Genomic DNA, 467383 nt, shown 5'->3' on the forward strand with positions numbered 1-467383 from the left:
ATCTGTCAACAGAGGCCAAAACAGTTCTACAGACAGGAAAAATCCAGGTAGGAGTATTCTTACAGTATATGAACGTGGTGTCCTCTGTAACCGTATGACATATTATATTTGAATAAACCTGCAAACTTCCTTTTCCACTCCAAACGCATTTCCTCCAAATGTCTAGTTCAGCTTTATAGAAATTGCAGCAAGTTGCAGAAGGTTATGTGATAAAGATTCTGCATACTGCAATTTATAACATTTGCACACAGTTCTATATTTTATGCAATTCAAAAATTATGTGTTGTACAGTTTATTGCGGGGTTTCCCAACCTGTGTTTTGTGAACAACAGGGGTTTGTGAGATTGTGATAGAAATGCCAAAGCCAAATTAAGGATAAAAATGCATTATTTAAAAAAAATAAAATGTGTAAAATTAAATGGTAAACTGTTTACTCTCTTCTTATATACAGAAATGAATCAATACATTTATTATTATCCATTATATTAATTGAATGGTTAGAACGTTACATGGATATAACTTCAAGTAAATAATTTAGGTCACTATGGGGTTCAGCGAGCACAAAAATATTTGTCATAATGTAGCTGCCAGTCATTTTAAACAAAGAGATAGATCAGTGACTGATCAACATTCTGTTTGTTGGATAAAGTAACTCTAATTCCTTGACTGCGTTAAATGACACATGTTCTTAATATATTATTTAGCAACCACCGAAGCAGGCAGGTGTGCTGGGAGCAGTGAACAAACCTTTAACGGTAACAGCTCGCCGGCCATACACTAAAACCACCACCATTGACACGGGGAGCATCGCAAGCACCAACTCCCAGCCCAGCTCCCCTGCAACAAATAAGAGCAGGTTTGTTTTTATCATACATCTCTTTTAGTCACTCACAGTTAGCAAACTGAGATAATATTTTGGACAGTTTTAAAACCTTTCTTTCACCATCATATAGTATTTATCAAGTATCATTTATTTCCTAAAGTTAAATTCCTATTGATGTTGTATTATCATGTGGGCTGACATGGTTTTAAATTAACTTTTTTTTTTTAATCTAAAAACATGAACAGGTTTTTCTGGAAAATTTCTTTCAGATTTTTTTATATTTCCTTACTGCTTCCACTATTGTGAGCAATTGTTAAACAAATAATTCACTCTCTTTTTCTACCATAAAGGGATGTGAGTTCTGAGGTGTCAGAGACGGAAGCAAGGGAAAACGAAGAGAATCCTGTGATCACGAAAGCAGGAGGTGTAAAGAAGGTCAGAAATGTCTCATGTCAACACTGAAAATGCTACACACATTCACATGTATGTCATTCCTCATTCAATTTTTGCTCTCTCTTTGTCAGGAGGAGGCTGCTCAGACCAGCGGGAAGAAGCGTGCTGCTCCTGCAAGTGATGGCACAGAGAACAGCGTGTCCACCAACCCCTTGGCAGGGTCACAGCCCCCTCCCAACAAACCTCGACGGGGTCGACCCCCTAAAACCCCTGCGGGTGTAGCAACACCGAATAAAGAGGCTGGAGCTACAAAAGGCGGAGGGGCTGGACGTGGCCGGAAGAGAGCAGCACCTGCTCAGGATCCCGCATCCACAGCCTCATCTGATCCAATCAGTGGCAAGACACCAAAACAGCAGAAAGAAGCAGGGCCACAGAGACAGATTGACCTGCAAAGGTAACTTAATGATTATGATTAACTTGATATAATTTATATCAGTTTTAGTTTTTTTATTTGTAATTAAATCCATGTCACTAGAATACTACAACTTGAAGCTTTACATGTAAAGAAGGCCTTCTATTTCACGATGCATTCAGTTTTCTCGGATGCCAAATGTAAAATCACATCCTTGAAGTTTTTTGGTGATGTATGGAACTGGGATGAACCAATAGAAGTAGAACTGTTGATAGTGTTTGTCTCCAAGTACAAGGATCTGTATGATAACCGTTATAACAGCATCAAAGAAGTGATATGGCAAGCAATTGTTAACAAAAAGAGAGCGTATATAATTATAAAAAGGAGAGTTCTAGTTTCAGGATGCTAATTTGCCAATACAGCTAAAATACTCAATATAGTTCTGGATGTGACACAAAATACCTGTTCACCTTGTAATACACTGGAGTCAGTTTGTTTAGTAAGTGATTTTTATATCCAACTTTGGATATAACCTAAATTTGCACTGGTTAGCAGTGGATTTTACATGCGTATCAGTATCTCACAGCTATTTAAAAGACCACAAGAGGGAATAGTTAATCTCATTAACTTCTGTAACAGAAGGTACAGAACAGTAGTAGTAGTAGTAGTAGAAGTAGAATAGTGGAAGTTAATGTTCTACATTGTCTCAAATCCAAACTTTGCATAGGGCCCCAAACATGATAAACCTGCCCTGATTGTCAGATGGGTTTTGCATTAAAGCAATTATTATTACTTATTTTTTTCAGAGAATGATGAAAATTTGCATCCAACTCTGGTAAATCGATGTTCTAAAAATCATTTGGGAACTTTCATGCCATGTATTTGCATGTGAACAGGCCTTCGCTTCACATGTCAACCTTAGTTGCTATTCAAGTGTATAATGTGTAGTTAAAGGGATAGTTCACCCAAAAATGAAAATTCTCTCATCATTACACACCCTCATGCCATCCCAGATGTGTATGACTTTATTTCTTCTGCTGAACAAAAATTAAGATTTTTAGAAGAATATATCAACTCAGTAGGTCCATACAATGCAAGTGAAAAAGCACATAAAGGCAGTATAAAAGTAATCCACATGACTCCAGTGGTTAAATCCATGTTTTCAGGAATGATATGATAGTTGTGGGTGAGAAACTGATCAATATTTAAGTACTTTTTTACTATATATTATACTCCCTGCCCAGTAGGTGGCGATATGCACAAAGAATGTAAATCGCCAGAAACAACACAAAAGGAGAATGTGAAAGTGGAGATTTATATTAAAAAAGGACTTAAATATTGATCTGTTTCTCACCCACATCATATTGCTTCTGAAAACATGGATTTTTACCACTGGAGTCATATGGATTACTTTTATGTTGCCTTTGTACTTTTTGGATCATCAAAGTTCTGGCCACATTCACTTGCATTTTATAGATCCACAGAGCTGAAATATTTTTCTAAAAATCTTTGTGTTCAGCAGAAGTCAGTCAGTCATACACCTCTGGGATGGCATGAGGGTGAGTAAATGATGAGAGAATTTCCATTTTTGGGTGAACTATCCCTTTAAGTTGTTTGTTCTGTCCAAGATCAGTGAGGGTAGAACAGCAAGATCAGCAAGTCAGCCGTCTGTTTCAGAAGACATATGGAAGTGAAGGAGAGACAGAGAGAGAATTTGAGTCCAGTCCAGAGTTTGTGCTCTCTCTCACACAACTACTGGAGCAGCAGGGAGAAACCATTCACAAGCTACTCAAGGGTGCTCCCAAACAGTGAGCCCATCTGTACAACAGAGCAGGGGGAGCTGTCAGTGTGTCTGAGAGGGAGGTTAATTTAGCAGAGTGATGTCAAGCTGTAACCTTGTGTTCATAAGTAGTCAAAATGTCTTTTTTTCATTCAAGTTGTAGCTATTGGTTTAAAGGAATAGTTAACCCCAAAATGTTGTCATTAGTTACACACCCTCATGTTGTTCCATACCTGTTAGCTCTTTTTTTTTTCATGACATACACAAGGAGAAAGTTTGCAGGATGTGCAGTGACAATGGCTGTCAAGCTTCAAAAAGACCAAAATAAAGTACCATGAAAGTAGTCCACAAGTACGTTAACATGCATGATCATACTCCAATTAAAGGAATATTCCGAGTTCAATACAAGTTAAGCTCAACTGACAGCATTTGTGGCGTAATGTTGATCGCCACAAAAAATTATTTCTTTATAAATAGCAAAAATCAAGGTCACAGTGAGGCACTTACAATGGAAGTTAATGGGGCCAATTTTAAGAGGGTTTACTACTTCATATGTTTTAAATGAATATAAGATTGACCCCTTTCACTTTATTCTTTCTTTCTTTCTTTTTTTCTTTTTTTTTGGAAATGGGGAGGATGCAGAATAAGTGGTCAACAAACCCTTCCTCTATCTCCTTTCAAGGCAGCTGTAGGGGTTGCCACAATTGCATCAATTCTTTTGTCAAAACTCGTGTATTAAAGTTGTTTAAATGTTATTTACCAGGATTACAGCCGTCTTTATGGCAACTTAGTTGTAAAATTGGATATAACCTTTAACACTGAAATCATTAGTAGGTGATTTTATAACACAGATCATGTTAACACGTATTGTTTACGTCTTGTGGCTATACTTTTGAAACAATACTTTGGAATTATTATTTTAATGTTTACTGATTGGCCCCATTCACTTCCATTGTAAGTGCCTCACTGGAACCCAGATCTTTTTTTTTAAAGAGGAGGGGCAGGTCAGAATGATTTAGTTGGTAATCAACATTATGCCACAAATGCTGTTGATTGTGCTTAACTTGTATTAAACTAGGACTATTGCTTTAAGCTTAAGCTGACAATGTGTGTGGTCATGTGAACACCTTAAACGGATTTCCTTTATCAGGGTACGGTCATAAACGGTTTAAGTGAAATCCCATGGGCACACATAGATTGTTGCCCATTTCCCCCATTTCGTATTGCATGTTAAACGCCTTTACCAGTCTTCTTACCGGCTTATCCAATGTGTGCAATTGTTGTGTGCATGCGTGTTTCACGTTTTGACATCAAAAGCAGAGAATACATCTGATGATTTCAAAACCCATGTTAACGTGGTTTTCTTGCGTTGTCAGATTTTTCAAAGCTGATTTTTTTTTTGTTATTAGTATACTGGTGTGCATGTAAACGCACTCCATATGACTTGCTATATGATATATTTGTCTTCTGGAGTTGTTTCTTTGTGTGAGAAACTGTCCAAAATTTAAGTCATCATTTACTGATAATCTTCCACTCTGCAGCATCTCTCAAATCTCATTCTCCATTCTGTGTAATCAAACCTCTGTCAATGATGTCCAGCCTGTCACGACACTTCTAACAGCTCCATATTTGAACTGATTGTGAGTGGGAATTAAATTTGATGGAGAACATTATCAGTGAAGCATCGGATGGATTACTTTTATGATATTTTGATGTTGCTTTTGGAGCTTGATAACCCCTGCTCACTATGAACTACTGAAGCTCTGTATATTGATTCCTAAAAAAAACTTGTTCCACTGAAAGAATAACATCATACAGGTTTGGAACAACATGGGGGAGAATTAATTAAAATGTTCATATTTTCTAATACATGAAGTATCATTTTGGAATTATCCAGCAGCGTTTTAAAATTCGATAAATAACAAAAAATACCCAATTAACGCATCTTCTGGTTTCAATCAATTTACATTCTGACTGCGCAAGAGCTTGTTAATAAAAAGCTGCATCCATGATGTGGAACTGACCCTCCACTAAGTCCTCACCTTGGTTACTGTTGCTGATGCCCTCGAGCTTTCCTACCGGCATCTGTTCTGCCCCAAACACGGAGACATAAGCGATCACGCTGCGTAAATTACCTCAGGAATTGTTAAATAACAACTGTGCAATTATATCTAGTATATAGTCACCAAAAATATTTCCATTATACAATGGAAGGCTAAATCCGAAACAAATATGTGATGGAGGGGTTTGTTTTTCAGAAGGAAAACACTCATTAGATTAGATTCCCCTGTTCACCATGTAAAGTGCTTTGAGTGTAGTGTTAGAAAAAGTTCTATATAAATGAAACGTTCATTCATTCATTATGTATTCCAGTAAAAAGAGAGAAGCAACGATGAACAACGATGCAGTGTAATATTTAGATACTAATTGATAAAGTTGGTTGTTACTTTGACTGTCGACATTGTTCTAAATCACAAGGGAACTTTTTTATAAAAATGTGTATATTGTAACGTATCGTTATTGACCCAAATGTTTAGAATATCGCAATATAAATTTTTGCTTATATTGCCCACACCAAGGCCTAGATAACAGTAATTGTCTTACTGGTAGCTGCTTTTCATGCATTGCTGTAATGGAGATTATAGATATTTATATGTTTCTCTTTGTTTTAGGTAAAGCGTAGATTCATGAAAATGAGGACGTTCAGACAGTAAAGGATTGAACGAGCCAACCGAAGAGACGCATCCACCCACTCATCAGACGCTCTTCACAAACCTGAACTGTCATTACCCCACACCTCAGACGAATGAGGGATGAATTCTTTAGATTCAGATGTTCAAACTTGTATGTAGAAACACCTGTTTCTCTTCATTCATTTATTATCTTTTTTATTTTCTGTTGAAATTGTTTCTTGTTGCTCTTTGCCTCTGTCTGGAGCCATTTTTAAAAACAAATATGAAAAGAAAAATCTGTTTTAATCTGCTCTGAGGTTGCTTATTAAACACCTGGAAAGATTTTTTTACTGTTTCTTCTCCTTGTCCTCTTTTAGTTCTTTAGTTAACCAAATACTGTCCAAGTCCTAGAGACCAGTCTCCTGCATTCAGTTAGCTTCACTTTAAGTTTACAATGCAAGAACTGCCAGTAAAATTGACTGTATGATTAGTTATACTGCTGTTTATACTTGGGTGTGAATGAGCATGAATTCCTCATATGGTTGTTTAGTTAATGAGACCTACTATATTTAACTCTCATAAATACACAAATTAGTGCCATCATTGTCTCCTCTCTCTCCCTCTCTCTTGATCAGGAAAAAGGGTTTAATGTGTCAGACCATTACAATTTAGAAATGTTGTTTTAGTAAAAAGTTTATTTTGTGTTCTTAAAGGATCATTAAAAAACATATGATTTTGGTCAGTGAAAATAGAAATATCAATAGCAAGTTCAGATGGCTTCATATTTTCACAAGAAAAATCTATTTTCATAATTTGTCTCATGCCAGTTTAATACAGTGGTTCACTTTTTTTTTTTTTTTTTTTTTTTGGCACGCTCCACTTTAAAAGAACTTTGTGCCCCCACCCCACAATCTGATCAAAAAAACATTTTCACGTTTTTTATTGGGGAAAAAATGCTTTTAAAAGATTGACTGCTTTTTATTTCAACTTCATGTCATGACAAAAGTTTTATTAAAAAATGCAATGGAAACTGAATGCATTCTTTCAGTTTTCTGTTCTGCCGAATAATGAAAAGTTAATTGAAAAATATTTCTGAATGAACTTTGTCACTAGGCTTACATTGTTCTGTTATTTTTTGTATACTTTTTTGTTACATAAATACATAAACATTTTTAATTATGCCTTTATATTTTTAGAACATCAAAAAAAATTTAATAACTAAAAGCTGATACTGCTGCATGAGCAATATTAATATAAAGTGGAAAAAAAAAGAAAAAAAAAAGTATGTGAACCCTTTGGAATTAGCTGCTTTTCTGCATTAATTGGTCATAAAATGTGATATCATCAAAGTCACCACTATAGACAAAAGCAGTGTGTTTAAGCTAACAACACACAAACAATTATAATCTTTCATGTCTTTATTGTACACATCCCGTTAAACATTCACAGTGCTGCGGAAAAAAGTGAAACCAAGGATTTAATAACTGTCCGATCCTCCTTTGGCAGCAATAACCTCAACCAAGCATTTCCGATAGCTGTGGATTAGACCTGCACAATGTTCAGAAGGAATTTTGGACCATTCTTCCTTACATAACTGCTTTAGCTCAGCCATGTTCTTAGGATGTCTGGTGTGAACAGCTCCCTTGAGGTCATTCCACTGCATCTCTATTGGGTTAAGGTCTGGGCTCTGACTGGGCCACTCCAAAAGGTGGATTTTCTTTTTTTGAAGACATTCTGTAGTGGATTTACTTTGATGTTTAGGGTGATTGTCCTGCTGCATCATGATATACTTAAATTCTTTTTTCTCCTCGATGATGGCAAACGGTCCAGGCCCCGAAGCAGCAAAGCAGCCCCAAATCATGATACTTCACCGTTGGGATGATGTTATCATGTTGGTATATGGTGCCCTTTTTACACCATATGTAGTGCTGCTTGTTCTTCCCAAACAATTAAACCATAGTTTCATCAGTCCACAGAACATTTTCCCAGTAGTGTTGTGGAGTGTCAAGGTGGACTCTTGGCAAACTTCAGGTGCGCAGCAATGTTTTTGTTGGAAAACATTTGTGGTGTTCCAATTTCATTTTATTAATTGATGCCAGGTTTGCCAACTGCTGACTTTAGCTGTTTTTGTTGTCCTTAGCCTAGAGATTTACTTACTTTTTCCATAGTACTGTTAATGTTTAATGTTATGTGTTCAATAAAGACATGAAAGATTATTATTGTGTTGTTAGCTTATTAAGCACATTGTGCTGTCTATATTTGTGACTTTAATGAAGATGAGATCACATTTATGACCAATTAATGCAGAAAACCTGCAAATTCCAAAGGGGCCACATACTTTTTTTTGTCACTGTATAATAGCTCGCCCAAAAATGAAAATTTCTGCCATCATTTACTCACCCTTGTCATCGTTCAAAACCAGTTTGATTTTTATTTCATCTGTGAGGATTGTGACTGTCAAGCCCCAAAAGCACATAAAAGTTGTGTATATCACTCATGTCATGTGCTAAAGGAAATGAATTCATTTTAAATGTGAAAAACTTGAGACACCTACTAATGTCAGATAAGGTGGTCAAATCAAAATGGGAGCAGAGAATACATTCACATATTACACAACACGAGTTTTATTTTTTCACCTTTTTTAATTCAAAAGAATGACGGTTTCACAATAAATAACCATGCTTGTATGGCTCGAGTAGGTTTTTTTTTTTTTCTGTCTGATTTTGTAAAGGAGCTTAAAATGACTAAACCCAGAGCCCATGACCTGCATTTCTCCTTTGACAGAAAGTGTTGTCCTTTAATTCACCACTTCGTGCAATATTGAACAAGGTGATCACTACAGGAAGACAGTCTTTTTGTTTTTTGTTTCATTTTTGTTTTTCCATACAAAATATAAATCCAGCAATCGATGGTGCATTCTAGAGATGAACAGTACTTTTCCCAAAAGAAAACTTGGCTGTATGTACATGAGAAAAGAGGTAAATAAGAGGGGTTGCATTTAAAAAAAAAAAAAGGGGGGGGGGGGGGGGGGGTTGGGGAATGCTATCAAATAGAGTGAGGGCAAGCAGCAAAATGAGGAAAAAAGAACAGAACACAAGGTAAAAAAAATACACAATGTAAAAAAAATGGGTTTACAAAGCATCATGTGGCAGTACTCACTCTTGGCCCATTTTGCTTTGAAGCATCGTTGTAGACTAGAAAAACACTTGCTTTTTTTAACCCAAACTCACAATGATGTTACATTGTAAATATGAAATTATTATTTTGGAAATCTGAATACGGATCATATTATAGACCAATACCTCATAATATGTCTTGTAGACTTTTTAATGCCAAATTAAACAAACATGTCTCGCCCTCAAAAGGTCTTAATTATGCCACAAAAAAGCCAATCTTGAAAAGAGAGGGGAAAAAAGCCTCATATATTCACCTCCTTGTCTCCACATGTACAACGTTTTTTTTTTTATAGGTGTTATTACATGTAACTTTTTAATAGAATACATTCTTCAGAAAAGAAAAAGAAAAAACTTGAGGCAACTCAAGTTAGAATTAAGAAGTGGCAACCCCTACAGCTGCCTTGAAAGGAGATAGAGGAAGGGTTTGTGACCACTTATTCTGCATCCTCCCCATTTCCCCAAAAAAAAAAGAAAAGTGAAAGGGGTCAATCTTACATTCATTTAAAATATATGAACAGTTCAATAAGTCTGAAACTTTGTCTACACTTGCAATATAACACCATGTCATCTGGCCTTGTCAACTGTTATAAAGAACTAATTAGAGCAAAAGAAAAATCTAAAGAACCACATGAGCTAATAAAACCAAACATTTGGGCATTAAAGAGAAGATGTACTATCAATCTCAAAGGATTTAGGTTTTTTTATGTGCCAAGTATCCCATTCAAATAAGCATATCCCAAAACGTTTTATGATGTACAGATAGAAAAAAATGAACATTCCTGCTATTTTGCCTCTTTGATGTACACAACCTTAAATATACTAATTTACATACTAGCATTGTTTCACAGATGCAAGTGGATGTTCTCTCATTTCTTTTAGTGTGAAATGACAGTGATACGCAGGCTTTGTCATGTTTGATTTCTTTAAAAGGGAAGTGACAGCCTAAATTTGAGGGGGGAGAATGATTGTGGCAAGGCAAAAAGTCAAAACGGTAGGGGGAAATGACAAGTGGTGTGAACATTTGCTAAGACAGACAGAAGATGACTCCGATCTTAACTGCTGCCTTTGGAACATTTCAGAACTCTTACCAAAAGATTCAATCTGAACAGAAAACCAAGATATGTGATGTATGGATGCGTGGGTTTGAGTGAATGGGGCATGACAAGGGCAGGTTTGGGGAGAATATGGCCTGGTGAAGAATAATGGATGATCAGTTGCTAAGTAGCAGCTCTGTCGCCGTCTCCACATCCCATGATTTTGAGGACAAAGCTACTATTACTGCATTCTGTTTGAGAGAAGAAAAAAAAAGCATTTAAAAGTCAGTTTTCAAGCAACAATAAATCGGCTGAATAACTCAAATACTAATTATGCAACAGTTAGTTGCCACTAATTTGACTGGACTAGTAGCTTGTGGTGCAAAAAAGACAAAATAGCTGGCCATATTGTATCTGCATTGTTTAGTGACAACAGTTCTATGAACAAGAAGTCCATATCAGTTTCCTTACATTTTTACAATGGTGCAATGCTGCCATGTACCTATTATTTTTCTTACTCAGTTATGTTGTAAAAATGGCATCTTTTCTCGTAATAATGAGATGTCTTAAAAACGTCTTTTCTCGTAATAACGAGATATTATGCTGTAAAAATGACATCCGTCATTTTTTGTTGATGTTCTGAGGATCTCAAATTAACGTATCACTTTTCATGTCCCAACCCACCTGTGCTTACAGTACTGTGTAGGCTATTCAGCGGTAAATTAATCCTACATGTAAAATTGTTTTATTTTGTAACATTTTGTAAAGTCAGCATGGATTTTTCTCCAGAATCACAAGGTTTCAGAAAAAAAACAAAAATTAAGCAGAACAAGGCCTATGTTTTCTGAATTGTGTTAGTTTTTGGAGTGTTCGCAAAAAGGACGAGAATATAATATTTATTTTATGTAGAATTTCATATAATAAATCAAATTACAATAATATTTGCATAGACTTTAAGTGTAACCCTTTGGGGTTTTAATTAACATTCAGATATAAACCTATCTTGGGCTATCTAACACAACTTGATCTTAAAAAAGCTATGATAGTGTAAAATCGTAAAAGTAGCTATTTGAATGACAATTAGAAAATAATGCTAGAATTTAATCGGCCACTTATCAAACAGATCATGTTAGAAATGATAATAAATATATTAAACGTGTTCATGAGAGATTGCTCATCGTTTGCACTTGTCTAACAAATTATTCTTTAGATAATTTAATATATATGCAATCCAGTGTTTTGTCAGGTATTTAAACTAATAAAACTACAGACGCATTGTAATGACAATAATAAAATAAAATATTGTTTTTTGTTTGACATTTTATTTACCACTTAACAGTGTGCAACCAATTCACAAAAGCCGTAGCGAAACCGTTCATGTTTTGTGTTATTGTTTACTTCTACATTGTAAAATTTCTTTATGGCTTAAACAGAGAAGGAAATAAAGATAAATCATATTTTTAAAAATGTACCATGGTTGCCATTTGTTGAATTAATTTACCATAATTTTTTTAGGCTACAGAGCAGAGCTGCGACTGCACTGTTGACAAGTGCACAAAGTGCTAAATTACCTTAGAACTGTCAGTTAAGTGTCATAACTTATGACGAGAAAAGATGTCGTTTTTACAACATAACTGAGTGAAAAAATAACAAGTATGTGGCAGCTTTGCACCACCGTAAATTTCTGACACAATATAGCCCGTTATTTGCCTAAAAGAAATAGTTCCAAACAAAGCCAAAACAGGGTCAACTGTGGTGTTCCCGAGCAGTGCACAGACTGGCAGCCTGTCTGGAATGTCGCAAACACAGACAAGTGGAGGGATCCAGTGCTGTTACACTTTGGCACTCGGTTTTCTAGGGTGTGGAAACATTTTGCCTCAAATACTGATTCATTTGCATTGTCTAATGCATGATTAAGGTCTTAGTACTGTATATATTTTGTATTTTTTAGCCTGTGCATTTCAAAATGCTCAGCCATATTTGAAGCTGTCTAGCTGTAGTACTTACTTTGTCAAAGCCCATCGCACAAAGTTTGTCTATTTTGCGTGTGTACTCTGGACTAGACATAGGAGCGCCAGCGTAAACATGAGACCAGAGACGAGCGGTTTGTTTGAACATTTCTGGATTCTGCTTATACTGAAAGATAACAACAGTGAGATATTTAAAAGGATTGAATGATTTGCTATTGCACATTCTCATTCTGGCAGACGGACACTTTGCCAGCTGCACTTTTCACACACATGTACCTGATTGGCTACCACAGCGTCTTGAGGGTCATCTGGCTCTGCAGCAGCTAACAGAGCCTGTAGTGAGAGAAGAACTGTTCGCAGAGTCATAGCAGCAGCCCTGAACACAATCAGGAAATAAATAATAAAAAAAGAGAGGAAGAAAAAGTACAGAACAGTCTGATAAGCGAACAGGAAGCAGGAGTTAAAAATAAATGTTATATGTGGGGAAAGAATAAGTGAGGTGTCAAATATGTTAGATAATGACTGATGACAATAAACTGTAGACATATAAACACTTACCATTGGTCTTTTAAAATGTCCAAACATATTGCCCCGGTAACTGAACTTATATTGGGATGCCAGATCTTAGTAATAAACCGCACCTGAGAAAAGTAGGTACATTTTTTTCAACCTTAAATGTGCTCAGTCAAAAAAGTCGAAATAAAACAAATGGCCTCTCACACATCTGACTGGTTATAAGCAGTTGTGTAGAACAAAAGCACTGATATAAAGAAACAAGAAAAGCTTCCAAAGAATTCTTAAAGGGATAAATCACCCAAACACTGATTTCCTCACCCTCATGCCATCTCAGATGTGTATGACTTTCATTCTTCTGCTGAACACAAAGAAGATTTTATAATAATATCTCAGCTCTGTAGGTCCATGTAATGCAAGTGAATGGTGGCCAAAATTTTGAAGGTCCAAAAAGCACATAAAGGCAGCATAAAAGTAATCCATATGACTCCAGTAGTTAAAGCCATATCTTCAAAAGCAATATGATAGGTGTGGGTGAGAAACAGACCAATATTTAAGTCCTTACTATAAATTCTTCTCCTTGCTCAGTAGGTGGTGATATGCACAAATAATGCAAATTGCCAAAAACAAAAGAAGTGGAAGTGAAAGTGGAGATTTATTGTAAAAAAAGGACTTAAATGTTGATCTGTTTCTCACCCATACTTATCATATCGCTTCTGAAAATATAGATTTAACCACTGGAGTCAAATGGATTACTTTTATGCTGCTTTTATGTGATTTTTGGAGCTTTAAATGGTTCTGGTCACCATTCACTTGCATTATATGGACCCACAGAGCTGAAATATTCTTCTAAAAATCTTCATTTATGTTCAGCAAAAAAAAGAAAGTCATACACATCTGGAATGGCATGAGGGTGAGTAAATGATGAGAGAATTTTTACTTTTGGGTGAACTATCCCTTTAATATTTATTGACACCAAAACATTTCAGTCTTACAACTTTCATCAAGAATAAAACTGTTGAAGTCAACATGGAATCATAAATGACTCTATAAATTGACTTTCTTAATGCACATTCCTGGTCTCATTGTGCACGATTCATCTGTGTAATACCAATTATGCCCTACATTTATTTTTTCATTACATTTTTTGTTTTTGTTTAACTTGGATAAACATCAGGTTGAAGAAGTAAAATGGGTTGCAAATGTTGTTTCATGTTGACGTTAAACATTTACCATCTCGTGAACATAATGTATAAAAAGATTACCTTGGGAGGATTGAAGGGATATGTCTCAGGGATCTTGATTTCTAACTGATATCTGCCCCCTGTAGAAAAAACAAACAAAAAAAAAAAAACATATTGTTTACAATCTTATCATATACCATAATCATGCATTTGTACATATCATGGCAGCAACAGAGAACACAAAAAGATGAAGATTGTCACTACCTTCATACGGCGTGTCTGGTGGTCCTGCTATTTCCCCCTTTAACTCTGTGAAGTTTTCATCCACTAGGTCTACCTTTATTTGATTTTTACTTGTCTGTTAAAGAGCAGAACCAAAAAAAGTAAACCAAAGAAAGAGGTTATTAGAACAGTATCCCAACTTAAATGACACAAAGTTTGTCCAAAAAAACAAAACAAAAAAAACAAAAAATTTGACATTGCCCCAAAGTCTCATACATGGGGCTTGTTTTCTACTTCTATGGCCCAAGACAAAGAAGTGGCCTGTGCAATTTTTAAGTCATGGTCTCTGTGTTAAAATCTAGTGACATGTCTACCTAGACAGCATTTCTGGGTATCATAGTTGCCTACGATCCTCAATGTGCTGTTCAGTCAGGCAGCTCGCTAAGTTTTGATACACTGCCATGGTCCTGCACTACTGAAAACTACTGTAACCGCCTAGTAGCCCAGCTAAATGACACTAACACATCAATAAATTACATTACAACCAGTATATTATTATATGCCCACTATATTACAAAGAAAACAGCTACTTTACCAGGCTACAATCACGGGTAGTATTATCACAGAACACAACAGGAGTGCTAGTGAAACTAACAGGCTAGCTATTCAATAGCATGTTACCACAGAGGCTAACGCTTGTGTCATCAAAATCTAGCCGTACTGTAATATATATAGAAGTGATTTTCATATTTATGTCTCGGCTTTAATCTGAAAACATCAACGTGAGCAAATCTGGCTAACGTGTGACTTTCGTATCTGAAGGCCTTGATATGACAGCTCGTGCTAACATTAGCTTAGTAGGCTAAGCTAGCTCACTGGCTTCTGTGTGTCTATCACTCTAAAAGTCCGCCTCTTTCTTTAAACGGACAAGAAAATACAGCAAAGTAACGTTTCGCAAACCTCTTCGCTTTTCAGCACTTCTTTGAACTCTCGCTTGATCCTCTGCACAGCGATATTTGCCATGGCTGAATGATTGCCCTCTCTCTCACACACTCTCTCTCTTTCTCTCTTTCTCTCTCTCTCTCTCTCTCTCTCTCTCTCAAACACACACACACTCACTTGCACTCTCTATCTTTTCTCTCTTCCGCTGTTTTGAGCCTCCAGTCCTTTCACTCACTCACTCACTCACTCACTCACTCACTCACACTCTCTCTCTTTCTTTCTCTTTCTCTTTCTCTCTCTCTCTCTCTCTCTCTCTCTCTCTCTAGTACAGAACACCCTTTTTAAAACAAACGTTGAGCTCTAGTACATGCATTGTACAGGCAATACACAGCGACAGTCTGGAAAACTCCGTTAACACAGCATTTGAAACACTGTCTGCCCCCTTTGTTGTATCAGGTGGCTATATAATGCAGTTGAACAGCAGAGCTCTTGACAGATCCCATATGATGTGTTACACATTGCTGTCACAGGATATTGTTCCGCTAAGGCTTGGATCTGTTTCTCTCCCACGTGATTCGTCCAAAAATCACCTGAACATCCACAGCCCCTGGACCTTCTGTTTTTTGTTTTTTACTTTTAGGTAAATTCATACCTCATACAAGATTGATATTTGGCTAGTTTGCAAAACAGAGACTGATGAGTAAATTAACTAAATAATACATAAAAAAGGCGTATCCTATTAGTAGTCAGATGACATGACCTAACAATGAACAATACATTTACAGCATCTGGTTAAACTTGGTTAATGTTAATTTACTTAAAAACTTGTAGGCACAAGTGTAGGCATATGTTAAAATTAGTTGAATAAACAATTAGCAATAGTATTTTTATAAATTAACATTAACCAAGATCAATAACTTATTTATTGTTAGATATGAAACCTAATTCTAACAAATAGAACCTTATTGTAAAGTATTACTGCTTTCATTAATAAGTATAATTCTTAAAAAGGACTGTTCACCCAAAATTGACTCATCCTCATGCCATCCCATATGTCTATGACATTCTTTCTTCTGAACACAAACAAAGATTTGTAGAAGAATATCTCAGCTCTGTAGGTCCATACAATGCAAGTGGACGATGATCAAAACTTTAAAGCTCCATAAAGCACATAAAGGCTGCAGAAAAGTAATCCATAAGAATCCAGTAGTTTAATCCATGTAAATTAGCCTGCTGTATTTTACAATTGATTACTGCCAAAAAATATGTTTTGGGAGATCAAGATCATACTTATTGTGAAGTGAACGGTTTTAGAGTAAATAGTTGTTTGCAAAGCATATTGGGAAAATGGTTCACAATTCATTGAGGTTTTGACTTTAAAAATCAATGAATTTTATTACAATATTTGTACAACAGTTTCCAGAGAGCACTATCTAATAAACTTCAGGCAACCAAAGCAAAAACATTTTGGTAATAAAATAAATAAATAATAAGAAAAAAAGCCTGTCAGTTTAATTGGGGAGAATATGTTAAATTCACTGCATTTAATTGTAGTGTGTGTGCACATGCAGGGCAAAACATTATGGATGTAATTGGGATAGGATTCTATTAAATAACAACTGCTTTTGGCAGCCTGGTCTCATGAAATTTACTGAGCATTGCAAAGTTTTTTTGCAAAATAGAAATTACCTGCTTCATAAGATGTTTGGCTGCACATTTCAAGTGAAATGTCCAGTAGGGGGCACCAAAACCGAGCAAAATTAGTTTGTAATCAGATGAGGTTTTTAAGTTGAATTTTAGATGGAGGTTTTAATAAAACGTACCTCCCTAACCTAAAACTTTACCTTAAACTTAACCAATAGTGTTCGAAAAGAGAAATGAGAGTTTAACAAAACAGACATCCTTACCCTTAACCAACACCTAACTATAACAGATAGTGTTTTAAAATGCAGAAGCTAAATTAAAAGCACTTTTTCTGAAGCAACCACGTCAATTTGTGTCACTTCTATGTCTCTGTTGTGTCACTTGTCAGCTTCAGTTCTTGTTTAGTTTTGACCCACAGTCCTCCAAGTCAAAAGTCCAGCGCTCTATGAGGTGCACTACCACGCAAGCTAATCATATTGGAGTAAGTGTATATATGTAGGTGGGTCTGTAATACAAGTGTTAAAATGTATCGATATCATAACATAGGTTCTGAGTAATAGAGAGAAAAATAAGTGTTTATAAAGTCATAATCAGCCATTGAAGTCATGATTTGAGTGGAAGTGAATAAAACACATAGTTGTTGTCTTGCCTCTGGTGTAATTTCACCTGTAAACTGCAGGGAATTGAACCTGGAGACACATATAACAAGTTTTGCAAAAATGTATATAGAGTCACGTTTTCACTATGAGACTAGGTTGGCTTTTGGCCTTCAGACTGTTACATAGGGTAATCTGGGACATTGGGTAATATAACTGTTGCTGGATCACTGTCTTCCTGACAAACAGGAAGCAGTGTAAATGACTAAGCAAACACTTTAAAGTTTTCAGATGACACAAAACTCTAATGCTTCATATGCAACAGCAGTGAGTCTGCATACAGACTGCAAGTTGATCGACTGGTATCCTATTACAACTGTAACGTTCTAGAAATTAATGCTTTAAAGACCATAGAGATGACTATGGACCCCCACCATCAATGGGTCACCTCTGTCCATGGTAAAATCTTTCCAATTACTAGGAACAATAATTTCACAGGATCTAGTGGGACAGCAGTGGATACTTCCTGCAGCAGCAAAAGAAGCTCAACCTGCCACAAGCACTAATAAAACTTGAGTCGGTCCTCACACAAGTTCTCAAAGTGTGGTTTTGAAAGACCACCACACAGGCAAGGATAAAACTTCAGTGTATTGTCAGGACAGTCTGCCCTCCATCAAAGACCTCTACGATCCGTTTTGCAAAAAAAGAGCAATTAAAATCACAATTCAATACACCCTGCCCTCTGCATCTTCCTCTTCCTTCAGGAGTGAGACTTAAAACTATTAGGACTGTATGACTGTCTTTCTTCTGCTGAACACAACCACAGATTTTTAGAAGAATATTTCAGCGTTGTAGGTCCTCACAATGCAAGTGAATGGATACTGAAATTTTGAAGCACCAAAAGGACATAAAGGCACCATAAAAGTAATCCATACGACTCCAGTGGTTAAATCTGTATCTTCAAAATCGCTATGATATGTGTGGGTGAGAAACAGATAAATATTTAAGTCCTTTTTTACTGTCAATCTCCATTTTTACTTTCACTTTCACATTCTTCTTCTTCTTATGTTTTTGGCGATTTGTATTCTTTGTGCATTCGCCACCTACTGGGCAGGGAGGAGAATTTATGGTAAAAACTGACTTAAATATTGATCTGTTTCTCACATACACTTGCTTCTGAAGATATAGATTTAACCACTGGAGTCTTATGGATTACTTTTCTGCTGCCTTTTATGTCCTTTTGGAGCATCAAAATCCCCAATTGTGCCCCCTTGGTGTGTCGCTGGCACCCCCTTAATATGAAGCCCCTATGCATTGCATACACTGCATATATGGTTTTTGTGCCTCTGATGAGGACCTACAGAGCTGAAATATTCTTCTAAAAATCTTCGTCTGTGTTCAGCATCTAATTCACTTTATTTGTGAAAATAATTTTCATTTTTCAGAGCAGCATTTTCCCCAAAGCTGTGTCCCTATTTAACAGATAAGCACATTATCACTCTCTCTGCACTGTCCAGTATCACTATAATCTGCAAAATGTACAAATGGAACTGTAAATATGCATTATACACACAGGACCCATCCTGATACAACTGTACAAATGCCCACACACACTGATGTGCATTTCTTATGTTTTCTGATTTTCTGAATCTATTCTTTTTTTAATTATTATTATTATTATTATTTTGTATTTAAACTGATATCCACGTCTGTCTTTATATGTACTCATTTCTATGGTTTATATCCGCACAACAGCATGCTGATGAATAGACCAATGAATAGTTGATTCGGTGAGAAAAGCAACAGCTTTACAGCGTTTGCCTAAATCTGCAACATTTCACGTCATGTAGAGACGTGGCTCTCATCTGTGCATTCCTTGATGCGAATTTACGAATCCTACTATGGTAAAGGCTTATCTCATGTATGTTAATTACACGAAATCCTAAATTGGAAACGCGACGAAGCAATAACTCATGATTATTAATTAGGACACGTAACTTGGCGCTCCAGGAAGAATACCAATTAACGTCTACACAACCTATTTACTATTCATGAACCAAGCCTTCGCCATAGTAAAACTCGTAATCTTGGTTGCTAGATCCTAATCAAAACACAGACGGAACAGCAGCCGGAACTGCGGCCCAGTGCCAAACATCAGTGCGTATACAGGGAACATTTGCACTGGATTTTGGCTGGACGACCAGAGATACTCAGGGGCCAAAATTCACATATCGGTCTGTTTTGAAGCGAATGCTTTTAAATCTCTTCGAGTGAGTTGCCAAACTCATCGGTAAGACGTCTATCCATGTCATTTTTGCTTCGCATTATTGCTTTATTGATGCCTTATCTTTCTCCTTTTCAAATGCTATCTCCAAATTTAATACCCAGATAAATTAATCAAAAAGGTTTCTTCTTTCCAAGAAGGCCCTAATACGCCAATGATACTGCAAACTGTTTTTAGACAGGCATTTTTGGGCACCTCTTAACGGAAAAATATGTGCTTTTTATTCTTAAATTTGTGGTGTATTCAACTATACATGTAGCCTAAAAAAGGGTTTCGTGTTTAGAAATTGAGAGATTGAAACATGTTCAATCTAAACTGAAGCAACGAAAGGAGAAAGTAACAAGTTATGACAAAACGTAGTTGATGGAAAATACATTTGCATAAAACTTATAAGGGTTCATTTTCTTTCTTTTGTTGTTGTTGTGTAACATAAGATGAGTTTCCACAGAACTCACTTTATTTGTTTTGGTTTTTTCATGAATCCAGTATTGGGCTTCCTTTCGTTTGTTTTCAATTGCATATCCTTTCTAGATATAGGCGTCATTTTTAAAACACGCGGAACAAAATCATTAAAAACACGAATTCCGTTGCGAGGAATGTTTACATTTTTGTTGGTGGAACACACCAACAAACCCCGACTACACTGCAAGCTTTCCAGAACGTTGCTATTCTGATTAACGAGGCTGTGTACAATTCAAACGAGAGACATGTTGGGAGAGTGCAGTGTACACCGATTTGTTATTCCCAAACTGTTCAGGGCGTGCAACCCCGCCACCCCAGTCTCACCAAAACATGGCAATAGCCTGACTGCCACTATCACGTTTTTAACTACAATAACCAAATGCAATTTGCTTTTTTTTATTTATTTATTTATTTATTTATTTATTTATTTATTTATTTCTCTCCCCTCTCTTCCATTTTCTCCCAATTCCCAGTGCGCTTTAAGTCCGTTGTGGCGTAGGACGGATCTCAGTTGCTTCTGCGCCTGAGATCGTCAATCCGCGCATCTTATCACGTGGCTTGTTGAGCGCGTTACCCCAGAGACCTAGCCTGTGTGGAGGCTCACGCTATTCTCCGTTGCATCCATGCACAACTCACCATGTGCCCCACCAAGAGCGAGAACCACATTATAGCGACCACGAGGAGGTTACCCCCAACGTGACTCTACCCTCCCTAGCAACCGGGCCAATTGGTTGCTTCGGAAGCCTGACTGGAGTCACTCGGCATGCCCTGGATTCAAACTTGCGACTCCAAATATGGTAGTCAGCGTCTTGCTGAGCTACCCAGGACCCCCTGCAATTTGCTCAAAAACTTAACTTTGTGAAAAGTTAGTAAAAAATTGGGAGTAAAGGAGGACCGCTACACACTGAAAACCTTAATAAGTTGACTTTACTCAATCGAGTAAACTCATTCCCTCAATTGAATTGAGTAATGGCGTCTCAAACATAAGTTCACTTAACATAGTGTTCATATAGAACGAATTTAACTATTTAAGTTAATGTAACTAGATGCAAGTAGATTAAACTCAGATTTGCTGTTTGAATATTGTTTCTATGTATATTAATTGAATTTACTCAAATTTAGATAATACAATAATAATACAAGCTTAAATAAAGAAGAATCAAAATAAACTTCATCTTTCACTGAAATGCATATATGCCTGTACTTCAGTTGCACATGCACAAGGAGAATTCAGAGAGAGAGAGAGTTAACAGGGTTCAACTTAATTAACGTAGACACAGTTTACTTGAACCCTAAATAATACTACAATAGAGCTAAAACATCTATGAATTCTTAATAACAATTTAAATGCCTTTATAATTTCCCTTTGACCAAGGAAACAAATAATTCAAGCACAAGGGATTATGGGTATTCTCCATAGCCTCAGTGTTGTTAATACTTAAAATCTCAAGTCTATGAATTTTTAAGATAAATAAGTTCAGGGGGCCTGGGTAGGTCAGCGAGTATTGACACTGACTACCACCCCTGGAGTCGCGAGTTCTAACCCAGGGCGTGTTGAGTGACTCCAGCCAGGTCTCCTAAGCAACCAAATTGGCCCGGTTGCTAGGGAGGGTAGAGTCACATGGGGTAACCTCCTCATGGTCGCGATTAGTGGTTCTCGCTCTCAGTGGGGCGTGTGGTAAGTTGTGCGTGGTTCACAGAGAGTAGCATGAGCCTCCACGTGCTGGGAAGTCTCCACGGTGTCATGCACAACGAGCCACGTGATAAGATGCGCAGATTGACTGTCTCAGAAGCGGAGGCAACTGAGACTTGTCCTCCGCCAACCGGACTGAGGTGAGTAACCGCGCCACCACGAGGACCTACTTAGTAGTGGGAATTGGGCATTCCAAATTGGGAGAAAAGGGGATAAAAAAAATAAATAAAAAAAAAGATTAATAAGTTCAAGGAGCATAGATATTTGAGTTATGAGCCCAAAACTTGACATTTCAAGTCATATTTAATTAAGCCAACTTGATTTTTCAAGTGATGACAACAGTAGGGTTTACAATGTAGCGTTGTTCATTTCCTAAAATAGGAAATTAATGTAATATTTTATATGCTAATGTCAAGTAGTCAAACTATTTTTTTTTTTTAACGAGACTAACTTCAAGCCATTACACGTGTCTGAAAAAGTAGCCTACATATTAGAGTATGCAAATTGTTTTAAAGCTTAAAATAAGATCAGATGAATAGAAAAACAAGTCCCAAATAAGCATCTGCTTTCTTTATACACTAATTTTGATCATTTGTCGCAGTGAAAGCTTTACAGATCAGTACAGTACATTAGTTGAACAGATTATTAATGCAATAGAAGTTGCCAGTTTATAATAATGGCTAAGACTAGAAATAGTATTTATTTTTATTTATTTTTTCCAAACAGTAGACCAATGTAGGAAGTCTTTTAGTTGCTTTATTTAAATAACATAACCACATTATTTGGTTTACAAATGTGAGTCATGTTGACATCCTAAACCTTCAAACCATTATAATTCTCCACACCCATTCAGTTTTCAGCTAAATTTTTTTATATATATATATATATATATATATATATATATATACACACACACACACACACACACACACACACACACACACACACACACAATCTTATTTAAGCTTCTGTAGTATTTGGAATGTCTGAAGTAAAAATCACCCCATAATTAAACCTGTGTAACCTTTGTCTTATTACTCAGGAGGAGATGGCAGAGGGAGGTTTCGACCCGTGTGAGTGTATTTGCTCTCACGAACATGCCATGAGGAGACTCATCAACCTAGTGAGTTTCTTCTCTTTCCCCCTTTTTTTCTCTTTCTGTTCCAGATCACTATTTCAAATCGCATAACTTTTTTTGAATTATTTTATTTATAAAAAAATGTGTTTGACACTAACAAAATAAAACTTGATTAAACAAAATTAAAAAAGAAATAAACGTAAACATATGTTATGCTTGAGTTTGCTCCTTAAACGTGAATAAAAAATTAAATGGCTGAATGTTATAAACTTGGTGAAGAGATGATGCATTGGTCTGTAGAGGAAGAAAATGGAAAATCTGGATTCAGCCCTGCCTATATATCAGATCTCTTCATTTCACTGTACAAAATGTAGATATCAGGCAGAGTTTGTGTGGATAAGAGTGTGTTGAATAAAATAATATTTTAATAATAAAACTGATGATTCCTGAAGAGGGAAAGGGAACTGATGTGCAGTGGCAAGTGAAGTCAAAACGGCCTGTAAGTCGGTAAACAACCTTGAACTTGACTGTGCTTTCAATTAACTGTTATCTAGTTTTGAGCAAATATGAAAAACAATTGGGTAATTTTAGAACTACAACATAGTGATGGTTTTATATCAAGAAATGAAAATGAATTAGCACAATCTGAACATAAATGTCACAATGGCTAATGAAGCTTCAACAATAATAAGGTATTGACATTGTTTTTGTATTGGTGTGGAAAGCTATTTGTTTTTATTAGGATGTGTACAGATCTCATATAGGACCTGGACTCCAGACTGGTTTGGAGTCCAGTTATCAGGAGCTACATTCCCCTATGCATTTACAGAAATAACTCTTTTTATTATAAGAAACATGTTGTTGTTGTTTATATACACAGATTAAGGACCAATCAATCACATGTAATCTTTATATTAATGCAAGGTCTCTCATAATTTAGTGTTTGAATTTTGTATATGAAAGCCCAGTAGAGGGAGCTAGAGTTTCTTGGATTTACTTGTTTTAGTCAAGGAATAACATTTGGTTCAACTATTCTAAATGTTTTAGACTTTAACTTGTTCGTATGGTGTTGTTTTTTGTTTTGTTTTTTTGTAGCAAACACTTGGAACCCAATAGGTTTTACCCCTAGTGAGAACAAACTTTGGCAAAAACAATTATTATGTTTCAAATGAAATTAATGTTAGAAGCATCAACGTTCCTCTTAATATTGCTTCAAGGCTGAATACCCATTAAAAAAATAAATAAACAGACTTGCCTGTTGTCATTCCATTGCTGTAGATATATGTTTAGCCTGTATGATAAAATACTGTCCTTGTGATTCTTTTCAAGCTGAGGCAGACCCAGTCCTACTGTACAGACACAGAGTGCCTTCAGGAGAGTAAGTCCATAGATCCAAAGTGGGAAAAAAGATATCATACACAGTCTTGTTTTTTTAAAATTGTGGACAATTTGTGTGTGTGTGCGCAGTGCCAGGACCAAGCTCCTCAGTAGAAGGGGACATCACTCTGCCCATGATTATTATGGGATGGCTAGTTCTGGCCCTTGTGCTCTTTCTGTTCCGCCCAGCCAGCTTGAGGGGTCCTACAGTCAGCAGCAAGCCTACCAGTCCCCATGGTGTAAGTCATGCCAATCAAACCCACTGAATCATTTATGAATGGTCATCATGATAATCAAACCACATTGAAATAACAATCAGAAATTGGACAGACTTTAATGGGTTTTAACCATTATGACATCATCGAATGTGTATATTATGTGCTCCTTTTACAATAAATATTAAAGGGATGGTTCACCCAAAAATGAACATTCTCTCATCATTTACTCGCCCTCATGCCATCCCAGATGTGTAAGACTTTCTTTCTTCTGCTGAACACAAATGAAGATGTTTAGAAGAATGTATGGACCTATTGAGTTGAAACAATGTAAGTGACTGGTGGTCAGAACTTTGAAGTACAAAAAAACAGATTAAGGCAACATAAAAGTAATCCATACAACTCCAATGGTTAAATCCATATCTTCAGAAGTGATATGAAAGGTGTGGGTGAGAAACAGATCAATATTTGTCATTTTTTACTATAAATTCTCCTCCCTGCCCAGTAGGTGGCAATATGCACAATACTGTGAGTAGCTAAAAACAAAAGAAGAATGTGAAAGTAGTGATTATAGTAAAAAAAAAAAAAAAAAAAAGACTTTATTAATATTGGTCTGTTTCTTACCCACGCCTATTTTATGGCTTCTGAAGATATGAATTTAATTTCTGGAGTCATATGGAATACTTTTATGCTGCTTTTATATGCTTTTTGTACCTTCAAGTTTCCGGCCACATTCACTTGCATTGTATGGACCTACAGATTTGAGATATTCTTCAAAAAATATTCTTTTGTGTTCAGCAGAAGAAAGTCATGCAGTTAATGATGAAAGAATTCTCATTTTTGGGTGAACTATCCCTTTAACTAGTGATCCTGTAATTTATCATTAACTCTTGTCTTGTCTATTCTTGTAGTCATTGGATTTTTTTTTCTTTTTTTTTTCTTCTCTCTCCTCCTTGTTTAGAATCATGGCAGAGAGCCACCAGCACCTCCAGTGGACTAGAGTTCTGCCCACGGCAAAGAACTTTGACCTTCGATCTGATCTTTTGACCTGGCTTCCACCTGATCAGCTACTTTGACCAGGATAACCTGTCAATTTCCCTAATCAATTGTTTCAGATTCCAGATTATTTCTTTCCAGATTTACTCAGTCACTTGGATTTCAAGGTGTGTTAATACAATGTTTAAAATGAGGCAGCAGAAACTAAGGTACAGTTTCAAATAATGGAAAAAGAGCAAAGTGGACCAAGTGGCAAAAATGAAAAAGTTTATACATCTCTGTAATGGTTTCAATTTCTTACTGTTTCTTACTATATTTTTTTTGAGAGCATTATTAGCTATTTAGCAGGTTGTTAAAACTAATATAATGGGCCTATGTAATAAGATTAACCTGTAGAATTTAAATATTACACCTGAATATATTGTGATCTGGAGGGAAGTTTGCCAAGATATTGGGAGTCATCAAGAGCTTTTGGGTATTTACAGGATATGTGTTACAGGATAGACTGAGGTGAAATTATAGCATTTCTTGTTATATTATATCTTATACATTCCAGATTTATGATGCCTTCGCAGACATGTGACGTCATTGGTCCATTTGGGAGCATTCAGCTTGACTCTGCACTGGGTCATCAATGTATTGTAATGATTCACACATTTGAGGTCTACCATAATCACTTCTTAAAATATCATTTTGGGTAAGAGGAAATTAAATGGGTGTATTCCAGGATTTACTTGGATCTGATCACGGTAGTCATGGAAATGGTTATGTTGTCATGGTCTGGGTTTTGTTCTTCACAGAAAGAGCAACATTTACAGACACGCCCTGTATACTCTAATCTATTTACCCTGTATAAAAATCACTAGTACTTAATCCATTTTAGGATATGCTCGTCTTTGAATGACTCAAAGGCAGACATGTCAGCTGTAGCACTTTGGTTGTGGCAACTGTAAATTGAGACCAAACGTGATGCTCCACAGAAAATACCAAAGATAACATGATGTAAATTAGCCCAAATTCAAGTTTGGCATGATGAACTCAGAACATGTTTTGGGGTCTTTAGTCATGTGAGAATGTCTGAATGTTATAGTATCAAAGTTGCCAACAGTTGGTTCATAGACTGATGATTTCTGGATAGATCGGGGCATAAAGGTGGTGGTGTGAATTTCGGGGCATGTATATTTAATTCTGTCAGTGTACACTGTTCTAATGAACTGCTCTGTAAGAAGAAGAAAGAGCTTTAACTATGCACTTTTGGTTACTTCAAATAAATAACAACAATCAAATTCCTGTATGTCTGTCTTTTTTGTTGAATTGGGATATTTGTGGATGACGGTAGTTAAGTCACTAACATAAGAATTCAATTAGACTGATTTGGAATGAGTCTTTTATTCCCAAAAGTAATTTCTGCGTCAAACATTGACGTCTTTGAGATTTCCCAGTCGTTGATTGGCTACTGAAACTTCTGAGTTCCTCCACACGTGGCGTTTCACTGTAGCAAAATCCATGTCAAATGAAAAGTCAAAAGTGTTTTGCACTGAATTTACGAAGAGCATGCTTAAATAGACCAAATAGTAAGAGCTAGCTCTTGATAGTGCATTTCATAGATATGTTCTTTTTAAAATCATAGTCAATATAAGACTTTATTTGCGGTTCCTTACGGGTTTTTGTTTTGAAAATATTTATTGACCCGGAAGCAGACAACTGCCGCCGCCCTTCTATGAAGTGTTTACGTTGCTGTCCTCCTCCCGGTGGGTGTGTGAGTGAATATATGTGTGTGTATGCTGTCTGAGTTTATGGATATAACCGTTGTATTCATTCGGGAACAAGTCACCTTAGACGGAGCACCTGCATACTGCACGGAGTCAGTCAGAGGAGTGTGTTAACTCAAAAACTTCACTGTGAGACAAGGTAGGTTTGAATCACTGCTATGGAAATATATTATAGTATTTAAAAGTGTGGTTTTGTGTTCAACTCAAATACAGATCGGAACTGCTCGTATTCATATTCTAGAAAATGGACAGTGGGTCTGGAATAGAAGTTGAAAACTTGTCAAACAAATCCCATTATTCCTAAGAACCTCCGCAATTAGTAACGGGTGTAATGGATCAACTGGGGAAGTGCGCGTGAAAAATTGTACTTACCTTTTCAGCAGATTCGTTTAAAGTGAATTGTCAAGGAGCAAAGAAAAGACGTTTTACACATTATAAAAAAATGTTGGTATCATTATTAAATCGAGTTTTTTCTTTCTAATGAATCTGACACAGTTTAAGAGCGATTTTAACCGTGGGACTTTTGGTTTGAATGGGAACTGGCGATTACACATGTCAGAGAGCAGTAAATCGCATGTTGAATTCTTTTATTTGCAACACTAACGCATTATAGGCTGATATGTGTCAATAATATACTTTCAGTTGCTTTTATTTCTTTATAATGAGTAATAGCTTGATGAGCTAATATTTTGAGTAACTTTCTCGACAAAGTGAATGAATGGTTGTAATTGAGACACTGGTCCAGTGTTAAGTCATATTGGCAGTAAACATAGCGACTCGGCTTCAAATCCAGATCAAACAGGACAACTGTGAAGCTGTACTGCAGATTAAGATGTATTTTGAACAGGTCTATTGAAATTCTTTTTTGTAAATCACATACACAGACATCATGTATTATATTGTTCTAAATAAAACAATCAAAATCGCAACTGAATCTAACAGCGAGTAATTACAGTATACTCTACTGAATTTTCTGAGAACTGTTGAATTACTGAGAGAAAAAAAAAAACGTCAACTACATTTTCTAAAGATTACAGGCTTTTTAAAATGGTCAAACAATTCTAAGATTTAAGATTGATTTTACCTAACAAACAAAATGTTTCTGAAGAACTTTATCATGCTTTCTCAAGAGTACCATTTATTCTTACCCATTGGTCAGTTTGGCTTTTGTACTTGCTCTCCACCAAAAATATTGCACAGTTCTGAAAGATCATCATGAGTGGTCAAACATATGACATTGTTATGCACAGAACCTTTGAAAAGTAAGATGCTATTATAACAATTTAAATAAAAAGGCAGATACTCTCAGGGAATTGAACCCAGGTTTGTATGCGTGGTTAGCTAACACATTACCACTAGACCAACAGAACGTTTATGTCATTAGTAACAATTGTTTTATGAACTTTATCAAACTTTAAAAAAATAAAATATAAAATAAAACCTAAAGTAAAAGTAATTTAAGAGTATAGGCCTATTGCTGACACATATAAGCCTATGATGCTTTAGTGATGCAAATAAAAGACTTCCACATGCGATTTACTACTCTGACATGTGTAATCGTCAGTTCCCATTCAAACCAATGTCACACCTTAACATGGGTGACCAACCAATGTTAAAATCGCTCTTAAACTGTGTCATATTCATTGGAACAGACATCGATCATACAAAGCGGGTTAATAATCATACCAAAATTTTTTTTGAGATGTGTAAAACGCCTTTTCTTTGCTCCTTGGCAATTCACGTCGAACGAATCTGCTGAAAAGGCAAGTAAAATTATTCATGTGCACGCGCACATCCCAAGTTAACGCAATACCCAGTTGATCCGTAACACCGGCAATTAAATTGTTTTAAAATTACACGTTTTCAAGACATAATCAACAGATATGGAACTATAACAAACTTTTTGAATCCACTTTACAATTAAAGTTTATCTCATTATTATTATTATTATTATTAGTGATAAGTAATTGGAATGGTTGGGTAAAGTTTTAAAGCAGAGCCATAAACGTTAGTTCCTCTTAATGCCCAGGGGTAAGTAATATGATACCTACACCTCCCAGCTGAGCCCTTGGATCCCTACTGAGGAGGACGAATTGCTCTTAGAGTACTTGGTAAAAAGAGACTGTTCATAATGGTGAAAAATCTACTGCTGACCATTTATGGGCAAACTTTTATTAAAATGTTCATGATCTAATTGGCCTGGGCTGCGTTTCTCAAAAGTATGGTAAGCTTAAGATGATCCTAGAGACCACTGGCACCAATGGTTTCTACTATCTACTTAGGCTTATGATGCTTTTGGGAAACACAGCCCTGTTTGGTTTTGAAGGGACTTTCACCCTTACTATGACTTAATCTTCCTCTCCTCTCAGATGTTTCAGATTAAAAAGATTTGCTGTATAGGCGCTGGGTATGTTGGTGGACCGACATGTAGTGTTATTGCCAGCATGTGTCCTGAGATTACAGTAACAGTAGTGGACGTTAATGAATCCCGGATCAAAGCCTGGAACTCTGATACTCTGCCCATTTATGAGGTAATGATATTAGAGCCTTTACAAGTAGACAATTAAAGGGATAGTTCACCCAAAAATGAAAATACTCTCATCATTTACTCACCCTCATGCCATCCCAGATGTGTATGACTTTCACAAAATGCACAAATGAAGATTTTTAGAAGAATATCTCAGCTCTGTAGGTCCATGCAATGCAAGTGAATGATGACCAAAACTTTTAAGCTCCTGATTACCTTAGGTAGTGTAATCAAGCTTAAAATCATGATCATCCCTGGAGACTGGAATGATGTACATTAAAAAGGAGTTACATGGTCTGTTCTCACCCAAAGTCGACATGGATTAAACCATTGGAGCTGCCTTTTTGGAGCTTCCAAATTTTGGTCACCATTCACTTTCATTATATGGACCTACATTTGGACCTTTATTTGTGTTCTACAGAAGAAAGAAAGTCACACTGCTGGGATGGCATGAGGGTGAGTAAATGATTAGAGAATTTTAATTTTTGGGAATATTATTAAAAACTATTCCTTTTACTTTCTGAAATGCTTGTGATAATTTATGTCATTGTCAAGCTGATTTATCTAATAAATAAATAAAAATAATTGAAGTGGTCTTTTGTTGAAGTTTTTAAGGAAGTTCATGTGTTGCATCGTGCAAGTTATGATGAAAGTCTTCTCTGTGCTGTTGTAGCCGGGTCTAAATGAGGTGGTGCTTTCATGTCGTGGGAAGAACCTCTTCTTCTCCACAGACATTGACTCTGCCATTAAAGAAGCAGATCTGGTCTTCATTTCTGTGAGTGCAACAACAGATTTTATATGTTTGGATGTGTGTTGGTCGACCCACTGTTGAAAGTCTCTCCCTCTCTCTCTCTCTCTCTCTCTCTCTCTCTCTCTCATATTCAGGTAAACACCCCCACTAAGACATATGGAATGGGGAAGGGTCGTGCTGCTGACCTTAAATTTATTGAGGCATGTGCACGGCGGATCGTGGAGATGTCGGACGGGTATAAAATTGTTACGGAGAAGAGCACGGTTCCGGTCCGTGCAGCTGAGAGCATCCGCAGGATATTCGATGCAAACACCAAACCTAGTCTCAACTTACAGGTGTGTTAGTGTGAGCATGTGTCTGGATATTCCTATGTGGATATATGGGGGTAGTTGACAAATAATATGCCCATAAACTTTTTTTTTTTTTTAGGTTACATTTCTATGAATGAGTGAAGTGTATTTTAGGTGCTTTAAATGGCCACTGTTTATTTTTCAACTTTTCTAATCAGCTTTTTACTTCTTACTTGCTTCTTGCAGTGCACTTAAAGACCCCATGAAATCATAATGCAAGTTTTGCTGCTTTTAGTCCATATCTATTAGCTTTAAGGTCATCTAATATATGCTAGTATACTTCTAAATGTTGACAAAATTTGTTTTCAGAAGATAAAAGCATTCTGCAGTCTCTCTCTTCTGGCTAAAAAGACTCAGGAAAATCCATGACGTCACATAGAGGTTGAGAAATCTTGTCCAATTAAATGCTTTCAAGAACGAAAGTGCACCCTCCCGCTACAACTGTGTTCTAACTACTGCTGATCATGCCTTTTGGAGGGCATTTGGAAGGGAGCCCAATCCATGCTGTCAGGTCATTCCAAAAAGAAATTCCATTAAGAATTGCTTGGAAAAAGTTTTGACTGAGTGTTATCAGCTTTCAGCCATCTGAAGCTCTGACAGTGGAGGGTAATTGTCTTCGAAGGGCATAGGGATGATAACGCCTTATGAATGGGACACGCCAACACGGGAGGGGGGTGCGAGGAAATGTGCTATAGTGTATGTTTTTTGTGCAGTTGGAGGTTTATTGGGATGTACATCTTGAGTAAGTGTTCCTTATTCTTTATGCTTAGATATTGTGATTCAAAACATGGATATATGGTCTTTTAATCGCTTGTTTATTATTTGTCTACATTGGACTTGCACAACGGTTCCAGCCTAGTCATAATCAAAGACAGAGATGTGCTGTGTGTGTGTGAGCTGGTTAATATGGATTAATATTGTCAGTTAGATCATCGTTCTGTTCTCAAGTCTTTGGAAAAGCTGGTCGGTATTAAGATCGCTTCTCAAGTTTCCACGATAAGTGGCTCTTACAAGAGCAGCATGTTGGCAAGGAGTTTGTGTGTGTGTGTGTGGCTGTAAGATAAACCCTATCGGCTATTTTGAAAAATCGGACAAGTCGTTCACTGTGCCGCCCCCACTTCCTGTGTCAGTGGAATATACGTTAAAACTTCAAATCGAACTGCGCTCGTCAAGGCACTTCACGCGGACTTAAAATAGTCCTGCAGTGTGACAAAGTACAAATATTCCCTGTTGTCACTCAGTTAATATAAGGTGTAAACACCATGTGTAATAATTATACAGGAATTAGAAAAAAAAAATGTTTAAAATTGTTCAGTAGATGAGTGTTGTATGTCGCACTGCAATGTGCTTGAAATGTCATGTCAGCTCCCCTTAAATTAGCTGAAATGGCTTAAATTAGATTCCTTCATACATACATTTTTAAACCATCAGCAAATATGTACACATACATAGCAAAAAAAATGTTTTGTAGAGTGTGTTAACTCAAATAAGACACAAAGAGGATCTTAAATGGTTCATTCTCTCTGTGAGTATATGTTGTGTATGCACACACCAAACAGCTTCACACAACCAGTTGGTTGTTAAATATACTTATACACCAACTTTATTTTTTACATGACCATGTACTTGTGAATACAATCAGGAGTACTGTTGTTTTGAAAGGGATTTTCTCAAAACAGACTGAAGCCTGGATGTAACAAGTTTGGTCAATGTCCCATTTTTCCTATCTCATATGAACTAATTAACTAATCTTAAAAGATTTCTGGACCCAAGGGCATTTTGTACCTTTTGTTCTGTTCTGCTATGTTAATGCATTACCTTTGTCCCTGCTGTGATTACAGGTTCTCTCTAACCCAGAGTTCCTTGCAGAAGGTACGGCAGTGAAGGACCTGAAGGAACCAGATCGCGTCCTGATTGGTGGGGATGAAACTCCGGAGGGTCAAAGAGCCATCAGAGCTCTGTGTGCAGTTTATGAGCACTGGGTCCCCAAATCACGCATCATCACCACAAACACCTGGTCATCTGAGCTTTCAAAGCTGGTGTGTGTGTATTTGATAAAGTTAATGATTTAACGTGTAATAAAAACAAATAGCTGACCCTTTTACTTATTAGTACATTGTTTTTGTAAGATTTGTGAAATTGATTTAATTAATAACTTAAAACACATTAAAACCTTTGTGTGTGTGTGTGTGTGTGTGTGTGTGTGTGTGTTAGGCAGCTAATGCGTTTCTAGCCCAGCGCATCAGCAGTATAAACTCCATCTCTGCCCTGTGTGAATCCACTGGTGCTGATGTTGAGGAGGTGGCTAGAGCCATCGGCATGGATCAGCGCATCGGGAGCAAGTTCCTCAAAGCCAGCGTTGGTCAGTGTGTTTGTAACCAGAGCTTTTGACATTGCCATTTTAATTCTAATTATTGGTGCCTGTCCTGCTTTTAAGTTGTTCAAAGTGAGATGGCGGAGTGAGATTCAAACAAAAAAACTTAATGAGAGTTTTGCTTAAATTCTGTATTTGTCTGTGTCAGGTTTTGGAGGAAGTTGTTTTCAGAAGGATGTGCTGAATTTGGTGTATCTGTGCGAGGCGCTGAATCTCCCTGAGGTTGCTTCATACTGGCAGCAGGTAAAGCTATATTTATTTAAATATGTTAATACTATGGAAGGGATAATGTACAGTCAGTCGGTCATTATTGCTAAATAAATCCTAACAGGGTGATCAAGGTCTTTTATCACCTTGATGAGGCTTATTTTGTGTTATTACATGGGTCTCTGGAATAGGGCTGGGTATTGATACAGATTTCTTGATTCCGATTCACAAGGTCTCAATACAATTCGATTATGATTTCGATTCAGTTCGATATCGATTTATATGGGTACATTTCTGTTACAATGTCCATAGTAAAACTGTGCAATCTCTACAAGTAAGCTAATAAAATCATTTCAATTGAGCAGTCAGACGGTCATTTTTATAAAATAACCAGCAACAGAACTCAAACTGGAGGTGGAATTCAGCTGGTCAGCGATTGCTTTCTGCTCACATTATTACGAAATTTCAACGCAAATCAATGTTTTATGTCCATTTTATTTATTTTATTTATGCATTTTGGCAGACACTTTTATCCAAAGTGACTTACAGTGCATTCAAGGTATATATTTTTTCAGTTTGTGTGTTCCCTTGGAATCAAACTCATGAGCTTCGTATTTCTAGCTTCATGCTCTACATGCTTTGTTGAGCTACAGGAACACTATACATTTATTTATTTATTTGGTTAGTAGCCTTGTAATAAGCAGGATAATGTACAGTCAGCCAGTTGTTACTGCAAAATAAACCCCTTCAGGGTAATACAAGACTCCTCAGCTTCGCATGGGGGATCTGATCAACCTGTCGGCGTTTATTTTGCGATTACAACCAGCTGACTATACATTATCCTGCTATCCTTACATGACTACTTACCAAATAAATGTGAAAATGGATATAAAATATTGACTTAAAAATTATTTTATTATACGAGAAGAATGGCAGTGGGGTGATATAAGAGGTTTGAAACTAGCATAGCTATGTTGGAAAAAGTTGCCTGGGACAACAGTCAATTGTACAGTTAAGTGGTCATTATACAGAAATATTTAACCATGATTGACCAATCACAAGTATTTCAGAGAGCATGTTATAATACTTTTTATTTTTTTTTACTTTTTACACCAACACAAACATGAATGACTGGTTGAAAAACAATGTACTGTCATATGGTAACTGCTTAAATGCCTTATGAACACATTGGTATCTACAAGCTCAAATTGAGTTTGCTTAATGTTTTTTTCACTGTGTTTCTGTATGTGTAGGTGATTGACATGAATGAATATCAGAGAAAGAGATTTGCTTGTCGGATCATTGACTGCCTGTTTAACACTGTTACGGGGAAGAAAATCGCCTTGTTAGGTTTCTCCTTCAAAAAGGACACAGGAGACACCAGGTACACGCCAACACACTTTGACCCAGTCATTATTCACCTCTCTATCTCATTCTCAAGACTTGTTCATGACATCTCAAAAACTGTGTCTTCCTCTTTTACCTACAAACACACACTCACAGAGCAAAATTATGAGATTTCAGAGCTTGAGTTAAACATCAACTTTGAACTGTTCCCAATTAAACAAACCTGCACCCTTAACACACTAAAAACACACGCCCATGCTTCCTATGACCTTTATCCAGAGTGAATGAGAATGGCATGTCGTGCCTCTGCGTGAGTGTTGTCTACAGAAGCATGACTGTGCTGTGCTTTTACCTCCATTCAAACCATCATGACAAAACATTTTCAGTCTGGCTGGAATGGGGCAGTAAAAATCAACATGAGTAGAAAATGAGAAACTGATCATATTTTGCTTGTATCTATCCAAATAAACTTTTCGGTGACATAATTAGTATCTAAATCTATTGTTTTGTAAATTCACACTTTGTGTTTGTGTACATATTTAGCTAAGTTGGCTAAATGCGACACTTTCTCAGTTGGAAAATCAATTCATAAATAAATCAAATACTGTTTTTGCAAATACTAAAAATGCCAAGTCTATAGTAATTATAATTAGCATTATATATATATATATATATATATAAAGTCTATGGTATTTCCCCATTTACAGTAGATAGCTAAGTAAACATGTGTTTGTATTTCAGAGAGTCATCCAGTATCTACATCTCTAAGTATCTGATGGATGAGGGAGCTAAGCTTCATATTTATGACCCTAAAGTGCTGAAGGAGCAGATTATCCAGGACCTGTCTCAACATAGCATCTCCGGAGACAACCCACAGAGAGGTGTGTGCTCATTTATAAAGACCTGTTCAGCAGATAAAGCTGTGCAATGTGAATGGTGCTCAGGATGGTGAGGCTGCTACTCTGTTTAGCTGTCATGTTGAATCAAATGTAGGGGAGAAACTCGCATATAGGAATCTAGAACAGATTTTAATGTGTCTTTTTTGTGTGTGTGTGATTTGGCACTGCCCTTTTTCTCTCTGCAGTGTCTGAGCTTGTCACTGTGTCGTTAGACCCCTATGAGGCGTGTGAAAGTGCACATGCCCTGGTCATCTGCACAGAGTGGGACATGTTTAAGGTACATGCACACATTTATAGTGTAATTTTTGATTGATGCTTTTGAGGTTCATATTAGAGGTGTGTGCGTATAAATAACCCTTATAAGAAGTATCATTTATGTATTATGGTTGAACAATGTTAACAGATTGTAATACCATGGTACATTGATAAATAAACAAAAACATGGTACTGAATGATTAATATATTCATGAATTTTGGTATTTACATGGTACTCAAAGGTACTTCAAAGAATACCATGTTAATCAGGGCTGGGTATTGATACAGATTTCCCAGTTTGATTCTGATTCACAAGCTCTTCATTCATATGGTTACATTTCTTTTACAATGTCCATTTTGCGTACATTTAAAATAAACTCTGTCTCAGGTACCCTTCTAGGTACAATTAAAAAATATTAATTTTACAATTGTATTTTTTATAGTTTTTCATCAAATTGGTCACATTTTAGCTTTTGAAAAATTTACAAATTCAGTCTATTCCATTAATTAATGTCTCGAAATTGCATATATATATATATATATATATATATATATATATATATATATATTTTTTTTTTGCATAATTTGTACTAGTTGCAAGTATTTACATTGATATGCAGAACACTTGCTTAATCAGTACTGTCTCTTTAAGACTAGCAGCATCAGCCAGTAAGCACATATAATGAGAGAAGTCCTGTGTAATTTCTTTAGCGCATCCATGTGTTTAGAATTAAATTTTTCCTTTTTTGTTGATTTTAATCAACAACTGACTGTAAAAAACAGAAAGGGTCTTAAAAGACATTATTCAATTACATATGGATCCGTGGATCTCCTCTTTTGGATGAGTTAAACCAAACTTTTACTCTCAACATGAAGTGAAAGGACCTCTGTGCTAATAACTTCTTCTCCACTATACTAGTCAATCACTAGTGAGTGAAATCTGAACATTTACTAGTTAGCCAGTGGCTAATCATAGACATTTTTTGTCACATAGCGTGAGATTTGGTTGCACATGCGAGTGATTTACTTGCATTATAGAGGGTTGGCGAACTTGGCACATAGAGTGAAAGATTGATTTTAGGATTTAAAGGGTTAGTTCACCCAAAAATTAAAATTCTCATCATTTACTCACCCTCATGCCATCTAAGATGTGTATAAATTTCTTTCCTCTGCAGAACACAAACAAAGATTTGTAGAAGAATATCTCAGCTCTGTAGGTCCATACAATATAAGTGAATGGTGATCAGGCCTTTTGAAGCTCCAAAAATCAGATGGAGTCCAATTGTTTAATCCATGTCTTCTGAAGCGATCCAGTTGTTTTTGGTTGAGATCAGACCAAAATATAACTCCTTTTTCACTACATCTTGCCATTGCGGTCTCTCAGCACGATCATTATTTCAAGCTCGATTACACTTCATATAGTGCCGTCTAGTGCAGAAGTCGAGCTTGAAATCATGATCGTGCCGAGAGACTGCAGTGGCAAGATGTAGTGAAAAAGGAGTAATATTTTGGTCTGTTCTCCCTGAAAACCAACTGGATCACTTCATTTTTGGGTCAAATATCCCTTTAAGAATCAATATCGATTGTTCAAACGAATATCACAATGCATCTGAAAATCGATACCCAGCCCTAATGGTAATACTATGGTGTATGTCTAGTAAACTATGGTAATACGATGTTATGGTTCCTATTTTTTAGTGTGATATTACATATCACATGCTGTATTTGTTTTTAGGATCTGGACTATGAGAAAATATATCACAAGATGCTGAAACCAGCATTCATCTTTGATGGACGACGTGTCCTGGACCACCTCCACCCCCAACTACAGAACTTTGGCTTTCAGGTCTGTGTTTATATATGTAATTCACATTTTTGTGTTTATATAAAAGTGTGTATAAGCCTGTCTCTACCTGTTGGATTCTTTAATTCTCTTCATAAGTTCACATGGCTTAATGGTGTATATTATGTGTAGATTGAGACTATTGGAAAGAAGGTGACAACGCGAATCCCTTTCACGCCCTCTGGTGGAGTGCCTCGACACAATGAACCACCCAGCAAGAAAGCTAAAGCCTGAGACAGCAACTCCATCACACACATTCATGTGCACTTTGGCCTGATTAAAGTCTTTTGCAATGACAACCAAAGTATTATAAGCGCCTGTTGTTGGAAAACTATGCGTGTGTGTGTGTTTAATGATCCAGACTGAATTGTGCTTGGAATGTGTTAAGGTTTTTATCTCTCATGGCTGTTTGCAAGAAATGCATACAGTGATTTAATGTTTTAAACATTTTATCATTCATGTATTTTGTTTATCGTGATTCTTAGAATTTGTTTAGAATGTATTCATATTTGCCATTTTGAAAGTTTGTGGAAACAAGAGATTTTAAAGGCATAGCTTCCTCAATAATGAAAATTCTGTCATGATTTATTCACCTTTGTGTTGTTTCATGGAGTTATCTCGCAGAAAGTCTAAGATGCTCTTTTTCCATACAATGAAAGTGAATGGTGACCAAGGCTGTCCCTGAACCCCATCCACTTTTCTTGTACAGAAAAGAGCAGTTTGGACATTCTGCCAAATATGAAACAATTTTCATTTTGGGTGAGCTGTCCCTTTAACTGCACAAAATTGGTGTTAATGCATTTTAATGTCCCACTACTGTTCAGTTGTGTATCCTTGTTTACACTTCAGTGTTATGGATTTTAATGGCCAAATCATCTTCTAATTTGAGAGAGATCTCTGCTGGAGCAGCATCAGAAGGAAGGGGAACTTTTATCTGATATTGGGACCAAGTTGGACATTAAATTGTTGCAGACGTTTAGCTTAAAGAAGCGAACCAGTCATTAATTAATCATCTTATATACTGTATATTGTTGGGCCTGCACTGTGTATTTTATTGTAGAAACGCAGTTGCAGTTTTTATAAAATCACTTCTTACTGTACAGGTTTGTAATAGTCATGTACAATGACAGCAGAAAACTGATTTCTTAAATAAAACATGGACCAATCAAAAGCTGTTGTCACATCTATTTATTTCATGAGCTAAAATATGAAAGTTTGAATCAAACAAGAAAAAGCATTATTTGTATTTGGCATTAATTTGAATGTATTAAGATTCTGTTTATATCAGGTTAATGATATGGACACAATATACAGATCTTTAATTCTATTTCTTAAACCCAAAATATTGTACAACACTGTTAATTGCAGTCTCTTAAATACATTAGCATGGCCTTTATTTGCTGCTTTGAGCAATGAAGGTGACATTACCCAGTTGTGAAATGCTTCACTCTTTGTGAAGCCTGACCATGTGTCTGTGGCTGGTTTATTGAAATTATTGTAACTTTATGTTTATAGAAAGTTACAACCAATATAATGAGTTTTATTTGTAATAACTAAGCTGCATAGTCTTTGTATAGACTGCAGAGAGAGAGACAGAAAAGATAAGAGGGGACAGTCAGAAAGATATTGTTCAACAGTTTTACTCCGCTGTCGTTGTTGTCCCTTCAGTCTTCCTTTTTTCCAGCAGATTCTTCAAGAAGAACTCACCTAAGAAATAAAGAAATAGCACAAGACAGAATGTTTACACAAATAATGTAACAGTCTGTGCAAGTGTGTGTGCTTCATGAGCATTGAACAGGTGTTTATGTGAAAGCCTTTGTCAGACAGAAACAAACAGTTACCTGCTTTGTAAGAGGAGCGCACAAGTGGCCCGCTGGCTGTGTAGACAAATCCCATCTCCTGGCCAATCTTCTCCCAATACAAAAACCTCTCAGGAGTGACATATTCTTCCACCTTTAAAGACACACATTTAGTGATGCATGTTAGCTGTGTCATGTAACAGAACAAAACTGAAATGGTGTATGGCTTAGAGAGGAAATGTAGCCGGTTGGTGTTGAATTATTCGTCATGGGGTTACTGGTTAGTGTCTTATGTGGTGTTGGGTTGATTATATTTTTGTATCGTTTCATACCTTGAGATGGCGTTTGGTTGGCTGCATGTACTGCCCCAGTGTCAGACAGTCCACTCCAGCATCTCTCAATTCTGCAAGAAAACAAATAACTCTCATTTGCTAACATCTGCATATTTATTTCCACCCCTGACATACATAAAATACATCTGTAACTCACTTGCTTCAGTGTGTTGCAGCATATTACCTTTCAAAGTGGCATGTATCTGTGCATCTGTCTCTCCCAGTCCCAGCATGATAGAAGTCTTCGTAAGAACACTGGGTTTCACTTTTTTAGAATGTCGTAAAACACACAGTGATTGGTCGAAGTTAGCACGAGGGTCACGCACATACCTAAGGGTCAAAGATCAGAGGTAGATACTGAGATAAGCCATGAACTCCAAAGAGTTGGACACCAGTGAGATTTACTACAGTGGTGTTACTACATTGAGAACGACAAAGAATGAGACCTCAGTTTAGCCTGAAGCTGTACGGCAAAAAAAAGTCTCCCGGGGGAGCATGTCCCCGGACTCCCCTAGATATAAGTTTGTACAAGGCAGATTTCTGTGTGTATCCTCAGATGAAATCCTGCAGGCGCCCATGATGAGAACTACAAGGTTACTGATTCATTTGATAAGTTAGATGAGCTATATTTCTGCCATCTGGTGGTGATTGTATGTGCTACAGCACACAAATAAGCAGGACAAGGGCAAAACACAAGGAACCTTTTTTACTTTTCTCATTTTGGATGCCACCCTATGAAAAATGTCTGTGCTTTCAGACATTTTACAAAACATCAAAATATGTTCTTCAATAGAACACAGGTTAAATTAAAATTGATTCCAGGGCTCAATAACAGGGATATTTTTCTGCTGGGCTGGTCAGGCAAGTAGTTGAAATTTGTACTTTCCTGGATAACATTTTCAATGGCCCACACCATCAAAAATTATAAATTGTATTTTTAGCAATGTAATTTAATGTGTGCCAGAGAAAAATATTTGTATATTTCTAGGGTGACCATACATCCTCTTTTCCCGGATACGTCCTCTTTTTCAGACCTGAAAAAAGCATCCGGCCAGGATTTAAAAATTTGCTAATAATGTCCGGGATTTGGCTTTTTGTCTTTATATTGATTTGCTCTCTACAGTTAGGACAATTATACTTGTGTATTTGGTACTGTGCATCAGTTTTCACGTGTTAACCTCCTTATGTGATTTTCTGTCTGAGAGAGGCAGAGTGCGTACTCTTTCAAATAACTTTTTTTACACACTCTCTCTCGCCTGCACAATCTCTGCGTATGTGTGTGCGAAAGATATTGTAGATACCTGCTCTGCCACTCTCAGACATAGAGCGCATCTCTCGGTCCCTTTACAGCAAGAAATCAGTAGTGTGGCAAGCATTGTGTGTATGCAGTAGTATGCAGGGCCGTAGCTAATGGGGTGAAAGATGGTAATGATTCTAAGGGCCCACAGGTCCAGGTGGGGCCGACAACAAATTTTAAAAAGTATTTTTTCATATAAAAGGGGCCCAGAGCAATATACAGTAAGGGGGCCCAGAATTCATCACTACGGTCCTGGTAGTATGGTAACCTGAGCGTTCCCTTTCAAGTCAGTCACTTCGATGCCTCATCAGTTGCTGATGCTATGCGGACCCTATGCCATCGCGCTGTGCTACTTTGGGCTGCAAGCATCACCGTGACAACCGCCCCACCACGGTGGCAAAGTGCCACCGGCAGTTATGCATGTGACGTAAACATATCAACTTACAGAAAAGGTTTAGGTTAAACCTTATGAAACTTGAAATCAATTCCTGAAATAATGTCATTTAATGAGTATAATGAAGTATTAGATCTTTAGTATCTGTGTTGTGGATTCTTTAAAAAAACATTTTTTTTATGATTAACATTTTTATTCAAAAACACAGAAAAGCAAAACATAAATACACAGAATCAACTTTTAACACCCGCTATCAACCCTCCCCATCCCCAACCCCACCCCGACCCTCAACAAACACCCCTGTGGTCATACATGTGCACATACAAAAGAAAAAAAAAGTATATAAAAATATAAAAATCACACATTATAACAACTACCCCTCTCTCTCCACTGTTCCACCCCGAGAACCCTCCAAGAACGCCAAGTATCTACCCCATTTCCCAACAAACAAACCCAAATTCCCCAGTCTTCTAGATGACCCTTTTTCTAAAGCCGCCACCCTCCCCATCTCCGAGCACCACTCCTGAAATGGGGGCACTCCAGCCGACTTCCAACCCCTCAAAATCACCTGTCTGGCGAACATAACACTGGTTAGGACCCAATCCTCCACATGTTTATTCCCCACATTGATGATCACCCCATCTCCCAAAATACAGAGTCTGGGGCAAGATGAAACCTGAGTGCCCAAGACATCACATAAAAAACCTTGCCAAGCTCCTCCAAGTTTATCTCAGAATCAAGAGAATCTTTTTGCTCAGTCGTCAGTTTAGGGAGTTCTAATGGTTCCACAAAATTTCTAATATCCTCATCAGTAGACAAAGATGTGGAACTATAGAGATCAAGATAGAATTCTTTAAAAGCATTATTAATATCAATGACCGAGGTAAAAATTTCACCACCAGCAGATTTCACTGAGGGAATGGTAGAAAAAGACTCTCTCTGCTTTATATATCTAGCCAAAAGCTTCCCTGCTTTGTCCCCCAACTCAAAGTATGACTGTCTTGCCCTGAATAACCAAAACTCCACCTTCCGTGACAAAATAGTATTATATCTTTATTTCAATCGGGTCAATTCTCTGAGGCCATCAGAGGACATTCGGTGCTTCAGCTCTGCCTCGGCACTTTTAATATTCCCTTCCAACTCCACGAGTTCTCGTGCTTTGGATTTGTTGATGAATGAGGCACACTGTAAGATTTGACCCCTAAGAACCGCCTTAAGTGCCTCCCAAGGCACGCCCACAGAGGATACTGAGGACTAGCTGGTCTCAATATAAACATTGATTTCAGCCTTTAACATTTGTTGGAAATCAGGATTTTGCAAAAGGGATACATTAAGGCACCAACTATATTATTTCTTTTTCTCCATATGTGGCAACACCTCTAAATTCACCAAATGTTTCCAATTTAGCAATCAACAACAGATGAAATGAGGGACTTAGATATATATATAAAAAAAAATCTATTCTAGAATAAATCTTATGGACTGATGAAAAAAATGTATAGTCCCTACCAGATGGGTTTAAAAGTCTCCAAATATCTGTAAGACCAAGATTTTTACACATCCTGTGAAGCGTCAATGTTGCTCTAGGGAGCTTGCACACTTCTGAGTCCATCAAAAATTAAAGTCTACTCCCAATATTACTGTATATCATGAGGGGTGCCAGCAGCTTGCAACATCCCTTCAAGCTCTATAAAAAAGCCCTGATCATCAGCGTTAGGTGCGTAAATATTAGCCAAAATCAACCTTTACCCTAATTTATCTTTAATCTGTTTGAGACATTTGAATTGTAGATGTTTACTTATCAATGTAATGACTCCCCTGCTCTTACTTGAGCCAGCACTAAAGAAAACATGTCTACCCCATATCTTCCCAAATTTTTCAGCTTGCTGCGGGGAAAGATGCATTTCTTGAAGAAACACTATATCAAATTTCTTTCGTTTAAGAAAAGAAATAACCTTCCTTCTTTTTATGGGGTGCCCCAACCCATTCACATTCCACATGGAGAGAGACAATCCACTCATATTAACATTTGTTTTTTTTCCCTTTTTCTCCCAATTTGGAATGCCCAATTCCCAATGTGCTTTTTTAAGTTCCCGTGGTCGTGTAGTGATTTGCCTCAGTCTGGGTGGCGGAGGACGAATCCCAGTTGCCTCCGCGTCTGAGACCGTCAACCCGTGCATCTTATCACGTGGCTTGTTGAGCACGTTGCCACGAAGACATAGCGTATGTGGAGGCTTCACGCCATCCACCGTGGCAACCACACTCAACTCACCACATGCCCCAGAACGAACCACATTATAGCGACCATGAAGAGTTTACCCCATGTGACTCTACCCTCCCTAGCAACCAGGCCAATTTGGTTGCTGAGGAGACCTGGCTGGAGTCACTCAGCACGCCCTGGGATTTGAACTAGCGAGCTAGTGAACTCCAGGGGTGGTAGCCAGCGTATTTTACCACTGAGCTACCCAGGCCCCCACTCATATTAACATTAACAAAAAATAGATTGTGTGTCAAAAATAAAATGATAAAGACTACATTAACAAAAAATAGATTGTGTGTCAAAAATAAAATGATAAAGACTACATTCCAACATTAGTGCAACAGTCAAACCCCGAACTTCCCCCCAAACCAAACAAACAGAAAAAAGAAAAACGTGTGCATTAATGTGCACGACAGCGCCAACTGGTGTCCATCCCTCTAACCTCAAACCGTCCATGTACGCCTACGAGAGCCCCCGCGATAACTTTGCCGTCGGATTGCTCAAGTCTGGTGTTTCTATACAAATTTTGTGAGACAGAATTACATAACAGAAAATAATCTATAACACTCCAGCCAATAGGCAGAATAAACACAAAGAACATGTAGATTAATTCACAAAACTGTCCTGAAGCTGTGTTCCTCCAAAAAACACCACAAAAAAACAAAAAAATAGCTGTTCAGTTTCCTCGGACAGTCAAACGAATGCTCAGTGAGCCGGCTATTCATGAGCGCAGCAGATGACCTAATCCTTCCAATGTCCTGCAAAAAAAAAAAAAAAAAATACTCCACAAAACAAACTCCAGCCAATAGGAGGCATAAACACAAGGAACGTGCAGATTCATCCATAACTGTCCCGAAGGAGTGTTATTCCACAAAACAAACTCCAGCCACTAGGCGGAACCAGCACAAAAAGAAACAAAAAAGGCGCCTAGCTTCCTCGGACGGTCAAGTGAATGTTTAGTGAGACAAGCTCACTTGTCTGCAACGTGAGAAACACACCATGACTTCCTCAGTCCATTGATTTTATGAAAGATAGCGCTTGTTGTGGGCAAGTAAATATTTTGCGGCCATCCTTAGTATCTATTCTCAGTTTGGCCGGGAACATCAGTGTAAAAGCGACCTTCCGTTGATGTAAGAGTTTCTTGCATTCCTTGAATCGATCACGTTTCCCTCATCAAATTCGCAAAGTCTGGGAACAAGAAAATGCAGTGGTTCTTTCAAGAAAGCCTTCCTTTACTCCTCGCCTCGCGAGATCAGGGAGATCTTTATCGGAGATCTTTATCGGACAATCTCAGAAATTTGGTCAGAATTGATCGAGGCCTGTCTCCCTCCGTGGACCTCTGAGCCGGATCTCCAGCCGGATTTCCAGCTTATGGCCTGTTATGTCGAGCAGACTCAGGAAGAGCTCTTCTAGGAATTTCACCATATCTCGGCCTTCTTCGTTCTCAGGAATTCCAACAATTTGGATGTTGTTTCGCTGATTACGATTCTCAAGGTCTTCCAGTTTTTCCCAAACGTGTTCCAAATCTACTTTGGTCGCTAGTGGATTAGCAGCTAATTCCCTCTCCGATGACTCCAGATAATCAATCCATTTCTCAACATCCCCCATTCTTGTAACCAACTCAGTGAATTTCGTCTCCATGGCCGTAATCGATCAACGTATTACAGCAAGATCCTCCAAGTCTGCTACGACCTTCGCCAGCATTGCCGACATACTCGACAGCTGACACTGAATCTCTCCCACCGCACCATCCAAACTGAGTCCCTGGTCTGCGGTCCTGTCAGGGGTATCAGCTTGAGCACGTAAGTGTCTTTTAATGTCTTCAGAGTCCGAGGATTTTGAATTCTTTGACATATTGACCTCACAGTACAGTTATGGAACAGTGTGTATCGAATCTCACCGGTTTATGACACAAAAAGAATGAAAAACTAGCAAAGTGTGTAGAGCTCGCTGTTCACACGTCTGACCTTTGCATGGCGTCACGCGACTCCCCCCGTGTTGTGGATTCTTTATCCCAGAGGCGTATTAATTTTTCATTTTTTTTGATGAAAAATTTGACTTCTTGATTTTGCTCTATAGAGCAGTGTTGAATAAACAGTAACAGTGTTTTCACAAGTACGCATTTAGGGCGCAACTCAAGCCAAACGGCCACCACGTGTGCGTCCCATTCAGAAGTGATCATCCTTATGCCCTATTCCCTTCGAAGACTTTACCATCCACTGTGAGAGCTTTGAAAATAATGATCATTCGAAACTCACTTTTTAAGTCATTTTTATTGGAAATTCTGATCGAAGCAATCTTACAGCTTGATCGGGATTGTTTTCCCTTTCAAAGTGCCCTTCGGAATTTAATTTATCCCATTTGGAAAGCAGGGCATGATTGGTGTAACTACACGTCCATTCGTCCCTGACTGAAGTTACAATCTCAAAATCCCTTCACAACCTCACTCACAGGAAAGTTTATTCGTGATATCATGTCAACAAACAACACGAAAAAAGGGCTCACGTCCGGTTTATGCGCTGTATCTAGAACTCAAGCTCCGTTGTGCATTCGCTGACTTCATTGATTCACAGATTTAAGTTCTAATATTATATTAATGTTATTGATATAGCTGATTAGGCTCATACATTGGTTAGGCCTATATATAAGATGCATTTAAAAATAGGTGATAAAAAGTGCTTCAGTTTACTGGGGATCATGCACGGGGCAATCCTCACAATACTCTCTCTACAAGCTCAGCTGCTCAAGCTCCACTGTGCATTCGCTTCATTGCAGATGCAAGTTGTAATATTATATTTATGCTGTTGATGGCTTGTTTATCTCATATATTTATATGATGCGTATGAAAATAGGTGATTAAAAAAGCGCTTAAGTTTAATAGGGATTGGTGCTTCCACCTCTCGACATGAATCTTAGATGAAAAAAAAAAAATCCTTACAATATTAAGAGTGGATCTTTTGAATAAACAATGTTTTATTCAACAAGGTTTTTCATCTTCTAAAACATTGTCACTGCATTGGTAATATCTTGCAGTGTTGTTTACTTCTCATCAACAATGTTTGAATTAAAAATGTTTAAATTATTCTCATAATCCCGTCTTTGTTAACAGAATCAAATAACACCTCAAACGTTTGTGTGTAATTTCGTTGACGAGATTAACACCGCGTTAAGTAAAAGCATCTGACAATTGGCACCCAACCACTACGGTGGTAACATATTGCTACCGTAACAGCCCTGGTGCTACTGATAGCACACACATATTGCACTACTAGCCAAGTAAGTAGAAAGCACAAACCCAATCTCCTCTTCGTATTAAATAATAGGAAGGAAGGAGAGTTAGAATGTCCCATCGAAGGGATAGAGGTTAACAATGACACTAGCCATCGTGTAGTGAGACATTGCGTACAATCACATATGTATATGTGTTATTATGCATCCGCATTGCAATGGAGAAGCATAAAAAAGCCAGCCTGGTAGCAGGACATATGCAGTACCCAGAGGACACAAAGAGTTTAACTCTCCTTCACAGCCAAGACCTGGGAAGAGAGATAGGAAACATCCAAGTTATAAAACCAAAAATTTTAGGGGAAGCCCAGCCTGCTGCCAGACAGATGTCCTGCAAGGACACACCATTCACCCAAGCCCAGGAGGAAGTCAAGCCCCTGGTTGAGTGGGCCCATACCCCTATGGGACACTGCACTGAAGGGGCAGGTTTACCCGTCTCTTCGGCATATTGATGACTTGAATACATTCACTAGCAACTGTTATAACCAAAAGGTAATCATCATCTTCTTAACCATGTGCAGTTGTTATCATTACGAATGTTAAAGGTCATTTGTATATATTAGACCTCTGAGGGGTGACTAGAGGTCTGACCAATGTCAGGAATGACACAACAGTGCTTACTAATTTGCCCGGCTCCCGGAGAGCTAATATAAATTTATATTTTATATAAATTTATATTTATATATAAATTTATATTTTATATAAATAAATTATTGATGAAATAAAGCAAGAATTTTATTGTGTTTAAGTTTTAGGTCATTATTGTACCACATGTATTTACTGACACAAATGCATTATTAGGATTAATCACTAAAAGTATATTTCTGCCTAACCTTGCTCTGTTGCATTTGGACGTATTGTTTTCTTGTCATATTTGTTCCAGCTGGATAAGGCCTGTGTTCCAGTGAGGCTTGACTCAACCTTGGGGAAAGATAGCAAATGTTGCGTTCTGTCTAATGATGTCATTGTAGGGATCGTTCAGAGTTTTGAGAGTCATGTGACTTAGCCAGAGGAACTGAAAAGTGAACTGAACTAAAACTTAAAACTTGAACCCTTATCTGCTGACCAACTGAGACTTTGTGGTTCCAGCTAATCAATATTATGTTTTTAATTAACATCATTTGCATAGTTTAACAATTCACCATGCGTGAAAAGTTTCCATAAATATCTGTATGGTTAACCTATCAGAAGCCTGTAAGCTTGTAAAGATGCCGTCAACTCATTTGCATTAGCCTATTACTGTTAGCCATTGTTGTATTGCAATTTAGTTTGAGGTTAGATCCTCAACATATTTTCTGTTTCTGTCTCCTGCCTTTGGAAATGTGGATACATTTTTCTTCAGTAAACTCTCTCTCAACTGACTGAAACCTCAACTCTGACTCCTGGTCTTCAATGTTCATACTGGTCTCTTTAATGGGTATAACTTTATTACCTTACAGGACGCCTTGCGATAAGCGAGCGCAATGGCATCAACCACCCAATGAGAAAGTCTTTGCTTAGAGATGGCCAAACATTTCAAGTGGTCTCCAAAAGAAACAAAGAGCTGCTCCGTCAGCCTGAACTGACTTGCATGATCATGTACATGTGCAGCACCCTGACAGGGCAGAGTTTATGCAATATCTGTGCCTCGACCGTTTCAAAGGGAGGAGGAGAAAAAGCACTCAAGGTGACTACCTGAGCCCTAAAAGGAGTGGTCAACACTTTTGGCACATAACCGCACCTAGGTTTAAGCACAGCCTTTGATAAGCCAAGCCCAAAATCCAGACAATAATCATGGACCGATAGGGACTGAAGATCTCCCACACGATTCATTGAAGCTAGAGCGAGTAACAGCGCAATCTTCAAGAAGAGTGCTTGCAAGCTCGTCGCCTCCAGCGGCTTAAACAGTGGACCTGTAAACGTGTTTAAGACAAGTGTTAAGTCCCAGACTGGGACCGTAGCAGGTCGTCTCACTCCCACAAAAATCTGATGATCAAAATGTGCTTGCCCATTGTCTTCTAACAGCTCCAACAGCTCAGAAAACCAGAGGTATGAATCTCAAGAATGGATGGTGATGAAGGTGGTGACATTTATATGCCCATGATGACGCACCCATCAGGGGTGGAGCATCAAGCGTCATCTGCCAATAGATTTCCGTGATTGTAAAGGGCTTCAGAGATCATCACTCCTGGGAGGAGCTCCCCATAGAGTCAGCAACTGACGCAGCATTGAAATGACCAACTTGAAAGGGAACAAGCCCTGTGTCTCCATTCACATACTATCCATACTAAATATTATGTGACAAGCACAAAACGTCAGCCAAAGAAGAGTTTGTCAAAAAAAAAAAAAAAAACTTTAGGGAAGTAAGCTACACCTGGGTACAGTAGGAGGACTGAAAAGTGTAAAGTGTAGTAGTATAATTATTATTATTTTATTTTATTTTTTTACGGCATCTAATCTTTTCTGTTTTTATTTATGTTGTTGTATTTTATTTTATGGCATTATTAAATGTATTCATGTTAATATTCATTAAATGTATTAAATACATTTAATGAATAGTACCTCATTGATTGCAGCTGTAGAAAGTGACGGTACAATGCACAAACCTCTGTAACTCTCGGACCGTCTCTACGTTGTGAGCATAAACATCAAGACCAGACAGAGCAATTTTCTCCACTGCTGCAAGATCACCACGGAAATCAGGAGTCAAACACTCAACCATAATATTAGGGTTCCTAAGAGAGAAGACATGTGTATGAAAGAAACAGAAGAAGGACAACAAAGTGATTCTAATGAAAAGTCTTTTACAAACATAAAAAAATTTAAGTAATATTTCACCCAAGAATTAAATCATTTTGCTTTGGAAGAGTCATATGAACAACTTTTATGATATATATATATATATATATATATATTTTTTTTTTTAATCAGTCGGGTTTACAATGAACAGTTGATGAATGACAAGAGCTATGTAAAGATTCTTTAACAAATAATCTTTTCATGTTATATGGAAAAATAGCAGCAACATGAATGACATGGGGGTGAATAATAATAGAATTTAAATTTTTAGGTGAACTGTTCCTTTAACTAAACTCTCAGAGTAATCTCTGTACCTCTCTTTAAGGTTGGAGACAGTCTGTGCAAAGTGCTCAGCCCCACCATCAGGAATGTCTGTTCAACACAATAAAATGATTATTTGCTTGATCATACCATACGTTTAAGAACAATTAGAAGTTTAATTCAACTTGTAGATTGCTGGTGCTTTATTGTGTTTCCTCACCATCTCTGTCCACTGATGTGAGTACTACATAGTCCAGCCCCCAGGCTGCGATGGCTTTAGCTGTGTTATGCGGCTCGTCAGGGTCAAGAGGCGGAGGACGTCTCGCTGTTTTAACCGAACAAAACCTACAGCCACGTGTACATGTGTCCCCCATTAACTATGGAAAGAGAAATGTATCAAGCATACATGTTAATTCAAACTTTGCTGGGGAAGTTAACAAAGAACTACTTTTTGAAAGAGAATTACATTATGGTAATTAAATGTGTGTTTCCCAGCCAATACTATTACCATAATGGTAGCCGTGGCAGTGGAATACTCTCCTCCCCCCCAGCATTCTCCGATATTGGGACACCTGGCCTCCTCGCAGACCTGCAACCATAGTAACAACAGTCTGTACTTCCTGTACCACAGGCCTATACACAACATTTTGACCACTGAAATTAAAATCTGTTTCGTGCAATCCGATCACAAGTGGTAAACATGGTCTAAAATGTTTTTGATCTGATTTGCAGTGCAAATGCTAATGCATCCTGATCCATCCCGGACTCACCTACTCACCTCAACTACTGAACTAAAACAAAGGTTTTAAACTTTGCCGGTCATCGACTTTCAAGGAAATGAGACCGAGACGGATTTTAATACCAGTATAAATGATGTAAACAGGACCTTTGAAATATCAAGTTGTCAGCACTGTGTCAGGCCAAGTGCTCAATTGTCAGATGGGTTTTTTAGACACTCACTGTGTGAAGGTTTAAATCTCGGAGTGTGTTTTTCAGTTTGTTGTAGTTTTTTCCAACAGGGATCTCTGTTTTCAGCCAAGGTGGTAGTCTCAGTCTGAGAAAATTAACACAGATGGTTAAATCACATGGACTGAACTTAATAGTACGTTAACGTAAAATTGTTAAATAAGTTTAATTATGAAGTATCTATCACATAATAACCATCTTAAATTCATAAATTGGTCTCTACCAGCATAAGAACGTTCAAAGTCTGCATGCATTCAGTCAATCAATCGGCAAAACTATTAAAACACATATTTTTTTTTAACTTTGTTTTAAAAAAAGTACTGTGGCAATATAATGGTACAGTGATGGTATCATCAGATGGCAATACCATGGTACTTTGATGTATACCATGGTACTAAATGATTTCCACATTAATTTACCATGATATTTACATGGTACTCCAAGGTACTTCAAATAATTACATGGTACCATCACTACGGTACACGTCAAAACAAACAAACAAACTTTTTTGGTTAGAAAATTTGTGATCTGTTTATTAATTTTTCCAACCTTATTCTGTGATTACACTGCCACGTACTACAGACCCATAACTGTAACTGATGAAAGTGTTATTGAGCATTATTGAAAGTGAATAAGTGGTGTCCATAACATTACCTTTCTCCCTTCTGTCTCTTCAGGTTGCCCCTGTATTCCTCCCACTTGCTCTTTTCTGAAAGCTCTCCAGATATAAAGTCCTGCAAGTTCAGCCCATTTTCTTTTATCTCTTTCTTTCTCTCTGTGAGTGTGGCTGATGTGTTGGCAGCAGTGGTCAGTCTGTTACAGTAATCCTGTGACCAGCAGAACAAAATAAGAAAACTGCTGATTGACTTAAATTCCTTAACTCTCATTCTGGTTATGAAATTCTCATCTCACGGTATTGTCAATTCAACTACTACTCTATTTAGGAACATGAAATGAGTGGAAAACCAAAATATGTTTAATCAGTGGATATTAGACTGATATACTACTACAGTAACCCCTGCATTGACCTGCATTACAGAGCACCGGTAGATAACACCTATTTGATATTATGCATATGTACAGTAAAAATGGAACTAAAACAGAAGGAACTTACATGAGACACCTCAAAGCATTTTGACGGTAAAAAGAGATGATTTGTGGAATATCTACACGCAACAGAACAACTCCGGCTGATCAACGCCATGACTTTGTCATTGACAGCACTCACTCTGACATCGATTAACTCACACTTTACTTCGCACTGCACATTTATAACACTGACATTCTGTGGATATGATAGCTATGACAAACGCATGAATGCCATTTATTTTTGTGTATAAAATAATAATGTATCAATTTAAATTAAAGATTTTCTAGACCTGATTGAAATAATGGTAATTGATTTATCGTGCCTTGGCAATTGGGCGATGACGCACGTAACACGTTGAAGTTACATTTACGTCATGACGTCCTTTCTACTTCCTTTCCTCCTTAATCGGCGAGGTAAGAACATGGCGCATCCTGTCCTTGCGCATTTTAATCAAGTGCAATCTGGACAAATGTCAAATCCGTTGAGCATGCCCAGTGTCTCGAGACTTTGTTCACATGTTCGTGAAAATATCTGTGGTTGTATTACTGTTAAATAACCCGATGCTGATTGATAATCGCATACTGACTTGTCAGTGTTTATCTGCTAGCTAGCTTTAACTTGTGGGCCGAATCAAGCACATCATTCATTTAGTACATTGACATTATAAGATAAGACGTGTCTCGTCACGCTAATAGTAATGGGAAAATAGTTTTTTCAAACCGACTAAATGGTCAAAAAAATACTAGCATTGCTAAATGTTACCTGGATGTAATTGACTTTTTTGTTTCTGTGGCATGCCGGGTGTGGGCTGTGTAATCTAAAACAATAAAGACGCAGTGCAATTTATGACAGGCACAAGTAGTCATATTATTGCTAATCGCTTGTTTATTTCCTTCAGAATGAAGACCATTCTCAGTAACCAAACTGTGGACATCCCCGACAACGGTATGTCAACCTCCAAGCGTCATGTGTGTGAATTGAGCTCCCATCCCATGTATATGATTGTTTCTTAATCCATACTCTCTATTTTAATAAATCTAATCGTTTCGTTACAGTCGAGGTGTCCCTTAAGGGTCGCACAGTTGTGGTAAAGGGACCCCGTGGCACTCTCCGCCGCGAGTTCAACCACATTAACCTGGAGCTCAGTCTGCTGGGCAAGAAACAGAAAAAGGTTTGTATCCTCAATTTATAAACATGAATGAGTTAATTGCATTCAATAGAGTAACTTTCAAAATGTGAAGGAGAGTGTGTACAGGCTAAGAGCATCACAGTGTGTGGAATATCAGTGGATGATTTGTGTTTCAGTTGCGTGTGGACAAGTGGTGGGGTAACAGGAAGGAGCTGGCCACAGTCCGCACCATTTGCAGTCATGTACAAAACATGATCAAGGGGGTCACCCTGGTGAGTAAATTAAATTTGACCTCCTACAAGGAATTCCTTAATGACACAAGAAGCCTACTAGGGTTGTCATGTTCATGAGCTGAGTTTTGACCCAACTATTTTTATTCAAATTGTGAAATTGCGCTAAAAGAAAACCTGAATGGAAACGCTTAATATGCAGAAACTCTTTTCTGAAGTTTTGTATAATTCAGAACGCCCATTAAGGGGATTGCAACAGTTTATTCTCATAACCGATGACGTGTTATGACCGTTTGTAAAGCACTATGACAATGCGCTTATCATTTGGTACAGGTGTCAATAGCTTGTGTGACTGGCTCAACGAAGGGCCCAACCATGGCACGCAATTTTTCAAACATAGACCTGCTTAGTCAGAAATGCTTAACCCGCAGCTCGTTGTTAAAGTCCACAAGAACTGTTTGTGTGTGGGCGTTCCCAGGTATTTGGAGGTTGGCGGTGTTTGGGAATAGCCATTTGAGTCCTCATTAAACCGTGTTTCCACTATCAGGCCAAATGAGTGCTAGTGCGTGCCAGGGCTAGTTGCCACTGTCACTTCCGAGGCTGCATCATGACAACGGCCAAGCCCCCTGGCCTGCCGATTACCCTTGAGCCAGAGGAGGCCAACTAGGGATTGTGGTGAGGTCAATGGTTGATTCAGGTCAGAGGTTTCAGCACATACTCATTCCCAATCATTCATATCTAGCTACTAGTTTACCTCAATAGAGAACGGAGGATCATCAGTATTGGTCAGTAGATGAAATCAGGGGTCTTCTGACTGATGGAAATGTGCAACATCAGATCGGTGGCATCTGTCGAAACAAAGATGTGATTAATTTTGTCAAAATAATTTTGTCGCCGCACTTGCCAAGTTGTATATCCAGCGCAGAATGCTACTGGTTTGGGAAAAAATTAAAACATTTGTGTACACAGTACAAATCTGTGTTAATTTTGAGGGCTAACTAGTTTCCAGAGTCTGATACCTCAGCTTGAGTTTCCATTCTTGCTTGTGAAATGGGCAGGTTGTGTGACGTTGGCACCAGAGCGGGGTATTGAGGGTGGGATTTAGGGCATTGCTTGCAGGGCTGTTGGCCCGATAGTGGGAATGTAGATCGATTTTGGTCTTGTGGCTCAAGGTTTGAGGCAGTTGGCCCTGGCTGACAAGTTGATTGCACTGTTCCGATAGTGGAAAAGCAGCTATTATATGAGCTGATACACTTATTTTGCAACATCTCTTGGCAGCAATTAATAACTATGTAAAATTTCCCTATTACAATAAATGCAACTCTCCCCTAAGCAAGGAGATTGTTCAGCTGTTCCGTGACACAGGGCGGTAGGGCTGAACTGTTTGGACAAAAAAATCTAATTGCGATTTTGAAAAAAAAAATTGATTGCAATTTAAACTGCGATATGATAAAAAAACTTGTGATTCCTTTTAACCAAAATTAAACCATGTTTTGCCCATGCTTTACTGCAAACCGGAAATACTGTTCTAGAAAGGGTGTTCACACTTGAGTCCAAAAAAAAAAAAATATATATATATATATATACACACACACATCACAATCACTTAATGATAATACTTTTGAAACTGTCAACTTGAATTTTATATTATTGCTATAATAATTAGTTGTTATATTAAATTGTTATTTATATATATATATATATATATATATATATATATATATATATATATATATTGTATAATAATTATTATTACTATAATTTATTATTATGTTATAGTAATTTATTTCTTTAGTAATAACTTACTATGCAGTCCTGGTAAACCCTCAGCCTTTATTTTTCGGTGGAAGCTTTTATTTTGAAAACTGAAGGGATGGAAGTTTGTTGTTTGAAGTTGAGTTGACAACAGCCTTTTTAATGCAGTGAAATGCTCTCGTCTGCCTTGCTGTCAACAAAAACCTGCTCTCATAGGGTTATTTTAAATGTGTATAGTAAATTGTAGCGGCGAAACAGAGGTATGTGAAATTACGCGAACCTGGGGCGCTTTAAATAATGCACTTGGTGCACTTTAGCGCACCTAACTGAACTCGGGGCACATCTGTCACTCAGGGCACCAGATAGATAGAGTTTGTCTGTATGGAGCACAAAGCCACTCTGAAACCGCATGTGTAATACAATGATCCTGTTTACATGTATGAAAGCACTACAGACAAAAGAGCCGTGCACATAGGCGCAGCACCGCAGGCAGCGCATTGAGTCTATTTAATTAAATTGCAGCCCTCACGGTTTGAAAAATCACACTGGGTCATATCGCAATCTCGATTTTATTTTGGTTAATCGTTCAGCCCTAGAAGGTCGGCTCCCTAAAGATAATGTGCATAACAGTTTATAGAAGCGTGCAATGTTTTGCGTTTTCTTAAGTTGAATTTTCAGAAATGCGCATAAAAAAAAAAATGCTAAAGATTTGGATGGAAACCCTAGAGATATTGAAAAATGAATGGAAATTAATGAAGTCATGGTAATTTCCATAATGAACATGGATTTTTCTAGTTATGCTCTGATCAAAAATATTTCATGAGGTAAACGTTACTCTTGGGCAGAGTAAAACTACCTCGCAAGCCAAAGAGATGTCTGATATGTGAGAGAATTGGTGTCCTGAGTTGGTTCTTTTCAATAAATTTGTCTGACTGGTTTACGAATCAGTTTGATTCAATTTTGAATTGGTCTGAATTTGAATTAAAAATCTCAACTCAAAGTCATGGAATTCGTTGGTCTAAAAGTGTGGGAAACCTGTATTAGGTGGTTAATGCTGCTTTTTAAAGAGATTGCATATTTGTCCAAAATAGTGCCTTTCTGTCCACAGTCTCTTGCCAAGTCATATTGAAGAGGGGAGGGCATGGTTATCAAGACAATATGTGATGTAATGCATGTTAATTTTGTCTGTAGGGCTTCAGATACAAGATGCGATCTGTATATGCCCATTTCCCCATTAACGTGGTGATGCAGGAGAATGGCTCTCTGGTGGAGATCAGAAACTTCTTAGGGGAGAAGTACATCCGCCGTGTCCGTATGAGGCAAGGTATGTGTACAGACTTTCTTTTGTCCAAACTGGTGTAGTGTCATCACAAAGCCCTTTAATCCTGCTTTATAAAGGTCTCTGCTGACATTAGTGTTTTTCACCATAGGTTTGAACCCAGCTTGGTTGCCATTTGCAATTTTATAGGAAATCTTTTTTGTATAGGTGTATCATGTGCAGTTTCAGCCGCTCAGAAAGACGAGCTGGTTCTGGAGGGTAATGACATTGAGCTGGTGTCAAATTCAGGTGAGCCTACTCTCTTTAGGTTGTACTGTGCCAACAGATGTCAATGTCAGACGTTTACAGATGGTTTGTGCACAAGTTTAAAACCAAGTGTTGGACCATTCTATTTTCATTGAGGTATTTAAAGTATTTGTTAGATTTAATGCTTGATTTAACTCTGTAAGATACCAGTGTTGCAGATAGCAATGTGTTAGATGTTTTCTTATTATCTTTACCACGATGTTGAGTGTCTTGAATAAATAGTGTTGATCTTTTTTTGTTTTTGAATAGACTATGCTTTTACAGATGAAAGGCATAGATCATTCTTTTAAAATCTTAACTTTACCTTCACCCAATCAGTACTAGACCCCAGCATCTATGTATCTTGAGGGTATGTACTAAATTACCCTCACCTTCAGGTCTCAATTGTTACCATGTAGACTACCCTTGGTTGCATAACCTGTGTGTGTGTGTGTGTATGCGCGAGAATGATTGAAGAGACTGGATCTGAGTGCGTGTCTTTAATGTTAGTGTTGGTGTGTACATGCTCCTCACCTCCCCAGCATTTCTTGTTTCAGCGGCCCTTATCCAGCAGGCAACCACAGTGAAAAATAAGGATATCAGAAAGTTCCTGGATGGTATTTACGTCTCTGAGAAGGGAACTGTAGTTGAGGCCGAGTCGTAGAGAACATGAGAGGTTAGAATGAGACCTTCACACGGGACAGGAGCTGCCACTGCCACAGTCTCTTTTCTGTGCATACATTTTTCCTGCTTTTTGTCATTGAGCATGTCTGTCTGTTAATTATTTTCATGATCATTGGTAAACTGGCAAAATTGTCTTTGCAAAAGTGCCAAATTTGAACCAGTGTGTTGATTTTTGATCTAGTTGTTCATTATCTCCTACATCAAAGTATTTCACTTTACAGCATTACTACATTTCATGTTTTTAGGGCTCGATTGCACATTCTCACAATCATTCAAGCATGATGACACTAACAAAGCTTTTCTGAGTTCACAGCTATAACCGCCGACTTGATGTGCATGTTACATGACTAATTTCTGTGTGATACAGCTCTTCTAGCACATGGGGGTTCTGTTTTGGGGAGCACCATGTTGCATGACTGTGCAAACTTGTTTCTCTTAACACCTGTTTTTTTTGGTTCTCTCTTGCAGCTGCTCTGATCCAGCAGGCCACCACTGTGAGAAAAAAGGACATTCGGAAGTTTCTGGATGGCATCTATGTCAGCGAGAAGGGCACAGTTGTGGAACAGCAGGAGGACTAAATTAGTCTCTGTAAAATCTGTCAATAAAGACCAACTCCTTTTCAACCACAATTACTTGTGTGCATGTGTCTTATTTTCATGTCTGTTTTTTTCAAAGGCATGACCGAAATGGTTTGTTTTTTTTATTTATTTTTTAAATGTATTAATATAGACTGCAAAAAATAAAATAAAGGGCCCATGTGTAAATTGCACCATGTGGGCTGGATTGTATTTGTAACTACTAGCTTAATTTACTCTCAAGCCACATGAATCTTGTGCAGTTGAGTTTGGCTCTAAAAATGTTTTGCAACCCATGAGATGACACTTTTATTTGTGTTTATATATATATATATATATATATATATATATAAATATTTATGTAATCAATATTATAATTGGATTACAAGCATCTCTAGATTTTGATTAACAATTGTTAGTGTTAAAGAGTGTTGTTAATTACTGAAAAAGATTGAGGCCAGACTTGCTGATTCTTGAAGAAAGACCTTTCATGTGTAACTGACTTAATCATGATAAAAAAAAAAAAAAGGACACTGTTTTACTTCTTGTCAGGTTACTATTCTCAAATACTGCTTTTTTTTTTTTTTTTTTTTTTTTTTTTTACAAATAAAACACAAAGTTCCAATGGTGCCCAACTGTCCATTACTCTCACCTGAACAACTCTGAAAGGAAGCAAATGTTTGTCCTTAGTGGGTATTGCCTTAATTTCCAGCAGAGGTGGACAGCATGCACATAACTCTTTCAATGTACAATTTAATAAGTAATTATATATTTACAATTGATTTCTTGATGAAATACAAGATTTAGCAATGTAATGGTATCACATCCTACTTTTTGTTGATAATTTCAGTCCAACGTGCAAAATAGCCTGTGAAATATCTACAAAACCACATACAGTTTGCAACAAGTACAGGTAAAAAAAAAAAATTCTGTTTATACAGAATTTAGGCAATTTTGTAGAAGTTACAATTAGGTTTGTATTTCATCTTGTGAATTAAAAAACCAGCAGGTGGGATCATAAGATTCATCTAATCAGAAAGCAGTTATCGTTAATGTGTATTTTTCATCTAACAATATAATGTTTGACGAAATATATTTCATATGATACCTCTTTAATTTGGTTTGTTATACAGTATCTGTTGCATTCACTTCCAACAGATGAGGTACACACCGGAATTTCACTATAACAGCTGGGTAAAAGTGTTACTTAAAAACATATCGATTTAATCTAATTATTGCTGCATTTTACAATTTGGAATATCAACCACTCTCAACAACAACAACACAAAAATGTTACTGTGCGGAACTACGCGGCTTCATCTCTGCGTCATCACGCTGCGCCTGAGCTGAGTATCATTGGCGCCAAAGAAGACTGGAGAAGCACTACTGTCCCGCAATCTGTCCAAAATAAAGAAAAGATATTGACACATGCTTAAAAATGGTGAGTCGTCCCATTAATACATCGTCTATAGAAATAGTGTCACAATGAACATAGAGCTCAATACGGCTGCTCAGAGCGTTTGGCTACAGAAAAACTGAAGTTAGCACAGACCTGCAGCATTTATATGTAAGAGTAACTAGAGTGACAACAAGTGCTTCTCGACAACTTTGACTGTCCATAACTCCATACGGACTCTTACGGGTGTCTTGTTTACGTTTGAAAGTCTTGTAACGATGTATAGTAGCACCAAGTCTGCATATTGTTAAAAAGTATGGAGGAAATTAAGACGAGTTAAGCAAACTTCAATTCAAACGTACTGCTGTGTTATTTTATGACAGCACAGTTTTGACCTTTGCGTTTTTTAACTAAAAATGCAACGGCATCGTGTCTGTTGTTGTCAACATTAAAAAGTAAACATAACAAAACAACCAAACTCAGCCTGAATTTGCTATGGTACAGTTACTTTATATATCTATACATCTATCTATCTATCTATCTATCTATCTATATAATATGCGGGAATATTAATACTCTGAGTATCATCTGTAATCATTTGTCATTCACTCGTTTTAGGACATCCGGAGGTTTTTTGCGCCCACCAAACCTTCAAACAGAAGCACCAGCACTGATGAAGAACCGAAGAGGAGAAGGAAGCCAAAAACTAAGGTAGAAAAGCACTGTAATTTCAAATTATTTGTATAGCACTTGTCAAAATGTTGTTTTTCAAAATGTTGTGCCTTACAAACCCCCTGTGTTTAAGCCATAGGATATATCTCTGAAACAAACACAGGATCCTTAGACTATATAAAGCTGTCAATTTACAGATTCTCTTCATATTAAGAGACATACATCATCTCATTTAATTCTCTTGATCTTGGTCACTCTGCTTATTCTGTCTCTCACTCTCGCACCCTGCTATTAAGGTCACAAGTCCCAAATCGGACGAGAAACCTACTGGAAAACGAAAGAAAAGAGTCATAATTGATTCAGGTTCATAAACAACATTCATCAAATATTGGCGTAATTATTATGATGATGACACCCATATTACGATTATTTTGACAGTCTGTGAATCTCCTGCACAATTTGAAGATGCTGCCCTCTCTTCTTATCTTAGACTCTGAGGAAGAGAAGAAAGAGAGGAAGACCAAGAAGAGCACTAAAGAGACAGCTACCCCCACAGAGAAGAAACACCCAGTGACTTATGTGTCTGATTCTGGTGAGAAATTCAGCAAACAATAACCTTTAAAATAATGCATTCTCATAATACAAGGCAGTCTGTTAATCTGTTTATCTGATATGCGAACACCTCATTTGCACTCCTCTTTCATTCTCTCTTTATTTTCCCAGACTCAGATGATACATTTGTGACTCTGAAAAAGTCCTCCAAATCCAGAGAAAATGGAACAGTTAAAGGCAAGAAGGAATCAGACTTGAAAAAAACAAAAGAGGTAAAAACATCCTCCAGTAAATCTCCGACCACAGCTGTGAAGGTAAGGGGGAAGAGCTCTCAGTCCATCACCTCTCCAAAGACAGCACCAACCCTACCCAAACAGACACCCACCTCAGTAATGGACTTCTTCGGGAGCTCTAGTGTTCAGAGATCGGAAAAGAAAATGGTGGCCAGTATGAGCATTAAAAGGAAGGCAGTGAGTAGAGAGAGCGAGTGTTTGTGTGTGTGTGTGTGCAGAAAAACTGTAGGAAAGTTCAAACTCATCAGTGCTGTGTTTAATCTTGTCAACTCAGGAGTCTGAAGAGTCACTCAGTGATGAAGCCATTGCACGAGAACTTCAGATGGATGATGACATGGAGGTTGGTTAAGAACACACTGACCACATTTACGTGCACAAGAATATTCCTGTATTAATCAGAATTTGCTAATTGTCCAGATAAGTATGCATCATGTAAATGCGTTAATCAGATTTCCATAACGCAATTAGGCCAATCTACAAGTTTCTGAAAATCACAATTACAAGTGGCAGGATGAGACCGTCTCCCCCCCCCCCCCCCCACAAACATGAAAGCTACACTATGTAACTTTTGGCCCTCTAGCTGTTGAAGCATAAAACTGCAAGTTACTTGTGGAGCAACATTGTTTTAGCAATAACATGAGTTGTGCTTCGACTCTGCTCTTATGCAAGGATTAATCTGATGGTTTGAGGAGTACCGGTGTAACCATGGTTACAGGTAATCATCTTATCAGAGCAAATGTCACTCACGACAACAAAACTCACCCCCTCCCCTCAAAAAATAAATAAATAAAGGAAGAAAAGACGGATATCCGAAAATATGTCTTATGAGCAGGTAAGTAGCATATCTTCCTTTGATGTTTTCACTTATTGAAAACATTTGTTTTAAAATAAATAGCGTTACAAAATTTAGGCAACAATAACATTATATATAACGTTCATACCATCAAACGGTGGAAACCATTACAACTAAGCAGGCAAATAGACCAAGATAGTTACTAGTTTAGAGATTGGCATTGTTACCAGCATAAAAGTTAAATTTTTTTACTCTAAAACAAAATGGAAAAAACTGCAGTACCACAATCCATAATAAAATGCCCCATTAGAGTGACTAACTCTATCTAGCAAACTGCCACGCTAAGAGAGCTACCTGGCTAACTATCGGCCCAATAAATTATCTTACCTGTCCAGCAAGAAAAACTCCATTTCTGGGTCGGTTTTAAATCCTTTAAGATCTTGGAGTTGCCACCATTTCTGAAAAGCCAATCTGATGTTGTTTTGTGTTTTATTACGGGCTCTGTCGCTTTCCCTTTTTGCTTACAGACTCTTCTTGGTTCAAGGTTTCTTTATTTTGAAAACGGGTGACTCCCCAGGGGGTTGCCTTTTTGAATGATACATGGTCACTGTCGCTCAGTTGTTGTGGCTAGAAGCTTTCAGCTTCAAACTGCTACCACATCAGTCACCGCACAAACTGTATACACGTGTTGTAATATCTGGATCTTCATTTCGTAATGGACATGATGTAAACACGCACAGAGAATGACGGAAGTATGCAATTTCCCGTCAAATCCGTCCCGACAGCTCTAAAATATAAATCATTATTATAGGCTTACCACAGTGAATCGGGGTAAGGCAAAAACATGGTTTGGAAGATGGATTGTTGGTGAACTTGCTCATTAATGAAATTTTTTTTATTTCTAACAAAAAAAATCTTACATAGTGTAGCTTTAAAAGAAAAGAACATACAGTAAATGAATAGATGGGTAAACGCACCATAAGATTTAATGCATTGATTAAATTACTGCTCTTCCACTTTTCTACTGCTTTTATTAAATGACTATTGTTTCCACTAGAATATATAGCAGGAAATGAACATGCATGTATACAGAAATATTTCAGTAGCCAGAATATAGACTTTATTCTGATTTTTTTTTTCTGAACGTTAACATGGTCACCAGTGTTTTTCATAGCTAGTTTATTATTGTGCAGAAATTATTGTTATTGTTGTATCTCTAAATAGATAGTACAGAATCAACCAGTGTGTTTGTGTTAGATGGAGAAGCAGATCCATGATGATGAGGAATTTGCAAGAACATTAGCCATGCTTGATGAAGTTCCCTTAGCGAAAAAGGTCGGTGAACACCATGCATTTGTGTGTATATAGTTTAGTAGAACACTACATCTCCCTTTAATTTAAAAATATATGTACCATTAACCTTTAAAAACTCGTGTATCTCATGGGTTTGTGTAGGTTTATTACATTTGTCTTTTTGTTTTTCAGGCTCGTGTAGACTCTGTTTCCCCCTCAAAGGACAGCTCTCAGACAAAAACCTCAGAGACCAAGGCCAAGCTAAAGGACACATCTCCTAAAACAAGCCCCATCAAGACTAGCTCCAAACTGGCTCAGATGAAAAGACAACAGGAACAAGTGGAAGTAGAAAAGGGTGAAAAGCAGATTAAGATCTCTCCAAAAAAGGAGCCGATCTCACCTAAAATCTCAGAGCGGGCCGCCACGCCCAAAACAGGAAGTTCTACAGGAAAGACTAAATCAAGTTTTTCTACACCTAAAAGTGATTGTGCACCCATTAAAACTTCACCAACAAAACCAGAGGTAAGGGTTTTTTTTAATCCACTTACATACACTGTCTTGGAGAAGTGTTTGGGGGCCATGTTTCTGAGATGTCTTATCTTAAAGAAATAGTTTACCCAAAAATGAAAATTCTCTCATGGTTTACTCAACCTCATGCCATCCCAGATGTGTATGACTTACTTTCTTCTGCTTAACACAAATGAAGATTTTTAGAAGAATGTCTCAGCTCTGTTGATCCATACAAATCAAGTGAATAGTGACCAAAACTTTGAAACCATGTCTTTTTAAGTGATCAAATCGATTTTGGGTTCAAACAGACCAGAATATAACTCATTTCTTTTTACTGTATATCTTGCCAGTGCAGTCTCTTGGCACAAACATGATTTCAAGCTAGATTACACTTCCTAGTGCTTGACGCATACGCAAAGCATTAGATGTCACTAGGAAGCGTAATCGAGCTTGAAATCATGATCATCAAGGAAACTGCTGATGTCAAGATTTATAGTGAAAAAGGAGTTATATTGTGGTCTGTTCTAACCCAAAACCGATTAGATCGCTTCAGAAGACATGGATTAAACTACTGGAGTCTTATGGATTACTTTTATGTTGCCTTTATGTGGTTTTTGGAGCTTCAGAGTTTTTCTCACCATTCGCTTACATTGTATGGAGCTGAGATATTCTTCTAAAAAATTTTGTTTGTGTTCTGCAGAAGAAAGTAAGTCATACACATCTGGGATGGCATGAGGGTTAGTAAATGCTGAGAGAATGTTTATTTTTGGGCGAACTATCCCTTTAACTCTTAAGTTAAGATCTGACCAGTTAAATTGCACATACTGTATGTACATCCTAACCATGCCAGGTTTACTAACAGATAAGATAGGATTCTGAAATTAGGATGTGTAATACGGCCTACACTTACAAATCCTACTTTGAAGTTTTTATTTCTAAGCACTAAAACACAATTTTTTTTCATGCTGCTTTTTTGTGTAAGAAGATATTCAAGATAAAATTATTTTTGAGGGTCTGAAAAGTTACTTTGTTACTTTCAATAAGTGGGATACTCAATACTATTTTCCCCTATTTGCTACGACATCATTTCAATTTTCAATTCAGTTGTACTTGTATCACACTTCTCACAATACATATTGGTCCAAAGCAGCTTTACACATAATAGGGCATACAACCCCCAGTGAACAAGCTTTTCTCATTCGTTTCTCAGAATACAAGTCCAGAGGACCTAGAAAAGAAACGGGCAAATACATCAGCGTACCGTAACTATCTGAACAGAGAAGGACCTCGAGCACTGGGGTCTAAAGAAATACCACAGGTAAAAATGATCCTCTCATTGCTCACATAGTGATATCTGCCATTTCCTATTATCCTATAAACTGTCTGTTTGTTACAGGGAGCAGATAACTGTCTGGAGGGGTGTGTGTTTGTGTTGACTGGTGTGTTAGAGTCTTTGGAGAGGGATGATGCTAAGTCACTAATAGAGCGATACGGCGGGAAAGTAACAGGAAACGTCAGCCGCAAAACTACTTACCTTATTTTGGGACGAGACAGTGGAATCTCAAAGACCGAGAAGGTCCTTATTTTCATATGTCAGCATGTCATTATTTCTAATTCTCTTGTAGCTTTTCCAACCTATTTAACTAATTTATTCAAACATCAGTGTTCCTTGTATAAGTTTCTTTTAAAATGCTGTTAAGAAGTCTAAGTTAAAGATTTAATGTAATTTTATTAACTTTTAATGTTTTGTGTTAATGTAATGTCTGTCTCAGGCGGAGAGTTTTGGCACTAAGATTATTAATGAAGATCAGTTGTTGGATCTTATAAGAACCAAACCAGGCAAGAAGTCCAAATATGAGATTGCAGCAGAGGCAGAGGTGAGAAGCCTCCATCGAATCTTCTGTTCTTTCACTTATACTAACTGCAGACAATATGGGAATAAAATGCATCAATTCATAGATTTGACAATGACAATTCAATGCACTAATTACATAATTTATTAATCGATTATAATTATCATGATAATAATAATACTCGATGTGTTTAAAATGCTGTCTCAGATTGAACACATGCTGTCACAAAAGACGTGGAGCATGCCAGACTGAGGAAACAAAAAGTGTGCGTTTTGATTTAAGTAAATGCTGCCGAGTTCTGCTTTCTATGTCATTATTGTATGATTGTGTGCATCAAATTCAGCATATTAAGTTAATTGTTGTTGTTCTCATCCCCAGTTAAGATATTTTATGTTTATATTGTGGAATAATTGGATAAAACTTTTTGAAATATAATTAACTATTAACAGATGATTAAAATCATTTCTGGCAGTACATGTCAAATTTCATTCATATTTTCAATTAGGGCTGTGAATCGATACAGTGTTTTAAACTAATCGCACTGTTTTCTGTGATTAAACGTGATTTATCGTGGTACAAAACAAACAATAAAATAAAATCATAAATATGTTTACTTTATATTTTGTCTCAAAGAACTTGCAAGAAATACAAACATGTTTAAATGTTTTTTGCAGATAGAGTTAATCAGACACATTTTACAAGTATCAATCTCTGATAAAAGTATACAGGTGCATCTCAATAAATTAGAATGTCATGGAAAAGTTCATTTATTTCAGTAATTCAACTCAAATTGTGAAACTCGTGTATTAAATAAATTCAATGCACACAGACTGAAGTAGTTTAAGTCTTTGGTTCTTTTAATTGTGATGATTTTGGATCACATTTAACAAAAACCCACCAATTCACTATCTCAAAAAATTAGAATATGGTGACATGCCAATCAGCTAGTCAACCCAAAACACCTGCAAAGGTTTCCTGAGCCTTCAAAATGGTCTCTCAGTTTGGTTCACTAGGCTATACAATCATGGGGAAGACTGCTGATCTGACAGTTGTCCAGAAGACAATCATTGACACCCTTCACAAGGAGGGTAAGCCACAAACATTCATTGCCAAAGAAGCTGGCTGTTCACAGAGTGCTGTATCCAAGCATGTTAACAGAAAGTTGAGTGGAAGGAAAAAGTGTGGAAGAAAAAGATGCACAACCAACCGAGAGAACCGCAGCCTTACGATTGTCAAGCAAAATCGATTCAAGAATTTGGGTAAACTTCACAAGGAATGGACTGAGGCTGGGGTCAAGGCATCAAGAGCCACCACACACAGACATGTCAAGGAATTTGGCTACAGTTGTTGTATTCCTCTTGTTAAGCCACTCCTGAACCACAGACAACATCAGAGGCGTCTTACCAGGGCTAAGGAGAAGAAGAACTGGACTGTCACCCAGTGTTCCAAAGTCCTCTTTTCAGATGAGAGCAAGTTTTGTATTTCATTTGGAAACCAAGGTCCTAGAGTCTGGAGGAAGGGTGGAGAAGCTCATAGCCCAAGTTGCTTGAAGTCCAGTGTTAAGTTTCCACAGTCTGTGATGATTTGGGGTGCAATGTCATCTGCTGGTGTTGGTCCATTGTGTTTTTTGAAAACCAAAGTCACTGCACCCGTTTACCAAGAAATTTTGGAGCACTTCATGCTTCCTTCTGCTGACCAGCTTTTTAAAGATGCTGATTTCATTTTCCAGCAGGATTTGGCACCTGCCCACACTGCCAAAAGCACCAAAAGTTGGTTAAATGACCATGGTGTTGGTATGCTTGACTGGCCAGCAAACTCACCAGACCTGAACCCCATAGAGAATCTATGGGGTATTGTCAAGAGGAAAATGAGAAACAAGAGACCAAAAAATGCAGATGAGCTGAAGGCCACTGTCAAAGAAACCTGGGCTTCCATACCACCTCAGCAGTGCCACAAACTGATCACCTCCATGCCACGCCGAATTGAGGCAGTAATTAAAGCAAAAGGAGCCCCTACCAAGTATTGAGTACATATACAGTAAATGATCATACTTTCCAGAAGGCCAACAATTCACTAAAAATGTTTTTTTTATTGGTCTTATGATGTATTCTAATTTTTTGAGATAGTGAATTGGTGGGTTTTTGTTAAATGTGAGCCAAAATCATCACAATTAAAAGAACCAAAGACTTAAACTACTTCAGTCTGTGTGCACTGAATTTATTTAATACACGAGTTTCACAATTTGAGTTGAATTACTGAAATAAATGAACTTTTCCACGACATTCTAATTTATTGAGATGCACCTGTATGTTTACATGACATAAAATCAGTTGACATGCTGTAATTATAAGTTGGGCAAAATCTTCTGTCGTTTTCCAGTGGACTTTTTAAATAACAGGAGCAAATTGGCAGATTCAATTCATATCAAGCTTTAATGGCAAGTGTACATTGCCAATGCATTACTGTGTTAGACTCTGTACATTCAGATATTAAACAAATTGAATGCTGAAGTTTAATTTGCTGAAGTTTAAAATATCGAAACTATTATTTTCTCTGGCTGCCATTCAGTCTCTATTGCGCACAAGCTGGGTCTCTCTTGTGTGGTTTCGTTTTTGTGTTGTTCAGAATTAGATGACAGTGAGTGGGCGTTTTCGGGCAATGCGAAGAGATACTTGTCCATATCTCTCCCACACCTGGCTCACTGCTTGTATGTGAAGTCTCCATTCTCTGTACCTTTTAGATACAGGTATGGCCTGTCAATCAACTCGAGAATGCGCATGTGCATTATCTATGCAAGCCGGGAAAACTATTTTTTTTAGCGTTATCTGAGGTAACAAAGCACAATTTATGATTCCAGTGTTGTCAGATGTTATTGCTGATTTGAAATATGTTCTTTGATCGTAATCTTGACCAACCGTTTATGAGATTTTTGGTGTTTCCCCATTCAAGTAGATAGGAGTTGCACTGTCATGAATGGAAATAGCCTCCAGAGAGCGTTCCAAAGATGGCCGATAGTTGACTGAATATGCTAGAAGATATTCCCAATGCACTAACAATATTTTAGAAGAAAAAATATCTTATTTGAATACAAATGATCCAGTCCAGTTTTTTGAGGATTGCCTGTCTGAGCTGTGGGAGCTGAAATAGTTAAACATCTGTAAACTAAAGCGCTTAGTAGGTTAATAACCTTTTTTCAATATTCAACATGAATATAATAATACCACTTGCATCTGCACAGACAATGAAGCAAATGCACAACTGAGCTTGTACTAAATTGTGCGTATCTGCACAGACAATATAGCAAATGCACAGCTAAACTTGAACAAGTTGAGCGCTATGTGTAACTTGCGTTGTGAATAGGCCAGTGCCATAACAATGCACTACATTGCACAAAACAAAAAAAGTCTCTAAAAAAAACAGAAAATGTATATGGTTCTTGCATGAAGAATCAACAACACCATAACAAAAGATCTAATACTTCACTATACACCTTATAAGCTATTATTTCACAAATTTATTTCAGGTTTTTGCAAGGTCTTATAAATTAATGCCTTACATGCACACCACAGCGGTGCCATTATTACCTGCAGTGGGGCGGTTGTCACGGTGATCCTAGCAGCCATATACTACATTAAATGTGTAAAAAATAATGGCTTTTTGGCCTTTTTTGTTTTTCTTTTCTTATAATTTTTTATCCCCTTTTCTCCCAATTTGGAATGCCCAATTCCAACTACTTAGTAGGTCCTCATGGTGGTGCGGTTACTCCCCTCAATCCAGGTGGTCGAGGACAAGTCTTACTTGCCTCCGCTTCTGAGACAGTCAATCCACGCATCTTATCACGTGGCTCATTGTGCATGACAACGCACAACTTACCATACACCCCACTGAGAGCGAGAACCACTAATCGCGACCACGAGGAGGTTACCTCATGTGACTCTACCCTCCCTAGCAACCAGGTCAATTTGGTTGCTTGGGAGACCTGGCTGGATTCTCTCAGCACACCCTGGATTTGAACTTGCGACTCCAGGGGTGGTAGTCAGCTCCAATACTCGGTGAGCTACCCAGGCCCCCTACATTTTGGCTTTTTTAACAGGATAGGGAAAGTAGAGAAGTGACAGGGAGAAGAGTGGGAATGGGATCGGGAAAGGACCTCAAGAGCCGGGACTCAAACTCAGGTCACCCGCGATGCATCAGCACCACATAACATGAGCGCAGCCCGCTAGGCTACAGCTCAACTATTAATCACAGAAATGTACGCGTTAAATTTCCCAGCCCTAATTTAAATTATTAGTTCTACAAATGTTTAAATACAGTTCTTGAGCCTGTGAATGTAGTGTATTGTTTTTGCCAATATTCCACTAGGGTGTATCTTGTCCCTCCAGTTATTTTTATTTCTTCAGCATGTTTTTATTTTTATTTTTCCATATGATCGAATCCATTCATGACCATATTTCAAATTAGTAATAAATTGTAATGGAATGGTTGTCAGAGAAAATATGTACAGCTCTAACAGACACTGCAGACCAACTGTTCACTTTCAGACTTGATGAATATTTTTACTGCATGCGTACACAAGGCATTTGGGATGTTGACAGTCGGTCTATCTTCCTTATTTCAGAATAAATCGGCTAAAACGAGGACCCCAGACTCTAGAGGCAAACCCACTCCTACAACCAAAAAGGCCTCACCACAAGGGCCGAGCCCCAATAAGAGAAGCCCTTTAGTGGGGAAGTCTAAGCCTGGCTCTGCTTCTACCTCTGGATCATCTGGAGCTTCTCGTTCAAATTCAGAGGTCAAAAAGAGTTTGAGCTTTGATAAGACCAAGACAATATCTACCCCAGAGAAAGACGGAAGTAGCCTGTTGTGGGTGGATAAGTACCGGCCACGTAATCTGAAGAATCTTATTGGGCAGCAAGGGGATCAGAGTTGTGCCAACAAACTTCTGCGTTGGTTACAGAACTGGCATAAAAATAACAGTGGCAATGCAAAAGCACCAGGTCAGTATTTTAATTTTTTGAGAGATATGTGGGGAAGGACACTAGGAATGCAGTATGTAGTTTGGTAACTGATTGTACACAATTTGCAAATTTCCTATATGCAAGCAAAGAATACCCAGGTGACGTACAACATTGGCTCTATAGAGCTGTTCAGCCGTGACGTCAATTTGTTGGCGAACCTTAAATTGACCCAATTTAGGAAGGCTAAATTGCCATGGGTTCCCTCTGGATTTTCCTATGAGTTTTTGTAATGGGGTATTTCAGCTTATGAGTAAAATAAAGACTGTGATAAACATTACTTGATGATATTTGGAAGTTTTATTCCACAACATATATTACACGCAGTCATACATAAAACAGGAATTTTGAAGCCGAATTGAATTGCATTTTGTTCTTTTTTTATTATTTTTTTTACACGGCAGCTTAAAAATTCATGTTTGAGGTATGAAAGTGTAATTTATGTTGTAGAACAAAATGTAATCACTATAATGTTACCACAGATCTTATTTTACTCATAAATTGAAAAACCCCATATTAAAAGCTCAAAGGAAAATCCTGTGGTGAATTCTCTTCCGAGTTTTTGGACTACAACCTGAACAGCTCTATGCACTTGTGAACTAGCGACATAAAACGACCTTCAATCTAAATAACAAAATTATGCTCCTTGATGAATGAACCAGAAATTATATCAGACTTCATTTTGACATCCATTTTGTAATTCTTTATTTTATTAGAATGCCACAATTTTGGACCTTGTTACACAGAATTGGATTTATAAAGGCAAAATTACCATATTTATTTCCGAGGTTTGTATGCCTGTCACTGATGTAGACATTAACCGATTTTCCACCATTGGGCCAAATGATTCTGTGCATGGTGAGTAAAGGTTTCCATATGAGCATACATGGTTTGGTACGGTATGATTGCGAACCAATCAAGCTAAACTTACTCACCCATGCTGGTGGAACGCCTTTAGTATGTGGCGACTCATGATTGGTCACTCGCTCAATTAGTCCATTCTAATCCTGATTTTGCAGCATCACAATGGAAAAAGAACGAGTCTGGATCGATATTGAGCAGCACAGTTCTGCATCGGGAACCGTTGGTCAGATGGTGGGAACCGTTGGTCAGATGGTGGGAACCGTTGGTCAGATGGTGGAAAAACGGCAGTAGTCTCAGCGTCAGAGGACACAACACAGACATTCAGATGCATATTTGAAACATATTAGTATGCATGTTATTAAAAGCACATAAGGTGGTAAAAATGGCCAGTTTTAGTCTGATTGGCTGGCTTCATGCAACTTTCAGGAGTCGCTCAGGGTAGGTGCACAGGTGTTTAACAGTCCACCAGGACAAAGGTTCATTGACCAGCTATAAGGCTGCTATAGTGAGTGCTTTTGGGGTTCAAACTCATTACTGGTTTGAGGTTTGCAAGGTTCTCAAAACTTTGAAAGATATTCAAGAATTAAACAAGATATCCTTGAGCACATTTATGCACATTCCCTTTATTTGCGGAGGTATTCACATCAGTTCTAATAGTTTTAGATGGATGGAAATTCTGACCACCAAGTATCCACACATTTTACACTACTTTCTTTGGTGAGGTCTTTAATGGACCTTTAATGGAGACTGATCAGCCATTATTTCAATAAGCTACTCCACTGGTCTGTTATTGTTGTATTATCGATTTCAGATTTCCAACACCTTAAATGTCATGTAAAATATAAAAGAACTGTGGTTGGTTGTTTTACACCAGATTGCCCCCTCAGGAGCCGAACTTTTGATTTTCAGCATACTTTTTTATTCATTTTTTATGGCTGCATAATTTCACATACTTTATGCATAATTTGAATGCAAAGTGTAGTATACACTCACTGAGCACTTTATTAGGAACACCTATACACCTACTTATTCATGTGATTATCAGATCAGCCAATTGAGTGGCAGCAGTGAAATGCATAAAATCATGCAGATATGGGTCAGGAGCTTCAGTTAATGTTCACATCAACCATCAGAATGGAGAAAAAATGGGATCTCATTGATTTCGACTGTGGGTGGCATGATTGTTGGTGCCAGATGGGCGAGTATTTCTGTAACTTCTGATCTCCTGAGATTTTCACGCACAGTCTCAACAGTTTACTCAGAATGGTGCCAAAAACAAAAAAACATCCAGTGAGCCGCAGTTCTGCAGACAGAAACACCTTGTTGATGAGAGAGGTCAATGGAGAATGGCCAGACTGGTTCGAGCTGACAGAAAGGCTACGTTAACTCTGATAACCAATCTGTACAGAATAGTGTCTCTGAATGCACAATACATTGAACTTTGAACAGCAGAAGACCACGTTGGGCACTTTAATGGAGTGTATACTGTAGTATGCAGCATTCTTTTTGAGCATGCCCAATGCATCTGTTCAAATTCACTGTAAAAGCTAAAATTGCCCTTGACTCATTTTAATTTTTGTTCTTATTTCTCTCTCTCTCTCTCTCTCTCTCTCTCTCTCTCTCTCTCTCTCTCTCTCTCTCTCTCTCTCTCTCTCTCTGTGGGTGCGTGGGTGGGTGTGTGGGGATAGCAGCCAAGTTTGGTAAATTTGGGAGTAAAGATGATGGATCTGGATTTAAGGCAGCATTGTTATCCGGGCCTCCTGGTGTTGGAAAGACCACTACTGCTGCTCTCGTCTGTGAGGTCAGTTCATTTAACTCGCTTTCATAAACTCAAACAACTTAACATCTTGTTTGACTGTGTTTTAAAAACATAATCTGGTTAATCTTTCTAAAGTGTTTAGCATTGAATCCATGATTTAATCATTTGTGAGTGATTATAAACGCTGTGTGTTTTTTTTTTTATATTTCATCGCTGTCTCTCAGAGATTAGTTCAGAACATTAATAGAGTGTCATGTGTGTTTGTAGGAGTTGGGTTACAGCTATGTGGAGATGAATGCCAGTTGCACCCGCAGTAAGAACAGTTTAAAAGAAGTGATTGCAGAATCACTGAACAACACCAGCATTAAGAACTTCTATACTGGTAATTAGCTCAGTTAACAGCTAATTAATCAGTTACATCTGTGAAACAGCTTTGTGTTGAACTTCAGACTGACAGATGGACCACTAACTTTCAGTATATTCTGATTGTAGCCAATAAGCTTTGAGACTTAGATTGGCAAGTGATTGTAATATAAACACTGTGTGTCTCTGTGTTTAATGGTGTCAGGTGCATCTCAGACAGTGAGCAGTAAACACATCCTTATAATGGACGAGGTGGATGGGATGGCAGGAAATGAAGACAGAGGAGGAATTCAGGTAAACATTCACTCTCACCTGCACTTGCGTTCTCGCTCTCTTTCTCTCCCTCCTAGAGGTGGTGCTCAAGGAGCAAAAGTGAAGTAGATGGTGTTTAAATCTTTAGGTGTTCAGTGGCTATGTTCTAAATGGAATACTAACTTACTAAATTCTGCACAGTATATATTTATACTGCCTTTTTATTAAAAAATATTATGTGAAACAGTGGGAATAATTCTGTGATAAATGTTTGGCACATAGCTTGTCACATGACTTCATCACATTGAATATTTAATTCAGAGATTGGTGTGTAGTTATATTGGAAACATTATTTAGTTTTTTTATCCAATTTTGTGTAAAAAATGTCTTGACATTTGCCTGTTTGATCAAATAATGAGGCAAGAAAGGGATGTTAATATACACAAATTAAGTTCTTTTGTACTTTGCTCATTTTGGCAAATGATATAGGTCATCCGGCTATTCTATGCATACAGAGAAATTTGCATATTGTGCACAGTGTACATACTGTATAGCAGCAATAGTAAGAGTAGTATGGTAGTATATGCTACTCCGAACATAGCCAGAGTTTCCAGTGTCATTGAGGTAGCAGCTGACTCTTGTGCTTTGACCCTTGCAGGAGATGATTGGTCTGATAAAGCAGTCAAAGATTCCCATTATCTGCATGTGTAATGACCGCAATCATCAGAAGATCCGCTCGCTGGCCAACTACTGCTACGACCTGCGATTCCAGAGACCCCGTGTTGAGCAAATCAAGGTAGTGAATGCTTATCATAAAAATCAATATATTATGTGAATGTATGAGAAAGCATCTGAATATTTTTGGTTTGTTAGCACTGTGGTTACAGTATTTTGAGAGTGAAATTTGCAGCTATATATTGATTGTAAATATATGTCCAATCAGGGGGCTATGATGTCTATAGCTTTCAAAGAGGGTCTGAAGATCCCACCCCCAGCACTGAATGAAGTCATCTTGGCATCCAATCAGGATATTCGTCAGGTATGAAATAAACTAACGTAAGCCATCTTTACACTGCAAAGGTGGCACAGAAGCTGCATCTAAAGTGGCATATATATACCAAGATAAGGTGTATTTAATGCTGCATAGAGGTGGCATAAATGCATTTACAAAGATTTTGTTTTAAATATAAAATTATGAATATATATAAATATTAAATGAATAAAAATATGAAGTTATACTTTTAAATAGGAAGCTTTAAATGATTAAAAATACTGTATGCTCTATCATGACAACACATTTTAAGGCTGCTCCAATGCTGCATTTTATTTACACAGAACCAAAGCTAATAGTTAGCAAAGCTAACAGAACGCTAATAATTTTAATTAGGACCTGAGGTTGGTCAGAGCAGGCATAATTTAGTCTGGCTTTTACACGGCATTGCGTCTTTACACAGAATTTTTAGCAGGCACAGAGCAGCCGTTTCATCACTGATTACTAAACTGGATTAAAGGTGCACTCAGTGATGTTTTGTAAACGTTATGCTGCCACCTTTTATTACTGATTAAGTGTCTACTTATAGCTATCTTTATTAATATTTATATTATGAATAATTCATTTTTATAAATCATTCTTTAAAAAAAAAAAAAAATCTATCCATTATTGTATTTCTACTCTTAGGTGCTGCATAATCTGAGCATGTTCTCAGCTAAAGACAAAGTCATGACCTATGCCCAAGCCAAAGCTGATGCTAACAATGCTAAGAAGGACATGAAAATGGTATGTGTGCACATTCTGCAATACAAGACATGCTGTAATAGTCTGGGTGCATTGATGATTTAATTACACTGTGTTTATGTGTGTACAGGGTCCGTTTGATGTGTGTCGGAAGGTGTTTGCCTCAGGAGTTGAAACTGCCCACATGTCTTTGATTGACAAGTCAGACCTTTTCTTCCACGACTACTCATTAGCACCTCTGTTTGTCCAAGAGAACTACATACATGTCCGACCAGCCGCAGCAGGGTGAGTTTAACACGCATAAAAACATACAAAGCCAATTGTGTATAGGCAGGAACACCTCGGCAATGCTTGCCAATTAAGAAAACCAAGTCTTCTGAAACATTTTGCTGAAGTAAAAGAAGTCTCATCTATCTGTGGAGGAGAGAGTAATGATGTGAGTGAGTGTAATGATACAAGTGTGCTATTTGTTGTTTGTCAGAGGAAATCTGAAAAATCATTTGGTGTTGTTGAGTAAAGCAGCAGACAGCATTTGTGATGGAGATTTAGTGGACAAACAGATCCGCTCCAGACAGACCTGGTCTCTGCTTCCCACACAGGTAATATTCAATGCACCGACTACTTGTCATTGTTGACATATAAACAACTTTGATTGCTGTAACAGTTCTGTGATAATCAGGGCCTGAAGGCCTAACTCTTTTCTTAATGACACTTTAGAGGCAATTCTTATCGCACTGATTTGTTACACATTACAAAATGTGTTCACATAAGCTGTATTCCAAAACCTAGTGAGCAATCTCCTAAGGCATCATCCTTCATCATGTCCCCTTGTAAGTGTTCTACATTTCAACAGAGACGTGATACTCTAAGAAGCATAAAATTACATAGCACAAATAAATTGGGTAAATTAATACATTTTTAATTACACTGAACTCAAGTTAAGCTCAATCGACAGCATTTGTGGAATAATGTTGAATACCACAAAAATTATTTTGACTCGTCCCTCCTTTTCTTTAAAAAAAAGCAAAATTCAAGGTTACAGTGAGGCACTTACAATGGAGGGTGTACATTTTTTACAGATTAAAGGCAGAAATGTGAAGTTTATAATTTTATAAAAGCACTTACATTAGTTCTTATGTTAAAAGTCATGTATTGGGGGCCTGGGTAGCTCAGCGAGTATTGACACTGACTACCACCCCTGGAGTCGTGAGTTCGAATCCAGGGTGTGCTGAGTGACTCCAGCCAGGTCTCCTAAGCAACCAAATTGGCCCAGTTGCTAGGGAGGGCAGAGTCACATGGGGTAACCTCCTCTTGGTCACGATTAGTGGTTCTCGCTCTCAATGGGGCGCGTGGTAAGTTGTGCGTGGATCGAGGAGAATAGCATGAGCCTCCACATGCGGAGTCTCCGCGGTGTCGTGTACAACGAGCCACGTGATAAGATGCGCCAATTGACGGTCTCAGAAGCGGAGGCAACTGACACTTGTCCTCCACCACCCGGATTGAGGTGAGTAACTGCGCCACCATGAGGACCTAATAAGCAGTGGGAATTGGGCATTCCAAATTGGGGAGAAAAGGGGATAAAAAAAATAAAAATAAAAAAGTGATGTATTATTTGAGCTGTAAAATTGTTTAAATCGTCATTTTTACAGTAGTTTTAGGGTTTGTTGACATTACATCGTCATGGCAACGAAGTTGTAAAATTGAAAATATCTTCACAGAAAAGGTTAGTAAGTGATTTCATCTCACTGAAATCATGGTATCATGCTTAGTGTTTACATTTTGTGATAATACTTTCGAAATAGTGAGTATTTTAAAGTTTACTGATTGGCCCCATTCACTTTCATTGTAAGTTCCACTGTAACCCAGATTTTTGCTTTTTTTTTAAAGAAAAGGAGGGATGAGTCAAAATAAAAAACATTTTTGGTAATCAATATTATGCCACAAATGCTGTTAATTGAGCTTAACTTGTACTGTACCCAGAATATTCTTTTAATACTTTTTAATATTGAATGTAACAATAATCAACATTTCTCTTGCATTGTTTGCCATCATGGATTTAGTTTTTTCAACTCATTCTGGGATTGCATTTTCTACAAAGAATACATGCAATGCTTCCTTCAAATTGGTATCTTAGAAGGCAGCATAGTTAAGTTGCCTATTAACCGTCTATAAAGCCATGTTCACATTGTCAGCGACTTTGTCGCTGGATGTCGCTAGTCTCTGTATTCTGTGTTCTCTGTGTTTCCATGCATCATTGTTTTATTATATCCATGTATGAGGTTACAGACTAATAATATAGAACAGTGAAATCGATGACAACATTCACTGCGCAATATCGCTCTGCATTTGCATAAAGTTTAATTTTTCTCAACATTTTCGCATATCTGAACACGCCAACAGTGGTTGCTTTCGCTTGTGACGCCGGATGTCGCCAGCTCTCATTAAAAATAAATGGTCTCGTGTCGCATCCAGCTGACAGTGTGAACATGGCTTTATGCTTTAAAATGCTACATTTGTAGGTAGCTCACTAGGTTTTGGGAGTAAATGAGACATAGGTCAAGTTTTTTTTGCATAGGTCTGTGCAAACAAAACAAGGTTTTTCATTTGTGTATTTGTATCCAGGCGATCTATGCGAGTGTGTTGCCGGGGGAACTGATGCGGGGTTATATGAGTCAGTTTCCAACCTTTCCCAGCTGGTTGGGCAAATTCTCATCAGCGGGCAAACACAGCCGCATCATACAGGAGCTCGCTTCACACATGAGTCTTAAGTGAGACAACACATTAATTCTTCCTCCTTTTCTCCATGTCTGCAGTATGACATTTTTAAAAGCATAATTTTGCATGTACTGTGCCTGACATCGTTTTTACTTATTGTGCAGAACGTTAAGCAGTAAGGAAGCAATAAATCTGGATTACCTGCCATATTTGCGTTCAGCAGTATTGGAGCCTCTTCAGTCCCAAGGTGCAGAGGGAGCCAATCAGAGTGTTAAGCTTATGGATAATTATGACATTATCAAAGAGGATGTTGATAACATAATGGAGATCAGCACATGGGGCGGAGAGCCAGATCCTTACTCTAAAATAGACTCCAAGGTGTGTGTGTTTGCAAATGCTGTTCATTTTCTAAACATATTGTACAGGTATCTTCCAGTACAAGAAACTGGTTGCCTAGTTGACAGTTTATTGCTTTGATAGATGCCTGTTCAGTTTGAGTTAATTGTGCTTCACCTTAAAACATCTGGAGGTGCTACCTGCCACAGTTTTTGCCCATCAGCTCAGTTTTTTCCTCTCGCTCTGCAGGTGAAAGCTGCATTTACACGAGCGTACAATAAGGAGTCCCATCTAACTCCATACTCTTTACATGTGGTTAAGAAAAGCCGTAAAGGTGCTGTTGACCCTGAGCTTGTAGGAGATCTTGACAATGAATCTCAGTTCCAGGAAGAGGAAGAAGAGGAAGGGCTTACCACAGATGCCATGATCAAGGTAAATATCAAAAGAGCAATCCAACGGCTCTCATCTCAAATGTCTTTCCATCAGTATTCCAGTCATGTTCACCTCAGAATCACTTTTAATCTTATTTGGAGGACACTTCAGAAAGTGTTTTACTTCAGTGCACCTTTTCCTGAAAGAAATCTTAAAACTTTTATAGTTCAGGGTTCCCACAGTAAATGTTTAACTCTTAAAGGGATAGTTCACCGAAAAATGAAAATTATCATCATTAACTCACCCTCATGCCATCCCAGATGTGTATGGCTTTCTTGCTTCAGCAGAACATATTTGAAGAAAAATATCTTAGCTCAGTAGGTCCTTAAAATGCAAGTGGATGGTGAAACAACATTTGAAGCTCCAAAAGTCACAGACAGTCAGCATAAATGTCATCCATATGACTCCACTGGTTAAATTAATGTCTTCAAGGCAAAACGATTGCTTTTGGTGTGAAACAGCTCAATATTTTTAACTACAAGTCATAGCTTCCGGTCAGCAGTAGTATACGCATTCACGAGAGGACGGTGTTCACGCGGTCTCTCGTATGACGTATTCACATTGGCATGTTACGGACTTAATCTCCTGTTTTTCTCTCGGTTGAGACATTCAGGATTAGCACACAAGCACACCATTGTGAGTAAACAAACAGATACAAATGTAGATGTAAACCAAAACCAACAAGCTTCTCTACAGTGTTCCTCTTACTCAGTTGTAAACTGCACTGCTCTTCCGGGTGTGTCGCATACATCTGTTCTCGCGTGAACATGCCAACATGATTACGTCACGTGCATACTGTTGTTGACCGGAAGCGATGATTTATAGTTAAAAAGTACTTAAATATTGATTTTTCGCACCAAGAGCGATCTTTTTGCTTTAGAAGACATTAATTTAACCAGTGGAATCGTATGGATGACGTTTATGCTGACTTCTTTTTGGAGATTCAAAGGACTAATCACCATCCACTTGCATTTTAAAGACCTTCTGAGCAAAGATATTTTTCTTTTTTAATTTTTTGTAGCAAACTAACACTTTAAGTAGGGTTCTTTACAGCATGATTTTGACAAATTTGTGGATCATAAAAGGTACTTCTTGTAGAGCAAAATCGACGGTCTTTGATTGCTTGTGTGACATTTACACTGATGGTCGATTAATTTAATTTGCACTGAATTTTAGCCTCAAAGTTCTGATGATATCAGACATTTTGTGTCACAGTCGTGCAGTGTGACTGCTCCTACGATGGCCAGATGAGATCAAACACCCAGTCAGTGTTGTCAATCAGGACAATATTGGGACCGAAGTCTTGGCTACGATGTGTATGCTCAGTATGCCTTGACTTTTACCCAAGATCTCACTGGGATCATATAATACAGTCTGAGAAGCAACTATTGTAAAGGACCCTAAAAATCATACACTGTGCACCTGGCTTTAAACTAGAGAGTTCCCACAGTCATGGGAATTCTCCTGGAAAAATACTGGAAAAGTCATAGAAAATTAATTGGTCAAAAGAAGTGGGAACCCTCTTAGTTTGTGCCAACTGGTAAAGTTAGTGTTTTTCAGATAGTTTGTAATCAGTGAAATACAGCTAAATTTTGCTATATTTACGTGATTTCTGTTTTCCCGTTTTTACAGCAGAAGAAAGCCAAACCAGCAAAAGAGGCCAAGCAGATGAAAGCAGGGGATTCTGGGAAGGGGAAAGGCAAGGGGAAAGGAAAAGGAAAGAACAAAGACTGAGATAAACATGAGAGAGAGAGAGAGAGAGAGAGAGAGAGAGAGACAGACAGAAGCCCCTCATCTCTCGGTTTCATAAAGATGAGTGGGTGAAGTAAGGATGACATCAGCTCCATAAACAGAACGTTTGGCCTGTGACACATACTTGTGCACTTCCTGAAAACCATCACTCAACTAAAGCTGCTTTCAGCAGAGCAGGCACTGCAGAGACCATGAGCAGGGGGTGGACCACACACTTCACAAAAGATGTTATTATATAGTTCACCATTCCTCAAACATATCAGACTTGGCACATGCATTATACTGTTAACACTTGGAGTTAATGTTATATTCATCTCAAAGATATACATTATTAAGGGCACTTAATTTCATCTCACTCTTGCATCAAGATGACAAACTAAGTATTTCAGTGTATTAACTCCTCTTGTTTTCAAACACACAATTTTTCAATAAAGACATGGTTACCCACTTTTATCCTGAATGTCAGCTTAGTTGCTACAGAACAACTAATTGTAAATATCTGTCTGCCATATTAGCATTTGTCCTTTATAACTTTGGATAACGCAGATATAATCTCCTTTTCTTAGTGTTACAGCATTTCTATTGCAGCACTTTTGAATACAGACCGATAGTGTGTATTATTAGCCTGAAGATTACTCTGTAAATGACTTTGTTTGATTTGAATAATTAAAATGAGTATTATGTCATCGTGATGTATTGTTTGCTTGTTGTTAATTATCTCCATGGCTCATTCTGCTTGAAGATGCAAATCTGAAGAATATATAAGGCGTTAGTGGCCCAGAATGGCAAAAACATCTAAATTGTACTGTTACTGCCGTGATATACAGGTGCATCTCAATAAATTAGAATGTCGTGGAAAAGTTCATTTATTTCAGTAATTCAACTCAAATTGTGAAACTCGTGTATTAAATAAATTCAATGCACACAGACTGAAGTAGTTTAAGTCTTTGGTTCTTTTAATTGTGATGATTTTGGATCACATTTAACAAAAACCCACCAATTCACTATCTCAAAAAATTAGAATATGGTGACATGCCAATCAGCTAATCAACTCAAAACACCTGCAAAGGTTTCCTGAGCCTTCAAAATGGTCTCTCAGTTTGGTTCACTAGGCTACACAATCATGGGGAAGACTGCTGATCTGACAGTTGTCCAGAAGACAATCATTGACACCCTTCACAAGGAGGATAAGCCACAAACATTCATTGCCAAAGAAGCTGGCTGTTCACAGAGTGCTGTATCCAAGCATGTTAACAGAAAGTTGAGCGGAAGGAAAAAGTGTGGAAGAAAAAGATGCACAACCAACCGAGAGAACCGCAACCTTATGATTGTCAAGCAAAATCGATTCAAGAATTTGGGTGAACTTCACAAGAAATGGACTGAGGCTGGGGTCAAGGCATCAAGAGCCACCACACACAGACATGTCAAGGAATTTGGCTACAGTTGTCATATTCCTCTTGTCAAGCCACTCCTGAACCACAGACAACGTCAGAGGCGTCTTACCTGGGCTAAGGAGAAGAAGAACTGGACTGTTGCCGAGTGTTCCAAAGTCCTCTTTTCAGATGAGAGCAAGTTTTGTATTTCATTTGGAAACCAAGGTCCTAGAGTCTGGAGGAAGGGTGGAGAAGCTCATAGCCCAAGTTGCTTGAAGTCCAGTGTTAAGTTTCCACAGTCTGTGATGATTTGGGGTGTAATGTCATCTGCTGGTGTTGGTCCATTTTGTTTTTTGAAAACCAAAGTCACTGCACCCGTTTACCAAGAAATTTTGGAGCACTTCAGGCTTCCTTCTGCTGACCAGCTTTTTAAAGATGCTGATTTCATTTTCCAGCAGGATTTGGCACCTGCCCACACTGCCAAAATTTGGTTAAATGACCATGGTGTTGGTGTGCTTGACTGGCCAGCAAACTCTCCAGACCTGTCAAGAGGAAAATGAGAAACAAGAGACCAAAAAATGCAGATGAGCTGAAGGCCACTGTCAAAGAAACCTGGGCTTCCATACCACCTCAGCAGTGCCACAAACTGATCACCTCCATGCCACGCCGAATTGAGGCAGTAATTAAAGCAAAAGGAGCCCCTACCAAGTATTGAGTACATATACAGTAAATGATCATACTTTCCAGAAGGCCAACAATTCACTAAAAATGTTTTTTTATTGGTCTTATGATGTATTCTAATTTTTTGAGATAGTGAATTGGTGGGTTTTTGTTAAATGTGAGCCAAAATCATCACAATTAAAAGAACCAAAGACTTAAACTACTTCAGTCTGTGTGCATTGAATTTATTTAATACACAAATTTCACAATCTGAGTTGAATTACTGAAATAAATTAACTTTTCCACGACATTCTAATTTATTGAGATGCACCTGTATATCTAGGAGAAGTGAGTAAACATCTATAGGAAGTGTATTTTTACTGGAGCTAAAATGAACATCAGTCTACTTCTCAATGCTTGTAGACTAACATGAAGACTTTATTAGGTCATTATGTACAGCAGTAAAATTAAATAATATATTAATTATACAGGTACATTTACATGAAAAAGAAAAATATATGAATGCTGATTATCTTTCTAAAGGGGCAAAGTACAGGGCTAAAGTGCATGCAATGGATCTGACAACGTATACAAACACTGATTATGGTTCATTATTATGTTACGTTAAGAATTTTTTTTCTATTAAATTAATCCTGCTATTAAGTTTCATAAATGTTTTATTGCATGATTGACCTGTGTATTTATCAAATACTTAAACCTTGCTTATGAACAATTATGCATAATGTGAACACACTGAATTAGCTATTCCCTTTTTTAATATCTTAATACTATTCATGGAAGGATTGAAGGCTGAAATGTGAATGTGAATTACTGAACATTGTTACAAATCTATAGTGATATGAAAAACAGTTGGTACAGTACAAAAACAGCTGGTATTTTTTAGTAAAAGAATCATGGTTTAGCACTAATACCTATTGGCTTCTCCCACTTTATGCTCAATATTTGTCACATTTTAACTCTGATTCTTTGATTGTGGAATCACTCTGCATTTAAGAAAGATGTTTTTGTGAGACGTTCTTTTGAGAGGAAGATCTTGCGGAAACAGTTTCAGAAGGATGCTGAAAACATGCAGTATTCTGTGAGGCGTTATCAGCATGTTGGTAGTCTATTGGAGAGGACTTGTAGAGTTACTGTCCCACTGGTCTGTCTCAGAAGCTCGACTGCCTCAGAGTGAGTGACACCTTCCAGACTCCGCCCATTTACCGCCAGCAGCTGATCACCATGGCACAGACGCCCATCCTCCACAGCAGCTCCCTGTGCATACAGAGTGCTGTCACATATAGGGGAGACCGGAGCTAGTTGTCACAAGGGCTATATCTCAATATCTATTGACTGTTTTGAGTCAAAAATACAAGTACACAAATTGGTTTTCTCTAGAAGTGGTTTTGTATATTTGTTTCAAACACCCAGTTCAAAATTCTTAAATTGTAGAGTTGTTTTTATTATGCATCAAAATCCACATGAAAAAAAGCACCCACTAATAATTTTTTTCCTTAAAATGTTTTTTCTTCAGCAGCTTTCAGAATATGCCACCATATGTGGTGGTGGGGGCGTGATCGAGCGCTGGCTTGTGAATGGAGAGTGAGATTGGGAGATGAGAACATGAGGGTCATCACCTATCATTGATTGTCTTTGGCTGTGTCTCGTTTGGAAGACTGCATTCTAGGTAGGACGCGTCCTTTGAAGGCTGCAGTATACCGAGTGTCCTCCTTTAAACAAATCTCGTTTAAACGAGACAGCCTTCATAGGACAAACGGAAATGGAAAGTAACATGGTTGCTATGACAGCATGCCACTCTTTAACAAGTGCGAGCGCTTTGAGTGAGAAGGGAACAAAGTCCCTCTGGAAGGGAATGTGTGAGGTACATTTTAGGAGATTTATAATGATGTAAAGAGAAAAAATATATTTTACAGTTGTACTTTTAGTCTAATACTTTATTTTAATTATATATTAATATAATTATACATATTATATACTCTGCACACATCTACTGAGGTACTTCAACTTGGGAATTAACATTCCTTGCGTTTGAACATCATATTTACGGGCAAATTGCTGTCATTTTTGTTTAGACATTTCCGTTGAAGCAAAGAATTGTGGGTTGTGAGTGCCCAAAAAGGATACACCTCATGCATCCTCCGAATTCCCGTGAAAGAAGGTCGCATTTGAAGTGTCCTACTCGCTTTTCTGAAACAAGACAGCCTCGATGACGTATGCGGCCGACAAATGCAACCTCCGGAGGATGCAGCCTTCCAAACGAGACACAGCCTCTAACAGCTGTTTGTCACTGCAGTGAGAGTGGAGACGGATTTAAGAGTGAGCCAGATGCCAGTGTGAGAGAGAGAGCTGCACACATGCACACCCAGAGACTGTGTTGATTTAAGTTTGCTAAGAAGCGAGTTTTGAGTTCTGAAAATAAAAAACACTGAGTTGGATTTCGCCATCTCCCGCTTCCTCTGTCGAAGAGCTACGAGCCTTGTTACACTGGTGCCGAATCCCGGGTCATGTCCGTGACTTGCGACGGTGAAAGTTGGTCTCCGCAAGTGACCGGGGTGCCTTGATTGGCTTTTAAGTTCACTTCCAGTCCGAGCTCCTCCAGAACCACTGTCACCGAAGCCACGGGAACCACCTCTCTCCATGGTTTTAAGAGATTGAGGTGGTAAATGTACCGCGGCCCAACCCTATCCGTTTGTCTAACCTCATAATCGAGTTCCCCGAATCGCTGTGTGACCTCAAAGGGCCCTTGCCACTTTGCGAGTAATTTAGAGCTCGATGTGGGTAGCAATACAAGACCTTAATCTCCCTGTGTAAATTCCTGTAGCCAAGCTCCCCTGTTATACTGCTGGGACTGATGTTCTTGAGCCTGTAGCAAATTCACCTGTGAAAGCTGGCCCAATGTGTGGAGCTTTGCTCTCAGGTAAAGAACGTACTTGACCTGATTTTCCTCCCAATTTTCCCTCACGAATACGCCGCCATTTGGTCCTTTGCCAGCTGGATGGCCATTTGGAGTGACGCCGGGCGATGGCACTGGACCCACTCTGCCATTCCCCTCAGAAGACGAGCGATAAACTGCTCCAGTACCACCAGATCGATCACAGTCCCAGACGATGGCACTGGACCCACTCTGCCATTCCCTTTGGAAGTCGAGCGATAAACTGCTCCAGTACCACCAGATCGATCACAGTCCCGGGCGATGGCACTGGACCCACTCTGCCGTTCCCCTTGGAAGTCGAGCGATAAACTGCTCCAGTACCACCAGATCAATGACAGTCCCAACATCGCCTTGCTCAGCTAGCAACCAGCTCTGGCAGGCGTCCCGGACCTGCTGGGCGAAGGCAAATGGGCGGCCGTGCTCGCCAAGGGACAGCGATCGGAAGCATTGGCGCTGTTGCTCGGGTGTCCGGCCGATCCGTTGCAGGATGGTCTTCTTCAAATCTGCGTACACCAGGAGGTTCTCAGCTGGTAGCTACAGCGCCGCGAGTTGGGCCTCCTCGGACAGCAGTGGTAATAGGCGGACCACCCACTGTTCGCTCAAAGAGCACCAAGAAGACCGGGGTGGTTACATGGGTCGGGGTGGTTGCAGGGTCCGGGGTCACATCAGCAGCCCCCTCCTGGGTAACAAGCTCCGGAGCACCTGCCCTCTGCTTGGGCCTAGAGAAGCACGATGAACCTCAGCTCCTGCTCTGTGCACAGCTCGAGGACGGCCTGATGCTGTGACCAGTGGATGCTGGCGAGGGTCTTGAATACTTCCCCCAGAGGTAAGACATCCAAGGTGGCATTCTTCATCCTTAAATCCCGGGTTTCTGCACCAGTGTAGCAAGGGTTGTAGCTCTTTGACAAAGAAGGAAGCGGGAGACAGCGAAATCCAACTCGGTGTTTTTATTTTCAGAACTCAAAACTTGTTTCTTGGCAAACTCAAAACAACACAGTCTCTGGGTGTGCGTGTGTACAGCTCTCTCTCTCTCTCTCACACAGACATCTGGCTCGCTCTAAAATCCGTCTCCACTCTCACTGCAATGACAAACAGCTGTTAGAGACAATCAATGACAGTTTATGACCCTCATCGTTCTCATCTTCCGATCTCGCTCTCCATTCACAGCCGGCACTCGACAACGCCCCCACCACAACAGTCCCCATATGCTGTTGTTTGAACCAAGTATCAAACAAACAGATAGCCACTAAAATGAGGGACAATAGGGATCCATAAAGGATGTCATAATTTTGGCCAAAATACAGGACTGTTGACAACCCTAGGCTGAATGGGCTGCTCAAACAAACAGAGGAATTTTTGTAATGCCACAAAAACATAGTGTTTACAGTTTTTGAGAAAATTTACCCATGAATGGCTTACTTATAGCTGACTGCATATTAAGCTGGGATAGCAGAAAGTATTTTAAAGGGGTAATGACATGTAGAATCAAAATGTTCTTTGTCTTTTGACATATAAATGGTCAATGTCCTATAAAAACATACAGTAAGTAACTCTAAACTTCCTCCTCACTGCAAAAAGAGCATTTGTTGAAACCAAGCTGCCAAAACGACTCATTCTCTACTTCCTCCACATTGTGATGTCACACTGGTAGACATTTGCATCTGACCGCCTCCACAATAACACATCAAAGCCGATCTTCTATACTTAGATAACAACCTCCTGCTTTAATGATAGGAGAGAGCGTAATGGTAGACTAGCATGTTATGACAGTAAGTCACCATTTGAAGACACTATACAAATGAATGGAGAGAGCCGTAAACTGACAACTACCTGTCGCAAACTCATCAGTGACTTCCCTTATAAAACAGCAATTTTATCGTTGTAAACCCCACACATAGTTAATTCCAAAAGGATTGTTTAGTGTAAAACATATTGAAGATTGGTGGACTTGCGGTCAATTCATTAAGAGAAGAGCTGTTTCCTCACAAAAGCAGTTTATTCAGTGTAATGAAGAATCTCCTCCATAGACATCCATTCAAAAAGAACGGCCTCTTGTCTCCTCGCCAGTGTACCACCAATAGAATGTCTATGGGACTGCTGCGTAATGCTATTTTAGGCTAAGCATGTAGGCTCCCCCTTCAGACAGGCTCTGGCCTACTTTACCTTTAATCTCTTCCGTAGCCTGCTTAGTAGCAGTGAGCAGTGAGATGGCAAGTAGAGAGAGCAGGACAGGCAAGAGCAGAGAGCCAATCATAACAATATCAGAAACACTCAGTTTTAGTGCTGCTTCTCCTTTTCCCCCCCTGATTAACAGTTTTTATTGATTCAAACAATTGACAAAGCAAAACATATATTCACTGAATCAACATTTTACCCCCATTATTCCCTTTCTCCCTCCCAATCCCCAACCCCACCCTGACCCTCAACAAATATCCCTGTGGTCACACTTGAATATACACACACAAAAAAAGAAAGAAAAATATATTAAAATAAATAAATAAAAATAATCACACACATTTAAAACTACACTTCTCTCTCCACTGCCCCTCCCAGAGAGCCCTCTAAGAAAGCCAAGTAGCTGCCCCATTTTTTATTAAATGAATCTAAATTGCCTAGCCTTCTACATGACATTTCCTCTAATGCCACCACCCTCCTCATCTCTGTGCACCACTCTTGAAATGAGGGTGCTCCAGCCGACTTCCATTCCCTAAGAACAATCCGTCTGCCAATCATAACACTGGCTAGGACCCAATTTTTTATATATTTATCCCCTATATTAATGACTGCCACATCGCCTAAAATACAGAGTCTGGGGCAAAATGAAATTTGAGTGCCCAATATGTCACACACAAAACTCTGAACCCTCAACCAAAATCTTAACACACCACCAAAAATCATGGGTTGTGTCTCCATCTTCTGATTGGCATCGCCAGCAGGTGGGTGTGTCTTTCAGACCAAGCCTATACAATCTAGAGGGGGTTCAATAGAATCGATGTAAAATCTTAAATTGCATAAGTCGCACCCTTGCATCTCTAGATATAGACTTGACATTTTATAGAATCCTAGCCCACACTCCCACCTCCAATACCAAGTTTAGATCTTTCTCTCATAATCTGTAGAAAGAAGCTGAAGCTCCGTACCCCAGACTCTGAATTAGCAGGGAGTAATACACTGATGTCTCGTGACCTTTTCCAAAAGCAGTAATCACCATTCCCAGAGTATCTGCCGCTTTAGGGGGGTGTATGCTACTCCCAAAAATAGTACAGAGCAGGTGGCGCAGCTGTAAATACCTAAAGAATTGAGACCTGGGAATCCCAAAATGTTGAACCATATTTTCAAAGGATCTCAACACTCCACTCACATATAGGTCACCGAGCATATTAACCTCCCTCTCAATCCACTCTGACCAGCAAAAAGGGGACTTATTGATGCATAATTTGGGGTTCAGCCATATGCTCAAGGCAACATTTAAAAAAATTTCAGAATTAAACAGTCTGGACATCTTTGTCCAAACCGAGTGCAAATGAGAGATAATGGGATGTAACTTAACCTCTCCGATTAATTTGATAGAAAGGCTCTGCAATGGCGAAATAGGGGCAAGAACTTCCTGTTCTATACAGAACCAGGGAGGGGCTCTTTCAGGTGGAAGGGACCAATGAGCCAAATGTCTGAGACCGAATGCATAATAATAAAATAAAGTCTTGAGTAGGCCTAGCCCACCTTTGTCGATGGACCTATGTAACTTATTGAAATGTAATTTGGGATGCTTACCATTCCAAATGAAGGACTTCGCTATGCTATCAAATTACTTAAAGTAAGAGAGGGGGACATCTACAGGGAGAGACTGCAGCAAGTAATTGAATTTTGGAATACAATTCATTTTAATAACATTAACATTCCCAATCATAGATACATGTAATGAAGCCCACTTGTTCACATCGTTCGAGAACCGTTTTATTAAGGGGTCAAAATTAACTCTAACTAAATCACACAATTTTGCTGGAAATAAAATGCCCAAATACTTAATGCCCTGTTTGGGCCACTGGAAATTGCCCGGCTGGAAAGCCGTTACTGGGCAGTACGCTGTCAGAGCCAAAGCTTCGGATTTAGACCAACTGACTCTATATCCTGAAAACTTAGAAAAGGAATTAATAATTCTGTGGAGGCAAGCCATAGATCTAGTGGGGTCAGAGATGAATAATAAAATATCATCTGCGTAAAGCAAAAATTTATGCACCATACCTCCCGCCACCACCCCTGGAAAATCATCCACCTTTCTTATCGCGGCTGCTAATGGTTCCAGGGCAAGACAGAACAATAATGGGGAAAGAGGGCCCCTATTCAGAGTAAAATAATCTGAAATTAATCCATTTGTTTGTACCGCCGCTACCAGGTGTCTATAAAGTAACTTAATCCATCCAATAAAAGTATTCTTGAACCCATACATTTCCAAAATCGTAAAAAGATAATCCCATTCTACCATATCAAATGCCTTTTCGGCATCAAGTGAGATGGCAGCGACCGGAGTCTGATCATTTGCCACTGACCACATGATACTGATGAAACGCCTTATGTTATCAGAAGAGCTACAGCCCCAAATAAACCCCACCTGATCTATATGTATAAGAGATGTCATAACTTTACTTAATCGGCTAGCCAAATGTTTTGACAATATTTTAACATCTAGCTGGATCAGGGAAATTGGACGTTAACTCTTACACTCGCTTGGATCTTTGTCCTTTTTAAGAATCAGACTGATCAGGCTTGTGTCATGGTTGGCGGATGCTTTCCATTCTTTAATGATTCTGTATAAACTTCTAGCAAGAGTGGGGCCAGTTCTGTAGCATAAGATCTAAAAAATTCAGCGGCAAAGCCATCTGGCCCCGGAGACTTACCTGTACGCAAGGCCTTAATTACCTCACCATGCTCCTCCAAGGTTATCTCAGAATCAAGAGAATTTTTTTGCTCAGCCGACAGTTTAGGAAGTTCTAATGGTTCCACAAAGTTTCTAATACCCTCTTCAGTAGACAAAGATGTAGAACTATTAAGATCAAGATAGAATTCTTTAAAAGCCTTATTAATATCAAATATTTCACCACTAGCAGATTTCACTGGGGGAATGGTAGAAAAAGTCTCTCTGTTTTATATATCTAACCAGAAGTTTTCCTGCTTTGTCCCCTGACTCAAAGTATGACTGTCTTGCCCTGAATAGCCAAAACTCCACCTTCCGCGACAATAGTATTGTATCTGTATTTCAATCGGGTCAATTCTCTGAGGCCATTAGACGACATTCTGCACTTCAGCTCTGCCTCAGCACTTTTAATATTCCCTTCCAATTCCAAGAGTTCTTGTGCTTTGGATTTTTTGGTGAAAGCAGCATACTGTATGATCCGGCCCCTAAGAACCGCCTGAAGTGCCTCCCAAGCCACGCCCACAGAGGATACTGAGGACCAGTTGGTCTCATATAGACATTGATTTCAGCCTTTAGCATTTGTTGGAATTCAGGATTTTGCAAGAGGGATACATTAAAGTGTCAACTATATGATTTCCTTTTCTTCATATGTGGCAACATCTCTAATCACACCAGGGCATGATCAGAGACTAAAATGTTTCCAATTGAGCAATCAACGACAGATGAAATGAGGGACTTATATATAAAAACAAAATCTATTCTAGAGTAAATCTTATGGACTGATGAAACAAATGTCCCAGGAGGGGTCTGGATAGCTCAGCGAGTAAAGACAATGACTACCACCCCTGGAGTCATGAGTTTGAATCCAGGGCATGCTGAGTGACTCCAGCCAGGTCTCCTAAGCAACCAAATTTGCCCGGTTGCTAGGGAGGGTAGAGTCACATGGAGCAACCTCCTTGTGGTATCTATAATGTGGTTCGCTCTCGTTGGAACACGTGGTGAGTTGTGTGTGGATGCTGCAGAGAATAGCTTGAAGCCTCCACACGCGCTATGTCTCCGCAGTAATGCGCTCAACAAGCCACGTGATAAGATGCGCGGACTGACGGTCTCAGATGCGGAGGCAACTGAGATTCATCCTCCGCCACCCAGATTGAGGTGAGTCACTATGCCACCATGAGGACTTTTTCCATGAGGAAAAATTTATAAGAAAAAAATTACCAAATGGGTTCAAAAGCCTCCAAATATCTGTAAGACCAAGATTTTTACACATCCTGTGAAGCATCAATGTTGCTCTAGGGGGCTTGCACACTTTTGCTTCACTATGATCAAGGACTGAGTCCATCAAAAGATGGGTGCCCCAACCCATTCACATTCCACGTGGAGAGAGATAATCCACTCATATTAACATTTGACATTTTAACATATAAGAAAAAATAGATTGTGTGTCAAAGACAAGATTATAAAGAACACATTCCAACATGTGTAACAATCAAACCCCGAACATCCCTTAGAACAAAAAAAAAAAAAAACAGAAAAAAGAAAAACGTGTGCATTGACCCCGTGCACGACAGCGCCAACTGGGATCCATCCCTCCAAACTCAAACAGTCTACGTAAGCCTACGAGAGCCCCCGCGACAACCTTGCTGTCGGATTGCTCAAATCCGTTGTTTCTATACACATTTTGTGAGACAGAATTACACAGCAAAAGATAATCTATAAAACAAACTCCAGCCAATAGGCAGAATAAACACAAAGAGCATGCAGATTCACCCATAAAACTGTTCTGAAGGTGTGTCATTCTACTAAATAAACTCCAGCCGTTAGGCAGAACCAGTACAAAAAAAACAGTGCAGGTTCCTCAAACTGTCAAGCAGATGTTCAGTGAGCCGGCCCACTCGGTTGCAACATGAGTGTAAGCAAATTACTTACTCCAATGATTTTGCTAGAAATACTCCACAGGCGGAACCAGCACAAAAAGAGTGCGCAGAATCTTCAAACAGTCAAGCGAATGTTCAGTGAACCGGTCCATTCGGCTGCAATGTACCACAATATGACTTACTCACTCCATTGACTTTATGAAGGACATCGCTTGCTGTGGGCATATGAATGTTTTACAGCCATCCTTAGCATCTATTCTCAATTTGGCCGGGAATATCAGTACAAAAGCGACCTTCCATTGATGCAAAAGTTTCCTGCACTCCCTGAATAGACCACGCCCCTCTCCCTTCGAGCTCACAAAGTCCGGGAACAAGAAAACACTGTGGTTCCCCCAAGAAAGCCATCCCCCACTCCCCACGCAACACAAGACCCCCACCGGATGATCCCAGAAACCCGGCCAAAATTGACCGGGGCCCGCCTCCCCCAGCGGATCGCCGAGCCGGAACCCCATGAGCTCGCCTGACCTCCAGCCCACGGCCTGCCACATCGAGCAGACCCGGAAAGAGCCCGTCCAGGAATTCCACCACACTCCACCGGCCATGGCCCCCCACGTCCTCCATCCCCTCCCAGACACACTCCAAATCAACCCCAGCCACCAGCGGACCAGCAGACAACTCCCTCTCTGTCGACTCCAGACAATCGACCCGCCCCTCGACAACCCCCACCCCTGTGACCACATCAGTAAATTTAGCCTCCATGGCAGTGATTGACCGACACACCACAGCAAGATCCCCCAAGTCAGCAACAACCCCCGCCAGCACCGCTGACACGCCCAACATCCCCTGCCACACCTCCCGCATCCCTCCGACCAAACCGACTCCCCGGTCCGCAGCCCGCCCAGAGGCACCATCCCGAGCACACAAGTGTTTTTTAATGTCTCCAGAGCCCGAGGATTTTGAATTCTTTTACATATTGTCCTCCTAGAACAGTTATGGAACAAAGTATATCTAATCTCACCAGTTTATGTCATAAAAGGTATTAAAACTAGCAAAATGCACAGAGCTCGCCATTCATATGTCCGATCCTCGCATGGCGTCACGTGACTCCCCAGTGCTGCTTCTCCTTTAAGACTTGACAGTAAACACCCAGAGGGTCAGAATGAGGGTGGAAAATTATGTTTCACAAATATATGATGGTTTTGTTTTGTTTTTTTGTGCAAAAAAACTTTACTAATATTAAGGGTGAACCTCAAGGAACATATATATATAAAAAAGGCATGTCATGACCCCTTTAACAGTGCAAAATGTACACACCTCAGTTTTAACTCTGTGACGAGGAGGAGGCTGCATGCATCTCTCTCTCTAACTGGCGCCTCCGGCTCCCCTTTATCTCGCTCTCCCGCTGACCAGCTGATTCAGCGCCGGCCGTGCACCATCATGGCCCGGCCATGCCCTCCTCCTCGTCACAAACTATAAACCTTAGTTTCATGTAGCTCTACAGCTTAAAGTGTGTTAAATGTTGTCTTTTTCCTGTATACCTTGGGGAAAATATTTTTGATGTAGATGGGTAAATCACCATGGGAACTGCCAAATCCTCCCACAATACTGAAGCCAAGCCCAGCTGAGCCACGTTCAAGAGCGATAGCCTGGAACTGAGGAGAACTTAAAGACACACAATACACAAACAGAATAAAAAATAAAAAATCTTTTCAAGAGACATCCTATTGACAACCAGTGCAAATATTAATCTCTAAGTAAAGTTGGAAAAGTGAATTAAAAAGCAAGCATAACACTTCCATTAAAAAGGGAGTCTGAATAATCAGGGGTGCCCTGGAGGAGATTGTAGGAAATCCATTCAATCATTTATAAGAGCTCTAGTGTGGGAGATTTGTCTGACTCTACAGTCTAACGGCTCTACAGAAATGCAGACTGAGATATCCACAAGCAAACATTTCAGTAAAAATTTTAAAATATTTAATTGAAGCATTGAAGGCAGCATTGTGATGAAACCAGTAAAGCTTATAAAGCAAGCTTAAATAAACAACCCCCTACAGATGGAATGTTTAATATCGAATGGTAATTAAAGCAAGCATGCTGTGAATAAACCACATTATCACTGGAACAATCTGAGAGACTGTTGGTAAATAAAAACATCTAAATCTTATCACAGTCCTGTACATATTTATACATTATATAGGGTAAATAACGGTGAGATATTAGAGAGATTTTTGGCACTTTCGACTTTACAATTTACAGTGAACAGAGCTTAGGTGTCCCACATTAAATGATGTCCCAGATTGATTGAAATATATTTTATTGTCCCAAAAGGACATTTATCTCAGACTCATTTGTGCTGCACTCATACATAATACATTATCATTGTCCTATAAATAATTACTGCATAATTAAAACAATAAATAATAATACCAGGTAAAACGATGAAGTGAATACAGTTACAAGTGGGACACTTTTTTCCATTCATCTTAATGACAAAAAGTTTCCAACTTCACCTATATTTACCCTATATCACAATAATAAAATACAAATAAAAACACTGTAAGACATGTGTGAAAGAAACTATGCACATTTATTTTGTTAAGACAGCTGAGTTTGAAGTGGAATACCTCTGGTGGTTGTGGGTAGAGTTGTTGGAATGAATTACAGATGGCTGATCTTTACTGAATCCAGATCCACCTGCACTGCAACTTAGCATCACCTTTAATCAAACACACAGAGAGTGTAAAATTCATAAAAAGACATGCTCTCTGAAGAATGTCTGAAAAAGGAAGTGTTTTATGTGCTTGGTATAGCCAATGAAGTATCATTTGACACTTGCAGACACACACCTGCAGTGTGATGGCTCCACTACTGTTTCTCAGGAGTGTATTTGCCTCAGTGACTGAGAGACTTTCTGTTGATGTACCGTTAATGCTGATGACCCTGGCACCTAGCTGAAAATTAATTCAGAGTTGATTATTTTGAAGGTGATGTGTAGTTACCAACACTCCCATACTCTTTCTGTCTCTCTACCTGCAGGAGACCGGAGCGTGCTGCAGGTGTGGTTGAATCCAGGTTGGAGATGTAAATCATTGCGTCCCCCTGTGTGTCTCTCACTGCCAGCTCCACAGACTCACACTCATGCTGGGATAGAATCACACCAATTTTACCACCACCTTACAGTTGTTACTGGAGTACATTTACCACAGCAACATACCTGGGTTTTTCTTTAACTTCAGGCACTTTCATGTCACAGGTGTTGATTTTTTTTATTTAAGGTGCTGTAAGCGATTTTTTTATGGAAAGGTGTGCAAAAAAATGTCCTGCTCCCTGTAATATATCATTGAAAAAATTGTCCCGAGATATCTTACCAGTCTCTGTGACAGCACTAGACTGACACATTTAAACTTTTGGTAAGCCGATCAGAAGACTTTGATGCACTTTCTGCCTGTCAATCATTTTGCGCGTTGTAGTAGTTCAAGTGGATCATTCAGGTTTAACACTATTTTCAAATTTATAACAGCTGTCAGTTGAGGGTGCTTTTTTGCTAATTTTGTTTTTGACAACCATGAGTAGATGCACTGCTGCTCTTCTGCTCGGTGATGGTCTTAATGGTACAATGGTATCTTTGGAGGGCGGGGTTTTGAAAATAATTCAACATTTTATTTAAAAGGGCATATCAAGTCAACATGATCACACAGGAAGTCAGCATGTTGTTCCGAGAGTTCCGGTAACCTAGGATTGGCCACATTATGCCAACTCACTGACAAGTGGCATCTCCTAAAATACATTTTTGCATCAGCTCCAGCATGTCCACACTCCCTTGTGGTGCGACCATAAGCATGTTGCGTCATAATTACTGACTAGCGCGATTTGAAGGGTTGCATTTTCCCCTCTAACATTACATTTTTACTACACTGATGGTTAGGTTTAGATTTGGGGTTTTGGTTGGGGGGGGGGGGTTCAGTTTTTAAAATATGCATTCCTCTAGACTTGCCATGATATCATAATTTTCACACCTGTGCAGTGTCCACATTCAAACTGACTAACACCGGTACGACCATTGGTTGGATGCTAAGTGGTACTATGGGGTAATTTTCGTTAAGCAATAGCCTACACAATAACGCAAGGCAGATTGATTTCAAACTTTTAACTTTATTTTTTATAAAAATTACATTTTTATTTTTTTTATATTATTTTAACTAAAAATTCAAATGAAACTGAAAAAAATGTGCAATTAAAATGTGTGTTGTTCAACTTTTTGAAAGATGGCAACATCTCTTTGGCAATGAATCTTCTTCATCCATGCATTCTCTCCATCATGGGCTACCGGTTGGGTATTTTGTTGTCTGGGCAAATACATCACTTATTGTGGGTTGTTGCGGGTTTAATGTTGGTGTTTTATTACCTTTCATCCCAGGACCCAGTTTAGCTGCTTCGGAAGGGTAATGACTTTGAATGTGTGTGAATAAATTAGTTTTGTTCCCTCCTAGGGCTGGGCGATATGCAAGAAATATGTTCACGATATTTTTATTAAAAAAATATATACACCGATCAGCCACAACATTAAAACCACCTGCCTAATATTGTGTAGGTCCCCCTCGTGCTGCCAAAAAAAGTGCCAACCCGCATCTCAGAATAGCATTCTGAGATGCTATTCTTCTCACCACAATTGTACAGAGCGGTTATCTAGTTACCGAAGACTTTGTCAGTTCAAACCAGTCTGGCCATTCTCTGTTGAGACAAGGCGTTTCCTTCAGCAGAACTGCCCCTCACTGGATGTTTTTTGTTTTTGGCACCATTCTGAGTAAATTCTAGAGACTGTTGTGCGTGAAAATCCCAGGAGATCAGCAGTTGAAGAAATACTCAAACCAGCCCGTCTGGCACCAACAATCATACATGCGATTATCTAATCAGCCAATTGTGTGGCAGCAGTGCAGTGCATAAAATCATACAGATACGGGTCAGGAGCTTCAGTTAATGTTCAAATTAACCATCAGAATAGGGAAAAAATGTGATCTCAGTGATTTTGACCATGGCATGATTGTTGGTGCCAGACAGGCTGGTTTGAGTATTTCTGTAACTGCTGATCTCCTGGGATTTTCACGCAAAACAGTCTCTAGAATTTACTCCGAATGGTGCCAAAAACACAAAACATCCAGTGAGCGGCAGTTCTGCGGATGGAAATGCACTGTTAATGAGAGAGGGCAACAGAGAATGGCCAGACTGGTTAGAACTGACAAAGTCTATGGTAACTCAGATAACCGCTCTGTACAATTGTGGTAAGAAGAATAGCATCTCAGAATGCACGAGGGGGACCTACACAATATTAGGCAGGTGGTTTTAATGTTGTGGCTGATCGGTGTATATTACAATATCCAATTACATCATCAACCCTTCTTCTGTGTGTCTAACAGCATTTCTTGTGTCATGCCGAATCCGAGACATATTACAGTTACCCACCATGCACATTATATTCGCCACCTGCAATTAAAAGTCTTCTGTCAGTGCAAATACTTTGCTGCCTGTGTAATTTGATACGTTGGTAAAGAACATCTGTCTTTAAATGTGTTATTTAGGTTAATTTATCATGAGTTGCAAACTCTTCATAAGGCAACTAAGTTAGTTCATAAAATTAGTTCATTAAAGCTATTCCATTCGTTAGGCTATTGTATTGATATTGTAAGTTTCATTTATAATGTTTCCCCCTTTTACCCAGTATAACATTTTACACCAGTGTTGTCCCTTGTACCGATTAAAACTTGTAACACCGTACACCGTGGCAACCCTGCATTACTCTTCACAGTATTACAGCCTGTACAGCTGAAAACAACTTGCTTCACAACTAGCTTTTGGTGCCCCTCCGTGGGCATTACACCAGGAAAATGGAGCTCACACGTGCTCATTTGCCCAACAACACTTACTGCTTTGGTCACTGGGGGCATTGTTTCACATTTCAGTAAACAGACTGATTTGAACTAAAGAAAAGTCAACCTACCATTTCTGATATCACTGTGAGATCAGTCTGGTCTAGACCCAAGGAAGTTCCAAAACGAATAAGATCGCTTACAGCACCTTTAACTAACAGATTTCAACTTTGATTTCTTTTTGTAATGTCTTGAAAACTACTTGCCAGGTCTATATTTATTTTTGCTTCTTTTTAAATGCTTTTATTTTATGTTATTATGTATTATTTAATGCTTGACCCAGACCCAACATCAATCATATAAACATATCATTGCATTGCAGAAACTATGACAATCTTTTTGTAAAATAAACAGTTCACGAGTTTGTGTGTTTATATAATCTTGAGATAATGATAAATGGTTAAACTGGTTTGGCTTGCTGTCGCAAAGGAGGGTCTCGAGCACCAGACTCACACTCCAATTTCCCCCCTGAACTACATGAAGAAAGATAATACATGTTAATGGTTTATTGGATGTGAATGTACACCAGGGCTCTTTAACTACTTTCTTGCGGGGGCCAGATTATCTAGATGAAAACTTGGTGGGGGCCAAAAATTTTTCTGTTTTTACCTTAGCTAACAGTTTCATCGCAAGTAACATGTTACTTATAAAACACCCATAATACTGTGCATTTATTCATAATAAAATAGTCACAGGTTATACTGTATATTGAATTATAATTTTTTTTTAAGGTCTGGGCATAAATTCCTTCATAAGATCTGGCTGAAGAATAAACATGACTTATACTCTAACAAATAATTTTTGATCAAATTTACTTTGAAAAAAACAAACAAAAACGTAATAATCATTTTAACATTTTAGGGCTGTTTGTTTAACATTTTTCAAATTATTAAAACTGAGGAGAAACACTAAGACCTGCTTAAGCCCTATCACAATATCAACCCACATATGAAAACAATGGTCATATAAACTGTCAAATTTACTTAAGAATGCATTTAAATCCCTTTTCCAAGATCCTGAATTCCAACAAATGTTAAACCCTGAAATCAATGTTTATATGGAGACCAACTGGTCCTCAGTATCCTCTGTGGGCATGGCTTGGGAGGCACTTAAAGCTGTTCTTAGGGGTCAGATCATAAAGTATGCCTCATCCATCAAAAAAACCCAAAGCACGAGAACTCGTGGATTTGGAAGGGAATATTAAAAGTGCCGAGGCAGAGCTGAAGCGCCGAATGTCGTCTGATGGCCTCAGAGAATTGAACCGATTGAAATACAGATATAATACTATTTTGTCACGGAAGTTGGAGTTTTGGCTATTCAGGGCAAGACAGTCATACTTTGAGTCGGGGGACAAAGCAGGGAAGCTTTTGGCTAGATATATAAAGCAGAGAGAGTCTTTTTCTACCATTCCAACAGTGAAAACTGCTGGTGGTGAAATATTTACCTCAACCATTGATAATAATAATGCTTTTAAAGAATTCTATCTTGATCTTTATAGTTCCACATTTTCGTCTACCAATGAAGATATTAGAAACTTTGTGGAACCATTAGAACTCCCTAAACTGACGACTGAGCAAAAAAATGATCTTGATTCTGAGATAACCTTGGAGGAGCTTGGCAAGGTAATTAAGGCCTTGCCTAAAGGCAAGGCTCCGGGGCCAGATGGTTTTGCCACTGAATTTTTTAGATCTTATGCTACAGAACTGGCTCCACTTTTGTTAGAATATGTTGTTTATATGGAATCATTAAAGAATGGAAAGCTTCCGCCAACCATTACACAAGCCCGGATCAGTCTGATTCTTAAAAAAAAAGCGAATGTAAGAGTTACTGTCCAATTTCCCTGATCCAGCTAGATGTAAAAATATTGTAAAAAATTCTGGCTAACCAATTAAGTTATGACATCTCTTATACATACAGATCAGGTGGGGTTTATTCAGGGCCGAAGCTCTTCTGATAACATTAGGCATTTCATCAATATTATGTGGTCAGTGGCGAATGATCAGACTCCGGTTGCGGCCATCTCACTTGACACCGAAAAGGCGTTTGATATGGAAGAATGGGATTATCTTTTTATGATTTTGGAAATATACGGGTTCAGGAATGCTTTTATTGGATGGATTAGCGGCAGTACAAACAAATGGACTGATTTCAGATTATTTTACTCTGGATAGGCGCTGAGCTACCCAGGCCCCCTAATCGGAATATTTAAGTTACACCCCGTTATTTCACATTTGCACTCGGTATGGACAAAAGTGTCCAGAGTGTTTAATTCAGACATTTATTTAAATGTTGCCCCGAGCATATGGCTGAACTCAAAATTACATATTAATAAGTCCCCTTTCTGCTGGCCAGAGTGGATTGTGAGGGAGGTTAATACACTCTGTGACCTATATGAGAGTGGAGTGTTGAGATCCTTTGAAAATTTGGTTCAACATTTTGGGATTCCCAGATCTCAGTTCTTTAGGTATTTACAGCTGTGCCACCTGCTCTGTACTATCTCTGGCTGTAGCATACACCCCCCTAAAGCGGCAGATACTCTGGGAGTAGTGATTACTGCTTTTGAAAATGGTCATGAGGCATCAGTCTATTACTCCCTGCTAATTCAGAGTCTGGGAGACAGAGCTTTAACTTCTCTCAAGAGATTATGGGAGAAAGATTTAAACTTGGTATTGGAGGAGGGAGTGTGGGCTAGGATTCTAAAAAAACTTCAAGTCTGCATCTAGAGATGCAAGGGTTCGCCTTATGCAATTTAAGATTTTACATCGATTCTACTGGACCCCCTCCAGATTGTATAAGCTTGGTCTTTTGTTATTAAAATGTTTTATTGATTCCAACAAATACAAGAATAGATTTAACAACAGAATTATAAATACGGAATTAACATAAAACACTTTATAAAAAAAGAGCAAATTCCACAAATAAATTAAAATAAACACACCAATAAAAAATTGTCTCCCTCCACTGCCCCTCGCTAAGAGCCATCCAAATGCGACAAATAACTGCCCCATTTCCTGCCATAAATCACCAAATTACCCAGCCGTCTTTAAGTCAACTCCTCAAATGCCGCCACTTTACCCAACTCGGTGCACCACTCACGAAATGAGGGCAAATCAGTTGACTTCCATCCCCTGAGGATTACCTGTCTGCCAATCATCACACTGGTTAGGACCCAGCTTTTTATTTATTTATCACCTATATTCATGACCGCACCATCACCCAAAATACACAGTCTGGGCCAAAATGAAAATTGAGTGTCCACTACGTCACAAATAAAGCTCTGTACCCTCAACCAAAATTCTTGGATCTCAACATATCCCCAAAAATCATGGGTTGTGTCTTTAAGACCAAGCCTATACAATCTAGAGGGAGTCCAATAGACTCGATGTAAAATCTTAAATTGCATTAGATGCACTCTTGCATCTCTAGATGTAGACTTGACATTTTTTAGAATCCTAGTCCACACTCCCTACTCCAATACCAAGCTTAAATCTTTCTCCCATAATCTCTTAAGAGAAGTTGAAGCTCTGTCCCCCAGACTCCGAATTAGTAGGGAGTAATACACCGATGCCTCATGACCTTTTCCAAAAGCAGTAATCACCTCTCCCAGAGTGTCTGCCGCTTTAGGAAGGTGTAAACCACTCCCAAAAACAGTACAAAGCAGGTGGCGCAGCTGTAAATACTTATAGAACTGAGATCTAGGAATCACAAAAAGTTTAACCAAATTTTGAAAGGATGTCAACACTCCATTCTCATACAGGTCACCGAGTGTAGTAACCCCCCTCCCAATCCACTCTGACCAGCAAAAAGGGGACTTGTTGATGCATAGTTTGGGGTTCAGCCATATGCTCGAGGCAACATTTAAAAAAATGTCAGAATTAAACAGTTTGGACACTTTAGTCCATACCGAGTTCAAGTGCGAGATAACGGGATGTAACTTAGCCTCTCCGATTAATCTGATAGAAAGGCTCTGCTGTGGCGAAATAGGGGCAGGAACTTCCTGTTCTATACAGAACCAGGGAGGGGCTCTCTCAGGTGGAAGCGACCAATGAGCAAAATGTCTGAGACCGAATGTATAATAATAAAATAAATTCTTGGGTAGGCCTAGCCCACCTTTGTCAATCGGCCTATGTAACTTATTGAAATGTAATTTGGGACGCTTACCATTCCAAATGAAAAACTTTGCTATGCTATCAAATTGCTTGAAATAAGAGAGGGGGACATCTACAGCGAGAGACTGCAGTAAGTAATTGAATTTTGGAATACAATTCATTTTAATAACATTAACCTTCCCAATCATAGATAAATGTAATGAAGCCCACCTGCCCACATCGCTCGAAAACCATTTTATTAAGGGGTCAAAATTAACTCTAACTAAATCACACATATTTGCTGGAAATAAAATACCCAAATACTTAATACCCTGTTTGGGCCATTGGAAAGCACCCGGCTGGAAAGCCGTTTCTGGGCAGTACGCTGTCAGAGCCAAAGCTTCGGATTTAGACCAACTGACTCTGTATCCTGAAAACTTAGAAAAGGAATTAATAATTCTGTTGAGGCAAAGCATAGATCTACTGGGGTCAGAGACAAATAATAAAATATCATCTGCGTAAAGCAAGAGTTTATGCGACATACCTCCCGCCACCACCCCTGGAAAATCATCCTCCTTTCTTATCGCGGTTGCTAATGGTTCCAGGGCAAGACAGAACAATAATGGGGAAAGAGGGCAACCCTGCCAGGTGCCCCTATCCAAAGTAAAATAATCTGAAATTAGTCCATTTGTTTGTACCGCCGCTACTGGGTGTCTATAAAGTAACTTAATCCATCCAATAAACATACTCCTGAACCCGTATATTTCCAAAACCTTAAAAAGAAATTCCATTCTACCATATCAAACGCCTTTTCGGCGTCAAGTGAGATGGCAGTGACTGGAGATTGTTCATTCACTACTGACCACATGATATTAATGAGACGCCTAATGTTATCAGAAGAGCTACGGCCCTGAATAAACCCCACCTGATTTATATGTATAAGTGATGTCATAACTTTACTTAATCGATTAGCCAGAATTTTTGATAAAATTTTTACATCTAACTGGATCAGGGAAATTGGACGGTAACTTTTACACTTGCTTGGATCTTTGTCCTTTTTAAGAATCAGACTGATCCGGGCTTGTGTCATGGTTGGCGGAAGCTTTCCATTCTTTAATGATTCAGCATAAACTTCTAACAAAAGTGGAGCCAGTTCTGTAGCATAAGATTTGAAAAACTCAGCAGCAAAGCCGTCAGGCCCCAGAGCCTGTAGGTAAGGCCTTAATAACCTCGCCATGCTCCTCCAAGGTTATCTCAGAATCAAGAGAATTGTTTATCTCAGTCGTCAGTTTAGGGAGATCTAATGGTTCCACAAAGTTTCTAATATTTTCATCAGTAGACAAAGATGTGGAACTATAGAGATCAAAGTAGAATTCTTTAAAAGCATTATTAATATCAATGGCTGAGGTAAATATTTCACCACCAGCAGATTTCACTGAGGGAATGGTAGAAAAAGACTCTCTCTGCTTTATATATCTAGCCAAAAGTTTTCCTGCTTTGTCCCCCGACTCAAAGTATGACTGTCTTGCCCTGTATAACCAAAACTCCACTTTCCGCGACAAAATAGTATTATATCTGTATTTCAATCGAGTCAATTCTCTGAGGCCATCGGATGACAAATGGCGCTTCAGCTCTGCTTTAGCATTTTTAATATTTCCTTCCAACTCCACGAGTTCTCGTGCTTTGGATTTTTTGATGAATGAGGCATACTGTATGATCCGACCCCTAAGAACTGCCTTAAGTGCCTCCCAAGCCACGCCCACAGAGGATACTGAGGACCAGTTGGTCTCCATATAAACACTGATTTCAGCCTTTAGCATTTGTTGGAAATCAGGATTTTGCAAAAGGGACACATTAAGGCGCCAACTATATGATTTCTTTTTCTCCGTATGTGGCACCACCTCTAAACTCACCAGGGCGTGATCTGAGACTAAGATGTTTCCAACTGAACAATCAACAACAGATTAAATGAGGGACGTAGTGAACTTTGAACTCTGTGAACTCGCTTGATTTCCAGCTTACGGCCTGTTATGTTGAGCAGACTCGGGAAGAGCTCGTCTAGGAATTTCACCATATCTTGGCCTTCTTCGTTCTCAGGAATTCCAATAATTCGGATGTTGTTTCGCCTTTTGCGATTCTCAAATTGAATTCCAAATCTATCTTGGTCGCTAGCAGATTAGCAGATGATTCCCTCTCCAATGACTCCAGATAATTGATCCGTTTCTTGACGTCCCCATTCTTGTAACCAACTCAGAGAATTTCGTCTACATGGCAGTAATCGATCGACATATTACAGCAAGATCCTCAAAGTCTGCAACGACCTTCAACAGCATTGCCGACATACTCGACAGTTGATGCTGAATCTCTGGTATCAGCTTGAGCACGTAAGTGTCTTTTAATGTCTCCAGAGTCCGAGGATTTTGACTTCTTTGACATATTGTCTTCATAGAACAGTTATGGAACAGGGTGTATCGAATCTCACCAGTTTATGACACAAAAAGTATTAAAAACTAGCAAAGTGTGCAGAACACGCCATTCACACGTTGGACCCTTGCATGGCGCCACACGACTCTGTATAGGCTTGGTCTTAAAGACACACCCACCTGCTGGTGATGCCAATCAGAAGATGGAGACACAACCCATGTTTTTTGGTGGTGTGTTATGATCCAAAAATTTTGGCTGAAGATTCAGAGTTTTATGTGTGATGTATTGGGCACTCAAATTTCATTGTGCCCCAGACTCTGAATTAAAAAATTTGGTCCTAACCAGTGTTATGATCGGCAGGCAAGTTTTTTTTTTTTCTCCCAATTTGGAATACCCAATTCCCAATGTGCTTTTAAGTCCTCGTGGTTGTGCAGTGATTCGCCTCAGTCTGGGTGGCGGAGGACGAATCCCAGTTGCCTCTGCGTCTGAGACCATTAACCCGCACATCTTATCATGTGGCTTGTTGAGCACATTGCCATGGAGACATAGCGCGTGTGGAGGCTTCACGCCATCCACCGCGGAAACCATGCTCAAATCACCACGTGCCCCACCGAGAACTAACCACATTATGGTGATCATGAGGAGGTTACCCCATGTGACTCTACCCTCCCTAGCAACCAGGCCAATTTGGTTGCTTAGGAGACCTGGCTGGAGTCACTCAGCACGCCCTGGGATTTGAACTAGCGAACTCCAGTGGTGGTAGCGAGCGTCTTTACCACTGAGCTACCCAGCCCCCCTGCCAGACAAGTTTAAGGGGATGGAAGTTGGCTGGATTGCCCCCATTTCAGGATTGGTGCTCAGAGATCGGGAGGGTGGTGGCTTTCGAAGAAGGGTCATCTAGAAGACTGGGGAATTTGGATTTGTTTGTTGGGAAATGGGGCAAATATTTGGCATTCTTGGAGGGCTCTTGGGGTGGGGCAGTGAAGAGAGAGGTGTAGTTATTAATGTGTGAGATTTTATTTATTTATTTATTTTATTTTTTTATTTTTTTTGTGTGTGCGTGTGTATGTGCTCACGTGTGACCAGGGGGAGGGGTGGTAGTGGGGGTTAAATGTTGATTCTGTATATATATGTTTTGCTTTTCTTTGTTTGATGTGTGAATCAATAAAAAAAAAATTTTTATCACAAAAAGTCCACAGGGCCAAATGTGCCCACAGTTGAATGAACACCCATTTGAGATACTTTGGTGAAAGTGCAAAGAAACCAAACCCACCTTCTGAATGGTGACAGTTCTGATGTCCAAATTCCCATCCGCAGCTGTTAAAAATATGAAAGCATTGATTGTCTGATTTTACTGATGAATAAATCTGAACAGAATGAATGTGATGTGACAGACGCCCTTACAATCATGTATGCTGAGAGAGGAGAGAGGAGGCACATCCACCTTGCCGACCTACCACAACACACACAGAAGAATAGCACTCAACATTACATATAGATTCATTTGTACTTGTGCATCATCTAGATTTGGACTGTATACCACATTTATGCTTGTGTGCTGTAAACTCTTGAAATATTAACATTAAAAAAATACTATTAAATATTATTAAAAGTATTAAAATGTACAAAATATTTAGTTTTGTAATGTACAGTGTCACGTGCTGTATAGTGTTTACCTGGTCCTCATATGAGTAGTGCGGTAAAGCTTTAAAACGTGCCACCTCCAAAAGCACAGACTCACTACAACTCTAAAACACAAACAGACAAGTCATATTCACTCTGATTATGATTATTAAGGAAAAGAGTTACAGCATCAACTATACACCTGTACTAATTGCTGTATTCCTGAGTGCTGTGTGTGTATGTACACCTGCAGTAGTGCTTTGGCATAGTCCTGTGATACAGCTCTGATGTCCTCCCCATTCACAGACAAAATCTGGTCACCTAGCAACAGTCCTCCATCCAGGTCTGCCAACCCTCCTCTTGTTATCTCAGACACAAAGATTCCCGTGTCATTCCTGCAAGACATACACAAAACATCTGTTTGTATTCAGATCAATCATAAAACAGCTACATTACATTTATAATCTTCAGTTCAAACTGTTCCACAGCCTTATACATCTTATATTAGAGGAGACAGGGGTTAGTTGTCACACTTTATACAGCAGTAAATATTTCTCAGGTTGGTTTATTTTTGAATGTCAGTTTCTGTATAGGCACATACTGTAAAGTCTTGACTACCAAAAAACTATTGAACTATTCAACTGTAATTGGCCAGCAAAACATTACAGTTCAATTGAACACACTTTGACCTTTTGTACAGTATATACATTAAGTTGTCAGAATGAAACCACAATTAAAAAGCCTATTATAGGCTTTTCAGCAAAATTATAACAGTAAAATGTAAAAGGTAACATCCAAAAATATAAATGTATAACATTTAAAACATGTGACAATAAAAATGTGGTGACTCGCTTACAGCATTGGGTAAGTTACTTAAAAATAGTAATTCACTACAAATGAAACTAAAAAACTAATTATTTCTCTAAATTTATAATCAGATTACTCTACTAATTACTTCATTGAAAAGGTAATCACATTACCAATTACTTTACTTTTAAAGTGCTTTCTAAAACACATTTCCTCTCAAAAAATTAAAAATAATGTCTATATTTCTTGTTCATTGTTACACACAAGTCGTACACTTTGCACCTCACATTTTTCCTTCACAGTGACTCATTACCAAGCCACAATTTATTCTACATAAATAATATATTATAAATAAGCATAACACCATTATGTATGTACTTAAAAGTAATTAAATAAATTGAAAGTCAGTAACTGTAATCTGATTACAAGATTTTTAAATGTAATGCATAACACTACTTTTTTGACTGAACATAATGACAGTAATTAGATTACAGTAACTAATTACTTTGTAATTGGATTACACCCAACACTGCTCGCTTCCACATCCTGAGAACACAGTTCTTGTATCTATCTATCTGACATGCCCCAAAATTGACCTTTGAATGAATGTATGTCAATGTTGTTTTATTGTGTTCACTTGTTTTCCCAACAGTTATGGCAAAAATATGATAATATTGTAATTTTAGGCCAATTCACTAAAAATATTCTAATTTAAAAGGATTTTGAATTAGGTGTGTTTGAAACCAACATACAAAACCACTGCAAGAGAAAACACACTTGTGTATTGGACTTTTGCCTCATAAGCTAACAGTTAGTGAGACATGGCCCTTGTGACAACTTCCACCAGTCTCCTTTATATTTTAAGTCAAATCATTTTTATTTGTATAGCGCTTTTCAAAACACACATTGTTTTAAAGCAGCTTTACAGAAAATTATGTTGTAATGTCTTAAAGTCCTCATTAAGCAGTTTAAATGAAATTGTCTTTATGCCCCTAGTGAGCAAAATAAATGCAAAGGTGACTGTGGCAAGGAATCCATAAGATATAGGTAATGGAGAAAAAAAACCTTGGGAAAAACCAGGTTCAGCTGGGGGAGCCAGTTCCCCTCTGGCTAAACAGCATGAATATAATGCCAATATTAGTTATCTACGTGTATTACAAGTCATGTATTCATGGAGTAAACTGAGAAGATTTTTTGGTAGGCAATTTGGTCTTTGAAGTCCATCCCGAATGGATGTGGGAGTGCACGCAGATCCAGTGTACTTTTTTTATTTGGCTGATGAAGGCTATAGTTGGCATTAATTTAGTGTCTATGTATTCCATTTTAAGAGAGTGTAATACAATGTATTTATTTATGAGTCGTGACATACAGTTCAGCTCCAAGTTGTGTGCAGTTCTGTAATGAAAAATGCAATTATACTCCTTTAAAATAACCCACCTTTTACCCACAATGCAAAACCCAAGTCCCTGTCCTGCTTTTAACTGTAGTTCAACACTGAAGAGGTCCCACATGTCCTCAGGTTTCTGGTTCTGGAGTGTGTGTGTGCTGTGGTTCTGCTGTGTGTTTGTGACAGGTTCTCTGTATACACACAGCCGCACATGCTGTTGACTCAAGCGCAGGACGCTCAAGGCTTCCTCATGAGTGGCCATTCTCAGATCAATGCCGTTCACCTGGAGGACAGAACAATGAGCACACTCATGGGCCATTCAAAGAACCTTGGGAAGGAAAATCTGATTAAATATGTTCCTTTTTGAATATTTACCTCAGTTCATTCTGTACATAAACATGTACATTGTACCTGAGCATTGTTTATGCCATTTTTTTAAAATAGAAACCATGAGCTTAGAGTAATGATTATTATTGGATGTACTTGACTGTACAGCTCAATGGAAGTTCTTTGCAAACTGATTGTCAGGAAACTACAATCGGTCATTACATGCAGGTACTTTAAATGTAAGTACAATGCAATGACACTTATGTACAGTACATAAGCATTTTGTATCAAATGCTTAAGTTCATAGTACTTAAAGACACCTAATATAAAGTGGGTCCCTACATTCTGCATAGCTTCACCGGTGAATGCTGCAGTTGTATACAGTACCTCTAGTAAATGATCTCCTGCCCACAACCGGCCATCTCTGTGTGCTGCACCACCCTGATTCACTTCATGAATCATGATTACACCCTGAGAAAGAAAGAAAAGAAATACTTGAACTAAATAAATTTTTAGCAACTTATTACTTTTAATTTTTAATTTTAAGGGGTCATGACATGCCTTTTTAAAATTATTTTAAAATGTTCCTTGAGGTTCACTTATAATATAAGTACAGTTTTTCGCACTAAACAGTCATATACTGTATTTGTAAAACATGATCATTTTCCTCTGTCAGAACATTCAGTTTTAGTACTGCTTTTCCTTTAAGACTTAACAGAACACTGTTATGATTGGCTCTCTCTGCTCGATTGACCTGCTCTCTCTACTTGGCATCTCACTGCTCACCGCTACTGGGCAGGCTACGGAAGTGATTAAAGGAAAAGTAGGCAATGATGTGTTGTTGTGGAGGCGGTCAGATGCAAATGTCTACCACAGTGTGACATCACAATGTGGAGAAAGTAGAGAACGAGATGTTTTGGCAGACTGGTTTCAACAAATGCTCTTTTTGTTGTGAGGAGTATGTTTTGAGTTCTGAAACTTACCACATGTTTTTATAGTACAATGACCTCTTATATGTCAAAAGATCAAGAAAAATTTGATTCCTCATGTCATGACCCCTTTAAAGCAATAATATGGGTTAAATACAGCATCTGTGGCCTTCTGTCGATTGCCAAAAAAAAATAAAAAAAATAAAAATAAAAATAATAATAATATTAATAAATGACTCATCTCTTGAACTCTCAAACTTATTTAGGACAATTTATACAACTTTCCAGAACAAATAATTATTTTACAATTATTTTAAATAGACTTCAGTTGTAAGAGCCATACTTTACACATGTATTTTTTAGTTTGTTTTTCAATCTAAGAAACAAATTTCTGTGTTGAGCAACAGCATGTCATAGGACCTTATACACAGTAGAGCCATCTTTAATTTTTGATGTGAATGACAACATGGCTGTGAGGGACAGACTTACAGTCTTTTCAGTGGCTGACAAAACATCTTCCCAAGAAATTTCAGTTGAGAATAAACTCTAGAAAACATTAAAGTTAAAATTAAAACAATTAAAAAAATTACATGTGATCTAGAAGCTTTATAAAGCTTTATACGGTGGACGCCATTGAAGTCATTGTAAAAGCCCAGATATCCTTCGTTTTTCTGCATTCCGGATCAGATTGCACCCGGCCAACCACGTTATCTTTCAAAGTATACTTTTCTGACCGCGAACGAATACAGACTCATTCCATGCATGCCCATTACAACTGCTTTGTTATACTTTTTTAGTACAGTCAATGGCCGGCGCATGCACTGGCGATGCGCATAGACGAGGACCACATATGCGGGTCGAGAAAATCTGGGCTGTGCGCGGTCAGGCCACGCAGACTGTGCTGATGACGAAATTCACGGCATGCATACTGCGCGCGGAGCGCTCAGCAGTGCGGACAACTGAAGTATACTTTGGCCTTAAGTCAATTCCTAACGGCTTCATTTTCATTTACATCTAAAATTAAATATGGTGCTTCTCTGAATTAGGTCTTTGGAGCTTAAGTTGTATATAATACTATACACTCACTGAGCACTTTATTAGGAACACCTGTACACCTACTTATTCATGCGATTATCTAATCAGCCAATCCTGTGGCAGCAGTGCAATGAATAAAATAATTTAATGTTCACATCAACCATGATCTCACTGATTTCAACCGTGGCATGATTGTTGGGGCAGATGTGCTGGTTTGAGTATTTCTGTAACTTTTCACATGCAACAGAAAGGCTACGGTAACTCAGATAACCACTCTGTACAATTGTAATGAGTAGAATAGCATCTCAGAATGCACAATCTTGAGACAGATGGGCTACAACAGCAGGAGACCACGTCGGGCAATTTATTAGGACCATAGTGTTCCATAAAGTTCTCAGTGAGTGTATACTATAATACAATTGATATGTGGTATTTGTTATTCAGGTAAGCACACTCTTTAAGTTACTGATGTTAGCTAGTCTAGGTTTAGGTCTAGCTAATGTGGAAAAGCTGAGGTCTAATAAACTTTTTTCCTTCATTATTTCTCACCAGTACTGTGTTGCAGCCTCCTACTATGCTGAGGCCAAGTCCAGTATGGCCCTTGCAGATATCTATGGTATTTATGTAACCAGGTATGATGGGGCATGTCAGGGGGTCCGAGCTCACAGAACACTGGGCCAAATAAGAAGTGCTGTGAGGCCCCAAGCGAAAGCTCTGATTGGCTGAGGTGCTGCTGTAGCTGCTCTCATCAGCTGATGATATGTCAGATGGCGGAGGGGCACAGTGGCTGGGGGGTATGTGACTGGCAGGATGACAGGAAGGCTTGTGATTAGATGTGGCATTGATTGGAGCAGGAAGATCAGCATTGAGCCTCTCCAGGGAGTGGGACTTAAGTTTATCCTCTCTTTTGATCCTTCCATCCTAAAGACAAACAGAAATAAAAGAACAAAGAGAGAGAGAGAGTGAGAGGGGAAGAAGAATGAATAGGCGTAATTAGTATGCCATGTGTTTGTCTAAAATTTGATAATATGTTTTGCTCTGTGGACATTCAGCATTTGTGTGTGTGACTGTTTTACCTGTGATAAAAATGAATGTTGAACTTCAGGACAGCTGTTCACCTAAATGCATAAAAACCATAAAAAAGGTGCCATAAAAGACATCCAGTAAACCAGACAAGTGGTAAATGAAGATAAATTTCAACAATTTAATCATGAAGCATGCAGTTAAACTATGCAAATTTATTGCAATGAACTTGTTCTGATCCTTTTTTTCCTGATAATGATTTGATTTGTTAATTGAGCATAGCTCTGTAATTATCATGTAAAATTGTTATTTATTTAATTTACAATCTGAAGAAGTTAGACCTTTTTAGGTTTGATTGTTTGTGTGTGTGTAGTTGGTTTACTACTTTGCTAGTTTTTACAGTAAATGAATCCCCAAATGTTAAATATGACTAAATACGACAATATTAAATATGACTAAATATGTCTAAATATTAAATATAAATATTACATAAGACTAAATATGACAAAACCTCCCTTTGGGGAAATTTAGAGATGTTCTTATTTGGAAAAATGTAATGCCTAAATAAAATAGCTTTATATAAAAACAACAAAAGTCTACGTTATGTCCTCATTTAGATAAATAAGTGTACATGTGTCTGTGTGTGTGTGTGTGTGTGTGTGTGTGTGTGTGTGTGTGTGTGTGGCTCCATTGCCTCCACTACTTGTCCTGTAGCCATTTGTTTCAGTGCAGCTTTGTTCCTGAAGAGAAAATTAAATATGTGCATCAAAATATATGTTATAATGTGACACATACACACTGTCAGGGTTGGGGAGTAATGGAATACATGTAACAGGATTATGTACTTAAAATACAAAATATAAGTAACTGTATTCCACTACAGTTACAATTTAAATCATTGGTATTTAGAATACAGTTACATTCAAAAAGTATTTTGATTACTGAAGAGATTACTTTGCATTTTATTGTCATTTGTTTCATTTAATATTTAGCCCTTTCAGATGGAAAACATTTATACATATAAATGATGCGATCCAAAGTGCATTTGAACAGTGGTGAAACCATCATGGTTACTTTCGTAACCTCCGTTCCCTGATGGAGGGAACGAGATGTTGTGTCGATGTAGTGACACTAGGGGTCACTCTTGGGAGCCCCAAATACCTCTGATCTTTTTTTAAAAGGCCAATGAGAATTGGCGAGTGGTATGTCCTGGGGAGTCCATGCCACTCCCCAGGACATACAGGTATAAAAGGAGCTGGTATGCAACCACTCATTCAGGTTTTGTGCTGAGGAGCCAAGATAAGGTCCCGGCCATTTCAGCAGGTAGTTCAGCTTTGTGGCAAGAGGGACACAACGTCTCGTTCCCTCCATCAGGGAACGGAGGTTACGAAAGTAACCATGACGTTCCCTATCTGTCACTCACTCGACGTTGTGTCGATGTAGTGACACTAGGGGTCCCTATACAAAACACCACAATCAACTGAACTGTGTTACGTGAAGTGGCGGTGTGTGATGGGCAGACTGCTGTGTGCCTCGTAGCCAGCGCACCAGGCCATCACGTAACCTCCCCCAACGTTCTTTATGAGCGTCGAACAGTCCTTCAGGAACAAGTCGACTGCCCAACAAATAGGTAGAGACAGGCTAGCCCAGCCGTGGCTTCTTTTCCTTCTCTTTTCTCCCCAAAAAGAGTGGAATTTGTTAACTGACTGGGAGCCCTAAGTGTCTACGTCGGGGGGGTGTCACTCCCAAGGGGAAGACACCGCGGAGACCACACCCCGCCCAAAAAGGGGGGGGGGATTTTGAGTGGAAATACATCACATGGTCTTTACCGAGCCTTGTCGGAAGTATGTCGTGTGGAGAGGTCCCATGGTAGGTCCTACCCAAAGGGGGAGGAGTTTCTACAAAGCATGGCAACCGGGGGCAGAGGAAGGACCCTGCCCAAGGAAGACGCAGTTTACTGACAGGGAAACGATTCGTGGAAAATATCACATGCGGAGCACCTGTCTCAGTACAGGGCCTCAATAGCGCACTTACTGAGCCGGCAGTGAGTTTCTCCGCAAACTCGACTGCCACAGGGCTAAGGAGGAAAGTCATCCAGGGATCACAGTCTGTGAACACTACTGGGAGTCAAGAGTGCACGTCTTCACCTCAAGGGAGGGGAAAGGCGCTATGCGCAAGCGGTACACCCGGCCAGTTGTCCCGGAACTTACCTGCTCGTGCCTGCCACTACTCGGGACGAGACCGGCTCAACCCGGAGATTGTAGAACCTCACAAAGGTGTTGGGTGCTGCCCAGCCCGCTGCTCTGCAGATGTCTGCCAAAGAGGCGCCACTGGCCAGAGCCCAGGAGGCCGCCATATTCCAGGTAGAGTGGGCTCGTAACCCCATAGGGGGTGGCACGTTCTGAGCCTGATAAGCCATCGTGATGGCGTCAATGACCCAGTGGGCAATCCTCTGTTTGGAGACAGCGCTTCCTTTCCGCTGTCCACCAAAGCAGACAAAGAGCTGCTCGGAGCTTCTAAAGCTCTGCGTGCGATCCAAATAGATGCGTAAAGCTTGCACCGGACACAGCAACACCAAGGCTGGGTCCGCCTCCTCCTGGGGCAGCACTTGCAGGTTCACCACCTGATCCCTAAAAGGGGTCGTGGGATCCTTGGGCACACGTGAGAGTAACCCGGACCAAACTCCAGGCACAATTTGCTGACAGAGAATGCTTGCAGGTCCCCTACCCTCTTGATGGAAGTGAGCGCAGTCAGGAGGGCAGTCTTCAAAGAGAGTGCCTTAAGCTCAGCTGGCTCCAAGGGCTCAAAGGGAGCTCCCCGTAGACCCTGAAGGACTACAGAGAGATCCCACGGGGGAACGAGGCGCGATCTAGAGGGGTTCATCCTCCTAGTGCCTCTCAGGAACCTGATGATCAAGTGCTTCCCCAAGTACTTACCATCTACCGCATCATGATGAGCCGAAATAGCAGCTACATACATCTTCAAGGTGGAGGGGGAAAGCTGCCCCTCCAACCTCTCCTGCAGGAAAGAAAGCACTGATCTAACTGTGCATCTTTGGGGGTCTTCGTGTCGGGAAGAACACCACTTAGCGAACAGACGCCACTTCAAGGCATACCGGTGCCTCGTAGAGGGAGCCCTAGCCTGAGTGATCGTGTCTACCACTGTGGGTGGTAGGCCACTTAAGTCCCGTCCAAGGGCCAGATGTGGAGATTCCAGAGGTCTGTTCGTGGGTGCCCGATGGTGTCCTGTCCCTGAGAAAGAATGTCCTTCCTCGGGGGAATTCACGAGGAGCGTGAGATCCAAGAACCATGTCTGGTGGGCCAGTAGGGTGCTACTAGGATGACTTGCTCCCCGTCCTCCCTGACCTTGCACAGGGTCTGTGCAAGTAGGCTCACTGGGGGAAACCTCGGACAGGGCGTACCAAAGCGGGCAGTGGGAAGCAAACAGGTCTACCTGTGCTTGACTCCAAATCAGCTGGACCACCTGAGGGTGGAGTGTCCACTCTCCCCTGAGGGTAACCTGACGTGACAGCGTGTCCGGTGCGGTGTTGAGGTCGCCCGGGATGTGAGTGGCTCGTAGCGACTTGAGGCGCTGCTGACTCCAGAGGAGGAGACGGCGGGCAAGTTGTGACATGCAATGGGAGCATAGACCGCCTTGGCAGTTGATGTATGCTACCATCGCTGTGTTGTCCGTCCGGACCAATACGTGCATGCCCTGGATCAACGGCCGAAAACTCCACAGGGTGAGCAGTACTGCCAACAACTCTCGGCAGCTGATGTGCCAACGCAGCCGCGGGCCAGTCCAGGAGCCGGCAGCTGTGTGCCCATTGCATATGGTGCCCCAGCCCGTCTTGGAGGCATCTGTTGTAACCACGACGTGCCTGGAGACCTGCTCTAGGGGAACCCCTGCCCGTAGAAATGCCAGGTCGGTCCAAGGGCTGAAGAGGCGGTGACAGACCGGCGTGATGGTCACGTGATGTGTCCCACGGCCCCATGCCCATCTCGGGACTCGAGTCCAAAGCCAGTGCTGAAGCGGTCTTATATGCATCAACCTGAGCGGTGTGGCCGCCGCTGAGGATGCCATATGCCCCAGGAGCCTCTGAAAGTGTTTCAGTGGAACCGCTGTTCTCCGTCTGAGCGCCTTCAGAAAGTTCAGCACCGACTGTGCGCGCTCGTTCATTAGGCGCGCTGTCATCGAGTCCAACTCCAAACCGAGAAAAGAGATGCTCTGAACCGGGGAGAGCTTGCACTTTTCCCAGTTGACCCAAAGCCCCAGTCGGCTGATGTGCCGAAGCACGTGGTCCCTGTGTGCACACAGTAACTCTCGAGAGTGAGCTAGGATCAGCCAGTCGTCGAGATAGTTGAGGATGCGGATGCCTACTTCCCTTAGCGGGGCAAGGGCTGCCTCTGCGACATTCGTGAAGACACAAGGGGACAGGCTGAAGGGGAGGACCTTGTACTGGTACGCCTGGCCTTCGAAGACAAACTGCAGGAAGGGTCTGTGTCGAGGTAAGACCGAGACGTGGAAGTACGCATCCTTCAGGTCTACCGCCGCGAACCAATCTTGATGCCGGACGCTCGCTAGAATGCGTCTTTGCGTCAGCATCTTGAACGGGAGTCTGTGTAAGGCCCGGTTCAGTACTCGCAGGTCCAAGATTGGCCGCAACCCACCGCCTTTTTTTGGTACTGTACCGGCGGGTGGGGCGGAGCTTGAGGTGCCACACCACATCGTGGCCGTGCTGAGTCCGATGACATCGAAGCACTTACCTGGCTCCTTGTGACCACCCCCGGAACAGCCTGGGATGGGGGAGGAAGAGGCCTGTCCTCATGACCCGTGGAGACTGTCACATCAGGGGCGGATTTGTGCCACAGCTGGGCGCTCAGGGCGGGAGACCGCCGCTGGAGCGCCAACCTGCCAAATGGAGTGGTGGACGGTGGTCGTGATGCCAGCCGTACACACCGAATATGTGACCCAGGGAACAAGGAAACCACTCTTGCGGAGCTCTTGAGTACTGCAGCCACTTGGGCATGCAGCGCAATTAAATGCAAAAGGTAACAAAAAGAAGATCTGCTTACCAGCTCCAGAGCAGCGGGTTTCGTTGTCCCTGGGTCGCCCGTCTCAGGGGCGCTTCGAAGACCTCCGTGGGTTCTTCGGTGCCGGCTGTGAGACTGCGGTGGGCTCCACGCCGGGGCCGGGCCGGAGGGGCGGGCTGCGGTGGAGCCGGTGCAGTCACCGCAGGGGGACGCCCTCGGCGATGAGTAGATGGGGTGTGGGATCTTGAGCCACGCCGGGGCAGGACAAGCCGGCTAGCATCCATCTACTGCTCTACCATCGAGAACTGCTGGGCAAAGTCCTCGACGGTGTCGCCGAATAGGCCCGCCTGGAAAATGGGGGCAGCAAGGAATCGTGTCCTGTCGGCCTCACCCATCTTGACCAGGTTGAGCCAAAGGTGGCGCTCCTGGACCACTAGTGTGGCCATCGTCCGCCCGGGAGACCGCGCCGTGACCTCCGTCGCTCGGAGAGCGAGGTCGGTCGCCGAGCGCAGTTCCTGCATCAATCCCGGGGCGGAACTACCCTCGTGCAGTTCCTTTAGCGCCTTGGTGGACTTGCAGGAGAGCCATGGTGTGCAGGGCGGAGGCGGCTTGTCCAGCAGCGCCGTAGGCTTTGACCGTCAGAGACAACGTAAACCTACAGGCCTTGGACGGGGGCTTTGGGCACCCGCGCCAGGTGGCAGCGCTCTGCGGGATTAGGTGCACCGCGAGCGCCTTTATCCACCGGGGGATTGCCGAATAACCCTTGGCCGCCCCACCATCGAGGGTAGTGAGAGTGGGGAAGCTGAAAAGATCGGGACCGGGCAGTAAAAGGTGCCTCCCGCGACCTTGTCAGCTCTTCATGCACTTCCGGGAACAAAGGAACGGGGCGGGGCGTGGCTTTGAGTGGCGCCGCGAGCCCAGGAACCAATCACAGAGCCGCGAGGGTTCAGGGAAGAGCGGTGAAATCCACTCTAACCGACGCTCGCGGCTGTCCGGGAAAGCATGTCGTCATCTCTGCGTCAGCCTGTGACTGGGCAATCGACCCCGAAGGGAGGAGCCCAGCCGAGGCTTCCGACTGGACGAGCCCGCTCTCCGATGCTGTGCTCGAGAGCTCATCACTTTCACGGGCTCCGAATAAGAGGTCGAACTCGCCGTGAGACGAGCCGGCGGACTCACCCGGAAGCCCGATCGGGGCAGACGAGCGTGCTGGGGAATGGGAGGTCCGCGGGGGGATACCCGGCGGAGGCGGTCCCATTGGGGTCCCCAAATCGCCCCCAGTGCTAGCCGCGCTGGCCTCAAACCCGTGGGTAAAAGGACCGAGGCGGGAGCCTCTGGGGTGGCTCGCTTCCTTACGAAGGCGAGCCGCGACCGCAACGTTGCCATGGACACATTCTCGCAATGAGAATGTGACCATCCACGAACGCTGTCTCCGCGTGAGCAGTGCCCAGACACGAAAGACAGTGATCGTGACCGTTAGAAAGCGAGAGATAACGAGCACAACCAGGAATAACACACAATCGGAAAAGCATCTTTAAAAAGACGTTCCGTGTGTGCGCTCTTTTAGAGAAATATATACTCTTTTAGAGGGGAAAAATGCTCTTTCAGAAAATATACTCTCTAGTTTTTCTGCCGAAGCGCCCAGGGGCATTCTCTGCAGTGCACCAGTGCAGAGGAGGGAGAAGCCGCTGAAATGCACCATCAGATCCAGCAGGTGAATGAACAGCAGTATTCAGCTCAATGAGCATGACCGTTCGGCTCCGAAGAGAAAATCTGAATGAGTGGTTGCATACCAGCTCCTTTTATACCCGTATGTTCAGGGGAGTGGCATGCAAATACCACTCGCCAATTTTCATTGGCCTTTTATCAAAGACCAGAGGTGTCTCGGGCTCCCAAGAGTGACCCCTAGTGTCACTACATCGACACCAACGTCGAGTGAGTGACAGATAGGGAACTACCAGTGCTGAAGAAGTAATCCAAAGTATTTAGAATACGTTACTGACCTTGAGTAATCTAATGGAATATGTTACAAATTACATTTTACAACATGTATTCTGTAATCTGTAGTGGAATACATTTTAAAAGTAACCCTCCCAACCCTGCACACTGTTCATAGAGAAATAATAATCATGGGCATTTAGAAATCATAGTCTCTTTATATAATAATGCATATATAAAAAGTATAATTGTTTTCATCTATATAACAGAATTTGACTATAGACTGTTTGACTGTACATGAAAAGCATATTACAGCTTGTGGAAGTCTGCAATTAATGTTTCACCTGGTGAGCAGAATCGTGACTTTAGCTGGTGTGTTGTTGATGATTGCTGTAGCATTCTGGTGACTGCGGCCATATAGCACCTGTCCATTTATCTGCAAAACAAACATACATATATGCTGTAAATATAAATAGAAACATATTTTAAGGTGTTTTGCACTTTTGGTTTTGTATATTGTGACAAATGGGTTAGATCTCTAAAGAGTAAACAACATAATGTGTAGTTGACATTAAATAATTTTGGAAAGTTTACATGCCCTGCAGTGTGACATGCTAAAATGAATCTAAAACCATTTTAAACAACATTTTGCTAATAATTGTAGAATTACAGTGAGTGCAGCTTTTATTAACTCATATTAATTGAGAGGATGCATGGAATATATTTTGTTCTAAATCATTTGTCACACCAGAGGACCATTTAAAAATGAACTAGTAAAGGCAAAAAGGTGAGTCCAAATAGTGAAAACTTAAAAGAAATGATAACCTGTTCCAGGACCAAATATACACTTTCTCTCATGCATTCATATGTATTTTAACCTAAAATCTTGATGAAAAAAACGTTAATAGACACTTTATACGTCAGCTATCCACATACAGGAAAAAGCCTTCAATTTTAATTGCCAAATGTAGTGTTTATGTTGCTCAGTTTGAGTTCAGGGGTTACATCCTCACCTCCAGCAGTTCATCGCCCACCCTGACCCGACCGTCTGCGGCAGCAGCCCCGTCTGGTTTGATCTCTGATACATACACACTCATCCTTCCACGCGCTGCATCTCTGTTTCCTGACAAACACACTCCCAGCCCAGAGCTGTGTGAGCCACAGTCCAGCTCAAACACGTGCAGCTCCCCAGGCAGACTGCCATACCTCTGGAGCATGCGACCTACACACATAAATGTACAGATAAAACAATGCAGACACATTAGGATACACACTAATAGAGGTCATTTGCAATTTAATACAGCGGTTTTTGTTAACACAAACAGAACAATATCACATTAACTTTATATATTACTTCTGAGGTCAAACTTGCAAATGGTTTTACAGTAGAGATGTCTTTGGATGATTGGATCCCACTAAAGATCAGAGTAGATACTCCACCACACATACACATACTCCTTACCAGGTAAGTTACTTAAAAATAGTAATCCACTACAAATTACTAATTATTTCTTCTAAAATTGTAATCAGATTATTTTACTATTTACTTCATTGAAAAAGTAATCACATTCCTAATTACTTTACATTAAGTTACTTTCTAAATACTTTTAATACACTCAGCATCTCACATATCTCCTTCACAATGCCAATGAGGCTATAATTCATATATATATATAAAACCTAATAGTGGAAATGGTGGAAATTGTAAAACACCTTTATATATATATATATATATATATATATAAAAATAATATATTACAAATAAGCATAACCCTGTAATGTACTTTTATAGTAATTAAATTAACTGAAAGTCAGTAACTGATTACAAGAATTAAAAATGTAATGCATTACACTACCTTTTGACTAAAAAGTTATTAGATTTCAGTAACTAATTACTTTGTAATTGGATTACACCCAAAACTGCCCCTTACAAATGAAACACTTCTAAGTCAGTATTTTTACATACAATAAATAGTATGAGAGTTTCATGCAAACCTAATCATAGTTTCAGCTAAAATACAATTGTTAATAGAGTTTACTGTAACTGTTACTGCAATAAAACCATGGGAACCCTCACACAAACCAGTTAATATAAGTAGATATAAAGCAAAACATGATTTGATTGGTTTATGAGCCTTTTCAACTACTTAGGACCACTGACAAAGTACTTAAAACCCCTGGCAAAAATTATGGAATCATCACGCTAAGAGGGTGTTCAACCATCTTTTTTACTTCGTAGCAAATAAACAAATAACAGATATGACACAGAACAATTTTCTACTCAGATCAAGTAGAGGAAATAATTATGGAATCACACAATGTTGAGAAACAAATTATGGAATCACCTTGTAATTTGCATTTCTAAAACAAATAACGGCACAAGTGTAAAAATGCAAATTAGTCTGCAGATAAAATCTGTGTCTCAATTGGAAGGCTGCGTCCTCCGGAGGTCGCATTTCTCGGCTGCATACGTCATCGAGGCTGTTTCATAAAAGTGAGTAGGATACTTGGAATGCAGCCTTCGAATGCGACCCTCTTCCACGTGAATTCGGAGGATGCATGAAGTGTATCCTTCATGGGCACTCACAACCCACAATTATTTGCTTCAACGGAAATGTCTAAAAAAATAAAAATAACGCCAATTTGCCTGTAAATATGATGTTCAAACGCAAGTAATGTTAATTCCCAAGTTGAAGTACCTCAGTAGATGGGTGCAGAGTATATAATATGTATTATTATATTAATATATAATTAAAATAAAGTATTAGACCTGTAAAATCTATTTTCGTTTCTCTTTACATCTTTATAACTCTCCTAAAATGTACCTCATACATTCCCTTCTAAAGGGACTTTGTTACCTTCTCACTCGAAGCGCTCGCACTTGTTAAAGAGTGCCATGCTGTCATAGCAACCATGCTACGTTCCCTTTCCGTTTGTTCTTCGAAGGCTGTCTCGTTTAAACGAGATTTGTTTAAAGGAGGACGCTCGGTATACTGCAGCCTTCAAAGGACGCATCCTACCTAGCACGCAGCCTTCGAAACGAGACACACCCAGAGAGTGCTTACAGACCTTAACGACCATGAAACATGGCCCCAACAAGAGAGTTGTCAATTGAAACAACGGAAAGGATTATAAAACTCCTTCAAGAAGGAAATCCAACATGGAGTGTGGCAAAATAAGTTGGTTGTTCCCAGTCAGCTATGTCTAAAATTTGGTGCAAATATAAACATAATGGGAAGGTTATAAAAGGAAAACATATGGTTAGACCAAGGAAGACGTAAAAGCGTCAGGATATAAAACTCAAAGCAATATGCCTTGAAAATAGAAAATGCACAGCAAAACAAATGAGCGGAAACAGGAGTCAATTTTTGTGACAGAACTGTAAGAAATAGGCTGATTGAAATGGGATTAACATATAGAAAAGCCAAACGAAAACCAGCACTAACACTTAAACAGAAGTAAACAAGGCTACAGTGAGCTAAAGAGAAGCAATCATGGAGTGTGGATGATTGGATGAAAGTGATATTCAGTGGTGAATCACGAATCTGCATTGGCCAATGTGATGTTGCTGGAACTTTTGTCTGGTGATGTTGACATTAAACACATAAAGATGACTGCCTGAAGAAAACAATCAAATTTACCCAGTCATTTATAACATGGGGTTGCATGTCAGGTAAAGGACCATTGAAATTTTGGACACTTTTCTCATTTCATCGATAGAAAATAGGTTTGGTGATGATGAAGTCATTTTCCAGGATGATAATGCATCTTGCCACAGAGCAAAGAGTGTTAAATCTTTTCTTCAGGAAAGGCATATCAACTCAATGACATGGCCAGCAAAGAGTCCGGATCTCAAGCCGGTTGAAAATTTATGGTGGAAATTGTAAAAATTGGTCCATGACAAGGCTCCATCCTGCAAAGCTGATCTGTCAACCTCTATTTGAGAAAGATGGAACCAGCCTGATGGAGAATATTGTTTTTCATTAGTGAAGTCCATGCCTCAAAGAATTCAGGCCCTCATAAAAGCCAGAGGAGGAGCAACAAAGTAGTAATTGTGATTTCTTTTTTTTTTTCTTTTTTTTTCTCAACACTGAGTGATTCCATAATTTTTACCTCTACTTGATCTGGAAAAAAGAAAATGCCATTAATTAAAATAATGTAATTTAATTTGTTTGAGGGATGTTTCACGAAGCCAGAATGTTCAGCTATTAAACAAAAAATGTTTTGTGTCATATCTGTGATTTGTTTATTTGCTACGAAGTAAAAAGTCTGGGTGAACATCCTCTAAGTGTGGTGATTCCATAATTTTTGCCAGGGGTTGAACAAAGCGGGGTTTTTATCATTTTGCATTATATTAGTGAGGGCATTTTCTCACAAGTATTGCAAACCTGTATACACACACACACACACACACACACACATACTCCAGTAGGAGTCCTGCTCTGGCTCACTCTGATGATGTGAGATCTCTTCTGGCAGGGGTGGTCTCTCTGGAACACTCTGTGCTCCATCTGTTTCTGTGTCATCAGGCCTGGAGGGCTTTTTCAGGAGTGGAGGAACTGACTTTGGAGGCTTCCCCAACTTCTGGTCTACTGTACGCTACAAAAGAACAATAATGACCTAATATATTCTTCAGTAAAGACATTATTTAATTTTCTCTCATTTGAAATGTGTTTTATTGTATTCTTACAGCTAATTCTTTGAATGTGCAAAGAAAATGCCATATGTTATTTATATACATACACAAGTCCCAAAACATATTTGGACACTTTGGATACCTAAGTCACACTTAAAAATGTCATTGCATTAGACAGCAAACCAAGTGGAATCTGCTATCAAATTATACATTTTCTCAGCAATATTTTAACTTTCCTCAGCCAGTTTTGCACTTACTTTTAACCAACAGGTCCCAAGTTCAATTTTAGTGGATGTATTAAATCAGTTCCCCTCAAGTTCACACAGGTGATCTAGCAGAGTAACTACATGTGTAGTTCATCAGTTTAACTATGGACATGTTCCACTAATGTTTGACAACCAAAAAGAGTCGAAATACTTTTTTTACTTAATTTTGAACAATATATCTATTGTTTTAGAATTTGAAATCTAAAAAAACGTATTTTAAATTTTTTTTTTTGTGATGTGTGCTTTTGATATATTTCTTCAAATATTCCATTTGGTTTAATATTTTACTTTATAATGCGAAGACATTCATACATATTTAAGTGAGTCTTAAAGGGTTCATGACATGCCTTTTTTATTATTTTAAAATGTTCCTTGGGGTTCACTTATAATATGATATGTAAAGATTTTCTATATAATCTTTATATATATATATATATATATATATATACAGGTGCATCTCAATAAATTAGAATGTCGTGGAAAAGTTCATTTATTTCAGTAATTCAACTCAAATTGTGAAACTCGTGTATTAAATAAATTCAATGCACACAGACTGAAGTAGTTTAAGTCTTTGGTTCTTTTAATTGTGATGATTTTGGCTCACATTTAACAAAAACCCACCAATTCACTATCTCAAAAAATTAGAATATGGTGACATGCCAATCAGCTAATCAACTCAAAACACCTGCAAAGGTTTCCTGAGCCTTCAAAATGGTCTCTCAGTTTGGTTCACTAGGCTACACAATCATGGGGAAGACTGCTGATCTGACAGTTGTCCAGAAGACAATCATTGACACCCTTCACAAGGAGGGTAAGCCACAAACATTCATTGCCAAAGAAGCTGGCTGTTCACAGAGTGCTGTATCCAAGCATGTTAACAGAAAGTTGAGTGGAAGGAAAAAGTGTGGAAGAAAAAGATGCACAACCAACCGAGAGAACCGCAGCCTTATGATTGTCAAGCAAAATCGATTCAAGAATTTGGGTGAACTTCACAAGGAATGGACTGAGGCTGGGGTCAAGGCATCAAGAGCCACCACACACAGACGTGTCAAGGAATTTGGCTACAGTTGTCGTATTCCTCTTGTTAAGCCACTCCTGAACCACAGACAACATCAGAGGCGTCTTACCTGGGCTAAGGAGAAGAAGAAGTCCTCTTTTCAGATGAGAGCAAGTTTTGTATTTCATTTGGAAACCAAGGTCCTAGAGTCTGGAGGAAGGGTGGAGAAGCTCATAGCCCAAGTTGCTTGAAGTCCAGTGTTAAGTTTCCACAGTCTGTGATGATTTGGGGTGCAACGTCATCTGCTGGTGTTGGTCCATTGTGTTTTTTGAAAACCAAAGTCACTGCACCCGTTTACCAAGAAATTATGGAGCACTTCATGCTTCCTTCTGCTGACCAGCTTTTTAAAGATGCTGATTTCATTTTCCAGCAGGATTTGGCACCTGCCCACACTGCCAAAAGCACCAAAAGTTGGTTAAAGGACCATGGTGTTGGTGTGCTTGACTGGCCAGCAAACTCACCAGACCTGAACCCCATAGAGAATCTATGGGGTATTGTCAAGAGGAAAATGAGAAACAAGAGACCAAAAAATGCAGATGAGCTGAAGGCCACTATCAAAGAAACCTGGGCTTCCATACCACCTCAGCAGTGCCACAAACTGATCACCTCCATGCCACGCTGAATTGAGGCAGTAATTAAAGCAAAAGGAGCCCCTACCAAGTATTGAGTACATATACAGTAAATGAACATACTTTCCAGAAGGCCAACAATTCACTAAAAATGTTTTTTTTATTGGTCTTGTGATGTATTCTAATTTTTTGAGATAGTGAATTGGTGGGTTTTTGTTAAATGTGAGCCAAAATCATCACAATTAAAAGAACCAAAGACTTAAACTACTTCAGTCTGTGTGCATTGAATTTATTTAATACACGAGTTTCACAATTTGAGTTGAATTACTGAAATAAATGAACTTTTCCACGACATTCTAATTTATTGAGATGCACCTGTATATATATATATACACACTATATTGCCATCATCTCTGCCTTTAGACGCATATGAACTTAAGTGACATCCCATTCTTAATCCATAGGGTTTAATATGACGTCGGCCCACCCTTTGCAGCTATAAAAGCTTCAACTCTTCTGGGAAGGCTTTCCACAAGGTTTAGGAGTGTGTTTATGGGAATTTTTGACCATTCTTCCAGAAGCGCATTTGTGAGGTCAGACACTGATGTTGGACGAGAAGGCCTGGCTCACAGTCTTCGCTCTAATTCATCCCAAAGGTGCTCTATCGGGTTGAGGTCAGGACTCTGTGCAGGCCAGTCAAGTTCTTCCACACCAAACTCGCTCATCCATGTCTTTATGGACCTTGCTTTGTGCACTGGTGCGCAGTCATGTAGGAACAGGAAGGGGCCATCCCCAAACTGTTCCCACAAAGTTGGGAGCATGGAATTGTCCAAAATCTCTTGGTATGCTGAAACATTCAGAGTTCCTTTCACTGGAACTAAGGAGCCAAGCCCAGCTCCTGAAAAACAACCCCACACCATAATCCCCCCTCCACCAAACTTCACAGTTGGCACAATGCAGTCAGACAAGTACCGTTCTCCTGGCAACCGCCAAACCCAGACTCGTCCATCAGATTGCCAGATGGAGAAGCGTGATTCGTCACTCCAGAGAACGCGTATCCACTGCTCTAGAGTCCAGTGGCGGTGTGCTTTACACCACTGCATCTGACGCTTTGCATTGCACTTGGTGATGTATGGCTTGGATGCAGCTGCTCGGCCATGGAAACCCATTCCATGAAGCTCTCTACGCACTGTTCATGAGCTAATCTGAAGGCCACATGAACTTTGGAGGTCTGTAGCGATTGACTCTGCAGAAAGTTGCCGACCTCTGCGCACTATGCGCCTCAGCATCCGCTGACCCCGCTCTGTCATTTTACGTGGCCTACCACTTCGTGGCTGAGTTGCTGTCATTCCCAATCGCTTCCACTTTGTTATAAATCCACTGACAGTTGACTGTGGAATATTTAGTAGCGAGGAAATTTCACGACTGGACTTGTTGCACAGGTGGCATCCTATCACAGTACCACGCTGGAATTCACTGAGCTCCTGAGAGCGGCCCATTCTTTCACAAATGTTTGTAGAAGCAGTCTGCATGCCTAGGTGCTTCATTTTATACACCTGTGGCCATGGAAGTGATTGGAACACCTGAATTCAATTATTTGGATGGGTGAGCGAATACTTTTGGCAATATAGTGTGTATATATATATATATATATATATATATATATATATATATATATATATTTGTAAAACATTATCATTTTCCACCCTCATTCTGATCCTCCGTCAGAAACGCTCGGTTTTGGTGCGCTTCTCCTATAAGACTTGACAGAACACGCCCACTGTTATGATTGGTTCTCTGCTCTTGACTGACCTGCTCTCTCTGCTTGCATCTCACTGCTCACAGCTAATGGGCGGGCTACGGAAGTGATTAAAGGTAAAGTAGGCATTGGTGTTGTTGTGGAGGTGGTCAGATGCAAATTTCCACCACAGTGTGACATCACAGTGTGGAGGAAGTAGAGAAAGGGATGTTTTGGCAGCTTGGTTTCAACAAATGCTCTTTTTGCTGTGAGGAGGAAGTTTTGAGTTCTGAAACTTACAGTAAGTTTTTATAGTACAATGACCTCTTAAATGTCAAAAGACCAAGGAAAATTTGATTCCTCATGTCATGGCCCCTTTAAGATTCCAAACACTTTTTGAGGTAACTGTATATTCATAATCACAATGCAAACACAAACATTACAGACCTTAAAAGGGGTGGGGCTGAAGGGGTAGTTTGGGGAGAGGTGCAAGAGATTATTGGCCATGTCAAGTTCCTACAGAGGAGATACAGTTTTATATTAGAATGTGCTATTTAATATTCACAAACAATAAAAAGGTAAAAAACACACCTTTTGATTTCGTGAACTCAATTTTGACAGTTTATCTTTATCAGGGCAGGTGAGAGGGGCTGAAACCTGGGTATATAGAGGGAAATTTTAGTTTTTAGTACACAGCTTTGTGTATATTTTTGTATTGAGTGTGTAAATTTGTAAAGTGATTGTGGGTTTGAATGTGCAAGTGTTTCTGTGTGTTACCAGAGGACTCTGTACTAGTAGTTCTACTCTGTTTCCTGCTCCACGAATCGCCTCAACGGCTTCTTCATGAGTAAAATCACTCAAATCTACACCGTTAACCTGCCACAACACATTTAAAAAGCATTCAAATAAATTCAGTTTCAAGTTCTGGCTCCACATTTACTTTTAGTATACTGCTTTCAATTTAAGTTAACCAGTTTGACCTTAAATAATCCAATGTAGTTATCTAGTTCACCGTGGCCAGAGAAGGAGTGATGCATTGACATATATTGACCACAAGATGGAGATATCATATATCATTAAAATCAATGTTCATCAGCACTTTCTAACTTTTGTCTCTTAGCCTCAGACTGTCTGATGTACTGTATATTTGCACACAAAAATGGCAAAAGCTGTTTGAAATTGCCACTTCCAATCTGGATGGCTGGCTGTTAAGCAGTTTCCATGATTCATGGTCAAGTTTTTTGTTCAATGTTCAGGGCTGCTACAATGAGCACTTGAGAAAGAGAATCAATCACAGGATTTGCCTGTTTTGAAGTTTGAATCTCTGAAAGATATTCAGGATTTAGTTTGAGGCTAAATCATAACTGTATATTCTGAGTAGTTTTCTGCAAAATCCAGATAAAAACACATTTTCTGCTAATTTCGTAAGTGTTTTCTGTATAACTGTTTATGCCATTATTTTCCCTGTTATTGATGTATCAGCAATTTTATGGTCTCTACCTGGGTGGTTCTTGGTCAGAACAAGCTGCGAAGTTGACCAGACTTTATGCCAATAGTCAAAAGTCTGAAAAACACACACCTGAAGAATGCAGTCTCCTTCTTTCAGAATGCAGTTGCATGCTGCTGGACTGTCTTCAGCAATATTTTTTATGAAGATTCCCCGCCTCATGTCTCCATTGCTCAGTCGACAGCCCATACCACGGCCCCCCACCACACTGATGCCGAGACTTGTACCACTTGCCCTGAATAATGTTACTCTGGGACGAAAAAAAATAAATAAAAAACACCCATACAATCACATCAATTAAAATGTGAATATCTGCACTTTGTTTGTGTCACTTTATGTGATACCTTCTAGGTTTACTCCATGAGCCATGATCCTTCCCTTGTGTTTCTTCTTTTTCTCTGTCTTTGTCTTTCCATCCTGTCTGTCCATTCTCACTCTGCAAGGCTGTTCTTTCATCCTTTACCTTTTTATCTCCATACTGGCTTTCACCGTTCTCTTTTTGTCTCATCTGACTGTGGTTATCTATTCTTTCCTTCTCTTCTTCTGCGTGAGTCTTTCCATTAACTCCTGTACCATCCACTGTACTTTGTTGTTCAGAAATGCATTCTCTAATACAAACAAGGTATGCATTAGTCCACAAGAACACCAACAGAAACAAGAGAACAAACAAACAAAAGATTCAAAGCTTTTCTTACAGGGGTTTGAAATGTCGATTGTGAGTGTGGCTGGATTGGACAGTGGCAGTTGTGTGTATTTCCATTTCCTGATTTGACTGGGCACAACTGGCTCTGTGCGTGTCAAGGAAGGCAGCAGGTATGTACGTCACACTGACACACAAATCAAAAATAAAAAAACACAAGAAGCGGCAAAAAATAAGTTTGATTGAAGCTGTTTTGATAAAAAAAAAAAAAATCTCTACAAATATTGTGGCTGCTAATTTAATCCAATCAGATCTTTGGAAAACAACAAAGCAAGTCTATTCTTCATTTTTCTGGCTAGGTATCTAGGAATACCCACATTATTCATGGATAAAGTCTCACTTGCAGCGAAGAATTTAAATGTGGCCGCAGGCCCGGATCTAGAACGGTTTCTTTAGGGGGGCAATAACATATAATGAAGGGGCGTTGACAGGGGTGGAGGGTTTGTTGGGGCAGATGGGTGCGCGTATGTTTTCAATTCCAGCAAATTTGTTAGGGTTAGTGTTAGCATCAGGACAATAAAAAAATCGACCCTTTGCTTCACTTGCACTTGTGAGGGAATAGGGATAATGGGGCAAAGCCCAACCAGCTCCCCCTAGATCCGGCCCTGTTTGGCAGATTATTTTATCCAAAGTGACTTACAGTGCGACTTTAAGACAGGTATACATGTTAACAGGTTGTGTGTTCTCTGGGAATTGAACCCATGACCTTCCCTGCTGAAAAACAGCCTATGGTGACCAGCATAGGGATGCTGGGATGCAGGTGTGTTGATATTCCAACAAGGCATCTTGACTAGCTAAATGAGCAAGACTTCCATGGTCAACCAGCATCATCAGACAAACCATGCCGGTCTATCAACAAGATCAGCATCAACCCAGCACTACCCAGAATGGGAATTCATGCTGGTCTAACACCCTGTCTACACAGGACATTGCATTGCATCAAAAGCAAATTGCTCCTATTGTAATCAATGAAACTGTCTACACTGGGTGTGTCCGTTGCATCGCGCCGACAGTGAATGAATTGACTGTTCGATTTTGGATACACTGCAGAGCTACTACAGCAACTTTATTAACCTGTCCATCTTAAATAAAATTATTTTACTTACTTAAAATCATGTGTGCATTTCTTTTACAATTAATTGTATTTGTTAAAGCTGATGTACACTCACTGAGCACTTTATTAGGAACACCTGTAAACCTATTTATTCATGCGATTATCTAATTAGCCAGTCCTGTGGCAGCAGTGCAATACATAAAATCATGTAGCTTCAGGGTTACATGCTGGTTTGAGTATTTCTATAACTGCTGATCTACTGGGATTTTCACGCACAACAATCTCTAGAATTTACTCAGAATGGTGCCAAAAACCAAAAACATCCAGTGAGCAGCAGTTCTACGGATGGAAATGCCTTGTTGATGAGAGAGTTCAACGGAGAATGGCCAGACTGGTTTGAGCTGACAGAAAGGCTTCAGTAACTCAGATAACCACTCTGTACAATTGTAGTGCGCAGGATAGCATCTCAGAATGCACAGCCTGTCGAACCTTTAGGCAGATGGGCTACAACAGCAGAAGACCATGTCAGGAACTTTATTAGGACTACAGTGTGTGTATGTAACTCTTTTAGAGTTAAATAACTATAACAATATTTAGTACAATATATAGACAACTGTAAGTAAGCCATTCATATGTTAATTTTCTCAAAAACTGTAAACACTGTCTCTGTGGCTCTATAAAAAATCTTCTGTTTGCTATGAGCGACCTGCTTAGACCTGCCCCAACAACGTCACTCAATCCATGGAGTGAGTTGGGGGCAGGATTATCTGACTGTTTGAACAACTGCGGGCGAGGGGCGTATTCAGAAAGCTTTTTTGTTATTTTTGCAATTACAATTGGTGGTGCAAAAATGACATATTTCATCTTTACATATTTAAATAATTTCTGACCGTTACATCAAAGCCAGCTCTAGATGTTTCTGCTCTCTAATCTACTAATTTAAATCATCTTTTGTTTCTAACCACATGTATACGAAGTTCTTGCAATAACAGCATTATATTTATAATTATATAATGAGTACTTGTTATACAAATGGATTTCCCTTGTTAACGAAGTGGGACGGCATTTAGATATTGCAAGGCGTTCAAGGAGTAGTTGAGTTTAAACGTAGAGACATGACAAGCTGTCTTGATATATGACCAGTACACTCAGTAAACAAGTAGTGAGGGGACGTGGGAAGATAATATACCTCTGCAATAATAACACTCTGTTGCTGTTGTCTAGATTTGAGGAGTTAAGGATAAATGGTGATGCTTTGAAAAACTATACTTAGGTTAACTGAAGCAGTAGGGGTGTGTGTATGTGTTTACGAGTCCAATAAGATTCTGAAACACAGAATTTGTGTACTATAGTGTTTTAGCTGAAGCTGAGAGTGCTTTTGTGTGTGTGTAAGCACCTGAGATCAGGTCCAGTCAGTGAATGTCTGCGTAGCATAGCTCTGGCTTGTGCATTGGTCAGATTGGTGGTGGATTCTCCATTGATGGCAATGATTCCATCTCCTACTGCCAGTCTCCCATCCTTACTGATCGATCCGCCATGAACCACAGAACGGATTATCATGCCTGAACCGTCCCTTAAGGCACTCACTGTCATACCTGCACACACACACACACACACACACACACACACACACACACGTCATGCACACATGTACAGGCTCACCTGGTGGAGTGTGGCAGTTTCTATGAAAAATTCCTGAATGTGTGTGTTTGTGACTGCACTTTTTTTGCTATAGGGAGAATTCGGGGACACTTAAACGTAATCATCTAACATCAAGTGTATATTCTTTCAACTAGTATGGGAGGACATTAATGTAGCCATTTGATGTAGCCAACAATGCCAATAACAAATTATCAGAAAGTGTCCCACTTTACCTGTATTCACACCTTGTGAGGGCCAAATGTCTATAAGTGTCTCAAGCATAGCAAAACCCCCTCAAAATAGACTTATTAGGATCTGTAACTAATGCCATATGTCTAATGGTGCACTCACACGTTTTTGTTTTGTTTGTGTCATCTTGGACTTACACTGACACCTAGTGGCATGGATGCAGCATCATTAAAAATCAATAGTTAAGTAGAAATGCATTCAGTCAGCCATGATTAATTTAATCCATGAGTGAAAGTGTCCAATAACAGGACAGTTACTGAGATTAAGCAAGTAGTATTTGGCTGGTCATGTGATCCCAACATGGCAGCCCCATGAGAAGACCCTCCACATGTAGAATAAAACAGCTTCTCTGAGTGCTCATGATTTTATACATAATGTGTGTTTCAAAATTACTATTCATTTTTATTTTCTTTTTTTTTTTAAGTAAAACTTTTTTAATGAGTTCACCTTTAAATAATATCTTAATTGAAATCTAAAAATACCAAAAGGTGTCTATAAAGGTAGAGTTAGTAATTACTGAACCTTTGGATTAATTTAAGAACAAGAAAAGTCACAAGGACATCAAGAGCAATGTGAATGTATTTAATCAGAAATATCAGAAAACAAAATGCCTTGGAAAAATAAATAAAGGGTCTCTTTTGAATTAATATAAATACATGTTGCAGTTATAGGTGTGCAAGTTTGTATGTGTGTGTGTGAGACCAGCCCAATAGTGGAGGTTTAACCACATAATAATAATAAAAATAAAAAAACCCATTAAATCTTAAAATGGGACAAGAACATTCCTTAACTGTCATTTTACACACCTCATTAACTCCATACCTATCTGACTCACCCATTCACACTCTCTTATGAGAGAATTATTTCAAATCACTGATAAATGTGTCAGCACACCATGAAGAGAAGGTTTTAAAACCCCTCACTCACCTTGATAGCATATTAAGTGGTGGCTTTGACTCAGTGTTATATTAAAATCACAGCGTGAGCCCTCAACAATTCATTTTATGAGTGTTACACTGAGCTTATTTTCTACATAATGAACTTCATACAGTGCATTTGACATTATTGTGGGTGGAAAATGACTGGCTTGCTTTATGCTATTTTTTTTTAGCTGTTTAAATATGTGCTAAATTTCTCTCACTGTGAATAATGTACCATGCAAGCATAATAAGCAGCTGGTTTATAAATAATCAGGAGCCCATGTAAGGAGGAAAAGACATGCAACATATACACACATGAAAGAAAACACACACCAGACACGAGAAGACAACACTATGGTCGTAAAGAATTTGAAATTAATTGTTTTTGTAAAGTGTGCAGTGTTTTATTTTCAATTTGAACATCCATTTATCCATTTCTTATGTTCCTTTGTGAACAGTCAAATTACAGTACAATCATAGTGCGCTAGACACAGCAGTGCAGATCTGACCATGTACAGCACAGCACAGGACATATATGACACAACAGGACACCAGAACAAAAGACACACAATAAGAGACACAACACATCACGATTTATAATCTCTATTTCATCTGTCAGAGATAAATCACTGACTTACAGTAACGTCAATTTTAAAAGAATCATGCCGAGATTGATGAATTAAATAACAACACTCATGCAGACCTTTATCTAAAATTTGATAAATATTAATCTGAAAGTATACCTGATCACAGAGAAAGATCAAGTTTTGATGGTTAGCCATGACATAAATTATCTTCACTGATCTAATAAGTGAAGTGCTTCTGTGCTTTAAGTGTACAGGAAAAGACACATAGCCCGTGAGATGGTGCAGTAATTTAAACACTGCATTGTGTATAGTTTGACTTGATTAAGAATAAAAGATTTTAGTCCATGTCTATTGGCTTTGAATCCATGTATGCTAGTGTACTTTTAAACGTTGACAAAATTAACCATTAGCAGATATACACATTTAAAATTTACAGCCTTGCTCTTCTAGAAAAATGGACCAAATATATTGATTACTCATCTTGCACTACACAGATTTTTGTCCAATCAAATGCTTTCTAGAATAAGAACGTCCCTCCCCTAAACTATGCTTGCCAAGTAATTTCATGGGGTCTTTAAAGGGATAGTCCACATGCCAACGTAGATGTGAATGACCTTCTTTCTTCTGCTGAACACAAATGAAGATTTTTATAAGAATATCTCAGCTCTGTAGGTCCATACAATGCAAGTGAATGGTGGCCAAAACTTTCAAGGTCCAAAAAGCACTTAAAGGCTAATCAGATCAATTCTTAAGTCTTTTTTCACTATAAATTCTCCTCCTTGCCCAGTAGGTGGAGATATGTACAAAGAATGAGAATCTGCAAAAACAAAAGAAGAATATGAAAGTGGAGATTTATAGTAAAAAAAAGGACTTAAATATTTACCTGTTTCTCAACCACACCTATCATATCGTTTCTGAAGATCTGGATTTAACCACTGGAGTCATATGGATTATTTTTATGCTGCCTTTATATGCTTTTTGGAGCTTCAAATTTATGGCCACCATTCACTTGCATTGTATGGACCTACAGAGTTCATTGTTTGTGTTTCGCAGAAGAAAGTCATACACATCTGGGATGGCAAGAGGGTTAGTAAACCCTGAGAGAATTTTAATTTTTGGGTGAACTATCCCTTTAAGAAATTACTATTCTATTAAAAACATACAGTTTTTAAAGTTGCACATACATACAAACTAAAGAACATATCTAAAGCATTCTTATATTATACAGTATTCTAATACAAAAGAACGGTTAAGAAAAATAGGTAACATTTGAAAATTATGAAATTATAAAGTATGAAAATGGGTAGAATATTATGCTGTACAGTTTTTTGGTTTTAATTCTATCTTTGTCTAAGTATTGCCCTTAGGAGAGTTTATATTTAGTGACATCAATGAAAAACTTTTTCCTTATTGACCTCATACACTTTCAAAGATCACACACTCAGCAATATGGGCAAAGGATTGCTTCACCATGAAATCTTAAATTTGAAATCTTGAGCATTATATTTTGAAAGTAGTTTCTGTACACTTTCACATGTGTAGTTTCTTTTTGGGAAGGCTTGTGAGGTGCATTAAAGATCCATTGTTGAGCTGACCACACACAAACATACAGCCTTTATCACACACTCTTATAAAGATGTTTTTACAGGTCTCTCAAAGAATTCACCTCTCTGTGCATGAACATGCTGAAAATGTATAAACAGAATGACAGAACAAGTGTAATAAACAGGGCTAACATACCCAGATTGGAGTTTCCCCTGACTACAGTTATGGTTCTCTCATAGCCACTGGAGTGGGCAGAAATGGGTTTAGAATCATTCTCCATCTTGCTATTCTGAGAGTGGGAGTTTTTCTGGAACACAAAACAAGAATCATGCATCAGCCTCTTTTTTAAAAGTCCTTGTCAAATACATCCCTTCTTGTTAAGATAAGAAATGCAGTTTTCTAATGTTCACAAATTTTCCCCAAATCCTAACCCCATGGAACAAGCCCAGGAAATACAGTGACCCCAAAGTGTTCGGACAATTAAGCCAAACTTAAAAATGTATTAATGTTATAGCTAAATAAAGTGATATATAAACAAAATCGGAAGTATGCAACCATCTGCCATATAACCTCAGAAGACAGTGTCTCATATTACTCTTTACGAACAACTTCAGTCCTTCACTGTCATAGGTCAGGAAGAGCTAACAAAACGTATCAAAACATCAAAAGCAACAACATGGATGTTAGTCCCAATACCGACTAAGCTCTTAAAAGAGGTGTTTGCTATAATCTCAGAACCTCTTCTTAATATTATTAACTCCTCATTATCCTTTGGGCATGTCCCAAGAAATTTTAAGCTGGCAGCTATCAAGCCGGTTGTCAAGAAGCCACAGCTTGATCCTGGAGAGCTGGCTAATTATAGACAGATCTCAAATATCCCATTTATGTTGAATATACTAGAAAAGGTAGCGTCCTCCCAACTATGTTCGTTTTTACAGAGAAATAGTATATACAGTCTGAAGAATTTCAGTCAGGATTTAGCCCCCATCATATTACAGAGACCGCACTTGTCAGAGTTACAAATGACTTGCTCTTATCATATGATCGTGGCTGCATTTCTCTTTAAGTGCTTTTAGATCTCAGTGCTGCCTTTGATCACAAGATTCTCCTGAATAAGATTGAGAATTATGTTGATATTTGTGTACAGGCATTAGCTTGGTTTAGGCCCTATTTATCCAACCACCAACACTTTGTCTGTGTAAACTAGGAATTATCAAATCAAACTAAAGTTAAGTATGGAGTGCCACAGGGATTAGTTTTAGGGCCTCTGCTTTTTTCCTTATATATGCTTCCCCTGGAAACACTATCAGTAACCGTGGAATTAGTTTTCACTGTTATGCAGGTACTAATTATTGGACCAAAAACCTCTAAAAATAAGCAGCTTAAATATAATTTGACTCTCAATGGATGTACTGTTATGACATCTACAGCGACGACGTAACAGTACATTAGGCTTTATATTTGATAGCAATCTGTCCTTTGAAAATCACATTTTAAATGTCTGTAGAACAGCATTTTATGACACATGCTCTCTGTTTCTGATGCTGAAAAACAAATTTATGCAATGAATTTAAGACTAGATTATTGCAATGCAATACTGGGAGGATGTCCTGCAGGTTCAATAAATAAACTTCAGTTGGTTCAAAATGCAGCAGCTAGAATGCTGACTAGAACCAAGAAATATGATCATATCAGCCTGATTTTATCGTCGCTACATTGGCTACCTGTTAAATTTTGTATTCATTCTAAAATTCTGTTAATTACTCACAAAGCTTTGAATGGATTAGCTCCACAGTACTTAAGCAACCTTGTATCATGCTATACTCCATCACATTCACTATGATTGCAAAATTCTGGCCTACCTAGAAAAAAAAAATCCACAAAAGGTGGTAGATCCTTTTCCTATCTGGCACCTAAACTATGGAAAATCTTCTAAGCATTGTTCGGGACTCAGACACACTCTCTCAGTTTAAGTCTAGACTAATTTATTCAGCAAGGCATACGCCTAATTTATCCATCAACAAGTTATGCTGCATTAGTTAGATCTGCCGGAACCGGAAACACTTCTGATATTCTATAATTCTGCATTACAGTGAATGGAATCTACACTAATATTATTCTATTTGTTTCCTGTCTCAACCTCAGGATACATATCCAGAGGTTACCAGAGCTTGCCAGATACAGCTCTGATCCTGCCTGATGTCCGACTCCGACTCCCACTGCTACATGTTGCTGTGTGAGGACGACTAACTGCAGCCTGTGCCAACAAGATATCACTTCAGTGTACTGCGATGGGCTTTACAGAGGATGAACTGATGCCATGGGATACTTCACTGGCCACTGTCTGAAACTTGGACTTCACCGACATGAACTGCCACAAGCTGCCAGTCGAACTGCGATGCATCTCACTGACCTCTGCCTGAACCACCTTGGTCAAAGTATGGACTACACTCTTAAAATGGATTACATAGATAATAAATTACCAACTAAAGACTTCATCAGCCACATAACTAAGGACTGTGCATCTGTGTGCACTACCGCAGTTAATTCAGGATGGACTTCAAAGACTTTTGTCATTAATCGTACAGTTCATACAAAATCTTTTTGTTAAAACACTGGCCCTAACATTACTTAGTTGTGGCAAGGAGGAGGGCGGGGCTGGGCCATGATGATGCACGCCCAGCCCGTAATCAGGCTAATCAAACCCACGAGAGGGATAAATGCCGCTGGAGGCAGCAGTTCGAGAGAGAGAGAGCTACAGGCAGTTGCCCTGTACGTGTTTATGTTTGTGTCTTTTTGTTTAATTAAACATTACTTTGATGCTTCGTCCGGTTCTCGCCTCCTCCTTTCCATTTTACCCTGTTACATTAGTTTACTCATTTTAAACCATGACTTGTACTATACATAAATAACTAATATTGGCATTATATTTATGCTGTTTAGCCAGAGGGAAACTGGCCCCCACAGTGAGCCTGGTTTCCCCCAAGGTTATTTTTCTCCATTAATCAACATCTTATGGAGTTTTGTGTTCCTTACCACAGTAACTTTTAGCTTGCTCGCTGGGGCTCTAAATACAAATATAATTTATTTTAAGGCACAATTTACAATCAAGTTTTTATCAATCTGCACAGTGAAGACATTACAGTTTCATTTTCTGTTAAAGCATAATTTTCTGTAAAGCTGCTTTGAAATGTGTGTTGTGAAATGCCCTATACAAATAAAATGACTTGACTTGATATCTGCAAACAAATGATGCTAGATCTTTTCTCACAACTAACTTCACTTTTCATTTTCCCAATAATTTATTAACAGCTAGTCCCAAAGTCAGTGACCCTAAAGTTCAACACAGGTGCCTTAACAGTGTAACAACAGATGCAGTTAATCACATTTACTATGGAAATGTTCCACTAAGTTTGACAGTGTGTGTCCAAATACTTTTTATCTGAATTTTGAACAGTATATTTTTTTATTTGATCAATTAAAACTTGGTTTGATATTTTGTTATCTAATGCAATGGCACTCATTCAAGCCATACATTTTTAAGTGTGGCTTAACTGTCAAAATACTTTTTCTGGCCATTGTACCTATAATGTGCAAAGTCAGTATGTTTAAAAAGTGTTCTTAATAAGCCAATCAGATGCAATTTCATTTTTTATATACACGTGTGGTCTTGAGTAAACCAAAACCCTCATGTGAATAAGAGATGATGTCACACAAATCCTGTCAACAAATATCTCCCCAGTTAAACCTTGGGAGCTAGAATGACCACACTAAATTAGGTCAGTGGAAAAAAAGCACTTTCTCTTTGGCCTGCTGACTGCTTGAGTGCAACCGGATGACAACAACCACTGTTTACAAAATCAACTGCTTTAGGATACCACAAAATGTGCATATAATTTAAGAAATCTAAACTTTACACTGTACTGTAAACAATCAACCAGTATACAGAATTTATCCTCTTCATATTGAGAAACAATTGTCAAAGGTCATGAAGGCCAGTGGTTGCCAGATCAAAACCCTTTTGCAGAAAAGAACGCATTAGTAATGCCTCTACAGTTGCATCTTGTGGTGTCTGGAATAAGAAGATAATTATATAGCCTACCTGCAGAGTGCCAAGCTGGTTGTTATGTGCTGAGAGACAGTTGCCTGTTACATCAGCTTCTGTGCCCTGGGTGTCATTTTCCTGTCAATGATAAAGCTGTAATATATCTCCCTCTCAAAACTCTTGTCCTACTCCACTCTCTGTCTGGACACAATCACATACACACTGAACACACTATTAACTTAAAAGAGAAGACTTGTAATCAGGACTAGCTAAACCCGATTTGGAAACTCATAAACGCACACGCACCTCTTGTTTTAGAAGGCTGGTATTAGAATTCAAGACACATTAATTATTGAAAGTTGCCAGTAACCGGAGACTCATAGGCCACAGTTACTGAGACCCGGTTAACAACAGAGTCTAAAAAAAATAAAAAAGACCACCACCAGGCAAGACAGTGTGTGTGATGCAAAATAAGATAAAAAACAAACAAAAAAAACAAAAAACAAAAAAACAACAGAAGACTAAACTAGATCTAGACTGATTTAACTAAATATATATAAAATAAAACCCAGAGCTCAGACTTAAAAGACTAAACTAACTTGGAATGTACAAGATGACACAGTCAGCACACTGCGATTTCATTAAACAGGGCTCCCATACCTTTTGACCAATGAATTTCCATGACTTTTCCATGACCTTTCCAGTTCAAGATTAATAGATAAGGATTTTTATTTTTTTATAATTTCACACACAAATAAAAAAAAAATAAACACACACACACACACACACACACATACACACACACACACACACAAACCTTTCCCCCTCCAAAATAGCAAATTCAAGCCAATATATACTGTATGTATATTCAGTAACACTCTACAATAAAGTATTTGTTATCATTAGTTCACTAGTTAACATGAACTAACAATTAACAAATCTTTTCAACATTTACAGTACTAATACATTTTTAACATTAAAAGTTATTATATGTTAACATCAGTTAGTGCATTATGAACCAACATAAACTAACAATGAACAATTTTATTTTCATAAATTATCATTAAAATATATATAAGAAATGCTGTAAAAAAATGTTGTTCATTGTTGTTCATGATACCTACTGTATTAACTAATGTTATAGTAGTGTGTTACTGTATATTCATTATACAAATTTACATGACTTTAGCATAAGTTTTAAAATTCCCTGATATTTCAAGGATTTCATGAAAACCCTGTTTACAAATAAATAAATAAATACAGTTAATATACTCAAGGAGTCAAATTAGTCATTAGTAGTAATTGATAACTGGGAATCATGCATTTGCAAATTACAGTGCAGTAAAAAAGTATTTGCCCCATCCTGATTTCTTCTGTTTTTGTGTATATCTCATACTAAGTTGTTTCAAAAATACACAAAATACAGTTTTTAAATGATAATGTTATTTATTGAATCAAAAAAGTTACCCAATACCAACTGGGCCTGTGTGAAAAAGTATCTGCCCCCCAGTTACTAAATCCCCAAATCTATGAAACTGCATTCATAATGGGGTTCAGCTGGACTAGACATACCCATGCCTGAATACTGTCAGCCTGTTCAATCAAATCAACACCTAAATATAACTTTTTCAGCAGTATTAAGTTGGTTAAAAGTTCTCACCCAGTAGCACACTGTGCCAAGGTCGAAAGAAATTCTAGAAATTATGAGGAAAAAAGTGAATGAAATACATCAGTCTGGGAAGGGTTACAAAGCTATTTCAAAGGCTCTGGGACTCCAAAGAACCATAGTGAGAGCCATTATCTCCAAATGGAGAAAACTTGACACAGTAGTGAACCTTACCAGAAGTGGCCGACCTTCCAAAGTTCCTCCAAGAGCACAGCAACAACTCATCCAGGAAGTCACAAAAAAGCCAAGGACAACATCCAAGGAACTCCAGGCCTCTCTCGCATAAATAAAGGTCACTGTTCATGACTCCACTATCAGAAAGACACTGGCTAAAAATGGCATCCATGGAAGAGTGGCAAGGTGAGAACCACTGCTAACCCAGAAGAACAATAAGGCTCATCTGAATTTTGCCAAAACACACCTTGAATTCTGCTCTCTACCAGAAAATCCTAAAGGAGAATATCTGGTCATCAGTCTGTGAGTTGAAGCTCAAGCGCAACTGGATTATGCAGCAAGACAATGATCCGAAGCGTAGGAGTAAGTCCACCTCTAAATGGCTCAAAAGAAACAAAATTAAAAGTTTTGGAGTGGCCTAGTCAAAGTCCTGACTTGAACCTGATTGAGATGCTGTGGCAGGACCTTAAACAGGCAGTTTATGCTTGAAAACCCTCCAATGTGGCTGAACTAAAGCAGTTCTAGAAATACAGTGCATCTGGAAAGTATTCACAGCACTTCAATTTTTCCACATTTTGTTATGTTACAGCCTTATTCCAAAATTGATTAAATTCATTATTTTCCTCAATTCTACAAACAATACCCCATAATGACAACGTGAAAGAAGTTTGTTTGAAATCTTTGCAAATTTATTATAAATAAAAAATGAAAAAAAAAACATAAATCACATGTACATATGTATTCACAGCCTTTGCTCAATACTTTGTTGAAGCACCTTTGGCACCAATTACAGCCTCAACTCTTTTTGAGTATGATGCTACAAGCTTGGCACACCTATTTTTGGGCAGTTTCTCCCATTCTTCTTTGCAGGACCTCTCAAGCTCCATCAGGTTGGATGGGGAGCGTCGGTGCACAGCTATTTTCAGATCTCTCCAGAGATGTTCAATCGGGTTCAAGTCTGGGCTCTGGCTGGGCCACTCAAGGACATTTATAGAGTTGTCCCGTAGCCACTCCTTTGTTATCTTGGCTGTGCGCCTAGGGTCATTGACCTGTTGGAAGATGAACCTTCGCCCCAGTCTGAGGTCCATAGCGCTCTGGAGCAGGTTTTCATCAAGGATGTCTCTGTACATTGCTGCATTCATCTTTCCCTCGATCCTGACTAGTCTCCAGTTCCTGACGCTGAAAAACATCCCCACAGCATGATGCTGCCACCACCAAGCTTCACTGTAGGGATGGTATTGGCCAGGTGATAAGCGGTGCCTGGTTTCCTCCAGACATGATGCTTGCCATTCAGGCCAAAGAGTTCAATCTTTGTTTCTCATGGTCTGAGAGTCCTTCAGGTGCCTTCTGGCAAACTCCAGGTGGGCTGTCATGTGTCTTTTACTGAGGAGTGGCTTCCGTCTGGCCACTCTACCATATAGGCCTGATTGATGGAGTGCTGCAGAGATGGTTGTTCTTCTGGAAGGTTCTCCTCTCTCCACAGAGAAATTCTGGAGCTCTGTCAGAGTGACCATCGGGTTCTTGGTCACCTCCCTGACTAAGGCCCTTCTCCCCCGATCGCTCAGTTTGGCCAGGCGGCCAGCTCTAGGAAGAGTCCTGGTGGTTTCAAACTTCTTCCATTTACAGATGATGGAGGCCACTGTGCTCATTGGGACCTTCAATGCTGCAGACATTTTTCTGTACCCTTCCCCAGATCTGTGCCTCGATACAATCCTGTCTCGGAGGTCTACAGACAATTCCTTGGACTTCATGGCTTGGCTTGTGCTCTGACATGCACTGTTAACTGTTGGACCTTATACAGACAGGTGTGTGCCTTTCCAAATCATGTCCAATCAACTGAATTTACCACAGGTGGACTCCAATCAAGTTGTAGAAACATCTCAAGGATGATCAGTGGAAACAGGATGCACCTGAGCTCAATTTTGAGTGTCATGGCAAAGGCTGTGAATACTTATGTACATGTGATTTTGTTTTCATTTTTTATTTTTATTAAATTTGCAAATTTGCAATTTCAAACAAACTTCTTTCATGTTGTCATTATGGGGTATTGTTTGTAGAATTTTGAGGAAAATAATGAATTTTATCCATTTTGGAATAAGGCTGTAACATAACAAAATGTGGAAAAAGTGAAGCGCTGTGAATACTTTCCGGATGCACTGTACGAGTGGGTAAAACATTCCACCACAGCATTGTGAAAGACTGATTTCCAGTTATCAGATGCATTTGGTTGCAGTTATTGCTGCTAAATGTGGCACAACCAACTATTAAGTTTAAGGGGGGCAGCTAGTTTTTCACATGGGAGATATAGGTGTTGGATAACGTTTTTGCTTCAATAAATAACATTATCAATTTAAAAACTGTATTTTGTGTTTACTCAGATTTCCTTTGTTTTATGTTAGATTTTCTTTGAATTTTTGAAACAATTTAGTATGAGATATACACAAAAACAGAACTGTATACATGTCAGACTTGTGCTGATGAGAAATGCACCAGTTAATCAAATATATATATGAGTTTTATATGCTGAGTGTTGATATCTCTGTGTGTCTGGTTGACAACTCAAGTTCACCAGAAACAACAAACACTCAGTACTAAAAACACATTGCAGAACTCTCTTTAAATGCTTACAATTATATTATTTATGTACTTTATAATGAACCACACAGTGGCCACATATAGTGGTGTTTGAAAGTTATGATCAGACAAACAGTTTGATCTTAGGTTTTGCTTTTTGTCTTTCTAGTAACACCAATTGTCTTTTATTAAAACACAATTACACTGGCCGGAAGAACAATAAAAAAGGTGCCAAGGTGCCAGCTCAAGGATACACCAATCACCATAATGGTGACTTAAAACAAAACAAAACTATTTATAACAGAACAACAACACTAAATAGTGCTAAGAACTCTAAATGAAAACTTTTGTACATGTTCCTATAAAGCCCCAATGCATTGCCCAAGCATACATACTTTACATAATTCAAGTGCAAGGGCTTATCTGTATTTCACCATTGTAGAGTCATATAATGTATTGCAATATTATTTTTTTTATTATTATCATTATTATTATTTTTATTTTACAATATGCAGTATTTTTTGGTAAAAAAACAAAACAAAAACAAATTGCACTTAGAAAAGTGTATGCTGCAGGGTGGCAGGATTTGAACTAGGATTGTTGTTATGTGTCCACAGCATGAACACTAACAACAGTCGCATTCACACATACAGCCTTTTCCAGTTTACAGATCATGTGTGAACACGACCCATTTGAAAATACCAGTAAATTTTGCACTAAATGAGAAGTTGCAACATTACCTGAAAAGTTCAGTTTTGATGCTATGTGTGAACAGAGTCGTAAGATTAGCGGATTGGGCACGTACAATGTCAGGACGCTCTGATGTAAGACAAAGATGACTTAGTTACTCTGGAGTCCAAAAATTTTTTTTTAAATTGGACAGATAGAGAAATAATTCAAATTAGTCAGAGTATATAAAAAATATTTGATATTTTAATGCCACCTATAGAGGGAATCTCATAGTGTATGATGCTCCACGACTCAAATCTGAAGTCATATGGTGAGCAGCCAATGAAAATCAGCCATGATACTGGACCACAAGAAAATGGATATGGTGAACAAGTGGTCAAAGTGAAGAAAACATTTAATGCCACTCACCTCCAACTCATGTTGCAGTCCAGTGTTTTAGATTCTGTTCATAATTTAGAAGTGGAGTATCCAGCTTTAAAGTGCTTCTCTTCATCCGACAAATGAAGAAATTTGTCGACTGATAAAATAACTAACTACATCTCAGAGTTTAATAGCATTGAGGTGCTGATGTGTGAATAGTAGCAACACGGAAAAATATTACACTTTGGGTTTTAAAATATATGGTTCACAATGTCATGTGCTTTCACCAAGATGGAACTAGGATTTTTAATATTGTTTTTCCTGAAATGCTTTGCAAATAACAGCTATTTACCATAAAACTAAAACTGTAAAAATAAAAACTGCTCTCCATCTCTGAATGCAACATTTTTGACAGCAAACTGTGTCATTTTTCGTGCACCGCGTGAACCATGGAAGAGAAGGTAGGACTAAAAAATGCAGGATAATGGGTATTTATTAAACAAACTAAAGTGACAACAAAAAAACAAAAAAAAAACAGAAAAACAAATCCTTCTCAAGGGGAGAAACACAGTCCAGGGCGACTAAATATAGACGGTCTGGGCTGGAGCAAAACCTGATTCAAAACTGGAGACACTTCTGACAGGACAGAGAGGACAAGGAAACAAGACGGACTGGCACAGGACAGTGCACACGAGGAGACTAAAATAGGGAGAGAAATCAAACAGGTTAACAAGGAGGGCAGGTGAAACTAATGAACTAATAATGGGCAGACAAGGAGACGGTGTATGACACAAGACTGAGAGACACGTGGCAAAATGGAAACAAAACAAAGCCACGCGCTCTCACAGACACAAACACACAAATGACACGAGTGCATATTGCAAGAAACTTCAAGGCAACATGCGCTCATGCCAAACGACAGACGAGACAAGAGAATGCACGGCAACACCAACAAAGTGATGCCATGCACTATCACACTATACGAAAGCTGAGCGAGCATCACAAAGCAACCACCACGCGATGCACGCAACAGGTGACAAACAAGATAAGACACCTGTGTGAGAGCTCGGCCATAAATAAACCCAATATCTCAGACCGAACCTCAGCACAACGTGAAGGCAGATCGCGACCTGGACACGAGAGACAGACACAAACCATTGAGGCGAGTGCATGCTGTCAAGGTGACAGAAAGAGCAATGCACTCATGCCGATAACAGACAAGATATGAGAATGCATTACAATGCCAATGAGGCAAGCCATGCATTCTCACACAAGACACAGACTAGGCAAGACACTAAACATGAATGTCAGAGCTCAGCCACAAAGACGATAAAAACAGAAAGTGGCTGAACCCTGACAAACTGTTGTATTTAAGAATTAAAGTAGATTACTGTTAGAATTTTGACGTAAATTGACAAAAAAAATTCACAGTATGGCAGTATGTTAGAAATAGTGAGCTTGTAAACTAAACATGAATGAGAGACCAAAGTAGAATACAGAGACAATATGTGGGGCCTGATGGAAGCCATGGTAATTGTCTATTATTTTGTAGTGTTACCAGACATTCTATGATAGCCTGGATGACTGAGAATGTCTTGGATACTGATGTAACCTCTGTTCCCTGATGGAGGGAACGAGATGTTGTGTCGATGTAGTGACACTAGGGGTTCGATCTTGAGAGCCCCAATCACCTTTGCTTAAAATAGAAAAGGCCAATGAAAATTGGTGAGTGGAATTTGCATGCCACTCTCTGCCATGGACATACGGGTATAAAAGGAGATGGTGTGCATCATAGTAGAGTGATAGAGAGTCCCGGCCATGTCAGCGGCCGATTCAGCGCCGTGGCAGGAGGGACACAATGTCTCGTTCCCTCCATCAGGGAACAGAGGTTATGTCAGTAACCAAGACGTTCCCTGTCTGTCACTCACTCGACGTTGTGTCGATGTAGTGACACTAGGGGTTCCTATAGGAAACGCCTCAGGAGCTGAACCATGTCACGAGGCACGGAAGAGTGGACACAGGCAAGCTGCTGCATGCCTCGCAGCGAGCGCTCAACCATGTCGTGACCTTCCAGCGAGTTAGGTAAGGCATCTCCCTAGTCCCGTTAAGGGGGGAGAAGGCACTTACCCAAGTAGGCTACCGGCGGTGCCTTTCTTAATTTGCTGTTAAGTAATCTCCCGCCGAGCACTTTCTAGAATAGCGCTGGGAAGTGCTCTTCCCTCTCCAGGAAGGAGAGCACTACGGAGACCACATCCTGCCGAAGGGAGGTTAACATGTGGAGCATACCTCACATGGACTTACCAACAGAGAAGTACACATATGAAATGATACCACAGGAGGGCCCTATCTACAGAGAGGGTACGCAGCACAGTGGCCGAGACAGAGAAAGCTCTGATGAGGGGAAACCGAACAGTGGAAACTCATCATACGGGATTAACAAAGGGGAATCACCACGCATGGAGCACTGAGCCCAAGCACACGGGCTCACCTGAAAAGGGGAATACCATGAGTACTGGGCCTGGTGGCATTACTCCTCTGCCGAGTTCGTCACTGGACAGTGCTGAAGAATTAAAGAGGCGTCTGGAGTTCACCGGTACGGGGAACTGTTGTGGACAAAAAGCGCTCATTATCAACTTTGATAAAGGGGAAAGGCGCAATGCAAGTGGTACACCCAACCGGCCGCCCGGTCTACCTGCTGTTACCACGTAACACTCGGGTTGAAACCGGGTCTATGCATAGGCTATAAAACCTCGCAAAGGTATTGGCCGTAGCCCAACCCGCAGCTCTGCATATGTCTGCTAGAGAGGCCCCCCTTGCCAGTGCCCAGGAGGACGCAACACCTCTAGTGGAGTGCGCCTGGACCCCCAAGGGGCACGGCAATTCCTGAGACTGGTATGTGAGAGAAAAGGGCATCCACAATCCAATGGGCCAACCTCTGCTTGGAGACAGCTTTCCCCTTCTGCTGTCTTCCAAAACAGACAAAGAGCTGCTCCAAGCATCTAAAGCTCTGCGTGCGGTCCAGATAGATGCGCAGGGCACGAACTGGACATAGCATCGACAAGGCCGGGTCTTCCTCCTCTGAAGGGAGCACTTGCAGGTTCACCAGGCATGTAACTGGGCCAGGGTCTCAAGATCACGTGAGAGTGTGCCGGCCCGAACTCCAGGCATTCACTGGTAACAGAGAGCGCCTGCAGGTCCCCTACCCTCTTGATGGAAGTGAGCGCAACCAGGAGGGCCATCTTCAGAGACAGAGTGCTGAGTTCGGCCTGCTCCAGGGGCTCAAATGGGGCTCTCTGTAGGGCAGGTAGACCACAGAGAGATTCCAAGAAGGGATCAGGCGCGGTCTAGGAGGATTCAATCTCCTCGCGCCTTTGAGGAACCTGTTGGTCAGGTCGCGTTGTCATGAGGGACTGCCGTCCAGTGTATTGTGGTGAGCTCTACGCTACAAGGCTGTTTTGATCACACGGACTAGGAGATGTTCCGGTCCGCCTCTGATGACGACATCGAGCTTCACACTGATAGCATAACGTGTTTCATCAGAAAGTGCGTAGAGGACGACATTCCGACCAAAACAATACGGATCTATCCGAACCAGAAGCCATGGATTAATAGAGATGTTCGCACGGCACTTAAGGTGCGGACCTCCGCTTTTAATTCCGGGAATGCGGAGGAGCATAAACAAGCCAGTTATGCCCTCCGAAAAACAAAATCAGCAAAACGTCAGTACAGGAACAAGATTGAGGACAGTTTAACACCACCAACTCTAGAAGCATGTGGCAGGGAATTAATATCATCACGGACTTTAAAGGGAATAAAAACTCCGCCATGAACACCGCTGCCTCTCTCCCGGATGAGCTAAATACTTTTTATGCTCGTTTTGAGGGAAATAACACCGCCCTCGCGGAGAGAGCTCTCGCGGCCGAAGCTACAGAGGTTAGTTCACTCCGTCTCTGTAGCGGATGTAACCCGATCCTTCCGACGGGTGAATATCCGCAAAGCCGCGGATCCAGACGGCATTCCGGGCCGCAACATCAGAGCGTGCGCGAACCAACTGGCTGGTGTTTTTACTGACATTTTCAATCTTTTCCTCTCTTTGTCTGTAGTCCCCACATGCTTCAAAACATCCACCATTGTGCCTGTTCCAAAGCAATCCAAAATCACTTGCTTAAATGACTGGCGTCCTGTTGCTCTGACCCCCATCATCAGCAAATGCTTTGAGAGACTAATCAGAGATTACATCTGCTCTGTGCTGCCTCTCTCACTTGACCCATTGCAGTTTGCTTACTGCAACAACCACTCCACTGATGATGCCATTGCATCTACAATACACACAGCTCTCTCCCACCTGGAAAAAAAGAACACTTATGTGAGAATGCTGTTTGTGGACTACAGCTCAGCATTCAACACCATAGTGCCCTCCAAGCTTGATGAGAAACTCCGGGCTCTGGGCTTAAACAGCTCGATGTGCAGCTGGATCCTGGACTTCCTGTCAAGCAGACACCAGGTGGTTAGAATAGGCAGCAACATCTCCTCATCACTGACCCTCAACACTGGAGCCCCGCAGGGCTGTGTTCTTAGCCCACACTTGTATTCTCTGTACACACATGACTGTGTGGCAACACATAGCCCCAATGCCATCATTAAGTTTGCTGATGACACGACGGTGGTAGGTCTGATCACTGACAATGATGAAACAGCCTACAGAGAGGAGGTGCACACTCTGACACACTGGTGTCTGAAGCACAACCTCTCCCTCAACGTCAGTAAGACAAAGGAGCTTGTGGTGGACTTCAGGAGAAAAGACAGAGAACACAGTCCCATCACCATCAATGGAGCACCAGTGGAGAGAGTCAGCAGCTTCAAGTTCCTGGGTGTCCACATCACTGAGGAACTCACATGGTCCATCCAAACTGAAGCCGTTGTGAAGAAGGCTCATCAGCGCCTCTTCTTCCTGAGAAGGCTGAGGAAGTTTGGAATGAACCGCCACATCCTCACACGGTCCTACACCTGCACTGTAGAGAGCATCCTAACTGGCTGCATCTCCGCCTGGTATGGCAATAGCACCACCCACAACTGCAAAGCACTGCAAAGGGTGGTGTGAACTACCAGACACATCATTGGAGGTGAGCTTCCCTCCCTCCAGGACATATATACCAGGCGGTGTGTGAAGAAAGCTCGGAGGATCATCAGAGACTCCAGCCACCTGAGCCATGGGCTGTTCTCACTGCTACCATCAGGCAGGCGGTATCGCAGCATCAGGACCCGCACCAGCCGACTTCATGATAGCTTCTTCCCCCAAGCAATCAGACTTTTGAACACTTGATCTCCCACAATCAAAATACATCAGCACTGCACTTTATTACTCTTACTCTTATATCTCACACCAGGCTGTCATAAATTATATTATTATTATATTATATTCTCTCTTAACAACTTACTACCAACTGAATGAATGTCAATACAGTACAATACAACCTACTGTACATTCTGTATATACTATATATACTTTTTTATTGTATTGTGTGTATTGTATACTGTACAGTGTATGTTATTATTTGTATATTGTGTTGTGTGTAATTATGTGTATATTAGATTTTAAATTGTGTTCTGTAAATTTGATGTTTATTGTAGATTGGTATATGTCCCATCACGACTGCTATGTTGCTCGGAACTGCAACCAAGAATTTCATACACTATTGCACTTGTGTATATGGTTGTGTGACAATAAAAGTGATTTGACTTTGATTTGATTTTGAGCTGCTATGGCAGCCACGTACACTTTCAGGGTAGAGGGAGACAGCCGTCTCTCCAGCCCTTCCTAAAGAAAAGACAACACAGACCTGATGGTGCATCTCTGTGGGTCTTCCCCACGGGAAGAACACCAGTTAGTGAAAAGACGCCACTTCAAGGAATACAGCCACCTCATAGAGGGGGCCCTGGCCTGAGTGATCGTGTCTACCACCTGCTAGGTCTTCCACGTCCCGTCCAGGAGCCAGACGTGGAGATTCCAGAGGTCCGGCCACGGGTGTTGGAGCGTGCCTTGCCCATGAGTGAGAAGGTCCTGCCTCAGGGTAATGCGCCAGGTAGGTGCTACTGTCAGGAACATCAGATCCGAGAACCAAGTCCTGTTGGGCCAGTACGGTGGAATGAACAGGACTTGCTGCTCGTCCTTCCTGACTTTGCACAGAGTCTGTGCAATGAGGCTCACAGGAGGAAACGCATACTTGCGTAGCCCCCGAGGCCAGCTGTGCACAAAGGCATCCGTGCCGAGGGGGGCCTCGGACAGGGACTACCACAGGGGGCAGTGAGAGGAGTCCTGGGAGGCGAACAGGTCTACCTGTGCCTCCCCGAATCTCTCCCAAATAAGCTGGACTACGTGGGGGTGGAGTCTCCTGCCGTGAAAGCGCGTACGCTGCACGGTTGAGGGCACCCAGAAGGTGAGTGGCTTGCAGAGACTTCAAGGTCTGCTGACTCCAAAGGAGGAGGCGGAAGGCGAGTTGAGATATACGACGCGAGCGTACGCCACCTTTGGCGGTTTATGTATGCTATGGTCGCTGTGTTGTCGGTTCAGACCAACACATACTTGCCCTGAATCAATGGCTGGAGCCTCCTCAGGGCTAGTGATACTGCCAGCAACTCTAAGCAGTTGATGTGCCATTGGAGTCGGGGCCCCGTCCAGAGCCCCGACACTGCCTGCCCATTGCACACGGTGCCCCAGTCCGAGTTCGAGGTGTCCGTCGTGACCTCGACGCGCCTTGAAACCTGCTCTAGGGTAACACCTGCCCATAGAAACGCCAGGTCACACCAAGGGCTGAAAGTCTGACGGTTCTGTGGCATGATGGTCACACACCGGGTGCCATGGTGCCATGCCCACCTTGGGACTCGAGTTTGTAGCCAGTGCTGAAGCGGTCTCATATGCATCAACCCGAGGGGGAGAACCACCGCCAAGGTTGCCATATGCCCCAGGAGCCTCTGAAATCATTTCACTGGTGCCGCTACCTTCTGCCTGAAGAAAAAGAGATGCTCTGCACAGGGAAGAGCTTGCTCTTCTCCCAGTTGACCTGAAGCCCGAGCCGGTCGAGGTGCTGAAGCACAAGATCCCAGTGTGCACACAACAGATCTCGCGAGTGAGCTAGGATAAGCCAATCATCGAGATAATTGAGAATGCGTATGCCTCTTTTTCCCTTAGCGGGGCCAGGGCAGCCTCTGTGACTTTGGTAAAGACATGGGGGGACAGGGACAGACCGAAGAGGAGGACCTTGTACTGGTATGCTCGTCCCTCGAAAGCAAACCGAAGAAAGGGTCTGTGTCGAGGAAGGATCGATATGTGAAAGAACGCGTCCTTCAGGTCGATGGCCGCGAACCAATCCTGATGTTGTACTGATGCCAGGATGCACTTCTGTGTTAACATTCTGAACGGAAGCCTGTGTAAGGCCTTGTTCAGGGCACGCAGGTCCAAGATTGGGTGCAACCCTCCCCCTCTCTTAGCACGATAAAATAAGGGCTGTAGAATCCCTTGTGCAACTCGGCTACTGGGACAGGCTCTATTGCTCCCTTCACCAAAAGGGTGGCAACTTTGCCCAAAGGATGGAGGCACTCTCACCCTGCACCATAGTGGAGAAGACGACACTGAACTGGGGCGGGCGTCTGGCGAACTGGATTGTGTAGCCGAGGCGAATCATCCTGATGAGCCACCGTGAGGGGCTGGAGAGCTCTAACCAGGCCTCCAGCCTCCGTGACAGTGGCACCAGGGGGATAACTGGACTTACCGTGCCCGGGCAGGGTGGTTCACGGCAAGGCAGAGCAGGCGTCCCACCTGGAAGAAAGCCCAGGGGGGACGTGCTGCTCCGCAAGCCTGCAAAGGTGGCTGGTGACTGGGGCGGGTGAGCAGCCCCAGCGACCATCACACTCACCTGTTCGCCGGCTGTCTCTCGATGGTGAATGAGGGAATGGGAAGTACTCGCGTTCGCCTGATTGACCGGAAAGACTTCCAGTGCCTGGCCGTTGCAAGTGCGCTGGCCCAGGGAATGAGGAAACTGCTCTTTTATTGACCATGTGGGTGCCGAGGCCCAGAGGGCACTCAGCGATGTCATATTCACCACATGCTGGCCCAGGGCGTCACGCATCTCTGCAAGATTCAGCCACAGGTGCCGCTCTTGGACCACAAGCGTGGACATCGTCCGCCCCAGGGTGCGTGCCGTGACCTTCGTCGCATGTAAGGCAAGGTTGGTCACAGTGCGCAGTTCCTGCATCAGCCCTGGGTCGGTCCTACTCTCGTGCAGGTCTTTTAGTGGCTGTGAGTCGCGCTCCAAGCCCAGAAACTAATCATCCAGCCGCGAACGCTCAGGGCAGGGTGGAGGGTTCCACTTCAGCACGATGTTCGCAGCCGCACAGGCAAGCACGACTGCCATCTCAGCGTCTGACTCATCCTGTGCTCTACCACCCATGGGCAGGAGCTCAGAAGATTCGTCCGCTTCCAATAGCAGAAGCCCACCCTCCGATGCCGCGACCGAAAGCTCATCCTCGTCGCAAGCCATGAACGACACATTAAACCCACCCTGAGGCAGACCGCCTGCATCGCTCGACAGCTCGTCCAGACAGAACGAGCATGCTGGGGGATGGGAGGTCTGCGGGGGCTGAGCCGGCGGAAACGCTGCCATGTCCACATCCAGATCGCCCGCGGTGCTTGCCGACCCTGCCGGCTGAGCGTCAGCCCAGGACGGACTGGGTTGGGGAGCAGCCACTTTGGCTCCTTGCTTCAAGTAGAAAGAAGTGAGCCGCGACCGCAACATTCTCATGGGCATGTTCTCGCAGTGAGAACATAACCCTTCCACGAAAGCTGCCTCGGCGTGCTGGCGCCCCAGACACTCGAGGCAGATTTCATGGGTATCCGGAGGGGAGAGATAACAGCCACATCAAGTATCGCAAACGCGGAAGGACATCTTTAAAAAGATGCCAAGCCTTTGCGCGAGCTCTTTTAGAAGGAAATGCACTCTTTCTAATATACTCTTTTAGCACCTGCAGACTCAAGCTGCCGAAGCGCCCAGGGGAAACACAGCACTCAACCGTGTGAGGGTGACCGCTGATATGCACCGTAAGAATACAGCAGCGTAGCAAAGAGTGAGAGGACGAACACACATGCATTCGGCTCCGAAGAAAAAATCTGAATGAGTGATGCACGCCATCTCCTTTTATACCCGTATGTCCGGGGCAGAGAATGGCATGCAAATTCCACTCGCCAATTTTCATTGGCATTTCTATTTTAAGCAAAGGTGATTAGGGCTCTCAAGATCGAACCCCTAGTGTCACTACATCGACACAACATTGAGTGAGTGACAGACAGGGAACCTAGGTTACTTTGGATTCTTTATTTCTTCTACATTTCTCTAGGTTGATTGATAATGTCTGGCTTTGGATGCTTGTGAAGTAAATGGAGATATTTACCGGTAAGGGTTTTGAGACTCCTATGCATACAGTGCCCAAACTGGTGCTCTTCAAGGCATGAACAGCCTGAGCCAGACTAGCATGACTCAAGTCAGTCCCGTTGACAAACATCAGTCGGTCGCCTGGCAACAACCTGCCATCTCTCTCTGCCAAACCACCTGCTACAAGAGAGCGGATCACTATCACAGTCTGCCCTGGGTTCATGGGGTCCTGAGAGAGTTTCAGAAAGAGACAGCGAGAGAGAGAAAAAGGAGCATAGAAATATATTAGGAGACAGGGCTGCCATGTCATGTTGTAGTATACTTTAGTGTTTCAGGGCAATGTGGCTAGTACCCCTCCATGGTTTCAAACCAAATGGGACTCCTAACTGTTTTCTTGTTGAGACACACACGCACACACACACACACACCTGGTAGTCTAGTATGCTGAATCCCAGTCCAGAATCTCCTTTCTGCAGCTCATATACTTGAATCTCGTTCTCCCACATGGCCTGATGGGATAGCACAGGAGCCTCTGCCTTCCCATCATCCTCTTTGCGGGCACCAAAACCACCAAACAAATTCTTCTCAGCCTTTGACCGAAAGTGATTCACTCAGTATTTTAAAGATAAAATATCATTTTATAATAAAACATGAGTGGTATTAAGTGATCTTAAGTTAATTCACAACAGTAAAACTTAATTAAAGAAAAAAAAAAAAGATTTTTAAATATTATTTTATATTAAAGTATTAGTTCACCCAAAAATGAAAATTCAGTCATTTTTTACTCACCCTTATGCCATCCCAGATGTGTATGACTTTCTTTCTTATGTTGAACACAAACAAAGATTTTTAGAAGAATATCTCAGCTCTGTAGGTCCATAAGAGCAAAACTTACACAATTTTCATAGTATAAATTCTCCTCCCTTCCCAGCAGGTAGCGATATGCACGGAGAATGTGAATCGCAAAAACAAAAGAAAAAGAATGTCAAAGTGAAAGTGGAAATTTATAGTAAAAAAGTACTTAAGCACTGATCTGTTTCTCACCTACACCTATCATATCACTTCTGAAGATCTGGATTTAACCACTGGAGTCGTACGGATTACTTTTATGATGCCTTTATGTGATTTTGGAGCTTCAAAGTTTTGGTCACCATTCAGAGCTGAAATATTCTTCTAAAAACCTTTATGTTCAGCAGAAAAAAAAAGAAAGTCATACACATCTGGGATGGCATGAGGGTGAGTAAATGATGAGAGAATTCTCATTCATTTTTGGGTGAACTATCCCTTTAAGTTTATAAATAGTCCTTCATTCAGAAAAAGTTTAGTATACAAACAACATTCAAGCTGCTCTTTTAAAAGCAGGGTTCCCAAACCTTTTAATAAATGTATTTTCATGACTTTTCAATGAGCTTTACAGTCATTTGTAATTAATGCAAAAAGGATATTTAAAACTGTAAAGAGATTTCCAGTGCGCAATTTTTGGAATAACAGATTAAAACAATTATACTAATTAGTGTACTAATGTCTCTTATAAGACAAAAACGTTCTAAGATTTGAAGGTGGTTACCTTAAACGGACAGACTGATGATATCATATATAATAGAGCAGAGCAAAACTTTAAATATAAAGAAAATAAATTCCTTATAGAAATTTTCATTTAATTTAAGATTTTTTTATTATTATTTCCACGACATTTCCAGGCCTGGAAAGTACAATTACAAAATCCCCCGATAATTTCAGATATTTAATGACAGTGGAAATCCTTTAAAAACCATAACTGGGACACAGAAAACCTTTTCATTAAATTCTGCCAGTAGCTCCTTGAGGGTGAGTTGTACATCATCGTCATCATCATCTTCCTCAGTGAGTGTGGATGGGATGAGACGACTACATGCCAAACAAACGCACACAGGAAGCTCCTTCAGCAAGCTCACCACTTCCTTATGTGACTCACCAATCAGTGAGATCCCATTCACCTACAGACAGAACAAACACAGCAGCTCTATTATTCTGCTCAACTGATACTCTGGGCTTTCTACTGACAGGAAGAGCTATTTTAAGTAGCTGTCATAATTGATATTCAAGTGCAGTCAGCACTGAATAAAGTGCTTTGCATAAAAAAACAGAGAGAAGGAAAAAAGATGGTCGCTCTTAGTTATTATGCATGCAAGTGTCAACAGGGTTTATGATAAGGGATTACAACAGTGTAATCTATAAACAACAACATTCTCTGTGTGTTATGCTTGTCTGACTTAGTAGTATAACCAAATATAATGTTTCCATATGTTTAGATTATTTTATTCAGCTATATAAATGCTATAGCAGTGCTTCTCAAACTGTGGTACATGGAGTGCAGCAATGTGGTATTTACAATTTACAATCCTATAAAATATTGACATTGGATTTGAATTGATATTGTTATTTTTCCATGTTTTATTTCAAAATTCTGCTCTATATACAATTGTAATTTAGTTTTGGGTGTCTAATGCATAGCCTAAATTTTTAGTGTGGCTTTTTGAGGAGATGGTTGCTATGACTTTTATAATACTGTGTTTGTATATGTAAGTATTTGCAAAGTGAACCTCTAGCAGCTCATCTCCAGGGCGTATGACTCCTGTCTGTCCCACTGGACCCTCTGGCAATATAGAGCAGATATAATGATGACCTTCCTTAGCCTCCAGACTCACACCAAGACCACTGCTCTCACTAAACTTCTGGACCTGGACCACCTAAACCCACAATTCCACACTTAAAACAATGTAAATATAAACGCATTCCCATATATATTGACGTACAAACACCTTAACAGACATGTGCATATATCAAAATCAAAAAGGCATATGAAAGAGACATATACATAGATGCATGCTGACACACAGCCACAAATCCCAGCCATGGAAAACGTCATGGTTACTTGCGTAACCTCTGTTCCCTGATGGAGGGAACGAGATGTTGTGTCGATGTAGTGACACTAGGGGTCACTCTTGGGAGCCCGAGACACCTCTGGTCTTTGATAAAAGGCCAGTGAAAATTGGCGAGTGGCATTTGCATGCCACTCCCCCGGACATACGTGTATAAAAGGAGCTGGTATGCAACCACTCATTCAGGTTTTATGCTGAGGAGCCGAGACAAGGTCAGGCCATTTCAGCGGGTAGTTCAGCATTGTGGCAGGAGGGACACAACTTCTCGTTTCCTTCATCAGGGAACAGAGGTTACGCAAGTAACCATGACGTTACCTATCTGTTACTCACTCGACGTTATGCCGATGTAGTGACACTAGGGGTCCCTATACAAAACGCCGCAACTGGCTGAACTGTGTTACATGAACTGGAGGTGTGTGACCGGCAGACAACTGTGTGCCTCATAGCCAGTGCACCAGGCCGACACATAACCTCCCCCAACATAGTTATGAGTGTCGAACGGCCCTTTGGGAACAAGTCGACTACCCAAAAGATAGAGACAGTCTAGCCCAGTCGTGGCCTCTTTTCCCATTTTTTTTTTCACTCCCAAAAAAAAGGGGGATTATCCGACTGGGCTGACCAGGTCTAGTCGGGGGGTGTCCCTCCCAAGGGGAGGACACCGCGGAGACCACACCTCATCCAGAGAGAGGAGGGGATATTTAAGTGGAAAATATGTCACATGGTCTTGCCGATCATGTGGAGAAGTCTCACGGTAGATCCTACTCAATGGGGGAGGAGTTACTACAAACATGAAGACTGTGGCAAAGGGGGCTCTGCCCAAGGAAGACGCAGTTTGCCAACAGGGAAACGAATTAGCGGAAGATATACGTCGCATGGGGTTACCTTACAGGGAACCGCCACATGCGGAGCACCTATCCCAGAACAGTGCTCTTAGTTAGCACGTATACTGGGCCGGCAGCGAGTCTCTCCGAACACTCGACTGCCACAGGGCTCGGAGGAAGTCAACCAGGGAACATAGTTTGTGAACACAACTGGGAATTAATGGCGCACGTCTTCAGCTCAGAGGAGGTGAAAGGTGCTATGTGCAAGCGATACACCCGGCCGGCTATCCCGGGCTTATCCGCTTGTATTGCGTGCCACTACCCGGGACGAAACCGGTTCCACCCGGAAATTGTAGTACCTCGCAAGGTGTTGGGTGTTGCCCAGCCCGCTGCTCAGCAAATGTCTGTTAGAGAGGCACCCCTGGCCAGGGCCCAGGAGGCCGCTACACCCCTGGTAGAATGGGCTCGTAGCCCTACCGGGGGCGGCATGTCCTGGGCGTGATATGCCATAGCTATGGCGTCAATGAGCCAGTGGGCGATCCTCTGCTTGGAGACAGTGCTTCCTTTCCGCTGTGCACCAAAGCAGACAAAGAGCTGCTCAGAGATCCTAAAGCTCTGCGTGCAATCCAAATAGATGCGTAAAGCGCGCACCGGACACAGCAACAACAGGGCTGGGTCTGCCTCCTCCTGGGGCAGCGCTCGCAAGTTCACCACCTGGTCCCAAAAAGGGGTCGTGGGAACCTTGGGCACATAGCCCGGTCGGGGTCTCAAGATCACGTGAGAGTAGCCCGGACTGAACTCAGGCACGTTTCGCTGACAGAGAACGCTTGCAGGTCTCCTACCCTCTTGATGGAAGTAAGCGCAGTCAGGAGAGCAGTCTTCAAGGAGAGTGCCTTAAGCTCAGCTGACTGCAATGGCTCAAAGGGGGCTCTCTGTAGACCCTGAAGAACTACAGAGAGGTCCCATGAGGGAACGAGGCACGGTCTGGAGAGGTTCAGCTTCCTGGTGCCTCTCAGGAACCTGATGATCAGATCGTACTTCCCTAAGGACTTACCGTCCACTGTGTCATGGTGTGCTGCTACAGCAGCAACTTACACCTTCAAGGTGGAAGGGGACAGCCGCCCTTCCAACCTCTCCTGCAGGAAGGAAAGCACCGATCCAACTGCACATCTCTGGGGGTCTTTCCGTCAGGAAGAACACCACTTAGCGAACAGATGCCACTTAAAGGCATACAGGCGCCTTGTAGAGGGGGCCCTAGCCTGAGTAATCATGTCTACCACCATGGGTGGTAAACCACTTAGGTCTTCTGCGTCCTGTCCAGGGGCCAGACATGGAGATTCCAGAGGTCTGGTCGCGGGTGCCAGATGGTGCCGAGAGGTGCCTCGGTCAGGGAGTACCAGAGCGGGCAGTGGGAGGATTCTTGGGAGGTGAACAGGTCTACCTGTGCCTGTCCAAATAGACTCCAGATCAGCTGGACCACCTGAGGGTGGAGTCTCCACTCCCCCCTGAGGGTAACCTGCCGTGACAGCCGTCCGCTACCGTTGCCATGTTGTCTGTCTGAACTAATATGTGCTTGCCCTGGATCAATGGCCGGAACCTCCGCAGGGCGAGCAGAATTGACAGCAACTCGAGGCAGTTGATGTACCAACGCAGCCACGGTACATCAAGCCAGCAGCTGTGTGCCTGTTGCAAACAGCGCCCCAGCCCATTTTGGAGGTGTCTGTCATGACCACGACGTGCCTGGAGACCTGCTCTAGGGGAACGCCTGCCCGTAGTAACGTGAGGTCGGTCCAAGGGCTGAAGAGGCGGTGACAGACCAGCGTGATGACCACGCGATGTGTCCCGCAGCGCCATGCCCATCTCGGGACTTGAGTCTGAAGCCAGTGCTGAAGCGGTCTCATATGCATCAACCCGAGTGGGGTGGCCACCGCTGAGGATGCCATATGCCCCAGGAGCCTCTGAAAGGGTTTCAGTGGAAACGCTTTTTTCTGTTTGAACGCCTTCAAACAGGTCAGCACTGACTGTGCACACTCGTTCGTGAGGCGTGCCATCAACGAGACTGAGTCCAACTCCAAACCGAGAAAGGAGATGCTCTGAACCGGGAAGAGCTTGCTCTTTTCCCAGTTGACCCGAAGCCCTAGTCGATCTGCAAACCGCAGGAAGGGTGTGTGTCAAGGCAGAATCGAGACGTGGAAGTACACGTCCTTCAGGTCTACCGCCGTGAACCAATCTTGATGCCGGACGCTCGCTAGAGTGCATCTTTGCGTCAGCATCTAGGACGGGAGTCTGTTTAAAGCCCGGTTCAGTACTCGCAGGTCCAAGATAGGCCGCAACCCACCGACTTTTTTCGGTACAATGAAGTAGGGGCTTTAAAACCCCTTCTTCATCTCGGACAATCTTGTCAGACGTACCAGCGGGTGGGGCCTCGTGGCGGGGCGGAGCCTGAGGTGCCACACCGTGTCGTGGCCGTGCTGAGTTCAGGGATATCGAAGTACTTACCTGGCTCCTTGTGACCACCCCCGGAACAGCCTGGGACAGGGGAGGAAGAGGCCTGTCCTCGTGACCTGTGGAGACTGTCACATCGGGGGCAGATTTTGTGCCACAGCTGGGCGATCAGGGGCGGGGCGACCGCCGCTGTAGCGCCAAACCTACCAAATGGGTGGTGGACGGTGGTCATGATGACGGCCGTGCACACCGGATACGTGACCCAGGGAACAAGGAAACTGCTCTTGCTGAACTCTTGGGTACTGCAGCCACTTGGGCATGCAGCACAATTAAATGCAAAGGTAACAAAGGCCCTCGACCGGAGATGGAGTGGTCTGCTTACCAGCTCCAGAGCAGCAGGTTTCGTCGTCCCTGGGTCACCCGTCTCAGAGGCGCTTTGAAGCCTTTTGCGGGTTCTTTGCGGCCACGAGACGGGTGGCGTCTGCTTCCTGCGGTGGGCTCCACGCCGGGGCAGGGACGCAGGGGCGGGCTGCGGCGGATCTGGTGCAGTCACCGCAGGGGACGCCCTTGGCGACGAGCAGACGGGGTGCGGGTTTTGAGCCGCACCGGGGCAGGATGTGCCGGATAACCTCCATCTGCTGCTTCACCGCTGAGAACTGCTGGGCAAAGTCCTCGTTGTCGCTGGACTGGCCAACTTGAGAAATGGGGGCAGCAAGGAACCGTGCCTTGTCGGCCTCTCCCATCTCGACCAGGTTGAGCCAAAGGTGGCGCTCCTGGACCACCAAGGTGGATATCACCCGCCCGAGAGACCACGCCGTGACCTACGTCGCCCGGAGAGCGAGGTCGGTCGGGCAGCACAGCTCCTGCATCAATCCCGGGGCGGAACTACCCTCGTACAGTTCTTTTAGCGCCTTGGTGGACTTGCAGGAGAGCCATGGCTTGCAGGGCAGAGGCGGCTTGTCCAGCGGCACTGTAGGCCATGGCCGTCAGAGACGACGTAAACCTACAGGCCTCGGACAGGAGCTTTGGGCACCCACGCCAGGTGACGGCGCTCTGCAGGCATAGGTGCACCGCGAGCGCCTTTACCCACCTGGGGGGATTGCCGAATAGCCCTTGGCTGCCCCACCATCGAGGGTAGTGAGGGCAGGGAAGCTGAAAGATCGGGACCGGGCAGTAAAAAGTGCCTCCCACGACCTTGTCAGCTCTTCATGCACTTCCTGGAAGAAAGGAACAGGTGTGGGGTGTGGCTTTGAGCGGTGCTGCGAGCCCAGGAACCAATCATCGAGCCTCGAGGGTTCAGGGGAGAGCGGAGGGTTCCACTCTAGCCCGACGCTCGTGGCTGCCCGGGAAAGCATGTCATCATCTCCGCGTCAGCCTGTGACTGGGCAACCGCACCTGAAGGGAGGAGCCCAGCTGAGGCTTCCGCGTCCGACTGGACGAGCCCACTCTCTGCTGCACTCGAGAGCTCATCACTTTCGCGGGCTCCTACACAAGAGGTCGAACCGTGAGATGAGCCGGTGGACTCTTCCAGAAGCCCGATCGGGGCAGACGAGCATGCTGGGGAATGGGAGGTCCACGGGGGGATATCTGGCGGAGGCGGTCCCATTGGGGTCCCCAAATTGCCCCCAGTGCTAGCTGCGCTGGTCTCATACCCGTGGGTAGAAGGACCGAGGCGGGGAGCCTCTGGAGTGGCTTGCTTTCTTACGAAGGTAAGCCGCGACTGCATCGTTGCCATGGACATGTTCTCGCAATGAGTACATGACCCATCCACGAATGCTGTCTCCGCATCAGCAGTGCCCAGACACGAAAGACAGTGATCGTGACCGTCAGAAGGCGAGAGATAACGAGCGCAACCAGGAATAACACACAAAGGCATCTTTAAAAAGACGCGTCTTTAAAAAGACGTTCCGTGTGTGCCGCTCTTTTAGAGATATATACTCTTTTAGAGAAATATACTCTTTTTATTTCTGCCAAAGCATCCAGGGGCATTCTCTGCAGTGCACCAGTGCAGAGGAGGGAGAAGCCGCTGAAATGCGGCGTCAGATCCAGCAGAGGTGAATGAACGGTTGTGGGAATTCAGCTCAGTGAGCATGACCGTTCGGCTCCGAATAGAAAATCTGAATGAGTGGTTGCATACCAGCTCCTTTTATACCCGTATGTCCGGGGGAGTGGCATGCAAATACCACTCGCCAATTTTCATTGGCCTTTTATCAAAGACCAGAGGTGTCTCGGGCTCCCAAGAGTGACCCCTAGTGTCACTACATCGACACAACATCGAGTGAGTGACAGATAGGGAATAACAGTCAGCATGACAGGACAGAATACAAATGAGACGCACCATGACTTCATATTGAGGGTCCAGTTTGCTTTGCCACTTCTCCTTCAGTGTTTCCTCTTCCTCAGATAGTCTGGCTACTGAAATATGGTGCAGAAGCATCACACAGTAAATACATTAATTATATTATAACTGAAAAATATAGAACCTGAATTTCCAAAGATACTGCATGTTTTCATCCTTTTAGTTACATTCTGATCATTCCGGATAATTATGTCCGTTTCAATGATTTATCATCACTGTCAAGTCATGAACAACTACATGCTAGAAATCAACAAGCAGACTACAAGAAATCGGATTGTTCCAGATTATTTACAACTTAATGTCTATGTCGAAGTGTTACAGTAATACACTTACAATGGAAGCCTAGCAGACTAGCTGGCAGCACCAAATATAAATGTTTAAAAAGAGCAACTATGACATTATTTCGAGGTACAACCGCATAAAGCACTTAGTAATTTTTTCCTCATTAAAACATTTTACCCCTAAAGAAATAAACATTCCCTTTTTTAAGTGCTTTAACAAAAATACAAGCTTTACGTTTCAGCTTTAAATGGGTCATGACATGCCTTTTTTATTATTTTAATATTTTCCTTGAGGTTCACTTACAATATCAGTAAAATATTTTGCACACAATACAGTCATATATTTGTAAAACATGATCATTTTCCACCCTCATTCTGACCCTCTGTCAGAAACGCATAGTTTTGGTGCTGCCTCTCCTTTAAGACTTGACGATAAAGCCCTAAATATACTTCCATTTTGATGCAAACGCTCAGCATCTGCTTACAATCGAACACGAGCCTGTGAAAGTATACTCCATATAACTGTGCATGCATACACAAGTGGTCGCCGCATGCACGCTACGACTTTAAGGAAAATGTGATTCTTCATGTCATGACCCCTTTAAAACCCTCAAAGTTTACATTTCAAGATTAAACAGAAAAAGTTTCCTGTTTGCTCTTAAAATGAGTCAAAATGATTGTCTGTGGTAACTAACAGCATGCCACAGATGCTGTCCATTCATAGACATGAAGTTGTGAATAACATACATTATTCCTTTAATACAATGAGTTCCACTCTTACGGGAAAACTGGTGGCTACTGTTCTCCAGCTTGGACTCCAAATAACTGGTTTGCTTTGTATCAACTAAGGTCAGAGAAAGAACAAACACAAACAGAATCTGTTATTAGGATCAAAAAAGGAGTTATGGAGACACACAGAGAAAGAGTGAAGATGGAGAACTCATGAATCAAACAACGTGTGAATGAGTGGAAATGACACACTGACAGGGTGAAACAGTTTCACTAACTGTGCTCTCTATTGAAGGTGAGGTCGCGGCGTTCAGTATAGAGAACTTTTCCTGGGGGCAGAACTGGCTTTGGCTCTGGTAGACATGGTGGCAGTGGAGGGGGCAGGAGACCCAGTGGGGTCAAAGGTCTCTGGGAGATTGTGGATATTATAGGGGTTGTTTGTGTTTCAGATTGTGTGTCCCTTCTCAGAAGAGATATCTCCTCATGCTGGCCAGAGAAATGCAGAATTTCTTCTGCTTTCTGTTCACTGCTGTTGTGTAGACTCTGACCATCCACCTGAACACACACACATACACAACAACATGACAACACGTTACCTAGTCATCTGATTTACCCTCAGGGTGGCCACAAAATCTAAGTTTACAGATCTTTGATTTTAGTTTTTTAATATTATTTCAATGAAAAGTGGCTTATATTTGGAGTTCTAATGGGTTGTTAAGGTTAGGCCCCAATGCCATACTGTAGTCAAAGAAAGTGTGCACATATCTACAACACTTGTCACTCAAAAATAGCTTAAAACAGTCATTCTTAACTGGTTTTGCTGGTTTAGGTTTTACGTTGGACACCAACACAGTACCAAACCCAAATGTATTACCAAATGCAGTCTAGGTCATACTTCCTTTTACCTCGCATAGTTTTGTTCATGGTTTTCGAGGATAAAGCATGTCATGCAACCTACCCATGTTAGCATCTGCCTTTTTGGCTAGCATCTACCTAGTAACATGAACTGATGGCAAAATTGGATGCACAGCTTTTGACATCAACAACAAAATATATTGGAAGTTTTTTCCCTCCCTTTTAAAAGTTGATTAGCCTATTTATTTTGCCATCCTAACAATCCAAGATTATACGGTTCGTGGCATTGTATTATTTGTATTTCGAATTGTTTTTCCCTGTTGTTCATGCCCCTATCAGAATAGACCCACCAGTTGAGAACCACCTGCTTAAAATATTATTCACAGTTACTGTGGTCAAATGTTGTTTTCATAAACTAATGACAGATTTACACTTATACAAACACAATACAAGCAGCAATGTAATTAATCATACATGCTGCTACCATTCAGCCTAAGACAAACACTACAATGTAAACAACCATCACACACCACTCCCACGCATAAACACACATACACAAACACCCACACACCCACATATACACACAAAAGCGGCAGCAGAAGCAGTAATTGCCAAAAGCCCAGCCGGAAAGCTCTGAAAAATTAATCCAAAAGGGATAATAGGTTCACCACCAATTCTCCCTTAAAATCATTAAAAGTACATAAAAAAGTTATGTATACACACACACATAAGGAGTCAAAGAATAAATGTAGTTCCAAACATAAGTTCGGGAGGAGCTTGTTCCTCTTGGCCTGTCAGTCATATCCCAAGGATATATTAGCGGCTCCCCATCTCCACCTTTACATTTCTTAATGCCTGTACCAATTATTATTTCAAAATTGTCATTCTATTTCTTGCTTTCTTCAGATAGTACAGGAGGGGATCTCAGAGCTCAAGCCCAGTCCTGTGCCCCCCCCCCCCGTTATGGACAGCACGCCCAATCAGTTTACCTAAAAGGGACAGTTCACCCAAAAATGATAATTTTCTCATCATTTACTCACCCTCATGCCATCCCAGATGTGTATGATTTTTAGAAGATTTTTAGAAGAATATTTCAGCTCTGTAGGTCCATACAATGCAAGTGAATGGTGACCAGACCTTTCAAGCTCCAAAAATCACATAAAGGCAGAATAAAACTAATCATAAGACTCCAGTGGTTAAATCTATATCTTCAGAAGCAATATGATAGGTGTGGGTGAGAAACAGATACATTTCTACTTTAAATCTCATTTTTCCCATTCAAGTGAAAGTGGAGATTTATGGTAAAAAAGGATTTAAATATTGATCTGTTTCTCACCCAAAGTGATTGCATTGCTTCAGAAGACATATATTAAATCACTGGAGTCGTATGGATTACATTTATGCTGCCCTAATGTGCTTTTTGGAGCTTCAAAGTTCAGGTCACCATTCACTTGCATTGAAAAGACCTACAGAGCTGAAATATTCTTCTAAAAATCTTTGTTTGTTTTCAGTAGAAGAAAGTAAGTCATACACATCTTGGATGGCATGAGGGTGAAAAAATGAAAAATTTTCCATTTTGAGTGAACTTTTCCTTTAATGTGCTCGACGACTATATGAACCTGTGAACTCGTGAAACAAATTAATTTGACATTTTCGAACTCACAGTAATGATGTGATCTCCAATGTGAATTTTTCCATCCTGATCCACTGCACTTCCCTTTAGTATGCTCTTTCCTACAAACCCACTGGACTCTAAAAACACACAGAGGGCACCAATCAACATTCATTTTAAACATTTCATTTAGTCAACACATAATATATTTGTTTGCTTTTGACCTTTACTCTGTCTCTCAGACTGATGGGTAAAGTAATCTCTCATCATCTTAAAAGATAACAGTGATCAGAAATCATACCTGCGTTCAAGTTTTCCATTGATTTGGCATTGTTGATGTCCAAACCATTCTTGCCATTAGTGAATCTGACACTGATTGGGTTTTCCTTTCGCTCTACTAAATCCTGTACAAGGATAATGCTTTTATTATTAGCTAACCAAACTTTTATTATATTGTACTTGCAAAATCATAATAAAGCAATAGACATATAGATGTGCATCCACACATGCTCAGGATCACACACGCTCAGCACTGCACCTGTCTCCGCACCAGAATGTCCTGTTGCTGGGTGATGGGGGGTGAAAGGTCAACATCAGTTGTTTCCCTGGCGATGAGAAGTCTCACTTTGGAACCAGCGAGTCGGAGCTCCCGTGCCACTTCCTCACTGCCCATGGAGGACACATCCACATCACCGATCCTGAGGAGAAGATCTCCACTACGCAACCTACCATCCTGTGTGCAAACAACCGCACAAGTCAAGGGATTTGGGTGCACATTAAGACTCTGTTTTATAATTGTGTCGAAAATTTCCATAGCTTTCTACTCTCTGTTAGTATAATACTAAATTGGCATTACATAAATTACCACTTTTTGTATAATCCAACACTCTCTGTTTGCACAATCAAAACATTAACATTACATAAATTATTGTGCATGTGTCTGTGAACACATCATGATTAATTCATACCTTTCCAGCTACCCCATCAGTTAGGATGGTTTTAACCATGATGCCAGTACTCCTCCCGCCCACAATGCCAAAGCCCAGACCCAATCCATCATTCTGTAGCTCAATCAGATGAATTTGTCGAGGCTGTGGAACAAACTTAATCAGTGATTTTATAATAAGTATAGTAATTTTAATAGAAATGGGCTCCATTTCATCATAATTGATCGACTCCCACCATTAGCAGGTATTCTTACTGTCACATGAGACTATGCTCACAGCAAACACCAAAATTAACTACCTTGTGTAAAGGAAAGCTAATGTATAAGATTGTACTGTGCTGTCTGTACTCCACTTATTGTGGTGATGTAATCAGATTACTGCAGTTCTGTAACATAATAATAGATTTATAGTTATAAGACATACAGTAAAACAGTTGTGAAGCAGTTTCAGAGACAAAAGCAGGACACTCTTTACTACTCATTCTTTATTATTTATATATTAAGTTATCAAAACACAATGCAAGTTTGGGAATTATGTATTTTTAAAAAAAATTCTACAAAGTAGAAGTATTTTAGCTCACATAAAGTAGCCACCCTTTGCCTAGATTTTAGCTCGTTAACAGTAGAATGCATGTTCATGTGAGAACTTGCACTGTTTTTAGCTCTAAACAATGTAAGTTCTTGTATGAACCGAAAGGACAATTTTTGCTAATAAATGACTTAACATTCAGGTGGTTTTTAAACAAAATCTATCATATGCCTTCAGAAGACTTGCAATATGAAGCACAAGTCGCATTGACTACTTTTAATACATTATAGTAATAATACATAATATAGTAATAATAATGTATAATAATACATTTGGGTGCTTTTTAAAGCTTTAAAGTGAGGTACTATCTACTGCCATTGTATTGAATAGACAGACCAGAATATTCATTAAATTCTTTCCTTTTGTGTTCCATATTAGAAATAAAACCTTACAGGTTTGGAATGACATGATTTAGTAAAATATGATATTTTTTCAACTTTTCCTTTAAAGATACACCTTTGGTTCAAAAGGTTTTTCAGATAACGAGAAACATAAATTCAGTCAAATGTGTTACAGCACAATGTTTGACTATAAGTGTATGTTTTAAGAAATCTAAGGTAAAACCAATGTTATATAATACCAGATATATAAAGGTTTTAAGGAACCTTACACTGAATTGTTCAGCAAGGCCAGGGAGGTTTTTGAGAGAGACAGTGTGGCTCATCCGTGGTGGTGGGCTGAATCTGGGGATTGGCCCTCTGGCTACAATCAAGGTTACCATGGGGGCAGCCTCCTGCAGAACCTTGACAGCTTGCTCCTGTGTTACTGATGAGTCAAACTGTGTTCCATTCACTGCTAAAATCTGATCAGCCTCATGAAGACGTCCATCACTAAGACAGGACAGGAAGAGGGTAGGAAAGAGCTATAGATCTGAATCAAGCGCTCAGACTTCACTCAGTAAACGTAAGCTCCAGAATAGTGCAGCTCTGACCTCTTATAATCTATGCAGTTTCGCTGTATTTGTATCAATGTCTGTGTTTATACTTTACCTGTATGCAACTGAGCCTGACTGAATCTCCTGTATGAAGATACCATGACCGCTACTGCCTTCAGTCTCCACACCAATAATGTTGATGCCTAAAGCGCTCTCTCCCTTCTCCAGGTCAAAACTAAGCACAGTCCGACCCTGACAGAGAAAGAGAGAGAGATAAACTCATGTTCACTCCAAGATAAGGGTTCTGGCCCTGTGGAAACCAGGAAGTAATCACGTTCACATAATCAATGAGAGCAATTTCGAGGTTGCATTTTTGTTCTAAAATTATATTTTTTAACTCGACTGACATTTAGGATCAGTGTTGGAGTGTAGGGTTAATAAAAAATGCATTCCTGTTTACTGTATTACATCATTTACAACTAAAAATACAATTCACTTTTGGCACCACTCTGTGGACATTTCACTTAAGTTTCCATCCGTTCAACAACACTTCCAGCTTCAGCCACTAGAGGCAGTGCAATTGTTTTGCAGACCTGAATCAGCACAAGATATCTCCTTAAAATGTTTTTAAAATAACTGGAAATGGTTTGTCGGACTTACAAAAGTGAGTAAGTTCATTTTTATAAGCTATAATATTAACTTTTTTATCTTTCGGTAGTCCTTAACTTTTCTGTTAATGCGTCAAAACACAAACACAAAGGCAACACATCGCACGGCTGCTGGTTTCTCACTCTTGAAAAAAATTATTCACAGCTATGTCAGTTTAAAACGTTTACAGCAATCAAACTAAGCTAAGACTTAATTGTCAGGAATATTTCATTCCAACTGTAACATGGTTTTTTATATAGGCACTAGGGGTGGGCATATGAACAAAATCTTATATCACAATATGAATAATTTTGTGTTACGATAACATTACACATCACAATATAGTAATTTTTTCCTGGAAAACCAATAAAAATTGGTTTATATATTAAATACGAAAATGAAAACTACTTCCTCATAACATTTTCTCTTAATTTGGAACTTGACAAACATAAAAAAAAAACAAAAAAAAGGAAAGAACTAGGTTTTAAATCAACCTAACGATAATGCTAAATTATTGTCTGATAAATTGTAGACCAATATTATTGTCATTATAAACTTTCCTCAACAAACTCAACATCTTCTCAAAGCAATGCAACAAAGAAATAATACATAAGTAAAAAAAAATATCCAATGAAAATAAACACTTCATTAGGCTCTTAAGTCATCTCTGTAGAGAATATATTCATATCTGAAGGCAAACATGGCTGGTGTGCTTCCTAATATCTAACATCATTCGAACAGAATTTTAATAAGGGTGATGATGTGTAGTTTAAAATCCAATTATTTTGGTACATGACACAGTGTTGTTGCTGTTTAATTCAAATGGGTCACGTAAGATTTGTGGATCTGTGCCGCAATATTGAGAGAAGCCAGATTGAGTAGCGTAAGTGATCCTGCTCTGTGCTCTCCTGTCTCTTGATGCACAAATATCGGAAGGCCTGCTGGAGATAGCATCCGCAACACTCACGTCAAACAGAGATGCCACGTGTGTCAGATGAGAAGCCAATACAGCACGTAGGAACAGCTTCTGCTGTTGTAGCCCATCCACCTCAATGTTCGACGTGTTGTGCATTCCGAGATGCTATTCTGTTCACTAAAATTGTACAGATTGGTTATCTGTTACGGTAGTCTTTCTGTCAGCTCGAACCAGTCTGGCCATTCTCCATTGACCTCTCTCATCAACAAGCCATTTCCGTCTGCAGAACTGCCACTCACTGGATGTTTTTTTTTTTTTTTGGCACCATTCTGAGTAAACTCTAAAGACTGTTGTGCATGAAAATTCCAGGAGATCAGCAGTTACAGAAATACTCAAACCAGCCCAATTAAACCAAAAACGGTAGAAATTCCTGAGATCACTTTTTTCCCCATTCTGATGATTGATGTGAACATTAACTACATCTCCTGACCCGTATCTGCATTTCATATTGGCCAGTCCAAATAGGCACTATGGCCATTTTATTGGGGCGTACCTGGGCCACGGACTGCAGTACTGAAATATCCTCTGTGATGCAGGTTGCAAAAGTCACATGATTGTTGGATCGACAGTGGTCATTGTGTCGTTGGGCTGAGAGGTAGGAGTCTCTGTGCCTCAGAATGTAGGAGGGGTGGGATGCACTCAAACCATCCACATCATCACTCACAGACTGAGATGTTCTGGGAGAAACCTAGACAAACACAAAGCCAGAGTGATGAAGTAAACTGATGTTCTCTTAAAGTACATTGTCAGCAAAGTGGATATTTTGAAATCTTGGAGTGATATTTAATGTTTGTCTATCAAAAGCATTCTTCCTCCAAGTATCCTTTGAGAAAGATGCATCTGCCTTCATCTGTTCAAGTGCATGATCTGTTGTTTAGTTTAGCTGGTATTTCTTCATCACTATGTCAAGTTGAGAAATATGCTGTAAGTCAAAGCAAGACCCCTGTCCTGCTTAAACCTTTTAAAAAGTTTATGTGTGTGATACATGCCGTACGTGATCTCTTGGACTTTTACTCATTTACTTATCCGAGCTTAACCTGTTAGTGTATTTGCGAGTGTCTGCACAGCTTTAGTGGTCAGCTCAGGTAAGTAGCTTATACAGCTTCAGTTTGGTCCCTGCTAATGTTTTCACAGAATCAACATCTCTAAATACTTCTCACTCTTTCTCTCTTTCTCTCAAATACAAACACAGACAAACCAAGGACATCTATCTATCTATCTATCTATCTATCTATCTATCTATCTATCTATCTATCTATCTAACTATGTCTGTATGCATATGCAAGGCAGGCTAATAAGAGGTCTGAAACACAATCACATGTAGTCTAGACCTATGTAAAAAAAGAATATGGCTTATTTACAAAATATGGTCAGCCAAATGTAATATACTAAAAGAAAGTTTTTTTGCTGTTAATTGCTTTTGTGATATAATGTGTATTAAGAAATAAATGTAATTTTAAATGACTATAGGTCATTTCATTCAATGACATTCAAAAAAATGAAGAGATATTTCTTTTGCTATATGTAATGTCCTTGAATGACTGAATGAATTCTTTAGCAATAAAAAATACAGAGTAAATGACAGAGATTCCACTGATATTTCTGAAAGATGCGAGGCATTAAACTAGGTCTGTCAATCGATTAAACTTACTATTGATTAATCTCATTCTGTCCTTTTAAAAAGGAAAAATGTCTATGTGAAATAATTGTGTTTTGCAATTTGTATAGAATTCACACTTTCTTTTCTCACTTGCACAAAAAACAGATCCTACATTTCTAAAACTGCATCAAAATGCACGAGGAATGTAAACACTGAACTCAGTGCAAATCTTCAATAATTAAAACAAAAATAATAACTTTCCCCACACTTGATGCATTAGCATTTCTGTGAATGACAGTGTTTCGCTCGTAGGTGGTATTTCATAAATCATAAAACATATTTAATTAATTGAACTGAATCAGAGAGTGCGAAAGGGCGTAATGAGTCTAAGGGGTGTTGGCAAAGGGTTTTTGAAAACATACTTGGCCCCCGATGAACTTTGATATGGCCCGCCTTGAAGTATATGACAAGAGTGAAAAAAAAAAAAAATGCTATTGACGCAGCTTTTCATTGCATTAATTTATCAGATTGCAGAGTAATGTTTTTTTTTATTTATTTTATTTTTTTATGTATAATGAAATTATAAAGGAGAGGAACAAGGGCAGCTTTAATATTTTAACATAAAACAGTTTGCAGAGCCTGAAATTCGGTGCGGCTATTGCGCACAATTTTAGTAATTCCCGCAATGTTCATAATGCGGGAAATTCACACAAACTTTTATTCACTTTACAGTGCAGCTGCAAATGAGTCTCTATATTAGTAAATCAATAGATACAGATGAACAAATCATATCAATAAACTTGTTTTTATATTAAACTGTAGTTTGTTGCACGAGTAAATCCGCTCTGTCTCTCCCTCTCTCGCTCTCGTGCAGCTGTCAGCAGTGTCAGAAGTGTAAGCACGTGAAGAGAAAAAGTGCTTTGTCGCATTGATACTGAACTTACCTGTTAATTCGACATGCAAATGGTGTTATACCACGTCTCCATAAGCAAGCGACGCGATAAAAATATATCGTTCCTGTTCATAATCAGCAAAGCTGTTAACATTGCATGTGCGTAATGGCAAACGCCTTTCATATCTTGGCGCTCCCTCTTTTTTCATAATGCAGCACATTTGCAAGAAAGGCAGAAATAGCAAAAATACTTTGTGTAATGTACCAGCTGCATGATGAAGAGAGACACTTAAACACCTGCTACATCTCTCATCTCCATCTCTAGTTCCATCCAGGGTCGTAAATAAATGGAGGCTCTGGGCTAAAAAATCCACCAGCAATCTGATATCGTTCCAAATTAATATATCCAATGCGTTCTTCATTTGAATTTTCACTGAACATTATTTGTTTCGTGCCGTCCGTTGTGCAGATGGTGCCGAGTCAGTGGTGGATTCTTGCACCAAAAACGCGCACAGATGGGCACTCCGCTTCTCACACTTTGTATCAGTTCGGTGTCATGCTCACACGCTAAAATTATCATATGCTACAATGTAGTTATAATAATATTAACAAAAATAATATCTGGATGTGTTAAATAGCCTTGATGTTAAATAAAACGTTATTAATGATACAATAATAATTTTACAGAACATTAACCATTTCATATCTCTGACTAATGTTCATTGTTTTATTTAATTGGTTTGAAAGAGTTGCTATGTTTTTTTTTTTATAAGCTCCTCGCTTGTAGGCTATTAATTTAATAGTCAAAATATTTGGAAATATGTGAATGAGGTAAAAAAAATTTAGTAACAGTGCTGAAATAAATTCCAGCCCCTGAGTTTGTTATAATGCAGTGTTCTCTTTTGGTCCACGGCCCTCAATCAGGATGGATTTTTGGCCCTCCGTAGGAAAAGTCTGGGCACCTCTGCTGTAAACAATATATTGTTAATTGTTTTTTCATGCTACCTAATGCATTAACTAATGTTAACAAATGGAACCTCATTGTAAAGTGTTACCAGTTACTTTCTAAAATACTTCTAACTGAAAAGATTTACTTTTTCCGCTCAACGAATTAAAATTATGTCTAAATGTATTCCTTGATCATTGTCACACACAAATTATACACTCAGGGCTGCGTGTTTCTCCCTTACAATGACTCATTACGGGGCACATGCCCTTTAGCTGTCACATAAATGCAAACAGACCTGCATATGAACATAATTCATGTTTTAAATGTACAAATAACATTATTTTAAAAATATGTCTGAACCAAGTAATGTCCTTAAAAGTAATTTATTTGAAAGTACTTAAAAGTTATTGAAACTTGGGGCCTGGGTAGCTCAGCGAGTATTGCCGCTGACTACCACCCCTGGAGTCACGAGTTCAAATCCTGGGTGTGCTGAGTAACTCAATGGGGCACATGGTAAGTTGTGCATGGATTGCGGAGAGTAGCATGTGCCTCCACATGCAGAGTCTCCACGGTGTCATGCACGACAAGCCACATGATAAGATTGACTGGATTGACTGTCTCAGAAGCGGAGGTAACCGAGACTTGTCCTCCACCACCCAGATTGAGGTGAATAACCGCACCACCACAAGGACCTACTAAGTAGTGGGAACTGGGCATTCCAAATTGGGAGAAAAGGGGATAAAAAAATAAAAATAAAAAATTATTGACACTTAATTGAAAGTAACTGTAATCTGAATACAAGAATTTAAAACTTGATGTGCTACACTACTTTTTAACTACTTTTTGAATACTTTGCAATCAGACTACACCTAACACTGGTCTAAAAAAAAGGCATATCTAGTATTATTACTTTTCATTTAAACCCATAACTAATTAAAGCATGTCCTTGAAATATGACTGGTTGTAAGGACTGATTTAGACTCATTTTCTTAGGGCAAGCTTTTGAATGGGAAAACACATTAATGAGAAAACTAGCCAATTGCTTCACAGAATGAAAATAAAAGAAGGAAGTGATAGGCTTGATTAAAGAATGACTCATAAATAACTTAATATAAAGCCTATGATTATCCATGCCAGTGACATGACCAATGCACTAAGAGCACAAGGATTATCTGATATATAGATACAGTTTGCAGCAGTAGGAAGCTATTTCATATGGCATGTTAGTAAACCCAAAACCATGCAGTGGTTCAAGAAAAAATGTGGTTTAGGTTAATGTTTTAATTACTGGAAATGCTTATCTTAGCGTCTGCTGCTTCTCTAATTTTGGTCTGCGAAAGGTTCCTTAGACAATCAGTTGTGGTTGTACCTATTAAAACCGAATTTAGCACCTACAGTACTTTGTCTATTTTTATGATGATATCTGAGGAGCTTAATGATCTGAGCTACTCTGTGGTTCCACTGAAAGCTTCAGCCAACACAAGGCATTTTTAAAATAAGACTTCCCATAATTACCCTGCATCTTAACACACTCACAGACACACATAAACCTACTGTATGTTGCCTAATTTACACACTGTGAACCTAGACCACCTTTCCCTTGTACCCTTGAATACCACCTAACACTTCCCACTCATATCTATTGGGTTTCTTTGACCTATTTTTTATGCCTCAATGTTGCCAGACATCAGCAAAGTAAACTTCAAAATATGGTAAACACTAGCTCAACTGGCATTGCATTCACCAGTCCCATATCAATGTCCTATCTTTGAGCCAGGTTTGTATCATGTGTTTTTTCACAGAATAATACAGCAGAAAATGTCTAGTACTGTTATCATGAGTATGACATGATGTAGTCAGGCAAGAGGTGAATAAAAACAATCTGCATCATGGAATGTTTGTAATGCAGCACCCTGGGTGAAGAACTGCTAAAATGGATCTACATGTACATTTCAAGGTCAGGTAAATTCTTCAGTGTTAGCTTGTCAGCATAAAGTATACTTGTATTCAATACACTTTAAATCTTGGTCAGTTGCCATGGGTGCCAATGATAGAGATGTGAGAATCACAAGCATTTTTCCTAGAGAAAAATAGTGCTGTCAGTCAATTCAAATATTTAAACTTGATTAATAGCATGACTTTTCATTGTTAAAGGGATAGTTCACCCAAAAATGAAAATTCTCTCATTTCCTCACACTCATGACATGAGTTTCTTTCTTCTGCTGAACACAAACATAGATTTTTAGAAAACTATTTCAGCTCTGTAGGTCCTCACAATGCAAGTGAAAGGATACCAACATTTTGAAGCTCAGTCGTATGGATTAATTTATGTTGCCTTTATTTTCTTTTGGAACTTAAAAATGTTGGTACTCATTCAAAGAAAATAAACAAAGTCACATGATGTAGATGATGAGAGACTTTTCATTTTTGGGTAAACTATATCTTTAATTGCGTTTAATCGCAGATTTTGAAAGTGATGAAATTTGACTCTATTTTTCAAAATGCATTTAGTTCCTTCTTAGGAAATAAAATAAAAACAATATGTACTGTAACAAAAATGCTTATTAACATTTTCCAAACAAAAACTTTCACAGTATAAAGATAGAAATGCACTAAAATAGCACCAATTCAAGTTGTATTAAATGTTTCCTGAAGTCTAAGTTGGATGTTCTCTAATTGAAAGAACTAGTCCCCATAGGTTTTGTATTAATTGCAATGTGCATTAAATCTCTTAAATTCTCATTTTCCACAATATTATTCAGCCAGCAGACTATGGTTCCCTATCTGTCACTCACTCGATGTTGTGTCGATGTAGTGACACTGGAGCCCTAAACACCTCTGATCTTTGAGAAAAGGCCAGTGGGAATTGGCGAGTGGAATTCGCATGCCACTCCCCCGGACATACGAGTATAAAAGGAGCTGGTATGCAACCACTCATTCAGATTTTCTCTTCGGAGCCGAGCGGTTCTATTCATTGAAGCGAATTCATCCACGAGTTCATTCACCTCATCTGCTGGATTTTACGGCGCATTTCAGCGGCTTCTTCCCCTCTGCACCCGTGGAGTGCAGAGAATGCCCCTGGGTGCTTCGGCAGAATAACAAAAAGAGTATATTCTAAAAAGAGTATATTTTCATTCTAAAAGAACGGCACACACGGAACATCTTTTTAAAGATGCCTTTCCGTTTGTGTGTTATTTCTGGTTGCGGTCGTTATCGCTCCGTTTCTGACGGCCACGATCGCTGTCTTACGTGTCTGGGCGCTGCCCGCACGGAGACATCGTTCGTGGATGGGTCTTGTCCTCATTGCGAGAATATGACCATGGCAACGTTGCGGTCGTGGCTTGCATTCGTAAGAAAGCAATCCACCCCAGCGGCTCCCCGCCTCTGTCCTTCTACCTACAGGTATGAGGCCTTGCCGGTTAGCACTGAGGGCGATTTGGGGACCTCAGTGGGAGCACCTCTGCCGGGTAAACCCCCACAGACCTCCCATTCCCCAGCACGCTCGCTTGCCCCAGTCTGATGGCTGAACTACTCGCTGAAATGGCCGGGACCTTGTCTCGGCTCCTCAGCACAAAACCTGAATGAGTGGTTACATACCAGCTCCTTTTTTACCCGTATGTTCCGGGGGAGTGGCATGCAAATTCCACTTGCCAATTCCCATTGGCCTTTTTTCAAAGATCAGAGGTGTTTAGGGCTCCCAAGAGTGACCCCTAGTGTCACTACATCGACACAACGTCTCGTTCCCTCCATCAGGGAACGGAGGTTACGAAAGTAACCAGGACGCTATCCACTTTGCTACAGCAATCTAAGGCCGGATTCACATATACTCCAGAGCAGTGTGTTTTCATTTCAGCACCCATATTCACAGATTGCAGCCTTCACATTGTGAGCGTGAGATCCATATCTGATACATTTGTTAAGACTTGACATGCTTCTTTGGTAATTAAATTCTGCCTTACAAAAGACGCAAAGTACTTTATTTTTTATCACAAATCCCATCTGTGTTTGTAAGAGGTCCTTTCTCCATTACTTGATCATTTTTGACAAACGCACACAGAACTGTTGTGTGTGTTCGTTTTGTGTGCATCAGTGAAATGTCCCCTGACACATCGCAAAGGTTCCACCCTTTCCAAATTTTAGAACTCACATGCAGCTGAATAAAATGTTAGAATGTCATATTGTTAAATGTGTTCATCACGTTAAAACATTAAAGACAATATAATGCGTTAACGCATTTATTTTGACAGCTCAAATTTTTAACCATTATGTATTGACAGACCTACCATGAGCTCTGAGATTGTTAAGCGATGATACAGTATATTCTTCTGTAGAAGCAACAAGTCAGTGTCATACAAATTTAAACTTTTCAAATTTTAATTTTTTTTTTGTTGAATAGCCAGATTTCCTCCGAAGAACTACACTACCCATAATCCTGAAGAAGGCTCCACCAATCAGAGAAGTTATCATGGAAACTGAATATGCGACAAAAGTGTGACAATTAATTTCCCTACACTCTCAAAATATACTTATATAATTGGAAATATCTGAATATTTTAAGAACTTAATGAAACATATATATATATATATATATATATATATATATATATATATATATTGTTTTTTTACATATAACAAATGACTTTTAGTCAATAATTTAACAGCATATTGTACCATCATTTTTGATTCAATATCATTCATGGGATGAGTAGTTAATAGCCTAATTAAAAGAATATAAGTACACAGTCATGTACCTTTGTCTTTTTGTCTAATTTTTTTTATACTTTCTGGCTTCAAATTAAAGTTTGTAATGTTGTCATTCATCTCAGACCAGGTTAGATTGGTTCATGGCTTAGAACTCTTTATTGGATGATTTTTTTTAAATAATCCCTTTGGAGAAAAGGAATGGAAAAAATGCTTCTGGAACCAAGGCTGCCCAAAAAAAGGGGTCAGTCACTATTGTGCTATTTTGAGGTTAGCTGTGGTATGTCATAAATTTAAATTATAAATATGATATATATGACAAAGCTCTGTCTCCCTGTCTCAGTAAGATTGTTTGCAGTTTAGATCCCTTCACTGTTAATAAAAACTGTTAAATGTAAAATCCCTATAATTACAAATTTTTTCCTCAGAAATCACAAAACCTTTCCATTTAATCAAGGTATCAGTATTGGTATCGATATTGACGATATTGGTCTTGATAATACTTGTTACTGGACAAAAAGAAAAAAGGGCTATCTCCCATCTCTATGGGGAAGGTGATATTTTACTCTCTGACCTGGTGTTGCTGATGCTGTTGTCCAGTCTCTTGCATGATGAGTATCTGGTGGAACAGGGGACTCTGTAAGACACTCTTGAGCAGACTGAGTTTTTCCTCAGTGGGCAGCTCTCCCCTCTCCTTCAGCCTCTCCTGCAGACGCTCCACTGCAATCAATGCACGCTGTGTATCTACACACACACACACACACACACACACACACACACACACACACACACACACACACACAAATTAGTACATTAATGACATGCATATATAAGCCTTCTTCTTTGATGAAGACATGCCCCACATGAGAGTGTGTATACAAGCAGCAGCATGTAATACAATTACAAATGTAGACATTAAGTCACTTCAAGTATTTTAATATCATTAGTTGTGAAAGAAGTAGGACAGACTGAGGGCCACTTAGAACTGTTAAGAATAATATTTGTAAGAGCAGTGCTCCATGAACTGACTTCAGTACATACCCATCATTTTCAACTCTTTGAGTATTGAATTACCACCACTCTCTTCCTGACATCTGCAAAACACACACACACACACACACACACACACACACACACACACAAGTATTGTTAAATTCATGTCAGTTCTCAAAGGAGCATACACAGTAAGCCAATAAAACTCATAAATATATTCAAGATACAAAACAAGGAAAATAAACAGTTTAGTCTGAGCCTACCCAAGAAGTACTTCAGCATCTTAATCACTAACTGGCATGCACACCTTCAGGGCCTTACCTGTGACAGCAGCAGTGACGTTTGGCAGAAAGTGAGAGTGACAACTTGGCAGAGCTCGCGTCTGTCTTTGTAACCGATGACAGGCTTTATGAATTGCATTTACGGATCACTCCATAACTCACTGATCGCTCTGATAACGCCTGAGGTAATCTGTTATTCATGTTGATGTAATCTGGACTGGAGTTTCGTGCCGCTATGGGAGGTTCTCGCGGTGGGCACGCGCTCATCATGTACTGCACGAGCTGTCCTGTTTGAGCTGCGCTGCACCGGTAATGCGCTTACCAGGGCGCTTATCAGCTGTAAACGGACTAAAACTGTGAACGACAGTAATTACCCTGGACAGATGTCCTTACAACCTATCTGATAGGGATTTATCGCCTAGCGATAGGCGGTCTTACACCACGGACAACAATAGTTACAAACGGAAAACAATGAAGAAGGGTTATTTTTAAACAGGCTTTTCATGGTGAGGGTGATTGATATGCAAATATTATACATTATATAGGCAAATGAAAGGGATTTTGCAGTGGCTGCAGTGCTTGGCTGACAAAAAGATGTCAATAGACATTTATAAATATTTGTTATCCAACAAATATATATTTTAAAATAAAATAAAAATCTGTTAAATTTGCTGTAAAATACCGGCAGCTGTGGTTGCCAGAAATTTACAGTAAAAAAATAAGGTGACCATGTTTCAGGTTTACAGTATGTAATTTTGATGCCTGTTTGCCTATATTTTATGGTTCGCTACCATTTTAAATTATATAAACTTGATATAGGGCACAGTGGGACTAAATGCACCACTTGAATAGTGATATCGTGTATATAAATGGGCAATAATTATAGTGCAAAATTTGTCAACTAATGCAAATATTTTTGAGACAATAGATAATACTTATTCAAAATAACTATTTCAGAGAAGGGTGCAAATTTCCTGTTTATTTCAAACACATGTGGCATTTTATAACATCTCAAGTATTCTAAAAACAAATTAATCTATATTTGTAATTGCATGAATCAATCTGAGCCCACTTTGAACATTTTTCATAACAAATCTATTCCCCCCATTTAAAGAAAGCAGTGTGCAACAGGGGGGCTTTTTACCCCAAAATACTATCCTTTTACTTATTGGACAGTTTGATTAAAAAACGTTTGATTTACTTACCTTGAACAAAACTGAAAATTATAAATAAGCATTCTCAAAATAAATGTGTTGATATCAAGGATTTTCATTAGCTATTCATTAAAAAACATTAAAAATTAATTCAAATTGCCTCAAAATCAACCTTTAGACATTACACACAAAGATCTCATGGATCAGAAACATTCTGCAGTGCATTTAGTGACAAACAGGTGTTTAGGAAAGTACTGTGGTAGTTTTTGTTGCTATACAGTGTTTTAGAAGAATATAAAAACAAACTAGCATTTTACGGTCACGGTTTTGAGGAAGGACCCATGATGCAGGAATGGCAATGTAGTTTTATTGAAAAAAATAAACAAAACAACTTAAACAAAACACTCACGAGTACAAATAAAACAAGACAACAATAAAACTGAAAACAAACCGACTGGGGGTAACTGGAATTCACAGGAACAATATGAAACAAACCGACTGGGGGGTAACTGGAATGCACAGGACCAACACGACTAGATTGGGAACAAAACACAACAATCTGGCTGGGAAGATGAGACAAAGGAGAGAATAAATAGAGGAACAGGAGATAGGATACAGATGCTGTCCATAACCACGAGCAGCGCGAATCAGTGCTACCATGGCAACGCTGATTGCCCTGCTGAGCAGCACCTGTGAGAAACACAAGGGAGAGAGAGAGAGAAACAACATCACATGGGACAGCCTGAGAGATGGGCAGAGGAAACTGTCAAAATCCTGCCAACACAAGAATAAACAGGACGAAAGAGGCAGGATCATGACAGGACCATTGGCTGCTGGACTAGACTTGGCTGCTGGACTAGTTGAGATGGCTTGACTAAACCAGGTGGCTTGACTAGAAGTAGAGGCTTGGCTAGGCATGTCAGCTTGACTGGGTGTGCCGGTACAACTAGGTGTGATGGCTTGGCTAGACTTGGCTGCTTGACTTGGCGTAACATTTTGAATTGATGAGATGACTTGGCTTGGCATGGCGGTTTGACTTGGCATGGGGACTTGATTAGGTGTGATGGTTTGGCTTGGTGTAATGGCTTGATTAGACTTGGCTGCTTGACTTGGTTTGGCAGTCTGAATAGGTGAGATGACTTGACTTGGTGTGGTGGTGACAACTTGACTTGAAGAAACAACTTGACTTGATGACATGACTTGATGTGTCAGTATGACTTGGCATAGTGGCTTGATTAGGTGTGATCGTCAGACTTGGTGTGGCGTGTGGCTTGGCGTGGCGGTTTGACTTGGCTTGATGACTTTGATTTGATGGGCCAGCTCGACTTGACGAGAAGACTTGACTGGACACGGGGGCTTAAGCAGGCTCGGTGACGGCCTCATGGAACTGGACAGACTCGTTGACAGCCACAGGGAACTGAACAGGCTCAGGGAACTGGATGGACTCGTTGACAGCCACAGGGAACTGAACAGGCTCAGGGAACTGGACGGACTCGTTGACAGCCACAGGGAACTGGACATTCGGCTCCATGATGGGAGCGAGGACAGACTTGATGACCACAGGGAACTGGACAGACTCGTCAACAGCCAAAGTGAACTGGACAGGCTGTGCGGCAACCGCTGTGGTCGAGACCTCTGGCAGCAACTGGGGAACGACCTCCGTGGCCATGAGCACTGACAGGGGCAGGGAAACTGCAGCAGGAATGGCCGCCGCTTCCTGGCAGTCGGCAGCAGGCTCCTCCGCTTCCTGGTGGTCAGCAGTGTGCTTCCTCTGGCGACTGCATTGCGAAGCCCGAGAGGCGCCCCAAGAAATGGCAGCGGGCTCCTCTGCCTCCTCCTGGCGGTCGGATTTTGGGAATTGGTGCTCCACCCTCGCAGCAGACGTTCAATCTCTGCCAACCGGCAGAGGTAGTCCACCAAATCTCAAATGGGAAAATGAAAAAATGAACTCAGCTCCTCTGGACAGATGGGCTTGTCCAGACCTGCCACAAAAATAAGCCTGAGGATGGTCTCATCAATACCCCGCCCAGAGGTCGGTTTGGCCAACTCCTCAGCAAAAATGTAGATTGGGCAACTATGCTGAAAGCAGACTCGGGGGTCGGACAACCGGGCGAGGCTCTGAGAGACCGATTCCTCAAGGGCTGGAACTGAGTTCAATAAAATACCCATCATGCCTCCGCTGGGTCCACAGATGGCCAGATCGTTCTGTCATAGTTTTGAGGAAGGACCCAAGGCACAGGAACAGCAATGATGTAGTTTTATTGAAAAAATAAACAAAAAACAACTTACAAAATAAACAAAACAACTTACAAACAAAACACTCACGAGGTAATACAAATAAAATGCCAACGATAAAACTGAAAACAAACCGACTGGGGCTAACTGGAATTCACAAGAACAATACGAAACAAACCAACTGGAGGTAACTGGACTGCACAGGACCAACACGACTAGACCGGGAACAAAACACAACAATCTGGCGGGGAAGACGAGACAAAGGAGAGAATAAACTGAGGAACGGAGATAGGATACAGGTGCTGCCCATACTCACGAGCAGCGTGAAGAGAAACAACAGCACATGGCGGAGGATAATGTCAAAATCCTGCCAACGCAAGAATAAACAGGATGAAAGAGGCAGGATCATGACATATACCCCACAGGGCCTTTTGCCCTGGTGTACCCTACAAACCTTCTGGAACTATAAAAGTCTGCTATTCACTTTAAAATTTATTTATATATTTTTTTTCATTGTTTGGCACCTAAATTCATTGAAAACCAGATGGCTCTATAACTTCAATTACTTCCATTATTGCATTTAAAATAACTGAGGATTTTTTTTCTTTTTATGATTAACATTTTATATTGATTCATCTATTAAACAAAGAAAAGCAAAACATATACAAACAGAATCAATATTTAACCCCCACTATTACCCCCACCCCCCCACCCCAAATCACCAACCCCACCCCAAATCACCAACCCCACCCCAACCCCCTACACCCCAGTGGTCACATGATTATAGACACACAAATAAAATAAATAAATAAAAAAAATAATAAAAAATAAACATTTTCTGGGGCAAAATAAAAATTGAGTGCCCAATACCTCACACATCAAACTTCAACCAAAATTCTTGGATCGTAACACCCCCCCAAAAGACATGGGTTATGTCTCCATCATCTGGTTGACATCGCCAGCAGGTGGGTGTGTCTTTAAGACCAAGCATATACAATCCAAAGGGTGTCCAATAGAATCTATGTAAAATCTTGAATTGCATAAGACACACCCTTGCATCTCTAGATGCAGACTTGATGTTTTTTAGAATCCTAGCCCACACTCCCTCCTCCAATACCAAGTTTAAAAATTTCTCCCATACTCTCTTGATAGAAGTTAAAGCTCTGTCCCCCAGACTCTGAATTATCAGGGAGTAATACACTGATGCCTCATGACCTTGTCCAAAAGTAGTAATCACCACTCCCAGAGTATCTGCTGCTTTAGGGGGGTGTAAACTATTCCCAAAAACAGTACACAGCAGGTGGCACAGCTGTAAATACGTATAGAACTGAGATCTGGGAATTCCAAAATGTTGAACCAAATTTTCAAAGGATCTCAACACTCCACTCTCATATAGGTCACCAAGTGTAATAACCCCCCTCACCAGCAAAAAGGAGACTTATTCATACATAATTTGGGGTTCAGCCATATGCTCGAGGAAACATTTAAATAAATGTCCGAATTAAACACTCTGGACACTTTTGTCCACACCGAGTGCAAATGCGAGATAACGGTGTAACTTAACTTCTCCGGTTAGTTTGATAGAAAGGCTTTGCAATGGTGAAATAGGGGCAAGATCTTCCTGTTCAATACAAAACCAGGGAGGGGCTCTCTCAGGTGGAAGTGACCAATGAGCCAAATGTCTGAGACCGAATGCATAATAATAAAACAAAATCTTGGGTAGGCCTAGCCCACCTTTGTCAATCGGCCTATGTAATTATGAAGGACTTCGCTATGCTAACAAATTGCTTGAAATAAGAGAGGGGGACATCTATAGGGAGAGACTGCAAAAGGTAGTTACATTTTGGAATACAATTCATTTTAATACCATTAACCTTCCCAATCACTGATAAATGTAATGAAGCCCACCTGCCCACATCGCTCGAAAACCTTTTTATTTAGGGGCCAAAATTATCTGTTTGGACCACTGGAAGGCACCCGGCTGAAAAGCCGTTACTGGCAGTACGCTATAAGTGCCAAAGCTTCGGATTTAGACCAATTGACTCTTTATCCTTAGAACTTAGAAAAGGAATTAATAATTCTGTGGAGGCAAGGCATATATCTAGTGGGGTCGGAGACGAATAATAAAATATCATCTGCGTAAAGCAAAAGCTTTTGCGCCATACCTCCCGCCACCACCCCTGGAAAATTGTCTTCCTTTCTTATCGTGGCTGCTAATGGTTCCAGGGCAAGACAGAGCAATAATGGGGAAAGAGCTATCCAGAGTAAAATAATCTGAAATTAATCCATTTGTTTGTACTGCCACTACCGGGTGTCTATAAAGTAACTTAATCCATCCAATAAAAGTATTCCCAAACCCATATATTTCTAAAATCTTAAAAAGATAATCCCATTCTACCATATCAAACGCCTTCTCGGCATCAAGTGAGATGGCAGCGACCAGAGTCTGATCATTCGTCACTGACCACATGATATTGATGAAACGCCTAATGTTATCAGAAGAGCTGCATCCCAGAATAAACCCCACCTGAACTATATGTATAAGAGATGTCATAACTTTACTTAATCGGCCAGCCAGAATTTTTGACAATATTTTAACATCTAGCTGGATCAGGGAAATTGGACAGTAACTCTTACACTCGCTTGGATCCTTGTCCTTTTTAAGTATCAGACTGATCTGGGCTTTTGTCATGGTTGGCGGAAGCTTTCTATTTTTTAATGATTCCGTATAAACTTCTAGCAAAAGTGGAGCCAGTTCTGTAGCATAAGATCTAAAAAATTCAGCGGCAAGGCCATCTGGCCCCAGAGACTTTCCTGTAGGCAAGGCCTTAATTAACTCGCCAAGCTCCTCCAAGTTTATCTCAGAATCAAGATGATTTTTTTGCTCAGTCATCAGTTTAGGGAATTCTAATGGTTCCACAAAGTTTCTAATATCTTCTTCAGTGGACGAAGATGTGGAACTATAAAGATCAAGATAGAATCCTTTAAAAGCATTATTAATATCAATGGCTGAGTAAATATATCACCACCAGCAGATTTCACTGAGAGAATGGTAGAAAAAGACTCTCTCTGCTTTATATATCTAGCCAAAAGCTTCCCCGCGTTGTCCCCCTACTCAAAGTATGACTGTCTTGCCCTGAATAGCAAAAACTCCACCTTCTGCGACAAAATAGTATTATATCTGTATTTCAATCGGGTCAATTCTCTGAGGCCATCAGATGACATTCGGCACTTCAGCTCTGCCTCGGCACTTTTAATATTCACTTCCAACTCCACGAGTTCTCGTGCTTTAGACTTTTTGATGAATGAGGCATACTGTATGATCCGACCCCTAAGAACCGCTTTAAGTGCCTCCCAAGTCACGCCCACAGAGGATACTGAGGACCAGTTGGTCTCCATATAAACATTGATTTAAGCCTTTAACATTTGTTGGAATTCAGGATTTTGCAAAAGGGATACATTAAAGCACCGATTGTATGATTTATTTTTATCTGTATGTGGCAACACCTCTAAACTCACGAGGGCGTGATCTGAGACTAAGATGTTTCCAATTGAGCAATCAACAACATATGAAATAAGGGGAAAAAATATATATTCTAGAATAAATCTTATGGACTGATGAAAAAAATGTGTAGTCCCTACCAGATGGGTTCAAAAGTCTCCAAATATCTGTAAGACCAAGATTTTTACGCATCCTGTGAAGCGTCAGTGTTGCTTTAGTGGGCTTACACACTTTTGCTTCGCTATGATCAAGGACTGAGTCCATCAAAAGATTAAAGTCTCCTCCCAATATTATATTATGAGGGGCGCCAGCAGCTTGCAACATCCCTTCAAGATCTATAAAAAAAGCCCTGATCATCAACGTTAGGTGCGTAAATATTAGCCAAAATCAATCTTTGCTCCTGAATTTCTGCTAAAACTATAATGACTCAAGCAAGATGCCGCTCACACATCCGACCCTGGCATGGCACCACGTGACTCCCCACTTTAAAATGTATTGTTAATCACAGTAACTACATAAGGCCACAAGATGACTTAAAGTTCATCAAGAGTTGCCCTTCCAGGAGCAATAATTAATTCACATGTAAAATTACATATTGTCTTGTTAAATATAGCTATTGCCATTTTTTTTTACCGTATATATTAAGGTAACTATGCCTTAACATGTTTTTTTTTTTTTTTTTTTTTTTTTTTTTTTTTTTACAGTGTACTACTTTACAATGCGATTATTTAAATAGGTTATCAGTAATTAATAGAGTAGAGTAGTTGATACGGCTCAGTCTGAGAGATGAAGTGCAACAAAGATGAGCGTTTTCCTCAAATATAACCGATACCTGGAAATAGAGGTAAAAATTAGCCTGTTAGCTGCTTTCAGGTATGACTGACAGGTGCGATGCATTTACTCATTTATTTTTTATCGTTTGCTATCAGTCCGCATCTTTAAAGCCCGTTATATTCTCATTCTGGATCGTACAGATCAATCAGTCCTGATTTCTTACCCCACATTAACCTTCAGATCAACAGGATGCTCCCGCCGCTCACGGAAAACTATCATTTGCAGACGTCCATTTGATGGTCAAAACCCCAGTCTGGCAGCCTCCATTCTCAACAATATTTTCCAATCGAAAGTCGCGTAAGAAACATCCAATATTATTTAGACAGTCTCAGGTTTGTGTGAGAGTGATAACCAGCCGTCAACGCATGTCCGTGATACGCCTTTGATGCTCGTGAGTTTAGTGTAAATGGCAGTTCAGGCCTCTCCCCCCTCATTTACTGTAATGAAATAACACAGGCATCAGCTATCATTAGTGCTACTTATTATGAGAGATATAAACGTGAGTCCACAAACGTGTGATATTGTCTCTTCTGTCACTATTTTGACAGTTAAATTGACTTGGAAGATGTAAACAACAAGAACAACATGTAAATACGCTGTAATAAATTAATAAATCGGTTTATTTGTAAATGATAGGAGTGTTACATAACCACAGGTGATAGCAAGGTCGACCCTTCGCTGCTGTGCGCGCTCACGGCCAGCAGAGTGAGCTCGAGTCCTCCCGTCATCCCCGCTCCAGATTCACCGCCCCTCTCTTTTCCTCCGTTTCTTTCTTTTCCCCTCCCACCCTCCATCCTTGAATCAAGCATCACTTTGCTTCCCAATTGGCTTGTCATTTTCTCTCGGCGCTCGCTCCCTAGCTATCAGGTCGCGGCCTTCCATGCACGGACGATGTAGCGATGCACTGGCGCTGATCTCGCGGATTGTGCCATCGCTGGACACACTTTGCGCATTCCCTCTAATTTTAGAAAGAAAGAAAAAACACTGATCGGGATACAACACGCGGGCTCTGATCCCCGTGTCCACCATAGATCAATTGGTTAAAGGGACGGAGGTTACTCGATTTATCGCTCTGATCCTCAGCGAGTGTCTTTGGGAGGATTCGATTCTCAGGAACATCTAGGAAAAGAAGATCAAAGCATCATCGGTGCCTTTCTCTGCGTGTTTTATTCACACACGGACACACTGTCACGGGAATTAAGGACCATACTGAGATCACACAGCCCGATGCTGTTGAGCGCATCCGGAACCGATCGTTCCAGTGCTTTATAAGATGCGGTAAGTTAAAGCCATCAAATGAGGTGACGTTATTTCAATAAATGACAATAAATCAATAACCGATGGATGTTTGAATGGCTGTAGTAATGAGAGTAGTTTGGAGACCTCAAACTCTTTATATCCAACAACTGAATTATGTCCTGTGTTTGTGTTTGTTTGTGTGTGTGTGTGTGTGTTTGAGTTTGAGAGGGGGCTTTGGACACAGGATGCTTTTTGCCGTGTGTCGTGCGTGGTGTTTTAATGGGCGTCGGTGCGCGCGAGCGCGTGTTTTAGTTGTGCAAGTCGCTGCCTCTCAGCTCTTGGCGTAATGAAACGATAGCTTTAATTTGTTTAGTAGAGACAGGATGGAGGCAGCTTGTCCAAACACCCTGCATAGGTGATGGTGCTGTTTAGTTAATTGCCTACATTCAGAGATTCCTTCAGTCTTTATATAAGAAGAAAACTGTCAACGCCTCGTTCGACTTAACGCCTGTGTCTTTCTCTGCTTTTGTGCATAAATGTACTGTCTGTTTGCATAGAAAGCATTTGGAAGAAAGAGGAGGACAGCATCTTCAATATACAGTAAACATCCTCTCGGATTGCCTTGAAACATCAATAGCAATTCATGCAACTAAACAGGGGCGTAGATTCCGTGGGGGCTATGGGGTAGGTAACCCCCCCCAATTTATACCAGGATCAATGGAAACTTGTAAATGCTTCACTGCAACCCACCCAACATTCAAGCCAAATCTACGCCCTTGCAACTAAACACTGTCAGATCTGTGTAGATATCATATGACCTTGATTCACTGACTAATAAGACACATCTGTCAATTATGTCACTCTTGCTATTCATGTTGGTTCATCATACAATTAACTAAACACACTTGTAGAATTGTTTGTTATTTGTCAATAGGGATTTTTAAGTAATAACTGGAGACAGCACTCACAGATGTTAAGTGGTTGGGTAGCACTTTACAGTAAGGTTCCATTCGTTAACATTAGTTAATGCATTAGGTATCATCATGAACTAACACTGAACAATATATATATATATATATATATATATATATATATATATATATATATATATATATATATTTTTTTTTTTTTACAGCATTTATTAACATTTGCTAATTTTTTTATACACATAATATTGTTCATTGTTAGTTCATGGTTGTTCATTGTGCATTAGTTAACACATACAACGTTTCATTTAAAATATTTATGTTGAATGTTTTATGTTACTTTATGTTGAATTTAACATTAACCAAGTTGAATAAATTCTGTTAAAGTATTGCTCATTGTTAGTTCATGTTAACTAATGTTGTTAACTAATAGAAGCTTATTGTAAAGTGTTCCCTGTAATTGTTTACCTTTTGTGGAATTTCTGCATGACCCATTTTAGCAGCAAGAGACGCAGCCTCTGCGTTCCACTGATTGCAGCGCATTCGAATCACCATTCACTTTGGCAAGGAATAGAAAAAAGATAGAGAGACAGGAAGAAAGGACAGATTATCTTACAGGACTGTACCCAGATCAGACACTAAGGCCTTTAAAGTCACAACCAAAAAATTGAACCAGTTTTGGTGGGAGGATTATGCAATTTCTATTTAAAAATGGGTCCCAAAATTCTGAGACCACATTAAAAAAAATCTAATTTAAACCTAGAAACGAACAGAATGTTTTGGGATTTTGAAAAATTGTAAACAAAAAGCATTATGCTGTAAATTGAATAAGAAATATATAAGATTCTGCACTATTTGTGGGCCACTTGATATTTGACTGTTAACTCCTTTGTACAATACGTCAGACTTTCTTGCTTTCATTGAAACATTGTGGAACATTTTCAAATCACACTGGGATAACATGGATCATCAGGTTTTGCACAAACTCGTGAAGTCCCTGCCAGTTCGAGTGCAAGTTGTCATTAAAGCAAAAAGTGGGAAGTAATGTTTACATTCACATTTATACATTTGGCAGATGCTTTTATCCAAACTGACTTACAGTGCATTCACGGTATATATTGTAACAGTTTTTGTGCTGGGAATCAAACTCATGATCTTGGCGTTGCTGGTGCCATGCTCTACCAGTTTAGCTACAAGAACTCTAGCTCAGTGTTAATATTTTAATTCAACTTTTCACTCAAATTATTATGCTGAAAACAATGAAAATGTAAAAAAAAAAAAAAAAAAAAAAAAGAAAGAGAAAAAAAAGGGGGTTAAATGAAAAAATAAAGCTATAAAAGCAATTTCATTTGTGGTCTCAAGTCTATCTGGCTATTGAAGCTACAGTATATGTAATATTTTTCAGTGTTAAAAATCATTCGCGTATCTTAGCTTAATATGCAGCAGAGTCAACTATTTAGCCTAAGGAAGCCATTTGTAGGTTGATTTCAACTAAATTTCTAACACTATGTCTCTCTGGTGCTATCAAAACATTCCTCTGTTTGTTTTAGTGGCCTGCCCAGCCCGACACAGTAACATTGGCTTGACCAGGGATGAATCTTGGTGAAAGCGGTACAAGCAGTACAAGCGGTATAAGTGGCTGCTTAGGGCCCCCAAACCACTAAGGGGCCCCACAAGGTGCACCCACCAACCCTACAACCAATGGAAGATGGGGGGAGTTTTCTGTAATCTGTTTGAAAACAGTGATTATTATTTTTGCAATTCCATTGCACAGTTCAGCTTTAAGGTTAGATGGTCTAATGTTGGTAAAAATCTGACTACCAAATTGTTTTGTGATATTATATTATAGGTTTAATTCCAGGCATTACCCCCAGTTAAAACTGATTACTTTCTTTAGGTTATTTTCAGGTTTTTCCATAGTTCAGACTTATGAGCAGACAGAAATAAAAATCAGGTGTTCTGGTGGGCTTGAAAAAAAACAAAGCTACACTCACTGAGCACTTTATTAGGAACACTATGGTCTTAATAAAGTCCTAGGCATGGTCTTCTGCTGTTGTAGCCTCTCCACCTCAAGGTTCGACGTGTTGTGCATTCTGAGAAGCTGTTCTGCTCACTGAAATTGTACAGATCGGTTATCTGAGTTACCGTAGCCTTTCTGTCAGCTCGAACCAGTCTGGCCATTCTCCATTAACCTCTCTCATCAACAAGGCATTTAAGTCCGCAGAACTGCAGCTCACTTGATGTTTTTTGTTTTTGGCAACATTCTGAGTAAACTCTAGGAACTGAAAGAGATCAGCAGTTACAGAAATACTCGCCCGTATGGCACCAACAATCATGCCACAATCGAAATCACTGAGATCACATTTTTTCCATATTCAGATGGTTGATGTGAACATTAACTGAAGCTCCTGACCCATATCTGCATGATTTTATGCATTGCACTGCTGCCACACGATTGGCTGATTAGATAGTCACATGAATAAGTAGGTGTACAGGTGTTCCTAATAAAGTGTTCAGTGAGTGTTTTTATGTTCCAATTGTTCATTCAGCAAATGTAAACACATTATTTTTGCTTTCGTTGAATTATTTGAATTATTAATTTCTAGCCGCAAGAAATATCAGAAATATTTTAATAGTTCGAATGTATATCAGCAAATGTATCGCTGTATGATATCAGGCCAATTTAAATCCTTTTTGCTAATGCCAGTGAAGTCAAAGATCATCACTGAGTGTTTTTTGTGGCACTTGTGTAGTTTGCACAGCCCTGTGTTGGTGCTGAGTGTTTTCTTTGTATAGATGGGACAATTACAGATTTGTGTGAGTTTCTGGAGACCATTTCCAGTCAAGATGCTCTCACTGTTCCCATGTTTTGTCAGTGGGTGGTGCATTGAATTTCTCAGTGCGAGTTCACACACAGGGTGGGGCTGTATTTTTCAGATTGGGGTTTTTGGTTTGCTCTGGTGGCCTTGATGGGGGTGTTGTGTAATTCCACTCTTGGTGTCTTGATGATTGTGTGGATCGGCGGTATGTGTTTACATGTTACACAATGTGCGATGTGTGCATTTGTAGGGTTGCATGTAAAGTATGCGTTAGTTTGTATATAGTTATCCATGGACATGTTTTTAGGTTATAATTTATAGGAATATATGAATGTATAAGTGGAAGTCTACATAATATATAATTAATGTCATTTAAACTATCATTAAATCTGTAATCATTTTTGCCCTCAACATAGTTCATTCAAATGATCCTGCGGTGTGACAAATATATTTGTAAAAGTTTAGTCTTTCAAATAATGAGTTCGTAGAGCTGCATGCAATTAGCAAAATTATGTTTAGAATATGGGATCAAAATCCCATCAAAAGTATTGCGGTCACGGATCCAAAAATTATATGCATGAATTAAAATAATAAGTATGAATCAAAAAATAGTAAGCGCAGATTTAAAAAAATAAGCGCAAAAATAAATAATAAGCGCAGATCAAAATAATTAGTGCAGATCAAAAAATAACAAGCATGAATCAAAAATATATAAACACATTTAAAATATGCTGCAAAAAAAAAAAAAAAAAAACAGAAAAATTAAAGCAAAGTCATAAGAATTGCAAACAAAATCATGTTTTCCTTGGTTATATTACTGTTTTTTGTGCTCTCTGACAATTTTGCTCATATTTTCATTTTTTTGTACGCTTACGCTGTATTTTTCTTTGCTTTTGTTTCCAGGTTCTGCACTTGGTTTTCCAAAACTTGTGAGTAGAGTTTCATGTAAATCAAGGGGCATTTTGCATTCCTATTGGTCCACTAGTTCTTGATCGACAGCTACTCCTCTAGCCAATCATTCGAAGGGGGGAGGTGACCTCACTCCAGTGCGACTCCAATGGCTGCTGCTCAATATTATATTATTTGTGGTTGATAGATACGCTGCTTGTGTCTGTTTTGAGTATTTTCTGCCAGCTCTTGGAAACAATGTTTTTACAAATGTTTTTATCTGCACTTATTATTTTTTGATTCATACTTACTATTTTTGGATCCGTGACCGCAATACATTTGACGGGATTTTGATCCCATATTAGAATAAAATTAGATGGAGAATAGCATGTCACACCACGGGAAATACTGTATCAATTTACCAAAAGTGTTTCATGTCAACTTCCCATATGTATTAATATCGTAGAATGTTTTTTTTATAGTGCAGAATACAACACTCATTATCAAACAGAGGCTGGTGGGACACATGCTCCAGCAAATAATTTCATCATCAAAGGGGGACAAGCTCTCAACACAAGAACAGCATGCATGAGAACTCTCACTTTGTGTTATTTGATTTGATTGCATGAATACACAAACAGTGTATTATGGCTGTATCCTGGTGTCATAGGTCCATGTATGAGAGTCCATGAATGTATTAAATTGAACCTTTCAAAGATGAGCAAATTTAATACAGTTCATCATGTCTTATATGAACAATGTATGAGTAGATGTGTAGCAGCTGCTCGAAGCATGTTGTTTGCGTGCGTTCGAAGCAAATGGAGTAGACGTGTTCTAGTGAGTGCTCCTCTTCTCATTCTTTAAATGTCCTTCAAACTAAAATAGTGATTTACATGAATAGTACAGCTTCCTCATCTCTCTCTATCTTTCTCTCTTTCACTCACTAATTCATCCAATTTTATACACATCGGGGCAAATACGGAGAGCTGCTGAATGTGCCAAGTGTGAACTGGACATATAGTAAGGGTGTGTGTGTGTGTGTGTGCTTGTGTTGTAGTCTGACTGAATAAAGAGGTCAGTTAACAATGACGGTAGGATTCGGAATGGTCTGCTGAATGACTTTGATTATTTCATCCTCAACAGGAAATTGAGAGCAATGATCCCATGTGTGTGTAAGTGTGTTTATGCTTTTATTTTCAGCCATTTGTGAGGTTAAAAGGTTTTCAGTGGGCTTAAGTGATCATGAGAGAATTATTGCGGTGTAGTGTCACAAGTGTGTGTCAGAGAGTGTGTGTGTGTGTGTGTGTGTGTGTGTGTGTGTGTGTGTGTGTGTGTGTGAATGTTCTTAGCTATACAGTCACTGAACACTTTATTAGGAACACCTGTACACCTACATATTCATGTGATTATCTAATCAGCCAATCATGTGGCAGCAGTGCAATGGATAAAACCATGCAGATACGGGTCAGGAGCTTCAGTTAATGTTCAAATCAACCATCAGAATGTGGAAAAAAATTGATCTCAGTGATTTCGACCGTGGCATGATTGTTGGTGCCTGATGGACTAGTTTGAGTATTTCTATAACTGCTGATCTCCTGGGATTTTCACGCACAACAGTCTCTAGGGTTTACTCAGAATGGTGCCAAAAAAAAAAAAAAAAACATTCAGTGAGTGGCAGTTCTGCGGACGGAAATGCCTTGTTGATGAGTGAGGTCAATGGAGAATGGCCAGACTGGTTCGAGCTGACAGAAAGGCTATGGTAACTCAGATAACCACTCTGTTCAATTGTAGTGAGTAAAATAGCATCTCAGAAAGCACAACACATCGAACCTTCAGGCGGATGGGCTACAACAGCAGAAGACCACGTCGGGCACTTTATTAGGACCATAGTGTTCCTAATACAGTGCTCAGCGAGTGTAGTTTGAAAGTGAGCAACATTTTTGGAGACATTCATAGGCGTACTCCTTTGGATAAACAATTTTAAAGTAAATGCTTTATTTATTTATTATTTTTTTCAAAAATGCAAACATTTTTCTTTTAGAGGTAGGGTCAATCTATTAAAATTATAATAAGCTTTATTAGTGGAAGTCTATGGTTTGTCCCCATTTAGATAGCTAAGTAAAGATGTGTGTGTGTGTGTGTGTGTGTGTGTGTGTGTGTGTGTAATGTGTGAGCCCTTTCATATATGTCCGTGTTTACATGTTCAGAGCATGCTATGAGTCAGTTTGTTTGATGTCAAGAGCTTTAAGCTAAAGTCAGAGCAAAAATAGTGATGATGATGATGTTATCAAACAGCTTTCTCACAATCCCAAAAAGACATGTAGTTGCTCAAATTATAAATACAGCCACTGCTGAAAAGACAAGCATTGCTGGTCACCAGCTTATATTGTGTTTTATGTGCTGGTCCTCCAGCATGGGAAGCTGGTGTGCTGGGGTCACCACAAGGCTTCTAAACTAGCTTCACCAGCTTTACAAGAAAGACCATGTTTGTCAACCAACTTCACCTGCTAGGTTTGGCTGGTGAAAAGCATGGCTATGCTAGTCTACCAGCTAGACCAGCACCAAACCAGCACTAACCAGCATAAACCTGCTTAGACCAGCATCAGAATTACGCATGTACGACAAAGACAAACGTAGCTTTGTCAGTCTATGGCAATATCAAAAATCTGTTATGCAAAACATCTCCAGCACCCTATTATCGTAAACCACAACCTGTAAAAGGCACATTACAGAGTATTGACCATTTATGTGTATAATTAATCAGTGTTGACCAGTTTCCACGAATTGTGATTTAATCAAGTGCTCATTCAGTGAAGACTAAATACAGTATAATAGAATAGAGTTGTAGTAGAGAAGCACACCTGTGGGAAGTCATATTGTTATGGTAAGGAAATGCAGCGCACACATTTGCATGAATGGAGAATTTGCTTGTAAAATTTGCTCATTATACTTGAGTTCCCTTTAATGCATTGTCATATTGCACAATTAAAACCGCTGCGAAAAAATGACTCATGCATTTTGCCCTTACTAACAGATTAAAAGAGAATAGTTATGTCATTTTGCAAACAATATTATTAAAGTAATCCAAAATAAAAGAACAACAACAACAAAAACAACAAAAAGCAGTGATATATGTGGTTCCTCTTTGAAATGTAACTTATTCTGTGTTATTAATCAAAAAAAGCCAACTGGCCATTTGAATGACTGTTTTAAATGCTAGTCTCCTTCTAAATGTAGCTCAGTATGACACTAATGTTAAATCATTATGTCCTCTCTCTGTCTACTGGTCTTTCAGAGTGCCCTCAGGTCTGTAGTATAGTGACAGATTCAGGGAGAGTAAAGCAGCTGCGGAGATAAAGCAGCCCTGTGATTGATTGATCACCCTGATGTTTGATTGCTGCTTGCATCGATTGCTCCTGGCTGGGTTGGCACCATTCATTGTTAAAGTCAATGGCAACATATTTGTTCTTAATCAGTAATGAATGGCACAGGAAACTTCAGCCTCCAGTTGTTTCCTATTTCAGCTTTTGGACAATGAGAGTTATTTTAAGATTAAAAAAAAAAAAAAAAAAGCTTTTAGTGTTTAGCTGAGCAATGGGTGCTTTTTGTCCAAAGTGGTCTTGATCATTGCGGTGTAATTTTTTTCTATCTATAAACATTTATTGTGCATTCTCCACTAAAGAAACAATTTACGGCAGGCATCTGCCTCCTGTGGGCATTTATCTTGCATTGTGAGGATAATTTAAAACAAATATTTCACCCCAAAAGGAAATTCCTGCCATTTACTCACCCTTATGTGATTCCAAACGTGTATGACTTTTTTCTTTTGTGAAACACAAAATGAGGTGTTTTGAAGAATATTAATGCTGCTCTTTTCGATATAATTAAATTGAATGGGGACTAGGTTGTCTAGATGTCCTGGTTCTCTTAATGATTCCGGTTCATTACTGGTTCTATTACAATTAAATTTGAGTACTTTTGAGGAAGAAACATTTTTAAATATGAAAAGCATTTCTTATTGGATTTACTGCCCCTAGCAACCTGTTACCAAATGATGAGATACTTTCATATTTTAACAGAACAGATTCTTGCAAAAGGTGTCTTTACTCAGACTTGTTAATTGAGATATTATAAATGTTATAAAATACCACTAACGTTTATTTATTTATTTTTTTGGATTTTCTCCCCTTTTCTCCCCAATTATGGCATGCCCAATTACCAATGCGCTCTAGGTCCTTGTGGTGGCATAGTGACTCTCCTTAATCCGGGTGGCGGAGGACGAATCTCAATTGCCTTTGTGTCTGAGACAGTCAATCCATGCATCTTATCACGTGGCTTGTTGAGCGCGTTACCACGGAGACCTAGCACGTGTGGAGGCTCACGCTATTCTCCGTGGTATCCACGCACAACTCACCACGTGCCCCATCGAGAGCGAGAACCACATTATAGTGACCACGAGGAGGTTAACCCAACGTGACTCTTCCCACCCTAGCAACCGGGCCAATTGGTTACTTAGGAAAACTGGAGTCACTCAGCACACCCTAGATTCGAACCTGTGACTCCAGGTGTGGTAGTCAGCATCTTTACTTGCTGAGCTACCCAGGCCCCCCATAATGTGTATCTTTAACTACACAATCATATACTAACCACCATCCAGTAATTACTATTATTTAACCTTGTGTGACCCTGCGTACACATGAGTAGAAGTTGTATTTTGGCTTCGCTATATGCAATGGATAATATAAATTAATTTAAACCGATTGATCTCAGTTCAGAAGACTCAGGGCTGTCAGTAAAGGGTACATTTTCATGAATCATGTGACAAAACAACACGGCGCTGATCACAGCAGAGTTTGTCTTTGACAGAAACACCAACAAAACTAGACTTGGTAAGAAACCTAATTAAATTTTTACATTGAAACCTGTTTGAGTCAAAAGATTTGTGTCTCTAGTTTCATCCGATATGCCATTTGTAAAACATGTGCTCAACACAATGTACACTATAGTGTAATAACACTAGATTTTCATTAGAAATCCTATATTTACTGTGCATTTTCACATTCACTTTATATGAAGTTAGGATGAAAATATGGTGCATTTCGAACTGATCTGAGACCAGTGCAGACAGACAGAATACTGGAGGTTAAGTCATTCACTAAATAGGGAGCAAGGGAGCATCCTATAGCTTTCCTGTAAAGCCAAGTGCATTTAATCCAAAATTCCTATCAAAAGTTCAGTTTCAGGCTGCAGATGATGTTTGAACCACTCAACATTGAAGGCAGACCTGGGATAATGATAATCAGTACTTAGATTAATTCATTTATAATGTATAATTTTATTTTAACATAAAAATAATTCGGTTTCGTTATTTTTTAAATTAACCGGTTTTGAATAAGAATTAAATCACTAATTAACCCTAATTAAGGATTCTCATTGTCCTTCTAAAGAAGATGACATTGCAGAGAAGTAAAAGTTGATTTGCCTTTCTTTCTAGAATGTCTTCCAGCATATGGGCTTGCAATTTACCTGGCAGCCATTAAAATAACTTCACATGCTTGCTTTTGCTGTCTGCTGTCCATAAGATTCTTGCCCTGTATTCCAAATTGTCTGAAGACATATGATAGCTTTGTATGAAGAGCACACTGTTATTCACTGAAAATCCTCTCCACCACCATTGCTCTGAAATCTCATTCAAATATGACACACCAAGACACATCACGGCAGGTTTGACGTTAATGATGCCATATGCCATTGTGTGTCTTGTAACCGACTGTGATGCACCAAGTTTGAATATGTGAATGAGATTTGGGACATGTGGTTTATGGAAATATTTTGGTCTGGTTTTTACACAAAGCTATTGTGTGACTTCAGAAGACGGGTGGTATGGATTAGTTTTGTGACGCTTTTATGGTGCCTTTTTGTCATCTGTGGAGCTGGACATTCACTTTTATTACATGGGAAAGAGCAGTGTATGTATTTTGCTTAAATAATTCCATTTGAAGGATTAGAAATGACATGCATAAAAAACATATTTTGATGCTTGTTAAGTTTACTTAAATAAAATGAACTAAAGCTACACAATTCTAGAACATTTTGTCACAACTTGTTTTTTCATTGCATTCTATCCATTTAAATTTGTAAAATTGAAGTTTACTTGATCCATTTGAGTTGGAACTACATAAATATTTTTTGTGTCGTAGCATTGATGTAGCATTGATGAAACTGGGCAGGGGGTTTCCATTTCCCAGCACGCTTTGCATGGGACTGGATAAGGAGACAAGTGTTGAAATTAAGTGTTATTTTATGCATTTTTAAAACAAGATGAGAACATGAGGAGATTTGTTAATGTTTAATGTTCTGTTATATTGATATTTAAAAAGAGAGTCTGTTATGCTGGAGTTTTGGAGGTTACCATTTTGGTAAAGAATGATTCTTGTTTTGAGTGCTGATTAGCTCTATAAACAGTTGCAATTAAACTGACAGTGCAACAGTTTCACTGTCCTAACACTTGCTTACCTGGCATTTACTAATGATTACTAAAATAAATTAAGTTGGACCAACATAAGAAAATTAATTTAAAAAAAAAAAACAAAACAAAAACTTAGTAAGTTGAGTTAAAACTACTTCAGTACATTGATTTCACCAAATCCAACTATGAAACTGACAATTTAAATTAAAGACATTTAAGCAATAGTTAAACCAAAAATTAAAATTCTCTCAGTGTTGGTTGGACCAATCAGATTCAATCAGATTCTATGCAGGGTCTGTGCCAGTCAAATTCTATGCTACAAGACTGTTTTGATCACGCGGACTGGGAGATGTTCCGGTCTGCCTCTGATGACGACATCGAGGTCTACGCTGATACCGTAACGTGCTTCATCAGGAAGTGCATAGATGATGTAGTACTGACCAAAACTATACAGATCTACAGCCACTCGAGTCATGGGCTGCTCTCACTGTTACCATCAGGCAGGCGGTATCGCAGCATCAGGACCCGCCCAGCCGACTTCATGACAGCTTCTTCCCCCAAGTGATCAGACTTTTGAACTCTTGATCTCCCACGTTCAAAATACATCAGCACTGCACTTTATTACTCTTACTCTTATATCTCACACCGGACTGTCATAAATTATATTATTATTATAATATTATATTCTCTCTTAACAACACATTGGCAACTGACTATCAACCGACAGCCTGAATGTCAATACAGCACAATACAACCTACCGTATATTTTATATATACTATTTTTATTGTATACTTTGTATTCTATATTGTGTGTATGTGTATTCTGTATTGTGTGTATTGTATACTCTGTATTGTATATTGTTATTTGTATATTGTGTTGTGTGTAATTATGTGCATATTAGATATGTAAATTGTGTTGTGTAAATCTGATGTTTATTGTAAATTGGTATATGTCTCATCACTGTCATGACTGCTATGTTGCTTGGAACTGCACCCAAGACTTTCACACACTGTTGCACTTGTGTATATGGTTGAGTGACAATAAAGGGATTTGATTGATTTGATCATTTACTCACCCTCATGCCATCCCATTTTTGTATAACTTTCCTTCTTCTGCTGATCACAAAAATAAGATTTTAGAAGAATATCTTAGCTCTGTTGGTCCTTTCAATGCAAGTGAATTTTGGCCAGAACTCTGGAGTTCCAAAAAGCAGCATAAAAGTAATCAACAACACATTTCAAGAAAATCACTGTCGGACATTAAATCCTCTGCAGTGCGTAATTTTCCCATATTTGTGAGGTGCTTTGGAGAGATTAAAGTTGTTCACTGATTCTGTCTGACACTGTTTAAATAAATAGTTGCAGTAAAAGGTTAAACTGTTTGATATTGTGAACTAGATGTGTACCTGCAATATTATCTTTTGAATGCACAGGGAGGATCGCCCTGAAGCACTCCGGTTACATTGAAGTGCGTCATTCTGCATTCAGGATGTGCATAAGCAGTTTGGTGCCGCTCTTTATCAGTGCCTTTCTTTTTTCTTACATTTCTTTGTTAGTTTTGTGCAATAAGATGCTATAGATATTTAGCCTATTTATTTGTTGAATACCTGTTCTTTACTATGTTGAAGTGCTGCGCTTAGCATCCATATGTTCCTCTGAAACGCATCTGATCGGGGTCACGTGAACATATCGGAGCCTAATTATACATTATCCTTAACACCGACTAGTCGACTATGAAAATGGGTAGGGATGGGACGATATGGTTATCTCACAATTCAGTTTGATTTACAATATGAGGTTCACAATTCAATATAATCTCGATTCTATATAATAACACTTAAATTACAAAATCTTACAGAAAATGTTTTATTTTCTGAAAAAATGATTGAGCAAAATACACATTATAATTTCTCATCAAAATAAAGTTCCTTAATTAACTATATAAAGGCTCAAAGTTTAAATAATAAGAGTTGCTCATATACCTTTTTCTATAAGAAAACAAATAAGCTTTCAAAAATAGTGGGCTACATTCAGGCTGATCAGGTGCAGAACAAGCAATAGAACTGAACAAAACCTGTCCTGAAAAAATTATGTGAAATTTAATATTTTACTTTAATCATTTGTTTGTCATCATTATTATAATCACATTTTAAAGGAATGTTCCGGGTTCAATACAAGTTAAGCTAACTCGACAGCATTTGTGGCTGCATTGTAGCATTGTACCACAAAAGTTAATTTCGACTCGCTCCTTCTTTTCATGAAAAAAAAGCAAAAATCTGTGTTACAGTGAGGCTCTTACATTGGAAGTCAGTGGGGACAATGAAAGTGAAAGTGGCCAATTTTTGGAGGGTTTAAACAGAAATTTGAGGCTTATAATTTTGTAAAAGCACTAAAAGTGCTTTTTATTTTTTTTGGTTGAGCATTCTTTTCTGTCATTTCTTACAACCTGTGCATGATATTCATAATGTGTTTTATGGGATACGAGCGGCCGGCATTCACTTTGAAGCATGCAGCACATGCAGACTAAAATTGCAGCCTTTCGGGGTTTATTAATCACACTAGGACATATCATTATTTTAATTTAATTAATTGTGCATTCATTTTTTGCCCAAATATGTTACATTTGTGTGTAAGCATTTAAAAGCAGTCATGTGTCAGTCAGACAAAGGCATCGAATTGAGTTGGTGCTCGGTACTACCGGTTCTGCAGAAACACTAGTATCGTGACATCTTTTTCAATTTAGTATCGACTTGGTACCGAAGTACTTGTACTTTTGACATTCCTATTTTTTTCATAGTGTCTGTATTGATCCCCCATAACATGACCCAAATCAGACACATTTACAATGTGTGTATTGGAACGTGTGTGTTGATGTGAGGTGAGTAACAGTGGGTGGTACAGTTGAAGTCAGAAGTTTACATACACCTTAGCCAAATACATTTAAACTCAGTTTTTCACAATTCCTGACATTTAATCATAGAAAACATTCCCTGACTTAGGTCAGTTAGGATCACTACTTTATTTTAAGAATGTGAAATGTCAGAATAATAGTAGAGAGAATGATTATCTCAGCTTTTATTTCTTTCATCACTTTCCACCCCGGTGGGTCAGAAGTTTACATACAATTTGTTAGTATTTGGTAGCATTGCCTTTAAATTGTTTAACTTGGGTCAAACATTTTGGGCAGCCTTCCACAAGCTTCACACAATAAGTTGCTGGAATTGGCCCATTCCTCCAGACAGAACTGGTGTAGCTGAGTCAGGTTTTAGGCCTCCTTCCTTGCACATGCTTTTTCAGTTCCCTATCTGTCACTCACTCGACGTTGTGTCGATGTAGTGACACAAGGGGGTCACTCTTGGGAGCCCCAAACACCTCTGCTTTTTTGAAAAAAGGCCAATGAGAATTGGCAAATGGAATTTGCATGCCACTCCCCCAGACATACAGGTATAAAAGGAGCTGGTATGCAAGCGGTTCAATTCATTGAAGCTGAATTCATCCGCAAAGTTCATTCACCTCATCTGCTGGATTCTACGGTGCATTTCAGCGGCTTCTCCCCTTCTGCACATGTGGAGTGCAGAGAATGCCCCTGGGTGCTTCGGCAGAAGCAACTAAAAGAGTATATTCTAAAAAGAGTATATTTTCTTTCTAAAAGAGTGGCACACACAGAACGTATTTTTAAAGATGACTTTCCGTTTGTATGTTGTTCCTGGTTGCGGTCGTTATCTCTCCACTTCTGACGGCCACGATCGCTGTCTTATGTGTCTGGGCGCTGCCCACACGGAGACATAGTTCGTGGTTGGGTCTTGTCCTCATTGCGAGAACATGACCATGGCAACGTTGCGGTCGCGGCTTGCATTCGTAAAAAAGCAAGCCACCCCAGCGGCTCCCTGTCTCAGTGAGGCTGTGCCGGTTAGCACTGGGGGCGATTTGGGGACCTCAATGGGACCACCTCCACCAGGTATCCCCCACAGACCTCCCATTCCCCAGCACGCTCGCTTGCCCCAGTCGGGCGCTCGGACGAGATCGTCTCAGGGCAAGTTCAACCTCTCGTTCAGAGCCCGGGAAGAAGACAAGTTATCGAGCGCAGCATCGGAGATCGGGCTCATCCAGTCGGACGCAGAGGCTTCGACTGGGCTTCCTCCTTCGGGAATGGTCGCCCAGTCCCAGGCCGACGCGGAAATGATGGACATGCTTTCCTGGGCAGCCGGGAGCATCAGGCTAGAGTGGAACCCTCCACTCTCCCCTGAACCCTCGCGGCTCGACGATTGGTTCCTGGGCTCAGGGCGCCGCCCACGGCCACACCCCGCCCCTGTTCCTTTCTTCCCGGAAGTGCATGAGGAGCTGACAAGATTAAAACTCCCATCCAGGGCCTGTAGGTTTACGTCATCCCTGATGGCTAAGGCCTACGGTGCCGCTGGACAAGCCACCTCCGCCCTGCACGCCATGGCTCTCCTGCAAGTATACCAATGCGCTAAAAAAATGCACGAGGGTAGTTCTGACCCGGGATTGATGCAGGAACTGCACTCGGCGACCGACCTCACTCTCCGGGCGACGAAGGTCATGGCGCGGTCTCTTGGGCAGGCGATGTCCACCCTGGTGGTCCAAGAGCGCCACCTTTGGCTCAGCTTGGTTGAGATGTGAGAGGCTGACAAGGCACGGTTCCTTGACGCCCCCATCTCCCAGGTTGGCCATTTCGGTGACACCGTCAAGGACTTTGCCCAGCAGTTCTCGGTGGTGAAGCAGCAGTCGGAAGCCATACAGCACATCCTGCCCCGGCACGGCTCAAGATCCCGCACCCCGTCTGCTCGTTGCCAAGGGTGTCCTCCTGCAACTACAACACCGGCTCCGCCGCAGCCCGCCCCCGTGGCCCAGCCCTGGCGTGGAGCCCTGCGCAAGAACCCGTCTCACGGCCGGCCACCAAGAACCCGAGGAAGGCTTAAAAGCGCCTCCGCAAGTAGACCCGCTTCTCTGGAGCTGGTGAGCAGACCACTCCATCCCCCAGTGGAGGGCCGGGAGTAGAATCTTTTGTTTCATTTTCATTTAATTTGTCAAGAGGCTGCGGTACCCAAAAATTCAACAAAAGAGTGGTTTTCTTGTTCCCTGGGTCACATGTCCAGTGTGCACGGCAGTCGTCACGACCACCGTCCACCATTCCATCTTTGCAAGTATGGTGCTCCAGCGGCGGTCCCCCCGCCCCTGTGCGCCCAGCTGTGGCACAAACACGCCCACACGGGATTTGGTCCAGTGGACTATGGAGACGAGACTCCTCCTCCCCCCTCCTCGGCCAATCTTATGGTGGGCGTCAGGAGCCAGGTAAGTGCTTCGATGTCCCTGGACTCAGCACGGCCACAGGGCTCGAATCCCCTCAATGTGGCACCCCGAGCTCCGCCCCACCGTGAGGCCCCACCTGCCGGTACTGAACCGGGCTTTGCACAGACTCCCTTTCAAGATGCTAACGCAAAAACGCATTCTAGCGGGCGTCCGGCATCAAGATTGGTTTGCGGCAGTAGACCTGAAGGACGCGTACTTCCACGTCTCGGTCTTACCTTGACACAGACCCTTCCTGCGGTTTGCCTTCGAAGGCCAGGCATACCAGGACAAGGTCCTCCCCTTCGGCCTGTCCTTGTCCCCTCATGTCTTCACGAAGGTCGCAGAGGCAGCCCTTGCCCCACTAAGGGAAGTGGGTGTCCGCATCCTCAACTATCTCGACGACTGGCTAATCCTAGCTTACTCTCGAGAGTTGCTGTGCGCACACAGGGACCTCGTGCTCCGGCACCTCAGCCGACTGGGGCTCCGGGTCAACTGGGAAAAGAGCAAACTCTCCCCGGATCAGAGCATCTCTTTTCTCGGTTTGGAGTTGGACTCAGTCTCGATGACAGCGCGCCTCACGAACGAGCGCACACAGTTGGTGCTGAACTGTCTGAAGGCGTTCAGATGGAGAACAGCAGTTCCACTGAAACTTATTCAGAGGCTCCTGGGGCATATGGCATCCTCAGCGGCGGCCATACCACTTGGGTTGATGCATATGAGACCACTTCAGCACTGGCTTCAAACTCGAGTCCCGAGATGGCAGCCGTCACGCCGATCTGTCGCCGCCTCTTCAGCCCTTGGGCCGACCTTGCATTTCTACTGGCAGGGGTTCCCCTAGAGCAGGCGTTCTCTGTCAGCGAATCGTGCCTGGAGTTCAGTCCGGGTTACTCTCACGTGATCCTGAGACCCCAACCGGGCTATGTGCCCAAGGTTCCCACAACCCCTTTTAGGGATCAGGTGGTGAACCTGCAAGCGCTGCCCCAGGAGGAGGCAGACCCAGACTTGGCGTTGCTGTGTCCAGTGCGAGCTTTACGCATCTAGTTGGATCGCACGCAGAGCCTTAGAAGCTCCGAGCATCTCTTTGTTTGCTTTGGTGGACAGCAGAAAGGAAGAGCTGTCTCCAAACAGGATCGCCCACTGGGTCATTGACGCCATCGCGATGGCATATCAGGCTCTGGACGTGCCCCCCCTGCGGGGTTACGAGCCCACTCCACTAGGAGTGTTGCGGCCTCCTGGGCCCTGGCCAGTGGCGTCTGTTTGGCAGACATCTGCAGAGCAGCGGGCTGGGCAACACCCAACACCTTTGCGAGGTTCTAAAATCTCTGGGTTGAGTCGGTCTCATCCCGTGTATTGGCAGGCATGAGTAGGTAAGTTCCGGGACAAACTAGCCGGGTGTACCGCTTGCGCATAGCGCCTTTCCCCTCCCTTGAGGTGAAGACGTGCGCTCTTTACTCCCAGTCACGTTCACAGACTGTGATCCCTGGATGACTTTCCTCCTTAGCCCTCTGGCAGTTGAGTTTGCAGAGAAACTCGCTGACCGGCCCAGTACGTGCGCTAATGAGCCCCTGTACTGAGGTAGGTGCTCCACATGTGCTGGTTCCCTGAAGGCGACCCCATGTGACATCTTCCGCAAAATTGTTTCCCTGACGGCAAACTGCATCTTCCTTGGGCAGAGGCCCCTCTGTCCCAGGTCACCATGCTCTGTAGAAACTCCTCCCCCTTCGGGTAGGACCTACCATGGGACCTCTCCACATGACATACTTCCGACAAGACTCGGTAAGACCATGTGACGTATTCCACTCAGAATACCTCCCCTCTTTTTGGGACATCCCCCTGATGCAGACACTTATGGCTCCCAGTCAGTTAACAAATTCCACTCTTTTTGGGGAGAAAAGAGAGGGAAGAAAGACCTCGGCTGGGCTAGCCTGTCCCTATAGTTGGGCAGCCGACTTGTTCCTAATGGACCGTTCGACGCTCGAGCGTTGGGGGAGGTTATGTGATGGACTGGTGCGCTAGCTACGAGGCACACAGCAGTCTGCCCGTCACACACCGCCAGTTCACATAACACAGTTCATCTAGTTGTGGCGTTTTGTATAGGGACTCCTAGTGTCACTACATCGACACAACATAGAGTGAGTGACAGATAGGGAATGTCCTGGTTACTTTTGTAACCTCCGTTCCCTGATGGAGGGAACGAGACGTTGTGTCCCTCTTGCCACAACACTGAACTACCCGCTGAAATGTCCGGGGCCTGGTCTCGGCTCCTCAGCACAAAACCTGAACGAGTGGTTGCATACCAGCTCCTTTTATACCCATATGTCCAGGGGAGTGGCATGCAAATTCCACTCGACAATTCTCATTGGCCTTTTTTCAAAAAGGGCTCCCAAGAGTGTTTGGGGCTCCCAAGAGTGACCCCTAGTGTCACTACATCGACACAACGTCTCGTTCCCTCCATCAGGGAACGGAGGTTACTAAAGTAACCAGGACGCTCTGTCCACAAATTTTCTATCAGATTGATGTCAGGGCTTTGTGATGGCCACTCCAGTGCCTTGACTTTGTTGTCCTTAAGCCATTTTGCCACAACTTTGGAGGTGTCCTTGGGGTCATTGTCCATTTGGAAGACCCATTTGCGACCAAGCTTTAACTTCTTGGCTGATGTCTTGAGATATTGCTTCAATATATCTGCATAATTTTCCTTCCTCATGATGCCATCTATTTTGTGAAATGCACTAGTCCCTCCTGCAGCAAAGCACCCCCACAACATGATGCTGCCACCCACATGCTTCAAGGTTGGGATGGTGTTCTTCGGCTTGCAGGCCTCACCCTTTTTCCTCCAAACATAACGATGGTCATTATGGCCAAAAAGTTAAATTTTTGCTTCATCAGACCAAAGGAAATTTCTCCATCAAGTAAGATCTTTGTCCCCATGTGCACTTGCTAACTGTTGTCTGGCTTTTTTGGCAGTTTTGGAGCAGTGGCTTCTTCACTTGCTGAGCAGCCTTTCAGGTTATGTCGATATAGGACTCGTTTTACTGTGGATATAGATACTTGTCTACCTGTTTCCTCCAGCATCTTCACAAGGTCCTTTGCTTTTGTTCTGGGATTGATTTGCACTTTTTGCACCAAACTATGTTCATCTCTAGGAGACAGAATGCATCTCCTTCCTGAGCAGTATGATGGCTTCGTGGTCCCTTGGTGTTTATACATGTGTACTATTGTTTGTACACATGAACATGGTGCCTTCAGTCATTTGGAAATTGCTCTCAAGGATGAACCAGACTTGTGGAGGTCCACAGTTTTTTTCTGAGGTCTTGGCTGATTTCTTTTGATTTTCTCATGATGTCAGGCAAAGAGGCACTGAGTTTGAAGGTAGACCTTAAAATACATCCACAAGTACACCTCCAATTCAGTACACCTAATTGTCTAAAGGCTTGACAAAATTTTCTGGAATTTTACAAGCTGCTTAAAGGCACAGTTAACTTATTGTATGTAAACTTCTAACCCACTGCAATTGTGATATATTGTTGGAATAACATTGGTATAACATTGGAATAAATTACTTGTGTCATGCACAAAATAGATGTCCTAAACGACCTGCCAAAACTATAGTTTGCTAATATTAAATCTGTGGAGTGGTTAAAAAATAAATTTTAATGACTTCAACTGAAGTGTATGTAAACTTCTAACTTCAACTGTATATAGAGTGCTGTTGTTAATTTAAATGTCACAAGGCTGTATTTAAAAAGTAGCTTACTAGGAGGTACCAACTTTCTGTCATATTCCTTCTCTCTCTCTCTCTCTCTCTCTCTCTCTTTCTCTCTCTCTCTCTCTCTGTCTCTCTCTCTCTGTGTTTTTTTTTCTTTCTTTCTGGTAGCCATCTGTTATCCTTGTGTTTGAATCTTAAATAACTGCTGGTCTTCTAGAATATTCCCCATATGGATACAAAGGCTTCTGCATAGCTCTGTACATACAGAGATCAACAAAAATTACTCAAGAGGCACAAAGAGAAAGAGCTGAAGGACGACACACACACACACACACACACACACACACACACAGAGAGAGAGAGAGAGAGAGAGAGAGAGAGAGAGAGAAAGTCCATTACATTGTTTTATGGAGCCACAGAGAAATGGAAAAGAAGGATCCGCTCAGCTGAGAGATTCATCCTCGTCCAGCTTTTTGCCTAATTAGCCATTAAACCAGTGAATGAGGAATACACTCTTTCAGTGTGTGTGCCCTTGTTCACTGCTTTGATATGTTGTTTTTGGCCTCCATCAACAGTTCATCGTCATCACTCACATCTATAGTACAGTGTTATAATCCTTTACATGTGGGAACTGAGACTTAAGAAAAGAGAACAGCTTTTCTTTTTAAATACACCCATGAGGGACTGTCATCAAAATCCGTATTTCTGTGACCTGTTGAAGGAATTTTTATGATTTAATTCCAGTCATTATTTACTTTGTTTTTTGGAACACAAAATTAGATATTCTGAAAAATCTTCATGTAGTTTTTTCCATATAACAACAGTTTATAGTGACCATGGCTGTAAAGCTCCATAAAACACCAAAAAAAAAAAAAAAAAAAGGACAATTAAAGCAGTCCATACTAGAGGTTGACTAATAGTAGATTAGATGCCAATAGACCGATAAGTGGCCGATAGTTTTTCAAATCGATTTATAGAATGTTAAAAATCGTAGTCTTTTCTTACTGTTATTACAGGAATAAAGGCTAGTCCAAAATGAATAAAATCCCAGATGCAGTTTATTGCTAAACCAAAATTCCAATAATAAGCAGAAGATTTAGTGCATACCCTGGAAATTTTAACCATAAACAAGCCCAAAACACAGAAGTGACTCTTATTTTTAAATGACAGAGACTTTGCTCTGTTAAATTGCTCAATATTTAAATATATGCCAAATTAAGCTTTTTATAGCCTATGTATTCAACAGATAATTTTTTATGTGTATGTATATATATCACTAGATGAGGTTTAATGAAGCATAAGGTTTATTATTATTTGCAAGATATGTTGGAGACATGATATACAATATGCGCTGATGGGGCACGTTTCCATATAGTCACTTTTTTCTTTGCATGTCGTCACTTAAATTAAGTACACTTGATTATCTAATCAAAATAATAAAATATGCATGGAAGTGAGGGTAAAAAGTAGTGGTCAGCCGTTATGGGTTTTTTAATGGCTGCTGCTAATATCAAGAGAGCAGGGTGGCTGATAGGCCGATATAATACTGATATATCACACAATTTAATGGGATAGTTCACCCAAAAATGAAAATTCTCTCATAATTTACTCACCCTCATGCCATCCCAGATGTGTATGACATTCTTGCTTCTGCAGAACACAAAAAAAGATATTTAGAAGAATATCTCAGCTCTGATGGTCCAAGTGAATGGTGGCCAGATATTTGAAGGTCCAAAAAGCATATAAAGGCAACAAAATAGTAATCCATATGACTCCAGTGGTTAAATCCATGTCTTTAGAAGATTTTAGAATTTAATATGTGTGGGTGAGAAACAGATCAAGTCTCTACTATAAATCTCCAATTTTATTTTTACTTTCAGATTCTCCTAGTATTTTAGGCAATTTGCATTCTTCGTGCATATCGCCACCTACTGGGCGGGGAGGAGAAGTTATCAAAAAAAAAAAAAAAAAAAGCTTATTTTTGTTTTAAATTTGGTTTTAAATCATTCTTACCCTAATGCTAAATTTCACATTTTGCAACAATTCAGTCTGATATGTTGTTGGCCAATATTATTATTGTTATAATATTTCCTCAAGATCTTCCCTAAGCAATGCAACAAAGAAAAATCCAATGAAAATAAACACTTCTTGCAGAAAATAAATATAAAATAAATATAAACACTTCTTGCAAAAAAATTTATAAAAATATTATGACTGAATTAATGCGTAGCGCATCTTTTAGGTTTCATAATATTCTTTTGCGTGCTTCATTTGAGGAGTTAAATCAAATTGCTTGTATTAGAAGTTATGAGCATGTCAGTTGAGAAGCATATTAAGCGCATATGAAGCACCAAATGCTAAATGAATGTCATTAAATTAGCTTGGGTGGCTTTTTTAATGCCTCAAAACCCTGTCCATGTTTCTTAAATTCTCTAATAGATAAGCCCATGCTGCGCACATGGATATATACATATTGCGATATACACGATAAAGCAAAATCTCTATGGAGTGACATTTTATATCGTCACCATGATATATGTCATCATATCGCCCAGCCCTACTACATGGTTTTATTTATTTCACTTCTAGAGGCTGCTGTTATACTGTAGAACCAAGCCGTAGAATCCTCTAGTGCCGGCCAGAGGACAGAAAACTATCAGCACAGATTTTTGCCAGTAACTGATAGTTCTATCAAGAAGACTCGCAGACTTGAGTGTAATTTAAGATGACATTTATTTGAAGAATATAAAACAGAAATGTAATGTCTCTCTTTGTCGTAAGCCCCGTCTAGCGGTCCGAAGAAGTTGTACTCGGAACCGTCATATCCTGCCGGAGATGACGGTTTACATATCGGCAGGGGCGAGAAGCCTTCCCCCGTGCAGGACGGGACTCAACTGGGGGTGGTGGAGGTTGCCATGTTAGCACACTGAAACAGAAATGTGATAGATTGTGAGCAGACTTATAAAGCAATGGCTTACATGTGATTGGCTAGGAGTTACCTAGCTAATGGTGCAATGATGTACAGCTGATAGTCTTCCCGCTAGAAATACGCTGCACTTACATTTCCAGATAGGAACTATCTGATATATCTAAAACGATATATCTGTTTACCTCTTGTCCATATGGCTCTATATTCCAAGTTGTCTGAAGAAGGAGGATAGCTTTGTTTGAGTAACAGATTGAAATGTAAGTCGTTATTCACTGATAATCTTACCCCACAAATCAGCTGTCAACTTGAAAATGACTGCAATCATTGAGTCAGTCATTTGAACAGACTGATCACACTGTAGACCCAGCAAACAGGAGGTCAAAAGTTCTACTGCTGAAATCACTCTGTGTTTACCAAAACTCGAAATCACTGCCCCCAGTGGCTGAAGCTAGAAGTGTTGTTGAGGTGAAATGTCCAGAGGGTGGCACTAAATGTGAGTTGTATTTTTAGTTGTATATGATGTACAGTCAACAGGAAGGCATATTTTATTAACCCAAACGCCAACCCTCAACCTTACCATCAGTGGAGTAAAAATGTAATTTTAGAGCGAAAATGCAACCTCTGAATCGCGCTCACCATTTTTATGTGAACATGATTACTTCCTGGTTTCCACAGGACCCAAACTCAGTCTCAGAATTAAGAGAGGTACCAGAACCCTTGTCTTGGAGATTGTGCTTGCAGAAGCACTACGGGGAAAGGTGAACATTTAAATTAATGCAGAAATTGAGAATCGGGTAAGTCTTATTTGTTAACAAATTGTTCAGTCCGATTCGTGAACCAGATCAAAAGAACAATTTGTTCATGATCAATTCACTTGAGGGGAGGTTTATCAGAGAATAATGACATAAATTTATCCCTTTTCCTTACACAAAGCTATAGTATAACTTCAGAAGGCTTGAGGTTTATCATATGAGTCATATTGACTACTTTTATGCAGTTTTTTTGTCAAACCATGAGCTCATGACAACTGTCGTTTTGTGGAAAGACCTGTGTGATTATTATTTAAAATGTATTCTTTTGTGTTCCACGGAAAAAACATGAGGGTGTGTAAACAATTACAGAATTTTTGGGTGAACTATTCACAAGTCATTAGCTTGATTTGTGGTCCTAGTATCCTAATTGTCCTACTGTGGTGCATTGTCTGTCTGTATGCGTGCATGTGTATATTGTATTGAGGTATATTAAATTATATTTGTGACATAATGAAGGAGTGAAATCAAGGTGTCTTGGCCTTATCGTTGTGGTTACACACAGCTGACTGGTCACCAAAGGACCAACACCCCCATTAGTTCTGCCGTGTCAGGGATGTATGCGTATGAATGTGTGTCACATTTATGCTGTTTCCAGGATATGACTCTTTAATTTTACGCATGAGGGAACTGAATGCTACACCGTAGCGTATATCATGGACACACACGCGCGCACAGACACACAGATACAAGACAAGTAACATTAACTTATATCCTGTGGCTGCTACAGTTCAGCCTGATTTATTCAGGCCCGACTCAGGTTTAGTCTCTCTGTGGTGAGTAACTCAGGTTGATATGTAGTATTCATTGTCTGGGATTATTGTAAAGCATACGTAAGCTCCTGAAGGACACTTTCCAAATTGTAGATTCTCAGATCAAATGCTTTTTTCCCAGGGTGTCCATTTTGGATCTAAATCGAGATGCAATAATTTTCTTCTCTTGATTCTGTAGAAGCCTACTTGTCTTTATCTCTATATCACATTTCACTCTCACAGCTCTCACTCTCCCTCTCCTTTTCACTCTTCTTTTTTCTCCCTGTCATTTTCTTCTCCTCCTCTCCTCACCTCTCCTCTCGTCTCCTCTCCTCTCCTCTTTTCAGTGCAGAAAAGCGTAGTCTTTTCCCTCCGTAATCACTTCTAGTTATTGCCTGAAGCTGCTGTAGCATTCTGCTCTCTCTCTCTCTCTCTCTCTCTCTCTCTCTCTCTTTCTATGAGCATTGAGCCATGTCCATGATGCTCGTTGCCTCCAGTCCCATAATACACACAATTACAGAGGTAAAAAGGGAGAGAGAGAGATAGAAACAGAGCAAGAGAAACATGACCACCTCTTGTGAGAGAGAAAGAGAGAGATGAGAGGATAGAGGGATGGGAATAGAGGACATATGCAGTGTTATTTTGTCAGAATGAGGGCTTGAATTTCAGAAATTGGGTGTAAGGGATGTTTGGGCGGCAGCGATGCAATTCACCTTATAATGGTGGAGCATATTGTCTCTCCCACCCCCATTCCCTGCGCTTCCTGTCGAGGATGGTACTGTCAACATGTACGCATATAGGACAAATCACAAGCAATCATATTCTCCTGCCGCCAGCTGGAGCTTTAGGGGAAAATAACGATAAATGTATAAACAATGGACAGAATGAGTGTCAGGGAAAGAGAAATGTATAACGAAGGATAATGCTGATCAGAAAGAAAACATATTCATTTGAAAAATATTTTTGTTAGAACAGCATTTAAGAAGTGGAGCTGTATTCATCACTGTTTTTCACATGCGCACAGACACTCACATTTCAAACCGATTACACACTGAAAGACGCCATTAAACAAAAGCTCTGTGGATTGTTATGTAGCTAAATTGCTCTTCTACATGCCTGTGTGGATGTATCTGTGTATATGTAATAACTGACGCAGTGCTGAGTTTTCAAATGTGGCTCTAAAGAATAGTAAACTATAGACCAGATGACAAATGGATGTCTTCCAAACAGCTTTTAAATGGGAAGGTAGTGTGCGGTTATGTATAATGCTCTAAAAACTTTGAATCAGCATCCACCCACATACAATGCTCTGTTTTACAATGACTTGATTTGCAGGCTTTCATGTTGCCATGTTTCCTCCCAGTGGGTTGGTGGTGGTATAGTGGTTAAGGATCAGGGCTGGTAACAGAAGATTGCTGGTTTAATCTCAGGAAGGAGTGACACAGGAAATTGTGTGTTAGTGAGATCACAGACCTGCACTATTAGTACTGTGCCCTTGAGCGAGACACTTCACACCAGGCTGCTCAAGGGGGAATGGCTCTGCAATTAGTGCACTGAAAGTCTACTAAGTGGTTTATATCTAACCAACATTTCTATATTGGACAAACTGCATTAAATTGATTTGAATTCAATCTGGGTAAAAGGTGAACTTCTGTGGCACTAACTAGGGCCCTATGAAACCCATTAAATTTTTTCCCAAATTCTGTGTTTTCTGTTTTATTTTTTATGAATTCCTTGTTTAAAAGTTTAATTAAAATGTATCATAAAAAACTGTCTAATTTAAATGAATTCATAGGATTTTAATCAATATTTTGTCAAATACAGTGCTGCATAGCAGAGCATCACAGTGTTAATGAAAGCATTGATGAAAACTTTTATTCAGTACAGCAGCATTCATGCTTGTGAGAAATTGCTTAAATATAATGTAATTATTATTTAATTAAAATAATAATAATAATAATTATTATTATTATTTATTATTACATTGAATATTACATTTTACTATACAGTAGTTGTATATTTATGCCACAGTTTCTTCAATTTCTAGTTAAATTGAGCTTTAATTTTGGTGGAAATCTGAATGAAGCAATTTGAGTTTGAATATGTTTGACGACAGCTTCACACCTCCAGATAAGCAGCTTAAATGTGCTTATATAAACTGCAAAAGACTGATTTAATTGTATAAATATATAGTCTCATGGTATTTCCTGGGTCAAAAACTGGATTTTTCCCCCTTTTTCCCCCATTTCCCAATGCGCTTTTAAGTCCTCGTGGTGGCGTAGTGACTCTCATGGTGGCAGAGGACGAATCTCAGTTGCCTCCGTGTCTGAGACCGTCAACCTGTGCATCTTATCACGTGGCTTGTTGAGCGCGTTGCCACGGAGACATAGCGCATGTGGAGGCTTCACGCCATCCACCGTGGCACCCGTGCTCAACTCACCACCCGCCCCACCGAGAACAAGGAGGTTACTCCATGTGACTCTACCCTCCCTAGCAACCGGGCCAGTTTGGTTGCTTAGGAGACCTAGCTGGAGTCACTCAGCACGCCCTGGGATTCGAACTAGCGAGCTAGCGAACTCCAGGGGTGGTAGCCAGTGTCTTTTACCAAAATAGTATTTGTTAAAGATTGATATTAGGAAATAAACTGGCCTTGTTTGCCTTCAGATGTTCCTAAATATTACTTAAATTATTCAGAGCCTGATGGAAGAAAAACAGTATTTGTTAGGAGTAGGAAGCGAACATTTTTACTAGTACAGTCCCTTTTGGGAACAGTTCCATGGGAACAGTCAGAATATTATAACTAGTCTTGTTGAATTTATTTATGAAAAATATTTATGAACATGTTTATTTTGCAAAAATTGTAGTCGAAACACATTTAGAAACTTCAACTACAACTGCCACAGTTGTAATATAAAAAGTCTAATAGATTCCACCTAGCACAGCGGTTTTCAAAGTGTGGGGCACGCCTCCCCTGACATGCTCTAGCGCCCCCCTAGGGAGGCGCACCCCACACTTTGAAAACCGCTGTGCTAGGTGGAATCTATTAGACTATTAGAGAGAGTGGTAAAAGAAATAAAATTATTAATATATATATATATATATATATATATATATATATATATATATATATATATATATATATATATATATATATATATATATATATACACACAGTATATGCTGTACATATATATATATATATATATATATATATATATATATATATATATATATATGTACAGCATATACTGTGTGTATATATATATATATATATATATATATATATATATATAGAGTTTAACTATTATATTATATTTAAACATTATTTAAGCAGTTCTTTACAATAGAGCGGTTTCTGAGACCACCAAATTTGAATCCTTCAGTTTCAGGCAGGGGCGTAGATTCCAGGGGGGATGGGGGGGAGGTAACCCTCCCAATAATCAAAACAAGCAAGTACAACCCCCCCAATATTTATACCATGATCAATGGAAACTCGGACTTCTTCACACTGTAAACCTCCCCCAGTATTCAAGCCAAATCTACACCCTTGGTTTCAGGGGTCAAACCCAAAAGACAACGATACGATGAGCAGTATTTAAGTTTAGGATTTACATGGACAGGATCAGTTGATGCACCACGACCTTTATGTGTCGTTTGTCAGGAGATTTTAGCTAATGACAGCATGCAGCCTGCTAAACTCTGCAGACACCTTGACACAAAGCATGCTGAGTATCGACGAATCCACTGATGTGGCCAGCAGCACAGCTGTTAACATATGTGAAATATATAGGGTTGCCACCCATCCCGTAAAATAGGGGATTGTCACGTATTTAAAGATTAAATGAAGCGTCCCATATCGAATCAATAAGGGACGCGATTTGTCCCGTATTTAAACTGGTCAGATGGCGTCACGGTGAAATAGTTCCAGTTAGCTAATTTAACATTGATATAAGTTGGAAATTTTGTCTACAGTAGGTAAGGGACCGTTTGAAAGTCCACACATTGTGCTAAAACTGTGTATATAAAGGTTCAATAAGATGTACAAAATTACACAGATCGACATCGTTGTGTCAGAAGGGAGGCCCAGTGTCTTTGACTTTGAAAACCCCTGGATTAGCATATTTAATATGAAACTGCTCAATTTTGGTCAATATACCACAGTTACTGTTACTGCTGTAAAATTGTGATACATTTTAGTAAGGGTGAGGATGTGTATTTGAAAAACCTTTATTTTGGCAAATGACAAAATAATCCAGCAGATCGCATCCCTTGCACGAGTGGTTATGGGATGGCTCACGCGGTATATGAAAACCAAGCTTCAGTAGCGCTGCATAAACGTGACACAAACATCTTCTCAGATGCGAAGTGTATTTAGTGCGTATAAAGTGCCGAAGGCGAGATAAATATCATTATTTTTTAGTGTTCGGTTCGAGTCCACCTTAGTCGAGTCCGTGTCAAGTCCGAGTCTTTAAACAATCGAGTCTGAGTTGAGTCCGAGTCCAAAAGGGGCAGAGTCAGACTCAAGATCGAGTCCATAACAGGCCGAGTCCGAGTCGAGTCCGAATGAATCTGTACCATGAATCTGAATTAAATTGTAACCGTAAACTCAACATCAATATTTTAAGCTTATTTTAAACTTCACAACTAAGAAAAACAGTTTGTCAATATAAATTTAACAAAAACACCTCTGTTGAATTTCATATAAACATTTTATGATTAGTATCCTGCTGAACAAACTTTAAAGTGGCTTCAGAATGAAAGCATATGCTTTGTGTATGAAGACAAAACTGTCCTTCAACACACTTCCTAATGTGTTCTGTTGACATTTCAGTTATTTGTTGCTTTTTCCACTCAAACATAGACTAATGGAAGTGAAAGCTGTGTTAGTCATTACAACCAAGGTTATTATGTTTAGAATTTTAATTTTTATTAAGAGTTTTTATTTCTACTTCATTTTCAATTTGTCAATTCAATTTAATTTAGTTTTATTTAAAATTATTTCTATCTAAAGAAATAATAGTCTATACTGAGATTTCTTTCTGAATCTTTTTTCTCTATCTGCCGACTGATTTGGGAAAATACAGTACATACTATTGAGTCAACACAGTAGTAATTAGCACTCGCTGAGAAGTTACGTCTCATGATTTGACTGCAAATGCTACATCCAAAAACACCAGAAAAGCCCACTGATAATATTAGGGCCATGTCATCACAGACATGATTTTCTAGTTAATTTGCAGGAAACCGCACAATGCAGGGCAGTTCTGCGTGCTGCTCATGTACCTAAATCCCTGATACGTCCATGTGCATCTCGCAGCAGCTGCCGCAGAAGATAAAAAATAAAATAAAAAATGAATATTTGCTTGAGTGGCAGATGCGTTGTCCTGCAATCAGTCTGAAATCTTTAAATACCAACCAAAGAAAATTTCATGGAGCTATTCTTTAACCACAAAAACATGGAGAATAATAATTTTGAATCAGAATTGTCCTTCAAAAGTGTCAGAGATGTAGGCTAAAAAAAGACGTGCATAAGTTACCCGGTGGTTTACAATAAAAAGAAAAGAAAATAAACATTTAAAATAAAAACGTCATAACCAACTAAATTGATCTCGTAACATGAAGTTTAGCTTCATACACAAACTCTGTCATCAAATAATACATTTATTTTGTAGTCTATAATTAAATTATAAACAAAACATTTCACTGCCCAAAATATCCTAATATTTTATCGTGCATGGTTGAATGTTGTGAATGGTGGACAAATGCTGTAAAAGAATGTATTTTAAGCAGCTTGTCAGTGCTTTGAAAATAGTTAATCAATAATAAATAGTGCTGTTTATCTGTTTATCTATGAGTTGCTGTCTGCTTTAGCAATAACGCTTTTTCCCCCGGCTATTTAAAAAGTTTCACAGTTAATTCATCAAGCTATTATGGACCAGTTCAAGCTGACAACACTGTATGGACCACAAGAGACTACAGAAGCCATTATGCCTAAAAAGACTTAATATCCAATATTAATACTACTATTTTTATGTATTTTTATTTCGATATGCTGTTTTTAGTAAACTGTGAGAGACATGATGTGGGTGATTTAACTCAATGAAGTTCTTGATTTTAAGTTTTTAACCATGATGAAACCGCAATGCAAGCACCGTCTTGGCTGCACAAACGGCACAAGCAATTTTACCAGTTGTCAGGTCCCGTGCCGTGTGAAATTGCCTAGTTTATTTTCTATTACATTGGATACATACCCGTCTTTATGTTTTAGTCATGCCAGCCACCTCGGTAGTCGATGTTATACAGTAGACTCTGTAGTAACATTCAAGCGTATTGGTTGACTGATGAGTGTGACTGTGCACATGTGTATGTGTGTGTGCGTGTTTGCTTAAGCACAGTGAAACAACTCTGGCTATGTCTATGACTTAGGGGCTAATACAGCTGCATGCAGACAGAGATGTGTTCATAAATTTCTGTTTTGTTATTTATTTATTATTCATTCATTGCATCACAAATGCATGGACTCAGCTGGACTCGGAAAAATGGCTCGAGTCCGAGTCAAGTCCGAGTAAAAATGCATCCGAGTCCGTGACAAGTCCAAGTCCATTAAAATTGGACTCGTGACTCGGACTCAAGTCCGAGTCCAAACTCGAGTACCCCAACTCTATTATTTTTGTTTTGGTGCCTTGAAAATTGTCAATGCAGAAAAAACCCTGAGTCTGCATGTGCCACGCGCTTCAAACTTAATGCGCGCTCTGCTGTCTGTAATCTGCTTATGCTTATGATGAGGTGTTATCAGTGTATGAGTGGCCAGCTTTACACATTCCCTTTCCCTCAGCCTGTTGTGGTTTAATCATCACACTAGGACACATCACGATTTTGATTTGATTAATTAAGCATTAATACATACACTTTATCCCAAAAATGTAACATTTTGTTTTATTGTTGATTCTGTTTTTATGACTGGATTCTGCGATTCCGTCTGACAGTGTTCTCTGTGCTACCATTCTGCAGCACTGCAACACCGCTATTGAATCAGCTGTGTGAAACATACAGATCGGCCAGTGTAGTCCAGTCCCTGAAGGAATGACTCCTATATGCTGGTTCCTTTGAATCTATAGTGCAAAACAGCTGTAAACACTGTAGCCCGATTCCCAAATGAATGACTCTTACAAGCTGGAATTCCTAGTGAACAAATGACTTTTATCAGCCTGTTTTATTTCCAGTGAATCAAAAATACCATTCATTTTGGTATGTCTGACTTGTAGTGGAGAATTTAATTAGTGGATGGTTGTTGATATGACAATGTATAGTTAAAGATACACATTATGAATTTTGTTGCAATTAGTGATATTTTATATTTTAAAAAATTAATGAGGGAATAAATAAAATATCTTAATTAAAAAGTCTGTTTAAACACTGTTCTATTCTGTTCTGTTCTGATGGCAATGTCTTGTGTCCAAATATTTCTTTCTCTAAAGTTAATGGAAAGAGAATCGTTAATGGAACTGTTAAGAAACCAGAATCGTTCAGAGAAATCGGAACAGAAATTCCTTGCCATTCCATCTCTACTCAAGTTCCTCCTTCAGTGTGAGTCTATTGGTCTGCCAGGCGAAAAAAGTCTGATTGCTTAGAAAAGTGATAGCATTCCTCTTCTCAGCATGCCACAAGATTAAAGGTATTGTTCATGTTCGTAGAACAAACATTGTGCCACAGATTGCACACCAAGTTTTAATAAATAGAGTTAGGCATTTTGAAATTGCCTTTGCAAGCACCGCTAATGATTGTTTCCATACAGGTTTCCCACACACTTCTTCCGTTATAAAGTTATTTTGTGGTTCTCACGTTGCAGCCAAGTGAATCGACTCACTGAACATTCAATTGATCGTCCGAGGAAGCTGAGTGCCTTTTTTGTTTCTTTTTGTGCTGGTTCTGCCTAGCGGCTGGAGTTTGTTTTGTGTAGCAGCACTCCTTTGGGACAGTGTTGTGGATGAATCTGCACGTTCTGTTTTGTGGAGTATTTCTTGCAGGACATTGGAGTGATTGGGTCATTTGTTGCACTCATGTAGAAGTTATATATATATATAATATATATTTATTATTATTATTATTATTATTATTATTTTTTTTTTGTGTATGTGTGTGCTGGTTCCGCTAGAGACTGGAGTTTGTTTTGTGGAAGAACACACCTTCGGGACAGTTATGTGGATGAATCTACAAGTTCTTTGTGTTTATCCTGCCTATTGGCTGGAGTTTGTTTTATAGATTATCTTCCGTTGTGTAATTCTGTTTTACAAAATTTGTATAGAAACACCGGACTTGAGCAATCCAACGACAAAGTTGTCACGGGGGATCTTGTAGGCATACATGGACTGTTTGAGTTTAGAGGGATTGACGCCGGTTGGCGCTGTCGTGCGCAGGGTTAATGTGCACATTTTTCTTTTTTCTGTTTGTTTGGTTCAGGTGGAAGTTTGGGGTTTGATTGTTGCAATAATGTGGAATGTGGACTTTATAATTTTAGTTTTGACACACAATCTATTTTTTCTATTATGTCAAAATGTCAAATGTTGGTATGAGTGGATTGTCTCTCTCCACGTGGAATGTGAATGGGTTGGGTCACCCCATAAAAAGAAGGAAAGTTATTTCTCTTCTCAAACGTTAGAAATATGATATAGTGTTTCTTAAAATAACACATCTTTCCCCACAGGAAGCTGAAAAATTTGGGAAGATATGGGGTGGACATATTTTTTTTAGTGCTGGCTAAAGTAAGAGCAGGGGAGTCATTACACTGATAAGTAAGCATCTACAATTCAAATGTCTCAAACAGATTAAAGATAAATTAGGATAAATTGTTTTAGCAGAAATTCAGGGGCAAAGTTTGAATTTGGCTAATATTTACGCACCTTACGCTGATGATCAGGGCTTTTTTATAGATCTTGAAGGGATGTTGCAAGCTGCTGGCACCCCTCATGATATAATATTAGGAGGAGACTTTCATTTATTGATCATAGTGAAGCAAAAGTGTGTAAGCCCCCTACAGCAACATTGACGCTTAACAAGATGTGTACAAATTTTGGTCTTACAGATATTTGGAGACTTTTGAATCCATCCGGTAGGGACTATACATTTTATTCATCAGTCCATAGTATTTATTCTAGAATAGATTTATATATATATATATATATATATATATATATATATATATATATATATATATATATATATATATATATATATCTAAGTCCCTCATTTCATCTGTTGTTGATTGCTCAATTGGAAACATCTTAGTCTCAGATCATGCCCTGGTAAGTTTAGAGGTGTTGCCACATATGAAGAAAAATAAATCATATAGTTGGTGCTTTAATGTATCCCTTTTGCAAAGTCCTGAATTCCAACAAATGTTAAAGGCTGAAATCAATGTTTATATGGAGACCAACTGGTCTTCAGTATCCTTGTGGGCATGGCTTGGGAGGCAGTTAAGGCAGTTCTTAGGGGTCGGATCATACAGTATGCCTCATTCATCAAAAAGTACAAAGCACAAGAACTTGTGGAGTTGGAAGGGAATATTAAAAGTGCAGAGGCAGAGCTGAAGTGCCGAATGTCTTCTGGTGGCCTCAGAGAAATGACCCGATTGAAATACAGATATAATACTATTTTGTCGCAGAAGGTGGAGTTTTGGCTATTCAGGACAGGACAGTCATACTTTGAGTCAGGGTACAAAGCAGGGAAGCTTTTGGTTATATATATAAATCAGAGAGAGTCTTTTTCTACCATTCCCTCAGTGAAATCTACTCGTGGTGAAATTTTTACCTCGGCCATTGATATAAATTCTATCTTGATTTCTATAGCTCCACATCTTCGTCTACTGATGAAAATATTAGAAACTTTGTGGAACCATTAGAACTCCCTAAACTGATGACTGAGCAAAAAAACTCTCTTGATTCTGAGATAACCTTGGAGAAGCTTGGCGAGGTAATTAAGGCCTTGCCTCCAGGCAAGGTTCTGGGGCCAGATGGCTTTGCTGCAAATTTTTTTAGATCTTATGCTACAGAACTGGCTCCACTTTTGTTAGAAGTTTATACGGAATCATTAAAGAATAGAAAGCTTCTGCCAACCATGACACAAGCCTGGATCAGTCTGATTCTTAAAAAGGACAAAGATCCAAGTGAGTGTAAGAGTTACCATCCAATTTCCCTGATCCAGCTAGATGTGAAAATATTGTCAAAAATTTTGGCTAACCTATTTAGTAAAGTTATGACATCTCTTATACATATAGATCAGGTGGAGTTTATTCGGGGCCACAGCTCTTCTGATAATGTTAGGCATTTCATCAATATTATATGGTCAGTGGTGAATGATCAGACTCTGGTCGCTGCCATCTCACTTGACGCCAAAAAGACGCCCACTGGATCTATGACTTGCCTCCACAGAATTATTAATTCCTTTTCTAAGTTCTTAGTCAACTGGTCTAAATCTGAAGCCTTGGCTCTGACAGCGTACAGCCCAGTAATGGTTTTTCAGCCGGGCACCTTCCAGTGGCCCAAACAGGGCATTAAGGATTTGGCCGTTTTATTCCCAGTGAACTTGTGTGATTTAGTTAGAGTTAATTTTGACCCTTTAATAAAAAGGTTTTTGAGTGATGTGGGCAGGTGGGCTTCATTACATTTATCTATGATTGGGAAGGTTAATGTTGTTAAAATTAATTGTATTCCAAAATTCAACTACCTGCTACAATCCCTCCCTGTAGATGTCCCCCTCTCTTATTTCAAGCAATTTGATTGCATAGCGAAGTCCTTCATTTGGAATGGTAATCATCCCAGATTACATTTCAAAAAGTTACATAGGCTGATTGACAAAGGTGGGCTAGGTCTACCCAGGATTTTGTTTTATTATTATGCATTCTGTCTCAGACATTTGGCTCATTGGTCGCTTCCACCTGAGAGAGCCCCTGCCTGGTTTTGTATTGAACAGGAAGTTCTTGCCCCTATTTTGCCATTGCAAAGCCTCTCTATTAAACTAACCAGAAAAGTTAAGTTACACTCCGTTATCTCGCATTTGCACGCGGTATGGACAAAAGTGTCCAGAGTGTTTAATTCGGACATTTATTTAAATGTTGCCTCGAGCATATGAACCCAAAATTCTGTATTAATAAGTCCCCTTTCTGCTGGTCAGAGTGGATTGTGAGGGAGGTTAATATACTCGGTGACCTACATGAGAGATAATATGGTTCAACATTTTAGGATTCCCAGATCTCAGTTCTTTAGGTATTTACATTGCGCCACCTGGTCTGTACTATTTCTGAGAGTAGCATACACCCCCTTAAAGCAGCAGATTTGTTTGATAGGAAGTGGGGTAGATATTTGGCTTTTTTGGAGGGTTCTCAGGGAGGGGCAGTGGAGAGGGATTCCTAGTTTAGATGTGTATGTGCATTCTTGTTGTTTTTTGAAAGTCTACTTTTTTTTTTTTAATATCTTTTTATTTTTTTTATTTTTATGTTCTTATTGCTGGTGACCACTGTAGTGCATGTTTGTGTCGGGTGGGGGGTGGGTGGGAATGTTCGGGTGGAGGGGTTTAATGTATATAATTGATTCCGTATTTTATGTTGTGTTTGTTTTTCTTATGAATGGAATCAATAAAAATTGTTAATAAAAAAAAAAAAAAAATGCACACTTCTCCTTTAAGCATCCCAGATGTGATTTGAATGGAAAAAAGTGGTAAAAATATTTGATTGATTACATATGTTTAAGGCAACTACACAGTGTACCATTTATTAATATACGGTACGTGGTGCTGATGTGTCTGTATCACTCTGAGCATTTGAATTATATAACTTGCTATTTGTTATGCTGTCAAAACAGTGGAAACTGAGTAAATGTGTGTTTCATGGTGGAAAAGCATGGCATTTGAAAGGCAGGATGCATCTTTCACTCTTAAACAAGTGGCAGGTGTTTCCAACCTCTCTCTATACACACACACACACACACACACACACACACACACACACACACACACACACACACACACACACACATACATAGGTTGTCAGGACCTCTGTCTTCACAGGCCACTGAGCTAAATGCTAAAGTAGTCCTATTGTGTTCCATTAGTCGACTCTGCCAGGGGTGCGGGAGCCTTTGTGCCCAAAACAATACACCCACACATGCACACTGCCAAAACAATGAGGCCAAGCTACCACCATTCCTTTGAGACAGTCTACACAAAAAGTGGTGACAGACTCTTGACTGCAGAGTACATGTGTGTCATATTGTGTTATCTAATGTCTGCGTCGCAGTGTATAATTGTATAGCCAATCATCTTAAATGAGCACATCTCAAATGTAGATTCTTTTGTGTTTCATACTAACATACATCATATTTTCCTTATTTTCTCCATGTTTTCTTCCTCTCTGGGATGTTTCAGCAGAACCCTGCAGAATTAGGCTTCAGTCCTCCAAGGCATACATCCATTCTGACATGGAGTACATAAAGTCAAGTTCACACTTACATACACACACACACACACACACCCTGCTTTGGGACTATGAGAGTATTTGCTGTTAGTAGCAGGACTCTGGGGTAGAGCTGCATTTGGACTTGTTTTATTCCAGGAGGGAGTGGCACGCTATTAACAATAACTGCTCACTGAAAAACAACTTGATTAGAGATGAACAGGGGAGTATATAAAACAAACAGAGCCCATTCAATAACATAAGCCATATGTATAGCTCCATAATGTCTGTAGTTAGCCCCATATGCTGTTTTATAGTCAGCTCTATGTTTCATATGTTCAACCACACCCAGCTATACATAGAAACTCTTGCAGATTTGGACTCATATTTAAAGTATGCCTTTGTTAAGTGCTAGGCCGGTGTGTGTGTGTGTGTATGTATATAGGATGCATAATTTAGCATAGCATCGGGCTCTGTATGCACACTGAAACAACGGCAGCATTGAATATTTCATCACACGGATGCTGCTTTTGCTCTAACAGACTTTGAGCTCTGTATGTGTGAGGGTGAGAACATTTGACACTGTACAGTCCAACTTCCAGGAAGAGCTCCACATTTTTACGCTCCACAAAAGGTGTCTTCCTTTTCTTTCTCTCTCTTTCTCTATTTTACTGCAGGTTTTACTCTTATTTTTTAAGTCTCTCTTTCTCTCTCTCTCTCTCTCTCTCTCTCTCTCATACAGTGTGCAGATAAATTTAGGCTCGGCATGAAATATTAGCGAACTGGCAGAGAAAACATGTAAATATTTCACTACTTCACCCAAATCCACAATAGTGAATATTCATCTTGAATAAATAATGAAATGGTCGTAATTAGCTGCTCCATCATGCTGAATCAAGCAGAGCATATTGAACAGTTTCAGTATTGCATAATTAGATAACCAGCTCATATGTCGTCCAGTAATGTCCAGATTACATACCAAGCACTTCTAATGTTCTTCAGAGAATATGATGGTACTACAATTGTTCATGTCCAAAAAAACATGTTATTACAGTAGTACCATTTATTTATTTATTTATTTTTATCCCCTTTTCTCCCAATTTGGAATGCCCAATTCCCACTACTTAGTAGGTCCTCTTGGTGGTGCAGTTACTCACCTCAATCTGGGTGGTGGAGGACAAGTCTCAGTTGCCTCCACTTCTGAGACTGTCAATCGCATCTTATCACATGGCTCGTTGTGCATGACACCACGGAGACCCCACATGTGGAGGCTCATGCTATTCCCCGCGATCCACGCACTTACCACATGCCCTATTGAGAGGGAGAACCACTAATCGCGACCACGAGGAGGTTACTCCATGTGACTCTGTCCTCCCTAGCAACCGGGCCAATTTGGTTGCTTAGGAGACCTGGCTGGAGTCACTCAGCACACCCTGGATTCGAACTCGTGACTCCAGGGGTGGTAGTCAGTGTCAATACTCGCTGAGCTACCCAGGCCCCCTGTGACTGTGTAATTTTAAATAGATCATCGGTCAATTATCTTGGTTGTGTTCTTGACAATAGCCTAAGTGGCACAAGTATGGCCTTGAAAGTTCTAGGCAAGGTTAATGCCAGGACCAAATTTCTTGCTAGACATGTTGGATTTATGGATAGAGAATGATTATGATTACTTGCATCATGTTTAGTGCAATGTTATTTTGACTATGCTTGTAATTCGAGGATGTCTGATTTGTCTCGGATGTGGATGGGAAGGTTACAAGCATCTCAAAATAAATTAATTAGATTAGTTTTAGGAATTCAGCGTTTTACTTGTGTGGATGAAACCCATTTTAGACATCTTGGTTGGTTGCCATTTGAATGTATAGCAGTTCACCTTAAACATAATATGGTACATAGAATAATCAACAAAAGAGCTCCAGTTTATTTTAGTACTTATTTTTCACGGATTAGTGAAAAACATTGTTACAATACCAGGCAGAGTATTATGGATCTTACTTTATGTCGCTTTAAAACCACGTATAGCCAGAGGTCTTTTGAATACTCAGGAGCACAGGAGTGGAATAAGTTACCTATGCATATCAAGTGTATAACAAATATGGTTGGTTTCAGTCTGAAAGTTAAGACTATTTTTTTTAGATAAATTGATTTATTGATATAATGACTATATGTATAATTGTGATATTGTTTTGTACGTATGGACATTGTATGTGAAGTAGTACTATCACTGCCAGTGTTCCTGTCGCCAGGAATGTCATCTATATTATGTAATATCAAGGACCACAATGGAAATACGTTTTTAACTTTATTGTGTTATCCTTGACAATTAGAGTTGTGATTCATTTAACTTTTTATTGTCAAATAAATCAAATCAAATAAAAAATAAAAAAGAGTAGGGCCTTATGATTCCCGTGATTCGGAAACCATGGATGGAATTGTGGAATCCCGTCATAAAAACTGAATTAATTATAAAACATGGAATGTCATGGAATTTGACATATTTGGGATAAATAAATGTATAGATGGGGAGGTTGGCATTTTTTTGGTAAAAACGAGTATGAGCACCAATACTTTTTTTGGTACTCGCCCATACCGTGTCCGATACCTGTTTTTTTTTTTTTTTTTTTTTTACTCCATATCAACAGTTTATTAAAATGATCATTAAAATGGTGTTTAAATAAATAAATTCATTAATTAACTTTAATCAAATGAAAGTATAAAAATGAATTTTCAACATGATATTGTATTATGTTGGTATTGTATTTCTGTGTAGTTATGAGCAATTAGCTCTGACGTTATGACGGGAGCTTCCCACTCCGGAAAAGCCAGTTGCTACTAGGGTTGCAGCGGTATACCGGTTTCACGGTATACCACGGTGTGAAAATTGACGGTTATCATACCATGTACATTTGCTTATCTACAGTATTGAGAAAAAAATGCAACCAGACGGAGAATCTCACCTGTGCGTGCGCATCTCCTTTCCTCCTCGACTGTCTTTCAGACTCGTCAACTTGCCCCACACACACATGCAGCGGAGAATATGTCAGAGAGAAGCGAGGCGAGGGGGTCTGACATAAGTGAGTGTGTGTGTGTGAGTTAAAGCAGTGTTTCTCAACTGGTGGGTCGCAGATCTATTCGGACTGGGTCGTGGACAGCAGGGAAAGAACAATGCCATGGTTCTCCCATTGAAGATATTTCAGCGGCCGCCCAAGTGATAGCGTATTTAGGACTGCCGAGGCAGATTTAATGATAATCTCGCAATCAGCTAAAGGCTTCTCATCTGCACTTTCGCACAGGTGTAACGGAACCAGCTCATGATCATGATCTACTCTTCTCTCTGGCGTGCGCATGCAACAACCGGGCTTCCCTCGATAGTGTGGAGCGCAGACCTCAAAACTGATGTGACCAATTTCAATTCTAGTGAGACTTTTCTAGTTTAAAGCGTTACGGAGGAAGTCAAGTCAAACCTCTCAAACAGTAGGCAGTCCTGACAGTAGGCAGTTTTTTCATTATGCATCATCACCTTTACAAAATTGTTTCACGATTTTACATGAGTAACTTATATTTTGACAAAATGTTATAGTTTCATATGAAATAATCTAAAGGTAGAATCTATTAGACCTCATTTTATATCAACAGTGGCATTTTTCAAGATGTGTTTCAGCTAGTGTTTATTTTTTCATAAATACTATAATTTGTTATTATTATTACTATTATATAAGACTAGCTACACTGACCTGACCATGGTAATGAGGAGCCTTTCCTCCTGTGTAATATGTATGTTCTGTTTGAATGATTTGAAAGTGATTATTAAACCGCAAATGGCTACTATTTAAATAAATAAATATGTAGTCCGTATCTGCCTCGTGCTAAAAAGTTAATTAGCGCTCTGTCTGCTGTCATCTGCTACAAACAGAGCGTGCGATGCTCATGATGGTGTTTTCCGTATATTGACCAAAGATCTCTATAAAGTATGAGCACTTTGTGTCTTTATGCCTGCACAACACCGGCTCCACACATTCACAAGCACTCATTTAAAACGCTGCACATGCAAACTATATATTTATCACATTCAATCGCAGCTTTTGCTGTTATAATTTCACTAGGACATTATTTCATTTTAATTTAAATTTTCCTATTCTGCATATCGCAGCCCCTTCAGCATAACGTGGCAGCCCGTTTCAGCTTATCGCCGCCTGTTCGGCCCCGTTTCGCGACCAGCCCACCAGGAACAGTCCTGGTTCTCCCTATGGCCAGTCCGCCCCTGGATGGTAGAACTTTTTGGTATCGGAGCATGAGTACAAGTACATGAGCGTGGTATATCAGTGTCGGTATCAGGACGTCCTTAATAAATGCACAATTAATCATATTAAAATCATGATATGACCTAGTGTGATGCTTAAACCACAAAATGCTAAGATTTAATTAAAGAAATATACAGTCTGCATGAGCTTCAGCAGTAAGCGAATGTGAAGCCGGCTGCTCATACATTAACCGCATCATTAACATCACATGCTCTCTGTGTGTGTACATGACAAAGAGCAGAGAACTTTATTCACTGTGAAGCGCAGCACATGCAGACAATATATTTATATAATAAATCGTAGCCTTTTGCAGTTTAATAAGCACATTAGCCCACATAGCGAACTGCTTTTCTGGAGGTGAGAAGTGAAGTCGTCAAAAACATCAGATTTTCTGCCAAAATGCCAAAATAAAAGCTCCATTTAACTAAACACGTGAAATTGAAAAAATGCGAAAGCAATATATTACTTCTGTATAGTCAAATGTAATATTCAGTGTAGTAGTAGTAGTAATAATAATGATAATAATAATAATATATCAATAATAATTTCATTATATTTAAGCAATATCTCACAAGCAAGAGTTTCATCACTGCTTTCATTAATACTGTGTTGCTCTACTGTTGCACTGCATTTACAGTAGCACTGTGTTACCCCCCCCCCCAAAAAAGAAAAAGAAAAATCTAATTTTGAATTTTGGATTGTGCTGTGAGGATCAGTATTGAAGCACTTCATAATGATGTCCTCATTTGATTAAAATTCTATGAATTAATTTGATTAGAGACTTTTTTTTATGATAAAATGTAGTTAAACTTTAAAACCCAAAATTCAGAGAAAATTAAGTGGAAAACACGGAATTTGGGATAAAATAAAACGGGATTTGGAAAAAAATAAAATGGATTTCATAGGGCCCTACATATGTTAGGTAGAATGACATCTCCTTTTGTGTTCTGCAGAAGAGAGAAAGTCATATGGGTTTGAAACAACATGAGGGTGAGAAAATAGGAGAAGTTTTATTTTTGGGTGAACTATCTCTTTAAGAATGTTGTTCAAACACCAGCCCTAACCCAAACCTTAAACCTAACAATCTGATTAGTTTTTTGATAGGAATGTTGTTCCAGGACCAACTAGGATGTTGATTGAGAAAAATGTTAGTAAGCTTTTTTGTTGTAGATAGCATTGTGTTCTATTTGAAGTGTCATATTTGTGTACAAAACATCATAAAAGAGCTAAGCCTCATACACTGTATGGGCAAAAATATGAGGACACCCAAACACCTCACCCATTTGTGCTTGTTGAGCATTTCATTTCAAAATCATTGCCATTAATAGAGAGCTGGTCCTCCCTCACAGATATTTGAGCATACAATTCTCTGGAATGTCATTGTGTACCAGAGCATTAAGATTTGCTTTCTCTGGAATTAAGAAGCCTAGCCAAATCTTAATTTCAAGGGAGTGTCCACTTTTGTCCATGTAGTGTATTCTAAATCATAAAGACCGTGAAACCTTTTACTGAAGGTCATTCTAAACCAACAGGAAATGTTTTAAAGATGTATTGCAACCACAAGTCATATCTTCAGATAAAAATGTATTTGGGTGAAGTATGTGTGCTTTCTGGGTTCACTTTCTAAACAGTGCTTATATTAGGGTACAAACCGGTCCATACCTCTTAACCTTTGACCATGTTAGCCACATTAGACCATAAAGTGTGGCCTTAATCTACATTAGGCTTGAGATACTGACCATGTTCACAACCTGAAGCTATGCTGTTTCTTTAGCTTCATCCACAACACTATCATGCCCAGTGTCTCTTTAAACCCACTGCACACATTCATTTCTGGCCATATCTGCCATTCACTGAAGGGGTGTCTAGCCTGTAGCTGACTCTAGATGAATTTAGGGTGACAGTACTGTGCCAGTGCCCCACTCTGCCCAATAAAATGCCCAGCAGCCAACAAATCAGGACAAAGCAGTTCAACAGTGAATACACAAATAAGAGTGTTTGCCAAGCTACATCCAGCATCTTTTACAAAGTTTAGTCAGAGTAGACCAGATATTTCATTTGACTTAAAAGAAGCAGTAAGGGATGAAAGTACAGTAAGAACAATCTAATGATTTTGTCCTTTTGGAAATTGTATTTTCAAATTTTTTGCTGGCTGAACGATCAACATCCAGGTACACAACCGTATAATATAGCTATTTCTAGATCTTAATCATAAACGTCAGGAAAATATCTGTTATATGGCATTCTAACATCTGACAGGGAACAATTTAGAGACACTGCAGATAAGCAAACACTCTAAAAATGTCTTCCATGAGATAAAAATTCACACAGTGAATAGGTGATCAGGGTTAAAATTATATGGCATGCATTGCAATAATTACAGCTTAATTACAGTTTTTAAAGTGAAAAAAACGAGTTATTTTTAACTGTATTGTAGAAGCTGCATTGTGTAACGTGTGCATTACTGTCTGTATGCATGATTGTGCTTGCATGTGTTTTTATGCACAAACATTGTCACAGTCTTGATCAGTGATTCAGTTTGTTATTTTGTTCGTTTGTGCATATGTGTGTTTGAGGGACTGCAGGAGTCTGCAAATACTTGAATGTGGCCTATGTGTGTGTATGAGAGAGAGAGAGAGAGAGAGAGAGAGAGAACGAGAGAGTGCATTTAGAAGTAGATTGTGGGACATAATAAAAGATAAATCAGAGAGGCTCAGTTGAATTGGCAGCATGAAGAGTGAGCCAGAGACAGACACAGAATCTATTATGAAGAACTGAACCCAGTGCTTTCAGTGTGTGTGTGTGTGTGTGTGCCTTTGAGATTAATAGTGATTTCAGTATTCTGAATTCTGAATTACTGAAACATGGGGGGGTCGTACTAGTTTGAGATGCATAAAGGTTAGAAAATGATTAGAGAATGATAATTTTTTGGTGAACTACCCGTTTAAAATTTCAGTCTGTTCCTCACACAAAGCTGTGGCTTTAGAAGATTTGGAATATAATGCATAAGTCGTATGGACTATTTTTGTGGTGCTTTTATGTTGTTTAAAGTGTCATGAAACCCTCTTAGTTCAGCACCAGTCGTTTACACCTCAGACTTAAAAAAAGGATCATGAAATTGTGTGAAAAGATGCAAAAAGTTGGGGGATAGTGGGTGGAAGGGGTCAAGCACAACAATTCTTTCACTCTCACTCACAATAAAGATTGCTGAACATGAAAATGTTAGAAGAAACAAAAAGCAAAAGAGTTTTGAGGCACTTTGCTGTATATCATTCATGGGACAAAAGTTCCAGCAGCAGTTCTGCAGATGGAAAGGCCTTGTTGATGAGAGAGGTCAACGGAGAATGGCCAGACTGGTTTCAGCTGACAGAAAGGCTACGGTAACTCAGATAACCACTCTGTACAATTGTAGTGAGCAGAATAGCATCAGAATGCACAACATGTCGAACCTTGAGGCTACAACAGTAGAAGACCATGGAACTTTATTAGGACATAGTGTTCCTAATAAAGTGCTCATTAAGTATAAATACATAGATATTTATTCTTACAAGGAATGTTTCGGGTTTAATACAAGTTAAACTCAATTGACAGTGTTTGTGGCATAATGTTGATTACCACAGAAAATAATTTCAAATCATCCCTCTTTTTCTAAAGAAAATAATTGCCTTCATTAAGGCACATATAAAGTACACTTGTCCAATACACAAAACATTTACTACGACAAGTACAGCGCATTACTTAAACATAATACATGTTAACATGACTTTAGTGTGATTAAAATCGATTACTAACCTTGTCTGTCTAAAGTTATCCAGGACCGGTAAACCCTGTAGGCCTAAACTTTCACAAAATGTAAAGATAACCAAAAAGAGTTTTTGAGTTCTCATAATTTTCTCCTGTTTTTGAACAAGCTGCAGTTATCCTGTCCATGATCAGATGTATGGAGAAGTCACAATGGATGGAATATACAGTGTGCATCTCTAAACAAACATCTAACAAACATGTTCCCTCCGGTCTGGTAATGGACTATGGTCAATTCTGATGACTGATTCCGATCTTATCACAGTGTTTTGTGTAAAATTTCACTATCATATCTGGGTCAGGAACTGCTGTCATGTTCGCATTGGATTTTGAATTGTCTTCTGTAATGCAGTCTCACCTCTCATATCTGTTCTGCAAGTGCTGTTACTTGTGCAGGCCAGGAACCACTTTCACCACTGCGTGTGATTTTAAATTCTCCGCTGTAATTCGAGCTCATGCATGAGGCAGCACAGTGATTCACAGTGTTCCTCCTCATGAATAATGTGGAAAAAGGCTCAGAAACATATGACATATTAGGGTACTCTACTACAAATCACAACGCATATACCTAATTTTTTATGTCATTGCTTTAAGTTTCGTAGGGCCATATGAAAGGACAGGAAGGACAGCTGATCATCCTCGCAGTGGCAGACCACGGGTAACAACACCTGCACAGGATCGGTACATCCGAATATCACACTTGCGGGACAGGTGCAGGATGGAAACAACAACTGCCCGAGTTACACCAGGAACACACAATCCCTCCATCAGTGCTCAGACTGTCCGCAATGGGCTGAGAGAGGCTGGACTGAGGGCTTGTAGGCCTGTTGTAAGGCAGGTCCTTACCAGACATCACCGGCCACAACGTCGCCAATGGGCACAAACCCACCTTCGCTGGAACAGACAGGACTAGCAAAAAGTGCTCTTCACTGATGAGTCGCGGTTTTGTCTCACCAGGGGTGCTGGTTGGACTCGCGTTTATCGTCGAAGGAATGAGCGTTACACCGAGGCCTGTACTCTGTAGCGGGATCGATTTGGAGGTGGACCAGACGTCACTGGTCTGGGGCGGTGTGTCACAGCATCATCAGACTGAGCTTGTTGTCATTGCAGGCAGTCTCAACGCTGAGCGTTACAGGGAAGACATCCTCCTCCCTCATGTGGTACCCTTCCTGTAGGCTCATCCTGACATGACCCTCCAGCATGACAATGCCACCAGCCATACTGCTCGTTCTGTGCGTGATTTCCTGCAAGACAGGAATGTCAGTGTTCTGCCATGACCAACGAAGAGCCCGGATCTCAATCCCATAATGCACGTCTGGGACCTGTTGGATCGGAGGGTGAGGGCTAGGGCCATTCCCCCCTCTTCCCCAAGTGCCTTGGTGGAAGAGTGGGGTAACATCTCACAGCAAGAACTGGCAAATCTGGTGCAGTCCATGAGGAGGAGATGCACTGCAGTACTTAATGCAGCTGGTGGCCACACCAGATACTGACTGTTACTTTTGATTTTGACCCCCCCCTTTGTTCAGGGACACATTATTCCATTTTTGTTAGTCACATGTCTGTGAAACTTGTTCAGTTTATGTCTTAGTTGTTGAATCTTTTTATGTTCATACAAATATTTACACATGTTAAGTTTGCTGAAAATAAAAGCAGTTGAAAGTGAGAGGACGTTCCTTTTTTGCTGAGTTTATTTTTGTCGAAATTTCTTCAATTTTTCATGTCTAGTTAAATTGAGCTTTTATTTTGGAGGAAGCTTTCATTTTGGATTAAAGCCCTTTCAGTTTCTGTTTGTTTTATGACTGCAGCTCCTTACTTCCAAAAAAGCAGATCGCTATTTGGTTAATGTGCTTATTAAACCACGAAAGGATTTGATTTAATTATATAAATGTAGGCTATAGTCTGCATGGGGTGCTCACTTCAAGGTTAATGATTTCTCTTTTCTCTGTAATCTGCTACATGCTGTGCGTACATGATGCTAATGATCAGACACTGTTTAGCCTTGAAAGGGACCAATGCGGTGTTGTCAGTGTATGAGCGGCCGGCTTCACACATTAATTTTGAAGCACGCAGCACATGCAGACTTAATTTCATTAAATCACAGCCTTTTGTAGTTTAATCACACTAGGACACATCACAATTTAAATGTTATTATTTTTGCATTCATACATTCATTTTATCCCAAATATGTCAAAGTCAGTGACATTCCACATTTCATAGCTTTGTTTTTATGACTGGGTTCTGCGAAATCATATAGCCCTAGTTTTGTTTTTTAAACCGGAAGAACGAAATGGCGATTTAAAAAAAAAAAAAAAAAAAAAAAAAAAAAAACACTTTACCCTTAATAATAAACAAAATGAGTGTTATAATTGTTTTCAATTATGTGCAACCTGTACATCTCAAAAACATTTCATGATACTGTAATTGTCGTGTTTGGAGTTTGACAACCCCTAGTCACAATAAACTGTTGAAAATAGCTGCATAACAAAAACATGACATGAGAGTCAGCAAATGATGAAAGCATTTACATTTTTGGGTGAACTATTACTCTCTCGGTCATAATTCCAATTCATGTAGGCTTGAGCTTTAATTGTTATGTTGTGTTTTGCCAGTCAGAGTTCCATTAAAGTAGATCTGTAATCTATTTTCTATCTATAATGCATAGATATATTGTTTGTTTATCTATTGTGTAATCAAATTAATATGTTACTTGTAAATTCCTGGTTAAATGAGTGTGTCTTACCAAATGACCATCAGCCATGCTACAAGAAAACATCAGTTATTTGTCCCCTAATGGTGAAGAGAGGAAACATAAAAAAAGAGGTCAGTTGCTTTCTTCTTCTCTACATTCCACCAGAAATGTATGAGGAATGTGAGGCACTGATGGAGAGACAGAAGGACATGGTGGGGTGGGGGGGGTAAATATGGTTGTGTCTTTCTAGTTGTGTTCGGGGTTCAGGCAGACGCTCATTTAGAAGAGAGAGAGAGAGGTTGTTTCTCTCATTACTGGACACACAGAGCTGCAGGGGGTGATGGGAGCTCATAAGGTCATGTCATACCAGACACAAATTGCCAGAACGGGACTGTGGCAAGTTCTCGGTGCCATAATTTCTATCCAAAATCTACCAAATGTGTACAGCACCCTGCAGCATAATCGAGTCAAAAAACTGCAATATGCCATTATAGATTATCAGAGAGCGTGAAAGTGACAGCGAGGGCATGTGAGGAGGGACTGAATATGTGTTACAGCCAGGGTTGGGAGGGTTACTTTTGAAATGTATTCCACTACAAATTACAGAATACATGCTGTAAAATGTAATTTGTAATGTATTCCGTTAGATTACTCAAGGTCAGTAATGTATTCTAAATACTTAGGATTACTTCTTCAGCACTTGTTTTGACTATAAAAACGCTGCCAGTACAGTAAAACAAAATGTTAAAAACATTGTTAAAAATACATTCTTTAAAAAACTTAAATATCTTATGCAGTATTGTTTCTAAAACAAGATCAATCTAATTGATCTTGCTTTAAGGATTTTTAGATATTTTTCAGGAAAACAATAAAAAAAATTATTATGAAGAATATGATTTTTGCCATAATATAAAAGGTCTTACTTGAAAAAAAACATTATGATCCGTGCCTGGTAATGTGCAAGAAATATGGCTGGAAATAGCATTTCAGCTTAGCGTAAAGCTGACAATTTACACAAGGTTTATTTCTATTTCTTCTGCTCCAAACTTACTTTAAACTTACTTCTCTGTCTGCTTGTATGAATGTAACACATCATAAGAAAGTGTTTCATCACTGTTCAAATGTACTTTGGGTCGCATCATTTATACGTATAAATGTTTTCCATCTGAAAGGACAAAATATTAAATGAAACAAATGACAATAAAATGCAAAGTAATCTCTTCAGTAATCAAAATACTTTTTGAATGTAACTGTATTCTAATTACCAATTTAAATTGTAACTGTAGTGGAATACAGTTACTTATATTTTGTATTTTAAATACGTAATCCCGTTACATGTATTCCGTTACTCCCCAACCCTGGTTACAGCACATACAGTACTGTAACACAGTGTGCTAAATTCGGAATGGCATACTACCATAGTACTCTTCTAAGAAGCCTGCATTTAGGACCATTAAGATTTTTTGCTTTGTAATATCATTTTCAGGACACTTAATTACATTTTACCCCCAATTTTTTATTACTGTAATGCTTCCATCATTTTACTTTTACTATTCCCATTGTTTTCAATGATGAGTCTCATTACCTTAACACAGTCATGTCCTGTTTTGTTTTGTTGCCAACTATATCTAGGCTATAGTCTTTGTATATCTGGTCTGACTCTCCATGAATTTGTCTGTTGACTTTCAGCCAACAGCCATCATGAGTTCTCAGGAACTGAAAAGCTAACGAGTGAACATCGGCATCCATGAGGGTTAGCCTTAGGTGCTCATTGGTTATTCAGCCCTATACATGCTGCAGTGGCCGCACTCTTGTTATGCGGAAGTAGCTAATTGGGTAATTATTTGAGTAAGATTAGCATATGGTGAAATGACATTATGCTAAACAATGAAATTAATTCTGGAATGGACTGGTAGCATAAGCAAATGTTCTGATTACAAAGAGAGGTGTGCAGATTGACTGGTAAGACATATGTTGAACTGACTTGAGTCTGTCTATTACTTTTCAAACACACAAATAACTGAAGTTTGCTTGCAGCATGGTCGATGGTCATTTGGCAAGATACACACTCATTTGACTAGAAATTTACTAGTAGCAAGATTACATGGTCATTTGATCACATGACAAACACACACACACACACACACACACACACACATGTTGGTGCGGCTATCCTTATGAGAACTCTCCGTAGACATAATGATTTTTATACTGTACGAACTATAGATTCTATCCCCTAACCCTAACCCTACCCCTAAACCTAACCCTCTCAAAAAACTTTCTGCATTTTTACATTTAAAAAAAAAAGAAAAAAAAAAAAAACTTTTTGTATGTTTTTTAAGCAATTTGAATTATGGGGACACTAGAAATGGCATAATACCCTTGTAATTAACAGTTTGTAACCTAAAAAAATGTCCTCGTAAACCACCCAAACCCGCCCACACACACACACACACACACACACACACACACACACACACACACATTTTACTGGTATTGTGAGCATATGTCCATATGCTCCTGTGTATAATGTGGGACATTTGGTCCAAACCCTCCTGTTCACTTTAGTTAAGCAGCCATCAGTCATTCAGACAGAAGTGTGTGTGAGAGCATTAGGCAAAGAAAAGAGAGGGAAGATAAGAATACTTTAAACTATGTGTGTGTGTGTGTGAGTGTGTGTGAGAGAGAGAGACAGATAGAAAGGGTGAGAGGAGAGAGACAGAGTGTGTGTGTGTGTGTGTGTGTGTCTAATGACAGAGTGGCATTGTTGAGTGTTTATGTAAGTTTAATGAGACAGTGGCTGTATAGTGCTTTATTTTTAATAAGGTAAAGATGTTCAGTGCGGGCAGGCCATATATAACCATCTGTGGGTGTTTGTGTGTGTGTGGTAAGGGGGGAAGGAGGGCAGATGCATTAAGCTGTTGTAGAGGGCATTAGCAGAGCTCCACATGTGTCTTCTCAAAAGTATTTTCATCCTGTGCTGTCATGCCTCAGTCTTTACTGTGACACATTCATACACACTCAGTCTCTTCGAGTACACACACACATTTGATGGGTGATATACTGGTTGCATGGTCAAACACACACAAATCAATACTCTCTATGAAACATTATGGATTTGTTTTTCAATCTCATGGACTTCATTACACAGACATGATTCAAAAATCAGTGAGGGCTTTGACAGATATGACGGATCATTTTATCTGGGTTCAGCTCAGCTATATCACACCCTCTGCTTGCTAGAGGGTGAATTCACTAAAGAGTTGCCCGACTTTTTCACAAAACTCAAGCTATTTGCCTGTCACAAATTGCTTTTAAAAGCTTTTTGTCTGGCACAATTACTGTTGCGCTGTTACCACCCAAGGAAAGAAGGTGGCAAACATAATTTAATAATAAGAGATGTTTGTTTACATTTTCAAGTGATAATGGCAGCAGTAACTCATCAAATGTGCAAAAAACAAAAAACAAAAAAAAAAAACAAATATTGAATTCCCCCCTGAGTTTGTTATTAGTGAAACGGTAACACTGTTCAATAAGGTTCTATTTGTTAACATTCCCAGATAGCACACGTACATCTCCGAGATGTCTGTTTTAGATATTTTCATCTGGAAATCATCACAATCTAATTAACATCTGCTAAACATCTTAAAAAGATCAGTGTGGGGATGGGGGCGTGGTCGTGTGTCTGTTTGTGGGAGTGAGTGAGTGGTGTGGTTCGTCAACTGGTTGGTGTCATTTCTAACAGCTGTCTATTGTTACAGTGATAGCCGAGGGAGACCTTAAAAGCAGCCCAAAACGCCAGAGAAGGGAGAGAGTGACACAAGAGTGCGGTGTTGGCTTTATGAGTTTATTATTGAGAATTTATGTTAATGAGAATTTACGTTTTGAGAGTTTATGTTATTTGAGAGTGTTTGAGTGAAAGCCCACAGACAAAGTTAGTGCAGTGTGCATCAGGGCAGAAAAAATAAAAGACTTGCCTGAACTGCTTTGCTGTTTCCCGACTCCTCCTGTGTCCGGACCTTCAATCATATCACAATCAGATTTACAAACATTCTAAATCATAAACGTCTTAAAGACATCTGCTGAATGTCTTTTTGACATCCGAGACATACTTATTGACATAACGTCTTATAGACGTATTGCAGTTGATCAAAAAACTCAAATACACCTTCCAGATGTAAACACACACATCAATTAGACATCTGGGTGATGTATGTGTGCTATCAGGGTTAGTTAATGCATTAGCGTGAACTAATAATGAATTGTTTTCTTATTTAATTTATTAATCTTGGATAATGTTAATTTACACATTTACATTTGTTCACTGTAGTTCATGGTAGTTCATAATGAATTACCTAATGGTAATATATACAACTTTTAATGTTAAAAATATAATAGTGCTATTTAGCATTAACCAAGATTAATAAGTGCTGTAAAGATACTGTTTATGATTAGTTTATGGAAACTAATGTATTTAACTAATGTTAACAAATGCAACATTATTGTAAAGTGTTACCAAGAAGTATTATGCTAACTAATTACATTCCTTAATTTTGGAATATCTAAAGCTTTTGCATTTAAAGACAACATGAAACCACATTTGTGTCTCGTTTATCTTCTGTAATGTGACTTATCTCTGATTATTTCTGGTATTATTATTCAATAATGATGGGTGGACTTGATTTTATCCACTGGGATTTGATTGGATAGGCTATGATATTATTGGTTGATGTTATCTTTCCCAGCCTGTGCAACTTTGTTACATCATCTGAATAGAAAAGTCATTTGAGAGGCAGAGAAAGTGATTACATTTTGATGAAAGATTATGAAACCAAACCTTTTTTCTTCTTCAGAATTACATGCACTGATGGATCTTACATAAAGTCCAGGATCATATATAAAGAAAGTAAATAGGGTCAGTTTTGATTTCGTGTTGTCTTTAAACTTTAACTTTTCCTTGCATTTGTAGAATAAAAGTGAAACAGTACAATTTTCTTTACTTTGTGTCTGTGTATTTTGTTTGTCTTGCTTTAGGTGTGTTTGTCAGAGAGGATGGCGTGTGTGAGATGGAACTTCAGTGAGTCAGTGCAGAGGTCATCGGGGTCATCAGTGGTCATGTGGTCCACACGCCTACTCTTGCTCTTCGCCCTCTTTACACCTGTCACACTCGGTAAGACACACACACACACACCAAGTCTCAACAATAAGTGTGAGAGGGTTTCTGGCCAGTTGACGAAACCGTCACTTGCCCAGTCAGGCCAGTGCCTACATTCTTACATTACAACAAAGTACATGAGTTTATGCATTGCAAAGTAAAACATTTTGAAAATTCTGTTTAATTCTGCTTATTTCAATTTGTCACCAAGGTAGCATTTTTATGCTAATTTTGGGATATTGCATAAAATTGATGGATGGAAATGTCCTGGTTACTTGCGTAACCTCCGTTCCCTGATGGAGGGAACGAGACATTGTGTCGATGTAGTGACACTAGGGGTCACTCTTGGGAGCCCCAAACACCTCTGGTCTTTGATAAAAGGCCAATGAGGGGACAGCCGCCCTTCCAACCTCTCCTGCAGGAAGGAAAGCACCGATCCGACTGCACATCTCTGGGGGTCTTCCCGTCGGGAAGAACACCACTTAGCGAATAGACGGCACTTAAAGGCATACAGGTGCCTCGTAGAGGGGGCCCTAGCCTGAGTGATCGTGTCTACCACCGCTGGTGGTAGACTGCTTAGGTCTTCCGCATCCTGTCCAGGGGCCAGACATGGAGATTCCAGATGTCTGGTTGCGGGTTCCAGATGGTGCCCCATCCCTGAGAAAGAAGGTCAATCCTCAGGGGAATTCGCCAGGGGGCTGTCGCGGGGTCTGAGAACCACAACTGGGTAGGCCAGTAGGGTGCTATCAGAACAACCAGCTCCTCGTCCTCCCTGACCTTGCACAGAGTCTGTGCAAGTAGGCTTACTGGGGGAAATGCATATTTGCATAGGCCAGGAGGCCAGCTGTGTGCCAGCGCGTCTATGCCGAGGGGTGCCTCGGTCAGGGCATACCAGAGCGGGCAGTGGGAGGATTCTTGGGAGGCGAACAGGTCTACCTGTGCCTGTCCAAATCAACTCCAAATCAGCTGGACCACCTGAGGGTGGAGTCTCCACTTTCCCCTGAGGGTAACTTGCTGTGACAGCGCGTCCGCTGTAGTGTTGAGGTCGCCCGGGATGTGAGTGGCTCGCAGTGACTTGAAGTGCTGCTGACTCCAGAGGAGGAGACGGCGGGCGAGTTCTGACATACAACGAGAGCACAGACCGCCTTGGCGGTTGACATATGCTACCGTTGCCGTGTTGTCTGAGGAACGAACATGTGCTTGCCCTGGATCAACGGCCAGAACCTCCACAGGGTGAGCAGAATTGGCAACAACTCGAGGCAGTTGATGTGCCAACGCAGACGCAGGCCTGTCCATAAGCCGGCGGCTGCGTGCCCATTGCAAACAGCGTCCCAGACCATTTTGGAGGCATCTGTCGTGACCACGATGCACCTGGAGACCTGCTCTAGGGGAACACCTGCCCGTAGAAATGAGAGGTCAGTCCAGGGGCTGAAAAGACGGTGACAGACCGGCGTGATGACCACACGATGTGTCCCGCGGCGCCATGCCCATCTCGGGACTCGAGTCTGAAGCCAGAGCTGAAGTGGTCTCATATGCATCAACCCAAATGGGGTGGCTACCGCTGAGGATGCCATAAGCCCCAGGAGCCTCTGAAAGAGTTTCAGTGGAACCGCTGTTTTCTGTTTGAACGCCTTCAAACAGGCCAGCACTGACTGTGTGCGCTCGTTCGTGAGGCGCGCTGTCAAAGAGACTGAGTCCAACTCCAAACCGAGAAAAGAGACGCTCTGAACTGGGAGGAGCTTGCTCTTTTCCTAGTTGACCCGAAGCCCTAATCGGCTGAGGTGCGAGAGCACCAGGTCCCTGTGTGCACACAACATGTCCCGAGAGTGAGCTAGGATTAGCCAATCATCAAGATAGTTGAGAATGCGAATGCTCACTTCCCTTAACGGGGCAAGAACTGCCTCTGCGAACTTCGTGAAGATGCGTGGGGACAAAGACAGGCCGAAAGGGAGGACCTTGTACTGATACGCCTGACCCTCGAATGCAAACCGCAGGAAGGGTCTGAGTCAAGGTAGAATCGAGTTGTGAAAGTACGCATCCTTCAAGTCTACCGCTGCGAACCAATCTTGATGCCGGACGCTCGCCAGAATGCGTTTTCGAGTCAGCATCTTGAACGGGAGTCTGTGTAAAGCCCGGTTCAGTACTCGCAGGTCCAAGATTGGCCGCAACCCACCGCCTTTTTTCGGTACGTTGAAGTAGGGGCTGTAAAACCCCTTCTTCATCTCGGCCGGAGGGACAGTTTCTATCACACCCTTCCATATGAGGGTAGCGATCTCCGCACGCAAGGTAGTAGCATTTTCATCCTTCACCAAGGTGAAGTGAATACCGCTGAACCTGGGCGGACGCCTGGCGAACTGAATCGCGTAGCCGAGTCGGATGGTCTGGACCAGCCATCACGACGGATTGGAGTTCCATGTTCCGCGCAAGGGGGACCAAAGGGACAACGTCATTGGACGTACTGGCAGGTGGGGCCTCGCGGCGGGGTGGAGCTCAATGTGCCACACCATGTCATGGCCGTGCTGAGTCTAGGGACATCGAAGCACTTACTTGGCTCCTTGTGACCACCCCCGGAACAGCCTGGGACGGGGGAGGAAGAGGCCTGTCCTCGCAACCCGTGGAGACTGTCACATTGGGGGCGGATGTGTGCCACCAGGTGGTGGCGCTCTGCGGGCATAGGTGCACTGTGAGCGCTTTATCCACCAGGGGAATAGCCGTATAGCCCCTGGCCGCCCCACCATCGAGGGTAGTGAGGGCGGGGGAACTGAGAAATCGGGACCGGGCAGTAAAAGGTGCCTCCCATGATTTTGTCAGCTCCTCGTGCACTTCCGGGAAGAAAGGCACTGGAGCGGGGCGTGGCTGCTTTGAGCGGCACCGTGAGCCCAGGAACCAATCATCGAGCCACGAGGGTTCAGGGGAGAGTGGAGGGTTCCACTCTAGCCCGACGCTCGCGGCCGCCCGTGAAAGCATGTCCATCATCTCTGCATCAGCCCGTGACTGGGCAATTGATCCCGAAGGGGGGAGCCCAGCTGTGGCTTCTGCATCCGACTGGAAAAGCCCACTCTCCAATGCTGCGCTCGAGAGCTCATCAGCTTCGCGGGCTCCGAACAAAAGGGCGAACTCGCTGTGAGACGAGCCGGCAGACTCATCCGGAAGCCTGATCGGGGCAGACGGGCATGATGGAGAATGGGAGAATGGGAGGTTACTTTTCTTACGAAAGCAAGCTGCGACCGCAACGTTGCCATGGTCATGTTCTCGCAGTGAGAACATGAACCATCCACGAACGCTGCCTCCGTGTGTCTCGCGCCCAAACACGAAAGACAGCGATCGTAACCATCTGAAGTTGAGAGGTAACGACCGCAACCAGGAATAACACACAATCGGAAAGGCATCTTTAAAAAGACGCTTGTTTAAAAAGATGTTCCGTGTGTGCCGCTCTTTTAGAGAAATATACTCTTTCAGGAAAATATACTCTCTTTTTTTCTGCCGAAGCGCCTGAATGAGTGGTTGCATACCAGCTCCTTTTATACCCGTATGTCCGGGGGAGTGGCATGCAAATACCACTCGCCAATTTTCATTGGTCTTTTATCAAAGGCCAGAGGTGTTTTGGGCTCCCAAGAGTGACCCCTAGTGTCACTACATCGACACAATGTCGAGTGAGTGACAGATAGGGAACTAGCGGTCGACCGATTTATTGCAGAGGTCGATAAATCGAACGATATTCTGACTTTTTTGAATTATTGGCATCGGCCGATAAATTTTCCTGTTTGGCCAATTTGTTCCTTGAGGGTGCCAAAAATAGCCTGCTTGCATATGAAGCGATTGAGACATGTAAACGACCAGTCACAGTTCGTTTTGTTGTTATATGCCATCATGTTACTACAATAATAGACCGTTGTGCAACACAGTCTCATTTAAATGGTCGGCATATCAGAGCCGCAGCAGACGCGTTTGAGCTCATAATGTTAAAGTGCTCACCTGTTTCATTCTCCCTCTCTCTCCTCAACAGTTTCCTGTTTCTCTTAATGGTCTTGTCTAATGATTAAAAAGGCAAATATCAATAAAATTAATGTTGTATACCACCTGTGGATACCTCGTTTAAATAGATGTAATACACAAACCTCACAAAACTTGAGCAGATCCAGCATCCTGTGGAGCGCTCATTTATTTACCTCTAAAGCACATATTCTATCAGCCTCTCCTCAGCAATTCCCAGTAACTTTTAACTTTCTTTTCTAATGATATAAGGCAACTATCAATAAAACTTGTATTATATACCGTTTGCAAATATGCAGATATCTCGTTTAAACAGATGTAATTCACGAACCTCACGAAAATCCAGCATTTTCTTCCCGTTGAGCGCTCATCTAATATCTTCCTCTGAAGCACGTATTCCATCAGCCAGAATCAAAACTTCAGGATCAGGATCAAAAGTTCCTCTGATTCATATATCATAGTCCAAGCAGGTGATCCAGGCCGTTGAAACTGTCAGGAGATTGCTGCTCGCGCTGGATCCGCACGAGCGCATGAGTGCAACTTCAAGGTAAAAGCGCTTCACGTGTACTATAAGTAAATGTCTTATTCACTGTGCACTGTATGTACAATTGGTTTGATTCTGTATTTTTTGAGTAAATGTGATTGCTAAGATAGACATGCCATCCATGGTTGCTGGACTACTGTGTGTACTGTTATTTTCTTCTTCCTAATATATTAACAATTTCTTCATGTGCAAATAAATAACTAACATTTGATGACTAAACAGAAATCAGAAGAAACTGCTATCTACCATTTAAAATACAATATTTTTAAGATTCTTTTTTACAAAGTTAAGATTTTTTGTGAAATTGAGTAAATAGAGTGCTAAATAAGAGTTTATTATATATATTTTTAGTAATTTTATGTTTATGTTATTTACTATATTAAATTGTGTAATATATCGGCATTGTATCAGCCTATCGGCCACCCTGCTCTCCGGATATCGGCATCGGCCATTAAAAAACTCACTAATGGAAACACCAAGATGCAAATAAAATCTTCAAAATGTGCATAAAAAAACTTGTATGCTCGCTTGAGGTGGATTAAATTTTTATTTGATAGAAGACATGCACAAACTACAATGGAAACACATTTACCGAATATATTCCTATAGAGTTTATACAGAAATATAGATGTGCATCAAACAAATTGTGACTGCCTCAACAAGCCATGGGAATTCATCATTCAGAGCATTTTGTCTGCAAACTCTAAACCACAAGTAGGAATTTATTACATTTAATAAGAAGCCACAGTGGCTTCAGTTTCCATTTCATTTCAGTTTTGCGGCAATTTCCTCAGAAGCAATTTAGTTCTCTTAAACGTGGGATGTAAACGCTGCTTTATTCGATAATTATTTTTGCGATATTTTATGCGATTTTACACAATCAAATTTGCAACTTGGATGGAAACATAACTAGTGATGAGGTTTTCTTTAAATTAGGAATGTCAGTCTCGGGTCAGATACTGTGTTTAAATAGGCTTACTTGTACTCATACTTGTAAACAAAAAAAAATGCTCTGATACTAAAACCGATACCATCTGACATAAGAATGTAATTGTTTAAACATAAAATCGTGATATATCCTAGTATGATAATTAAACAGCAAAGTCTGCAGTTTAATGAAATAAATATATAGTTTGAATGTGCTGTGCACTTCAAACTGAATGTGTGAAGCCGGCTGCTAATATAATGAAAACGACGCATCATGAGCATCACTCGTGCTCTTGTGTGTAGTAGATGACAGAGAGCAAAGTGCTTATTTACTGTGCAGCACATACAGGCTACATATTTATTTAATTCAATTGCAGCTTTTTGCGGTTTAATAATCACACTGGGTCCTATAGCAACCTGTAGTTGGGCCATTGAAAATGTGGCAGGGCAAGAATTAATCTGAACTACTGGGCCAGCAGAAAAAAAAATCTTATTGTTGAGACATGCACACCTACATACAAAACCCAATTATTTCAAGTTGTGTTGTTTTCAGCAGCTATGGATAAATGAGATGTCTTACTGCTTTTATTTGTTTAGTTATCCCCCCAACCTTGAAATGTCGACTGTCAGACAAGCCAAATGAGACCAAACCGCACAGCTCGCAAATCCTTAGTGAAAATTCCACAAAGTTTTTTTCTTATTATTAAAAGTTCTGGAAACTACTAATTGAGACATCTCTACTCTAGTAATAAATAATTCATGAGCAATCACTGAATTTCACAACCACTGTGCATCCGTTATGATCAAAACACTATATTTACACATTCATAGAAACACAAACACACAAACATATGGGAGAGAAAAATATGAAACACAAATAACTTTCAAAGCCTTTTAATAGAAGGCTCCATTTCGAGTGAAAGATGAAATATAGCTGGTTGATTTTTCTGTAAAAGAGCCATTTTATGGGCCAATCTATAACTATAAAAATTGTGTGAATGTGTGTGAACCTGTTAAAAGTGTGTGAGATAGAGTGCAGATGTAAGAGGATCTGACAGATCAATAATCAGAGATATACACGTCTAGACTCTCTGTGTGTGTGTGGTGTGTGTAGCACATGTGAGCGTGACCGTGTGTGCATGTTGGTTCCTCAAGGGGACCTTTAGCGTAACGTTTTTAGCTCAGAAGACACTGGGGAATTGGCCAAAGGGGGAATATTTTAAAAACATCAGGACAATGTTCAACACAAGCCTTAAAGGAACAGTTCACCCAATAGTTTATTGTTCCAAACCCCTTGGAACACAAAAAAGGAGAAATTCTGAAGACTGTGCTGTTTGCGTGTTTCAATGCAGTTACAATAAATACAGACGAAAGCTTTAAAAAGATGCAAAAGCACAATGAAAATATCATAATTGTGGTCCATACATTTTGTGTGCTATATTTCATGTCTTCTGAAGTCATGTGTGTGAGAAACAGACTGATATTTTAGTAATTTCCTGGTTATATTGAATCGCAAAATGTATAAAATATATATAAACAGGAGCTCTGAGCACTTGTGAAGGCAAAAAATGCCCAGTCCACCATTTTGTTTTATTTGTAGCATCTGATAAAAGAATCAGAAAGAGCTTTATTGGCCAAGTGTGCTCACACATAAAAGGGATTTGTTTTGGAAACAGGAGCTCTGAGCACTTAAATATATTATATAGACACAAAATATTAAAAGAATCAACAGATAGAGAAATTTAGACAGAGTAAACCGGAAAAGCGAAAAAAGAAACCTACACTATATTGCCAAAAGTATTCGCTCACCCATCCAAATAATTGAATTCAGGTGTTCCAATCACTTCCATGGCCACAGGTGTATAAAATGAAGCACCTAGGCATGCAGACTGCTTCTACAAACATTTGTGAAAGAATGGGCCGCTCTCAGGAGCTCAGTGAATTCCAGCGTGGTACTGTGATAGGATGCCACCTGTGCAACAAGTCCAGTCATGAAATTTCCTCGCTACTAAATATTCCACAGTCAACTGTCAGTGGTATTATAACAAAGTGGAAGCGATTGGGAATGACAGCAACTCAGCCACGAAGTGGTAGGCCACGTAAAATGACAGAGCGGGGTCAGTGGATGCTGAGGTGCATAGTGCGCAGAGGTCGCCAACTTTCTGCAGAGTCAATCGCTACAGACCTCCAAAGTTCATGTGGCAGAGAGCTTCATGGAATGGGTTTCCATGGCCGAGCAGCTGCATCCAAGCCATACATCACCAAGTGCAATGCAAAGCGTCAGATGCAGTGGTGTAAAGCACGCCGCCACTGGACTCTAGAGCAGTGGAGACGTGTTCTCTGGAGTGACGAATCACGCTTCTCCATCTGGCAATCTGATGGATGAGTTTGGGTTTGGCAGTTGCCAGGAAAACAGTACTCGTCTGACTGCATTGTGCCAGCTGTGAAGTTTGGTGGAGGGGGGATTATGGTGTGGGGTTGTTTTTCAGGAGCTGGGCTTGGCCCCTTAGTTCCAGTGAAAGGAACTCTGAATGCTTCAGCATAACAAGAGATTTTGGACAATTCCATGCTCCCAACTTTGTGGGAACAGTTTGGGGATGGCCCCTTCCTGTTCCAACATGACTGCACACCAGTGCACAAAGCAAGGTCCATAAAGACATGGATGAGCGAGTTTGGTGTGGAAGAACTTGACTGGCCTGCACAGAGTCCTGACCTCAACCTGATAGAGCACCTTTGGGATGAATTAGAGCGAAGACTGCGAGCCAGGCCTTCTCGTCCAACATCAGTGTCTGACCTCACAAATGCACTTCTGGAAGAATGGTCAAAAATTCCCATAAACACACTCCTAAACCTTGTAGAAAGCCTTCCCAGAAGAGAGTTGAAGCTGTTATAGCTGCAAAGGGTGGGCCGACGTCATATTAAACCCTATGGATTAAGAATGGGATGTCACTGAAGTTCATATGTATCTAAAGGCAGATGAGCGAATACTTTTGGCAATATAGTGTATGTTCAGGTGTGTGCAAATTGGGAAAAGTGTATTGTAACAATATAAATAAATATATATTTACATAACAGACATGCAGATGCGTAATGCCAGAGAATATTGCACAGTAAAGACAGTAAAAAGACCATAATATAGTTGTTAACAGGCTATTCTCGGCCTAGTAATATGTATAATTGCATAAAATATTTGATATTGATTTAATTTTAAGGGTAATTGGTTATATATATATACAGTTGAAGTCAGAAGTTTACATACACTTAGGTTGAAATCATTAAAACTAATTTTTTAACCACTCCACAGATTTAATATTAGCAAACTATAGTTTTGGCAAGTCATTTAGGACATCTACTTTGTGCATGACAAGAGTAATTTTTCCAACAATTGTTTACAGACAGATTGTTTCACTTTTAATTGACTATATCACAATTCCAGTGGGTCAGAAGTTTACATACACTAAGTTAACTGTGCCTTTAAGCAGCTTGGAATATTCCATAGGATAGGAAGTGTACTAAATTGGAGGGGTACCTGTGGATGCATTTTAAGGCCTACCTTCAAACTCAGTGCCTATTTGCTTGACATCATGGGAAAATCAAAATAAATCAGCCAAGGGGCCTGGGTAGCTCAGCGAGTATTGATGCTGACTACCACCTCTGGAGTCGTAAGTTCGAATCCAGGGCATGCTGAGTGACTCCAGCCAGGTCTCCTAAGCAACCAAATTGGCCCGGTTGCTAGGGAGGGAAGAGTCATATGGGGTAACCTCCTCGTGGTCACGATTAGTGGTTCTTGCTCTCAATGGGGTGTGTGTTAAGTTGTGCATTGATCGCAGAGTGTAGCATGTGCCTCCACATGCTGGGAGTCTCGGCGGTGTCGTGCACAGCGAGCCACGTGATAAGATGCGCAGATTGACGGTCTCAGAAGCGGAGGCAATTGGGACTTGTCCTCCACCACCCGGATTGAGCTGAGTAACCGCGCCACCACGAGGACCTACTAAGTAGTGGGAATTGGGCATTCCAAATTGGAAGAAGAGGGGATAAAAAAAATAAACAATACAAATCAGCCAAGACCTCAGAAAAAACATTGTGGACCTCCATAAATCTGGTTCATCCTTGGGAGCAATTTCCAAATGCCTGAAGGTACCACATTCAACTGTCCAAACAATAGTATGCAAGTATAAACACCATGGGACCATGTAGCCATCATACCACTCAGGAAGGAGACGCATTCTGTCTCCTAGAGATTAACATAGTTTGGTGCGAAAAGTGCAAATCAATCCCAGAACAACAGCAAAGTACCTTATGAAGATGCTGGAGGAAACAGGTAGTCAAGTATCTATATCCACAGTAAAATGAGTCCTATATCGACATAACCTGAAAGGCTGCTCAGCAAGGAAGAAGCCACTGATCCAAAACCGTCATAAAAAAGCCAAACTACAGTTTGCAAGTGCACATGGGGACAAATATCTTACTTTTTGGAGAAATGTCCTCTGGTCTAATGAAACAAAATATTAACTGTTTGGCCATAATGACCATTGTTATGTTTGGAGGAAAAAGGGGGAGTCTTGCAAGCCGAAGAACACCATCCCAACCGTGAAGCATGGGGGTGGCAGCATCGTGTTGTGCTTTGCTGCAGGAGGGACTGGTGCACTTCACAAAATTGATGGCATCATGAGGAAGGAAAATGATGTGGATATATTAAAGCAACATCTCAAGACATCAGCCAGGAAGTTAAAGCTTGGTCGCCATTGGGTCTTCCAAATGGACAATGACCCCAAGCATACCTCCAAAGTTGTGGCAAAATGGCTTAAGGACAACAAAGTCAAGGTTTTGGAGCGGCCATCACAAAGCCCTGACCTCAATCCAATAGAAAATTTGTGGGCAGAACTGAAAAAGCATGTTCGAGCAAGGAGGCCTACAAACCTGACTCAGTTACACCAGTTCTGTCTGGAGGATTGGGCCAAAAGTCACAAAACTTATTGTGAGAAGCTTGTGGAAGGCTGCCCAAAATGTTTGACCCAAGTTAAACAATTTAAAGGCAATGCTACCAAATACTAACAAAGTATATGTGAACATCTTACCCACTGGGAATGTGATGAAATAAATAAAAGCTGAAATAAATAATTCTCTCTACTATTATCCTGACATTTCACATTCTTAAAATAAAGTAGTGATCCTAACTGACCTAAGACAGGGAATGTTTTCTAAAATTTGAATGTCAGGAATTGTGAAAAACTGAGTTTAAATGTATTTGTCTAAGGTGTATGTAAACTTCTGACTTAACTGTGTGTGTGTGTGTGTGTGTGTGTGTGTGTGTGTGTGTGTGTGTGTGTGTGTGATATATATATATATATATATATATATATATATATATATATATATATACACACACACTACCGGTCAAAAGTTTTGAAACACTTACTCATTCTTTATTATAATTTTTCACATTTTAGAATAATAGTAAAGACATCAAAACTATGGAATAACATAAATGGAACTATGGGAATTATGTTGTGACTAAAAAAATCCAAAATAAATCAAAACTGTGTTATATTTTTTTGTATCTTCAAAGTTGTCACCCTTTGCCTAGATTTTGCAGAAATGTACTCTTGGCATTTTCTCAACCAACTTCTTGAGGTATCACCCTGGGATGATTTTTAAACAGTATTGAAGGAGTTCCATCTATGTTGGGCACTTATTGGTTGCTTTTCTTTATTATTTTTATCAAATTAATTACATGATGTGCCGATTTAATTTATCTAATTAACCTCAATATTTGCGAGAAAGGACCTCAAATAAAGATACTTTTGTATATAATAATTAAAATAGTTAGAAATATACTATATAGTTAATATAATAATTAATATAATTCAAATACATTACATAATATACATGTTGTGGCAGCAGACAATACAGTAAACAGTAAGCATTTCTACAATACAAAAAGTGGCATAAAAGTAAAAAAACAAAAATTGTTTATTTCCATAATATTGAACATAACCCTATTATTGGCCTACATCCGTTTGAGCTATTAACTGTAGGTCTAGGTTCTCATGTGTCAGAGGGTGCTTTAAGAGCATCTCACTTTATTTGCGCCGTGTTTCACTAGTTTACAGCGTCATCATTCAGAGTAGTTATATGAATTGGATCAACCGATTCATCTCAAAAGAATGATTTGTTTATGAATTGGCCATTGCATCAAGAATTTCAGTGAATAATGACTTAAATTTCTGTTTCACACACATAGCTATCACATGGCTTCTGAAGACTTGAAATATAGCGCACATTTTGTATTTTAATAATCATTTTTTGTGCTTTTTAGTCATATTGGAGCTTGACAACCCTAGTCCTCATTCACTTTCATTATAAGGAAAAGAGCAGCCAAGATATTAACCAAAAATTGGTCATTTTTTTTTTTCACAGAAAGTAAGTTATTCATGTTTTGAATGACTTGAGGGTGATTAAATAATGACAGATTTTTCGTTTTTGGTTGAACTGTTCCTTAACAATCACTCAGTGTCCTTCTCACCTCCTTCAACACTCACTTCTCTCTTCTGTCTCTCATTGACGTTCTCTGTATCTCTGTAATACACACATTCATTCACCCGCTTTGCTTTTTTCTCATTGCCATTGATTGGTTCTTTTCTCTAACGCTCACCTTCTGCTGGTCTCAAGGGCACTGAAATGCTGTTCCAACCTGACAGCAGCCTTCCTGGCTGCACTCAATCCTATTTAAACCAATAAACCACATTATACCCATAAGCCCTTTCAGTTCCATACATTCAGCCCTGCCCACACATTTATGCACATAGTCATTTCTGCTGGGCTTTGCATTCTCTTCGAATAAGAAGTGTTCTGGTGCTGTCAGTACCTTGTGTGTGTGTGCCTGTCAGTTGATTCGCAACATAAGTGATTACAGTGACGACAGTATAATCCTGAGTCTTGATTGGATGAAGTTGTTTCACCCCTATGATTTATTTATTCTCCTGTATGCTTATCAGAGGCAGCAGCGGAATATGAAATTAACTCATGCAGACAGTCAAGTGTCATTCACATCCTTTAGATTAATTTCATAAGAGTGTACGTGTGTCTTTGTCTGAGGCACTACAGTGGTGTTTGTTGTGTTGGTGTGTGTCTATGGCTATACGTCATGCAAGGAAAGAAGTGCGTTGCTAGGGTAACAGGAAAGGGGTGGTGGTAAATAATGTAATTTTTGATTTAAGTGTGAATGGGTGTAATTAAAAGAGAGATTATTACTCGGGACCTGGTCACTCGATAGATGTGACTTTTTGTACAAGTATGAGATCTTTATATCCTATAACGAAAGAATAGTTTTCTTCCAGTGAGTTATTCTGTATCCTGTATTCCTCTTTGTACTTGCCTTCTCTCTCAAACACACACACACACCTTTATTTGCCACTATATGAATGGGTACACACCATAGACTTCTGTTGTTTTTATATAAAGCTAATTATAATTTCTAGACACCCTGAACCTACCCACAATGTGCAGGCAAAAAAATGCTCAGTTCTTCATTTTGTAGCACCTGATATAAGAATCAGAAAGAGCTTTACTGGCCAAGTGTGCTCACACATAAAGGGATTTGTTTTGGAAACAAGTGCTCTGAACACCTAAATATATTATATAGACCAAAACTATTAAAAGAGTTAACAGAGTAAACAGGAAAAGTGAAAATAGAAACCTACGTACAGGTGCATGCAAATTGGGTATAGTACGGAGCCCCTTAGAGGACAGCGTGGGAATTTGTTTTCTGAAATAGATTTGCGTGCCCTCGCAATAAGTTTTGCGTTCCCTCACAATAAATTTACCATGGTTTTACTATAGTAACCATATTTTAACCATGGTATTCGTATTGAAACCATAGTGATAATACAGGAAAACAAAAACTATGGTAATAAAAATCAAAATGTTGTGGGTATTATGGTTTTAATATGCAAATACAATTGTTTTACAATGGTTTTACTGTAATAATGTTGTGGTGACACTTTAAAATAAGGTTACATTTGTTAACATTAGATAACATGAACTGACAATTAATAATACTTTTACAGCAGTTAGTAATCTTGGTTAATGTTAATTTCAACATAAACATTTTTAAAATCAAAAGTTGTGTATGATAACATCAGTTAATACACTATGAACTAACATGGACTAAAAATGAACAATTGTATTTTTATTAACTAGCATTAACAAAGATAATAAATATTGTAAAAATATTTTGTTCATTGTTAGTTAATGATACCTAATGCATTTACTAATGTTAACAAATATAACCTTATAATAAAGTGCTACCATTATTGTAGACTGTAGTAACCATAGATTTGGCAGAAAACATGTTTCTTAACAATGACCATGTTATTTGTAGTAAAACCGTAATAACTAAAAAATTATGATTTTCCTGTATTATTAATATGATTTTACTATGAATATCAAGGTTAAAATATGGTTACTGTAGTAAAACCATGTTAAATTTATTGCGAGGTCGCGCAAAACTTATTGTGAGGGAACGCAAACTATTGCGATGGAATGCAAAACTTTTTGCAATGGAATGCAAAACTATTTCAGAAAAACAAAATTCCCACCCTGTCCTCTAAGGGGCTCCATAATATTGTGTATTGTAACAATATAAGTAAATATTTATTTACATAACAGACATGCAAATGCATAATGCCAGAGAATATTGCACAGTAAAGACAGTAAAGAGACCATAATATAGTTTTAACATGCTATTCTAGGCCTAGTAATATGTATCATTGCATAAAATATTTGATGTTGATTTAATTTGATGGGTAATTGGTAATAAATATTTAATCCAATAATTTAGTTGGAGAATTTATGTTAATTGATTAAGTTGATGTATTAGACATAAAAGAATGAGACAGTAAAAATGTGTATATGATTAAAATAAAATATTCCCTCATAAAGGTAAAAAAAAAATACCCCTGAAAATGAAATCCAGGGGCCAAATATTACCCCTTGAAAGAAATTATTAACACTGCTCCAAAAAGTATAGATATGTAAACCAACCCCGCCCCCCCCCCCCCACCACCACCACCACCACCACCACCACCACACACACACACACACACACACACAGCTTTTATTATGGGCTCTTACAAAAAAAAAAAATGCAATCTTATATGAGAGAGCGTGTGCATCAAAGAAAGCTGAAGAACATTTAGATTTTTTTATTGTCTGTTGTAATCGGTGTAATAAAACAAATAATAATATTTTTGTCACTCTTTCTCTTTCTCTGCAGTTTTAAGTCGTGCTCCGGTGCCTATGGCTGTGGTGCGTCGAGAGTTGTCATGTGAGGGCTATCCTATTGAACTGCGCTGCCCGGGCACGGATGTCATTATGATCGAGAGCGCCAATTATGGGCGCACAGATGACAAGATCTGTGACTCGGATCCCGCTCAGATGGAGAACACTCGCTGCTATCTGCCTGACGCCTACAAGATTATGGGCTTCAGGTACTATTGTAATCTCATTGTAGTGATGTCTTTGTATGTTTTAGTATATGGTTACTTACACACTACTGCTTAATACGGTTGTTACTTCTCCTCTGAGTGCTTAATTCCATTCTGTACACACAGAGTTTGGTTATTTACGAGAATGACAATCCACAAAAAATCCACATACGATAAACAGAACTGAACTGATCAACTAGCTGTTAAAGCAGTGACATCACTCTCCTTTAGACACTGACAGCTTATCTGAGGTGAAATATGTGTCAAGTTTGTATCTCTCTTCACTGTAAAAAAATTTAATAAAAAATCCTTTTAAATTTATGATAAAAATGCTGTGGTTGCCAAAATTCACTGTAAAAAATACAGTGACCATGTTTCAGGCATTATTGGATGTCATTTTGATGCCTGTAAATTTTATAGTTCTTTACCGTATATTGGCCTGTCATTAAAATATATAACTGAAATAATGCAATAATCATAAAGCACATAAAATGCATCATAAATCACCCTAATGTACATAACAAAACATTAATATTTCAACAAAATATAATCAAATATGATGGGTCTTGCAGGGACTTCTGGATACACCCAATTATTTATTATTACAGTTTACACAAAAATTAATCAAATAAATACATGTATTGTCTTGTTAAACATAAAATATATATATTTTGTTAACAATAATGTAAATCATACTTAACATATATTTCTTACAATATTTTATCATAAAATTACATGTATTGTCTTGTTAAATATAATATAATTTTTCACCTTATATGGTTAGGTAACTATCCAGTTAACAGTTTTTACTATAGCATTTTTACTTTCTTTTTCCGTTAAAATTATGAAATTGGCTGGTTATATTTATTTAATCAAAAATAGCTAATGCCTAAAGGCTGATTTATACTTCCGCGCCGAACCTACAATATAAGCTTCGCGTAGGGGCCAACGCGGTGGTTTGCATTTATAGTGTTGGTGTGTTTGCATCGTTCTGTGAGTATACAAAATGCTAGTGCATTGAGAGAAAATGTCTTAATTTCTAAAATAAAACGTCATAAATAAACAAAAGCAATGTCGTTCATGGATTCAAAAATATTTGTTAAATTATTGTAGAATTCATTTAATAATCACATTTAATAACACTTTTCAGTGTATAAAGAAACAAAAACACGCACTGCTTTTCAGCCAGCTACGTCAAATCATAAAACACACACAAGAACGCGGACAAGCTACGTGCATCTCTCTCTCATCTGCCGCTGTATCTTCTCCTTAAATACTCTCGCCTCCCCTCGCTGGAACGCGAGGCTGGTGTGGCGCGCAGGTGGAAGTCATTCGCCACTTATCTTCCCGGCCTCGCTCTGCCCAGACGCCGCTCGGCTCCACTCTATTTCACCACAAGGTGCATTTTAATTTTCTCACAAATTAGAAGTGTTTTCATAACTTATGAAATATCATTATTTTATTGTACACCATACTGTCAAACATATGGTCAAAACATCGTACAGATCAAAAGTTCTCAAATAGGATACAACAAATATTGTGTCATTCACTCATGAAACCAGGGCCGTCATGCACCTATTAATTTGAAGGGACACCAGTGCTGATCATGGCTCACTTGGTGCCCTAGGCAAGGTGACAAAAGAAAATACAAAACATGCTGCATAACTACCTGTGCAAAACATCATGTAGTGCCATATGTAAGTATTTAAAAAGTGTTGATGATAAAATAGAATAAACAAATGATTCTACGATTATTATAAATCATTATTATTACTAAATATACAGTATAGTTATATGTTTTTATTCAGTGTTCAATAGGACTCCAATTCAAATCCCGACCTAACATTCAATTTTAAAAAAGTAAACAAAATTGCAGCTGAACTTGACAGGTAGTGATCACAGTACGCTTTCATTGTATAGAAAAAGAGCAGGGCATTTTGATGGATACTGAACCTCATTTTGTGTTCCAAAAAAATGCTGTGCAAGCTTTGAGCGACATGAGAATGGGTAAATGATGATAGGGTGAACTATGCCTTTAAAGCAAATGTTCTGAGGAAAGTATGACTTGAATTAACTGACTAAATTTAGACATGTGAATAAGTCATTTCTGCTGTGACATTTTAGACAAACACTTTCCTCCCAACAATGCTTAATTATCAAAGAAACAAATTATTATTAGTTTTCTTTTTTGTAGGGCTGGGTATTGATACAGATTTCCAGATTCGATTCCAATTGACAAGCTCTCGATTCGATATTGATTCATATGGGTATATTTTAGGGGTGGGAATCACAAGGTAACTGGCGATATAATATCGATATTTAGGCCACAATACGATATTATTGCGATTCTTTATTTTTGGTGTATTGCGATTCAACACTATGAGATACTGCAATATTTCACTCAATGTTACTCATTCGTCTTCATCAGACTTAAGAGAACTGTTTCCAAATCTCCAAATGCATTGTTAAATTAATATAAAAGTGCCAGTTTACAAAACAAGGCCAGTTTATTTTCTAGTATCTATGTACAATTGAAAGCCATAAGCATATAAGTCAATAATGGATCCCTATTTCTGTGGTTAGGTCAGTATAGCTCGTCTTTCTAAAAGTAAACTAAAAATTATAAACTCAACAAAAAAAGAAACGTCCTCTCACTTTCAACTGCTTTTATTTTCAGCAAACTTAACATGTGTAAATATTTGTATGTACATAAAAAGATTCAACAACTAAGACTTAAACTGAACAAGTTTCACAGAAATGTGACTAACAGAAATGGAATAATGTGTCCCTGAACAAAGGGGGGGTCAAAATCAAAAGTAACAGTCAGTATCTGGTGTGGCCACCAGCTGCATTAAATACTGCAGTGCATCTCCTCCTCATGGACTGCACCAGATTTGCCAGTTCTTGCTGTGAGGTGTTACCCCACTCTTCCACCAAGGCACTTGCAATTTCACTGACATTTCTGGGGGGAATGGCCCTAGGCCTCACCCTCCGATCCAACAGGTCCCAGACATGCTCAATGGGATTGAGATCCGGGTTCTTCACTAGCCATGGCAGAACACTGACATTCCTGTCCTGCAGGAAATCACGCATAGAACGAGCAGTATGGCTGATGGCATTGTCATGCTGGAGGATCATGTCAGGATGAGCCTGCAGGAAGGGTAATACATGAGGGAGGAGGATGTCTTCCCTGTAACGCACAGCGTTGAGATTTCCTGCAATGACAACAAGCTCAGTCCGATGATGCTGTGACACACCGCCCCAGATCATGACGGACCCTCCACCTCCAAATCAATCCCACTCCAGAGTACAGGCCTCGGTGTAACGCTCATTCCTTCGACGATAAACGCGAGTCCAACCAGCACCCCTGGTGAAACAAAACTGCGACTCGTTAGTGAAGAGCACTTTTTGCCAGTCCTGTCTGGTCCAGCAAAGGTGGGTTTGTGCCCATAGGCGACGTTGTTGCCGGTGATGTCTGGTAAGGACCTGCCTTACAACAGGCCTACAAGCCCTCAGTCCAGCCTCTGTCAGCCTATTGCGGACAGTCTGAGCACTGATGTAGGGATTGTGCGTTTCTGGTGTAACTCGGGCAGTTGTTGTTGCCATCCTGTACCTGTCCCGCTGGTGTGATATTCGGATGTACCGATCCTGTGCAGGTGTTGTTACACGTGGTCTGCCACTGCGAGAACAATCAGCTGTCCTTCCTGTCTCCCTGTAGTGCTGTCTTAGGCGTCTCACCGTACAGACATTGCAATTTATTGCCCTGGCCACATCTGCAGTCCTCATGCCTGAATGCAGCATGCCTAAGGCACGTTCACACAGATGAGCGGGGAACCTGGGCATCTTTCTTTTGGTGTTTTTCAGAGTCAGTAGAAAGGTCTCTTTAGTGTCCTAAGTTTTTATAACTGTGACCTTAATTGCCTACCGTCTGTAAACTGTTAGTGTCTTAACGACCGTTCCACAGGTGTATGTTCATTAATTGTTTATGGTTTATTGAACAAGCATGGAAAACATTGTTTAAACCCTTTACAATAAAGATCTGTAAAGTCATTTAGATTTTTACAAAATTATCTTTATAATACAGTGTACTGAAAAAGGGACATTTCTTTTTTTGCTGAGTTTAGTATTTATGAATACTTTAGTAGCCTTAACACTTTAAAAACATTATTTATTACAACACAGATTTCACCTAAAAGGTTATCCTATTTTACATGATACTAACATTTTTGTCAAAATAAATTACTAAAATAATAAATTTTAGTAAGGGAGGGTGATCATGTGTAAAGCATGATAACTGCACCTTGTAAGGGACTGCTGTTGAATTCCTAGATAAATATAGCAAAGATAAAAAAATTTCCCATCACCATAATATTAATGTGGAAAAATGTAAATATCGATACAATATCACAAGGACAAATATCACAATACTTTAACATATCGATATTTTTTCCCACCGCTAGTATATTTCAGTTATAATGTCCCTTTTGCTTAAATATGAAAGAAATTATCTCCCAGTTAATGCTGTGAATTTACATTTAAGACCTTCTAACTAGGTACATTATGAAAATATAAATTGTACTAATTATATTTTATTAGTTTTTCATCATTATGGTCACATTTTAGCTTTTTAAAAATGAACAAATCAGTATATTCAATCAATAAATACGATATTATATTGCATATATTATATTTTGTTACGTTTATTGTTTAATTGCATAATTTATACTATTTATAGGTATTTACATTGATTTGTTGAACATGTGCTAAAAACCGGTACTGTCTCTTTAAGGAAACCCGGCATTTCCATAAACTGCATCTGTAAATGAGCGCATGTTAACAATAGATACTCGATTGGCTTTATCTCATAAGTGCTATGCCTGATTAAAAGAGATATTATTCAATGACGAATCACTTGCGTGGATCTCGTCTTTGGACACACACAGAACAACTTTTACTCTCCACTGGCAGTGAAAGGATGTCACTGTAGAAAACTCCACCACTATACTACACAACTACTGGTGAGTGAAATCTAAACATTTACCAGGCAGTTGACAAATATATAAATTTGCTGTCGCATAGTGAGAAATATGGTTGCTAATGTGAGCGATTTCCTCTTATTGTAGTGGGGGGTTAAAGATAGAGTAAAAGATCGAAACATCTGGATTTAAAAATTGATATCGAGATTGTTCAAAAGAAGATTTAAGTGTGATTGTCACACAGAGTGTATACATGTGTTAGAGTTGAGTTGAGTACTGAGAGCTAACATTTTGATTTGTGGCGATAATTAGCACACAAAATAAATAAATAAATAAATAAATAGGAAAAAAACATTGTGCTTCAAAAGCAGGTGTTCCTCATCAGGGAAAATAGCAGAACATATTTGTACAGCATTTCGCACAAGAAATAAATCAAATAGACTCATTTGAGAGAGCCCACATTACATAACACAGCCCAAACATCAGCCTTTAACACATTAGCTGCCCTGTTTGCATTCTTTAATGTTGTTTGGGAAGACAAATGAATTCTGCTTTGCCTCCAAACTGCACAGACACGGCTTAGCCCCATAGGAGAACAGAACCCACGCAAAACAAACCCACATTAGCATCTGCGTCATCAAAAGAAACATTATCGTTTCAGTTCTGGCTTATGTTGAGAGCACAGCCTGCTATCAGTCTGACCTTGACTTTGGCCATGAACGACAATGTGTCACCCCATGGCACAAAAGGAATGATGCAGGGAAATGAAATCAAATGTTCCTCAGGCTTCGCATGAGCATAATTTCAAAGAATGAATGGATGTGTCATGCTGTGTAACGTTATGCCTTGCCCTCGTGCAAAACTCATAAAATTGCAGCGTCTGCTGAAAGTTTTTAATTTTGAACTGGTCAGATTTGATTATACTGTTTTCGTTTTTCTTTTTTATATTGTTTTGGTCATTCAGAATTATAACCTGTGTGTGTGTGTGTGTGTGTGTGTGTGTGTGTGTGTGTGTGTGTGTGTGTGTGTGTGTGTGTGTATTTAATCAGTGGAAATGTGAGAGGCAGAGAGCACCATATCCTGCCCTGAGGTTGCCTGTTATACCACCAGTGTGTGTAGCCAGCTGCCACACATTCACACACACACACACACACACACACACACACACACACACACACACACACACACACACACACACACACTGCCTCAGGGTAGACCAGACTGTAAGATCCAATTAGTAAGGCCATAGACCATGCCCAGAGTCAGTGTGGAGGAAATTACCATTACAGTTTCTTTCTCACTCACACACACACACACACACACACACACACACACACACACACACACACACACACACCATACCTGTATCACATGCTTGCTTTCACACTCACTCATCTTAACATGGATTCACATCTTTGGATGCTGGCAGCGCTCTCTGCATGATCAACACATGAGATACATTTGTCATTTTTCAGTTTATATAACTCACAGCTGCTAATGTGCAAGGTACACTCCAAATGTAGCAGTGTATTCCCATAGTGGATATAGGAAATGTCAAATTCAGAATGTTTTTTTATTCACCAGGACATGTGAAGTGCCAAAATGTACCTCTGGTCACGTTTGACAATAGACAATAAATTACAATAAATACAAAGAGTTATTTTTTTAAATAATTATAATAAGTACAAAGAAACATGAAACCATTACATTTCTATTACAATAAACACATTACAATAACATATACTTACTGTATTACAATCAGGGTTCAAATTGAGGGGTGACTGGGAGGGGGTGGTGGTTAGGTTAGGTTAGGTTTAGGATTATCAGAAAGTTCAACTTTGGGGGTCCTGTTCTGTTTCAGTGCATTAAAAAATGAAACAAAAATATGAAATATGTAATAATTATCATTGCCCTGATATAACATTAAAACACAAAGTATTTTCCCTCTATTACAACATTTATAAATTATTTGAAACTGATTGGAAATTTCTGATTACGTCCAAGTGTGCCACACAGGATTTACATTTGATTAATAAAAGTTCTATTGGGTTTTGTGTTAACTTGAAACTTTGATGATAACAATGCAATGCAAAGATTACAATGTACAATACACATTACAATATACAAAATACACTTCATAATATATCATCTGCAATGTATACAATAGGGAAACAAATCGAAATGCAAGACATTGTGAAAAGAGAAGATTTGGCCTTTTTTTTCTCTCTGTCCTGCTCTGCTGCTTTTTATAGAAGCTGTGGCTGGAATCACACATCATTTATCATTCTCTACCTCATCTCTTTCTTTCTCTCTCTCTCTCTCTCTCTCTCTCTCTCTCTCCTTCTCCCTCTCTGTCTCTCTCTCTCTCTCTCTCTCTCTCACTCTCTCTCCTTCTCCCTCTCTCTCTCTCTCTCTCTCTCTCTCAATTCAGTTAAATTTAGCTTTATTGGCATGACAGTTTTATAACAGTATTGCCAAAGCATTACAAAGTTGTTTCTATATAGATTTTAAATAAATACATATAAAAATATAATAAAAAAGATGCAATAAAAGAGTAAGTAAAAGTGAAAACTCTCTCTCTCTCTCTGTCATTCGCACTCTCTCATTTTTGTCTGACCTTTATATCTCACTCAGTCTGGGCTAATGTATTCACAAAGAGTGTGTGCATGTGTCTGATGCTGGGCTAATGCTCTAATCAATGAGGGAAGGTAATTGGAAGGTGATTGTTTGGGAGCCCCTTATCCAAGATCTATTGGCAGACATAATATATTACACAAAGAGATTTCAGCTAGCAGGTCTGATGCAATTTAGGGGAGAGAGAATAGAACTGATTTCCACAACCACATGGTGCATGCCAAATGGTTCCAGAAATTAAAACAGTAAGCAAGCCTTTGATTTGCGCAGACATTACATCTGACATATTACAAGTGACATCGCATGTGGAAATTGTGTTAAATAAGGCTTTGCTGAATCAAGAAAATTTCATAAAATTTCTTACTGTATATGTAAGATTGAAGTGATATAACATATATATTTAATAATATGCTTTTTTTTTTTTTTACATTTTAAAATGTTTTCTTTTAACATTCAATGATGATGACCTATGGAGTTTGGGCAGCAGAATTAACTGTATCAAAGGTCTCATACCTTTTTATTTAAAGCTGCATTACGTAAGACTTTTTTTGGTTACAATTAACAAAAGTTCACTATTGTATGATTACATAAAATATCAGTATTCAAAACCAATTCACTATGGTAAGCCTTCAATAATTATTTTTATTTAGGATTTGGTGCGATCTTTGCATGTTTACGTCTTGTCTGTAAGCTCAGAAAAGCGTGTCAGCTGGCGAAGCTATGGCGTTTCAGTCAGTCCCAGTAATGGACAGCAGCGGCAGGACATCAGTCTCAGGATGCGTGTTTCTCTGTAATCTCTTTGACAAAGTTGTTTACTTGTTATAATGCTTGGATATGTTTTCTAGTAGGGTTGTTGAAGCTTATATTGGTTTTCATGCTTTAATGAATCGAACATTACTCTGGGGATATTGTGTTTACAGATCGCAATAAGTTTAATAGGCTAATATTATATAACATTGCTGCAGCTTCGAGATTCCCAGGGTTTATGTGTCCTTAAGTATGTATGCCGCCATTTTCCATAACCATATTGTTATGCCTATTTTTGGATAATGCAGTTAGTGAATTAAATACTTCCTCTTATATAATTTTCTCTTTATTTGGAACTAATTGTAAAAAAAAAAAAAAACACTCAACTTGGTTATATATCATTACCATAATGCTAAATTTCACATTATGCCACATTTCAGTCTGATATTATTATTATTATTATTATTATTATTATTATTATTATAAACTTTCCTCAAGAAATTCAAGATCTTCCCAAAGCAATGGAACAAAGACAATAATAAGCTACATAAGTATATATACTGTATATATACTGTACATATATATATATATATATATATATATATATATATATATATATATATATATATAAACCAAAATAAACATTTCTTGCAGAAAATAACCAAAATTATGTAAACACTTCATGCAGAAAATAAATATGAAATAATTCTAAACCCTTCTTGCAAAAACATACATGACCAAAATAATGCGGAGTGCATCTTTTGGCTTTCATAATATTATTTTGCGCACTTTATTTGATGTCCAGATGTCGCACATGTTTAATAGCAAGCTCCTCTTCATTTTCTTGACTTGTTTGGGAGTTGTCCCGTTCTGTGGAGATGTTTTCTCTTCAGAGTTTTCCCTGGGTCAAAAATGAAGTAGTGCAAGTGATCCCGACTCGTCCACACTTGCGTGATCCAGAAAAAGCACACACGACACTCACATGAAACACAGATGCGTGTGTCAGATAAGAAGCATATTATTCATATTGCACAGCCCTAGACATAACCTAACGATTTTTGTTATTTCAATACTTCTTTGTAAACGAAAGGACATGTGGTAAATTTAGTTTAATTTTTTTGCTTTACCGTCCATTTTGTGTCAATGTGTTATTGTATCACATTATTATACGTAATCCATCACAGAAATGAAATGACCGGATTTTTTCCAATTTGTCCGGCAAACTTTGTCATTCCTGGACACGTTGGCCAGCACCAAAATTTCTTTGCGGAAACTCTGGTTTAACCATCTCTCTGTTATAACTGTACTTCCAAAGAAACGATTAAAGAAACTGTTTATTATTGTAATTGTTATATTGCATATTTCTGCACATCATTTTCATGTTTAATATAGTATATTTCATCTCCATCTTTCTTGAATCCTCATTCTGTTTTTTTATATTACAGTCATATTGTTTGGAGTGCATAAACCTACAATTGTAGTATTACAGTTCACTTGCATTGTCCACTGAGGCTATAGATTGATATATAAAAATAAGTGTCTTCAATTTAACTCATATCAGCCATATCATGAGTTTCACCTCCTAAATTGATATGTGTAAATACAAACATTAATGTGTAGTGGATAAAACACTTAAATAATCATATTAAAATATATAAGTAAGAGTGTTGTTTATCTTCCTCAAAGCAAGTGATATCTTGGTTAAAAATATTCAGAGATTCATCCGTGCAGAAGAGCAGTGCTGAAACACAACTCGCGTAAAATGTTTCTCCGAAAGTTGCTTGCAGTTTAAGGTTTCAACCACAGATGTCGCTAGAGAGCCCAAAGTTCTGTAGTGCAGCTTTAAATAGTCAATAGGCTTTAGCTTTATAATAACCATGAACCATGATTTGCTACTTGCTAGTGGGTTGCAGGTGGTATTGGAGGGAGAGACGTTCTCATTCTAGAGAACATTAGATATGTGTAGTGCAAGATGAGTCATCGATATTTTTGGTTCATAAATGTAAAATGTGTATATCTGCATACCACTCCTGGAGTCGCAAGTTGGAATCCAGGGCGTGCTGAGTGACTCCAGTCAGGCTTCCTAAGAAACTAATTGGCCCAGTTGCTAGGGTGGGTAGAGTCATGTTGAGTTAACCTTTCTCGTGGTCACTATAATGTGGTTCTCACTTTCGGTGGGGCACGTGGTGTGTTGTGCGTGGATGCCGCAGAGAATAGCGTGAGCCTCCACACGCGCTAGGTCTCCGCGGTAACACGCTCAACAAGCCACGTGATAAGATGTGCGGATTGACTGTCTCCGACGTGGAGGCAACTGAGATTCGTCCTCCGCCACCCGGATTGAGGCGAGTCACTACGCAACCACGAGAACTTTGAGCGCATTGGGAATTGGGTTACAATTTTTTATTTTTAATAAATTTGCAAAGTTATCAAAAATCAGGTTTTTGCTTTGTCATTATGGGGTATGGAGTGTAGATTAATGTGAAAAAAATTATTGAAAGCATTTTAGCATAAGGCTGCAACATAACAAAATGTGAAAAAAAAAAATTAAGGGGTCTGAATACTTTCTGAATGTATTGTATTTTGATAGAATCATTTGTGGAAAAACAGTGCGACTGTAAGAGTCATTGTTAAGAATTTCCGGAGTCTTATGTATGATATAGCTTACAGTATAAGCATTTCTAAATGGATTTCTAACCATTGTGATGGTTCTAAATATTATTTAGTTTTTACCAAAATACATATTGGCTGTGTCTGAAACCTCCCATGCTTCCTCACTGATTTGTCGACAGCTTTTTTAAATGATGGGTCCTCCTAAGGAAACTGGTTTCAAACAGGGTACCATAACATCACGCCTAATGATCTACAACAAAATCAAGTGAGCTTTAAAGATAACCAAGGAAATATTTAATATTGACTACAATGGTTATTTCATGGTAGAAGATTGAATCATATGTTTACAAAAAAATAAAAAATAAATGTACATATAAAAATAAATAAGCATTTATAATTGAATTTACTCTCAACAAATCCATCGAGCAGCATTATTATTCTTTCAATCAACCATTTGTGGCATATCATAGGCATTGTTGGCGCTTAAATGCTTGGTGCCTCAGATGAACAGGCTAAACAGTAGAGGACCTTTATCAGTCGTGATCAATAGCGGCAAGAGATAAACCTATGCTGCCTTCAAAAATCAGCCAGATGGAAGCATCTTAGTAGACAGGATGCTATGTAAACATTGTATTCAGATGTTCTTTGATGCCTTCCTATCTCCAGTAACTGCCAAAGAAAGCAACTTTTTTTTAGGCTTCAGACACGTTTTCATTAGTGGTCGACCGATATACAGTATGCTTTTTAATGGCTGATCCCCATTATCTAGAGCACGGTCATGGCTAATAAATGCAAAAATACAGACATAATACAATTTAATGATAAAAAATAAGGTGTACACACATTTTTTAATTAAAGTGAAAACATTTTGACACAATATTTACAAATTCATAAAAATATTTGAAACATTATTGCTATATATTGCCAAGGCTGTAGGTGTATTTTGAAACTGACACAAGGCAGAATGTCCAATTCTGTTTAGCAGCCAATTGACACTGTTATCGGTTGATGTTGATAATCTCAAAATGGCCATATAGATTGCAACATTCTGGTTCCGGAAGTAAAAATCTCATGCATTTTTTCCATATGGGAATTTATTTTTAACAATAACTTATAAACCTTTAAAGACACATCTAGACGCTCCCAATGCGAAGGCTGTTCCAAAAGGTTGGTATGCTGCCTCATAAGATATGAGGTTAAGCGATCCCAGAATGCACCGTGATGAGCTCAGTGGAAAAATAAATCCAAGATGGCGGACGAAGTAAGATACATTTTTAATTGTAAATATACTTATAATCCATTCAATACAGAAAATTATCAATAAAAAATAGTTCCCTATCTGTCACTCACTCGACGTTGGTGTCGATGTAGTGACACTAGGGGTCACTCTTGGGAGCCCGAGACACCTCTGGTCTTTGATAAAAGGCCAATGAAAATTGGCGAGTGGTATTTGCATGCCACTCCCCCGAACATACGGGTATAAAAGGAGCTGGTATGCAACCACTCATTCAGATTTTCTCTTCGGAGCCGAACGGTCATGCTTATTGAGCTGAATACTACTGTTCATTCACCTGCTGGATCTGACGGCGCATTTCAGCGGCTTCTCCCTCCTCTGCACTGGTGCACTGCAGAGAACGCCCCTGGGCGCTTCGGCAGAAAAACTAGAGAGTATATTTTCTGAAAGAGCATTTTTCCCCTCTAAAAGAGTATATATTTCTCTAAAAGAGCGCACACACGGAACGTCTTTTTAAAGACGCGTCTTTTTAAAGATGCTTTTCCGATTGTGTGTTATTCCTGGTTGTGCTCGTTATCTCTCGCCTTCTAACGGTCACGATCACTGTCTTTCGTGTCTGGGCACTGCTCACGCAGAGACAGCGTTCGTGGATGGTCACATTCTCATTGCGAGAATGTGTCCATGGCAACGTTGCGGTCGCGGCTCGCCTTCGTAAGGAAGCGAGCCACCCCAGAGGCTCCCGCCTCGGTCCTTTTACCCACGGGTTTGAGGCCAGCGCGGCTAGCACTGGGGGCGATTTGGGGACCCCAATGGGACCACCTCCGCCGGGTATCCCCCCGCGGAACTCCCATTCCCCAGCACGCTCGTCTGCCCCGATCGGGCTTCCGGGTGAGTCCGCCGGCTCGTCTCACGGCGAGTTCGACCTCTTATTCGGAGCCCGCGAAAGTGATGAGCTCTCGAGCGCAGCATTGGAGAGCGGGCTCGTCCAGTCGGAAGCCTCGGCTGGGCTCCTCCCTTCGGGGTCGATCGCCCAGTCACAGGCTGACGCGGAGATGACGACATGCTTTCCCGGACAGCCGCGAGCGTCGGTTAGAGTGGATTTCACCGCTCTTCCCTGAACCCTCGCGGCTCTGTGATTGGTTCCTGGGCTCGCGGCGCCACTCAAAGCCACGCCCCGCCCCGTTCCTTTCTTCCCGGAAGTGCATGAAGAGCTGACAAGATCGCGGGAGGCACCTTTTACTGCCCGGTCCCGATCTTTTCAGCTTCCCCGCTCTCACTACCCTCGATGGTGGGGCGGCCAAGGGTTATTCGGCAATCCCCCGGTGGATAAAGGCGCTCGCGGTGCACCTATGCCCGCAGAGCGCCGCCACCTGGCGTGGGTGCCCAAAGCCCCCGTCCAAGGCCTGTAGGTTTACGTCGTCTCTGACGGTCAAAGCCTACGGCGCTGCTGGACAAGCCGCCTCCGCCCTGCACGCCATGGCTCTCCTGCAAGTCTGCCAAGGCGCTAAAGGAACTGCACGAGGGTAGTTCCGCCCCGGGATTGATGCAGGAACTGCGCTCGACGACCGACCTCGCTCTCCGAGCGACGGAGGTCACGGCGCGGTCTCCCGGGCGGACGATGGCCACACTAGTGGTCCAGGAGCACCACCTTTGGCTCAACCTGGTCGAGATGGGTGAGGCCGACAGGACACGATTCCTTGCTGCCCCCATTTTCCAGGCGGGCCTATTCGGCGACACTGTCGAGGACTTTGCCCAGCAGTTCTCGATGGTAGAGCAGTAGATGGATGCTAGCCGGCTTGTCCTGCCCTGGCGTGGCTCAAGATCCCCCCATCTACTCATCGCCGAGGGCGTCCCCCTGCGGTGACTGCACCGGCTCCGCCGCAGCCCGCCCCTCCGGCCCGGCCCCGGCGTGGAGCCCACCACAGGAAGCCGACGCCACCCGTCTCACAGCCGGCACCGAAGAACCCACGGAGGTCTTCGAAGCGCCCCTGAGACGGGCGACCCAGGGACAACGAAACCCGCTGCTCTGGAGCTGGTAAGCAGATCTTCTTTTTGTTACCTTTTGCATTTAATTGCGCTGCATGCCCAAGTGGCTGCAGTACTCAAGAGCTCCGCAAGAGTGGTTTCCTTGTTCCCTGGGTCACATATTCGGTGTGTACGGCTGGCATCACGACCACCGTCCACCACTCCATTTGGCAGGTTGGCGCTCCAGCGGCGGTCTCCCGCCCTGAGCGCCCAGCTGTGGCACAAATCCGCCCCCGATGTGACAGTCTCCACGGGTCATGAGGACAGGCCTCTTCCTCCCCCGTCCCAGGCTGTTCCGGGGGTGGTCACAAGGAGCCAGGTAAGTGCTTCGATGTCCTCGGACTCAGCACGGCCACGATGTGGTGTGGCACCTCAAGCTCCGCCCCGCCGCGAGGCCCCACCCGCCGGTACATCCGATGACGTTGTCCCTTTGGTCCCCCTTGCGCGGAACTCGGGTGCATGGCTTGCGCTTTCCAGTCCGTCGCGAGGGCTGGTCCGGACCGTCCGACTCGGCTGCACGATTCACTTCGCTGGGCATCCGCCCAGGTCCAGCGGTGTCCACTTCACCTTGGTGAAAGATGGAAACGCTGCTACCTTGCGCGGAGATCGCTACCCTCCTACGGAAGGACGTGATAGAACCTGTCCCTCCAGCCGAGATGAAGAGGGGGTTTTACAGCCCCTACTTCATTGTACCGAAAAAAGGCGGTGGGTTGCGGCCAATCTTGGACCTGCGAGTACTGAACCGGGCCTTACACAGACTCCCGTTCAAGATGCTGATGCAATGACGCATTCTAGCGAGCGTCCGGCATCAAGATTGGTTCGCGGCGGTAGACCCGAAGGATGCGTACTTTCACGTCTCGATCCTTCCTCGACACAGACCCTTCCTGCGGTTTGCGTTCGAGGGTCAGGCGTATCGGTACAAGTCCTCCCTTTCGGCCTGTCCCTGTCTCCTCGCGTCTTTACGAAGATCGCAGAGGCTGCCCTTGCCCCGTTAAGGGAGGTGGGCATTCGCATTCTCAACTATCTCGACGACTGGCTAATCCTAGCTCACTCTTGAGACGGGTTATGCGCACACAGGGACCTGGTGCTCTCACACCTCAGCCGACTAGGGCTTCGGGTCAGCTGGGAAAAGAGCAAGCTCCTCCCGGTTCAGAGCATCTCTTTTCTCGGTTTGGAGTTGGACTCAGTCTCCTTGACGGCGCACCTTATGAACGAGCGCGCCCAGTCGGTGCTGGCCTGTTTGAAGGCGTTCAAACAGAAAACAGCGGTTCCACTGAAACATTTTCAGAGGCTCCTGGGGCATATGGCGTCCTTGGCGGTGGCCACCCCGCTCGGGTTGATGCATATGAGGCCGCTTCAGCACTGGCTCCAGACTCGAGTCCCGAGACGGGCATGGCGCCACGGTACACACCGCGTGGCCATTACATCGGTCTGTCACCGTCTTTTCAGCCCTTGGACCGACCTCTCGTTTCCACGAGCAGGTGTTCCGCTAGAACTGGTCTCCAGGCGCGTCGTGGTCACGACAGACGCCTCCAAAATGGGCTGGGGCGCTGTTGGCAACGGGCACGCAGCTGCCGGCCTCTAGACGGGTCCGCAGCTGCGTTGGCACATCAACTGCCTCGAGTTACTGGCAATTCTGCTCGCCCTGCGGAGGTTCCGGCCGTTGATCCAGGGCAAGCACGTGCTAATTCGGACAGATAGCACGGCAGCGGTAGCATATGTCAACCGCCAAGGTGGTCTGCGCTCCCGCTGTATGTCATAACTCGCCCGCCGTCTCCTCCAACGGAGTTAGCAGCACCAAGTCGCTGCAAGCCACTCACATCCCGGGCAACCTCAACACTTCGGCGGACGCGCCGTAACAACAGGTTACCCTCAAGGGAGAGTGGAGACTCCACCTTCAGGTGGTCCAGCTGATTTGGAGTCGATTCAGTCAGGCACAGGTGCACCTGTTCGCCTCCCAAGAATCCTCCCACTGCCCGCTCTGGTACGCCCTCACCGAGGCCTTCCTCGGCATAGACGCGCTGGCACAGCTGGTCCCCTGGCATTCGCAAATATGCGTTTTCCCCAGTGAGCCTGCTCGCACAGACCCTGTGCATGGTCAGGGAGGACGAGGAGAAGGTCGTCCTGGTAAGCACCCTACTGGCCCGCCCAGACGTGGTGCTCGGACCTCACGCTCCTCGTGACAGCTCCCCCCGGGCAAATTCCCCTGAGAAAGGCCCTTCTTTCTCAGGGAAGGGGCACCATCTGGCACCCGCGCCCAGACCTCTGGAATCTCCATGTCTGGCCCCTGGACGGGACGCGGAAGACCTAAGCCGTCACCCACCTGCGGTGGTAGACACATTCACTCAGGCTAGGGCTCCCTCTACGAGGCGCCTGTATGCCTTTAAGTGGTGTCTGTTCGCTAAGTGGTGTTCTTCCCATCAGGAAGACCCCCAGAGGTGCGCAGTCAGATCAGTGCTTTCCTTCCTGCAAGAGAGGTTGGAAGGGAGGCTGTCCCCTTCCACCTTGAAGGTGTACGTTGCTGCCATAGCAGCACACCATGACGCAGTCGACGGTGAGTCCTTAGGGAAGCATGATCTGATCATCAGGTTCCTAAGAGGCGCCAGGAGGCTGAATCCCTCCAGGCCACGCCTTGTTCCCTCATCGGACCTCTGTAGTTTTTCAGGGTCTACAGAGAGCCCCCTTTGAGTTTTGCAGTCAGCCGGGCTTAAGGCACTCTCCTTGAAGACTGCCCTCCTGACTGCGCTCACTTCCATCAAGAGGGTAGGTGACCTGCAAGCGTTCTCTGTCAGCGAAACGTGCCTGGAGTTCGGTCCGGGCTATTCTCACGTGATCCTGAGACCCCCGACCGGGCTATGTGCCCAAGGTTCCCACCACTCCTTTTAGAGACCAGGTGGTGAACCTGCAAGCGCTGCCCCAGGAGGAGGCAGACCCAGCCCTGGCGTTGCTGTGTCCGGTGCGCGCTTTGCGCATCTATTTGGATCGCACGCAGAGCTTTAGACTCTCTGAGCAGCTCTTTGTCTGCTTCGGTGCACAGCGGAAAGGAAGCGCTGTCTCCAAGCAGAGGATCGCCCACTGGCTCATTGACGCCATAACTATGGCATGTCTCGCCCAAAACATGCCGCCCCCGGTAGGGCTACGAGCCCATTCTACTCGTGGTGTAGCGGCTTCTTGGGCCCTGGCCAGAGGTGCCTCTCTAACAGACATTGCAGAGCAGCGGGCTGGGCAACACCCAACACCTTTGCAAGGTTCTACAACCTCCGGGTGGAACCGGTTTCGTCCCAGGTAGTGGCACGCAACACAAGCAGATAAGCCCGGGATAGCCGGCCGGGTGTATCGCTTGCACATAGCGCCTTCCACCTCCATTTCAGCTGAAGACGTGCGCTGTTAATTCCCAGTAGTGTTCACAAAGGTTGTTCCCTGGTTGACTTCCTCCGAGCCCTGTGGCAGTCGAGTTTTCGGAGAGACTCGCTGCCGGCCCAGTACACGCGCTGACTAAGAGCCCGGTTTTGGGGTAGGTGCTCCGCATGTGGCGGTTCCCTGTAAGGCTAACCCCATGCGATCTATATCTTCCGCTAGTTCGTTTCCCTACTGGCAAACTGCGTCTTCCTTGGGCAGAGCCCCTCAGTCTCCATGTTGTAGTAACTCCTCCCCCATTGGGTAGGATCTACCTTGAAGGCTCTCCACATGGTTGGAAAGACCATGTGATGTATTCTTCCACTTAAATATCCCCCCCTCTCTTGGGGTGAGGTGTGGTCTCCGCGGTGTCCTCCCCTTGGGAGGGACACCCCCCGACTAGACCTGGCGGCCCAGTCGGATAATCCCCCTTCTTTTTTAGGGAGTGGAAAAAGAGAAGGGGAAAGAGGCCATGACTGGGTTAAGCCTGTCTCTATCTCTGGGTAGTCGACTTGTCCCCAAAAAGGGCCGTTCGACACTCATAACTGTGTTGGGGGAGGTTACGTGTCGACCTGGTGTGCTGGCTATGAGGCACACAGCAAGTCTGCCCACCACACACCGCCAGTTCACGTAACACAGTTCAGCCTTGTGGCATTTTGTATAGGGACCCCTAGTGTCACTACATCGACACCAACGTCGAGTGAGTGACAGATAGGGAACGTCATGGTTACTGGTGTAACCTCCGTTCCCTGATGGAGGGAACGAGACGTTGGTCCCTCCTGCCACAACGCTGAACTACCCGCTGAAATGGCCGGACCTTATATCGGCTCCTCAGCGTAAAACCTGAATGAGTGGTTGCATACCAGCTCCTTTTATACCCGTATGTTCGGGGGAGTGGCATGCAAATACCACTCGCCAATTTTCATTGGCCTTTTATCAAAGACCAGAGGTGTCTAGGGCTCCCAAGAGTGACCCCTAGTGTCACTACATCGACACCAACGTCTCGTTCCCTACATCAGGGAACGGAGGTTACACCAGTAACCATGACGTTTCTTATGATAAAAGATGGACTATTTGTACCAAAATGCGTGTGTGCTATGAGTGTCCCGTCATTCTTCTCTCGTCACCTGTATTGAAATCAGCGAGTCGAGTCTCCCATACGCTGTGCGTGAGGAGCGCTATTTGAATGACGAGTGGAGTTGCTACCTATGAAGAGTGTTCCACATCGCTGTCCCATGAGGCTTTATTTCAGTTAGGATGCTGCCATAGGAGACAGCTGCCTATGTAGGCAGGAGACAGCGAGGCAGTTCGTTAAGTTTTGGAACAGGCCCCTACTCTATTGTGAGCTCAGAGGTTGTTAATTGATGGTATATGCTTCTGTTAAAGCCATCAGTCTGCGTTATTTCAATGTAATTTTAAAAAAGAAATAGCGTTTAGTAGTGGAATTTGTGCTGAATAATTACACTACCCATGTTCCTGCAGAGAAATATCCACCAATAAGAAAATAAACAAACAAATTGCACCTACAGAGCTACTATGCCGCAACCACCCACTTCTATAACACTATATTTATAACACTATACGATATAATTAAATATGTCTGAATATTTTTCAATAAACTTCAAACATATTTAAATCAATAGTTTTATATTTCCCTTCATTTTTAAATTCACAATGCTTCATTGGATTCTAGATCATGCCCTCATGAAAGACGATAAGTACACAATCTTTTACACAGAGCTGTGTCCCATGTGACGCACTATACACTATGCACTCAGCTGTGTAGTTTAGCAAGTGTAGTATCATCCCAAATAGAACACTTAACGATTTTTTTTTATTACTTGGAAGCATTCGCTGTTTAACAGCTGAGGGAACCCAGATAGCACAGATACATCTCCAAGATTCATCTGGAAAGCATTACAATCAAATTAACATCTGCAAAACATCTTACAAAGGTCAGATTTACAAAAATTCTAAATCATAAAAGTTGGGTCAGGTTTTGCCTACAGTGCTGTGTCCAAATGTCCCCAGAAGAATAGTAAAAATAGTAAAAATTAACCCACATTATTAAAAACCACAAGGCAAATGGCACAAAAAACATACTAAATAATGTTTCATTCAAAACTAAAAAAAGGTTTCTGTGAGGGTTAGGTTGGGAGTGGGTTTGGGGATAGAAAATAAAATTCGCCCAGTATAAAAACAAGCAAATGGAAAGTTCCACGAAGTGTGTCTGTCTAAAATTAGGATCAGTCTGTTTGAACTAAAAGGAAACCCTCCGACATCTTCAAAGTCAGGTTGGTGTTTTTCAAGGCCAGTGTCTCTTTATGTCTGGTTGATGATGATGTATTCATGTGACACTCACTGTCCCAGTTCATTCAGTCAACTCCTCACTGCAGCCTGTCTGATCAAACAAGTCTCATACAACTAAAGCAACTTGTGTGAGTGTGTGTGGGTGTGTGCACATACAGATAACACACTCGACATGTGAACAGAATTTGTTTATGGAAGATTTCAAGTTTGCATCTGTACCGGCAAAGACAACATGAGAATGAAGGAGGCTGTTTTGCCCATGCAAATATTTGCATCTGAAGAACAAGAAAAAAGAATTATTTTCCTCCTAAATGAGGTGATATCTGAGTGTAGCTCACTGCCACACAAGGGCTGTCGCCCCAGAAACCAGAGATGCCCCAAAGCACTCTGGGAGTATGACTGTCACACTCACTCAACACAGCAATTAGAGTCCATACACACTCTCGAACTGCAACACACACTCAACCCACCTGCATCTATACTTTTAAAAATACACAAATACCAATAGACAAATGCTGTAAATATTCCACTGACAGCTAAAAAAGTACAGCAGCAGAACAAACACACAAGCACATATACACTCACCCCTAATTTTGTCAGACAAACCCTTGTCATATAATGAATTTGTAAAGTTAAGCTTGTAAACAAAAAACAAAAGAAAAGGCTGAAGTGTGTGTGTGTGTGTGTGTGTGTGTGTGTGTGTGTGTGTGTGTGTGTGTGTGAGTGAGTGTGTGTGTGTGTGTACAGGTTTGGACCAGTTTTTTTTAAACGCATGTGTGCATTTTGAAGCGCCCCATGAGTTTGGAGTGGAAGGTTTCCATGGTTAACCGTTGAGGGAGCTATAACTAATTTAAGATCCTTGCTTATGTTTATGCATTTGTCAGTTGTGTTATGGGTGTGTGTGTCAATTTATGTTTCTATAGGGTGTAATAATCCTGAATATGACATTGGATATCATGTGGTGGTCATCTGTATGAATGTGCATGTGTTTCTGCCGAGCAGGATATGTCAAATCTATCTCCCTCTCTCTTCCTATGCTTTCATTCCTCTTTTTTTGGTGCCAGAATTTGTTTCAGTCTCTATTTTCTGCTCTACATGTGCACATGACCTACATATGAATTACATTAAATTACCATGTATGCCAGTACTATGGGAGGGGACTGTGTCTCTGACCTTGTGCTGGGATCTTCCCCCACATTTTGAGTCTTTCAGCTTCATTGATGATGTTGAGTGAATGTATCTTTTTTCATTCATTTGAAGAAAAGGGTATTTCAAGGCTCATTAACTTTTATTGTACATACTGAACGAGTACATACGGTTCATATACCTAATGTCAGATTGATATGGAATGAACAAATAGTCTTACTTTATCTGTCTGCATGTGTCGTTCTCTCTTTCTTTCAGGTGTAACAACAGAACTCAGTGTGCAGTCGTTGCTGGTCCTGATGTTTTTCCTGATCCCTGTCCTGGAACGTACAAATACCTTGAGGTTCAGTACGAGTGTGTGCCATACAGTAAGTACTCGCACACACAAACTTGATCACATATACTCCCATTTAGTTCTATTGACTATTGACTTCTTAGATTATGCTAATTAGTGTTGCTCAATAAGGCAAGTGTCACTAGTACTATATACAGTAATACACTATATCACTATTATCATTATAATAAGGTTATTAATACACTATTAGCACTATGAGAGTACTGTTGTATATTGAATATCAGCATGTCGGGTGATTCCCATTAAACCTGTCATTACAATGTCCTGGTCATGTTTAATGGCAAATCAATGGCAAAAAAATTTGACTTATTTTGTATAAAGACCACCCAATTCTCATTACTGTAACCCATCCGGATGTGTTTATTTTACTGTTCCCATTGTTTTCAATGAATTCTCATTACCGTAACAGTCTTTTTTTTGTATCACAGTAAAAAACATGCTTATCGAAAAAAAATATCTAAATATATCAGGATTTTTTTCAGATATAAATAGGGCTACCCATTGCACAATAGTCTTTGTCTTTTCAAACATATTTCTCAACACAACTTTGAGTGGCAGGGTAGATTAAAGGGAGTCACTCATCGGACGTGTCTAGCAGATGACATGGCGCATTCTTAAATGAGAAACTATTATTTTCTATGAAGGTACAAACACAGTGAGTGGTCGCTGTCTCAGGAGGCTGCTCACAGAGCGTAACTTGCATAGTTTTCCATTTCATTCTACTCAAATCATTCTCAAAGGAGAAGGATTATTTACTCTAGTCATCAGTGGATGATATATTGTGTATATGTATCTTTCATATTGCCTACACAATGTATTTTAAGTTACAAGTATGTCTTTTTGTGGTTTGACAGCTTGAATGAAACCCCTACAAAGCTACATAAAGAGAAATTGCATAATAATTTATAATCGTTCAGTTTGTGCAGTTACACTAGTTTCATACACTAACCTGTAAACTCATCAACGTCACTTTCATTCTTGAAGTACAAAAACTTTCGTAACATTTGTCTGTATGCGTCCTGTTAAAGGAGCTCTAAAATACCGTCCTGTGTTGTGATACCTGTGCCTTGCGACCTGCTTTGGTAAATGTTATATCACCCTCTTGTGGTCTCCCTTAACTGTTAAACAGAAGTCCAACTGAGTGAACTGGAAATCACACAAATTATGCTTCTAATTTAAATGTCGGCTAATGTTAATATATTGATTCCTCAACAAAAACAATCACTGTTCACTGTTACACTAAATTTTAGCACTTTTATCCAGTTTGGAGAAATGAAACTAAATGTAAAATTTGTATTTGAACAAACCACTAACCCTAAATGTTAAACTTTGGCACGTAAATCGTCCTGCACCATTTGTGCTAAGAACATGAACAAAAACTCAAATGGTGCAGCTTGTTGAGGAGAGGTATGCTATTAATTGATTAAACTTGTGATTTTTTTTTTACTTGCCAGGTAAAAACACCCTAGCAACCATTCAGAGCACCTTAGCAACTGCATTGTGGCACTGACTTTTGCATGTGCAAGCACCACTCACATTTTCTTCAAAAAATGTAAAAATGTATTTATAATTACTATACCATAACCGTACCGACACCTTTTGGCATTTATTTTATTTTATATTAAGACGTTATGTGGCCCAAAAAGCCTTTTCACTAGTGTAGACTGTACTTAGGTTTTATAGGTTTTTTAAAGAGGTTTTGGGGAACATTTCCTGAAATGTGGCCCTCACAAATATAGTGAAACAAGTACACTCACATACTGTCTGACAAAGAGCTTGAGTCCTCAAGAACACAAAAATTAATCTATTAAGTCTGATTTTTATTCAGTGGCTCACTGTCAAATTTGCACATCAAAACTTTTTTAACAGCTTAGCACTGCAATGATTTCTACCTGCCACCTCATCCAGACCTGTCACCAATATGAACTTGTATCTGACTGAAACATATGAATATCTGCGTTTGCCCGCTGTTGTGCATCTATTGCCGGGCCTCGTCACATGCCATGACTCCGAGGAAAAGAGGCTGTCAAACATGTGATGGCAGAGCGATATGGTTTCAAGTTCTCACGCTTTCTGCGGGGTTGGTGTTCCAATCTGGGGTGGCCATGGCAACAGTGTAGATAAATCAGTATTGTATGACTGCGGCACAGGCAGCAGGAAAAGCCTGAATACACTCACACACTTTGCTATTCCACTCATTTGTGAATGTGAATGTTTAGGTGAGACAGAGGCATGGGTGGAATTTCTTGCACAGAGCTAAAATGACAGAAAGGACACTGACAGGATGCACATAGCATTCCTCTTGACCTTTTGACTATAAATCGTACTGTGAGTATGGGTAAGGAGAGCAGACATGGAGCGTGTGTGAGGATTCATAAGTGCATACATGTGTGATTGTGACCATCTGGTCACAAAAACCCTTAAAAAAATTTCACAGGCCTAGTAATTAGTGGGAATGTTCGCACACAGACAGTCTTATCTACACACACACACATGCAGGTAATTTAATTACTTCAGTCTTAGAGACCCTTGGGAAAATGTTGCAAATGTTTTCTTGAGGTTTTTCTGGCTTTCTCTTTTCCCCTGTGATGGAGGAGTTGGCAGAACTCCAGTCAACCTCTCTGCTTTTGGCCTCAATATAAAACGTCTGTTTTACCTACACACTCAGAAAACCCCATACACTGTACCTGCTCCTTAGATCTGTCTGATTAACAACTGTATGAATAGATTTCTTCGAGGAAATAGTGGTGATAGTGTTTAATTTTGAAATCACAGGTTCCCACGATTATGGAAAAGCTGGAAATATCAACACATTTTTAAAGTGTGTTTTCCAGGCCTGGAAAAATCACCAAGATATTGCTCGTGTAGAGTAAAACTTGCATGCAAGTTGTAGTAAGGCCTCTGTGACAAGGAGGAGGGTGGGGCCGGGCCGTGACTATGCACGCACGGCCCCCAATCGGGCTAATCAGCCAAGGAGAGGGATAAGTGCAACGAGATGCGGCAGTTCGGGAGAGAGAGAGCTACAGGCAGCTGCCCTGTATGCGTTTATGTTTGTGTCTTTGTGTTTGAGTTTATTAAAACATGACTTTGATGCTTCATCCGGTTCCCGCCGCCTCCTTTCTATTGAACCCTGTTACATTGGTGCCGAAGCCCGGGAAGGAGGAGGGGTGCGCCGTCCTAGAGTCCTCGCCACTACCATCCACCCCAAAGGAGCAGTCGCGGCCATCTGCCGGGGGGACGGAGGAGTTGCTACCGCCCGCCTGGACGTGGAGGAATGGCCGCTGTCCGCGACGGGAGGAGGGGCTCACTGCCGGCCGCCTGGAGCAGTGGGGCCACTGCCAGGGGTGGAGGAGTTCCTTACTGGCCGCCAAAACGCAGTGGTGTCGGAAGAACGACCGCCGTCCGCCAGAGGGTGGAGGAGTGATCGAGGACTAGGTGACGGTGTGTCTGGGAACCGGCGAGTACGTTTTCCTCTCTCTCCTCTCTCTCTCTCTCTCTCTCTCTCACTGTCGCTCCGCATTGGCCTTTCCCTCTCCTCTTTTTGTTGTTTTGTTTTTCCCACCCCTTGTCTCCTTCCCAGGTCGTGGAAGGTGGGGAAGGCCTGCTGGTAGGCGGGTCCAGAAGGGCATTTTTATGCTAAATCATCAAAAACATGAATAAAACAGTAAAGCTGGCACTTTATCATACTGAGTTATTACCTAGCTACAGTGGTAAACAGCTGCTGCTAGAACTCATGGTGGTACTCACGTTGATGACGCTAACATACAGCAGATCAGACCTAAAATTAAAATTCGAAAAGATTATGATTACAGTGGGGACACGAAAGCAGGGTTGAATCGAACTCTAGTTTGGAACAAGCAATCGAATAAAGTGTGAAAGCAGCCTTAGGCACTGTTCACACTGAACATGTCGCTGTGCTAAAAAAGCTAGACGTAGCCAAGACGGACCACTTGTATTTAAAATGAATGGGTTGGAGAAATTTAAACGTAGATAAGGAAGTCCTGCCTTCCAGGTAAAATAAGCCAATCACCTTTTAGATACAGACATCACCTGTCAATCAACTCCAGAACGCACATGCTCATTAGCTAGACCAGCTGGAGAAATAGCGTATTTTAGCGTGATCTGGGGTAAAGAAGCACAGTGTATTATATCATTGTTGTCAGATTTTACTGCTTATTTGAAATATGTTCTTTGATCGTAGTCTTGACCAACCATTTTGGAGATTCCTGTCTTTCACTATTCAAGAAGATAGGAGCTGTACTTTAATGCCACTTGTTTACATAGAAAAAAGCTGCCAGAGAGCATTCCAAAGATGGCCGCCAAGTGGACTGACTTGCCTTGAAAAGGATGCAGCGCTACTAATAGAACAGAATGCAGGTGTCTCGAGATGTGTTTTTTTTTTTTTCTCCCAATTTGGAATGCCCAATTCCCACTACTTAGTAGGTCCTCGTGGTGGCGCGGTTACTCACCTCAATCCGGGTGGTGGAGGACAAGTCTCAGTTACCTCCGCTTCTGAGACGTCAATCTGCGCATCTTAACACGTGGCTCGTTGTGCATGACACCGCGGAGACTCCGCATGTGGAGGCTCATGCTACTCTCCACAATCCACGCGCAACTTACCACGCGCCCCATTGAGAGCGAGAACCCCTAATCGTGACCACGTGGAGGTTACCTCATGTGACTCTACCCTCCCTAGCAACCGGGCCAATTTGGTTGCTTAGGAGACCTGGCTGGAGTCACTCAGCACGCCCTGGGTTCGAACTCGCGACTCCAGGGGTGGTAGTCAGCGTCAATACTCGCTGAGCTACCCAGGCCCCGAGATGTGTTTATAACAGTTGAAACGGCGTCTAAAAAACATGCCGCTCCTGCGTGAGACATTGTCAAAACAGTGAGACGTGAGGCAGTCTGTCTCATGTTTACATAGGAAAAACAGCTTGGATGGATGCAAAAACCTGTTTGGTGTGAACAGTTCAATTCTCTGTTCCATAAGCCACATCGTCCTGCTTCTTGTTTGTGATGGATAGGGTACTAATAGAGCAAGTTGTAACCTCCCATGAGGGGCAGACTCTTCCTGACCGTTCAGGCAGTTCTTTATTCATTACCACTAACAGCTAATGACTATCTGTTATTGATCCTTTTACAATGTGACTGAAACGTGAATAGGTGTGTGTGCGTGAGAGACATAATTGCTTCTAAATCAGATCTCCTGGAACCCCAAACACACACATACACACACACACACCTATACGCACACACACAGTCTCTTCCTCCTGAATGCTGGCTTATTTATTGAGTGATGCATTAACAGTTCATCCTCATGTATATTTCATAGAGGAGAGAAACACGCACGTACACATAAAGGAATATAAATGATAGCAACAGTATAATGTAATTTTTATTAAACTGTAAAGGAAGACTCATGAATTAAATAGTGAATCAGATCATTTTTACATTCACTTTAAAATAAAACTGGAAAAGTACCACATTACATCCTGGCAGGTAAAAATCATGGAGGCATGGAGGATTTTGTTTTGTTTTGTTTTTTGTTATACATACAGTGCAGTGCCATTCAGGAGTCCATTTTCAAATTTTATATAGTTTTTCAAATCAAATGATATTATCAGCATAGCCATTTAAGTGAAAAGTTTATTTTTAAAATTAAAATTTCATATAAACAATTCAGAGTTCCTTAGTTTTTGGTATGTCCCTTATAGCTTTAATGACAGTATGCACCTGAGCTGGCATGGACTCCATAAGTTTGTGCAAAACCTGATGATCCATATTGGATCTTGTGTGCTTCAATAAAGCAAGGAAATCTGACCTTTTCTTCAAAGGACAATGGTCGGTGTTGCAAATTTGCTTATTTGATTAAGGTCCTAGAAATAGTTCAGAATCGGGGGGCCTGGGTAGCTCAGTGGTAAAAGACACTGGCTACCACCCCTGGAGTTCACTAGTTCAAATCCCAGGGCGTGCTGAGTGAGCAACCAAATTGGCCCGGTTGCTAGGGAGGGTAGAGTTACATGGGGTAACCTCCTCGTGGTCGCTATAATGTGGTTCGTTCTCGGTGGGGCATGTGGTGAGTCGAGCGCAGATGCCGCAGTGGATGGCATGAAGCCTCCACACGCACTATGTCTCCATGGCAATGCGCTCAACAAGCCACGTGATAAGATGCGCAGGTTGATGGTCTTAGACGCGAATGCAACTGGGATTCGTCCTCCGCCACCTGGATTGAGGCAAATCACTACACGACCACAAGGACTTAAAAGCACACTGGGAATTGGGCATTCCAAATTGGGTGAAAAAAAAAAAATAAATAGTTCAATAGTTAGAAATTTCTTATTCATTTCTTGGTTTTAAATTTTTCAAAATCCCAAAACTCCCTGTTTATTTTCAGGTTTAGATTAGATTTTGAATCCCAGATTTTAAGTGTGGACTCTTGAATAATACTGTATCTTACAAAAATAAAGTAAATGAGTAGATAAATGTGCGTAACACATGTTCAGTTTGGATCAGCCTATGTCTTTTATCCATCAGCCAAGAACGCTGTCCAAGAAAAGCATTTGAGACATTTTTGTGCAACAAACTCTGTTTCTCTATTTTTTGTTCTCTTGTGTTTTTATGCATTCATTTATCTGGTTGATAGTCTATTGTAGCGTGGACACACTGTATTTGTTTTCAAAAAATTATGGTCACTTTGTTAATAGAATTTCTAGAGTATAAATGAAGCACATTTTACTACTTTCACGAGATTATGATAAGATATGATGCACATTACATACATATGGATTGAATTACTGTGAAGTATTTAATATTGCATCATTAATCTGTTGTTTCTCTCTCTTTCTCTCATTCTCTCTCTCTTCCTCCCTGTTGTGAATGCAGAAGTGGAGCAGAGAGGTAGGTCCATTACTTTAATGTAATTTAAGTGTGTAATTCACTGTCAGGCTGTTATGGTGTTATTTGACACCAATTGATTGGCGATCAGGAGCTCATAATGCTTTATATTAGGAATGCGGAGGAGAAACCTGATCTCAGACCATCGCTGTACTCCCTGAATTAGACCTATATTTCTCTCTGTCTCCTCTCTCGGTGTATCTGGTGGTTTACCATGTATCAGATGTACAGGGAGGTGTTGCCACTGTTTAATAGTTAAGCTGACAATTGTGCTGACCACAAGACGTGGCAGTGCAAACCAGAGTGTGCAATTGATGTCTTGCAATTTTATGCCTTTCAAATGGACTAGGGGTGAAAGTAGACTATCAGGCCTTATCATATCTTCATTTTTTGTTTGCATACAGCAGCTAGAGATGAACATGAGATGACTCATGAACAGTAATAAAATGTATCAAACAAATGGTGTGAATACTGAAATCAGATGAACTGGCATTTTGAAAGAGGAGCTTTTTGTGTCAGGTTGTGTTGATTGTGAATAGAATGCCATGCACATTACAAAGCAATTCTTAAATGGACAATAACATGTAAATGACATTTGTACTCTATACATTAATGTGAATTTTAAAAAAGCATTTAAAAAACAAAAACAAAAAAAAAACAAAAACAATTCAAATCCGACCTGGGTCATGTCTTGATCCCATGCCCGAAATAAAGGTAAAAAACAATAATAGGCTACAGAAACATTTGACCGTAACAAGTAATAAATAATCAAATGTTTCTAACAATTTTTTTTTAATAAAAACACAAATATGCTTGAGTTTATCAAAGGCCAAGAGTAGTTCCTGGATTGAGACATATTGTGGAAAATTAATACATCTAAAACAATAAAAGGAAATATCCAGTAATAGTTAAAATACCAGCCACACTTCCTATGAGGATGTCCCTCATTCTGGGAACGGAATGGTGGGAAAAGACCGTTGCTGCCATGGCAGGCATTCCGTGTCACTGTCTGTGTGCTCGCTTCTCTGTTAGTGTGGCCATGTAAGTGTATCTGCATGGTTTCCAGGAGAATCATTATAAATCATAGAGAGTGAAAACATTAGACACCCACACACACTCAAAGGGTTAAGTCACGAGGGCATACATTTATAAGATATGCATGACAGCGTACCCTGCTGTGCGGATGGTGGCTAACCCTGGTTTGTAGCCAGTCTCAACTGTTATTATCGGTCATCGATTTTTCACAGTACTTCAAAATGTAACTTACATTACACCTAGAAAATTTTCCCAGGGCAAGAAAATATTAGTGCTATTTTTGCCAGTAATACAGCAGGCTCCAATGTCTGAGACCACACTGAAAATCTGGGATTCAAAATCTAATTTAAAGCTTGAAATAAACAAAACATTTAATATTTTGAAAAAATAAACATTATAACGTAAGATAGATAAGAAATATTAGAGATCACTATTTTAGGTCACTCTATAAATAAGCAAATGTGTGACTTTGACCATGTTAAGTCAGATTCTGTTGGTTCCATTAAAGCTCACAAGACTAAAAAATAAATAAATACAGAAAATACAAAATAGAAGCTTTTTCAGTAGTGGTCTCAGACATTTGGTTCCAATTTGATATTGTGGGCAAGTCTATGAAGTACATTGTGAGTATACCATACTGTAATTCTTTTGGACAAATTATAAACCCTCACATCGCTTAAATTTTGCTCAGGGTTAGAGAAGTCAGTGTGACAGATTTTCAGAGCCTCTTTAGGGATTCTTCAGGAGTCATGAACTATAAATTGGTCTACTAGTCATCAGATATGATTTAATAGAAGTGGCTGTTTTGCAATTCAAAGTCTATGTAAACAATGTCAATAGAAATTAATCTTATTATAGATTGTGCCTTATGCACAAAACTCAGCGATATTTGCAGATTAACGTTTAACAGTTACTGCCCACAGAAGGCAGTACTCTGAGTTTTGTTTTAAACAGAAGTTTCTGTACATTTTCTATTGATCATCGCAACTAGTGGTCGACTGATATGGGTTTTTTAATGGGCGATGTCGATATCCAGAGAGCAGGGTGGCCGATAGGCCAATACAATGCCGATATATCACAAAATTTAATATAATAAATAACATAAATATAAAATTGCTAAAAAAATTATAAACTCCTATTTAGCACTATATTTACTCAATTTCACACAAAACTAAAAAATATTTTATTTTAAATGGTAGATAACTGTTTCTTCAGATTTATGTTTAGTCATCAAATTGTAGTCATTTATTTGCACATGAAGAAAGTAGCCTAGTTTCCATCCACTTTTCGTCCTATTTTGTTATCGATAAAGTGAAAACGTGTAAAAAGAAATTTGCGAAATTTGCCGTCTTCTGCCTGTTTCCATTCAAATGGCCTTTTATCAATAAAAATGGTGTGCGTGATGACATCATGCCTAAAAAACACAAAAGAAGCGCAAAAGAAATCTGCCCTGAAGCCGTTTCCATACAGAAATGTGTGTTTATCACTAATTCGCCTCCCAGATGTCCCTAATTTGTTTTCCTCCGAAGTTTTGGTAAAATGGGGAGAGTGTTGAGAAAATTCATTGAAATTAGCCAGCTTACTGTCATTTTAATTTCACAAATAAAAGCAATCAGAAGTTGAGAAATTGCAATCAAAAGGGAGCAGTTGCCCTTGACTGTAATACTGGTCCTGTCCTGATGTTGCGCCTATCGCAGGTTGCCACCGGTTCCGACCCGAAAGCGAATCGTCATGGCCCTGTTCAAGCTGGCAACCTGCACCAAGTAGTGGGGGGAAACTTTCGGTTTTAGTATAAGGACCATCCATCGATGTGTATATGCTGTGTGCACAGCTATCAGTTGATGCAGTGTAACATCAGTGTTTATGATACATTCCTGATATTCAATAGGCTATTTTGAACAATCATCTAATCTAAAGCATTGCCATCTCAACTGCATTATGTCCCGCATATTTGTCCAGCAACTTTTAACGACCAAGTGAACTTGATTGTCATCTAAAATTAATTTAATGCCATAATGCAATTTACATTTTCTGAAGAAGCTCAACAAATGTGATCCAAGGTAAAGAGGGTTCGATTTAAAATATTTAAATGTTTTAAAATATTCAAAATCTGGTTTTCTGAAAGTGAACTCATTGAACAAATAGCTCTGATAGTTTATAGTCTTGAAAAAAGTGTAGAACATTCTGATAATGTCATTCAGCTGACTTTTTTCGCCTACAGAACAGGGTAAGGCTAATTTAAGTTTGTGTAAAGAAAAGGCATATATAGGACTAAAAATATAATTTTTTTCGTTTGGTAGTGAATTTTTTTAATTTAATGCTTTTTTCATTTGGTAATTTATTTAATTTAATACAGGGAATTGTGCCGGCATTTTTTCCAAAGTAAATTAAGCAATAATTTTCAATTAAGCACACCGAAGCGTTTCTCCTAGTATTGTGTATTTATTTTTAATTTAAAGAATCTTTGTGCACAGAAATTATATGTTTTTTTTGTATTTTGGTCTAATTCCATGACTGCCATCTATTATTTTGAATGGTGTGGAAAAGCAACATTAATAAATAAACGGGTGGCTACTGCGATTAAATTAATCAAAACAGTGGCCATTACTTTGTTCTCCATGCAATTGTCCATGTGCATGATATGAGATATTTGTGTTGGCACTCCTGGCAGTGTCATGTTTGCAGCATCGGATCTGCAATCACGTACAATAAACTGGCTTTCAAGGATGTATACTGTCTTCATGATTAACACAGGCTAACGATTGGGGCAAATTCTGTCATGTAACACTACATTTTTGCGTTAATGACAATTTTCTTGACAAAAAGTGTTTCCAAACCAGTTTTTCGCAACATTTGAAGTATCGACATAGAGTTTATGCGCTAGAGTAAAACGGAAAAATATTATGTCGACACTTGTGAAATTTTAGTGATAATTAGCATTTCCATCAGCTTTATTTTGATGCGCTAAGACTTTTTTCGCAAAAAATCCTTGGATGGAAACGTAGTTAGTGTTAATATATTAGGAGGAAGAAAATAACAGTACACACAGTAGTCCAGCAACCATGGATGGCATGTTCATGTTAGCAATCGCATTTTCTCAAAAAATACAGAATCAAACCAATTGTACATACAGTGTACAGTGAATATGACATTTACTTCCACGTGAAGCACTTTTACCTTGGGCTGCATCCGAAAACATAGGCAGCTGACTTGCTGCCTTGCTGCCTAATCATTTAATGGTTTAACTGACATCTATTTTGAATGAATGGAACTCTTAAAGAAACTGGTCTCCGAACAGTTTGAAAAGCACCTTATTTTTAACGTACCTCCGTATACAGCCACCAGAGGCAGCATTTTCTTGGTATCGGACGCAACCTTGAAGTTGCACATGCGCTCGTGCGGATCCAGCGCGAGCCTCAATCTCCTGACAGTTTTAACAGCCTGGATCGCCTGCTTAGTTTGTCATCATGATTTGTGAATTAGAGGAACTTTTGATCCTGATACTGAAGTTTTGATTCTGGCTGATGGAATACGTGCTTCAGAGAAAGATATTAGATGATCGTTCAATGGGAAGAAAAGGCTGGATTTTCATGAGGTTCGTGAATTACATCTGTTTAAATGAGATATCTGCATATTTGCAAACGGTATGTAATACAAGTTTTATTGATAGTTGCCTTTTATCATTAGAAAAGTTACAGGGAACAGTTGAGGAGAGACTGTTAGAATACGTGCTTCAGAGGTAAATAAATGAGCGCTCCACAGGATGCTGGATCAACTGAAGTTGTGTGAGGTTGGTTTATTACATCTGTTTGAACGAGATAAGTGTATATTTGCAGACGGTATATGATATTAGTTTTATTGATATTTGCCTTTTAACTGTTTTGTCTAATGATAAAAAGTTACAGGGAACTGTTGAGGAGAGAGAGGGAGAATGAAACAGGTGAGCACTTTAACATTATGTGCTCAAACGTGTCTGCCGCGGCTCTGATATGCAGACCGTTTAAATGACACTGTGTTGCACCTACAAAATTCTATTATTCAAGTATTGTAGTAACACACGATGCACGTAACAACAAAACAAACAGTGACTGGTAGTTTACATGTCTCAGTCGCTTCACATGCAAGCAGGCGATTTTCGGCACCCTCAAGAAAAAAATCGGCCAAACGGGAAAATGTATTGGCCGATACCAATTATTAAAAGTCAGTATATCGCCGATATAGTATATTGGTCGACCACTAATGGCAACTGTAATTCATCAAATCAAAATCGAATGATGGAGATTTTAACCAGTGTTCAGTATTAATGGACTAAATGTAATCTGGATTATGTAATGAAATTACTAGTTACTTTTATGGATTATGTATTACATTACCTATCATCAGTCTTGACTTTCAAAGAAATGGCAAAGGTGGCAGTTTCTTTGCTTTTTGATTGAAAGGAGTGTCAATTTGTATGAATACACTTAAAATTAATGATTTCTTTAAAATCTGCAATAATTAATCCAAAAGTAATCAGATTAGATCAAATACAAAAAAGTGTAATCAAAAATATTAGGCTACTGACCATTTTAGTTGTGTAAAATGTAATCAGTACCAGATTACATTCCAGAAATATTGTACCCAACAATGGTTATAACATATTTTAAGGGGATAGTTCACCCAAAAATGAAATTCACTTATCATTTACTCACCCTCATGCCATCTAAAATGTGCATGACTTTCTTTCTTTTGCAGAACACAAATGAAGATTTTTAGAAGAATATCTCAGCTCTGTAGGTCCATACAATGCAAGTGAATGGTGACCAGGCCTTTTTAAAGCAGCAAAAAAAGAGGAAAGTCAGCATAAACATAATTATATGTCTCCAGTGCTCTAATCAATGTCTTATGAAGCTATCCAGTTGGTTTTGGGTGAGAGCAGACCAAAATGTAACTCCTTTTTCACTGTACATCTTGACAGCAGTCTCCTTGGCGATCATAATTTCAAGCTCAAATACACTTCCTAAAGTGCCATCTAGCACTCGGTCGTGTCTAGAAGGGATACCTCTCTCGTCAGTCTCGCAAGATTATTGCACAGTGTTAATTTGAAGTCTCACAGCAATGAGGAGCGCTTGTAAAAGATTATTTTAAATAGTTTTGATGATCAATTCAAGCTCTAAAATAAATATTTCACATAATAAATTTGATAGCTTTAGCTCTACGTCTGCTACTTTCGGTCATAAGATATTATTGGTCACTGGAGAAGTACAGCAATCAGCTCAGTTGTTAAGAGTCTGACAAGTGGTAACTAATTCGCTTCTTGTATAGGAGGCCCTGGGTTCTAAACCACTAAAATGTAAATGTATATTTTAATAAACAAAGATTGCATCCACACCTCAGTGGATGTATATCTTGAGTGGGGACACATTTGTTTGCATTTTTCTTTGCAATTCAACTGGAAAGGAGCACGAGCTGCAGAACACAAACAAAATCTCCAGTTCTGTAAGAGATAAACATCTTTAAACAGCAGCTAAACACATTTGAGTTCATAAATTACTATTAATGTCAATTAATTAAGTCATAATAACAGAATCTAAGATTTAAATTAATATGTGCCTTAACATGAATTTCTGTCAAAATATTACTGTATCCTAGAAACATGGGATGCTATATGAGATTTCAAGAAGACAAAAGGATTTCTTAATAAAAATAATAATAATAAGGCTTAGGTTATTTGCACTAAGTGTAAATAGTATTAGACAGATACTATTTGCACCCCTAATTAAATACTAATGGCATCCCTGCAGTGTGTTTATTTATAGTCCCACAGACACCCTACACCAGCCTCTACCCCTAAACCTAATCCTAACCTTCTCTTACAAAAACTAACCATGGTTTTACAGTAAGCATAGTATCACCATGGTATTTTATAGTAATCACTAAAACATAGTAACTATGTTAACACCATATTACTGTAATAAAAAATATGGTTAATTGCATTAAAATTATAGCTTCCGCAAAAAAACATGGTTACTACAATATTACTTTAGTAAAACGTCATGGTTACTTTCGTAACCTCCGTTCCCTGATGGAGGGAACGAGATGTTGTGTCGATGTAATGACACTAGGGGTCATTCTTGGGAGCCCCATACACCTCTGCTTTTTTTAAAAAAGGCTAATGAGAATTGGCGAGTGGAATTTGCATGCCACTCCCCTGGACATATGGGTATAAAAGGAGCTGGTATGCAACCACTCATTCAGGTTTTGTGCTGAGGAGCCGAGACCAGGTCCCGGCCATTTCAGCGGGTAGTTCAGAGTTGTGGCAAGAGGGACACAACGTCTCGTTCCCTCCATCAGGGAACGGAGGTTACGAAAATAACCATGGCGTTCCCTATCTGTCACTCACTCGACATTGTGTCGATGTAGTGACACTAGGGGTCCCTATACAAAACGCCACAACTATCTGAACTGTATTATGTGAACTGGCGGTGTGTGACAGGCAGACCGCTGTGTGCTTCATAGCCAGCGCACCAGGCTGTCACATAACCTCCCCCAAAGCTCTTATGAGTGTCGAACGGTCCATCAGGAACAAGTCGACTGCCCAACTATAGGAACAGTCTAGCCCAGCTGAGGCCTCTTTCCCTCTCTTTTCTCCCCAAAAAGAGTGGAATTTGTTAACTGACTGGGAGCCATAAGTATCTGTGTTGGGGGGTGTCCCTCCCAAGGGGAAGACACCGCGGAGACCACATCAAGCCCAAAAAGGGGGTATTTTGAGTGGAATACGTCACATGGTCTTACAGGTCTTGTCGGAAGTATGTAATGTGGAGAGGTGCCATGGTAGGTCCTACCCGAAGGGGGAGGAGTTTCTACAGAGAATGGCGACTGGGGGCAGAGGGGCCTCTGCCCAAGGAAGACGCAGTTTGCCGACGGAAACGATTTTGCGGAAGATATCACATGGGGTCACCTTCGGGGAACCAGCACATGTGGAGCACCTACCTCAGTACAGGGGCTCATTAGTGCATGTATTGGGCTGGTCAGCGAGTTTCTCCGCAAACTCAACTGCCAGAGGGCTAAGGAGGAAAGTCATCCAGGGATCACAAGCGGTACACCTGGCCAGCTGTCCCGGAACTTACCTGCTCGTGCCTGCCAATACACGGGACAAGACTGGCTCAACCCGGAGATTGTAGAACCTCGCAAAGGTGTTGGGTGTTGCCCAGCCCGCTGCTCTGCAAATGTCTGTCAAAGAGGTGCCACTGGCCAGGGCCCAGGAGGCCACCACACTCCTGGTAGAGTGGGCTCGTAACCCCGCAGGGGGTGGCACGTCCTGAGCCTGATATGCCATCGCGATGGCGTCAATGGCCCAGTGGGTGATCCTCTGTTTGGAGACAGTGCTTCCTTTCCGCTGTCCATCAAAGTAGACAAAGAGCTGCTCGGAGCTTCTAAGGCTCTGCGTGCGATCCAAATAGATGCATAAAGCTCGCACTGGACACAGCAACGCCAAGGCTGGGTCTGCCTCCTCCTGGGGCAGCACTTGCAGGTTCACCACCTGATCCCTAAAAGGGGTCGTGGGAACCTTGGGCACATAGCCCGGTCGGGGTCTCAGGATCACATGAAAGCAACCCGGACTGAACTCCAGGCACGATTCGCTAACAGAGAATGCCTGCAGTTCCCCTACCCTTTTGATGGAAGTGAGTGCAGTCAGGAGGGCAGTCTTCAAAGAGAGTGCCTTACGCTCAGCTGACTCCATGGGCTCAAATGGAGCTCCCTGTAGGCCCCAAAGGACTACAGAGAGGTCCCACGAGGGGACGAGGTGCGGTCTGGAGGTATTCAACCTCCTAGCGCCTCTCAGGAACCTGATGATCAAGTCGTGCTTCCCCAAGTATTTACCATCTACTGCATCGTGATGAGCCGAAATAGCGGCTACATACACCTTCAAGCCTCTCCTGCAGGAAGGAAAGCACCGATCCAACTGCGCATATCTGGGAGTCTTCGCGTCGGGAAGAACACCACTTAGCGAACAGACGCCACTTCAAGGCATACAGGCGCCTCATAGAGGGAGCCCTAGCCTGAGTGATCGTGTCTACCACCACGGGTGGTAGGACACTTAGGTCTTCCGCGTCCCGTCCAGGGGCCAAACGTGGAGATTCCAGAGGTCTGGTCAAGGGTGCCAGATGGTGCCCCATGCCTGAGAAAGAAGGTCCTTCCTCAGAGGAATTCGTCAGTGGGGGGCTGTTGCGAGGAGCGTGAGATCCGAGAACCACGTCTGGGTGGGTCAGTAGGTTGCTACTAGGACGACCTGCTCCTCGTCCTCCCTGACCTTGCACAGGGTCTGTGCAAGTAGGCTCACTGGTGGAAACGCATATTTGCGTAGTCCAGGGGGCCAGCTGTGTGCCAGCGCATCTATACCGAGGGGTGCCTCGGTCAGGGCATACCAAACCAGGCAGTGCGAGGATTCCCGTGAAGCAAACAGGTCTACCTGTGCTCGACCGAATTGACTCCAAATCAGCTGGACCACCTGAGGGTGGAGTCTCCACTCTCCCCTGAGGGTAACCTGACATAACAGCGCATCTGCTGCGGTGTTGAAGTCGCCCGGGATGTGAGTGGCTCGTAGCGATTTGAGGCGCTGCTGACTCCAGAGGAGATGGCAGGCAAGTTGTGACATGCAACGGGAGCGTAGACCGCCTTGACAGTTGATGTACGCTACCATCGCTGTGTTGTCCGTCCGGACCGACACGTGCTTGCCCTGGATCAACGGCAGGAACATCTGCAGGGTGAGCAGTACTGCCAACAATTCTAGGCAGTTAATGTGCCAACGCAGCCGTGGGCCAGTCCAGGATCCGGCGGATGTGTGCCCGTTGCATCTGGCGCCCCAGCCCGTCTTGGAGGCATCTTTTGTAACCACGACGTGCCTGGAGACCTGCTCTAGGGGAACCCCTGCCCATAGAAATGCATGGTCGGTCCAAGGGCTGAAGAGGTGGCGACAGATCGGCGTGATGGTCACGCGATGTGTCCCGCGGCGCCTTGCCCATCTCGGGACTCGAATCTGAAGCCAGTGCTGAAGCGGTCTCATATGCATCAACCCGAGCAGTGTGGCCACCGCTGAGGATGCCATATGCCCCAGGAGCCTCTTAAAACGTTTCAGTGGAACCGCTGTCCTCCGTCTGAATGCCTTCAGACAGTTCAGCACTGACTGCACACTCTCGTTCGTGAGGCGCGCTGTCATCGAGACCGAGTCCAACTCCAAACCAAGAAAAGAGATGCTCTGAACCTGGGAGAGCTTCCTCTTTTCCCAGTTGACCCGAAGCCCCAGTTGGCTGAGGTGCCGGAGCACGAGGTCCCTGTGTGCGCACAGCAACTCTCGAGAGTGAGCTAGGATTAGCCAGTCGCCAAGATAGTTGTGGATGCGGACGCCCACTTCCCTTAGCAAGGGCTGCCTCTGCGACCTTCGTGAAGACGCGAGGGGACAAGGGCAGGCCGAGGGGGAGGACCTTCGAAGCCAAACCGCAGGAAGGGTCTGTATGCGTCCTTCAGGTCTACCACTGCGAACCAATCTTGATGCCGGATGCTCGTTAGAGTGCGTTTTTGCGTCAGCATCTTGGACGGGAGTCTGTGCAAATCCCGGTTCAGTACTCGCAGGTCCAGGATTGGTCGCAACCCACCACCTTTCTTCAGTACGATGAAGTAAGGGCTGTAGAACCCTTTCTTCATCTCAGCTGGAGGGACAGGCTCTATCGTGTCCTTACGCAGAAGGGTAGCGATCTCCGCACGCAAGGTAGCGGCATTCTTGCCCTTCACCGAGGTGAAGCGGATGCCGCTGAACCTGGGAGGGTGCTTGGCGAACTGAATCGCGTAGCTGGGTCGGACGGTACGTCAAGGAGACTCGAGCCCCGTGGCCGTGCTGAGACCAGGGACATCGCAGCACATACCTTGCTCCTGCCGCCCACCATAAGATTGGCCGAGGAGGAGGGAGGAGGAATCTCGTCCCCGTAGTCCACTGGAACCAATCCTGTGTGGGCGTGTTTGTACCACAGCTGGGCGCACAGGGGCGGGGGACCCTACGCTGGAGCGCCATACCTGCCAAAATGGGACGGTGGACGGTGGTCATGACGACGGCCGTGCGCACCGGATATGTGACCCAGGAGATGAGGGAACCATTCTTTTGTCAGGCTTGTGGGTGCCGCAGTCTCCTGGGCATGCGGCGACAAAAGATTCTCCTCCCGGCCCTCCACCAGGGGATGGAGTGGTCTGTCGACCAGCCCCAGAGAAGTGGGTCTCCTCGCCCCTGGGTCACCTGTCTCGGGGGCGCTTCGACGCCTTCCTCGGGTTCTTAGCGGCCAGCCACGAGACAGGTGGCACCTGTTTCCTGCAGAGGGCTCCACGCCGGAGCCGGGCCACGGGGGCGGGCTGTGGCGGAGCCGATGTTGTTGCTGCAGGAGGACGCCCTTTGCAACGAGCAGACAGGGTGCGGGGTCTTAGGCCACGCCGGGGCAGGATATGTTGTAAGGCCTCTGTCTGCTTCATCACTGCCGAGAACTGCTGGGCAAAGTCCTCGACAGCATCGCCAAACAGGCCAACCTGGGAAATGGGGGCGTCAAGAAACCGTGCCTTGTCCGCCTCTCCCATCTCGACCAAGTTGAGACAAAGGTGGCACTCCTGGACCACCAGGGTGGACATCGCCTGCCCGAGAGACCGCGTCGTGACCGTCTTTTCCCGGAGAGCGAGGTCGGTCGCCGAGCGCATTTCCTGCATCAGTCCCGGGTCAGAACTACCCTCGTGCATTTCTTTTAGCGCCTTGGATTGGTGTACTTGCAGGAGAGCCATGGCATGCAGGGCAGAGGCAGCTTGTCCAGTGGCACCGCAGGCCACAGTCGTCAGAGAGGACGTAAACCTACAGGCCCTGGACGGGAGCTTCGGATGCCCACGCCAGGTGGTTGTGCTCTGCGGGGAAGAAAAGAACGGGGGCGGGGCCGTGGGTGGCGCCCCAAGCCCAGGAACCAATCGTCGAGCCGCAAGGGTTCAGGGGAAAGTGGAGGGTTCCACTCTAGCCCAATGCTCGCGGCCGCCTGAGAAAGCATGTCCGTCATTTCTGCGTCGTCGTGAGACTGGGCGACCGTCCCCGAAGGAGGAAGCCCAGCTGAAGCCTCTGCGTCAGACTGGATGAGCCCGCTCTCTGATGCTGTGCTCGATAACTCATCATCTTCCCGAGCTCCGAATGAGAAGTTGAACTTGCGCTGAGACGAGCTGGCGGACTCATGCGAGAGCCCGATCGGGGCAAGCGAGCGTGCTGGGGAATGGGAGGTCCGTAGGGGGATACCCGGTGGAGGTGGTCCCATTGATGTCCCCAAATCGTCCCCAGTGCTAACCGACATGGCCTCAAACCCGTAGGTAGAAGGACCGGTGCGGGGAGCTGCTGGGGTGGCTTGCTTTCTTACAAAAGCAAGCCGCGACCGCAATGTTGCCATGGTCATGTTCTCTCAATGAGGACATGACTCATCCACGAACGATGTCTCTGCTTGGGCAGTGCCCAGACACATAAGACAGCGATCGTGGCCATCAGAAGCGGAGAGATAACGACCGCACCCAGGAATAATACACAAACGGAAAGGCATCTTTAAAAGACGTTCTGTGTGTGCCGCTCTTTTTGTGAATGAAAATATACTGTTTTAGAATATGCTCTCTTATTTTCACTCTGCCGAAGCGCCCAGGGGCGTTCTCTGCACTCCACGGGTGCAGAGGGGGAGAAGCCACTGAAATGCGCTGTAAATCAAGCAGTTTTGAGGTGCATCTTTGGAGGGAATTGAATTCAATGCACTGAATACAACCGCTCGGCTCCAAAGAGAAAATTTGAACAAGTAGTTGCATACCAGCTCCTTCTATACCCATATATCCGGAGGAGTGGCATGCAAATTCCACTCGCCAATTCCCATTGACCTTTTTTCAAAAAAGCAGAGGTGTTTGGGGCTCCCAAGAGTGACCCCTAGTGTCACTACATCAACACAACGTCGAGTGAGTGACAGATAGGGAACCATTGTTAATTTTACCCGGATCAAACCTTTCTCTCAACTCTCTGACCTTCATTGTGACAAATCACTATGAGGATCAACATTTATATTCATTTTATTTATTATTATAAGTAGTATTAAGGAAAAATCTTAAGAGTGGAGACTCTTAATATGGGGAAACTGGGTCAAAATGTGGATTAGAACCCATGTCATCTGCATGGAAAAAGCACATCCACAGCACTTTATCACACTAAGCCATTGCAGTGACACTGAAGGAGCAGTTTGTCTTTGATCTCTTTGTTTCTACCAGACTATTTCATTGCAAATAGCTGCACTGTGTTGCAGGTATTTACACCTAGTGCAAAAGTCACTCCATAATAATAATAATAATAATAATAATTGTATATTATTCATATTATTGAAGTTTTAAATGCTCACCATCAGTAATTTGCTGATATGCGAGCGTAAAAAGCACAGGTGAAAGCATCATAACAGAATGCGTATGCGCGAGAACTTGACGAGCATGTGTCAAGCACTAGGAAGTGTAATCAAGTTTGAAATAATGATCGTGCCTAGAGAGTGCAATGGCAAGATGCACAGTGAAAAATTAGTTATATTTTGGTCTGTTCTCACCCAAAACCAATCGGATCGCTTCGAAGACATTGATTAAACCACCGGAGTCATATGGATTACTTTTATGCTGACTTCATCTTCTTTTTGGAGCTTTAAATGCCTGATCACCATAGACTTGCATTGTATTGACCAACAGAGCTGAGATATTCTTTTAAAAATCTTTGTTTGTATTCAGCAGCAGAAAGTCATACACATCTGGGATGGCATGAGGGTAAGTAAATGATGAGAGAATTTCCATTTGTGGTTGAGCTATCCCTTTAAGATACAGTGCTTTCGAGCAGACTTCACATTTTAAAGAGTCGATTTAGGTGCCTAGATCACAGTTGTGGAGCAATGCTGTATAGTCCTGGCAGAGTCTGCAGCATCCTTGGCAACCTAGCACTCAAACCGTCCTGCAAGACCTTGTGCTGTGCAAATTTCCTTCATCGCTAGATTTTTGGACGTGTATTCATTGTTACCTGATATGCATAATTCCTTTAGTGAATCGGGTTCACTAAAACTATACAGACTGCACATACAAATAGACAATGCTATCAGCAGTGTGTTTTAAACATTCAAAAGTGTGACTTCCACTCACTTCATTCCCCCTTTTCCTCCTTCAGTCTTTCTCTGTCCAGGTGTACTGAGAGGTATTTACCAGAGCGAACACCTATTTGAGTCTGACCACCAGTCTGGATCATGGTGTAAAGACCCACTACAGTCATCAAATAAGATCTACTACATGCCCTGGACACCGTATCGCACAGATACACTGACTGAGTACTCATCTAAAGAGGACTTTATTGCAGGTCGCCCCACCACCACATACAAACTACCGCATCGGGTGGACGGCACAGGGTTTGTGGTGTTTGATGGTGCACTTTTCTTCAACAAGGAGCGTACACGCAACATCGTTAAATTTGACCTGCGAACTCGTATCAAGAGTGGCGAAGCAATCATCGCTAACGCCAACTACCACGACACATCGCCATATCGCTGGGGTGGGAAATCCGACATCGATCTGGCAGTAGATGAAAATGGACTCTGGGTGATTTACGCCACCGAACAGAACAATGGACGAATTGTTGTAAGTCAGCTCAACCCTTACACACTGCGTGTTGAGGGGTCATGGGATACGACATACGATAAGCGTTCGGCCTCCAACGCGTTCATGATCTGCGGAATCCTCTATGTAGTGAAGAGCGTTTATGAAGATGATGATAACGAAGCACTGGGGAATAAAATCGACTATATGTACAACACAGACAAGAGTCGTGAAACGCACCTCAGCATTCCATTCCCAAATTCATACCAATATATCTCAGCTGTAGACTACAACCCCCGAGACAATTTGCTGTATGTGTGGAACAACTACCATGTTGTCATATATTCCCTGGACTTTGGAAACAACGACAACAGACTGGGCTTTGGTGAGTTTCCATTTAATTTCAACAAATCTGTGCCACATACAGTATTTTTGTGACATTTCTTAATTTAATATATTAATCTCCCAATGTGACATTTATTAATCTTCAGGAAACCAGGCAACATTAAACATTTTATTAGAATAGTTTGTAAAAGTATTTGCAATGCTTTTTGATGATCACTGTTGGGATTGGTGGACATATTGTCATTAAAGTAGTCACACCCACTATAATTAAGTTAGACTAAAGCATTTACAGATAGATTATATGTATTTACCAATTAGCATTTGCAACAAGTCAGGCGTTTAAATGAGTGCTGTTAGGGGGCTCATTTTCCCTCATAGTCAAAATTTAAGAAAATGGATAATATATATCTTTTTTTTTTTTGTTTGTTTGTTTTGTATTGTACTACTTTGTGAATGCCAGGCACAAATCTACTTGGAAGAACTAAACTGGCAGAGTTAGATAGCCTTGTCATTTTCACTAACTCATACAAGTATTCATGTCAGTTATACAGGAGACCTTCAGGATTTTTCCTCAGACTTTTCTGAGAAAATGTGATTTTATAGGTAATCACAGTCCATTAGTTAGGTTGTTTTTCAGTTTGTTTTCTACCTCCTTCAAATTTAGAGTTTGGGCACACTGCTTACACTCTATTGTATTGCATTTTAGTCAGCTTGCCAGCTTAGCTGAAATACAGCAGACTTAATCATTATCTACAGTGTAAACTAACAGTTAATAACTCCAACATCTACTGACATCCCCATTAGAGCAGAGCAGAGCATGTCTTTGCTCTTAACAGGGTCCAAATTGAGCATAATGTGTGAAGTTTGCCTAATAAATTGCAAATAGATTCTCACTTGCCCTGACACTTCATTACAGAACAGCTCACGAAACAAGCTATTACTAAATACACTTTTAACACCTGGATATTTGGATGTCCCTGAAGTCTGCACATTGATGTAGAATTTTGTGCTTAATATTTAAACTGACCTCCAAAGTTGGAAACAGCCTTTAATGAACTTATAGACATAACATCTGTAGGTTCAAATGTGTTTGTGTGTGTATGTAGGCACTTGTTAATGACCCTGCCTGTTTTCATTTTCTTCATTAGCATACTCTAGATCAGGGATCTTGTTCATGAGTTAGAATGTGAGTGTTAGCTACCCAAACTAATGCAGATGAGACTGTGTCTAATGGTCATATCAAAGGGAATATTAATATTACAACACCAGCTTTGAGTAGTTACTGATTTAATAAAATTTGATCTTGGTATCATTAGTATTGAAAATGTTGCCTGCAGTTCACCTGTGAAGGAGAAAAGCACAAAAAATAATCACTTTACAACAGATGAGAGAATGACTAGAAATAGAGCATGGCTGCATGGTGAAGACTTTTAAGTAACTCTTCACTTATCAAAGCTTTTGAATCTTAGTCTACATTTTGTCACAATCACTATACCATGCTTTAAAAAAAAATTATAAGAAAGATTCTTATAACTTCTTGCTCTGTTTGACAGAGATCTCATGTTAATGGCTTTACAGCAGTAGCAATAACTGTATGGTAACTAACCGAGAAATATGGCATTTATTATGGTAAATAACTATGGTATTTTGACAGAAACTGTGTTTACCATGGTAAAAATAAGGACTGGGATCTGCCGAACATCTAGTGGCAGCTTATATGACTCACAAAAATCTGCCCACAGTGATGGATTTTTTTATTTTTTCCAAAAATATTTACTATTTAATTATAATATAATGAATATTATATTATTTTATATTATATTATATTATATTATATTAATTATATATATTACAATAATAATGATTTACTAAGTTGCTATATTATTTTAGTAAATAAAGCTTAATTAAAAAAATATATATATTATTTACCTTTTTGGTAAATAAAGAAAGATTCAACATTTTTACTAATTTCCATGTGTAATCCATACACCTGAGTGCTGACACTAAACAGAATAAAGTTTTCTGAAAACAAATTGATTGATGGGCCTAAGCACTCATATAATTTATTTTCAATATAAATGTTTTATTTTTATTTTTTTTATAATATAATTATATTAAATCATATTTTAATATATTATTACAATTTATTATATTATTATAATTTATTATATTTAAATTATATTTAAATAATAGTTATTTATTATTTACTTTATTTTATACTTATTTTTTATATTATTTTGGTAAATACATTTAAAAAAAATATTATTTACCTGTTTGGAAAAAAAGAAAGATTAAACATTTTTACTAATTTACATATGTAATCTGTACTCTTGAGTGCTGACACATTAAACAGAAAACAGTTTTTTAACTACAAGTTGATTGATGGGCCTAAGCGCTCATAAAAAAATCAGTATAATTATTTTATTATTTTATAATATCATCTAATCATATTAAATCATATTTTATTATATTATTATAATATATTATTTTTAAATTATTATTTTTAAATAATAATTATTTACTATTTAATATATTATATACTTATTTTCTATATTATTTTGGTAAATACAGTTTTAAATAGTTTTTTTTTTTTTTTTATATAATTTACTTGTTTGGTAAATAAAGACAAATTATTATTTTTTTTACTAATTTCCATGTATAATCTGTAATCCTTAAAGCTGAAACACTAAACAAGTCTGCACAGAATACAGTTTTCCAGCTACAAATTGATTGATGTGCCTAAGCACTCGTTTTTTTTAATAACGCTTTGTGTGTGTGTACTGCATGTCCCTGACCAAACTCTGGGCTAAATGTGTGGTTCTCATGGAAGACTTTAAGTGCTTGAGAGAGCTGTGCCATTCAGGTCAGCTGGGAGGACATTGAAGGATTCAGACCTACAGCAAAAGTAAAGAGAGAAGATGAATAGATTGAAAGGGATTAAATTGCCCGGCTTTCTCTCCCTCTCTCAACCTCTGTATTTCTCTCTGTTCTTCTCAGCTTTCTTTTTTTGTCCTTATAGGCCTCTCATTCTCACTCTTTATTTTTATCTCTTTCATTTTTTCCCCTCACATACACACACAACAGTCAATCCATAAAATCACACACACACTCTGGGCATATTAGAACATCTTGTTTAAAAGACTGATTGAAAATAAATTAGTTCTGCTCTGCTGAGCATGTGCGCACTGAAGAAATACAAAAAATGCAACCACACATACATTTCACATGTAGCACTCACTCTCCCCTTTAAACACATCTTGAAGTCTTACTGCTAGAGGTGATAGAAGTTTAATCTGCTTTTCTTGAAAGTGAGCTCTCAACAGACTAACTCTCTCTCTCTCGCACAACCAGAGTTCTCCTCTCTTCCTGCAGGTTCGCTTCAAAGTCTGATGCTAATGTAATATGTTGGGATTGGCACAGTGGTTAGCTTAAGTGGAATAGCCTCTGTGCTCCTTTAGTGGAGTGGAGACTTCTGTTCTCTGCTTTTATTAAATGAGAGAATGTCTTACATATGGTTAAAACTCACTCCACTGGCAATTACAAGTCAGCACAGGAAGAAAACTGTATTTAAACCGATCCACAAGAACAAGGATGCACCTGGATCTGCCAGCAGGGAGTTTAACACACAGATCAATCAGTAATGGAGTGATATTCAAACTCACACTTGTATATATATACAGTCTGTATTCTGTATATAGTCCAGAGCTCAGACACATTCTCACAGTAACACACCTATAGTATACTAGCACATACACAGTAGGACTCATGTACACTTACACACATGTACTGTATGTACACACACTCACACATGTTTATGTAGACTGCTGACCGAGAGCAATCTCACCATGTAGATCTGAGAGGATAAGAGTGCGGATTATATTGGTAACCCCACCAAGGGGACTTACAGTGCTATTACCATACTGCTGATAACAGGAGGAAGAGCAGAGGAGACTGGGCTTCACATTTCTCATCTTAGCCTGATATCATCTGTATTTTGTGTCCTTTTTGTCAATTTCTGATTTAAACAGGGTTCCCACGATCATGGGAAACCCGGAAATATCAGATCACTTTAAAATGATTTTTTCTAGGCTGGAAAAAGTAATTGAAATGAATAAAATTTTTACTAGATATTGCTCATCTATAGAGAGAAAAAAAAAACTCTAGTCAATTGTTCCTTTGAGTTCTTTTCAATTAATTAATTCAAATGTTTGAAAAATCTGTCTAAATGATTCACTAGCAAATCAATCTGAATCAAAATTATTTATATACAGAAATCACAAACCTGGAAAATCATGAGAAAAAATTCATGAAAAATGATTGGTCAAAATTGGATGGAATTTTGTTTTTTGTTTTTTGTTTTGTAAACATAAACATTATATACCGTGGAATTCAAAAGTCTGAGACCACTAATGAAAATGCATCTATTTTGCATATTTTCAATGCAAATTATTTTTCCTGCTCAACAATTTGAGTGAAAAGTTCAGTTGAAACATTTACATGAATGCACCCCACAAGTTTGTGCAAAACTTGATGATATCATGTTATCATTTGAGAATGCTCCAAAGAGCATCGTTTTTGCTTTAATAGCAACAAGGAAATCTGACCTTTTGTACAAAGGAGTTAACATGGTCAATGTCACATTGAAAAATGTTACTTGATAAGTGACCAAGAAAAAGTACAGAATCTTAAAGACTTCTGTAACATTTTAGAAAAAGGTTTTATTTGTTAACATTAGCAAATGAATTAGACATCAACCAACAATGAATAATAATAATTTACCCCATTTGTTGATCTTAATTAATGTAAATTAACAAAATGACAATTGTTCAATGTTAGTTCATGCAAGTTCATGCTACTTCATAATGCATTTACTAATGTTAACATATAGAACTTTTAATTTTAGAATGTATGAATACAGTATGTTGACATGAACATTAACCAAGATTAATAAGTGTTGCTTTGTATTTTTCAACATTGTTACTTCATGTTAGCTAATGTAGTTACAGTAACTAATGTTAATGAACACAACATTATTGTAAAGTGTTACCAATATTTTTAATTCATTTTACATCATAACCAAAGATGTAACCAAATGTTCAAAATTGGGGGGGTGACCAAATGTAAAATCCATCTTGGTTGACCAATCATTTGAATATATAGGGGATATGTGTCCTTATCATCTTTGGTGATTACAGCCTTCATCATAACATTTTATTTAAAATAGATCTTGAATCCCAGGTTTTCAATGTGGTCTCAGACTTTTGGACTCCATTGTATCACTGTTTGATATGTGGACATCAATATGTGTTAAATTAGTTGTGTGAATATTTTAGCAGGTTATAAAACTCCTCATAAACTGAAACAGCAGCCACAGGTTGCAACAATCACAGATTTTTTGTGTAGTTGCATGACGCTGTGTTCCGATTGGTCCTGATCAGCAAGGTGAAATTGTTTCCTGTCTCTGTGTGGCTGAGGCATATTTAACAGGGCTGTGTACCATGCTGGAAGCCCACTCTAAAGTCACTCTGCCTCGAAAAGTGTGTTGAGTAATAGAGGATAAATGACCTTTAACCTGAAGGAGTGAGTCAGTCATCTTTCCACTGATGTGGAGAATAAAAAGACTTCTTTTGATCATCCACCAATCAAAGCGCCCTTTCTGTTGAAAAACACACATGTTGCCCTCTATCTGCACCCCTATTGGGTCTGAGTGGGCTGTATCACGGAGATGACAATCTAGTGACATGGAGGGCCACAGCACACTGGCGGTCATCGCAGAGAAAGAAAAGATAGAGAGATTCGGAAGAGGGATGAAAGGGCTGGTTTGTCATTTAATGGCTTCTGTGAGCAAAAGAAAGGGAGGGTGCCATGCCTGCCTGTCTCTCTCTGTGTTGTGTGTGAGTGTATGTGTATGTGTATGTGAGCGATTAGTCACTGTAGAATGCTCTGCTGCTTTTTGAGTTTTGCCTCAGTAGCTCCTCACACAGACAGTTACAGAAATAGAAACAGGAAGTGCTTTCATTTCACTCAGCGGCCCTTTAAAATCACAGTCAGATTTGCCACCCAGAGGAAGGGGGCGAGAGAGAAGAGAAGAGAGAGAAAAGAGGGCAGGAAAAGTTATGAGAAGAGATGTGAGAGGATATTTGGATCAGTGCATCTCTATAATAAGCCAGAGCTGTCTGGTGAGATATAGTCTAAGAAAGAGGAACTATCTTTCATTCTGAATGGCTAATGAGGGCTCACACTGCCTCATGATTGCACGTTTTTTTAGAACGTTTAGACACGAAACATGAGTTTTTGAGGAATATCATGGCTGCTCTTTTCCATATAATTGAGGTAAACAGGGACAGTTGTTCCAAAATGTAAAAAAAAAAAAAGAAACTTTTATCATACAGTAGTCCATACGACTTATGGACGAATATGATACTGCATTCCAAGTCCGAAGACATACTATATGATAGCTTTGTGTGAGGAATCAACTGAAATGTATTTGCTGAAAATCTTGCCCTCTTGTAGCTTTCAAATTGAATTTGGTGCCTTTAGACATGGTTCGACGTTAGTGTCATTACAATATATTTGTTTGAAAGCTATTGTGGAGGGGAAAATTATCAGTGAAAAACAACTTAAATTTCAGTCTGTTCATCACACAAAGCTATCATATGGTGAACAAGTTATATGATCTAATATTATGGTACTTTTGTAGTGCTCATTCTGTCATTTTGGAGCTTGACCTATACCTGCCGAGTCTTGCTTCACTTTCAATATAAGGAAAATAGCGGCCAGGATGATCTTCAAAGCATCTCCTTTTGTGTTCCACTGAAAAACAAAAGTCGTACGTAGAATTTTCATTATTGGGTGAACTATTCCTGTAAAAAACATTTCCAATGGTCCTAGAATGGAGCCTTGTGGGATACCATTCCTGAATTATTTTCATATCCACATTTTATTACAGTAAATCAGCACAGGCAAGTCACAGACAATGAAAATTAAAAAGAGTAAACACACACACAAAATATGGTTGTTCTAGTAGTATTTCTCTAGTGTTTTCCTCGTCTTGTCTTCACACTTCATCTTCAGCTCCACTTTCCAGAAGTCACTGCGGCAACAAGAGCATCTCTTCGCCCCAGATACAGTAAACACGGCAAGGCAGAGAGAAGCTATCCCTTTAGTTTTTGCTCTCTAGTTCTCTTTGTGTGTGCTAGTACGTATCTATCCACAGGCAATTGTACAGAGCTCTTATGGCATAGTTTAGTCTAGCCTAGGCTTTAGGGGATGTTTACTCCCTGTCATGTGGTATCCTGAGCTTCTGACACCATTTTTTTCTCACTTTGTACCAATAAACAAAGCTATATGCTGCAATATGCCCTATTCAGGTCCTCAGGTATGTGTGTTTGTGTCTGAGAGAGAGAAAGAGATACAGGAGCAGAGAAAGCCAGTGGGGAATTATGACGTTTAAACATCATCTATCTTTGCCTCTCTGAAGTCTTTGCACTCGGGGATTGGGCCTGTCAAAACATACACTCCCAAATGCTGCACCGGGCACAAAGACACACACTTAGACACACACTACAGACCTGACTCATTCAGTCATCCCTGAAAAAGCAGAGAGAGAGAGAGAGAGAGACAGAGATAGAAGATGTCTCTATGTTTTATCAGTGTTTTTTAGGCAAATTAAACCCATCTGAGGATGCAGTCTAACATTCTGCCACATTTATACACGAGTCACTTCCCCTCTTTCTCTATATGTATATACAGTGGTGTCTAAAAGTCTGAGACCACATTGAAAATCTGGGATTAAAAATCTAAACCTGAAAATTTTCAGTATAGGGATGTCACGATACTGATACTGGTAACGGAATCGGGTCTGATGCCGTGCTCATGTAAAAATGCTCCGATACCAAAAACCATTATCATCTGGTGTACGAATGTCACAATCAGCGCACAAATTAAAAGTCACGTTATGTCCTAGTGAGATTATTTACCGCAAAAGCTGTGATTTAATTATAGAAATATATCGTTCGCATGAGTGGCACGATGCAAATGTGATCACGTGAATGTGTGGAGACATTGTGGTGCAGACGCCAGCTACACGTACCTTTTAAAGGTCCACCTTGGCTCATACAGGAAAAAACACCGTCATGTGCACCGAGCGCTCTGTTTGTTGCAGATAACAATGAACAGAGCGCAAACTCACTTTGTAGTGCGAGGCACATACAAAGTACATATTTATTTATTTAAATAGCAGTCTTTATGGTTTAATAATCACTTTGAGTTACATAGCAACACGATTTTTCAGAATGGGAAGCTACCATCTTATGTGAGAGCTCCTTGGTCATAACAACACAGAAACACTTCAAAATAAAAGCTCCGCCAAAATAAAAGCTTAATTTAAATAAAAATATGACTGTAAAACTATAGTTTTGGCAAGTCGTTTAGGACATCTTTGTGCATGACCCAAGTAATTTTTCCAACAATTGTTTACAGACAGATTGTTTCACTTTTAATTGACTTTATCACAATTCCAGTTAGTCAAACGTTTACATACACTAAGTTAACTGTGCCTTTAAGCAGCTTGGAAAATTCCAAAAAATGACGTCAAGCCTTTAGACAATTAGAAAATTAGCTTCTGATAAGAGGTGTTCTGAATTGGAGGTGTACATGTGGATTTATTTTAAGGCCTACCATCAAACTCAGTGCCTCTTTGTTTGACATCATGGGAACATGAAAAGAAATCAGCCAAGGCCTCAGAAAAAAAATTGTGGACCTCCACATGTCTAGTTCATCCTTGGGAGCAATTTCCATCCATGGGACCACACAGCCATCATACCGTTCAGGAAGGAGACTCATTCTGTCTCCTAGAGATGAATGTAGTTTGGTGCAAAAAGTGCAAATCAATCCCAGAACAACAGCAAAGGACCTTGTGAAGATGCTGGAGGAAACAGGTAGACAGGTATCAATATCCACAGTAAAATGAGTCCTATATCAACATAACCTGAAAGGCTGCTCAGCAAGGAAGAAAAAAAAAAAGCCAGACTACAGTCTTACTTTTTGGAGAAATGTCCTCTGGTCTAATGAAACAAAAATTTAACTGTTTAGCCATAATCACCATCATTATGTTTGGAGGAAAAAGGGTGAGGCTTGCAAGCCAAAAAACACCATCCCAACCGTGAAGCATGGGGGTGGCAGCATCATGCTCAACAAGCCATGTGATAAGATGCACGGGTTGACAGTCTCAGACGCGGAGGCAACTGGGATTCGTCCTCTGCCACCAGGACTGAGGTGAATCACTACGCAACCACGAGGACTTAAAAGCACATTGGAAATTGGGCATTCCAAATTGGGAGAAAAAGGGGAGAAAATCCAAAAAAAATAAAAACATTTTAAAATAGATTGCATCATGAGGAAGGAAAATTATGTGGATATATTGAAGCAACATCTCAAGACATCAGCCAGACTCAAGACTCAAGCTCGATCGCAAATGGGTCTTCCAAATGGACAATGACCACAAACATACCTCCAAAGTTGTGGCAAAATGGCTTAAGGACAACAAAGTCAAGGTATTGGTGTGGCCATCACAAAGCCCTGACCTCAGTCCGATAAAAAAATTTGTGGGCAGAACAGATCTGACTCTTACACCAGTTCTGTCTGGAGGAATGGGCCAAAATTCCAGCAACTTATTGTGAGAAGCTTGTGGAAGGCTACCCAAAACATTTGACCCAAGTCAAACAATTTAAAGGCAATGCTACCAAATACTACCAAATTGTATGTAAACTTCTGACCCACTGGAAATGTGATGAAAGAAATAAAAGCTGAAATAAATCATTCTCTCTGCTATTATTCTGACATTTTACATTCTTAAAATAGTGATCCTAACTGACCTAAGACAGGGAATGTTTTCTACGATTAAATGTCAGGAATTGTGAAAAACTGAGTTTTGTGTATTTGTACTCGTACTCGGTCTCAAAAAAATGGTATCGGGACATCCCTAATTATCTTAGATTCGAAACAAAGAAACGTTATGAAATAAAATGAATAAGAAATATTTAAGTTTCTGCACTATTTCTACAGTAGATCACTAACAAGCAAATTTGTGACTAAATCCTTTGTACAATAGGTCAGATTTCCTTCCATTGAAGCACACAAGATGGTCTTTGAAACATTTGCAAATCATGCTGGGATAACATGGATGTGATGAAGAGGAGGGCGTGGCCGGGCCGTAATGATAGACGCCCGGCCAAGCCCTCCTCCTTGTCACAATGGATTATCAGTTTTTGCACAAAATTGTGGAGTCCATGTGAGCTTAAGTGCAAGCTGTTATTAAAGTAAAAGGGGGTACAAACCAAATACTAAGAAATTTTGAAATTCATGTTAATTTTTCAAGTTTTCACTCAAATTTATATGCTGATAATACATTTTGTAAATATTTTTTTGTTTTTTTACTAATTAGAAAAATACAAAACAGAAGCTTTGTCGCTTGTTGTCTCAGACTTTTGGACCTCACTGTAGTTTTTTTTCTTTTTTTTTCTATTTTTTAACATTCATTTATAAGTGTTAAATATCTCCTTCTCTCAGATCCTCCTTCTTCAGTCCTGCTGCCTGATGCTCTTCCTCCAGTTCGAAGCTCAACAACTCCTCCTCGGCCATATACAGGCACGCTTCGCCCCACTCTCACTACTACGACGACCACTATGGCTCCGCCCCGCCGCCATAACAACATCCTCCCAGAAGCCCTGACACGGTCACCTCCCTCCCCGCAGACTCCAGTCACTGTTGACTATTGCTCTCCACGTCTCACTGCCGAAATCTCCTGGCCACGGACGCACCAGGGACAAGTTGCTAAGCAACCATGCCCACCTGGCACCATAGGTTAGTGAGCGAGTGATTAATCCAATAATAGTGTCAGTGTTTGTTTGAAGGTTTACTTTGTTTAATGTGTAGTGAGTATATCACAGCTTAGGCTTAGCTGTGTGTGTGTGTGTGTGTGTGTGTGTGTGTGTGTGTGTGTTTCTGTTTTTTACTGTCATTTATTATCTCAGTGTTTAGAGTTGAAGTCATGATAAGTATTTCTTTATGGTAATAGTAAAACAGTAGATATGCTGTTTAAATTAGGATAAAAAGAGTTTGGAAACTTTCTGGTTGGCAAATCTAGTGGAACATGTCCATAGTTCATGTGATGATCTACACCTGTGGTTTAGTGGCGGCTTGTGCTTTTCAAAAGTGGGGAAGCACAAACTATGGTTTTGGTGTCTGCAATGTTACTCCCAAAGCTACTAACAGCGAAATTACTTATCAAAAATAATTAACTAAGCTCAAAATTGTTTTTACAGCAAATTAGGCAAAATATTCAATTAAGAAAGCTGATAAGAGAATTATAATTTTTTGGGTGAACTTTTCCTTTAAGTGTCCAAATGTTTTTCTGGGGCCATATATAGTGTCTTTTTTTTTAAAGTTCCAGAAACTTTTAATTCCTGTTACTGTGGTTAGCCCTGGTGTTCTGTCAGAGCCACCTCATTATGTGGGCACCTGCCAGCTGTTGATTGACACATAGTAAATCACTTGTAAATCTCTTCCCCTGCTTGTCTGTCTGAGTGTGTGCAAGTTCCTGAGTATGTGTTTGTGCTTTATGTTGTGTTCATTGCATGTTTTTGTTATTTTTCAGGTGTAGCTACGTTTAAGTGTTTGCTTGGCTACTGGGAACCAAAGGGACCCGATTTGAGCAACTGCACCTCACCCTGGACCAATCACATTACTCAGAGAGTGAGTACAAACATGGCAACATGGGAAATATGTTAATAAATCACATCAACCTGGATTTATTAGTCAGCGTCGAGTACTGTTGCGAGTTCGAATCCAGGGCGTGCTGAGTGACTCCAGCCAGGTCTCCTAAGCAGCCAAATTGGCCCGGTTGCTAGGGAGGGTAGAGTCACATGGGATAACCACCTCGTGGTCGCGATTAGTGGTTCTCGCTCTCAATGGGTCGCGTGGTAAGTTGTGTGTGGATCACAGAGAGTAGCATGAGCCTCCACATGCTGTGAGTCTCTGTGGTGTCATGCACAGTGAGCCACGTGATAAGATGTACGGATTGACTATATCAGAAGCGGAGGCAACTGAGACTTGTACCCCGCCACCCAGATTGAGGTGAGTAACAGTGCCACCATGAGGATCTACTAAGTAGTGGGAATTGGGCATTCCAAATTGGGGAGAAAAAAGGGATACAAAAAAAAAAATGACATCAACTTATTTAAAATATTCAGTAGAGAACGATACGCCTATAGCAGATTCTCTTAAAGCTTATAATTTGGCCTGAAGTTTTTTTTAACACACTGCTTGAAAGCTTATCGCAAAGAGCAGCCTGTAGCAAAACAGCTTAGAGGAAATTTAGTGTACAGCAAAATGAGCCAAAATTCAACAGTGAAGATCAGCCTCAATTTATTTCACTTTGTGACAACATTGCAAATAGACAACAGTGCTGCCAAAAGTATTGTGCAACAGCAGCTTCAAATAAGTTGGCGCGTGTGTGTGTACATGCGTGTTTGTGTGTGTGTGTGCAGTGAGAGTGCATCTGTGTGTAAAAAGTGTGATGATGACTAAAGCTTAAGAATGGTAATGTGAAATGGGTTCCAAGGTACTACAGAGAGCAGATCAGAAAATAGGCAGAATCACAAATCTATGAAACCATTTGTTCATCCACTTACTCGGCCATCAAGGGACAGAGAGAATAAAATCAATATGCCCGCATACCTCTCTCTCTCTCTCTCTCTCTCTCTCTCTCTCTCTCTCTCTCTCTCTCTGTAGATGAGATCGGGTGAGACTGCTGCCATGGTAGCACGGGAGTTGGCTGAACAGACGAAGGGAGAGTTGAGACCCGGAGACGTTCCCTCTACAGTTAAAGCCATGGCACAGCTGGTGGAACTACTGGACGTACAGCTGCGTAATCTCACCCCAGGAGGAAAAGACACTGCAGCACGTAGCTTAAACAAGGTATACATACTTTTAATAAACCACACATCTATTAGTAGTAATTACACAGTTGTTACATGTTTATTACATAATAACACTGCCCTTCTTTCAGTTTGAGGAAGCTTTTGTTGGCTGGATGTGTTTCCTGAGTGTATTCGACACAAAGATGGGCAAGAGAGAGAATAATGCTCTAATTCTGTGCGGAGTGCAGTGTTTTAGGCAGTAAACCTGTGGCAGTCCACAGATCAAAGGGTTTAAGGCCCAAATGGGAAAATTCGCTGTTAAAAACAGCTACTGCTCAATAGACAGAAATCCTTACACACAAACGCACACACTCATGCACCCATATAAATAAGGACACACAAATTAAAAAAGCCCCTGTGAGTTTTTCCAATTAACATATGAAGCCACAACATAAAAGAATAAAAAAACACACTTGAAAGTTACAAAGCACACAGATGAATTTTCGTATTTATTAGAAACATAACAAACTTTTTTCAACTTTAATGTGTTAGGTTAATATTTATATGAATAAGGGAAAGTGTATATCCTCTGTCCCATAACTGGTCACCATTTCTTTTAAGTTTTTTATCATTTTTAATGACCTTTTTCCCTTCACTACCTCATTTTAAATACCCTAGTCCTTCTGTGTGACATAATTTTTTACAAGTCTCTCTCAATTAAAGGAATAGTTCACCCAAAAATTAGAATTCTCATCATTTACTCATATGCAGTCTTAAACTCATGTGACTTATTTCTTCTAAGAAAAAAAAAATTAAGATATTTTAATGGAGAAATGATGTGAATATATCCATAAAATACAAGTCAATGGGGTCCAACCCTAGTCTCACAAAGCCAGACCTTTGACTAAAACGGCAAAGGTCTGAACGGTATTGCAGCTTAGATTGGCCAAGAACTGCCCACTTAGACAGGAAACAGTCTAACTGACATGTAAAGTGATCAGTCAGAGTCAGTTTTGCCATTACATGCGGTTTAGGGGTGGGGTTATTGGAGAAAAATGATACCATAATAAAAGACTGACATGGGGAAAGAAATCATTTATATAATAGCATGGCAGTCTCTGCGAGTGATTGCACAGAAAGAACATGTGAAAATAGCAGAAAATGTGTAGAGAGTCTAAGTACACAAAACCTAATCACAGAGAATTTCACTGACATAACTAAGTAAACAAAGCAGAATATGCAGCTCTGTTCAGGGATTTCTGCTTTACTTTCTGCAACGTGCCTCAAACAAAACTCTGAATATTTGTAAAAGATTTTACGTCACTAACCTGGCAAACTTGAGCAAATCTGGTGATTATTTTGTCCTCAAAAGTGGCAGACTGATAAAAAGTCCTGTATGCTTCTACTCGTGGACGTTTCATCAAACCAGCCAATAAGATTTGTGCTGTTTGTTTGAGAAAGCGTTTTCCAATTTTGTGTGCTATGTGCATCAGGCATTAGAGAATGGACTGTGAGCAGTCCCTGGGCGTGGCATCTGAGACTGAGACTAACACTTCCGAGCTTCAAAAAGGACATAAATGCAGCATAAAGGTAATTCATATGACTCCAGTGGTTTAATACAAGTATTCTGAAGCGATCCAATTGGTTTTGGGTGAGAACAGACCAACATATAACTCTTTTCACTATAAATCTTGACATTGCATTCTTCTTGACGCAATCATGATTTGAAACGTGATTACTTTTTCTCGTGCTTGACGCATGTGTAAACCTCTGCACAGAAGAAAGAAAGTCATGCGGTTTAAACGGCATAAGAGTGAGTAAATGATGAGCGAATGATCATTTTTGGGTGAATTTTTTCTTTAATATGAGGTTAATAAAGCATGCTAGCATGATTAATAATTATAAAATAATTAGCGAAATGATGATTAAAATAGTTTAAATGTGGTGTAGTATGTCACGCCACGTGTCAACTTCCCAAAAGTATTTCATGTCAACTACTCACATGTTCAGCTGCATTAACAATATAGTGTGTCTAAACACAAAGCAAAGATCAGTGAAATTTATTCATTCTCTTAGGACTCGGTCGTTCAACACACACAGAGCACTCTATAACCCCAAATATCACTTTACAAAGTTAAAACAGCCAGCCCGTCAGTTTCCTATTACCTGCATCCAGCAAAAGTGATCAATTACACAAACATCAGCTCATTCGCATTAAGACACAGACAGACTCCACTTGTCCATTTGGACTTTATATACCTCAATGTTGTTTGTTTGTATGTTTACAGTATTATTGCCCTGGCAGGGATACAGGAATGTTTTGTTGGTAGATTTTTAGTTTCATGAGCCTGAAGTTGTCATGGTGACTGTAACTCAGTAATGGATTAATTTAGTCCCTTAGGGTCTGATACATAATCTAATTATGATTCCTCATTATGTATTACTAAATGACTCTAGATTATTTCAGTTAATTATGGCCTGTTTCTTTGTTGGACCCTCTATGATTAAAAGTTTAATGTGATTTTATGTGTGTATTAGTGTTTGTGTGTCATTGTTAATAATGTTTTAATATTGTGTGTTTCAGCTTCAGAAAAGAGAGAGATCCTGCCGTTTATTCATACAGGTACCTCATTCTGTCCTTATTTTGCATGGGGGTTTGTGAGTGTGTGTGTGTGTGTGTGTAGACTCATATTATATTAGCTGTGTTCCACTGCTACTAGGGTTGTCACGATACCTTAATAAAGTCTTATGGTGATACAAGCTAAAGTACTGCAATACCACTCATTTTGTTTGAATAACAGGCTGAATGACGTAGCTGTTCTGTTGTTGTATTCATTCTTTACAGTTCCATTTATATACTATTGATATTATTTTTTTACTAAATGTTACATATAACAGTTCTGAACTTCTGTCTTAATTTCTTCACTTTCACACAGCATTGCAGTGTGTTCCAGTTTACCTCGCATTTCAAAGAAAACAGAACCAAGTCTATGTGTTCTTGTATGCCATCTGCACTATTTTTTAACTGCTGGTCTATGTAAACATGCGTCAGATGGAAGTCTTTTGTCGTTTTGTCTTGGTCTTTTATAATGAGCTTTGTTTTTAAAATGCTGTCAAGTTGCACAAGGTGTTTTTAAAAAACACGTCTTGAGATCCCAGCATTCTGTTGGAAAAAAGTCCTTTTTTTTAATTAGATCTTTTTTTAAATTATTAGACCTAGCTATTTTTTATCAGTACTTTGTAATGTTGAATGAATTATACACTCACTGAGAACTTTATTAGGAACACCTGTTCACCTACTTGTTCATGTGATTATCTTATCAGCCAATCGTGTGGCAGCAGTGTAATGCATAAAATCATGCAGATACGGGTCAGAAGCTTCAGTTAATGTTCACATCAACCATCAGAATAGGGAAACATTTTTATCTCAGTGATTTCGACTATGGCAGGATTTTTGGTGCCAGACGGGCTGGTTTCAGTATTTCTGTAACTGCTGATCTCCTGGGATTTTCACGCTCAACAGTCTCTAGAGTTTACTCAGAATGGTGCCAAAATCAAAAAACATCCAGTGAGCAACAGTTCTGTGGATGGAAATGCCTTGTTGATGAGAGGTCAATGGAGAATGGCCAGACTGGTTCGAGCTGACTGAAAGGCTACATTAACTCAGATAACCACTCTGTTCAATTGTAGTGAGCAGAATAACATCTCAGAATGCACAACACATCAAACCTTGAGGCGGATGGGCTACAACAGCAGAAGACCATGTCAGACACTTTATTAGGACCATAGTGTTCCTAATAAAGTGCCCTGTGAGTGTATTTATAATCTGAATTTCTCTCGTCTCATCTGTCATCTTGGATTGATTTTTCACTTACCTTACTTGCATTCCAGTATTTTCTTCTTTGCGAAGAATGATGCATTGTAATGCTTCCTACGTAGGCACCTTGCAAGGTTTTGGAACAAAGCAAATGTCTGTGCTTTTTTATTCACGCTCCCTATCACCTTACAAACATCTACATACATGGCTAAAGTTTTCCACTGAAATATTCCTTTATACTTGCATGGAGCGGTATCTGTCACAGCATATGAATCATATTGTCTGTTTGTGTGTGTTTGTGCGTCTGTGCTCGTGCCTGTGGGCAGCATTTTTTGCATTTATAAAAGCAGAGCAATTTTTTCTCCTGAGAAAGCAGTGATGATGTCAGCACTGGTCAGCATTGTCACATCAGGCGACTGATAAACACACACACACATAGACTTGAGGAACAAAAGCACAGAATAATGTAGATAAGCCAGAGAAAAGCTCAGCAGACTGAGTGAAAGCAAAAGCATGAGAAGAACTGATTTAGAGGTTAAAAATGACTGACTCATATCTCAAACTGAGCCAGACCGCTCAGTCAATCCTGCCAATACATGACAGATTTATACAGATTTTTACCCCATGAATTAATGGAAGTATAAATGGTATTCCAATATTCTGTTTTCTGGTTTAAACAATTTGTTGAGAAAGAATGAGCCAATCAGAACATCAACCGATCCTGCTGACTCAGACAGAGAGCATTCTGGGACAACTGTCCAAAACCTTCCAGTGCTGACATCAAGCAAATATGGATTCTCTTACTTGGTCTCGATATTTTTCATATTGTCTTATAACGATATTCAAAATACATATTGATTTTATGTACTGAAATGGCTTAACATTGTGTTTTATGTCAACCAAACAGACAATGAAATTCAGAATGTGTGATGCAAGAAGTTAAATACAGTAAAAAGGGCTGTCGATTTAATGCGTTAATTCAGTATAATTAATTATATAAAAATAATGTGTTAAAATGTTATATTATTCATACCTCCGGACCGTAATAAGGAATATTTCTTCCATCTGAGCAATTAAAACAGAGCTGGACAAGTGCAACTCTGAATGAAGGAGTCTCAAGACGTGTTTATCAAAGTTTCGAAATATGTTTAACTTGACACAGGATCCTAAAATGCTGTAAATGACCCGCCGCAACCAAAGTGAGACGCTCAAAAGCATCCATTGGATGCATTTGTTTATAGACGTGTCCATAGAAAAGCACTTGTAATAAGTCTACCTTTGGAAGATTGACGAATTTAATTGCAAAATGGATTGCTGAGGACTGAAGTCAAGGATATAGATCAATGGTTTGGAAATAAACAATATGTTGCCTTCTAAAGCTACTTTTGTATTGCCAAATCAATGCTGTACTCTGCCACTATATTGTAATGTATTTAAATGATCTGAATTATATAAAATTATTATTATGTAATTATTTCAATATGATTATTTATCATTATTTAATCATTATATATTGAATTATTTCTATTTGGTGGCCAGCATATCATGTAATTAATTTGATTAAAAAATGTAATCGATTGAACATCATAGTAAAAAGCTATTTCTTCTTTTAATTTTATTTAAAAAAAAAATTCTCTCCAATTTGGAATGCCCAATTCCCAATGCGCTCTAAATCCTCATGGTGGCATAGTGACTCGCCTCAATCCGGGTTGTGGAGGACTAATCTCAGTTGCCTCCGTGTCTGAGACCGTCAATCCGCACATCTTATCACGTGGCTTGTTGAGCACGTTACCATGGAGACGTAGTGCGTGTGGAGGCTCACACCATTCTCCGTGGCATCCAAGCACAACTCACCACGCGCCCCACCGAGAGCGAGAACCATATTATAGCGACCACGAGGAGGTTACCCCATGTGACTCTACCCTCCCTAGCAACCGGGCCAATTTGGTTGCTTTGGAGACCTGGCTGGAGTCACTCAGTGCACCCTGGATTCGAACTTATGACTCCAGGGGTGGTAGTCAGCGTCAATACTCGCTGAGCTACCCAGGCCCCCAGTAAAAAGCTATTTAAAAAATAATCATTGCATGTTTTACACAAATTTTTTTTTTTTGCTAAATGAACACTAAGAGAAGCTATATTTCTCATATATATGCACCAGTACTGTATATCAAAACATAATAAACAGCAATATTTACATACATATATTTTGTAATATTTTTTTAAATATATTTACACATAATATACATTTACATTTGTACTAAAAGATTTAATAAATGGAAGAATTTATGAGAGTTAACATATTTTAATGAGGTCGCTGAGTCAGAGTTATAAATCAATTCATGAATTGGTATGAACTGATTCACGGAAATTAAATGAACTAACCCACTGTAATGCCATTTTGCTGGTGAAGTCCAAAGACATTAATAAAACATTAGAGCTGTCAAAATTAATACGTTAACGCATGTGATTAATTAAAAAAGTTTAACGCGTTAATATTTCTTAATCACAATTAACGTATTTACAGTTAATACAGCATAAACCAGCATAAACACTGGTTGGAAGGGCGGAACCTTTGTGATATCTCCGCCCGGATTCATTACACTGACACACACACACCACAAACACACACAACAGTGATTCAATGTCAGTGATAAAGTCATGGAGAAAGCTTAATGCTGTTTGTTGTACAAAACAAGCCTAGATGGAACTTGTGACAGTATTTTTCAGCCTAAGTAAGGTGCATTTTAATAACCACAAAAGCACATCAAGTCTTAACTATCACCAAAAGGTAGAATGAGACATTTTTTCAGCAAGCGCTTTTCATGTGGAGTTCAAAGCGGCGCTGACACCCTGATGCGAATCATGAACACGGCTTCATGATTGCTGAAACAAAGTGGATAGCCACAGTCTGCTGGCTGATGAAGAGAGTTTAAGAGATTAAATCCCCATTGCAATGAATATGCAACCTATGTGGAGACTGGTTCTTTCAATTAGTCAACCTCCCACTTAGACTTTGGGAATTGTTTAATGTTACTTCAACTGGGGCCTGGGTAGCTCAGCAAGTAAAGACGCTGACTACCACACCTGGAGTCGCAAGTTCAAATCCAGGGTGTGCTTAGTTACTCCAGTCAGGCTTCCTAAGCAACCAATTGGCCCGGTTGTGAGGGTGAGTAGAGTCACGTTGGGTTAACCTCCTCGTGTTCGCTATAATGTGGTCCTCGCTCTCGGAGGGACACGTGATGAGTTGTGTGTGGATGCCGTGGAGAATAGTGTGAAGCCTCCACATGTGCTAGGTCTCCACAGTAACGCACTCAACAAGCCACGTGATAAGATGCGCGGATTTACGGTCTCAGACGTGTAGATTTGTCCTCCGCCACCCGGATTGAGTCACTAAGCCACCACGAGGACTTAGAGCACATTGGGAATTGGGCATTCCAAATTGGGGAGAAAAGGGGAGAAAAATAAAAAAGATATATATTTTTTTAAACTTCAACTGTTTACATAGTACATATTGGGTTACATATTGTTTTCTGTGAACAAGGAAACCACTCTTTTATTGAAGTTTTGGGTACCGCAGCCTCTTGGGCATGCGGCGAAAAATGAAACAAAAGATTCTCCTCCCGGCCCTCCACCGGGGGATGGAGTGGTCTGTCTACCAGCTCCGTAGAAGTGGATCTCCTCGTCCTTGGGTCTCCCGTCTCAGGGGTGCTTCGAAGCCTTCCTAGGGTTCTTGGCGGCCGGCCGTGAGATGGGTGACGTCTGCTTCCTGGGATGGGCTCCATGCCGGGGCCAGGCCACGGGGGGCGGGCTGCGGCGGAGCCAGTGCTGTTGCTGCAGGAGGACACCCTTGGCGACGAGCAGACGGGGTGCGGGGTCTTGAGCCGTGCCAGGGCAGGATGTGTTGAATGGCCTCTGTCTGCTGCTTCACCGCCGAGAACTGCTGGGCAAAGTCCTCGACGGTGACTCCAAATAGGCCAACCTGGGAGATAGGGGCGTCAAGGAACCGTGCCTTGTTGGCCTCTCTCATCTCGACCAGATTGAGCCAAAGGTGGCGCTCCTGGACTACCAGGGTGGACATCGCCTGCCCGAGAGGCTTCGTCATGACTTTCGTCGCCCGGAGAGCGAGGTCGGTCACCGAGTGCAGTTCCTGCATCAGTCCCGGGTCAGAACTACCCTCGTGCAGCTCTTTTAGTGCCTTGGCTTGGTGAACTTGCAGGAGAGCCATGACGTGCAGGGCGGAGGCGGCTTATCCAGCGGCACCGTAGGCCTTAGCCTTCAGGGACGACGTAAACGTACAGGCCCTGGACGGGAGCTTTGGGTGCCTTATCCACCTGGGGGATCACCGCCCCACCATCGAGGGTAGTGAGAGCGGGGGAGCTGAAAGATCTGGTCTCATCCGAGAGCCCGACCGGGGCAAGCGAGCGTGCTGGGGAATGGGAGGTCCGTGGGGGTTTACCCGGCGGAGGTGCTCCCACTGAGGTCCCCAAATCACCCCCAGTGCTAACCGGCACGGCCTCATACCCGTAGGTAGAAGGACTGAGGCGGGGAGCCGCTGGGGTGGCTTGCTTTCTTACGAATGCAAGCCGCGACTGCAACATTGACCCATCCACGAACGATGTCTCAGCGTGGGCAGCGCCCAGACACTTAAGATAGCGATCGTGGCCGTCAGAAGCGGAGAGATAACGACCGCAACCAGAAATAATATACAAACGGAAAGGCATCTTTAAAAAGATGTTTCCGTGTGTGCCACTCTTTTAGAAAGAAAATATACTCTTTTAGAATATACGCTTTCACTCTGCCGAAGTGCCCAGGGGCGTTCTCTGCATGCCACGGGTGCAGAGGGGGAGAAGCCGCTGAAATGAGCCGTAAATCCAGCAGTTTTAGGTGAATGGTAAAGAGAACTGAGTTTGAATTGAATTCAGTGCACTGAATGCAACCGCTCGGCTCCGAAGAGAAAATCTGAATGAGTGGTTGCATACCAGCTCCTTTTATACCCGTATGTCTGGGGGAGTGGCATGCAAATTCCACTTGCCAATTCCCACTGACCTTTTTTCAAAAAGCAGAGGTGTTTGGGGCTCCCAAGAGTGACCCCTAGTGTCACTACATCGACACAATGTCGAGTGAGTGACATAGGGAACATCTGTGTTAACGCTTTCATACAAGTCGCATGACAGGGACAGATCGAGAAACAAGTCTAATGGCACAGTCTTTGGAAACTTAATGGCCAAATATAAATGCATTATCACCATCACAATATTCACAATGATGCTTTTTATATCGCCAGCAAAATCATTGAAAATATATCGTTAATATTCGATATATCGCCCAATTCTAATTCTCAGTGGTCATCTAATAAAGCAGTGTGTGTGTCTTTATGCTGGATTAGCTCCTCAGCTTCAAAGCATTTCAGTTCTGCTCCATTTACCAAGTCTGTGGAGAGCACTGTGTGTGTGAGAGAGAGAGAGAGAAAATAGAATGTAAGAAGAGTTTTTAAAAATCTCTTATCTCACTCTGCAGTGTGAGCCCCCAAGTGTATACACACACACACACACACACACACACACACACACACACGTTCCCCTGACCTCTTGACACACTCTGTCAGAAGATTTCATGAGCAGTTTTGTGAGGAAGTATATATAACTCTTTCTTCTCTTACCTTTTATCGCAGTCGTGTCTCATCTCAGTCTCCCCTTTTTCTCTCTCATAAAAGGGTCATTACTTTAGTGGTGTCAAACTGAATATACTCATCCTGCCTTTAACACATACACACACAGTGCTCTACTGTAACTGGGGCAGAATGATTCAACCCAATGGCAAGATTAGCCTGCAGCAACCTAAAAGACAAATGACAAAACATCCCTCTGTCCATCCCTATGGATGAGTGCACTACAGTGAGAGAAGTTAATTACACATTTCTTTGGTACACGTTACAGTATATTATACGCTTTATATGTGCATTAATAGTTGTTATAATAATGCAAGGTTGTGAACTTCTATAGAGATGTGGTCTAATTTTGTTAAAAGGGATTTGACCCAGAATTATTCCACACAGCATCTTTGTGAAAGTGACAAATACATTTGGCCCGCTTTTCTCAAATCAAATCAAATCAAATCACTTTATTGTCACACAGCCATATACACAAGTGCAATGGTGTGTGAAATTCTTGGGTGCAGTTCCGATCAACATAGCAGTCGTGACAGTGATGAGACATACGCCAATCTACAATAAACATCAAATTAACACAACACAATTTAAACATCTGTTATACATAATTAAACTCGACTTAAAACATCAAATTAACACAACACAATTTAAACATCTGTTATACATAATTAAACTCGACTTAAAACATCAAATTAACACAGCACAATTTAAACATCTGTTATACATAATTAAACTCGACTTAAAACATCAAATTAACACAGCACAATTTAAACATCTGTTATACATAATTACACAACTTAAAACATCAAATTAACACAACACAATTTAAACATCTGTTATACACAATTACACTCAACAATATACAATAATAACATACATTGCACAGTATACAATATGCTGTTTTTGTTTTTTTTTTTTTTTTTTTTTTGTTTTGTTTTTTACTATATAGATACTATATAGATACACATTATTCAATAAAAATTAAAATATATATGAAAAAAGTATATATATAGAATGTACAGTATTGTACTGTATTGACATTCAGGCTGTCGGTTGATAGTCAGTTGTTAAGAGAGACATAATATAATGACAGTAATATAATTTATGACAGTCCGGTGTGAGATAAAAGAGTAATAAAGTGCAGGGATGATGTATTTTGATCGTGGGAGATCAAGAGTTCAGAAGTCTGATTGCTTGGGGGAAGAAGCTATCATGGAGTCGGCTGGTGCGTGTCCTGATGCTGCGATACCGCCTACCTGATGGTAGCAGTGAGAACAGCCCATGGCTCGGGTGGCTGGAGTCTCTGATGATCCTCCGAGCTTTTTTCACACACCGCCTTGTATATATTTCCTGGAGGGAGGGAAGCTCACCTCCGATGATGTGTTTGGCAGTTCGCACCACCCTTTGCAGTGCTTTGCGGTTGTGGGCAGTGCTATTGCCGTACCAGGCGGAGATGCAGCCAGTCAGGATGCTCTCCACAGTGCAGGTGTAGAACCGTGTGAGGATGTGGCGGTTCATTCCAAACTTCCTCAGCCGTCTCAGGAAGAAAAGGCGCTGATGAGCCTTCTTCACAACGACTTCAGTGTGGACGGACCATGTGAGTTCCTCAGTGATGTGGACACCCAGGAACTTGAAGCTGCTGACTCTCTCCACTGGTGCCCCATTGATGGTGATGGGACTGTGTTCTCTGTCTTTTCTTCTGAAGTCCACCACAAGCTCCTTTGTCTTACTGACGTTGAGGGAGAGGTTGTGCTCCTGACACCAGTGTGTCAGAGTGTGCACCTCCTCTCTGTAGGCTGTTTCATCATTGTCAGTGATCAGACCTACCACCGTCGTGTCATCAGCAAACTTAATGATGGCATTGGAGTTATGTGTTGCCACACAGTCATGTGTGTACAGGGAATACAGTAGTGGGCTGAGAACACAGCCCTGCGGGGCTCCAGTGTTGAGGGTCAGTGATGAGGAGATGTTGCTGCCTATTCTAACCACCTGGCGTCTGCTTGACAGGAAGTCCAGGATCCAGCTGCACAGCGAGCTGTTTAAGCCCAGAGCCCGGAGTTTCTCATCTAGCTTGGAGGGCACTATGGTGTTGAATGCTGAGCTGTAGTCTACAAACAGCATTCTCACATAAGTGTTCTTTTTTTCCAGGTGGGAGAGAGCAGTGTGTATTGTAGATGCAATGGCATCATCAGTGGAGCGGTTGTTACGGTAAGCAAACTGCAGCGGGTCAAGATTGAGTGGTAATACAGAGCAGATGTAATCTCTGATTAGTCTCTCAAAACATTTGCTGATGATGGGGGTCAGAGCAACAGGACGCCAGTCATTTAAACAAGTTATTTTCGATTGTTTTGGAACAGGCACAATGGTGGATGTTTTAAAGCATGTGGGGACTACAGACAAAGAGAGGGAGAGGTTGAAAATGTCCGTAAAAACACCAGCCAGCTGGTTCGCGCACGCTCTGATGACGCGGCCCGGAATGCCGTCTGGACCCGCGGCTTTGCGGATATTCACCCGTCGGAATGATCGGGTTACATCCGCTACAGAGACGGAGAGTGAACTAACCTCTGTAGCTTCGGCCGTGAGAGCTCTCTCCGCGAGGGCGGTGTTATTTCCCTCGAAACGAGCATAAAAAGTATTTAGCTCATCTGGGAGAGAGGCAGCGGTGTTCATGGCGGAGTTTTTATTCCCTTTAAAGTCCGTGATGATGTTAATTCCCTGCCACATGCTTCTAGAGTTGGTGGTGTTAAACTGTCCCTCAATCTTACTCCTGTACTGGCGTTTTGCTGTTTTGATAGTTTTTCGGAGGGCATAACTGGCTTGTTTATGCTCCTCCGCGTTCCCGGAATTAAAAGCGGAGGTCCGCACATTAAGTGCTGCGCGAACATCGCTGTTGATCCACGGCTTCTGATTCGGATAGATTCGCACAGTTCTGGTCGGAATCACTTCCTCTACACACGTTCTGATGAAGCACATTACGCTATCAGCGTAAAGCTCGATGTCGTCATCAGAGGCGGACCGGAACATCTCCCAGTCCGTGCGATCAAAACAGTCTTGTAGCGTAGAGTCTGATTGGTCCGACCAGCACTGGATCGTTCTGAGGGTGGGTGCTTCCTGTTTCAGTTTCTGCCTGTAAGCGGGCAGAAGCAGAATGGAAGAGTGGTCCGATTTTCCAAATGGTGGGCGGGGGAGGGATTTGTAGCCATCCCGGAACGGAGAGTAGCAATGGTCCAAAACCCGGTCCCCTCGTGTGTTGAAACTAATGTGCTGGTGATATTTTGGTGCGACTGATTTTAAACTGGCTTTATTAAAGTCCCCGGTCACAATGAACGCGGCCTCAGGGTGCGCGGTTTCCTGCTCACTTATACTCCCATACAGTTCCTTGAGTGCCCGGTCTGTGTCGGCTTGTGGGGGGATGTACACAGCAGTGATAATGACCGCTGTGAATTCCCTCGGTAGCCAGAATGGTCGACACAGAAGCATAAGAAATTCCAGATCAGGAGAACAGAAAGACTTGATAGAATGTATGTTCCTCTGATCTGATCCAGAGACTGAACATTTGCCAGTAGAATAGTGGGTAGCGGGGGTCGATTTGCGCGGCGTCTTACTCTGATGAGAACGCCGGCTCTGTTTCCCCTTTTCCTCCTGCGTTTCCGCGGCCGTGCTGCCCAGACAAAGGGCTCCGCTTGCGTGTTTGTAAACAGCGGGTCGGCATTGAGGAATGTGAAGTCCGGTTTACGGTGTGAGATCGCTGAGCCAATGTCCAAAAGTGTTTGTCTGTCATAGACAATAAGGCAGGCAACATCCAAGACAAGAAACATAAGAATTGTAAACAAAACAAACAAACCATTGCTAAGTTGTGTCGGAGCTCGCAACGCAGCAGCCATACTCGGCGCCATCTTGAGTCCAAAAAAAGAGGCTTTATGAATATCAGTGTAGTCGGTATGTTTATGGTACAATTCGCTGCACTTTTTCAAATGAAAAGCAGAATTGTAATGTGCCATGATATAGTCTTTTATACACAACAACCTTTTTAATAAACTACCAACTTAAAAGCCTAAAACCTTCCTTTGTAGATGAAAGTTGATGTTTTAATATTCCTGTGATAATATTCACAGACAAATTTAAATCTTAATATCACACCTTTTTTTTAAATGCCCTTATATTAGTTTCTGTTGCACAGTAGAAACATTTCATTTTCCTATATAGTGCTCTTATAGACCCATAAATTACCACTTGTCGTGTGAGAACCTGTGTTTGTGTGTATGTGTGTGTGATGACAGCTACTTTCATTTTCACAATGTTTCAAGCTCCCTGTGGATCTTCCCTCAGTGTGACAAGTTTATATTCCAGCACTGAGACAGATACTAGGGCTGTGTAGCTGTGTGTGTGTGTGTGTGTGTGTGTGTGTGTGTGTGTGTGTGTGTGTGTGTGTGTGTGAGAGAGTGGGAGAGAAATGGTTTATGGGAGAGGTGGGCACTTTGGGAAATTATTGTGAAGTTCAGATGTCAGAATCTGGGTGTGTCGGTGTTTAGAGGTCTTCCCTCACCTCCTCTCTTCTTCTCTCACTCTATCTGCAGGCCATGGTAGAGACGGTAAATAACCTGCTGCAGGTGAGATCTCAGACGGCGTGGAGAGAGCTGTCTGTGGCTGAGCAGCTGCGATGTGCAACAATGCTACTAGACACGGTGGAGACAGGAGCCTTCATGCTCGCAGACAACCTCCTCAAAACAGACACCATACAAGAGAGCACCGACAACATCCGTGAGTTTATGAGTCCACGCACACACACACACACACACACACACACACACACATGTCACGGAATGCAGAGACAGGACCCAAAAGCAAAGTTAAAAAGGGGTTTTATTTATAAAAATAAAAAAACAACAACATAAAGCTCCGACAAGGGGGAAAACAAATATAAACAACCCCGTAGGGGAAAAAGGTAATCCAGGGCTGGAGCAGAATGCAGTGGGGAACAGGACTGACTGGACCGGGTAGGGATGAACAGGAACGAACATACAAAAAAACAGGACCAACCAACTTGCCCAACTGGGAAACAAGCACACAAGTCCAGAAACAAGACGAACTGGCACTGGACAGCAAACATGAGGAGACAAAATAGGGAGAGAAACCAAACAGGTTAACAGGGGGCAGGTGAGGCAAATTAACTAATAATAAGCAAACAAGGAGGTGGGGTATGACGTAAGACAGAGAGACACGTGGCGATACATCGCCAAGACAATGAGGAAATATACGCTCATGCCAACCAACAAACAAGACGATGGAATGCGTAGCAACGCCAAACAAAGCGATGCCACGTATTCTCACACTAAATGAAACCTGAGCGTGTATCACGAGGCAAACACCACGCGATGCACGCAACAGGCGACAAAAACAAGACAGGACACCTGTGCGAGAGTTCGGCCACACACACACCCGACACCTTAGACCAAAGTGACCGAACCTCAGCACAACATGAAGACAGCTCGCGACCCGGGTGCGCAACGTAACACGATCTGCCGCATCCATGTTCACGAGAAACAGACAAACTATTGACGTGAGTGCATGCTGCCAAGATGACATAAGCACGAGGCACCCATGTCAATAACAGACAGACATGGAGCACAGACCGAAACCGAACCAGACAGGAAGTCAGGATCCAGACACTGTGCTCCTGACATGAAACCAGACAGACAGAAGAGCGCACGGCAAGGAATACAACCGAAACCGTGCGCTCACACAAAGACAGACAACGAAACACAAGACAGACATGGGACGATGATGCCACGGTCCTGTCAGACCAAAACCCAGACTGACAGAGTGACAGGACTGTGACACACACACACACACGCACACAAATCCATTATGTGTGCACATTTGTCATTGATCTAATCAGATTTCACCTTCGTGTTAGCGCCAGTGTCTTGGTGTTCATTCTGATTTCTCCTGTCACTAGGAGACAAAGAGCAAGTTAAACAACAGATGGATAAAGCCATTTTCTGAATATGAAATCAGACTGTTTCTGTGCACAGGCAGGAAATCCCTAAAGCTTGTTTGTGATTGGATAAGAACATTACCAGCCTATGTGATGTCATAGCGCTATTGGATAATGTTTTGTTGAGTGCAATGTGGCTATTTGGAAAATAACAATAATAATATCAAAGTTTCTTCACATACTGTAATAAATGGCAGCTACTTGCTTGAGACTTCAAAACATCCATGTAGTGGATGTTAAAAAAATAAAATCATAAAAACCGGCCTTTCCATGAACCTTCAATAATAAATATGTGTAGTGCACAGAGTTAACCATATAGAGACTCAAATAATGCAATGAACATTAACAAAATAACATCAAATGTAACATAAAACACACTAATGTACAAAATTAAAAACAAAAATAAAATGAACATAACTATTTCAAATTTTCAGTCAGATATAATCAAATGGAATCTGTCACACAGAGATTGCTGGTAACATCCTTTTACTAATTTAACAATATTTTGCTGTAAATGTACACATATTGTTTTGTTGAATATAATATAAACAGTATATGTAATTTAACTTAAAAATAAATAAATAAATAAAAATAATTAAAGAGTATGATTTAACATAATGTATCCTTTTTACTTTCAAAGTTTTTTTTTTTAGAGCATTTTATAGTAACATACATTATATGGATAATCCAGTTTATAATAATTTGTCACCATATACTGTACTTTAAAGGATTTTTTTCAATACAAGCTCAATCAGCAGCATTTATGGCAATACCAAAAAAAAACAAATTCGACTCATCGGTCCTTTTTTTAAAGAAGCAAAACAAAAAGTTACTGTGAAGCACTTACGATGGAAGTGAATGGGACCCATTTTTGGAGGGTTTAAAGGCAGAAAAGTGAAGCTTATAATTTTATAAAAGCACTTAAAGTAGTTCAAACTCATTATTTGAGCTGTAAAGTTGTTTACATTGTTATTTTTGCAGTTGTTTTTGGGTTTGTTGACATTACATTGTGATGGCAACGAAGTTGTAAAATTGGCTATAACTTTACATAGAAAAGGTTAGTTAGTGATTTTTATCACACTAAAATTCCTAAAATTATCACACGTTTATTGTTTATGTCTTGTGGCTATACTTTTGAAACAGTGAGTATTTTAATGTTTACTGATTGTTCCCATTCACTTCCATTGTAAGTGCCTCACTGTAACCCAAATTTTTGCTTTTTTTTTAAAAAAGGATGGGCAAGTCAAAATACATTTTTGTGGTAATCAATATAATGCCACAAATGCTGTTCATTGAGCTTAACTTGTATTAAACCCAGAATATTCCTTAAAGTTGTCTTTCAGTTAACTAATTAACAGGTTTTTACTGTAGTTTTTTTTTTTTTTTTTTTTAAATTGTGAACATCTTTAGTGTGCACATTCTTTTTGTCAATATTGCACTATGGTGTAAATTGTCCCTTATTTTAAAATTGTGTCATTAATGTATAGAAAATAACAAACCAAACTGAATCATTAATGCATTTCAGATTTTTTTTTTAAAGCATTGCATCATCAAAGCACAGAATCAGAATCATTTTTATAAAAAAAAATTTTTTAAAGTTCAGGGGCTTCAGGTCGCACACTTTAGTGGAAAATACACATAAATGACCTTTTTTTATTATAATTTTTTTTTTGTCAATCTATTAATATTTCTTTAAATACGCACACTTTGTGGCTAAATGTTCTATTGGATTGGGGAAATATTTTATTATATTTTTATTTTAATACTTGAATATTGAAGAATTTCACCTTTATAATGTGTAGTGTGTCATGATAAAATAAGAATTGTATGGTAATAACATGGAGGCTGCTGGCAAAAACGTACCTGTGTTTATAACAGTGTGTACGTAAACCTAATTTCTATTGTTTCTTATGTGATACTTGATGGCATACTAAACACATTATCACATTAGAGGTACACAGCAGGGACTCACAAACTAGTTTTAAGTGTAATCCAGCCAGATGTAACGAAGCGTGTCTGTGAAAAACATAAGAGCAGTTCAAACAAGGGGTCTGATACTGTCTGACTAATGCACAGGAAATCAGGTCTTATCTTGTAAAAGAGGACAGAAGTGGTCAAAATGTGTAAAGGACTGACACAAATACTTGCATGTACACATAAAGAACATGAAAGGCAAAGCATCGTTCTCTAGAGTGATGGTATTTATGATTATGGATCAATGCAACCATTCAAGCGTGACATTTGAAACTATTGCTGTGTTAATTATAGAATGCTTTAACATACTGTTTACAGCTCTCATACTGTCAGTGAGTGAAGGCAGGAGGCAGTTTCCTTCAAGCTTCTTGGGTATTAATGGGCACGCTTGAAAATGTGAGCACATGGAGCGCAATGGAATCCTATTTATAGTCAATCTTTAAACCAGTGATAAATGATTCTAAATGAAATGGGCAGTGATCATTAACATTTACATTTATTCATTTGGCAGACGCTTTTATCCAAAGCGACTTACAAAAGAGGAAAACATAAGCGAATCATCTTAAGGAGACAGTGGTATGAAAAGTGCTGTATTACAACGTTTCACTAGCATCGGAATAGCATTCAAAACAGATTAAAGTGCAACAAGGAATTTTTTTTTTTTTTTTTTAGTGACTGGTTAAGTGCTCATTGAAAATATGTGTTTTTAGCCATTTTTTGAAGACAGAAAGTGAGTCAGCTTTACGGATGGAGTTGGGAAAGTCATTCCACCAATGTGGTATGATGAAGCCGAAAGTCCAGGAAAGTGTTTTGATGCCTCTTTGTGTTGGTACAACAAGGGGACGTTCCTTAGCCGACCTCAGGCTTCTATTGGGCGCGTAGCTCGCAGAAATGATTTTAGGTATGCTGGAGCAGACCCAGTGACTGTTTTGTATGCCAGCATCAGAGCCTTGAGCTTGATACGGGCATCAGCCTGCAGCCAGTGAAGAGAGACAAAGAGTGGTGTAACATGCGCTCTCTTTGGTTGATTAAAGACCAGATGTGCTGCTGCATTCTGGATGGCATTGTAAATTCAAGTAAGTTAGTAGTAATAGTACTTAGTTCTAATAAGGACACAAGTTCATATCAGGCTTTCGTCATATGAGTAATTGATATGAAACACTTTTGGTAAGTTGACATGCAATACTATTTATTTTATTATTTATAACTATTTTAAACAGCATTTGCCAATTATTTAATTCTTCATATTATTTGATTGTTAATTTGCATGCAGCTTTTAAACAGTATTTTGCTAATTATTTAATTATTCATATGAATCATTCCTAAATGTCTTCATGTATAAATTTTTTGATTATTAATATGCATGCAGCTTTTATGACCTCATATTATTGAAAGGCTACATGGAATATTTGTTCTTTTAAAAATGCATTTGTAACACTCCAGGACCATTTAAAAGGAACTATTGAAGGCAAAAAGCACTTTTAACTGAACATCCTGATTCTGATTAAAATAAATAAATAAATAAAAAAATCCATAGACACATTGTGTCAACTTCCCATGGTTATTTATTTATTTATTTATTTATTTATTTATTTACCATTTATAATAAATATAATAATCCACCTGTGCATATGTGTTTGTTCAGATGTGACTTTCTGTGTGTGTGTTTTAACACTTTGAAGTGTGGTTCATTTATTAATTTATTTTTGTGGCTTCCTTTGCTAAGTGGAAAAATTCAGCAGGATTTTACAAGTTACATTACCTACAATATGGACTTTCCAGTGTGCATTCATATAAATTTTGCCTAAAATCTATGTCTAGACTTAAAAAAGTCCATGGACAATGTGTCAACTACCTACAATTGTGCTCAAAAGTTTGCATACCCTGGAAGAAATTGTGAAATTTTGGCATTGATTTTGAAAATATGACTGTCTTTTATTTAAGGATAGTGATCATATGAAGCCATTTATTATCACATAGTTGTTTGGCTCCTTTTTAAATCATAATGATAACAGAAATCACCCAAATGGCCCTGATCAAAAGTTTACATACCCTTGAATGTTTGGCCTTGTTACAGACACACAAGGTGACACACACAGGTTTAAATGGCAATTAAAGGTTAATTTCCCACACCTGTGACTTTTTAAATTGCAATTAGTGTCTGTGTATAAATAGTCAATGAGTTTGTTAGCTCTCACGAGGATGCACTGAGCAGGCTAGATACTGAGCCATGGGGAGCAGAAAAGAACTGTCAAAAGACCTGCATAACAAGGTAATGGAACTTTATAAAGATGGAAAAGGATATAAAATATCCAAAGCCTTGAAAATGCCAGTCAGTACTGTTCAATCACTTATTAAGAAGTGGAAAATTTGGGGATCTCTTGATACCAAGCCAAGGTCAGGTGGACCAAGAAAGATTTCAGCCACAACTGCCAGAAGAATTGTTCGGGATACAAAGAAAAACCCACAGGTAACCTCAGGAGAAATACAGGCTGCTCTGGAAAAAGACGGTGTGGTTGTTTCAAGGAGCACAATACGACAATTCTTGAACAAAAATGAGCTGCATGGTCGAGTTGCCAGAAAGAAGCCTTTACTGCACCAATGCCACAAAAAAGCCCAGTTACAATATACCCGACAACACCTTGACACGCCTCACAGCTTCTGGCACACTGTAATTTGGAGTGACGAGACCAAAATAGGGCTTTATGGTCACAACCATAAGCGCTATGTTTGGAGAGGGGTCAACAAGTCCTATAGTGAAAAGAATACCATCCCCACTGTGAAGCATGGTAGTGGCTCACTGATGTTTTGGGGGTGTGAGCTCTAAAGGCATGGGGAATTGTGAAAATTGATGGCAATATGAATGCAGCATGTTATCAGAAAATACTGGCAGACAATTTGCATTCTTCTGCATGAAAGCTGTGCATGGGATGCTCTTGGACTTTCCAGCATGACAGTGACCCTAAGCACAAGGCCAAGTTGATCCTCCGGTGGTTACAGCAGAAAAAGTTGAAGGTTCTGGAGTGGCCATCACAGTCTCCTGACCTTAATATCATCAAGCCACTCTGGGGAGATCTCAAACGTGCAGTTCATGCAAGACGACCAAAGACTTTGCATGACCTGGAGGCATTTTGCCAAGACGAATGGGCAGCTATACCACCTGCAAGAATTTGGGGCCACATAGACAACTATTACAAAAGACTGCATGCTGTCATTGATGCAAAAGGGGGCAATACACAGTATTAAGAACTAAGGGTATGCAGACTTTTGAACAGGGGTCATTTCATTTTTTTCTTTGTTGCCATGTTTTGTTTTATGATTGTGCCATTCTGTTATAACCTACAGTTGAATATGAATCCCATAAGAAATAAAATAAATGTGTTTCGCCTGCTCACTCATGTTTTTTAAAAATGGTACATATATTACCAATCCTCCAAGGGTATGCAAACTTTTGAGCACAACTGTATGTTCAAATATCATTCCCCCTTTCTCTCACTTTGTTATAAATTAAATGCAAAAGCCTATAAATAAAAAATAAAAAAACATGCTGAACTTGCTCTATCATTCACACACTCACAGAAATGCAGTGACAAATTATGTCTCACACTCATGTGCCCACACACACACCGACATGCATAACCAAGACATTAATCAAAACACGATAATGACATTTCAGAGCTGAAACAATCACTCAAAACAATGAACTCTCTCACACACACACACACTCTAACACAAAGGCAGGAAGGTTTACAGCAGACAGAGAGAGGTGGTGAAAGAATAGGAAGTAAGCGAGGGAATCAGTGGCAAAGATGTGAAATGTAATAAGGGAGGACATGAGAACAGCAGGAAGAACAATACTAAGGAGGAGACAGAATGAACGGGACATTACCAGAGACAGCAAGAGAAAGACGGACAAACGCAGCACAGATGGAAAAGAGAGGATGAAAGGGTGAGGAAGAGAATAAATGAGAGAAAACAAAAAGATAGGAAAGAGAATATGGGGAGGGGGGAGGATGGCGATCATAGATCCATGCTAACCGCTCTATTCTGCTCCAGTGCTTTCACAGTGCAAAGGGGGAAATTTATCGTTCCTGGCAAACAGTTTATCCACCATTCCACCACTCAAGGCCAGTTCACATGCATCTCGTTTGAGAGAAATAGCTCTCCATGGGATTCCCCTCTAGCCTCGCTTTTTTCCCCCCCTTTGTGAATTTCATAATTCGTGTTTTTTCTTTTTGGCATTTGAGCGTCTCCCTTAGCCTTGATGTTTTTACATGGCGGATGTTTCGGAGGGTTTCGTCAAAGGATAAGTGATATCAGAAAACATCCTCTGACATGTGTGATTCTAACATACACAAAAAACATGAGATGTGCACTTATGCAACTGTATGTATCTGTATGTAGCCACAAGAGCCTGTGCGTTACATTGATTTGACCACTTTTAAAGGGTGTTCTTAGGCATGACGTGAAGTGGAATGCCTAAACCCTTCCTTAACCATGGTAAAATGGACTCGAATGGCTTTTTGTGTTCATGAAATCTGGCACAAGCACTACAATAAATTACATTAATGTTAAGTAGAGAGTTACGTTTATTATTGATAATTTTCGGAATAAACAATTAGAGTGCCTGCCCACTTTTTCAGCCATCTTGGTTCCAGAAGTATTTTTCCCATTAATTTCTTCCATAGGGATTTAATAAAATCCTTCTTAAAAATCCCATTCTAACCCTGATAGCACACGTACATCACCCAGACGTCTATTTGATATGTGTTTACATCTGGAAGATGTATTTTTTAAGTAGTTTGCTCATCTGCAATTCATCTATAAGATGTACACTGATCAGCCACAATATTAAAACCACCTGCCTAATATTGTGTAGGTCCCCCTCGTGCCGCCAAAACAGCGCCAACCTGCATCTCAGGATAGCATTCTGAGTTGCTATTCTTCTCACCACAGTTGTAAAGAGCGGTTATCCGAGTTACCGTAGACTTTGTCAGTTTGAACCAGTCTGGCCGTTCTCTGTTGACCTCTCTCATCAACAAGGCATTTCCGTCTGCAGAACTGCCACTCACTCGATGTTTTTTGTTTTTGCACCATTCGGAGTAAATTCTAGAGACTGTTGTGTGTGAAAATCCCAGGAGATCAGCAGTTACTGAAATACTCAAAGCAGCCCGTCTGGCACCAACAGTCATCCATGCGATTATCTAGTCAGCCAATCATGTGGCAGCAGTGCAGTGCATAAAATCATGCAGATATGGGTCAGGAGCTTCAGTTAATGTTCACATCAACCATCAGAATGGGGAAAAAAATTTATCTTCAGTGATTTGGACCATGGCATGATTTTTGGTGCCAGACGGGCTGGTTTGAGTATTTCTGTAACTGCTGATCTCCTGGGATTTTCACACACAACAGTCTCTAGAATTTACTCCGAATGGTGCCAAAAACAAAAAACATCCCGTGAGTGGCAGTTCTGCGGACGGAAATGCTTTGTTGATGAGAGAGGTCAACAGAGAATTGCCAGACTGGTTCAAACTGACAAATTCTACAGTAACTCAGATAACCACTCTGTACAATTGTGGTGAAAAGAATAGCATCTCAGAATACTTTGATATAATAAAATAGCAGGGTCATAAAGTCATAAACAGCCATAGTATCTGTGATTTGTGAAAGTGAATAAAACGCACAGTTGTTGTTGTGTCAATTTCACCAGGAAACTGCAGAAAAACATATTAAGCGGCACATAAAACTCATTTTGCTAAAATGTAGTTATTGTTACATTCATTCTATGAGACTAGGTTGCATTTTTGACTTCCGGAACCAGACTGTTGTGCTTTATTCTTCTGGCAAGTAATATAGTTCATTATCCTAACGGTAGGCTGTTTACAGTTTCCAAGCAACATAGCAATTTGCCGCATTTATATAGAATGGTGCAGTAACAGGTCTGCATTTATCTGCATTTTGCAAAGACTTTAAAACATGGCTCATTCAATGAGAATTAAGAGTTGTAACCATCCGATTTATATAATGTATGTTACAGTATGTCTTTTACGTAAGACTTAATCAAGAAATGAATATTCAGAACTTCCTAGAGTGAGCTAAAATCCTTTCAGTAAAAAAAAGTTTTGTTTTCTTTAATCATTGTTCTTCATTTTATCTTGAATCTCAAATCTTAGCCGAAAGCTAATCTTAATCTCGCAGACAAAATCTATTATCTGTTTATTCAAACGAGAAACTTATTTCTCCTCGCCTTCTCTCTCTCTCTTCCTCTATCTCTCCCACTCCTTTTTTTATCATCTTTTTTACATCTGAGCTTGTTCTTATTAAATGAATGTGTAGACTAAAGAAAATAGGGAATATGTTGGAAATGGCTTCTTTTTTTAAGACAGAATGCAGATGTTGTCATATTTAGATGAACAAAGATGCTCTGTAAATACAAAGATAATCTCTTTAAAACAGAATACCAGTAAAAAGATCAAAACAACTTTTTATGTTTTCAATATAGCATGTTTATAGATTACACTCGTATATGTGTCTGTGTGTATTTCGGCGCAGAGTTTTCTATGAAGACTAGATTCAGCTAATTAGGTTAGCACAGAGCACCCCTGCAGCCTGTGTGTGTGTGTTTGTGTATGTGTGTATCTGCTTTGAAGGCACCATATCTGCTGTGCAGTGCTTGAAGTGCTTTATACAACTGGGCCGTTCTGTTCCTTATGGATCTATCTCTCTCTTTTTCTCTCTGTCTCACACACACAAACTGTATTCCTCTGATCATTACCCTTGGGAGTGTAAGTTTATTCCTAGGTTTTCTTCTGGGAGTTTTCTATTTTGGTGATGCTTTTCCCAAATGGTGGAGATTTGGCTTTTATATGTTTCAGTTGATCATGGTATAAATATGGGGGGGGGGTGATATTACTTGCTTGTTTTGATTATTGGGGGGGGGGGGTACCTCCCCCCACCCATCCCAATCTGCGCCCTTGCTTTTCCCAGACCAAAATCAGTGTCTAGCAGGTAATCTGTGTTGCGTTCAACTTTAAGGCATGTCTGAGGAGTTAGATCCACTCCATATCTGTCAGAAGTTCAGGGATTCAGTCTTTTCTAGATCAGAATGTACAATATGTTATATCTCATCCAAGAACTAGCGAAGAAACTTGCTCCATCTGACTTATATAATTACAACTCATCTCAGGAACATAATTTTGATTATTACAGAGGTATGGTGCAATGTAGTTTGTAAATAAATTACTGTATAATGATCACAGAAAATGATAATTTTTTAAATAGGATCAGAAGGATGTTCATAATTTGTCTTAAATAAGGTTTTTATCTGGTTTGAGATTTAGCTGCATACTGTATTTCATAAAGTGCACACTTGCGCTCGCACACACACAGATACAAAGCTGTATTTTTCTGTACTTTATATTACAAACCTGTGCGGAAAATTACATAAACCGCCTGTAGCTTGGCCTAGAGACCACCCGCTGATATGAGGAAAATTATTTTAATAAAGCTCACACACACTCACAGATGCGTGCACACAAAGATTCAGATGTGATTTAAAGATGTATAACTTCATAACACTGCTGTTGTATAACTCATCGCTCCCTCCAGGGAACTGTAGACTTCACATGCTGGTGTGATAAACCACATTCACGCATACACACACATACTTTCATGTCTCAAAGTGAATTTATATAGCTATTTGGCCAGCTAAAGGTGTCTTTCATCCTAACTCAATAAATAAACTTTGCTGACAATGCTGTGGCTTAAGCACATACTGTATAATGAAGGATTTATAGACCCTGTTGGATATATTTATGAGTTCCACATTTCTACACAAACACTGATTTGTGCACACAAACATGTTTATTTTTCCTTTTTCTGATTAATTCATAAATCTTCACATCTCAAGGCTGTCATTATTGTCACCCTCATGTTGCTCCAAAACTGTATGACTATTTTTTTATTCGGTGGAACACAAAAGATGTTAGGTAGAATGCTAGCCTCAGTCACCATTCACTTTCATTACATCTTTTTTTCTATACAATAAAAGTAAATGGTGACTAAAGCAAGCATTCTGCCTAACAAGAAAATTCATACTGTTTTGGAACACATTAAGGTGAGTAAATTATTACAGAACTTACATTTTTGGGTGAACTTTCCCTTTAGGGAATATCAAAAAATGTGTTTCTAGACATTCATTAACTTTCTACTTTTGTTAAAGGTGCACTCAGTAATTTTTTCCTGATTATAAAAGTTGTACTACTTAAAGGTGCTGAAGGCAAAAAAATAAAAAATAAATATGGAATGGTATGCAGAAAATGTTCCTACTCCCTGAAAGATATCACTGAAATAAGTGTCTGAGATATCTCACCGGTCCCTGTGACAGCTCTAGACTCTGTAAACAGCAAAAAAAATAAATAAATACAATTGTCCACGGGCCACGGTCTTTCTGCTTTCTGCCTGTCAATCATTTTGGGTGTTCACAAAATTTTGTAGTTGAAGCGGATCATTGAGGCTTAATGCCATATTCAGATTCATAATATTTATCAGTTGAAGGTGCTATTTTGCTACTGTTGTGTTTGACAACTGTGGGTCACGGCTCTTCTGATTGGTGTTGGTCTTAAAGGAATAGTTCACCCAAAAATGGAATTCTCTCATCATTTACTCACTCTCTGTATTCAGTAGTGATATGATAGGTGTGGGTGAGAAGTCCTTTTTTACTATAAATCTCCACTTTCACTTTCACATTCTGTCACATTCTAAAGGTGAAAGTGGAAGTGGAAGTGGAGATGTATGTTAAAAAAGGATTGAAATATTGATCTGTTTCTCACCAAAAGCGATTGCATCACTTCAGAACACATATATTAAACCACAGAGTCATATGGATTACTTTTATGCTGCCTTTAAGTGATTTTTGGAGCTTCAAATGTGTGCCCACCATTCACTTGCATTGCATGGACCTACAGAGCTGAGATATTCTTCTAGAAATCTTTGTTTGTGTTCAGCAGAAGAAAGAAAGTCATACACAAGTGGGAAGGCATAATAGTGAGTAAATGTTGAGAGAAATTTCATTTTTGGGTGAACTAACCCTTTAACGCTATCTTTGCTATACGGGTTTTGGAGAGAGGGGGGTGGCTTATTCAACGGCTCAGTCTCGTGGAAGTTAGAATGGCTAAAATCGCTAACAGCACTTTTAATCCATCAATGAAAGTGCCCAATAACAGTGTGGTTACTAAGCGAGTAGTGTTTGGCTATTCATGTGATCCTAAAATGGCAGCCCCCATGAGGGGACCCTCTCCATGTAGATTTAAACAGCTTTGATAAGGTTACTGATATGACTGGAGTCATTATCTCATGTGAGTGGTCATGATTTTATACATATGTTTCAAAATAAGTAATAATTTCTTAAATTAATCATGGCTGACTGTGAATAGAGAATTTCTACAAATGCACCGGTAACTGAAAACTCCAGGCCTCTAAGTGTCAGTGTCCAAGACAACATGTATAACAAATTACTGAGTGCACCTTTAAAAGAGCATGTTAAACATGTAATAGAGCATGCTAAACATGTTTTAAAAGAATCCTTTTTATTTCATCTTTTTTTAATGCAAATTATCTGATTTTTAACTGCACTGCTAAAAAGATATACAGTATGACTACTTTATGATGCTGTGACTGGTGTAATACCCCTCCATTATGATAGGAGGCAGTGTCTGATTATTATTATGTCTATATATTTTGCAGAACTGGAGGTGGCACGTCTGAGTACAGATGGCAGTCTGACTGATCTAAGTTTCCCTCAGTCTGGACTAACAGGCAACTCCATCCATCTCTCAGCCAACACACTAAAACAACAAGGACGCAATGGTAAACTCTCAATTTCCATCTGTCTTTGTCTTCGAGGTCTTCTGGCACTTGAAAGGCTGACTGTTCTTTTCTGTTGTATTCCTCAGGTGAGATCCGCTTGGCACTGGTTCTCTATAAGAATCTGGGCCAGTACTTGTCCACGGAGAATGCTAGCGTGAGGCTGAGCAGTGAAGCGGCCTATCCAAACCATTCCCTGATAGTCAACTCACCTGTTATTACCGCAGCCATTAATAAAGACAGTAACAAAGTCTACCTATCTGAACCTGTGGTCTTCACTGTCAAACACATACAGGTAGTACAAACACTCACATCTCCTCCTTTCAGAGCCTGTTAGTTTCATTTGACCTAATCTGATGTAGTGGCATGTGGTGTACTTGAAATGAGGAGGCACTTTCTCTTCTCAGCATTTGGGTTTTTTAAATTCATGTACCAGTTTAATTTGATGCTTACATGATTTACAGATAAAATGTATATGGAACACCATTCGCCTTATACTATCAAAAGCAACCCTATTAACACTATAATAATGGTGTATGGTGTTTATATTAACATAGTATTTATTACAATTTACTAATTTAAAGGGATAGTTCACCCAAAATGAAAATTCCTTCATCATTTACTCACCCTCATGCCATGCCAGATGTGTATGACTTTCTTTCTTCTGCTGAACACAAAGGAAGATTTTGAGAAAAATATCCCAGCTGAATGGTGGCCAGAACTATGAAGATCCAAAAAGCATATAAAGGCAGCATAAAAGTAATCCATATGACTCCAATAGTTAATTCTATAACTTCTGAAGTGATATGATAGGTGTGGGTGAGAAACAGATTCATATACAAGTCCTTTTTGACTATAAATCTCCACTTTCGCTTTCACAATCTTCTTTTGTTTTTGGAGATTCGCATTCTTTGTGCATATCGCCACTAACTGGGTGGGGAGGAGAATTTATAGTAAAAACGATATAACACCTATCATATCACTTCTGAAGATATGGATTTAACCACTGGAGTTGTGTGGATTACTTTTATGCTGCCTTTTTATGCTTTTTGGACCTTCAAAATTCTGCCCACCAGAATTGGGTAAACTATCCCTTTAAAAGTCTTATGAAGTTTCTGTATTTTTAAACATTTCTAACATTGCTTCAAAAATAGCTAAAATACAGTATCAAGAATATTATGTGGAAAATATATTTTTATTTATTACGACTAACTGTTGTTCCACTATTCTTCTTATTGTTAACAGTCACCTTCTTTTCGAAGTGTCATTAGTCAAATTCTTTGTAAAAACTGCTGGCCCAATGATGGTTGCCGGCACGGAGTTGCACCTTTAATTTAACCAATCTGAGTGCTTTCCTTTCAGCAATCAGAAGAGAACTTCAATCCAAACTGCTCTTTTTGGAGTTACTCCAAACGCACCATGACTGGATATTGGTCCACTCAGGACTGCAGACTACTGGGCACCAACCGCACACACACCTCCTGTTCCTGCACACACCTCACCAACTTTGCAGTGCTTATGGCCCACGTGGAAGTCAAGGTAAATCTCCCATATTCGCAATGACAAGCATTATCTTCTGAAAAGATGGAATTTTATTTTTTTTTTTTTTTTTACCCAGTTTGGAATGCCCAGTTCCCAGTGCGCTTTTTAAGTCCACGTGGTCTTGTAGTGATTCGCCTCAGTCCAGGTGGCGGAGGACGAAAGTTGCCTCCGTGTCTGAGACCAACAACCCACGCATCTTATCACGTGGCTTGTTGAGCGTGTTGCCACGGAGACATAGCGCGTGTGGAGGCTTCACGCCATCCACCGCGGCATCTGTGCTTAACTCACCACACACCCCACCGAGAACGAACCACATTATAGCGACCACGAGGAGGTTACCCCATGTGACTCTACCCTCCCTAGCAACCGAGCCAATTTGGTTGCTTAGGAGACCTGGCTGGAGTCACTCAGCACGCCCTGGGATTCAAACTAGCGAACTTCAGGGGTGGTAGCCAGCATCTTTTACCACTGAGCTATCCAGGCCCCCCTGAAAAGATGGATTTTAAGATGAGCATGCCTTCACCCTTCCTGAAAGTCCAGATAAAACCAAATTTAGGAATATTTCACCTAAAATTAAAACAATTCTGTCATTTACTCACCTCATACAAGTCACCTCATAAGTGTCATACAAGTTGTCCATGTGACTTGTGCATCATAGTCTTCTGAAGCCATACAATAGATTTTGGTGAGAAACAATCCGAAATTTCAGTTATTTAAATGAAAGAAATTCATACAGGTTTGGAACAACACGAGGGTGAGTACAGGATGACATAACTCATATTGATTAGAAATTTCCTCAGTGCACATTATCCATGCAAAATTTCTGTGGCTATTTCTGAAGCTGGTTAATAATGCCTGGTAAAGTGGTGGTCAGTAATTTGTTGCTGTGCTCCACTGAGGAAATATAACTCATTCTGATGAGAATGAAATACTTTACAGCTTCTCTTAGAGCTACAGCCAGACACAGTTTAACAGTTTGAACCACACTCCATTAGCACTGCAATAGTTTACATCATCCACTGCTAAGAGAGACCTCACAGATCTCCTGTAGCCACTCAGCTTTTGCCTTGAGCATTTAGCATATGTAATGTGTGTTATCTCAGAAAGGACATACTTATATCTCACACTCTCTCATCACACACACTCACACACTCAAAAATAGACTCAAGATAAATAGTAAACCAGAGTGGACTAACATACAGTACATGCAAGTGTGTGTGCATGTGAACAGAAGACTGCTGAAAATATTTATGCACAAAGGACAGGATATACATAAATGTAAATGTTGTGTGCAGAGGGAAAGATTGACCTTAAACTTTTACTCTCTCACACACGCACATGCGCACAAGCGCACATCATTTGGACCCACACCCTTGAGGCTGCATTAATGGATGTTGCGTATACGTATTAATGATTAATAAAACCATTTAGTGTGTGTATGTGTGCAAGCAAGCTTGACTGCACACATTCACTCAACATTGAGTGTTGTCATGGCCACAGTGCTTTAATGTTTTCACATTTAAAATTAAATGGGCCATTCCAATACAGTGAAGTGCAGCTTCCTGTCTGAGCTCTAACAGTGAGGCACTTCCTGACTGAATGTGGCAGCTGTGGGCCTAAAATAAAACATACTTCTATCTCTATATATTTTCATAATTGAATTGAGAACACCTTTCAAATTCGAATTCAATTTTTGAATTTGAGATGAATTTGAATTGAGCTATCAAACAGGATTTAGAATTCAGTAATTCATTTAGTAAGTAGATTGAAAATGGAACAGATTCCTAAAAATGTATACAGTATACCAGCATAAAGTGTAGTTTATAATAAAACATTGCAGTATGTATTACCGATAGACATAATATCATACAACATATGGAGTGTCCAAAAATATTAAATTATATTAATAAAAAATGATAGAAATGCCACCTATAGAATGTTTTATTTAAATTGTATATATTATATTTATAATGTATATTAAATGTGTGTGTGTATATATATATATATATATATATATATACACTGGCAGCCAAAAGTTTGGAAAGATTTACAGATTTTGCTCTTATGGAAAGAGCACATTCCTCCCATAACCATCATTCAAATGTTCTGTGACTTGTGCCACAGTAGACCTTATGTTAGTATGGAAAATTGGTCCTTTTATTCACCAAAGTGGCATTCAGCTGATCACAATGTATAGTCAGGACATTAATAACATGAAAAATTACTATTACAATTTGAAAAAAAAAAAAAAATCTGAACTTCTTAAACTACTTCAAATTGTTCTCATCAAAAAATTCTGCACGTGCAGCAATGACAGCTTTGCAGATCTTTGGCATTCTAGCTGTCAGTTTGTCCAGATACTCAGGTGACATTTCACCCCACGCTTCCTGTAGCACTTGCCATAGATGTGGCTGTCTTGTCGGGCACTTCTCACACACCTTATAGTCTAGCTGATCCCACAAAAGCTCAATGGGGTTAAGATCCATTACACTCTTTTCCAATTATCTGTTGTCCAATGTCTGTGTTTCTTTGCCCACTCTAACCTTTTCTTTTTCTTTTTCTGTTTCAAAAGTGGCTTTTTCTTTGCAATTCTTCCCATAAAGCCTGCACCCCTGAGTCTTCTCTTTACTGTTGTACATGAAAATGGCGTTGAGCGTGTAGAATTCAATGAAGCTGTCAGCTGAGGACATGTGAGGTGTCTATTTCTCAAACTAGAGACTCTGATGTACTTATTCTGTTCTTTAGTTGTACATCTGGCCTTCCACATCTCCTTCTGTTCTTGTTAGAGCCAGTTGTCCTTTGTCTTTGAAGACTGTAGTGTACACCTTTGTATGAAATCTTCAGTTTTTTGGCAGTTTCAAGCATTGTACAGCATTATATATAATACTGTGTATACTGTATATATATTTGATTCACTGGCTGTGTTAATTGTTTTAACAATATTAAAGTGAGTTTAAATGTTACTTATCAGTTGAAGACAAAGTGTATCAGGGAATCATTAGGCATAATTAGTCAAAATTAACAGTTTCATTATTTCATTATGTTTTGTCTCAAACTTTTTTGTGTCTTTTTAATTTTTTTGAGTAAATCTGCCTCTGCCTCTGATTCAAATGTAACTTCCCGTGGAGCATGGCCAATTCAATTAAATTCCAACTTATGGACTGTAAGAGAGCCAATTCTTAAATTCTGAATTTTTAAACCTGTCTATAGCACAGCAGTAGCCACTGTAATCATCTTTCTTGACAGTCTCTCCCTCTCTTTCTGTCTCTCTTTCTCTCTCTCATCAGAAATCGGACCAGGTGCACGAGCTGTTGTTGGACGTCATAACGTGGGTGGGGATCCTGCTGTCTCTGGTCTGTCTGCTCATCTGCATCTTCACCTTCTGTTTTTTCCGCGGTCTCCAAAGCGACAGGAACACCATCCACAAGAATCTCTGCATCTCGCTCTTCATTGCCGAAACACTGTTCCTCACCGGCATCAATCGCACCGACCAGCCTGTACGACACACACACACACAACCAGTACCACACAGAAAGTCCCTTATATACACACTTGAAGTATTTAAATTTATTCCAGAACACACACACAATTCCTTAAGTCGTTAAGTTGGGCACCTGACTCTTGTTAATTACAGAAATGGAGCAGGTCTTTGACCTCTCGTTAATAACAAAAATCTCATTGTGTCCTCAGAGAGGAGCAGAGAAAGAGAGAATGAGAGAGAGAGAGAAAGAGAGAGAGAGAGAGAGAGAGAGAGGAGAATATAAGCAAAAGACAAATGGAAAATGACAAAGATAAAATGCTGGAAATCCGTCGGGAAATTTTTTAAGTGATAACAGAACAGACAGTTAATACTCAAAGCAGCGAAACACAGATTGCACAGATAGTGTGTAGATAATCTTCAGCTTTGTGCTCTGTGTGTGTGTTTTTGTTACAGATTGTGTGCGCCGTGTTTGCGGCCCTGTTGCATTTCTTCTTTCTGGCTGCATTTACGTGGATGTTTCTGGAAGGTGTTCAGCTGTACATCATGCTGGTGGAAGTGTTCGAGAGCGAGTACTCGCGCACCAAGTACTTCTATCTCACCGGATATGGAGTGCCTGCTGTTATAGTGGCTGTGTCTGCTGCGGTGGACTTCCGCAGCTATGGAACCGAAAGAGTGTACGTATATTACGATACCTAGAGGGCACCCATGGAACCGAATCGAAAGAATGTACGTATATAATGAGAGAGCAGGATGGCCAATTACCATTAAAATGCAGATAATGCCAAAGTTAACAGAATATACATTTCACATGACCTTAACCTTGATCTAAAGGCATATGCTTAATTATTTGAAATTAGGTTTTCAGACAAAGAAAGTGTGCCTAAGTATGAAATTCTTTACAACTATAAAATTTTATTTAATAATAAAAACTATCATTGATTGTGGAAAAAAAATTGGAAAATAGTAATGATGAACAGTGCTGGGTAAATTACTCTAAGTAATCCACCACAAATTACTAATTACTTCTATTTAATTGTAATCAGATTACTTAATGTATTACTTCATCAAACGAGTATTCGCATTACTAATTACTGTAACTTTTAAGTTACATTATAAAAAAAAAATTCATAGATTGGTATTTTATTTTGCTTAATGAATTCAAAATAATGTACACTGATGAGCCACAACATTATGACCACCTGCCTAATATGCTGTTGGTCCTCCGCGTGCCGCCAAAACAGCACCGACCTCCCAAGGCATTGACTCTACAAGACCCCTGAAGGTGTCCTGTAGTATCTGGCACCAAGACAGCAGCAGATCCTTCAAGTCCTGTAAGTTCCGAGGTGGAGCCACCATGGATCGGACTTGTTGGTCCAGCACATCCCACAGATGCTCAATCAGATTGAGATCTAGGGAATTTGGAGGCCAGGGAAACACCTTGAACTCTTCATCATGTTCCTCAAACCATTCCCAAACAATGTGTGCAGTGTGGCAGGGTGCATTATCCTGCTGAAAGATGCTGAAAGATGCCACTGCCTTCAGGGAATTCTATTGCCATGAAGGGGTGTACCTGGCCTGCAACGATGTTTAGGTAGGTGGCACGTATCAAATTGATGTCCACATTAATAGGCTGGACCTAGGGTTTCCCAGCAGAACATTGCCCAGAGCATCACACTCCCTCCACCAGCTTGCTGTCTTCCCACAGTGCATTCTGGTGACATCATTTACCCAGGTAAACGGCGCACATGTACACGGCCGTCCATGTGATGTAAACGGGACTCATCGGACGAGGCAAACTTTTCCACTGCTTCAAGGTCCAGTTCCGATGCTCACGTACCCATTGTAGGTGCTTTCGACCATGGACACCTGCGACCGATCTGCAGCTATGCAGCGTCATACGCAGCAGGGTGTGATTCACTGTGTGTTGTGACACATTCCTCCCATAACCATCATTAAAATTTTCTGTGACTTGTGCCACAGTAGACCTTATGTTAGTTTGGACCAGACAAGATAGCCTTTGTTGCCCTCATGCATCGATGAGCCTTGGGCGCCCAACACCCTGTTGACAGTTTGTGGTTTGTCCCTCCTCGGACACTGTCAGTAGGTTCTCACCACTACTGACCGGGAGCACCCCACAAGCCTTGCTGTTTCAGAGATGCTCTGACCCAGTTGTCTGGCCATAACTATTTGGCCCTTGTCGAAGTCACTCAGGTCTTTACTCCGGCCAATTTCTCCTGCATTCACCACATTGACTATGAGAACTGATTGTTCACTTACCAACTAATCTACCTAGACCTTGACATGTGGCCTTGTTAGGTGATGATCAACGTTATTCACTTAGCCAATGTTTTGGCTCATCTGTGTATATATTTCCTTCTTGTTCAGTGTTGCATTAGGGGGTGTACGCCCTTCAAATGTCACAGAAATGCATACAGATGTAGATACGAACATTATGTTTTAAATTCTACATAAACAATGCTATTTTAGAAATGTGTAACCCAAGTAATGTTCTTAAAAGTAATTAACTTATTTTAAAGTCAGTAATTGTAATCTGATTACTAGAATTTAAAATGTAATGCATTACACTATTTTTTAACTAAAAATAATTAGATTACAGTAACTAATTACTTTTTAATCAGATTACACTTAACACTTATAATAAAGAATGTGTAGGTGTGTCCAAATTTTTTACTGGTAGTTTATAATTATACAATTTAATGAGATAAACACAACTTTGCACATTTTTTATACAGTTATTCTACCAAATATTTACTCAAAACTCACTAAAACATAAAAACAGAAATTGTTTATAATCCATTGACAAGGCAATGGGTTGATTTTAGAACTGACATTACGAAAACCGGCCAACCAGATATGATTATCAGCTGTATTGTTATGTCACTACACTGGCAAAAGTGGTAACATGCAATTGTTACCTGAAGCATCTACTTGATCGATCCTATAAGTTTTGTTGATGAAACCAAATTTGTCAGGTTGATTTAGTCAGATTAAATAACATTTTTGACTTAATTTTGAATAAAACCAGTTAATTTAGATGTTACCACATGAAGCACATTTAAAAGGTTTCCTGACTAAACATTTTTACAATGTCGTGTAATGCCCAACATTATTACTAAACTCTAATTAACATTTGCTTACATTTAAGACAAAGCAAAGACCCAGATTTTGCCTTCAATGTTGCCTATTGGTAAAGGAAGATTGCAGGTTCATTCCCAGGAATTAGTGACACAGGAAATGGAGTGTTAGTAAGATCACAGACCTGCTGAGCAAGACAATTCACAACAGACTGCTCAAGGCAGAATGACTATGTAATTAGTGTCCTGAAAGTCGCTGTGATTGAAAATGCATCTGCTTAGTTGCAAATAAATCTACTGACCACAAATAAATTCACTCAAATGTAATCATTAAATGAAACTAATTATATAGTCTGAAATTTCTGCAAATGGAATGGCAAGAATAATGTTCAGGTTTCCTGTACACTCCCCCTGTCTTTAAATTTGTGCCTCCTCAGTGGTGTTGTGTCAGGCTGGTTGAGATGTTCAATCAAACAGAGCAATGTTTGGTGCCACAGAGCACAGTGTTTGCACTTTTCAAAGGAATCAACCTAGGAATTGCTTGCATAAAGTTATCTATGCACATTAAAGGGATGGTTAACCCAAAGATCATGTTGTTCCAAACCCTTATGACTTTCTTTGCTCCATGGAACAAAAGAAGATATGCAGAATGTTTGAGACTGACAGCCTCAGTCACCATTCACTTTAATTGTATGAAAAAAGTGCAGCATCAACAAAATTTCTCCTCTTGTTTTCATGAAAGAAGGAAAGTGCTGCAGGTTTGGAACAACTTGAGGTAAATGATAACAGAATTTTCATCTTTGGGTAAACTATCCCATTAAGATAAAGTATATGAAGAAAGTATTTTAACATCGAAAAAATAACACATTTCAAAATCCCTAAGTATGAGTGCAGTTAAAGACCTGTCAACTACAAATACAATCAAAACATGCTCTTCTGTTAGATAGCAGTATGCTACAAAATTTCTATACTTATGTTTTGACCGTATAGGACGCTAGAATCATGGTCAAATTTCTGAGCAGTGAGTGGAGAAAATCAAAAATCCCTCTAATGCTGTCTACTCCAGCAAAATGTTTTGCAAGTGCCAAACTCATCAGATCAGGCGCTCGCTGTACTGCAAATCGTCTGCGCGTTCAGGAGTCCTCAAACGGGTAAACTGGTGAAATTGCCCTAATTCATATTCATAAAGAAAACTATTCCACTGGCATTACTGCAGTTAGTGGCCAGACACAGCCATGAGGGATGTTCTCTCAGATAAATATTTCAGCAAAAATCATCATTTAAAGATGAGATGCTGAATGTGGCATATGAATAAGTGGTGGTCATTCAAGCACACAGTCTCCCTAGACCACAGAAATAGGTCACACTCATTTAAAAACAAGAATTGTATGGGAGGAAGAATGCTATGTCAACCTGAGCCATCTTTGGAGATAAACTGGTCTGCAGGAATCATTATTATTATTTCTATGCCACTTTTTGAAATGCCAACATTTGTCCCCCACACTTTTTGGCTGATAATAATCAGTGCTTTTTTAAATTCCTCATTTTTAAATTGTTTCTAATTGTAAAATCGTTCCTACATCTCTGCATATAAACCATAAAAAGAATGTCCCTGTTGTGGAGAGGAGTATAAGGTGTTGTCATGGCAGATGTTGGTGAAAACATTTCCAGCCTGGTAAGAGCTAAAATATAGAATAAAAAGCATGTCAGCATAGCTTAATCCCAGCGCGCATGAATTGAAAATCCTAAAATATTTATAATCCTATTTGGTTTCTGCATTCTCTAGCATATGGTATCTGTTCTTTAAAGAGGAAGGATTTCTGACTGTGTTGGTGGCCTGGAATACACACAGACACACACACACACATAAAAACAGCAATGCTTCCATTCCTGCTGGGCTGTAGAGGTGATTTCAGTAAAGCAGAGATGAAGAGTTTAATAATTCAGCTCTGGGCTGTCAATCACTCATTTAACTTCAGAATGGACCGGAGGTAATGAGCACTTTTTGAATATGATGATCTCAACATCAGAACGTAACATGTGAACACTCCTTCCTAGGACCTGAACAGATAATGCTTTGATCTTAATTGGAGTGGGTTGCAGGTTATTTTCATTGAACATCTCTCTCTCTCTCTCTCTCTCTCTCTCTCTCTCTCTCTCTCTCTCTCTCTTTCTCTCTATAGATGCTGGCTAAGGTTAGATACATACTTCATATGGAGTTTTATTGGGCCTGCTACTCTAATCATCATGGTAAGTTTAACACACACACACTCACAGGGGGGTTTAGAGAATGATAGAGCAAAGCCAATTCCACACTGTCACACACACACCCACACACGGGGGTTGGGGGGGGTGTTCAGATAATGGTCTGTCGAGGGCATTTTCCCAATTATGTGAAAGTCACAGTCACCCCACAAGACAGGCAGAGCACCTCCAAACACCTTGCTATATATAGAGGAAGAGAGTGTGTGTAGAGGGTTTATTCTGCATTGTTTATTGTTTATATGTTTTTATCAGGTGATTAAAAACCTGGAAATATCAGGGACTTTTAAAATCATGAATCCATGGAAAAGGGGACCCAAAAAGCTGAAACTTTCATTGAGCCATATTTAAATCACAGCACTGTTTCTGCCTTGTTGTCATCTTTTAATTCTATTAATTCCAAAAATGTATATCTGATATACAATTCAGCGATTTCACACAAGCAAGGATGCTGTGGCTTTGAATACAATATCAGCATGGCTGTGATTGAGCCATAGATCATGAGGTTGCAGGTAATCACAGCCGTGCTGATATTCAGAACAGCAGCATGATTGTGAGTGTGATATTACTTTTATAGAACAGTTCTATAAACAAGAAGTTCATATCGAGTTACTTATGTTTAAGACAAAATTTGGCCAGTTAGTTCATATACTGTAAACCAGGGGTTGGCAACCTTTTTGAAATGGAGTGCCATTTTTTATTTTCCTGGTCAATGGCTGTGCATTTTTCTAATTTAATCATTTATTTTTCATTACAAATTATATTATCAGCATAACAGTTTGAGTGACAGTTTTGTGCAAAACCCGATGATTATGATATAATCATGATCCTGTATGTGATTTTCACAGAGCATCTTGTGAAAGTGCTTTAATGAAAGAAAACCTGTCCTTTTGTACAAAATTAGTTAACATAGTTTAATGTCACAAATTTGCTTATTTGATTACTGATCACGAAATTGTATGGAATCTTAAATATTTCTTATATTATGTAATTTTAGTCATGTAATCACTAGCACACAAACAACATCGAGAGAGGAGCAGACTATTTTATTTTTATTAAGTTTTTCATACCTACATTCCAATCTACATCTTTTTGTAATCCTTCCTCATGTCACACAGTGTGTTTTCATCAGTTGAATGGGAGACTGACCACTATTAAAGTGTGACGAGATTCACGCTGCATGTGCAAGCCATTTGCAAATCTCAAGCTGATCAACTATTTAGCCCTTTTCAATGAATCGCACCTGCAAAATCCTAAATCTTTATTTCCTGGTTTCATTTATATTTTGAATAGATTTGAAAAGATTTTTGAACCCAACGATGTGGGTTTATGTTTTCTCTTTTAATCGTTTAATGTAATTTTGAGTGTGACTATGGTTTAAGGAGGGGGTACCTGTATGCTGGGTTGGAAATCTAAAGGATTAATTGTGGTATTTTCCTTATTACATGATCAGTTGTTCTGAAAGCAAAAAGAAACTAATGAAACATGGAATGTAGGCTGTCATCTGTGCAGCCTGACCGAAGCAAAGCGGGCGCGTTTACTCACGTGATTAACCGAAAGTGATGCGCTGCTGGCTCGTGATGCTGAATGGCTTAAACACGCTGCACGAGTCTTTTGGGTATACTGCAGTCTCGTCACATTTTAACTTTTTGTTTAGCTTCCCATTCTGCTCATGAAAACATGCTGCATGATTATGAGGAAGGATTACATCAAGATGTAGATTGGAATGCAGGTGCAGAATTTATATAAATAAAATAGTCTACTTCTCTCTCTCCGTTGCTGGCGAGCCAATAGGAATTACCTCTCCATGTGCCAATGCTGGCACGTGTGCCATAGGTTGCCGACCCCTGCTGTGTACAGTGCTGTGCAAAAGTTTTAGGCACTTGTGAAAGATGTTGCATAGTGAGAATGTCTTCAAACATAATGGAATAAATAATTTGTATTTATCAATTAATGTCATACTAAGTCCAGTAAACATTAAAAAAAAATTTTTTTAAAAAAACAATATTTGGTGTGACCACCTTTGCCTTCAAAACATCGCCAATTCTTCTAGGTACACCTGCACACAGATTTTCTTGGCTTCTTGGGGAATTTGCCACAGTTCTTCTATCTGTTTAGGCTGTCTCAATTGTTTCCATCTCTTCATGTAATCCCAGACTGACTCGATGTTCAGTGGGGGGCTCTGTGGGGGTCATGCCATCTGTTGCAGTGCTCCCTGTTCTTCTATTCTGTTTGCAAATGGAATGTTTGAGGGTCTAAAATGTATATTTCCTATTGACACACTAAAGCTGAAAATACAAATAACCATCTTAAGATAAATGTTTTTGAGAAACATCTTATGTGCCTAAGACTTTTGTGCAGAACTGTATATTTTATATATTTTCCAATGCTTCAAACTGCGTGTCACAAACAAACACACAGACAATTTTTCCAGCTGCACTCAAAACGTCCTGTAATCAATCTGCTCCAGCTCCACTCCGGGTTTTCAATTTGCAGTGCACTGAGTTGGATGTTATTACGACATGTCACGCATTCAAGTCAGAAACAAAATATTGAAGAAGCCAAACTAATACACATACAGAATAAACAACGGTAAAACTATTTTTTCTATTGTGCCGGTGAATCTGCATAACTGAATACACCTGCATGACTTTAACATGACCTACATATTTATCAAGGCATGGTGTTTTTTTAATTTGCATTAAAAAAGACATAGGGATTTACATTCTTCTCATTTCAGATATTTCATATATAACAAATTAATATTATTGAAATAAAACACTGAAATTGAAATATTTTTACAAAATGATTGCTTTCCACGATCTTTCATGACGACATGCCTCTTCTAACATTACAACTCAACCCAACTGAGTTTTGCACTTGAAAAAAGGACTTCACTTGGTCATTTGTGTGCTCGGAACTCGTAATTACGATATTTCCGACTCCACTTGAAGGCCGCATAATATCAGGAACGCCGCTCGTCCATTCAGATTAGAGGATCGGAACTAACTGTTGTAGGAATTAAAATACACTTCAGTAATCTCTATAAAATGATGATAATTACAAAGAAAAAAAAAATCTTTCCCCAGTAATCACAAATGACTGTAAATTAATTGGTTAAAAGGTGTGGCAACCCAGTTCAATACTTACTGCATGTATTTTATAATTTATGCTATTTTGTGTTGCAGCTGAATGTTATTTTCCTGGGTATTGCACTCTATAAGATGTTTCACCATACGGCGATTCTAAAACCTGACTCTGGTTGCCTGGACAACATCAAGTGAGGAATCTATTCTGTATTTCTTGTTTGTGTGTGTTTTATTGTTTTTCATGGATCACACTGCTGCTGTCTTTGTCACTAAGCTCATAATTGTTCCTTAGAGGTGATTAAATGAGAAGAAAGTTCTAGCGCCTGTCTGAAGTTAGACTATTTTTAAGCATTGTGTTTTGTCTTTCACTTTGTCCTTGATGCTTAATTTCTCATGGGACCAAACCAGTAATAATTAAATTTGAAAAAAAACATGTCTCGGTTACTGTCATAACCTCCGTTCCCTGATGGAGGGAATGAGACGTTGTGTCAATGTAGTGACACTAGGGGTCGCTCTTGAGAGCCCCGAACACCTCAAATCTTTGAGAAAAGGCCAATGAGAATTGGCGAGTGGAATTTGCATGCCACTCCCCCGGACATACGGGTCGCAACCACTCATTCAGGTTTTGTGCTGAGGAGCCAAGACAGGGTCCCGGCCATTTCAGCGGGTAGTACAGCGTTGTGGCAGGGGGTACACAACGTCTCGTTCCCTCCATCAGGGAGGTTCCGGTTGTGAATTCCTCTGCTGAATTCGCGAGCCACAGGGCTATGGAGGAAGGACATCCAGGGTTCACGGGTTTGTGAACTCGCATGGGAAAAGAAGCGCACATTTTAGCCTCTTTGGAGGGGAAAGGCACTATACGCAAGCGATACACCCAGCCAGCTGTCCGTATTCCCAAACTTACCTGTTCGTACCTGACAGAACACGGGATGAAACTGGCTCAACCCGGAGATTGTAAAATCTCATGAAGGTATTGGGTGTCGCCCAGCCCGCTGCCCTGCAGATGTCTGCTTGAGAGGTGCCATGGGCCAGTGCCCACGAGGATGACAGACTCCTTGTGCAGTGTGTTGTATTCCCAAAGGGGCGGGCATGGCCTGGGCCTGGTATGCCATAGTGATGGCATCCATGATCCAGTGGGCAAGCCTCTGTTTGGAGACAGCGTTCCCTTTCCGCTGTCCGTCAAAGCAGACAAAGAGCTGTTCAGAGCATCTAATGCTCTGCGTGCGATCCAAGTTGATGTGCAAAGTATGCACCGGACACAGCAACGACAGGGCTGGGTCTGCCTCCTCCTGGGGCAGCGCTTGCAGGTTCACCACCTGATCCCTGAAGGGGGTTGTGGGAACCTTGGGCACATAGCCCGGCCGGGGTCTCATGATTACGTGAGAGTCACCCGGACCGAACTCCAGGAAGGTATCGCTGACAGAGAACGCTTGCAGGTCCCCGACCCGCTTGATGGAGGTGAGCGCAATCAGGAGAGCCATCTTCAAGGAGAGGGCTTTCAACTCGACTGACTCTAGGGGCTCAAGGGGGGCTCCACAAAGGCGCAGGAGGACCACGGAGAGATCCCATGAGGGGAACAGGCGTGGCCAAGGAGGATACAGCCTCCAGGCGCCTCTCAGGAACCTGATGATCAGGTCATGCTTCCCTAAGGACTTACCATCCACTGTATCGTGGTGTGCCGCTATGGCGCCCACATACACCTTCAAGGTGGAGGGGGACAGCTGTTCCTCCAGCCTCTCCTGCAGGAAGGAAAGCACTGACCCGACTGCGCATCTCTGAGGGTCTTCAGCTTGGGAAGAACACCAATTCGTGAACCGACGCCACTTCAGGGTATAAAACTGCCTCATGGAGGGAGCTCTGGCCTGAGTGATCGTGTCTACCACTGCTGGTGGTAGGCCACTTAGGTCTTCCGCGTCCCATCCAAGGCCAGACGTGGAGGTTCCAGAGGTCTGGGTGCGGGTGCCAGATGGTGCACCATCCTTGAGAAAGAAGGTCCTTCCTCATGGGAATTCGCCAGGGAGGGGCTGTCGCGAGGCCTCCTCCTCCCTGACCTTGCACAGGGTCTGTGCAAGTAGGCTCACTGGGGGAACTGTGTGCCAACACGTCTGCTGTGGCATTGAGGTTGCCCGGGATGTGAGTGGCCCGCAGCGACCTCAGTCGCCGCTGACTCCATAGGAGGAGACGGCGGACGAGTTGCGACATGTGACATGAGCGTAAGCCGCCTTGGCGATTTATATACGCTACTGTTGCACAGCTCCTGTATCACATCGGGATCAGGACTACCCACGTGCAGTTCCTTTACTGCCTGGTGTACTTGCAGGAGGGCCATGGCATGCAGGGCAGAGGCGGCTTGAGAAGCAGCGCTGTAGGCTTTGGCCGTCAGAGACGACGTCGTCCTACAGGCCTTGGAAGGGAGTGCCAGGCGATCCCATCAGATGGCTGCGCTTTGCGTGCACAGGTGCACCCTCATCCACCTGAGGGACCTCTGTATACCCGCCCCGCCATCGAGGGAAGTGAGAGGTCGGTTTGGGGCAGAAAAAGGTGCCCTCCACGACCTCGTCAGTTCGTCGTGCACTTCCGGGAAGAAAGGGACCAGGGGGGCGTGGCTATGAGCGGCGCCCCGAACCCAGGAACCAATCATCTAGCCGCAAGGGCTCAGGGGAGGGTGGAAGGTTCCATTCCAACCCGACACATGCGGTGGCCCGGGCAAGCATGGCGGTCATCTCGCCATCAGCCTCAGACTGGGCGGGCCGACTTGAAGATGGCAGCCCAGTCGAGTCCTCGCCGGTACGCCTGACATCGCCAGTACGCTCTCCAATGCAGTGATCGAGCACTCATCCCGCTCCAGAGCTCCGAAAGGGACACTAAGCTGGCCCTGAGGCGAGCTGGTCTCCTCTCGGAACTCGCCAGGGGCAAACGAGCGTGCTGGGGAATGGGAGGTCTGCAGGAATTTACCCGACGGAGCCACGCCCATTGAAGCTCCCAAATCGCCTCCAGTGCCAGCCGGGTCGGCCTCGTACCTGGAGGTAAAAGGCGAGGCACGGGGGGCGGCTAGAGTGGCTTTTCCCCAGAAGAAGTAAAGCCGCGACCGCAACGTTGCCACGGTCATATTCTCACAATGAGAACATGAACCATCCACGAACGCTGCCTCAGTGTGATCGCTGCCTAGACACGTGAGGCAGCACCCGTGGCCGTCGGAAGCAGAGCGATAGCGACCGCATCCAGGAATCACACAAAGACGGAAAGGCATCTTTATAAAGACGCATCTTTAAAAAGACGTTCAACATCAATGTGTGTGCTCTAATAGAGAAAATATACTCTTTAGCAGGAATATACACTCTTTTAGCGCTGTCAAAGTGCCAAGGGGCGAAATCTGCATTCGTCGTGCAGAAGGAGAGAAAGTCGCTGGAAATGCGCCATATATCCAACAACATACACTTCTTAAGAGGTGAATGGAACAGCAGTAGTATTCAGCTCACTGATAGTACAACCGCTCGGCTCCGAAGAAAAAATCTGAATGAGTGGTTGTGAGCCAGCTCCTTTTATACCCATATGTCCGGGGGGAGTGGCATGCAAATTCCACTCGCCAATTCTCATTGGCCTTTTCTCAAAGATCTGAGGTGTTTGTGGCTCTCAAGAGCGACCCCTAGTGTCACTTCATCGAATGAGTGACAGAAGGGGAACTTCACATAAATTATATTACCTGTGCTATGTATTTAAATGAAGTCAGCATCATCTTTGAGAGAGCTAGGGCTTGAGCGACTAACATATCAGGGTGTACTGAAGTACAGCCAGTAATGTGGGGGTTTAGAAAGTGTGCTATTCACAGTGTGTAGTATGCCTTAGACAGTAAATGCTGAAACTAGGTTAGTTTGCATATTTCAGTAATTGATTATTCTTATTGATGTACAGAACACAAGCTGAGGAGTCACTGTTGAAATCTGTGACCCAAATGCAGAATTTCTGCTGTAGTTTTTGTGTTTTTCACATAATCAAAAGTAGCCTACACAAGGGTTAAGTTATGCAGAGCTGGCAGGAGTTGACTTCACGTAACTGAGGCACATTACAAATTCATTGAGGTGAACTTTGGTTGCTGCAGACTTTACCAGGTTTACGAAATTGTATTACAGAAAAGGTATTGCCCCAAATGTATTGTGGACTATTCAGAAATTATTTGGACACCTGTACCCCTCATGTTCTGTTGAGGTTGTCTTGTACTTGGATGTGTTTGTTTGAAATTGAGCTCTTTTTTTATTTTTATTTTTTCCTTTTATTTTCCTTCTGACCTATTCAAACCCAAGTAGACAAATATATTTGAAGCCTTATCCTGCGCTTGACTGATATCCAACATACAGTAGTAAAGTTGTTTCTGTTGTTTTTGTCTCTCAGACCTCAAAGAGAACATGAGGGTTAAGCCACACTTAAAAATGTATGAATGTCATTATACTTTATTAGGTACTAGTTCTGCCAACACCATTTAAACGCCTCTAAGGAATTGTCAGGTATTAAAGCCATTTCTGCCAACATCAAAACAAACATACAGGAAAACAGTAAACAAAAAAATAGATCAATAAGCACATTTTAAAACATTATTTCATTGTGCAGTGGCGTGGCTTCAGATATCGGTGTCTATAGCTACTGTGCATTCTTATAAACCTAACAGAAGAACCACAGTGCAACTTTTCTTCTAAACATACATACTATGTCTTACACATTGTCTTCACAATATAGTTACAAAGTACTAGAGTCATTATCTAACCCTAGTTCCTTAGTACTATTTCTCTCTTTGTCACCAAATCATTAACAGAAAACATTTTAAGACTGATTGTTGATTTAATAATTTTTTATGTTGGTCTAAAGTTATAGTTAGAAAGTCTTACCCAGTCGAAAATGCAGCCTCAGCACAAATTAAATCCAAGGATCTAAAGCTGCAGTGTGCAGAATTGATCAGCTCTGCTCATGCAAGCTAATTGGTCACTGAGAACTTAGCCCCACCCTCCGTAACAATGTTTTTTTATTTTATTTTTTTATGTATACATTCAACCCAATGAACAGTATGTAAAATTGTGTCGACTGGGAAAATCCAACCATATTTCACCACCATCATGATCATCATAAGTAGATTTTTTTTATTGTATTTGTTTGTGTTTTCCATCTCTTGAGTTATTTTGTTTTATTTAAAATACTTATAAATCATTCATCAGCCTCATCTGTCTTTTTTCTTTGTTTTTCCCTTTCCATCCTTTTTTTTCTGTTTTATATTCCAGCATTCTGTTGAAGCATGGCTTGTTATGGATAGTCACTGGTAAGGGTCTCTAGCCAATCAGAGTGCCAGTTCTCTGAATCCTGCATTCTGATTGGACTGTTTAACCATGTAGTTACTCCGCTGTTTGACTCTTAATGTTAAATTGATTGCAGTGATTTGTCAATTCTCCAACGTGGCTCTTTAAAATCAAAATGTAATTATAAATCTTCATGAATGTGTGTTCTCTGTCTGTACCAGTCCCAAGTTGGTTCACAATCAATATTTCTGTCTGTCTGTCAGTCTTTCCATCTTGATTTGCCATTGTTTATTGATTATTATTGTCTCTGTTGGAAACAATAATACTTATTTACTGTCTTTCTGTATTTATCGTCCTCTCAAGTGTTTACTGTCTGTCTCTCCCCTGTCTGTTTGTATGTCTCTCTCTCTCTCTCTCTCTCTCTCTCTCTCTCTCTCTCTCTCTCTCTCTCTCTCGCTCTCTCTAATGATCTTGTTTCAATGCCAAACATTAGCCTGTCACATTAGCACAGTTCACAGAATAAATGGGTTGCAGGCTGAATATGTGCAATAATCGCCTACTAACCTTTTCTGTGTAAAGTTATAGATGAAATTACCCTGTTGTCACAGTTCTTTCAAGCAGCAGATTTCAATGGTGGGAATAGGCAGCGCTACAGTTTTAATAATTTTTAAGCTTTATAGAATGTAATAATGTCTGTTAATGTTAAACAGACAGTAAAAGTTATTATAAATGAATATCTATGGTTTTCAGTGAAAAAATTTTTTTTTATAAATACTGGCAAAGCAAGTTTAAACTTGGTTCAATGATCCTGTGTGATTATGTCGGACATGTAACAGGTTGATGAATACACATCCTCGCACACTTACCACACTTCTAAAGCCTAATAATTTGGGTACTTAGAAATGAAAACTACCATCAGACATATAATATGTGTCTTAACTGCTTAAATTATTAACCCACATACAATAAATTATAATATTTTACTTCAATATGATCATATTCCATATCAAAACTTAATAACAGCCGTTTTCGATTGAACAATATTATTTACTGCATTCAAAATAAATGCAAAGACATAATTTTAGCAGTATGAACATTATTTTTATTCACTTATCCTGGTGATCTTGATTATATAAGATCATCGTTAGATCATATTTGACCTCATTTCTGTCACAGTGAAAGCACTTTGGAAATTAAAAACAGCCGTTTGCGATCAGAGAAAAAAATTATATTCACCAACAGCAGCTACGGGTTAATTGTAGAGCAGACGCAATAACAATGACGGTGATCTGTGAAATATCATCATTTGTGTAAAATCTTGTGTTTTTCCTGATGCAACGATCTGGTGGAAATTCAGAGGAGCCCAAATCTCAAATAATCTGTGGGAAACGGGGTGTTTCAACCCAACAAACAGAACGTTTTGTGTAGTTTCAGCGCGATTTGCGCAAAGTGCCCATAGACAGCAGTTCTTTTGGTCGTGTCTAGAAGGTAGCCCCCCAGTTACCTAAAGTCTCGCGAGAGCCGCATTGAATGTTCACTCTGTCACTGTGTCTTTTGTGTTTATTTAGAGTCCTACACAAACCCTACACTTACCTCTAAACCTAATTTAACCTTAACCCTACCACTAAATCTAACCCTAAACTTAGTAACAGCGAATGAGACTCTCACGAGACTTTGGCTGCTGGGGGTTACCTTCTAGACACAGCCAGTTCTTTTCTGGGCTACCAAAAGAACCCGGAAGTGCCAGGGTGGAGCATTTGTTTGTAAACCGGTCTTGTTTTGAAGGCTGTGTGCTCCGGAGCTCGCATTTATCGGCCACATACGTCACTGAGGCTGTCTCGTTTCAGAAAAGCGAGTTGGACACTCCGGATGCAGCCATCGAATGCGTCCTTCTTTCACAGGAATTCAGAGGATGTATCTTTAATTAGCACTCACAACCCATAATTCTTTGCTTCAACGGAAATGTACATCATTTTTTTTTTTTTAAATTATGCAGATTTACCAGAAAATCTGATGTTCAAATCCAAGTAATGATAATTCCCAAGCTGATGTATCTCAGTAGACGGGAGTAAAATATATAAGATGTAAAATTATAATAATATATAATGTAAAATAAAGTATTATGAAGTAAATATAATCTGGTGGGCTACAAGTCTGCAAGTTAGCTCTGGAGATTTAAATTTTAAACTAATCACAAACATTTGACCGTGACATAAATGAGAGGAAAGCAATTCTACATCAAAGATTTTAGAACATTTCAATGTGCCAGTTAGATGTGGCTTCTATGCCACTTTTGCTTTGTAAAAGTGACTATAGATAGGCAGATCTAACCAGAATATCACTGGCTCATAAAGCCATGAAGGGCCCCCCACATAATGCCAGGCCCCCTGGAAGGGTCATGAGTAAAACTGTGTGTTGTATGAGAGTGAGAGAGAGAATTACAAAACTTTGACATGGTAATTCACCATTTTATTTTATTTGTTTTTCTCTCTGTCTCTCCCTCAATCACTCCCTCTCAGGTCGTGGGTCATAGGTGCCATAGCTCTGCTGTGTCTTCTTGGTCTGACCTGGGCGTTTGGGCTGATGTATATCAATGAGAGTACAGTCATCATGGCCTACCTCTTCACCATCTTCAATTCGCTGCAGGGAATGTTCATCTTCATATTTCACTGCATCCTGCAGAAAAAGGTGACACACACACACACACACACACACACGCATAGAAAGACACATATAATGGAGACCGGGGCTAGTTACACAGGTTATATCTCAGTAACTACAAGGTTTTGAGTCAAAAGTCCAATTACACAAATGCTTGTTAACTCTAGCATTTTTGTATGTTTGTTTCAAACACCTACTGCAAAACTCTTAAATTAGACAATTTTCGGAACTCTACCCTCCAAACTAAAATGCTAATATCATATTTTGCAGTAGCTGTAAACAAATAAAAAATAATGAAACCACACTAGCATATATCCAGACAGGTGTCAACATTATAATGAAAGTATATTTTAACCGAAAGGATGAACTGTTTTCCAAGGCAATGGGTATTTTTAATAATTGTCTGGTCAGGGCACATTTTTATTAAGGCAAGATGTGTTTTAAACATTATACATTTATACAATTTGTTTGTTACATTATATGTTGACCAAAACAATGGTTTAATATATATCTTTTTTGTTACCTTTTACATTACAGCTGTTTCATAAGTGTTTTCATCATTGTAATGTTGTAATATAATAGGCTGTTTAATGACTGGTTCCAATGTGACAACTTACACCATATAGTGTGATATAGTTATATGTACCCCATATAATGCCTCAATATACACCAATCAGCCACAACATTAAAATCACCTGCCTAATATTGTGTAGGTCCCCCTCGTGCCGTTAAAACAGCATCAACCCGCATCTCAAAACAGTATTGTACTGAGAGGTTATCTAGTTACAGTAGACTTTGTCAGTTCAAACCAGTCTGGCCATTCTCTGTTGACCTCTCTCATCAACAAGGCATTTATGTCCACAGAACTGCCACTCATTGGATGTTTTTTGTTTTTGGCACCATTCTGAGTAAATTCTAGAGACTGTTGTGTGTGAAAATCCCAGGAGATCAGCAGTTACAGAGATACTTAAACCAGCCTGTCTGGCACCAACAACCATCCATGCGATTATCTAATCAGCCAATCATGTGGCAGCAGTGCAGTGCATAAAATCATGCAGATACAGGTCAGGAGCTTCAGTTAATGTTCACATCAACCATCAGAATAGGGAAAAAATGTGATCTCAGTGATTTGGACTATGGCATGATTGTTGGTGCAAGATGGGCTGGTTTGAGTATTTCTGTAACTGCTGATCTCCTGGGATTTTCATGCACAACAGTCTCTAGAATTTACTCCGAATGGTGCCAAAAACAAAAAACATCCAGTGAGCGGCCGTTCTGTGGACGGAAATGCCTTGTTGATAAAAGAGGTCAACAGAGAATGGCCAGACTGGTTTGAACTGACAAAGTCCATGGTAACTCAGACAACCATTCTGTACAATTGTGGTGAGAAGAATATCATGTTAAAAAAATAATCCCACCCTGAGAAATATTCACTGGAGTATAAATATTGTTAGACCCTGTCTCTGCTACAGTATATAATGCAAACAGCTGCTGTATCGCAATCATGTGCACATACACATTGAGGCTCAGTTGACCTCTTTCCTGGGCATTTTACAGAGGGTTTACTGGCCTCTTATTAGTAACGAGCTCATTAATCAACCCTTCTGTCACATGCATGCTCAATTAGAGACCCTCAGCTCATCAGATTTATTTAACTCATGATAGATTTTAAACCTTTTAATTATCTGATTGCCGACCAGTGGATTGCTTCCAGAGTCATTTAGCATGAAAGTGCTCATATCCACATTAAACCAGTACATTTTAGCTGTGGAAGCAAACCGTTATTGATTAGGGGAAAATAATATGTGTATGTGTGAAAATTGCCATGTACTGATGGACAGAATTATTGGGTTGTACTGTGCAATTTGATTATGTATTCTTTTGCCCAACCTTAAAGGGATTGTTCACCCAAAAAATAAAAATTCTCTCATTTACTCACCCTCATGCCATCCCAGATATATATGACTTTCTTTCTTTTGCTTAACACAAACGAAGATTTCTAGAAAAATGATCTCAGCTCTGTTGGTCCTTACAATGCAAGTGAATGGTGGCCAGTACTTTTGAAGATCCAAGAAGCACATAAATGCAGCATAAAAGTAATCTGTACGACTCCAGTGGTTAAATCCATATCTTGTGAAGTAATATAATAGGTGTCGGTGAGAAACAGATCTATATTTAAGTCATGTTTTACTACAAATTCACTTTCACATACACACACTTTTTTAGTTTTTGGCAATTCACATTCTTTGTGCATATCACCACCTACTGGGCAGGGAGGATAATTTTTTGTAAAATGGACTTAAATATTGATCTGCTTCTCATCCACACCTGTCATATCACTTCTGAAGATATGGATTTAACCTCTGGAGTCTTATGGGTTTCTGTTATGCTGCCTTTATGTGCTTTTTGGACCTTCAAATTTCTGGCCCCCATTCACTTGCATTGTATGGACCTAAAGAGCTGAGATATTCTTCTGAAAATCTTTGTTTGTGATTAGCAGAAGAAAGAAAGTCTTTCACATTTGGGATGGCATGAAGGTGAGTAAATGATGAGAGAATTTTCATTTTTGGGTGAACTGTCCCTTTAAAACTGAGATGCGAATTCATCATTTTACTTTTACATTAAATATAAGTGCATGCAGGCAACCTCTAAGCACAAAGTGAATGATTTCATCTATTTTTAACTTGAATATTGGACTATCCACCTAATGGATCTTAATGCATTATGTATTCCCTCAAAAGCCCACAAAATACTGTTTTTGTTACACAACAAGAGATTGATCTTGGCCTATTTGTGCTTTGTGGAGACAGCAGTGATTTAAATCTTAATCTGTAAGTCCTGTTTGGTTGAGGTCTTTAAAGAGGAGTTGGGTGTGCAGTCATCCATAGAGACGGAGGAATAAAACCATTGGATTTTATTTGGCTGATCTTAGAGAGCATTCTTTCAACAGCTGCGCAAACAATAACAAAATGTCCATGTTAACAACATTAAAAAGCAATTACAGCTGTATTATTGCTGATACAACTGGGAGTTTTGCACTGATATTTGGTCATTACTGTTATTATGTCTAGGTTTTTGGATGGAGCAATACAACTTTTGGTCTCTGTTGCTTGAAAATGCACTGAGGGTGGAAGGGGAAAGGTTGTGTTGTTTAAAGCATTGTTTAAAGGTCGTCCAGCATGCTAACGACTGAAGTCATAGAAATTATATGAGAGTTTAATTAGGTTTCTGTCTTCCACAATGAAGTTTTCTTTGCTGTTCACACAAAAACACACTCATTACACACTCATGCACTCATGCAGATACACTCTGGCCTGCATGAACTGACAAAGTATATACACTGGTGGCCAAATGTTTGGAATAATGTACAGATTTTGCTGTTTCGGATGGAAATTGGTACTTTAATTCACCAAAGTGGCATTCAACTGATCACAAAGTATAGTCAGGACATGTAAAATATATGTAATGTATGACTGATGTAAAAAACAGCACCATTACTATTTGAAAAAAGTCATTTTTGATCAAATCTATACAGGCCCCATTTCCAGCAGTCATCACTCCAACACCTTATCCTTGAGTAATCATGCTCAATTGCTAATTTGGTACTAGAAAATCACTTGGCATTATATCAAACACAATTGAAAGCTATTTGGTTCGTTAAATGAAGCTTAACATTGTCTTTGCGTTTGTTTTTGAGTTGCCACAGTGTGCAATAGACTGGCATGTCTTAAGGTCAATATTAGGTCAAAAATTAGGGCAAAGAAGAAAACTTTCTCTAGAAACTCATCAGTCAATCATTGTTTTGAGTAATGAAGGCTATACAATGCTTGAAATTGCCAAAAAACTGAAGATTTCATACAAAGTGTACACTACAGTCTTCAAAGACAAAGGACAACTGGCTCTAACAAGGACAGAAAGAGATGTGGAAGATCAGATGTACAACTAAACAAGAGGATAAGTACATCAGAGTCTCTAGTTTGAGAAATAGACACCTCAAATGTCCTCAGCTGACAGCTTCATTGAATTCTACACGCTCAACGCCATTTTCATGTACAACAGTAAAGAGAAGACTCAGGAGTGCAGGCCTTATAGGAAGAATTGCAAAGAAAAAGCCACTTTTGAAACAGAAAAAGAAAAAGAAAAGGTTAGAGTGGGCAAAGAAACACAGACATTGGACAACAGATAATTGGAAAAGAGTGTAATGGATCTTAACCCCAATGAGCTTTTGTGGGATCAGTTAGACTGTAAGGTGCGTGAGAAGTGCCCGACAAGACATTCACATCTATGGCAAGTGCTACAGGAAGCGTGGGGTGAAATGTCACCTGAGTATCTGGACAAACAAAGAATGCCAAGGATCTGCAAAGCTGTCATTGCTGCACGTGGAGGATTTTTTAATGAGAACTCTTTGAAGTAGTTTAAGAAGTTCTGAACATTATTTTCAAATTGTAATAGTCATTTTTCACATTAGTAATGTCCTGACTTTACATTGTGATCAGTTGAATGCCACTTTGGTGAATAAAAGTACCAATTTCTTTCCATAAGAGCAAAATCTGTACATTGTTCCAAACTTTTGGCCGCCAGTGTATAAAACAAGCATAAACACATTCACAAACTTTTGCATATATGATCACTTTTCCCCTGAAAACAAATCACCTTGGTTTACCAAACTCTGTGTGTTTGTGTAGGTGCGTAAGGAATATGGCCGGTGTCTTCGCACACACTGCTGCAGTGGAAAGAGTGTGGAATCAACTATCTCCACTTCAACTAAGACTAGCACAGCCCGCACACCTGGACGCTATTCCACCAATTCACAGGTAACACACACACCCAGGGTCGATTCAGATTTATGCCAATAAAGACATGGCCTGTACTAAATTCAGTTAAATTAAGTGGAATTGACGCCAAAATTTAAAGTAAACACTATTCCCTCACATTTATAATAAGTGATGTTTTGTATTGATTTTTGGTGCTATAAAACAATAATCAAGCTAAAGATATGCATTTCTAGATATGGGTAATTGACAAATAACATGGACAACATTTCAGAAAGATTTTAGGTAAAAAAAAAAAAATAAAAAAAAAATTGTATATATACACTGTTGTGTGTATACAGTGCATCCAGAAAGTATTCATAGCGCTTCACTTTTTCCACATTTTGTTAGGTTACAGCCTTATTCCAAAATGGATTAATTATTTTCCTCAATTCTACAAACAATACCCCATAATGACAACGTGAAAGAAATTTGTTTGAAATCTTTGCAAATTTATTAAATAAAAACAAATAAAAATAAGAACATGTACATAAGTATTCACAGCCTTTGCTCAGTACTTTGTTGAAGCACCTTTGGCACCAATTACAGCCTCAAGTCTTTTTGAGTATGATGCTACAAGCTTGGCACACCTATTTTTGGGCAGTTTCTCCCATTCTTCTTTGCAGGACCTCTCAAGCTCCATCAGGTTGGATGGGGAGCGTCGGTGCACAGCCATTTTCAGATCTCTCCAGAGATGTTCAATCGGGTTCAGGTCTGGGCTCTGGCTGGGCCACTCAAGGACATTCACAGAGTTGTCCCGTAGCCACTCCTTTGTTATCTTGGCTGTGTGCTTAGGGTCGTTGTCCTGTTGGAAGATGAACCTTCGCCCCAGTCTGAGGTCCAGAATGCTCTGGAGCAGGTTTTCATCAAGGATGTCTCTGTACATTGCTGCATTCATCTTTCCCTTGATCCTGACTAGTCTCCCAGTTCCTGCCACTAAAAAACATCCCCACAGCATGATGCTGCCACCACCATGCTTCACTGTAGGGATTGTATTGGCCAGGTGATGAGCGGTGCCTGGTTTCCTCCTGACATGATGCTTGCCATTCAGGCCAAAGTGTTCAATCTTTGTTTCATCAGACCAGAGAATTTTGTTTCTCATGGTCTGAGAGTCCTTCAGGTGCCTTTTGGCAAACTCCAGGCAGGCTGTCATGTGCCTTTTACTGAGGAGTGGCTTCCGTCTGGCCACTCTACCATATAGGCCTGATTGATGGAGTGCTGCAGAGATGGTTGTTCTTCTGGAAGGTTCTCCTCTCTCCACAAAGAAAGCTGGAGCTCTGTCCGAGTGACCATCAGGTTCTTAGTCACCTCCCTGACTAAGGCCCTTCTCCCCCGATCGCTCAGTTTGGCCGGGCGGCCAGCTCTAGGAAAAGTCCTGGTGGTTCCAAACTTCTTCCATTTACGGATGATGGAGGCCACTGTGCTCATTGGGACCTTCAATGCTGCAGAAATTTTTCTGTACCCTTCCCCAGATCTGTGCCTCGATACAATCCTGTCTCGGCGGTCTACAGACAATTCCTTGGGCTTCATGGCTTGGTTTGTGCTCTGACATGCACTGTTAACTGTTGGACCTTATATAGACAGGTGTGTGCCTTTCCAAATCATGTCCAATCAACTGAATTTACCACAGGTGGACTCCAATCAAGTTGTAGAAACATCTCAAGGATGATCAGTGGAAACAGGATGCACCTGAGCTCAATTTTGAGTGTCACGGCAAAGGCTGTGAATACTTATGTACATGTGTTTTTTTTTTTTTTTCGTTTTTTATTTTTAATAAATTTGCAAAGATTTCAAACAAACTTCTTTCACGTTGTCATTATGGGGTATTGTTTGTAGTATTTTGAGGAAAATAATGAATTTAATCCATTTTGGAATAAGGCTGTAACATAACAAAACGTGGAAAAAGTGAAGCGCTGTGAATACTTTCCGGATGCACTGTATATAATATATTTTACAATATTAGGCTATATACTGTATATACAAAAGCTAAAGTGTATATTATACGTTTTTCACCATTTGAATTTTTTTTTGCAATTCACTTAAATAGATCTGCAGTTCATTTTTAAAAGTGTAAATATTTCAAGTAGTATAAATGAGGTCATAAAAACAACATGCATAGTAATTTTACAAGAATTGGACAGATGTTGTTTAAAGTAGTTTTGGATTATGTATAGTGTCACACTACAGGATACCGTTGTCACTGCTTGAATTGTAATGTCAGCTACACATATACTAAATATGCTTGCAGGCCTATGAGCAGCATGCCTTCTACATTCTACTGCATTGTAGAAGACTATACTATTAGTGCTTCATAGGACTCTATTTTATTGTTTGCTTTCTTTGGAAAATGTTTTCCTCTCAATCAGAAAACTAAAACAGTCAGTCTTCCACTTTCTCAGAGTCGTATTCGTAGGATGTGGAATGATACCGTCAGAAAGCAGTCAGAATCATCTTTCATCACGGCTGATCTGAACAGCACAGCCACACTCAACAGAGGTAAAGCCAACATACACACAAACAGGCACCCACATGGACACATGTATAATATTCATACACAGTATAAAATACATATAAAAGTTTGGACAATTTGGACCTGACTGAATGTGTATTTCTTATCATTTTTAAGACCTTTTGATTTAAAGGCTTATTCTTAAATTATGTTTTGTAGACAAATATAAATTTGTCCTATGTATGGATTTCTTTGCTTTTATCAAATGTAGCAAACTTCTAGGTACAAATAGTTACACACACACACACAAAACAGGTTCCCTGGATCTGATATGAGCAAAAGTACAAAAGAAACGAGTTCAATTATCATTTGACCCCTACTGGTTAATTCTGACCAATCAGCTTTCCCATGACACAAGAAGAATAATATGCCCTGAAAATGTGTATTTGTATATGTATGTGTGTGTTTGTTTATTGAAGAGGGAAGGAAAGAAAAGTAAATGATAAGAGAAACTGCAGAAGAATCTGGAACGACAACAGAATAGCCCTCCAACTTGCTGACACTGATTACACTGAGGTTCAAATGGATCAGACATCTGTGTGAATGTTTGTGTGCGCGCATGTGTGTGCTCATTCTCAAACCCTGCCTGCCCAAACGCTACATCAGCGCTGAAGCCATGGGAAAAAATTTTTCCCAGTCAAGTCATACTGGCAGGATATGATGGGACAAAATGTCCAACATTCACAGCTGTCCAAAATAAACAATCTATGCTGAGCTCCGTACTGATATTACAGTCCACATGGGAGGTTTGACATTCCTCTCCACCCAAACCAGAGGATGAGAGCAGATTGGAGCGGCAGCAATTTCCCCTCCCTAATCAATGCATTTGGTATCACTCCACTCCAACTCCACTCCAGGTTTTCCATTTGCCATTTTGAAATCGCTCCAGAGCACAATTTCCTTCCACTTACCAATCCACTGTAGTGGCACTCCAAAGTTTTTCAATATGTTTTTGTGTTATGAATGATTTGACACAAGATTGTGCCACAATTTTAATACAGTTGTGAGGGCGATGCGTTAGTATGATGATATGATTGTTCGGAATTTTGAAAATCTGAGAGAAGGGAGAGATGCAGGGCTCAACAATAAACATATGTGAGAGAGTTCTGGGCCAGTAGAAGGAACTTTCACTTGCCTAATTGGGCCAGTGCTGCATTGTCACTTTGTCTTACATTTGTTTATCAAGTCGTTGTGTTTTTTTGTGTCTTGAAAACTTGGTTTTCACTCCTGTATTGAATTTTGTTGTTGAAAAATCTGCTAATTTCAGCTTGTCACCAGGATAAAATATAATAGAGGTTTTGTTAAAATTGCAAGAGTGACTTGTGTGTTTACAGTGCTAAGTAGAATTGTAATCTGGTACTGATTACAAATTACATGACTAAAATTGTAGTCAGTAATTAATTTGAATGCTTTTAGATTACTTTCAGATTACTTCTGACCTAATTCTTGTTTATTTGCTGTCACATGCATTTGATTAGTATATGATATCATTTTGACATAATGTTGCTTAAATGCATTCAAGAAAATTCATTGAATTTATCAAATTATGAGAATTTATGATTTTTTGTGTTTGTTATTTCTCGCTATTTGCCTGTTTCTGAGTTAAATAAAAAAGGCACTTAAAATGTTTTTACTCTAGCAATTTTGGCATTACAGACACCATCCATGTGTTGTAATGGATCATACCAGTTTTATTTGTAAATCAACATTAAAAAAAAAGTCTCATAATTTGTCCAAAAACCAAAAGCACATTCATGAACATTTTTAAAGCAGCGTACAAAGGCAATTTGCGAAACTAAAACTACAACCCCAATTCCGAAAAAGTTGGGACAGTATGAAAATTGCTAATAAAAACAAAAACGATTTGTGATTTGTAAATTATATTCACCCTTTGCTATATTGAAAGCACTACAACTACATATTATATGATGTTTTAACCTGTGAATTTCATTGTTTGTTTGTTTGTTTTAATGTACAGTCATTTCAAATCAGATGATTGCAACATGCTCAAAAAGTTGGGACAGTTGAATGTTTTCCACTGTGAAACATCACCATTTGTTCTAATAACACTTATTAAGCATTTGGGCACTGAAGACACTGTAAAAGTGCCTTCTTTAGCCAAGATCGCTCGCTGTGTTCCCAAAAATGCCAATTTTTGGCTCAGGTGCCAAATTAATTTTATATGCTTCTGAGAGAAATTCAAATATACACCTCAAGAATGGCCACATTTTTTGACAGGACCAGAAAGCATGAGCCAACATACCTTCTGAAATCTTGCATTTATTACATGTAGAGGATACATTTGGGTAAATCCTGTGTAGCTTGGTCCTCAAATAATGAAGCCTGTGGATAACTTTGAATTGAATCACAGCGTGCCTAGCATTAATAGAGCATTCGTGAATTTTATTAAGATAATTTTCCCATGAATCATTAATCAATTCTATAGCAAGCTCCTTTTCCCATTCTCGCTTAATAAGATCAGTGTTTGTGTTCACCCTGTCTAGCAGTAGAGCATAAAAGAAGGATACCGCGCCATGTTCCATTGGACTGCCGTTACTTAGAGTTTCAAGAGTTTGATGTATAGGCATGTTTTCGAATCTTGTGAAATGTTTCCTAGTAAAATCTCTAATTTGTAAATACCGGAAAAAAATCTGTAGATAAAAGGTCATACTTTAATTTAAGATGATTAAATGAACCAAATGTATTATCAATATACAAGTCTCTTATGGAAATTAAATCCTTTTGCCTCAATTGAAAGAAAACCTTGTCTTGTAAGCCAGGGATGAAGGCATGGTTGTTACAAATTGGGCTGTCCAAATATATGTGTGGAAGATTTAGAAATGATTTAATCTGCTTCTTTTTAAGGGAATTATTTATTATTATGTCCCCATTATAAAACCTTGAATCGATTTTTACCGGACTATTCAGCAATGCTTCTAAATATGTCCTCCTACATGAGGTTCTTTCTAACCAAACCCATTATGTTATCTCCCCTTTATTTTCTGAAGTTTGTCTCCACCAGGAAAGGGACCGTAGATTAGCGGCCCAATAGTAACCTCTGAAGTAGGGAAGACTAAATCCTACTTTTGCTTTTGACTTACACAGATGTTTTTTAGATATTCTGACAGCTTTATAATCCCATATAAAAGGAATAATTGTAGACTCTAATTTTGCAAATAACTTTAACGGTATGAGAACTGGAATGGAAAGAATTAAATATAAGAATCGAGGGAGAGTCACCATTTTGATTTGCATAGTAAAGTCTTAACTTGCATCTGTGGATGCAGTGGATAACTAAAGTTATCCCAAGCCCATGTTCATGATATTTATTACAGATGAATGCCATTTTTTTAAGTCAGTGATGTCTGAGGGATCAGAGATCACGCGCATTCAGAAATGGTTTTCGTCTTGCCTTTTACGCACAGAGATTTGGCCAGATTCCTTGAATCTTTTAACTTTATTGTGCACTGTAGAGGGTGAAATGCCCCAAATCCTTCCAGTTTGTCTTTGGGGAACATTGTTCTCAAAGTGCTGGATTATTTGCTTTAGCATCTCTTGGCAAATTGACAAGTCTTGAATGATCCTTGCTCTTGAAGGACTAGGCTGTTTTTGGAGGCTCCATATACAGTATACAGTGTTATGACACAATTGCCTCACCTGTTTAACATCTCCTGTTTCACATCGCCTTGTTATTTCAACTTGTCAAATTGTTATTTGTCTTTAATTGCCCCTGTCTCAACTTTTTTGAAATTACTGTACTTTTAAAAAAAAAAACAATGAAATTGAAAGGTGAAAGGTAAAACATCATATAATGTGTACTTGTAGTGCTTTCAATATAGCAAAGGCTGAATATAATTTACAAATCACTCCTTTGTGTTTTTATTTGCATTTTTCATACTGTCCCAACTTGGAATTGGGGTTGTAACTTTATCACACTAATGCAGTCGGTTTGGACTTACTGTGGATTAACGCCACCTGGCTGATGTTTGCAATTCCACAACCCTCATCCCCCTTACAAAATTGATTTTTGTAATCTGATTACATAATCCAAATTATATGTAATATGTTACTACCCAACACTGTGTGTTTATGAGTAAAACATGGAGTTACATTTATAGCTGGATATTACTATATTGCAACTCAAAAACCTAGTATTTACAAGTATAACCTAGTATTAGTTTTTATTTTATTTTATTTTTTTATTTTACATAAAATATATCAGTAGAAATAAAAATATGTATTTTGTGCTGTTGTTGTTGTTAGGCTAGTGAAAACTTTGGGAGGGCAAGTAAAAATCTGAACAACTGTCCCGAACGGGCCAGCAAAAAAAACTGAAATGTATTACCCACCTTTAGATTTTATTTCCATATGCAAAATAAATGTTGTGTTTCCATATTTCATGTTTTTCTCACCATATCTGATTTTGTATTTTTTTTTTGTATTTTTTTTTGTCATTCCAATTATATTTCACAAATGTAATCTTTCATTCTGACTGCTAATAGTCTATTAACACTGTGTTTAACACATTTGAATTCTTGTTGACATGCAATTACATTGCTTGTTAACATGTGTTATGGGTTGTGGTGAATCAGAGCGATCTTGGAGAGAGCGAGAATACAGACGCTACAACTTAGACCGCTCACATACTCTTACCCAAACTAACTTGTTACAACTACTGAAGTTTAAAGCTGTTTAAGCACAAGTTTACTGACTTCATCTGCATCATTCTAACTGTTTATTGTTCATCTTTTTTCTGTCTCTGTTGCTCTCTCTTTCTGTCCTCTTTCAACCTTTTCTTTCTGCCTTTCATACCTGTCACTCTCTCTCTCTCTCTCTCTCTCTCTCTCTCTCTCTCTCTCTCTCTGTGCCACTCTTTTTCTCTGTTTGTGGGTTTTGTAGGTACCATGGCTAATCATCTCATCTCCAATGCTCTGTTACGTCCTCATGGCACTAATCCCTATAACACACTACTTGGAGAGTCTGCTGTGTACAATAACCCAACTGCCAACATGTTCAACACGCAAGGTTTGCCTCTCACATACATATTCACAAACTTGAGCACCAATCAGATGGTAATTGTTTCTCTGGGTGAGGTCTGTAGAATAAAATTTACATCGCTCCTCTGTAGAAAAAACTCATGCATAATGGCAATAAAAGGGTTAGTTTACCCAAAAATTACATTTTTATCATAATTTACTCATCCTCATATTGTTACAAACCTGTATGACTTTCTTCCGTGGAATCCAAAAGGAAAAGTTTAGCTGAATGTTCATGCGGCTTGTGTCCACACAATAAAGTGAAAGGGGACAGATGCTGTCAAGCTTCAAAAATGAAAATGCACCATAAAAGTAGTAAGTAAGACTTGTGCTAAATTGCAAGTCTTCTGAATCCATATAATAGCAAACATAGCTATTGCTAACATGCAGTAAATAAAAGAAAGCTATTGTTGTAAGCTCAGAGATGGAAATTTAGATGGAAATGAATTCCAATGCAACGCTGGTATATGTCAAAAACTTGGGCCAAAAATTTTCTCCTGAGCATTTGGAGAAAAATCATGACATTTTTAATCCGGCTGGCAATAAAAGTGGTGACTAGCAGCTTAAATGTACCTATTGTAAAACAATTCCCATGCAAATGTGGGTTTTCAAACAATACACTTAGAAATACAGACACACATTCATATACACCCCTTTAATGTAGACACACAGGACAATAGACCTTATTCACGGCAGCGCCATCTTTGCTTTTTGACGAGAATGACAACAACACTGTGAGGGACAGACGTACAGTCTCTTCAATGGGTTGTACTGCAGTTTAAAGTGTTTTTGGATCGTTCTGTGGACAAAACATTGAAAAAACATATTTTCAAGAACAGTCAATAGACAAAAAACTCCAGACAACATGAGTTGTGGAAAATCAGATGAGATCTAAGAGCTTTTTACATCTTTATACTGTTCGTGCCATTAAAGAGATTTAAGTCTATCCCTCACAGCCTCATTGTCATTCCCATTAAATATCAAAGATGCGCTACCGTGAATAAGGTCTATACAGAGTTAGCAATGATTTCTTGCTTACATACTTCCTGTGTCTGTTTAATTAGCTTGTATATGTTGTTTATGTGTTCATCTGTTATGTTTAATAATTAAAATTAATTATAAAATAATAAAAAAATGTAAGTAGCATATCCTGAACTCAGCAGGGTAGCATTGAGTCACTAATGCCTGTTACAGTCTGAGCCAAATATAATGCTTCTCTCTCTTTCTCTGGACATATTCCATAAGCATTTATATATGTAATCATTTCTCTCTCTCCCTCTCTCTCTCTCTCTCTCTCTCTCTCTCTCCCTATCCCTTGCTTTTCATGCGGGTCTGCAGCCTCCTACAGAGATTCAAGTATGATTTATTTACTTTCACAACAGCTCCACATTTATAAAATATTCTCATGTGCTTCTTAAATCTCATCCTTTCTCTTCCTCACTTTCTCATCCCTCCCCTCTATTTCTCCTCTTCTCCTATTAAATCTGCATTCCTCCTGTTTCTGTTTTGATGAGAGTACAGTTAATATCCTATATGATATCCTCTTTCATAAAGCACACTGTATGTGAACTGATTTCATATTACCATCAGTCATAAATATATATAAATATATTCAAGAAAATTTTAGATGAACTGAAATTTAAAGGAATTCTTCACCCAAAGATCACAATTCTGTCTTTGTTAATTCACCCAGACATGTTGTTTTAAACCTGTATGTCTTCATTTCTTCCGTGGAACTCAAAAGGAGGTGTTAGACAGAATTTTAGGGACTGACAACCTCAGTCACCATTCACTGTCATTGTATGGAAAAAGGATGCACTGAAAGTGAATGGTGACTGAGGTTGTCAGTCCCTAGCATTCTGTCTAACATCTCCTTTTGTGTTCCAAGTAGGTAAATGAGAGACAGAATTTTCGTAAGTTTTATTTGAGAATGGAATAGGTTGTTTGTTCTGCTGAAACCCTTCAAATGTTGTTAGTTGAGGCATTTATGTCAATGTTGTTCCATTCCCTGTGTTTCAGAGAGCATTCTGAATAATGCACGAGACTCCAGTGTCATGGATACGCTGCCACTTAACGGTAACCATGGCAACAGCTACGGTGTGACAGCAGGTGATTACCTTACCTACAGTTCTCGTGGCAGCGAGCCGCCAACTACGCTTGAGAAAAAGATCTTGAAAGAGCTGACGGCAAACTACGCTCCGTCGTACCTAAACACTCAAGAGCGACAGGGGAAAGCTCACCAGGGGACCTTAACCAACAAACTCAACAACCACCTGGCCAACGGAGGGGTCACGGGGTCATCATCCATCACCAAGGAAGAAGTAATGGTGCTCGATAACCCTGGAGCGTTTCATCGGCATGATGACGGGGGTGGGTTAAGCTTAGAGCTCATTAGGGAGGAGTCACAAGCACCGCTCCTCCCACCGAGACCGCCCCCACCAGAAAACCATGCCCCCTTGCACACGTTCTCGGCCCACCGGCGACTGCCACAGGAGAATAGCGAGAGCTTCTTCCCACTGCTCCCTAATGACACACACACACACTCCTCGCACACGCAAACTCCCCGTGCGCACACACACTCCCCGCTAAGAGACTCGCTCTATACCAGCATGCCCACTCTGACTGACCTCCCACACGGCACTGATGACCTCATCAACGGTCTCCATGACGACGAAGATGATGAGGAAGACGATGGCGAGGAGGAAGAGGGAAGGGAACTGCACCTGACCAATGGCAAAGGGGTTGTCATGGAGACAGACGACGTGTACTACAAGAGCATGCCGAACCTGGGCTCGCGGAACCACATACAGGAACTAGAGAGCTACTATCAGATGGGTCGGGGGGGCAGTGACGGGTTCATCGCCCCACCTGAGAAAGAAGACTCATCACCCGAAGAACAGCCACCAGACCCCTCACAGCTGGTCACAAGCCTGTAGACACTGACACATATACACACACACACACACACGCATTCTGACTGGTGTGTGTGTGTGACACAATGCACAAGGCATGGGATACACTACCTACTGCACTGATAGACCTCTAGAAAGACTGATTCCAGATAGCCCCTGGCTCCAGTAAATACAAGTATCCTGTACCAATCTGCACCAAAATCCTGTTCGAGTTAGAGCCAGTAACCAGAATTGGTAACCCATTCCTGCGCTAGAACGAGCGTAGGCAGGTCTCGTGGACATTTTCTCGTGAATCTCCTTGTAAACTGATCTGTTGAATAAAACTATTCACAGAAACGCTAGTCAATTAGGAGACGTGAATTCCAGTCAGACAAACTTTTTCCTCCCTCAATCATTTGCATTGCACTCCTTAACCTCCAGAAAGGCCACTATAAAAACCTTCATCCAATGCCGACAGCCATTCTCCTCAAAGCTCTTAAAGGATTATGCCAATGTGTGGAGGGCGTGTAAATGCCATTTTAGATGACTGTGTATGATAATGTGACCACCAACCCAGACTCTGAACTCTTCGATCATACTGAACTGTATAACCCACAATTTCTCTAGACTTCTCTATGATTCTGTGCTGCACACATTCCTTCTCGTTTCGCACCGATCTTGTTTCTGAGCGTAAAATCACACAAGCGCATCTAATCTTTAAGACTGAGGAAGCATCTCTTTTTCGTACGTTTATGTTTCAGTAATAATCTCAGTTATCGAGAGGTAATATTCACTAATTACAACGAAATGGAGCAAATTTTCATGCAAAATGTAAAGTTCCCTGATATTGCATATGATCTTATGCGTTTCATGTTTTTGACATATTTTGCCCCTTGTATGTGTTTTTATAGACTAGACCAATCCCATGATGCTGTGATGGTCCTCCATAATACTTTTCCTTATAACACACAGCACACACATATCAACATTCATAACCCACATTCTCTCTTCTTAATAGCCAAAAAACACTGTTGCAGTTCTCTTGTTTGAAAGGATGACCATCACACTCTCTTTTTTTCCAAATGCAACACTTTGTCATTCTAATTCCCACTGTGTTGATTATTTCCAAGAGACTCTGGGGAACCGACTGTTTTGTGATGGACAGCTATTGCAGATGGGATCCCATAGCTGTCCATGATACTGGAATGTTGTAATGTCATGAATTCTAGAGTGCTTACCCTTGAACACATCACATTTTGTGTTCCAGAGCAGAAATTGTCCTTTGGATGCAGGTTGAAGAATTATGGCTATTCCAGTCATTTGAGTTGTTTGGACCTCATTGTAACCAGGCTAAAATTGTTCTCAGGCTAAACAATTTTTTGTTATCTTATTGTGAAGATTTCACATACCAATTCTATTTTTAACAGTTCAGTCAAAAAGGGTAAGATTAAAAAAAACTAGTGGCAAAGTGTATCGAAACTATTTACCTGGTCCAAGTCCAGTTGAATTTACATTTAAATTTGTGGACTGGAGAAATCATGATTTAAAGTCATGCAGTCCAGATGGAGCATGTGTAAACAAATAAATTAGCCCTGTAAATGAACTACAGACAAGGAGTATGGGACCTTAAACCGAGTGGTTTTGAAGATGGCAACAGCCTTGAAAATGTTGTTTTCTATAAAACTACTGTTTACTTGATCTTAGACTGAGACTCCCTGTAGCTTGCACATCTTTCCCTTGTTAACCCACCCTGAGAAAATTGACATATTTATTCCTGTGATTCAGTCTTTTTTTTATTCTTCATTTTTCAACAGATCAGAAATGTAGGATCTTAGAGAGGGTTGTAAAAGAATCGGATTGGCACTGAGACCTTTTTTATTGTTATTATCATCAATATTATTATTATTACAGTATCAATGAAATTATTATTTATTCTTTTCATATGCATTCTAAACTGAATGAACTCATAACTAATATTTGTTGTAACAGTGAAAGTTGTTTGCCAACAAATAAAATGACTGAATTAATATTTACAATATTTCACAGGGTGGATGTGTGTTCTTTTTTTTCTTTTTCCTATTTCTTTTTATTTTGACTCCTATGGGATTCATGGAAGGATTGTGATGGAGTAAATTGTACTGTTTATTGTAATTCTCTGTTGAAAATCCTTTTGAACTATACTTAATCTCTGTCTGGGAAAGCAGCCGGAAGACTTTAACAGTCAGTCGCTCTATACTGACCCAGTTTCGGGCTTTAAAAAGAGTCGTCAGTACCGGCACCACTCACAGAGTGCACTACCAATTAATTATGCACATCCGAGAGGAGCACCAGCACACAGAGTAATTACGAACTATTGATCTTCATGTCTTTCCATGCAAACAGACACACGTCCATCTGCAAACATGCCCAAATGTCAGACAGCCTGTGCGTGCCAGTGTGTCTGTGAGAGTTCGCTCTGCCAAATGTTACCACCTTCATGAATATTTACCAGCCATTTTTTTGACATGCAGTTGAGCATTTTGAAGCAGCCCCCCCCCCAAGCAACAGAATATATAGCTTCATACTCTAGAGCCCTGTCCTGCCTTTGACATAAGTCTGGAGTGTGTAGGCAGCCGATGAGACTGAAAAGTTAGATGTCTTTAAGGAAGGAAACTTTTAACCATCCAACACCTACAGCCTAGCACACGCACACCCAAAAGTTTGGGTAAAACAGAGAGAGGGGAAAAAAAGAGCAAGTCAACATGGGGTGTGAGACAGATAGATGTAAAAAAAATAGATGGAGAGACAGAGACAGACAGAAGAGGACTGCACTCTTCTCGTCGCTCTCTCCCGGCTTTGTCTCAGGTTAATTAAACAAGACTGAAGAGGATATGGGGCGAAACTCAGCATGGCCACTATGATCATTTAGTGTTGCCTGTGAGTTTTACCCAAGCTGCCCTCTCTTAACATGAGAAGTGTTTTAACTGCACATTCTTGTCACAATGCACCCAACATTAAAATGAAATATAAATACCCACAATGTGCTATGTAATGAGTGCGAGGTGTGTGTCAGAAGTTCACATACATGCTGGTGGTGACTTCTGCATAAACATGTTGGTGTGCATGTTATTCTTCCTCTGGTTTGGAAGGTTTTCCTCCAACTTTTGGAATGTGATGTGTTTGGCATTGCATGAATATTTCCTTTTTAAAGGTGCATTTAGTCATTTCTTGCCAATTAAAAAAGTTTTACACATATCCAGTCATATCAGTCTTCTAGGAATAGCAGTATTATTCTATATGTAGCTGAATGCTATCTCATGGGTGCCACCATTTAGAGGTCTGACCAGCTGATTAATACTCACTTTATATCTGTAATCCCCTGTTTTTTAAAAACTATAATGGCATCGGAAACCGGAAGATTTTGCTTTGGTCTAATGGGGAACAAAGTACTTTTAAAGGGATAGTTCAACAAAAAAATTTAATTCCCACATCATTTACTCACCCGCATGCCATACCAGATGTGAATGACTTTCTCTCTTCTGCAAACACAAAGATTTTTAAATGAATATTTCAGCTGTGTGGGTCCTCACAATGAAAGTGAATAGGTACCAAAATGTTGAAGGTCCAAAAAGCATATAAAGAGAGTATGAAAGGACTCCAGTGGTTAAATACATGTCTTCTGAAGTGATATGATAGGTGTGGGTGAGAAACCGATATTTTTTTTTTTTACAATAAATTCTCCTCCCTGCCTAGTAGGTGGCAATATGTTCGAAGAATGCAAATCACCAAAAAAGTTAAAGTGAAGATTGATTGTAAAAAAGATTTTAATTTTGATCTGTTTCTCACCTACACCTATCATATCACTTCAGAAGATATGGGCTGCGTTCCACTTCAAATTTGTATGCCCTTTCCACGCTAACTTCCCTCCATCTCATGGACTCGGATGTACCATTGCTTATGATGCACACCAGGGGGCAGTGGCACGAGGGGGCAGTGCCCCCTCAGCCAGACCACTGTGCCCCCTCTGTCAAAATTTTGTATTTGAACCAGTTTTAATAATTTAGTTATTATCTTTTAAATTAGTTGTACTTTTTTTTTTTTTTTTTTTTTGACAGCCTGAATATTCAACTCAATTATAAAATAAATTAAAGCAAATTAATTCTTAAACTATTTGTGGTGAGTACTTGAACGTTTCAGGCGAAAGGTGACTATCTATTGACTGCTCTCTTCTTAATTAGAAAAATGTTGTCTGCAATATAATTCAGTCAGAGGCTCAAAGGCTAAAAGAAGGAAATGGATTTAAGAAAAGGAATTTAACTAGGATAAGAATTTAACTAAATGATGTAACAAAAATGTGTAAGCATGGAGAGATGTGGTCCTCAAGACAAGAGGTTTAACACCAGCACTCCGCATGTTCAGTTCTAATTGTGAGTCCAGCAGTTTACTATACGGGTCTTGTGTTTTGCTTATGATTATACCACGGGTCTGTTGAATGCTTGATTCTGATTGGTTGACGGACGTTCTAAGGTGTGCAATTATTTTTCAAGTAAATGCATGGCTATGAAGTAGTTCCAGGTCTTGACCGCATAACGGTTCCATATCACTTCGCCAAGTTATTTCAGTTATTTCAAAGAGCCCTACAGGCTACCACAACAAAGTAACCAATTAAAACAAAGACACTGGTTAAGTAAATTGGATAAGAACGACAAACAATGTCTATAATATCCTACGTTTATTTTAATTTCGATTGAAAAGTGTCCTTGGGCTCCCTCTCTTTCGCTCTCTTCTCACACACCCACCAACACACACACCATACATGCTACCACAGCAAAATAACCATAACAGTTTCAATGGTCCGTCGTCAATTATTCCTTACATATAAGTTGTCTTTATTTAGGTTGATAAACGGATAGAATTTCATGCACTCAAACAAACAAAATCATAAAATTCCATAAAAAAAAAATACATTAATAAAATGTAAATATATTGTTTTATTCATTTAATTTTGTTATGAAACAAGCTACGTGATAAGATGTGCAGGTTAGCGGTCTCAGACGTGGAGGCAACTGGGATTCATCCTCTGCCACCCGGACTGAGGCGAATCACTACGCGACAACGAGGACTTAAAAGCACATTGGGAATTTGGCATTCCAAATTGGGAGAATGCTGTTGTGTGAGCGGCTAAACAGAGTTTATACTGAAATTAATTGGTTCGTTCTTATATTTCATTGAAAAAGAAAAATGATTCATGGGCTTCCCAGTGCCATTTGAGTGGGACATACTGTACTGTAGAAGAGAGCGCTTAAAACATTTGCACAAACGCACGTACAAAATAAAATTAACCTCAATCATTTTGATCAAATTAAAATCATATTTGTAACGCAAGTAACAACAGAACAGAAGTTATAATTGTATAGCTATAAAGAGTAATTCCTTGAAAAATAAAGAGTAATTCCTTGCATCACTTCATAATGTGACAAAATGTAATTGATTCTGATTATTGTGATGGGTCACACCCAACACTTAGAAGCAGATCTATATGTTCTTTGCAGTGCCACTGAATGGATGTCATAAAGATAAAAATGTGAATAAATGAGTATAATATTTTGTATAAGACGCATCACTGTTCCATTATAAGAGTTCTTTGTTAGTGAAATACCCTATCCAGGGGCGTAGCAGTCATTTTAAACGTGGGGGGCACACAGCTGTCAGTAGGTGGCTTACACAAACCCAACACTTACAGTGCAGTGTTAATATATTAGTATATATTAATATATAAGTATTTCATTAATATGTACATATTATTTACTTTTAATATTTGAAGTATTTTAAAGATTCAAGTATTGCAAAATAATTGCAAAATTTGCTGCAAAAATAAAGGGCATCTTGTGGAGCACTTGCTTCTGTTTCACACATGACAATAAAAGACTGAGCATAAGCTGTTCCTGAATAAATTATTTAATCAATTACAATAATGACAATTGTGCATGTGCACAATTTTATTTTTTACTCTGTGCTTGTGCATTGTTGGATTTAAATGTATCCAAGTGGCTCGAGTGTTTTGACTACATTCACCAAATTTCATTCAGATCCATTTAATGATTCAGTGACCATTTCTGGTGATTCCAGAAGGTGGTGACAAATGAGTGTCTTGTGTGAAATTAGTTAGTCACTGAATCAACGATCAAAAAAAAAAAATGTATACTTTAAAATGTGTATGTCTACAGACCAACAAAGAGACTTTAGTAGAGGTTTCGAGCATTATAAGAACAAAGCAAAGCTATCATTTCCCTACAGTTGGTGAGCTGCTGAGAATGACTTTTATCAAAAGACAACAATAATAGTCTTATAATAATTATGAGTTTCAATAACGTCTGTATGTTTTCATGTATAAAAAAGCATGTCTACATATCTATTCACTTCAGTAAAATGCCTGTGTTCTAAGAACACAGCAGATCTATCTTTTTTCCTACAGTTTGTCGACTGCACACCAACATAGAGATAAAAAACAGGAGCTGATATTAAAAATAGCTTTACATATTTAACACAGATCTAGTAATCTGTTTAAATTGGCGAAAATCACCTATCAAACTATTACCTCACAAACATAATGTAAAAAGCATAACTTAATGAAGACTCATGCACTGATATAAACTCCACTTACAAAGTGTGCTTAAAAGAAGGATTGTCCTTTGTTTTTGTTTTTCTGCAGTGCATTTCACGTAATGCTGCAAATCAAGAATGATATGCCGATAAATAACTCTCATTTGTGTGTTCCTCATCTCTAGATTATTAATTTAGATCAACAACATGGATAAATGAGCAATGTTGAAAGCAACTTTGTAGAAATGAACGGAGCTACATTGATTAGACTGTCTGACTGACGGCCTATTACGTAAGGGTTGTTTCGGCTCATGAAACTCACCTGTGATTGGCTGGATGGTTGCTCAACCAGTTGATCAAGATTATGATCAAATAACATATTTCAATTCGGCAATAAAATCTGACAACAATGGTAAAATAAATTGTGCTTGTTTAGCTCAGATCACACAAGAAAATGTGACCCGTCTCATCCTATACTGTCTCTGATGCTGAATCCACACCGGTATGTGTCAGAATCAAGTCAAAGACCTCCAAAGTATCAGCCAAACAAAAAAGAATGTCTATACCCTATATATTGTATTGGTACCTTAATTGTCTTACCTGTCCCTAAAGGGTACATAATAGTACCTTAAGGTGTAAAGGTCCAGTGGGTGTACAATCTTTGCACTGAGAGTTTAATATCTGTTGAGAGCTATCTGTAGCATACCCATTCATCTCAATGGCAGTTGCTCGGCTGGCACAGGACCCCCCAGAAGTATGCAATTTGAAATGTGCCATCTTAGCTCATGGGCACTCAGTTCTCACATCCAGCTAATCACCTGAGCTGTAAATTCCTCAGAAAAATTACATCCTCACAATGTTGATCGCACCATAAGAAAGCACGCAGTCCCAAACCCTTAACTAACAACTATTCTGAGCTGTGATAGGGAAAAATATAAGTCAATTTTATGCTTTTAAGAGCCCTCAAAAACAAACCAGACTGTGGTAAAACATATACCATAATAAAATTATTTATTTGCAATTTATATTTTGCTTGCAGAAAAGATATTCAGTGAGAATGCATGGCTACTTCTGAATGGCCGTCAATAGAGAAACATAATTTTTTTGCAGCCAAATGGTGCTGTCAGGGAATCTACTAGCAGGGGCATGCTAACCAGTCAAACCTTGACCCCTTGGTCTGTTTACTTAATGACCATCTTGGTGATGCCCTGGGGCCTCATTTTTCTATTCATGGGAGAACATATCCTATGTACTCGAATGGGAAAAGAGCGAAGTGGTATCATAAATTTGTTTCTTTAGCTGAAATAATTGAGGTTCATATATATATATATATATATATCAGGTTGGTCCAGCTAATGTGCATACCATATGTACCAAATCTGGACTCCAAATTCACAGATATCAACCATAATTTACCCAAGTAGAACCAAAGTACCTGTGAGACAGCCATATTTAAAGTCTCATAATAAATACATTTAGCATATTTGAAGCTGTAAATGAGCTTCCAGTTTGTCTGAACAGGTGCAAAAACATGTGGAGAGTTCCTTGTGGGCATGAAGGGTCAATAGGCTTCATTGTATATGCTGATTGGGGGGAGAGCTATAGTTAACTTCCTCCCAATGCTATCTCTCGCTTATTAAACTTTATCTAACTCCCATTTTTCATTCTCTTTAGGATTAACCAATGTAGGGTAACCATGGGAACAGCAACAGCAGGCAAACTGAGGCAGAATCATAACAGTGCTGCTAGAGCTCTCACAGCCAATAGTTATGGTTTGTGTGTGTGTGTGAGAGAGAGAGTTGGGATTCTGGGTAAAGGAACAACAAAGTAAGGAGCAGGAGTCTTACTGTGATAACAGAGTTCTTAGCATTACTTATGCACTATAACATTCCAACACTCGTGTCCACGGTCTCACGTGAATATCACACCAGAATAAATGAATTGTAAGCAGATCAAATCCAAATATTTGAAAGAGATCTTTTTCTCTGTCATTCTCTTTGTGTGCTTTATTAGCAGGCATAAATAGATCATACTGTAGGAACTCCCTTTTACAATATTTATATGCCCAATATAGCACTTATAGTCTTGAGTGCCTTTTTATTTTATATAAAGTTTTCTATATAATACAAATTATTTTTAGGACACATATACAGTGGAGTCCCTTTTTAATTAACAGTTATATTAACAACATAACAATTTGAGTGAAATCGTGAAGTTGAATTTAAAAACTAACATTTAGAATTTTTTAGCATTTGGTGTGCCCTTTTGCGTTAATGATAGCATGCACTCGAGCTGGCATGGACTCCACAAGTTTGTGGAAAACCTGATGATCCATGTTATGCCAGCATGATTTGAAAATGCTCCAAAGAGCTTCTTGTGTGATTCAATGGAAGCAAGAAAGCCTGACCTAAACAGGTCAGTCTCACAGTTTTGCTCATCTGATCAATGACTTGGAAACACTGCAGAATCTTAAAGGGTAGTTCACCCAAAAATGAAAATCCCCTCATGATTTTTTTACGTTTAAGCCATCCCAGATCTGTATAACTTTTTTTCTTCAGCAGAACCGAAATGAAGATTTTTATAAACATTTCAGCTCCGTTTGTCCATACAATGCAAGCAAATGGGTGCCATCAGGGTGCTGGCTATTTGACAGTCCAAAAGGCATATTTAGGCAGCATAAAAGTAATCCACACAACTCCAGTCGATCAATGAATGTCTTCAGAAGCAAATTGATACATCTGTGTGAAAAATAAATAGATAATTAAAACTTTATTATTTTTTAAAAATCGCTTCCTTCCAGCAGTCGAATCATCACATTGCTTTTGTGTGACATACGCACAATGGCGCGTTCATGTGAGAAGTCAGAAGCACGCTTTGTTTGCAAAAGAGGAACGAACGTCATGCGAGAGTTAGGTCATTTCAAACAGCAATAAAGTGCTAGCCGGAAGCAACGATTTAAAGTTTAAAACTTTTTAATTATTGATTTGTTTCTTACACCAACCAAACAATTTGCTTCAGAAGACATTAACTGATCGACTGGAGTCGTGTGGATTACTTTTATGCTGCCTTAATATGATTTTTGAACCGTCAAATAGCCAGCAGCCTGATGGCACCTGTTTACTTTATATGGACAAAAAGAACTGAAATGTGCTTATAAAAATCTCCACTTCGGTTCTGCTGAAGAAGGAAAGACACACATCTGGGATGGCTAAAAGGTGAGTAAATCTTGAGAGAATTTTCATTTTTGGGTGAACTAACCCTTTAAGTATTTCTTATTTACTTTACGTCATACCATTTCAATGTTTTACATTTTTTAGATCCTATGACTCATTTACGGGTTTATATTAGATTTTTCATTGTGATCTCAGACTGTTGGACCCCACTGTATTTTCATCAAAAAGTTTCGTTAGAAAATATAGTTCCTGGTGTGATCACACAGGTAAATCAACTATAGGAGGTTGAATAGTTTGTCTGCTAAAATCAGTCTATGCTTTCCGAATTTCCAAACTGCCCCCAGTGGCTGAAGCTTGACCTAAAATCATGAGCATGCGTTCTTTCACATACTTTTTGGATTGGATGTGATGTGAAATTGCGTCAGATTTTTGGAAACATTTGAGTGGTAATTACATTAATACACTCCATACTTAACCCTAAACCAAACCCTAAACCTAACCCTAACAGTACTGCGACCAAAACATTGTTATTTCATTTATGTTTGTTCATCATGGCGCTTGTCTTGAATTTGGCAAAATTGGGTCCGAATTTATTTGGACACAGATTTCCTGTGTGATCGTATTGTCTAGAATATGTTTTAGACAAAACTGAAAAACAACAATACAGATTTACTGATTATTGGATATACACTCACTGAGCACTTTATTATGAACACTATGGTCCTAATAAAGTGCCTAACATGGTCTTCTGCTGTTTTAGCCCATCCGCCTCAAGGTTCGCCATATTGTGCATTCTGAGATGTTATTCTGCTCACTACAATTGTACAGAGGGGTTACCATAGCCTTTCTATCTGCTCGAACCAGTCTGACCATTCTCCGTTTACCTCTTTCATCAACAAGGTGTTTCCGTCTGCAGAACTGCTGCTCACTAGATGTTTTTGTTTTTTTGCACTATTCTGAGTAAACTCTTGAGATTGTTGTGCATGAAAATCCCAGGAGATCAGCAGTTACAGAAATACTCAAACCACCAACATTCATGCCATGGTCCAAATCACTGAGATGAACAAAATGATTTTATGCATTGCACTGCTCCCACACGATTGGCTGATTAGATAATCGCATGAATAAGTAGGTGTACAGGTGTTCCTAATAAAGTTCTCAGTGAGTGTTTGTCCTTTATCAGACGCTTTTTCATCCACAATGTCTTACATTTACTACAGAGACAATCCCCCTTTAGAAACTTTAGAGTGATGGAGAATATCAGTAACTATAGTTTATAGATCACCCATATGGGTTTTATCCTGGGACCTTTCTGTGCCTAAAGAACTGGTGCAAATACATTCTAAAGTTGTAAAGAACTGCAGTACTGAAAAAACAACCAAAACTCCCTTGACAAGAATCTACAAGCACATACAATTTGGACATAAAATTCGTAGGAGCTTGAAACCCTTCTTGTTTTTTTTTTGTTTGTTTGTTTTTTTATACAGCAACGTGAAGTGCAAGATAACAGCATGAAGACAGCTCCTCATCTCACTCATCTACTGCTCTCAGTGGAGACAATTTGTTTTCACAATTTTTATCATCAATCCTCATAAGTTAGAGCGGAGGCGAAACAGCGGATGAAAATAAATGAATAAAATACATTAGAAACGCTGCCCTCACTTACATCAGATAGTGTTCTCATATATAGTCAGTTTACATTTCTTATTTTTTAAAGAATATGCATTCATCTTTGATATATTATGACTAATGAGCCAACTTCCTGTGGATCAGAAAGGCATTCAATCTTTTCACATTTAACTTAGTGGGGATTAGGGACTCATTTTGTTAAAAAAAAAATGTAATTTATCAGCAAAATTAATTATGGACAAATTATGCCCCTAAAACTGGGACAATTTCATTTTAATTTTCTAGATGAAACTTGAATTTGTAACCACTTTTTTTCCTCTTAAACTAGACAGCTCATGTCAGTTTGTACATGTCTTTGTATTGTTCTATGGGGCTTGATGTCACATGGGGGAAGTTATCACAAGGGCTAAATATCAGTAAAAAAATTGAGGTTTTGAGTCAATTACACCAATTACACCAATCTGAGTTTTATCTATCAATGGTTTTGTATGTTTAAAACACCTAGATTAAAACCTGCTCAAATTAGAGTAACTTTTGTGCTTCTATCTGCCAAAATTTTATATCAATATCACATTTTTATTTATTTATTTATTTATTTATTTATTATTATTATTATTATTATTATTATTATTATTATTATTATTATTATTATTATGCTATAGCTATTGTGTAAACAAGTGAACATGATTAAACCACACTGGCATTCATTCAGGTAAGAAATATAATGAAGGTATTTTTTGAACTGAGTATTTTTCATAAATGTCAGGTTGGGTTGTCACAGTTTGGGTAATTTAGCTAGGTTGTCACAGTTTTACGAGGGCAAGTTGTGTTTTAAACAATGGTTTGATATTTTTGTACATTACCTTTTACGTTTTTACTGTTTATTTAGTTGTTTTGTGTTAAAAATAGCTTAACTGTTTCAATATGGCTAAGAAAAAAAGAGAGTCTATAACAGGCTGTTTAATGACAGGTTATGACAATTTACCACATATAGTGTGACAACATGTTTAGTTTGTGTCTATGCTTAAAATACAGAGCTAAAAAACTGATCTGATCAAGGCTATCTGATTTCAAAATACTCATTAATCTTAAACGTTAAAGGTCACAGAAAATTATTTATTTGTACAAACTCCCAAAAATCCCTTCCGAAAGTTTATAACAATGGAATAAAAAATACTTAGGTGGTTAAATGTTTGAAATAGTTCATAAATAATTTTCCATCCCAGCAGGTCCTCAGCTGAGAGAATGTGTCATGCAATGTGTTGTTAAAAGAAAAAATTGGATTACTGGAGATAAAACATTTTGGTTTTCAATTGAAACAAAAAGGGCAAAAAAGCTGTGACTGTTATGGATAATTAGATTTTTTTTTAATTGTATATATATATATATATATATATATTATTCTATTTTTTACATTCATTGTCTTGCTTTCTCTCATACTGTGATGGAGAGCCTGTGAGTCAGTCTCCATCACAGGATTTGAATGTGTCTATTGTGTCTAATGTGTAAGCAATGGTTCCCAACCCTGTTCCTGGAGGCCCCCCAACACTACACATTTTGGATATCTCCCTAATCAAACACACCTGATTCAACTCATTAGCTTATTAGTAGAGACTCCTGAACCTGAATTGGGTGTCTCAGATAAGGGAGATCCAGGGTTGTGTAAAGTAGAGTGTGTAAACATGTAAGCTGTTGTGTGTGACAGAAGCAAGTAATATCATACGAATTAGACAAATTTAGAAAAGTCGTTCGAATCCTGACGATTTCGCCGTGAGTGTGTGTTGGTTTTAACTGTCATTTATCTCTTGTTCTTATGTATTTGTTCAATTATACTGTATTTAAGAATGGGGAGGTGAGGGTTAATTTTATTTAAAATAATAGTATGGTACAATTGGAAGTGGCGGGAAAATTGTGTATTTAAACCTTAGATGGGGAAACATGGACAAGGTTGCTAGTGTGGCTTTAGGGCAATTTACTCCAGCCTCCATTGTTATGGGAGGGGAGTTGGTACTGCTTTAGTACCTAAAACAGGTCTAGTTTTTAGACTGTTTTTTTAATGCAACCTTGGTTTTATGCTCTCTTTTAAACACTATTTATTTGCACATTTTGCACCTCCTTTAAAATAAAATTATCTTTGGAACGCCATTCCTTCTAACCACTGTGATTCTCCTTGTGACTGCTCTGGTCCTTATCACACATCCACACACACTCAAACTCCAGTCTTCCTAACAGAAATTAAATATTGTCGCATAAATACATTTATTATCATGAGTCCTGTCGTGTGCACCCATGTGCTGTCATCTGGCGCACACACACACACATGAAGAATTCTTAATGTGACCTGGGTGCACAGCCTCTCAGAAATAAAGAATTAACCTTCTCTAAAGAGAAGTGTTTCATATGCTTCTGGTTTCCATGGTGATTATTTTCTTAACCTGTCATCGTGGTTTTCGTCTGAGCCAAAATCAGAAAATAAAACATGAAGCTTTATAGTGCAGAGGTGTGCATTTGTGGTGTGTTGTATACTTAGCTATAGTTTGGGGACAAATTTGTACCAAGAAGTGAGCGTAATCGGATGGAAACTTCCTTTGGGGACATTTTGGGATGTCTTCATTTGGAAAAACAATCCATACATAAAGTAAATAATGATTTTTAAATAATAAGTCTATTGTATGTCTCCATTTAGCGTGTACGTACGTGTACTTGCACATGCATAGAATAATGTATTTTTGCTAATGTTTTTTTTAAGTGTCTATTTGTGTAAACATTCAGATATAAACATGTTGTGTTTAAGTATTGATGTGCCTACAGGCAAAAACAACTCAGTGTGAGAGATGATTTTGTCTCCGTAACAGTTGGCAGCTCGTGTATATGTATGAGTGTGTGCTCTGTTTCTGCAGTTGGCAGCATTATGAAAAGCAGATTTTCTTTTTCAGCTCATCAACCTCAATCTCCTCAAGCGTCTCGTACATGTCACTTCTCACAAACACTTTGTATTCAATTAACCCTTTGTTCAATTAAAACACAGAGGATATTTATATAAATCAGTGGTTTTCAACTGATAGGTCGCAGGTCTGTTCTGATCAGGCCATGGACAGCAGGGAAAAAATGATAAAAACAAATATTAAAGAGCAACTAACCATATAATTATGCATTGTTAGGATCTAAAAATAAGCTCTTATATTTGATTTCAGCACTTTATTACTTATTTGATTCAATTTGAGTGAATAACGATGGAATTTAGTTCTGTTTGTCACAAAAAGTGATCAAATGGCCTCAGAAGACTTGGAATATAGTGTGTGAGTCAAATCAATAACTTTTACTGTGGCTTATGTTTTTTTTTTTTCCTCTCAAGCTTGACAGACCAGAGTCACTATTCATTTTAATTAAATGGCAAAAAAAAAAAAAAAAAAAATTGTCAAAACTTTTTAATAATTCACCTTTTGTGTTCCACAGAAGAAAGAAAGTCATGCAGGTTTGAAGTGATATTTGGGTGAGTAAATAATGACAGAATTGTCCTTTTTTGTGTGAACTATCCCTTTAAAAGGGAGGAGGAATTGCTTCCCATATCTTTTTTGTTGATGGCAAAGACTGTGTCCAATCAAACTGTACAATATCTTTGTGCAAATGCATCTGTCACTTTGCTAGACAAACAAGGCAGATGCTAACATGGGCAGGTTGTGTGATATGTCCTCATCCTTAAAAACCATGTACAAACTATGCAAATTAAAAGAAAATACTACCCAAAATATATTAAATATGAGTTTGCAGTGAGGATAAACATGGTTTTTGTCAACCACAAAAAAAATTAATTCAAATATTGTCCATTTCCTATTCAGCCTATGTCATTTTAGTAGTTTTGCGGAATCTTTGGCCTATGCAGTTTGTGCTAATATTAATAGATTTGAATGTTTAATCTTTAAGACATTTTTGTTGTACTAGGATATTGCTTGATGTAAAGTCTGGGGCCTGAAGCACAAGCAGTGGAAAACCACTGGCATAAAATACACAGTCACAGATGACTGAGGGGTGTGTGTGTGTGAGTGTGTGTGTGTGTGTGTGTGTGTGTGTGTGTGTGTGTGTGTGTGTGTGTGTGTGTGTGTGTGTGGGTCATCGGGTAGGTCAGCTGGTGGGCTGGTGCTTGTAGCCTACTGGTTTATTCTCTGGGATAGTAACTCAGATGTCACAGGTTTGATCCCAGATAGTAGGACATGTGAACTAGAGCATTACTAAAGGATCTTTATCTCTGTTGTGCCCTTGAGTGATGTACATAACCTCACTGTGCTCCAGGGCATCTGTCCTTGTGATTAATGTACTGTATGTCACTTTGAAAGAAAAATAAATAATCTTGTGTTAGTTTTAGATAGAAAAAAAAAAAGATCGATTTGATCTTTCAGTACATGTCCTTAAAGTCTACACAAAACAACACTACTACCCAATCTAACATATAGGCCTTGACCTATATTGATTTTATCAATCTGGAATTGATTGGATGGTGAAAAATTTCCTATTAATATCATGGTTAGGTTTAGGGTTTGGCTAAGTGGTTACACTTTATGGTAAGGTATAGGTTTGGGTTAGGGATTAAAGAGATAGTTCACCCAAAAATGAAAAATTTTTCATCATTATTCACCCTCATATGTTCCCAGGTGTGTATGTCTTTCTTTCTTCTGCAGAACATAAACAAAACATTTTAGAATAATTTTTCAGCTCTGTAGGTCTTTTCAATGCAAGTGAATGGTGATCAGACTTTTGAAGCTCCACAAATCACATAAATGCAGCATAAAAGTAATCCATATGACTCATAATTGACAATAATTAAGTCCTTTTTTTTATAATAAATCTCCACATTCTGAAAGTGAAAGTATTAAGATTATAGTAAAAAATGATTTAAATATTTATCTTTTTCTCATCCAAAGTGATTGCATCACTTCAGAAAACATATAGAGTTGTGCTCAAAAGTTTGCATACCCTGGCAGAAATTGTGAAATTTTGGCATTGATTTTGAAAATATGACTGATCATGCAAAAATTTAAGGATAGTGATCATATGAAGCCATTTATTATCACATAGTTGTTTGGCTGCTTTTAAAATCATAATGATAACAGAAATCACCCAATGTTTGGCCTTGTTACAGACACACAAGGTGACTCACACACACACACACACACACATATATATATACAGGTGCATCTCAATAAATTAGAATGTCGTGAAAAAGTTCATTTATTTCAGTAATTCAACTCAAATTGTGAAACTCGTGTATTAAATAAATTCAATGCACACAGACTGAAGTAGTTTAAGTCTTTGGTTCTTTTAATTGTGATGATTTTGGCTCACATTTAACAAAAACCCACCAATTCACTATCTCAAAAAATTAGAATATGGTGACATGCCAATCAGCTAATCAACTCAAAACACCTGCAAAGGTTTCCTGAGCCTTCAAAATGGTCTCTCAGTTTGGTTCACTAGGCTACACAATCATGGGGAAGACTGCTGATCTGACAGTTGTCCAGAAGACAATCATTGACACCCTTCACAAGGAGGGTAAGCCACAAACATTCATTGCCAAAGAAGCTGGCTGTTCACAGAGTGCTGTATCCAAGCATGTAAACAGAAAGTTGAGTGGAAGGAAAAAGTGTGGAAGAAAAAGATGCACAACCAACCGAGAGAACCGCAGCCTTATGAGGATTGTCAAGCAAAATCGATTCAAGAATTTGGGTGAACTTCACAAGGAATGGACTGAGGCTGGGGTCAAGGCATCAACCACACACAGACATGTCAAGGAATTTGGCTACAGTTGTCGTATTCCTCTTGTTAAGCCACTCCTGAACCACAGACAACATCAGAGGCATCTTACCTGGGCTAAGGAGAAGAAAAACTGGAGAAGAAAAAAGATGACATTGCGGTGCAATGTCATCTGCTGGTGTTGGTCCATTGTGTTTTTTGAAAACCAAAGTCACTGCACCCGTTTACCAAGAAATTTTGGAGCACTTCATGCTTCCTTCTGCCGACCAGCTTTTTAAAGATGCTGATTTCATTTTCCAGCAGGATTTGGCACCTGCCCACACTGCCAAAAGCACCAAAAGTTGATTAAATGACCATGGTGTTGGTGTGCTTGACTGGCCAGCAAACTCACCAGACCTGAACCCCATAGAGAATCTATGAGGTATTGTCAAGAGGAAAATGAGAAACAAGAGACCAAAAAATGCAGATGAGCTGAAGGCCACTGTCAAAGAAACCTGGGCTTCCATACCACCTCAGCAGTGCCACAAACTGATCACCTCCATGCCATGCTGAATTGAGGCAGTAATTAAAGCAAAAGGAACCCCTACCAAGTATTGAGTACATATACAGTAAATGAACATACTTTCCAGAAGGCCAACAATTCACTAAAAATGTTTTTTTTATTGGTCTTATGATGTATTCTAATTTTTTGAGATAGTGAATTGGTGGGTTTTTGTTAAATGTGAGCCAAAATCATCACAATTAAAAGAACCAAAGACTTAAACTACTTCAGTCTGTGTGCATTGAATTTATTTAATACACGAGTTTCACAATTTGAGTTAAATTACTGAAATAAATGAACTTTTCCACGACATTCTAATTTATTGAGATGCACCTGTACAGTATACACAAAATAAGAAGACTGTATACAATAAAAATACTCTGTACCCCACTGTAAATAAAGTGCGGTGCTGATATATGTATCGTGATCGATCAAGAGTTCAACAGTCTGATTGCTTGGGGGAAGAAGCTGTCATGAAGTCGGCTGGTGCGGGTCCTGATGCTGCGATACCGCCTGCCTCAGGTGATTTGTGGAGCTTCAAAGGTCTGGTCACCATTCACTTGCAATGAAAGGACCTACAGAGCTGAGATTTTCTTCTAGAAATCTTTGTTTGTGTTCAGCAGAAGAAATAAAGTCATACGCATCTGGGATGGCATGAGGGTGAGTAAATGATGAGAGAATTTTTATTTTGGGGTGAATTATCCCTTTAAACGTTCAAAAAATCTTAATTACATTTGTTAGTTTATTTTTCTCTATGGGAGTAAATATGTTTTTGTACAAGCCAACTTGTACCTAAACCTACACTTTCACCATTATTACAACTTGTTATAAGACCGTGTTGGATATTATATATTTTAATGGAAGATTACAAAGTCAAATTGTTTTTCTTTGGAATACCACGGAATAAATTAATGGTGTACAATAAGACCATGAACTTGTAAACAGGGTCAATTTTGTCTTCGTGTTGACTTTACAGAAAGGGCATCTTCCGAGTCTATGACAATGTAAAGAAAGGGCTATTTTTAAAAACTTTTCTCACAAGCATCTGTTTCCTTGTTTTTTTAATGACGACAGATTTGAGTGGTTATTGTATCTGCAAAGTCCTATGTGTGAATGAGTATTCTCCTGTCAGTTCAAGTGGATTGAGGTGTGGCACACACACACACACACACACACACACAATAGGGCCTAAAATGTCCGAGAAGTGCAATACAACAGAAAATAGCATATAACATTTTGTTCTGTTAGGAAAACAATGAGCAAACATCTGCACCAGACTGTGTGTGTGTCTCTCTCTATGTGTCTGTTTAGAACCCTGTAGCATTCCCACAGCAACTGTTCTCCTGCAGTTTGACAGAGAAAGTGAGACAGAGAGAGATTATGTCGTGCAACAGAAGTGTAATGCACGTCTGAATATATGTAAGGACACTGCTATTCAATTTAGACTCGTTCCCACGAGCACCTTAAAGCTTATGTTATGGAATTTAATACAAAGTTAAACACAGCAGGGCAGCCATGGGTCAGAGTATTTGCCTCTCGTGGCATCTCTTTCAGAAAGGTCACATGTGTCCGAGTGGGCTTCCTGCAGCTAAAAGATCTCGATAATGAATTTGGATTAGACAGGGTCAGGGTCTCACCACCATCACACTCTCAAACAGGATGCATCATCGAATGCCATTGTTCTGATATTAAAGCATGCAAAAGTCGAAGATTCTCACTTAAGTGCTTTTTCTTTGTGACAGTTTTTAATAAAACGTGTACAAGGAGGTACAAACTTATATATCCTCTTATACAATTCTGTTCTCCTTGCAACCTTAACTGGCATGATGAACAAGAAGTGCAATTGATTTTACTGCCGCAGAGCAACTACACAGTTCAACAGAAATTAAATATCACACGTTTTTTTTTTTTTTTTTTTTTTTTTTTTTTTTTATCATGGTGGGGACTTTCCATTGGCTCCTATTGTTTCTATACTAAGATAATTATATATATTGTTTTTTCCCTACGCTACCTCCCCCAAATTTTTTTTTTTTTTTTTTTGCAGTTTTAGATTTTCATAGACTTCTATTGATTTTATTTGAAGCTATAATTACTATAGACTAATGAATAGTACTGTTAAAAGAACAGTATTTGATGTATTTATGAAGTGTTTTTCCAAATGAGGACAGACCTGTCAGATTTTGTCTCCAAACTTTAGCCAAGTACGTACCCACAACCACATTTTTTGTCAACTGTATACCAAACACTCATGAATTTTGGATTTCTTATGTATATAGTATGTACATCCTTTCTTTTGTTCGTATCAAACAACCCAAGAAATATGAGACACTTTCACAACAGTTAAATAGCAACACTGCCACCAGGTGGACAAGAAAATGTGCTGTAGTCTGGTGGTCAGACATTTTTGTTAGGCTTTAATTCAAAACTCGAAAAAATACAAACATGAAAAGCAAAATTCGAATAGCTTAGAATTCGAATAGTTTCCTTTGTCATAGTTTGATTCTCAATCATAGCCTTATTGTAACTGGCAGTTTGACCCTTGTGTTTATCACTAATGGACGTTAAGAGCAGTTCACAATCACCCGGATGTCATAGCTCATAAAACATTTCCACTGTTTCCTATAATGTGATGAAATATTAGTCCGCTTTGAATAGCAGCCTTTTCTAAAACAGGAAGGAACATATGTAGAGTTCTGGAGCTTATCGGTGGAAAGAATATAGGCGAGCAAAGGGTCAGGTTGTGTGTTACTAGTGAGTGAGTGAGTGAGTGAGTGAGTGTGCGAAGTAAAGGAGGAAACACCCGGTATCAAATTGACACCGTCAATAGAGAGCGATACTACACGGGTATGGCCATTACGGATATAATTGTTTTCCTAGCACAATTCTACAGGTATTCTAATCCACACAAATATATTTACATTAACAGTACATCGAATATGACTGCATCAATCACACATTCAAGCTAAAAAACACAGCTACTGCTTTGCTCCACATTCTGACTGACCCATATTTGTTCACAGTTCTTCACACTTGTGGTCTCTCTGTGCGTGACTGTATGGTCTCTTGGATTGAGATCTGTACCACTTTTTAAACCTTATTGGCTTGATAGTAACAGTAAAATAAATGTAAAATGAAAAACAGTGGTCTAAAAATATTATTCCGTGAGTTGTACATACTGTACAATACAATCTACATTAATCTGCAGAGCCAATCATTATAAAATAACCTTCTAATCTTCATAAGAGCACTATGGAATATATCCATTAATCAAACTGTCACTGTTGCTTTCTAAAATTATGTATGTGTGTGTGTGTGTGTGTGTGTGCGCGTGTGTGTGTGTGAGAGAGAGAGAGAGAGACCATCCAGCATATTAAGAAACCATCAACCATAAATAATTCATCAGTAAAGTTGATTAGGTCATTGTCATTACCGGCAGACTCCTTAAAGATCTATTTTTGTGTTATAGGATGAAGAACTTCTGGCTTGTTTCATTTGTGTGTGTGTGTGTGTGTGTGTGTGTATGTGTATCTAGGTATTCCCTACATTGTGGGGACCAAATGTCCCCACAAGGATAGTAAAACCTGAATTTTTTTGATGTTGTGGGGACAATCAGTCGGTCCCCATGAGGAAAACAGCTTATAAATCATACTAAATGATGTTTTTTGAAAATGTAAAAATGCAGAAAGTTTTCTGTGAGGGTTAGGTTTAGGGGTGGGGTTAGGGGATAAAATATAAAGTTTGTACAGTATAAAAACCATTATGTCTATGGAGAGTCCTCATAAAACATGAAAACCAAACATGAGTGTGTGTGTGTGTGTGTATACTCATCATGTGGGGCATGCAGGGGCGAGAGTGTAGCTGCATTGGTATGCTGGTAATGTTGCCGTGGTGTTTACCGGTGCTTTGTGCACTGTGCCCCAGTATTTTGGGTTAATCAGCTGTGGGATTGTTGGCATGGTGACTAATGAGGATGGAACCTAGCACTGACAATACTTATTTTTTTACTGAACATCTTTAAGTATACTTTAGCAATAATAATTTGGATACAGAAGCTGTTATATGCCATAGCTGGGATAAACGATTTGAAAACCATGAAAATATGAAATCTAAATGCACCAGAATACATATGTGCAGCACATACAAACCCCTTAAAAAAAGTTTTTTTAAAGTCCCTTTGAAGTGCCTTGAAGAGTGCAGTTTGATCTGGTGCTTTGATGTATTTCCTATGGAAACAGGAAGTTGGGGCGGGACATGTCGAACGACTCGTCCCATTTTTTTAAATAGCCAACAGGTTTTAGTTTACAGCCACACACACACACACACCCCTTTCCACCATACTGCTCATGTCAGAGTCGCTTACCGGGTAAACTTGAGAAATACCGACCAGATTTTCCAAATACTTGAGAACTGGACGATGATCTAACTGGCAACATTAATCCATAACCAGCCCACAATCACACACAACACATCGCCGTATTTGCTTACGACGAGGCTGGAGCCATTGTGCAAGTCCAATGCAGATAAATGAGAAACAAGCGAGTAAAAGATCATATATCCATGTTTTAAATCTCAGTACACTAAGCATAAGGAATAAAGAACACTTACTCAAGCTGTACATCCCAAGAAACCTCAGACTGCACAAAAAATATAAATAAACTCCAGCAACTTTCCTCACATCCTGCTCCTGTGTTGGCGCATCCCATTCAGAAGTGATCATCCCTATGCCCTATTCCCTGCGAAAACCATTACCCTCCACTGTGAGAGCTTCAGATGGCTAAAAGGTAATAACAGTGAGAACTCACTTTTTAAATGATTCTTATTGGAAATTCTGTTTGGAATTGAATTACCCTACAGCAGTGCTACTCAACTTCATAAAGGTTAGGGGCTGCATAGCAGGATCCCTATACCCTCGAGGGCCACACTCTTAATTTTTATGATTATATACTGTATATATATATATATATATATATATATATATATATATATATATATATAATTAGAAGTTAACATTTTCATCGTAATAATGTTGGAATGTTAGTTAACCGGATAGTTAATCTAAAAACAAAACTTCTCTCATCATTTACTCACTTTCATGCCATCCCAGAGGTGTATAACTTACTTTCTTCTGCTGAAGAGAAATTATTATTTAGTAAAAAATATCTCAGCTCTGTGGATGAGAGACAGATCAGTATTTAAGTCCATGGCTTTTTTTTTTTTTTACTATACTACAGTATCTGCTTTTACTTTCAGATGGGAACGTGAAACTAAACAGGCGCCACATGTGACTTACAGATGTGAAAGTGAGAGTGGAGATTTATAGTTAAAAAAAGAACTTAAATATTGACCTGTTTCTCATCCACACCTATCATATAACTTCTGAAGACATAGATTTAACCACTGGAGTCTTGTTGATTACTTTTATACTGCCTTTATGTGCTTTTTGGATCTTCAAAGATCTGGCCATCATTAACTTGCATTATATGGACCTACAGAGCTAAGATATTATTTTTAAAATTCTTCTTTTGTGTTCTGCAGAAAACAGACAGTCATACATATCTGGGATGGCATGAGGGTGAGGAAATTATGAGAAAATGTTAACTATCAACTATCCCTTTTAGTAATTATTTTAAACATGAGGGGTGTTACAGTTTGATTTTCTGATAGGTCAGTTCTGTTGTCACTGGGATTGTCAACTAACAAATACCATGAGTGTTCAACAACACATACACCAGAGATGTGTTTAAAAACAAGAGCGATATATCCTAAATTAGCACCAAAAGTCCGTCAGTGACAAGTCATAAAGATTTTGCGCTTAAGTAGTTCAGTAAAAAGCATTTGCGCGAAGGCGTTTCAGTACCGTCACTGCAGGAAAAACTGTTTTTTTTTTTTTTTCTGTAAATACTGTTGTCATGACGAGTATATATCTCTGACAAGCTATACAAGAGACTGGACAGATTCGCACTGTGTTGAGTAACTTTCAAGTGAGATTTCCAGGTGCGCATGTTTGATTGACAGACCACGCGTGAGTGCACATGTACTGTGCATGAACGCGCGCGCAGACCGACCGCCACTCTCATAACATCAGACATGTTCAGATATTATTTGTTTTTTATTTTTTATTTATTTGTAACATCCTCTTGCAGTTGAATTCCTACTCTATTGTGATTCAGCAATGTAGAGAACTAGAATAAATTCTCATGAAAATGGACATCTCATTCATACAGATTTAATAAGCTGCTGATTAATATATTTCTGACAATTAGATCATAACGCGGGCCGCAAAAGATCGCTCGAGGGTTGCATGCGGCCCGCATGTTGAGTAGCGCTGCCCTGCAGCATGGATTGTTCTCCCTTCGAAGTACCCTGCAAAGGCATGAATAGCGCCAATTAGAACACAGCCAGAAACGCTGAACAGTTGTATTTGATTGGAAAAGGTTTCTCAACCTCTATATGATGTAATGTAGTTTCAAATCTTTTAGCCGGAAGCGAGAGACTGCAGATTTTTGTCAACATTTAGAAGTACACTAGCATATACAGAAGATGATCTTAAAGCTAATAGATATGGACTAAAAGCTGCAAAACTTTAATTTTGATTTCACGGGGTCTTTAAAGATTTTCCTCCATCATGGGAATGTGTAGCAGCCTACAGAACCCTCTGGAGAAAATTTAGCACGGGGGGGGGTCTCTAAAGTCACCTGACCCATATAGGGGGTTCTCAGTCAAACCCTCTAGCACTACCATCAGCTCCAAATTGGACCTTTCTTCTGCTTATAACTTTACAGTAATAAAGTGCACTCACAGTTAGCCATGATTAATTAAATCCACAAGTGAAAATGTTCAATAACAGGATGGTTACTGAGATTAAGCGAGTAGTATTTGGCTGGTAATGTGATCCTAACATGGCAGCCCCCCATGAGGGAACCCTCTCCATGAAAAAACAGCTTTTATAAGGTTATTGATTTCACATGATTTCATACATGTTTTAAAATTACTATTAATTTCTTTGGGAGTAAAACTTTTTTAATGAGGAAACTATTACTGAATGCACCATTAAACCATTTGGTCTACAAAAAAAAAAAAAAAAAAAAAAAAAAGAGAGAGAGAAGCTATTCCTACGGCTTTCGCTGCTGGTTGATTGAACTTGGTGTTTTCGATCTCCGCAATCTTTATTGCTCAAAATTTTTTGCTACTATTTCAAATGTTGTCTGATTTTCACCAATTTTGTGTCACATAATCTTCAGACCAAAGTTCACAAGAGTCATCAGATGGATTTTTGATTCCCACAGCCAATACTGAAGTACACACGAACAAATTTGAAGTCAGTGAAAAACAAAAGTCAGGCTGTGGCTACAATAATACACAACCATAAGCTCTATGTTTGGAGAGGGGTCTTGGATACCTCATAAATTCAAATTTGAATCCCTCATCTTTGCTCAAAGACCTGTCACACATAAAAAGTTGACTTTGCATAGAATTGCATAGAAAATGTCAGTTGAGATAAATGATTGTAGTTGTTTTACCTTTACTTGTATTGCTTTTATGTCTACCCATCTGAAAGACACTAGAAATAGATCAGAAGCAGAAATAGTGTGGAATTTTTAAAAACTGAGCAGGACAACATATAATAATGAATAAACCCATCTTTTTGCTCCACCATATTACCTACTTGTATGTTGTAACACACTTCATACATTTTCTGTGCATAACAAAAGCAGATCCTCCTGTTACTATGAAGTATGAATAAACATCTGCTGTAGATGAGGAGGGGCTCTAGGCTCTAACAAATGGGGGGACATAACTCCTAATGATTTATTTATTTACAAGAAAAGATCTACTATCAAGGCTCCAATACGGCAGTAGGGAACAATAAGAACCAAAGTAGTACACTAGCCATTCATTTATAGTCATCTTAACGTTTTCCTTTGGTAATTTAAAGAAATATTCCAGGTTTAATTCAAGTTAAGCTCAATCGACAGCATTTGTGGTATAATGTTGATTATCACAAAAAATAATTTTGACTTCCTCTCCTTTTCAATAAAAAAAGCAAAAATCTGGGTTGCAGTGAAAGACCTACAATGGAAGTGAATGGGGCCAATCTGTAAATGTTAAAATACTCACTGTTTTAAATGCATAGCCACAAGACATAAACAATAAGCGTGTTAACATGATTTTAGTGTGATAAAATCGCGTACTAACCTTTCCTGTGTAAAGTTACATCCAGTTTACAACTTCGTTGCAATGACGATCAAATCCTAAAATGACTAAAAATTACAGTTTAAAAAAACTTTACAGCTCAAATAATACATGAGTTGTAACAAAAGAATTAACGTAAGTGCTTTTATAAAATTATAAGCTTCACATTTCTGCCTTTAAACCCTCCAAAAATTGGCCCCATTCACTTCCATTGTAAGTGCCTCACTGTATATTTGTTTTTTGCTTTTTTTAAAGAAAAGAACGGACAAGTCAAAATAATTTTTTGTGGTAATCAACATTATGCCACAAATGCTGTAGAAAGAGCTTAACTTTTATTGAACCCGGAATATTCCTTTAAATTCTTTTTTATTAAATATAGGAATCTGATATACAATTTATTCAGTACACTACAATAACGTTAACTATTTTAATGAATATTGCTGTTTCATTATTCACAATCCAAAGATGAATTTAATTTTAGATATATTCCGGGTTCAATACAAGTTAAGCTCAATCGACAGCATTTGTGGCATAATGTTGATTACCACAAAAATTTATTTATAACATTATATGCTTCACATTTCTGCCTTTAAACCCTCCAAAATTGGCCTCAAAAAGTGACTCACTGTAACCTTGATTTTTGCTTTTTAAAAAGAAAAGGAGGGATGAGTCAAAATTCATTTATATGGTAATCAGAACCCAGTTCTCAATATGGCCATCCCCCACATCGATGACCGCCCCATCACCCAGAACACAAAGTCTGGGGCAAAATGAAACCCAAGTGCCCACCACGTCGCATACAAAATTCTGAACCTTCGACCAGAATTTCTGGATCTCGACACACCATCAAAAAACATGGGCCGTGTCTCCATCCTCCGATTGGCATCTCCAGCAGGTGGGTGTGTCTTTAAGACCAAGCCTATACAGTCTAGAGGGGGTCCAATAAAATCTATGCAAAATTTTGAATTGTATAAGATGCACCCTTGCATCTCTAGATGCAGACTTAACGTTTTTAAGAGTCTTAGCCCACACTCCTTCCTCCAGTGCCAAGTTGAAATCTTTCTCCCATACTCTCTTGAGAGATGTTAAGGCTCTGAATTAACAGGGAGTAGTACACTGATGCCTCATGACCTTTTTCAAAAGCCGCAATCACCTCTCCCAAAGCATCTGCCTCCTTAGGGGGGGTGTGTGCTACTCCCAAAAATAGTACAAAGCAGGTGGCGCAGTTGTAAATACCTATAAAACTGAGGTCTGGGGATCCCAAAATGTTGGACCAAGTTTTCAAACAAATTCAACACTCCACTTTCATATAGGTCACCGATTGTAGCAACCCCCCTCACAATCCACTCTGGCCAGCAGAAAGGGGACTTGCCAATACACAATCTTGGGTTCAGCCATATGCTCGAGGCAACATTTAAATAAGTGTCCAATTTAAACAACCTGGACACTTTAGTCCATACCGAGTGTAAATGCGAAATAACGGGGTGTAACTTAACTTTTCCGATTAGTTTGATAGAGATGCTTTGTAATGGCGAAATAGGGGCAAGAACTGCCTGTTCAATAACAAACCAGGGAGGGGCTCTCTCAGGTGGAAGTGACCAATGAGCCAAATGTCTGAGACTGAACGCATAATAATAAAACAAAATCTTGGGTTGGCCTAGCCCACCTTTGTCTACTGGCCTATGTAACTTATTAAAATGCAATCTGGGATGTTTACCATTCCAAATGAAGGACTTTGCTATGCTATCAAATTGTTTGAAATAAGAGAGGGGGACATCTACAGGGAGAGATTTTAGCAGGAAGTTAAATTTTGGAATCCAATTCATTTTAATAACAATAACCTTCCCAATCATCGATAAATGTAATGAAGCCCACCTGCCCACATCGCTCGAAAAGCCCTTTTTATTAAAAGGGTCAAAATTAACACTAACTAAATCAGACAAATTTGCTGGGAATAAAATCCACAAATATTTAATGCCCTGTTTGGGCCACTGGAAGGCACCCGGCTGGAAAGCCGTTACTGGACAGTACGCTGTCAAAGACAAAGCTTCGGATTTAGACCAATTGACTTTGTATCCTGAGAACTTGGAAAAGGAATTAATAATTCTGTGGAGGCAAGGCATAGATCTAGTAGGTTCAGAGACAAATAATAAAATATCATCTGCGTAAAGCAGAAGCTTATGCGCCACACCTCCCGCATCCACCCCTGGAAAATCATCCTCCTTTCTTATCGTGGCGGCTAATGGTTCCAGGGCAAGACAGAACAATAATGGGGAAAGAGGGCAACCCTGCCAGGTGCCCCTATCCAGAGTAACATAATCTGAAATTAATCCATTTGTTTGTACCACTGCTACAGGGTGTCTATAAAGTAACTTAATCCAACCAATAAATGTACTCCCGAACCCATACATTTCCAAAACCTTAAAAAGATAATCCTTTTCTACCATATCAAATGCCTTTTCGGCGTCAAGTGAGATGGCAGCGACCGGAGACTGATCATTCGCTACTGACCACATGATATTGATGAGACGCCTGATGTTATCAGAAGAGCTGCGGCCACAAATAAACCCCACCTGATCTATATGTATAAGAGATGTCATAACCTTACTTAATCGGTTAGCCAAAATTTTTGACAAAATTTTTACATCTAGTTGGATCAGGGAGATTGGACGGTAACTTTTACACTTGCTTGGAACTTTGTCCTTTTTAAGAATCAGACTGATCCGGGCTTGTGTCATGGTTGGAGGACACTTTCCATTCTTTAACGATTCAGTATAAACTTCTAACAAAAGTGGAGCCAGTTCTGTAGCATAGGATCTAAAAAATTATGCGACAAAACCATCTGGCCCCGGAGCCTTGCCAGTAGGTAGGGACTTAATTACCTCATCAAGCTCCCCCAAGGTTATCTCAGAATCAAGAGAGTTTTTTTGCTCAGTCTTCAGTTTAGGAAGATCTAATGGTTCTACAAAGTTTCTAATATCTTCATCAGTAGACGAAGACGTGGAACAATAAAGATCAAGATAGAATTCTTTAAAGGCATTATTAATATCAATGGCTGAGGTAAAAATTTCACCACCAGCAGATTTCACTGAGGGAATGATAGAAAGAGACTCTCTCTGCTTTATATATCTAGCCAAAAGCTTCCCTGCTTTGTCCCCCGACTCAAAGTATGACTGTCTTGCCCTGAATAACCAAAACTCCACTTTCTGTGACAAAATAGTATTATATCTATATTTCAATCGGGTCAATTCTCTGAGGCCATCAGATGACATACGGCGCTTCAGAACTGCCTTAAGTGCCTCCCAAGCCACACCAACAGAGGATACTGAGGACCAGTTGGTCTCCATATAAACACTAATTTCAGTCTTTAACATTTGTTGGAAATTAGGATTTTGCAAAAGGGATACATTAAGGCACCAACTATATGATTTCTATTTCTCTATATGTGGCAACACCTCTAAACTCACCAGGGCATGATCCGGGACTAAAATGTTTCCAATTGAGCAATCAACAACAGATGAAATGTGGGATTTGGATATATATATATATATATATAAATAAAAATCTATTCTACAATAAATCTTATGGACTGATGAAAAAAATGTATAGTCTCTACCAGATAGGTTCAAAAGTCTCCAAATATCTGTAAGACCAAGATTTTTACACATCCTGTGAAGCGTCAGTGTTGCTCTAGGGGGCTTACACACTTTTGCTTCACTACGATCAAGGACTGAGTCCATCAAAAGATTAAAGTCTCCCAAAATTATATCATGAGGGGTGCCAGCGACTTGCAACATCCCTTCAAGATCTATAAAAAAGCCCTGGTCATCAGCGTTAGGTGCATAAATATTAGCCAAAATCAGACTTTGCCCCTGAATTTCTGCTAAAACAATAATGACACTTCCTAATTTATCATTAAACTGTTTGAGACATTTGAATTGTAAATGTTTATTTACCAATATATTGACTCCCTTGCTCTTACTTGAGCCAACACTCAACATGTCCAAAAAGAAAACATGTCCACCCCATATTTTCCCAAATTTTTCAGCTTCCTGCGGGGAAAGATGCGTTTCTTGAAGAAACACTATATCATATTTCTTACGTTTAAGAAAAGAAATAACCTTCCTTCTTTTATTGGGGTGCCCCAACCCATTCACATTCCAGGTGGAGAGAGATAGTACACTCATATAAACATATGACATTTTGATATAATAGAAACAATTAATTGTGTGCCAAAAACAAAATTATGAAGACCACATTTCAACATTAATGCAATAATAAAACCCTGAACAAAACAAACAGGAAAAAAAAAAAAAACGTGCGCATTAACCCCGCGCACGAAAGCGCCCACCGGCATCAATCCCTCTAAACTCAAAGAGTCCATGTACGCCTACGAGAGCCCCCGTGACAACTTTGCCATCGGATTACTCAATTTTGCCTCACAAATTTGTACGGCAAAATAACATAACATCAAATATTTTGTAAAACAAACCCCAGACAATAGGCAAAATAAACACAAAGAACGTGTAGACCCATTCACAGAACTGTCTCAAGGTGTGTTCCTTCACAAAACAAATTCCAGCCAGACAGACAAACGAATCTTCAGTGAGCCAGCTGATGAGTGCAGCAGATGACATAATCATTCCAATGTCCCACGAAAATACTCCACAAATCATACTCCAGCCAACAGGAGGCATAAGCACAAGGAACTGACAGATTCATCCATAACTGTCCCGAAGTAATGTTTTTTAACAAAACAAGCTCCACCCACTAGGCGGAACCAGCACAAAAGGAAATGAAACATGCATCCCCGTTCCTCGGATGGTCAAGAGTCAATTCACTCGGAGGCCACATAAAAGTATATCCCATGATTTACACAGTCCTCCAACTTTATAAAAGACATCTTTTGTGTGGGCATGTAGATATTTTGCGGTCATCCATAGTGTCTATTCTCAATCTGCCCGGGAACTTCATTGTAAAAGTGATCTTCCGTCAATGCAAAAGTTTCTTTAAGGAAAAGTGTTAATCCACAAAACAAAACAAATTCCAGCCGCTCGGCGGAGCCAACGCAAAAAGAAACAAAAATGGCACCCAGCTTCTTCTGAAAGCCAGAGTATGTACAGTGAGTCAATCCACTCACAAGAAAAACACCCAATGGTTACACACCCAGTGTTTCAATAAAAGACGTTGCCTGATTGGGACATGTAAATACTTTGCTGCCGACCTTGGTGTTTATTCTCAGTCTGGCCGGAAACATCAGAGCAAATGTGATCTTCCGCTGATGTAAGAGTTTCTTGCATTCTTTAAACCGATCGCGTTTCTCTCGTCGAGTTCGCTAAGTCCGAGAACAAGAAAATATTGTGATTCTTCCAAGAAAGCTTTCCTTTGCTCCTCGCCTGGCGCAACACAAGATTTTTATCGGATGATCTCAAAAATGTGGCCAGAATCGATCAGGGCCTGTCTCCCTCAGCAGATCTGCGAGCCGGGGACTCTGTGAGCTCGCTCGATTTCCAGCTTGTGGCCTGTTATGTCGAGCAGACTCGGGAAAAGCTCATCTAGGAATTTCACCATATCTCTGCCCTCCTCATGCTCAGGAATTCTAACAATTTGAATGTTATTCCTGCGGCTACTATTCTCAAGATCTTCAAGCTTTTCAAGAACACGTTCCAAATCAACGTTGGTCGCGGGCGGATTAACGGCCAATTCCCTCTCCGATGACTCCAAATAATAGTGTGTGTGTGTGTAATATATATATATATATATATATATATATATATATATATATATATATATATATATATATATATATACAGTGCATCCGGAAAGTATTCACAGCGCTTGGGAAATTAACCTTTAATTGCCATTTAAACCTGTGTGTGTCACCTTGTGTGTCTGTAACAAGACCAAACATTCAAGGGTATGTAAACTTTTGATCAGGGCCATTTGGGTGATTTATGTTATCATTATGATTTAAAAAGGAGCCAAACAACTATGTGATAATAAATGGCTTCATATGATCACTATCCTTAAATAAAAGACAATTTTGTGGCATGATCAATCCTATTTTCCAAATCAATGCCAAAATTTCACAATTTCTGCCAGGGTATGCAAACTTTTGAGCACAACTGTATATATATTGTCTATTGTGTATTCTATATATATTTTTTTCTTTTCAATATTTATCTGTTTTTTATTCAATTTTAATTATTTTTTAAAAGTCTTGTTGCTGTTTTTGCATTGTGTACTGGAAGCTTCTGTCACCAAGACAAATTCCTTGTATGTGTAAGCATACTTGGCAATAAAGCTCATTCTTATTCTGAAATAATCGACTCGTCTCTCAACATCCGTCACTCTTGCGACTAACTCAAATGTATTACAGCGAGATCCTCCAAGTCCACAAGTACCTTCGTCAACATCACCTCGTTGGACAGTTGAGGCTGGATTCCTTCTCCCGCCGCGCCATCCAAATCGAGTCCCTGGTCCACAGGCCTGTCTGGGCTTTCATCTTGAATCCGTAAGTGTCTTTTAATGTCTCCAGAGCCTGAGGATTTTGACTTCTTTGCTATGTTTACCTCAAACAGCAAATGTGTAACTGGGTGTATCGAATTTCACTGGATTATATCATGAAAATAATTAAAAAAATTAGCAAAGTGCTCATTTCTACTGATTTTTTTTAAACTTTTACTTCATTACAATGAGCAGCGTTCCTGTCGTTATATTACTGGGTTTAATTTTAATTCAAGTGTAATTTATTTAGAGATTACTGAATGGGACTTTTACGACAGTGGAAGTTAACACAGCTGCGCGCTGTCGCAGACTGTCACTCGAGCTGAGTCTATCACTGCTGCAGCATCAAGCTCTTCAAAGTGAAACACTTTCTTCGCACCGCACAGTGAAAAAAGAATAGTTTTGTCATGCAATGCCTTCATTTAACACCAAGACAAGCGGATATTTCAAGATTAAAATTGAAGCTCCAACTTAAGGCAGCACACTGAGGTAAGCTGTGGCTCTAATGATAACGCGGGCTTTTCTATGACATGGTGATGGTCATTTTCAGGGTGAATCTATAAATATGGGCTCTTAAGAGTGTACATTTAAGTGTACATTTTTAAATCAGTGCAGCAATATATCAGTGCGCTTTTTCCCGCATGTTATGAGCAGTATTTACGCATTTACCCCGTGCCCTCTCGGGGGTACTGGCAACTATTGCAGCAACTTCGGGCTGATTAACTGTATAAATCCATATAAACATCCAAGTTAAGTGTAAATAAATGCCTTTTGCTCTGCCGTTCGCGTGATTGACAACTGGAGCACGAACAGACAGTGAAGGGTGAGTGAACGAAATGAGTGAATTCCAACGCTGACATATATACCATATAGAGCTTATGCATGGTTGCAGAAACAACGTCACATATGAACTTTTTAAATACTTGGGCCTTACTTGTTATTCTTATTAAATAATATATTAATACAATAGATCTTCATTCTGTTTGTCATTTTTTATATATATTTTAATATAAAGAGTAAACACATTTTATCAAATGTACATTATTGTATTTATTTTTTATACTTCAGTATCTTTAAACTCCAATACAAGCTTGGTAGCATTTCTCATCCGACCAAATTATCATAACCTAAATGTTATAACCGAATATGTAAATCATCCACAGAATTGTAATTTCCACTGTGTGCAGTCTCCCGAGTTAAAATAATATCACCTCAGTGAATTATTTAGTAACTAAAGAATTCTTCAGCTTAATGGTAAAATTCTGTATAAATATAAATAAAGAGTACATTTTAAAATGTACCTGTATGTTTTGCCTCTCTATATGTTATTATAATCAAGTAATGATTTGTCAAAAAGCAATTTAAAACATTCAGCATGAAAAAAAAAAAAACATTGCAGGAGTGAATGAAGCAGTAAACTGGCATCTCTCTCTCGCCCGCTCGTGCTCACATTTTCACCGTAATGATTACTAGAAAGGTTTTTGAACCTCTCTTCTTATTGACAAATTCATCCAGATCTGACAAGAGCCCTTAAAGTGATAGTTCACCCAAAAATTTAAATTCTCATTATTTACTCACCCTACAGATGTATATGACTTTCATCTGCTGAATACAAATTAAGATTTTTAGAAGAATTTCTCAGCTCTTTTGGTTCATACAATGCAAGTGAATGGGTGCCAACATTTTAAAGCTAAAAAAAACATCACATAAGTACTGTACTGTATTTGATGAAGGACGCACATACAGTTGAAGTCAGAAGTTTACATACACCTTAGCCAAATACATTTAAACTCAAGTTTTTCACAATTTCTGACATTTAATCGTAGAAAACCTTCCCTGTCTTAGGTCAGTTAGGATCACTACTTCATTTTAAGAATGTGAAAGGTCAGAATAATAGTAGAGAGAATGCTTTATTTCTGCTTTTATTTCTTTCATCATATTCCCAGTGGGTCAGAAGTTTACATATACTTTGTTAGTATTTGGTAGCATTGCCTTTAAATTGTTTAACTTGGGTCAAACATTTTGGGTAGCCTTCCACAAGCTTCTCACAATGAGTTGCTGGGATTTTGGCCCATTCCTCCAGACAGAACTGGTGTAACTGAGTCAGGTTTGTAGGCCTCCTTGCTCGCACTCGCTTTTTCAGTTCTGCCCACAAATTTTCTATCAGATTGAGGTCAGGGATTTGTGATGGCCACTCCAATACCTTGACTTTGTTGTCCTTAAGCCATTTTGCCACAACTTTGAAGGTGTGCTTGGGGTCATTGACCATTTGGAAGACCCATTTGCGACTGAGCTTTAACTTCCTGGCTGATGTCTTGAGATGTTGCTTCAATATATTCACATTATTTTCCTTCCTCATGATGCCATCTATTTTGTGAAGTGCATCAGTCCCTCCTGCAGCAAAACACTCCCACAACATGATGCTGCCACTCCATGCTTCACAGTTTGGATGGTGTTTCTCAGCTTGCAAGCCTCACTCTTTTTCCTCCAAGGAGAATCTCTAGGAGATAGAATGAGTCTCCTTCCTGAGTGGTATGATGGCTGCGTGGTCCCATGGTGTTTATGCTTGCATACTATTGTTTGTACAGATGAACGTGGTACCTTCAAGTATTTGGAAATTGCTCCCAAGGATGAACCAGACTTGTGGAGGTCCACAGTTTCTGAGGTCTTGGCTAATTTCTTTTGATTTCCCCATGATGTCAAGCAAAGAGGTATTGAGTTTGAAGATAGACCTTAAAATACATCCACAGGTACACCTCCAATTCAGTACACCCCCTATCAGAAGCTAATTGGCTAATTGTCTAAAGTCTTGACATAATTTTCAGGAATTTTCCAAGCTGCTCAAAGGCACGGTTACCTTAGCATATTTAAACTTCTGACCCACTGGAATTGTGATATAATCAATTAAAAGTGAAACAATCTGTCTGTAAACAATTGCTGGAAAAATTACTCGTGTCATGCACAAAGCAGATGTCTTAACTTGCCAAAACTATAGTTTGCTAATATTAAATCTGTGGAGTAGTTAAAAAATGAGTTTTAATGACTTCACCTAAGTGTATGTAAACTTCTGACTTCAACTCTATCTGCAGGAAAAACAGTACGTTATTTTTGGTATGCGTGCCAGTAGTAGGAATAGATTTCGGACATACTTCATCCGGGGATGTGGGCGATGTCTCGTGACCCAAATATATGATGTAAGAACAAAAACCGCGAAAACTATCCGTTCAGGTTTTGTTAAACAAGCACCATTTAAGCACAGGGAACAATTATCATGATATATATAGCACTTAGAGTTGAGAAGAGAATTCCGTCTCGCAATTCACCGCCGTTCATTTAAATCCAGTGTTTTGAACGTGACGTCGCTTCAGCTCCTGAGGGATTATGGGATAGTGTCCAGTTGATCCGCACTTCAGAATCTTACCGGAAATAGTAGGTCATCCGGGTACTTCTCGCTTACTGCTTCATGAATATTGTGGATTCGGACATACTACTCCATTGGCATACTGTTTTTGGCATACTATATAGTAAGTATGGATATTCGGATGCAGCTAATATCTTCAGAAGTGATGTGATAGGTGTAGATGAGAAACAGATAACTTTCACATTCTTCTTGTGTTTTTGGTGATTCACATGCTTCTCTTCATATCGCCCTCTACTGTGCAGGGAGAAGAATGTCTAGCCAAAAATTACAAATATTGATCTGTTTCTCACCCACACCTTTCATATCACTTCTGAAGATATTAACTTAACTACTGGAGTCTTATGTATTACTTTTATGCTGCCTTTATGTGCTTTTTGGAGCATCAAAATTTTGGCATCCATTCACTTGCATTGTACTAACCTACAGAGGTGAAATATTCAACAAAATATTATAATTTGTGTTCTGCAGAGGAACGGAAGTCATACATATCTGGGATGGCATGAGGGTGAGTAAATGAGAATTTTCATTTTTGGGTGAACTATCCCTTTAAAGTGATAGCTCAGGCATAATTTAATATTCTGACATTCTTTCCCTACCCTCAAGTTTTTCCAAACCCGTGTGAACTTCTGTATTCTGTGGAACACAAAAGATGTTAGACAGAATGTGAGAGACTCAGTCACCATTCATTTTCAAAATATGTAGAAAAAAAAAACACATTCACTGAAAGTAAATGGTGACTCAGGCTAACATTCTTTCTAATATCTTCTTATTGTGTTGCATGGAAGAGAGAAAGTCATACGGGTTTGGAACAACATGATGGTGAATGATGCCAGAATTTCCATGAATAATAATGTAGAGCCGAGGAGGGCGGGGCCGGGCTGGAATGAGACACACCCGGTCCCCAATCAGCCTGACGGGGCGCGCGAGGGATAAAGGCGGCCGGGGACGACAGTTCGAGAGAGAGAGAATTGCAGGCAGCTGTGCTGTGTTTTTGGTTAATAAATTATTATTTAAGTTGTCAAGCCGGTTCTCGCCTCCTCCTTTCCTCTAAACCCCCTTTCAAATAATAATTCTGTTATACACATTAAATGTGTATTATGTAATGGAATATAAGGGAGTTAACGTCCATTATGTCATTTGTGAAAGTAAGGAGTTACTCACTACTCGAGTACTCTTTTAATTGGATACTTTCTTACTCTTATTCAAGTAATTATTTATGTTAGTTCTTTTACTTCTACTTGAGTAATTTTTTTTATTTTTATTTTTTTGTTAAGTAATTGCACTTTTACTTGAACAGTTTTTGGCTACTCTACGCACCTCTGATTATATGCATGTTTACTGTAATTCCCAGAGTGGCATCCAATTATCTCTGAAATAGAAAGTTCTTTTGCATTTTTTTAATCCAATCTTGTGTAAAACTAATTAACTCTTGCCAGCCTGATCAAAAAATTAATAAATACATAAATAAAAATAAGTCAAGAATTCAAGCATCCATAATCAATTCAAGCACTTTGCATTGTGGCATACAGTATACCATGCCATGTGCTCTGGTTGTATACTGCACATTTTGGTGAACGTAGTAGGTCATCCGTATATTCCATTCATACTATATACTGCAGAAATAGTAAGAACAGCATGATAGTGTGCTCTTATGTATATAGCTAGAGTCACACATACAGAGCAGAATTATAAGTGCTAATTGTTTTGCATTAATTATTTTAGCGTGCTCTTACAAGTTAAGCTCTTTTTTTCAAGTTAAAAACACAAAAAAATGTTAAAAACATTAACAACTTTGAAAAAAGACACTGCATGTAGTTTGATTGCTCTTGTTTAATTGTTCAATAAAAAAAAATAATAATAAAAACATTTTTTTAAAGCACAAGCAATAAAGTAAAACTTCAGAGTGGAAAGAAAATATTTACAGTACGTTCACATTCATCTCTCTCAGTACAGTTCTGAAGTGTGTGTGTGTGTGTGTGTGTGTGTCTGTCTGCATGTCTTTGTGGTTTTGTCAATAAGATGTTTGATCAGATATACAAACATCACACAGATATCAGTCTTCTATCTTTAAACCTTTACAGCTGTGTGAATATAATGTATGTGTTACTTCTTGGTGGGAACTCCCTCAGAATAGTCCTCCAATACTCCATTCAGATGATCATTATGAGTCTTAAACCGTCTCTTTCTCTGTGTTCCTGGTTTCTTCCTCTTCTGAATGGGTGCCTGTAACAACCAATCACAAATCATATCAACCGCATGGCAACCGTCCACACCCACACAAATATGCATGAACCAGATCTGGAGTGTGTGCGTTAAGTCTCTCTGTGATTATTTGTATGCATGCAAGAGATATAACACACTATTTTCTTTGGTCCAGTCTCCTGCATGGATGAAATGCCCTGTTTCTGTAGGTATTCTTCAATCTTTTCCTCATCTATGGAATCAACAGGGACACTGCGCCACAGCTTCTGAAACTCTGGAGAACACACAACACATAAATCACAATAGAGAAGCCCCACCCACAGCGTTTCTTAGATTCAAGGAAAGCTTATTCTAACAGACAGTAACCCCACAGTGCTGTATCCACTGGTCCTCAGGCAATATTAATTACACCTCATTTATTATGATCATCACAAACCTTCATCAACGACAAACTGACAGTGTTTGTCATTGTAGAATAGAATCTTCTTCTTGTCTGGCCTGGTCACAAATATAATCTGATCCCCAAGAGCCTGCACAAAATAAACCAAAAATAAATACTTAAAAATTATGCTTTTTTTTATTTATTTTTTTTTATCTTTATTCATGAGAAATGCACATTACAGAAAATAGAATGTTGACTAATAATAGGACATACGGGGCTAGCAGAAGTGGGTTAAGAAATGTATATCCAAATAAGGTGCAATAAGAATCTTTGAAAAATACTGACAATGTGTCCTTCAATACACTGAGGTTTCTGTGGTCCTGATGATTTAATGTACCATCTAGAATACTTTCAACGTGTTTTTTTCTTCTGTACTTCTGTGTGACAGTATGATAGAGTGTTACTTTAATAGCCTTGGCTGCGTTGGGTAGACCCTCTTCAACATCATCGAGTAACACTCCTCCTAGTCCCAGCTGATCGTGTTTGTCCAGTAGTCTTAGCAGAGCTTTCTTATCCTTAAGATGATATTTGGGTTTAAAGGCATATTTCCCTTCCCGCACATCTATTTTAGGATTACTTGTTAATGCCTGAAGGGAGGGAGAAAGAGAAAGAAAGAAAGAAAGAGAGAGAGAGAGAATTTTCAAGGAATTTTAATCCTTTCTAAATCAAACATGCCTGTTTTTTTCCCTCACACAACCTCTGTAAAAACCTTTTTGCAAACAAAATACCTACTGTTTTCACAAAAGTTACGAAGGTTTTTGTACTACAAGAATGAACAAAGTGACATTCATGAGTTTGCAGGTTAGTGTATGAAACTGGTGTAACTGTGCAAACTGAACAATTAGAAATTATTATGCAATTTCTCTGTATGTAGCCTTGAAGAGGTTTCATTCAAGCTGTCAAACCACAAAAAGACATACTTGTAACTGAAAATACATTGTGTGGGCCATCTGAAATTACATATACACAATATATCATCCAATGATGGCTAGAGTAAATAATCTTTGTCCTTTCATAATGATTTGGGTTGAATTTAATTGAAAACTGTGCAAGTTTGTGACGCGCTTCCTGACTCCTCCTCCACGTGACGCGTGACCTTACCAACGAGCTTACGTCATCCCTCTCATGAGCGCACGTCACAGAGATGTACGGAAGCGAACATTTGTAGTTAAAAAGTATATAAGTATTGTTTTGTTTCTAAAAATAATCAATCGTTTGCATTCAGAAGAACTTTATTTGTCGACTGGAGTCGTGGGGATTATTTTGATGCACCCTAAATATGCATTTTGGACTGTCAAAAAATGGAGGACATTCACTTGCATTGTTTAGAGGAGGAGGCCTGAAATGAAATCCTAAAAGTCTTAAATTCTGTTTTGATGAAGAAGGAAACTCAGATACATTTTGGATGGCCTGAGGGTGAGTAAATTATCAGCAAATTTCCATTTTTGGGTGAACTATTCCTTTAAGTTGCAAATAAACCACCAAAGTCTTTTCATCATGACCAGAGACAAACATGCACACACACCTCACTCATGAGCCATTGTTTCTGCTTCATGCCGATGTCCAGCAGTTTGGTCTCATCCAGAATCTCCTCTAGAGTCAGATGATGAGTATCACCTCTCTGGTGCCTTGTCTGAAAGACAGAGAAAAACAGTTTAAATGCATCACAGCTACATCTACTGTATATCTGTGGCTTACAATCTGACAGGCTTTAATTACTGTCATTTTAGAGAGCACATTTACTGTGTGGGAACTACCAAGCCTGAAAAAAAAAAAAAAAAAAAACTGACACACAGCTTACAATAACATAAAACAACAGAAAAATGACTCTGACAACATGTATTAGTCATATTAGTGCAAGCACTTTGCACATCAACTGTGAAGCACAATGTTCATTCAGGTTAGATTGTCAAACAACTCCGAAACTCTGTTTCAGGATCATTTTCAGTTTTTCAATCACAAAAATAAAGAAATCTTAACAGATTACATGGAACTCATATACACTACTGAGATAAGGGGAGCCAGTATTTAATCATTTCAGTTCATATGGCATTTCTACTGCAGCAGTACAAGTAGAGACACAGGAAAAGATTAAAGGGAGCATGACAGTGTATCTGTTACCTTCATGTAGTTGACAATTCGTGCAAGAACTCCAAACTTGTATCCTGAACTCCCAGACAGAGCTTTGAGATTAAAGGAGCCATTGCTGGGATCTGATGGAAAAAAAAGACAAACAAGGAGGATGAGAAGAAATCAGACCCAGTCAAAATCGTTTAGAAAACTGCAGCAACTAACTCTAACTATTGGAACTCTGAAAATCAATTCTCTCAAGCAACAGCACAAACAATGACTTGGCCATCATAGCAGAATTCAAACATCACTCCTTCTCAAGACGTTCCACTCATCCCTGGCCCCTTTGCATGTTTGTTATTTTATTTATTTATTTATTTTTGGCTAAAATGATAATGCGTTCAGCTACCAAATAAGAGTGTAGTATTTGCACAGTACCTACACATTTTACTATATTTAAATTAACTTAATTCAGTAGATATTTCCTCAAAATAAGTGCAGAAATGGGGGAAAAGTGTGCAGATCCAGTTTGTGCCAAGCAATGATAAATATGGTGTTTTCAAGCTACTAGTGCCTTTTATTAATTGCAAATGATCAAAATACATAAGGTTCTGTTTATATAAATAATTATATTGTGTTTGTAAAATTTACCATACCAGATTTTTTTGTGACAATTTAATTAAAGATACAATAAAAAAATATAAGATTAAAGTGTAAGTGCCATTAAAAGCAAAGTAGCATTAAAATGGCAACATTATGCTATTTTGGTTTGTCACAATACCAAATTTCCAGATAATCTTTTCAAAAGTGGCTTGATTAGTAAAAAGGGAGAATTTTTGGTTTACCAAGTGAGAAAATAAGGAACGAGGGTGAGAATCAGTGGCGTAGCCACGGGTGTTTCAGGGTATGCAAATGTAATGCAAAACGTCAGCTTGTTCAACCAAATAATTTTTTTTTTTTTTAATGCTTATAAATAGCAGGGGTGTAAAAATGCATCGATGTGATGATGGAAATTCCACACAACCATTACAGAATTTAATAATCGATTATAATCACTATACTAATACCCAGTGTGTTACTGAGGCAGTCTTTAATTACAGGCGTGCTCTCGCAACAGATGGGGAGTGCGTGAAACTGAGGAAACAAGCGCGCACTTTAAGAAAGTTCATGCTGATGAGTTCAGGTTTCTGCATCATTATTCATAATTGTGTGCATCCATATGAGCAAAATATGCTAATTGTTGTGCTTTACTTACCAATTACAATATATATTGCATATTATGGAATATTCTGAGAATAACTATGGAAAGTTACAGTAATAAGCTTTTACTTGTGTTGATTATGTGATCATAACGTGATATAGGCCTACGCCAGGGGTCAGCAACCTATGGCAAGCGTGCCAGCATTGGCTCGCATAGGGGTAATCACTGGCATGCCAGCAACCGCGAGAGAGTAGACAATTTTATTTATATAAATTCTGCACCTGCATTCCAATCTACATCTTGATGTAATCCTTCCTCATGATCATGCAGCGTGTTTTCATGAGCTGAATGGGAGGCTAAACAAAAAGTTAAAATGTGACGAGACTGCAGTATACCCAACAGACTCGTGCAGCGCGTTTAAGCCATTCATGCATCACAAGCCAGCAGCACTTCATTTTCGGTTAATCGCGCAATTAAACACGCCCGCTTTGCTTCAGTCAGGCTGCGCTGATGACAGCCTACATTCCATGTTTCATTCATTTCTTTTTGCTTTCAGAATAACACGTTATGTAACAAGTAAAACACCACAATTAATCCTTGAGATTTCCAACCCAGCATACAGGTACCCCCTCCTTAAACCATAGTCACACTCAAAATTACATTAAACGATTAAAAGAGAAAACATAAACCCACATTGTGGGGTTCAAAAATCTGAGTCTATTCAAAATATAAATGAAACCTGGAAATAAAGTTTTAGGATTTTGCAGGTGCGATTCACTGAAAAGGGCTAAATAGTTGCTCGGCTTGTGATGCGCGAATGGCTTGCACGCGCAGCGTGAGTCTAGTCACACTTCAATAGTGTTTAGTCTCCAACTCAACTGATGAAAACACACTGCGTGACATGAGGAAGGATTACATCAAGATGTAGATTGGAATACAGGTGTGAAAAACTTCATATAAATAAAATAGCCTGCTCCTCTCTCACTGTTGCTTGCACGCTAGTGATTATATGACTACAATGACATAATATAAGAAATATTTTAGATTCCATACAATTTCGTGATCAGTAATCAAATAAGCAAATTTGTGACATTAACGTTGTTAACTCATTTGTACAAAAGGACAGGTTTTCTTTCATTAAAGCACTTTCACAAGATGTTATGTGAAATTTCACAATATGGTTGGGGGTCATCGGCACAGCCATTGACCAGAAAAAAAAAAAAAAAAGAAATAAAATGGCACTGCATGTCAAAAAGGTTGCCGACCCCTGGCCTATGCCATTAAGTTGATAATTCTGTGACCCTGCTTGATATAAAAATTATATTCATCTGCCTAGATACATTCGTTCATTTATATTTAATTTATTGGTTCAGTAAATGTTCCCATTAGATAAGCAATCCTAGAGCGCAACAGTGCATGCCCACTTTTTCAGTCATCTGAGTTCCGGCAGTATTTTTCCCATAGACTTTTCATAAAATCCTTCATAAAAGAGTTGTAAGCCATGAACCAACCCAACCAGCTCCGAGGTAAATCACAACATCATGAAATTTGTTTTGAGGCAAAAAATATTTGAAAATCATACAAAAAGACAAAGGTACAAGGCTGTGTACTTACCGTCTTGCATAAGGGTATGGACTACAATCCCATGAAGCACTGCGAATTATGTCATTGAATAAAAATCGATGGGAATATATAAAACTATTCTTTTTTCAAAAGTTGTTGATCATAAGTACTGAAACAATATATTTTGTTGCAAAAAATTCTGATATGTACAAATAGATTAGTAGTTTAAGGGTGAAGAAATACCGACTCGATTACGTCATTCACAGTGCGTCATGGTAGTGGGAGGCTGCTCCAAGGCAAATTTCACGGGCTTAGTTGGCCGCAGTTCTCTGATTGGTGAAGCTTTCACTGCTGGACCATGCGTAATGTAGTTGTTTACCATGAATTCTGCTATAAAACACGATTTTTAAACAAAGAAGTTGAAATAACGCAGACAGATGGCTTCAATGGAAGTATATACACCATCGTTAATGACCTCATTGCTCAAGGTAGGTCTGTCTTTAAAGGTTTATAAGTTATCATTAAAAATCAATTAGTCTCTAGAAAAGATTAATGGGATTTTTACTTCCGGAACCAGACTGTTGTGCTCTATTATGCACACTGAATTTTTTTTGTTTACCTAAAATTATGATTCATTTGGTAACATATAAATTAACTGGTTTGAAGTCAAAAAATTTATATTCTGACACTGAATCAACCTGAATACATTAGGTTACATCAACAAACTCATTTTAAGGGGTAGATCAGGGAAACAGCTCTTTAAGGCAAGGACTGCAGGTTTTTACAATGCAAATAGTCCCTCCATTTAGGCTACACACAAAACTAGTAGTCCAAGACAAAGTAGGACATACATCTAAAAAGCCTTTATTGAATCATGGCTATTAGGTTAAAAACATTTCATAAACTGATGCATTGCAGCTTAGAAAGCCTTCATCAGGGGGCCTGGGTAGCTCAGCGAGTACTGACACTGACTACCACCCCTGGAGTTGCGAATTCTAATCCAGGGTGTGCTGAGTGACTCCAGCCAGGTCTCCTAAGCAACCAAATTGCTATAAGTAGAGACTCACATGAGGTAACCTCCTCATGGTAGCGATTAGTGGTTCTCGCTCTCAGTGGGGTGCGTGGTAAGTTTTGCGTGGATTGCGGAGAGTAGCATGAGCCTCCACATGCTGGGAGTTTCCGCGGTGTCATACACAATGAGCCACTTGATAAAATGCACGGATTAACGGTCTCAGAAGCAGAGGCAACTGAGACTTGTCCTCCGCCACCCGGATTGAGGTGAGTAACCACAAGGACCTACTAATTAGTGGGAATTGGGCATTCCAAACTGTGGAGAAAATGGGATAGTATTTTTTTAAAAAAGCCTTTATCAGGGTACATTTGTGTCTTAAAATAATTACGAATCGTTCCAAAATAACCAAATTGTGTCGGAATTTCAGATTTTATGATAAAATATTCAAGATGCTATTTTTTCATGGAAAGGTATGCAAAAAAATCTTCCTACTCCCTGAAATCTATTAATGAAATAAGTGCTGTGAGATCTCTCACATCTCTGTGACAGTACATGTTCTCATAACAGTTTTCAGTTGTGGGCGCTATTTTGCTGCTGTTGTTTTTGACAACCGCTTCTGCTTGGTGTCGGTGTCAATAAAGCTAATTTGGTATCTTTGGAGTGTGGTGTCTTGGAAAGAGGGGGCATGGCTAATCCAACGGCTCAGCTTGTGGAAATTCCAGTAAAGCTAAAACTGCTTACAGCACCAACATTTGGATACATTAACTTTAATCATTGATTAAAGTGCTATTTGTAAAAATACAAATTAAAAAGAAAACTTTAAAACATTCGCGCACACTCTGGAGCTTCCAAACACACTTTTTTACTGTGATTAACCAACCCCAGTGACCAAATAAACTGAATAGAATAATTCTGCATTTTCATTTAATACACCACATTTAGAATATAAATGCCATCCTCATGTAAAAAGTCCTCAACTCAGAAGTAACTGTCATTCAGGCTTAATAACTTTATACCAAATATTATGTCACTAATTGAAAAGGCATTAAAATATAAGCTTCAAAAAGGAAAGATTGGTAATAGAAGCACTATTTTTGGAAGACCTTTCCTATGGCATTCTACATATGTAGCCCCTCCTGGTCCTTCACTGGTAAAATAGGTATAAAGTTTCATAAATATTAAAAAAAGCATAACAGAACATCATTGTTTTGACATAAAACAATTATGTCATATTTCTCACATTTTCTCTTTGATTTTCAGAGCTCATTCTGTTTTCACACTAGTCCTCTCCATCCCAAACTGTCTCTCAAAAAAATAGCTCTCGCATCATTTCCCCTTCCTCCTCCACACCCTGTTCTCAACCCATGGCAACTGCCCAGCCAGTCTCACTCGCATCTTGGCACTGACACATGAATGATTCATACTGTGGGTGGGACCTATTGCTGAGAGCAGATGCATTAGACATTAGAGGTTGGATATCTCTTGCTTTGAGAGACAGGACAGCAAGCCAAAGGCATTGAAGCAGGGACTCAGAACAGCCTGTTCGGGGCAGTGAGAGAGGGAGAGAGAGTGGCAAAGGGCGAGAAAGACAACATAGCGAAGCACGAGACAGAAGAGAGGAGGAAAAAGCTGCTCCATCAACCTGCATCAGGTATGTCCAGCTATTTATACCGCACAGCAGAATGCAACTAATACTTATACATACGCACAGATTTAAGCATCACCATATTAGTTCTGTATCCATTTTAATGGATTAATTTATTTTCCATTTTCATTACAAGACTTCATATGCATCATACACACTGACAAAAAAAAACAAAAAGATACATCACATGCACATCTTCTGTCACAAACATATTAAAGGCAATGCAAGCATTGGATGTCGGTCAGAAGTTAAACCGTACACACAAACACAGATTGCAGACCAGACAGTTGAAGCTGACTGTGCGAGAGCATCACACTGTGTCCTGAATATTTATAGAGGCACAATATCATTTAGATGACTACATGTGTTTTTACCACGTGGAAAAACATTACACAAGTATTTAGGGAAAAGAGTAACAGTACTAAGAGAAGCTGTATGTATGGAGAGGGGGTCTCTGGAGAGCAGTACAAGGAGAAGCCATCTGTCTGCTTTTAGACAAGTCTCTGTATGTTTGTGTCTGTGGGAGGTGTCTACAAGAATTAGCTAAACTAAGGTCACAGGGTCTCCAAAAGGAACCTCTTTTATACAAATAAAAACAGGACCTGTGACATGAGGCTTAATAAATGAAGACCTCCTTCATCAGATGAATGTGAAGAGCAAGTTTGAGTCTCCTTGGAGATGGATGGACTTTCTCCTGTGAGTCATGGTGGCACTGAAAGTGAAGCTGTATTCCTCCAGGAGTGTATGCGCACAATCAGACATGCATGAGAAAAGCATTAGCTTGGCTCATGTTACAGCTAACCTGCTTATAGTACATCCACACCTAAAGTCCTGATGCTACACAGAAAAGTGTGCACATATCCTGATTTAGTGACACTGAGAAACATGGACTATGTAAAAACATTTGGAAGAACATCAGAATGTGTTTCAAACATCAAACTGTTTGAGAAATGTTTTAAACAGAAAGATAAAGCTACCTGCATTAACATTACTTCAGCTTCCACCCGGCATTAAACCTGCACAACACACACACAAAGTCCACTCAACCAAACTAGGTCAGCAGTTTCATCTCATTCATTCTCTTTTGTTTAAATGAACAAACCTATTAGGATTGTCAAAAGTACTGGTACTTTTGTACCTCTTCAATACTATAAATAAAAGATGATGTAATTACATGTATACCAGTCATTCTGCAGTACCAGTAGACAGAGTATGACTCCAATTGTTACCAGTGTGCTGTCTGCCTGACAAACGCTGTTTATAATATCCATATTAGTGCGCATGCCTGTAGACCTGTAGTATAAATACAGCTCAAAGGCAAAAATGTACTTTGGTTTTCTGCTTGCCGCAGTTGCCGGTACATTTAGCTCCAACTGCGCGACGCAAATTTCGTCATTCGCACAGTATGCGTGGACTGTCCACGTGCAGCCTAGTTTTTCCAGATATGTGGACATTTCACCAGATATCAAAACTCTTCATCTGGTGTATAGATTAATTTTATATATATACTTACATATAGAGCATTGTAATGGAGCCAAGTCTCTGTCATTTCAAAATAAGAGTATTTGTGTGTTTCAGGCTTGTTTTATAGTTAAAAGTCTCATGCTATGCATCAAATTTGTCTGGTTATTATTGGAATTTTGGTTGTATAAACTGCTTTTGGAATTTTATTCATTTTGGACTCTTGTAGATTCAATGTCTGCTCCCTTCATAATAAGGAAAGACTAAGTATTTTTTTTTTATCATTCTATAAATCAATTTAAAAAATGTATATATATATTGCCCGATTAATCGGTTTTCGGACTTTCCACCACCTTAGTTACCGGTATTACCAAAATCCACTATCGGTTGACCTCTAATATAGTACAAAAAAATATGCCAATGGAGTTGTATATCCAAATCCTCAGTATTAATAAATCAGTAAGAAAGAAATACCCGGATGACCTACTATTTTGGGTGAGATTTTGAAGTGTGGATCGACTGGACACTTTACGACCCCATAATGCCTCGGGAGGCGAGGAGACGTCACGTTCAAAATGCTAAATTTAAAAGAACGGTGGTTCACCGCAAATCAGGTGGCTCTTTTTACTGTAAGTGCAATCTATACCAAGAAAGTTGTTCCTTGTGCTTTAAATGGTGCTTGTTTAACAAAACCAGAAGAGATTATTTTCGCGGTTGTTATTACGTCATATCTTCCGGTCACGGGTCAATACCCACATCCCTGGATGTAATATGTCCGGAATCTATTCATACTACTTGCATGCATACCTAAAGAACATAGTCTTTTAGTGGCCCAGAAGTGCATCCTACATCAAATACAGTAAATGCTCTGACAGTATGCCATTTCAGACCCGTAAGTGCTTGGCTGTGCACAAGATGGAACAAAATCATGAAAAAAGACATATACCCTAGTCTTAATAGACCCACCACTGTCTATTATGTTGTTAATCAAACAACATTGAAAAGAAACAGCACTCACTGTTCTTTGTTTTTTATTACTATGCTCTTAGTTTACTTTATAATTAATTCTTTCTTATTATTACTGTTAACCTAAATACTTTCACGTGCCATTATTTCAATTTGATTATTTCTGATCCTGGAGAGAAGACAGTGGAGCTTACATGATCAATCTTCCTTCAGCTACTGTAGTCGAGTGTCAGAATGATGGAGAATTTCATCTTTGCAGTGAGCAGTTTGCCGGATTTATATGATGTCTCTGACCCAGTACAAGGCCAATATTTAAAAATGATACATAGAAAACAGTGTCTGAAATAGTGTATTGCATGTACACTATATGACCAAAATAATGTGGACACCCACTTCTAATTTACAAGTTTGGTTACTCCATTAATTCAAGTGAAGTCAAATCATAATTCCACTCCAATGGCATTCTAAGGCATTGTGTGGCAAGAGTTTGGGCAGAGCCCTTTTCTATTCCAGCATGACAATGCCCTTGTGCACAAAGTGAGGTCCATCAAGAAATGGTTTATTGCATCTGGTGATGAAGGTCTTCCACAAAGCCCAGACCTAAACCCCTCTGAACATATTTGGGGTGAACTGGAACGGCAAATGTGAGCCAGGATCCATTGCCCAATATCAGTGCCTGACCTCACTGATGCTCTTGTGTCTGAATAGGAGCAAATCCCTGCTGCCATGTTACTACATACTGTAAAGTGGAAAGCCTTCCCAGATGAGTAGAAGCTGTTACTGCAATGGTTTTGAAATTAAGTGTTCATTATGCACACAGTGTCCACATACTTATGGCCACATAGTGTTTGCCAATTAATTGTGTGTGTGGACCCAGATGGCCGTAATGTCAAAGAGCATGGGCCCTATTTTAAGAGCGCTATGTCTCAAGTGCAGCGCTATGCAATACCTCATTGCGAAATGTCAGTGGGCATGCCCATGAAGTTTTGATATGAAGTCTAGGCGCAAGTGGGTTTACTAAATCGTGCACGCACAGTGCTAATAGGCTGGGTCAAGTGCAGTTTATTTTGGAGATTCTTCTCTGGTTATTGTCTATTATACATACTCCATCCCCTGTTAAGCAACACTGATATACATAAAGCCAGCCTATTCATAAGAATTTGGTAGTGTACAACATAGACTGTATGCAATGCATTAGAAGAATAAACATATGGACATTTTGTGTCTTGCACTCCTTTTAACTACATCCTTGCTGTGAACTCACCCATTTTTTGTCATCATTTCAGTGCTATGGTCTGCAGATAGTGCAAACACTCCCACCCACGCCCACTTGCGCTGGCATCAAAATTATGCTTAGAATTAGCGCTCACGAAAATTGTATAAGATGCCGTGTCTGGCGTGGTCACGAAAATGCCCCATGTGTTGAATCTCATTCATCTTTAATATGATGCATTATGCACTGCAATTTATTTACAACCTTGCTTTTCCTCCAGAATATTTTTATGCCACTAAAAATGAACAATGTCAAAATGTCTACATTCTTCTCTCTACTATATCATTCCATCATTCTTTCCCTCCTCATCTTCCTCTTTCATGATTAACTGTTTACTCATCTCTCTGCAGTATGAACATGTCCAGCAGTTCTGCTTTGATCCAGCAGATCTATCCTTTCCATGATGGTTGGAATGTTGCCTGCTTCATCCTCCTCCTCTTCTTCATTCTCACCATCCTCTCGCTCGCCACACTGGCACTACTCTATGAGCTGCTGGACTGCGGATGCTTGACCAAGACCAAAACTGTCCATGACCTGCGCCGCCCGTGCAATGAGGTGGTTTAGCTGTAACTATGGTGACAGCAGACACTGTTATCATAGGAAATACAGCAAGAGAGCGTTGGAAACAGTTGCACATTTGGACGGATTGGAGTCCCTTAAAAACACACCACACATGTACTGAGAAACACTCTACTCCCACTAGCTCTAACAGCAATACACAGAACAGGTGTCTTGATGTCTTTAAATAATCGATATCTCCACCAGAAAGAGAGGAAAATCTTACTTGAGTGTGTGCACGTCATTGTCTCTTCTGCATATATTTTGCGTTCAGTATTCCAGTACTATTATGTGATGCTGAATTTTAAAGATGTGTTTACATGAAACCTCCCCTTTGTGTGGGATTACCTATAGTTTACAAGTCAGTATTGTGGAATTCATAAGCTACATACGATTCTCCTTACAACACACACTCACACAATATGGTTTAAGTATAGGGAATGTTTGTATGTGTATGTTTACATTGACTTTTAGGTGGGGGTTGATATGGGAATCATTGATGTGGATGTGTGCGTGTGTGTGTGTGTGTGTGTGTGTGTATATATGGACCGTGGCATGATTGTTGGTGCCAGATGAGCTGGTTTGAGTATTTCTGTAACTGCTGATCTCCTGGGATTTTCACGCACAACAGTCTCTAGAATTTACTCCAAATGGTGCCAAAAAAATGAAAACATCCAGTGAGCAGCAGTTCTGTGGATGGAAATGCCTTGTTGATGAGAGAGGTCAACAGAGAATGGCCAGACTGGTTTGAACTGATAAAGTCTACGGTAACAAGATAACTGCTCTGTACAATTGTGGTGAGAAGAATAGCATCTCAGAAGATGCGGTCTTTTGGCGGCACGAGGAGGACCTACACAATATTAGGTGGTTTTAATGTTGTGGCTGATCGGTGTAAAATATATATATATATATAAATAATCAGCACATTAAAGGCCAATTACTACATCATTGCAAATGCCTTAAAAAAATTTTATTTAAATTATCTAATAAAAATCATACAAGCACAATGTGGTGGTCGTGGCCAAGAACAGGCAGGACAGGTAGTGAACAGAAAAAAAAAAGAAAAAAAGTTTATTCCTTCCAAAAAAAAATAATAATATACAGGGGCAGATATGACGAAAGTTGTTTCCAAATAAAGTCCATACAAAAATCAAAGACTTAAGATGGCATTTAACTGAAACAAAAATTAAACAAGCCTAAGAAATAAATCTCCCCTGTTAACAAAGTAACAACAAAAACAGACAAAACAAAAATCACTAAGGTCAGCAGGTCATGATATATAATGGCTGATCAGCACTGACTAACTCTCATACTTTCCTCACTGCTACATATACTCATTTAGCCTCTAACAAACAAAAAGAGAGTTAAATATAAAATAATATGTTCCCAAATAAACCCTAAACAACAATATTTACAACCAAATATACACTTTATCATAACTAACATAATACAATGAACTACTTAAAGCACAACATAAGACTACTCCAAACAAACAAAACAAAAATGAACTGAATGAAATTAAATTTTAAAAAAATCCCCCTCTGAATCAGATCATGATGGTACAGTTCATTTTCCTCTGGAACAGCACAAGTTTGGAGACTGAAGCACCGCCTCTCCCTTTGTTTGCTGACACATGGAATGCGGCCGTTCACTCCATGGACCAGAGGAATCTAGGACTCAGGTAGAGTTAAACAGCAAAGAGGAATATAAGAAGTGTGCACCCTCCTGTACATTGAAGATTTTAATAAACTGTTAACTTGTTACCTTGTCCTGTATTTTCTTTCCTTAAATAAGGGAATTTAAATAAAGTAACAAACCATATTAAATTAAACTTCAAAATAACCAATATAAATCACGGTAGAGGCCAAATATGTGAGGTGGGCTACGCACCCGTCACACTCTCCCCCACCTCCAGCTCCTCGCCCACATGGCGGGAAAGAAAATCAGCAGTAAGTTTCTCTCTTCCTGGCCGGTGGAGAACTGTAAATTGATAGGGTTTTAGAGACAAGTACCAGCGAGTTATCCTGGCGTTAGAGTCCTTCATTTTATTCATCTATAGGAGGGCTCTATGGTCAGTCTCTAAAGTGAAATGCCTGCCCAAAAGTTAATATTTAAAAGAGTCCAAGGCCCATTTCACTGCTAAACATTCCTTCTCAATAGTGGAATAGCGCACTTCCCTAGGAAACAGTTAACAGCTAATGTAAGCCACAGGGTGATAAGTTCCCACTTCTCCCTGGAGTAACACTGCTCCTAGTCCAATTCCTGAAGCATCAGTCTGTAAACGGTTGATCAAACCTGGGACTGTGCAACACTGGACTTGCCTGTAGAGCTCCTTGAATATCCTGGAAAGCTTTCTGAGCCTGCTCAGTCCACTAAATCTGGTTTGGGGCATTAGATCTGTTAGGGCAGCAGCTCTAGAAGAACAATTGGGCACAAATCAGCGATACCACCCAACCAATCCGAGAAAAGGTCTTACCTGTTTCTTGGTCTTAGGTAGGGCACAGGACTCAATAGCTTGCACCTTCCCTACTTGTGGCCGAATGACCCCATCTCCCAGGACATAGCCAAGGTATTCAGTCTCTTTCTTCGCCAGGGCACATTTACCAGGATTGATTGTCAGTCCCGCTTCTTGAATACGGCTTAAAACCACCTGCAAATGCTTCAGATGCTCTTCCCAAGTTTCACTAAAAATCACAATGTCATCAAGGTATGCTGAGGTAAAATGAGACAAACCATGCAATACCTGATCCATCAGTCTTTGGAAAGTAGGCGGAGCCCCATGCAGGCCAAAAGGCATAGTCTTAAAATGATGTAGGCCCCAAGGAGTCCGAAAAGCAGTCAGTTCTTTAGAACTAGAACTCAAAGGCACTTGCCAGTAACCTTTACAGAGATCAACAGTGCTAAGATATTTTGCATTACCCAGACGTTCAATCAGCTCCTCAATATGCGGCATTGGGTACGAGTCAAATTTTGAAACTGAATTCAAATACCGAAAGTCAATGCAAAATCTTATAGATCCATCCTTTTTAGGTACCAAGACCACGGGACTGCACCATTCACTTTTAGAAGGTTCAATCACCCCCAAAGATGTCATCAGGTCCAGTTCCTTTTTAAGAGCTGGAAGTAGTCTTTCAGGTACTCGATAACTCAGTCTCTTTGGAACTGCATCCTCTTTCAAGACGATGTCATGCTCTGCTAGCATTGTTCGACCAGGCCTTTCTTGGAACAATTCAGGATGACACAGCGATTGAAGTTGCTGTTGCTGAGACTCAGAGAGATGATCTAGATTGAGCACTGCAGAATTCTGAACAGGAAAATACTGCTCTTCCACCTCTTCCTCATCTTTCACAGACCGAATCAGCAGACATTCCTTCTGAGGGGACCACTCCTTCAAAAGGTTTACATGCAGAATTCTCTTTGAACGTGCTTGTCCTGGGGTTGAGATCTCAACATTGTAAGTCCTACTTTTTTAAGTACTTTAAACGGCCCTTGCCACTTGGCTAAAAGCTTACTGGACACTGTGGGCAACATTACAAGCACTTGCTGACCTGGTACCAATGAACGAGTTCTTGCAGATTTATCATACCAAGATTTTTGTTTCTGCTGAGCCTCTGCCATATGCTCTTGAGCCAAATTTGTCATTCTTTGCAATTTCTCATGCATTGCCACTACAAAGGATGCAACATCCATTCCTTCCCCCTCTCCCCTCTTATTGGCCCATGTCTCTTTTAACAGTGACAACGGTGCTCTCACATCATGGCCATATAACAATTCAAAAGGGGAAAAACCTGTTGAGGCCTGGGCTACTTCACGATATGCAAAGAGCAAATAGGGCAACCATTGATTCCAATCTGAACCGGTCTTATTAATGAATTTACGGAGCATATGTTTGAGGGTTTGATTAAACCTCTCTACTAATCCATCTGTTTGAGGATGGAACGGCGTAGACTTCAAGCCCTTTATGCTCAATAACTCAAACTTGCTTTAAGAGCTTTGAGGTGAAATTGGTCCCACAATCAGTCAATACCTCTCTCGGAAATCCTACCCGAGAGAACAATTGAGTCAGACAAGAAACTACCTGCTTAGCTCCAATGGTCCTCAAAGGAAACACCTCTGGATACTTGGTAGCATAATCACTCACCACTAACATAAACCTATGCCCTGCTCTACTTTTCTCAACAGGACCAACAATGTCCATAGCAAGTCGTTCAAATGGAACTCCAATAACTGGAAGAGGATGAAGGGGAGCTTTAGAGGGGAGTCTATTAGAGGTCAACTGACACTCTGAACAAGTTTTACAGAATTTTACTACATCTGCTCTAAGGCCAGGCCAATAAAAGTGTCTCCTAATCCGGGCCAATGTTTTCTGTCTACCCAGGTGACCTGCCCAGGGAATGGAGTGACCCAAAGACAGGACTATATCTTGAACTGCCTTAGGTGCCAACATCTGCAAACTATCTCCCTGTTGTCGATACAACACCTCCTCTTGAAGGACAAACCTCTCACCTACTCTACCTTCTACAGATTTCTCACCTTCTCCCTGTCTTGTCAAAATAACTTGTTGATACAAAGAAGACAAAACCGGATCAGTTTGTTGCAACTCTGTATTACTGGGAATCTTAAACTCAATCAATTCATCCAGCTTACCTCCCTGTTCCTGACCAGCAGCTTCCACATAGCTATACTTCTCTTGCCTTCTCTGCCTTCTAGATTTCCTCACTTTAGTTGGTCCAGCCTCCAGCTCAGCATCAAAGAATGGAAGACTCTTAACTGTATCAAACTCATCTGCAGACTGCTTAACCTGAGCTTGGGTCATCACCATACTATAAGCAGAGTTAGAAGGCAACAGATTCAATAGTAAAGGAAAATCTTGACCTAAAATCACAGGATATGGCAATTTTTCTACTACTCCTACTTTCAACAAATAGGGTTGCTCTTGTACCAATACCTACACTTCAACTATAAGGTAAATCTGCTCCTCACCATGAACGCATCTAATGACAACATTACCTTCATTCTTTTCTGAATGCTCTGGAACCAACTGGCTTTCAACTAGCGTCAGCATACTACAAGTGTCTATTAATGCATTCACATTTTTCCAATTCACTTCTACAGGAACTGTCAGGCTTAGAGACTGAGTCAACAACTTATCTACCCCTGATTTAGGCACAGAACATATCTGGGAAGCCTTAGCAGATAACTTAGGACACATTGGCTTCTTATGCCCTTCCTGTCCACAATAATAACAAACGGGCACCTGACTAGATGGAGGTAGAGGCCTAGAGAACTGATTTTCTCTAATTTTAGGCTACTTACTAGAGGAATTAGATTTACAATCACCTCGACCAAATGTTGACGAACTCCTATTTTCCCTATTCCCCCTTTGAGCAGCACCCCAAGCTTGGGAACAAGAATGAGCAGCTTCAAAAACATCAGCCAGGGAAGCAGCCTGAAAAGCTGTACTAGGGTTATTTTCTCTTACCCATACTTGTAATTATGGTGAAAGCATTCTCAAATACTGCTCTAAAATAATCACTTCCCCCACAGCCTCTACAGTCTTTCCCTTGGATTGCACCCATTTTCCATAAAGTTCTCGAAGTCGTACATAAAGTTCCTTTGGAGTCTCATCAGGCTCAATCTCTAATGAGCGGAACCTTTGATGGTAAGTTTCAGGATTAATTGCGTACTTAAAATAGCAGATTTTACTTTTTCATACTCTAAGGTCTCCTCAATGTCCATATGCACATAGGCACTCCTGGCCTTACCAGTCAATAGGGGAACTAACCTAAGGGCCCACTCACTTTTACCCCACTTACAGGCCAGAGCAATTCTTTCAAAAGAGGTGAGAAAATGTTCAATGTCATCTGAGTCTTGCAATTTCTGCAACTTGGGCTCAATCATATCTCAAGCAAGATCTGAGGAAAGGGGCACCGAGACATTGGACACATTTTCCGGCATCTCAGAGGGAAAATCAGGTCCTAACAAACCTCCAGGATCAGGGGTGGTACAAATATCCACTTCCTCCCGAAGAGGGTTAAATTGATGCTGCATTGTTTTCCAGCGTTGCTCCTGCCGAGCTGCCTCCCACTCCATTCGGTCCTCTTGTCGTTGCTGAACCTCCAAATTTTTACGAAACATCTCCACCAGGTCCTGCAGAGTTGGTTGTCCAGGCTCATCAGCCATCTGAGGAACTCCTCCAACTGCCGCTGGCTCATCCTCCAACTCCTCCACCGAAACTTCTTCATCTCGTTGTTTAAACTGCGCCAATCTCTTTGGAGCCATATTGTCACTACTCAACACTGTCCTTTACTGGCCGAATCCCATCGCTGCCACCATTTGTGGTGGTCTTGGCCAAGAACAGGCAGGACAGGTAGTGAACAGGAAAAAAAAAAAGTTTATTAAAAGTATAATAATAATAATAATAATAATATACAGGGGCAGATATGACGAAAGTCGTTTCCAAATAAAGTACATACAAAAATCTAAGACTTAAGATGGCAGTTAACTGAAACTAACAAAAATTAAACAAGCCTAAGAAATAAATCTCCCCTGTTAACAAAGTAACAACAAAAACAGACAAAACAAAAACCACTAAGGTCAGCTGGTCATGATGTTATAATGGCTGATCGGCACTGACTAACTCTCATACTTTCATCACTGCTACATATACTCATTCAGCCTCTTCCAAACAAAAAGAGAGGTAAATATCAAATAATATGTTCCCAAGTAAACCCTAAACAGCAATATTTACAACCAAATATACACTTTATCATAACTAACATAATACAATGAACTACTTAAAGCACAATATAAGACTACTCCAAACAAACAAAACAAAAATGAATTGAATGAAATGAAATAAAAATAAAAAAAAACTCTGAATCAGATCATGATGGTACAGTTCAATTTCCTCTGGAACAGCACAAGTTGGGAGACTGAAGCACTGCCTCTCCCTTTGTTTGCTGACACATGGAATGTGTCCTGTATTTTCTTTCCTTAAATAAGGGAATTTAAATAAAGTAACAAACCATATTAAATTAAACTTCAAAATAACCAATTTAAATCATGGTAGAGGCCAAATATGTGAGGTGGGCTATGCACCTGTCACACACAATAAAGGTTTGGTTCCCATTTCAGTCATGCCAGATCTGATCAGTTGCTAAAATTAGCAGATCTAAATCTGTTTTTAAGGACAACAACATACAAAAAAAAAAAAAAAAAACATGCCTTTCTTGAGCTCTATTCCACTCTGATCTCATCTGGATGTAGTTATCACACAACAAGTCTACAGCAAATGCCTTTTTGCTGATCTTGTCAGTATCCAATACTGCTAAATGCATTCAATCTCCACCTGTTCTCACATATTACAACTCTGCTCAGGTCTCCACACAAGTTTCCTAAAGCTAACAGAATAAACTGCAAAACAATATTACTGGCCTGTAATCCACAAGCCACCTTCAGAGTGTACAGCCCTGCCAATGTTCACAATTCGCAGAACGACACTGACTCTAACGCAATTTTTTTCTTTCACATACACAAACCCAAATTATCCAAGGGCAGCAATGGGAGATGATCCTGAAGTGGTCCAATGTTTCCCCTGTGCCACTATTACATTTCACATGGTTCATTTAATATTCTTGACACAACGTAACACGAAAGAGACCCCACCACAGGCACAAATACGCGCACAAACTCACAGTGACGTCACCCTAAAACACACGCGTCAAACTCACTTCATTTCATGTGGCCGGAGAGCTCATTTCTGAAACGTAGGATGGCAGGGGAACGGAACGACTTACTGACCAATCAGTTAGCGCTTTCCTCGTGAATAATAATGAGCATTGCCCTGTCATCTTAACCTTATGTTATTGGAGCGAATTTTGCTCGCTTCGAAAGCGGAATGATAGCCCTACCCGGACGATTTATCAACACGGCTCAATGGAGAGCAGCTCGAGTGTAGAGCAGGTGCAGTAATTCGCGTACTGGTCTCAACCGAACAGACTATTTTAAATGCGCTTGTGAACCAGTCACTGAGATGCGCGGCGGGGATCGTTAAACCATTTTAATGCGGTACAGAATTGTCTGTTGCAAGTCCAAATGTCTCAGTGATTAATCTAGTTTGAACAAACAGCCCCCACATTATAAACAGCATTGACAAAGAAAACAGGAGAAAACATAAATCAGAAGGCTTTTCAATCTGCACATCACAACGCTGACAAACATTTACCATAGATTTAGTAGTACTGTATTAACTATGGTAATTGTGACAAATGTTTCTAGATGTATTTAGACTGCTGTTTAGACAAAAATGGCAGAATTCTTTATATAGAAACCATATTACTAACCATGGTAGTGAGGAGCCATGCATGGTTTTACCTATGGTTACCATGGTCTTATTACAAATATTGTTAAAACTATGGATGTTATGGAACAACTATGGTCATTTTTTTCATAACTGTTATGGACCAAGCTATCAGTAAGAGCCTGATGAAAGGAATCTGTAAATAAGATCCAACTTAGTCACACTGTCAGTATATTTCAATTTAGCCATATAACATTAGGTGTTCATTTTTTCCACAGATGTTACTGTTGTTATTATAATTTTCATCTGCATCCCAACCTCAAAATCAATGCTGTACTGTCAAATGTGCATTTCATTGCACATAACATGTAATATTATTTGCATGGGTGCTACTATAGCAGGTTCCTGTGCCACATTTTCAATCTCCTTTAAGGGCACAAATAAACCCTGATGTGGCCCAGGCTAAAATTGAGTTTGACACTCCTGTTTTAAGCTACCCCTGCTGAAAAGCATCCTAGGGGAAACACTGTGGTCTGTATTTTTTTGTAATGAAATAAACAGCCAAACTGTTTACCTATTGCACATGCTCCACAACTACATTCCCTTGGAATAGTATTGACAATGGAGGGGAGGATGTCACTAAAACCCAATTTTACTTTTTTTCTGGTCTTATTATTCCAAACATAGAAGGTATCATTATTCCAAAGAAAATATGTTTGTCTTGCAAGCATCAAAATGCTGTGGTTGTTTCATGCTGACTTTAAGGATAGTCAATGTCCCAGAGCAAGTTGGAAACCAGTGTTTTCAGAACACCTAAATGGTTTTCATACAGGGCACGTTTGCAGCGGTCCGAACCTGATTGCGATTGTTCCATGCACCCCCTGCAGCATTGGTCTGGTTTCAGACACATTCAGATTCTGTCAAACCCTGGTGCTTTTCCGTCATTAACTTGCATCATCACAAACGTGCACATGATGGAGAACACAAAACAGGTGTTTTTTTTTATTTGGTGTCATTATGCACACCAGAGTGAACAACAATTGCGCCTCTGTGTGTCGCATGCATGCACGCACGCATAATTCAGCAGTTGTACATGTCCAGGAGAAGGTGACTATATCTGATGTTTACAAACAATCTTTTTTGAGGAGACAGTTAGTTATGAGCAATATATTTGCAGCACTGCTTATGTTCCCCTGCCACTCCAAAACACACTCACATGTGTTTTTGTGCAACTGATGACGTTGTCATGCTTAAATTGGCAAAAACCAAAGTTATTTTACTTCCTGAAAAAGTGCGGACCCCAATACAGGTTGCTTTCAAACTCATGCAAACTGTGCCACAGTTCCATTGCAACCGAGCTCAGACCATCTCCTACAGGTAGTCTCCAGTTCGGTACCACGGTCCGCAAAACAGCTGTCATATTACACATTTTTAATGCAAACCGTGCACTGTTTCGGACTAAACTGCCTGTGTGAAAGTGCCCTTAAAGCTACCCATGCTCTCAGCTTTTTATAATCTCTAGCTTTTATAATTAATAATAAAAAAAAATAAAAATAAAAAAATATATATATATATATATATATATATATATATATATATATACACACACATTTTTATATATTAAAACTTGTTGCTGAAAAAACATTGGAATCCACAAAAAGCACTCTGCATTCTTGTACTTTCTTGCGTTTGTTTTACACCTTTACTTTGGCTTCCAACAGGACACACAAACATACCTAAAACACATAGCTACTCTCTGACCTGTGCTGTTTTTGGAGGATGATGATGTCTCTTTGTCTGGTTTGCTCTTCTTCTTCTTGGACGAGCTAGAGGGCTCAGAGGACGCTGGTCTCCTCTCTACTGCAGGAGTGGATAGAGCTCTTTTTTTGAAGAGCTCTCGCTCTCTCAGCAGAGCTGGATCCATCCTACACACACATCACAACACCAACAATACAGTCAATATACATTCACATTTCCACTGTCTTCCTCTCTGAACATATGTTTTTCAGAATACTATTATACATTTGTTTTTTAGCAAAACCTACAATTACATTATTATGTTGTCACTAAAAAAAAAATCAATTCTCAAAACAAGTGCTATGTTACAGCTGGTCTGACAACTTCGTATGGTCAAGTACGGTCTGTGTATGTTGCACTACGAACTAGTGCAATAATAGCCAATTAATTCAAAATATAAAATATAAACAAGTATTTTAACATACAATGATAAGGAACACCACTGATTTACAAAGAGTAATGCATAAGAGATATATGTGGATTGCAAGATCATTGGTAACACGTTAATTTATCATTAATATTGCATATTCCTCTAGATGAGGTCTTTAATGCCAGATGGCAGTTAGGAGAAAAAATACGGGTTTAAAGTAGGGATTTACAGCTAACGCTGAATGGATAGTTAGTATCATCTTATCGTTAGACAGACACATGGAAAAGTTTATAATTCAAACGACGCTGAATATAAACAACAAAAGCTCACACTAATCATAGCTAATACAAAAATGAGCCAGAAACATCTTACATCACAGCATGGAACACATCAACAAATTAATGAAATGACTCCGCGTCACCTGAATATGTCACTGCCTTCTCTCTCAGAGAGAAACAGTTCGGTTAAACCTTAAGAAAGACTTTCAGCGATCATACGTTAATTCAGTTCAAAGAGAAGCTTGTCAAACGATGGTAGCGATGCTAAATGACTACATTACCTTCCGGCGGAAGCAGGTTGCTCTTCTTTGGTTTTGATTGTGGTTCGTGGAGATGCCCTCCGCCACCTGCTGGAAACGATCAGTATTGCATATGTCGAGCTTGTCGAATTTTAGATTTAAGTAATCTTTGTAGAAATTCATTTAGGTATTAACTGGACGTATAAATGGTTTTTAAAAAATAGATGACTCGATCCGTAAAAAATATTTGGAAAGGTTTGAACAACTAACCCCAACCAAAACTGCAATTGTTCCTCTCATATCGTCCACTAGTTGGCACATGTGGTAATTTCTCTGCAAGTCACGCCGATTGAGGATGAGGAACAGTATGGCAGCAACAGAGGCCTGTAAAGTGATTGTTTACGGAGGGAAGGGGGCTCTGGGATCAGCATGTGTGCAATACTTTAGAGCTAAAAACTGGGTGAGTTGCCGCACTGTTGTTGTATCAACCCAAAAGACAACAGAGAGCTTGCGTGGTTGCAAATGTCAGCTTTTTTATCAGCTTTTTAATGTGTCAGACATGCGCCATGTGTCTTATTGTAATTAATGTTGCAAATATAAATATTTGATCAAAGACGACAGTGCCATGCATTTACCATTAAATATGACTACAAATGATCAACAAGGTGGCAATTTCAGTGCAGCTGTGTTTTTACAGTGGGTTGCTTCAATTGATCTTAATGCCAATGAAGATGCCAATGCCAACGTCACGGTAAAGATGACCGAATCCTTCACCGAGCAAGCCAGCCAGGTGCCTGACACTTTGTTTACAGAATACATTTTATTGTTGACAGTTGTACCCAAATTTCAATGTCTGACGTAGCAGGTCTGCTCATAATTTTACACACCCCATTGCAGAATCTGCTAGATGTTTATCAGAGCGTCATAAAAATAACACTGCCCTGATTAAGCTATTTGAAATTTACATATATTCAACAATACAAAATAATAACTGAAATAACACAAGTTATCCTGTTCAACAGTTTCCCGTGTGTTGTCTCCTTGAGCTTCAGTGACTGTTTATTGCCTTTTGTGATGAGTTGCTGGTTTGTTCTGTGCATTAAAGCTGCCCACTGTTTAAAAAAAAAAAAAAAAAAAAAAAAGCCTCCTGGTCCTGTAAGTTATTATTAGGTTTACTTGCATGCACTGCATGTTTGAGTTCTCCCCACAGTGGCTTAATGGTACTGAGGTTGAACTTTGCTGCTCAGGACAATTATACACAATTATCATGGAAGGTTGCAAGCAGTCGAGGAGGCAAAACACTATATTAAAATCCAAGAGTATTTAATTTGTGTAATATGAGTTATTATTTTGTTTTTTGGACTAAACGTAAATGTCTGTTATTCAGCTTCCTGAGGACAGTACTGAATTAAAAATAAAATGATTTTTTGTAATCACTCTTAGAAGAACTATATAATACAAAATGTACATTCTGAATGTGATTAACTATGATTAACATTAATTAATATTGTATTGGAATTATAATATATCCGTCTTTCTCTTTCTTCTCATCAGGTGACAGCTGATGTTGGTGAGCTGTTAGGTGAAGGGAAGGTTGATGCTATCTTGTGTGTGGCTGGAGGCTGGGCAGGGGGCAGTGCCAAGGCCAAAAGTTAGTATAAACACACACACACACACACACACACACACACACACACACAGAGCCCACACATAACCCATGGTCCATGAAACCTCTTCACTAATGGAACTGCAATGCCAAAAGTCAAGAAGGTTGTCACATTTTCTATTTCTAGCACAGGGTTCAATGTCCAAAGCTTCTTTGATACAAAAAGTTAACATTTTCAATTGTATACTCTGTGTCTCAGCTCTGTATAAGAACGCTGATCTAATGTGGAAACAGAGTGTGTGGACTTCCACGATTTGCAGTCACCTAGCAACCAAACACCTGAGAGAGGGGGGTCTGCTCACACTGGCAGGGGCTAAAGCAGCACTGGGTCCGACAGCAGGTATGCATGCTGGCATTTAATATCTGAAATTTTGAACATCTGTTCTAAATACAGTATAGCAATACTTACTTCAAGGAATTGTTCATCCAAAAATACCCTCATGTCGTTCCAGAACACAAAAGTAGGAATTTTAAACAATCTTAATTAGGGTTGTCGATACAGTCAAATATCGATAAAATGCGATATTTTATCACACAATATATTATCGATACTTTTGATCCATGTTAGATATTTATATTCAACTATTTGTGTGTTCATGTCCAGCATTTCAATAAAGAAAAAGCAGGTCGTCTAAATAAGTGCAAACTCAGAGCGGCGTTCCTCAGGGCAGTCAGAGACGCTTCAATGAGGAGACTGACACTGAGCCTGCAGAATTCACAGTCCTCTCTCATGCGTTTTTTAGGGCTGGGCAAAAATATTTATTTTCTGCTTAATCGTGATCTTTATTTAAATGATTTTGATGTTGATTCTTAAAATCCAAAGATCGCTCTTTCTAAGCGTAACCCACTACAATGCGAGTAAATCACTCACATATGTGACTAAAATGTGTGTGATTAACCACTGCCTGGTCATTTCTCAGATTTCACTCACCAGTGATTGAGTAGTATAGTGGTGAAGAAGTTCAGCGCCGAGATCTTTTCACTGCGTGCTGAGGGTATAAGTTTGGTTTTACTCTTTCCGTGTAATTTGTGTCCAAATACGAGACCCATGCAGTCCATTTGTCATTGAATAATGTCTCGTTTTAATGCCCTTTCTGTTCTTTAAAGTAAACTATTGACAAAAACAACAAAATAAACATTTAATTATAATCACAAATAGCACGGATGCTGTAAAGAAGCCATTCGACCAAAACAAAAACTTCTGTCAAAGTCCCTGCTGCTGATCTTAAAGAGAGAGTACTGTTTTAACACTTGTTCTACATATCAGTGTAAATACTTGTAAATAGTACAAATTAGGCATGTAAACAATAAACATGTAATGATATATATATACTTATATATATATATATATATATATATATATATATATATATATATATATACTGGCAGCCAAAAGTTTGGAATAATGCACAGATTTTGCTCTTATGAAAAGAAATTGGTACTTTTATTCACCAAAGTGGCATTTATCTGATCACAATGTATAGTCAGGACATTAATAACATGACAAATTACTATTACAATTTGAAAAAAAAAAAATCAGAACTGCTTCAAAGAGTTCTCATCCAAAAAATCCTCCACGTGCAGCAATGACATCTTTGCAGATCTTTGGCATTCTAGCTGTCAATTTGTCCAGATACTCAGGTGACATTTCACCCCACGCTTCCTGTAGCACTTGCCATAGATGTGGCTGTCTTTGTCGGGCACTTTTCATGCACCTTACAGTCTAGCTGATCCCACAAAATCTTAATGGGGTTAAGATCCATAACACTCTTTTCCAATTATCTGTTATCCAATGTCTGTGTTTCTTTGCCCACTCTAACCTTTTCTTTTTGTTTTTCTGTTTCAAAAGTATCTTTTTCTTTGCAATTCTCCCATAAGGCCTGCACCCCTGAGTGTTCGCTTTACTGTTGTACATGAAACTGGTGTTGAGCGGGTAGAATTCAATGAAGCTGTCAGCTGAGGACATGTGAGGAGCCTATTTCTCAAACTAGAGACTCTGATGTACTTATCGTCTTGTTTAGTTGTACATCTGGCCTTCCACATCTCTTTCTGTCCTTTTTAGAGCCAGTTGTCCTTTGTCTTTGAAGACTGTAGTGTACATCTTTGTATGAAATCTTCAGTTTTTTGGCAATTTCAATCATTGTATAGCCTTCATTCCACAAAACCATGACTGACGAGTTTCTAGAGAAAGCTGTTTCTTTTTTGCCATTTTTGACCTAATATTGACCTTAAGACATGCCAGCCTATTGCATACTGAGGCAACTCAAAAACAAACACAAGGACAATGTTAAGTTTCATTTAACGAACCAAATAGCTTTCAACTGTGCTTGATATAATGGCAAGTGATTTTCCAGTACCAAATTAGCAATTGAGCATGATTACTCAAGAATAAGGTGTTGGTGTGATGGCTGCTGGAAATGGGGCCTGTCTAGATTTGATCAAAAATTACTTTTTTCAAATAGTGATGGTGCTGTTTTTTACATCAGTAATGTCCTGACTATACTTTGTGATCAGTTAAATGCCACTTTGGTGAATTAAAGTACCAATTTCCTTCCGAAACAGCAAAATCTGTACATTATTCCAAACTTCTGTTTCGGAAGGAAATTGCTACTTTAATTCACCAAAGTGGCATTCAACTGATCACAAAGTGTAGTGTTCTCTAGAAACTCATCTGTCAATCATTGTTTTGAGGAATGAAAGCTATACATTGCCAAAAAACTGAAGATTTCATAAAAAGGTGTACACTACAGACTTCAAAGACAAAGGACAACTGGCCCTAAAAAGGACAGAAAGAGATGTGGAAGGCCCAGATGTACAACTAAACAAGAGGATAAGTACATCAGAGTCTCTAGTTTGAGAAATAGATGCCTCAGCTGACAGCTTCATTGAATTCTACCTGCTCAACACCAGTTTCATGTACAACAGTAAAGAGAAGACTCAGGGGTGCAGGCCTTATGGGAAGAATTGCAAAGAAAAAGCCACTTTTGAAACAGAAAAACAAAAAGAAAAGGTTAGAGTGGGCAAAGAAACACAGACATTGTACAACAAATAATTGGAAAAGAGTGTTATGGATCTTAAATCCATTGAGCTTTTGTGGGATCAGCTAGACTGTAAGGTGCATGAAAAGTGCCCGACAAGACAGCCACATCTATGGCAAGTGCAACAAGTAGCGTGCGGTGAAATGTCACCTGAGTATCTGGGCAAAATGACAGCTAGAATGCCAAGGATCTGCAAAGCTGTCATTGCTGCACGTGGAGGATTTTCTTTTAATGAAAACTCTTTGTATTTTTTTTTTTAATTTGTCACGTTATTAATGTCCTGACTATACATTGTGATCAGTTGAATGCCACTTTGGTGAATGAAAGTAACAATTTCTTCCCATAAGAGCAAAATCTGTACATTATTCCAAATTTTGGCATTGATTTTGAAAATACGACTCAGATCAATAATGAAGTCCTTTTTTATAATAAATCTCCACATTCTGAAAGTCAAAGTGGAGAATTATAGTTAAAAAAGGATTTAAATATTTATCTTTTTCTCATCCAAAGTGATTGCATCACTTCAGAAGACATATACAGTTGTGCTCAAAAGTTTGCATACCCTGGCAGAAATTGTGAAATGTTGGTATTGATTTTGAAAATATGACTGATCAATTATTTAAGGATAGTGATCTTATGAAGCCATTTATTATCACATAGTTGTTTGGCTCCTTTTTAAATCATAGTGATAACAGAAATCACCCAAATGGCCCTGATCAAAAGTTTACATACCCTGGAATGTTTGGCCTTGTTACAGACACACAAGGTGACACATACAGGTTTAAATGGCAATTAAAGGTTAATTTACCACACCTGTGGCTTTTTAAATTGCAATTAGTGTCTGTGTATAAATAGTCAATGAGTATGTTAGCTCTCACGTGGATGCACTGAGCAGGCTAGATACTGAGCCATGGGGAACAGAAAAGAACTGTCAAAAGACAATTACCTGCGTAACAAGGTAATGTAACTTTATAAAGATGGAAAAGGATATCAAAAGATATCCAAAGCCTTGAAAAAGCCAGTCAGTACTGTTCAATCACTTATTAAGAAGTGGAAAATTCAGGGGTCTCTTGATACCAAGCCAAGTTCAGGTAGACCAAGAAAGATTTCAGCCACAACTGCCAGAAGAATTGTTTGGGATACAAAAAAAAACCCACTGGTAACCTCAGGAGAAATACAGGCTGCTCTAGAAAAGGATGGCGTGGTTGTTTCAAGGAGCACAATACAACAGTACTTGAACAAAAATGAGCTGCATGGTAGTGTTGCCAGAAAGAAGCCTTTACTGCACCAGTGCCACAAAAAACAACACCTTGACATGCCTCACAGCTTCTGAGACCAAAAATAGAGCTTTATGGTTACAACCATAAGCGCTATGTTTGGAGAGGGGTCAACAAGGCCTATAGAGAAAAGAATACCATCCCCACTGTGAAGCATGGTGGTGGCTCACTGATGTTTTGGGGGTATGTGAGCTATAAAGGCACGGGGAATCTTGTGAAAATTGATGGCAAGATGAATGCAGCATGTTATCAGAAAATACTGGCAGACAATTTGCATTCTTCTGCACGAAAGCTGTGCATGGAACGCTCTTGGACTTTCCAGCACGACAATGACCCTAAGCACAAGGCCAAGTTGACCCTCCAGTGGTTACAGCAGAAAAAGGTGAAGGTTCTGGAGTGGCCATCACAGTCTCCTGACCTTAATATCATCGAGCCACTCTGGGGAGATCTCAAACGTGCGGTTCATGCAAGACGACCAAAGACTTTGCATGACCTGGAGGCATTTTGCCAAGATGAATGGGCAGCTATACCACCTGCAAGAATTTGGGGCCTCACAGACAACTATTACAAAAGACTGCATGCTGTCATTGATGCTAAAGGGGGCAATACACAGTATTAAGAACTAAGGGTATGCAGACTTTTGAACAGGGGTCATTTAATTTTATTCTTTGTTGCCATGTTTTGTTTTATGATTGTGCCATTCTGTTATAACCTACAGCTGAATATGAATCCCATAAGAAATAAAAGAAATGTGTTTTGCCTGCTCACTCATGTTTTCTTTAAAAATGGTACATATATTACCAATTCTCCAAGGGTATGCAAACTTTCGAGCACAACTGTGTGTGTGTGTGTGTGTGTATATATATATATATATATATATATATATATATAATGTATGTGCACCAATGAGCCACAACATTAAAACCACCTACCAAATATTGTGTAGATCCCCCTCGTGCCGCCAAAACAGCGCCAACCCGCATCTCAGAATATCATTCTGACGTGTTATCCTTCTCACCACAATTGTACAGAGCAGTTATCTGAATTACCATAGACTTTGTCAGTTCGAACCAGTCTGGCTGTTCTCTGTTGACCTCTCTCATCAACAAAGGCATTTCCGGGAGTCACGTGACTCCATGCGAGGTTCGGACGTGTGAACGGCGAGCATGGCGCACTTTGCTAGTTTGAATACTTTTTATGTCATAAACCGGTGAGGTTTGATACACCCTGATTCTTAACTGTTGTAGGAAGACAATATGTCAAAGAATTCAAAATCCTCGGGCTCTGGAGACATTAAAAGACACTTACGTGCTCAAGCTGACGCCCCCCAGAGGCCGCAGACCAAGGAGTCAGTTTGTCCGGAGAAGTGAAGGAAATTCGGTATGAATTGCTGAACGTGTCAGCAATGCTGATGAAGGTCATTGCGGACTTGGAGGGTCTTGCTGTAATACGTTGATCGATCACTGCCATGGAGACAAAATTCACTGATATGGTTACAAGAGTGGGGGATGTTGAGAAACGGATCGATTATCTAGAGTCATCGGAGAGGAAATTAGCTGCTAATCCGCTAGTGACCAAAGTGGATCTGGAGTGTGTCTGGGAGAAGTTGGAAGACTTGGAGAATCGTAACTGGTGAAATAACATCTGAATTTTTGGAATTCCTGAGAACGAATAAGGTCGAGATACGGTGAAATTCCTGGACGGGCTTTTTCCGAGTCTGCTCGACATAACAGGCCATAAGCTGGAAATCGAGCGAGCTCACAGAGATCAGGCTCAGCGATCCACTGAGGGAGACATGCCCCAATCAATTCTGGCCAAATTTCTGAGATCATCCGATTAAGAACTTGTGTTACGCGAGGCGAGGAGTAAAGGAAGTCTTTCTTGGAAGAACCACAGCATTTTCTTGTTCCCAGAGAGAAATGTGATCGATTCAAGGAATGCAAGAAACTCTTACATCAACGGAAGGTCACTTTTGCAATGGTGTTCCCGGCCAGATTGAGAATAGATGCCAAGGATGGCCGTAATACATTCACATGCCCATAGCAAGCATTGTCCTTCATAAAGTCAATGGAGTAAGTTATTTTGTGGTTCTCACGTTGCTGCCGAGTAGACCGATTCACTGAACATTTACTTGACTGTTCGAGGAAACTAAGCGCCTTTTTTGTTTCTTTTTGTGCTGGTTCCACCTAGCGGCTGGAGTTTGTTTTGTGTAGCAGCACTCCTTCAGTACAGTGTTGTGGATGAATCTGATGTTCTATGTGCTTATGCCTCCTATTTGCTGGCGTTTGTTTTGTGGAGTATTTCTTGCAGGACATAGGAGTGATTGGGTCATTTGTTGCACCAATGTAGCAGTTGAATGGGCCGGCTCACTGAACATTCTTTTGAATGTATGAGGAAACTGAACAGCTTTTTTTTTTTTTTTTTTTTTGGTGTGTGTGTGTGCTGGTTCCGCTAGTGGCTGGAGTTTGTTTTGTGGAGGAACACACCTTCGGGACAGTTATGTGGATGAATCTACACGTTCTTTGTGTTTATTCACCTACTGGCTGGAGTTTGTTTTATAGATTATCTTCTGTTGTGTAATTCTGTTTTACAAAATTTGTATAGAAACACCGGACTTGAGCAATCCGACTGCAAAGTTGTCGCGGGGGCTCTCATAGGCATACATGGACTGTTTGAGTTTAGAGGGTTGGCGCTGTCATGCACAGGGTTAATGCGCATGTTTTCTTTTTTCTGTTTGTTTAGTTCGGGGAACGTTTGGGGTTTGATTGTTGTCTTTATAATTTTGTTTTTGACACACAATCTATTTTTTCTAATATGTCAATGTCAAATGTTAATATGAGTGGATTGTCTCTCTCCACGTGGAATGTGAATGGGTTGGGGCACCCCATAAAAAGAAGGAAGGGTATTTCTTTTCTTAAACATAAGAAATATGATATAGTGTTTCTTCAAGAAACACATTGTGAAGGACTCCACAAACAGAAGTGAAGGAGGACACAGGGAAGCGGGTTTTTCCAGACTCAGGTAAGGCTTTTAATCGGCCACTTCAATGCTTTACAGCTTCACGAACTCAACAGTCTCAGAGGCACATAAGCACTCAAACTCATTAGCTTCACAGACATAAACACATCAGCTTCCACAAGCACTGTTGGCCCTCTTGTGCCAGACTCTCTCTGCCTCTCTGCACATGGCGTGGCCATTTATATGCCGCTCTTCCCATGCTCACTGGAATTAGAGACAGGTGTTAGACATAATCTAGCTCAGGTGTAAGCACCCTGACCGCTTTCTCTTTCTCCGGATGGACGATCGACCACGCCCCCGTTGCAACATATCCCCACCGCCCGACTCAGGCTGGGGTGCCATCTGGCCTGTCTGACACCCCCCCCCCCCATTTCTGGAAAGGAAGTCAGCGACAGCCATCTGCACCCCCGGTCTGTGGACCACCTTGAATTTAAAGGGCTGGAGAGCCAGATACCACCGGGTGATCCGCGCGTTGGTATCCTTCATGCGGTGGAGCCATTGGAGTGGGCCGTGATCCGAGCAGAGGGTGAAGGCCCGCCCTAGTAGGTAGTAACGGAGAGTGAGGACCGCCCACTTGATGGCCAGACACTCCTTTTCCACGGTGCTGTACTTTGTTTCCCTCAAGGAGAGCTTGCGGCTGATGCACAGCACTGGGCGCTACTACCCCTCCACCACCTGTGAGAGTACGGCCCCCAGCCCTCTGTCTGAAGCGTCCATCTGCAATACGAAAGGGAGAGAGAAATTAGGTGCATGTAAAAGCGGCCCCCTGCAAAGTGCGGCTTTAATCTGCATAAACGCCTGTTGGCACTGCTCCGTCCACTGGACCAGGTCTGGAGCCCCCTTTTTAGGGAGATCAGTCAGCGGGCTGGGGACGTCTGAATAATTATGCACAAACCTCCTGTAATAACCAGTCAGCCCCAGGAACTGTCTCACCCCATTTTTGGTCTTGGGTCTCGGGCAGGTCGCAATTGCAGCAGTCTTGTCAATTTGGGGACGCACCTGGCCATGGCCTAAGTGGAACCCCAGATACCGTACCTCCACCCGTCCAACCATGCACTTCTTGGGGTTTACAGTGAGCCCCGCCCGTCGCAGTGACCTCAGAACTGCCCTCAGATGCTGCATGTGCCGTTTAGATGCATTTAGATGCGCTGAAACAAGGCTCCTCACATGTCCTCAGCTGACAGCTTCATTGAATTCTACCCGCTCAACACCAGTTTCATGTACAACAGTAAAGCGAACACTCAGGGGTGCAGGCCTTATGGGAGAATTGCAAAGAAAAAGCCACTTTTGAAACAGAAAAACAAAAAGAAAAGGTTAGAGTGGGCAAAGAAACACAGACATTGTACAACAAATAATTGGAAAAGAGTGTTATGGATCTTAAATCCATTGAGCTTTTGTGGGATCAGCTAGACTGTAAGGTGCATGAAAAGTGCCCGACAAGACAGCCACATCTATGGCAAGTGCAACAAGTAGCGTGCGGTGAAATGTCACCTGAGTATCTGGGCAAAATGACAGCTAGAATGCCAAGGATCTGCAAAGCTGTCATTGCTGCACGTGGAGGATTTTCTTTTAATGAAAACTCTTTGTATTTTTTTTTTTAATTTGTCACGTTATTAATGTCCTGACTATACATTGTGATCAGTTGAATGCCACTTTGGTGAATGAAAGTAACAATTTCTTCCCATAAGAGCAAAATCTGTACATTATTCCAAATTTTGGCATTGATTTTGAAAATACGACTCAGATCAATAATGAAGTCCTTTTTTATAATAAATCTCCACATTCTGAAAGTCAAAGTGGAGAATTATAGTTAAAAAAGGATTTAAATATTTATCTTTTTCTCATCCAAAGTGATTGCATCACTTCAGAAGACATATACAGTTGTGCTCAAAAGTTTGCATACCCTGGCAGAAATTGTGAAATGTTGGTATTGATTTTGAAAATATGACTGATCAATTATTTAAGGATAGTGATCTTATGAAGCCATTTATTATCACATAGTTGTTTGGCTCCTTTTTAAATCATAGTGATAACAGAAATCACCCAAATGGCCCTGATCAAAAGTTTACATACCCTGGAATGTTTGGCCTTGTTACAGACACACAAGGTGACACATACAGGTTTAAATGGCAATTAAAGGTTAATTTACCACACCTGTGGCTTTTTAAATTGCAATTAGTGTCTGTGTATAAATAGTCAATGAGTATGTTAGCTCTCACGTGGATGCACTGAGCAGGCTAGATACTGAGCCATGGGGAACAGAAAAGAACTGTCAAAAGACAATTACCTGCGTAACAAGGTAATGTAACTTTATAAAGATGGAAAAGGATATCAAAAGATATCCAAAGCCTTGAAAAAGCCAGTCAGTACTGTTCAATCACTTATTAAGAAGTGGAAAATTCAGGGGTCTCTTGATACCAAGCCAAGTTCAGGTAGACCAAGAAAGATTTCAGCCACAACTGCCAGAAGAATTGTTTGGGATACAAAAAAAAACCCACTGGTAACCTCAGGAGAAATACAGGCTGCTCTAGAAAAGGATGGCGTGGTTGTTTCAAGGAGCACAATACAACAGTACTTGAACAAAAATGAGCTGCATGGTAGTGTTGCCAGAAAGAAGCCTTTACTGCACCAGTGCCACAAAAAACAACACCTTGACATGCCTCACAGCTTCTGAGACCAAAAATAGAGCTTTATGGTTACAACCATAAGCGCTATGTTTGGAGAGGGGTCAACAAGGCCTATAGAGAAAAGAATACCATCCCCACTGTGAAGCATGGTGGTGGCTCACTGATGTTTTGGGGGTATGTGAGCTATAAAGGCACGGGGAATCTTGTGAAAATTGATGGCAAGATGAATGCAGCATGTTATCAGAAAATACTGGCAGACAATTTGCATTCTTCTGCACGAAAGCTGTGCATGGAACGCTCTTGGACTTTCCAGCACGACAATGACCCTAAGCACAAGGCCAAGTTGACCCTCCAGTGGTTACAGCAGAAAAAGGTGAAGGTTCTGGAGTGGCCATCACAGTCTCCTGACCTTAATATCATCGAGCCACTCTGGGGAGATCTCAAACGTGCGGTTCATGCAAGACGACCAAAGACTTTGCATGACCTGGAGGCATTTTGCCAAGATGAATGGGCAGCTATACCACCTGCAAGAATTTGGGGCCTCACAGACAACTATTACAAAAGACTGCATGCTGTCATTGATGCTAAAGGGGGCAATACACAGTATTAAGAACTAAGGGTATGCAGACTTTTGAACAGGGGTCATTTAATTTTATTCTTTGTTGCCATGTTTTGTTTTATGATTGTGCCATTCTGTTATAACCTACAGCTGAATATGAATCCCATAAGAAATAAAAGAAATGTGTTTTGCCTGCTCACTCATGTTTTCTTTAAAAATGGTACATATATTACCAATTCTCCAAGGGTATGCAAACTTTCGAGCACAACTGTGTGTGTGTGTGTGTGTGTATATATATATATATATATATATATATATATATAATGTATGTGCACCAATGAGCCACAACATTAAAACCACCTACCAAATATTGTGTAGATCCCCCTCGTGCCGCCAAAACAGCGCCAACCCGCATCTCAGAATATCATTCTGACGTGTTATCCTTCTCACCACAATTGTACAGAGCAGTTATCTGAATTACCATAGACTTTGTCAGTTCGAACCAGTCTGGCTGTTCTCTGTTGACCTCTCTCATCAACAAAGGCATTTCCGGGAGTCACGTGACTCCATGCGAGGTTCGGACGTGTGAACGGCGAGCATGGCGCACTTTGCTAGTTTGAATACTTTTTATGTCATAAACCGGTGAGGTTTGATACACCCTGATTCTTAACTGTTGTAGGAAGACAATATGTCAAAGAATTCAAAATCCTCGGGCTCTGGAGACATTAAAAGACACTTACGTGCTCAAGCTGACGCCCCCCAGAGGCCGCAGACCAAGGAGTCAGTTTGTCCGGAGAAGTGAAGGAAATTCGGTATGAATTGCTGAACGTGTCAGCAATGCTGATGAAGGTCATTGCGGACTTGGAGGGTCTTGCTGTAATACGTTGATCGATCACTGCCATGGAGACAAAATTCACTGATATGGTTACAAGAGTGGGGGATGTTGAGAAACGGATCGATTATCTAGAGTCATCGGAGAGGAAATTAGCTGCTAATCCGCTAGTGACCAAAGTGGATCTGGAGTGTGTCTGGGAGAAGTTGGAAGACTTGGAGAATCGTAACTGGTGAAATAACATCTGAATTTTTGGAATTCCTGAGAACGAATAAGGTCGAGATACGGTGAAATTCCTGGACGGGCTTTTTCCGAGTCTGCTCGACATAACAGGCCATAAGCTGGAAATCGAGCGAGCTCACAGAGATCAGGCTCAGCGATCCACTGAGGGAGACATGCCCCAATCAATTCTGGCCAAATTTCTGAGATCATCCGATTAAGAACTTGTGTTACGCGAGGCGAGGAGTAAAGGAAGTCTTTCTTGGAAGAACCACAGCATTTTCTTGTTCCCAGAGAGAAATGTGATCGATTCAAGGAATGCAAGAAACTCTTACATCAACGGAAGGTCACTTTTGCAATGGTGTTCCCGGCCAGATTGAGAATAGATGCCAAGGATGGCCGTAATACATTCACATGCCCATAGCAAGCATTGTCCTTCATAAAGTCAATGGAGTAAGTTATTTTGTGGTTCTCACGTTGCTGCCGAGTAGACCGATTCACTGAACATTTACTTGACTGTTCGAGGAAACTAAGCGCCTTTTTTGTTTCTTTTTGTGCTGGTTCCACCTAGCGGCTGGAGTTTGTTTTGTGTAGCAGCACTCCTTCAGTACAGTGTTGTGGATGAATCTGATGTTCTATGTGCTTATGCCTCCTATTTGCTGGCGTTTGTTTTGTGGAGTATTTCTTGCAGGACATAGGAGTGATTGGGTCATTTGTTGCACCAATGTAGCAGTTGAATGGGCCGGCTCACTGAACATTCTTTTGAATGTATGAGGAAACTGAACAGCTTTTTTTTTTTTTTTTTTTTTTGGTGTGTGTGTGTGCTGGTTCCGCTAGTGGCTGGAGTTTGTTTTGTGGAGGAACACACCTTCGGGACAGTTATGTGGATGAATCTACACGTTCTTTGTGTTTATTCACCTACTGGCTGGAGTTTGTTTTATAGATTATCTTCTGTTGTGTAATTCTGTTTTACAAAATTTGTATAGAAACACCGGACTTGAGCAATCCGACTGCAAAGTTGTCGCGGGGGCTCTCATAGGCATACATGGACTGTTTGAGTTTAGAGGGTTGGCGCTGTCATGCACAGGGTTAATGCGCATGTTTTCTTTTTTCTGTTTGTTTAGTTCGGGGAACGTTTGGGGTTTGATTGTTGTCTTTATAATTTTGTTTTTGACACACAATCTATTTTTTCTAATATGTCAATGTCAAATGTTAATATGAGTGGATTGTCTCTCTCCACGTGGAATGTGAATGGGTTGGGGCACCCCATAAAAAGAAGGAAGGGTATTTCTTTTCTTAAACATAAGAAATATGATATAGTGTTTCTTCAAGAAACACATTGTGAAGGACTCCACAAACAGAAGTGAAGGAGGACACAGGGAAGCGGGTTTTTCCAGACTCAGGTAAGGCTTTTAATCGGCCACTTCAATGCTTTACAGCTTCACGAACTCAACAGTCTCAGAGGCACATAAGCACTCAAACTCATTAGCTTCACAGACATAAACACATCAGCTTCCACAAGCACTGTTGGCCCTCTTGTGCCAGACTCTCTCTGCCTCTCTGCACATGGCGTGGCCATTTATATGCCGCTCTTCCCATGCTCACTGGAATTAGAGACAGGTGTTAGACATAATCTAGCTCAGGTGTAAGCACCCTGACCGCTTTCTCTTTCTCCGGATGGACGATCGACCACGCCCCCGTTGCAACATATCCCCACCGCCCGACTCAGGCTGGGGTGCCATCTGGCCTGTCTGACACCCCCCCCCCCCCCCATTTCTGGAAAGGAAGTCAGCGACAGCCATCTGCACCCCCGGTCTGTGGACCACCTTGAATTTAAAGGGCTGGAGAGCCAGATACCACCGGGTGATCCGCGCGTTGGTATCCTTCATGCGGTGGAGCCATTGGAGTGGGCCGTGATCCGAGCAGAGGGTGAAGGCCCGCCCTAGTAGGTAGTAACGGAGAGTGAGGACCGCCCACTTGATGGCCAGACACTCCTTTTCCACGGTGCTGTACTTTGTTTCCCTCAAGGAGAGCTTGCGGCTGATGCACAGCACTGGGCGCTACTACCCCTCCACCACCTGTGAGAGTACGGCCCCCAGCCCTCTGTCTGAAGCGTCCATCTGCAATACGAAAGGGAGAGAGAAATTAGGTGCATGTAAAAGCGGCCCCCTGCAAAGTGCGGCTTTAATCTGCATAAACGCCTGTTGGCACTGCTCCGTCCACTGGACCAGGTCTGGAGCCCCCTTTTTAGGGAGATCAGTCAGCGGGCTGGGGACGTCTGAATAATTATGCACAAACCTCCTGTAATAACCAGTCAGCCCCAGGAACTGTCTCACCCCATTTTTGGTCTTGGGTCTCGGGCAGGTCGCAATTGCAGCAGTCTTGTCAATTTGGGGACGCACCTGGCCATGGCCTAAGTGGAACCCCAGATACCGTACCTCCACCCGTCCAACCATGCACTTCTTGGGGTTTACAGTGAGCCCCGCCCGTCGCAGTGACCTCAGAACTGCCCTCAGATGCTGCATGTGCCGTTTAGATGCATTTAGATGCGCTGAAACATGGCTGGAGCCCCAAACAAGCCGAACGGAGCGTCACGAATTGGTGTAATCCAAACAGTGTGGAGAAGGCTGTTTTTTCACGGGAAACTGGTGTCAAGGTGATCTGCCAATAATCCTTTGTCAAATCCAATGTCGAATAAAATTGAGCAGTGCCTAACCGATCAAGCAACTCATCAACGCGAGGCATTGGGTATGCGTCAAATTTAGACACTGCGTTGACTTTTCTATAATCCACACAGAACCGTACAGTCCCGTCACTCTTAGGAACTAGAACAACCAGGCTGGACCAATCGCTGTGGGATTCCTCTATTACCCCTATATCGAGCATTGCATCCAATTCTTCCCGAAACAGTAGGGAGGGCTATGTACCACCACCACCGGCTCGGTCTCAATGTGGTGCTGGATGAGGTTTGTACGACCCGGTAGAGGGGAAAACACGTCTGCAAATTCCTGTTGCAACTTGGCAACCTCTGCGACTTGATACATTGGGAGGTGGTCTCCGCAGGTGATATGATTGATTTTGTATTCACCCGAGCTCCGCCCTCTCCCGAACTACCGTAGCCAACGTCACAGGGACCGCCTCCCTCCACAATTTCAGGAGGTTGAGGTGATATTTGACATGCGCCCCCTCTATCGGTTCGCTTTACCTCATAATCAAGATATCCCACTCATCGTGTGACCTCAAAGGGTCCTTGCCACTTAGCGAGTAATTTGGAGCTTGATGTGGGGAGTAATACATGTACCTTATCTCCTGTTATACAGTCGGCTCTGTCGTTCTTGAGCTTGTAGCAAATTCTCCTCTGTTAGTTGCCCCAAGGTGTGGAGTTTTGCTCTAAGATCAAGAACGTATTGAATTTCATTCTTACTGGCTGAAGGTCCCTCCTCCCAAGCTTCACGTATGACATCAAGCAGGCCATGCGGGCGCCGCCCATACAGCAACTCGAATGGGGAAAACCAAGTGGAGGCTTGCGGGACCTCTCATACTACAAATAACAGGGGATCGAGCCATTTGTCCCAATTTCTAGCATCCCGTGCACGAACTTACGAATCGTGTTCTTAAGGGTTTTATTAAATCGCTCCACCAGGCCATTTGTTTGTGCATGGTAAACGCTGGTGAGGATTGACTTAATGCCCAATAATTGTAAAGCTTGTGTAGTGTCCGTGACATAAAGGTTGTGCCCTGATCGGTGAGGATTTCTTTCGGAATCCCCACCCAGGAGATTATTTTGAAGAGTGCCTCTGCAACACTATTTGCAGAGATGCTGCGCAGAGGCACTGCTTCCGGATATCGCATTGCATAATCCACTAGGACTAACACAAAGCGATGTCCGCATGCTGACCGCTCTAATGGCCCGACGAGGTCCATGGCAATTCTCTCGAAGGGGACCTCGATCAGTGTAAGGGGGGCACAATGGTGCTTTTGGGGTGGCCGGTGGATTAACCAGCTGACATCCGCGGCATGCCTCACACCACCTGCGAACATCGCCGCCAATGCCCGGCCAATAAAAACGGGCTATTAGTCAGTTCAGTGTTTTTCTTTCCCCTAAGTGACCCGCCATCAGATTATAATGAGCCGCCTGAAACACCATTTCCCAGCGGCTCCGCGATATCAAGAGCTGGGTTGTATCTTCCTTTATTTGAGCATCCTGCATCACTCTATACAACCGCTCGTTTATAATTGCGAAATAGGGATATGAAAGTGCGACACCCGGCCGGAGCTGTTGACCATCGATCACTCCCACTTGATCAAAGGCATGCTTGAGGGTTTCGTCTCGCGACTGCTCCAAAGGGAAATCCCCTGAGGATGGGAGGGGCTGCAGCCTCTCCCCCTCACATCATCCTGATGTGGAGCTAACGAAGGTGGCCCCGGCTCCACCTCCCCTGACAGAGCATTGCACATTTCACATCTCGTCGCTTTTGTGCAGGACCCATCCACGCATATTCCCTTTAATAAATTTCTAAATTCAGGTCAATTAGTCCCCAGAATCAGCAGATGGTTGAGACAGGAACTAACCGCGGCCACCACTCTGTTTAATTCCCCGGAATTTAATCACAAGGGTCACCACAGGGTAGTTGTGAATATCCCTATACACACACTTCACCCTCACCATTTTAGCTGTGCCCAAAGTCTCGTGTTGAACCAAGCGTTGGTAGATAGTAGTTTGATTATAACCCGTGTCCACCAATGCTTGGTGTGTACCCCCCTTGACAATTACTGGTATCCGGTATGCTCCGGCCCGGTCGGGGGCAGCCTGCGGAGTGTTGGAGAGTCACCCCCAGCTCCATCACAGGGCATTGATCCCAGAAATGTCCTGGATTCCCGCAACTCCAGCAGGCTGGCCCAGGCGCCACGCCCGCACCTGCATCGGCAGACACTTCCACTTGAGGGGGAGAGCGGTGGGGCACTGTAGATGCTGGGGGCGGTGTAAACCCCCACGCATGGGGAACTGGCCACGGTGGCGGGGCTCCTCACCTCTGCAGGTCAGGAACAGGCTCTGGAGGGAGAGCAGAGTGAGAGGGAAGAGGGGAGGGAGAAGAAAACGGGGAACACACAGGGGGAGAGGAGAGAGAGTAGGAGGGCTCTTCCGCCCTCGGGAACGCCACCATATGGTCCTCCGCCAGTCAGACAGCTTCCTCCAGTGATGCCGGGCAGTGGCACTGGACCCACTCCGCCGTTCCTTTTGGCAGCCGATGGAATAGCTGCTCCAGCACCACCTGGTCGATCACTTCCACGACATCGCAATCCATTTCCGGCATGCGTCTCAGAGCCGTTGGGAGAAAGCAAATGGGCGGCTGGTCCTCTCCAGTTTCATAGATCGAAAGAGCTGGCGGTACTGCTCTGGACTGCGGCCAACCTGCTACAGGATGGACTTTTTCAGGTCCTCATAAAACAGGAGGTTAGCCGCCGGCAGTTGTTGAGCAGCAAGCTGGGCTTCCCCGGACAGCAACGGGAGGAGCCTGGCCGCCCACTGGTCATGTGGCCAGCCCCAGATCGCTGCGGTACTCTCGAAAATATTGAGGAAGGCTTCAGGGTTGTCTTCCACCCCATCTTCAAGAGCGTGAGTGGGGGCAGGGGGCTGTGGTTGTCCGGGGTCACGGCCGGGGCTCTCTCCTGGCTGAGGAGACTCCGGATTGCATGCCGGTCCTCTGCTTGGGCTCGTAGGATCTCGAAGAACCGGCGATCTTGGTCTTGGTGAAGCTCAGTCAGGGATTGTTGGTGGGACTGATGTAGGCCAGCAAGGGACTGGAGGATCTTTGCCAACTGCGAGGACTCCATGGGGTGTACTAGTACCAGTGCGAAAGACTCAACAAACAGAAGGGAAGGAGGACACAGGGAAGTGGGTTTTTCCAGACTCAGGTAAGGCTTTTAATCGGCCACTTCAATGCTTTACAGCTTCACAAACTCAACAGTCTCAGAGGCACGTAGGCACTCAAATTCATTAGCTTCACAAACATAAAGACATTAGCTTCACAAACATAAACACATCAGCTTCCACGAGCACTGGTGCCTCTCTGCTGGTGGCGTGGCTGTTTATATGTTGCTCTCCCCATGCTCACTGGAATTAGAGACAGGTGTACACTGATAAGCATCTACAATTCAAATGTCTCAAACAGATTAAAGATAAATTAGGAAGAGTCATTATTGTTTTAGCTGAAATTCAGGGGCAGTGTCTTATTTTGGCTGATATTTACGCACCTAACGCTGATGATCAGGGCTTTTTTATAGATCTTGAAGGGATGATGCAAGACGCCGGCACCCCTCATGATATAATCTTTTGATGGACTCAGTCCTTGATCATAGTGAAGCAAAAGTGTACAAGTCCCCTAGAGCAACATTGACGCTTCACAGGATGTGTAAAAATCTTGGTCTTACAGATATTTGGAGATTTTTGAACCCGTCTGGTAGGGGCTATACATTTTATTCATCAGTCCATAAGATTTTTTCTAGAATAGATTTTATATATATATATATATATATATATATATATTGGTGGTATATATATATATATATATATATTGGTGGTATATATATATATCTTAGTCCCTCATTTCATCTGTTGTTGATTGCTCAATTGGAAACATTTTAGTCTCCGATCACGCACTGGTGAGTTTAGAGGTGTTGCCACATACGGAGAAAAAGAAATCATATAGTTGGTGCTTTAATGTATCCCTTTTGCAAAATCCTGAATTCCAACAAAAGCTGAAGGCTGTAATCAATGTTTATATGAAGACCAACTGGTCCTCAGTATCCATTGTGGGCATGGCTTGGGAGGCTCTTAAGGCGGTTCTTAGGGGCCGGATCATACAGTATGCCTCATTCATCAAAAAATCCAAAGCACGAGAGCTCATGGAGTTGGAAGGGAATATTAAAAGTGCCGAGGCAGAGCTGAAGCGCCGAATGTCTTCTGATGGCCTCTTTGAAATACAGATATAATACTATTTTGTCGCAGAAGGTGGAGTTTTGGCTATTCAGAGCAAGTCATACTTTGAGTCAGGGGACAAAGCAGGGAAGCGTTTGGCTAGATATATAAAGCAGAGAGAGTCTTTTTCTACCATTCTCTCAGTGAAATAATTTGGTGGTGAAATATTTACCTCAGCCATTGGTATTAATAATGCTTTTAAAGAATTCTATCTTGATCTCTATAGTTCCATGTCTTCGTCTACTGATGAAGATATTAGAAACTTTATGGAATCATTAGAACTTTCTAAACTGATGACTGGGCAAAAAAATTCTCTTGATTCTGAGATAACCTTGGAGGAGCTTGGCGAGGTGTTGCCTACAAGCAAGGCTCTGGGGCCAGATGGCTTTGCCGCTGAATTTTTTAGATCTTATGCTACAGAACTGGCTCCAATTTTGTTAGAAGTTTATACGAAATCATTAAAGAACGGAAAGCTTCCGCCAACCATGACACAAGCCCGGATCAATCTGATTCTTAAAAAGGACAAAGTGAGCGAGTGTAAGAGTTAACATCCAATTTCCCTGATCCAGCTAGACGATAAAATATTGTCAAAAATTCTGGCTAACCGATAAAGTAAAGTTATGACATCTCTTATACATATAGATCAGGTGGGGTTTATTTGGGGCCGTAGCTCTTCTGATAACATTAGGCGTTTCATCAATATCATGTGGTCGCTGCCATCTCACTTGACGCCAAAAAGGCGTTTGATATGGTAGAATGGGACTATCTTTTTAAGGTACGGGTTCTGGAATACTTTTATTGGATAGATTAAGTTACTTTATAGACACCAGGTAGCGGCGGTACAAACAAATGGATTAATTTCAGATTATTTTACTCTGGATAGGGGCACCCCGCAGGGTTGGCCTTTTTCCCCATTATTGTTCTGTCTTGCCCTGGAACCATTAGCAGCCGCGATAAAATTGAGGATGATTTTCCAGGGGTGTTGGCGGGAGGTATGGCGCATAAGTTTTGCTTTACGCAGATGATATTTTATTATTCGTCTCCGACCCCACTAGATCTATGCCTTGCCTCCACAGAATTATTAATTTATTTTCTAAGTTCTCAGGATACAGAGTCAACTGGTCTAAATCTGAAGCTTTGGCTCTGTCAGCGTACTGCCCAGTAATGGCTTTTCAGCCTGGCGCCTTCCAGTGGCCCAAACAGGACATTAAGTATTTGGGCATTTTATTCCCATCAAATTTGTGTGAATTTGTGTTTGTTAGCATAGCGAAGTCCTTCATTTGGAATGGTAAGCATCCCAGATTACATTTCAATATGTTACATAGGCCGATTGACAAAGGTGGGCTAGGCCTACCCAAGATTTTGTTTTATTATTATGCATTTGGTCTCAGACATTTGGCTCATTGGTCGCTTCCACCTGAGAGAGCCCCTCCCTGGTTTTGTATTGAACAGGAAATTCTTGCCCCTTATTGTTTTTTGAAAGTATACTTTTTTTATGTTTTTATTTTTATGTTCTAATTATTTATGACCACTGTAGTGCGTGTTTGTGTTGGGTGGGGAATGTTTGGGGGGAGGGGCATAATGTATATAATTTGATTCCGTATTTTATGTTATGTTTATTTATTTTATGGATGGAATCAATAAAAATTGTTAATATCAAAAACAAATTGTGTTGCATCAGGTTATACATCTATAACATTTGGTCATGAGATAGCAGTACTAAATTAAAAACAAAATCCAGTCTGCGCTATAGCCAACAATTCTCCTTTTGTGTACGATGGAAAAAAAACAGCATACAGTTTTGGAATGACAGGCTTGCAATAAATGATCCCTCTATCTCTCTTTCTGTTTTCTCTCTCTCTCTCTTATTGTAGGATACATAGGTTATGGTATGGCTAAGGCAGCAGTACATCAGTTGTGTCAGAGTCTGAGTGGGGCAGATAGCGGTCTTCCCCCAGGATCTGCTGCAATTGCAATACTTCCGTAAGTGACAGTAACAAAAACTCATTTACTGGCATTCAAATCCTTCTGTTGCTAAGTTTAATGATGACCAATATTTAACACTTGTAGAGTAACTTTAGACACGCCCATGAACAGGAAGTTCATGCCAGATGGTGATGTGACTTCCTGGACACCACTAGAGTACATAACCGAGTAAGTGTGCATATGAGTGGCTCTTAGCATTATGTGTATTATTATGTTAGGTGGTTGTGTGCAGTGCTGTGCATGTGGACTGTGCAGTGATAAGCTTTCTGTGTTCTAGGCTGTTCTACAAGTGGACTACAGGAGATGACAGACCTCCTTCAGGTACTTTGATGCAGCTTGTTACAGCGGGCGGAAAGACGGAAGCTACACCAGTGTTATGATCAATATAATGTATGTGCAATCAAAACATTCAAGCCAATTACCAGCTACAGTCACTACTTTAGTTATACTTCATCTTATTGCCTTATTGTTTACTTGTAAATGCCATGTCCACAAATGCTGTACATTCTGTCCCTTAAAAATATGGTAAATACATATAAATGTTGAATAGATTGTTTGGTACACATGTGATAAATAACAACGAAACAAATTGTTTTACTCTGATTTCTTTTTTGCACCTACAACAATCCAATGTACTTTTGATAATCACACTGACTGTTTCTCACCATTGGAGGGCGCTGTTGATTAATTAATAATACAAAAATGTGACTACGGTGTGTTCAGCCTGGAATAGTGAGTCAGCATTGAGAAAAGCTGCATTCTATAAGTAATGTAGGATTTGTAAGTTGACTATTAAACATTAATTTTCAGGTGGCTCAGTATTTGCCCTGTTTTCTGTTTGTGAATTGGTCTTTATTGTAACAAAGAATCCAAAGTAGAATAAGTTGTTACAGAAATTAGCTTGAAAAGTGATTTTCATAAAACAAGTCTTTAATTGTGAGTTATTTAGATTAAATGGGAAAAGGTAATTGGATTCTAGAAATTAGAAAGCCACTAGAAAATATCAATCACCTAACAACATAAAGAAATGTACATGTTATTTATAGACTAACTATATCAAATTATTTCCACATTATTAGAACACTACCCAACAAATACACTGTTGTAATCCCCCATTATTGTAATACTTATTATTCATTTCTCAGTATTTCCAAAATAATAAAACTGACATTTTTAAAACAAACACCAACAGTACATAAAGTGTAAAACTGGTAATTGGTAATGGCTTTCTCTTTTTAGCATTTTAAACTATCTTCAACACTTGCCTGATTACAAAAGACAACATTGTTGAGTTCCCAACAAGTCACTGTACAAATGACATACAGAGATGCCTCTTGCCTTGCATACTGTTATATAACGAGAAAATATTGTTGTGATGCTGCTTTGGTTCTGTGTAACTAAAATGCAGCATCTGAGCAGCCTTAAATTTTGTTGTAGTCATGATAGAGCATGTATTGCATAATTTATAGTTTCATATTTAAAAATATAATTTCTTTTTATATTTCACATATCACATCAGATACAGTTTCTTTGCAGTGTAAAGATGGCTTTAGATGTTGCTCCTCATGCAAGAGACACTTCTTTAAATCTATCCTAAACCTTCAGTATACTTAATACTGTCCAGGTTTGACATCCAGGATTCGGTTCACGGCCAGAATGAACAAGACATAGCTGTAAATGTATGACCTTGTAGTTTTTAGAATTATTTTTAAAAAGTAGCACAAATCAGTGAAAAGAGGCAGAGACTGCTGAGTGGTATAAAAAAGCCAGCAAATGGGGGGTCAATGAGGAGATAATTATGCTTTCAGATGATAGCTTGACCTCTGTGAATAAAATGACTCTGTCTCTGCAATCGTCCCTCTGTACATTGCTTTAATGTACATGCATTGATGACTTCTCACTCTTATTGGTGCCCTGGCATATGATGTGGTAGGATTATGTGTCAAGATGTTATATGAGTATTAGGTGAGTGCCTATAAAGCAGAACGCCCATTCTACCTCATTCAGTCCTACTGAATTAAGATCTAAAGACTGCACTGGAGTGACTGTCATATCTGTGGAACCAGCATGAGATGATGTTTGCATTTAGACTTGCTGGAAGTGTGCATTTGAAAAGCGTGCAAAATATGGCCATAAACTGATGTACATGATCAGCAACAGTAATATAGTATTCAAATGATGTTCAAGTTGACCAAAAAAACAAACATGTACGAAAACATTAAATTGCTATTCAAAACAATTTGATTATATCATTTTAACTAAAATGCTGAAATTTTGCCCTAAAAATTAAGGAAAGAGGTATACAATTTTGCCACCAATTTTATTATTGAGTCTTGATGAGTGACTCACAAAATCCATTTCTAATTGGGGAATCTCTTGGAGATCCTTGACAATAATGCTATATGTAGTAAGAATAAGCATAAAAGTAGCTTTACCTGTTTGTTTGAATGCTAGCACATGGGAGTCTGATAAAAACTGTAAATAGCAGAAAACACCATATCACACCAGATTTTTTTCTTTTTGCCTTACATTACATAATTATATTGATGTGTCTGCTGTGTTCATAGATGCCTTTTAGCTACAGTAAGTGGAGTTAAAACCGATGTGGTTTTCTGTTGCTTTGATCCATCTGCTGCACGCTTCAATCAAATGTGGGATTAAAGATGCCCTTCCACACCTCGTGCTTTAAGATGTGTTGAGTATTTGAAATTCCTGTAATTTCTGAATTTACTTTCTGTAATTTTGAACAAGTTTCATTATTAGTTGTTTTTCCCTGGATTTTTGGGGGATTTTCTCTGTAAATCCTATAGAGTTTCTTCTCAGACAGTAGTTGCATAGCAGCATATAGTTAGCTTAGTTTAGCATAATCATTTGCATTAACATTTATTCTCAGTTCAGTGCCTCATAATATTGTGATTTCCATCTGAAGATTTTTTGGGTTTAAAATCATTTACAGTAGTGAGAATTTTTAATGTTTTAGGATTTCATGTTTATGGGCTTATATTAAGATCATGTTTTATGAGGTGTGCTATCTTATCTTACAGATATTGTATATCAGTTATTGGCCATAAAAAAACAACCTTCTAATAGGAATCAGCCCCAATTTCTACAGGATGGTGCAACCATATCTAACGTCAAAAAAGCAAGATAATCTGACCTAAGGCAAAGACAAAACCTCTCCATCTTTTTTGTTTTAAATTGTATTTCTATTTGGATTCAAACGTCACAAATGAATGTAACATCTCACACATCTAACCTGAATTTTATTCAGTCTAAAAGAGGACGTTGTACTGCTATACAATATACTTTATTACATGGGCCATTCTTAATTTATGAGTTCAAGCAATTATTTATTTAATGAGTTATCATACTATTTCTGTCTTGCTGCATTTTTGTACATGAGACATTACATGGGGCTGAAGTTAAGTTCTAATGCACTTTTATTAATATAATTTTTATAAAATGTAATATTAATAATAAACTATGATTCATTTGTGAATTCTGTGGTTGAATTATCATAGAAAGATAATTTAATAATTTCAGAAATGACAGGATGTCATTGTATCGCAGCAACTAACGAGACAAACTGGAAAAACATTTTGGTCGCTCTCTCTCTCTGTGCCTGTTATCAGGCAAGGCAGCCCATAATTTCAGAGCTGAAAGAACGAGGTCACTGAGTTGAGGTTGCTACAGCAACATCACATCTAAAGAATAGTGAATGGTAGGAGCATCCAGCAAGCAGAGCTGGAGTTGTGTTTGTTAGTAAATGTGTATGGAACCATGCTTCCTCCTTTCATTTTTATTTCTTTTTCACTCTTTACTCATTTTTTCTATATTCGTCTTTAGATAACCAGGCTTTAGCTGTTTAGAATCGGTTTAAAAACTTAAAGGGTGCTTTTCTGTTTGTCAGTTAATGGGAACCTGGATAAGCTTGCAATTTTAACACCATTTCTTAAATATTCTCTCATTGTTATACAGGTATAGGCCTACAATGCAAATTACAAGAATTGTCCATTTAAATGCATTCATCAAAAAAAGCACTGATTTAAAATAAAATGTGAGGTGTGTTGTTGCTATGGCTTGTAATGTAGGAGGTCTGGATACGTAGAGATTGTAGGAACAAAAGATACAAGAGACTGGGAACAAGAAAACACTGGTACCAAAACAAACCTACATAACAGCCTACAAAGGATAAGAACTGACAAAGACAGAGAACATGAGGGCATTATATACACAGAGACTAACGAGGATAACAATGTTAATTGACTAGACACACCTGGGAGACAAACAACAAGGGAAACAGGAAACAAGTGCAGTACTTTAATATAAAAGACACATAAACCTATCACCCTCTATTGGATGCTAGAGAAATTCCCATATATGACAGAGCCCCCTCCTTAATGGGTGGCTCCTGATGGCCAAATACAACAAAGGAAAAAAATGAGCAAGCTTGAGAAGGCAAAAAAGCAGGAGACCAAGAGGGGTGTTGATGTGGAGTGTGAAACTACAGAGGATCAAGAGAGGTTGGAGACCACGGGGGATCAGGAAAGAGAAGGGACCACTGGGGATCAAGAGGTACTGGTGTAGACCAGGGTGACCAGGAGACCACTGGGGATCCAGGGGTGACCAGGAGACCATGGGGGATTGAGAGGACGACCAGGAGACCATGGTGGCACTGGTGGAATGCAAGTTGGAGGCCATGGACTTGGGGACTAACGAGGTGTGGGAAGATCAGGAGACCATGGTGGATCCACTGCACCAGGGGAGTCAGAAGAGAACAAGGGCAAGGCAACTGGGGACCCCAGCAGTGTCAAGACAGCTCGAGAATTTTGCATTGTCACGGCAACAGGGGACTTCTGGTCAAGGCGGCTGGGGACTCTGGCAGGGTCAAGGTGGCTGGGGACTCCGGCACTGACACAGCAGCTGGGGACTTCGGCAGGGTCACAGCAACAAGGGACTCCGGCGATGGAATGTCAACAGGGGACACCAGCGAGGGCACAGCAATAGGGGACTCCAGTGAGGGCACAGCAACAGGGGACTCCGGCAGGGTCAATCCGGTGAGGGAACGTCAACAGGGGACTCTGGTGAGGGCACAGCAACAGGGGACTCCAGCAAGGTCAATATGGCTGGGGACTCCAGCAAGGGCATGGCAACAGGGGACCCTGGCGAGGTTAAGGCAACAGGGGTTCCCAGTGAGGTCAAGGCAACAGTAGACACTGGCAATGAACCAGGAACCTCTGGGACCACCGAAGCTAGAATCACTGGGACGACCAGGACTGGAACCACCATGGCAGGGACATCCAGGGCCAACAGATAAGGGAGTGGAGGGGCCACTGTCAAAGGAGTCTCTGGGACCACCGAAGCAGGGAGAGGAAGGACCTCTGTCATAGGAGTCTTTGGGACCACCAGAGCAGAAAACAGAGAGGCCTCCGTCGTAGGAGTCTCTAGGACCACTGAAACAGAGAGTGGTGGGGCCTCCGTCGTTGGAGTCTCTGGGACCAATGGAGCAAGGACCGGAGGAGCCTCTGTCATGGTGGCCTCCTGTACCACTAGAGAATGGACCTCAGAGATGGCTACAGTGGAGAGTGAGGAAGGAATCTCCACCATTGCAACTGGAGCTGATTCCTTTTTATCCTCTCTCCTACTCTTAGAGCTCGCCACCTCTGGTAAGAGAGCGCTGGGTGCAGCCTCTGGCGAGAGAGTGCTGGTCTCATCCTAACATGAAAGATGTACACTTTCCTGAGTGATGTTGACATACTCCCTCCATGTGAGTTCTCTGATAACTGGAAAATATGTATTGCCATAAAAATTTGTCCAATCCAATTAATTGATTTTGATGGGTCATCCCATTTTCACCATTTTGCTAAAGCAACAAAGCAAGCAGAGTTTTTCAAAAAAGGAGGTCCTGCCTAGCATAGTTCCACAAATTCAGCTGCTAGTTCCATGGTAAGGTCAGTTCTTCTGTAATGTAGGAGGTCTAGAGACGTGAAGATTGTTGAAACTAAACACAGCTTTAATGTGAAACTATTGTGATAGTAAGAAACTAGGAACAAAAAAACAAGTAACACTGGAAACCAAAACACAACAACACAACAGCCTACAAGCAATAAGTACTGACAAAGACATAGAGAACATGAGGGCATTATATACACATAGACTAATGAGAATAAAAAGGCTAGTAGACAAGACACACCTGAGAAACAGTCAACAAAGGAAACAGGAAACAAGGGCAGGACTTCAATATAAAAGACACACAATAAACCTAGCGCCCTCAAATGGATGCTAGGGAAATTCTCATATCCGATTTGGCTATTCAAAATAGCATACTACCACTACCATTCTACTATTGCTGCAGTGTGTGTATACTGTGCACAGTATACAAATTTTCTGTTTGCACATAGTACATCTTTCTTTACTTACACTATTATCTGAATGCACTGTAACATGTTTTAGACATTTTTACACCAAATTTGATTAAAAAGGCAATAAAACTATTTTTATATTCAAGTTAATAACTGGGAGCCACTCACTAAATTACTAAATATGCAATATAATGAGTTCATGTGACAACAATGTAGCATGCCATACTTTTTAAATGTTTAGCATGAAATAATGCCTACTGTTTCACATACATTTGGGCAGTATACAGTATATACTAAGCACTATTCTGTAGTAGTAAGCTAATATTCCATTCCAAACACAACCTATGTGTGTAAGTGTTTCTGTATGTGTGTGTCAGGAATACCCAGACTCAAAGATGGTGTTGAACCCAACGGCAGGAGTTTATTGCAACACAAACAAAAACAAACAGAAACCAACAGGTGAATAGTAATCAAGCGATATGGTTCTGATGTGTAGTGACAAGCAGTGATGAAGGACTGGGATAATTCTG

At 40.0% G+C, this 467383-nt stretch overlaps 11 protein-coding genes across 24 annotated transcripts in view; 7 read left to right on the forward strand and 4 right to left on the reverse strand.

The window, feature by feature from the left end:
• The window catches only part of LOC127443628 (sister chromatid cohesion protein PDS5 homolog A), a 54080-nt gene extending 44958 nt beyond the window's left edge, over positions 1–9122 (forward strand). For all 3 annotated transcript variants that reach the window (XM_051702341.1, XM_051702340.1, XM_051702339.1), the window contains exons 29-33: positions 1–47; positions 705–856; positions 1174–1258; positions 1348–1670; positions 6081–9122. The exon at positions 1–47 is cut by the window's left edge and continues 22 nt beyond it. In XM_051702341.1, the coding sequence (XP_051558301.1) occupies positions 1–47; positions 705–856; positions 1174–1258; positions 1348–1670; positions 6081–6084 (611 nt within the window). In that variant the 3' untranslated portion in view covers positions 6085–9122. The remainder of the gene's footprint in view (positions 48–704; positions 857–1173; positions 1259–1347; positions 1671–6080) is intronic.
• LOC127443657 (ubiquitin-conjugating enzyme E2 K) lies at positions 8703–15532 on the reverse strand. Its single transcript, XM_051702392.1, has 7 exons — positions 15140–15532; positions 14222–14315; positions 14039–14097; positions 12819–12901; positions 12537–12636; positions 12298–12426; positions 8703–10541 (listed from the first exon to the last, which is right to left on the reverse strand). The coding sequence occupies exons 1-7, from the start codon at positions 15200–15202 to the stop codon at positions 10467–10469; spliced, it is 603 nt and encodes a 200-aa protein (XP_051558352.1). The 5' UTR covers positions 15203–15532; the 3' UTR covers positions 8703–10466.
• A 3919-nt stretch (positions 15533–19451) lies between these two features.
• LOC127443659 (small integral membrane protein 14-like) lies at positions 19452–26752 on the forward strand. The gene is made up of 5 exons (XM_051702395.1): positions 19452–19651; positions 22843–22923; positions 24208–24256; positions 24346–24494; positions 25432–26752. Exons 2-5 carry the CDS (start codon positions 22849–22851, stop codon positions 25468–25470), a joined length of 312 nt encoding a protein of 103 aa, XP_051558355.1. The 5' UTR covers positions 19452–19651; positions 22843–22848; the 3' UTR covers positions 25471–26752.
• A 420-nt stretch (positions 26753–27172) lies between these two features.
• Positions 27173–38962, forward strand: LOC127443639 (UDP-glucose 6-dehydrogenase-like). The gene is made up of 12 exons (XM_051702364.1): positions 27173–27377; positions 29608–29769; positions 30439–30540; positions 30651–30851; positions 32708–32905; positions 33081–33228; positions 33389–33483; positions 34701–34831; positions 35536–35675; positions 35879–35970; positions 37684–37794; positions 37924–38962. Exons 2-12 carry the CDS (start codon positions 29608–29610, stop codon positions 38023–38025), a joined length of 1482 nt encoding a protein of 493 aa, XP_051558324.1. The 5' UTR covers positions 27173–27377; the 3' UTR covers positions 38026–38962.
• A 151-nt stretch (positions 38963–39113) lies between these two features.
• Positions 39114–52398, reverse strand: LOC127443645 (lipoyl synthase, mitochondrial). Its single transcript, XM_051702375.1, has 11 exons — positions 52278–52398; positions 51818–51990; positions 51158–51251; positions 50706–50786; positions 50418–50574; positions 50251–50308; positions 49744–49872; positions 40107–40252; positions 39923–39993; positions 39633–39744; positions 39114–39498 (listed from the first exon to the last, which is right to left on the reverse strand). The coding sequence occupies exons 1-11, from the start codon at positions 52365–52367 to the stop codon at positions 39431–39433; spliced, it is 1179 nt and encodes a 392-aa protein (XP_051558335.1). The 5' UTR covers positions 52368–52398; the 3' UTR covers positions 39114–39430.
• A 639-nt stretch (positions 52399–53037) lies between these two features.
• LOC127443655 (60S ribosomal protein L9-like) lies at positions 53038–58244 on the forward strand. The gene is made up of 7 exons (XM_051702390.1): positions 53038–53198; positions 53309–53424; positions 53559–53654; positions 56559–56691; positions 56854–56934; positions 57489–57607; positions 58084–58244. Exons 1-6 carry the CDS (start codon positions 53099–53101, stop codon positions 57593–57595), a joined length of 633 nt encoding a protein of 210 aa, XP_051558350.1. The 5' UTR covers positions 53038–53098; the 3' UTR covers positions 57596–57607; positions 58084–58244.
• Positions 58245–59525: 1281 nt separating this feature from the next.
• On the forward strand, positions 59526–81467 carry LOC127443630 (replication factor C subunit 1-like). Of its 2 annotated transcripts, none has more exons than XM_051702343.1 (24): positions 59526–59631; positions 60205–60297; positions 60555–60621; positions 60749–60850; positions 60982–61280; positions 61378–61443; positions 63154–63231; positions 63382–63711; positions 64910–65017; positions 65096–65275; positions 65472–65576; positions 70171–70549; positions 73120–73232; positions 73458–73572; positions 73759–73847; positions 74464–74601; positions 74749–74844; positions 75484–75582; positions 75671–75825; positions 76022–76139; positions 78163–78308; positions 78420–78633; positions 78841–79023; positions 80656–81467. In XM_051702343.1, exons 1-24 carry the CDS (start codon positions 59629–59631, stop codon positions 80755–80757), a joined length of 3378 nt encoding a protein of 1125 aa, XP_051558303.1. In that variant the 5' UTR covers positions 59526–59628; the 3' UTR covers positions 80758–81467. The 2 variants fall into 2 exon arrangements, with proteins under 2 accessions (XP_051558303.1, XP_051558304.1); XM_051702344.1 differs by having other exon boundaries at positions 73123–73232.
• A 1674-nt stretch (positions 81468–83141) lies between these two features.
• si:dkey-92j12.5 (multiple PDZ domain protein) lies at positions 83142–188075 on the reverse strand. 8 transcript variants are annotated; one of them, XM_051702313.1, is made up of 43 exons: positions 187849–188075; positions 179728–179780; positions 179261–179430; positions 171038–171232; positions 169036–169172; positions 168657–168876; positions 167480–167602; positions 167062–167244; positions 166813–166915; positions 166563–166651; positions 164323–164599; positions 164097–164159; positions 163014–163090; positions 157071–157217; positions 156282–156464; positions 154917–155078; positions 154508–154717; positions 139657–139737; positions 135750–135861; positions 132009–132207; positions 129554–129685; positions 129203–129466; positions 128931–129108; positions 128129–128227; positions 127943–128008; positions 127799–127867; positions 123510–123684; positions 120099–120307; positions 119430–119521; positions 112812–112857; positions 112171–112212; positions 111644–112015; positions 109518–109601; positions 108854–109086; positions 106857–107004; positions 106663–106734; positions 106391–106439; positions 106260–106303; positions 95581–95691; positions 95397–95501; positions 95175–95266; positions 94089–94212; positions 83142–84083 (listed from the first exon to the last, which is right to left on the reverse strand). In XM_051702313.1, exons 1-43 carry the CDS (start codon positions 187902–187904, stop codon positions 83919–83921), a joined length of 5811 nt encoding a protein of 1936 aa, XP_051558273.1. In that variant the 5' UTR covers positions 187905–188075; the 3' UTR covers positions 83142–83918. The 8 variants fall into 8 exon arrangements, with proteins under 8 accessions (XP_051558273.1, XP_051558274.1, XP_051558279.1 ...); XM_051702314.1 differs by having other exon boundaries at positions 123537–123684; positions 167050–167244; XM_051702319.1 differs by having other exon boundaries at positions 94089–94202; positions 167050–167244.
• Positions 188076–188509: 434 nt separating this feature from the next.
• On the forward strand, positions 188510–379155 carry adgrl3.1 (adhesion G protein-coupled receptor L3.1). Its single transcript, XM_051702396.1, has 24 exons — positions 188510–188963; positions 241803–241938; positions 256665–256878; positions 278212–278321; positions 285191–285205; positions 299451–300257; positions 310787–311080; positions 311874–311971; positions 313010–313195; positions 315722–315760; positions 327200–327383; positions 340339–340461; positions 340548–340753; positions 341821–341997; positions 345288–345497; positions 345935–346155; positions 350760–350826; positions 354027–354118; positions 361729–361897; positions 366556–366684; positions 369081–369177; positions 374090–374215; positions 375565–375582; positions 376246–379155. Exons 2-24 carry the CDS (start codon positions 241821–241823, stop codon positions 377160–377162), a joined length of 4617 nt encoding a protein of 1538 aa, XP_051558356.1. The 5' UTR covers positions 188510–188963; positions 241803–241820; the 3' UTR covers positions 377163–379155.
• A 35719-nt stretch (positions 379156–414874) lies between these two features.
• Positions 414875–438334, reverse strand: gtf2e2 (general transcription factor IIE, polypeptide 2, beta). Of its 3 annotated transcripts, none has more exons than XM_051702382.1 (8): positions 438195–438334; positions 437368–437531; positions 417677–417768; positions 417081–417188; positions 415960–416142; positions 415550–415643; positions 415272–415387; positions 414875–415134 (listed from the first exon to the last, which is right to left on the reverse strand). In XM_051702382.1, exons 2-8 carry the CDS (start codon positions 437528–437530, stop codon positions 415015–415017), a joined length of 876 nt encoding a protein of 291 aa, XP_051558342.1. In that variant the 5' UTR covers position 437531; positions 438195–438334; the 3' UTR covers positions 414875–415014. The 3 variants fall into 3 exon arrangements, with proteins under 3 accessions (XP_051558342.1, XP_051558341.1, XP_051558343.1); XM_051702381.1 differs by having other exon boundaries at positions 438146–438312; XM_051702383.1 differs by lacking the exons at positions 414875–415134; positions 415272–415387; positions 415550–415643; ... (2 more) ...; positions 417677–417768; positions 438195–438334 and adding exons at positions 427311–429284; positions 429781–433650 and having other exon boundaries at positions 437368–437495.
• A 253-nt stretch (positions 438335–438587) lies between these two features.
• qdprb.1 (quinoid dihydropteridine reductase b, tandem duplicate 1) lies at positions 438588–461309 on the forward strand. 2 transcript variants are annotated; one of them, XM_051702386.1, is made up of 7 exons: positions 438588–438750; positions 438988–439080; positions 439845–439941; positions 440156–440296; positions 460380–460488; positions 460576–460659; positions 460769–461309. In XM_051702386.1, the coding sequence occupies exons 1-7, from the start codon at positions 438646–438648 to the stop codon at positions 460869–460871; spliced, it is 732 nt and encodes a 243-aa protein (XP_051558346.1). In that variant the 5' UTR covers positions 438588–438645; the 3' UTR covers positions 460872–461309. The 2 variants fall into 2 exon arrangements, with proteins under 2 accessions (XP_051558346.1, XP_051558347.1); XM_051702387.1 differs by lacking the exon at positions 438988–439080 and having other exon boundaries at positions 438629–438750.
• Positions 461310–467383: the final 6074 nt, after the last annotated feature.

The sequence above is a fragment of the Myxocyprinus asiaticus genome, chromosome 7 (assembly GCF_019703515.2).
Source record: "Myxocyprinus asiaticus isolate MX2 ecotype Aquarium Trade chromosome 7, UBuf_Myxa_2, whole genome shotgun sequence".
Classification (NCBI taxonomy): Eukaryota; Metazoa; Chordata; class Actinopteri; order Cypriniformes; family Catostomidae; genus Myxocyprinus; species Myxocyprinus asiaticus.

What these genes read in the sequence shown, in the direction of transcription:
- LOC127443657 (XM_051702392.1), bottom strand. Translation starts at nt 15,202, where the DNA reads ATGGCAAATATCGCTGTGCAGAGGATCAAGCGAGAGTTCAAAGAAGTG. An exon ending in AAGTGCTGAAAAGCGAAGAG is followed by an intron (nt 14,316 to 15,139) that starts GTTTGCGAAACG and finishes GCTCTTTAACAG; the next exon opens with ACAAGTAAAAATCAAATAAA. An exon ending in ACCAGACACGCCGTATGAAG is followed by an intron (nt 14,098 to 14,221) that starts GTAGTGACAATC and finishes TTTTTTCTACAG; the next exon opens with GGGGCAGATATCAGTTAGAA.
- LOC127443659 (XM_051702395.1), top strand. Translation starts at nt 22,849, where the DNA reads ATGGCAGAGGGAGGTTTCGACCCGTGTGAGTGTATTTGCTCTCACGAA. An exon ending in TGAGGAGACTCATCAACCTA is followed by an intron (nt 22,924 to 24,207) that starts GTGAGTTTCTTC and finishes ATTCTTTTCAAG; the next exon opens with CTGAGGCAGACCCAGTCCTA. An exon ending in CACAGAGTGCCTTCAGGAGA is followed by an intron (nt 24,257 to 24,345) that starts GTAAGTCCATAG and finishes GTGTGTGCGCAG; the next exon opens with TGCCAGGACCAAGCTCCTCA.
- LOC127443639 (XM_051702364.1), top strand. Translation starts at nt 29,608, where the DNA reads ATGTTTCAGATTAAAAAGATTTGCTGTATAGGCGCTGGGTATGTTGGT. An exon ending in AACCTAGTCTCAACTTACAG is followed by an intron (nt 30,852 to 32,707) that starts GTGTGTTAGTGT and finishes CTGTGATTACAG; the next exon opens with GTTCTCTCTAACCCAGAGTT. An exon ending in AAGGACACAGGAGACACCAG is followed by an intron (nt 34,832 to 35,535) that starts GTACACGCCAAC and finishes TTTGTATTTCAG; the next exon opens with AGAGTCATCCAGTATCTACA.
- LOC127443645 (XM_051702375.1), bottom strand. Translation starts at nt 52,367, where the DNA reads ATGGCGTTGATCAGCCGGAGTTGTTCTGTTGCGTGTAGATATTCCACA. An exon ending in AAGAGACAGAAGGGAGAAAG is followed by an intron (nt 51,252 to 51,817) that starts GTAATGTTATGG and finishes TAATTTTCTCAG; the next exon opens with ACTGAGACTACCACCTTGGC. An exon ending in GATACATGCCACTTTGAAAG is followed by an intron (nt 39,994 to 40,106) that starts GTAATATGCTGC and finishes GTTTTCTTGCAG; the next exon opens with AATTGAGAGATGCTGGAGTG.
- LOC127443655 (XM_051702390.1), top strand. Translation starts at nt 53,099, where the DNA reads ATGACAGGCACAAGTAGTCATATTATTGCTAATCGCTTGTTTATTTCC. An exon ending in TGGGCAAGAAACAGAAAAAG is followed by an intron (nt 53,425 to 53,558) that starts GTTTGTATCCTC and finishes TTTGTGTTTCAG; the next exon opens with TTGCGTGTGGACAAGTGGTG. An exon ending in TGATCAAGGGGGTCACCCTG is followed by an intron (nt 53,655 to 56,558) that starts GTGAGTAAATTA and finishes TTTTGTCTGTAG; the next exon opens with GGCTTCAGATACAAGATGCG.
- LOC127443630 (XM_051702343.1), top strand. An exon ending in GAATCTCAAAGACCGAGAAG is followed by an intron (nt 65,276 to 65,471) that starts GTCCTTATTTTC and finishes TGTCTGTCTCAG; the next exon opens with GCGGAGAGTTTTGGCACTAA. An exon ending in TGGCAATGCAAAAGCACCAG is followed by an intron (nt 70,550 to 73,119) that starts GTCAGTATTTTA and finishes GTGTGGGGATAG; the next exon opens with CAGCCAAGTTTGGTAAATTT.
- si:dkey-92j12.5 (XM_051702312.1), bottom strand. Translation starts at nt 187,904, where the DNA reads ATGATAGTTTTCCGTGAGCGGCGGGAGCATCCTGTTGATCTGAAGGTT. An exon ending in GTGGAGCCATCACACTGCAG is followed by an intron (nt 95,267 to 95,396) that starts GTGTGTGTCTGC and finishes GTTTGATTAAAG; the next exon opens with GTGATGCTAAGTTGCAGTGC. An exon ending in TCAAAAATATTTTCCCCAAG is followed by an intron (nt 84,084 to 94,088) that starts GTATACAGGAAA and finishes CTGTATGCACAG; the next exon opens with GGAGCTGCTGTGGAGGATGG.
- adgrl3.1 (XM_051702396.1), top strand. Translation starts at nt 241,821, where the DNA reads ATGGCGTGTGTGAGATGGAACTTCAGTGAGTCAGTGCAGAGGTCATCG. An exon ending in CGACAACAGACTGGGCTTTG is followed by an intron (nt 300,258 to 310,786) that starts GTGAGTTTCCAT and finishes TCCTTCTCTCAG; the next exon opens with ATCCTCCTTCTTCAGTCCTG. An exon ending in TCACTGTCAAACACATACAG is followed by an intron (nt 340,754 to 341,820) that starts GTAGTACAAACA and finishes CTTTCCTTTCAG; the next exon opens with CAATCAGAAGAGAACTTCAA.
- gtf2e2 (XM_051702381.1), bottom strand. An exon ending in ATCCTCCAAAAACAGCACAG is followed by an intron (nt 417,769 to 437,367) that starts GTCAGAGAGTAG and finishes TTTTTCCATCAG; the next exon opens with ATCCCAGCAATGGCTCCTTT. An exon ending in AACAATGGCTCATGAGTGAG is followed by an intron (nt 416,143 to 417,080) that starts GTGTGTGTGCAT and finishes CCCTCCCTTCAG; the next exon opens with GCATTAACAAGTAATCCTAA.
- qdprb.1 (XM_051702386.1), top strand. Translation starts at nt 438,646, where the DNA reads ATGAGGAACAGTATGGCAGCAACAGAGGCCTGTAAAGTGATTGTTTAC. An exon ending in AGCACTGGGTCCGACAGCAG is followed by an intron (nt 440,297 to 460,379) that starts GTATGCATGCTG and finishes CTCTTATTGTAG; the next exon opens with GATACATAGGTTATGGTATG. An exon ending in GCTGCAATTGCAATACTTCC is followed by an intron (nt 460,489 to 460,575) that starts GTAAGTGACAGT and finishes TAACACTTGTAG; the next exon opens with AGTAACTTTAGACACGCCCA.